This window comes from Dendrobates tinctorius, unplaced genomic scaffold (genome assembly GCF_039654945.1).
Source record: "Dendrobates tinctorius isolate UK_male_01 unplaced genomic scaffold, ASM3965494v1 ptg000020l, whole genome shotgun sequence".
Classification (NCBI taxonomy): domain Eukaryota; kingdom Metazoa; phylum Chordata; class Amphibia; order Anura; family Dendrobatidae; genus Dendrobates; species Dendrobates tinctorius.
Genome location: NW_027361688.1, coordinates 32,597,326 through 33,094,251, shown reverse-complemented (window position 1 = coordinate 33,094,251; position 496,926 = coordinate 32,597,326). Strand labels below are relative to the sequence as shown.

Here is a 496,926-nt window from a genome sequence, read left to right as displayed (position 1 = left end):
CCTGACGCAGTAGGATAATACTGACCCAATCGCAGACCCCTTAGAGTAATACAGACCTAAGAGCAGACCCTCTAAAGTAATACAGACCCACGAGCAAGCCCCCTAAAATAATACAGACCCAATAGCAAACCCCTAAAATAATACAGACTCAAGAGCAGACCCCCTAAAGTAATACAGACCCAAAAGCAGACCCCCTAAAGTAATAGACTCCCAACCTGACCCAGTAAGATAATACTGACCCAATCGCAGACCACCTAAAGTAATATAGACCCAAGAGCAGACCCTCAAAAGTAATACAGACCCAAGAGCAAATCCCATGAAGACGGAAACTCCCTCGACTTGGTCTTCTCTCGGCTTTGTGCAGTGGATCATTTCACAAACTCCCCTCTCCCGCTCTCTGATCACAACCTTCTTTCATTCTCTATCAAGAACTGCCAGGCTGCTCAGGTCACCCCCACTGTCCAGACTTATAGAAACATACAGGCCATTAACACCCAGAAACTTACGATGAACTTGCAGTCTTCATTGGCCCCTATCTCCTCCCTCTCATGTCCTGATTCTGCACTGAAGCATTACAATGAAACACTTCAAACTGCCCTGGATGATTTTGCACCTCCTATACATAGAACAATACGACAAAGACAGCGACAACCCTGGCACACCCTGCAAACACGTTTCCTGCAGCAGTGCTCCAGGTGTGCTGAACGTCTATGGAGAAAATCCAATCTATACGAAGATTTCATCCATTATAAATTCATGCTTAGAACATACAACACTGCCCTTCACCTCTCCAAACAAACCTATTTCAACACCCTCATCACCTCACTGTCCAAGAACCCTAAACGTCTCTTTGACACTTTTCATTCCCTGCTCAACCCAAGAGTACAGGCCCCAACCACAGAGCTTCGAGCTGACGATCTGGCCAATTACTTCAAAGAACAAATTGATCATATCCGACAGGAAATTATCTCCCAATCATCTCATACCATGCACTGTCCTCCCTCCCCCACTGCATCTAGCTCACTCTCTGAGTTTGAACCAGTCACAGAAGAAGTAAGCAGGCTCCTTGCATCTTCTCACCCAACCAATTGCACCAGTCACATCTGCTCCAGTCCCTTTCCCCTGCTGTCACCCCTCACCTAACTAAAATATTTTACCTCTCTCTCTTCTGGTATCTTTCCCTCCTCACTTAAGCATGCCATCATACATCCACTACTTAAAGAACCATCCCTCGACCAAAACTGTGCCGCTAACTATAGACCTGTCTCTAATCTTCCCTTCATCTCTAAACTCCTGGAACACCTGGTCCACTCCCGTCTGATCCGCTATCTCTCTGGTAACTCTCTTCTCGACCCTTTCCAATCCAGTTTCCGCTCTCTACACTCTACTGAAACTGCCCTCACTAAAGTCTCTAATGATCTACTAACAGCTAAATCTAACGGTCACTACTCCATGCTAATTCTCTTGGATCCCTCTGCAGCATTCGACACTGTGGATCATCAGCTCCTCCTCACTATGCTCCGCTCCATCGGCATCAAGGACACTGTTCTCTCCTGGTTCTCCTCCTATCTCTCTGACCGCTCCTTTACTGTATCTTTTGCTGGCTCCTCCTCCTCTCATCTTCCCCTTACTGTTGGGGTTCCTCAAGGATCGGTTCTAGGCCCCCTCATCTTCTCCTTGTACACTGCCCCTATTGGTCAAACAATCAGTAGATTTGGTTTCCAGTACCATCTCTATGCTGATGACACCCAATTATACGCTTCTTCTCCTGACATCACGCCAGCCTTTCTAGAAAACACCGGCGATTGTCTAAACGCTGTGTCTAACATCATGTCCTCACTATATCTGAAACTGAACCTGTCAAAGACTGAACTCCTTGTGTTTCCTCCCTCTACTAATGTACTTATACCCGACATTGCCATTTCTGTGTGTGGTTCCACTATTACTCCCCAGCAACAGGCCCGCTGTCTTGGGGTCATACTTGACTCCGAGCTTTCATTCACCCCCTCACATCCAATCACTGGCTCGCTCTTGTTATCTGCATCTCAAAAACATTTCTAGAATTCTACCTTTTCTTACCTTTGACTCTGCAAAAACTCTTAGTGTTTCTCTTATTCATTCTCGTCTCGACTATTGTAACTCTCTTCTAATCGGTCTCCCTCTTACCAAACTTTCCCCCCTCCAATCTGTCTTGAATGCTGCAGCCAGGATCATATTCCTCACCAATCGTTACACCGATGCCTCTACCTTGTGCCAGTCCTTACACGCGCTACCCATCCACTCCAGAATCCAGTACAAACTTATTACCCTCACCCACAAAGCCCTCCATGGCTCAGCACCACCCTACATCTCCTCCCTTGTTTCAGTATACCACCCTACCCGTGCACTCCGTTCTGCTGATGACCTGAGGTTGGCATCCTCAATAGTCAGAACCTCTCACTCCCGTCTCCAAGACTTTACACGTGCTGCGCCAATTCTTTGGAATGCACTTCCTAGGTCAATACGATTAGTCCCCAATCCCCACAATTTTAAGCGTGCCCTGAAAACTCATTTATTCAGACTGGCCTACCGCCTCAACACATTAACCTAACTATCCCTGTGTGGCACAGCCAAAAGTTTTACCATAACCAGGTTCCCCGTATCATGTTCCCACATGCTTTATGCATCCATTAGCCCTCTGTGTTTGTACTGTTACACACTTAACATTATGGCTGGTCCAAACAATCAGCGCAATTGTTACCACCCACCTTTCGTGTCTGCCCTTTTTCCCTCATAGATTGTAAGCTTGCGAGCAGAGCCCTCATTCCTCTTGGTATCTGTTATGATCTATGTGATTATTGTTATGCTGTAATGTCTATCGTCTGTACAAGTCCCCTCTGAAATGTAAAGTGCTGCGAAATATGTCGGCGCTATAGAAATAAAATTTTGTTATTATAAATTTATTATAAAGCAATACAGACCCAAGAGCTGACCCCTAAAGTAATCCAGACCTCCTAAAATAATAAAGATCCCAGACCAGACCTTCTAAAGTAATAGATCCCCAACCTGACCCACTAAAGTAATCCAGACCTCCAAAAGTAATTGACCCCCAACCTGGCCCACTAAAGTAATATAGATCCAAGATCCCCTAAAGTATTATAGACCAAAGTGCAGAACCCCTAAAGTAATACAGACCCTAAACCTGAACCTCTAGAGTAATACAGCCCCCCAACCTGACTCTTTAAAGTAATGCAGACCCCTCGACCTGACCCCCTAAAGAAATATGGACTGCAGACCTGACCTCCTAAAGAAATACGGACTGCAGACCTCACCCCCTAAACTAATCCAGACCCTGTAAAGCAATACAGATCACCTAAATTAATACAGACCCTGGAACAGACACCCTAAAGTAATACAGTTCAGACCCCCTAAAGGAATACAGATACACTGACGTAATATAAAGTAGACGCCAGTAATAGATGCCAGACCAAATCCTCTAAATATAGACCCCAAAACAAACCCATAAAGTAATACATGCAACATAAAATAATACAGACACTAACCAGACCACCTAACGTAATACAGATCATAGATTGGACCCCTAAAGTAGTATAGATCTGACTCCTAAAATAATATAGAGCAGATCCCTGGATGAAATACATATAAGGTAAAACAGACCCCTTTATGCAATGTGGATCAGAGCTCCTGAAGTAATTCAGCAATAATTGAACTTTTGAACTATTATTAATGAACGTTGTAAAAACAGAAGACAATGGCGGATCAGCAGGTTTTACATTAAGCGGAAGACGGATAAAAACATTAAAATGGAGCCGAGCAGCGCCATACTCTGGGTAGTGGCCATTCTTAGATATTGCAGCTTTGCTCTTATAGAAGAGAATGGGAGCAGAGCTGCAGTACCTGGGAACAGCCAATAAACAGAGTATAGCGCTGTGCTGTTCAGCTCCATTCACTGTTTCCATCCTACCACTGACAGTATCCCCCCTCTCCGAACTTGCCCCTGTAACAATAAGTCAGAACATGGCTGCAGAGCCCCTTTTGTGGTGTTCCAGATCTTCTGTGCAGCGGGGAGGGGGGTAAGTATCAATCGCAAATGATCCTTTCTTTGAAGTAAAACATTGTTTAAAAACAGGCAGGAAATGTTTTACCTCACAGAAAGAATCAGCTGTGATCCCCTGCTGTCCTGTCTGTATCCTCTCTACCCCCCTCCCCCCCTGCCCAGGAGCTGTGCTATGATCAGACCATAGGCTGGAGCAGTTGTGCATGGTCAGACACAGCCATGACACAGTACACAGCAGGGACACATTTATAAGATTATCTCAGCACAGGAACATTTTTTTAACACATCCAGTTGTGAAAATTATTATTCCAAGATGTATTCATTAAAATGAACTTTTGTTCGCGGGGAAACCCATTTAAGGTTATAGAGATATTTTTGTAGTTTGCAAATGAGATTCTCTTCACCCTGTTTGATATAACCCTCAGGTTGAGTCATGTCCAAGTTCTCTTCAATGTCTCCATTTAAAAAGGCAGTTTTGATGTCCAAATGTCTGATAAACATTTTTTGTGCAGCATCCATAGCCATTAGAGCCCTGAATGTGGCCTGCTGAGCAACAGGAGAAAATGTGCTTTCACTATCTTAACCATATTTCTGAGAATATCCCTTTCCAACTAATCTTGCTTTAAATCTATGAACCTAGCCTTCAGAGTAATTCTTGGTTTTAAAAACCCATTTACATTTGATTGCTTTCTTGCCTTGTGGTAGTTTGTTGAGGTTCTAAGTTTGAATTTGATGATGGGACTTCATTTCCTTATTAGCAGCATTAATCCACTTCAGTTTTTCATGGACAGGCAGTTGTTGCATCTCATCCCATGACTGCGGCTCTGACTCAGGTAGTAATTTGACATAGAAGGATAGACACTTAGCTGGTTTACCTTTCTTTGATCTTGACCAGCATCCTTCACCCAGAAATGAACAAGGTCACAATAAGCAGAGATGTAATGATTGATGAGAACTTTGCGTCGCTCAAGTTTCATGACATCCTACCAGTAGTCTAACTGAAGCAACAACAATCTCAGTCGCAATTTCATAATAACACAAGAACAAGGATGTAGAAGTTTGGTTAGGTTCTTCAACCACTGAAGAAGCAACAGAAACATCAGGTGAGCCTGAAGTCAAGAGATGGCTCTTGACTTCAGGCTCACCTGATGTTTCTGTTGCTTCTTCAGTGGTTGAAGAACCTAACCAAACTTCTACATCCTTGTTCTTGTGTTATTATGAAATTGCGACTGAGATTGTTGTTGCTTCAGTTAGACTACTGGTAGGATGTCATGAAACTTGAGCGACGCAAAGTTCTCATCAATCATTACATCTCTGCTTATTGTGACCTTGTTCATTTCTGGGTGAAGGATGCTAAATCCTTTCTTGGTTTCACTGTTGCCTACCAGGATACCTTCTTTTTCTTGAGATTCCCACTTGGTACGTTTTTCTTTGGGAGGATGTACAAATGCTTTACTTTACAATATTCTTACTCATTGTAGTTCAGGCTTATTGCTGTTCCATTGCTCAAATGGAGTTTTCTCAGTAGCTTTACCTGGCACTCTGTTTTGAAGATAGCAAGGTGTCATGATTGCTTCACCCCAATATGTTGTTTGCAAATCTGCATCAAATAGCATACTTCTCCCACTTTCACAAAGTGTCCGTTTCCTTCTTTCCGCTATACCATTTTGGTCTATCTTCAATAATCATCGATAGATGTGAGAAAATATCTGGATCTGCAAGACGCCTGTGCCATATATGGATACAATTCTTGTGCTGTTCATGTTTACCAGTATATACATTTTCCTTGCATTTTAGCTGGTACAACTCATCTTTGATTTTTTCTTCGCTAGTGTATGACCTTCTTTTAAGATGATACAGCTGTCATCTTTACATGTAACTTCATTTTCTTGTCTTGTGAGTTTCTTCACAGATAACAGATTACTTTAAAGACTAGAGACATAGAGCACGTCCTTTACTGGGATCTTTCTGCTTTGTTTTGGGGAGATTTGACAATTAATGTAACCATCTCCTATTTCCTCTGAATTCATATACTGACCATTAGCCAAGATCTCTTTCTCTGACTTACTTTGGTCAAGGTTAGAGAAGAAGCTTATGTTATTAGTCATATGGCTAATAGTCCCAGAGTCTATACACCATGCATGCTTTGATGTACTTGCATTAACGGTAAACGCAGCTTCAGTACTAGAAGTGACATATTCTTCAGAAATGACACTTTCAACCGTTTGATCATTATTTTGCTTTTTCAGCTGATTCATTCTAGCTTTCCAGACTCTGCAGTCAGCCTTTAGGTGCACTGATTTCCTGCAGACGAAACACTCACATGTTTCCTTCAAATGACTTTTAATTTTGGTTAGATCTTTGTTTTTTTAAAGCACATTATAATTGGATACCCCACTGCTGCTTACACTGTCTTTCACTTATACTCATCTACAAGCTTTCCTCTGACATACTCCAATGTAAGCTCATAATGTGGGCGTGCTTGTAGTGCAATTACAAGTGTGTCATAGCTTTCTGGTAGACCGCTTAGTAGTTGTGCAGCAACATGGAAATCCTTTAGATCTTCCTTAATGCCCCCAAGCATTCCACCATTTCTAGAGTATTTCTTATGTAATTCTGCATATCTTTGCCCTTATTTAGTTTAGACTGATACAGCTTTCTTATTAAATAGATTTTATTGCTGAGATTTATTCTTTCATGCACTTTCTGCAGCTGTTCCCACATTCCTTTTGCAGTTTCACATTTACATACATGTACAATCTGATCGTCATCTATACTGAGGGAGATAGTACTTTGTGCTTCTTTTTGATCCTTCTCTACCCAGTCTTCTTAGTGGGTCAGGCCTAGGCTCCAGTGAGTAATTTACATATAGCTTAGCTTATCAGCAGCATCTTTACCTCGCATTTCCAGGATTGGTCGTTCTGATTAGTCAGATTTGGCACTGTAAACACCACAGACTTTCTGCTAGCGACCATCTTTGCTTCTTTTCCTTAGTAGACTGTTGTTCTCTCTCCTGTGGGCTGTTTTCTCAGTCTTTGGGTTTCTGGGCCCATAACCTGTTGGCAGCGGATTAATCTATGTACTATCCAGCCATTTAATAGTGAAAATATATTTATTCAGGAACAAAGCTAACACAGCTTACAATTGGTATTTCTTATAGCTTAGTATTTCTTATAGCTTAGAATCTTAGCATCTTGTCTGTCAGCTTGCAAAGTGAAAGTGAAAGACGAAATGTGCTCCGGTTATACACACACACTAAGTGAGTAGGAACGTCCTGGTTTTTTTTTTGTTTTTTTTACAGTGAATTATTGCCAATCTAACACTCTTGCAGGATACAGAAACATATGCACTAATAAACAGAAATAAATACGGCAGTAATTGATACAATATATACAATAATAAGCATTATTCCAACATTTTTACTACTAATTGACCGTGGAAAAAAAACAAAAGCAAATGTATATTTTTTTACATTTCCACCACACTTAGAATGATTTTCCCATTTTTCAGTCCATTATACGGTGAAGTGAATCGTGTCATTCAAAACTACCGACAATCCCTCATACGGCAGTGTCGATGGAAAAGTAAAAAAGTCATGGCTCTTGCAAGGCTACAAGGAAATGAGCAAAGCAATCGATTGCCCCAATGCAGTCTGTATCGGTGAGTGTAAAAGAGCCTTTAAATTAGTGACGATCAACTTGTTGTATCATTTGTTCAGAAAGGAACCTTAGTTGGTTAAAGGGTCTTTTCAGTTGGCCAGCCTTGGGGTAGAAGTCTACAGTTACTCTATGTGACTGTCTACTTGTGAATCCTCACAACATGTACACTGTGCACTATGAGGATTCTCTGTTGCCACCCCAGGTATCGGGGAGTCATGTTACTGCAAGTATGTGATTTGCATACCTTCAGTCACATTCCAACTAGACTTGTCCTGCCTCTCTGCATAAACTTGCATTGAGCGAGGCCACATTCATCTAGTTGGCATGTGACTGCATGTATGCAAATCTCATACTTGCTTTCACGACTTTCGCTCCCGGCACTGGCACCAGGGAATCCTCATAGTGCGCGTTGTGACAGTTCACAAGTTGACTTTCACAGAGATTGACAGCAGACTTGTAGCCTAAGGCCGGACAACCCCTTTAATGTGTGATTGGTTAAAAGCCAAACTCTGGGACCTTTTCCGTAAGAATAAGCTAGAATCCCTTTTGACAATCAAACATCGGCATCCTTTCCTAAATCAATGATGGTCCCATGATTGTGACATCAGGACGATGGGTGCACAAGCATGGCGCGGGCTTAGGAGCGATCACCTGCCTCCACAGTATCGATCTGAGCTAGCACGGATTGCAGCTGTTTTAACCACTTAAAAGACAACTCGTCCTGCTAAAAAAAACAAGCCCTCATACCTCTAAGTGGACAGAAAAATAAAAAAAAAGAACAAACTGTAGGAGACATAATGACAACCACTCCAAACATTCCGAGAAAGAAAAATTTAAATTCTACAGAAGAGAACACATTTTTTTGAAAAATAGTTGATTAGTTAATGAAAAGAAAAGTTCTCATTTATATTAAGTGAAGAACATTGGGCCCACCAGAGGATTTGATTCTGAAGGCCCACCTTTCTCCTCCACTCAAGAGCTGCATAACACCTGCAAGGTTTGCACCATTAACTCTCCTGAAGAAAAAGCCAGGGCCCACCAGAGGATTCTCCGGGTCTCTGGTGGACTAGTCCAACCCTATATGAAATGTAATGGGTTTTTTTGCGGGGGGGTTTGGATGGTCGTCCCCCTGGATCACTCAGTCCTGCACAAAGTACATTCTGCAGTAGATACTAGCAGTGACTGCCTTGTGTGCAAAGTGTTCTTCAGTCACTAGGTGGCTTGTTCCTCCTAAGACCAGAGACTTTAGAGCTTTTATCTCTGGAGGGAGGGGGCGAAGGACGTATACCTCCTCCCCTCAAGGCGAGACACATCCCCTGAATGATACAGAGAGAAGGAAGCACAGCAGGCACATTGCACACAGATCCCATAATGTGCGGACGGGGGATTGGCAGCCTCTCCTGAGCCACAAACTTCCCATCACTTCAACTTTACTTCTATGGATCAAAGCTAAGCCGGTAAGTCCCAAAAATGACCATATCCCATCGACCGCTAGGCGGAAATGTTCACGTCAAAGTCTGATCTATCTGATTATCACAATTTAGGTTCCCAGGGGAGCTCGTCCAAATTTTTGGCCGGAGAACTCAAAATTTTCCTGCAATATATCCAAAAAGCGGTCATTGTTAGTTTTGTTCTTTTTCATCGTCCTTTGATGGGACCGAATTGGTACTTTATATATAGAATTCACCGATGATCGAAAATGTTTAATACTTTGGCCACAATTCTCCCATTTTCTGGCTTTACCATTTGCGCCTTATGCTCTTTTGTTTTGCGCCACTTTTTAACTTGTCTTTCTTTTTTATACTTTTTTGTTTCATTCTTCCTCGACAACTTTGCTTATCCAGATGTTTTAGATCGATTCATGAAATGCGATTTTTTTTTTATTAAAGGTTGCCTTTTTTTTATTTTATCTTTCGCACGTCTCGCTCTGGTGGAGCTTTTAGCTGGGCATAAATGTTTAGACAAGCGGGCGACTTTTTGCGCTAAAAAAAAGTATTAAAAAAAAATCTGTTAAAGAGGGAATTAAAGAGCTTTTTTTTGACTTGGGGCCAAAGTGAGCTATTTTGAAGAGTTTGGGGCTTAAAAACGTCAAGGCAAAAATTATGAAAAATGACATAAAAAAAATCGCAAATGATGGATCGGCCCTTTAAGTGGAGTTTTGAATCATTAATATAGTATGTTATACTGTATATACAGGTATATATATATAATATATATGTATATATATATATCGGTTTGGGTATTCTGAGCCATTACTAGCCTTTCCGTGACCTGGGGTAAGAATTCCGTTTGCTGCCTTAACCCTGTGTCTTTAAATCCTGGCCGAGGGAGAGTGCAGTAACAATATTTGGTCCCCTAGCAGCTCAAGAGCTCATCATAATGCACCATTCCACCTGCCTTGGAGATGTAGATTGGCCCCCTTATCCTTTGGTCCCCTGTGAAGCTCAACAGGTTGCACCAGTTGCCCAGGGCACCAAATTCTATGGGTAGGGGCCCAATCACCGTCCCCACTGCTGCTTCATCATATGAGCGAGTGACTGCCTGCCCAGTGGCCGACGAATATGATAATTGGTAGCTTTGACATCTAGGTCGTTGCCACAGGTTCCTTTGCAGAGCGCAGCAGTCTAGGCAAGTTTGTCATTGCTTGCTGCACTCTGCATAGGCAGCAAGTGAGATAACAAAACTGTAAGCATGATGCTTTGCTTTATCATATCAGTTGCTGCTAGGGTTAGCAATAGATACTAGATACACTCGAGATCGGACTAACATCTCTTTTGGCCATATGATGAGAACCATAAAGTTAAAATAGATTTTTATTTCCATTATTAAAATTAAAAACAACGTGGAGAATAAAATACAACATATAACCTATAACAGAGTGCCCAGTAGGGGGCGCACTAATCTGTCCTAGCAATCTTCTTGCCGAGTATCGCTCTATATTGCCATATGGGTAAGCAAAAGATAAATAATAAAAAAGGTAATATATACGCCATCAGAAATATCCAGCTTTTGGTGCAGTAAAATCTGCTATGTGTGAACATGCCCTTACTTACTCATTTGCCCCATTAGAATGTCAGTTAAACTCATTCCTTCCCAGAGCGCCCAGCTTAGAGTGAATGCTTGGGTCAGGAAGACAACTTATATAAAATGTCAGCATTTTTATCTGCCAAGTTTTAACCGAACCGTCTGAGCGTGAGCCAAATGCAGTCAATCCGGAACAAGCATTACATTGCAGAGGGAGAGGCCAAAAAGCAAAACTTCACAAATGTAAAAAAAAAAAACCTATTGCATCCTCACCATAAATACCAAACTTTATCATGTCTCATTTGCCATATTAAAGGGGTGTCATGAAATTGACGATTGGATAGGTCATCAATATCTGATCAGTGGGTGCTCAACAACTGGCAATGTTGCCGCCACTGCCGAGTACTAAATATCGTCTCCTATCCATGAGAACAGCTGCGTTCAGCATTTACATCCACCCAATAACAGCAGATAGTGGGGGGCCGGACCCTCACCAATCTGATATTCTTGACCTATACTAAGGCAGGGTTTACACTGCCCGATTGTTTGACTGCCGATCGGCTACATCTAAGCCAAAGGCCGATCATTTAGTGGCCTATTTACCAGGCTGAGGACCCATGGCTAGTACAATGGTTCTGTGTGCATGTCCCGTCTGGTCCCCTGACACATCTGTTTACACAGGACAATGTGCTGTCCAGAATATTGACTTCTAAGCTATCTTAAAAATGATCACACCCAACCAACAAGCCTTTTGCTTGTTGGTCGGGTGACTGTTGACCTGTTTAGATGGGACAATAATCGGGATGCCATGGTTATATAAGGTCTTTTATGGCCATTTAGGACCCTTTCATGCATCCATTTTTTATTTTGATAAATGGATCAATTTTGTTAAATGTTTTTTATCCGATCTTCATTCTATTTATTCATCTGAGTGTCCATTTTTCCAACAACCGCAGCCTTCATTTTGTTTTGTATGCATAGAAAGGTTTCCAAGCTTCATTGGGTAGTAAAAGACAGGCAACACTTGGATAAGTCTCTTCCGAGTGTTTTTTGCAGTTTTTTTTTTATAAACCCTTTGACTAGAACGGGCGTTTTTGATCTGCAGATTGGATGAAAATCAGACATGTGAACAATTGGGATTTGTGAACTTAACCATAGGCTACAATGGGAACGTGTTTTCGGGATACTCTGATGTGTGAATGGGGCCTAAGCAGTGAGCAATGTGTGATCTTGTAGGTCAATGAAACTCATCAAAGAGAGTTTTTACGTGAAATAAAGCTTTAGTATACTTTGTTTCGATCCTTTAGTAATTTTAGGGTCTCTGTTTGCTGTCTTAGAATGGAATCATTCATTGAATGCATCACAGTCGGACATGTTCAAGGCCACGTTCCCACGACGCGCGTTTGGTGAGTTTTCGATGTTGCCGTTTTTCTGCACCATTTCTGCACCCAATTAAGTAAAATAAGTAACTGGAATTTTTTTTTCCGAACATACGCAGCTTAAAAAAACTCACCAAAAACTCATCGTGGGAATGTAGCCCAAGGCAGATTTTTTTTCATCTCTGAATCTAAACCAGAAAGGTTCCTATTCACAAACAGCAGAAAATGTCAAAACTGTGAGAAAATTGAAAATGTAAAGCATTATAAAAATGCAGAACTTTCCATTATGCAATGAATAAAGTTCACTTGCAGAAAACTGCGTGTGTAACAGTTACGGTCGGGTGAAAGGACAAGCCGGGCAGTATTCTACCCTTTCTGGGCTCGTCCAGACGAGTAAATAATAATCGCTCTGTGTGCACCACGGACCCCGCAAGGTCCCATTGTAGCCAATGTGTCAGTGCACATGGCCAATTTCCCACACAGATTCTCGCAGTTTGCTCTACTTTGGTTCATGAAAAGTAACACACGTGGGGCAGTGACTTCCGCAATCTGCAGTTTTGATTTTCTATCTGACGTCTTATGGCAGCATCGGATAAGTTTGCAGTGCCGCCATGAAGTGTCTTGGGTTGGACTAACTCAAAACCAAACCTCTGGAATTACGTATGAAAAAAAACAGGATTTGCCATTACTTGTCTGATTGCATTCCTGTGGGCTGACGGTGACGTCATATGGCAGTGGCTGCGTCACGATTTTCTTATTCTGACAGCTAATCATGTGTATCAAGTCTTGGTTATTATTTCATAAATAAAATAAAGGGGGTATTCCCATCTCCGAGATCCTACCCCAGCATGTAGTAGGAATAATAATATTAGCAAATACCGTACCTAAAATTAGAAATGTAGTATAGTTCTTCTGATAATCTATGTTGTTTACCCCATGTGCAGGGCATTGCAGTAGCTTAGGTATCAATGGTTAAGAGCACTAGCAACTAACTGTTACTATACCTAAGCTACTGCAATGCCCTGCACATGGGGTAAGCCACATAGCTAATCAGAAGAACTATTACATTTCACCTTGTAGACTGTGCTTCCTCACAGGCAGGGTCCTCTCTCCTTCTGTACCAGTCATGACTTTAATTGTTCATGATTATTGTACTTGTTTTTATTATGTACACCCATCCTCACATGTAAAGCGCCATGGAATAAATGGCACTATAATAATAATAATAATAATAATAATAATAATAATAAAAGGGGCCTATTGAAGTGAATGAGATCTGAGCTGCAGTACTTGAGAATGACCACTACACAGTAGGTGGAGCTGTGCACTTCTGCTGGCATCCACAGCAATTGATAACTGCTGATCGGTGGAGGCGCCGGGTGTTGGACCTCCGCTAATCTGATATTGATGACCTATCCCAAAGATCGGCCAACAGTATCCTAGTAGCAGACAACTCCTTTAACCAGTAGCAGAAACAGGGACCCATTTTTCATCTTATGAACCATTTTGGTATATGCAAAACCAAGCAGGATCAGACGTATGGTCAGAGAACAGCAGAAAATCCCTCTTCTTCCATGGCAAACACTTTGTGGATCAGTCACTAAGTTCTGTCAGGGGACTTCTTTTTAGGAAATTGGTGTGAAAATCCAGAGCAATGTGTCATTTCTGGGAAAAATTAGATATTGTGTCTGGTATGAACGTCCTAAACTCGTACAGGCCCCCGTGGATACAAGCTGTTGGAGAAAAAAGTCCCAGTCAGGCGCCATATCGCATGTAATCATTGTTAGTGCAGTTTACACCAGGAAACCTAATGGATCCAGTATAAGAGCCTGTTCACACTGCACTTCACAATGCGTTCATGTCGCCATCTGAGACTTTCGTCTGAAACCCCCCAAATGCAATTCAGATGGACACAAGAACATAGTCCAGTGCAACTCATTGGTTCTATCTGCGGCTCGTATGAATCTCTCTTTTTTAGGCAAAACACAGTGTGAACAGACCCTAAATCAATGAGATATGTTATAATCCTTTGCACAATGGACTCATCATGTGCTGTTGCTAATCTGTACAGCGCTAAATACCAGTGTTACACACAATTGAGGCCATAGCATAGAAAATAAACTATTGTTTAAAGGGATATTCCCATCACCAAGATCCTATCCCAATATGTATAGTAGGTGTAATAATAATAACATTAGCAAATACCTAAAACTAGAAATGTGGTATAGTTCTTCTGATTCACTATGTTGCTTAGGCCATGTTCAGGGCATTACAGTAGCTTAGGTATCCATGGTTATGACCACTCATATCGTAGCAGTTAGTTGTTAGTGGTCATAACCATGGATAACTCAGCTACTGCAATGCCCTGCACATGGGATAAGCAACATAGTGAATCAGAAGAACTATACCACATTTCTAATTGGAGCTATTTACTAATATTATTATTATTACACCAACTACATATTGGGATAGGATTTCAGAGATGGAAATACCCCTTTAAGTCAGGTTTTTGTGTTACAGGTATTTAAAAAAATATATTGGTAAAGTGTTTTTATATTTACAGCTCTGGTAAAAATTAAGAGATCACTGCACAGTTTTAAAAAAATCAGCTTCTCTCCATGTCTGACAGCCATTCCATTCCAATATCAGTTGAATTCCAACCAGAGTACACCTCATTCTACTTTATGTGCTTCTGATTAGGTGATCACCAGAACCAAATCTTATTTAACAAAGGAAAGTATAAAAAACCATGCTGTGGGGTTCACAATCCTTTTGCAATAGGACAAGCTGGATGGCAAAATAAGTGCTAGTAATATCCCAAAAGTAATAGGAATGAAAAAATAACTTTTAACCATGCCAAAGGAGTTGAAAAGAAAAGTCTTGCGAGAAGAAAAGAAGGGCTCAATTCTGGTTTTACTAGTAGAGGGATACAGTGAGCGTCATGTTACCTCCATCCTTAAAATTTCTAAGACAGCAGTCCATTACAACAAGGTCAAGCAGCAGACATTGGGGACAACAAAGCTACAGACCGGCAGAGGGAGAAAACGACTCTCCACTGACCAGGATGACCGTCATCTTAATACATAAATAATAATCTTTATTTTTATATTGCGCTAACATACTCCACAGCGCTTTGCAGTTTGCACACATTATTATCGCTGTCCCCGATGGGGCTCATAATCTAAATTCCCTATCAGTATGTCTTTGGAATATGGGAGGAAACTGGAATACCCGGAGGAAACCCACGCAAACACGGGGAGAACATACAAACTTCTTGTAGATGTTGTCCTAGGTGGAATTTGAACCCAGGACTCCAGCGCTGCAGTGCTAACTACTGAGCCAGTGTTCTGTCTTATTCAAATGTCACTCAGCAACCGCAGGATGACATCAAGTGACCTACAAAAGGAATGGCAAATGGCACCTGGGGTGAAGTGCACGGCAAGAACAGTTCGTAACAGGCTCCTAGAGGCAGGGTTCACATGTAAAGCTAGAAAAAAGCCTTTCATCAAAGAGAAGCAAAGGAGAGCCAGGCTGAAGTTTGCCAAAGACCATAAGGATTGGACCATAGAGGACTGGAGTAAGGTAATCTTCTCTGATGAATCTAATTTTCAGCTTTGCCCAACACCTGGTCATCTAATGGTCAGACGGAGACCTGGAGAGGCGTACAAGCCACAGTGTCTTACACCCACTGTGAAATTTGGTGGAGCATCGGTGATGATCTGGGGATGCTTCAGCAAGGCTGGAATTGGGCAGGTTAATCTTTGTGAAGGACGTATGAATCAAGCATCATACAAGGTTATCCTGGAAAAACAGTTGATTCCTTCTGCTCAGGCAATGTTCCCCAACTCTGAGGACTAGTTTTTCCAGCAGGACAATGCGCCATGCCACACAGGTCAATCAATGTGTGGGTGAAGGACCACCACATCAAATCCCTGTCATGGCCAGCCCAATCTCCAGACCCGAACCCCATTGAAAACCTCTGGACTGTAATCAAGGGGAAGATGGATAGTCACAAGCCATCAAACAAAGAAGAACTGCTTACATTATTGTACCAGGAGTGGCATAAGGTCACCCAAAAGCAGTGTGAGAGACTGGTGGAAAGCAGCCAAGACGCATGAAAGCTGTGATTAACAATCATGGTTATTCCACAAAATATTGATTTCCAAACTCTTCCTGAGTTAAAACATTAGTATTGTTGTTTCTAAATGATTATGAACTTGCTTTCTTAGCATTATTTGAGGTCTGCAAGCGCTGCATTTTTTTTTCTTTTGACCATTTCTCATTTTCTGAAAATATATACAAAATTTACTGCTTGGAAATTCGTAGTTTATAGAATAAAAGAGCAATTTACATTTTACTCAAAAATAAAGAGAAAAATCAGACAAAATGAACATTTTGCAGTGATCTCTTAATTTTCTCCAGAGCTGTACTTCATATCACGATCTATATTAGAAATAAAAATAGTAATCTTGTAGCTTTTACACCAGTCACTGGGGCTTTTTTAGACTCATGGCTTTGTCTCCAGACAAATATTCAGCCGCGAAATTCCCGCTGTCTGCTGTGTACGGCCATCTGTTCTACACACGCGGGTAGAGTTTGGAGAACTTGTTGTTTTGCCTGCAGTTATCGGTGTGAATCCAATAACCTGTTGTATGATAGCCAGCGTTAGCACTCCAAACTAGAAAAACTTGTCGCAGCCGGATACCAGCAGGCAGGGCCGATTCTGAATTTTCTGCTCCCTGAGGCAAAAATTTCAGTGGTGTTACTGTCACCTCCTCACACCCCTCCGTCCAAAAAAAGCATCCAGCAATGAATACACCGAGCACACGAATATACAGTGTATCAGCATAAAAAGAAACGTATTCATAAGTACCGTATTTTTCGAACTATAAACGCACCCTAGGTTTTGATGGCAGAAAATAAGAAAAACATATTTCCTATTAATTAAAACTTCTCTGGTGGTGTAAAGTGGAGGAGTCATTATTACTAATTTTAATTCACAAGGGTATAATAAGAATGTAATAGTATAGACAAACACCGATCTGCTACATGGATATATAGACACACATCTCTGCTACATGGATATATAGACATAGCTCTGCTAGATGCACATATACACACACAGCTCTGCTACATGTATATATAGACACACAGCTCTGCTACATGTATATATAGACACACAGCTCTGCTACATGTATATATAGACACACAGCTCTGCTAGATGCACATATACACACACAGCTCTGCTACATGTATATATAGACACACAGCTCTGCTACATGCATATATACACACACAGCTCTGCTACATGTATGTATAGACACACAGCTCTGCTACATGCATATATACACACACAGCTGTGCTACATTTACAGACTCACCAGTCTGCTGCATGCACATATAGATGCACATATCTGCTACATGCACATTTACGGACACAGAGCTCTCCTACATGCACATATAGACACACACATCTCTGCAACATGCACATTTTCAGACAAACAGCTCTGCTACATGCACAACTAAAGACACACAGCTCTGCTACATGCACATACAGACACACAGCTCAGCATCATGCACATTTATAAACACAAACAGCTCTGCTACATACACATTTATAGACACAACAGCTCTGCTGCATGCACATATAGACACTCAGATCTGCTACATTACCACATTTTGCAGTTCTTTCCAGGCATCTTGATTGATCACATGAGTTGAAAGGTCCTGGAGCTGGTCAGATGGAAGGTCCTTCAGCTACACAGGACGTGCAGTATCCTTGCAGGTCCCAGTATCTTTCTTTCCTGTACCGCACCGATCACATAGATCAGTGTGGGGCAGAAGGAGAGAGAACAGTTCTCTCTGTGATCGAGAAAGATACTGTCAACATTCTCCCCCATTACAGAAAGGTGCCTCCGGATGATATGACATGCACACTTTTCAGCAAGGGTTTTTCTTGCTAAAAAGTGCATCTTATAGATCGAAAAATACGATAGATTCCAGCAATGAAAAAACTGTGTATATCACGGTATTCAGCAATTGATCATCGGGCAAAATGATTTTTAGACTGATTAAAAACCACCGTTCTTGGCAGCACATTGTCTTTTGGAAATGCTGCATGTGCTGTCGATAACAATGACAGTCCATGTTCTTAGAGTGATCTGTTAGTGAGCCATGCACATAAATGGGGTCGGCCTGTCTAAACAGGCTATTAACCGACCACCGATGAGCAAACATGTCTCTGATCAGAGGTTGTTTAATGCCACAAGTCTGTTAGTATAATCCCGCACTTAGCCTAGCGAAGAGACTGTGATGTATGATCAGTTACTGCAGATCATGGACACTGTCTGGGGGAGACTAAGTAAGACATTAACCACGATATGCAGTAAATCATCATCCATCATCACATGCTCTTAGTCCCCAGACAGTAACCCTGGGATGAGTTACACTGCATTTAATAATCTCATAAAACGATCGGTCTGGGTTTTATAATAAGCCCCGGACCTACTCTCAGACAGTAACCATGGTATGTGCTGCAATAAATAATCTTCATATAATAAGCTCCAGCCACTAGAGTAAGTGATATAACAGTCAAAGATTTATACCGACACAGCGGGCAACTAATGGGGCAACAACCAAGGTGCTCCTCTCCATCGGTTAGCAGCGACAATTTTCATACGAATCTTACAAGGGCTCGTCTCTAAGGTCAGGCAGTGGCACAACACATGAAAGTGTGCAGCAGGAGGTCAATTGTACATGACCAATCTGAGTGTGCCCATCGGGAGCTGTCGCTCGCGCCGATTGGTTGCACACACTGGACTTCTCGCTTCCAACGTGAACCTTAACAGGTTTCACCCCTCTACGGTAACAGTAGTTTCAAAAATAAAATACACTACAATGTTCCCCATTCTGGCTCCTATCACAGTAATAATGCCCCCGTTCTGGTCTCCGTACAGTTATAATCTCCCACATTGTACCCCCATATGGTACACTGTCCCCCGTTCAGTCACTTTACAGTAATAATTTCACCCATTTTGCTGCCATACAGTAATAATATCTCACATTGTGGCCCCCATATAGTATAGTGGCCCCCATACAGTATAATGGCCCCCATTGTGTTTACCTCAGTGGAGTCGGTATAAAATAGACTGACTCCTAAAATATATAATACATTGGGTAAAGTAGTTCAGTGAGATATGTGCTGTAAATGTTTTCATAAGAATTTAGAAAAGTTCTGAAATGCCATATAAATGTCTATTCTGTTTCTGATCTTAGGATCTAGGCTTTTAGTTGAGATGAATCTGTGCTGCACTTTATGTACATGCTCAGTAGTGACCAGTGCTGTGGAGTCGGAGCAGGAGTTGTGGAGTTGGATTCAGATGTCAGGGAAATTGAGAAGTCAGAGGTTTGGCTTAACGACTCCACAGCCCTGAGTGCAATGTCCTCCTTTGTGGCCCCCATACAATAAAAAGCCCTCCATACAGTATAATGTCCCCCTCTGTGGCACCCATGCAGTATAATGTACCCCTCTGTGGCACCCATACAGTATAATGTCCCCCTCTCTGATCCCAATACAGTTTAAAGTCCCCTCTGTGGCACCCATGCAGTATAATACCCCCCTTTCTGACCCTAATAAAGTACAATGTCCCCTTTGTGGCACTCATACAGTATGTCGTCTCCCTCTGTGGCATCCATACAATATAATGTCCCCCTCTGTGGCCCCAATACAGTAAAATGTCCCCTCTGTGGCATCCATACAGTATAATGTCCCCCTCTGAGGCACCCATACAGTATAATGTCCCCCTCTCTGATCCTAATACAGTTTAATGTCCCCTCTGTGGCACTCATGCAGTATAATGTCCCCCTTTCTGACCCTAATAAAGTACAATGTCCCCTCTGTGGCACTCATACAGTATAATTTCCCCCTCTTTGGCATCCATACAGTATAATATCCCCCTCTGTGGCATCCATACAGTATAATGTCCCCCTCTGTGGCCCCAATACAGTAAAATGTCCCCCTCTGTGGCATCCATACAGTATAATGTCCCCCTCTGAGGCACCCATTCAGTATAATGTCCCCCTATGCGGCACCCATACTGTATAATGTTCCCCCTCTGTGGCACCCATACAGTATAATGTCCCCCTCTTGGCACCCATACAGTATAATGTCCACCTCTTGGCACCCATACAGTATAATGTCCACCTCTCTAGCCCACATACAGTATAGTGTATCGCAGCGCAATGCACTTGAGATGGCGCGCAGACCTGCAGCTTGTATAGGTAGCAGTGGCACTCTGCTCCACAACAGTCTTCAACTGTATGTGTGTCTGAGGAAGCACATCTAGCTGAGAATGGAGCTGCCATCGGTTGTCCTCCCTCCATCCCGGTCATGCTACCGTCAATCCCCTATCTGAGACTCTGCAACTGTCCATTACCTGCTAGCCACAGTGTCTCTGACAGGGATGTAGTAGCATTTTCCGCCCCCACTCAGACAATTTAGACCGCCGACTGGGAGGAGATACTCATCTCGCCTTATTGCAGGTGCGGCCCTCTCAGCATGATATAAAGACAGCTTTATAGTACGGTAAACCAAACAGCAATGGTTTTGAAAGGAGTTAAAGGGATTTCTCAGCTTCAGAAAACTCCTGTACTCCGGATGCAGTTTGATTAAAAAACAAACTGTGACTCCCTGGGGGAAAGCGGATCCGTTGCTAACTGATGTGAACGGATGCTACCGGACCGTTTGTTTTGACGGATCCGATGAATGAAGATCCCGGGGAGGAGAGAGAGAGAGAGAGCAAAATTTTAACAGATCCACAAAAAAATGGATCCAATGGATGGCCATCCGTCAAGATCCGCCGGTAATGCAACTCAATGGGGAAAAAAACGGATCCGCCAAACAAAATGGTGGATCCGTTTTTTTTGCAAAACGGCGGATCTTGACTGATGGACAAAAACTGAAGTGTGAAACAGGCCTAAAACTAAAATCCCAAAACGGATGACATTCATCGGACGGAGCTAGGAAATGCAGCAAAACTTGTACTGTTTGCTCAGATGTTTGGGTAATGGAGACCTTATGTCTTTGCCGGTTCGCTCTACGGTGCCAGAATGGGTTTGATCTTCTGCCAGGCATCGGGGCGGGCTGCCGGAGGTGACCTTGCTGCATTACAGAATCCGCCACTTTTTCCCGGCTGTTTATCTATCATCTCCTGTGAGAACACACGTTTTCCTAACCTGGTGGTTTACATGTCTATTTAGAAGATGAGTCATGACCCAGATGACCTCATCACATGTATGTATGAGAAGTGACATCACTACCTTCATCAGCGGCTTGACTTGGTGCCCACCCAGGTTGTCAACAACTTATCCACAGAAGTATTTGAAAAATGTTAAAGGCATTTAATAAAGGGCTAACAGGTAGACGGTATCTTTAGACGCCCATTCATGTTGAGATGTCTGACAGACAGTTGTGGATATTGAGACATTTGTGCTGTGATCACGCAGAGATTTTTGGAGTGGATCATCTCCAAAATCGACCTTAAAAGCTCCGGACTATAAAACTCTTGCTATTCATTACTATGGGAAATCCATTGTTCATTGTAAGGAATTTTTGAGTTTTTTATTCCTTATGGGTTTTGAAAAATGGCCGGTGTGAACAAACCAAAAAGAAAACAAATGTAAATGTCACTACTTTAAAGAGGATCCAGGTGGAAACGCTGGTTACCTTCCTTAAAAAGGGCTAAAAAAAAACCCAAAAAATAATGAACACAAGGCGCTGCAATGTCAAAACAACTTTCTATTCATGTGTTTTGTCTTTTTGACCACTTAAATGGGTTGTCCAGCCTCGTCTAAAAGTCTGCAGTCACTCAATGGGACTGCACACTTGTGAATCCTGACATTGTACACACTGCTCGCTGTGATAATTCTCCAGCGGCAGATAAGAGATCGCAGGTATGCGATTTTCATACATGTGTCACATGCCGACTAGACGTGCGCACTGAAAGTCTATTGAGCGAGGCTGGACACGTCTAGTCAAAATGTGACTGGAAGTATTCAAATGGCATACTTGTAGTCACATGACTGCCTGCTCCTGCCGCCAGCACTGGAGAATCCTTACAACACACAGTGCTCGCGATGTGAGGATTCACAAGTCTGCTGTCTGCAGATTTGTAAGCCATGGCTGAACAACCCCTTTAAGGCCGGGATCACACACAGCGAGATACGGCCGAGTCTCGCTGGTTAAAACCAAGCTCTGGCGCCGGCAGTCCGGAGTGGAGCGTGCAGCCGCACAGCAATACATGGAGCTGCACGCTGCGCTCCGGAGTGGCGGCGCCAGAGCTTGGTTTTAACCTGCGAGACTGGGCCGTATCTCGCTGTAGTGTGACTCCGGCCTAAGGCTTCTTCTCCAGTTTGGAAGCCACGTAATCTTTTTTTTAACTGTCTCATGCGATAAAAAGATGCAAAGGTTTAAAAATGTAACAATTACCACTCAATGCTTATAATACAAGTTAACGGCTAAAAAGACTACGAGCGTTTTTTGCAAATTTTTTCAATGTATCTGCCACTAAAAAAAAATCCTATAGTTATTTTCATTTCTTTATGGAAATAAAAAAAAAACGCTGAGAAAAAAACACCAGAAAAATGCGCAAAAAAACACACCAGTGTCAAAAAAGCATAGGAAACAAAAAATGCTTGCAAAAAGCACTTTAAGTTTATAAACCTCCAGAGGAAAGGAGAATTTGGCCGGGGTCCTCACATCTGATGTGAGAGCTAATGCTAATGACCCTCGGCTCCTGTGATCCGAGCTGCGGCTGTGCTCCGAGCCTCTTGCAGGACAGAATCGCAACACAGGTGCGGGGGAGACGGAGAAAGTAATTTCTCCATCTCCTCCATTGCCGGCGACTGCAGGAATCCCACTGCTCTCGGGTGATAGACTTATATGGGTGCGGGCGATCCGATTCTCATATGCAATCGCAGGACGCCGACATTGTTTTTGCATGTCGAAGCTGCATGAGAAAATAATGGCAGATGTCAGCTGCTCCATACTTTAACATTGGGCCGAGTGCAATCCGATTTTTTTTTTTATCGGATTGCACACATCCAATTGCATTGCAAGTAGGAACGAGCCCTGTCCTGAAATGTCTTCCGCTTGAAAAAGCTCATTTTTTAACATTAGAAAAAGATGCTGTGTGAACGTACGAAAAAAAAGCTTCATGAGAAAACTTACATTTTCCGGAAGTGGCTTCATCTAGGAAAATTTAATGGCTGCATCGGCTTTTGCGAGATGCCGTATGCAGCATACCCCAAAAACTTGGAGATTCTGCTCAGTTTCCGCTCCAAAAACCCAGCAATAAGAGTCAATGTGCCCATACCTGTTGGCTGTATGCACATGGAATCTTTTTTGCTAGGATTTCAGAGCAGAAATTTAGCGGAAACTCAACGTTTTTGAGGTTTGAAGGAGAATTTAGGGTATGTGCTTACAACATCATGTTCATTCTTTGGGCGGCTTCATTTGGAAGCCACCCGCCTTTTATTATAGAAGATATAAAAACAAGACACCAGCAGTGGAGCTGCCGTGAAACCCACCTCAAAACCGTCGGTGGAGCCGCTTCAGGAATAAAGTCGACGGTTTCAGCTGTGCAATAGGAAACTCGGGTGCGTCCACCATTGGATTAACAACGTTGTGTGCGCATATCCATGGAGAGTTTTCTGCTCGGTTTCTGCCTTAAAATCTCCTAAAAACACATAGTGTGCACATAGCCGTAAGGAGACTTTTAGGCCATATTAAAAAATGTTTTGATGCAAAGTTCTTGTGATCATCATAGATGGTTATGTGCAGTCCAAACGGAGTTAATTGTATCATCAGACAGAACTATCAGTCTGTCTGTAGCCATCTATAGTCTCTTACTGTAGGCTGTAATGCTTTTAAAGCTGGCTGGATGTATTAGCTATTTGCCATTTGCTCTTTCCCTAATGATTACATCCATATTTAGTGTTTTTTTAAATGGAGATGACTTCAAAGCATCTCTTTACAGGAAAATATAGAGTCTGATCATTACTGACATTAGGAAAGGCTGCACGTGAAAGAGGGGCAACCAGTCCATGTGTTGCAAGGAATACTACTTCATTATATCAATAAGGGATCACACAAAAGACTGTTTAAAAAAATAAAATAAAAAACCCCACATATCTAAGGGGTCCATGTAATGTTCTGGGTCAGACGTCTGGGCAGGCAAAAGTACCAAAAGCAAAGCATGACCCACAAGACACGTTATCATGGTGTAACAAAATAAAGGTCCATGTTCTATAGACAAAAAGGTATAAAGTAGTAACGTATCAGTGGAGTAATAAATGCTCAACATCCTCAAATGATACAATCAGTAAAGTAACAAAGAGGTCAAGGAAAGCATTAAAGTGCCTGTTGTGACAGAGCCCTCACGCGTATCGCTGACAAAAAGCTTCCTCAGGGGGTCATCGCTGAGTAGAAGACAACAGCATGCTTATATGGTTTCAGTTAGTATGATCCCCATGTTATCTACACCTGACTTCCTATTGCTGCCACATAAAGGCAAGGTAAACGGGTATGTGCATTACCCTCTCTCTATGAACCCAAGGTGAGTTTTGTAAACCAGAGCCAGTGATGCTTAAGCTATCCATAGACATACGATAGTTGATGGTGGCTGATCATTCATTTGCCCGTCATTTATCTTTACCTGGATACCCAATTGACATGAACATTCTGCTCTGCTAGCCGTTCATTTGTGTTCAAAGGGACGAACAGAGAAAGCCACTGCCAAATTGCTATGGCAATGACTTATCTTCTGAAGAACAAAAGGATCGGGCATTAAAATTCAAACTTCCCAAATCTTCTCTCCCTCAGCATCAAATGTCTGAGAATATTCACAACATTCTATCGGCAGGTTCAACTGCGTTTAGTGTAATGTGTATGGGAGTCTGGGGTTGCTTAAGGACCTTTTTGTGTAATAATAAATGTACAGCTAGTGGCCAGATCTCTAATTTTTCTTTTTACTGGATAGGATCATCTGTTATGATAATGTACCAACTCACTCTGGAAAATACAGTAGGTAACACACTAAAAACTGCAACTGATCCTGCCAATTTCTGTACAGACTAGACATCCTGACCCCACAGTCCCTAGTGGTTTTGAGTTGAAATAGCTCTAACCACAGACTAGATGATGGCACCTCGGACCTATGCTGCCTGAAAGGCCGTCGAGCGCGTCACGTTCCTCTTAAAGAACCATAGGGCAGAGCAGAATGCAAATTACCTACAGAAGGGAAAGTGTGCTGAAATAAAAAGAGATCCCAGAGTGAGTAAAACAAACCACAAAATACAAAATAAAGGATTAAGTATGTACTGTTACAGAACATGCCACTTGATTCCTAAAAAGAAATAGGAGATAGGTGCAGGCTAAAGAACATAAACAACAGAGAGATAAACCCTAGCTGGTCTTTCACTGACTGGCTTAAACTACAGTAGTATTGCTGGACATATAAATGAAACTATCACAGCATGAAATACCAGCAGAGGGAATGTATATAACGCCGCACCCGAAAGATGAGAGAGCAGACAAATGAGTAAATGAAAACACCTGTTACCCTAAAAAGACTGAAGCAATGATAACAAAAATTAAACAGCTAGAGTAAAAGTGTATCTGCTGTGGCTCGGTGGCCAGAGAAGCCAACCACAAAGCACAGGCTCAAGGGTTCAAACCCAGACATATGACATCACCAAATGGCCAAACAGGACCCCTTTTTCCTAAAAGATGGGGATCCCAGATGAAAGCTTTGTATACACTGTAAAACAGTGGCCAATAGGGACGTATAAACAAATTGCTGGACCCATAGCCAAAATGTATATCACCCTCACTACTAAAAGCCTCAAATGAAATTACCAACCTGGGCACGGTGTGTGAGTGGTGGAGGCCCCTTGGGTCTCATTACCAGCCGAGGTCTCACGGCATGTGCCCTCTCTAATCCTGTAGGGTTAAAAAAAGGACAGCCCACTTCCTGGCCCTATTTATGACTGCAGATTACGTTTTTAGAAACTTGGTGGAATGTCTTATAATATCATTGATTATTATTTCTGTACAGGTCAGTGAACCATGACCGCCAATGATACATGGAATAAGCAATAACAGCGTTCTGTAATGTTCACGACCGCTCACTAGTGTTCCATACAGCGCTGCTCCTGAGGTGTCATTCATGTGACTGTGGCTTCAGTGATGTGCCATCAAATCGATGGCACTTCTAGAAAATAAATTCTTGGGTTATGGAAATTCTTAGTCAGTACCAAAGAAGTCTGGATGTTGGTCATCAATAGACAAGGCCTAATTACCCCAGTCCACCAGCTGTCTATGGACAATCCCTGTAAAGAATAATAGTTTTAGAACTTTTTATATATTGTATTTAGAGATGAGTGGATCGATTTGCGGGACTCCGGTCCAGTGTCCAAGTCAGTGGTATCTGGTGACCAGATGGGAGTCCTATGAATCTCTTACCTTCCGATGTCCCGTACATGGCTTTTGGGCTTGTGTGACAGCACCTATGTGTCACGTTGCACAGATGGCATCACACCAGCCCTGGAACATGAAATACCACGCGGGTAGGAAAGAGATTCGCAGGACTTCCGTCTGGTCACCAGGTACTACTGACCTGGATCTGGCAGGAGTCCCACAAATCGACCTGCCCATCTCTAGTTGTTCTAGTTGTAGCCCATTTAATTCTGTGCAGATTGATGGAGGTCCAGTTGTTAAGCCCCCACTGATTGCTGAAAAGACCTTTCAGAAGTGCCCAGCTCAGGAGGCCGGAGCTCCGAGCTCCCACCTGAGTGTGCACAAAGAGCGAAGTACACATTCAGTCAAAGTCTATTGAAAGTCATAGGCCCCGATTCATCAAAGCGATTACGTCCCTGACCGGAGTAAGATTTGTGGCGAGCCGCACTCCATTTGTCAAATGGTCTTAATTCTTTAAGAGGAGTGCACCTCTTAATGAATTAGGAGCATTTGACTCCAACATACCCCCTCATCAAAATTCCCATGAACATCGCCAGACTTGATGAATCTGCGCCATAGACTTTCTATTGAATCCCTTGTCTTCACTGTGTGAGACTGATGGAAACATAGACTTGGAATAGAGTGGCACACCACGGTGCCATTCAAGCTCCTCACTATGTAATGAGGAGCTGGAATCCCCCACCCATATTGATCTGCGGGGGACCCAGCAGAATGGCCTCCAGCATTCAGACATTAAATAGTTTTTCCCCTTTCAGGAAATCTAGGTCCCTGGGTGCAGTATTAAATAGACAAATCATTCTCCAATTTTCAGTCTGCAGTATGGAGGATATTATACAGAAGTACTGAGCTGTGTAGTTGTGAATCCAGCTCTGGAGTCAAATAAAAAGCAACAACGCAATCTGCCTTATCTTCCCCTCTCATAGAAAGCTGTAATCTGATCTCTCAGTAAACTTGCAATCAGTTGTGTTTTCACAAAGACAGATTTAAACTGAAGGATGAGTATGGGATGAAGGGGCGGAGGGGGAAAGTGGCTCATAAGTGGATAAAGAATCATATTTTTGTAGTAATTTATATGACAAAGTTTCATATATTTGCCTGTACTATTGATTTATACAGTGCTTTGTTGGAAAGCACGCGACCATTTAAATGTTCAAAGGAATTATCCAACACTGAAAAATTATTTTCTGTAACTCCGCTAACCTTAAACATGGCAGCACTTAGTGAGATGGTCAAAACATTTTTCCCATTTAGCCTAAATCAGAAAAGCCAGTTCCAGGCACGCAAATACTTTAAGCGCAGTTATCTTGATATATTGATGAAATCACACATGGAATAATTGCTTACATCCTCTCCTCCTCTGTCCACGCTTGCTGAAGCGTATCGCCTGCCTACTGCTTGTTTATCCTAATTGCTAGGTAAGCAATGGCAAGCAGTGGATGTTCCCCAGAGAGGAAGAGCAAACACATTTATACAGGGCTCTCAAGCAGCCCCTGAAGCTGTAATCTCTTGTTTGCCATTATCGTTTTTTAATATTTGATCTTGATGACAGATATATAAAGCCGTCCTACCATGATAGGAAGTAGAAAGTTGTCGATTTCAAAGTGTCGCGAGAATATGTACAGTATATTTTCATTGTATTACAGAATATATGCAAAATACTTTTAAAGAAATTAGTAAAAAAATAGATACATTATAATATTTTTATTTATTATATTATATTCTATATACATTATTACGTAATAATAATTACAACCTAAAACCTGAATCTGGTCCAAAAATTAAAAAAACAAAAAAATAAATAATATACGTCTAAAAAAAACATGTGTATGAACGCCAAGCCAACTAGGTACAATTAATTAATAATGATTATGACTCGCCGCAGGCTGCAAAGCTTTCCTGCTTGAAACGACTTCAGCTTCTGGACTCCGTTCAAAGGCGTTGCCACTTGTAATGTATTGAGATGTATTAAAGGGGATGGGGGACAACTCTGCAGTCACTGTATGTCAATAAAGATGGCCCAAGCCTACCTGTAAACTCGAAAGATTTATGCCTTATCGATGGAATATGTCTTAAATGTGTGATCTGGGTCTCGTCTTTGGGACCCCTTTCCATTCATACCCATCCTGGTTGCAATTTTATATCTTTGTCCAGAAGGTTTGAGGGTTGATGGGTTCCTGATTTCCAGGATGTCCAAGCTTGGGGTAGAAGTCTGCAGTCACTCTATGTGACTGCAGACTAGTGAATCTTCACAGCGGGCAGTGTGTTCGCTGTCTGAATTCTCTGGAAGCGGTTAAGTGTGATTTATATACCTGATGTCATGTGCCAACTAGTCATACAGTCTACAATTGTATTGAGAGAGCCCGGATACGTCTAGTCAGAATGTGGCCGGAAGTATGCATATCACTTACATACGGTCACGTGCTCGCCGCTTCCGGCACTGACACTTGGAGAATCCTGACAGCGGGCACATTGTCATAGAGTGACTGAAGACATGTACCCCAACCTCTTTAACACTCACCATTCAACACTGTTGTAGGTATGGAAATTGTCTCTCCAGAGAGGACACGGAGTAGAACTCTAGTGCCACCTATTGGAAGCAGAATCTTCCTCTCTGAAGAGACTATTTGCATATTTAATTTCCCAGAAGAGCATGCATGGCTTATAAGTCTCCTCACTCTGACATGCCAGGCTTTTATATATACTGTAAGACTGTACAAATATACATATTCTTGCACTTTGTGAGAAGGCAACTTTTTATTTCCTATTATATTTTGTTGGCCATTGGGTATTTGTATTTTTACCAGAGCTCTCAGCGTTGGTGGGATATTGTATTGCTTAGTACTGGGGTCCTACAATTATGTTCACTCGGTGAAGGCACATGTAAGTGGGTCGCCCTCCCAGGGCTGTGGGGTACTCGGTACCGGGCCGGTATCAGTGGGATGTGTCACAGGGGCGGTGACCCGGACCATGGCCCTGGGCGCCCAAGTAATAGGAAGATGTGAATTAAATGAATAGTTTGTGACGCCACCTGTGGTGTTCGGCACGGAAGGTGTTAAGCAGACGCTGCATGCAGATCCTCCGGGACAGATGGTGTGGTGCAGCAATGATGTTATAGCCCTCCACAGGCAGGGCTGTTGTCCCAGGGCAGTGTAGATGTGGAGACACTTAGATGGTGTAGTGTCCGGCGCAGGGGATGTAGCAGTGTCAGTCGGACGGACGCAGGAAGGAATGGAGGACACCAGGGCATGTAGTTCCAAAGCTTTACTCACAGTCTGTAGTGCCCGCTTCTGTGCCGTGTCCTCCGGGTCAGGGACTCAGTCAACCCCCTGGCAAGATGGAATGCTCCCTTCCACACTCCGCCAACTTATGTGCCTTTCCTGAACGTCTCCTCTATAGCGCCTTTAAGTGTGAAGATCTCCTAGTACCGTGTTACACTGGAGTTCCTCCTGACAGATGTTCCCAAGAACTCTACTTGCACGGCAGACAGCTGTAGCCTGCTTCGGGGACTCTCTACTCCTAAGTCCCGGCTCTCTATCCGTGTTGCTGTTGTGCCCTCAAGTCTTAGATGGGAGTAGTGCATTTACAGCCCACTACTCCACCGGTGTCTGCTGCAGAACCATTAGTGTTCATACAACCTCGGGGACCGGGCCCCGGCCTTGCGCTTAGAACTTCTAGGCAGGGTTCTTCCTCTAACCCACGTCCTCTCTGTTCCCTTTTACTCCTATGTTCCGTACTTGTCCTTTCCCTTCTATGGAAGCTCAGGCTTTGGTCAATGTCTTTCTCCTTCTTTCCTTTCCCGTGCAAGCTGGCTCAGATCACTGAGGCAGCTGCAGCACTCCTTCCTCCATCCCTCTTCCAGGGATCCCCACTCCTCTCCGAGTGGCTTCCTTCCTCACTGACCTCCTGTCAGACTGACCTCTAATCCTAAACCATCCCGCTCATATATATTCTGAACTCCACCCACCTCCCAGCACGTCTAGTGTTCCAAGCAGGGAACCACCAAAGGTGCTCTGCTTCTCTCTAAGAAAAGAGCAGCAATGTGGTTGTGCTGAACTACTCTATTGTGTGGGGTGCGAGTGTTGGAGCGTGGTCAGGAGCCTCCAACTTACCTGGATGGTGGGGCACCAAACCTTAGGAGAAGGAGCAGTACCTCTGTGGCGACTGAGCCTCAGGGGTGCCACATAAGCACAAGGAGACCAGCACTTCCCTACACTTTAACTATCTTACCCGATTCTCCCATACACAGGAGCGCTCACTATGTTCTCTTTGAGAGTACCTCTGTCAGACATCTCTGTCGGCGGCATGTCTCAGGGAGAACAAAAGGTTCACAGTCCAAAATCGGACATGCCAGATCCTTAAATCCCCCGGTAATCAACTATCGGGGGCCTCCATAAACATTAGACTGTTGTCCAAGCTCATCGATTTACTGTTTCTCTTATTCATTCTCGTCTCAACTATTGTAACTCTCTTCTAATCGGTCTCCCTCTTACCAAATTCTCCCTCCTCCAATCTGTCTTGAATGCTGCTGCCAGGATCATATTCCTCGCCAATCGTTACACCGATGCCTCTACCTTGTGCCAGTCATTACACTGGCTACCCATCCACTCCAGAATCCAGTACAAACTTATTACCCTCACCCACAAAGCTCTTCATGGCTCAGCACCACCCTACTTCTCCTCCCTTGTTTCAGTATACCATCCTACCCGCGCCCTCCGTTCTGCTGATGACCTGAGGTTAGCATCCTCAATAATCAGAACCTCCCACTCCCATCTCCCAGACTATACACGTGGTGCGCCAATTCTTTGGAATGCACTTCCCAGGTCAATACGATTAGTCCCCAATCCCCACAATTTTAAGCGTGCCCTGAAAACGCATTTATTCAGACTGGCCTATCGCCTCAACACATTAACCTAACCTATCCCTGTGTGGCACAGCCAAAAGTTTTTACCATAACCAGGTTCCCTGCATCATGTTCCCACATGCTTTATGCATCCATTAGCCCTCTGCATCTGTACTGTTACACACTTAACATTATGGCTGGTCCATACAATCAGGGCAACTGTTACCACCCACCTTTTGGGTCTACCTCTTTCCTCATAGACTGTAAGCTTGTGAGCAGGGCCCTCTTTCCTCTTGGTATTTGTTATAATCTACTGTATGTGATTATTGTTATTCTGTAATGTCTATTGTCTGTACAAGTCCCCTCTGAAATGTAAAGTGCTGCGGAATATGTCGGCGCTATAGAAATAAAATTTATTATTATTATTATATCGATTTTGGCAGGTTAGTCTAATGTGCATATGGGCCTTAAAGCCTGACACAAATATTGCTAAAGAATCCATGAGTTTTGCCAACCGTGCAATTAGGAACACATTTCTGACCTATTTTGCATTGAACTCTGCCCCAACGGTCTCAGTTTTCAGAATGACGGTCTCTAGCTATTTCCCCTTGTGTGGGGTTGTAGTATCAGAAAACTCCTGAGTCCAAAACAATACAGTGGGTACGGAAAGTATTCGGAGTGATCCTTTTAAATTTTTCATTCTTTGTTTCATTGGAGCCATTTGGTAAATTCAAAAAAGTTTTTTTTTCTCACTCTGCACCCCATCTTGACAGAAAAGAACCAGAAATGTAGAAATTTTGCAAATTTATTAAAAAAGAAAAACTGAAATCTCACATGGTCATAAGTATTCAGACCCTTTGCTCAGTATTGAGTAGAAGCGCCTTTTGAGCTAGTACAGCCTTGAGTCTTCTTGGGAATCATGCACCAAGTTTTCACACCTGGATTTGGGGATCCTCTGCCATTCTTTCTTGCAGATCCTCTCCAGTTCCATCAGGTTGGGTGGTGAACGTTGGTGGACAGCCATTTTCAAGTCTCTCCAGAGATACTCAATTGGATTTAGGTCAGCACTCTGGCTGGGTCAGTCAAGAATGGTCACAGAGTTGTTCTGAAGCCACTCCTTTGTTATTTTAGCTGTGTGCTTAGGGTCATTGTCTTGTTGGAAGGTGAATATTTGGTCAAGTCTGAGGTTCAGAGCGCTCTGGGAGAGGTACTTGGCCGCATTCATGTTTCCTTCAATTGCAACCAGTCGTACTGTCCCTGCAGCTGAAATACACCTCCATAGCATGATGCTGCCACCACCATGTTTCACTGTTAGGATTGTATTGGGCAGGTGTTGAGCAGTGCCTGGTTTTCTCCACACGTACCGCTTAGAATTATCACCAAAAAGTTCTTTCTTTTTCTCATCAGACCAGAGAATCTTATTTCCATTAGTCTGAGAGTCCTTCATGTGTTTTTTAGCAAACTCTGTGCGGGCTTTCATATGTCTTTCACTGAGGAGGGACTTCTGTCAGGCCTCTCTGCCATAAAGGCCCGACTGATGGAGGGCAGCAGTGATAGTTGACTTTGTGGAACTTTCTCCCATCTCCCTACTGCATCTGTGGAGCTCAGCCACAGTGATCTTGGGGTTCTTCTTTACCTCTCTCACCAAGGCTCCCTCTCCCATGATTGCTCAGTTTGGCTAGACGGCCAGGTCTAGGAAGACTTCTGGTGGTCCCAAACTTCATCTATTTAAGGATTATGGAGGCTACTGTGCTCTTAGGAACCTTGAGCACTGCAGAAATTCTTTTGTAACCTTGTCCAGATCTGTGCCTTGCCACAATTCTGTCTCTGAGCTCCTTGGACAGTTCCTTTGACCTCATGATTCTCATTTGGTGTGACATGCACTGTGAGGTCTTATATAGGCAGGTGTGCGCCTTTACAAATCAAGTCCTATCAGTTTAATTAAACACAGCTGGACTCCAATGAAGGAGTAGAACCACCTCAAGGAGGATCACAAGGAAATGGACAGCATGTGACTTAAATATGAGTGTCTGAGCAAAGGGTCTGAATACTGATGACCATGTGATATCTCAGTTTTTCTTTTTTAATAAATTTGCAAAAATGTCTACATTTCTGTTTTATTCAGTCAAGATGGGGTGCAGAGTGTACATTAATGAGAAAAAAAATGAACGTGTTTGAATTTACCAAATGGCTGCAATGAAACAAAGAGTGAAAAATTTAAAGGGGTCTGAATACTTTCCATACCCACTGTAGCTATAAGGTGGGGAAGGTTCCTCCTGCCTTTCAAATTGTCATCAGGTTGTGTTTCTTTGGGTCCATCAAAGAAAATGATTCAGAGAGTTCGTCTTCCAACTTTGCAGGCTAGGCAGTCGTAAAACATGCGAAATTTATCAAAGTGGCTCATGATGCTTGGTAAATTCGGCACATCTTTACACTGTCTAGTCTAAATTAACACCATGCATTAGTTGGACCAACTAATTTTGATGCCTCTTATCAAGCATGTTGAAATCTTGTTGAAAACAATTGAAGAGTGTGGTGCAAGTTATGACAGACAATTTTTTTTTACACCAATTATGCCAAAATTGCAGCTCTTGTAGGATCTACTAAGGATCTTTTCAAAAAGTTTAGTAGCTTATTTGTTAGAAGAGCAAATTGATAGACAGGATCCTGGTCCATCATCCACATCAGTATTCCATCACTTTCAGACAGGATCCTCACTAACCACCTCCTACCTGCCTGACACCCCGATGCCCCCCATTTTATTGTGCGTGCATTGCAACGTAGTGACGTTCCAGGAACGGTGGTCTTGTGAATCTTTTTGGTCAACTCTGTGAATCATCCCAAAAGAATTGCTCCTCGATAAGGGTTGTCTTTTGTGGGAATGTGTGGCACAACATTGTTACAACCCTCACAGATCCTCTTCTTGCACTACCGTTGGCTAGTCCCAGGGCTAGCATCAGGATGGAGCATAATCTGTCCCTGCTGATGGGGGTAGTACAGGCTTCCTGGCAGCCAAGTCTTAGGACCACCATTCATGGCACAGCACTGTAACTTTTTGTAAGTAGGTACACGTTAGTATTATGGCGGTATTTGTGTCACTGTTTTTTAGCCGCTGTACAGTATACACCAACTACATGGCATAGCGATTTATACACTAGTCTGGGGGATGGAGTCAAAAGATAACGCCACACAGTGCAGAGCTCAGTGTAAGACCACCATGATGCCTCCGAGGTGCAAGACCAGGGTATTTAGCCCAACATGGCCAAGGGAACCCCCTTATGTACTGTCAATCAGTGCCCCCTGTGAGATCATGTTTGCTGCACACTCCTGATGCCAACACTGACAACCTGGCAATTCTAACCTAGAAAAAGGCAAACTAGATCTGCCCTTGGTTAACATTTGTCCAAGGCAGCACTAATTGTGTAAGTTAATAAAATCCAATATTAACAGAATTATCTCCGCGCATGTTTTATATTACTTGATTACCGGTGCACCTATGTTATTTCATTGATTCAGCTGCTACAAGATGTGTCTGTACATGCCAAAAATGTGTGTGCAAGAGCAAAGACACATCAGAGTGCGGGGACCTTCATTGGTCCATTAAAGTGACCCATTCAGCACATTTTGACATATGGCAGTAGTGATGTGGCTGTACTGGTGCAGGTCCCCCAATAAAAATGATACCTTTCTTGTGGAGATCCAATGTGCCAGTCATGAGAAATCTAGTGTAGATGGCGTATGCAAATCAGGGTGGAAGTGCACTGGGGGTGTGGCACTGCACTTAAACTGCTTCTTCCAAGTGCTCTTATCCTATATTTCTCATGACTGGCACATCGGATCTCTACAAGGAAGGTATCATTTTTATTGAGAGACAATCTCCTATGCAGCCATACCACTACTTCCATATGTAAATATGGATCCCTTTAAATATAATTAATTTATGCCAAACTGTAGTCCTTTGGGCCCACCCTTCATCTATATATTACATGTTCATGTCCATGATCATCTTTATTACTGGAGACTCATGACGTCATCAATAAGGTGGCCATACACGTTAGATAGAAGTTGGATGATCAAATGATTGTCTGGCGCTCATATACTTTGGTCCAAATTGGCTGTTAAGGTGCAAACTGACCATACATGCCCAATAACACCAGACGAAGGACTAGTAGTGAATGTACAGCTTTTTTCAGAAGATGCAAAAACAAATTATCGTTTTGGTTAATATTGTGTTTTCATCAATTTCAGACTTATCTGTAAGGTCACGTCGATAATTTATTCAAAGAACCCATAAGACATAAGTATATGCTAGTGATAAGTGATTGGCGCCAAAACAAACCCGAAATGAGGTCCATTATTGTGTCATAGCCTGGGCCACCAGGAGATCCTCTGGAGCCATATTTGGCCATATCTAACCCAGTGTCACCCCGGATTGCCAGCATATTCCTGATGACTAGTAAATTAAGAACTTTATGTTTTAGTTCCAATAGATGGTTTGAGCCTGTGATCATTTGATCGCTCGTTCTACGTACCGCATCACTGCTGTATTGTGTGATAAAGTCAAAACAAAGTCGCCCCTGAGAAGACCAGCAAGTCGTTGCTGTTACAAGCAGATTCCGGCTGTGTAGCACATCTGGCATCTGCAGGCTAGGGTGCAGGCTCAGCTCTTGAGCCTGCTTCATACATACAAATCCAATGCAAGATGTACCATTACTTCCTACATTGGGAAGGGATTATTGCAAAATGACTGGTGCAGACTTGGCATGATTGAGAAGTTTAATGCACCTTCCCATCTACTTATTTTCAGTCTTCCCATAGAGGAGCCAGAGGAGGGTGAAGATAGATGCAAAACAAGTAGACGGGAAGGTGCACTGAAGGGTTTGGCCACACCAAGAGTGCACCGATCACTTGTGCTTGGTTTGAAACCTCATGACAGACAGAATCAGTTTAATATCAGTATTAAACAGCCATTCCAACATGGCTCGTAAAAGTAAATACACCAGTCTCCTCCGGTCCAAGAGATGTATTTAAGCAAAATTTGGTAGCAAGGCCATTTAAAAAATAAGATTACTGGGTTCAATTCAATATAGTTGCATCTCTTACACATTTTTTTTATCAAGTCTGAATAAGTAGCACTGACATAATGGGCTGGAGAAGGGTTGGTCCGTCAGACTGTGATATTCCTATGCACCAACAACACAGACATCTAATTGCTATTAGCAGTAATGTGCACATAGTCGATAGCAAGAATGTGAGAATATCGATTTAGTTCCTCTTTCAACCCCTTTATCTGCTGTATCTGATACGAAAATCTGTGGAGTCACCGTCAGCGGGCGGTCACCACATTGACGAGTTGTGTAAGTGCGCTCGGCAGATTAAAAATAGGGGAAATTTACCAGAATTGTGTTTTTCTGTTTTACTTCCCTCTCATTGGTCATAGCTGTCACCGGTGGCCTTTTACTGACTTGTCGTAGGGTTCGTAGCTGATTTTTTATTTTTTTTTCCAGTGGAATATTTTGGAACAAAAAAAAAAAAAAAAATCTGTTGATTGTTTCACAATCATTGTTCTCCCACAGAGGACAGATGGAGCCTTAGGACTGAGGGTTGTCTTTACATTCTTCAAGGTTAACTAACTTTCACATATGAAGACTTAAGACGCTACATTAGGGCAGTTTCACACGTCCAGATAATTCCGGTATCGGAAAAACCATCCGTGTGACATCCGTGTGCTATCCGTATGTTCGTGTGTACCATCCGTGTGCTGTCCGTATGTCCATGTCCGTGTTTTTGAAAAATTATTTTCAATGTTAACCCTTTGACTTTTAAAAACGCACACGGACAGCACACGGACAGCATCCGTGTGCGGTACGTGTTTACATGGACCCATTGACTTGTATGGGTCCGTGTGATCCGTGCTGTTGCACAAAAACAGACATGTCAGCGTGTTTTGCACACGGACACACGGTCCGTGAAAGCACGCTGACATCTGCATAGACACATTCATTCGAATGTGTCTACGTGTGTCAGTGTCTCCGGTACGTGAGAAAACTGTCACTACACGTACCGGAGACACTGACGTGTTAAACTGCCCTTACACTGCAACTGGACTGGAAAGGGGCCATATGATTTTACTAGAAATTAAGGACCATATAATGCCAGGCAGCTGGGTAAGTAGCAGGGATTTACATAAATTAGTAAATTGATCCCATTACTTTAGTGTCTGCCACTATAAGAATCATCAGGATAATGATTTGGTTGCATATTCCCCCGTGATGAAGCGTGGCGAAACATATGCTGGGGTGTTTTACCACCACAGGCTCTGTATGAATATTCTGGTTATTATTTTGTATTTCTGATTGTATTGATAGCATTACTTTATCTTTTGTAGTTTATACTGTTTATTATCTGACAGAGGGGGGCACACTACTACTTTATAGAGCAGTAGGATGGTTATTTATAAGTTTTATCCCTTTAATTTTCATATAGCAAAACGACCAAAAAAATTCAAGAAAATATAGCAGAAAAAAAGGCATTTATCAGCACGTCACAATAGTAATGCACAGCAGGATGCAGCAGACCCCCATGATAAAGGTGGGGGCAACACAGGTGCAAGATACTGATGAAACAGCAACTCACACATCTACCTGCCTCAATAAAGGAGCGTTTTTGTTTTGAATGCTTCAAAAAAGCTCCATGTGAACATGGCCTAATAGTTGGTTGTGGGGAAGGAAAACAGATGTTAAGTCACACGTGATATCTTTACGTGATATACTGAAGCGCTAATGACTCGTGCAGCTGCCTAATTTGCTTTATCAATAATGACGGTCTGAACCTACCTGTAAACTGAAGATTTATGCCTTATCCATAGAATATGTCCTAAATGTGTGATCTGGGTCCCACCTTTGGGACCCTTTTCCATTCATACCCATCCTGGTTACAATGGCATACCTTTGTCTCTTCCGGAGATTTCGGAGTTGATGGGTCCTTGATTTCCACATAAAGGGGTTGTCCGGCCTTAGGGTACAATCCTGCAGTCACTCTAAATGACTGCAGACTTGTGAATCCTCACAGTGCGCAGTGTGTACGCTGTCGGAATTCCCCGGGAGCAGGCGGCTGAATGGCCGCGAGTATGTGATTTACATACATGCAGTCACATGCCAACTAGATTTGCTGGACAAGTCTAGTCGGAATGTGGTCAGGCGGATGCAAAGAATCCTCACAGTGCACAGTGCGCGCGATGTTAGAATTCGCAAGTCTGCAGTAACAGAGATTGACTGCAGTTTCGTACCCCAAGCCTGGACAACCCCTTTAAGTGTGGTTCCCAGAGTTAAGACAATTTTTGACATTTTCTGTAAATATGGCCAATACTGAAATACTCCTTTAATATGGCACTATGATGGTACTGACAACATCTAGTATAAGAGAAGGAAATACGTAAGGCCTGTAAATATGCTGATTGATATGCAAGATGTCCTTAGGAATGTTTACAGAGCCATGAGCCAAAGAGTCGCCTGCATCTTATTACATCAGCTGTCAGTACGTGCAATAAAGCACAGGGTTATCTGCAGGCGGTGGTGCTGTGTACATATACTCCACTCGTATGTGACCATTGATCTATAATTGATAGAGACATAGACTTTTTTCTTTACTTTGATCTGTAGTCCAGGTTGGGACCATGATGTAACGAAAAATGGCGTAGAGTATACAAAAAGCTGCAATCTTTTATTTGTTTTATGTCACACAGTATCGAGGCTGTCAGTCAGTTGGAGGGGAATAGAGCTGGAGTGACAGAGGCTTCAGATCTACCATAGCCCTTTTCGACTCATCTAATATATAAAGCTCAAGTGTGTGTATGTATATGTGTGTGTGTGTATGTCCGGGATAGGCATCCTCACCGTCGCAGCTACAGCCACAAAATTTGGCACAGTCACACCTCTGGACCCCGAGAGTGTCCTAGGCTATGCTGTGAGGTGAAATTTTAACCCCGCGCGATCCAATTCACCAAACAATTTTGCCCCTATCTACATAATGGGGAAAAAGTGAGTGTGTATCAAGCCCCGCCCCTCATTATGATGTCATAATGGTTGCCATGGTGACACTGATGTCATCATAGGTTGCAAGCCCCGCCGCTCATTATGATGTCATAATGGTTGACTATGGGATGGAGGATGTGTGATGGGTTTATGGGCACTGGACTATGGGATGGAGGATATGTATGATGGGTATATGGGCATGGGACTATGGGATGGAGGATATGTATGATGGGTATATGGGCACGGGACTATGGGATGGTGGATATGTATGATGGGTATATGGGCACAGGACTATGGGATGGAGAATATGTATGATGGGTATATGGGCACTGGACTATAGGATGGAGAATATGTATGATGGGTATATGGGCACGGGCCTATGGGATGGAGAATATGTATGATGCGTATATGGGCATGGGACTATGGGATGGCGGATATGTATGATGGGTATATGGGCATGGGACTGTGGGATGGAGGATGTGTGATGGGTATATGGGCATGGGACTATGGGATGGAGGATATGTATGATGGGTATATGGGCACTGGACTGTGGGATGGAGGATGTGTGATGGGTATATGGGCATGGGACTATGGGATGAAGGATATGTATGATGGGTATATGGGCACGGGACTATGGGATGGAGGATATGTATGATGGGTGTATGGGCACGGGACTATGGGATGGAGGATGTGTAATGGGTATATGGGCACGGGCCTATGGGATGGAGGATATGTATGATGGGTATATGGGCACGGGACTATGGGATGTTGGATATGTATGATGGGTATATGGGCACGGGACTATGGGATGGCGGATATGTATGATGGGTATATGGGCACGGGACTATGGGATGGAGGATGTGTAATGGGTATATGGGCACGGGCCTATGGGATGGAGGATATGTATGATGGGTATATGGGCACGGGACTATGGGATGGAGGATGTGTGATGGGTATATGGGCATGGGACTATGGGATGAAGGATATGTATGATGGGTATATGGGCACGGGACTATGGGATGGAGGATATGTATGATGGGTATATGGGCACGGGACTATGGGATGGCGGATATGTATGATGGGTATATGGGCACGGGACTATGGGATGGAGGATGTGTAATGGGTATATGGGCACGGGCCTATGGGATGGAGGATATGTATGATGGGTATATGGGCACGGGCCTATGGGATGTTGGATATGTATGATGGGTATATGGGCACGGGACTATGGGATGGAGGATAATAATAATTTGTTATAACTAACCACAGTTACTGTACTATGCCCGGGCAGCGCCGGTCTCTTCAGCTAGTTTGCAAATAAATTTAAACACTGATTTCTCGATAATGGAGGAACAGACTGACCATGTATGTAACGCTTAGAGGGGGAAAACCTGATGACAGACTGTTATCTAGTGAAAACAATTTTTACAAAATGCCGTAAGGTTGGACCGCAGATTCATTCATTCTCTATGGGGCTGCCAGAAAAAGGTGAATGTCAGAAGTGAGTGGAGCGGCGGTTGAGCATACGCTCTGCCATTCCTTTCTAACGAGGATAAATATTCCCCATCCTGGGTATGGGTCCGAGTTGTCGGTCACCCACCAAATTATAACCTATCATAAATGATAATTTGTTTTTACTGGACAATCCTTTTAAAAAATATGTAGAAAACTAATGCATGACTTGATTATCTGACTACACAGAGAGATTGTTTTGTAGTCTGCCACCATGGAGACACATAGGATATGTAAATGGTCTCCATTTACACCTGGAGCATGTCATGATAGAGCCTCATATACTGATTTTGTTTTTGTCTTGCAGGCTGTCGTAATCACATCATAAGTCATTATGACCGATCTCGTGACTCCAACGCCGGCAGAGATCCCCAAACACATACTGGACATTTGGCTCATCATCCTTATAATATTGGCCACCGTCTTGGTGATGACGTCACTTCTTTTATTTCCAGCTGCAGCCGTCATTATGTACAGAGTACGGACACATCCAATCAGAAGTAGCCAATAGTACTACATCCTGGATAGTTGGTATCATTTTTTGGACAGAATTTTGTAGAGGGGGCCTGGGAATTACCCTCTTGCTCCAGAGGGTCCTGAGAAAGTCCAAGAAGATAAACGTCAATTATCCAAACACCGACTATCATTGTATACGTACTGCCACACATATCAACATCTGAATCCCAAACTGCAAAGTCAGCCCCATTAATCTAAGGAACACCCCACAAATTTACATAACCCCACCCCTTTGACCGTATGGTTTGCAGGACTACTGGGAAGTGTGCATGCTGATGATTTTGTACATGGTGTTTATGGACACAGTATTAAATCCAACGTCATGAAGAAGCAGCGAGAACAAACCCAATATAATACTTAAACATGTAATTTCGCCTATTTTTTTATTGTTTTTAGTCATTTCTGTATCTCCGTGTGTTTCAATTGTCTTATTCTGAGAATGCTGAAAATAGATGTTTTTCTGCTCCGTCATAGTTGTGGTTTACTCTGAAAATATCACTGTGACTTCAGTGCGGTAATAAAATATGCAGCAAAAAATATGGAAATATGGAAGAGTACCCTGTTTACATTGCCACTAACAGTCATATTGTTTTTCCTGCAGCCACCAATAGGGGGAGCTAACTACAAGAACTGAAGATTTTTACAGTTCCCTTTCATTTCAATATATAAACCTGCATACTTATCTCCCCTTAGTGATTAAAGCAGCACTCTACCTTTTTTTTCTCGCCTATATAGTGCAGCAGTTATAATTAATGAACAAAGTACTGTAAATGTTTCTGTCTATACCTGTTTTAGTTGTTATGCCTTTTCTGATTTGCCAGCCATCTTGATTCCTTCTTTCGCCTTATATGGTTCTCCTAATGCAGACTATTTTTTCTTACGATGCAGACAGACTCGAGTCTCATTACACTACATTTGCTCTCTGTCCTATCCAATGGCAGCTGGTGATAGTTCAGTGACATATATAGGCGGTGCCCTTGCCCTTCAGAGTCTATGTGATGTAGCTTAAGCCTGTCTCACTGCCTTCTGCTTGTGATAGGTTTCTTTCTATCAGCTCTTACAAGCAGGAGGCAGAGGAGACAGGTTGAAGGATACATTAAAGATTCTGCCTACAGCACTAACAGATAGTATATATGTGAGTCAGGAGAGTTTTATAATTCTGCAGATAATTATTGTATTAACTTACGTGCTATAACCATAGGAGAACATTCAGAGGGGGAAGAAGGGCAAAGCTAGGAGGGTAGTCGAGTTGTCTGAGAGCTTCCAGGAGTAATGTGATAGATGATAAAGTAAAAAAAACAAAACATTATACTCGCCTCCTGCACTGATGCCGACCCAAGCATGCTGGGTTTGCTGGAACTTACATATTAGGCTGCAGCGCTTACGTAGCACATGTCACGCGAGTGCCCCCTGACCTAGCGACCAATATCGCTGAAACAGCCCCTTTGTGAGACTTTTTTTTATATAGGGCACTATTGCATTTAAGATAGGGTTGTCCAAGTAGTGGAGAACCCGGTTTTGTCTGACTCCCCTCCCAGTCTCACACAGGACTGCCTCAATCTCACCCGGAAACACCCATTAGTGGATAGGGTTTGTTTAAACCTTTTCGAAACTGGATACTGCAAATTTGTAGGGATTGCTTCCAATAAATCAGTACAGTACATTTCTCTCTATGAGGCTTATTTTGGGACTTTGTCATTTTTGTGTGTGACCTGGATCATGAGCCTAACTAGTTTCACCTAATTTAAAGGGAATCTGTAACCAGGTTTTTATTGCCTATTGCCTATCTAAGAGCAGTATAATGTAGGGACAGAAACCGTGATTCCAGCGATATGTCACTTACTGGACTGCTTGCTGGCATTTGATAACATCCCTGTTTTTTTCTGCTGTAGATCTAGCAGTTCTCTGAATACTGAGCTCTGTATAACCCCGCCCACATCACTGATTGGCAGCTGTCTGTGTACAGCGGCAGAAAGCTGCCAATCAGTGGTGGGGGTGGGGTTATACAGAGCTCAATGAATATGGAGGTATACATCGCAGCAGGTTTACCAGTCCTCTACTGATAAAACTGTGGTTTTATGAAAACTATAGCAATAAGTCCAGTAAGTGACACCTCACTGGAATCAAGATCTCTATCTCTTCATCATGCTGTTCTTAGATTAGGTGGCAAAAAATGGTGACAGACTCCCTCTAAAGCGTTTGCGTGATATTAGAAAAATGTTTTCTTCCCCTCTCTCATCTTTCCAATGCTACGTATTTAGCAGAACCCTGAGACCATAGGGCTTTAGGAAGTCAAACAGTTCGGGGACACAAGTCATTTTAAAGTAAACTTGTCTAAATGTGAGGCTTTAAATTTGTCGGTTCCTCAATGGAAAATTCAGTCTTTTTAGAAACAGTTTGGATGTAAGTGCCAACAATATATATAAGAAATCTGGGAGGTCTGACCTCGTCAGAGCACGCTAACTTATACAAATTAAACCTTTTAATATTACTAATACAAATCCGCAACGATTTCCAGAAATGGAAACAATGTAAATCATCATTAGTTTAATTGAAATCTAGTTTTACCAAAATGTTTGCGTTCTGAGCTGTTCCGGTTATAAGTCTCATTTTTTTAGCTTGTTGGATACATTAACATTGAAGACCAAGGATTGCTTAAAAAGCCCCTGGTGATGGTAAGTTGGCCCTTCCTGATCTCCACACGTTATTTAGCTGTCACATTGGGAAGATGAACAATTTTATAACCAAGAGACTTAAATAGAGCAGTGGAAGATAATGGAGCCGTCACATTCGGAGTGGCCATCGTTTGATCTTTTGATCTGTATAGGGTAAAATTACCTTTACCCTCACAAATAAGTATAAAACCCTTGGCAGTGGTAGATTGACGTTAAAATGTGGCATTACGTAAAGATCTGATGAGTTCTTAAAGAGAAGATATAGTCAGAAAATGGTATATTGTTTTATCCAGGTTTTTGTATTACATGTATTTAAAAAAAAAAAAAAATCAAATTTTCACTTGTCTCTAACCTAGATGCTATAATGTCTCCCAGACATGAGGGATTCTTGCTTTTCTTTCTCTGTAGCGCACAGACAGAAGTGTAGCAGCATTTATATTATAATAAGCACTACTGAGCTGTGCGACTGTGAATCCAGCGCTTGAGTGAACTACATTGGCTGAAAGCATGATTTGCCTTTGGCTGGCTGGTCTCTCACTGTGTGCTCAGTGCTACTTACTAGTGATGAGCGGACCAGTGGAAGTTTGGGTTCTGGTACCTGAGGAAAATTTTTTAGAACGTTCCGTTCGGATACCCGAACTTCCACCAGAACCTGAACCCCATGAAGAATAATGGAAACATTTGACCAATTATGGAAAAATTTTCCAGTACACTATGTGGTTAAATGAATGATGTCATTCAAATGTACAACTCGCCCAGCAAAAAACAAGGCCTCACATGTCTATGTGGACAAAAAAGTAAAGCGTTACGGCTCTGGGAAGAAGGGGAGGAAAAAACGGAAACACAACAACGTAAATTGGCCCCGTCGTGAAGGGGTTAATCTTCAGTCTGTGCTGCAAGGTGGCTTAATGGAACGTAATAGGCTTTTAATGTTCCAGTAACCAGTTGAAGAGCGTTTTCACTAAGCTAAGGATGCAGACTAATATTCTGTGTGACCTAATTCAGCTTATGGTAAGTCCACGATGATATCCCCACATAGGACCACAAGTTAGTATTCATATTATAGCACGTAAACCTGGACTCCCCACAGGTCTACATATCTCAAATTAGATGCTGAAGAACCTTGTAGTGATGGTTGTTTGATTCAGTAGAACTAATATAAATCCAGGTGTTAAGACTATAATACAGACCCTAACATGGAAGCATGTAACCTCCCTTAAAGTTTACTCCCATCTCTGCCTTCCAAGACAGGAATAGCAGGGGCTCACCTCAACAACAGCCGGTCCTGTTGCACCTGCCAGTGCACTCCTCAATGGCAGCCAATTCTGTTGCACCTGTGGCGCCCCTGAGGCTTAGTCGCCACAGAGGTACTGCACCTCCTCCTGAGGTGTGGTGCCCCACCATTCAGGTAAGTTGCAGGCTCCTGACCACGCTCCAACACTCGCACCCCACACAACAGAGTAGTTCAGCAAAGCCACATTGCGGCTCCCTGCTTGGAGTGTAGCAGAGCACCTTTGGTGGCTCCCTGCTTGGAACACGAAATGTGCTGGGAGGCGGGTGGAGTTAGAATACATAAAAGAGCGGGGAGGTTTAGGATTACAGGTCAGTCTGGGAGAGGAAGCCACTTGGAGAGGAGTGAGGAAAGAAGATCCCTGAGAGAGGGATGGAGGAAGGAGGTGCTGCAGCAGACCTCAGTGACCTGGGTCTGCTGGCACGGGAAAGGAAAGAAGGAGAAAGACATTGAATTGAAACCTGATCTTCCATAAGAGAGAGAGATTAGTACGGAACGAAGGAGTAAAAGAAAACAGAGAGGACGTGGGTTAGGAGAGAACCCTGCCTAGAAGTTCTAAGCGCAAGGCCGGGGCCCGGTCCTCGAGGTTGTATGGATGCTAATGGTCCTGCAGCAGACACCGGTGGAGTAGGGGGCTGTAAATCCACTACTCCCATCTAAGACTTGGGGGCACAACAGCAGCTTGGATAGTGAGCCGGGACTCAGGATCAAGGAGTCCCCGAAGCAGGCTACAGCTGTCTGCCGTACAAGTAGAGTTCTTGGGAACATCAGTCAGGAGGCACTCCAGTGTAACTCAGTACTAGGAGTACTTCACACTTAAAGGCGCTATAAGAGGGGACGTTCAGAAAGGTACATGTTGGCGGAGCATTGGAATGGAGCATTCCATCTGCTCTGGAGGTTGATTGAGCCTCTGACCCGGAGGACACGGTACGGAGGCAGGCACCTGTGTGTACTACAGACTGTGAGTAAAACTTTGGAACTACAAGCCCTGGTGTCCTCCATTGATTCTTGCGCCAGCGCACCCAGCACCGCTACATCTGGGTACCAGCTCCTACACCTCTTGTGCCTCTCCTCTCCCGCTACATCTACACTGCCCTGGGGCTACAGCTCCACCTGTGGGGAGCTTCACCATCTTGGCTGCAACACACCATCAGCCCCAGAGGATCTGCATGCAGCGTCGGCCTAACATCTCACTTGCCGAACACCACAGGTGGCGTCACGAACTATTCCATTTACTACATTCCACCATTCAATCTTCCCCCATTACTTGGGCGCCCAGGGCCACGGACCAGGTCACCGCTGCTGTGACACATGCCGCTGACACCGGCCCGTACCGAGTACCCCACGGCCCTGGGTGGGCGACCCACACCTGCCAGTGCTCATCTCTCCATCAGCCGGTCCTGTCTGCATCTGCAGTTCCTGTCATCTTACTCTGTCTGCATCTGTTGGATATTCCCTCAGGCCGCCCAAGCTACCCATTCCTAGGGGTCAGCTACCATCTACCTAAGGTCAGTCCTGGAGTAGCACCTGGACCACCTCCCTTGTTTCTCCTCGGATCTTGGTGTCATTAGCTGCTGCGTATCCATGGTCAGTTTCAGTGAGGCTCCTAGTCACTCCTCTTCCAGGCCTTCCTTGGGCTTCGGCATAGTGGTTCCACCACCCAGCCTGTTACATAATGTCCCAAGTCCCCATATAGTTCCTCTCTACACAGCATAATGCCCCCCCCACAGCTCCCACATACATAACTGTCGGGCCCACAGCTCCGTATACACAGCATGATGCCCCCACAATAGCACCCTCCCACTATATGACAGTCCTCAGTAGCCCCCCCACTATATAATGGACACCAGTAACCGCCCCACTTTATTATGGCCCTCTGTAGCCCCCACACTACATAATGGCCCTAGTAACCCCACACACTATGATTAACCTCCAGTATTCTCTCCACACTGTGAGATAGCCCCCAGTATTTCCCACACACTGTATGATGGCCCCCAGTATTCCCCACACACTGTATTATGGCCCCAATAATCCCCCACACTGTATGGATGGCCCCAAGTAGAATTTGCAAAAAAAAGGTCAAAAGACTAGAGAAAAATCATAATTTTGTGACATATACTGTATAATCCCTAAAAATGTATAATTTTTTATTAGTTCCTTTTAAAAAACACCACCCGGTGTGTACAGTCATGGCCAAAAGTTTAGAGAATGACACAAATATTAATTTTTACAAAGTCTACTGCTTCATTTTTTCTAATGGCAATTTGCATATACTCCAGAATGTTATAAAGAGTGATCAGCTTAACAGCAATTACTTGCAAAGTCAATATTTGCCTAGAAAATGAACTTTATCCCCCAAAACACATTTCAACATCATTGCAGCCCTGCCTTAAAAGGACCAGCTAACATCGTTTCAGTGATTGCTCCATTAACACAGGTGTGGGTGTTGATGAGGACAGGGCTGGAGATCAATCTGTCATGATTAAGTAAGAATGACACCACTGGACACTTTAAAAGGAGACTGGTGCTTGGCATCATTGTTTCTCTTCTGTTAACCATGGTTATCTCTAAAGAATCACGTGCAGTCATCATTGCACTGCACAAAAATGGCCTAACAGGGAAGAGTATCGCAGCTAGAAAGATTGCACCTCAGTCAACAATCTATCGCATCATCAAGAACTTCAAGGAGAGAGGTTCCCTTGTTGCCAAAAAGGCTCCAGGGCGCCCAAGAAAGACCAGCAAGTGCCAGGACCGTCTCTTAAAAGTGTTTCAGCTGTGGGATCGGGCTACCAGCAGTGCAGAGCTTGCTCAGGAATGGCAGCAGGCAGGTGTGAGTGCATCTGAACGCACTGTGAGGTGGAGACTCTTGGAGCAAGGCCTGGTCTCAAGGAGGGCAGCAAAGAAGCCACTTCTCTCCAGAAAAAACATCATGGACAGGCTGATATTCTGCAAGAGGTACAGGGAGTGGACTGCTGAGGACTGGTGTAAAGTCATTTTCTCTGATGAAACCCCTTTTTGATTGTTTGGGACATCTGGAAAACGGCTTATTCGGAGAAGACCAGGTGAGCGCTACCACCAGTCTTGTCTCATGCCAACTGTCAAGCATCCTGAAACCATTCATGTGTGGGGTGGCTTCTCAGCCAAGGGAATGGGCTCTCTCTCAGTCTTGCCTAAAAACACAGCCATGAATAAAGAATGGTACCAGAATGTCCGCCAAGAGCAACTTCTCCCAACCGTCCAAGAGCAGTTTGGCGATCAACAATGCCTTTTTCAACATGATGGAGCACCTTGCCATAAAGCAAAGGTGATAACTAAATGGCTCAGGGAACAAAACATAGAGATTTTGGGACCATGGCCTGGAAACTCCCCAGATCTTAATCCCATTGAGAACTTGTGGTCAATCATCAAGAGACGGGTGGACAAACAAAAACCTCCAAATTCAGACAAAATAAAAGCATTGATTGTGCAAGAATGGACTGCTATCAGTCAGGATTTGATCCAGAAGTTGATTGAGAGCATGTCAGGGAGAATTGCTGAGGTCCTGAAGAAGAAGGGTCAACACTGCAAATATTGACTTGCTGCATTAACTCATTCTAACTGTCAATATAACCTTTTGTTACTCATAATATGATTGCAATTATATTTCTGTATGTGATAAAAACATCTGACAAACACACATAAAAACCAGAGGGCAGCAGATCATGTGAAAATATAATATTTGTGTCATTCTCTAAACTTTTGGCCATGACTGTAGCACCAAAAAATAGTGTTGAAACACAAAAATAAGAAACAGTTCTAATAAATACATAGATTGATAACATCCATGGGATAACCTAGTCCTAGAGGGTCCCTGACTTAACCCTATCTGATCACTACCTAGCTGTGGAGGTTGGCACCCTAAAGAGAACGATTATTTGGCGCCCTCACTCACCGACGACTTTCCCAATCTCTCCTTAATAATCCCTGTACTACACAGGTGGGAAAACATATAGGTTTAAAGATAAGAGATGAAATAAAGATATGGTAATGATCATAACGCAGCGATGTATTAGGCTTTTTTTTTTTATGACCCAGTAATAAACAAAATAAACCCTAAGGCGTACCACAGGCGATGTAGAACTTAAAAACTAGGCTTACAAATTGACTCTGCCCCTATAATAACCAAGACCAAAGGTGTAATGTCCCTGTGGAGTAGAGAAGATTCCTTCTGTAGGAAACAGTCACAAAGTAATGCAATCGATTCAAAGCCCTAATATAAGGAGAAGTGTAACCCAATATTCAAGATACAAACATATAAGGAATACACAACCAATGGAAGGAGTTGGAAAAAAGGGATTTATCCTATGTAGGAGATCTCCCCTCGAAGCGTTTCCCCATCCATGCGGTTCATCAGGAGGCCTAATAGAAACCTGGACATGCCAGGGATAGATGGTGCTCCGATTTGGAAGGCATAGCCCCAAGTAGTCTAGTAGCCCCCCCACCACCACACACACACTGTATGGATGGCCCCCAGTAGTCCACCCACACTTTGGATCGCACCCAGTATTCCCACCACATTGTATAGATGGTTTCCCAGTATTCACCCCACACTGTATGGATGACCCCCCCAGTAGTCCCACCCCAACTGTATGGATGGCACCAAGTACTCCCCCACTATATGATGGCCCCGAGTAACCCCTACACTGTATGGATGCCCCCTGTAGTCCCTATACACTGCATGTATGGCCCCCAATAGTTTCCCCACACTGTACCCATGGCCAGAGTAGTCCCACCCACACTGTATGGATGACTTCTATTAGTCACCCACAAACGCTATTAAAATAAAATTTAAAAAAAAATCTTAGACTCACCTAACCATGGATCCTGAGGAGTCCGCTGGCAGAGAGGACCCAGGCGTGGGCGCACCAATGCTGTGATGTCATTGCGGGAAGGAAAAGTCAGGTGTGATGATGTCATCATACCACTTCATCCATGCGTCTCCCTGCTTTTCGGTGGACCACCGGGAGATCGTGTCTCCCTGCTCCACCACAGAGTTTCAGCGCGTTACACATGTCGGCACGGTTTACAGTGGTGGTAGCTCCGGGTGGGCCCCTCTGAGTGTAGGGCATGAGTCGACCGCACTCTTTGCTCTCCTCCGGTAGCTACGCTTCTCTCTATATATTTATGCAGAATTATACATTAATTTAGTTCTCTCTATCGACTGAGTAGTGAGAATGTTTTCTGAAAAAATGATGACCAATTAATTTAAGGCTTAAAAAAGAAAACTGGAAAATAGAGATTAGCAAGTTTGCTCGAGTGGAAATGAATTCTTAAATTTTATCCTAAGTCATGTGCAAGGCTCGTTAAAGGGTTAATATAGAGTTTTAGGATTGCTCCTTAAAATAGGTGGCACTAGAGATCTTGTCCCCTTCCTCTCTGATGAGGCAATTTGCATATTGTGGCCTCCCCCACTATCCTTCTACCTCAACATTTTATTCGGTCCCCTTAGTATCTCTTCAGGGGCCGTCACAACATTGAATTGTAACTGAGTCCTTTCTATTTCCATCAGTTTCCGACAACTCAACTATTATCATAGAAGCCTGTGAACACTCCTGGTAAACTGTGATTGGGTGAAATAAGTATTGAACACGTCACCAATTTTCCAAGTAAATTCATTTCTAAAGGTGCTATTGACGTGAAATTCTATCCAATCTACACAGGCAAATAAATCAAATCATAGATGTCCATAACTTACCTGATGTGTAATAATGAGAAATAATACAGGGAAAAAGTGTTGAACACATGAAGCAGGAGAGATTTAAAAAGTCATGAAAAAGTCGTGACACCAGCTGAAATCTATCAGGAATTAGAAAGCAATTCTGTCACTTAGTGAAAAATAGTTATATTGATGGCCTGTAAAAAGATACCTCAATATCAAGGCGCCACACAAGAAACATCTCATGATGGGTAAAACCATTAAGTTGTCTCAAGACCTTCAGAACCTTTTTGTTGCAAAACATACTGATGGCATTGGTTACAGAAGAATTTCTAAACTACTGAAGGTTCCATTGAGCACTGTTGGGGTCATAATCCACAAGTAGAAACAACATAATTTCACACCTTTAATCACTAGACTAAAAGTAGCTCCAAAACTGGAATTGAACTTTGTAATTTCTCTATCTCAAATTATTAAAAAAAATACAAAATCTTCAAAAATATTTTTTTAAAAAATGAGAAGAGAAGCTCCTCCCTTATTGAGCTCAATTTTCCTCTATCCTTTCCCACATTGAAACTGTTAGAAATATTTAAAGGAATTTTATATGTGTCTCAAAATTATATCTAACTTCCAACCTTAGCTCAGACCTGACTATCTGCAAGGCCAAAGCAGGAACATTTCCCCTTTGTCCTGTGTAGGGTCCTCTAAGCTCCATTCTGAAAGATGCAGATCTGATGATGAAGATGACATTTTATAGGCGCCCTTTAAAATCTTTAGCTTTCTGGCAGCTACTTTTGCTCTGCTGGAAAGTTGATTGATCAATGTACAGGACATTCATCATCTACGTCAGACTCACAGCTCTTTACATATTCCAGCATAGCCCAAGAACACCCTACTCATAAGTATTGTTGTAGCAGCTGTATAAGCACGTCAATGTGCGCAATCACTTATTATATAACTTACTATATGTCGCACAGCCTTGTGTGATCTCTATGCAAACATCTGCTTCAACAGATTCATGTAGAGTATATACCCTGAGGATATAACGAATGTACTGGGATACTAAACAAAGAAGAATGCAAGTTCAGCTTTTCACTAATTTGAAACCATGGTTTGTGTTCATAGTTCATACTAAGTTCATAGCATTAAAACACTATATATATATATATATATATATATATATATATATATATATATATATATATATGTATATACAGCATGTATATATATATTTTTTTTTGGGGGGGTTCTCTTTAATGTAAGGGATTATATCCATTTTGCATGGGTTTCTCATGCCTGAGCATGTCTGTCCATTACATATTCATATTGCATTAAAGAGCCAGTATTGACTTTTAGGATCGCTACTTCCAGTAGATGGCACTAGAGTTCAAGCTCGCTTCTTCTCTGAAGTGGCCCTTTTAATGTTTAATTTTCAAGAGGAGTATTACAAGGCCTATAAGTCTCCTTACACTGGCATGTCAGACATGTCACTCTCCACAAGGAGAGACGTTACCTCTTACACCCCAATCAGAAGCCTCTCGTACAGCCAAATAAGATCTCATGCTTTGCATGGAGGAGGGACAACACCCACAGCACATCTGCAAAATGAGATTTTGGTTTGGCTTTTATCCTAAGTCAAGTGGCAAGGTTCATTAAAGGGCCAATATTGACTTTTAGGATTGCTACTTCCAATAGGTGGCACTAGAGATCAAGTCCTCTTGCTCTCTGAAAAGGCTATTTGCATATTTAATTTCCCAAAAGAGTATTACAAGGCCTATAAGTCTCCTTACATTAGCATGTCGGGCATGTCACTCTCCATAAAGAGAGATGTTACCCCTTAGAATCCAGTCAGAAGCCTCTCATACAGCCAAATCAGATCTCATGTTTTGCACTGAAAGGGCAAATTTGGTAGTTTGTGTTAGGAAAGCGCCGGCATATGTCACCTTCCTCCTGTCAGCAGGGACACAGTCGTGTTCACTCACTGCTCCATCCTACTCCAGTCCCCACCATCTCTGTTTCATCCCAGGGCCTACACATGGCTAGGAGAATGCTTAGGGCACATGCGATTCCAGCTTCTTTAAGGGGTTGCATGTGCGCTTCTGAAAATGTCCCCAGCCAATGGCTGGGAGAAATTAGGTATTTAAGGCACCTTCTCCAATTGGGAGGTGCCTTAGCACATGTTAGTATCAGTGAGTTTCCTATTACCTAATTGAAAGATCCCTGTACCTGTGCACTCTGCATCTGATCCTGTCAGTCCCGTTTACCTGACCCTGTCCGCCCTGTCTGCACCTGATCCTGTCTGTCTGGCTGTAGCTATACCCGAACCTGGTCTGCCTGTGCCTAGTCCTGTTCCTAATCTGTCTGAAACTGCACCTGTGATCCTGTACCTGTGGCCGTTCCATGTTCCTGTCCTGCTTGTGTCTGATCCAGCATCTCTCTACCAGCCGTATCCCTCTTGCTGGCCAGTTCTGTTTCCCTGCCCTTCTGGAAGTTGGCTGCCATGGGTCTGTCCTGGAGTAGCACCTGGTGTCCACACGGGCTTGAGTCTGACCACACCATCAGGGGCTTTAGTGAAGAACCAGTTGTTCTCTTAGTTATGGCCCTCCTGGTTCTCCCCGGACCATAGCATAGTGATACCACAACCATGGGTTTGAAAGACCAGCTCACCCACGTCTGACCTCACCGCACCTCAGACTCGGATCCGGCCCTGCCCTGGCCGCACAGCAGTAATAAAAGCAACCATGTGCGTATTTTTTTCCCTAACTCTGTCAGAATATATACTGCTGTATAATTTAAAGAAGTTGCCCAATGTGAGAGATTAATTTTCAATTGGGGACTCACAGTTCATGCCTTCATGAAACACAGAGCAGCAACAAAGAACGGCTCATACTGTGAAATAACTGATGCATTATATAGACAAGCTACTTCAATAATTATTGTGTAATGCTTCATCTCCCCTGTGGAGGCACTGCGGTTAAATGCTTAGTGCCAGTTTTCCCAGCGAGACACTCTGTAGTTTTCTTATTGTCTGTGGATTGCCCAAGGATTCTGTTACGAATCATGATGCTCTAGATTATGACCTCAGCTTGTTTTCAATATGAAAGGGAAATTAATGCTATTTTATTAGGACCAAATGGCAATAACCAAGATTGTGCATTTGATTATAATTAGCATATTTTTGGTGAAAGTCTTCACTTAAAATAACAGGAAGGAATGTGTTTACTCGGGCCCCATGGAGACTGTTCTGTGAAGTTTCTACATAAAGTGCTGATTGTCATTGCTGAGTCTCTGTTTTCAATTAGCGGACTGCACTTGTACAGCACCAGAGGGATATGCTTGGAAATAATTCATGTCCTTTTTTGCTTGTGCCAGTCATAAGCATGATAGATATATATTGATGAAAATCAATGGGGAGAAGGATTTTAGCTCTTTTCTTCTTTTATCTCTGAAGGCCTTCTTGGTTTTGGACATCTTTACTTGTATGAAAGTTCCCTTGACAAAAGATTGTTCAAAAAATATTCCCTGACAGAGATCTTCAGTGAGAAGTTCTAATCTGTAGGAAAACCTAGCTGTAAGTGTTCAGTTTCCCTATAGCGCCACCACAGGGGATACTGAGTATTACACATTCCTATTTAAATTAATGGGTTATGTTTGTATTGCAATACCAGAGAAATCCTCCAGAGCTAGTGGAGAATTTTCATCCCTCTCCAGCTAAGATAAGAGGAACCTGAACAGGAAACACCCCCATCTCTAGACCTGAGTGTTTACCTCTGTGAATATAAAAACACTTAGGCCGGGATCACACTTGCGATTTAAACGGCCGAGTCTCGCATGGTAATACACGGCACTGCCGCCAGGACTCAGGAGCGGGGCGTGCAGCTCCATGTATTGCTACGCGGCCGCACGCCCCGTTCCTGAGTCCCGGCGGCAGCGCCGTGTATTAACATGCGAGACTCGGCGTTTAAATCGCAAGTGTGATCCCGGCCTTATGGTCACTTCCCGTTCCGGCACTCACATTTCTGGGGGTCACATGTGGTTCTTATCACACCTGAGCCCTGTACCCAATCAGCACTGGATTCACTGTCCCCACCTTTGGACGAATACATAATCAAGTGGAAGTCAGGGCTGCGGCTGGCCGCTTACTTGCTGTTGATTACTAATTTGGCCGAAGGCGGGGACAGTGATGCTGGCACTGATTGGGCGCCAGGAATGTGACATATGACCAGTAGTCTCAGTGTCTATGTGATCTATATACTGCAGTCTCAGTGTCTCCTATATGATGTGTACTGTTGAGCAAAGAGATAACAATGTTTTGAACTTCTGACTTTCAGGCTCCATATCTCACCATACACTACAGCTTCACACAAGAGACTACCATCATTTTATAGACAATCATCTTGGCTAGCTCATACATAAATTTTACTTGCAACTATTTAGCATATGATTTGTTATGCAGATCCTTGTCATATCACTGCATTGTTACCGTTTTTCTCTTAAAAATCTAAATTTTATTTTTTATTATTTTGTTAGTATTTGGTAAATCCATCTCTAGCTTTCTATACTGCCTGAATCCTTCTGGGCATGCTATCAATTAGATTCAAGCATGTCTCAATCAAAATCTGATCCCAGGTCTTTTCTATACGTTCCCAAAGCTGGTGCATACTGGTCGACTCACTTGGCTATGTATACAGCTTTTTCTTCAACTCTACCCACAAGTGTTTGATTGATTGGGTTGAGGTTTGGTGATTATGAGGACCAACTCAGCAGCCTTACTTCATCGTCATTGAACCATTTCTTTGCCAATCTTGACATATGCTTTGGGTCGTTGTGGCTGGGACACTATATCATTCTTTTCACAAGGATAATACTCAAGAGTACAAAGTAATTCATCTTGTAGGATACTCACATGTACCTTAGTATTGAGACCACCATCAATCCTGGTCAAGTATTCATTGGCTGCAAAACAACCCCATATCATGAGGCCTCCTCCACCGAACTTAACAGTTCCTCCACTTTCTCGATCCGTTTGCTCCTTTTCCCCTTGTTTCTTCCAGATCCATTTACATCAATCACTTTTTGTCACAACTCTCCAAATCACCCGTTTTGAATCTTCTACTGTCCACTTTTCATACTTTTTTTGCAAACTGGAGCTGACGCTTCTTCTCACAATATTGAAGTCGAGGCACCTTTTTTCGGGCCACCACTCCAAACTTGTGTAACATGTGTCTCACGATGCTTGCATGGACATCTGTGATCTCACTATTATGAAGCATGCAAACCACCTCCACTGCCATGTTTGTCACGCCAGAACTGATAGACCTTGTGATGAACCAATTTGTTGACTCCGATATTTTGCCTAGACATCCACTTCTTGGCTTTTGAATGGATGGACGGACTTCATTTCATATTCTTCCAACTGTCATGGTGCTCACGTGATGCAGTTTGGCAATTTTCTTGGACGAGAGACCGCTATCGATGAGCTGGATGATGCTGTTTCTCTTTTCTTGAAAAATCTTCTTCATGGCCGCTCCTCGATTTGAACCAGTGACGTTTCGCTTGGGAATCAACCTAATAATACACTGAGCTATTAGGGAATGTGAGAACAAGTTAAAATTTGTATTATACATGAGTAAAAAGATTTTTCCACCACCAGAGGCAAAACAGTAACAATGTATGTGATATATACTGTATATAGCAGTTTCAGTGTATCCTATGTGATGTATATACACCAGTCTCAGTGTCTCCTATTTGATGTATATGCATCAGTTGCAGAGTGTCCTATGTGATGTATATTCAGCAGTCTCAGTGTCTCCTATGTAATGTATATACAGCAGTCTCTTTTTATCCTATGTGATGTATATACAGCAGTTGCATAGTGTCCTATGTGATGTATATTCAGCAGTCTCAATGTCTACTATGTAATGTATATACAGCAGTCGCTTTGTATCCTATGTGATATATATATATATATATATATATACAGCAGTCTCAGTGTTTCCTATGTGATGTATAATTTTGTTTGGCTCGTGAGTGATAGTATAAATATCCAAATGGATATAAAAAAGGTTTCCCAACGCTTCCCTAATGGGAGATTGGGCTGCCACTAGTGATGAGTGAGTGTGCTCGTTACTCGAGTTTTCCGAGCATGCTCGGGTGTTCTACGAGTATCTTGGTTGTGCTGGTAAGCTATGTCTGAGTCCCCGCAGCTTCATGATTTGCGGCTGCTAGACAGCCTGAATACATTCAGGGTTTGCCTGTTTGTTAGGGAACCCCCACATGTATTCAGGCTGTCTAGCAGCAGCAAATCATGCAGCTACGGGGACTCAGACATAATTTACGAGCACGCCCAAGATACTCGGAGAACACCCAAGCATGCTCGGAAAAGTCGAGTAACGAGCACACTCGCTCATCACTGGCTGCCAACTTTTCATCGTGTTCACATAACATGTTTAATGAGAGCTAGCATGCTTGTCGAAGAAGTGACCGGGCTGCAGCTACACTGTTTCTTGTTTATGGTAGACAATGGTAACAAATTCTTAATAGTGAATTAAAAAAATGGTATTCTGCAGCACACATGGAAGAGCATTGAAAGGAAATCCTCCGGGAACTACCTATAAAGTGCTAAATGGACTATTATTCCATCCTGGGGATATGCTTTAATTCTTTAGTATCTATACACCTAGATGTGAGAGAGTCATAAATATTTCATATCATCGCCATATCGGTCTTACAGATGATTTGTTTTTTTTGTTGTCTTACTGTGATTTTCAGTATTGCTAAAAGCGAACTAAAAAAATTTTTAATACTCAGTACTGGATCTCCATCTTAGAAGGAACAGAATGATCTCCGGTGAGTTGCGGAACAAAGCCACTACTCATCCCTCCCACCGACACTTATACTTACACTTTATGGCTGCTTATTGTGTCCTATATCAGCAGATAATATATTTTCTAGAACAGACTGCCGTTCTTGATGAATGTAAATTAACAATTCGGTGTGTAGCAGAGCTCGGCTGTTTTGCATTATTCCGTTTGGTAATAAATATCCCTTTATAGGTCCCTGGGCTCAGATTTGCTGCGCTGTTAGGAGAGATTCTGTCTGTTGTACACAGCCGGGAGTACTCATATAATAACAACACGGAATAGGTTATAAAATCAGAAAGTTTCACATTTGTTTTTGGTTCTAGAATATTTACTACACAGTAATTATATAAGTAAATACGCTATGGCCCCCGATTCATCATTTAGGTTTATTTTTATTGACTTACTTATTGTATTTGTTATGAGTTGTGCTTAAAACAAAAAAATGCATTTTATTTATGTCTTTTTCCATTTTTGTGTCTTTTTTGGAGTAAAAAGTGTCAAGATCTGATAAAATGTCAGACACGAATAAAATTTGGGCAAAAATTCTGGCAGACATGAAAGAAATCATTCGGGGGGCGGTCACTGGAGTATATTTGAGTTTAGCAACTTTTAAAGGGAACCTGTCAGCAAGATTGTGGCGAGTAACCTACAGACAGTGTCTGGTCGGCGCTGTTATACTGATTAAAATGACACCTTGGGTGATGAAATCTGTCTTGTGGTTGTTGTTAAATCTTTATTTTCAGTTTGGAGTTAATGATATGCTCGTGCTCCGGGGCGGGCTGTGGGTGGGGCTGTGGGAGGCCTGTAGGCGGGGCTTAATATGGTGCTGTGATTAGGCTCACTGACCTGCCCCCTGTTTTACATAATGAATATTATACAGTGCCTACAAGTAGTATTCAACCCCCTGCAGATTTAGCAGGTTTGATAAGATGCAAATAAGTTAGAGCCTTCAAACTTCACACAAGAGCAGGATTTATTAACAGATGCATAAATCTTACAAACCAAAAAGTTATGTTGCTCAGTTAAATTTTAATAAATTTTAAACATAAAAGTGTGGGTCAATTATTATTCAACCCCTAGGTTTAATATTTTGTGGAATAACCCTTGTTTGCAATTATTATTATTATTATTATTATTATTTATTGTTATAGCGCCATTTATTCCATGGCGCTTTACAGGTAAGGAGGGGTATACATAAAAACAAGTACAATAATCTTAAACAATACAAATCATTACAGCTAATAATCGTCTTTTATAAGACCTGACCAGGCCGGCACAGGTCTCTGGAGTTATCTTGGCCCACTCCTCCATGCAGATCTTCTCCAAGTTATCTAGGTTCTTTGGGTGTCTCATGTGGACTTTAATCTTGAGCTCCTTCCACAAGTTTTCAATTGGGTTAAGGTCAGGAGACTGACTAGGCCACTCCAACACCTTGATTTTTTGCCTCTTGAACCAGGCCTTGGTTTTGTTGGCTGTGTGCTTTGGGTCGTTGTCTTGTTGGAAGATGAAATGACGACCCATCTTAAGATCCTTGATGGAGGAGCGGAGGTTCTTGGCCAAAATCTCCAGGTAGGCCGTGCTATCCATCTTCCCATGGATGCGGACCAGATGGCCAGGCCCCTTGGCTGAGAAACAGCCCCACAGCATGATGCTGCCACCACCATGCTTGACTGTAGGGATGGTATTCTTGGGGTCGTATGCAGTGCCATCCAGTCTCCAAACGTCACGTGTGTGGTTGACACCAAAGATCTCGATCTTGGTCTCATCAGACCAGAGAACCTTGAACCAGTCTGTCTCAGAGTCCTCCAAGTGATCATGAGCAAACTGTAGACGAGCCTTGACATGACGCTTTGAAAGTAAAGGTACCTTACGGGCTCGTCTGGAACGGAGACCATTGCGGTGGAGTACGTTACTTATGGTATTGACTGAAACCAATGTCCCCACTGCCATGAGATCTTCCCGGAGCTCCTTCCTTGTTGTCCATGGGTTAGCCTTGATTCTTCGGACAAGCCTGGCCTCGGCGCGGGAGGAAACTTTCAAAGGCTGTCCAGGCCGTGGAAGGCTAACAGTAGTTCCATAAGCCTTCCACTTCTGGATGATGCTCCCAACAGTGGAGACAGGTAGGCCCAACTCCTTGGTAAGGGTTTTGTACCCCTTGCCAGCCTTGTGACCCTCCACGATCTTGTCTCTGATGGCCTTGGAATGCTCCTTTGTCTTTCCCATGTTGACCATGTATGAGTGCTGTTCACAAGTTTGGGGAGGGTCTTAAATAGTCAGAAAAGGCTGGAAAAGAGATAATTAATCCAAACATGTGAAGCTCATTGTTCTTTGTGCCTGAAATACTTCTTAATACTTTAGGGGAACCAAACAGAATTCTGGTGGTTTGAGGGGTTGAATAATAAATGACCCTCTGAATAAACTTTTCACAATTTAAAAAAAAATTAAACAAAGAAATAACATTCTTTTTTGCTGCAGTGCATTTCACACTTCCAGGCTGATCTACAGTCCAAATGTCACAATGCCAAGTTAATTCCCAATGTGTAAACCTGCTAAATCTGCAGGGGGTTGAATACTACTTGTAGGCAAAAAAAAACCTTCTGCAGGCTGATGCCGGCGGTGGTGCCTGCGCTGCAGCCTGATCACATATGTAATGTGTATAGAATTCGTTTGTTTGAGGTTATCCTGAAATTCATTAAAAAAATAAATAAATCTGTTTGAAAATGGCGCCTGCCGCGCCTGCGCATTAGTAGCTATCGGTGATCGGTGGTAGATTTGGTATTTGGTACTCATAAGAATCTGGAGAATCACATTGCCAGGTCAGTTTTACCATATAGTGAACATAATAATAAAACAGCGCTACACCTGTTTACAGGTTCTGTGTGGTATTGCAGCTCATTCACTCTAATGGAGTTGAGCTGCAGTATCAGACACAACCCATGGAGAAGGGTGGTGTTATTTCTGGAAGAAAATAGTTCTTATTTTCTAACCCGCAAGAATTAATTTCTACCCGATGAAGTGACACATCTTGCCAGACGAATCCGTCCAAACGACTTGGCTGATGTAAGGCATTTTCATTTCCAACGCTTAGAAAAATGAAAACCAGACTGCAAAATGTGTTGTGTGCGAAAATGGATTTAGAAGAAGGAAATCATTTGTGAGCCTCTTGAGGAAATTTGGAAACCTTGGAAACCCGATGAGGAGGAACGTGATAGATCACAGGCAGACGGCGCGGAGAATTCCAGAATGTAGACACGCAGGCCTCGTCGTGTTTAAAGGAACAGCGTCCGCTTCCCAGAAAGTCTCATTAGAGTGATGGTAATGAATGAAGCACTCTACAATCCCATTTGCGCAAACCACCCCCCAAAAAAAGGCTCGCTGCCTTTTTTTTTTTTACACAAAGCAGAAGATTACATGTGCCAGAGAACACTCACATGACCATAGGCGCGACCAAACGGGCTGCCCCATAATGCCTTGCAGCTGTCACATTATATAGCACAGCCAATCAGTAGGGACTATATGAACCTGTATAAAAGCAGATATGAAAAGAAAAACAAATGTGAACAGGTGCAAGACATGTGTCCTGTTTGTCAGTCCTTTGATATTTGTAAGTCACGTCTTCTCACTTCACCTATCAACCTATGGCGGCTTAAAACAGAACTTGATCCTACTTGCTCATATGATTGTAGGCTTTCGCCAGGGAGGTATCATGTTAGGTTAGGGACCCGGCAGAGGGGGTGCGCCTTGTCCTTGGCTGTTGGGCACACATGAATTGGCCATTTTATGTGCTAAGTATCTTATATATTTTTTTTCACTTATTTTCTACAGCAGTAATTAATTCCAACTTCATCTATTCAATGTTTGCATACTCTAGCTTTTCAAAGTACAGCTTTAATTTGTTGATTGTATAAAAGCTGAGGCAGGGAATGCAGCTGCCTCTTGTAGTGAATCTAGATCAGTGGTCCCTAACATTTTTCACCTTGAGAAACATATTCAGTTCTGAGAGATGATCGTAAGCCGCATCCAACTCACACCCTGTCCACCACCATAGTGTCACGTAGCGCTCCTCATTACCAGTATATGACATCCAAACCTTCCACATAGAAAGCACCCTGTGCCACTATCCTTTAAAAAGGCAGTAACTTACATCCAAGGGATTCTTTACACCCCACTTTACCCCCATTTGGAATTCCCGTATGAAGCACCCTGCCAGTATATGCACATCCAGATTACTCTTCTGTGCAGGGCAACTCATAAAAGTCGCCATCTGGAGACCTTCCTTCATCGTCATGTGCTAGACCTTCTGCTAATAAAGCAAAAGCTGGCTGATAGCTGCGAGCCACACATCATGAGTCCACTAGCCACGTGTGGCTCCCAAGCTCCAGGTTGTGACCCCTAATGTAAATAGTGAGATGACATCATAACTCACTTCTCAGCATTAGAGATAGGAGGAAGAAAAAGCCATAAAACACTGAATAAACTGTACAGACAGTGTGTGACAGCACAGCGGTGAAGAACAAGTACCATCTTTTTCCCCATAGACTTTACTAAGGCTCTGATTGCATTACAGAGCTTGAAAAAGCAGTCCTAGGAGACCTAAGAGTGTTACACCTGCTTTTTTCAGAACAGTTGGAGCCTTTGTGGTCCTTTTTTATTCATGGCAATTCAATTAGCTGCTAATTGAATTTTTGGGAAAAATTTGACAAAAGTGGCAAATTTGAATTTTAGAAGATTCGCTCATTTCTATAAATACTGTTTCTATCCTTTAAAGGAGTTTCCAAGTTGGAAAAATCACTATTACGTAAATGAGTCATCCGGGTGACACCCCAGCGATCAGCAGTAATCTGTGGAAACGTGGCAAGTAAGTGATCAGTTTCCCTGCAGCGCCACCACTGGGGAAATGAAGGATTGCACCTTCATATCACTGGATAAAAGAAAAGATACACCATTTTCAGTCACTAAGGACATCCATTCACTGGTCCTAAACATTAATTCAGACATCAGACACTTAGAAACAGCATTTTATTTTGCACAAAATGTGGAAAGCAAGTGTTCCATTGTGAAGAATTTATCAATAAAAACATTGGCTAGGAAATTAAGAAAAGGAAGGTCCAGCTCCTGTAGTGCCGGCAGAATGGAATGGAAAGCGGATGGCAAGTTAGAGAATCATGGAACTTCCTGACATATCATAACATAAGTCATATTAACATGTCTTTAGAGATTAGGTTTCTTGTGAAAGAACAGGTAGGCATGAAGCTTGAAAATATTCCTCTGAGCAAGTCCATTACTCTTCACAAGGGTCTCAGGGTTCACCATTCTTTTTTTGCCTCCGTTTAATGCATACTCACACAAACCGCCCACCCCACAGCTTTCTGTGTACATTGTCTACTTATAGTGAGCTGCTTATCAGAGGAGGGGGTGTGGCCAAACCAGGGCTCTGGTGAGCAGTAGTCCAGGCAGTGATAATCTCCTGTTGATAAAACCTTCATTGTATTGAAACAAAAGAACACAGCCTAAAAAGTGACACATCACTGGAATCATGGTCTCAGCCCTTACCTCATGCTGCCCTCAGATTACATAGCAAAAAAACTGCTGATAAAGTCCCTTTAAACAGATATTGTGGCATATGTCTAACAATGTCATCCATCACTCAAAGATTATTATTGAATTTGTTTAAGGGTGAAATAATATTTGGGCCAGACACCATACGTTGGCATCCATCGCCAAATAATGTAGACTTTAAAACTTACCATAGTCTCCTACATTAGAGTTGGTAACATAGGGACTTTCAGGTCCTTTTTCCCCAATTTTGCTCGGATTCTTATTGAAAAATTGGAATAGTCCCCGTAAAGTCCTGACTATTGACAGCTATGTGATGTCTAGTGGTCCGATGTAGGCAAAAAGATCACTTTGTTGTCCTCCCTCTGGCTTTCGAGCCCTACGGACAAGTTTAGCGTGCTCATTGGGAGCGTTACTGGTAAATTAACTTGATGCGCAGGGCCTTGTAAGGAGCCTCTGATGCCGCAGTCCTGTGTAAACCAGCAGTCAGGAAGCTTTTTTTTTTGTAAATGGCTTGTCCCTGGTATAATATAAATATTTTCTTAGTTTCCACTAACAGAGCTGACCCTTCATATGACGCCAGCTCCCCTTCACCCATCATTAGGGACAGCGTGGTCTCACTTAGCGGATCTACACTGCATCATATCCAGGAAGACATAGCACAGATGGCGACTGCCATCCGCGGGCAGGTAAGAGACTGCGTCATAGCAAGTCATGGGAACGCCTTCCTCCTGGCAAAAAGATTCAGATGAGAGCTCCACTAGGTTTCTCTGTTAAGGGCTCATTCACATATCAGATTTTTTTTGCGTACCATTGCTATCCATGTTTTTCACGGATGGCTATAGGAAACCTTCCTAGCGTAGTCCGATTTTAACTAACAGAAAGGAGAAGGTAGAGAAACTTTTTAGTTTTGTTCACACACGAGAAAAAATGATGAATATTGGACCAAACTGCAATAAAATTCGTATAACGCTCTGATGAATGTCTGTTGAAAATCACTAATGAAAGGCGGGTCACTTCTATGCAAAAACAAAATTTGCTTTATTACACTATACCCTATCCTGCTAATCTCTAATTTTGTTCGAGAGGACTCTCAAACATGACGTTGTAGGTGCTGGGGCTGCACTCACTCCCTGGAACAGGATGTCACTGGGGGGCAGCACTGCAGTTACTCACTAATTTTTTGCATTTCTTCTCCCCTTGAAGACATCCTAGGTTCCGGGTGATGGGCGCTGTGGGAGAGGTGAGTGCAGCGCCGGCCAGTGCTTCTATCACCACCGCCGCCGCAGCTTCTCTAAAAGAAGCGAAGATAGAAGCAGTGAGTGACATTAGCGCTGCCCACAGCTTCTATCGCCAGCCCCGAAAGAGTCGCCATCAGTGGGTGGTGCTAGTGTCACTCATTGCTTTTACAGGAGCTACAGTGGCGGTGGAGATAGAAGCTGGAACTGCACTCACTTCTGCCGCAGCATCCATCACACAGGATCCAGGGCGGCGATGCAAGAAACTAGTAACTGCAGCACTGCCCTCGTGACGTCCTGTTCCAGGAGGGTACATGGAAGCTGCGGGGAATGAGTGCAGCCCCAGCTTCCTGTGACAACATGTTTAGGCTATAAAGCTAGATAGTAAGAAAATACATGTTAGGTGCCAAATCACCCCTTTAATGCTATACAAATGATGTGGAAGGACCTGAAATAAGCAGTTTATGGGAAAAAGAAAAACAAAGCTGAAACTATTTTGTGGGAGGAATGGGCGAAAATTCCTCTAAGCCGATGTGCAAGATTAATCAATAATTTACCAGTTATTGCTTCTCAAGGGGAGCGGACCAGATACTGAGAGAGCCAAGGTTCACATATTTTTACCACTCACAGACGTGATATTGGATCATTTGCCACAATAAAAAAATGACAAGGTCCACTATTTGTCACTCATTTGCTGGATTTTAAGTGAGCGGCGCTGTTCTTTTGAGACACCCCTGCTGATCTTTTCCACCAATAGACCTCCTCCAGGGGATGGCACTCTGTTTATCTATTCCATTTAGGCTTTTAATCATATTGCTTCAATTTTCTAAATCATCTTCATCCTCAAACACTACAGAAAAATGAACAAAAAACAATTCCATTTCCATAATTTAATAGAGGCTTTAGAAAAAAAAAAAGTGTTTTGAAGAATTTGGATAATTACAGGGAGTTGGCCATTTGGCAAAGCGACTGCGTCACAGCATTAATACCCAGACAGCTGGAACCCGCTGTGACTCATTTATAAGTAGAATTTGTGCTGTGCAGCAGGAGATCTGCAGCAGCGCTAATCCTGTTTGCCAATTTTATTCATTTGTTTTCTTTATGTTTCCAAGGTATTTGGATGCAATACGGTATTAAACATCAATTTCAGCAAATAAAAGTCCAGAGTACTTTGCATGTAACTTGATCATAGGGGTTATCATTTTACTACCCATCCTGTAAAAGATGAGTCATTAAACCATAATAGGACTTATGTAGACACTTTTTAGGAACGTTGCCTTTCTTGCATTGCAGTTACACTTCTGTCCAGCAGAGGGCATGAAGTACTTCCATTTAAAGTGATTATCCAGGACTTTTTCTTATTTTTCCTAAGGGGCTAAGCACTTATCAGCAGGTGATTGATAATTATCTGCCTGTGCTGCCCTACGACAATCTCTCCCAGATCAGATTGGTCACACACCGCTCCTGAGTCTCCTGCTTCATGTGACGTCACTGCCAACATCATGTTGATTGTTGCGTTAGGTTGATCTGGCTGTCAACCAAAATGATGTTGGCAGCATCTCAATAGGATAAAGGTCAGGACTTTGACTAGGCCACTCCAAAGTCTTAATTTTGTTTTTCTTAAGAAATTAAGTTGTGGACTTGCTGGTGTGTTTTGGATCATTGATCTGCTGCATAACCCAGCTTGAGGTTACATACAGATGGTCGGACATTCTCATTTTTTGGTAGACAGCAGAATTTACCACATTCATTTACCACAGCAAGTCTTCCAGGTCCTGAAGCAGTAAAACAGCCCCAGACCATCACACTACCACCATCATATTTTACTGTTGGTATGATGTTCCTTTTCTGAAATGCTGTGTTACTTCTACATCAAATGCTGTTACTTCAACTTTTGCCTCATCAGTCCACAGAGTATTCTCCCAAAAGTCTTGGGGATCATCAAGATGCTTTCTAGCAAAAATGAAAAAAGCCTTTATGTTCTTATTGCTCAGCAGTGGTTTTCATATTGGAACTCTGCCAGGCAGGCCATTTTTGCTGTGTCTCTTTTTTTATTGTGGAGTCATGAACACTGACCTTAACTGAGGTAAGTAAAGCCTGCAGTTCTTTGGATGTTGTTGTAGGGTATTTTGCGACCTCTGGGATGAGCTCCTGGGAAGGTTCAACACTGTTCCATGCTTTCGCAATTTGTGGATAATGGCTCTCACTGCTAGAGTTCCAAAGCATTAGAAATGGCTATATAACTTTTTCCAGGATGATAGCTCTCAATTGCTTTGTTTCTCATTTGTTAAAGAATTTCTTTTTATTGCGGCATGATGTCTAGCTTTTAAGGATTTTTTGTTCTACTTCACTTTGTCAGGCAGGTCCTATTTAAGTTATTTCTTGATTGAGAACAGGTGTGGCAGTAATCAGGCTTGGGAGTGGCTATGAAATTTGAACTCAGATTCCCAAAGATGAGATAAACCACAGTTAATTTTTTTTTTTTGGTGGGGAGGAGGCATCACTTTTTCACAGGGCCCGGTAGGTTTGGATTTCTTGTTCCCTTAATAATAAAGACCTTCATTTAAAAATTGTATTTTGTGGTTACTTGTGTTATCTTTGTCTAATATTTAAATTTGTTTGATGACCTGAAATATTTAAGTGTGACAAACATGCAAAAGAATAGCAAATCAAGAAGGGGGCAACCACTTTTTTATACCACGGTAGCTTCCCATTGCTAGGTGTCCAGAGTTGGGCTCCATTTCTGCTATGCCCTTATTCACATTGAAGTAATTTTTGACACATGGTAAGGTTTTAATAACAGAGACAGTATAGGACCATCACGATTTGGGAACATTGCCGGAAAACCTGATACTTGCGTTATTTTGCTGCATTTTTGCACTAAGGCTAAGTTCAAACTAGGCAGTTTTTCAGCATTTTTTAATGCAAATTTTCAGCTGCGTTTCACAATACCAGCAAAATCTATGAGATTTCAGAAATCTCATGAACACACCTTGTTTTTTTGTCATCAGGATTTTGTGCTTTGCATGTTTTTTTTGAACAATAGAACATGTCACGTCTTTCTGCATTTTTTCAGTTTTTCACCCATTGAAAGTAATGGGTGGTGAAAAAACGCTGAAAATCCGCATAAAAAATGCAGGTATCAGGTTCTGTAGCGGTTTTTGTGTCAAAACCTAATTAAATGTGATTTTTTTTGTTTGTCACTAAACTGTATCAGCATGCACAAGAGACAAACGTAGCATGCCAAAACTACAGCAAAAAAAAGCATCAAAAATGCAGCATAACCTGTGTTTTTGCTGCAGCTTCATTCCTGTCAAGAGATCAGTTTTTGCTGCAGAAAAAAAAACACCGCAAAAATGCCTAGTGTGCACATAGCCTTAAACATTGCTTTCTCATGCTCTGGCAGTTTACCAACAATCGGGGCACATTCACTTCACCCCCCATTTCTCATGCTCTGCCGGTTTACCGACAACTGGGGCACATTCAGTTTGCCCCCCATTTCTCATGCTCTGCCGGTTTACCGACAACTGGGGCACATTCAGTTTGCCCCCCATTTCTCATGCTCTGCCGATTTACCTACAATCAGGGCACATTCAGTTCGCCCCCCATTTCTCATGCTCTGCCGATTTACCTACAATCAGGGCACACTCAGTTTGCCCCCCATTTCTCATGCTCTGCCGATTTACCTACAATCAGGGCACATTCAGTTTGCCCCCCATTTCTCATGCTCTGCCGATTTACCTACAATCAGGGCACATTCAGTTTGCCCCCCATTTCTCATGCTCTGCCGATTTACCTACAATCAGGGCACATTCAGTTCGCCCCCCATTTCTCATGCTCCGCCCATTTATCGTCAATCGGGGCTCATTCAGTTTGCCCGCCCACATTTTTTATGCTCTGCCAGTTTACCGACAACTGGGGTACATTCATTTCTCCCCCCCATTTCTCATGCTCTGTCTGTTTACCTACAATCAGGACACATTCCGCTCTCCCCCCAATTTCTCATGCTCTGCCAGTTTACCGACAACTGGGGTACATTCAGTTTGCCCCCATGTCTCATGCTCTGCCGATTTACCTGCAATCAGGGCACATTCAGTTCCCCCCCCCATTTCTCATGCTCTGCCAGTTTACCGACAACTGGGGTACATTCAGTTCTCCCCCCATTTCTCATGCTCTATCTGTTTACCTACAATCGGGCCACATTCAGTTTGCCCTTCATTTCTCATCCTCTGCCAGTTTAACGACAATCGGGGTACATTCACTTCACCCCCCCCATTTTTCATGCTCTGCCAGTTTACCAACAATCGGGGTACATTCTCTTCACCCCCCCATTTTTCATGCTCTGCCAGTTTACCAACAATCAGGGTACATTCCCTTCACCCCCCCCCCATTTTTCATGCTCTGCCAATTTACCAACAATCGAGGTACATTCACTTCACCCCCATCTCTCATGCTCTGCCAGTTTACCAACAATCGGGGTACATTCCCTTCACCCCCCATTTTTCATTCTCTGCCAATTTACCAACAATCGAGGTACATTCACTTCACCCCCATTTCTCATGCTCTGCCAGTTTACCAACAATCGGGGTACATTCCCTTCACCCCCCATTTTTCATGCTCTGCCAGTTTACCGACAATCGGGGTACATTCCCTTCACCCCCCCATTCTTCATGCTCTGCCAGTTTACCGACAATCGGGGTACATTCCCTTCACCACCCATTTTTCATGCTCTGCCAGTTTACCGACAATCGGGGTACATTCCCTTCACCCCCCCCCATTCTTCATGCTCTGCCAGTTTACCGACAATCGGGGTACATTCCCTTCACCCCCCCATTTTTCATGCTCTGCCAATTTACCAACAATCGAGGTACATTCCCTTCACCCCCATTTCTCATGCTCTACCAGTTTACCAACAATCGGGGTACATTCCCTTCACCCCCACATTTTTCATGCTCTGCCAATTTTACAACAATCGAGGTACATTCACTTCACCCCCATTTCTCATGCTCTGCCAGTTTACCGACAATCGGGGTACATTCACTTCACCCCTACTTTCTCATGCTCTGCCAATTTACCGACAATCGGGGTATATTCCCTTCACCCCCCCATTTTTCATGCTCTGCCAATTTACCAACAATCGGGGTATATTCCCTTCACCCCCCCATTTTTCATGCTCTGCCAATTTACCAACAATCGGGGTATATTCCCTTCACCCCGATTTTTCATGCTCTGCCAGTTTACCGACAATCGGGGTACATTCACTTCACCCCTACTTTCTCATGCTCTGCCAATTTACCGACAATCGGGGTATATTCCCTTCACCCCCCCATTTTTCATGCTCTGCCAATTTACCAACAATCGGGGTACATTCCCTTCACCCCCCCATTTTTCATGCTCTGCCAATTTACCAACAATCGGGGTACATTCCCTTCACCCCCATTTTTCATGCTCTGCCAGTTTACCGACAATCGGGGTATATTCCCTTCGCCCCCCCATTTTTCATGCTCTGCCAATTTACCAACAATCGGGGTACATTCCCTTCACCCCCCCATTTTTCATGCTCTGCCAATTTACCAACAATCGGGGTACATTCCCTTCACCCCCATTTTTCATGCTCTGCCAGTTTACCGACAATCGGGGTACATTCCCTTCACCCCCATTTTTCATGCTCTGCCAGTTTACCAACAATCGGGGTACATTCCCTTCACCCCCCATTTTTCATTCTCTGCCAATTTACCAACAATCGAGGTACATTCACTTCACCCCCATTTCTCATGCTCTGCCAGTTTACCAACAATCGGGGTACATTCCCTTCACCCCCCATTTTTCATGCTCTGCCAGTTTACCGACAATCGGGGTACATTCCCTTCACCCCCCCCATTCTTCATGCTCTGCCAGTTTACCGACAATCGGGGTACATTCCCTTCACCCCCCATTTTTCATGCTCTGCCAGTTTACCGACAATCGGGGTACATCCCCTTCACCCCCCCATTCTTCATGCTCTGCCAGTTTACCGACAATCGGGGTACATTCCCTTCACCCCCCCATTTTTCATGCTCTGCCAATTTACCAACAATCGAGGTACATTCCCTTCACCCCCATTTCTCATGCTCTACCAGTTTACCAACAATCGGGGTACATTCCCTTCACCCCCCCATTTTTCATGCTCTGCCAATTTTACAACAATCGAGGTACATTCACTTCACCCCCATTTCTCATGCTCTGCCAGTTTACCGACAATCGGGGTACATTCACTTCACCCCTACTTTCTCATGCTCTGCCAATTTACCGACAATCGGGGTATATTCCCTTCACCCCCCCATTTTTCATGCTCTGCCAATTTACCAACAATCGGGGTACATTCCCTTCACCCCCCCATTTTTCATGCTCGGCCAATTTACCAACAATCGGGGTACATTCCCTTCACCCCCATTTTTCATGCTCTGCCAGTTTACCGACAATCGGGGTATATTCCCTTCACCCCCATTTTTCATGCTCTGCCAGTTTACCAACAATCGGGGTATATTCCCTTCACCCCCATTTTTCATGCTCTGCCAGTTTACCGACAATCGGGATACATTCACTTCACCCCTACTTTCTCATGCTCTGCCAGTTTACCGACAATCGGGGTACATTCCCTTCATCCCCATTTTTCATGCTCTGCCAATTTACCAACAATCGGGGTATATTCCCTTCACCCCCATTTTTCATGCTCTGCCAGTTTACCAACAATCGGGGTACATTCCCTTCACCCCCCCCCATTTCTCATGCTCTGCCAATTTACCAACAATCGGGGTATATTCCCTTCACCCCCATTTTTCATGCTCTGCCAGTTTATCGACAATCGGGGTACATTCCCTTCACCCCCATTTTTCATGCTCTGCCAGTTTACCGACAATCGGGGTACATTCCCTTCACCCCCATTTTTCATGCTCTGCCAGTTTACCGACAATCGGGGTACATTCCCTTCACCCCCCCATTTTTCATGCTCTGCCAATTTACCAACAATCGAGGTACATTCCCTTCACCCCCATTTCTCCTGCTCTACCAGTTTACCAACAATCGGGGTACATTCCCTTCACCCCCCCATTTTTCATGCTCTGCCAATTTAACAACAATCGAGGTACATTCACTTCACCCCCATTTCTCATGCTCTGCCAGTTTACCGACAATCGGGGTACATTCACTTCACCCCTACTTTCTCATGCTCTGCCAATTTACCGACAATCGGGGTATATTCCCTTCACCCCCCCATTTTTCATTCTCTGCCAATTTACCAACAATCGGGGTATATTCCCTTCACCCCCCCATTTTTCATGCTCTGCCAATTTACCAACAATCGGGGTATATTCCCTCCACCCCCATTTTTCATGCTCTGCCAGTTTACTGACAATCGGGGTATATTCCCTTCACCCCCCCATTTTTCATGCTCTGCCAATTTACCAACAATCGGGGTACATTCCCTTCACCCCCCCATTTTTCATGCTCTGCCAATTTACCAACAATCGGGGTACATTCCCTTAACCCCCATTTTTCATGCTCTGCCAGTTTACCGACAATCGGGGTATATTCCCTTCACCCCCATTTTTCATGCTCTGCCAGTTTACCGACAATCGGGGTACATTCACTTCACCCCTACTTTCTCATGCTCTGCCAGTTTACCGACAATCGGGGTACATTCCCTTCACCCCCATTTTTCATGCTCTGCCAATTTACCAACAATCGGGGTATATTCCCTTTACCCCCATCTTTCATGCTCTGCCAGTTTACCAACAATCGGGCTACATTCCCTTCACCCCCCCATTTCTCATGCTCTGCCAATTTACCAACAATCGGGGTATATTCCCTTCACCCCCATTTTTCATGCTCTGCCAGTTTACCGACAATCGGGGTACATTCCCTTCACCCCCATTTTTCATGCTCTGCCAGTTTACCGACAATCGGGGTACATTCCCTTCACCCCCATTTTTCATGCTCTGCCAATTTACCAACAATCGGGGTACATTCCCTTCACCCCCCCATTTTTAATGCTCTGCCAATTTACCGACAATCGGGGTACATTCCCTTCACCCCCCCTATTTCTCATGCTCTGCCAGTTTACCGACAATCGGGGTACATTCCTTTCACCCCCATTTTTCATGCTCTGCCAATTTACCAACAATCGGGGTACATTCCCTTCACCCCCCCATTTTTAATGCTCTGCCAATTTACCGACAATCGGGGTACATTCCCTTCACCCCCCTATTTCTCATGCTCTGCCAGTTTACCGACAATCGGGGTACATTCCCTTCATCCCCATTTTTCATGCTCTGCCAATTTACCAACAATCGGGGTACATTCCCTTCACCCCCCCATTTTTCATGCTCTGCCAATTTACCAACAATCGGGGTACATTCCCTTCACCCCCCTATTTCTCATGCTCTGCCAGTTTACCGACAATCGGGGTACATTCCCTTCACCCCCCCTATTTCTCATGCTCTGCCAGTTTACCGACAATCGGGGTACATTCCCTTCACCCCCATTTTTCATGCTCTGCCAGTTTACCAACAATCGGGGTACATTCCCTCCACCCCCCCATTTTTCATGCTCTGCCAATTTACTGACAATCGGGGTACATTCCCTTCACCCCCCCCATTTCTCATGCTCTGCCAGTTTACCAACAATCGGGGTATATTCCCTTCACCCCCATTTTTCATGCTCTGCCAGTTTACCGACAATCGGGGTACATTCCCTTCACCCCCATTTCTCATGCTCTGCCAGTTTACCAACAATCGGGGTATCTTCCCTTCACCCCCATTTTTCATGCTCTGCCAGTTTACCGACAATCGGGGTACATTCACTTCACCCCCATTTTTCATGCTCTGCCAGTTTACCGACAATCGGGGTACATTCCCTTCACCCCCCTTTTTTCATGCTCTGCCAATTTACCGACAATCGGGGTACATTCCCTTCACCCCCCCATTTTTCATGCTCTGCCAGTTTACCGACAATCGGGGTACATTCACTTCACCCCCATTTTTCATGCTCTGCCAGTTTACTGACAATCGGGGTACATTCCCTTCACCCCCATTTTTCATGCTCTGCCAATTTACCAACAATCGGGGTACATTCCCTTCACCCCCCCATTTTTAATGCTCTGCCAATTTACCGACAATCGGGGTACATTCCCTTCACCCCCCCCCTATTTCTCATGCTCTGCCAGTTTACCGACAATCGGGGTACATTCCCTTCACCCCCATTTTTCATGCTCTGCCAATTTACCAACAATCGGGGTACATTCCCTTCACCCCCCCATTTTTCATGCTCTGCCAATTTACCGACAATCGGGGTACATTCCCTTCACCCCCCCTATTTCTCATGCTCTGCCAGTTTACCGACAATCGGGGTACATTCCCTTCACCCCCGTTTTTCATGCTCTGCCAGTTTACCAACAATCGGGGTACATTCCCTCCACCCCCCCATTTTTCATGCTCTGCCAATTTACCGACAATCGGGGTACATTCCCTTCACCCCCCCATTTCTCATGCTCTGCCAGTTTACCAACAATCGGGGTATATTCCCTTCACCCCCATTTTTCATGCTCTGCCAATTTAACAACAATCGAGGTACATTCACTTCACCCCCATTTCTCATGCTCTGCCAGTTTACCGACAATCGGGGTACATTCACTTCACCCCTACTTTCTCATGCTCTGCCAATTTACCGACAATCGGGGTATATTCCCTTCACCCCCCCATTTTTCATTCTCTGCCAATTTACCAACAATCGGGGTATATTCCCTTCACCCCCCCATTTTTCATGCTCTGCCAATTTACCAACAATCGGGGTATATTCCCTCCACCCCCATTTTTCATGCTCTGCCAGTTTACCGACAATCGGGGTATATTCCCTTCACCCCCCCATTTTTCATGCTCTGCCAATTTACCAACAATCGGGGTACATTCCCTTCACCCCCCCATTTTTCATGCTCTGCCAATTTACCAACAATCGGGGTACATTCCCTTAACCCCCATTTTTCATGCTCTGCCAGTTTACCGACAATCGGGGTATATTCCCTTCACCCCCATTTTTCATGCTCTGCCAGTTTACCGACAATCGGGGTACATTCACTTCACCCCTACTTTCTCATGCTCTGCCAGTTTACCGACAATCGGGGTACATTCCCTTCACCCCCATTTTTCATGCTCTGCCAATTTACCAACAATCGGGGTATATTCCCTTCACCCCCATCTTTCATGCTCTGCCAGTTTACCAACAATCGGGCTACATTCCCTTCACCCCCCCCATTTCTCATGCTCTGCCAATTTACCAACAATCGGGGTATATTCCCTTCACCCCCATTTTTCATGCTCTGCCAGTTTACCGACAATCGGGGTACATTCCCTTCACCCCCATTTTTCATGCTCTGCCAGTTTACCGACAATCGGGGTACATTCCCTTCACCCCCATTTTTCATGCTCTGCCAATTTACCAACAATCGGGGTACATTCCCTTCACCCCCCCATTTTTAATGCTCTGCCAATTTACCGACAATTGGGGTACATTCCCTTCACCCCCCCTATTTCTCATGCTCTGCCAGTTTACCGACAATCGGGGTACATTCCCTTCACCCCCATTTTTCATGCTCTGCCAATTTACCAACAATCGGGGTACATTCCCTTCACCCCCCCATTTTTAATGCTCTGCCAATTTACCGACAATCGGGGTACATTCCCTTCACCCCCCCTATTTCTCATGCTCTGCCAGTTTACCGACAATCGGGGTACATTCCCTTCACCCCCATTTTTCATGCTCTGCCAATTTACCAACAATCGGGGTACATTCCCTTCACCCCCCCATTTTTCATGCTCTGCCAATTTACCAACAATCGGGGTACATTCCCTTCACCCCCCCTATTTCTCATGCTCTGCCAGTTTACCGACAATCGGGGTACATTCCCTTCACCCCCCCTATTTCTCATGCTCTGCCAGTTTACCGACAATCGGGGTACATTCCCTTCACCCCCATTTTTCATGCTCTGCCAGTTTACCAACAATCGGGGTACATTCCCTCCACCCCCCCATTTTTCATGCTCTGCCAATTTACCGACAATCGGGGTACATTCCCTTCACCCCCCCCCATTTCTCATGCTCTGCCAGTTTACCAACAATCGGGGTATATTCCCTTCACCCCCATTTTTCATGCTCTGCCAGTTTACCGACAATCGGGGTACATTCCCTTCACCCCCATTTCTCATGCTCTGCCAGTTTACCAACAATCGGGGTATCTTCCCTTCACCCCCATTTTTCATGCTCTGCCAGTTTACCGACAATCAGGGTACATTCCCTTCACCCCCATTTTTCATGCTCTGCCAATTTACCAACAAGCGGGGTACATTCCCTTCACCCCCCCATTTTTCATGCTCTGCCAGTTTACCGACAATCGGGGTACATTCACTTCACCCCCATTTTTCATGCTCTGCCAGTTTACCGACAATCGGGGTACATTCCCTTCACCCCCCATTTTTCATGCTCTGCCAATTTACCGACAATCGGGGTACATTCCCTTCACCCCCCCATTTTTCATGCTCTGCCAGTTTACCGACAATCGGGGTACATTCACTTCACCCCCATTTTTCATGCTCTGCCAGTTTACTGACAATCGGGGTACATTCCCTTCACCCCCATTTTTCATGCTCTGCCAATTTACCAACAATCGGGGTACATTCCCTTCACCCCCCCATTTTTAATGCTCTGCCAATTTACCGACAATCGGGGTACATTCCCTTCACCCCCCCCCCTATTTCTCATGCTCTGCCAGTTTACCGACAATCGGGGTACATTCCCTTCACCCCCATTTTTCATGCTCTGCCAATTTACCAACAATCGGGGTACATTCCCTTCACCCCCCCATTTTTCATGCTCTGCCAATTTACCGACAATCGGGGTACATTCCCTTCACCCCCCCTATTTCTCATGCTCTGCCAGTTTACCGACAATCGGGGTACATTCCCTTCACCCCCCCTATTTCTCATGCTCTGCCAGTTTACCGACAATCGGGGTACATTCCCTTCACCCCCGTTTTTCATGCTCTGCCAGTTTACCAACAATCGGGGTACATTCCCTCCACCCCCCCAATTTTCATGCTCTGCCAATTTACCGACAATCGGGGTACATTCCCTTCACCCCCCCCATTTCTCATGCTCTGCCAGTTTACCAACAATCGGGGTATATTCCCTTCACCCCCATTTTTCATGCTCTGCCAGTTTACCGACAATCGGGGTACATTCCCTTCACCCCCATTTCTCATGCTCTGCCAGTTTACCAACAATCGGGGTATATTCCCTTCACCCCCATTTTTCATGCTCTGCCAGTTTACCGACAATCAGGGTACATTCCCTTCACCCCCATTTTTCATGCTCTGCCAATTTACCAACAAGCGGGGTACATTCCCTTCACCCCCCATTTTTCATGCTCTGCCAGTTTACCGACAATCGGGGTACATTCCCTTCACCCCCCCTATTTCTCATGCTCTGCCAGTTTACCGACAATCGGGGTACATTCCCTTCACCCCCCCATTTTTCATGCTCTGCCAGTTTACCAACAATCGGGGTACATTCCCTTCACCCCCCCTATTTCTCATGCTCTGCCAGTTTACCGACAATCGGGGTACATTCCCTTCACCCCCCATTTTTCTTGCTCTGCCAATTTACCGACAATCGGGGTACATTCCCTTCACCCCCCCATTTTTCATGCTCTGCCAGTTTACCAACAATCGGGATACATTCCCTTCACCCCCCCATTTTTCATGCTCTGCCAGTTTACCAACAATCGGGGTACATTCCCTTCACCCCCCCTATTTCTCATGCTCTGCCAGTTTACCGACAATCGGGGTACATTCCCTTCACCCCCCCATTTTTCATGCTCTGCCAGTTTACCGACAATCGGGGTACATTCCCTTCACCCCCCCATTTTTCATGCTCTGCCAGTTTACCAACAATCGGGGTACATTCCCTTCACCCCCCCATTTTTCATGCTCTGCCAGTTTACCGACAATCGGGGTACATTCCCTTCACCCCCCCATTTTTCATGCTCTGCCAGTTTACCGACAATCCGGGTACATTCCCTTCACCCCCCCATTTTTCATGCTCTGCCAGTTTACCGACAATCGGGGTACATTCCCTTCACCCCCCCATTTTTCATGCTCTGCCAGTTTACCGACAATCGGGGTACATTCCCTTCACCCCCCCATTTTTCATGCTCTGCCAGTTTACCGACAATCGGGGTACATTCCCTTCACCCCCCCATTTTTCATGCTCTGCCAGTTTACCGACAATCGGGGTACATTCCCTTCACCCCCCCATTTTTCATGCTCTGCCAGTTTACCGACAATCGGGGTACATTCAGTTCGCATTGAATACAAAGCAAAATGTAATTTCCCAGCTGAGTTTGGGCAAATGAGCCGTATGTGAATTTCGGCAGATTCGCTCCTCCATCAGCACCAATCTTACTTATACCCATGTGTCATTTCAGGGAATGTGATGCATGGTCACAAACGTTATCATTTTTGAAAATGTTCCCACCATTGATAACCCCTCTGGTATGACATTAATTTCAGGATCGCATTTCGCGGAATTTTGCACTTATGATGCCGACATATTCCCACATGTGACTCGTGTCCCCAGAGACAGAAATATCCAGTGATCTGACATCCTGTTTATTGAGCGGAGGCTAATGCACGCATTTGGGGGATGGAACAATGTGATGAGCTCAGACTGTACATTACTACTCAGATTTGTGAGATCTTGGGAATATTGATAAAAGGGCTTGATAACGAAAAATCATAGCACGGTCCGAATTATACCAGGGCAAGTCTGTCAAAACTTTCTGAATCCAAAACAAACTTTCTTGCCCATAGCAACCAATCACAGCACAGCTTTCATTTTACCAGAGTTGGTTATGACAAGAAAGCTGAGCTCTGTTTGGCTGTTGTGGGCAAGAAAGACATTTTTGATAAATGAGGTGAAAACTATTACAATGCATCTAAGGAGAGAATATGGTGGTCTCCATAGGGCATAGAATGACTACAGTTCCTCCACAGTCTTTTTATTTCACAGTCCTGCCAGCTTTTACCTGAAACAGCCATTCATCTACATGATAAAATGGCTGCCTCTATCTACCATTAATACTGAAGACAAAGTTAGTAGTGAATTAAATGGGAGGTATATAAATTTACTTTTAATCCCCTATTAGATTCTCCATGTAGTCAAAATTGTATGGTGTCTATTTATAATGCGTTCGTTGTTGCCTATAGCAACCAATCACAGCGCAGCTTCTATTATCCAGCAGCAGTATGTTAAATGAAAGCTGAGCTATGATTTGTTGCTATAGGAAACCATGATATATATTTTTGGCCATTCCATAAGTCTTCTCTTTTAAAGAGAGCTATTGTCCTCGAGCCCATAACAAGCAATCTGTGTTTGGATTTTACTTCTTAAGCCCCAGTGAAAAATGAACCATGGTTTGTTAAAGGTTTAATCCCATCTACGCAGATGGATATTGTCAGATACTGCCTGGAAAAACAAGCACTTTTGCAATTTACTACTTATTAAAACTTGAAGCCATTCTTGAGATATTAACACTTTACTTTTGTTTACAGCCTGTTGCCTTGGAGACCGACCACCTCTGCTGCCTAGCTTGCAAATACAGAGCTGAAACAGGCTGGAATTAGGAGAAAACATTGCGCTCCTCCAATCCTGGTCAGCTTCAAACAGTAATTAAAGGCCGGGGTCACACTGGCGAGAAACTCACATGAGTCTCCCGCCTCAACACCCCTGCACTGCTGCCGGCACTCGGGACCAGAGTGTGCTGCATGTATTTCTGTGCAGATGAGTGCTCCGACGGCAGTGCCGGGTATTGAGACGCGAGACTGAGCCTGTTCTGTTGCAAAGGAACGGTGGTCGGTCTCCAAGGCAACGATCTGCAAGTAAAAGAAATGAAAAGTGTAAGGCTGTGTGCACACGCTGCGGATTCCGCTGCGTTTTCGCAGCGGTTTTGGCCGCTGCGGACACGCAGCAGTTTTAGCTGCGGTGTACAGTACCATTCATTTGAATGGGAAAAAAAAAAACCGCTGTGCCGACGCTGCGGAAAAAACCGCGCGGATTTGCTGCAGTTTTGAATCCGCAGAAAGAATTGCATGTCAATTCTTTCTGCGGAAACCGCTGCGGGTTCCTATCTCCACCATTGTGGAGATAGTGAATCCGCAGGACCAAACCGCAGGCAAAACCGCAGATAATCCGCAGGTCTTTGGACCTGCGGATTATCTGCGGTTTTTGCAAAATCCGTGCGGATTAATCCGCAGCAGATTCCGCAGCGTGTGCACGTACCCTTAAGGTGTGTGCACACGCTGCGGATTCTGCTGCGGATTTTGCAAAATCCGCAGGTAAATCCGCAGGTCAAAAGACCTGCGGTTTATCTGCGGATTAACGTGCGGTTTTCCCCTTCGGTTTGACACCTCTACAATGGACAGGTGTGAAACCCTTGCGGATTCCGCACAAAGAAGTGACAGGCTGCGGTTTTGAAACTGCAGCAAATCCGCGCGGAAAAATCCGCACCGTGTGCACTGCGGTTTTTGTTTACCATAGAATATAAAGGTACTGTACACCGCAGCAAAAACTGCTGCGGATCCGCAGGGCCAAAACTGCTGCGCATCCGCAGCAGAATCTGCAGCGTGTGCACACACCCTTAATATCTCAAGAACGGCTGAAAACTTTAACAGGCAGTAAAGGCAGTAAATTGCAAATTTGTGTGTTTTAATGAGTACTATCCAACAAGACCCATCTCTGATGATGGGAAAAATCCTTCAAGACATAATTCAAAACTCAGGTTCAAAGTGAAATTTGTGAGGATATTTGACAACTCTAGATAATAAATCTAAAACTGGCAGGGAATAAAAACATTAACAAAATCAGGAGTCTGAAAACAAGTGTTGCAAAAGTGGTATAGAGGTTAAAGGGTTTTTCCAGTCAGGACATACTGACGACATGTCCAGAGGATAGATCACCAACTTCTGTCATCTCTTGCCGCCTTTGGTGCTTGTAACAGCTGATCGGTGTGGGCGCCAAATGTCATTTCTTGCCGCCTTTGGTGCTTATGTAGGGTCGGTGGGTCGGGCGAGCTGGGGGGTGGTCCCTCTATTATACCGCGCAGAGACGAAACAGAGACAAGATGGAGGCAGGTACTGGGTACATCAGGTCCAAGTTTATTTCTGCGCGCCGTCCGTCTGACGGCCCTCGCAACACATCGCCATATCGCTCTCTCTCGGCCCTCCGCATCCAGAGCCGCTTCACGACACAGCACAGTACCTCACTTATGGCCCTCTATATCCAGAGCCGCTTCACACACCGTGTCTCTCGCCGGTGACATATATATATGTCCTGTCCTTTCTCCTTTCCTGACGTAGTTACAGCTTCCGACACTGTGGCTGCCCTAAGCCAAATCACCAACAGTCCGTTCACTGGTCAGACGTCGTACTCTACACGGTGTGCCTATTCCCTTTTAACTCGTCTCTGTTGCGGTGTATCTGTCAGGACCACCCCCCTGTTGTTCTCCCTCCTCAGTCCCCCTGGTTTAGATTCTCCTCACAGCGCACAGACTGTCGCAGTCCTCCTGTCACTGGAGCTCCCCCTGGGGACTGGAACTTTCTGGAACCCTCCCTCAGTATTTATAGCTAACCCGGTCCCCTGTCACTGTCACCACGCCCCCCATGACCAATGGTTTCTAAAGCCCTAAGCTGATGTCAAGTCCTTTGCTCACACTCCTCCCTGCCATCTAATGGTCAACCCAAGGTACTGCACGTCCACTACACTTTCCTAGCTGTTTCCCCACTGTAATAACCGACACCTACCTACACCGTGCAAACCTTTCCTTCTTCACTCTGACTAGTCCGTCCGTCCGGTCACCTTCCCTACACTCTCCCTTCCTTTGTCCATTGTCGTCCTCGACAATCTTCATCCCTGCCTTTGTCGTTCTGAAGCAACACCTACATTCTGTTGTCGGACCAGCTGTTGAGCCAAACCCACTATCTGCGGGGGCTGAACCATACTGGGAGCACTATGCTCTGAGCAGCCTACTGCTACTCACCAGCGCGCACGCCACATGACAACGTCTTTCAAATTGGGCTAGGTACACCCATACTCTCTCTATGGCGTGTACCTTCCCCTACTCTCCCCTACTGTCACCTTCCACTATTCGGTACGCCATGATCGAGGTCTCTTACCTTCCAGATCATTACCAGCGCCCGCCTTCTTCCTTCAGGGGTGTCCGTGATGTTGGGGACCTGACCTAGGACGGCTATCTTCCTCACGTCTTCCAACTCATTTTTCCTTTCTTTCAATAACATGTCATGGTCGGCGTCCCGGTCTCCCAGACCTCCTCAACTCTTAGATCCCTACCGGATCTAACACTTTCCTTTGGTCCCGCAGACCTTCCCTTACCCGGACCTGTTGCATTTTACCTTGCATATTATACATCAAACAACTTTATAATAGCACAAGTACCCATTTTTATATTTTTTTTTCGTTTTCTTTTGCTTTAAAACTCAACATCCAACAGTAAACATCACCAGTACTCCTTTTCCCTCCCCCTTCCTTGGACATGGACACTCCCTCTCTTTTACATATCCCCGCTCTGTCAGGCAATCAACTTTACGTTTGCTTTCCATACATGAAACATAAGAAAAGAGAGAAACAAAAAATAATTGCATCAGATAACAACAAAACATTTTTTTTTTTAACGCACCTGTCCTTTTTAACCTGCACAACGGTGCACCGAAATTCTGACAGTCCAGGCCATCTCCTGATGGCCGGTAGCAAGGGGCCCCACAACCGTGGAGCTCCTGGGATGCAGGGAGTGTCCACAACAGTCCTCTTTACGGGGGTTCGCGTTCCTCGGGTTCCGCCAGCACTGCCACCGCATAATATCCGCGGGGGCAGTACTCTTTATAATAGGAAACCAAGTCCCCTACTTCCAGAGCCCGGCCATGCCGTATAGAGGCCACGCTCACATACACTTTCTGGCCAGTCTTATCATGGATGAAACCGTACCCCTTCTCGAGGTTGGTGTATACCAGCCGCCCCTGTGATCTCTTCTCCGCCATGCCAGCCTCCCCCTTGTCATGCAGCTGTTTCCAAATCGCTTTCTCCCGTGTCTTCTTTCCCTTAACAACCTCCGCAACCCAAATGGAGGGTACAGCACCAGTCCCAGAGTCCGGTGGGCAGGAGCTTGCCAAAAAAGGACGTGGGGCAGAGGCGGCTGATGGTATCTGTGGCCCAGCAGCCGCTGGGGCCGAGTGGCGGTTGAGAGCAGCCGTGTTTTTGGGGGGCTGGTCCAAAGGGCCCGTCAAACAGGCCGCCGCTGCTTTCAGCGCTGGCATTTTCACGGCCGCAGGGTAGGCCGCATCCACAACTTTAAGCAGAGCCGGAGTGACAGCCGATTCGAGTGATGAAGCTGGGATCGGCCGAGGAAGTGCAACCGAGCCTCTTGCCAATGAACTCCGCCCTGATGACTCCGGGCGGGTTGGCTCAGAGACAGGGACAGGGGCCTCGCTCAACTCCGCGTAAAGCATAGGGCCTTCTGCAGCCAGGCTTTCCGGTACGCAGGAGGCTGCGTGCTGCGGCAGAATGATAGGGGCCGCTGGGGTAGCCGCCGGCAGGACCGGGGGAACTCTCACCTTCCCCGGCGCCGCGGCCTCCGTCACATCACCACACGGCTCCTCCCACAGCCTCCGCTCTTCAACCCGCTGCTCCGCGGGCCTAGCCTCCATACTCAGGGGCTCCGTGGGGAGGCTCTCCGCCGGTATCAATGGCAGCCGCTCTTCCTGGCTCCGCTCGGGCCCCGCACGGGCTCCGCTTCTTGCCCATGGACCCGAGGATGACGTCTTCTGGCTCACTTCGTTCTCCCGCCGCCATTGCCACTCCAGGCGGCAGATGCCCCGACACCCGCAGCGTCTCATACCGTCCGGTGGGCAGCAATCGAATGGCGCCAAACAGCCACAGCCAAGTCCCTCTTCTGTGCCACTCCTCCTGCTGGGTGGGGCATTGGCAGGCCTTTCCTCCCATCTGTTGGGGTACAGTACATGAGAGCGTCAGCCTCCGGGCACATACTGCTGTCCACAGGGGTATGTTGGAGGGGGTCCCAGTCCATTCAACACGACTGCAAACACCCGGACCTCTCCCCTGCACTGTAGTAATGTCGCCATCTTGCGCAGCTCCTGATACCGCCCCGGATCTTCTGTCAGCACCAAGGAGTCACCACAGCGCTCCCAATTTGTAATCCACAGGTAAGCCAATTGTAATCCACAGGTAATTGTAATCCAAACAGAGTAGTCCAAGTCCTTCTCCATTCTTTGAGGCAGGCCTGCCGCAGAAGATGGGGTATTAGCGGCGGCGATCCTGCCGACTACGCCAAATGTAGGGTCGGTGGGTCGGGCGAGCTGGGGGGTGGTCCCTCTATTATACCGCGCAGAGACGAAACAGAGACAAGATGGAGGCAGGTACTGGGTACAACAGGTCCAATGTTATTTCTGCGCGCCGTCCGTCTGACGGCCCTCGCAACACATCGCCATATCGCTCTCTCTCGGCCCTCCGCATCCAGAGCCGCTTCACGACACAGCACAGTACCTCACTTATGGCCCTCTATATCCAGAGCCGCTTCACACACCGTGTTTCTCGCCGGGGACGTATATATATGTCCTGTCCTTTCTCCTTTCCTGACGTAGTTACAGCTTCCGACACTGTGGCTGCCCTAAGCCAAATCACCAACAGTGCGTTCACTGGTCAGACGTCGTACTCTACACGCTGTGCCTATTCCCTTTTAACTCGTCTCTGTTGCGGTGTATCTGTCAGGACCACCCCCCGTTGTTCTCCCTCCTCAGTCCCCCTGGTTTAGATTCTCCTCACAGCGCACAGACTGTCGCAGTCCTCCTGTCACTGGAGCACCCCTGGGGACTGGAACCTTCTGGAACCCTCCCTCAGTATTTATAGCTCTCCCGGTCCCCTGTCACTGTCACCACGCCCCCCATGACCAACGGTTTCTAAAGCCCTAAGCTGATGTCAAGTCCTTTGCTCACACTCCTCCCTGCCATCTAATGGTCAACCCAAGGTACTGCACGTCCACTACACTTTCCTAGCTGTTTCCCCACTGTAATAACCGACACCTTCCTACACTGTGCAAACCTTTCCTTCTTCACTCTGACTAGTCCGTCCGTCCGGTCACCTTCCCTACACTTGTAACAGCTGATCGGTGTGGGTGCCAAATGTCATTTCTTGCCGCCTTTGGTGCTTGTAACAGCTGATCGGTGTGGGTGCCGGATGTCGTCTCTTGCCGCCATTGGTGCTTGTAACAGCTGATTAGTGTGGGTGCCGAGTGTCGGACGCCCACCAATCTCATAATGATGACATATCCCTCAAATGGTTCATCAATTTGCCCCGATAGGAAAACCCTACCCAAGCTGGGGACCCTATTTATGAGCCCATAGGTGTCTTAGCACAGCATATGAACAATGGCTGCTGTGTGTGACACTGATTTGAGCAGCCTTGCAGCACTTGACTCATGAGTGTGCATGCGTTTTTCTCTCTGAATGTGTGATGTCAGTTTCTTCTCATACGTGAATATACTCATAAGTGAAAATTTTTCTGATAAATTGGCCATGGTCTATTTATTTGATGGTGCAATTATATTGGGACACCTACTGGGGATGGAGTGATGCCAATCTTTGTAAAGCACTGCCAAATATGTTGCTGCTATGGAAGCATCACTATTCAGAAGATTTAGATTGATTCTCTGATTGAATTCTTCACCAATGAATACAGAATTGGAGTTTAGTTCACCTCCGCTCATGACAGTGACGCTGTACGCTGAATTCAGCGTTCTCAATATTGATTGGAGTTCCATTTTGTCCACTAGAGGGCAGCAGCAAGTCACCACATTGAGTTCTGCACATACTGAACCGGTTGCATCCATAACTACTAATCCCTTCCCACACTAATAATGTAAATTGTAATTAATACATGGACTCTCTGTTATTATTCAGGGTGTGTTGAATGTAATGAAAATTATACTGTGAGATGAACAGAAACGCCTCCAAGGAATTAGTGCCACAAATATATTCACTTAATATATTATTTTTGGCTTACAATGCAGATATGTCTTTCCTTTAACTTGCTTGTTAAGAACTCCAATTCTCATTATACAAAATCAATACATTATCTCCACTTGGTAGTAAAAGCCTTGACAGACTGCAATTCACATTATAACCACGAGGTGGCAATATAAAGACACATGAAGCAAAAATATCTCCCAACAGAGTAGCTCAAAATGTATATTATTGTCTTCAACCTTTATGCTACACATTTTGCAAAATGGTACAAAAATTCCTCTGAAATATCTGTGAGGGTATGCACATTTGCTTATTTAGTTTATTGCCTGTGATAGATCCCTGAGGACCGGCGGCCAGAAAAATGACAGCCGCTGGCCCTTCAATTGACACTGCGTCCGCGTGTGTGGAATAAAGGATTGCGTCCTGTGTCAGGATGTACTTTGTGGGTGGAGTCAGCACGCTCCAGTCCCACTGACAATAGCAACAGCGGAAGTCCTTATCCCTCCTCTGATGTATACAGACCCTCAGGCCCTCCTGTGATGTATACATGCCCCCAGCCCCTCCTGTAATGTGTATGTACCCCCAACACCTTCTGTGATGTTTATAGGCCCCCAGCCCCTCCTGTTATGTATATGCCATTGGCGTCTCCTGTGATGAATGCGGCCCAGCATCTTCTGTGATGTATAGATGCTCCAGCTTCTCCTTTGATATATGTGCCCCCAGTTTCTACTCAGATGTATGTGCTCCATCCCCTCCTGTAGTGTATATATGCCCCAGCGTCTCCTGTGATGTATATATGTCCTAGCTCCTCCTGTGATTTATGTGCCCCCAGGGTCTCCTGTGATGTATGTGCCTCCAGCATCTCCTTAAAATGTATGTGCCTCCAATGTCTCTTCTGCTGTATGTGCCTCAGTGTATCCTATGTGATATATATACAGCAGTCTCAGTGTCTCCTATGTGATGTATATACAGCAGTTCCAGTGTCTCCTATGTGATGTATATACAGCAGTCACAGTATCTCCTATGTGATGTATATAGAGCAGTCTCAGTGTCTCCTATGTGATGTATTTATAGCAGTCTCAGTGTCTCCTATGTGATGAATATATAGAGCAGTCTCAGTGTCTCCTATGTAATGTATACTGCAGCCCCCGCACTGTTTGAGTTCTATAAATGTAACGTGGGCAGTGATGAATTTCCCACTGTGAGGAGATCTGCAGTGCAATATACATCTGTGTTTGGAAACTTAATGCTGCGCATTCTTTTCAAAATTCGCAGAGTCACCTGCGCACCAGATCGACTCAATTCTAGAAAAGCAGTTGCAAATAGCAAAATCATCAATACCACCCAACATCATCAGACCAAAGAGAAGCAGCCATCACCTTAAGGGGGAGTGTTAATTTAATATTTGACCAAATACAGCAGGATACTTTTCAAGTAGATAATGTTGTACAGCCTCCGAGTAATGGTATAAATATCCAAATGGCCCCTGGCAGAAAAAAGGTTCCTCACCCCTGACTTAAATATTGAAAAACATCAGATACTTTGCGCAGTCACTGGTCAGCTGTTACCAGGTCCCGCATGTGTGGCGCCCCTGAGGGTTCAGTCGCCACAGAGGTACTGCACCTCCTCCTGAGGTGTGGTGCCCCACTATCCAGGTAAGGTGGAGACACCTGACCACACTCCAACACTCACATCCCACACACACACCAGTAGTGTAGCAAAGCAACCTTGGTGGCTCCCTGCTTGGAACGCGAAGAGTGCTGGGAGGTGGGTGGAGCTTAGACTGCACAAGAGAGCGGGAGAATATTAGGAAAAGGGCAGTCTGTGAGAGAAGATCTCCTGAGAGGGATGGAGTGAAGGAGGTGCTGCAGCAGACTCCTGTGACCTGGAGCTGCTGGCACAGGAAAGAGCCATAGAAAGCCTGATTCTTCAGAAGGAAGATAGTTTAGTACGGAACGTGAGGAGAAGAAGAGAACTAAGGACTAGGGTCAGAGCAGAGCCCTTCCTCAAGTCTGAAGCGCATGGCCGGGGTCCGGTCCCCGAGGTTGTATGGATACTCATGTTCCTGCAGCAGAAACCGGAGGAATAGAAGTCGTCACCCCTTTATTCCTATCTAAGACTTGGGGGCACAACAGCAACGTGGGTGAGCCGGGACATGATAGCAAGAAGTCCCCGAAGCAGGCTACAAGTAGAGTTCTAAGCAACATCAAGAAGGAGGAACTTGAGTTTAATACGCAACTACAAGTACTTCAGATTAGGCGCTAGTGTGGAGACGTTCAGAGAAGGCACATGTTGGAGGAGTGCTGGAAAGGTGTACTTTACTTTGCCTGGGAGTGGGCTGAGCCCCTGACCTGGAGGACACGGCACCGAAGCGGGCATCTGTGTGCACCAGACTGTGAGTAAAGCCTTGGAACTACATGCCCTTGTGTCCTCCACTTATTCTTGCACCTTACACCCGGCTCTGCTACATCTACTTCTTTACACCATCTCCCCACTTGCCAACCTCATCTACACTGCCCTGGGACTACAGCTCCACCTGTGGGGAGCTTCAACATCATTGCTGCACCACACCATCTGTCCCAGAGAAGCAACCCTGCAGCGCTGGTGAAACTGACCAGAAACCACAGGTGGCGTCACGAATCATCTCAATGACTTTATCCCCATCACTCTACCCCTTTTAGATTGACCGCCTGAGGCCACGGACCAGGTCACTGCCACTGTGACATCTCCCATTGTAATCAACGGGCCCGGCACCGAGCACCCCACGACCTCTGGGGGCGAGTCACATGCAGCCACACTTCTTCGCACAGTCGGTAGTGGCCATCCTCGCAATGTGCAGATTTATTGCAAATTCATTACAGATTTCACTCCTATTTCAATAAAAGTGGTGACATCCATTGTGCAAATCCACAATAAGACATTGTGCATATTTTAAAATCCATATTATATTTAGTTTCCATTAAAACATTTTATTTTTTAAAATATCATCAACCTGCCTGCTACTGAACTTTGTTAGTGCGGCACCTGGACCGAAAATGTTACGGTAATCTGCCCTGGTGTTGGTAAGGCTGTTTTTTAAAAAAAAAATTTTAAGGCATCTTAATCCAAAAGACTGGCATATCAAATAGCAGTTTTGATGACTTTCTCCTAAATCTCCTTGTTGTACAAGAATCACTCTTGGCCCATTATAGTCTCTAGACAAAGGTAGCATAAAAGTAGAATTCATGCTTTTTTTTGGTCCATACATGGTATCTCTTTGGATGTTCTCTAATAAGGGAAAGAAAAACATTTTCTATTTGTACAAAGCAAATGAAAGCTGCACAAATAAGTATATAAAAGTATATAATAAAAGAATACAAACAACACTGTACATTTGTATCCTATCCAGTATCTTATTAATATAATAACATACAAATATAATACATTATTTACAGCAGCCTGCCACCTGGGAAAGTGAAATAGTTGAATAAAAGGATGGTCTGCTTTTTGATAAAAGGATTCACCAAATAAAAGCTGATCACAAGTTATGATCACCATTGATCACATGCAATCCACAAAGAACCTGGCATGAAGTATTACATTCTTCGGCAGTGCCTCTGCCAGCAAGTATTGCATTCTTCGGCAGTGCCTCTGCCAGCAAGTATTGCATTCTTCTGCAGTGCCTCTGCAGGTAAAATGAGGAATTGCATGATGCACATTAAAATCAATTTGCTGTACATGACCTTCAATGAGAAAAAGGCATTTTGTGCCCTCCGCTAACAGATAAAAGATCCTAACTGAGTACTCTCGTCATCAAAAAGTTGATGCTAAAGGGAATCTGTCAACAGGTTTTTTCTATGTAAGCTGAAGACAGCAGGAGATAGAGGCTGAAACACAGAATTCAGGGATGTGTCAATTGTCATAGTGCGTGCTGTTGTTTACTAACTGAAGGATTTATCACTAAGAGATAAACATTGCCGGACTAGCCGGCAATGCCCCCTCCTGTGATAAGCAGCTCACTGTCTATGAACTTTGTACATGGAGAGCCTGGTGTGGGCGGAGGCAGCTTTCTCAGCTCTGCTTGTGTCAGAACTGCTGCATCCAGTAAACTAAGTGATACATCATTGGATTCAGCTTCTTTTTGCCTACATTACACTGCTTTCAGATGAGGTGATAAAAATGTGCAGACAGATTCCTTTTAAAGGGAACTTTACAGCATGATTTTCCCCAGGAGGTATTAGAAACACTTTATCAGCCTCCTAATACGGGTCTTAATGATGCCTGTGTTAAGCATAAATGTTACATATGTGTGTTTAAAGGCAATCTGTTAGCAGGTGTTTAGTATTTGATCTGAAATCAGCATGATGTAAGGACATAGACTCTGATTCTAGTGATGTGTCACTTACTGGGCTGCTTGCTGTCATTTGATGAAATCACTGTTTTCTCTGCTGCAGATTTAGCAGAGCTCAAAATGCTGAACTGTGTATAACCCCGCCCACACCACTGATTGGCAGCGTTCTGTGTACACATTATAGTCACAGAAAGCTGCCAATCAGTGGTGAGGGCGGAGTTACACAGAGCAGTTGACTAGGAGGCATGAGACACCTAGTCCTGTAATAATAATAATCTGTTGATAAAACACTGGGTTTTTTTGACACAGCAACACACAGCCCAGTAAGAGATACATAAGAATCAGGGTCTCTGTCCCGACATTGTGCTGCTCTCGGATTACACATCAAAAAGTTGCTGACAGATTCTCTTAAAATCCTTCCTGATATCCCTGCCTACAGGTAGCAGACTAGTCTGGAACCACTGTCAATCAGATTACACCAAAGAGCAACAATGATTGAGAGTGGTCCCGGATTATTCCACTATCCAGAGGCAGGAAGAGCAGGGAGGATTTAGCATAGTTTTCAAACATGTACTTTTTAGGCAAAACATAAGGATCATTAAAATGGCGTTAGGAAGGTCCTAATTTTCTTTTAGTGGTGAATCCTGCTGTCAAGCCACCCTATATATCACAGAAAAAAAAAAATATATATATATATATATATATATATATATATATATATATATATATATATATATATATATATTGTTGATGACCTCCAATCTTACATCAGAATAAAGTATAAAGTGATTGCTCGTAACATCTTGTAAAAAGTTAAGGCATGAGAATGTAGCCAGCAATGTTCTTGAGGTCAGAAGTCCTCCTAGTTAACTCAAGTACACCATTCCTGAGTCTTTACAACCTGACTTGGGAACTTTATTGTGTTATTATGGAGACCAATAAAGTACAGATCTACGAGATAGGCTTTTCCAGGTTTCAGATCAGTTATATGCTCTTCTGAAGTTGTTTGACTTCCAGCATGTCGGCAAACCACCTTCTCTGCCCTTGACCTGGTATTGGTGTTTAGGCAGCTGTTCTGGTGCTTGTGTATCAGCTTTAAATCCAAATGATGTTCTAGGTGCCTGACGTAGATGCAGTACTTGACTCCAGGACCACTTCCAGTCCAGGTCACCGAAGCTGAAGAACATGATCTCTTAGATATGGACATGTTGATGTCAGGAGGTAAGTTGGAAAATGGCAAATGACCGTGTGTGGTTGTAGTGAAGAGCTTCACCAAGCCTGGACCTCCTCTACTTGATTTTAAGCTGATGATAATGCTATCCTTTGCATTTCCCAGAAGTTTGAAATTGTGAGCTCCTTGAAGACTCCTAGAAACTTCAATTCGACCATTGACCATGATTTGTATATGAGCTTTGTGTAGGCAAGAATGGACAAAAAGCCATTTTAGTCCACGTGGAGATGGATCGATGCTCATTATTTTAACTCCTTTACGTTTCAAAAAAATGTTCACCATTTCTTCATCGGGAAGTTTTGGTAGCTGGGATTTTTGTTTGGGTTTGGTCTCCGCAAAAGAACCAGTGTAAGCCACACTAGTACCATCCTTAGGGTTCACGGCAAATACATCAAAGTAGTAAAGACTTTTAGGCTTTAGACCGTAAATAGTAGCATTTAGAGAAGTCCCCACACATATTCTTTGACCTCCAGTCGAGGTTTTAGAAGACAAAAAGTTGTCATCCCCCATCATCCCTTGGACCTTCTTATAGGATATTGGGTAGGAATGTACTTTACTTTTGGACTTGTCTGTAATTATTTTCAGTGATTTCTTAGCTTTGGTATCTAAATATTCTTGATGATAGTCAGGTTCTCTCTTTGCATTTAGCTCAGTGGCACACAATGTCTTGTAGTTATGTCTCTGATTAATAAACAGGCAGTACTCAAACTCAGCCCCAGTGGATCCCAAGCTTGATTCCCAAGACAAATCAACTTTGTTTTCTTCCACCAAAACAACATCTACCCGAGGATCCTCAGGGAGTGTAGGCCATGGGACTGATTCATCTCCTTGGGTCCAGACAAAGACCTGAAAACTGGTGTCCGACTCAAGTGACATGAAGTCAAGAAAGTAAAAGCCTTCAGACCTCGCTATGGATGAGAATGATTCTTCCCCATTTCCTTTGAAGGAAAATATTCTTTGAGGGCCCATGTGATGATACTTTTTATAAGGGATGCGATGTTCAGAATATTCTAGAAGAAAAAGAATAGATGTATGGAATTATTTATATAGCTAGAGTTGAGCAAAAAGATTTTAGGGCAGACATTTCAGAAGTTTGTGGCCACCATACTAGAGCTTTGCAATCCCCTTGCTACCTGTTGGCATCTCTGGTGCGAAATCAGATTAGTGGTCCCGAAGTAACGTCATCATTCACATCTCATGACACCACATTGGACCTTCTAAGAGAAGAGGTGCTGGGGATGACAGAGTTAAGGTCTACATACACATTAGACTAAAGTCAGCTAAACCTGCCAAAATCAGTGGGATCAGCCAACAGTCTAATGTGTAGAGGACCCTCCTCACTCACCCCGACAGATGATGTAAAGGAAGAGAAGGATCCTACCTGTAGAATATGGACAATCTTTTTGTTCTTTGAGAGATTATCCACTATTCTTAACATAATAACGTGATGATCTCTGGGTTCTGATTGCTGGAATACTAAGCAATCCCAAGAATAGACTCCTGAACACCAAGAATGGAGTTCTGCAGTGCCCCATCTTAAAGGGAGTGGAGGTACACATGCTTGGCCTCAACTCCAATTTTCCAAGGGACTGCGGGAAATAACAGAGCGATGTACCCTGCTTTCTCTGGCAAAGCCTCGTTCTTAGTATCAATGAGAATCCCAGTGATCGGACTCCCAGTGATCAGCAATTTATCCTATAATATATGGATAAGGGACAACTTGTGATTTTGGAGTGGCTAATGCTTACCTCCCTGGTGTAGTGTAATGAATAAGTTGATATCATTTTTTTCCAGAAACAACAGCACTCTCATCCACAGTCAGCTCAGCCTCTCAAGTGAATGAGTTGAACTACCAGACACATCCAGTGGACAGGAGTGGTGCTGTTTTTCAAAGAATAGGTAGAACTTTTTTGTAACCTTAAATAACACCCTTAATTAATTCATCCGTTCAGTGACATGCAGAATTGTGCTTAGGATATGATTTCCTCATCCACTATAGTATAAGGATGGAAAACTCGGGGCAGATGCACGTTCATGCTCTGGTTCATGTCAATATGCATTAAATCTGCATGTCATGTATGTAGCATATCATTATTGGATGTCACATCGTACCCTGAGTGGAGAGGACGGACAGTGTCCACAGGATGGGCGATTCACAGGGCGTCACTCTTATCGTTACCGCACTTTGACTTTTGTTCACCGTGAAGTAATACCTGCAAAAGAAAGGGAAGAGGAGGACATCGAACCCTGTTATATAAACTCAGAAATAGGAAAGAATTATTTCTTACCAATTAAGGAATTCTATATGAAAAATATAAATGTAATAGAAAATAAAGAACCTAAAAAGGAAAAAAAAAAGAGGTCCGATTCATCAAAACCAGCTCACCAGTGAGTGGCAAAGCAAGGGGGCAGGAGCTACGGGGCAGTTGCCAAATTCTATTAGGGTGTTAAATCTTGCACCTAACTTCAAGTGGTGTCATAGGGGCGCAGTCAACGCTGGTTGAGCAGCCAGTGGCTGCTTTGATGTTTAGTTCGGTGCCACCAGTTCCTTTGCAGAACACAGCGGTCGAGATGTGTTTGTCATTGGCTATTGCATTCTGCATGGGCAGCGAATGAGATAACAAAGGTTTGAGTAGGTCGCTGCTTATGCAGAGCGCAACTAACTCATCTTGACTCCTGTACTCTGCATAGGCAGCAAATGAGATGATAAAAGCTGCACCATGCTCTTCCTCTTATCCCATTTCTAATTTTGTGAGACAAAATACATAGACATGGCTACCGCCCTCGGTCACTTTATACGTACCCTGCCTCTGCAGCCGCAGCTCCCCAATCCTCATCACAGACCAGTGATTGAGCCTAGCCAGAGCCATGACCTAAACCCAATTGAGCATCTCTGGAGAGACCTGAAAATGGCTGTCCACCAACGTTCACCATCCAACCTGACGGAACTGGAGAGCATCTGCAAGGAAGAATGGCAGAAGATCCCCAAATCCAGGTGTGAAAACTTGTTGCATGATTCCCAAGAAGACTCATGGCTGTACTAGCTCAAAAGGTGCTTCTACTCAATACTGAGCAAAGTATCCGAATACTTATGACCATGTGATATTTCTGTTTTTTTTCAGTCAAGATGGGGTGCAGAGTGTACATTAATTAGAAAAAAATGAACTTTTTTGAATTTATCAAATGGCTGCAATAAAACAAAGAGTGAAAAATGTAAAGGGGTCTGAATACTTTTCATACCCCCTGTACACAAGAAAGAATCTGCATGCATTTCTCCGTAAGGGAAATATAAACTTGGTGCGGTGAAAGGAAACCAAGCGGTTAACGTGGACTTGGCGATTTTTCTCCTATGTGTTTGCATTTTGTTACTGGGAACAAGTGAGTAAACTTTGTCCTAAGGCAGCCCTGAAAGTGACGCATTATCACACGAAAACATCACCTCTGTGTGTACCAAGGGGCACAGGAATGGCAGATGCAAAGGTGCGACATATGACTTGGCAAAGCTTCCAGACAATGTCTCACCAAGTTATCTAATAAACACATTTGTGCACAAATATATGCAAATACATATGAACAAACTTGTGCAAGAACATCTCAAACGTTTTGCAATAAACCATGAACTTTGTATCAAAAGCTTTGTTTTGATAGTAGAAATGGTGGATTATGTCAACGTTACATCAAGATTTCTTTGGAAGTCAGTGTGCCACAGTGACCCTCACCTTTTGTTACCCTCTTGCCAACTCCCCCTTTCTAGTTTAACAAAGTTACCTCGAACTGTGATCGCCTGGTGATGTCTCTTTCTGTTCATTGACACATCAGATTTTCATTGCAATTTGGCGCACATCTCTGAAATCATGCACCCAGGCCTTATAGGCTGAATCAGGCGACGTGATACCTGCTGAAAATTAGGGAAATAGGTGTCCATGTTGCTACCATGAACTGCCTCAGCTCTAGACCTTGTGACGAACCCAATAATGCTTTACCGCTCACCATTTCTGCTAAACTGGACTCTGTGACAAACTTAGCTCTACTCTACCGCTCACCAGGTTTTCTATATTAGACTCTTTGCCAAACTCAGCTCTGCTACATTGGTGAGTCAACTCTGCTGTTCTGCTCCCAGCTCCACATTTCAATTTACTTTGTAATATGTACAACTCTGTCATGGCTGTTGCCATTTTCTCAACTCTACTTCATCAGGTACTGTGGTTCCCGTTGACTTCTCTTTCCATTCTGCCTCCCCAGCACTCAATGTTCCATCTGAATCTTAATGCTGCACCAACATCATCTGTCAGTGCTGTAGAATAATTGCTCATTCAGATCACTGACTCTGAGGATCACTTCACCAGATGAGAGATAACTGGTAATTGCCAGGTTATGATTTGTGGGGGTCTCACTTCTGGACTCTCTTCTGATCCCGAGAATGAAGGGGCCACAGTGTTTTTCCTCTACACAGGGGCATTTCTGGCAACGACTGCAACACTGTTCCATTGACGTGAATGGAGCCTGTTGTAGGTCTCTGCATAGTCAGGTAATCAGTAGCACGCACCTCTTCAGGGGGTAAATTGGGAAGAAGACACAGTTCTTCAGTCCCCTTCATTCTCAGGATCAGTGTGGGCTCAGAGGTGGAACACCTATTGATTAGTAAGTGATGACATCTTAGGGATATGTGATCATTTAATAAGATGGGATTACCCTTTGCACCACATACCCCACACTGGCCATATACATCTTTGATGCGCCAGTTTGTTTGTTTGCAATTGGAGGCATGAATTGGATTCTTCCAGATTCACCTAGTTGTGATATAGCTTACTTTGGAGCATGCATGTTGGGATCAACAATGCACACCTCTTTTTTTGCCTGCACGAGGAAAATAAAAAGAGGGAGACCCTCAGAAATGAGATAGTCAGCCTGTACTTGGTTAGGCCAACTTTCCTATAGTGTGTATGGTCAGTCTTGCACCGCGAGCCACAGTAACGAGACAAGAGAACTATGCCCCTTTAAAAAAGCCATACATATACTGCTCCACTAGACAATGCCAGCCTCAGGGCATCCACAAACAAGGCCCAAAAGGAAAATTGTGTGGTGGCTGCAACTGTGACAGGGCACGCTGGACTGACAATGTAAAAGGATGTGCCGTTATCAGCATTATCGATGGCCACCGTGGTGAGCATTCTCAATTCATAGTAGTTTTCACTGTAAAGTGTGTGGTTAAAAGTAAGAGGGTCTCTTGGTGCGTCCATGAGTGGAGAAAAGAGTGGAATCACTCACTCTGCCACCTAATTATTCTTCAAGTGAGGCCGTATACACCAGGTGTCGACCAAATGGTTCTTTTGGTGAAAGCTATCTTTCCCAGTTAAATGGGTTGTCCGGGGCTTTAACATTAATAGCGTATCATTAGCATAGGTCATCAATGTCTGATCGGTGGAGGTGAGACACCCAGCACCCGATCAGCTGAAACTACTCAGTTATGAAGCTGGACAGCTCTGTTGATAGAATTGTTGCCCTAGACCGGGTACTACACATCTGCCCACTTTTTGCTGGAATAGGGGGGCGGGTGTGCAGTACCGGACCGCAGCCATCATACGGGCAACAGAGCTTTGCTGTGTAGCTCTGTAGCTGAGCAGTTCCTGCCGTAGCCAACACCGGGAATAGCTAATTGGCGGGGGTGCCGTGTGTCGCACCAATCAGACATTGATTACTTATCCTAAGGATAGGCCATCGATGTTAAAGTCCCGGACCACCCCTTTAACACATCTCAGCCAGGTGCTCCTGTTTGTTATGAGAGAGCCAATGCCAAGACTTCTCTGGATCCATTTGTTCTCCCTCCATCTGACCTCACTCTGGACAAGAATGAAAGAGAACAAAAAGAAGAAGAACAAAAGGATCAGCTGTTGAAATTCAATAAACCAAATCCTCCTCTCCCCCAATATCATCTGTCGATCCTTCCGAAATCAGCTAGTTCAGATGACTTTTATACAATGTGCAAGTGGGCCTTAGTGGATTTCATGGCCCACAATAAATGTAATTCCCCATTTAATCTATAATAGGCTAATCTGACGACATCCTGAGGAAGCCGAATTTCGGCGATACACGTAGGAATTTCTTTGTCCCTCAAAAAAAAAAAAATCTTACAATTTAAGTCCCTTTTCCTCTCCCCTGGACTAGTATGTATCCATTTTACTTATTACCGGTACTGCTAATATCATATTTGATACTGTGCTGTTTTTTCAATTGTTGATTTAGTCTATATATTTTCTTGTTTTTTGTGCATTTCTTGGTCATATGTCTGCCTCACAGTTCCAGGTGGTCTTCCTTGGATATGTACTGATGTCTCATTGTTTGAACTTAGACTGTTATTCTCATTGTGGAAAATTGGTTTTAATTTGTCTGTATCTGGTGTTTTTTGCATTACTGAATAAAAATACTACATTTTGTGATTTTCCTTTCGAGTCTCTTTTTCTTCTTCTTGTAGTCTATTCTAGTGCTAAAGGTCCCTTCCAGAGGGTTTTTCCACCAAACATATTCCACAGCATGCTAGTCACAAAAAATCCATTGGCTTTTAGCCCAAGTGCTGTCACTCTTTATTGAAATACATGGTGAGTGGGGGGAAGGCCTATAACAAGTGCCATTAATGGAGTAGCATGAGGATAAAAACTATGGTTGCTTGCTTCCTAAACTAAATGTCACTCATGCAAAGGATGATACACTGTAATACCAGGCACTATCTACGGACAAGAGTGGCGTTGTTTGTCAAAGCATTGTGCCCATAGTAGTGCCCATGAGTTCCTGAAGCCTGTTAGTCACAAAATATCATGATTAATGGATTCTACAATGCACGGCAAGGAACTGCGGGTAATAAAGTGAACTGTTTACAACCTTCTGCACTATATGGAAAGAGACAAAACAGACCTATTACTCATGACATCCGCCCTTTTCAGAGTAAGGTAATACAAGGACAGGACTGAGCTATGACGAGTAGACTATTACTGTGTTCCTCGTGACGACAAACCCACCACAGTGCTGAGAAGTTCAGTGGAGGTAACACCATGCAAATCCTTTATGTGACCACAATAAAAACTTCATGTTACAGTAATACAGAGATATAACATTAAGCGCCTTGGCCCCCATATATAATTTGTAACAGGACCCCCAGAGATCATTTATAGTACTTATAGGCCCAGTAGGACCTGGCAGGAAACCCAAGACACCTTATAGTTGCAGCTCAACAATGATAGAATCATTCTACATATAGTAAATTAAATCATGTTGATAAAAGATTTCCCTTCACTTTTATGGCATAATTGATGTTAAAGAAACACCAAGATTAGAGATGAAGGATCAACGTTAATCTTGGGCTCACTGTTTGCCAGTGTGCAGGATTTTCTGCATGTTCCTAAATCAGTCTTGTAGAAAGAGAACACAAGCATCAGACTCTTTATGATCTGTTCCTTTTTGGAAAGAGACCATTTAAGGGATGAGGTTTAGCCAAGGAGGCAGGACCTAAAATAAATTCATCCTACTCAGGCTTGGACTGGTCCACAGGAGAACAGGAGAATCCTCTGGTGGGCCGCTGTGCAGGACTGGGCCACCACCCTTTTATATTAGCAGTACTTGGCACAATATACTTGAATATCTTTGGACAGACAAAGGCAACATCTTATTTATTTAACAATCTACCCAGATCATTGTTATATACATTTTTACTTGAGGATAATATCACATTTGCATGTAGCTGAAAAGTGGAGACCTGGAGTTGGTTACTGGTGGGCCCTTGGCACCCCAGTCTGACACTTCCTACTGCATATTGGTCGATGGACGGGAGCCCTGCAGAATGCTTACTTCTTGATGGCATTCATGGCTCCTCTTTTGATTAGCTGCCCTGGCGTAACATCATAGTTGACAAACACGATGTTGCGCCAGGCCAGCAAATCGAGAGGAGCCATGAATTCTGTTAGGTAGGAGACAGTTCACTGGGCTTCTGTGCCTCAGCTGCGCAGTAATAACCTAGCCACGACATGATTGACAGCCAGGATGCAATGCCAGCTATAGTAGGACTAAAGGCAAATTGCATGCATGTGCAATATTTTGAGCATTTTCACCACTCCATTTATTCTCTATGGGGCTGCTGAATAAAGTTGAGCGCAGCGCTCAGCAGCTTCATAGGGAATGAATGGAGCGCACTGCTACTCCATTCCTCCTTCTGTTGCTCCATCAGGGTCTCAGCGGTCGGACCTCCACCTATCATATGGATAAGTGATAAAACAGACCCTTTCAGTTTCATTCATTTGGCATCATCTATCTGGAATAAGTATGATGATACCATTCACCTTGTGTCTGGCATTTACTGACTCATCTTACAACCCTAGAGGAGACTATACGAGTGGCTGCTTACAATGCTTACCTGACTGGCTGGTCCAAGGGTAGAAATCCATCCACTCTCTGTCCCATGGGAAGAGGCCTCCTGATATCTCCCAAATGATTAGAGTGGGCATGGGCCATACAACCCACAAAACCATAGAGAAAAAGGACTAGGATCACTTTCTCCATGACTGAAGAGTATTATGCTTGTACATAGAGCAGTCCGCCCTGCAAAGAAATTTGACATATGTTAGGTATGAAGGTCTACGGCACAACATTTTATGTCCTGTGTATTGAAATAGAACACAGTTCTTCAAGGGATAGACTTATTTCTATAAATCTGGCAATGTAATGCCGATTCATCATCGTTTTTGCGCGCCTAATGACTCTATTTGCATCATATTCATTAATATATTATTTTCCTCATTTATATAGCGCCATTAATTCCACAGCATTTTACAGACATTATCATCACTGTCCCCATTAGGGCTCACAATCTAGATTCCTTATCAGTATGTTTTTGAAGTGTGGGAGGAAACCGGAGAACCAGGAGGAAACCCACGCAAACACGGGGAGGACATACACATTGAAGATGTTGTCGTTGGTGGGATTCGAACCCAGAACTTGGAAAGATAGTGAAAATCCAGCACTTTATTTCCAGTGTGAACAAAAACAAAAAAAAAAAACTTATTGCAAGTAAAAACGTAGAAACATTAAAAAACAGGACCTCATGGAGATATTATCACAATTATTCCCATAAAGTATGGATAAAACAATATAACCTCATAAACTCCGGATACAATATAATCACACACACTTCTCCTAGCTAATTATAGCAGAAAAAGTCAACGAGTATTTAGGAAAAAATATGAACAATTTTATTGAAACATATTAAAATAACACCAATAAACAGAGTATCCCACTAAGCAGGCGTGTAACACGGGGTTAAATAAAAAAGAAATGGCTCAGATCAAAATACAAGTTTAAATGGCTGAAAGCATATACTATCGGCCTGCAAGTGTCCTAACACAAGTGCATCGTGTTCCAGTGTTCGCATATACACAATACAGACTTGTTACTACACTTAAATAGGCTCACTGCATATCCCAACAAAGTAAAAGTGCTTCTAGTGCCTAATAGTGCAAATCAGGCAAAAATATGTCCTAACACAAGTGCGTCCTATAAGCTCATAAAAGTGTTCCAGTGCTAGCAGATATGCAATACAAACTGGTTACTGTGCTTGAATAGGCTCACTACATATCAAAACAATATACAAAGTGCTTCTAGTGCTTTATAATGCAGATCGTGCAAAATGCCTGCAATTAGAACTATGCACTGTACTCACATCTGGCCGTGTGTAAGCAAGGTTCCCCTGGCCTGCCGCCTCAATGCGCGTTTCACGGCTTCTTCCTCAGGAGGCGTGATACTCCGTTTATTGGGGTTATTTTAATATGTTTCAATAAAATTGTTCATATTTTTTCCTAAATACACATCATGGAAATAGCAGCAAAAACGTACATGTTTCGAACCTGAATTTGTGGGCAGTTCTTAATCATGGCAGTTTTTGTTTTTATTCACACTGGAATTCAAGTGCTAGATTTCATTAACTTTCCAAGTGTAAAAAAGTGCAGTTTTAAGTTGTATGAATGCAAGAAATGAGCCACCAAAATTACTATAATTGCAAAACATTGGAATTAGACTCCACCCTAACCACTCCCCTGAGTATCTAAGTTACACCCCCGAGCACCTAAAACTCTATTTCCTATTGTCAGTATTTACATACTAGGGAAGCAACTGACTCGTGCCATTCTTACCACAATGGAGCTCTGACTTAGCCCATCCTTACAAAATTGCCAATATGAGTTTGTTGTGGGATCACACACTACATAGGTAATGTTAGCAACTGAGGAAAAGAGAAACTAAGGTAAGATTGATTCTGGTCTCTTACACTAGATTGGAATAAAGTTTGTTTCTTTTCTTTCGAATAAGAATTTATTTTTAAGGAAATATTCTTCGAGACTGGGACACTGGTAACCTTTCCACCGACTATTTACTTAGAATTTTTATTAGCTAGATATAGGAGAGATCCAGGATCCAGAACCGTCAACTATTAAACAGAGCGGAAAACAATTATTAGGACCATATCTGAAAGGCATGCATTACATAAGAAGCTCATAGATTTTAATTGGAATTGTGCAATACCTCATTTTTACTGTGGAGGCACTGCAGGAAAAATTAACAGTTGCTTCCGGTTTCTTGCACATAGCTGGTCGTTGTAGGTTTCAGCAGGATGCCACTATGTGATGATCTAATTATCAGAGTACGAACCCCTTTAGCTGATGAGTTTTGGTATGGACATATTGCCAATATAAAATATACTTGAAATTGTTCTCATCACCAACAACCACTATGGCCATAATGAGGGATTTGTTAGTGGCTGTCACGTAGCTTTTCTGCTTGAGAAATATCGGCATGGCCAGTACCAGGTTTCTAAGAACCCTTGAGTAAGAGAGTCCAATTTTTCACTTACAATTTTTCGTTCTCACCTCCCAAGGGCTATAACCTTTAAAATTTTTGGTTGATAATGTTGTGTCAGGGCTTTTTATGGGGTTAAGAGATATTGTTTTTATTATTACCATTTTGGGAACTATACATCTTTCTGATCTTTTTTCTTTACATTTTATTGTGAGGGAAAGTGATAAAAAAAACAGCATTTCTGACATCTTGAATTTTGCTTCATTTCGACATTCACCATATTGAATAAAAGTTACGATATTTTACTAAATTGCACATTTACGTATGCAGCAGTGCCACATATGTACTTTTTTAATTCAATTTACATTCTAGAAATAAAGGAATGACATGAACATTTATCATTTTAAAAAATATTTTTCCTTTTATTTTTCTTTATTTTTCATTGGTCCAACTAGGGGGCTACAACGATAGGTCTCTTGTACAGTATACTACAGCAGAGTTATTATAATATTACCCATCTCCTAGGAAGCCCAGCCTGTGGCTGGGCTTCATCGGTGTGCAAACATGGTAAACATGGGGGCATTTTTTGGCAATGCACCACACAATCTTGATGCAAGATGGCTGATGGAAGGAACTAGGAAAATCTTCACCCATTTCCAACATGTTAAATGCCACAACCGGCATTCAATAGGCTAATCTGGCGTGATCAGAGTCAGCTTGCAGCAGTTATATTCCAGTGCCAGTTGTATAACACATCTGTGCTGTATGGGACAGGCTCAGCTCCTGAGCCTGCTGTATAAACACAGTGCATATGTAATATTCAGCTACCTGAAACCAGGGCAGAGTGTCGTGCGCTCCGGCACGTCCCGCCCCTGAGGATCTGATTAACATTTCTAATAGTTTGAGGCGAGACATTGATATATAGCGTTGTGCCCTTGCGAATTATACTCTTACAGGGGAAATGGGATGGGTGGTAAATTATTTTTTATGGCGTTCTTAAATGCAACAATACGTCTTTTATGGCTTCCGGGTATATTATATGAAATATTAATGTGCTGAAAATATGAAGATCTTGTTCTGTTCTTCAAAAACTCGACAAGTGATATTATTTGTTCCCTTTGTGCTGGTGCAGTTTCCATGGAGATCGACAAATCATTCAGAAGCTGGTCTCATTAGTCAGCCATATAACAAAAGGCTCCTGATAAGAAGAGGAAATTATTTTCTGAGTGTAGATTTGTGTCGCAGTGCAGCGTTTCAGCCCTGATTGTGCTTTTCATGATATATTCTTGTTAAGAAGCTCAGGTGTGACCAGAGGCCACCTGCCAATTTCCAACCGCACCCATGGCCCATCAATGGCCCTGTCAGAGCTTGCAAGAGGTTTATTAAAGGTTTATTAAAACTGCAATAGAAAGAGCAGAGTGTTATGGTGGAAATATACTGTGACTTGAAAGAAGAAGAGTCTTGAACGTCATGGAGGAAAATTATCATTGGTGTTTCATATACTATAACATGCTCTAAAATATAACATTTACCCCCAGAAAATTGTGGGGGTCAGAAAATAGAATCAGTGAAGTAAATGTCCTGCCGACGTCCACCCACTTTGTAAAGTATGAAGTGGAAAGCTTAAAAAAAAATCAAACTTTTTTTGTGTAAACAATGCCTGATCCAAATTTTGCAACTTTTTTATGCCGGAAAATTGGAATACAGACATTGATAAATCCCTCTCCTTCATGAATTTTTATACAAAAAAAAGTGTGGTTTGTGTTCACCCTTTAACACCGAAGTTATGATCTACCTAAAAAGTTTAGTAACATAATAATTAAGGTTGAAGGGAGACTTTAAGTCCATCTAGTTCAACCCATATCCTATCCTAACTTGCCCTAACATGTTGATCCAGAGGAAGGCAAAAAAAAACCCATGTGGCAAACAGTAAGCTTCACATTGGGGAAAAAAATTCCTTCCCGACTCCACATACGGCAATCAGACTAGATCCCTGGATCAACGCAATATTAAGGAAACTAGTGTATATACCCTGCAATATTATACTTTTCAAGAAAGGCATCCAGTCCCTTCTTAAATTTTAGTAGAGAATCACTCATTACAACATCATATGGCAGAGAGTTCCATAGTCTCACTGCTCTTACAGTAAAGAATCCGCGTCTGTTATTATGCTTAAACCTTCTTTCCTCCAGACGTAGAGGATGCCCCCTTGGCCCCGTCACAGGTCTAAGAATAAAAAGATCATTAGAAAGGTCTTGGTATTGTCCCCGCATATATTTATACATTGTAATAAGATCACCCCTAAGCCTTCGATTCTCTAAACTAAATAACCCCAAGTGTAATAACCTGTCTTGGTATTGCAGACCCCCCAGTTCCCTAATAACCTTGGTCGCTCTTCTCTGCACCCGCTCCAGTTCAGCTATGTCTTTCTTATACACCGGAGACCAGAACTATACACAGTATTCTAAGTGTGGTCGCACTAGTGACTTATATAGAGGTAAAATTATGTTCTCCTCCTGAGCATCTATGCCTCATTTAATGCATCCCATTATTTTATTTGCCTTTGCAGCAGCTCTTATCTAATAATTCTTGTAAGTGCTGGACACCGCTACCAGCCGGGATCTCTTGCAGTGTCCTTTGATTGGAGTCGTGCTCCAAATGAGGTAGACGCTATCTTCGCAAAGTGTCTATGTAAAACCAAGAGAGGGCACCTAAATAGGTGCAAACTATGTACAATAACAGTTCTGGACCATTCAGCGTTCATGATCTCTGCAGTTCAAGTGTGAAAGCTGCCAATATAACTGGGCAACAACTGGGAAAACAAAACTAAACCATGATGATCAAAAAAATAGGAAACAAAAGGCACAACGGTGCAAATACCCTCCTGGGTAACGAGAGTTATTTATTTTTGCCGGAGATTGCTAGTGGTGGTCTCTTCCTGGGTTTTCTGGAAACTGGTTACTGGAACTGCTTCCAGGGGAGATACTTTGGGTGTAGGTTTCTGGCAGGGTGCCCCTTCCTCAAGTGTGATTCCACATCCCTCTGATTGAAGAACAGATCGGAGATTCGGCTGGGGTCATGGATGAAGCCGAACCCCCTCTCGTGGTTCACATTTAAAACGTATCCCCAACCTGCGGAGTCCCGGGGACCGAAGTGACCGTCACGGACCTGCTCTTTCCGGTCCAAGTCAGGGCCCAGCACAGCCAACTTGCGCTGCTCCCACGCCCGCTGCTCGGCTGCCAGCTGTCGTATGGTCGCTTGGCAGTTAGCCCAATTTTCGTCTTCCTCCCGTTCTTCCCGAGACCGATCCCGGCTCGTCGCATACCGCGGCACCACCATCAGGGGCTCCGGTGTCTCCCCCGGGGGACTAGTATCCCGGTCCCAGACAAGATCTAACACAACCTGGCCATCCGCTGCGACCGCAGTACACCCCAGGGCCTTCCCAGGTGCAGGGGCATCAGACGCACCTGGAGCCTCCTGGCGGTGTGGTATCTGCTCCGGTGCAAGCATGGTGGCAGCAGGTGCCGTTCGGTGGGATATCGGGAACGGCGGTGGAGCTAATGGCGGCTCCGGGTCCGCAGGGGTCTCTGAAGGGACCTGCACGGCCGCGTCAGGTCCGGGCGGGAGCTCTTCTTCCTCCGCTTCGGCTCCCAGGGTCTCGTACAACTTCTCCGGTGGTAGCGGCAGAGAGGGAACACTATATGCTGCTAGTGGTATGGCAGCAGTTGCAGGCTCCATAATGTCTGCCTGGAATAGATCTGGTGCAGCAGCGGCGGGTACTGGTGTCGCGGGTACCGCAGGTGTAGGCCCCTCCTGGGCGCGCTGCAGATTCAAAGTCCATAGCGCTTCCTGCCTCAGTTGCAGGCGGCGCGTCAGCTTGGCTATTTCATCCTCCAGCTGCTGGCGGTTCATCTCGGACACTGGGTTGGAGCCTTCAGCCATGGCGCCAGGGAGATCCAGCATAACCTCCTCGCGCTCCGCAGGCCTCCTCCCGTCTCCTTCCAAGATGGCGTTCAGGCGTCCTTCTTCCTGTCTGAAGTCTTTTCCCGCCATTGGCTTCCGCTTCTTGGGGCGGCGTCTTCTTCCAGCTCCTCCATACCAAGCCAGTATATGAACCCCTCGGGGGGTGGGCCATGTCACTATCGCATAGTAATTCAGGCAGGGGAGGCCCAGGACAGTGCGCGGTCTTTTCTTAGGACATCCCAGGTTGTCACGCCCTTCTTCACTGCGCCAGCGGCCATTTTTAACATTCATTTCACAGTCTATCAAATTGGGTCTTCTGCACATTTTCAAAAACTTTAAGTCTTAGGCACACAGAACCCAATGGCATCGGGTCTCGTCATCCTGTTCGTGACGCCAAGTTTGGGGCGCCCTCCCAGAGCTGTGGGGTACTCGGTACCGGGCCGGTGTCAGCGGGATGTGTCACAGCAGCGGTGACCCGGTCCGTGGCCCTGGGCGCCCAAGTAATAGGGGAAGTTTGAATGGTGGAATATAGTTGATTAAATGAATAGTTCGTGACGCCACCTGTGGTGTTCGGCAAGTGAGGTGTTAAGCCGACGCTGCATGCAGATCCTCTGGGACTGGTGGTGTGTTGCAGCCAAGATGGTGTAGCTCCCCACAGGTGGAGCTGTAGTCCCAGGGCAGTGTAGATGTAGGGGTAAAGGAGAGGTGCAGGCGGTGTAGAAGCTGGTACCCCGATGTAGTGGTACAGGGTGTGCTAGCGCAGGAATAATTGGAGGACACGAGGGCATGTAGTTCCAAAGCTTTACTCACAGTCTATAGTACACACAGGTGCCTGCCTCCGTGCTGTGTCCTCCGGGTCAGGGACTCAGTCAACCTCCAGGTCAGATGGAATGCTCCCTTCCAACACTCCGCCAACATGTGCCTTTCTGAACGTCTCCTCTTATAGCGCCTTTGGTGTGAAGTACTCCTAGTACTGAGTTACATTGGAGTTCCTCCTGACAGATGTTCCCAAGAACCATACTTGTACGGCAGACAGCTGTAGCCTGCTTCGGGGACTCCCTTCTCCTGAGTTCCGGCTCTCTATCCGTGTTGCTGTTGTGCCCCCAAGTCTTAGATGGGAGTAGTGCATTTACAGCTCACCACTCCACCGGTGTCTGCTGTAGAACCATTAGTATCCATACAACCTCGGGGACCGGGCCCCGGCCTTGCGCTTAGAACTTCTAGGCAGGGTTCTCTCCTAACCCATGCCCTCTGTTCCCTTTTACTCCTTCGTTCCGTACTAGTCTCTCCTTCTTATGGAAGATCAGGTTTCTGTTCAATGTTCTCTATTTACACCTTTGGCCTGGGACAGCTCATAGAATCTCATGGCTTTCAGTATCATCTTTATGCTGATGACACACAGATCTACATCTCTGGATCAGATATCACCTCCCTACTAACCAGAATCCCTCAATGTCTGTCCACTATTTCATCCTTCTTCTCCACTAGATATCTGAAACTCAACATGGACAAAACAGAATTCATCATCTTTCCCCCATCTCACGCGACCCCCCCTACGAACCTATCAATTACAGTAAATGACTGCCCACTCTCCCCAGTCCCACAAGCTCGCTGCCTCGGAGTAATCCTTGACGCTGATCTCTCCTTCAAACCACATATCCAAACCCTTTCCACTTCATGCCGACTTCAACTCAAAAATATTTCACGCATCCGTTCATTCCTCACCCAAGAATCTGCAAAAACCCTAGTCCATGCCCTCATCATCTCTCGCCTTGACTACTGCAACCTCATGCTCTGTGGCCTCCCCTCAAACACTCTCGCACCCCTCCAATCTATTCTAAACTCTGCTGCCCGACTAATCCACCTGTCCCCCCGCTATTCCCCAGCTTCTCCCCTCTGTCAATCCCTTCACTGGCTCCCAATTGCCCAGAGACTCCATTACAAAACCCTAACCATGACATACAAAGCCATCCACAGCTTGTCTCCTCCATACATCTGTGACCTCGTCTCCCGGTACTTTCCTGCACGCAACCTCCGATCCTCACAAGATCTCCTTCTCTACTCCCCTCTTATCTCCTCTTCCCACAATCGCATACAAGATTTCTCTCGCGCATCACCCCTACTCTGGAACTCTCTACCACATCATATCAGACTCTCACCTACCATCGAAACCTTCAAAAAGAGCCTGAAGACCCACCTCTTCCGACAAGCCTATAACCTGCAGTAACCACCGATCGACCAAACCGCTGCACGACCAGCTCTACCCTCGCCTACTGTATTATCACCCATCCCTTGAAGATTGTGAGCCCTCGCGGGCAGGGTCCTGTCTCCTCCTGTACCAGTTATGACTTGTATTGTTTAAGATTATTGTACTTGTTTTTATGTATACCCCTCCTCACATGTAAAGCGCCATGGAATAAATGGCGCTATAACAATAAATAATAATAATAATAATAATAATAATGTCTTTCTCCTTCTTTCCTTTCCCGTGCCAGCAGACCCAGGTCACTGAGATCTGCTGCAGCACCTCCTTCCTCCATCCCTCTCCCAGGGATCTTCTCTCCTCTCTCCTCACAAACTGACTGACTGACCTGAAATCCTAAACCTTCCTGCTCTTTTATGTATTCTAACTCCACCCGCCTCCCAGCACGTTTCGTGTTCCAAGCAGGGAGCCACCAAAGGTGCTTTGCTACACTCCAAGCAGGGAGCCGCAGTGTGGCTTTGCTGAACTACTGTGTTGTGTGGGATGCAGGTGTTGGAGCGTGGTCAGGAGCCTCCAACCTACCTGGATGGTGGGGCACCACACCTCAGGAGGAGGTGCAGTACCTCTGTGGCAACTGAATCCTCAGGGGCGCCACACAATACCATCTGAGAGGCATCTGATTGGCTCCAAATTTATTCTGTCTTTAGGCAACGACCCCAAACATACAGCTAATGTCATTAAGAACTATCTTCAACATAAAGAAGAATAACAAGGAGTCCTGGAAGTGATGATATGGTCCTATCTTCAGCATAAAAAACAAGGGTTCCTGGAAAAGACCCCACAGAGCCCTAATCTCAATATTGAGTCTATGTGGGATCACAAGAAGAGACAGAAGGATCTGCACAAGCGATATTCACAGATTTGTGGATCTGAAGTCAATTCTCCAAGATGTTTGGAACAACCTCCTTGCAGAGTTCCTTCAAAAACTGTGCACAAGTGTTCCTAGAAGAAGTGATGATGTGTCAAAGGCAAAGAGCGGTCACCAAATATTGAACTGATATAGATTTCTGTTTTGTTCATTCGCATCGCATTTTGCTAGTTGATAAAAATATACTAGTAACACTTCTATATTTATTTTTAACTATTCTTGTTACTATTAAAAACAGTGGATGAGCTCGTTGAAAAACTCGCATTTAACAGCTTAAATAATGTTGGTTTTGGTTAGCTTTTCCCATTGCAGATTATTGCATAATGTAAAAGAACAGTAAAGACTACATGTCCTAGAACACACAAAATACGAGACCTTTGAAGTCTGCAAAATTGCCAAAGCAGCTTCCAATTATAATGCAGAGTATGTCAAATCTTTACAAAGCTACTCAATTTTTTTTTATATATAAGAAGGTTTGCAGTAAAGTGTATGGTCACCTTTAAGTTTAAGGAAACCTGGATGTAAAATTTAAGGAAAATTGCACACTGGCCCCATAAATGTGTTAAAACAACCCTGCAAATCATCAATTGTAATCTGCTTTTATCTTGCACTTCTTCAATTAATTTTTCCATGAAACCTTCAAGATCCCTGTGGTTTTATATTAAAAAAGTTTATTGCTGCAAGCAGTGTCGGACTGGAGTGCCAAGGGCCCACCAGTAGCCAACTCCAGGGTTCCATTTTTCAGCTACGTTCAAATGTGACGTTATCCTCAATCACAAAGTTATGTAACAATGAATGATTCCGTGTGTCTGTCCTAAAAATGGAACACCCATACGGACATGTGAAATAATTGCGCCAAAGTTTGGCACATTTTGCCGACAATCTAAACTTATATACTGCCGTGTGCCAAATAAATCTCTCCATTTTCAAGCGCCTTGATGTAGAATTAGCAAGAGTAGAAAAAGAGAAATAGTAAATCTGCCAAATTGCATCCAGAATTTCTAAAAATCGGGGATGGTCCTGTACGCTGCCATTTTGCTATCGGTCTAAGAAAAAGAAAACTATTTGTCTTACCTGAGGTCTGTTGTCCAGTGGCCGTATACTCTGTAGTATCTGTCCAATGGATATCCTGCTGCCTCTATTTACCTGTTCCATGTATCGGAGCACAGACAGAAATGTAGCAATGTTCCCCCGACGCGGCCGCGCCCCGTGCAGACACACCTGCAGGTTTGCATGCAATCAGTAAAAATCTACATATGATAAAAACAGGAATGCTGGCCTGCATAATAAGTATGTACTGTACCTCGGAGATATTTAACCCATGTATAGTAAGGCACAACTGGCCTTAGAAGTGCACATTTCTTGTAAGACGCTGCCATGTCCGATGACCATATTACATAGAGCGGCGGTAGAACTTGCTGTTAGTTATGTGGTTGGTCAAGGACAATAAGAGGATAAGTACTATAGACATTGGCGCAGCAGTCGCTGAGAAGCACTGGGTTAAAGTATGTGTTTGATGTGGAGGTATTAAATGGTTGTATGGTTGTAAAAGCAAAGTTAAAACACTTGTGTTAAAACTATTTCAGTTGATGCTCGAGGGCATGAAAGATGAAGAACTGCAGAGAGCGAGCACCTGTGCTATAGGAAATATCACATACAGAAAGGCGGGTGTCGATAAGAAGATAATCTTACTGAAGCCAAAAAAATGGCATGCGCCTAAAGGCGCCCACACGCGTGGTGATGCGATATGCGTAAAGGATCTCATAATCATTCTTAAAGAACTGGAAGAAAGTCAAAAATAAGGCTTCGAGTTTTTTGGGAAGTGTTCAAAAATGAAACCCTTCCCTTTTGGGTATGTGCACAACACATCTTTTTCAGGTAGATTCCGCCCTGGAAAACAATTAAAAAATGAATATAAGCATTTCTATGTAAAAATGACTTGGTGTTCACATGTTCAGGCTTTTTAATGTTTAACACTTCAGGTTACAAAAAACGGAAAGTGGTTCAGAAAAATTGGCATGTCCATTCTTTTACAATTTTCCACTCGAAAGGCACTCTGTACTTTAGGAGTCAATGTGAAAGCTCAAAAGCAACCAGTTCTTTTAGAGCATTTGGAAAAAGTTTTTGGAGGAGTTTCTTTCCCTCCATTTGAAGAATTTTGAATTTATTTTTTTTTGCCTGAATTATTCTTTGCAGGCTTTTGATTGGACATTGCTCAGTTTGGAGAGGTTTCGATTCAGGATCCACTTCGTAGAAGTGAAATGCGCTTTTCTTTTTTCTCCTACCAGGTGTTTTGAAAAATGCTCAAAAACTCCTCATATGAACAATAACATTGGATTTCCTCTCCGCAAAAAAAAAAATAATTGGAAGAGTTTCCCAAGATGATTTTGGAGAGGATCCACTCAAAAACACCTTAAAGGCATATTCTAATCCAACGAGGATCTCTATGCAACATATTAAAGGGATGGTCCAAGGTTAGATAAACATGGCTCCTTTTTTTACCCCCGAAACAGCGCCCCTGCTGTCTATGGGTGGTGACTGGTATTGCAGCTCGGCTTTATTGAAGTTAAGGGATCAGAGGTGTAATACCACACAAAACCTATGGATACGTGTGGAGTTGACTTTGAAGGAAAGCAGCCATATTTCTTTTTTAAACACTGTACTACCTCTTTAAGGTTTCAAAACAGATCTGTCACCAGATTTCACAATAGAAACTGCTAAACATGACTGAATAGATCGCTGTCTAATCCTCATATTAAAATGAGTCCTGCCAATAGGCCACAAAAGTGTCCTTTTGGCAACAGTTGAGACTGTATGAGTCAACATACCTTTTATGCAGAAGCATCTTGTAAAAAAAAAAAAAAGTGCACCATGTGACCATGTGGAATACATCATTCTTTTTCTATAACAGGAGTCAATAGATGACTAACGAGAGGCAATCCTTGCATTTGTTACAGCTGTCGAACATCCGCGAGACATGGAGCCGCGGGGACTCGAACATGGGTTTCGAGCACGCCGAACACACTCGGTTAGCACCCGAGCATGAGCGGATAACACCTTCTCCGAGCACGTTCGCTCATCACTAGTGTTGATCTCACATGAAAAGCGCTGCAGCCAATCAGTGAGCTAAGCAGATCATGCTAAAAAAACGCAGCCAGAGTGCTGAGCTCAGTTATTGGCTTTCTTATGTTAGAGCATGTTACTGCCAAATTTTATTTTTCCAGTTGCCAAAACACAAAAATATTAAACCATTTTGGCTTATAGGACCAACTAAAGTATAAAATAGACCTATAGCTGTCCGGTATATTCATGACAAGAGACTACTGCCCATCTCCACTGTCTCTTAAGTTGAGCGTGCTCTCCATATGCATAAACCGGACTCATGACTAGGAGTCCTCTACTAATATTGGCTAATATTCATCAAGTGGCGCATTTTTGTGCCATTTTGGTTACTATGAGTACAGACCCGTAGCTCTAATATGGTGCCCGTACAAAGAACAGTATATTGAGCTGGCAGCTATGCTTTATTCATAAATAGTCATATACTGATGTCTACCATGGTGCCCATCTAATACATAACAACTGTCCCAAATTTGATGGGGCTGTCCTAATTTTTCAGAAACAACCCTGGGAAATTTATGGTGTTGTGGGCCAAAGATGGGCAGGGTTTACACAAAGTTTACCCACAAATGGATCGAGCCGTGGTTTAAAGAGTCCCTAAATTGCAAACACCAATGGTAGCAATACTGGTGGCAACAAGTTCACTACCAGTAGTCCCATTATTTACCTTCCAGGCCATGAAATATATTGCATATACAGCTCACAGAATATCCACATATGTTTTATTCGTTATTTTACTTATATAGAGCCATCTTATTCTGGATCTCTTTATCATCACTGTCCCCATTGGGGATCACAATCTAAATTCCCTATCAGTATGTTTTTGGCGAGTGGGAGGAAACTGGAGAACCAGGAGGAAACCCACGCAAGTATGGGGTGAACATACAAACTCCTGGCAGATGTTGTCCTTGGAGGAATTGGAACTCAGGACCCCAGTGCTGCAAGGCTGCAGTCCTAACCACTGAGCCACCGGGCTGCCCGTACATTTGAACCATACAATGAGGTGATAGCTTTATTTTCTGAATGTTGATGCTATAGACGCCTAAAGCAGTGTTCTAGCTGAAAATGTCACATATTTCAAGAATGACGGCTATAAATATGCTTTACTGTTGTGTTCAAGAATGTTTGACAGCATGAACTAACGCCAAGACATCGAGCTTGTATCCTAAATCTCGCGGAATCCTTACTACAGCAGAGCTGTACTTTTCCGGAACGTACACTGAAATGCCGAACCTATATGCCAACGTCGCCAGGGTTGACTGTCCTTGGCTTCTTAGACAATAACAAGAAATCAGGCTGAGACTTGACGGACTGGGGGATCATCCAAAGCTGATGTTATTTGTTTTGGGAGGAGCGGTCAATATGATGTCATTGATATATGTCATAACCTTTACCAATCTCAGGAAACCCTTTACGGTAATTTTTACATAGATGTACACTTTTTAAGCTAAAATTACTCTCAACTAATATAACAAAATAATACTTCCATACAATGAGCCCGTAATAAAGCCATGCAATGCCCACATGATGCACCATGCACATACCACAGAGTATCTAAATACCACCATGTTGTGCCCATATATATTACTGCCATATTTGTCTACGAAACACAACCGTTAGATTCCCTTTCAAATTAATTCAGTGTCCAATTAATACCATCATATACTCCCTTCATATCATACTGCAAATACAGATCACATATCACTTCTATATAGTGTCAAAATAATACTGGCTATATACAGCCTATATAGTGCGACCATATGGTAACTAAATATTATGCAGTCTTCAGATATTCCTCCCTTTAAAGTGAACCTCATAGCTAAATTGTGCTGCTCGAACCAGGGGGAACATAAATCAGATTCTGGATATGCTATTGCAGCCATGTATTATTATTATGCTTTTTTTATATAATGTTGTCATATTCTGCAGCGCTTTACATACAGTGGCTTGCAAAAGTATTCACCTCCATGGCTTTTTACATTTTTTTTTTACATTACAACCTGTGATTAAATATGTTTGCAATCCGATTTGTGTGGTGCTTAACAAAATAGTTTCAGTTGGTGAAGTGACGTGACAAAAATATAGGCATAAATTCAATTGATGGATTCAAATAAGTAAAAATTGGCATGTGCATATGTATTCACCCCTTTTGCTAAGAAGCCCTTAACAATTTCTGGTGTAAGAAATTACCTTCATAAGTCCCATGCTTAGTGACAGGACGTCCACCTGTGTGCAATCTAAGTGTCACATGGCTGTCAGTATATGCACTTTACGTTTTCTGAAAGGCCACAGAGGCTGCAACACCACTAATAAGAGGCTCCACTAACCAAACAACACCATGAAGACCAAGGAGGAGATCTCCAAAGAGGTCAGGGACAAAGTTGTTGAGAAGAACAAGTCAGGGTTGAGTTATAAAAAATGTCCCAATATCAGATGATCCCCAAAGCACCATCAAATCCATCATGATCTAATGGAAAGAACATGGTACCAAAGCAAACCTGCCAAGAGAAGGACACCCACCAAAACTCTCAGCCGGGGCAAAGAGGGCATTAATTATAGAGGCAGCACAGAGACCAAGGATTACCCTGAAGGAGCTGCAGAGTACCCAAGAAGAGACTGGAGAATCTGTCCATATGAACACAATAAGCCGCACGCTCCATAGAGGTGGTCTTTATGGAAGAGTGGGCAGAAAAAAAGCCTTTACTTACACACAAAAATTGTAAGGCTTGTTTTGAGTTTGCTAAAAGATATTTGGGAGACTCCCCAAATGTATGGTGGAAGGTGCTGTGCTCAAAATTAAACTTTTTGGCCCCAAAGATAAATGCTATGTCTGGCACCAAGCCAACACATCCCATCACCCCAAAAACACCATCCCCACAGTGAAAGATAGTGGTAGCAACATCTTTCTGTGGGGATGTCTTTCGGCAGGAGCCCTCACAAACTCATGTGTACAACAGTTCCTCCTCCACACATGCTGTCCCGACAGTTAACCCACAGACATTATGTGACCCCTACAGTGTTCCTCCACACATTAAGACACCTCCACACAACCAACCCATAGCATTATGACCACATGGTGCCCCTCACAATCAGAGCTCTCATAGAACCTCCACACTCAAATTGGTGCCCTACATTGCCTCCTCACACATGATGTTCCCCAGTAACTAAACAAACAATTAGATGATCCAAAAGTGCCTCCACATACTCTATGCATCGAGGACGTGGATACAGATAAAATCGGGACATGTCACAGACCGAATTGCTTTAGCATATACTGTTTTTTACGGTACCAAATCTAATACAATCTTGTGCTGTATAATAAATACATACTGTATATGTTTACGTCCAGATTTCGAGGAAAAAAAAAAGAGTAATCTCTCATCGTAAAGTGAAGGACATATCTGTGTATGATGGGTTAAGGGGCCTTCTGTAGGGAGCAGGACCCAATGTCTGCTACCTATACTCCCCCCAAAGCTGTGCCATTATTTTGGTCCCTAGTACAAAAACATCATCCAGTAAAACATCTGGTTCACCTTTAGGGCTTTGTACAGGTTTTTAGTATTTTGCTCTGGAAAACATCTGTACAAGTAAACCATAGGGAGAGCAGAGCAGTGTACTAAATGTTCCCTTGCTTTAAGCTCTACCAGCACATGGTGGTCAATAGCGGTTCTAAATGGGTATGCAGAATCAAACCAAGAAGAAATAGTGTCCATAGAAATAACATATTTTTCAGTATTTTGCAATTTAAAAAAAATCTAATTTTTCTAGAGACAGCGCCATTTTTGTCCATAGGAATTTACTTGCGTTGCAACTCAGGCTTATTTAAATAAATGGAGCTGAGGGGCAATACGAAACCCCACCAGATACAGGAGGTGATGAAAGGTCCCTGAGGTGTCACAAAGGCCGTACCTGACAACCGTCATGAATTTTCAAACCCAATCCGGGCAAATTTGGGGTGTCCTGGAGGTGTTGTTTTTGTAGCAGATATTGAAAAATTGGTCATTAGTCCATGGGGCGTTACCAGGTAAGGTTTGATAGGTTGGACTTTAAGTGGCTTTTCAGTGATCGGTAAGGGTTTAACTGTTGGGGTCCGCACCAATCTGCAGAACTGGGAATTTGTGTCCCCAATGGGGCACTTTATCCCCGGTTTCAAATGGTCGGACACCTGACCACGGCTCCATTCATTCTCTATGGAGCTGCTGGAAAAAGCCCAGCACGGAGCTCAGCAGCCCCATTGGGAATGAATGGCGTGGCAGTTGAGCAAGCGCAGTGCCCCTCCATTCTAATGGGGATAAAAGTGCCCCATTCTGCCGGTCATTTAGGTGATAACTCGTTTTCCCCGGATCGGACAACCCCTATAAACATCCCTATTCCACCAATCATTAGAATGGAAGTCCCGAGGCTTAGTTCCGGAGGATCTTGAATGGAGCATTGGTGACACATGCATACTGCAGATTCACACAGACAAGGGCATAACTATAGCAGGTGCAGGGGTTGCAATCGCACCCGGGTCCTGGAGCCTAGGGGGCCCAAAAGGTGCCTTTGGCCCATATGAAAAGACCACTACTATTAAAAACTTGCAATAGATGGGGGCTCCGTTGGAGCTTTTTCATCAGGGCCCATGAGTTTCTATTTACGCCACTGCACCCGCAGTTTTTGGCTACTTTCATCAATCCAATAGACAGTGGATCAATAATGTACACATTTGACCACAGCTCAATGAAAACCTCTGAAATGGGGGCTCTGGACGCCCTATCTAATAATGGTAAGGGGTTGCCAAAATGTGGGATGACCCCTTTAAGCTTAGACTACCCATTTTTTCCAAATTTTTGTCAGATGCAAGCAAAAGTCATATTACATAAGAAGGAAAACAATTTTTGTTCTTTCAATGTTTGGTTAGGCGGCTATTACTTTCCATGAATAAACACTAGAGGGCGCTGACAGATCTCACAATAAAAGTATCGCTAGGGCGAAATTCGCTCTAGAAAAAAAAATAAAAGGTGTTTTTGCCAATTAAAGTCAATGATTACTATGATTATCTAGAACAAGTAGAAAATCACTAGACTTGTATTGTTTGCTGTGGGCATCATCAGAGGACTTTGTTCTTCATTCAGATTTGTGTTGTTCCAGTACCATGACACGCCAATATCTTAGGAAAGACACCCACATGGACGTTGGGTGCAGTTTTTTTTTTATTCTTAGCTTAATTCAACCTGACACAAATCAGATATCTGACCTCGGATTCCGTAAAGTAAACTGCATATATTAAATATTCTCATAGGCCTGATAAGGCTGGTATATTTACTTTAAAATTCCATGTCAAAATGGCTATACAATCTCTTTTTAAAGTTTACCCTTCTGATTTTAATCCGTGGAGGACGCCATAATCGAATGACATTATTCGCTTTACCAAAAAAAAGGGGGAAAAAATCCAACTGCGATGAAATTATGAAAAAAATGCAATTGTTTCTTGGGGTTCGTTTTTACAGGGTTCATTGTGCGGTTTGGTTGACCTGCTAAAACGATTCTCAAGGTCGGTACGATTACATCGCTACCAAATTTATCTAGGTATTATTTTTTTACTATTCTAATAGTTTCAAAAAAAATTCTGCGCTTTGTAAAAAAAAAATAAAAAAAATATATATAAATATATATATATATATACATATATATATACACAGTGCCATGCGAAAGTATTCGGCCCCCTGGAACTTTTCAACCTTTTCCCACATATCACGCTTCAAACATAAAGATACCAAATGTAAATTTTTGGTGAAGAATCAACAAGTGGGGCACAATTGTGAAGTTGAATGAAATTTATTGGTTATTTTAAATTTTTGTGGAAATTCAAAAACTGAAAAGTGGGGCGTGCAATATTATTCGGCCCCTTTACTTTCAGGGCAGCAAACTCACTCCAGAAGTTCATTGTGGATCTCTGAATGATCCAATGTTGTCCTAAATGACTAATGATGGTGAATATAATCCACCTGTGTGTAATCAAGTCTCTGTATAAATGCACCTGCTCTGTGATAGTCTCAGGGTTCTGTTTGTTGCACAGAGAGCATCATGAAGACCAAGGAACACAGCAGGCAGGTCCGTGATACTGTTGTGGAGAAGTTTAAAGCCAGATTTGGATTCAAAACGATTTCCAAAACTTTAAACATCCCAAGGAGCACTGTGCAAGCAATCATATTGAAATGGGAGGAGTATCATACCACTGCAAATCTACCAAGACCCGGCCGTCCCTCTAAACTTTCATCTCAGACAATTAAAAGACTGATCAGAGATGCAGGCAAGAGGCGCATGATCACTCTGGATGAACTGCAGAGATCTACAGCTGAGGTGGGACAGTCTGTCCATAGGACAACAATCAATCGTACACTGCATAAATCTGGCCTTCATGGAAGATTGGCAAGAAGAAAGCCTTTTCTCAAAGATATCCTTAAAAAGTGTCATTTAAAGTTTGCAACAAGCCACCTGGGAGACACACCAAACATGTGGAAGAAGGTGCTCTGGTCAGGTGAAACCAAAATCGAACTTTTTGGCAACAATGCCAAACGATATGTTTGGTGTAAAGGCAACACAGCTCATCACCCTGAACACACCATCCCCACTGTCAAACATGGCGGTGGCAGCATTATGGTTTGGGCCTGCTTTTCTTCAGCAGGGAGAAGGAAGATGGTTAAAATTGATGGGAAGATGGATGGAGACAAATACAGGACCACTCTTGAAGAAAACCTGTTGGAGTCTGCAAAAGACCTGAGACTGGGACGGAGATTTGTCTTCCAACAAGACAATGATCCCAAACAAAAAGCAAAATCTACAATGGAATGGTTCACAAATAAACGTATCCAGGTGTTAGAATGGCCAAGTCAAACTCCAGACCTGAATCCAATCGAGAATTTGTGGAAAGAGCTGAAAACTGCTGTTCACAAACGATCTCCATCCAACCTCACTGAGCTCGAGCTGTTTGCCAAGGAAGAATGGGCAAGAATTTCAGTCTCTCGATGTACAAAACTGATAGAGACATACCCCAAGCGACAAAGGTGGCGCAACAAAGTATTAAGTTAAAGGGGCCAAATAATATTGCACGTCCCACATTTCAGTTTTTGAATTTCCACAAAAATTTAAAATAACCAATACATTTTGTTCAACTTCACAATTGTGTCCCACTTGTTGTTGATTCTTCACCAAAAATTTACATTTGGTATCTTTATGTTTGAAGCGTGATATGTGGGAAAAGGTTGAAAAGTTCCAGGGGGCCGAATACTTTCGCAAGGCACTATATATATATATATATATATATATATATATACCGTATATACTCAAATATAAGCCAAGATTTTCATCCCATTTTTTGGGGCTGAAAGTCCCCCTCTCTGCTTATATTCGAGTCATAAACACCAGGGGGTCGAAGGGGGGGCGGGGGGGCCAGGTCATACTTACTGGTCCTGGCATGGTCTCTGCAGCCCCCAGGTTCTCCGCAATCTCCCTTCCTTCCGTCAGTGGTCAAGTGGTATCGCTTATTAAACTCATGAATATGCGCATATTCATGACGTGTAATGAGCGGTACCACGTGACCGCTGAAGGCAGGAAGGGAGATCGCGGAGAAGCTGGGGGCTGCAGAGACCGTGTCAGGACCGGTAAGTATAGCGATACTCACCTGTCCAGGTCCATCGCTGCTTGCTGCTGTCTGGCACATCATCTGTCAGTGACGTTCAGACAGCAGAGGGCGCGGTGACGTGTTAGTGCGTGCCGCGCCCCCTGCAGTCTGAACGTCACTGATAGATGACGTGCCAGACAGCAGCAAGAAGCGGCACCTGGCCCCAGCGACGGAGAGGTATGTCATTTTTTTATTTTTAAATGCAGCAGCAGCACATGGGGGCATAATGTAGGGAGCATCTTAAGGGGGCAGTACATGGGGGCATAATGTATGGAGCATCTTATGGGGGCAGCACATGGGGGCATAATCTATAGAGCATCTTATAGGGCAGCATATGGGGGCATAATGTATGGGGCAGCATATTGGGGCATAATCTATGGAGCATCTTATGGGGGCAGCATATAGGGGTATAATCTATGGAGCATCTTATAGGGCAGCATATGGGGGAATAATCTATGGAGAATCTTATAGGGGCAGCATATTGGGGCATAATCTATGGAGCATCTTATGGGGCAGCATATTGTGGCATAATCTATGGAGCATCTTATGGGGCCAGCATATGGGGGCATAATCTATGGAGCATCTTATGGGGGCAGCATATGGGGCCTATTCTATGGAGCATCTTATGGGGCCATAACCTTTATGGAGCAGCATATGGGGCACATTATTCTAGGGAGCATCTTATAGGGCCATTATTAACCTTTGTGCAGCATTATATGGGGTGTATTTTGTATGGAGCATCTTATGGGGCCATCATGAACTGTATGGAGCATTATATAGGGCTCCTGATTCAATATGGTTATTCAAAAACATTTAACCTACTGATGTCTCAATTAATTTTACTTTTATTGGTATCTATTTTTATTTTTTAAATTTACCAGTAGCTGCTGCATTTTCCACCGTAGGCTTATACTCGAGTCAATAAGTTTTCCCAGTTTTTTGTGGCAAAATTAGGGGGGTCGGCTTATACTCGGGTCGGCTTATACTCGAGTATATACGGTAATCTTTGGATAGGAGATGATTGGGGTACTCCCTTCTGGGCACTGTGTGATAAGTCACATGTTTTATTATGATTTTAAGGTTTCTAAATGCAAATCTATTATTTTAATTTATTACATGGTTCTCTTTTTTCAGCTAAAGGGGATGCAAGCCCGAATTTGGTTATATAACCTAAGTGAAAACGGCCAAATTTGTCATACATACCCCCCTCCTTGGTGTCGTGACTCATTAGTGTTACAGGGTCTCAGGTGTGAATAGGGAGCATTTGTTTTTTTATTTTTTTCATCGTCTAGTTTGATTTTTATGATCTTGAAAAAATTAATACAAGAAAGCCGGAAAATAACAAAATGAATGAATGACCTGAAGGCTATGTGCACACGGAGTTTTTTGGCTATGCAGGTTTTGTAGTAAAATCCGCAGAAAAAGCCTCAACAGGGACCATGAACCATGGCAGCAATCTACTGGTCAATGTTAAAAGAAATATTAGTATGTAACATATAAGACGCCCCCTATTGAGTGGATCTGGAACTGCAGCTAAATATCTTTTCGGGTATGTGCACACGGTGCGGATTCTGCTGCGGATCCGCAGCGTTTTTGCAGCTGCGGGTCAGCAGTTTTGCCTGCGGTTTTGCCCTGCGGTTTTACACCTCATAATGGATGAGGTGTGAACCTGCAGCGTTTCTGCACTAAAGAATTGACATGCTGCGGATTGTAAACCGCAGCAAAACCGATCGGAAAAATCCGCAGCATGTGCACTGCGTTTTCCAGTTTACCATTGAAAACAATGGTACTGTACAACGCACCTAAATCTGCTGCAGACCCGCAGCTGCAAAAACGCTGCGGATCCGCAGCAGAATCCGCACCGTGTGCACATACCCGAAAAGATACTTAGCTGCAGTTCCAGATCCATTCAATAGGGGGCGTCTTATATGTTACATACTAATATTTCTTTTAACATTGACCAGTAGATTGCTGCCATGGTTCATGGTCCCTGTTGAGGCTCAGCAAAATGAACATTGCTTTATGTACAGTATTTACACTAACTGTGAATATGGTGTTGGATTCCAGAATTACTAGGTTTAAGGTTTATCCATTATCATACATGGAAGACTAATGGGGCTTCCAGAATTACTATGTTTATCCATTATCACACACGGAAGACTAATGGGGCTTCCAGAACCAGATCTGTGTAACCAGCTGAACAAATAGAAGAGCTGTGGATTTCTTGGACTCTGTAAATCTTGCTGGATGTGACTATAAATGAATAATGAGCAAAGGGATTAAAAAAGGGGGAAAAGGAATGTAAAAAAGGACCAGAAATAGACAAAGAGAAACCAGTAGTTGGATGAAAGTTCATTCCGCAGAGTCTCTCTTCCGACTTCCCTATACCCATGAGTCGGGCGTTCATGTGTTTTCAATAAGAAGAGAAAGCAGCTGCCAGGCTCCTCTGGCAGTTACTTATCTCCCATAAGGAAAATGGATTTACTGTTGAAATTCCAACACCCAGATCTTTCTCTTCACAGACATCAGAGTTGAGAGGATCCCATATACTGTACATCAGAAGATTCAGTCGAAATTCATTTAATGTATATGGGGGCTGTTACACAATGTGGGGCTAATTCATTGGACTACTATTGTACATGCCAGTGTTAATAAAGGGCTCAATGGAGAAATATGCGCCAAATTCATTAAGATATGCACGCCATTTAAAAAATTGGGTGCATCTTTTCTGTATTGGGCTCCTCCATGCTCTTTGAAAGAAATGCGACTCCACAACAGCTATCCCATATATAGTAAGATGGCTCCCACAGCCCTTTATATAGTATGATGGGCCTCACAGTCCCCCACACAATACAATGTGTCCCACAGCCCTTTATATACAATATAATTCCTTCCACAGTCCCTTATGCCCATTATATTGTCACTCACTGCCACCCATATAGTATGATGTCCACCCCAGTCCCCCATACAGTATGATGTCCACCACAGCCCCTTATATATAGTATAGTCACCACCACAACCCCCCATATATACTATCATGTCCACCAGAGACCCTCATATACATTATAATGGCCCTCACAGACATCCATACAGTATGATGGCCCCCACAGAATCCCATATACTATTATGTCCCCACGACCCCACATACAGTATAATGGCCCCCACAGCACCTTATATACAGTATAATGTGCCTACAGGCCAACAAATGCAGTATGATGTCCATCCCAGCCCCTATACCAAGAATGATTTCCACCCCCCCATATAACGTGATATGCCCTTTGCCAATCTTAAACCAAAATGACTACAAAATGATCTCTCAACTGTCCAAAAAACATAATCACTAAACATTTACACTAAAACATAATCTCCGTCTTCCAAAGCTGATGAAACTCTAATTTACTCAGTAAATAAACCTTATCTCCTAGATTCCTGACTTTAATCCAGCCTGTTCTTGCTCTTATCATGCCAATGTGTACTCGCCATTTGTTGTTACTTTAAACCTTTTATTCGGAAAACGCTTTGTCTGTAACCCCATACTATATGTCAGGGTCACCTGGTGAGGTGGATCCTCCAAACCCAAGATCAAGCTGGGCACATGGCCACGGGTGTCGGTGCAGCAGCTAGGTAAGGCTCACAGAAAATAGGTAGCAGAGGTCCTGGAGATCGCAGGTGGATAGAAGACCAGGAACAGGTAGCAGAGGTACTGGAGACCGTAGGAGGAAAGGAAATCGTGAACAGGTAACAGAGGTCCTGGAAACCACAGGCGGATAGAAGACCGGAAACAGTTAGCAGATGTCATGGAGGCTGCAGGCACACAGGTCTCCGGAACACTTAAAAGTCTTACTACCAAGAAACAGGTGTGTGTCTTAGTAGGCCTTGAATAAGGCCCATGCAGATGAACACATGGGATCAAACCAGGCCATCTGCAAAGCCTGACGTTCAGAGGACCGGATGATGGGAGCAGGTACCTCCTGCCTCTGATTACTATAAGTAAGACAGATCACACACCTGTAATATGAAGCTGTAATATCTCTGAAGAACTCTTGCAGGATGTGCCATTAATGAGGAGAGATTGCCATCTTCTGGCCAGGTGAAATCAAGCGGACCCAAATTGTGCTGGAAGATTTGCAGGGGGCGAGGCCTGTGCTGTATACCATGTGGGGGCCTGTGCTATATGCCATGTGGGACTGTGCTGTATACCATGTGGGGCTGTGCTGAATACCATGTGGGACTGTGCTATATACCATGTGGGGCTATGCTGTATACCATGTGACCATGTGGGGCTGTGCTGTATACCATGTGGGGCTGTGCTGTATACCATGTGGGGCTGTGTTGTATACCATGTGACCATGTGGGGCTGTGTTATATACCATGTGACCATGTGGGGCTGTAATATATACCATGTGACCATGTGGGGCTGTGTTATATACTATGTGGGCTGTGTTATATATCATGGGGGGTACATTATACATTATATTCTTTGGGGGAGGCTGTGTTATATAATATGGGGGGCTACATTATATTCTTTTCTTTTAAAATCTTTTTATTGGCTTTATAACATTTGTAACAGTTATAACTTTTAACAGCTCATTGTACATGCATTTGTAAAAAATACAATAAGATTTGATGACGTTATTCTTTGGAAAGATATTATTATTATTATTACTATTTATTGTTATAGCGCCATTTATTCCATGGCGCTTTACATGTAAGGAGGAGTATACATAAAAACAAGTACAATAATCTTAAACAATACAAGTCATAACTGGTACAGGAGGAGAGAGGACCCTGCCTGCGAGGGCTCACAATCTTCAAGGGATGGGTGATAATACAGTAGGCGAGGGTAGAGCTGGTTGTGCAGCGACTGCAGGTTGTAGGCTTGTCGGAAGAGGTGGGTCTTCAGGCTCTTTTTGAAGGTTTCGATGATATAAAGATATAAAGAATACATGTTTTATTCTATTAGACTCATGTCCACATGTTCTCTGGCTGTAGCAACTAGTCTACGTTCGTCTAATCTTCCTATCGCTATATCTCTCGTATATCTAGCAATTATTGTAATATGGCTTAACATTAACACATAAGTATAGAAGAACAAGTAAGGCCTGTTGCACATTTCAGTTATTTGACGTCAGTCCAAATCCGCCAGGTTGTGAAAAAAATGGATCCGTCAGCGTTGTGACACAAACGGATGCCACCGGATCCGTTTTTGGACGGATCCGCTTTAGCAGGTAGTGACCGAAATTTAAAGGAAAACGAGTCTGGGAAAAAAGGAGAGAGAGAGACAGAGAGAGAGAGAGTTTGTTTTATTTGCACGGCTGTTCCGGAACGCTACTCATGGGTTTAATGCCCTGCTCCAGCGATCTGCTGGGCATGCGCAATATAAATTAGCAGACCGTCGCTCGGAAAAAACGTTGCAGATCCGTCCCATCCGCCCGGGAGACGCTATCATTTTGACGGATCCGTCAAAAAACGGGTGGGACGGACGACCGTCTGTCAAGATCCGCTGCTAATGTAAGTCTATGGGGGAAAAAAACGGATCCGCCCCTTTTTTGGCGGATCCGTTTTTTTCGAAAATTGGCTGATTTTGACTGACGTAAAAAAAATGAAGTTTGAAACAGGCCTAAGAAAGGTTGAGGGAAGGGGCACAAGTGCGGTGGGGGAAGGGAGGAAGGGGGAGGGGAGTTTAGGGGGGAATAATGATGGTAAGTTCGGCTTCAGGGATACACTTTGGTGTTCACGGTCAATGGTCTATTGTCCCATGGAAACCAACTTCTGATTCGTGACTTTTTATACCTTTAAGATTATAGTGTGAGAATCTGAATAGCATTACGTCTCATTCGCAGTCTCCTGATTTATAGCTTTAAGGTATTCTTCCGATTCTCTGTACCTGGCTTCCAGATTATCTCAAATTTGTTTCTTATGAAATGTGTGTAGGAACTTATTCCTTCTATGTAATAAATCTGATCTACCTTTTGGATCCATTCAGAGATCTTCGGGCAGTTCTGAGAGCGCCATTTCGTGGGGATAATTAGTTTGACGGCCGCTAACGAAAAAAAGAGCAGTAAGTTATGTTTGGTCTTGGAGGTGTCGCTAACCCAGTTCAGGAAAATGATGCGTGGCTGGGGGGGTTTTGATAGTTTACATATCTTCATTATGATTTCTAGGATCTCATCCCAAACAGGTTTTATCTTATCGCACAGCCACCAAATGTGTAGGAAAGTCCCGTTCTCTTTTACGCATCTCCAACAAGTTGAGGGTATGCTGGGGTACCATAGATGTGTCTTAACTGGGATATTATACCATCTAGTGACTACCTTATATGAATTTTCTTGGACTCTTACGCATCTAGATGGGCCAAATGTATTTTTGTATATATGTTCTATCTCCCAATCTTGAAGTTTAATGTCCAATTCTGCCTCCCAAGTTGAGATATATGCTCGTTTAATAGGTATTGAATCTGTTAGTAGAGTTTGGTACAGTTTTGTTAAGACCCCTTTAGGTTGTTTGTGTTGGGTTATTAATGCCTCGAAGGTGGTCAACTTTCTAAACGAGGGTCCGTTTTTTAAATAATTATTAACTGCGTTTTTAAGTCTGTTATATTGGAGGAAGTTAATTTTTGTTTTGGAAATTTAATTAATAAGTCTGGGAATGGGAGTAATGTTCCCTCTGTTAAAATATTGTATAAATCTTCTCTAAATGAGTGTAGCGAATCTGTGGATCTAGTTTTACTTTGGTCTAAGTATAGCCCCGGCAGGTCTATTACTCCAGCTAGAGGTGACGGGAGTGGCAGGGCTACATTATATTCTATGGGGAGGTGGGCTGTATTATATTCTATTCGGGGCTCCATTATATTCTATGGGGGCTGTATTATATTTATTATATTCTATGGGGGGGTGATCGCATAAGACTCTATGAGGGGGCTACATTATACTTTATGAGAAGGCTACATTGTATTCTATGGGGGGCAGCATTATATTCTATGGAGGGATAGATTATATTGTATGGTGCTTCAATATACTTTATGAGGGGGCTACATTATATTCTATTGGGGCTGCATTATGCTATATGAGGACTGGTTACATTGTATTCTATGGAGGGGCTACATTACACTATATAAGGGGTTGCATTATATTCTATTGGGGGGCTGCCATATATTCTATGGAGGGGCTGCATAATGCTATATGAGGGGGGCTGCATTATATTCTATGGGGGTTACATTATATTGTATGGCGGGGCTGCATTATACTCTGTGGGGTGGCTGCATTATGCTATGGGGTGGCTGCATTATGCTGTATGGGGTGGCTGCTTTATATACTATATGTGGGCTGCATTATACTGTATCGAGGACTATGGGGAATACATTATACTATATGAAGAACTATGGGGTGCATTATACTATGGGAAGTGAATTGTACTACATGGATGACTGGTGGTGTATTATACTATACTAGATTATGGTCCGATGCATCCTCCATCCTCGGGCATCGGGATGGAGGATCCTCGGGAGGATGCGATAGCATCACACCTCTTGCCATGTTAACCCTCAACACACACACTCCTCAACACACACTCCTCTCACCTTTCACCATCTCCACTCACTCTTTCACTCCACATACGACCCCTTCTCTCACTCCGTCTCTCATACTCACGCCGTCATCGCCGCTGCTCCACGATCCCCGACATCTTCTTCCGCCGGTGCCATCCTGGATCCAGACGTTGTCCACGCCGGCGACATGTTCTTGCGGCGACGCCATCTTGAGTATCGTGAAATCCCGCGATAGTCTAGATGGCGTCGCTGGAAGAACATGTCGCCGGCGTGGACGACGTCGGGATCCAAAATGGCGTCGACGAAATCTCGCGAGTTTTCGCTGACGCCATTTTGGATCCCGACGTCGTCCTCGCCGGCGACATGTTCTTGCGGCGACGCCATCTTGACTATCGCGGGATTTCGCCGATCCAAAATGGCGTCGCCGCAAGAACATGTGGACGACGTCGGGATCCAAAATGGCGTCGGCGAAATCTCGCGAGTTTTCGCCGACGCCATTTTGGATCCTGACGTCGTCCTCGCCGGCGACATGTTCTTGCGGCGACGCCATCTTGACTATCGCGGGATTTCGCCGATCTAAAATGGCGTCGCCGCAAGAACATGTCGCCGGCGTGGAGGACGTCTGGATCCAGGATGGCGCCGGCGGAAGATGATGTCGGGGATCGTGGATCAGCGGCGATGACGGCGTGAGTATGAGAGACGGAGTGAGAGAAAGGGTCGTATGTGGAGTGAAAGAGTGAGTGGACGTGAGTGGAGATCGTGAAAGGTGAGTGGAGTGTGTGTGTTGAGGGTTAACATAGAAAGAGGTGTGCGGTGACATCACCGGTTACAACTGGACGGAAGTTGTTACAACCGGAAGTTGCTTAGGGCATTTATTATTATAGATGAAGCACTATGAGGAATGTATTATACTATATGGAGGACTAAGCAGTGTATTTTAATATATGGAGGAGTGTATTATATTATATGGAGGACTGAGTGCATTTTAATATATGGAGGGCTATGAGGAGTGTATTATACTATATGGGGGACTGTATTATACTATATGGAGGACTGAGGAGTGTATTATACTATATGGAGGACTATGAGGCACATTATATTATATGGAGGAATATGGGGTGTAAACTGTAGATGTGCTGCAGATAACATGATACTGTATGGTGATCTCTTAGTGATCCATTAGTGATTGTTCTGTCCCCATCATTCTTTCTCAGACGGTGGAAAGAGGCCAGTAAACAAGTGTTGAACGACTTCAATATTGTCGATCACACGTATTTAGCGTCCTGAACTCAGCGCATGTAAATAAAATCAAAATGCTTATGTGTGATGTGCAATATTTTAGCATTTGGGGCCCCATTTTAAACTTTGCCTAGGGCTCCACTTTGCCTATAACTGGCCCTGGCTGTTACAGCAGCGGATTAAAGGGAACCTGACAGCACAAATTGACTATTCACAACAAGCAGAGTCGCTCGGGTCAAACAGTTCAGTGTATCTTCCCACCCAATTGTTTTCTTCTCCTCCTTGATTGACAGCTCTCACTTTTCAATAGCTAAACAAGGTCAGAGATACAGGTGCTTCTCACAAAATTAGAATATCATCAAAAAGTTAACTTATTTCAGTTCTTGAATACAAAAAGTGAAACTCATATATTAGATAGAGTCATTAGAAACAGAGTGATCTATTTCACGTGTTTATTTCTGTTAATGTTGATGATTATGGCTTACAGCCAATGAAAACCAAAAGTCATTATCTCAGTAAATTAGAATACTTTATAACACCAGCTTGAAAAATGATTTTAAAATCCAAAATCTTGGCCTACTGAAAATTATGTTCAGTAAACACACTCAATACTTGGTCGGGTCTCCTTATGCATGAATTACTGCATCAATGTGGCATGGCATGGAGGCGATCAGCCTGTGACACTGCTGAGGTGTTATGGAAGCCCAGGTTGCTTTGATAGCAGCCTTCAGCTCGTCTGCATTGTTGGGCCTGGTGTCTCTCATCTTCCTCATGACAATACCCCAAAGATTCTCTATGGGGATAAGGTCAGGTGAGTTTTCTGGACAATCAAGCACAGTGATACTGTTGTTTTTACACCAGGTATTGGTACTTTTGGCAGTGTGGACAGGTGCCAAGTCCTGCTGGAGAATTAAATTTCCATCTCCAAAAAGCTTGTTGGCAGAGGGAAGCATGAAGTGCTCTAAAATGTCCTGGTAGACGGCTGCTCTGTCTTTGTTCTTGATAAAGTGTCAGTGATAAGCGGTCATAGAGGAGCGCTTAGGAAGCAACCCTGGGGCAGACAAAAATGTCAGGTCTCCACTGCAGCTCCAGCCGAAAACCTCCAATGGAGGATAGGAGCAATGAGAAAATGGAAACGGTCTTAGGAGTGAAGGAAAGAGACTCAGACAAGAGATGGGGTTAAACCACAACGCGTTTCGACGGAGGATCCGTCTTCATCTGATGAAGACGGATCCTCCATCGAAACGCGTTGTGGTTTAACCCCATCTCTTGTCTGAGTCTCTTTCCTGCGCTCCTAAGACCGTTTCCATTTTCTCATTTGTTCTTGATAAAACACAGTGGACCTACACCAGCAGATGACATGGCTCCCCAAACCTCCAGCAGCTTGGATTGTGGCCTCTCCACTCTTCCTCCAGACTCTGGGACATTGATTTCCAAATGAAATTCAAAATTTACTTTCATCTGAAAACAGCACCTTGGACCACTGAGCAACAGTCCAGTTCTTTTTCTACTTGGCCCAGGTAAGACGTTTCTGGCGATGTCTATTGGCCATGAGTAGCTTGACACAAGGAATGCGACACTTGTAGCCCATGTCCTGGATACGTCTGTGTGGTGGCTTTTGAAGCAATGACTTCAGCAGCAGCCCACTCCTTGTGAATCTCCCCCAAATTTTTGAATGGCCTTTCTTTAACAATCCTTTCAAGGCTGCGGTTATCCCAGTTGCTTGTGCACCTTTTTCTACCACACTTTTTCCTTCCACTCAACTTTCCATTATTGTGCTTGGATACAGCACTCTGTGAACAGCCAGCTTCTTTAGCAATGACCTTTTGTGGCTTTCCCTCCTTGTGGAGCGTGGCAATGACTGCCTTCTGGACATCTGTCAAGTCAGCAGTGATTGTGGAGCCTACTGAACCAGACTAAGGGACCTTTTTAAAAGCTTAGGAAGCTTTGCAGGTGTTTTTTGTTATGTATTCTAATTTACTGAGATAATGACTTTTGTGATTTCATTGGCTGTAAGCCACAATCATCAATATCAACAGAAATAAACACTTAAAATAGATCACTGCTTGTAATGACTCTATATAATATAGGAGTTTCACTTTTTGTATTGAAGAACTGAAATAAATTAACTTTTTGATGATATTCTAATTGTGTGAGAAGCACTGTAGATGGAAATCAAGTAGGTGGGAAAGTTCCCTGGAGAATGGTTCACCGAGCTTGAGCTTGGTTTGAATGGTCATTTTGTGCCGACAGATTCCTTTTAGAGGGGTAAAACTTATTTCTTTACTTTATAACATTCCCTACTCTTTTCCTACTTTTGAAAAAAGTCTCAGGAAACTCAAGAAAAAAAGATGAGAAAAATTAATATGTAACCGACTAAAGCAGCACAAATAACCCTGTGACACGCTGGTTATGTAAGACCTCAGCTCCATGTCGCTCTGTCCCTAGTAGTAGAGTTATGCAATGTGACAATATCCGCATATAGTGGGAAGCCGTTAATATATACGGTAATTCCAGTGAGTTCATTACTAGAAAGATTGTAGGTTCAACTTAAAGAATTACAGGACAAGGTACAAATGTAGCAGAGCTCATTGGCACAGCTGATAGCACCATGACTTTACATGGGACTGCAGATTCACCATCTCCCTTATCTTTGTTCAAAGTTATCATTACTACTCCAGGAAATTATATGATAAACTTACCTCTGATAGAAATGTCTACAAATTTTGAACCTTTTCAGATAAAATGTCTAGTAGACATCGGACCCCTCTTTTGCCATAAATATTTTTTTAACCTGGTGTAAGTGCTGCTGTTCTCTTGACCCCGCCACCGTTTTCCTTTTGTTTCTGCACCCCTCCTTTCCTGAGATATGGCACACCCACTTGACTACAAAGACTAGACTTATATACAGAGAAGAGAGAGCCATATCTCAGGAACTGGAGAAACACTGGAGCAAAAGAGAAACAAAGCTGGATTAAAAAGAACAGCAGCATTTATACACCAGGGTAAAAGCTGAGGTGGATATATCACACTGGTTATACGACCAGTTTAGCTCAATCGCTGCTGTGATAAATTCACTTTCTATACTCTTCTTGTCTAGATCAGGATTTAGTTCTTTATTCATTCACTTATAGTTACGGTAATTATTACTTTTGGTGGTCTGCTTTAGGTTAAAACTTACAACCTCTTGAGTAACGGGCAACAGCTTTAGCTGTAAGTCATAGATTAAAAACCTAAATAGTATTCTTCTTCTTTACAGGCATATTGTGCTGGCATATAGAGATACAACGCTATATAACAGTGCATATGTCTCTCTCTTTGTGTATATATATATATATATATATATATGTATGTATACTGTATAGGTTTGGACCACACTCTGATTAGAGTGTACTTGGCTTAATTGGACCGATTTTCTTGGATAAGAGAAAACATGGTGATCCCCTCCTTCATACGGATTGAACACGAAGTAGAAGTCTGGGCTGCAGCTAATCCCTGACTACTCCTCATGTTCAATCCATACGAAGGCGGAGACAGTGACTGGAACAGCAGCAGCACGGGAGTACAGTTTTTTTTTTATTTTATTGGCGCCAAACATTTAGTTCAAGAAGCGCTGTCCTAGTAGTAGACAACCTCCTTTAAAACTTTTCCATAATAGATGTCATACCATAAGAATATTTTATAAAAGTGCAGATTTTATGGATGGATGGCAAGGTAAATTTCCCACTGTAAATAATGGTGCCATCTGCTTCTTTGTATGCTGTAGCAATACATTCATATTACCTGCACTTGTACATTCATTTCCCCACATACCCTTTAAATTTGTACTCCTTGACTTTGGAGAGGTAAGAATGATAGCTTGGAGTTCCATTTTAGGTTTTTTCGAGAATCTTTCGGAATGGGTCCGCTCTGGAAAACACCGGAAACAGCATTAATAAGAAGGAAAGATGGAGTTACTTCATTAAATTTGACTTTTAGATTTAAATGAATTAACTTTTCCGATGCTGGATTCCAAATTTTCTCTTCCCTATTCCCGACTTTTTTGCATCACATTACCAGGAGTGCCAACCTGGAGGATTCCGTCAATATAGCGATATTGCTGACAGTGTAGCGGTAAGCTGATTTGTTCCTTTTTCTTCAATCGCTAAAAAAAAATGTCTAGATGATGCCTGGGCATCTTTTTGAGCATTTTGCGTGTGTATAATTGTGCAAGTGTGTCTGTATACAGTATTTGTGTGTGTATCTTGGCATATTTGTGTTGGTGTATAGGTGCGTATACATTAGTTTGTGTATGCAAGTGTATTTTTGTGTGTGTGTGTGTGTGTGTGTGTGTGTGTAACAAGGTGGTAGTCATGGGCGAGTCCACTATGTCACAGTCAGTGAGCACCCTGGCCCCTTGCACATAGAAAGGCCGATAAAGTCCCGGCCCTGTGGCACAGTTAGTTACTTCCAGCGCACGGTTGTTCTCGTTACTGGAACGGCGTCATCCAGATGCACCACACGTCACGCTTCAGTTCCAATGGTAGAAAAACTTTTAATAAAGATGAGGTGAAGGAGGCAACATTTCCTGCGCTTTCCCTATCAAAATATGAAGCTCTCATCCGGTTTCTGAGAACCAACAGTCTCTCGGTGGGCACTTCTACGGTTCCAGTGCCCGTTCCCACTGCCCCCCAGTCCTTGGCAGTATTTTATTCCCCTCCAAGGGTATATACTCTGCTCCCGACGATGAAGAGCGTCCTGCCCTGGGCAGACCTGCCCTTGCACTGAACTAGGAGCCGGAACTTCCTGCTTTTTTTAGGCTGTTAATCCAGCCCCCCGTGTTTAACCCCTACTATCCCTAGTCTAATCATATGAACATAGCGACATGTATACAAACATGGCACATACATTTATAAAACATCAATACGTAACATTAATACATTGGTACATAGGTACAACATGTTAGGGACGGCGGAACGCACTAAATGATAAATAATAAGTGCGTTCGCCACCCGGGTCCACCGTGCAGAAGATGTTACACTGCTGCTATGTAATGGCAGACGCGCTAAATGGCGGTATAACGCACGCGGGTTGAACGTCACCCGGAGTGCGCTGGATGATCTCTGTTCCTTCACAGAGTTGCCGAGGTGTTAAACACAAAGGCTGAGCCTGTTGACGTCACAGGACTCAGAAGAATGTATGCACGGTATACGGTCACAGGACTTGGCCCAAGACACAGAGTCCACGTCCATCTAGACCTACCGTGCGGCGTCGCAACCGTGGACGCCAAAAGGAGCTGCAGACTGCAGCGCGGCGACAGACACTGCCGCTATATAACAATGCCCGGTAGCCAGCGCACTGTCGGACGCTAGCACTGTGGAGGATGCATATTGTGGCCTGTAGCTTGCCACTGACTGGCGCTGACTCTAACACTAGTTCCCTATACACACTCGTAATATCAGAAGGAGGGGAATCTTAATGAGTCATTTACAAGTCCATACATCCATCATCATTCACACAGTTAGCAACTAGAGTCTATACTAGCGAATGGTCGAGCGGCCATGCGAAGCTTTTATAGCCAGGACCTTCGGGAAGCTTCCAGATCCCTGAGATGGACCAATCAGATCTGGAGAAGGACCTGTGCATGTGACTCCCGATCTCCAATGGGAGATCGTCTCATGAGCATGCTCAGTGGAGCGATGGAAAGACAGCCTCTGGAGTGACTTGCTGCTGATCAGCCTGCGCTGCTATTGCTGGCCCAGAGGTGGCAGCAACAGCCAGACCCACAGAGTTGGTCTGAGCAGAGCGTTGGAAATGATGGGGCTGCTGAGCAAGTTCCTCTGCGGTCAATGGAAAATGGGAGACCACAGAATGTGAGGCTCTGGATCCCTGCTGTGCAGTTGCAGGAACCCGACGCCTAACACAACAGCGGGGTACCGCATGGGGTACACATGCCCGGCATATGGGAGAAAGGGGCCAAATGAGAGTCCCCGCCACCTCCTTACATGTGTATACATTATTATTCCATAGCGCTTTCCATGTGAAAAGGGTTATAAATAATAAAAACAAGTACAATAATCTTGAACAATACAAGTCACCGACTGGTACAGGAAGAGAGAGAACCCTGTCTGTGAAGGCTCACAGTCTACAAGGGATGGCTGAAAATGCAGTAGATACAGTAGGTGAGGGGAGTGCTGGTCGTGCAGCGGTTTATATGTGTGTGTGTGTATATATATATATATATATATATATGTGTGATTATATGAGTTTGTGTGTGAGGATATGTGTATATGACTGTGTGTACATTGTGACAAAGTCACTGGCAAGGTGCTGGAGGGAAGATATGTTTCACTGAGGCTGTTGGCTTCGATGATTTAAAACCCAGACGGACGACCTGGTTGAGAGATTCAACAAGACCTTGAAGTCCATGCTTAAGATAGTCGTGGCGGAGGATGGCTGAGACTGGAATTGTCTACTGCTGTACCTGTTTTCTATCAGGAAAATTCCACAGGCCTCTACGGGATTCTCCACGCTCGAGTTGCTATACAGACAGCACCCTCGGGGACTTCTGGATGTTGCAAAGGAGACCTGGGAATCAGATGTTACACCCCACTGGAGCATCATTGAGCATGTGGCCCATATGCAGGACTGGATTTCAAAGGAGATGCTGATCATGATGGAGAGAATCCATCAAGCACAAGAGGCCCAGGCAAGAGTCTACAATTGGGCAGCAAGACTAAGACAGTTTAGCCCTCGAGACCGGGTGTTGGTGTTGATTCCCACAATGGAAAATAAGTTCTTGGCCAAGTGACAAGGGCCATGCAAAGTGGTTGAAAAACTGAGTGATGTCAGCTACAAGGTCCACTAACCAGGGAAAAAAGCCATACCAGGTGTATCACATTAACCTGCTCAAACCTTGGCGATACAGGGAACAGGTGGAAGCTATGTGCCTTGGGGGCCAGTCCTAAAGCCAGGGTCGTGGATGTCACAATTGCAGAGATATTGTTACCGGCCTAGACGCAACAGTGCCGTGAGCTGCTTCAGCAGAACTGGGATCTGTTTACGGAGTTACTAAGATGTACACAGGATATGGAGCATAAAATTGTGACCGAACCACATGTGAGGGTGAACCAAAAGCAGTATCAGATTCCCGAAGCCCGCCATCAGGTGATCTTCAAAGAGGTGAGGACAATGTTAAGCCTGAGCGTCATCGAGGAGTCAAAGAGAGACTAGTGCATCCTTATTGTCCTTGTGCAGAAGCCAGATGGAGAGTGGCGCTTCTGTAACGACTACGGGAAGCTGAATGAGGTGTCCTAGTTCGACGTATATCCGATGCCCCAGGTCGATAAGCTCATTGAGAGGCTAGGGTCAGCCAGATATATCACCACCCTGGACCTATCGAATGGGTACTGGCAAATTCTCCTGTCCTCAAGTGCCAAGGAGAAGACAGCCTTCTCTACACCTGATGGGTGTTTTCAGTATACCAGGATGCCGTTTGGACTACAAGTATCCCCAGCTACCTTCTAGAGGGCCATGGACCAGAATTTAGCTTCTCACAAAAAGTACGCCGCCACTTATCTGGATGACATTGCGGTCTTCAGCCCGGATTGGAGAAGTCAAATACAGACGGTCCAGGTGGTACTGGATGCACTAAGGGAGGCAGGGTTTACCATAAACCCAAAGAAATGCGCCTTGGGGAAAGAAGAGACAAAATACTTGGGCTACATAATCGGGAGGGGTGAAATAAAGCCGCAAATAGATAAAATGGAGGCAATTCAAAAGTGGTCGCAATTGGTCTACAAAAAGCAAGTTAGGGTATTTCTGAGAATTGGCAATTTATTCAGAATTTCGCCATGATAGCCTTCCCTGACTGATCTTCTCAAGGGCACAAAGACGTCAATGGCCAAATGGTCCTCTGAAACAGAGATAGCATTCCAGGAGTTGAAGCTATGCAAACAGCCGGTCTTGATTGCACCTGACCTCACTAAGGAGTTCGTGCTCCAGACGGACGCTTCCGAGGTCAGTTTGGGGGCTGTGCTGTCCCAGGATATAGATAGGGATGAACATCCAGTCCTATACCTGAGTAGGAAACATTCCTCCTGTGAAAAGAACTATGCCATCGTAAAGAAAGAGTGCTTGACCATCAAGTGGGCAATCGACACTCTGAGATACTACCTGTTAGACCGGAATTTAAGGCTAGTGTCAGATCATTCACCCCTGAGATGGATGAGGGAAAAGAAGGGGAAGAATGCTTGGTTGACTAGGTAGTTTTTAGCGCTCCTGGACTTTAGTTTTCATGTAGAGCATAGACTCCCAGAGTTACATTGTAATGCAGATGCCCTGTCTAGACTTCCCTGTTTAGCGAGTGAAGGTGCCAAAATCGCTGGCTTTATTTTTGATATTCTATCTCTCAATGTTAAAATTAATCTACCCTCAAATACTTATTTCCTTCTCTGTATATATGTGTTTGTATACTGTATATGAGTCTGTTTGTATGCGTGTGTATATGTGTGTACATGCAACCGCACACTTCTGTCCCGAGTGCCGACGGCAGTGCCGGTATTGAGGCGCGAGACTCGTGCGAGTTTCTGACAAGTGTGACACTGGCCTAAATGAGAGAGTGTGTGCATTTATGAGTGTGTGCGTGCATCTGTATGTAATATATGGGTGTGTGGGTGTGAGTCTATGCTTATATGAGTGTGTATATGTGTGTGTGTGCTCGTGCATGTGTATATACTATGTGTGTGTGTATATGTGTGTTGTATGTATGAGTGTGTGCGTGCATATGTGTATGGTTGTATATATATATATATATGCGTGTATGTATATATGTGTATGGTTGTATATGTGCACATCTGTGAATATCATTCATGTAGCTGTAGAGTATTCTGCCTGTGACATCGCAGTCAATCGCAGGGTTAACAGGCTCTCTTCCCTTTTTCCTGCCCTCCCATTGGCTGCCACTGGCTCAGCCTTGAGTGTTGTTCTGTGTGATCCCTGGAATGTGTCATTTAGTCCTGAGCCCAGAGAAGAGCTCACTGCCAGCTGTGACCACAGACAGACACCTCTGCTGCTGGGGCGGCTCTGCTCCCCCAAGATGGGGGCTAAATTTGGATTGTCGTGGCTTCTTCCGTGTGTCCTGGCTGCTCTGGTCCAGGGACATAAGGACAATGATCAGTCGGTAAGGATTTCACCTTCTCTTTATGTTATTATTGTATGTAGTGATGTAGCAGAGCTGGGTTTGTCACTCAGTTTCATTCATTGCTTGATTGCTTTCGCACATCCGATATTCCCGCTCCAAGTACTGCTCGCGATTTCCGGATCCACCGACGTCGTCTTCTGACCTAACAGCCTCATGCCCTGCGAATGTCGGCCTGGTATGTGGTTTTCCATAGGATTGTGGATGAGGCTAATCTTACATCACAAGTATTATTGGGTGAATGGCACATTCAGCTCTGCTATACCTGCACGTGGTGCTGTCTGAAGAAGGCAAATGTCCTCTCTTTTGTGTGGTAATACATACGGGATAGCTTTTCATGCAAATTTTGTTGCTATAGTTCACAAATATTCTCAATAGAGATTTAAATGGGCTGTCTAATCAAACACCATCCCTTTAAGAATGATGCAGGCGGCTGCATGTGGACAATACTCCGCAATGGCCAAAATCCCCACCTTGATGTTACTAATGGTTGTCTGAGGAGTTTTCTGCAAATCATCAAGATCCGCTGCTGGCAGCTGCCTTTACAATTTCTGACCTATGACGTCCCAGATGTGCTTGATGGGAGGCAAGTCCGGAGACGCTGCAGCTTTGCTGGTACGCTTAGGCCACACACGCTGCTACCAGTAGCACGAGCAACGTTTGACCTGGTGTTGTCGGGTTAAGAATTGGCTACTGGTGGCCATTGGAATGTATGACTGGCCATGTGATACATGGATGGATGAGGTCTGCGATAGCCAAAGGGAGTTCCAAGTGGGGCTACATGATATCTACATGCTCAAATGGGACATAAGAAGAGGTGCTGTCGAAACGTGACTGAGGTGGTTTATTCATATCGGTCTCACATGATCAGTCTACATGGAGATGATACGCGTGGGACCACCAGAGAAATCTATCCTTCTATTCAGATGACCCCCTCCGTCCGCCATGTAATAAGTAGAAGTTGTGTTGTGCTAAAACGACAGACACTGGATGATGTCACTGTCACTTGTAGATGAGTAAAGTTTCAATGTTGAGATGTGAGTGACATCACGGTGCGCACATGATGACATCACTCCATAAAAGACTCCCGGACCTCATCTTGGGTTTCAAACCTGCAAAATGCATTCAACAAAGACATTAAAGGGGATCTGTCACCAGATTTCACGATGTACACATTATTAAACGTCAAACCTAATGAGGCTGGTGTACTTACTAAAAACCCACACAATTTAGAATAGCTGTATATTAAGGTTTATCCCACTGATAATAAACTTGACGCATAAAAATGCTCAGTCTATTATCCGGACTATGAAGCTATTCCGACAAGGGATTTTGAAAGTAAGTACATAGGCCTCATCCGGACCAAAATCCTGAAAATACGGTGTATAGTTTGTATTGTTAAGTCTTGTGACGGATAGGCTTTAGATCTTTACCAAACCCTTGATGTAGGAGTAAAAGGCTGGAGTACGGCAGGTGAACAAGAGTTGGATCTTATGCCCCAGGTGTGTATGGTGTGAACCAGGATTGGCACATCATTAACTACAGGCCTGGCACTAGTGCCCAGCATTGTCTCTGTACCAAGGAATGTAGGGCAGGGTAACTTTTGCATGGGACTACCCTCTCAGGGATTTTAACACCGATGGTCTATCCTTAGCATAGGTCATCAATATCTGATTGGTGGGATACGACATCGGGCACCCCCGATTCCGATTCATATTCCCCACACATACTGCTTTTCCCGTGCCCACTCAATGTCTGGTAATATAATCTTCTATGACATAGGCTGTTATAGTTCTCGGCAGCACATGTGCTGCCGAGGATCATAATTTTTTTTTTTTAAGCAAGCTTCACCTGAGGAATGAGCATTTTGCTCGTTCATTGGGTGATTGGCCGCCTGTTTACACCGCACAATTATTTGGAAACGAGCACCCCTACTCGCTCCCGATGATTGACCCCAGAGCGCTGGCATGTGCTTGACATTGTGCATCAATACCGAGACTAGAAAAACATGGCCCCTCTGTAAATGGTTAAATCTGGAAAAACAGCACGACCCGACCTGCTGACCGCAGGCCTGGTGTACGGCGGTCTCTGGAGCTTTCCGCTAGGATCAGCAGCTCCTCTCTGTAGCACTTGTTTCCTCCGCTCAGGGCTGGGGGCGGCTGCCTCTTTTCACAAATCGCTCAGTACATTTTTCCAGTTAATTGCTTTTTACCGCGTGTTCTAATCATTATTATTATTATCGCGCTCTGAATAGTGCACTGCCTCAATTCTTTTTCGCCGCTTCTTATAATTTACTGTTGCCAGTCAGCATCGATTTTCCACGCTGCTTAAAAGGAACCAGCCCTTGTTTCGTATCCCTCGGGCCAATTTTAGACATAGCTGGGAAAAATGAAAAGTGGGGCCCCTAATGCTATCATACTGCGCCATCTCACATAAACATATAGGAAGCATTTACGTGAGATGATTTCAGACCATTAAAGAGCGCGATCGGCGTTATTCAAGTCAGTCGGCGCTTGTTTACTGTCCTCTTTACACCGGCTGGTGAACAATCCCTGAAAGATTAATCTGTCCCCATACAGTATCATGTTATCAGCAGCACATACCCTGCACGTCACATTCCCTCCTCCTCTTTGGTTCTTACATGCTTCTGCTGTTTGATGGACCTTTGGTCACATGACCAAGACGTCACCAAAGGTCCGTTTACACTTCGAAACTCAAAAACTGCACTGATAATAATTCAGGACTGGCATTACTTTCTGGTCTGTAATGGCTGGGAGTAATAGACTGAGCTGCGTAGAGTCGCACTGGTGAATGGGGGGCCCTGGGTAATTGCCCCCTTTACCTATCCTCCACTCTGTTATCTCCGGCCCTGCCTGCAACAAGGATGGGAGAAACGGTCACCGACCGGTTTATTTGTTTTGCCTATATATCAGTTTTTACTGTGGTTCCCCTATTTGGCTAATACATTATTAAAGACTGCTGCACTACAATTCCTTCTCAGGCCAGTGCCGTAACTACCACAAAGGCCACACAACTGCTATGATGTCGCGGTGGTAGGATGAGGCCCAGCACTGAAACTTATATTCAAAGATGAATTTATTATTTTATCAGCTATCATATTTCCAGGACAGGGTTTTCCATTTTGCTGCTATGGGGCCCTTGTTAGTTAGGATTTTCTTCTTCATATGAACTGTTAAAGGGAATCTGTCAACAGGTTTTTGCTATTTAATCTAAGAGCAACAAAATGTAGGGGCCGGGAGCCTGATTCCAGTAACGTGTCACTTGTTCAGCTGCTTGCTATAGTTTCCATACAATCGGTGTTTTATCAGCAGGAGATTATCACTACAGGACTAGGTCTCACGTGCAGACCAGTCAGACTTGTTTGTCTAACTCCGCCTACATCACTGATTGGCAGCTTGCTGACAGAGTACACAGGAAGCTGCCAATCAGTGGTGTGGACAGGGTTATACACAGCTCAGCAGAGAAAACAGGGATTTTATGTAAACTACACCAAGCAATCCAGTAAGTGATACATTGCTGGAATCAGGGTCCCTGCTCTTTCACCATGATGCTCTCAGATTACATGGTAAAACCTGCTGTCAGATTCCCTCTACTAGTGGGGCATCAGCCCAGCGTGATGGAAAGGTCCAGCTCTATATTGGGGGGGACCCATAGTGATCCTAGACCCTCTTGTTCTGCTTATGCCACATACTATAGGAAACATGAGAAGAGATCTGTGTATACAATATATACATTATACAGGAACACACTGTAGTAATAGATTCTGACATATTTACACCTCCCCCATCTCGGCTCCCGTCAGTGACATTCCTCAGCAGACACTTGTCAGTAATTCTTGATAAGACGCATTTATGATAACTCCTCGGAGCATATCCTAATTATAACGGCACTCGTGGACATCATTGAGCTGGGATTAGATCTGCCTGAAACTCACATTTCAGCTAATGGAAAACTACTGTGTATGTGATTAGACTCTACCAGAAGATATTAATATGCAACCCTAGCTTCATATGAATAGTAAAACTCCAGCATCATTGGCCTCCTTAGCACAATACCCGAGAGCAGCATGATGTAGGAGAAGAGACCCTAATTTCAGTTGTTAGGGATGATGGAGACTCCATTTTGGATTTATTAATTCAGGCCCAATATATTATCCAGATATCTCCTTCTGCTCCCGGAACTGTGGCTCCCACCCATGGGATAAGTACACAGATTCCCAAAAGAACAGAAACATGCCGTATAGCCAGAGAATTAGAATGTCAATGAATGTGAGGAGGAACAGAGCTGGGACCCCGTGCTGTCTTTTGTGCAAGGCAGCCAGCTATCAATGGAAACCCTACACAGTTAGGCACCAACACATATAGATGAATTATGAGAGTACCGTGCATCTCAGGGTCCAATATACCACCAGAATCCTGGGAGCCCTCCGCACACACACTTGGGTCTCAGCTGTCCCAGATACCGAGTATCGAGACTGGCTCTCCAGAACCTCTAAGCAGACCCAAGTTTGGATTCCCCACATCGGTCCAGCCCCAACAAACCCATAGAAGTGTCAGTCGTCCCATTTGGGCCTCTCACTAGGAAGTTATGACTCATCCTAGATATTGGGAATTATTTCAGCTAGGAGGTCATGGGAAGAGATTTCAGTCCGGCCCATCGGGGCAGTGGCAAATATGGGAGGGGGCGAGCAATGGGTTAAAAGCTAGCTACACACCTTTAGCCAGTGTCACTGTTCTGCCGTGGAAGCCGCGTCATGTCAGTCATGTCACGTGTAGAGATGGACCAGAAACTAAGAGGGTGCCTGTGGACTCGAGAGCTTCCCTGGGCCCCACATGCTATAAGGAACGGTAACGTGACACATACAGCTTGGTAATGGACCGGGCTTATATCTAACGAGGAACTGGTGGCAGCATACCGTTCTGGTGTTATTGGGGGATCCTGGCAGTGATGGACTGGAGGTTTATATACATATTTCCGGCCTGAGACTGGTGATATATATACTGTCCTCAATACAGAGTGCATCGATCACCAGTACGTAACAGGGCAGCCTCTTCGGCGACTACTTATCCTTGGTGCAGTTCCCTGACTGACCTGAAGGTAAGGGAGGTGCCAGAGAGCTGTGACTGTGTAAGCTCCATCACAGATTGATGACGGCGGGGGATATCCATATCCTCCCCTGGCTCGCGTTCACCACACCAGTGATGTGTCACTTAAAGGGCTGCTTACTGAAGTTTTGATAAAATCACTCTTTTATCAACAGCAAATTATCACTAGAGGACTATTGGGCTGCTTCAATCACATCTACTTCGGACAAACTTTAGATCTCTGAAGGAAGTGTGAGAACTGAAGCAGTCCATTAGTGGCCAGTGATTGGCTGCAGGGAGACCTAGCACCGACATCCCTGGAATGGCACGGGTGCGGCACGCGAGTATCCGAATATATTTCAGATGGGGTTGTATGAATACTAAATAACCCCTCTAAGTGTCCTTCTTTGAGGCATCTTATACAGGTGCTTCTCCCAAAATTAGAATATCATCAAAAAGTTAATTTATTTCAGTTCTTCAATGCAAAAAGTGAATCTCATATATTATATAGAGTCATTACAAAGTGATCTATTTCACGTGTTTATTTCTGTTAATGTTGAGGATTACGGCTTACAGCCAATGAAAACCCAAAAGTCATTATCTCAGTAAATTAGAATACTTTATAATACTTGAAAAAATGATTTTAAAATCCAAATCCGAAATGTTGGCCTACTGAAATATATGTTCAGTAAATGTGCACTTAATATGTGGTCAGGGCTCCTTTTGCATCAATTACTGCATCAATGCGGCATGGCATGGAGGTGATCAGCCTGCGGCACTGCTGAGGGGTTATGGAAGCCCAGGTTGCTTTAATAGCAGTCTTCAGCTCATCTGCATTGTTGGGTCTGATTCCCCTGTCACCTTGTGACCTTCTGTGGACTCCTACCCAATGTCTCATGTTCTCATGCAGCCACAAATAATAACCTTATAATGGCTCCGGCCTGTCTGTTTTTCTTGTCCTGATAATTAATCTGTGTCCCCTCTGTAGTAATAAATCAATCAGTCAATCAATCTACAGTGATATGGTTAAATAGAAGACAGGGAGGAGGGGGATGCAGCTGCAGTTTCTTTGTCTATAAGCATTTTAGTGTAATAATATGAAAGGAGGACATAAGGCTGGTGAGTTTTTATGTGTGGCCTTTTGACCCCTGGTGTGGCTTACAGCACAAGAATGATGCCAACGCAGCATCACTGCGATAAAACTGGTCTACTAAAAGTACGGGGTATATAATTTAGGCTTCAAAGCTACATGTATACTTATAAAACTGAATAAAATGATATCTTGATATCTGCGATCCGACGTCTTGTACCAGAGAAATCCACGTTTTTCTTAATATGTAAATGAGCTGTTAAGATCAATGGTCCGGACATAGGTCTCCAGGAGAAGCTGCCTCCAGCATTTAAAAAAAAAAAAAAAAAGTGGGAGTCACCAGTGTGAGACATGTAAATTAGGACAGCAGACTGTCAGTCATTACATGTCTCATACTAGTAACTTTCCCTGTCATTTATAATAATCACTGGAGGCAGATTCTCAGGAAGATCTATGTCCGGCCCATAGATCTTAACAGCTAATTTACATATTATTACAGAGAAATCCACGTTTTTATTAAGACATCGGTTCGCAGATATCAAGGTATCATTTTATTAAAAAACTCAACGAAAAAAAAAACCAAGTGACCAAATGGAACTAATTGGTGCAGAAATTCCACAACAACTAAAACACATTAAACACTCATAGTGAGAATGCAGACTTAGGGAGTGTTCACACTAGGATGACACGTTTTCCCTGCACTGATACATTGTAGCAAAATATCAGCATAGAGTTTTGAGGTTGTTAATGTCTTTGATCTGTTTTTGTCTTAGGTTGACTGCTACGATTCCGTCGCTGGAACGGTCTACGACTACGCAGCCCTCACGCTAGAAGGGAGTCGGCTCATCCCCTTTAAACAGTACAAGGGGAAGACTCTCCTGTTCGTGAACGTGGCCACGTACTGAGGGCTCACCATGCAGTACCTGGGTATGTTGTGAGTAAAGCCAAACCACAGACTTGATTATGTGGGATACTCGTAATAGTTGTGACATAATGCTTTATCTGGTTTTCAGATCTGTGGCTGATATTGATCAGTAACCATCTTGATCTCAGTATCTTAAAGGGAATCTGTCAGCAGGCTTTTGCTATTTAATCTGAGAACAGCATAAGGTCAGGTAAGAGAGCCTGATTCCAAGGACATATCACTTGCTGTAGTTTCATTGTAATCTGTGTTTTATCAGCAGGAGATTATCACTGCAGGACTAGGTCTCACATGCTGATCAATCAGGCTAATCTGAATAACTCCAACCCCACCACTGATTGGCTGCTTCATGACAGTGTACATGGAAGCTGCCAATAAATGTATGTGGGCGGGGTTATACCGAGCTCAGTATTCATAGCACTGTTACATCTACAGCAGAGAAAACAGGGATTTTATTAAAACTGCACCAAGCAGCCTAGCAAGTGACACATTGCTGGAACCAGGGTCTCTGCCCCTACATCATGCTGCTCTCAGATTCCATAGCAAAAAACTACAGACAGATTCCCTTTAAGAATATAGAAGCTGAAACTGGCCCTGGTTCCTTAGGGTATGTTCAGGCTGATTTTTTTTATGTGCATTTTTTCAAACCAATCTGCTTCAAATTCTAGAACAAAATCCACATGGAGTATTTTGAAGGAGATCTGTTTCAAATAGGGATTGTCCAAAGTGGACATTCCCTTTAAACGATTTTCCAACACGACACCTGTTTTCTCACTGTGACCTTTTTGGATCGGTTGTGTTGTCCGTGCAATTAGCGTTCAGTGTGAAGAATAAAAGAGTTTAACAAGCTAATATTGAACAGTGTTGTGTCAATAGGAGCTCTGTAGCTGATGTGCGGGTGCAGTGCAGTCCTTTGTGTTTCCTCCCAATTATGTTGGAGTTAATATCAGTAACAATTCTTTTCTGGAATACTGAGTTTGCAGAGGTGGCCGCTGATTCAGGACCTTCATTATTCGCCATTGAGAACAGCTCTCCTTTCGGTGGACCTTGCACATTTTTCATGCGTTATTTACACAGACAGCCTACTGATTTAAAGAGGACATTTTTAAAAAAAAAATGTAGATAAGTACCTTATAAAAATCCCTGAGCTCTCCTGATTCTGTCACTCTTTTCCATTTCACGCTGTGTCGCTCCATTGCAGAGATATTCACATTTTAGTCTTCTGGAGCGCACTATGTGAAATCTCTGCGTTGTGTCCAACTAGGCGTCCCTAAGGGGACTATTAAATAAAGTAAGTAGTGAAAATTTTTTTTAAAAAACCCACAAAAGTTCACATTGCTACCCTGTTGCCCCATTGAAAATAAATCAATTTAAAAAATTACATATTTGGTATCGCTGCATTTAGAAACGTCAGATCTATCAAAATATAAAATAAATTAAACTGATCGGTAAACAGCGTAACGAGACAACAAATATTTTTTCTATACGACCGTATTTTGCATAAGGGGCTCCTTGTTGTCACCTTCACGGCACGAGAGGTGTTAGCCCTATTACGGACACACCTAGATTCTTTATAGTTCCTTTTGGATTTTTGTTTATGTTTTATTGTTTGTCTAGATTTGTTCTTGTATTACAATAAAGTATATTGTGTATATTTCGGTGATCACAGTGCTTTGCATACTTATTTTTCCCTTTTTTGTAGAGAAAAAAATAAAAAAGCCAGAATTATGAGTTTTTTTTTGGCTGCCACAACATTGAAATAAAATTCAATAAGAGGCGATCAAAACATCATATCTACCCCAAAATAGTACCAATTGAAACATCAGCTCAGGGCGCAAAAAATAAGCATCACCCAGCCCCATATCCCGAAAAATGGAGATGGTACGTGTCCTGGAAAATGGCAACAATCGCAAAAACTTTTTTTCATACAAATTTTTGAAAAAATTTTCACCATTTACCGTAAATAGAAAATAAACTATACATGTTTGGTATCTGCGTGCTTGTACCAACCTGGGAAATCATAATAGTAGGTCAGTTTTTCCATATAGTAAACATGGTAAATAGAAAACCCAAAAAACAATTGTGGAATTGCACTTTTTTTTGGCATTTAACCTCACTTTTAATTTTTTTCCCATTTTCCAGTGCACTATATGGTAACATCAATGGTGTCATTCAAAAGTACAACTCGTTCTGCTTCTTCTTTCCCAGTGGAATTCTTGTTGACATCGTACTGTATAGCTTGAGCTGTGTATATAAGGACAGATGTTATAAATAAGAAAAAATGTCTTTATGCAAATTGCCTCTTAAGAGAGGAAGAGGACTTGAACTCTAGTGCCACCTATTGGAAGTAGCAATAAAAAGTCAATATCAACCCTTTAACTAACCTTGCCACATGACTTAGAGATTAGGTTAAAAGCCAAACCTGGATCTCTATTTGTAGACTCGTGTTTTGGGGTGTTTTCCTCTCCTCAGTGCAAAGCAAGAGATCTGATTTAGCTATATGAGGGGCCTCGGATTGGGGTCTAAGGGCTAACATCTCCCCTTTTGGAGAGTGACATGCTTGACATGCCAGTGTAAAGAGACTTATAGGCCTTGTACTGCTCCTCTAAGAAATTAAATACGCAAATTAGGAGAGACATTACCCCTTAGACACCAAATAATGCCTTTTATACTTGCTGTCGTTTTCAGAACTGAATGCACTACAAGAAGAACTAGAACCCAATGGGTTGGTCATCTTGGGGTTTCCTTGCAACCAATTTGGTCTACAAGAACCTGGAAGTAATGAAGAAATTCCTCTAGGATTGAAGTAAGTACTAAACCATTCAGCTGGTGGTACAGAAGCCATGTTAGAAGTTTGTAACATGAAAAGTATAAGGATTAGGCTATATTCAGATGTCCGCAGGTTTCCAAACCCAAGCTCAACAGTCAGACCCGTGGCCAGTCTGGAAATCACGGACCATGAAACATCTGAAACATGGACATTGTGAATGCAGCTTTGGGCAGTGGTCTTCAACCAGCGGCTCTCCAACCATTGAAATATAACTCTCCGGTCATGCTGTGACATTGTAATGTTCTATAATGTAATATGCACGCCGATCTTCTTTGTTTCTTACAGATATATCCGTCCTGGTAGTGGCTTCACTCCAAATTTCCAGATGTTTGAAAAAGGAGACGTTAACGGGAAGAAAGAGCAGAAAGTATTTACCTTTTTGAAGGTATCTACAACTTTCCAGGTTCAAAACGCAGACTGCCAATGTCGAGGTGTCCAACAATTACATTTCGAGCTTCCATATTGAAATCCTCATCTGATACGTGTGTAGTTTTTTTTGAGTTGGCCATGATAGTTGTTGGCCAGTTAACGATTATCAGTCAGCTTACAACTAGAGCCACCTTCAAAGACATAGGCCCCGATTCATGAAGACCAGAAATAACCACACCAGTCTTGATGAGGGGGACATGCTTGGGTCAGTTGGCCGATCCTGCATATCTTGGACAGACCAGCTGACTATCTTGCGTGTATGGACCTTTTCATTCTTCCCAGACAAAAGAAGGTCAGGGGAAAACGATTGGGCATGTTGATTTTGAAGGTTTTATTTCCCCATTGACAAAACCATGCACACGCATCTGAACAGTATGGAGGAATAGCAGTCGACAGCTGAGGATGGGCACCTCTGGTTTTTGCCACGTTGGACAAAAGGGCTTGGTATTGTTCTCATGCTTCCCCACTAGCGATGAGAAAACGTGCTCGGATAACGTGTTTGCCAAGCATGCTTGGGTGTGATCAGAGTATTTTGGGCGTGTTTAAATATGATGTTTGAGTCCCCGCGCCAACATGATTCGCGGCTGTCCATTAGGCAATCCCGGCATGCGTTCAGGCTGTCTAGCAGCCAAAAATCATGCATCTGCTGGGTCTCAAACATATTATTCGAGCACACCGAAGACACTCCGACAACATGTTTGCTCATCACTAATCCCCAACAATTATTAAAGAGAGTTCTCCTCACACAATAGCTAAGGAGATGGGACCAACCATGACTGTGCCTCATATGGCCTGGTATGAGCCTGAAGTACACAATTGAGTCCCAGCAGGTTTCTCATGACATAATCCATAGTAAATGTACGTGCACATAGAATTTTTGGAGGCTTTCAAAATCCATCAATTTTTCAAGCAGATAACTCTTCCGGAAACTCTTATTTTTGGAGGAGTATTTATTACTGAAGGGTTCTTTGCAGCCTTTTGGACAGTGCAAAGTATGGTGGAGGTTTCCTTCAGTAACAACTTCAACGAAGTGTCATGTACGTTCTTTTTAAAAAAAAAGTCACGCGCACAGAACATCTTCAGGCAGTTGAACCAAACACGGTTTTCAAGAGGAAACCATTTTGTTTTGGTGTTTGTTTGGATTTTGTTAGCTTTATTTTTCATTTTCAGAGCCCTTTTTTGACATTTTTGTCAAGCATGTTTCCAGCGTCCTTTGGACTTTTTTCTCAAAAACTCACAGCTTTTTCTGGTGGGTTTTTCGATCCACCTGAAAAGAAAAAAAAAAAAAAAAGGATTGTGCAAATAACCATATACGAACTACAAAATTGATTTCCAATGGAAATTAATTGTATTAGTTGTCCCAAGAGTTTTTGCAGCAGTTTTTGTGGAAAGTCTGCTTAACAAAAAACTCCCATGCAAGCCTAACTTCTCATTCAGATGTCCCTGTACGGACCATGATTCAAGGACTGGCTGCAGGACTCCTGACCTGAACTTGATGGTCCTATGTATTCCGGTGAGGCTACCAAGCTTTGATCAGGAGATCTGGAGCCTTTCCATGCACCACGGTCCGTATGCGGACATCTGAATAAGGATTTAGTTTGTGTGTTTGAGAGTATAACCCAGGAACGTCTCTAAATAACATGTAATAACATGCTCCTCATGTGTTCTTCTCAGAACTCCTGTCCCCCTGTTGGCGATGTCTTAGGTCAACCATTAAATCGTCTCTTTTGGGACGATCTGAAAATCAACGATATCAAGTGGAACTTTGAGAAATTCCTCGTTGGGCCCGACGGACGTCCCGTGAAAAGATGGCATCCCCGAACGACGGTCAACCACGTCAGGAGAGATTTGATCACTTACATGAAATCCCAGTCGGAACTTCAAAGGATTATGAGGATGGAAAGGGAGGAGAAGTAGACACCTTCGTGCTTAATATTCTGGAGCTTGTGTATACATAGATATAGATTTGTGCTCTTTTGTGCCAGATCTTTGAGCAGTTGGTGGGAGACGGAAGGGATTTTGGAGATGCCATCAGTATGAAGGATAGGTCAGAAAGCACAAGTGTGTGGGACCTATCTAGAAACCAGAATGTTTGGTAGACTGCTGTTCAGTGCATTCATGCAACTCTACCAATCTGGGATGGACTCTCCGGGGGAACCTGAGGTCTTCTGCTCGAGCTCAATGGTGAAGCTTTATTTGTGCAGGTACTCAATAAACATTGTCTATTCGTACACAACGTTTTGCGGTCTTGCTTGGTGGAAAACAATGTGATGGCAATTTGTGGTGCGAATTTAAAGGGAATCTGGCAGCAGGTTTTTGCTATATAATCTGAGAGCATCATGATGTAGGGACAAAGATCCAGATTCCAGTGATGTGTCACTTATTAGGTTGTGTTTTGAAGTTTCAATACAATCAGTGTTATCAGTCCGAATTTATCACAACATGACTAGGTGTCTTATGCTTCCTGCTCCAACCCCGCCCCCTGCACGGATTAGCAGCTTTCTGTCAATATACACAGTGTACACAGAAAGCGACCAATCAGTGGTGTGGGCGGGGTTACAGACAGCTCAGCATTCAAGCTCTGCTAAATATGCTGCAGAGAAAACGGATTCTATCACAACTGCTGCACCCAGTAAACCAAGTGACGCATCGCTGGAATCAGGCTCCCAGCTCCTACATCATGCTGTTGTCAAGTTACATAGCAAAAATCTGCTGAGATTCCCTTTAAGGCTACTGTCCAAAAATGCACCAAATTTATCACTGTGGCTTCTAATGGAACATAAGTTTACACCTCTTTTGGGTTCGCTGACTTCACACCACTTCTTTTGCTTCTAAATTTTTGTGTAATTTTCTGCATATAATCACATTTTAGGCTTTTTAGGCCAGGCTCATTCTTCTCTTTAAACCACACCCCTTTGTCAAATGAGCTGCACATAATATACAGGTCTAAAAACTCAATGCAATATTTTCTGCTAAAGTTGTGGTGCATTCAAAATAGTAAAAACTCACTTGAAAAAAACTTTATTAATATACACGGAAAGTGACACTAGGCTTAAAATATATATATAAAATTATATAACATACAGGCTTTTACAGAGAATTACATGCATGGTTATATCTCCCAACAGTGTACTGTACAGCCATTAAGTAACAGTTTAATACAGTGCTCACATACAACCCCTATGGATCCATGATCAAAAGTACATGTATCAGCGGACAATTAAAGGGAATCTGTCAAATTATCTACCAGCAGGGAGCTAAACTGACTGATATATAATTTGGAATAAAAAAAAATCAGTATATCTTTTATTTTATTAATTTAAATCCTTGTTATATACTTAGGAGTCCAGTGGGCGGTCCTAGTAAGTCATTGAGAGCCATCACTGTATGCATGAGTAAAATAAAAGTTCTTCACGATCTTTACCAAGAAAACTATATATTAATTTGCTCAATTTCTCTTGCTCTATAACATATCCGCAGTTCCAACACCATGACAGGTTCCCCTTAAAGGAAAAAAAAAAAAAGGATTTATTTGGGTTTCCAGAAACAGCACCACCTCTGTTCACAGGCCGTGTTCGGTAGTGCAGTTCAATCCTTTTTAATAGTAGACAAAGCCCACAGACAAGGGTGGTGCCGGTCCTGGGATTTAAATAACCCCTTTAAATCTGAATTCTAAAGATTATTTTTAAAGATTCTATCAACTACTGTTGAAAGCCGAGTGCAGGGACATTTGTTACTTGTCACAGGCTTTAGGCAGACAGAATCTGCGTCATCACGGACTTATGAGTTTATGGATTTCTTTTTTTCTGAAGTCCGTTCTGCTTTCTGTCAAGGGTTCAGACTAAAGGCTAAAAAAGACCTGCCTCTCACAAGACCACAGAAGAAAAGACGATCAAAAGATGCTGAAGTGGTAACCGGTGTCTCCCCTCCAGTCTCCAGGGAACACCCCCATCTCCCACCCCAACAAGTCATAGGGTCCAAAATCATCACACACTTTACACCAGAAAACTTGCACTAAAAAGTCCAAAACGTTTGCGCAACAAAAGCTTTTAACGCCAGCTCTTACAACTTTTCAAAAAATAGACCTTTCTCTTTCTATTAAACCCCTCCTTTATGATTTATGGAATAAATTATAGCAGAGATGTACTCCAGTCCATTTCTGGAGTACATTTTCTGGTGCATGAGCAGCTGAAAGGAGCCAAGTTCATAACAAGGTGTATTAATGAATGGCATATCTTACTCTGGATGAAGACTGCCCGGAAAAAACAAACAAACAAAAAAAACAACCCACCAGTATTGATAAATCCCCACCCACCCACCACCACTGTCTCTTTAATTTCCTAGACTGAGGGATTTAAAAAAGGGTTGCCCCGCTGGAGATAGAAAAAAAAAAGTAAATGAATGTGTTTCTTTGAAATCTATATTATTTTGTAGGCACTTTAAAAGCTTGCAAATTGGTGGGTTCAGGTCCTAAGACCCCCCCAGTGATCACTGAGGAGTGCGCTGCTCGGGAATAGTTAAGCCTGCACCATACTCTGTCAATCAGGGCTGTGGAGTCGGAGTCCATTTTGGTAAGAGTCGGGAGTCATGGAAATTGAGGAGTCGGAGTCAGAGGTTTGGCTTACCGACTCCACAGCCCTGCTGTCAATGGCTGTGCATAGATAAAGGGGCTGGCTTAGCTATTGAAATAAACCAGTCATCTACCCCTCTCTAAGGCTAATTTCACATTAGCGTTTTTTTGTGAAGCGCATCGTGCGCAATAGAAACGCATGCAAAAGACGCATCATGCGTCTTTAAAGTGTTTGTGTTTTTTATGCGCATTCGTTCTCTAGGGGTTAAAACCAGTGTCTACACATTTTTACGCCGAAAACGCATGTCCATGCGCACGGCTGTGTTCCCATAGACTGTAATTAGTTATTTTGTCGCATTCCGTGCACAAGCGTATTTTTGACGCCTTTCGGTTGACCCAAAAATGCAACAGGTTGCTGCTTCTGGCGCACCTAGGCGCACACCTTAAAAAAACACATGCGCACGAAAACGCATACGAACACGTGCAAAGACAAGACCATGCGCACGCCCTGTTAAACATAGGTAAGCATGTCACATGCGACCAATAGCGCACAATGCGCTGCACAAAAATACTAATGTGAAACCAGCCTTAGCCAGCCCCCTTATCGATGCACAGCCATTGACAGAGTATGGGGCAGGCTTATCTATTCCAATGAGCCAGTCATCCAGCCCCTTCACACAAGTGGTGACACAGAGAGCTCGTTTTTGAGTTGGATATCACCATTAACAGGTAAGTGACCCATGGATTATTAGGGACTATGCTGGCAGAACCTACAGAGTAGCTGACGACCACCAAGTCTGTGATTCAATTTCAGGTTTTTTTGTACACTCGAAAGCATGTTAGGCAAGTCATCAGACGATTGTGATTTCTAGGCTAGACGTTGGGTGGGTCAATCCACTCATCTCAAATCTGAAATAAGCAAATGAAGAAGGCACTTGTCAAAAAATGATGCATCTCAAACTCCTAGAGCCTCCGTACGTCTTTCCTGACCTCTCCTCACATCAAAATTTTGTATTCCATGTTGTCAATATTCAATCTTTCCAACTCATATTTTCTCCAAATTGGATGATCAAACCACTCAATTCGTAACTGGTCGACATAGAAAAAAATAAAAAATCTTCTGACCATCAATAAGGTAAAAGTAATTAAAAGTAATGAACACAATGACGCACTGGGTCTACACATTCTGTAATGTTTCTCACTTGCAAAACCATCTCCAAAAATAACTTTTCTTAGAACACAAACATGTCCCTTCCAAATTTCGAGTCTCTGCTTGTAGGAGGTCTTAAGACCTTCCTAGGAACCACCCTACAACAACAAATGCCTCTTACGCAATTTTGAACAAACTCTATCCAAAATTGTTGGGTAATAGAGATTCTCCTACTACGTGACATTTATACTACAAGTGTCACCTCATTTAGGAGAAAGGACATTGCCTCTGTACACACCAGGTCCTATATCTCAGCATCTTCTCTGGCTTTGGCTCTGCCACCATCTCTGTGGTCCAACTCAGAGGACAGGCTTATGGAGAATCTTGGTTGGTTTGAATACAAATGTCAACCAAGCTCAACAATATGATGAACCACTCTAAACAAGGTTCCGTCTGATCTTAGGGTCTAGAAGACTACATTGTCCATATAGAGACCAAACTGGGCCAGACGAAATTTAGTTCCTCCTCATGAGCCCGAACCATTAATCATAAACGCCTCAAGACTTTGCGACCTCTGTGCTTCCAAAACATTGGACAACCTTCAGCCTTGGTTGGATTACCACCTGCTTATAGTACACAGGCTACATACAAAATAATGAAAGATCCCAATATTCTTGGGAATAGGTTATAAATGCGTCCTCTGCGTTTATTCTTTAAGGTTCAATTCACATTCATTTCAGTTCTGTTGATTTACTGCTGTTAATCTCGTACAGAAGAAGAAAAAAAAAAAAAAAAAAAAAGGTAAAATATGACATTTCCAGCACTTGAATGATCTAGTTTGACATATAATTACATCAATGCCCAGCACGGATGAGCATGTCTCCTACACCCCCTGCCTTAGTCACTACCTCCTTATGGGGGCCACCATTGCAGTGAGACGTTTAAGCTTTTTTTCAGAATTGGTTTCCTACACTTTAACATTAAGAACTCAAATATTTCTTTTAATATAACATTAAAATGGATCAGTCCATGTAGCCTGAGGGCAACGATCACGCAGAGTGGGATGGAGAAGTAGATGGCACCAGCTCACTGCAATCTTCTCTGCGGGTCCATAGAAATAGCTGGTAATCAGCAGAAACTGTACAAGTATTGTATTTCTTCTTCTCCCACCTGCAGGTACAGTAAGTTAGGATGCACTTATCAAAAACGGAGTCCAGTCTCTGCGATTTATGTTGGTTAATGACTCACAATGAACCTGTACTATGTATTCCCCACTGGGCGTCCATTGTATTTTGTCGCTACTGTAGTAAGTTCAGGAATATACTCAGGTTTCTTTTCCCTCTCCTGAAATGCAAAATATCTGTATATATTTTTGGCTTATTTCTTGACCCAATCTTATAAAATTGTCAATGAGAATCAAGGAAAATGAGGGTGGATAGAAGGAAAGAGGAGAGATGACACTATGAAACAAAGCAAGGGAAAGGGGGGAACAAGAAGGAAAAGAGAACAGGAAAGTAAAGACAAAGGGGGAGCAAGAAGGAAAAGAGAAGGAAACAGAAAAGAGAAAGTGAGAAAAGCAGGGGAACAAGAAGGAAAAGAGGGAACAAGAAGGAAGAGAGGGGAACAGAAAGAAAAAAGAGAAAGCGGGGGGGAACAAGAAAGAAGCGGGCAACAGGAAACAAGAAGGAAAAAATGAGGGGGAACAGAAAAGAGAAAGGGGGAACAAAAAAGAAAAAGAGGGAACAGAAAGAAAAAAAAAAGAGAAAGGGGGAACAATAAGGAAAAGCGGGAACAATAAGGATGAGAGGGGAACAGAAAAAAAGAGAAAGGGGGGAACAAGAAAGAAGCAGGCAATGGAGAAACCAGAAGGAAAAAATGAGGGGAACAGAAAAGAGAAAGGGGGAGCAAGAAAGAAAAAAGAGGGAACAGAAAGAAAAAAAAAAAGAAAGGGAATAAGGAAAAGTGGGAACAAGAAGGATGAGAGGGGAACAGAAAAAAAGAGAAAGGGGGGGAACAAGAAAGAAGCGGGCAACAGTGAAACCAGAAGGAAAAAATGAGGGGAACAGAAAAGAGAAAGAGGGAACAAGAAGGAAAAAAGAGGGGAACAGAAAGCTAAGAGTGAAAGGGAGAATAAGAAGGAAAATAAGGAGAGTGAGAAAAGGTAACGGAAGAAAAGATGGGGGGGGGGCGGTATGATGTTAAAAAGAGTGAACATGTAGAAAAGGGAGATAAGGAAAGGATTTGAAGGAAGAGAGATGAGGAGGACAGAAGAAAGGATGAAATATAAGGCAGGGTTTACATAAGACAGAAAAGCGGAAAGATGGACTGAAGGGAATAGTAAAAATAGAGAAAATATAGGAGGAATTTTATTATATTGTTACATTATTAAATCTCTTGCATTGAGGTAAAGACTCTGTTCGCTAAACAGAATATTACAGTTTTCTACTTAATTAAAAATATAAACAAATATGTGCCGCTCTCCTCCTTCTATACACAGGAAAGACTAGTGGTATATATGCAGGTATACTCCATGTATCCAGATAATGCACCGCACCAAGTCATCCAGGTGCGCTCTGTCCGTTTCCTGGTCATGACCGACCTGTTCCTTCTCTTCATTCATATGGTTTAGGAATGGAAGGCTGTGGAAAGACCTCACACCAAGCCAGGAGGAAGAGTGAATATCAGTGAATACAGCGTCTTCTCTGCAGATCCTTAGGTTTGCCGCTGAGCGCTCTGAGCTCCTTTCTTTGTGGCATCTAAAATGGTAATGAACAGAATATAAACATGCGGCTCCGAAAAGCTTCCTAAACAGATTTTCCAGAATTTAAGATCGGTGGGGGATCCAGAAGGTCAGCCAACCTCTTGGGTAATGGCTTCTGGGGGCCCCCTCTGCCCAGGTTTCAATTTGTGACGACCACTGAACATGCAGCGTACTGAGAAAAAAAAAACGATCTCGCCATCAAGCAACTCTAGTGAGCGAAAAATGTAAAAAAAAAAAAAAATCTCTCCTAGGAGGGAAAAAATCAAAAGTGACGAGTGGCCCACCGAGCCTTTGATGTCAACTGGCCGGCATAAATCTGGAACCGACCCCAAAACTGAGCAGCACACACAAGCTGAGTTTGGCTGATTAAGATCAATCACTGCTCCTTTCACACGAGATTCTTCAGTGTCCTGGTTCTCGGGATTGCTGGTGGTCAAGACTGACTGTTAGACACTCACTAATCGGAAAGCTATCCCTTATCCAATGCATCGGGGATGAGTTTCAAACTTGAGAAGACCCCCTTTCCAAATGTGATATTTACTACTTACCAGTCTCCCTCTTTTTAGGTTTGGGGACCTCTTTTGCCTTGAAAGGTCTTGGAGGAGCGGTAGTTGCTCGCCACTGATATGCGGGCTGCAAAGAAAGATCATTAGAAAAGATACAGATGAAGAAAAGTGAATGAAGAGGAAACTCGAGGACCATTGGAGACTCACCGGTGGGACATTGGGCAGATTCTGAACCTGACTGTGCTCCGGACCAACAACTGGTGGTGGATAACAGATGGGCCAGTCCTCATATCCCGCGTACATCATGGCAGGGGGGCTGTAAGGATACTGGTGGTATGGAGGACATGTAGGTCCCATGTGGTGGTTTATGATAAATCGCTCTCCAACAGCCTGAAAAACATATAGGAAAATATCATCATTTTAAAAATTTAGAGATAGTTGAGAAAAAGTAAGTAAGTAAGCAGATTTTGGATTTTTTCCTATTTTTTTTCCTTCATTGGCTCCTGTGCAGATTTAGGTGTGAAGTCACCTGCAGATGCTGTGTTGGTCTCTGCTTGCTGGGTTTTCTCCTTATGATGTGCACTGACAGTGCGCTCTCTTGTCTGCTAGTTACATCTGATCAGAGCTGGCAAGTGAGCGCACTGTCACTGTGCATATTGCACAGTGACAAGATCCTACTAAGCAGATGTTGGAATTCACAACCAACACAAGCTCAGCAGAGCAGGGACAAGCCCAGCCCCTGAAACGGAGGTCACTGATGATGCTTGTTTCAAGGATAGGGGCAGATTTTGCCGCAGGAACCATAGCCTCTACCCTCTAATGGCAACTTGTTTGAGTATTCCAGCGTGCACGGGGGGGGGGGCTCTCAAACGAAGAGTCATCAAACAGTAACAGTAATGAATCGGGGACCTATTTATCCAGTACGGATTCAATGGTTGTGTGCAATGCATGTACAATTGTCCAGCCATTCACTTTCAGCCTCCGACAAACACTCAGCAATAGCAGATGTGGATGGGAGACTGGGCGGCATCCCGTCATTATAAAAGTCATAGTGGCGGAACAGTACACAATTAATGCAGTGCGATGACACAGGTCCGATGACTCACTGATCAATGACGAATAGACTAATGCCTAATGTCTGGTCTACAGCTTCAGGAGACATCTGTTTGATAGTTTCTATTTATTATTTTTTTTTATTACTTTTTTTAATTATTTTTAGAGATAATTTTTCTCGTGTTATAAGTATTATTTTATAAAAAAAAAACTTAGCTTTTATTCATATTACGATCTTTATTTTAAAATACACGCAAATTTTTTGTAATCTTACAATGGTCACTTTTGGCCTTCTTTTTAGCCTCTTTTACTTTGTCGTTTTGCATCAGGTTCATTATCATCAGAGGCAGGTTTACAGCGACAGGTCAACATTTTTTTGACAGAGAACAGAAGATCCACAATAGGTGACGCTGTGCCTGCTTCCTTCAAAACGACTTTTGCACCCTCTCATTAGATGCATTAATACAAAAAAATTAGGGACAGAGTTTGACCAATGTGGCTAATGCGCAAGTGTAATGCCCTCAAAGAACAGGAAAAAAAGCCCAAGTGGCCAGTGTGAGAATTGCAAGTTTTCAAAGTTTTTAAAAAAAGATTGTGAAAGAAAAAACCCAAATACATTTAACAAAAAAACATGATTTAAATAAAAGGTAATTTTCTGAAGACATTTTCCATTTCAATTATTTCTCTTGTCCCATTCTTAAAAATTTTTGAAGGGTCAGAGAGGATAGTGATGATGAAGAGCATCTCACTCTGTCCTGCATTACCCAGACAGACAATTGGTTTGAATAAGCATGTACTGTATGTAATACCGAATTTCACCTGTGGTGGCGCTACAGGGAAACTGAACATTTACTGCCAAGACTACGCGCAAATCTGTTTAAAGAACCTTTCTAACAAGTAGGGATTGTCAGCAGTAATGATCAACTGGTTAATGGTGGTTATGGTTCACAGAACAAACTGGCAAATATTAATGGACAGGAGAAAAAAAAAAAAAAAAAAAAATCAGTGAGCCGCCATAGTAATAAACATATCCTGGAACATCCGGTGTGTTTAGCAGAGGGAAATGACCAAACCAGCAAAACAAAGTGCACATCTGGGAATGTAGATGTAGGGCTGTGTGATTCTATGTGTTGGCTGTGTTAACCATTGATGCCACACACCGCTCGCATTATGGAAAGCTTCAAGAGTAACTGTCGTTTTAATTATTATTAATTTTTTTTTGCATAAATCAATGGTGCATGTGAAAACAAGCAAATTTGTAATATATATCAGAGAAATCTGCTTCTTTCACCTCCAGGACAAATTTTACACTCAATTCACTGGTAAAATCATCAGTTTAGACAGGTTTCCCCATTACAGAGATTGGAGACAATTGGTGCTTTTAAAAATCTATGGAAAGTGGAGAAGGATAGAAGAGCTAGAGGAATACACACACATTCTGCTGCGCGTTCACCTGAAAGAACAGTTACAGTTCTCCATTGAACTTTATGAGCACCAACTGTCACCTCCACATTTCTCCAATTACCATTCTCCATAGAACTATATGAGTACCAACTGTCACCTCCAAAGATCTCCGATTACCATTCTTCATAGAACGATATGAGCAACAACTGTCGTCTCCTCAGTTGTCCAATTACAATTCTGTATAGAACTATATGAGCACCAACTGTCATCTCCACAGTTGTCCAATTACCATTCTCCATAGAACTATATGAGCACCAACTGTCATCTCCACAGTTGTCCAATTACCATTCTCCATAGAACTTTAGGAGCACCAACTATCACCTCCAGTTGTCCAATTACCATTCTCCATAGAACTATATGAGCACCAACTGTCACCTCCAGCTGTCCAATTACAATTCTCCATAAAACTACATGAGGACCAACTGTCACCTCCAAAGTTGTTGAATTACCCTTCTCCACAGAACTATATGAGCACCAACTGTCACCTCCAGCTGTCCGATTACCATTCTCCATAGAACTATATGAGCACCAACTGTCACTTCCACAGCTGTCCGATTACAATTCTCCATAAAACTACATGAGGACCTACTGTCACCTCCAAAGTTGTTCAATTACCATTCTCCACAGAACTATATGAGCACCAAGTGTCACCTCCACATTTCTCCAATTACCATTCTCCATAGAACTATATGAGTACCAACTGTCACCTCCAAAGATCTCTGATTACCATTCTTCATAGAACGATATGAGCAACAACTGTCGTCTCCTCAGTTGTCCAATTACAATTCTGTATAGAACTATATGAGCACCAACTGTCACCTCCACAGTTGTCCGATTACCATTCTCCATAGAACTATATGAGTACCAACTGTCACCTCCAAAGATCTCAGATTACCATTCTCCATAGAACGATATGAGCAACAACTGTCGTCTCCACAGTTGTCCAATTACCATTCTGTATAGAATTATATGAGCACCAACTGTCACCTCCAAAGTTGTCCGATTACCATTCTCCATAGAACTATATGAGCACCAACTGTCATCTCCACAGTTGTCCAATTACCATTCTCCATAGAACTTTAGGAGCACCAACTCTCACTTCAACAGTTGTCCGATTACCATTCTCCATAGAATTATATGAGCACCAACTATCACCTCCAATTGTCCAATTACCATTCTCCATAGAACTATATGAGCACCAACTGTCACCCCCACAGCTGTCCGATTACAATTCTCCATAAAACTACATGAGGACCAACTGTGACCTCCAAAGTTGTTCAATTACCATTCTCCACAGAACTATATAAGCACCAACTGTCATCTCCACAGTTCTCCGATTACCATTCTCCATAGAACTTTAGGAGCACCAACTATCACCTCCAGTTGTCCAATTACCATTCTCCATAGAACGATATGAGCAACAACTGTCACCTCCAGCTGTCCAATTACAATTCTCCATAAAACTACATGAGGACCAACTGTCACCTCCAAAGTTGTTGAATTACCCTTCTCCACAGAACTATATGAGCACCAACTTTCACCTCCAGCTGTCCGATTACCATTCTCCATAGAACTATATGAGCACCAACTGTCACTTCCACAGCTGTCCGATTACAATTCTCCATAAAACTACATGAGGACCTACTGTCACCTCCAAAGTTGTTCAATTACCATTCTCCACAGAACTATATGAGCACCAACTGTCACCTCCACATTTCTCCAATTACCATTCTCCATAGAACTATATGAGTACCAACTGTCACCTCCAAAGATCTCTGATTACCATTCTTCATAGAACGATATGAGCAACAACTGTCGTCTCCTCAGTTGTCCAATTACAATTCTGTATAGAACTATATGAGCACCAACTGTCACCTCCAAAGTTGTCCGATTACCATTCTCCATAGAACTATATGAGTACCAACTGTCACCTCCAAAGATCTCAGATTACCATTCTCCATAGAACGATATGAGCAACAACTGTCGTCTCCACAGTTGTCCAATTACCATTCTGTATAGAATTATATGAGCACCAACTGTCACCTCCAAAGTTGTCCGATTACCATTCTCCATAGAACTATATGAGCACCAACTGTCATCTCCACAGTTGTCCAATTACCATTCTCCATAGAACTTTAGGAGCACCAACTCTCACTTCAACAGTTGTCCGATTACCATTCTCCATAGAATTATATGAGCACCAACTATCACCTCCAATTGTCCAATTACCATTCTCCATAGAACTATATGAGCACCAACTGTCACCTCCACAGCTGTCCGATTACAATTCTCCATAAAACTACATGAGGACCAACTGTGACCTCCAAAGTTGTTCAATTACCATTCTCCACAGAACTATATAAGCACCAACTGTCATCTCCACAGTTCTCCGATTACCATTCTCCATAGAACGATATGAGCACCAACTGTCACCTCCAGCTGTCCGATTACCATTCTCCATAGAACTATATGAGCACCAATTGTCACCTTTACAGTCATCCCATTACCATTCTCCGTAGAACTATATGAGCACCAACTGTAATCTCCACAGTTGTTCAATTACCATTCTCCATAGAACTGTGTGAGCACCAACTGTCACCTCCTATCTCAATAACGGGAAAATCTGCCTTTACCAAATGCAAAGTTAACAATCAGTTACGGAGAAGAAAGAAGCAGAGTTCTTTGCCAATATATTTTACAAAAGTTTCTTGTGATCATGTGCACTATTGATTTATGAAAAAAACAATTAAACCACGGTTACTCTTTAAAACAGCCCAATAAAAAGTAGCACCTTACCTCTTGTGGCCTAGACCGCTCACGTCCATGTTCTTTCTCTCTTCGTAAATCCTCCTGACAGGAGTGTAGCTGAAATAGAAACACAGTACTGTAAACCCCATACAAGTACAGAGCCTGACTACACATGGTTTGTTTGTGGTCTGTTACCATGGAGACACAGGAATTTTTGACACAAATTGGTAAAATGTTTCACTGCAAAGTTGCTTCAGTTTTCTTTAACTATACATAGACAGATCAAGAATAATATAAAGGACACTTCAGTAAAGACTTAGGAGTCCAGTGTGTGGTCTTTTTAGGGACTCACAGCTGTCAATCACTGAGTAGGACCACCCACCGGACTGGTAAACTCAGAAATAACAGATTAAATTGACAACCCCAGAATCGGAGAGACTCTTCACCTTAGTGTTGGCCTGGGCCAGCTGTGTTTGAAGCTGCTCCATCTCTCGCTTCAGATCCTCTTTTTCCTCGTTCATACGTTCCCGATCACTGCGTTCCCTCTTAAAGTCTTCTTCAAAGATGGCCACCTATAAGGAAGGATTATATTTTCAGAGATGCCTACAAAAAATGAGTTAGTGCCTTAAGAATTTATGCAAGGATACATGGCATTGACCAAGGATCACTGTGACCGCCACCATATATTACATGTGACACCGATAACTCTTAAGAACTGGAGAATCTTTGTGTGTTTTGTAAATTTTGCTTAATGGTAGAGAATACAGCTTGCATTGCTCTCAATAATAAATATGATTACAGTAAACGCCACTTTGTGGCGGCTGCTGACCTTCAGAATTTTATTATTCAAGCATGTGGTAATAATCGCCCCCGTGACATATTACAAGCTGCAACCTGTCCTAAAACATTTGCCTCTTGTCAAAGCACCTGAATCATGAACAAACATAGCCGATTATCTCACTCTGCTGGCAAAAGCTGAGCCCAAATGGCTTTTTTTCTAGCTTTAGTCCTCGTCTGTGCTCAGTCAGTCTGTGAGCATTACAAAAGGGAACGAAGGACTGACCACTCAGCAGGGCTGAAGCTGGAGGAAAAAAAAAAAAGTCTGTAGTGCTCAATGATACGAGAAGGATGGTTGATTTTCCGTACTGCTACTGCCCTGCTCCGCGGCAGGGAGCAGAACACTCATGTTTTTGCTCACCATTTTGCTCCTCTGACAGTCAAGACAGATCTCATAGAATCATAGAATCGTAGAGTTGGAAGGGACCTCCTGGGCCATATGGTCCAACCCCCTGCTCAAAGCAGGATTCGCTAAATCATCCCAGTCAGATGTCTGTCCAGCCTCTGTTTGAAGACTTCCATTGAAGGAGAACTCACCACTTCTCGTGGCAGCCTGTTCCACTCATTGATCACTCTAACTGTCAAAAAGTTTTTTCTAATATCTAATCTGTGTCTCCTCCCATTCAGTTTCATCCCATTGTTTCTAGTCTTCCCTTGTGCAAATGAGAATAACGATGATCCTTCTACAATGTGACAGCCCTTTAGATATTTGTAGACAGCTATTAAGTCTCCTCTCAGTCTTCTCTTTTGCAAACTAAACATTCCCAAATCCTGCAACCTTTCCTCTTAAGACAGGGTTTGCAGACCGGTCACCATTATGGTCGCTCTTTTCTGAACTTGCTCCAGTTTGTTGATGTCTTTTTTAAAATGTGGTGCCCAAAACTGGACACAATATTCCAGATGAGGTCTGACCAAAGAGGAGTAGAGGGCAATAATGACTTCACGTGATCTAGACTGTATGCTTCTGTTAATACATCCTAGAATTGCATTTGCCTTTTTTGCTGCTGCATCACACTGTTGACTCATATTCAGTCTGTGATCTATTAGTATACACAAGTCTTTTTCACATGTGCTGTTGCTTAGCCCTATTCCTCCCATTCTGTATATGCTTTTTTCATTTTTATTGCCCAGATGTAGTACTTTGCATTTTTCCCTGTTAAAAACCATTCTGTTAGTTGCTGCCCACTGCTCCAGTTTATTTATATCTTTTTGAATCCTCTCTCTCTCTTCTCTAGTATTAGCTATCCCACCTAGCTTTGTGTCATCAGCAAATTTAATCAGTTTACCCTCAATTCCTTCATCTAAATCGTTGCTAAAGATGTTGAATAATACAGGGCCCAGGACAGAGCCCTGTGGTACCCCACTTGAGACATTCTTCCAACTGGATGTGCAGCCATTTACGACCACTCTTTGGGTCCGATCACTAAGCAAGTGGTGTTTCTTCAGGCAGCGACCCATCCTGACACATGATTAGGACAGGCTGCAGTTTGAAATATGTGATGACAGCCATTTTTATAACCTTCTTAGAAAACCCGTTTAAAAACAGATTCTTACCAAAACTGCATCAAGCAGCCCAGTAAGTGGTACATCGCAGAAATCAGGCTCTCAGTCCATAAAAAAGCCTGCTGACAGATTCCCTTTATGCCCCATACACATTATATAACACTGTCCTAATCGATCAGTTGAAAGCTATCTATCCCAACTCCCCCATACATGGGAAAGCGCGGCTTGGCCAAACGCTTCTGTGTTCTCCAGAAGAGCCGCTGCTCTTGGCTCTTTGTCTACACACTGAGTCACAAGACATAATCCTAATCAGACTACTATCACACAGGATCTATCTAGACAAAGAGCCGCTGATCTTACAAAACTCCAAATTACTTAAAAAATAAGTCCACAGGATTAAGATTAGATAAAGCAGAGGAAAGGATTATACCCAACACGTCTGTCTGCAGACAATGGGTCATCGATGATGTTGATAATCATGAAATTTCCTCTAAGGATTACAGGCAAATACCGTCACAAAGAAAACACACATTAGATATTAAAAGGCTAAATAACAAGATTTAAGACTTCACATGTGAGATAAAGCCCTGGATTCACAAGACGTTTATAAGACATCAGAGAATATTAGGTCTATCTAAGAAGTAAACATAATGCCTTATTCACACATCCGTATCATGGTCTGGACTGGCCGGTGGTCTCCTAACCTAACTTGACAGCCCCATATGTCTATGAGGCGAACAAGATCGCGTCAGGAGACCATAAGGTAATCCGTGCATCCCTATATGGTGGCCAGATTCAGGTTAGGAGATGCGCGGCCAGTCTGTGCATCACTATGAGGCAGCCATGTTTGGGTCACAAGATCCATGGACAGTCCATGCTCAGACCAAGATACAAGGATGTGTGATTGTGGCATTAGTGAAGTGAAGCCCCTTCAAGGTTAATCCAGGCAGCATGGCTCGCCATGTGGCTGTGCCTGGTACTGCAGCAAAGTCCCGTTCTGCCGATCAATAAGAGTCTTAAGGGTCAGACTACCATCAATTTAACATACGATCAGTTAAAAATGCATTTTTTAATCTTGACAAACTTTTTTAAAGGCAATATGTCGGCATGTTTTGACATATGAAAGCAGTGGTATAGTTGTATAGATGTTTGTCCCCCAATGTCAATGATACCTTTTTTTGTAAAGATCCAATGTAGAAGTCATGAGAAATCTAGTGTAGAAGTCACATGCAAATCAGGGTGGAAGTGCACTGGGGGCGTGTCAGTGCACTTGGAAGAACCAGTCCAAGTACACGCACACCCCCCCAGTGCACTTCCAGCCCGATTTGCATGTGGCTTCTACACTAAAAGGTATTGTTTTTATTGTTAGGTTGCTGTATTCCATACCAAGGACGTACAAGATGAATTCCTCCATCAGACGGGGAATTATTAACTGTATTAGTAGTCAGAGAAGCAGATGAACTAGTCGACCTGCCGGCGAATTAACCATCATAACTCGGCTCCGCAACAGAAGCTCAATCAACCTGTAATGACCTCTCGCCCCAACCTGATCTGACCTCATGTGAGGCAGAGGAAGTAAAGATGAAGAAATGGAGCTGCTCAAGACATCGGAAAGTCAATGAACCATTAATGGATTGTCCAGGATTGCACAAACATGGCTGCTTCCAGTCACAATCTGTGCCACCCCTGGCCCTCAATCACAATAAATTACATCAATGCACCAATCTTTCCCCTTTACCAGAATTACCCTGCCACAACTCTGCCCCGTCCTTCAGACCGCATAGCCAAGCTCTCAACACCTTCTGCTGCGTCCAACTTATATTTCCAGACTACATCCTTTTCCCAACCGCAAATCTACTAAAATGCTAGTTGATGCCCACAGCATCTCCCGTCTCGACTAATGCTATGTCCCCCTCCGTGGCCTCCCTTCTAACACTCTCGCACCTCTCCAGTCCGTACTTAAGTCCGCTGCCCGACTAATCCTCCTCTCGCCTCACTACTTCTGCTTCCCCTCTTTGCAAATCTCTTCATTGGCTCCTAGTTCCCCAACATATCCAGTTCAAACTACTGACATTGACAACACGGAACCTCCGGTCTTCCCAAAACCCTTTCCTCTCCTCTTCACTTGTACGTTCCTCACCCAATCGCCTCCAAGATTTCTCCCAAGTATCCCCCATACTCTGGAATTCTGTGGCCCAACACTTCCGATTATCCACCACACTCGGAACTTTCAGAGGGAACTTAAAAACCCATCTCTTCAAGAAAACTTACAGCCTACAAAGACCCTGCTGTCACCTCACCTCCACCGGAGCTGCCTCAACACCCCAACCTACTGTCATTACCCTGTAGGCTGTAAGCCCGTAAGTGTAGGGCCCTCTACTATCTCTGTACCAGTCTGTCAGTCATATGAATCCTGTATATAACCCCTTCTCATGGACAGCACCATGGAATCACCACCTCCATGGCACCTACTTCAAAGGTGCGATTGAAACGAGGACATTTACTTAAAAAGGTGGCAAAGTAATCAAAGAAATTAATCCTAAGGACAAAACCAATATGGCCACTTCATCTGATCTCCAGGGCTGTCAGAAGCCATCAGATTTATATTATGGGACCCAAAACTTAGCAACCCCAAAAAGTTTAGACTACCACATAGAATTTCTTCACCTGCTAAAGCAACATTTCTTGGAAGGCATCAGTTGAGTAGAAACAGGCAATTTACCTGTTGTTTGAGGAGGTCAATCTGAGTTATGAGTTCTTGGCGCTGAAGGAGCCCAGTGTCCTCCGTGGAGGCAGAGAAAGAAGGAGACTGTGGACCAGATCCCTGCAGCTTTAGAGCTTCTTCCAGAGCCTGTGAAGACAATGACGCAATACAGTAAGTCATAAGTGGAGACATGTGAAGAAGTCCTTCTCTCAAGGTGGAACTAGTCCATATGCATCAGAGGCTGAAATGTGCCTTACACAACAAATATTAAAAATTACTTTATTCAGTCGGCCGATCTCGCGCTCCTGATATTCCCGCTGTTTGCTGGTGGAGCTCATCTGATCATGAAGGAACCTGTTCTTTTGCCTCAGATCTCGTATCTCAGACTCCAGCTTCTGTATTTGTGACTGTGAAGGGATAAAAGCAACATCAAGATGTGTCAAATAAGATCGGATATTATTCTGCAGCGTGCGGAGGATTTTAAAAATCTCATTGACTTTCCTTCCATGGTAGGCCGCTGCAGATTTGCCGTCTGCCGGCAGTTTATCGCTCATAGAGCAAAAGGATCTGTACTCCAAAAGATGATATCGAGGAGAGTTGGGAGGGCCCTACGCATTAAACGGTTGGCCTAAACCGCTGATGGCGGCGGGTTCAGCCGACATTATTCTAAGCCTAGAACCTCAAACCATCAACCTTCCACGAAAAAAAAGACATTCATTGGGGTATTCACAAAAAGTGATATACATATTTTTTAACGTAAAGAGGACCTGTCACTTGCTTAAAAAAAATGGAGTCAAATATCTTGTGAATATCACCTAGCGCCTCAAATTCTAATGCTTTTTTATTTCAGTTTTGGGCTGCGTCACTATCACAAAGATATTCACATTTGTTTCATCTGGAGCACAGTATGTGAAATCTCTACTTTCAGTCCAACTGGGTCTTTCTTCAGAGTCTTCTCTGGGGGCATGTGCTTTCTCCCGTCTCCCAGATGCTACCAATCGTAGCTCAGCAGCTGATCTAGCAGTCTATCAGTCTCAGAGGCTGCTGAGCTGTGATTGACAGCATTTAAGAGAAGGGAGAAAGCACATGCCCCCCCAGGGAATACTTTGAAGAAATGAACAGTTGGACTGAAAGTAGAGATTTCACATAATGATCTCCAGAAAAAAAACAAAATGTGAATATCTCTGCAATGGAGGGACACAGCACAAAACAGAAAAGAGCGACAAAATCAGGGGAGCTCAGGGATTTTTGAAAGGCAAGTGACAAATCTTCAAATAAATGTATTTTGAGCTAAACATCAATTTTTCATTAGGGTGTCATTAAACACTTTGGACCATTTTGCTTGAAACTACCTCAATGTGTTACTGCAAAATGAAAAAACAAGTATCTGTCAGTAAGCGCATTCCGAATTCTCAGATCTCTAACTCTTATCCCACTTCTCCTGAACAAACTTCTAAGCCGATTCCTGATCACATCAAACTTTCAACTTGTCATAAATTGTGGTTACCATATAACCACGCCCAATGCTTCACCTCTTTTTCCTCTATTTTGTCTCTGGCCAGGAGAAGTTTGCGGTCGAAGTCTCGCTGCTTCCGATCTCTCTCTGCCTCCTGCTCGCTCTCAGACTTGTTGGCTAGTGAAATCTTCTGACGCAGAGATGTGATCTGTGGGGATTCGGATTCAGACACTTTAATACGTTGTCATTTTGGAGGAAAATTTAGCAATGTGAATGACGTCATTCAAAACGGCAACTCGTACTATAATAGAACAAGCTCTCATAGGGATATGTGGACGCAAAAAAAAAAAAATAGTTATGGCTCTTAGAAGTGCAAAAATGAAAAATTGCAAGGTCATGAAGAGGTTCTTCGTAACAAAGGAAATATATAATAATACGATACCTTTTCTTCATACTGATGTTTCATAGAGCGAAACTGCTGATCCCACTGCTTGTTCACATCCAGGAGCTGTAAAAAATAGAGTGTGAATCACAGATAACAGCAGCAGCAGAACATTCCTAATGGAGATGGGCGAATCTGAACAGTAAAGATCGGGGTCCGTACCGAACACTTACTGTTTGGGCACAGACTTCACCAGGATGTCTGTGTTACTGTTCAGGTTCGGCCCCCTGAACAATGAGTGTTTCTCGCACTGTCATCTTTTTAAAATGGGGCAATAGGAGAAAACAAATGGTATAATTTGTTACACAATTTCTCCTGAGTATGCCGATACCCCATATGTGGCTGTACAGCACTGCTTAGCCATATGGAGAGGAGCACTATTTGATTCTTGGAGAACAATTTATCATAGAACAGTTTGTGGATTCCACACACAGAGCAGAATCCTCCCTCAAGTGATCTCATTTTGGAAATTATACCCCTTTGGGAATTGACTATGGATGTTTGCCAGAATCAGGCATCAGTGGATGTTGCCGAGTGAAAATTGCAACTCTGCCATTGTAGTGACCAGTACGTTGTAGTGACAAGTACATTATGCCCAGCTCATGTTTCTGGAGACATGCACCCGTAAGTTACACGGACTCTCATCTCTACAGAAATGCCAAATGTGGAAGCAATATGTGGTTTTGGTACACTGTGAGGCTTAGAAGGGAGGGGGCATTTGGATTTGGGAGCAGAAAATTTGCTGAATTTCTTTTAGGCAGGTGAGGAGTCATTTCGCTTTTCCAGAGCCTTTGTGCTACCAGTAACGTGGAAGCCCCTATATTTCCGTTAACAGTTGACGGACCTGCCTTTTTTGTGGACTGAGTTGAAGCTTTTATTGGGAACATTATACATAACGTTTGGGATCACAGTTATCCTGCTCTCTACGCTGAGCACTTACTTTGGGGTTTCTATCTAAATCTCTGAGTGACGTGATTCAGATGAAACTCCTGATGGATCCATTCACTATAATGAGGCAGCATAGATACTCTGGACTCCGCCTAGCCTCCGTTTAGCGGTTTTCTACTTTTCAGAGGTGCACAAAACCGGTCAACCGCACTTTTATGCAATCCTAAAAAGACGGGCACTGCCGGATCACAGGACAGACGGCGTCCACAGTGCCTCCATCTGCCTCATTAGAGGGAATGTTCCGCCGGGTGTTGTGTCTGAATCACGTATTTCAGAGATTTACACAGAAACCCCGGTGTAAATGCTCAGCGTAGAGCACAGGATAAATGCGCAGCGAGCCTTACTGTGATCTTTGGGAGGCAGAAAGAATAAAAACAGCAATCAGGAATTGTTTTTTTATAACGTCATTCTGCGTGTGGTAAAAACTGATAAGGCAGATTGGTAAAGAGAGGGAGCTCCCTCCCTCTGTAATGTCCTGCAGTGTCTCTGTTACTATTAAGGGAGTAAACACCTGCAATCTGCGCTAGCACTGATCGTTCGGGCATGGGGTCGGCTCTCATACAGCGCTTACACCCGCTTTCCCTTGTGCCACCATTAGGCGTGTGCCCGCACGTGGACATGTACAGCGGTTTCCAGGAGGAAATGCATACAGGAATAACAGAGAGGCTTTTAGTTCGGGAAGGCAAACTATTGGACAATGGCTTGCTGAAGGAAATGAAGTTCCAGTTCCTATAGTGCTGTCAGAATGCTAATGAACACTAGATTATCCCAATGGGTAATTGTTATATATGCAATTGCCTAACATACCTCAACTATCACTCCTGCTCTAAAAGCACTTTCGCCAATCTCATGTATACAGTGGGGAATTGCTATGTAAGCAGTTCTCCCTCATGTAAGTGTAGTTTGCGGATTTAATCACCTCTGTCCTCTGATGTTCCAGGATCTTCACTTTCTTTAACAAAGACCCAACCTGGTCTTTATTTGAAGGTTTTTCTAACAATTTGGCCGACTGAAAAAAAAAAAAAAAGAAAAAAATTAAAATATTAATAAAATTGGAAATTTTTAGATTCCGTATTCGGAGACAAGAAAGAAGAGGCAGGAAAGTGAGAAACTGATGGTTATTCTGCGTTTTGCTTCAATATAAAAACTCGGTTTGGAGACCATTCAGCTGAAGAAATCTTACATTTCTGATCTGCAAGAAATCTGCCTCAAAATCTGCGTCAAAATCCGCGCGACATGCTGATTTCGGTGCAGATTTTTCACCCACTGCGCTAAAAAGGGTCAAATTGATGGCAAAATTTAGAGTCTGCCTAATGGGTCAATTTCTACTGTAGATTTTTACTGGATGAGATTTGGTCTAATTTTATCATCTTTGCTCCTACTGTAATAACTTGCTGCAGTTTTCTGTCCACAAATCCAGGAGGAAAATCCTCAGGATATCCCACCACGTGCGAGAAAAGTGCACGTGACGCGATAATGATTTTTAAAGGGAATTTGTCAGCAGGTTTTTGCTATGTCATCTGAGAGAGGTACGATGTAGGGGCAGAGACCCTGATTCCAGCGGTGTGTCACTTACTGGGCTGCGTGTTGTAGTTTCCATAAAATGCTATGCTGAAGTCCTGCTATGTGAGGCACAAGCGATCAGACAATCACAGCTTCAAGTCTCACAAAATGGTGAAAATTTTTTTTTTTTTTTTTTTTTACAAATTTCCGAGTTTTTTTTTTTTACCACGGAAATAAAACGACAGGTGATACAGTGAGCGAAGGTTTCTCGTACAGATCCAGTAGAGCAGAACACAAATGGGCGGGTAGACGTTTATTCACCTGTTCATGTGTCGCATTCTCAACATGAGTGGTCTCCCCCGTAGCTGGAGTACCGCCATTTGTTGAAGCCGACACTTTCCCTCTATGCAAAAACAACTTCTTCAACTCTTGGTTTTCATACCTTCAGCCCAAAAAAAAAATGAAAAAATAAAAATTAAGCCTTTTATATACAGACATTAACAGCGTCGGACTGGAACACCTTGGGCCCACCAGAGAAAATCATTCTTGGGGCCCACTATGTAGCTGCATAGAGTTAAATACCAGACCACCAATTATGCGGTAAAACACGCTAATATCCGGGTATAATATAAGGTTGTACATGTCTTAATTATGTAGCAGGAGTTGGGGTAGCCTCCCTCATAGAATATAAAGCAGCCCCCTCATATAGTATAATGCAGCCATCTCATAGAATATAATGCAGCCATCTCATAGAATATAATACTGCCCCCCTCATAGGGTATAATACTGCCCCCCTCATAGGGTATAATACTGCCCCCCTCATAGGGTATAATACTGCCCCCCTCATAGGGTATAATACTGCCCCCCCTCATAGGGTATAATACTGCCCCCCCTCATAGGGTATAATACTGCACCCCCTCATAGGGTATAATACTGCACCCCCTCATAGGGTATAATACTGCACCCCCTCATAGGGTATAATGCTGCCCCCCTCATAGGGTATAATGCTGCCCCCCTCATAGGGTATAATGCTGCCCCCCTCATAGGGTATAATACTGCCCCCCTCATAGGGTATAATACTGCCCCCCTCATAGGGTATAATACTGCCCCCCTCATAGGGTATAATACTGCCCCCCTCATAGGGTATAATACTGCCCCCCTCATAGGGTATAATACTGCCCCCCTCATAGGGTATAATACTGCCCCCCTCATAGGGTATAATACTGCCCCCCTCATAGGGTATAATACTGCCCCCCTCATAGGGTATAATACTGCCCCCCTCATAGGGTATAATGCTGCCCTCCTCATAGGGTATAATACTGCCCCCCTCATAGGGTATAATACTGCCCCCCTCATATGGTATAATACTGCCCTCCTCATAGGGAATAATGCTGCCCTCCTCATAGGGTATAATACTGCCCTCCTCATAGGGAATAATGCTGCCCTCCTCATAGGGTATAATGCTGCCCTCCTCATAGGGTATAATGCTGCCTCCTCATAGGGTATAATGCTATATAGATATATAGATATAGAGTTAGATAGATATAGATAGAAAGATAGAAGTAGAAATAGATAGATATAGAGATAGATAGTAGATAATGGATAGAAAGTAGATAATGGATAGATATAGATAGAAAGATTCATAGAGATAGATAGAGATAGATAGATATAGATATAAAGATAGATATAGAAAGAAATATAGATAGATCGATAGGTAGATAGATATAGAGATAGATAGAAAATAGATAATGGATAGATAGATAGATATAGAGATAGATATATAGATAGATACATAATAGATAGAGATAGATAATAGATAAAGATATACAGATATAATAATATTATTATTATTATTATTATTATTATTAATATAGACATATATAGATAGATATAGAGATAAATATATATAGATAGATGGCTATAAATAAAAATAGATATAGAGATATATAGAGATAATAGATATAGAGATAGATATAGAGATAATAGCTAGATATAGAGATATGTACAGAGATAGATAGATATAGAGTTAGAAAGATAGACAGATATAGAGAGAGATATAGAGATAGATAGAGATAGCTAGATAGATAGATGGATAGATAGATAGATATAGATAATAGATAGATATAGAGATAGATGGATAGATCAATAGATAGATAGATAAAGAGAGAGAGATAGAGATAGATAATGAGATATAGAGATAGATACAGAGATATAGTGTTAGATAGAAAGATAGATATAGAGATAGATAGATATAGAGATAGATAGATATAGAGATAGATAGACAGATATAGAGATAGATATAGAGATAATATATAGATAGATATAGAGATAATATATAGATAGCTATAGAGAGAGAGATATAGAGATAGATATAGAGATAATATATAGATAGCTATAGAGATAGATATAGAGATAGATAGATAGGTAGATAGATAGGTAGATAGATATAGAGATAATAGATAGATATAGAGATAGATAGATATAGATATAAAGATAGATAGAGAGATAGATATAGATATAGATAATAGATAGAGATAGATAAAGATAGATAATAAATATAGAGATAACAGATAGATATAGAGATAGAGTAAGATAGAAAGATATAGAGATAGGTAGATATAGATAATAGAGATAGCTAGATAGATAGATATAGATAGATATAGAGATAGATGTAGAGATAGAAAGATAGATGTAGAGATAGAAAGATAGATATAGCGATAGATAGATATATAGATATAGATAATAGATAGAGATAAATAGATAGAGAAAGAAAGATAGATATACAGAGAGATAGATATAGAGATAAATAGATAGATAGATATAGAGAGAGATATAGAGAGAAATAGATATATATAGAGATAGATAGATATAGATATAGAGAGAGATAGATACAGAGAAAAGATATAGAGATAAATAGATAGAGAAAGATAGATAGATATATAGATATAGAGATAGAAAGATATAGAGATAGAGCGATAGATAGATATACAGAGAGATAGATATAGAGATAGATAGATATATAGATAGATAGCTATAGAGAGATATAGAGATAGAGCGATACAGAGAAAAGATATAGAGATAGATAACGGATAGATAAATAGATAGATAGGTATAGAGATAGATAGATATAGATATTAGATAGAGATATATAGATAAAGATAGATAGATATAGATGGTAGCTAGATAGATAATAAATATAGAGATAATAGATATAGAGATAGATAGAGTAAGATAGATATAGAGATAGATAGATAGACATAATAGAAAGATCGATAGATAGATGTAGAGATAGAAAGATAGATATATAGAGCGATAGATAGATAGAGATAGAAATAGATAGATATAGATAATAGATAGAGATAGATATAGAGATAGATAGATATAGATAATAGATAGAGATAGAAAGATAGATAGATATAAGAGAGATATATACATAGAGATAGATAGATAGATAGATAGATAGATAGAGACAGATAGAGAGAGTGAGAGAGATAAAAAAAACAAAAAACAAACCACAATACTCACCTCTCCTCCTCGCTCCCACGCTGATCCCGGCTTCAGTGTCAGGAGCTGCCCCCTCTGCCAGACACACAGCGGGTGCGTGATGTAGTGACGTCATCGCGCACTGGCTGTGAGCCAGGAGCAGAGAGGACTGAGGGCGGCGCCGGCCCTGATGCAGAGCGGCTTACTGGGCTGGGGGCGGGGCCTCTGGGGGTGGAGACCTGAAATGATATTCACTGCTTCGCAGTGAATATTCATTTCTCTTTAGCAGCGGGGACAGGGGCTCCTGCCTCCTGACACCCGCTGCTGCTCCGCTGGCAGGGGCCCCCATAGCAGCTGCATGGTGTGCGACACACCACTGGCTGGGGGCCCCTGGAGCAGCGGGGGCCCTAGGCAACTGCTGGCCCTGTATGCCAGCAGGTGCCAGGGCCCACCAGATGCCAGGGCCCACCGGAGAATCCTCCGGTTCTCCGGTGGGCCAGTCCGACGCTGGACATTAATAACCCCCAATCAACAAATATAAGGAAATGGCTCGTAAAAAAAAAAAAAAAGCACTAGAAAAGTTCCCCTGTGCATTCCATGTTGTCATGTCTCCCTCTACTGGTCGTTATAATGTAGTGCACAAAGGCGCCATTACTAAAACATTTCATCACTAAGGCTATGTTCCCATGAGGAGTTTTTAGTGCTGCGTATTTTAGAAAAAAAAATTCAAGTAATCTTAAAGGAGTTGCCCAGAATTAAAAAAAAATAAATAAAATCTGTAAAGTGTTCCCCTATAAACCCCAGTCTCTTACATGCGATGTCTTCTCACCTCAGGTCTTGTTCTGTCTGGTGTCTCGGATTCCAGTGGTCCTCCAGTTTAGAGCGCAGGTCCTCATTCTCCTTCCTTAGCTGCTCGCACAAAGTCTGCACGATACGACATAGAAAAGGTTATCGGACCCCACTTTCCCTTTAAAGCTGTAGGCACTGCACACGGTTACATGGGCCATAAAATAAGACAGTGAGTTTTGCCTAAACTAAGGTTCACCCATCAGTCATTAAAAGGTAGTTTCATCAAACTTTGCATAAATCAGTAGTACAAGCGAATATAAGAATCTTAGTATTATCTCTCATCTTCTTTCTCCACTGATGAGCCACTTCTAAAATGACCATCCGCTCTGAAAAACAACTCAAATCTGTCTTTGTCAAAGCAAGATAAACTGCCAGCTAAGTGAGGTGTCATGATTCAGGTGCGCGCAGCACAAGAGAAATCGGAAAATGGAGTTGCAGATTCAAGCAACTGCTTTAGATCAATCCAGAGCTGGATTCGCAGTTACACTACCAATCCAGAGCTGGATTCGCAGTTACACTACCAATCCAGAGCTGGATTCGCAGTTACACTACCAATCCAGAGCTGGATTCGCAGTTACACTACCAATCCAGAGCTGGATTCGCAGTTACACTACCAATCCAGAGCTGGATTCGCAGTTACACTACCAATCCAGAGCTGGATTCGCAGTTACACTACCAATCCAGAGCTGGATTCGCAGTTACACTACCAATCCAGAGCTGGATTCGCAGTTACACTACCAATCCAGAGCTGGATTCGCAGTTACACTACCAATCCAGAGCTGGATTCGCAGTTACACTACTAATCCAGAGCTGGATTCGCAGTTACACTACTAATCCAGAGCTGGATTCGCAGTTACACTACTAATCCAGAGCTGGATTCGCAGTTACACTACTAATCCAGAGCTGGATTCGCAGTTACACTACTAATCCAGAGCTGGATTCGCAGTTACACTAAAAATCCAGAGCTGGATTCGCAGTTACACTAAAAATCCAGAGCTGGATTCGCAGTTACACTAAAAATCCAGAGCTGGATTCGCAGTTACACTAAAAATCCAGAGCTGGATTTGCAGTTACACTAAAAATCCAGAGCTGGATTCACAGTTACACTAATAATCCAGAGCTGGATTCAGTTACATTACTAATCCAGAGCTGGATTCACAGTTACATTACTTATCCAGAGCTGGATTCGTAGTTACACTAATAATCCAGAGCTGGATTCGCACTTACACTACTAATCCAGAGCTGGATTCGCAGTTACACTACTAATCCAGAGCTGGATTCGCAGTTACACTACTAATCCAGAGCTGGATTCGCAGTTACACTACTAATCCAGAGCTGGATTCACAGTTACACTACTAATTCAGAGCTGGATTCACAGTTACACTAATAATCCATAGCTGGATTCACAGTTACACTAATAATCCAGAGCTGGATTCAGTTACATTACTAATCCAGAGCTGGATTCACAGTTACATTACTTATCCAGAGCTGGATTCGTAGTTACACTAATAATCCAGAGCTGGATTCGCACTTACACTACTAATCCAGAGCTGGATTCGCAGTTACACTACTAATCCAGAGCTGGATTCGCAGCTACACTACTAATCCGGAGCTGGATTCGCAGTTACACTACTAATATGGAGCTGGATTCGCAGTTACACTAAAAATCCAGAGCTGGATTCACAGTTACACTAATAATCCAGAGCTGGATTCAGTTACATTACTAATCCAGAGCTGGATTCACAGTTACATTACTAATCCAGAGCTGGATTTGTAGTTACACTAATAATCCCGAGCTGGATTCGCAGTTACACTACTAATCCAGAGCTGGATTTGCAGTTACACTACTAATCCAGTGCTGGACTCACAGTTACCCTGCTCAGATCTGCTGCATAAAGTCTTCCATGTTACTGTTACTGCTTCGGTCTCATGTGCTACAGATTAAAACAATAAGAGGAAGCCCTCATGTCAGTGTGTCCCATGTATTGGAGACATCACTGCAGATAGTTTTCACTCACTAGCTCAGGGACAAAAGAACACTAGAGACGGAGCCTGCAGGGGCAAAACTAGTGAAAAATGCAGCACACAAGTTATAATAATACGGGCAGCACGGTAGCTCGGTAGGTAGCACGGCAACCTTGTAGCACTGGGGTAATGGGTTCAAATCCCACCAATAACATCTGCAAGGAGTTTGTATGTTTTTGCTGGGCATTTGCTCTCCTGTCTGTCAATCTCCATGCAGGCATAAGAAAGAATAGGGCTTTCGGTTCAGGGCATAGAAGCTATTGGACAACGGCAAAAGCAATAGATGATTGGAAGGAAGTTCCTGCACCTATAGTGCTGGCTAAACACTTTAAGATATCTTTTCTTAACGCTGGCGATATTACACTGAGCCGGATTTGTCAGATAAAAGCTGACTTATTGCCATAATCGCCCCATTCCTTCTTACACATCGTTGAGCTTGGTAGATGAAACTGGACACAGAAATAACAACTCTCCTGTACCTGTAACACCGATGTCCGCTGCTCGTTCTTGTGCACTTTACTTGCCAGCCGATTAAACTCCAGGGCCAGGCGGCTCATGTGATTGATAAGCTTGTTCTGGTCAGATTCCTCAGCGAACATACTGAGCGAGTTCTCCATACGTTGTAGGTGATGATGGAGATTGTCATTGTCATGCTGTGTACAGAAACCAAGGCTCTACAAAAAAAGAAGAACAGGAGTAGGTAACAGGGATTGGACACAATTAAAAATACAAACAAACCTAAAAAAAACCCTTGCGTCCTTCTAGAAAACAGCACCACACCTGTCTGAAGGTTGCTGCTGGTATTGCAGTCTATACCAACCATTTTACTGGAGATGAGCTGCAGTACCAGAATCAAGCTATTGTGGTCCATTGGGGAAATGGCCGTCAGAGGTTAAACAAAGTCCACTGCAGGGAACCGAATGAGAAAGTGAACTCCGCTCACCAGCGCCAACATCCAATGAGCGCCCAGACAGCGCAGCATCGCCCCACTTCTGCCGCCGCAGGTCTCCTGAAGCAGCAACTGCCTCCTGTGACCCTGACACCCCCCCCCATTTTCGTCCCAAATTTGGGAGGACAAAAAAAAAAAAAAAGTGCGTCTTATACTCCGATAAATGCGGTATTTAACCCCTTGGTCAAAACAAAAACAAACTACATTTGATGGGTATCCACACGGCTGTTATAACCTGGTGAATGCAGGTAACAAGTTACTTAGTAGTAAAGTCAATGTTATAAAAATAAAACAGGATTAATTTTTTTCATACTTGCTCCGGTTTAAGAAAATATATAAAAAATTATATATATATATATATATATATATATATATATATATATATATATATATATATATAGCAAAACTTAAGAGACCACTGCACAGTTTTATAAAAATCAGCTTCTCTCCATGTCTGACAGCCATTCCATTCCAGTGTCAGTTGAATTCCAACCAGAGTACACCTCATTCTACTTAATGTGCTTCTGATTAGGTGATCACCTGAACCAAATCTTATTTAACGACAGAAAGTATAAAAAAACCCTGCTGTGGTGTTCACAATCATCTTGTAATAGGACAAGCTGGATGGCAAAACAAGTGCTAGTAATATCCCAAAAGTAATAGGAATGAAAAAATAACTTTTAATCATGACAAAGGAGTTGAAAATAAAGATCTTGAGTGAGGAAAAGAAGGGCTCAATTCTGGCTTTACTGGCAGAGGGATACAGTGAGCGTCATGTTGCCTCCATCCTTAAAATTTCTAAGATGGCAATCCATTACAACAAGGTCAAGCAGCAGACACTGGGGACAACAAAGCTACAGACCGGCAGAGGGCGGAAACGACTCTCGACTGACCGGGATGACTGTCATCTTATTCGAATGTCACTCAGCAACTGCAGGATGACATCAAGTGACCTACAAAAGGAATGGCAAATGGCAGCTGGGGTGAAGTGCATGGCAAGAACAGTTCGTAACAGGCTCCTAGAGGCAGGGCTCAAGTCCTGTAAAGCTAGAAAAAAAGCTTTTCATCAATGAGAAGCATAGGAGAGGCAGGCTGAAGCTTGCCAAAGACCATAAGGATTGGACCACAGATGACTGGAATAAGGTAATCTTCTCTGATGAGTCTAATTTTCAGCTTTGCCCAACACCAGGTCATCTAATGGTTAGACCAGGAGAGGCATATAAGTCACAGTGTCTTAGAACCACTGTGACATTTTTGTGGAGGATCGGTTATGATCTGGGGATGCTTCAGCAAGGCTGGAACTGGGCAGGTTAATCTTTGTGAAGGACGTATGAATCAAGCCGCATACAAGGTTCTCCTGGAAAAACAGTTGGTTCCTTCTGCTCAGGCAATGTTCCCCAACTCTGAGGACTGGTTTTTCCAGCAGGACAATGCGCCATGCCACACAGCTAGGTCAATCAATGTGTGGATGAAGGACCACCACATCAAATCCCTGTCATGGCCAGCCCAATCTCCAGACCTGAACCCCATTGAAAACCTCTGGACTGTAATCAAGGGGAAGATGGATAGTCACAAGCCATAAAACAAAGAAGAACTGCTTAAATTTTTGTACCAGGAGTGGCATAAGGTCACCCAAAAGCAGAGTGAGACTGGTGGAAAGCAGCCAAGACGCATGAAAGCTGTGATTAACAATCATGGTTACTCCACAAAATATTGATTTCTGAACTCTTCCTGAGTTAAAACATTAGTATTGTTGTTTCTAAATGATTATGAACTTGTTTTCTTTGCATTATTTGAGGTCTTAAAGCACTCTTTTATTAATTTGTCGATTTCTCATTTGCTGCAAATAAATCAAAAATTTTTTAGCTTTAAATTTTGGTGACATGTCAGTAGTTTATAGAATAAAACAATAATTTACATTGTACTCAAAAAAAAAACCTATAAAGAGAAAAGTCAGACAAACTGAAAATGTTGCAGTGGTCTCAATTTTTGTCAGAGCCGTGTGTGTGTGTGTGTGTGTGTGTGTGTGTGTATGTGTGTGTGAGCAATAAACCATGAGAAAATGGGTAAAAAATACAGAACAAGGAATATTTCACTGGACAAAAAGAAGTCACACATTTTCATTGTGAAATAGTGGAAAAACACAGTTCCCCCAATAGAGAAGGTGCGGTGACACTAAACCATATGAAAAATACATGGACAGCTGTTATCTCAAGAAATGTGCATGTACATGCGGCATGCTTTATTAGTTTAGACAAATAAAGGGACATTTTTGGATAGATCCCTTTAAGAGACCCCACAGCTTCATTCATTTCATGTCTCATTTAACAATAAAACATTAAATTAAAACAATTCTAGAATTTTGGGACTTCAAGGGGAAAACGACAGGTTCTCATCGAGAGCTGTGTGTGACGTGTCATCATCCGTGTTTTGCTGCCCCTAAAATCTGGAGCATTTTTAAACTGTCTCAGGTTACACTATTCATTGCCCCATATGTAAAAGTCGGCGCTTTAAAAAAAAAAAAAAAAAAAAATGTACCAAAAATGTATAATCCCGTATGGTAAAAAAGTCAGAAACAGCAAAGAATAGAAACCACAGAATTGCTGTTTTGTTTTTTTCAGTCGCCAACTCTCCAGCAAATATAACTTGAAAAGCTTTAAAAATGCGACACAAAACCCACAATATTCTAGATAAAAGCATCAATTCAACAAGGAAAAAAACAAGTTCTTACAGAGCTCCATAGACATAAACGACAACGAAACACCCCAATTTATATGTATTTTTTCATTTTTGGTTCTCAAGTCCTCAGACAGTTCTCTTCTTCTCTTTCTGTTCTCCATGCTTAGTGTGGCACACACAGACACACAATGTAAAGATTGAGTCAGATTCTTCCCTTTTTATCCCATCTAAGGTGTGATTTTCATGTTGCCCACACCTGTTACTTGCCACAGGTGAGTGTGAACGAGCATCACATGCGTGAAATAAAGTTGTTTACCCACAATCTTCAAAAAGTGTCAACAAGTTTGTCTGAACCATGTTGGGGGTTGTTTGTGAAATTATGCCCAATTTGTCTCCCCCCCCCCCCCCCCCTTTGTATTTTATTTTGTACCAGTACACACAAAAGGAAACAAATGTGTATAACAAAAAATGCGTAACTACAATAACTTTCTGGGAGAAAACAAATTTGGTATGGACTTGAACAATCATGCTGTTAAGTCCTTTACCACATAATGAACAAATTAATAAATAAAAGAAGGCTTTTGTCACCAAATCTGAGTAATATAGAGAGACCCTGATGCCAGTGATGTGTCACTTACTGGGCTGCTTGCAGTATTTTTCTTAAAATTGTGTTATCAGAAGGAGATTATCCCTATAGGACTAGTCCAACCCCGTCCCCATCACTGATTGGCAGCTTTCGACCTACGCACAGGGCACACAGAAATCTGCCAATCAGTGGTGTGGGCGGAGTTATACAGAGCTCAGCATTCAGAGAACTGCTACATCTGCGGCAGATAAAACATGGTTTTTACCAAAGCTACAGAAAGCAGCCCAGTAAAGTGACAGATTACTGTAATCAGGGTCTCTGGCTCTACATTATGCTGCTCTCAAATAGCTAAAAGCTGAGGACAGATTCCCTTTATTCACTCACAGCCCTGCTTTCCCAGCTCTATCACAGTGCAGACTAATATCAGAAAGCTTCAGATCGCGCTGACTACAACTTCCAGCTTCTAAACCCATCGTTATGAGTCACAGACACAGATCAAAGGAAACGCAAGAACAAAAAAAGCTACAAGATTGCACAATAAGGAAATATGTCCTGGACGACGACTTACACAATGCAACGCCGGCCGGTAAAAAGGAAACAATCACCAGAACAGAATGTTCCTGCGATCACACAAGGGCCGCATCATGGGCCACATATGACGGAAAAAAAGCATTAATAAAAAAAAAAAAAAAAAAAAAAAGCCAGAATAACCTATTCCTCTGCTCTATGAGGGTTCTGGTTTATTTATTTTTTTTTGCTGGGAAAGCTGGGTTTTCTTTACTGCTTCCATTTTGGGGTCCTGAAGACTTTATGATCACATTTCATTCCAAAGACTGATTCTACAATTTTGATTATAATATATATATATATATATATATATATATATATATATATATATATATATATATATATATATATATATATATATATTTTCCAGGTCATGTTAACTTTTTTTTTTTTCTTTAAATCATATTTTGATAGTCAAATTTTTGTAAAAATCGGATTAACTTAATTTTTTTACATTAACATATCTAGAGTTTTCTCGCTCTTTGCTCTTTTTTCTTAGAACCACTGATCACTTAATTGCTTATACAATACTGTAAAACTGCATTCTAATGTACAATTACCGGTCTCCTAAAAAGTCCAGCCATAATGGCGGTAGCCCCCCATCTGACAGAACAACCCGCCCACACGTCACAGCTTCCCAAAAAGAAACGTACGTCGTGTGTCTTTAAAGGGTTAAGAGTACTGCCTAGCCTCCTCTGCACCCCAGACAAAGCCTTAACAGAGGATCTGTCCTCACTCCCGACATGTCTGTGTTAGTAAATTCTTGTATTCCCCCATGACACAATTAATAATAATAATAATAATAATAATAATAATAATAAATTTTATTTTTATAGCGCCGACATATTCCGCAGCACTTTACATTTCAGAGGGGACTTGTACAGACAATAGACATTACAGCATAACAATAATCACATACAGATTATAACAAATACCAAGAGGAGTGAGGGCCCTGCTCGCAAGCTTACAGTCTATGAGGAAAGAGGTAGACACGAAAGGTGGGTGGTAACAGTTGCTCTGATTGTATGGACCAGCCATAATCTTAAGTGTGTAACAGTACAAACACAGAGGGCTAATGGATGCATAAAGCATGTGGGAACATGATGCTGGGAACCTGGCTATGGTAAAACTTTTGGCTGTGCCACACAGGGATAGGTTAGGTTAATGTGTTGAGGCGATAGGCCAGTCTGAATAAATGCGTTTTCAGGACACGCTTAAAATTGTGGGGATTGGCAACTAATCGTATTGACCTGGGAAGTGCATTCCAAAGAATTGGCGCGGCACGTGTAAAGTCTTGGAGACGGGAGTGGGAGGTTCTGACTATTGAGGATACTAACCTCAGGTCATCAGCAGAACGGAGTGCGCGGGTAGGGTGGTATACTGAAACAAGGGAGGAGATGTAGGGTGGTGCTGAGCTATGTAGGGCTTTGTGGGTGAGGGTAATAAGTTTATACTGATTTCTGGAGTGGATGGGTAGCCAGTGTAATGACTGGCACAAGGTAGAGGCATCGGTGTAACGATTGGTGAGGAATATGATCCTGGCTGCAGCATTCAAGACAGATTGGAGAGGGGAGAGTTTGGTAAGAGGGAGACCGATTAGACGAGAGTTACAATAGTCGAGACGAGAATGAATAAGAGAAACAGTAAGAGTTTTTGCAGAGTCAAAAGTAAGAAAAGGTCGAATTCTAGAAATGTTTTTGAGGTGCAGATGACAAGAGCGAGCCAGTGATCGAATGTGGGGGGCAAAGGAAAGCTCAGAATCGAGTATGACCCCAAGACAGCGGGCCTGTTGCTGGGGAGTAATAGTGGAACCACACACTGAAATGGCAATGTCGGGTATAGGTACATTAGTAGATGGAGGAAACACCAGGAGTTCAGTCTTTGACAGGTTCAGTTTCAGATATAGTGAGGACATGATGTTAGACACAGCAATTAGACAATCGCCGGTGTTTTCTAGAAAGGCTGGCGTGATGTCAGGAGAAGAAGCGTATAATTGGGTGTCATCAGCATAGAGATGGTACTGGAAACCAAATCTACTGATTGTTTGACCAATAGGGGCAGTGTACAAGGAGAAGAGGAGGGGACCTAGAACCGATCCTTGGGGGACCCCAACAGTAAGGGTAAGGTGAGAGGAGGAGGATCCGGCAAAAGATACAGTAAAGGAGCGGTCGGAGAGATAGGAGGAGAACCAGGAGAGAACGGTATCCTTGAGGCCAATGGAACGGAGCATAGTGAGGAGGAGCTGATGATCCACCGTGTCGAATGCTGCAGAGAGATCCAAGAGAATTAGCATGGAGTAATGACCATTTGATTAGCTGTTAGCAGATCATTAGAGACTTTAGTGAGGGCAGTTTCAGTGGAGTGTAAAGAGCGGAAACCGGATTGGAGAGGGTCGAGAACAGAGTTTTCTGAGAGATAGCGGATAAGACGGGAGTGGACCAGGCGTTCCAGGAGTTTAGAGATGAAGGGAAGATTAGAGACAGGTCTATAGTTAGCGGCACAGTTTTGGTCGAGGGATGGTTTTTTAAGTAGTGGATGTATGATGGCATGCTTAAATGAGGAGGGAAAAATACCTGAAGAGAGAGAGAGAGGTTAAATATTTTAGTTAGGTGAGGGGTGACAGCAGGGGAAAGGGACTGGAGGAGATGTGACGGAAATGGGTCACTGGTGCAAGTTGTTGGGCGAGAAGATGCAAGGAGCCTGCTTACTTCTTCTTCTGTGACTGGTTCAAAATCAGAGAGTGAGCTAGATGCAGTGGGGGAGGAAGGACAGTGCATGGTATGTGGTGATTGGGAGATAACTTCCTGTCGAATCTGGTCAATTTTTTATTTGAAGTAATTGGCCAGATCGTCAGCTCGGAGCTCCGTGGTGGTGGCCTGTACTCTTGGGTTGAGTAGAGAATGAAAAGTGTCAAAGAGACGTTTCGGGTTATTGGACAGTGAGGTGATGAGGGTGTTGAAATAGGTTTGTTTGGAGAGGTGAAGGGCAGTGTTGTATGTTCTAAGCATAAACTTAAAATGGATGAAATCTTCGTGTAGATTGGATTTTCTCCACAGACGTTCGGCGCACCTGGAGCATCGCTGCAGGAAACGTGTTTGCACCGTGTGCCAGGGTTGTTGCCGTCTGCGTTGTGGTGTTCTATTTATAGGGGGTGCAAATTCATCCAGGGCAGTTTGAAGTGTTTCATTGTAATGCTTCAATGCAGAATCAGGACATGAGAGGGAGGAGATAGGGGCCAATGAAGACTGCAAGTTCTTCATAAGTTTCTGGGTGTTAATGGCCTGTATGTTACTATAAGTCTGGACAGTGGGGGTGACCTGAGCAGCCTGGCAGTTCTTTATAGAGAATGAAAGAAGATTGTGGTCAGAGAGCGGGAGAGGGGAGTTTGCAAAATCATCCACTGCACAAAGCCAAGAGAAGACCAAGTCGAGGGAATTTCCGTCTTCATGCGTTGGAGAATTAGTAAGCTGCGAAAGGCCAAACGAGGAGGTTATAGATAAAAGGTGAGTAGCAGATGGGGATAGGGGAAGAGCAATGGGGATGTTGAAATCGCCCATGATGAGGGTAGGGATGTCACAGGAGAGAAAATGTGGAAGCCAAGTGGCAAAATGATCCAGGAACTGATGGGAGGGGCCGGGAGGACGATACACCACCGCCACTCGCATGGAGAAGGGGGTGTAGAGTCTGACGGCATGGACCTCAAAAGAAGGGAAGACAAGTGAGGATACTTGAGGGATAACATGAAAGGTACATTTTGGTGATAGGAGCAGACCAACGCCTCCACCAGCTCTATTGTCTGATCTTGGGGTATGAGAGAAGTGAAGCCCCCCGTATGAAAGAGCAGCAGCAGCGGTAGTGTCTGACTGCTGGATCCAGGTTTCAGTAAGAGCCAGGAGGTTAAGAGAATTAGAAAGGAAGAAGTCATGGATGAAGGAGAGTTTGTTACACACTGAGCGAGAATTCCAAAGTGCACAATTAAGAGAGACAGATGGCAGGCAGGGAATATTAATAAGATTAGAGGGGTTTCTGAGTGTAGCAGTCGGGGGGTTTGCCTTTCTATAACATGGGGGACCAGGGTTGGGAGCAATGTCTCCTGCGACTAGGAGAAGGAGGATAGAAAGAGTGAGCAGATGGTTAAGTGATTTGTGAGAGCGTCTCTGATGTAGAATGGTGGGACTGACTGGATCTGTGCAATTTAACAACGTGAAAAGAGCGTGAGTGCTATACATAGGTGAGGAAAGAAGCGAGGGGCCAATATGGATGGAGTGTAGAGAGTTAATGCCAGGGCGGTGGATGTGTGTGAATGCAGCGGGCAGAATAAAAATTACACAAATGCATATGGTATATATTTGTTGTACTCCTAATGTACAGGGAGTAGATGTATATAAATGTCTTACCCGTCTCCTGCCCTGTCTAACTGCCATGTTATAACTGCCAATAGTACTTTGATACATGTACTTCGATTACATGTGCATAAATGCTCCCCCTAGCTAGGTCTGACTATATAGGAGGTTAAGGCTAAGTTTTTTTTTTTTTTTTTTTGGGCTCTCTCTCTCCTCGTTAATCAATCACACTAAATTGAGACACCAGGACCCAATAAAAGGTTGTGGTCAAATAAACACATGTCCAGCACTACATGGATCATAAAGCACTTCGAAAAGTTTCTTGACCTCACAACATAAGGGGACAAGCAGAGTAAGTTGAAAAAAACTATATACCAGATATAAGCTTGCAGAGTTGAAAACACAGAGATAGCATTCAGGATTAACTGCTTGCTGACATTGAATGGAGACACAGGAGTGGATTCAGAGCAGAGATTGGAAAAGCTGGTTACCAGATATAAGCTTGCAGAGTTGAAAACACAGAGATAGCATTCAGGATTAACTGCTTGCTGACATTGAATGGAGACACAGGAGTGGATTCAGAGCAGAGATTGGAAAAGCTGGTTACCAGATATAAGCTTGCAGAGTTGAAAACAGAGATAGTATTCCGGATTAACTGCTTGCTGACATTGAATGGAGACACAGGAGTGGATTCAGAGCAGAGATTGGAAAAGCTGGTTACCAGATATAAGCTTGCAGAGTTCTGGAGTGTTGTTTCCTATCATTCCACATTGCGTCGTTCCTCTTTTATTCCTCCTAGAATCTGGAAATAACCATTCTTCATGTCCAAAGGGGCGTGTCCCTGCACAATTTGGCACAACCGGCACTGATTGGACAGTGATGGGCGCGTGTCTCTACAAAAGTGTAACTTGTAACACCCAGTTGTCCACACGTGACATTTTTTGGTGGAACAGCGCAACGTACCGTTACATGTCACTTATAGAGTCATCTATGTAATAACCGGGAGGTAGGACACCGATTGCCCTCACGAGTAGAGCCCACTGATTAAAGAAGCCCCTCTAAGAAATGTTCCTGGGATAGTCTAAGTGAAAAACTAAATGCCAGTACCATGAGTCAAGCCCTGGTGGATTATACATATAACCCTGATTCCGGCACTGTATCACATATTGGGCTGTCTGCTGCAGTTTTTATAAATATCGCAGTTTTACCTGAGCTCTGTATAACCCCGCCACACCACTGATTGGCTGATAAATTTATCAGCCAATGTACAGTGTGCACAGAAAGCTGCCAATCAGTGCTGGGGGCGTGGTTGGACTACTTGGCAGCAGGTTTACTAGTCCTCTAGTGATAATCTCCTTCTGAAAAGTGATTTTATCAAAACTAAACGCAAGCAGCCCAATAAGTGATACATTCCCAGAATCAGGGTCCCTACAGGATACTGCTCTCAGATTAGGTAGCAGAAACCTGCTGATCGATTCCCTTTAAAGAGTTTTTGCAAAGTTAATTCATTTTAGAAAATAAATAAATAAATTAGATCCATCAAGAAGGTAACGTTGGGTGTTGGGAACTGCCTAACTAGCTCAAAGTTACAGAAGATAGAAGCAAACGCGTTTCAGAAAAGTAAAATAAAATCCTCTGGTGCTACACTCACCGACTGATGGGATTCAGGAGTCCTCGTCTTCTCACAAGGGTCCACGATGTCAAATTCTGATGAAGATCCCTAAAAGAGAAAACTTTACTAGGACTCTGTTTTGGAGATCCGCTATAGTTGGGGGCCACAGGCTGATAAAAGACCAGTCAAATAGCTAAGGGTGCTTTCACACTGCATTTTGGCGCCCGTTGTTGGACCAGATGGGGCTTACAACCAAACCCTCCTGCAAAACAGTAATATTAGAGGCCAGTCAAGCCCCTTGAAGAACAAGGCCCAATTGCACATGAGGGCCTACAAGAACTTCATTTTCCCCAAAAATTTTCTTCCAGCAATTCACCAACCGTAACTTTTTTTTTCCTTCGAAAATGACAAAGTTGATTTTAGGTCAGCTTCAGAACAGCACTTACAAGCTCTATAAAAAGAACCTGTAAGCACTGTGCATGTTTGGCTTCACTGCTAAACAACAGGCATTAAACAATAACATTTATAAAAAATAAATAAAAAAAAAGATTTTTTGGTACTCCTTGTAAAATCTCTTTCTTGCTGCCTTCATTTGGGGACACGTCCCCCCAGTAAAAAGATTTTTGGTACTCACTGTGAAATCTCTCTTGTAGCCTTAATTAGGGGGGGGATACATGGTCGCCCGATAAAGCACCCAATAAAAGAGAGATTTTATGACGTGTACCAAAAATTCTCTCTATTATAGATCCCAGTGAAGGCTAGCAAAAACATTTCATCCATTCGATATCGAGATAACCTCATATTGTACACGTATGTGATAAATGCAGGGAGAAATTAAAAGGGCCTCTGTATGCAAAGCAACATTTTACGCTACAAAAACCACTTACACTTGCTGGGTTTTTGGGTACGACCGTGATGTGAACATCAGATTCTGTGTCCTTTATGTCTGACAGCTCAACGTGCAAAAAAACTTCGGCTTTTTCCTGCACTGAAACGTAAAGGAAAACTATAAGTAAGTACACCCGCAATACATAAAATCTAGACAAGTTATAATACCACTCACATATTTTCAAAAGTATGTGTGACGTATAAAAGGATGATACCGACTGGCTGATCTGCCCCATCATCAGCATAAAAAATACTGCCATCCGCTCCACGGTATATCTAGTATATAAGGGGAAGATGGTTGCCCAAAACTAAGTACCCCCATGTGCCCTAAATGCAGATGTCAGGAAGTGAAGGGTGTAACAACCAACACCTGCCCGCTATAGAGCGGGCTCAGCTCCTGAGCCCACTGCTTACACTTGCACATATATGACAGTTGTAAGAAAGGGGTATTGCCATCTCCAAGGTCTTATATGTAGTAGGTGTAAAAATAATATTAACAAATATCTCCAATTAGAAATATAGTACAGTTCTTCTGATTAACTATGCCACTTACCCCATGTGCAGGGCATTGAAGTTGCTTACGTATCCATGGTTACAACCACTAATATAGTGACAGTTACTTAGTTATCGGTCACAACCATGGATACTTAAGCTACTACAATGTCCTGCAGATGGAGTAAGTGACATAGCGAACCAGAAGAACTATACATTTCTAATTAGAGTTATTTGCTAATTTTTTTATTACACCTTCTGCCTATTGGGATAGGATACTGGAGATGTGAATACCCCTTTCAAGGAACGCCCATGGGCACCTAATTAAACAGACACCACCCTTAAAAAAAATACATTTATGAATAAGTTCTTGAGCCCTTCTGCTGAAAAATTTTCAAAAATTGTACCCACCAGTATTAGTGTGCGCCACTAGAGGTTGACACCCAGCTTTCCCAGTCTCCTGAATGCCATAACAGGAATCAAGTGTTCCAGTATCAGAATTTTTGGATTACTCGGGGCTGAATTAAAGGGGTCTCCTAATTTTATAAAGTAATGGCCATTGCTGTAAGAAAGGAGGCATTCCGACCTCTAGGACCCCTAAATCCTGAACATTAAGGGGATGCGGCAGGATCTGAAGGAATTCATGCACGGTCGTCTCTCAGCCCTAGAGAAGGTCTCACCTTGGGTCATGTTTCCAGCGAATGGATCATTAGGATTTCCGGAAGACGACACCTGCAGATCCCGGGTGTCTTGTATTAGGGCTTCTGCCTTCTGCCGCAGATTGTGGGCCACGTTCTGGGACTCCTGCAGCAGCTCACCTGAGATAAGAGGGCGAGAGCGTCAGAACGAGGGCGAGAGGACTGAAATAGAGGGAGGAGAGAGAGGTGGGCGACATGGGAAAGAAAGGAAAGAGAAACTGCAGGAGGAGAAAGGAAACCAACCTGAGTGAGGATTGTGTAACAGATAATGACCAGCAGTTGTAGATCACAGGGGGCGTTATTAGGGAAGGGCCATATAACTGTGCTGGAGATGTTCTCAGAGGGGGGTCCCAAGCTGGAGACAATAGGGTCGAGCCCGCTCCATCCACAGCTACACAGCAGCTTAACCCCACAGATGCCGCAGATGGAAATTAAAGGGTGTCATCCCCATTGCCAATCCCACCCCTTATACCCTACGATGGGATCGCAAGTCGGTGATTGTGATTAACTGGAAGCACCCGGATATGTGGACACTTATGAAGCCCAGATAATGATTACCAGGTTCAAGTCTCAAGTTAAAATAAATAATAAAAAAAAAAAAAATATATACATATTACAATAACGCAATAGTGTACATTTGCAGGTTCAAGTCTAAAAAATATTAAAATAAACAAAATTATATTTTTGTATATATACACAATATAAAAAAATATTTAAATAAATGCATATATTTACTATATACAGCGGGTGTATGTGTAGTATTTATATGCATTTATTTAAATTGTTTATTTTTATATTCTATCCATAATTATAAAAATATGACTATTTTAATATTTTTTTTAGACTTGAACCTGCAAATATTATAATTTTATACAGATCAGTCTCTCCATAACATCCATAGTCCCACAGGGGACACACCTAACCACTTTTCCTTTTGGCCACAGATCCGCGAGATGCCTGTTATTAGTGGGGGTCCCAGCGGCCAGAAAATTATCACCGAACCTATGGAACAACCCCTTAAATGTTGGAGGAAAGCCCTATATTCCTATACAGATAACATATGTGACATTTACCAAGACTTGGGATCCCTGCCATGCGTTCCAGCTGATCATCAAACACTTTGGGGTCACTGCCGCCTGGATCATAGATTCTGTACGGGCTTCTGCCTTCCATTAATCAGCTCCGCATCCGACAGACGGCAATCTTACATCTCTAGAGGAGGACAGAGCACGCAGGATTCAGCTTCACACCGGTAACGAATACGTTTGATAAGAACAGGCTTTTGAAATTTCACATTTGTAGCAAATTGGTCAAATTAAAAAAAACTTTATTGCTCATTTGTTAATTATTATCATTAACGCTCCACCTCCCCTTCCAAGCTATCAGAAGCCACCACTAGGTGGAGCTCACTGCATACATGGTTAAACAAAGTCCATTTTTACCTTGCTCCCCCGCCCTAGTGGTGGCTGCCAGCTGTCTTGGTCAGAGACTTGCCTGACCAGTCAGGGGGTTTCAGATCACAAACCTATAAAACATATGCAAATAAGGCTGAAAAAGCATTGGAGGTGTGTCCAAGAGCAGTGACACACCCCCAGCGCACTTCCAGCCTAATTTGCATATTACTAGACATCTCATAACTGGCACATTGGATCTCCACAAAAAATGGCATCATCATGGCGCCTATACAGCCTTGTCATCGACAGCTCACTTTTAAATCCAAGTGGGGCGCAGTGTCCGTGAACCCCACCATTAGGGTAGAGGAAGTTTGAGGTCACTGTGTACCTCCATCCAAAAGGATATAAAGTGACATTTAAAGGGGTTACCCAATTTAAAAAATTAATTGCCCATAGGATCAATAATACAAAATTATACAATAAACTGATCTTTTATTCACCCTCCCCAGGTCCGGTGCCATCTCTCTCCACCTTTATGGTCATTGTTGATCGGTTGCAGCAATCACATCAACAGTGCTGCAAGCGATCACCGAATTCATTGGCTTCTGCTGACAACATTGTGCTGAGGGATTTGCTACAAAGAACCAAGCGGTGGTGGGGGCAGCTGCCGACTCCATAGGTCATGCTGGATCACTATTTGCCAGCTACCCCCAAGATAAAAAACGACGGGTGCGAAAATTAGGGGGCGCACTCAGGCTCCGTAACCAAAAAGGTCCACGTGATTTTGTACCAGAACAGCCATAAAAACAACGAGTTTGGAAACTACCAACTGAATCTCACAATAAATGGAGAAGTAAAAGACACCAAACAATTGTCTTATCTACTAGTACATGTTATCACGGAATTTCCCCGCTTGTTATCAGCAGAGCAGCGCTGCGCACAGCAAAGTAAGCTGGTAGATAAAATTGCAGCCTTGATTATAGAATAAAGGAGGCCATAAAAATAAGATAACTAAAGAGCATGACTGAGAGCTGAATCCTTTCACGCCTTTACACACGTGCATGCTCAACTCAGCCGAGCATCCATGTGTTCTAAATGTAAAGAGATGAGAAAGCGGGGTCATGCTCTTCAGGTAATGGGTCATCTCACCTGAAAACAAAAAAGGATCGGGAGTTAAAAGGTTGTTCTTATTATAGAATCTTCAGGTTTGCTCCCCTGTCTCCTGCTTGCCAAGTGTGTTGCAGATGACTGTGTGCTCTCTGTTGAAAGCAGAGGCAGATTTTCCTCTCCAACATGAGAGGTGCTGAAGCTACCCTGATACAGACACCTTCAGAGCAGCTCTTGAAAGATATGTGCTCCTTGTCTAGAAGATTGACCACTGCTGATAGACTGAAGAGGAGGCCAGTAACCTAGGCAATGATTAGTAAACAAGAAAAGTAAAAATCCCTCCGTTATTGAGAGCAGAGAAGATTTTTAATAAGTAAAATTGCTTGTTTATACGCAAATTTTGTCATTTTAGCAATTTATTACACATTGGGAATGACCCTTTAAAAATCAGTCGCTTTTGATGTGTATGAGAACCTTTACATGTAGATATTTAGTGTATTTTTGGAGGAGGCTGGCTTGGTGTATATCAAGACTCATTAAAGGGGTGGGAACTGGATTTTATGGTAGGATGGCTTTATTAAGATGGCTCTCTTCTACCTGGAGGAGAGCTCAAATGCATACAGTGGGGGAAAAAAAAAAGTATTTAGTCAGCCATCAATTGTGCAAGTTCTCCCACTTAAAATGATGAACAAGGCCTGTAATTGATATCATAGGTAGACCACAACTATGAGAAAATAAATCCAGAAAATCACCTTTTCCGACTTGGCAAGATTTATTTTTCAAATTATGGTGGAAAATAAGTATTTGGTCATCTAAAAACAGGGAAGATTTCTGGCTCTCACAGACCTGCAACTTCTTCTGTAAGAGGCTCCTCTGTCCTCCACTCATTACCTGTAGTAATGGCTCCTGTTTGAACGTGTTATCAGTATAAAAGACACCTGTCCACAACCTCAAACAGTCACACTCCAAACTCCTCTGTCATTGCCAACAAAGGATATAAAACAAAATATTGAGATGGCCAAATACTTATTTACCACCATAATTTACAAAATAAATCTTGCCAAATCAGACAATGTGATTTTCTGGATTTGTTTTCTCATTTTGACTCTCATGGTTGTGGTCTACCTATGATGTCAATTACAGGCCTCTCTCATCTTTTTAAGTGGGAGAACTTGCACAATTGGTAGCTGACTAAATCGCTTTTTTTCCCCACTGTACCTTTTGTCCCCCCCCGGGAGCATTGCCTATAAGTCTCCTTACAGTACGTGGAGGTTGTCCACCCCCAGACCTAAATAGTACTTTTAATGATCGGTGAGGGTCTCAGGATTCAGATTAGGAGATGCACACGAGTTTATTTCCAGTTTAACATCTGGGAGAACAAAATGATTGGGTGCTAAAATTCAATATGCCTTTTCATCTGTCAGGAGACCCCCATAGTCATTAGATGGAATGTAGCTGTAGGCTCCCGAATCTCAGCTCAGGGATTGGCAAGATATAGAAGAAGAACTAATGGACACCTTCTGAACTAGAGGTTCTCAGACTGCAGAAAATGTAAATTCCCCTCTGGCTTTTCCAGACATTCAATGATGAGTCTCGAGGACGTCCTTCAAGAAAGGTGGAGATGACTCCTCATCCACTATACACAGCATGTGACGCATGAGCGCGAGTCAGTCCTGTCCATACAGGGCAATTATGGCTCATCCTGGCCTTTCGTACTGACTACCTGGAAAAGCAAAGCTGAATCTGGACATGAACAGTCTTCGGTAGTAGCGCTTAGCTTTTCGCTCTCCCATCATCCCCCACACGTCACTTTCGTGCATCTAACATTTCCTAAATTACGATTCAGAAGCCAAAAATACATTTTTTTTAAAGAAAAAAAATACAGCATGTATGAAAACCATTGTATTAGTAGGATTATAGCTATAGCCATTGTTTCTAAAGGACTTGTCAGATGTGGGCAGCTTTTGCTTTTACTTTATTCCGTTGCTCCCATAAGTATTCCACTTTTTGTTTTTTAAAAATCCACCCTACGGTTTCGGAGATATGGGCCTTTTAGCTGAGTCTTTTCAAGGGGGAGTGGCTTATAGTCTAAAAGACACACCCACGAGGAACCAGTAAAGTAGAACTGAATAAAAAGGCTTATCTCTGGAACAGTTTTGGCGGAATTTAAACATACAAAAAGCGGAACGTTCAGCAGAGCAGTGGGAATAAAATAAGTGCAACAAAATGGAGACTTCTGATCTGGTGGCAGGTACTTTAAGGGGTTTTCTGGGAACTTCCTTAGGAAATATCAGCAATATTGACCATAGTTTACCCTATCCAGTAGCTGATGGATAACCATGATGTAACGGAACTGGCATAGAGCCGCATATTATGTTGTGGCCCTGAATTGTATTGCTGCAATCTCATATTCACTTCAATGAAAAAGAGATGAAGTTAATTGATAGTATGTGAAAGAAATTGTTGCCGTACCACTCATGGCCACTCCAACATGTATGGCGCTGTGTTAGTTCAAAAGCACTGCAATCTCTACAATCAACTGATTATTGGGGGTGCTTGGCAGTCAGTCCCCCACCAAAATGATATTTATACGCTATTCCAAAGACAGGTCATCACCGTTAGACCGGGCGTCACACGGCCTTTGATTCTCTCATATGATAATATATTGGCAACCTGCCAGAGTCTGAGCATAGTATCGGATTTTCTCGCATGGGAGGATCATATCACAGGTGTGGAGAAGAGGGAGAATTTAATTTCACCATCTTTTTCATTGTAGGCATCCACAGTAAATCGGACTGCATTCGGATGACATCGGAGTGCAGTCCAATGTTTCACTCACACCCACAGACTTGTATGCTCTCATGTCTGAGAGAATGGAGGGAAGAGCTTGAAAAAATAATTTTAAGACTAAAAGGGAGACCGGTCAGTTTTAACTACTGTATTGGGATGGAACTCCAATAACCACTAAGGGGGGGGGGTTCTGACTACTAGGTGGGGTGCAAAAGCTTTAAAACTAGTTCTTAATTTAAGATTGGACAATTGTTACAATCTTCTCATAGGTCGCAGATTAAAGGGAATCCATCAGCAGGGTTTTGTTACGTAATCTGACAGCAGCATGATGTAGAAGCAGAGACCCTGATTCCAGCGATTTGTCACTTACTGGTATGCTTTACTGTAATTCTGATACAATCACAGTTTTTTCTGCTGCAGATCTAGTAGCGCCGTGTATAACCCCACCCACACCACTCTTTGGTAGTTTTTTGTGTACACTGGTTATTGACAGAAAGCTGCCAATCAGCAGTGGGGGGCGGGGTTACACAGAGCAGTTGACTAGGAGGCATGTGACGCCTAGTCCTGTAGTGATAATCTGTTGATAAAACACTGATTTTATGGACACAACTACACACAGCCCAGTAAGTGACATATCGCTGAAATTATGGTCTCAACCTCTAAATCATACTGCTCTCAGATTACATAAAAACTGCTGACAAATTTCCTTAAAAAGGGTAATAGTGGTAAGATATTTTCTATCCCCCTAAAGCCGGTGTCCTACTTCCAACATTCACAGCTTGAGTCCGGATCATGGATGTCCTCCTCAATGACAGATCGAGGGTCTTTAGGCCAGAACTCAAAGGCTTCAGATATGAAGCTGTTGAGTTTGGGTCAGGAGACCCGCTTGAGATCCGCACATGGACCGGAAACGTCAGAAGTATGAAGCAAGCCTAAAGGATAAGTTAGGATGGAATTTAGTACTCAGATTAATGTCTCGTGATCTTCTCCTCAGACCTTTGGTGTTTGAAGGCTACTTGTCTCATGAGAACTTCAGCTCGATGACCAATTACTTTAGGAGCACCTAACTAGGCTCTCGTGTATACCAGTGTAGTGCCGCCTAACACAACATTCCCGGTTGGTTATGGATATCACCAACGTTGTGTAATTTTACCGGCCACTGATATTTGGCACCCCCGAAGGTCTATGTTCCTTCTGGTTCTTTATTTTGTGATGGAAGGTGAAAGGTTCTTTAATTTTTTGGGGGGTTTTGTTACCAACTATTTTTTGAAATGTGTACAAATTTCCCAAAATTTTTCTCCAAGCACATGACTGACACTTCCTGGCAGCTTTTCATAGAGAAACCTAATTTTTTGGAGGTTTTATTTTTGCTTTAAAGAAAGGTTTGTTTAATCGTGGTAGATCCCCTAGTCTCGAGTAAAGTAAGAGAATTGACATTTTCTAAGAAGCCGACGAAGAGTTTCACTTCTACGCAGATGATTTTTTTTTAGGTGGGATTCTCCCCGGTAATCACAGTAGTTGACAGGCTGATAAAAGCCAAGAAGAGCGATAAAAAGGTAAAAAAAAAAAAAAAAAAGTAAATCACATGAAAAATTATCAGTGTCTGTCTCCTGCCATAGGATCATGAGTCAAATTAGCGATAGGCCATCACAGGAAGGAGGTTCTCAGGCAAGAGGAAGCTGGGAATTCCCAATTTTACTGGTTTATTTATAAAAGGGTCGATATATAAAATATTTGAGATGACAGGGTTGGGATTACGGGGAAAGAGATTTTAAACATGTCGTCGATGTACAAGACACAGCCATAACAAAAAAAAAAAAAAAAATCACCACACACACACACACACACACACACACACACACACACACAGAATGTAAAAGTCATCCTTTAAAAAACCAAACAAGGATATAAAAGGGGAAATGACATCTAAGCTCAATGATGCTTGATCAGAAGCACTGAAAATCCAAACGTTGTATACATCCTACTAGCAGAAAGGGGTTCAATGACCTGTAGAGCATCACCACTTAGGACCCTCATCTTCTAGCCAGAATGGAGAGAGACCATAGAGAATGTCCCCTTCTCTGGAGGTCCCTACCCGGCCGTGCATCACACTGACAACTTATGGATGTGAATATGAAGACTGTAATACCTTATTTGTCCCTGTGGTGGCACTGTAGAGAAATGGAACACCTGCTGCTGGGTTCTTCTAGGGATCGAGGCTGATCACTGTGATCACAGTAGCTTTTCAGCATAGACCTTCTCACAAAAAGGAAATGCTGAAGCAGAAGTTAAAGGGGTTGTCCAGGTTTAGAAAGACCATTTTCATGTATCCTATTGTCGAATTTTAAGTTAAGATCCAGTAGTTGGGGAGGAAGTCTTCATTTTTGAGGAGTAGTGAGTATTTGCAAAGAATGCCTCCGTTTATGAAGAACCCGTCCCGCAGCCTGCTGATTTAAGAGGACAGTGTAATAATTAGTTCTCCCTGGGGTGGCGCTACAGGGAAATTAAACACTTCATTGCCTGGTTTTCCCACAGATAAGAGTTTATTGCTGGAAGTTCCCACTATGATTTATTTATTGTCGAGCAGGGATGTCAGGGCCATGTAACAGGCGGGTTTAGCTTCTTTTGTTATGCCATATGGTTACCTCCTTCTGGCAATGTGGAAAGCCCCTTTAAGTACCAGACAGTTCTCATAAGAACTAATTGGGTTTCATGGTTAATTCATGGATATGCTGGATCTTACAGATCAAGAGAAGCTTTTTGATGGCTTTAAATAAAGGGACCATCTTCAATAAACGTGGCACTACCATCTCTGGCATATCGCAAGGACATGCCATCACTTAAAGGGGCTCTCCGGGAATAGAAAAAAAAAAGCCCAAAAAACAAATAACTAAAAGGAAAATGTCATTATAAATAAATTCCTAAATACATTTAATTAGCAAATCGCAACTGTTTTGTCTAGGAAGTCAATCACTACAGAGTTAAAATGGCCGCTGCCTTGACAAGAACCCTCCCCTAGAGTGTTAGTATAGACGCCTGTGAGCATTTTTATCATCAGCAGGGAACCCATCAATCATTAAGTGATGGTGCTCCCTATGAATATGTAAGAGCTTAATTAGTCAGGAATATCCCTTTAAATGAAAAAACACCCTTTTAAAAAGGTCATTTAAAGAGAAGACGCCTCATCGAAAGTGTGACAAATCTCCAATCTAGACATTTTTATTTCATCGTTGATGGAAGTAAAAAAAAAAAAAAGCCTTAAAAAGAATAAGAAAATGGACAGCACCACCTAATAACATGCCGAAGTTTACAAATGTAATTCTGTAAATCCCAGCTGTACAGCGTCTGACACTGGGACTTTCAGGGGTCATAATGATGCCAAACAGTGTGGTCCTTCCCTTGTTTTTCTGCGAACACGAGCTGCCGTCAGAGATAGTATTCCAAAAATGCTGGGGATTTCACAGCCGCTATCCTCTTAGAAAGAATTTTACATTTCCCAAGCGCTGTGACAACATAAAACCACTAATTAGGTATTTCAAAACAAAATAGCTTAAAAGGAGTAACCGCTGCTTTAATTTTTATTGTTTTGAAATATATCAGAGAAATTTGCATCTTTCTCCTCCTGCACTGATTTTTCACTCTCAATTCAACGGTAAAACCTTTCCTCAGTGAATACAGACTTTCCCATTACTGAGATAGATGACAGTTGGTGCTCATAAAGCTCTATGGAGATCTGTAACTGATTCAGGAGTGATTCTGCCTGTAGCTCCTCCCTTCTGCATAGAATTTTAAAAGCACCAACTGCCATGTAGAAGGAATTAAGGAGGAGTTAAAGGCAGATATGTTCCAGATAAGACAATTAATCTGCCTGTAGCTCCTCCCTTCTGCATGGCAGTTGGTGCGTTTAAAATTCTATGTAGGAGGGAGGAGCTACAGTCAGATCTGTACCCTTTCTGGAATGTATCTGACTGTAGCTCCTCCCTCCTACATAGAATTTTAAACGCACCAACTGCCATGCAGAAGGGAGGAGCTACAGGCAGATTAATTGTCTTATCTGGAACATATCTGCCTTTAACTCCTCCTTAATTCCTTCTACATGGCAGTTGGTGCTTTTAAAATTCTATGTAGGAGGGAGGAGCTACAGTCAGATACATTCCAGAAAGGGTACAGATCTCCATAGAGCTTTATGAGCACCAACTGTCATCTCCAATCTCAGTAATGAGAAAGTCTGTGCTTACCGAAAACGGATTTTACCCGTAAATTGAGATTTTTGAGAATGAAATCAGGCCTGGAGGAGCAAGAAGCAGATTTCTCTAATTAGATATATAACAAAGTTTCCTATTTTTACGTGAACTATCGATTTAGGAAATAAAATTTAAAAAGACGGTTACTCTTTAAGGTCAACTGGATACCTGAAGAGGTTATCGACATCGTTGGGGAGACATTAGGAGGTCCTCAAAACACTAAAATGATGGAGGAAATACAAGAACCATGTTCATCGTGAACGATCGGTCAATTCTAGAAATGTCCACATCATTATGTTACTGGAGAACCATCTCATTACCGAAGCACTGACACGAACGGATGGTGGATCTAACAAGTTTGGTCTCTAGAAGAGATGAAGGTGGAAGATTTGAGATGGAGGAAGCTGCCTTCCATCCTCACACAAAGTAGTCTAATTCCAACCATGGTCTAAAGACCGTACCAACGATTAAGTCTTATGGTCACACACTATGGAGGCATCGTGGGAACCTTATTTTCGTTTTTTTGTCAAGGTTAGGTAATAGCTATCAGATTGCCAGGGGATGTCCGATGGTTGGGACGCCCATTGATCCCAAGAAGGATTCTCTGGAATGTTCTGTCAAATGGAGTGTTGGCCACACAAGCCACCACCATTCATTCTCCTAGGGACCAAGTACCCCACTCCGCTTTTTCCGACAGTCCTATATAGATGGGAGTGGTGGCTACAGTTTCATTCTGAGGGGCATTACAGAGCAGAAATGGGATTCCATGGAAAGCGGAGAACAGAAGTATTCGCACTTTCATGTCCCCTATTAAAAAAAAAAAAAAAACGAGAAGAGAAGAAAGACTACAGGACCATAGAACTTTGCTTTATTTTATCCTTACCCTAAAAAGAATAAAGGTTAACCAGTCATTTTTTTAATTATTATTATGTTAATATGTAAACCAGTAGGGTGTCATACACAACATGAGCCGGTAAAAACGAGCCATCGTACAGCCACATTCATAAAAAAAGATAATAAAGACTAACAAAAATACTCAGCCCTTCACACCTTAAAAGTGAGAGGGCCAGGCGCCGAGAGTCCTCCGATCCCGGGCGTAGTCAGGACACTGCTCTAAGAACAGGATTTGTGAGGAAGTTGAAGGACTCGGTGCCTTCTCCAACACGGACGCCAAAAGACGTAGCTGTAGGCCTAGCACCTGTTCTCAAAAGACAATGTGGTGGTTGTTAAGAGAACTTATTGGGTCATTTTTTCCACCGAGACTACCACCATTACTTACTTCATAAGGTCAATATTATAAGTGATTTTACACAAAAAAAAATGAAGTTCATTGTCCACCATGGTCAGATGATAATTCATGGCGTCCAGTCAAGGGAATGAAGACCCTGCAGAATAAAGTCAAGCTGTTCACGCCTTATTGCCTCCTTTCTAGATGTTTGGGTTGACATTCATGTGGACATGTGATTACAATTCCAGTCTTCATCTTTGGAGAATACAGGAAAAGGATTATCCGTTATTGATGGTGATTTGGGAACCAAAAAAAAAAAAAAGACCGGACAAGTTCCTTTTAAAGTGTTTGGTCCCCTTAGTGCAGTCATGAACGGTGACTGTCTCAAGCTTTGGAGAAATCAAAATGTACATGAGAATATAGGAAACTTTGCACAATATCTAAGTGGAGAAATATGCTTAAGTCTCCTCTTAGGAGCCACTTCTCTCATCCACTTCACCCACCTTCCTCTCAGGATCCACCTCTCTTTCTCCCACCCCTCCTCCCACTTATGAGCCACCTCTCTCTCTCTCCCAACCCCTTTTCGTTTATGAGCCACCTCTCACTCTCTCTCCCACCACCCTCCCGTTTATGACCCACCTCTCTCTCTCCCACCCCTTCTCCTATTTGTGAGCCACCTCTCTCCCACCCCCTTTTCGTTTATGAGCCACCTCTCACTCTCTCTCCCACCACCCTCCCGTTTATGAGCCATCTCTCTCTCCCACCCTTCTCCTATTTCTGAGCCACCTCTCTCTCCCACCCCTCCTCCCGTTTATGAGCCACCTCTCTCTCTCCCACTTATGAGCCACCACTCTCAACCTTTCCTCCTTCCCACCCGACTTGTGAACTTATCGTTCACTTGGAAAGCTCACTGAGGGATAAGATTACAGAAGTTTATTAAAGTTTCAACAGAGAGGTGAGAAAAGAGCGAAAAAGCAGAAAGACTGCGGCCGCTTTTTAGTTAGTGTTTTATCTACTCCAGTGCTGGTTTCACAGCTGCACTGCGCAGTACAGCTGAATAATGTCATCCATTCTGCTACTTCTTACTCTGAATATGTGCTGCATGCAGCCAAGAGAGCAGGAATCACCTCTGTGTGTGTGTACGGTGCTTTCATCATAGCAGCTAGTCTCCACCCACCAGCTGAGAGACAACTGAAAACTGGAGAAAACTAGAGATAGAGCCTCATGAGGGGGAAATTAGTGGGAAAAAAACTCTGTGCTAAATATTAATAACACTGTCATAGAAAGAAAACATAAATAAATAGGAATAAGAGATCTGCACAAAAGAAAGGAGCGTCATTAGATAAGGAAATCTGAAAGAAGAGTCACCCTGAAAAGTGTTCTTACTTTCAGCTCACCCTTAAGGTAGTAATTATAGGGGCTTTCCGCCTCACAATACACCCAAGATGTGTAAACTGAGCTTGTACGTGCATTTTATCGCATAGGATACATTTTATTTTGCTGTAATAGGCACCAAGCAAAAACAATTGTAAAAGCCCCCAAAAACCCATAATAATACTACAGTGTGAATACCAACACCCCATACTTAGCATTATATGGACCCAACAGACAATTATATAGACAAACTGCTCCTGGTGTGTTGGGTGCACTCCATCAGCACGACGCCGCGGCCCCACTCCATCAGCACGACGCCACGGCCCCACTCCATCACCACGACGCCACGGCCCCACTCCATCAGCACGACGCCGCGGCCCCACTCCATCAGCACGACGCCACGGCCCCACTCCATCAGCACGACGCCACGGCCCCACTCCATCAGCACGACGCCACGGCCCCTTTAGAATTTTCCCTAGAGAAATTCCATCTCTTTTTAGATTACGCAATCGTTAATGGAACTGGAAATTTGTACAAAGCGAAAAAGCAAGTCCTCATCAATCACGACGGTAAACCCACGACGAACGAGAAGGAAAGAAATAGGAAGGGCAGATCTAGCACAGTATAGAGTGACAGGTCTGCAAATCAGGATCCTGGGAATCTTCCCCTGTGGGAAACATTATGGCAGCCACAATGGTTATCACCTTACTTTCCCAGAAACTGATATAAAGTATTTTAACAATCCTAAAAAAAAAAAAAAACCTCAAAAGATTTTATAAGGGATGATTTGAGAAGAGCAACAGATTTTTTTTCCGGTAACAGCGCCCCTCTTCTCTAAAGGCTATACCTGGTATTGCAGCTCAGGCATATTTAATGCTAGAGATACAGTGCAGTTTTTTTGGAAAAGCAGAGCCTTTTCATAATCCTGAACAACCTCGTCATTGAGAATTGCTTGCGCATGAAGCGGATTTGCACAAAAAGGCTTAACATAGTTATGCGCATAGCAAACTGCCTCCGGTCACTAGGTTTGACCCATGACGCCATGCTTCTTTCCTAAAGGGCAGAGTCAGATGGCTGTATAAATCGGCGCGAGATCGGAAAGTAGTACAAGGACTGGCCGACAGCCCACCCGACCAGAGCGTGACAGCTGCATGTATTTCTAAGCATGCTGTCAAGCTCGGGTCGGGAGAAGTCAGCACACTGCGCTCCAATCTCGCTCTGATTTATAGGGTCGTCCGACTTTGCCCCAATGGTGTATCCACAATGAGGTTTGCAGAATTTCGCCAACTCTCCAACCAAAACTTGTAGTTTTTAAACTCCTCGTTGTTTTTGAAGAATTTATGCTCCAAAAACAAATAGGCTTACACCAATCTGCTGGTGGTGTCTGGACTGCCTAAGCCAGGGTTTCCCAAACTCCAGTCCTCACGGCCCCAACAGATCAGGATTTTGAATTTTCCTGTGTATTGCACTTGTGATGGAATCATCATCAAGGCATCGGAGTTGCCAGAGGTTCTCTCACCTGTGCAATACTAAGGAAATCCTGAGAACATGATCTGTTGGGGGCTGTAAGGACAGGAATTTGGGGGAACACTGGTCTGCGGATTCCAGGGCTGTGGAGTTGGTAAGTCAAACCTCCAACTGCTCAATTTCCATGACACCGACTCCACAGCCCGAGTCGGTAAGCCAAACTTCCATCTCCTTAATATCCATGCACCGACTCCACGACTCCGTCTCCACAGCCCTGGTGGATTCCACACTAAGCTAGCCCAATCTTCCTTGAATGATGCCCACCTCGTCAACTACAGCCCCTTGAAGTCTCATGATTGAGCCATACAACACAGGACTGCTGCACATGCGCAGCTTATCCACATTTCATTTCTTGCTTCTGCTGCATCTAGGACTTTGTATGGACAAAAGGAATAAACTTTTCTTCTGTGCATGCACTGGTCCGGATGTCCTATAGATGTCCTGACACTCCCAGAGATGCTGCAATGTTAAAGACAATGACCAAGAAGAGACTTGCGCATAAGTTGCTTCATCTGTCGAAAAACAAGGGCAAACTAAACTGCGCATGTGCAGGTTCAGTGCAAGTCGAAAATTAAAAAAAAAAAAAAAAAAAAAAAAAAAAAGGCATGGCATAGGACATTTTATCCACAATGATCAAAAGAAGCGGTTCAAGCTTAGTATGGAGAAGGAGAGGAGACAAGGAGGATGACCTGGACCCCACTATGGGGTGGTAGTGTTACATAAGATTTCCCCTACTTCCGGTTTCACACAGACGGTACTCGGATTGGGATACCCACTCGCACCACCATCTGTTGGGTCTTCTGATCTGACCGTGGTCTATGTTTTGTGTACATGTGAAATCGGAATTATCTAAGCCTGCTGGACGCTAATAGGGATAATTTTTGGAAAGGGGTTTTTTTTAGGGCAGGATAATTTTTGGACAGTTTCCAAAAAATTTCCAATAAGTAAAATTTGAAAACCATGTATAAATGCAGATTTCATTTTGGCAAAATTGGATACATTAAAACAAACAAAAAAAAAACATTGCTCAACAGATCCCTATTGCTTCACCACAGTCTGATTGTGATGTTCCCCTTGAAGCAATGCCATAAAATCTAGCCTTAACAGTGGGGAGTTCCCAGTAGTTTTTTTCCCCCTCTTTTCAATGTGTGAAAATTTTATATGGAAACTTTCCAGGAGCCCTTTGATCATACGATGAGTGTACCATAAAATAATATTATATTCCTAGTAAGTGTGATTCATCAGAGGGCGGCTTCAGAGGTTCCGCAATGGCTGTTTAGCCGGAATCAGGACCCGACTTGGACCATCATCCATTACTAATATGAAAATTTTGCTTCTTTGCACCTTAAGCTTATTAAAACTACTTCATAAAGATTGGAAAACCGTTATAAGGCTACTTTATTTAATGTCAAGTCTAAGTGATGCAGATATCAGCCATCATAAATAAAATGTCCAATCGTCGTCATGGTCGGGGTGTCGTGGTTTCATCAGTGCATTGCACGTTGCGATGGCTCTGAAGAGCTGGATGACGTCCACCTCGCAAACAAGTACGTCGTTGTACTTGACCGCCTCAAGCGCCAAGATCCCCATCAGTGTTCTCACTGCAAACCACAGTGAAGAACAGATATAGCGATGTAAGAAAATAAACCACCCAGACCAAAGCCACAGCTCTGAACTACACGCTGCTGTAAACCGTGTGAAAATCTGAGATTATCAATAAAACAGACATTTAGACGGGGTTTCCAGGCGTCATCTATCCTTAGGCTATTAGATCTGTGAGCTCCGGCGTCAACGCCGCCAAGATGGAGCTGCACAGCACAGCTCCGTTCACCGAGTAGTGGCCATCTTTAGGTATTGCAGCTTGGCTTCCAATGACGTGAATAGGATCTTAGCTGCAGTACCTGTAAACGGCCACTACACAAGGAACGGAGCCGTTGGAGATGGCGGCAATGCCGGGTGTCGGACCTCATCAATCTCATACTGATGACCTATCCTGAAGATGAGAAAGCCAGTAAATGACTAGGAAGCTGAGAAATCCAGTGTTGGATATGATTTTCACGTTTCAGAGAAGAGCCTGTCTAACATTGATGGAGCTCTGTTAAATGTGGTGGTTTTCTTTCCTTAAAAAGAAAAAAAATGTCTACGAGGTTGACATGTTTTAGACCCCCCCCCCCACTTATGAAAACTGCTAAGTATCAGCAACTCCTGCTTTGGCCGACACTGCCCATCCATGAAAAGGATGGCCTGTAATACCACATTTCCCCTGCAGTGGCCGCTATAATAAAAAAGCATGGTTGACCACAGATCCCCTGGCTTGCAGGTGTGATCAGCTGATCGCCAGGTCCGCCTCTTTTTGGAAATGGGTTACGCAAATGAGATTGCTACCTTACACAATCAGGGTGCTTTAAATAATTGTTCCCTAAGAAAATTAGATAACAATAAAAACAAGAAAATGTAATTATTTTTGGGCACAGTGGCTCATACTGCTCCTTAGTATGGAGCATATAACCTCTCAACACCAATGTAGATGGGTCATACTGAGTCTGAAGGAGCGTGTCTCATTTATTTTTCTTCTCTCAGATCTGTATCAAACCTGTCAAAAAAAACCCTTCAGATTGGAAAACAAGTGTGTATAGTGGTGGTAACCGTCTTAAAAGGGGACCTGTCACCAGGTCAAAAGCGGCTAGATTTGGCTCTTAATTTATTCCCATTGCTCCCCTGAGTATGACGTTTTTTGTGTTTTTAAAATCCGCCATATGGTTCCTGACATATTGGCCTTTGTATTTTGTGATCTGTACAAGGAGGCGGTGCTCACAGGGTAATTATACAGAGCAGCCTAAAGACACGCCCCCGAGGATCCTGTGATAAAGACTATGAAAGTGAGTACTAAATAAAAAAAATATCGTATCTCTGGAACCGTATGGCGGAATTTAACAAAACAAAAACTGAAAACACAAGGGGTGCAGTGGGAATAACATGAGCAAAAACTGGCCTTTTCCATCCCAGTGTCAGGTCCCTTTTAAAGGCAGCCAGATTACCGCTCCATACAAATGAACGTGTGTAGGAACCATACACACCAGGTGTTATACACCAAAGGTGGCAACAGTACGTTAGAAATGATAAGTCTTGCTTTGATCGGTTTCGCAAGTCCATCAACCATGATCTGAACCGACTATGGGTCTCGTGACCCGCACTCAACAGCCTCATGTGGGCACTGATTATAAAGCTCAAGATCGGAGGGATTTTTAATTCTATGTTTAATTTGCTCATTGTCTGACTGACCACCGCTGTAGTCTGTAAACGGTAGCCCGCCACATAAGACACAGTGCACAGTGTTTACAAGTTCTTTGCTATAGAGTTTGTAATCGCTGCTCTGAAGCCGACCAGATCCAACCAGCTTCAGTCACACTGCGTTCCTCCCATACCTTTGCTTCGCAATATGGTGGAGTGTACACAGTTTAGGAAAATGGGTCATCCATGCTGCATCAATCAAGAGCGATGCAAAAATCCGGGAGGTGCTCCCTCTCCTCAACTGCAATCATGAAAATAACACTTTAGTTAAAGGGGTTGTAAATGATCCCCTAGCCATAGGACAGAAGATAACATTGATTTCTGAGAGTCCGACCACCAAGATCCCCACAATCCAAAGAATGGAGTGGAGGTCAAGCAGAACTTCATGAATCACAGCCTAATACAAAACTAATGGGCTGCACACAAAGATTTAACATTTGGCAACTGATGAGACCACTACTGAGCAAAAGCTTCTTGTCACCTCAATCCCCTACTAGACTGATTGTACCTGTGTGTGTTTATAGGGGATCAGAATGGGGAGAAGCCACTCGGGGCAGGTCTCGGACTAGTCGTCCAAGGTGCATAGACCATAGGGATCAGAATAGGGAGAAGCCACTGGTGGACAGGTCTTGGACTAGTCGTCCAAGGGGCATAGTCCATAGGGTTCAGAATAGGGAGAAGCCACTTGTGGACAGTTCTCGGACTAGTCGTCCAAGGGGCATAGTCCATAGGGATCAGAATAGGGAGAAGCCACTGGTGGACAGGTCTCGGACTAGTCTTCCAAGGTGCATAGTCCACAAGGATCAGAATAGGGACGAGCCAGTGGGGGACAGGTCTTGGACTAGTCGTCCAAGGTGCATAGTACACAGAGATCAGAATGGGCAGAAGCCATTTGGGGCAGGTCTCAGACTAGTTGTCCAAGGTGCATAGTCCTTGGCTGAATTATAGATGGTCAAAGTAAGTTTTCTCTGCAACATCGCAGCCGTGGGACATACACAGCCGTAATACCGCTGCTAGACTCCAATTAATGCGGCATTATCCTACCATCAGGTTCCCGTTAATCATGTCCTCTGCCACAAAATTCAGACTATGGGACTGAAAGCGATGTATTCTGACCTCCGAATTCGGAGCTCAATCGGTCCTAAAGGGTTTTAATGTGTGTAAATTTAACCATCACTGTTGTGCTTAGTGGGTGTCCCAACACCATCCCATCCGACTTATAAGTAACAAGTACTGATCTTGACACAACCCCTTTAAGAGGCAGACAAAACCCAAAAAATGGGAACAATATTACAAATCCAAAGCAATTTTTGGGTAAAAAAATTGGGTTGATGGTTTCAAGAGACCGAAGATTTTTTTAACGCGTTTCGCAGTCATCTGACTTTTTCAGGGGGCGAAGCACAAATACCGCGACGGATCTGACAATCTAGGATTTTCTGAAAACAATCTGATCAATATTTACATATATATAGTCGCGCATGCTGCGACTTGTGGTTCTTCGCAACGATTGCTATGGAGTAAATGGCAGGAGGTCATCAGAACATTATTTGGGATTTTGCATTCTGACAATGGATGGTTTCGCCAAGTTTGCGTTTCGCCTTTGCATCCAGGATGTAAAACCTATGGGAAAATCAGCCAGAAGCTGCCAACACTGCAGCAACGAAGCAGCACTGGAAATGACAGGCTTTACAGATGGAGCAGAAGTAACTGCAGCATGAAGAATGAGCTATAAGCCCAGATAGAGGTAATGCACAAACCTGAGGTGCAGCAGCTCCGTCCGCCGTGAGTGCTCAGTAAGGTCCCACAGCCGGGACAGAGACAGCAGCGCGACCACTTCCTTCAACAAAAGTGGAAATTCCCAACCTGAAGTCAGCCAATCAGCGAGCAGCGCTCGAAGTCCCGCCTCCCTGCACAGCAGTGACTTCCTGTAGCACTCCGGGCACGCCCCTACTCCTCAGAGGACACGCCCCCTCCGTTGCTTTAGGTGCGGGGCCCAGAACGGTACGACACTCATTTCTGGCAGCCTACAGAGTAGACATAGATATTATATCACAGCTGTAGAGGGACCCCTCAGACTATGGCGTCCGTGCTCCCCTCAGACTATGGTGTCCGTGCTCCCCTCAGACTATGGTGTCAGTGCTCCCCTCAGACTATGGTGTCAGTGCTCCCCTCAGACTGTGACGTCCGTGCTCCCCTCAGACTATGACGTCCGTGCTCCCCTCAGACTATGGCGTCCGTGCTCCCCTCAGACTATGGCGTCCGTGCTCCCCTCAGACTGTGACGTCCGTGCTCCCCTCAGACTATGGTGTCCGTGCTCCCCTCAGACTATGGCGTCCGTGCTCCCCTCAGACTATGGCGTCCGTGCTCCCCTCAGACTGTGACGTACCTGCTCACCTCAGACTATGGCGTCCGTGCTCACCTCAGACTATGGCGTCCGTGCTCCCCTCAGACTGTGACGTCCGTGGTGCATCCCTCAGACTTTGACGTCCGTGCTCCCCTCAGACTATGACGTCCGTGCTCCCCTCAGACTGTGACGTCCCTGCTCCCCTCAGACTGTGGCGTCCGTGCTCCCCTCAGACTATGGCGTCCGTGCTCCCCTCAGACTGTGACGTCCGTGCTCTCCTCAGACTGTGACGTCCGTGCTCCCCTCAGACTGTGACGTCCGTGCTCCCCTCAGACTGTGACGTCCGTGCTCCCCTCAGACTGTGACGTCCGTGCTCCCCTCAGACTGTGACGTCCGTGCTCCCCTCAGACTGTGACGTCCGTGCTCCCCTCAGACTATGGCGTCCGTGCTCCCCTCAGACTATGGCGTCCGTGCTCCCCTCAGACTATGGCGTCCGTGCTCCCCTCAGACTATGGCGTCCGTGCTCCCCTCAGACTGTGGCGTCCGTGCTCCCCTCAGACTATGGCGTCCGTGCTCCCCTCAGACTATGGCGTCCCTGCTCCCCTCAGACTGTGACGTCCGTGCTCCCCTCAGACTGTGACGTCCGTGCTCCCCTCAGACTGTGACGTCCGTGCTCCCCTCAGACTGTGACGTCCGTGCTCCCCTCAGACTGTGGCGTCCGTGCTCCCCTCAGACTATGGTGTCAGTGCTCCCCTCAGACTATGGCGTCCGTGCTCCCCTCAGACTATGGTGTCAGTGCTCCCCTCAGACTGTGATGTCCGTGCTCCCCTCAGACTATGGCGTCCGTGCTCCCCTCAGACTGTGACGTCCGTGCTCCCCTCAGACTATGGTGTCAGTGCTCCCCTCAGACTGTGACGTACCTGCTCACCTCAGACTATGGCGTCCGTGCTCCCCTCAGACTATGGCGTCCGTGCTCCCCTCAGACTATGGCGTCCGTGCTCCCCTCAGACTATGGTGTCAGTGCTCCCCTCAGACTATGGCGTCCGTGCTCCCCTCAGACTATGGTGTCAGTGCTCCCCTCAGACTGTGACGTCCGTGCTCCCCTCAGACTATGGCGTCCGTGCTCCCCTCAGACTGTGACGTCCGTGCTCCCCTCAGACTATGGTGTCAGTGCTCCCCTCAGACTGTGACGTACCTGCTCACCTCAGACTATGGCGTCCGTGCTCCCCTCAGACTATGGCGTCCGTGGTGCATCCCTCAGACTTTGACGTCCGTGCTCCCCTCAGACTATGGCGTCCGTGCTCCCCTCAGACTGTGACGTCCGTGCTCCCCTCAGACTATGACGTCCGTGCTCCCCTCAGACTGTGACGTCCCTGCTCCCCTCAGACTGTGGCGTCCGTGCTCCCCTCAGACTATGGCGTCCGTGCTCCCCTCAGACTGTGACGTCCGTGCTCCCCTCAGACTGTGACGTCCGTGCTCCCCTCAGACTGTGACGTCCGTGCTCCCCTCAGACTGTGAAGTCCGTGCTCCCCTCAGACTATGGCGTCCGTGCTCCCCTCAGACTATGGCGTCCATGCTCCCCTCAGACTGTGACGTCCGTGCTCCCCTCAGACTATGGCGCCCGTGCTCCCCTCAGACTGTGGCGTCCATACTCCCCTCAGACTGTGGCGTCTGTGCTCCCCTCAGACTATGGCGTCTGTGCTCCCCTCAGACTATGGCGTCCGTGCTCCCCTCAGACTGTGGCGTCCGTGCTCCCCTCAGACTGTTACGTGCGTACTCCCCTCAGACTGTGACGTCCGTGCTCCTCTCAGACTACCGACTATGGCGTCCGTTCTCCCCTCATACTATGACGTCCATGCTCCCCTCAGACTATGGCGTCCGTGCTCCCCTCAGACTGTGACCTCCGTGCTCCCCTCAGACTATTACGTCCGCGCTCCCCTCAGACTATGGCGTCCTTGCCCCCCCCTCAGGCTACAGACTATGATGTCAATACTCCCCTCAGACTATGACGTCTGTGCTCCCCTCAGATTATGGCGTCCGTGCCCCCCTCAGACTACAGACTATGATGTCCGTGCTCCCCTCAGACTATGGCGCCCGTGCTCCCCTCAGACTGTGGCGTCCGTACTCCCCTCAGACTATGACGTCCATGCTCCCCTCATACTATGGCGTCCGTGCTCCCCTCAGACTATGGCGTCCGTGCTCCTCTCAGACTATGGCGTCCGTGCTCCCCTCAGACTGTGACCTCCGTGCTCCCCTCAGACTGTGACGTCCGTGTTCCCCTCAGACTGTGACGTCCGTGCTCCCCTCAGACTATGACGTCCGTGCCCCCCTCAGACTACCGACTATGGCGTCCGTGCTCCCCTCAGACTATGACATCCGTACTCCCCTCAGACTATGACATCCGTACTCCCGTCAGACTGTGGCGTCCGTGCTCCCCTCAGACTATGACATCCGTACTCCCCTCAGATTATGGCGTCCTTGCTCCCCTCAGTTCTCTCATGAAATATTAATCCATTTTTGTTACGTAAAAACGGAATTAAAGACCAAACTCTCTCACACTACTGTGGATTATTTCTGCAACAAATTTGCGGAAATCTCATACAAGTATATACACATCAAATTGTGCGGGTTTTGGGGCAGATTTGCCTTTTCGGCTTACTCTGTGGAAGCTTTAAAAAAAAATTTACAACATTAAGATTACATTATAAGCCAACATGATTGCAGATTATTTTGTTCCCCATTGATCTGTAACACTTTTTCTAGATCTTGACGTTGCGTCAGTACTGGACTCCGGGGAATGCAACATGGAGTCCTGATGGAGGTGGGCTGGATGGTATACAGGATGGCAAGGCTGGATGAAGAGGAAGAGGATGTTGCAGTGTAAAAGATGAAGTTCAGATGAGAGCGAAGTGCTGGGATGTGCTTGTGTTTGACACCCTGAGGGGGACTCTGGGATTATCATTAACTCAAGGCATTGTGATGGTTAACACCTGGGGAATTACACTTACAGGGTTAGTCCCATGTTCATAGATAGATATTAAAAACAAGCACTTCTACAATGTACTGCTTATTCAAATTTGCAGCTGTTCCAGAGATATTAACACTTTTGTTTACAGCTGGTTGCCTAGGAGACCGACCACTGCGCTGAAGCAGGTCAGGATTAGGAGGTAACAGAGTGCGTTAGCGATCTCGTTCAAAATAAAAACTTGCAATAGAAATAGCTTATATAAGCAATGCAAGCGTTTTGCTGTCCAGCAGGAGTGGTCAGTCTTTAAGGCAGCGAGCTGTAAACCAAAGAAGAAGTTGTTAATATCTGAACAGCTATAAATTGAAATTTGTAGGTATTTACAAGCATTATCTAATAATACCCATTTCCATTAAGGAAGGGAACCGTGGCTGTTGCCATACGGTGCACAGTTACCAGCACTTTTTTTTTTTGAACTGTGGCTAACAATTAGGGGGGCACTGTGGATGACAATTAGGGTGTGTGCACACGTTGCGGATTTGTGCTGCGGAATTTTCCTTGCGGATTTTGCAAAATCCGCAGGTCAAAAGACCTGCGGTTTATCTGTGGATTAGCCTACGGTTTTCCCCTGCGGTTTGACACCTCTACAATGGAGCAGGTGTGAAACCGCTGCAGATTCCGCACAAAGAAGTGACATGCTGCGGATTTGAAACTGCAGCATATGCACTGCGGTTTTTGTTTTCCATTGAAAAAAAAATGCTGCAGATCCGCAGGGCCAAATCCGCTGCGGATCCGCAGCAGAATCCTCAACGTGTGCACATACCCTTAGAGGAGGCACTGTGGATGACAACTGGAAGGGGCATTGTGGATGACAATTGGATGGGGCACTGTGGATGACAATTGGGTCACTGTGGATGACAATTAGATGGGGCACTGTGGATGACAATTAGATGGGGAACTGTGGATGACAATTAGATGGGGCACTGGATGACAATTAATTAGAGGGGGCACTGTGGATGACAATTAGGGGAGGCACTGTGGATGACAATTAGAGGGGGCACTGTGGATGACAATTAGATGGGGAACTGTGGATGACAATTAGATGGGGCACTGTGGATGACAATTAGATGGGGCACTGGATGACAATTAGAGGGAATACTGTGGATGACAATTAGAGGGGGCACTTTTGATAACAATTAGGGGAGGCACTGTGGATGACAATTAGAGTGGGCACTGTGGATGACAATTAGATGGGGCACTGTGGATGACAATTAGATGGGGCACTGTGGATGACAATTAGATGGGGTACTGTGGATGACAATTAGATGGGGCACTGTGGATGACAATTAGAGGGGATTGTTATGAGCTCATTTTCTGCTCCACCAGCTGGGAGTTCTCCTTCCGTTCTCCCTCTGGTGGTGACAGGAGGTAGTGAGGTTGGTTTAATTGGTAATGGTCTGCCACCTGACGAGGAGGATAATGATTGGATCTCTGGAGTATCAGACTGGATATAAGAAAGCCGACGCCCTATCCAGTTGCTGGTGATTCAGTCTGCTTCTCAGGTCTTGGACTTCAGCTCTGCTCCAGTCTTCTCAAGTTAAGTTTGTTTTTGATAATGTTGACACTTGCTCTTGTTGGTCAACTCAGTTTTTTTGTGGTCAGCCAGCCCGGCTGGGCTGTGCTGAACTTCCACTCTTATTTATCTGTATTTACCAATTTGCCTTTTTGTCCTTTATTAGATTGACCTCTTTTTTGCTCTGTCTCAGAATATTTCAGAGTGCTGATATAGTGGGAGAAGTCTAGTGACTACAGGGTTATTTTTGTTGGACATTATTTTGGGTAGGGTTTTTTGACAGATTGCAGACAGTATCTTTCCTTTCCTGTCCTTTCAAGTTAGTTTGGCCCCATCGTTTGCTCAGCCTATTTTTCTGCCTTTGTGTGTGTTTTTATCTTGCTTCACCGTCAATACATGTGGGGGGCTGTCTTTCCTTTGGGGTCTGCTCTGGGGGAGTTAGTTTTCCTCTTTTCTTACTTTAGGCTTATTTAGCTCTCCGTTTGTGACGAGGCGTCCAGGACCATCGTAGGCACGCTCCACGACTGCTGCTAGTTGTGTGTTAAGATCAGGGATCTGCAATCTGCATAGTTACCAATCTCTCTGGTTTTCGGAGACTTAGCGTGTGTTGCTTTTTTTTCTCCTCGGTGACCCATTCATAACAGAATCACCAGCCATACCGCAGATTCTAGGGTACTCAAGAGCAGGAAAAAATTGTTTAAAAAAAAAAAAAAAGTGTCAGAATTTTTTTTATATATACTTTTTCCTGTGGGGCCGTAGGAGGATTTTTTTTTTCCTAATGGAGATTAAGCAACTGTCTGGTCGTGTGGAGCAGCTTGCTGCTGAAGTACAGGGAATTTCTACCTACCTCATTCAGTGACATGTTGCTGAACCCAAGATCCCTACTCCTGATGTGTTTTCTGGGGATCGGTCTAAATTTCTGAATTTTAAGAATAATTGTAAATTATTTCTTGCCTTGAAGCCTAACTCATCGGGGAGCTCTGTGCAGCAGGTTAAAATTGTCATCTCCTTGCTGCGCGGTGATCCCCAGGATTGGGCTTTTTCTCTGACACCTGAAAATCCTATTCTGACTAATGTGGATGCATTTTTTCCTGCCTTGGGGTTGTTGTATGATGAACCTAATGCCGTTGATCAAGCTGAGAGAACCCTGTTGGCATTAAACCAGGGTCAGGATCCTGCAGAGATATACTGTCAAAGATTCCGAAAGTGGGCGGTCCTTACTACATGGAATGATAGTGCACTGGCAGCTCTCTTTCGGAAAGGTTTATCAAAGACTGTAAAAGATGTTATGGTGGGATTTCCTGTTCCCTCTGGTCTGGATGGCTCTATGTCATTAGCCATTCAAGTTGATCGGCGTTTACGTGAACGTAAAACTACACGGGAGGCACTGCCACCTTCTGAACAAATGTCTGAACCTATGCAATGTGATGGGGTATTGTCTAGGGCGCAACGTCGGGAGTTTAGGAGGTGTAATAAGCTGTGTTTTTTCTGTGGAGGCGCCTCTCATACTATTTCTGTCTGCCCTAAACGAGAGAAACATTTTGCACACACATTTGCTGTGGGCAGTGTACAACCTAAGTTCCTTTTGGCAATTACTTTGATCTGCTCCTTGTCCACATTTTCCACTAAGGCTTTTGTGGATTCAGGAGCAGCTCTGAATCTGATGGATTTGGACTTTGCCAAACGTTGTGGTTTTTCCAAGACGCCTCTGCAGACGCCTATTCCTTTGAGGGATATTGATGCCACTCCTTTGGCAGAGAATAAACCTCAGTTTTGGACCCAGGTGATAATGCGAGTTGCCCCAGACCACCAAGAAAATTGTAAATTTTTGGTGCTGCATAATTTGCATGATACTATTGTTCTGGGTTTCCCTTGGTTGCAAACTCATAACCCAGTTTTGGATTGAAAATCTGTGTCTGTGGTGAGTTGGGGTTGTCAGTGTCTTCTTAGGGACGCTCCTGTTTTCTCCACCTCTCCTCAGTCTCATGATATTCCTGATTATCTGGCTGATTTCTCTGATGTATTTAGTGAGAGTAAGTCTGCATCTTTGCCTCCTCATAGGAGTTATGACTGTGCAATTGAGTTGATGCCTGGGTGCAAATTTCCCAAGGGTTGGCTTTTCAACTTATCTGTACCCGAACATGATGCTATGCGATCCTATATTAAGGAGTTGTTGGAGAAGGGTCATATTAGACCATCCTCGTCACCTTTAGGCGCTGTTTTTTTTTTTGTGGCCAAGAAAGATGGTTCATTAAGACCGTGTATTGATTATCGTTCCCTTAACAAGATGACGGTTAAATATCAGTACCCGTTACCTCTGATGTCTGATTTATTCTCCAGAGTTAAGAGTGCCTGCTGGTTTACTAAGCTTGACCTCAGGGGGGCGTATAATCTTATTCGCATCAAGCACGGGGATGAATGGAAGACGGCGTTTAATACTCCGGAGGGACATTTTGAGTACCTGATGCCTTTTGGGCTCACTAATGCCCCTTCTGTCTTCCAGTCCTTTATGAATGATATTTTTCGAGACTTTGTAGATAAGTTTTTGATCATCTATCTGGATGATATTTTGATCTTTTCTAGTGATTGGGATTCCCATGTGGAACATGTCCGGACTGTGTTCCGGATTTTGAGGGAGAATTCCCTGTTTGTTAAGGGATCGAAATGCCTCTTTGGTGTACAGAGGATTTCATTTTTGGGATTTATCTTGTCTCCATCGACTATTGAAATGGACCCGGCCAAGGTACAGGCCATTTATGATTGGGTTCAGCCTACTTCTTTGAAGGCTCTCCAGAAGTTTTTGGGTTTTGCTAATTTCTATCGTAAATTTATAAGTAATTTTTCTGGTATTGTCAAACCACTGACTGATCTGACCAAGAAGGGAGCTCATGTGCTGAATTGGTTTCCTGAGGCTGTCTCATCATTTCAGGAGCTTAAGCAGAGATTTACTTCAGCTCCAGTTTTACGGCAACCTGATGTCTCACTTCCATTTCAAGTGGAGGTAGACGCTTCTGAGATTGGTGCAGGAGCTGTTTTGTCCCAAAAGACCCTGTGACTTCTAAGATGAATCCCTGTGCCTTCTTTTCTCGAAAGTTCTCCATATCTGAACACAACTATGACGTGGGGAATCGGGAATTGTTGGCCATGAAATGGGCATTTGAGGAGTGGAGACATTGGTTGGAGGGAGCTAGACATCAATTTGTGGTCCTCACCGATCACAAGAATCTGATTTATCTGGAGTCGGCTAAACGCTTGAATCCTAGACAGGCTAGATGGGCCTTGTTTTTCACGCGTTTTAATTTTGTGGTCTCTTTTCTTCCGGGCACTGAGAATCTTAAGGCAGATGCCCTTTCTAGGAGTTTCTTTGCTGATTCTCTTAATGTGACTGAGCCTACTACTATCCTAGGTGAGGGGGTAGTTCTTTCTGCCATTTCGCCCAATTTGAGACGCGCCCTGGAGGAATTTCAGGAGGATAAACCTGAGCGTTGCCCTATGGGAAGATTGTATGTTCCTGACCAGTGGAGAAAGAGAGTGATGTCTGAAGTCCATTGCTCCGCATTGGCTGGTCATCCAGGTATTTTTGGTACTAGGGATTTGGTGAGTCGGTCGTTTTGGTGGCCTGCCTTATCTCGTTGTTAGCGCCGCCACAACGGGTCCCGCTGTCCCTGCCGTCCCCATACTCACCGCCGCTGCTTCGGCCTCCGGTCCGGGTTCCTCCAGCATCTCGCTCCCTGCGCGCACCTCCAGTCGTCCTCCGTTCCGGCGGGCGGTCTCCCGGCGTGCTCCCCCTCTGCCCTCGGCTGCGCGCACTGTGCCTCTGCGCACGCGCCGGGGGGCCTGACCGCGCGTCCCTGCCGTATGGACGCCCGCTGCCTGACCTGATCCGGACCCTCCGCCTGGCCAATCGGGGGATACCATCAGGTATTTCAAGCTGCCCTCCCTTAGGGGAGGCGCCTGACTATCGAGTTCTCCTCGCTGCGCTCAGGCCCTGCTTGCCCTTGCTGGTCCCCAGCTCTCGCTCGCTCTCCCGGCTCCCGTAGCTGCTTCAGCCCATGTCTCCCTGCTAACTCTGTGTCTTCCTTTTACAGCTCCCTGTGCCCTGCTTCCGTCTGGTTCCCACTGCTTTCCTTCACCCTTCCGCAACAACCTCCATTCCCTGGACCCTGGTTACCCCGGATCTCTCATCCTCCTCTCTGCTGCTCATCCTCTTGAGCCGACCCCTGGCCCTGGCCGCCGTGACGTTTGAGCTTCCTGAGCCTGCTCCCAAACGGTCCCTGTATAGGGGTCGGTCCACCTGGTGCGCTCGCCCAGGGAGAGTTTGGCGTCACGGTCCAGTGGGTCCACTCTTGCCCTCGTATCCAGCCCCGTGACACTCGTGATGTCAGGAATTTTGTACAGTCCTGTGGGACTTGTTCTCGGTCTAAACCCTGTTCACGTTCTAGTGGGTTCTGATGCCCCAGCAACGCTTCCCAATTGGCCAGTCTCCAGCAGGAGCTGGGTCAACAGCGAGATACCCAGGCCCATATTCTGTCCTATTTTTCTTCGGTCGACGATCGGCTGCTCTCCCTTCAGTCTGCAGCCGCACGGGAGCCGTCTCGCAGCTCAGATCCTGTCCCGTCCCCTAGGCTTGGGAAACCGCCGCGGTATGGCGGCGACCCTAAGCTGTGCAGGGGTTTTTTGAATCAGTGCAGGTTGCATTTTGAACTCCTGCCTCAGCAGTATCCCACTGACCGGGCTAAGGTGGACTTCATTGTGTCCCATTTGGAGGGAGAGGCCCTCACATGGGTGAATCCCCTGTGGGAGCGGGACGACCCCATAGTCTCTAGTCTCCAGACCTTCACGGACACTTTTCGTAAAGTTTTTGATGAGCCCGGTCGGTTGGCTTCCGCTACAGAGTCCCTTTTCTGCCTCACTCAGGGTTCTCTTACGGTCGGACAATACGCCATCCGTTTCCGCACCTTGGCCTCTGAGTTGGGGTGGAATAATGAGGCTTTGGTCGGGGCCTTCTGGCGTGGTCTCGCGGGCAAGATTAAGGACGAACTGGCAGGACGAGATACCTCGGCTACCTTAGAGGATCTCATTTCCTTGGCTACACGGATTGATCTCCGGTTTCAGGAACGCGCCCGCGAGGCCGCTAGGGAGAGGAGACCGCTTAGACCTTCTGCTTCTCTCCACAGGCCATCCAGTCCACGTTCCCTTGGGTCGTCCTCCAGTCCGGCGCCAGAGCCGATGCAAGTAGATCGGGTCAAGTTAGCGGAACAGCGCCGGAGGGAGAGATTGACGGATGGCTTATGTTTGTATTGCGGCAGCGCGTCTCACTTCCTGCGTTCTTGTCCTGAGAGGCCAGGAAACTCCTCCACCTAGGCCAGGTAAGAGAGGCCGTCCTAGGTGTGTCTCACTCCTCTCATCCTCTTACTCTTTCTGTGCAGCTGGTTTTTGGTCGGAGACGTGGTTCGTAGGTGGCCTATGTGGACTCGGGTGCGGCGGGGAACTTCATCCAGTTGAAGGAGGTGAAGAAGTACCAGATTCCCGTTATTACTCTGAGGACTCCACGGGTTATCGCTTCGGTTGATGGGAGACCTTTACAAGTGTCGGTGTCTCTGGTTACTGAAGAGGTGCGTCTGCGCATCGGGGCATTGCACCAGGAGCTGATCTCGTTCTATGTCCTACCCAACCTGTCCCACGCTCTGCTACTTGGCCTCCCCTGGCTTAGGACACATGAACCCGTATTGGATTGGCGTTCCGGTGAAGTTCTCCACTGGGGGCACCCTTGCCAAGAGAGGTGCCTAGCTTCCGTTCTTCCTGTCACTCCTCATCCAGTTTTCTCAGGTCCTGCAGGCTTGCCTGCCGCATACTGGTCGTTTTCGGACGTCTTCGATAAGAAAGAGGCAGAGACACTGCCCCCGCATCGCCCGTATGATTGTCCTATTGATCTACGGCCCGGGACTACTCCGCCCAGGGGTCGAATTTATCCTCTCTCTCCAGCTGAGACTACTGCCATGTCCGAGTACATTCGTGATAACCTTGCCAGAGGGTTCATACGGAAGTCTTCTCCTGCCGGTGCCGGGTTCTTCTTTGTGAAAAAGAAGGACGGTTCACTCCGTCCGTGCATCGATTTCCGAGGATTAAACGATATCACGATAAAGAATAAATACCCCTTGCCTCTCATTCCGGAACTCTTTGACCGCTTACGTGGAGCCCCATCTTCTCGAAGTTGGATCTACGCGGAGCCTACAACCTCGTCCGCATCCGCTCCGGCGACGAATGGAAAACGGCCTTTAACACCCGGGACAGGCATTATGAATATCTTGTTATGCCCTTCGGTCTCTGCAATGCTCCCGCGGTGTTTCAGGAGTTCGTTAATGACATCTTCCGAGATCTGCTGTACTCCTGCGTGGTCGTGTACCTAGATGACATCCTTATTTTTTCCCCGGATCTGGCATCCCACAGGAGGAGTGTTCGTCTGGTACTGCAGCGCCTGCGGGAGAATCACCTCTACGCGAAGCTTGAGAAGTGCCTCTTTGAGCAGTCATCATTGCCCTTCTTAGGCTACATTGTTTCGGATTCTGGGCTGGAGATGGGTCCTGAGAAATTGTCGGCAATTCTTCAATGGCCTCGTCCGGTAGGGATCAAGGCGATTCAACGATTTCTCGGCTTCGCCAATTATTATCGTCAGTTTGTGCCACACTTTTCTTCTCTCATCAAACCCATTTCCAGTCTTACTCGCAAGGGCACCAACTCCTCGTCCTGGCCTTCCGAGGCTGAAGAGGCCTTTTCCAGGTTAAAACAAGCCTTCGCAACAGCCCCTTTGCTCCACCGACCCGAGGCCAACAAGCCATTCGTTTTGGAGGTCGATGCCTCATCCACAGGAGCGGGTGCAGTTCTCTCTCAGCGATCTTCCTCCGGACGACTGGTTTCCTGTGGGTTTTTCTCGAAGGCCTTCTCCCCTGCCGAGTGTAATTACTCCATCGGGGACCGCGAGTTGTTAGCCATAAAATTGGCCATGGAGGAGTGGCTCTATCTTCTTGAGGGAGCGGTCCACCCGTTTACCATCTTTACCGATCACAAGAATTTGGCATACCTCCAGTCAGCCCACAGACTGAATCCCCGACAAGCCCGATGGTCTCTCTTTTTTGGCCGGTTCGATTTTGAGCTGCGTTTTCATCCCGGACCTAAAAACGTCAAGGCTGATGCATTGTCCCGTTCTCTGCAGTCTCCTGATTGGGTAGAGGAACCGACTCACATCATCGATCCGGCCAAGATCATCACGGTGGCTCCTGTGAGTCTAATCACTCCTCCTCCAGGCAAGACCTACTTTTCTGAGGGGGACAGAAGAGAGGTGCTGCATTGGGGACATTCCTCTAAACTTTCCGGGCATGTCGGAGTCAAGAAGACACTGGACTTCATTGCTCGTTTTTATTGGTGGCCTTCACTTCGTCAGGATGTAATTGACTTCACGGCGTCTTGTTCCTCGTGTGCCAAGGTCAAAGTTCCTAGACGGCCACCCTCCGGTCTTCTGCTTCCTTTGCCGATCCCCTCGGTTCCGTGGCAACATATAGCATTGGATTTCGTCACCGATTTGCCTAACTCTTCCGGATGTAAGACTATCCTGGTGGCAGTCGATCGCTTCTCTAAGATGGCCCATTTTGTCCCTCTTCCAGCGCTGCCCTCTGCTCCAGAGTTGGCGAAGATTTTTATCCAGCATATCTTCCGCCTTCACGGCTTCCCGCAGCATATTGTCTCGGATCGTGGTGTACAATTCACTTCTCGATTTTGGAGAGCCTTATGCAAGCTTCTGGAGGTCAGATTGGACTTTTCTTCCGCCTACCACCCTCAGTCCAACGGGCAAGTGGAATGTGTCAGTCAGGTGCTAGCCTCATATTTACGCCTGTTCTCGAATGCGCACCAGGATAACTGGGTCCATCTCCTCCCCTGGGCAGAATTTTCCTACAATAATCATTCCAGCGAGTCCTCAGCTAAGTCTCCATTTTTTGTAGTGTTTGGGATGCATCCCGGTATTCCACTGCCGATATCCACTGCTTCCGGTGTGCCTGCAGCGGATTCCCTGGCCATTGAATTCTCCAAGGTCTGGTCCGAGACTAAAGAAGCTCTCAAGAAGTCCAGGGAGCGCATGAAGAGACATGCTGACAAGAGGCGCTTGGACTCCCCGACTTACCTCCCGGGACAACAAGCTTGGCTGTCGGCCAAGTATATTAGGCTAAAGCTCCCGTCTTACAAGCTTGGACCCCGCTACATTGGGCCTTTCAAGATTCTCAGACGCATCAACAATGTGTCCTACCGGCTGGAGTTGCCCGCCTCGCTCCGAGTTCCCAACACCTTCCACGTCTCTCTCCTTAAGCCAGTTGTCCTGAATCGTTTCCACCCAGCTCCAAACTCTTCTCCTCCACCAGTCAACTCTGATGATGTTTATGAGGTGAGAGATATTTTGGCCTCGAGAAGGGTAAGAGGTAAAACATTTTTTCTCATCGACTGGGAGGGTTTCGGTCCCGAGGAGGTGTCTTGGGAACCATCCGAGAACATCAATGCTCCACGTATTGTTAAGAGGCTCCTTTCCAGACACAGTAGAGGGGGGTGTAAGGGAGGAGGTACTGTTAGCGCTGCCACAACGGGTCCCGCTGTCCCTGCCGTCCCCATACTCACCGCCGCTGCTTCGGCCTCCGGTCCGGGTTCCTCCTGCATCTCGCTCCCTGCGCGCACCTCCAGTCGTCCTCCGTTCCGGCGGGCGGTCTCCCTCTTGAGCCGACCCCTGGTCCTGGCCGCCGTGACGTTTGAGCTTCCTGAGCCTGCTCCCAAACGGTCCCTGTATAGGGGTCGGTCCACCTGGTGCGCTCGCCCAGGGAGAGTTCGGCGTCACGGTCCAGTGGGTCCACTCTTGCCCTCGTATCCAGCCCCGTGACACTCGTGATGTCAGGAATTTTGTACAGTCCTGTGGGACTTGTTCTCGGTCTAAACCCTGTTCTCGTTCTAGTAGGTTCTGATGCCCCTCCCGGTGCCCAAGAGGCCATGGACCCATATCTCAATGGATTTTATTTCTGATCTTCCTGTCTCTCAGAGAATGACTGTTATCTGGGTGGTTTGTGATAAATTTTCGAAGATGGTCCTTCTTGTACCACTCCCAAAGTTGCCATCTTCCGCTGAGTTGGTACCCTTGTTTTTACAACAGGTGGTTCGGTTACACGGGATTCCTGAGAACATTGTGTCCGATAGAGGGGTCCAGTTTCCAGATTTTGGAAAGCCTTTTGTTCCAATCTGGGAATTCAGTTATTCTTCTCCTCCGCGTTTCATCCCCAGACCAATGGGCAGACTGAGAGAACAAACCAGACCCTGGAGTCTTATTTAAGATGTTTTATATCTGCTGATCAAGATGATTGGGTCTCATTTTTGCCCTTGGCCGAATTTGCGCTGAACAATAGAGCTAGTTCTGCCACTTTGATGTCACCCTTTTTCTGTAATTTTGGGTTTCATCCTTGATTTTCTTCAGGACAAGTGGAATCTTTGTCCTGCCCAGGTGTGGACACTGTGGTTGTGAGAATGCAGCAGATATGGGCCCAAGTGGTGGATAAGTTGTCACTCTCTCAGGAAAAGGCCCAGCGTTTTTCCAACCGGCATAGGACCATTGGTCCCCGGTTTAAAGTGGGTGATATGGTTTGGTTGTCGTCTAAGAATATTCCTATGAAAATCGCATCTCCAAAATGTAAGCCAAGATTTATTGGACCTTATAAGATTTTGGAGATTCTTAATCCTGTTTCTTTTCGATTGGCTCTTCCAGTTACGTTCAAAATCCATAACGTATTTCACAAATCACTGTTGAAGAGGTTTGTTGAGACAGTAGTTCCTGTGGCGGCACCTCCTGACCCTGTTTTGGTTAAAGGCAATGTGGAATATGAGGTAGAGAAAATATTGGATTCTCGTTTGGTCAGACGGAGACTCCAGTATTTGGTTAAATGGAAGGGTTATGGCCAGGAGGATAATTCTTGGGTCTCTGCCTCGGATATTAATGCCAATAAATTGGTTCGTGCTTTTCACCGGGCCCATCCTGATCGGCCTGGTGGCGTGGATGAGGGTTCGGTGACCCCTCCTCAAGGCGGGGGTACTGTTATGAGCTCATTTTCTGCTCCACCAGCTGGGAGTTCTCCTTCCGTTCTCCCTCTGGTGGTGACAGGAGGTAGTGAGGTTGGTTTAATTGGTAATGGTCTGCCACCTGACAAGGAGGATAATGATTGGATCTCTGGAGTATCAGACTGGATATAAGACAGCCGACGCCCTATCCAGTTGCTGGTGATTCAGTCTGCTTCTCAGGTCCTGGACTTCAGCTCTGCTCCAGTCTTCTCAAGTTAAGTTTGTTTTTGATAATGTTCACACTTGCTCTTGTTGGTCAACTCAGTTTTTTTGTGGTCAGCCAGCCCGGCTGGGCTGTGCTGAACTTCCACTCTTATTTATCTGTATTTGCCTTTTTGTCCTTTATTAGATTGACCTCTTTTTTGCTCTGTCTCAGAATATTTCAGAGTGCTGATATAGTGGGAGAAGTCTAGTGACTTCAGGGTTATTTTTGTTATCAGAAGTGTTGGACATTATTTTGGGTAGGGTTTTTTGGCAGATTGCAGACAGTATCTTTCCTTTCCTGTTATGAATGAGTCACCGTAGGAGGCAAAAACAGAAATACTAACTAAGTCCAGAAAACCAGAGAAGTTGGCAGCTATCGGATTGCAGACCCCTGAACCTAACAACAACAACTAGCAGTAGCCGTGGGGGGTTCCTACGGCGCCCTAGACCCCTCGATCACAGCCGGAGAACTACATAGCCTAAAGACAGAAAGGGAAATCTAAACTGCCCCAGAGCAGACCCCAAAGCAATAGGCAGCCTCCAACATATAATGACGGTGAAGCAAGATGAAAAAACACTCACACAGATAGAAAGATGGGCTGAGCAAATGATGGGGCCCAAGCTAACTAAATAGGACAGAATAGAAAAGCTGCTGTCTGCAATCCGCCAAAACCCTCTCAAAAACAAGAGCCAGCAGACTAATAGGGAAAAAAGCCCTGAAGAGGCTAGGCTTCAAAAAGACTATATCAGTACTCAGGTATTTTCTGAAGACAGAGCAAAAAGGAATTCAGCTCACCCAGCAGGGAAAGGCAGAAATCCAGAAAAACAAGGCAAAACAAAACCAAAACACAAATGCAAAAAGTAGAGCAGAAAACTTAGCTTTTGAGGAGCAGGAATCAGACTGGTCTCCAAGAATCCCTCAGAGTAATCACCCGCAAGGCAGAAGGGCGTCGGCTGCCTTATATCCAGTCAGCAATTCCAGTCACCCAGTCATCATCATTCTGCTCAGGTGCTTTGTAATCAGCCTCACTACCTTCCTTCACCAGAAGAGGGAGTTCATCAGACCTCAATGATGAAGGGGAAAATGAACTCACAACACTTTCCTGTCCTTTCAAGTTAGTTTGGCCCCATTTTTTGCTCAGCCTATTTTTCTGCCTTTGTTTGTGTTTTCATCTTGCTTCACCGTCAATACATGTGGGGGGCTGTCTTTCCTTTGGGGTCTACTCTGGGGGAGTTAGTTTTCCTCTTTTCTTACTTTAGGCTTATTTAGCTCTCCGGTTGTGACGAGGCGTCCAGGACCATCGTAGGCATGCTCCACGACTGCTGCTAGTTGTGTGTTAAGATCAGGGATCTGCAATCTGCATAGTTACCAACTTCTCTGGTTTTCTGAGACTTAGCGTGTGTTGCTTTTTTTTCTCCTCGGTGACCCATTCATAACAGGGGATACTGTGGATGACAATTAGATGGGGCACTGTGGATGACAATTAGATGGGGCACTGTGGATGACAATTAGATGGGGCACTGTGGATGACAATTAGATGGGGCACTGTGGATGACAATTAGAGGGGATACTGTGGATGACAATTAGATGGGGCACTGTGGATGACAATTAGATGGGGCACTGTGGATGACAATTAGAGGGGATACCGTGGATGACAATTAGAGGGGGCACTGTGAATGACAATTAGAGGGGGCACTGTGGATGACAATTAGAGGGGATACTGTGGATGACAATTAGAGGTGGCACTGTGGATGACAATTAGAGCGGGCACTGTGGATGACAATTAGGGGAGGCACTGTGGATGACAATTAGAGGGGATACTGTGGATGACAATTAGAGGGGGCACTGTGGATGAAAATTAGAGGGGGCACTATGGATGACAATTATGGGAGAAACACTGAATATGAAAACTGGAGGGGGCACTGTGGGAGACAATTAGAGGAGGCACAATGAATGAAAATTGGAGGGGGCACTGTAAATGACAATTAGAAGGGGGCACTATGGATGACAATTAGAGGTGGCACTGTGGATGACAATTAGAGGGGGCACTGTGGATGACAATTATGGGAGACACTGAGAATGACAACTGGATGGGGCACTGTGGATGACAATTAGAGGGGGCACTGTGGATGACAATTAGAGGGGGCACTGTGGATGACAATTAGAGGGGGCACTGCGGATGACAATTAGAGGTGGCACTGTGGATGACAATTAGAGGGGGCACTGTGGATGACAATTATGGGAGACACTGAGAATGACAACTGGAGGGGGCATTGTGAATGACAATTAGGGGAGGCACTGTGGCTGACAATTAGAGGGAGCACTGTGGATGACAATTAGAGGGGATACTGTGGGTGACAATTAGGGGAGGCACCATGGATGAAAATTGGAGGGGGCACTGTGAATGACAATTAGGGGAGGCACTGTGGCTGACAATTAGATTGGGCATTGTGGATAACAGTTAGAGGGGGTACTGTGGCTGACAATTTGAGGGGGCATTGTGAATGAAAATTAGGAGGGCATTGTGAATGAAAATTAGGGGGGATATTGAAAGACAATTAGGGGGAACACTGAAAGACAATTGGGGGTACTGTGGATGACAATTAGTGGAGGCACTGTGGATGACAATTAGGGGGACACTGTGGCTAACAACTAGGGGAGGCACTGTAGGTGACAATTAGAGGTAGATGAAAATTAGAGGGTATTGTGGATGACAGTTATGGGGGCACTGTGGATGACAATGAGGGATACTGTGGATGACTATTAGAGAGGCATTGGTGAGCAGGGGATACTATAGTTGACACTTAGGGGATGCTCAGGATGACCTTTGAGGGGGTGTTGAGAATGTGACATTTGCAAGGGGTGCTGAGGATGACCCTACGGCCGGGGTCACACTTGCGAGAAACTCACACGAGTCTCGCGTCTCATTATCCGGTACTGCCGCCGGCACTTGGACTGGTGCGCTCAGCTGCATAGAGATACATGCAGCCGCTCATTCCGGTCCCGAGTGCCTGCGACAGTGCCGGGTACTGAGACATCAAACTCATGCGAGTTTCTCCCAAGTGTGACCCCGGCCTTAATGTAAACATTGCTCTGGGCAGGAGCATGTAAAAACTTGGATCCTAACCCCGGAGTATAATCCCACTGCTTGGAATGAGACCAGTAGTAGTGTCCGCACCATAGGATGATAGGGTCACATAATGGCCACACTTTGGTGCCACTTTGTACAGTAATTTCAGAATCTTTGATTCTTTTACAGGAATTCACCAAATAATGATTTGAAATTAATACGGCCACAATATCCCCATTTCCAGCCACAGTACACTGCTGCCGGTTTAGACCACTCAAATTCCAAATTTACACAATAGGTGTGGCTGTTCTTAGATGATTGCGGGAGTAGTCAGTGTAATAAATGTCAGCTGTCACGTGAAAGCAAATAGATAAAAACATATTACCTGCGTGACTCACAGAGCATTGTAACAGTATGCAATAGAAAACTGTCTGCAACCAATGAGACTACGAGCCTGGATCCCTTCATCTGTTACTGGAAAGAACAGTCCCTGAACGAATAGGAGCAGTCTCGTTATAACACTCACCGCCCCTTATCACTACATAGTATGATGAACTCCAAGATACTATTTTAAAAAATTTAAATTAGCACCTGCATAAAAATTCAGTCAATCAATGTGCAGCTCTTAGTCATGTAACCATCCACCAAAGAAAGAATAAACCTAGTGATGAATGCAAAATTATATCTGCGAAGTAAGAAATTTTACCCATACATGCAGAAGAGTAAGCAAATCTCCTGATTTCTTCCACAGTCTCTAGAAACCAGTGATTCCCAAATTTTTCTTGTGTTCCTGGCACATTCAGAAAAGAGAAGAATGGGTCATGGAAGGAGGGTAATAGGCTTCTCATCTGACCTCTTACAGAGAATCTGTCACCCTATTTTTTGCCTGTCAGCTGCGGCCACCGCCATAAGGGGCTTATCTACAGCATTCTGTAATGCTGTAGATAAGCCCCCGATGTAACCTGAAAGAGAAGAAAAAGGAGTTAGATTATACTCACCCAGGGGCATTCCGGGTCCGGAGGGAGTCGCGGTCCGGTCCGACGCCTCCCATCTGCAGTGATAACGTCCTCTTCATTCCTGCCCATCGCGGCTCCGGCGCAGGCGCACTGCTCTGCCCTGTTGAGGGCAGAGCAGAGTACTGCAGTGCGCAGTCACTGGACCTCTTCCGGCACCTGTATTCTTACACTGTGCGTGACACATTTGTTGCTGGTCTTCCTCTTCGCCTTGTTCCTTCTATTCTTCTGACCATGATGTCCTTCTCCAGTGATTTCTCTCTTCATAGGCAAGTCGTAGCTTGATGATATTCACTTCGAGTAACATGTCTGGCTTGATTTGCACCAAAATTGATTAATTTATTCTTCTTGCTATCCATGGTATTGATAACATCTTTCTCTGACACCACATTTCGAAGGTGTTGATTCTTCTGTCTTGTTTCTTTATCGCCCAGGTTTCACATCTGCATGATATCACAGAAAAGACCAAACTATTTTTGAGCATTGAAATGTTTCGTGATTTGAAGACTTCATTGTTGCCCATAGCTATTCTCCTATTGACTTCCTGTGTCGTCGCTGAGTGATCATCGATCCGAGTAAGTTGGTCCTTTACAACTTCCAGTTCGTGGCCGTCCGTGTCATATGTGTCCCGGTCGTACCTGCAGTAGCCAATATATATTTGTGTTGAGTATCAGTCCCATGTTCGACTCTCTGTAATACATCCTTCATTCCATCTACACTTGTTGTTATCAACGTTCTATCGTCTGTGTACTTAAGATTGTTGATAATTTGTCCAGAAATTTTGAATCCATCATCTTTTTCGGCAAGTCCAGCCTTCCTGAAAATAACTAACTGGGTGTAGATATGGGAAAAAAATTTCCAAGTGACACTAACATGACGCAAATCTGAAAAAATTGGCAAACATGAACTTACTCCATCAATTCGTAGAGTGGTTGGACCTCAACATATAATATCATATTCTGTGGATATGTAAGTGGCTTTGGTTATGGCGTCCCTTTATTTGGAGAGTAGTGAAAAGTGACACTGCAGGTAATATCAGTGAACTTGTGATAAAATCGCAGCAAGAAGAGCTATATACCGTACCATGCATATGTAGCAAACTTTCTTAAATACATGTATTTTGGCTGTAAATTGGGGTTGCGTGTAGCAGAGACCATCAGATTGACGGCATTCTATAATGTTAGACATTGCCAGATAACAGTGCAGTAATCTGCTGGCGCTGGACTTAGCCCGGACCAACCAGTCTTACAAGACATGACAAGGTGCTACCATGTGTGCAAAGAGCAAAACAAAGACTGACATTTGGGCTTTTCCCTGAAACTACTTTCACCCTTAAAGTATGTCAATAAATTTCTGTGATTCTGAAGTTATACACTTTCTAGAGCTGAATTCCTCATGACCGGCATATACACATGCAAGCATGTGTTCTAAATGGGGAGAGGGGACCAAGTCGTTGGTAGACAAACTGGCAGCTGCTTATCTACCTTGAGAACACAGGATTGGACGTGTTGAAATTTAACATGCCCCATCCTTTTTTTTCCTCTCTGATTTCTGCAGAATGAACATCAGTGAACATCTAGTACAGATTTGATGGTCGGCCAGTCACAATGAAATAGGAGCGTTCAGTCGCCGTTAGTCTAAAGTCAATGGCCTGGTTTGGCCTGAATCCCGAATTTTAGTGGATCCATGGAAATATAGCTCAAACGAAATGTAAAACTGGCCTTAGGGAGCATAGGGTGTGTTAAAACATTATTTTTTGGTGGGAGGGGATGAGGGCATTGGGAAAAAAAACAGCAATTTTATGGTGTTGACCTTGGGGTTTTTTTTTTCACCATATTAATTTTTTTAACTTTTTATTACAGTTTTTGGTAGGTAGATGAACATAAAAAAAAACAGGCAAAATTTCTATTTTTAAACGTTTGCCATCGGGTTAACTAAAGTGACATTTCTACAGCCGAGGTCTTTATAAATCTGATGATACCCATTATGTGCTTTTTTTATATTATTTAACACTTTTGCATAATAAAGCAACTAGTTATTGGAAGACTTTATGGTAGTTATGCACACAAGCCTCATAGAAAATTGTGTTGTGATCTGTTCTCCAGAAGGCTGAGTAATTCCCCAAGATATAGGATTTAAAGGGGTTTTCCGTGAACTCGTTATTGATGATCTATTCTTGGCTATATAAATGACAATGAATATTTCCAACTGCAAAAAATGGAAGGTGAAGCCCACCTGAAAACAAAGCTAAAGCTAGTTTCACATTTGCATCTTTGTGCGCAGCGCATCGTGCGCAAGTAGAAACGCATGCCAAAACGCATGCAAACGCAGCATTTTTTATACGCATCAGCGTACGCATGACGACAAAAAGACGCAGCGTTTGCTTGCGTTTTGGCATGCGTTTGCGTTTTTTATGCGCATGCGTTCTCTAGGTGTCACATTTCACAGGAGGAAAATCCTTGAAACTGACTCCACCAATGGGACACTAGTGGGCATGTGTCAAGGGAATTCTTTATATAGACCCTGTTACAGCTGAATTCTTCAGATTTTGCTGCTGTTTCCTGTGTCACCATGGATCTGCGTTGGGAGTTTTCGCTCCAACTTGGATGTGGACATCGCGCTGTCTCAGGCTTTTGCATTTGCTTGCCAGCAAGAAAGGCTGAGAGAGAGACAGCGAATGCGGCAGCGGCGGAGTTTTTGACTACATCCAATTATTGAAGTCCGGGAGAGCAGTGGAGCGTACCACACTCTCTACAGCGAGCTCCAGACAAACCCTGCGAAATTTATTGACTATACCCGGATGTCCCAGGAAAGCTTCATGGATTTGCTTGGTCGTGTTCAAGGAGCCATCCGGAGACAGGACACACAGCTCCGTCGTGCGATTCCTCTTGAGGAACTGCTCCTGGTCACATTACTGTATGTAATATTTAAAAACCAATGCCTGCATAATTGTTTTTGTTCTGCCATGTACTAATCCAAAGCCTGCAGAATTATTGTTCTGCCATGTAGTAAACAAAAGCCTGCAGAATTATTGTTATGCCATGTACTAATAAATTTTCATTTCAGTGTTTTGGAAAACCCTAGACATAAATATTATTTTTTTTTTCTTCCTCTGTTTTGCAGATTCCTGGCTACTGGAGAGACCCTATCATTACTCCACTTCCAATACCAGCTTGGAATCTCCACCTTGTCGGGAATAGTTGCGGACACCTGCCGGGCTTTGTGGGAAGTTCTCTGTCCAGAATTTATGCAAATGAAGTAGAATGTCCAGCTCAACAGCGTAGTGAAAAGCAAAGTCAGATCTTGGTATAAAGGTGCTGTGTTTTTCAATGTCGGTCATCATGATTAAGGGAGCTTGGTCTCCAGAAACGCATCGATCTGACTACTTTTAACCTGTCATGCTGATGTTTTATCCTCTCTCTGGAATGTGTCCGTTGTGAATAAAACTTTGCTTTTCACTACGCTGTTAAGCTGGACATTCTACTTCATTTGGATTCCTCAAACCCTGACACAGTGGGTCCGTGCTCCAGGCACTAACAAGATGCAGAAGCGGTGAGCTGGAAAATCTTTCCCCAGAATTTATGCCCCTGTCCACCGCGTGGATGGAAATCGCTGAACAATTCTTGACAGTCTGCAATTTCCACAACTGTTTGGGAGCAGTTGATGGGAAACACATCAGGATAACCAGACCCACAAGAAGTGGATAGGAGTACTATAACTATAAAAAGTACTTTTCTACAGTACTCATGGCCAGTGCGGATGCAGACTGTCTTTGTTGCGGTGGACATTGGTGCATTTGGCCGTGGCAATGACTCCCAGGTTTTTAAAAACTCGGACATGGGCCATAGGTTCTATGACAACCATTTTAATTTCCCCCTGCCACGGCCTCTTCCCCACACCGAAGGTCCGCCACTGCCATTTGTAATGGTTGGGGATTAGACCTTTCAAATGTGCCAAAACCTGGACCACACAAGAAAAATATTCAGTTACAGACTCACAAGGGCATGAAGAACTGTAGAGTGTGCCTTTGGGATTCTTGTGTCCAGATGGCGCATTCTCGGCACAGCCGTTAATCTTAAACTGGAAACTGGATGAGATGGTGAAAGAGTGTGGTTCTTCACAATTTTGTTATGGCTAAAGACCGCCCTAACTTTGAACTAGATGAACCAGCTGCCAACCCATTGCCTGATTTCACTCAGCACCCTCTCAGGTCATCAGTTGAAGTTGGCCAAATGAGGGACCAATTTGCCGCCTACTTTATCTCTGATGTAGGATGTGTGGCATGTCAAGCTGAAATGGTGTAAAATTGTTTTCTTGTGTGTATGTTAATAAACCTGTTTTGATACCTGTACCGAGTGCACTCTGTCTTTATACGCTCCAATACAATAATCACCAGCCCAGGTGTCCAGTGAATTCAGGATGCTGTTTTTTATGCATCCTGACTTTACTAGGAATCCTGACCAGGTGAGTATAGATGTAAAAGTTGTATGACCTTCATCATCTCTCCTGTTGTGAGTTCATTTTCCCCTTCACTTCTGAGGCCCGAGGAACTCCCTCTTCTGGTGAAGAAAGGTAGTGAGCCTGATTGTCAAACACCTGGGGCTGATGATGATGACTGGCTGAGTGGAGTTAATGACTGGATATAAGGCTGCCGACGCCCTTCTGGCCTGCGGGTGATTTCTCTGTGGACTTCTAGGAAACCAGTCTGATTCCTGCTCATCTAAAGCTAAGATTTCTGCTTTGCCTTTTGCATTAGTGTTTTGTTTTCCTTGCTTTTCTGGATTCTGCCATTCCCTGCTGGGGTGAGCTGAATCTCCTTTTGCCTGTTGCTCTGTCTTCAGAATATTCCTGAGTACTGACATAGCTTTTTTGAAGCCTAGCGTCTTCAGGGCCTTTTTTACTGTCAGTTTGTTGGCTCTTATTTTCATAGGGTTTTTCACGGATTGCAGACAGCAGCCTTCCTGTCCTTTCCTATCTAAGCTAGCGTGGGCCCCATCTTTGCTCAGTCTATCTTTCTGTCTGTGTTTTGTTCTTTCTTCTTGCTTCACCGTCATTATATGTGGGGGGCTGCCTTTTGCGTTGGGGTCTGCTCTGGGGCAGTTTAGATTTCCCTTTCTGTCTTTAGGCTATGTAGTCCTCCGGCTGTGATCGAGGGGCCTAGGGCATCGTAGGAACCTCCCACGGCTACTGCTAGTTGTGTTGATAGGTTCAGGGGTCTGCAATCCGATAGCTGCCAACTTCTCTGGTTTTCTGGACTTAGCTAGCATTTCTATTTTTGCCTCCTACGGTGACTCATTCATAACAGAATCTCCCGCCATACCGCAGATTCTAGGGTACTCAATAGCAGGAAAGAATTGTATATAAAAAAAAAAAAGTGTGTATATTTTTTCCTCTATATCTCTGAAGCCGTAGGGGGAATTTTTTTTTCTCTCAATGGAGATAAAGCAATTGTCTGATTGTGTGGAGCAGCTCGCTGCGGAAGTGCGGGGAATTTCCGCCTACCTTGCTCATTCACATGCTGCTGAACCAAAGATTCCTACACCTGATGTATTTTTTGGGGATCGGTCTAAATTTTTGAATTTCAAAAATAATTGTAAATTATTTTTTGCCTTGAAGCCTAACTCGTCAGGGAGCTCCGCGCAGCAGGTTAAAATTGTCATCTCTTTGCTGCGTGGCGATCCCCAGGATTGGGCGTTTTCTTTGAAACCAGATGATCCTATTCTGACTAATGTGAACGCATTTTTTCAGGCCTTGGAGTTGTTGTATGATGAACCTAATGCCATTGATCAGGCTGAAAAGACCCTACTGGCATTGAACCAGGGTCGTGATTCTGCAGAATTGTACTGTCAAAAATTCCGAAAGTGGGCAGTACTTACTACCTGGAATGATAATGCCTTGGCTGCTCTCTTTCGGAAGGGGTTGTCAGAAGCCATAAAAGATACTATGGTGGGATTTCCTGTTCCCTCTGGTCTTGACGATTCTATGTCTTTAGCCATTCAGGTTGATCGGCGTTTACGCGAACGCAGAGCTGCACGAGAGGTGTTGCCACCTGTTGAACAGATGTCTGAACCTATGCAATGTGATAGAGTTTTTTCCAGAGACCAGCGTCAGGAGTTCAGAAGGCGTAATAAGTTGTGTTTTTTCTGTGGAGATGCCTCGCATATTATTTCTGTCTGTCCTAAACGCGAGAAACGCTTTGCACACACGTTTTCTGTTGGTGGTGTTCAACCTAAGTTTCTTCTGGCTATTACTCTGATCTGCTCCCTGTCCACATTTTCCGCCAAGGCTTTTGTGGATTCGGGAGCAGCTCTAAACCTAATGGACTTGGATTTTGCTAAACGTTGTGGATTTCCGATGACACCTCTGCAGACGCCTATCCCTTTGAGAGGGATTGATGCTACTCCTTTGGCTAAAAATAAACCTCAGTTTTGGACCCAGGTGGTAATGCGGGTCGCCCCAGACCATCAAGAAAATTGCAGGTTTTTGGTGTTACATAATCTGCATGATACTATTGTTCTGGGTTTTCCCTGGTTACAAATTCATAATCCAGTTTTGGATTGGAAATCTGTGTCTGTGGTGAGTTGGGGTTGTCGGTGTGCCTTTAGTGAGGCTCCAGTGTTTTCCACCTCTCCTCAGTCGCATGATGTTCCTGATTATTTGGCGGACTTTTATGATGTATTTAGTGAGAATGAGTCTGCGTCTCTGCCTCCTCATAGGAGTTATGACTGTGCTATTGAACTGAGCCCGGGGTGTAAATTTCCCACGGGTCGGCTCTTCAATTTATCTGTACCCGAGCACGAGGCTATGCGATCCTATATTAAGGAGGCGTTGGAGAAGGGTCATATTAGACCATCCTCGTCACCCTTAGGTGCCGGTTTTTTTTTTGTAGCCAAAAAGGATGGATCATTAAGACCTTGTATTGATTATCGTGCTCTCAACAAAATTACTGTTAAATATCAGTATCCGTTACCCCTGATTTCTGATCTATTCTCCAGAGTTAAAGGTGCTTGCTGGTTTACCAAGCTTGACCTCAGGGGGGCGTATAATCTTATTCGCATTAAGCATGGGGATGAATGGAAGACGGCGTTTAATACTCCGGAGGGACATTTTGAGTACCTGGTGATGCCTTTTGGGCTCACTAATGCCCCTTCTGTCTTCCAGTGCTTCATGAACGATATTTTCCGAGATTTTGTCGATAAATTTTTGATTATCTATCTGGATGATATTTTGATCTTCTCCAAGGATTGGGATTCTCTTGTGGAACATATTCGGACTGTGTTCCGGATCTTGAGGGAGAATTCCCTGTATGTCAAAGGATCTAAATGCCTTTTTGGAGTACAGAGGATTTCTTTTTTGGGATTTATTTTGTCCCCGTCAACTATTGAAATGGACCCGGCCAAGGTACAGGCCATTTACGATTGGGTTCAGTCCACTTCTTTGAAGGCCCTCCAGAAGTTTTTGGGTTTTGCTAATTTTTATCAGAAATTTATAGCAAAATGTTCTGGTATTGCCAAGCCATTGACTGATTTGACTAAGAAGGGTGCTGATGTGTTAAATTGGTCTCCGGAGGCTGTTTCTTCCTTTCAGGAGCTGAAGCGAAGATTCACCTCCGCCCCGGTTTTGCGGCAACCTGATGTCTCACTTCCGTTCCAGGTAGAGGTGGATGCTTCTGAGATTGGTGCAGGAGCTGTTTTGTCCCAAAAGGATCCTGTAACATCTAAAATGAATCCCTGTGCTTTCTTTTCCCGAAAGTTCTCTCCATCTGAATCATAGAATCATAGAATCGTAGAGTTGGAAGGGACCTCCTGGGCCATCTGGTCCAACCCCCTGCCAAAGCAGGATTCGCTAAATCATCCCAGTCAGATGTCTGTCCAGCCTCTGTTTGAAGACTTCCATTGAAGGAGAACTCACCACTTCTCGTGGCAGCCTGTTCCACTCATTGATCACTCTAACTGTCAAAAAGTTTTTTCTAATATCTAATCTGTGTCTCCTCCCATTCAGTTTCATCCCATTGCTTCTAGTCTTTCCTTGTGCAAATGAGAATAAAGTTGATCCTTCTACAATGTGACAGCCCTTTAGATATTTGTAGACAGCTATTAAGTCTCCTCTCAGTCTTCTCTTTTGCAAACTAAACATTCCCAAATCCTGCAACCTTTCCTCATAAGACAGGGTTTGCAGACCGGTCACCATTCTGGTCGCTCTTTTCTGAACTTGCTCCAGTTTGTTGATGTCTTTTTTAAAATGTGGTGCCCAAAACTGGACACAATATTCCAGATGAGGTCTGACCAAAGAGGAGTAGAGGGAAATAATGACTTCACGTGATCTAGACTGTATGCTTCTGTTAATACATCCTAGAATTGCATTTGCCTTTTTTGCTGCTGCATCACACTGTTGACTCATATTCAGTCTGTGATCTATTAGTATACCCAAGTCTTTTTCACATGTGCTGTCACTTAGCCCTATTCCTCCCATTCTATATATACTTTTTTCATTTTTATTGCCCAGATGTAGTACTTTGCATTTCTCCCTGTTAAAAACCATTCTGTTAGTTGCTGCCCACTTCTCCAGTTTATTTAAATCTTTTTGAATCCTCTCTCTCTCTTCTCTAGTATTAGCTATCCCTCCTAGCTTTGTGTCATCAGCAAATTTAATCAGTTTACCCTCAATTCCTTCATCAAAATCGTTGATAAAGATGTTGAACAATACAGGGCCCAGGACAGAGCCCTGTGGTACCCCACTTGAGACATTCTTCCAACTGGATGTGCAGCCATTTACGACCACTCTTTGGGTCCGATCACTAAGCCAGTTATGAATCCACCTAACAGTTGCCTTGTCCATTCCATACTTAGTCATTTTTTCAATAAGGATTGTATGAGAGACTTTGTCAAATGCTTTGCTGAAGTCAAGATATACTATATCTACAGCATTTCCTTGATCCACCCAATCAGTAATACCATCATAGAAGGAAATTAAATTAGTCTGACATGACTTATTAGTTACAAACCCATGCTGACTCTGCTTAGTCACTTCATTCTTATCCAGGTATTGACATACATGTTGTTTAATAATTTGTTCAAAGATCTTTCCTGGTATAGAAGTCAGACTCACCGGCCTATAGTTGCCTGGGTCCACCTTCTTCCCCTTTTTGAAGATAGGAACAACATTTGCTCTTCTCCAGTCTTCTGGCACTTCTCCTGTTCTCCAAGAATTTTCAAAGATTATGGAGAGGGGTTCAAAAATTTCTTCTGCTATCTCCTTCAGCACTCTGGGGTGTAATTCATCTGGACCTGGAGACTTGAATTCATTTAGGTTAGCTAAGTGTTTCCTCACTATCTTTCTGTTTATAGATATCCTGGATTCTTCTATTCCCTTAATAGGACAGTGAATAACAGTTGATGTTACATTTCCTTTCTGAGAGAAAACAGATGCAAAATAGGAATTTAAAAGTTCAGCCTTCTCAACATCCTGTCTTACCATTTCATCATTTTCATCCTGTAAAAATCCTATAGCATCTTTGACTTTTCTTTTACTTTTGACATATCCCCAAAATCCTTTATTATTGCTTTTGACATCTCTTGCAAGCCTCAATTCATTTTCAGCTTTAGCTAATCTGATTTGTGCCCTGCAGGTTCTGCAGACAGCATTATATTCTTCTTTAGATATGCCTCCCTCTTTCCATTTTATAAACATTTTTTTCTTCCTTTTTAGCATGTGCTTAAGTTCTGTGTTCATCCATCCTGGTTTCCTTAAATGCTTCCTATTCTTCCCTCTTTTCGGAATTGTTAACAACTGTGCTTTGAGAATTTCATTTTTCAAGATTTCCCATCCTTCCTGGACATTTTTGTCTTTAAGGATATCCAGCCATTGGATCCCTCCAATTCTCTTTCTGAATCCCTTAAAATCTGCCTTTCTGAAATCAAACCTTGACGTCTGAGTCTTCATAGGTCTTCCGCCTCTAGTTATCCAAAATTCTAAAATAGCATGGTCGCTACCTCCTAGGGTCCCAGCCACTTTTACCTCCTCAACCATTTCCTCCCTGTTTATAAGAATTAGATCCAAGGTAGCAGTTCCCCTTGTTTTCTCCCTTACCTTTTGGAAGATAAAGTTGTCAGCAAGAGAGGATAAGAATTTCCTTGACCTGTTAGTTTTGCCTGAGAGAGATTCCCAACAAATGTCTGGATAGTTGAAATCTCCCATGACAACTATGTCATATTTTTTGGAGAACTTGGCCATTTGATGCATAAAGAGTTCATCCATATCTTCAGCTTGCACAGGCGGCCTGTAGTAAATGCCTACAATGGTGTCCTTTCCATTGTTCTGTCCTTGTATTCTTACCCAAACAGTTTCCACAGAACTCCCAGTCTCTGAAGCTTCAATCTCTGTGCAGATATACGTGTTTCTAACATACAATGCGACACCCCCTCCTCGTTTATCAAGTCTGTTTCTTGCAAATAAGTTGTATCCTTCTAGTCTTGTATTCCAATCATGTGTATTGTCCCACCAAGTTTCAGTGATTCCAATGACATCATATTTCTTTTCCTGTGTTAGTAGTTCCAATTCTCCTTGTTTGTTGCCCATGCTTTGTGCATTAGTATAGAAACATTTTAGTTTGTGATTGGTTTCTCTTTCTCCAATATTTTTATTAATTAGATTCTTTTGTCTTTGTTCTTCCTTTTCCACTTCTAATAGCAAAGTTCTCAATAGCATTTGTCAGGTGTATGGCTTTTTCTGGTCTTTTGCTTCCCTTCCCACGTTGTAGGTAACTATGATGTGGGGAATCGGGAAATGTTAGCCATGAAATGGGCATTTGAGGAGTGGAGACATTGGTTGGAGGGAGCTAAGCATCAAGTCGTGGTCCTCACTGACCACAAGAATTTGATTTACCTAGAGTCGGCGAAGCGCTTGAACCCTAGACAGGCTAGGTGGGCCTTGTTTTTTACACGTTTTGATTTTGTGGTTTCTTTTCTTCCTGGAACTAAGAATGTCAAGGCTGACGCCCTCTCTAGGAGCTTCTTTGCTGATTCTCCTGTGGTGACCAAGCCTGCTAGCATCTTAGGCGAAGGGGTAGTTCTTTCTGCCATCTCGCCCGATTTGAGACTTGCTCTGCAAGAGTTCCAGGAGGACAAACCTGAGCGTTGTCCCAGTGGAAAGTTGTATGTTCCTGACCAGTGGAAGAAGAGAGTGATGTCTGAAGTTCATTGCTCTGCTTTGGCTGGTCATCCAGGTATTTTTGGTACTAGAGATCTGGTGAGTTGGTCTTTTTGGTGGCCCTCCTTGTCTCGTGATGTCAGGAATTTTGTGCAGTCCTGTGGGACGTGCTCCCGGTCTAAATCGTGTTCTCGCTCTAGTGGGTTGTTGATGCCTTTGCCTGTCCCCAGAGGCCATGGACCCATATTTCAATGGATTTCATCTCTGATATGCCTGTCTCTCAAAAGATGACTGTTATTTGGGTGATTTGTGATAGGTTCTCTAAGATGGTTCATCTTGTACCACTCCCTAAGTTGCCGTCTTCCTCTAAATTGGTGCCCCTGTTTTTACAACAGGTGGTTCGCTTGCACGGGATTCCTGAGAACATTGTATCTGACAGAGGAGTCCAGTTTGTGTCTAGATTTTGGAGAACTTTCTGTTCGAAGCTGGGAATTCAGTTGTCCTTCTCCTCTGCTTTTCACCCTCAGACCAATGGGCAGACAGAGAGAACAAACCAGACCTTGGAGTCATATTTGAGATGTTTTATTTCTGCTGATCAGGATGATTGGGTTTCATTTTTGCCCTTGGCCGAATTTGCTTTAAATAATAGAGCTAGTTCTGCCACTTTGATGTCTCCCTATTTTTGTAACTTTGGGTTTCATCCTCGATTTTCTTCATGGCAGGTGGAGCCCTCTGCCTGCCCAGGGGTTGACACTGTGGTGGAGCGAATGCACCAGATCTGGGACCAAGTGGTGGATAAGTTATCTCTCTCCCAGGAAAAGGCCCAGCGGTTTTCCAACCGATATAGGACCATTGGTCCCCAATTTAAGGTTGGTGATATGGTGTGGTTATCATCAAAAAATATTGCTATGAAGGTGGCTTCTCCTAAGTTTAAGCCTAGATTTATTGGACCTTACAAGATTTTGGAGATTATTAATCCGGTCTCCTTTCGTTTGGCTCTTCCTGTCACATTTAAAATCCATAATGTGTTCCATAAATCTTTGTTGAAGAGGTTTGTTGAACCTGTTGTTCCGGGGGTTGCACCTCCAGACCCTGTATTGGTTGAAGGTAACATGGACTATGAGGTAGAGAAAGTACTGGATTCCCGTCTGGCTAGACAGAGACTCCAGTATTTGGTTAAGTGGAAGGGTTATAGTCAGGAGGATAATTCCTGGGTCTCTGCCTCTGATAATCATGCCAAAAGATTGGTGCGTGCCTTTCATCGGGCTCACCCTGATCGCCCTGGTGGCGTGGTTGAGGGTTCGGTGACCCCTCCTCAAGGGGGAGGTACTGTTGTGAGTTCATTTTCCCCTTCACTTCTGAGGCCCGAGGAACTCCCTCTTCTCGTGAAGAAAGGTAGTGAGCCTGATTGTCAAACACCTGGGGCTGATGATGATGACTGGCTGAGTGGAGTTAATGACTGGATATAAGGCTGCCGACGCCCTTCTGGCCTGCGGGTGATTTCTCTGTGGACTTCTAGGAAACCAGTCTGATTCCTGCTCATCTAAAGCTAAGATTTCTGCTTTGCCTTTTGCATTAGTGTTTTGTTTTCCTTGCTTTTCTGGATTCTGCCATTCCCTGCTGGGGTGAGCTGAATCTCCTTTTTTTGCTCTGTCTTCAGAATATTCCTGAGTACTGACATAGCTTTTTTGAAGCCTAGCGTCTTCAGGGCCTTTTTTACTGTCAGTTTGTTGGCTCTTATTTTCATAGGGTTTTTCACGGATTGCAGACAGCAGCCTTCCTGTCCTTTCCTATCTAAGCTAGCGTGGGCCCCATCTTTGCTCAGTCTATCTTTCTGTCTGTGTTTTGTTCTTTCTTCTTGCTTCACCGTCATTATATGTGGGGGGCTGCCTTTTGCTTTGGGGTCTGCTCTGGGGCAGTTTAGATTTCCCTTTCTGTCTTTAGGCTATGTAGTCCTCCGGCTGTGATCGAGGGGCCTAGGGCATCGTAGGAGCCCCCCACGGCTACTGCTAGTTGTGTTGATAGGTTCAGGGGTCTGCAATCCGATAGCTGCCAACTTCTCTGGTTTTCTGGACTTAGCTAGCATTTCTATTTTTGCCTCCTACGGTGACTCATTCATAACACTCTCCAGTCTATGTTCAAAAAGGCAGATTGCAGCGACGGTGGAGGTAATACAACTAGTGTTTATATCACCTGGCCTGATGTTACAAACAGTGATTTTAGGATGCACTATCATCCTTCATTCTTTATTACACTAGACCATGTGAGTATAAATAGTAATTGGAGTATCTCCACTGTCGCTTCAGTATGCACGCAGACTGGAGAGATGATAAAGGTTTGTACAACTTCTACAATCCCCTGGCCTGGTGTCATGCTGAAGTGAGGATGCCTAAAAAACGCATCATCACTTCAGAATTTTATGACACCTGGGCAGGTGAATACACATATGAGTTAACCTCCAGCATCTCTCCAGTGTGCGTGCAATACATAATGCAGACTGAAGCGACGCTGCAGATGACAACTCATAGGTATACTCATCAGGCAAGGTGTGCTAAATAATTATGATACCAGACCAGGGTATTGTAGATATGACGTGTATTTTCTCCATCATCTCTTCAGTCTATTCACCACAGACTGAATAGATGATGTGGTTAATTACAAGGTATATCTAAAATCCCCTGGCCTTGTGTCCCAAAGAGTGAAATGATGATGGTCTAAACACACCATCATCAATTCACTCTTTATGATACCTGGCAAGGTGAGAATAGATATGCCTTGCACTAACCACCATCCTATATTCAGTCTGACCAATATTCGCAGACTGAAGAGACTGGTGGTGAAAATACAAGTCATATATTTGTGTTTTTGGCAACACATACCTCCAGGACTGACACCAGAAACATGTGTCAGTACTGGAGCTATGTGGTGGCAAAAACACAAAGTGTATGGTGCAGTGTGTGTAGACGGTGAAATACACAATAACCAAACAGTATTAGGTGAAAACAAAAGGACATTTACTTAAAAAAAAAATCCAATTTACTTTGAGCGATGTTTGGGGGAAGATAGTGGCAACTTGGGGGTGTGGAGGGACGAGGAATGGCTTACAGAAGAGGAAGGGGTTCTAGGGGAAGGGGCGACGAAAGTAGTGGGGGAAGGGAGCTCAGGGATGGAACTGGAGGCATGGAGCGGGTTAGACACAGTGTGAGGTGAGGGGGAGGGAGTATGAGTTTTTCTCTTTTTCTGGGCACTTTTATGTTTTCAGTGGCCCATCTCTGTTGTCCCCTGCCTTGAGCGCCTGGTGCTGGTGGACCTACTGGAGCTGGGGGATCTCCTGGAGCTGGGGGACCTCCTGGCAGGTTCGGCAGCTGCTGCGGCATGCTGGTAGTGGTGATGGAGGTCCTGCCAGGGTCCGTGGTTGCAAATAATGAGTGTGGGTCCCCCCAGCTGCTGCTGCTGCTCGGTGTTGGAGGTGGTGGTGCTGGTCCAGGCAGGAGTGGTGGTCCAGGCAGGAGTGGTTGCAGTGGTGGTCCAAGCAGGAGTGGTGGCAGTTGTGGTCAAGGCAGGAGTGGTGGCAGTGGTGGTCCAAGCAGGAGTGGTGGCAGTGGTGGTCCAGGCAGGAGCAGCACTTGCCATGGTGGTGGCGGTGGAGTGTCCAGCTGCAGTCGGCCTTGGGGTAGTGCAATGGTGTCCGGCATGGCTTGGAATGCAGGTGGCCGTGCAGTGGTATGCAGCAGAAGTCGGTAGTGAGGTGGAGCGAGTCAATGGTGGCACAGTTGGAAATGCCACCACTGGCTGCTGTACGTATTGACTCTGCTGCATAGCCTGCATGTAAGCAGTGTTGCAGGCCTGTATCACATTCAGCTGGAGATCAGGACTAAGGTGTTCCACCATGCCCCGTTCAATTTGGGTAAAGAAATAGTGCGCTGGTCTGTTGGGGTCGGCTTCCAGACGGGCAAGGCGACGGTCGACTGCCTGGAATCGTGTTTCCATTAGGGTAAAATCGTTTTCCAGTCTGTCTGACAGCTCCTTGAGGCCATTCTGAAAGACCGAGCTAAAGTAAAGGAACTCGGGCATGACGGTCCTGTCCGTGGCCTTCTGCCGCTGGCGGGAAGTACCCGCAAAACCAGTGGCAGAGACCTGGGACAGGGGAACACCTGACATACCAGCTTCCTGGTCTTCAGCTGTCTGTGGTGCCGACCCGCAAGCTGCTTCTTGGCTGTCGGATGGCTGGGACGGGTCCGAGGCAGCTCGATGAAGGACTGCTCCTGGACCAGGTTGCAGGGTGCTGCTCCAGGTGCTGTGAAAAGAAAAGAAAAACATTAGTATCATGCATTTACAATAGTTAAAGCGCCAACTCCTTTGGAATAGAAAAGCACAGAGTAAAACACAATCCAATAGAACACCAAAATACTTACGCTCTGGTGGCAAGTACCGGTCTTAAGAAGGCCAACGCCCGATGGTATCTGTATTTGGGTGAGGTCCTTGCCGCAGCACCACTGGGAACCCGGCTCTCCTGACGGACATCCCTGTTGAAGCGGTCCTTCATCGAGCGCCAACGGGTTTTGATTTTGTTCACTGTGGGAAAAAAAAAAATTTAGACAATGCACTGTAGGTCGGGAAAACACAAATGTGTGTGATGCTAGAAACTCGCAGGAGTTACTATCATCACACACAGTTGTGTGATCCCGGCCAAGGTCACTGCCACACAGTGGCGGATTATAATGAGGTCAATTTGGGCAGTTGCCCCGGGCCCAGTGGGGTTAAGGGGCCCACAGCCCAGGCCAGTAAATTGCCCCATTATAACCCGCACTGCGCAGGGCCGGATTATAGGCAGGGCAGGCGGGGCTTCAGCCCTGGGGCCCCCACCACAAGAGCTTCTAAGGGGGCCCCCACCACATTCCTGCTGGCTGCTGCAATGGCACTCCATCTTCTCCCCACCTAAAAGTGAGTGACCGTGGGGGCGGCATTATGTGCTCTGCTACCAGCAGCATCTACAAGTAGCGTGAACGCTGATGCTGCTGGTAGCGTGCAAAGGCTTGTGATGAGATCACAGGAGGGAAGGTGTCAGGGCCCCCGATCATGTGACCCCTGTCTCCTCCCCTCCTGTGACCTCATCACAGGTCCTGTGCGCACAGCACTGAGAGCAGCCATGTATGTGGAGTGCGGCTCTGCGGGTGGAGGTCGGTGCTGGAGGCTCCATTATTCTCTATGTGGAGTGCGGCTCTGCGGGTGGAGGTCGGTGCTGGAGGCTCCATTATTCTCTATGTGGAGTGTGGCTCTGCGGGTGGAGGTCGGTGCTGGAGGCTCCATTATTCTCTATGTGGAGTGGGGCTCTGCGGGCGGAGGTCAGTGCTGGAGGCTCCATTATTCTCTATGTGGAGTGCGGCTCTGCGGGTGGAGGTCGGTGCTGGAGGCTCCATTATTCTCTATGTGGAGTGCGGGTGGAGGTCGGTGCTGGAGGCCCCATTATTCTCTATGTGGAGTGTGGCTCTGCGGGTGGAGGTCGGTGCTGGAGGCCCCATTATTCTCTATGTGGAGTGCGGGTGGAGGTCGGTGCTGGAGGCTCCATTATTCTCTATGTGGAGTGGGGCTCTGCGGGTGGAGGTCAGTGCTGGAGGCTCCATTATTCTCTATGTGGAGTGCGGCTCTGCGGGTGGAGGTCGGTGCTGGAGGCTCCATTATTCTCTATGTGGAGTGTGGCTCTGCGGGTGGAGGTCAGTGCTGGAGGCCCCATTATTCTCTATGTGGAGTGTGGCTCTGCGGGTGGAGGTCGGTGCTGGAGGCTCCATTATTCTCTATGTAGAGTGTGGCTCTGCGGGTGGAGGTCGGTGCTGGAGGCTCCATTATTCTCTATGTGGAGTGTGGCTCTGCGGGTGGAGGTCGGTGCTGGAGGCTCCATTATTCTCTATGTGGAGTGTGGCTCTGCGGGTGGAGGTCGGTGCTGGAGGCCCCATTATTCTCTATGTGGAGTGCGGGTGGAGGTCGGTGCTGGAGGCTCCATTATTCTCTATGTGGAGTGTGGCTCTGCGGGTGGAGGTCGGTGCTGGAGGCCCCATTATTCTCTATGTGGAGTGTGGCTCTGCGGGTGGAGGTCGGTGCTGGAGGCCCCATTATTCTCTATGTGGAGTGTGGCTCTGCGGGTGGAGGTCGGTGCTGGAGGCCCCATTATTCTCTATGTGGAGTGCGGGTGGAGGTCGGTGCTGGAGGCCCCATTATTCTCTATGTGGAGTGTGGCTCTGCGGGTGGAGGTCGGTGCTGGAGGCCCCATTATTCTCTATGTGGAGTGCGGGTGGAGGTCGGTGCTGGAGGCTCCATTATTCTCTATGTGGAGTGTGGCTCTGCGGGTGGAGGTCGGTGCTGGAGGCCCCATTATTCTCTATGTGGAGTGCGGGTGGAGGTCGGTGCTGGAGGCTCCATTATTCTCTATGTGGAGTGTGGCTCTGCGGGTGGAGGTCGGTGCTGGAGGCCCCATTATTCTCTATGTGGAGTGTGGCTCTGCGGGTGGAGGTCGGTGCTGGAGGCTCCATTATTCTCTATGTGGAGTGTGGCTCTGCGGGTGGAGGTCGGTGCTGGAGGCTCCATTATTCTCTATGTGGAGTGCGGCACTGCGGGTGGAGGTCGGTGCTGGAGGCTCCATTATTCTCTATGTGGAGTGCGGCTCTGCGGGTGGAGGTCGGTGCTGGAGGCTCCATTATTCTCTATGTGGAGTGCGGGTGGAGGTCGGTGCTGGAGGCCCCATTATTCTCTATGTGGAGTGTGGCTCTGCGGGTGGAGGTAGGTGCTGGAGGCTCCATTATTCTCTATGTGGAGTGTGGCTCTGCGGGTGGAGGTCGGTGCTGGAGGCCCCATTATTCTCTATGTGGAGTGGGGCTCTGCGGGTGGAGGTCGGTGCTGGAGGCTCCATTATTCTCTATGTGGAGTGCGGCTCTGCGGGTGGAGGTCGGTGCTGGAGGCTCCATTATTCTCTATGTGGAGTGTGGCTCTGCGGGTGGAGGTCGGTGCTGGAGGCTCCATTATTCTCTATGTGGAGTGTGGCTCTGCGGGTGGAGGTCGGTGCTGGAGGCTCCATTATTCTCTATGTGGAGTGCGGGTGGAGGTCGGTGCTGGAGGCCCCATTATTCTCTATGTGGAGTGCGGGTGGAGGTCGGTGCTGGAGGCCCCATTATTCTCTATGTGGAGTGTGGCTCTGCGGGTGGAGGTCGGTGCTGGAGGCTCCATTATTCTCTATGTGGAGTGTGGCTCTGCGGGTGGAGGTCGGTGCTGGAGGCTCCATTATTCTCTATGTGGAGTGCGGCTCTGCGGGTAGAGGTAGGTGCTGGAGGCCCCATTATTCTCTATGTGGAGTGCGGCTCTGCGGGTGGAGGTCGGTGCTGGAGGCTCCATTATTCTCTATGTGGAGTGCGGCTCTGCGGGTGGAGGTCGGTGCTGGAGGCTCCATTATTCTCTATGTGGAGTGCGGGTGGAGGTCGGTGCTGGAGGCTCCATTATTCTCTATGTGGAGTGCGGCTCTGCGGGTGGAGGTCGGTGCTGGAGGCTCCATTATTCTCTATGTGGAGTGTGGCTCTGCGGGTGGAGGTCAGTGCTGGAGGCCCCATTATTCTCTATGTGGAGTGTGGCTCTGCGGGTGGAGGTCGGTGCTGGAGGCTCCATTATTCTCTATGTGGAGTGCGGCTCTGCGGGTGGAGGTCGGTGCTGGAGGCTCCATTATTCTCTATGTGGAGTGTGGCTCTGCGGGTGGAGGTCGGTGCTGGAGGCCCCATTATTCTCTATGTGGAGTGCGGGTGGAGGTCGGTGCTGGAGGCTCCATTATTCTCTATGTGGAGTGTGGCTCTGCGGGTGGAGGTCGGTGCCGGAGGCCCCATTATTCTCTATGTGGAGTGTGGCTCTGCGGGTGGAGGTCGGTGCTGGAGGCTCCATTATTCTCTATGTGGAGTGGGGCTCTGCGGGTGGAGGTCGGTGCTGGAGGCTCCATTATTCTCTATGTGGAGTGCGGCTCTGCGGGTGGAGGTCGGTGCTGGAGGCTCCATTATTCTCTATGTGGAGTGCGGCTCTGCGGGTGGAGGTCGGTGCTGGAGGCTCCATTATTCTCTATGTGGAGTGCGGGTGGAGGTCGGTGCTGGAGGCCCCATTATTCTCTATGTGGAGTGTGGCTCTGCGGGTGGAGGTAGGTGCTGGAGGCTCCATTATTCTCTATGTGGAGTGTGGCTCTGCGGGTGGAGGTCGGTGCTGGAGGCTCCATTATTCTCTATGTGGAGTGTGGCTCTGCGGGTGGAGGTCGGTGCTGGAGGCCCCATTATTCTCTATGTGGAGTGCGGGTGGAGGTCGGTGCTGGAGGCTCCATTATTCTCTATGTGGAGTGTGGCTCTGCGGGTGGAGGTCGGTGCTGGAGGCCCCATTATTCTCTATGTGGAGTGTGGCTCTGCGGGTGGAGGTCGGTGCTGGAGGCTCCATTATTCTCTATGTGGAGTGTGGCTCTGCGGGTGGAGGTCGGTGCTGGAGGCTCCATTATTCTCTATGTGGAGTGCGGCTCTGCGGGTGGAGGTCGGTGCTGGAGGCTCCATTATTCTCTATGTGGAGTGCGGCTCTGCGGGTGGAGGTTGGTGCTGGAGGCTCCATTATTCTCTATGTGGAGTGCGGGTGGAGGTCGGTGCTGGAGGCCCCATTATTCTCTATGTGGAGTGTGGCTCTGCGGGTGGAGGTAGGTGCTGGAGGCTCCATTATTCTCTATGTGGAGTGTGGCTCTGCGGGTGGAGGTCGGTGCTGGAGGCCCCATTATTCTCTATGTGGAGTGGGGCTCTGCGGGTGGAGGTCGGTGCTGGAGGCTCCATTATTCTCTATGTGGAGTGCGGCTCTGCGGGTGGAGGTCGGTGCTGGAGGCTCCATTATTCTCTATGTGGAGTGTGGCTCTGCGGGTGGAGGTCGGTGCTGGAGGCTCCATTATTCTCTATGTGGAGTGTGGCTCTGCGGGTGGAGGTCGGTGCTGGAGGCTCCATTATTCTCTATGTGGAGTGCGGGTGGAGGTCGGTGCTGGAGGCCCCATTATTCTCTATGTGGAGTGCGGGTGAAGGTCGGTGCTGGAGGCCCCATTATTCTCTATGTGGAGTGTGGCTCTGCGGGTGGAGGTCGGTGCTGGAGGCTCCATTATTCTCTATGTGGAGTGTGGCTCTGCGGGTGGAGGTCGGTGCTGGAGGCTCCATTATTCTCTATGTGGAGTGCGGCTCTGTGGGTAGAGGTAGGTGCTGGAGGCCCCATTATTCTCTATGTGGAGTGCGGCTCTGCGGGTGGAGGTCGGTGCTGGAGGCTCCATTATTCTCTATGTGGAGTGCGGCTCTGCGGGTGGAGGTCGGTGCTGGAGGCTCCATTATTCTCTATGTGGAGTGCGGGTGGAGGTCGGTGCTGGAGGCCCCATTATTCTCTATGTGGAGTGTGGCTCTGCGGGTGGAGGTCGGTGCTGGAGGCTCCATTATTCTCTATGTGGAGTGTGGCTCTGCGGGTGGAGGTCGGTGCTGGAGGCTCCATTATTCTCTATGTGGAGTGTGGCTCTGCGGGTGGAGGTCGGTGCTGGAGGCTCCATTATTCTCTATGTGGAGTGCGGCTCTGCGGGTGGAGGTCGGTGCTGGAAGCTCCATTATTCTCTATGTGGAGTGCGGCTCTGCGGGTGGAGGTCGGTGCTGGAGGCTCCATTATTCTCTATGTGGAGTGCGGCTCTGTGGGTGGAGGTCGGTGCTGGAGGCTCCATTATTCTCTATGTGGAGTGTGGCTCTGCGGGTGGAGGTCGGTGCTGGAGGCCCCATTATTCTCTATGTGGAGTGCGGCTCTGCGGGTGGAGGTCGGTGCTGGAAACTCCATTATTCTCTATGTGGAGTGCGGCTCTGCGGGTGGAGGTCGGTGCTGGAGGCTCCATTATTCTCTATGTGGAGTGCGGCTCTGCGGGTGGAGGTCGGTGCTGGAGGCTCCATTATTCTCTATGTGGAGTGTGGCTCTGCGGGTGGAGGTCGGTGCTCGAGGCTCCATTATTCTCTATGTGGAGTGCGGCTCTGCGGGTGGAGGTCGGTGCTGGAGGCTCCATTATTCTCTATGTGGAGTGCGGCTCTGCGGGTGGAGGTCAGTGCTGGAGGCTCCATTATTCTCTATGTGGAGTGCGGCTCTGCGGGTGGAGGTCAGTGCTGGAGGCTCCATTATTCTCTATGTGGAGTGCGGCTCTGCAGGTGGAGGTCGGTGCTGGAGGCTCCATTATTCTCTATGTGGAGTGGGGCTCTGCAGGTGGAGGTCGGTGCTGGAGGCCCCATTATTCTCTATGTAGAGTGTGGCTCTGCGGGTGGAGGTCGGTGCTGGAGGCCCCATTATTCTCTATGTAGAGTGTGGCTCTACGATTCGTGACCCCCGTCACGTGACGAGGGGGGCCCACAGAGTCTGAACTGCCCCGGGCCCTGGCTACCCTTAATCCACCCCTGCTGCCACATCACACAGCATTGAAATACTTTCAAAATTCCTTGCGGACCCGTGGAGAGGCGCTGTCCCAGCCATCCATCAGCGCTGTGGCCACCTCATTCCAGAGCCGCCGGATCACCACGTTGTCTGAGTGCAGTGGATCACAGCTGTCCCACAACGGGACTCGCTCCTGGACCAAACTGATGAGTGCCTCATTGTCCAGGGCGAATTCTTCATCCCGTTGTGGAGCCTAGAAAAGAAAGAAAAACATTAATCTTGTAAAGATTTGGAAATGAAAAAGATAGAAAACAGAAAAGAAGCAAAATTGAAGAGGAAAAACAGGCCAGAAAAAAGGGAAATAAAAAAGTAAAAAAAAAGAGTACGATCAGTCAGTCTATACTTACACGCCGTCTCCCCGCCTGCACTTGGACTGACTGCTCCTGCTGTTCTTCCGCTGATATGGACGATGAGGTCTGAAAAAGAAAAAAAATTAATTTGCCACATTTGTAGATGCGACAGCGATTACTTACCAATCAGTAGGGCAGGAAGGTACTCACTACACTCTCCGCTTGTGTCAGTTCACCAGGGCCCGGTGTAAATTCCTCTCCAGAAGACATGCTGCAATAAAAAAAGAGACATTAGTACATAATAAAATGAGAAAAAAGGACAGGCTGACATTAGGTTTAATACATTATTCCAGTTGATGCTTTTCTCTTGAAGGCTGTAGGATGCTTTTCTCCTTCGTCTCATTGGGGGACACAGAGACTGTGAGTGTATGCTACTGCCGTCTGGAGGCTGACACTAGGTATGCAAAAAACAAGTTAGCTCCTTCGCCGCATACACCCTCGCCCTGATAGCGGGCGGAAACCAGTTTTTTGCTTAGTGTCTTAGGCTACTTTCACACATCAGTTTTTGTGCATCAGGCGCGATGCGGCGCCGTGCCGCATTGCCGGATCCGGCATAACATGTGAAAAAACTGATGCACCGGTTCCGGTTTTTTACCGGATCCGGTCAACGGATTATGCCGGATCCGGCAAAAAACCGGAACCGGTGCATCAGTTTTTATCAGTTTTTCCATCCGTTTTGTCCGTTTTTTTGCTGGATCCGGTTTTTAAAAAAACGCCCAAAAGCCACCATTGGCTACTAGCATTTACAGAAAATCCTATATATACCTTGGTATACACCCTGTTGAGAGGTTGTTGTTTTGGAGCAAGATGGAAGCCATTATTGGGAACATCGCTCAGGCTTACATTGATTTCACTTTTGAGGCCAATTCTTTGGCAGCAATTGTCATGGCGAAGGAGCGACAAAGGCAGCGTATCATGCGTCTGCGCCGACGTCGTTTCTGGATTCACCCTATAACTGCACAGAGGCTGACACTGGGAGTGTTTGCAACGTTATATCTGTCGTTGCGAGGAAATCCAGAGAAGTTTTTTCATTATACGAGGATGAAAGTGGAAACTTTTGATTTTTTGCTGGACAGGGTTGGAGAACTGATCCGGAGACGTGACACCTACTGCCGCTTCTCCATCTCACCACCGGAGCGTTTGATGGTCACTCTCCGGTAAGCAATTGTTATTCTTTGTCCTTCAAAGCAGACTTCAGTATACTGGAAATGTGTCTCTTCCTGTTGTTGCAGTTATTTTGCATTAATTATTTTTTTTAACTTTTCCCACAGATTCCTTGCAACAGGCGAATCGCTTTCGTCGCTACAGTACCAGTATAGGATTGGGATTTCATCATTATCAGGTATCATCAAGTACACATGCCGCGCATTGTGGGACAGTCTACATGAAGAGTTTATCCCACAGCCCACAACAGAGAGGTGGCTCGAAATAGCTGACCAATTTTACAGCATCTGTCAGTTTCCGAATTGCCTGGGTGCAGTTGATGGCAAGCACATCAGGATCACTAAACCAGCAGGATCGGGATCTGAGTTTTTTAATTATAAAAAATATTTCTCAATAGTCCTGATGGCGATTGCAGACGCCAAGTACAAATTCATTGCGGTGGATATTGGGGCCTATGGACGCTCCAATGACTCACAAGTTTTTAAAATTTCAGCAATGGGACGTAATTTGTACGGAAACACATTCCAATTCCCACCTCCAAGACCGCTTCCTCAAACTTCTGGGCCACCACTGCCATTTGTCTGCGTAGGTGATGAAGCGTTTCAACTGTCAGAACACCTGCTGAAGCCGTACGCAAGCAGAGACTTGACACCAACAAAAAGAGTGTTCAACTATCGCCTGACACGAGCACGGCGGATGGTGGAGTGTTCGTTTGTTATTCTTACCGCTAAATGGAGAGTACTGTTGACCGCAATTAACTTGAAAACAGAAAATGTGGATGAGGTGGTAAAAGCATGTGTTGTGCTACACAATTTGGTTATTAGTAAGGAACAGATTGCCATCGAAGACAATGATGTTGAAACCACATTGCATGATTATCGCAGTGTTAATGTGCGAAGTACTCTAGCAGTGTCCAGAATGAGGGACACATTTGCCGAGTACTTTATGTCACCTGAAGGTAGAGTTGAATGGCAGGATGACATGGTTTGAGATGTTAAAACCAATTTTTAACCTTGTTGTACCAAACCATTTCTGTGGTTTAAGTTACTGTACCTTGTTAGCTTCAATTTTGGTAAAGTATTAGTACCTTTGTATCAGTATTCTATATTGTTTTACTACCTATTTTTTGTACCAAAATATTCCCATTTTTTAAATTCCTGACAAAGCTCTTTTAAAATTGAACAAAAATTATCATTTAGTAAAAAACTTTCTACTAAATCATGTAGTGTGGTGTGTAGAAAATAATATAGGGGCTATAAAGCGGTATCCAAGGACCTTCCACAGTACTGCCCACCAGCAGGCCTCCCCCCACCGTCACACACGTACGTTACTCATACATGTTCTTGTACACACACTCCCATACATTCACATACTCACACACACCTACTCTCGCACAATCACTCACACACACACACACTCATTGAGTTTTATACATCGACATGTTATATAACAGTAAAACAAACAAAAACATTTGATAGACTGAAAAAAATGTTTTATTTTTATCAGCTTTAGCTGGAATTTTTTCTTTTATATTTTTGTAATAAAACTTTTTTATTGGTAACAACAAAACACATTAAAGATTGGTGTAATGTGTAGCGGAAATAGTATTGGAGGAGCTCTCAGTTTGGACCACTTCAACAGGGGTGTTGTGGGAGGATGTAGTTTGTGAGGGGTCAGATAGCAAAGGACAAGGTATAGGAATGGAGAAAGAAGGTGAAGGGGTGGATAAAGCTGATGAAGGGGTGGAGAAAACAATAGACGGGGGGGGAAACTAAACTGTGGGTGAAGGACGCTTGAATTTGGGATGTGGAAGGAGACTGGATGTATTGGGAAGGGAGTGTAGGTTGGGAAGGGAGTGTAGGTTGGGAAGGGAGTGGAGGCACGGATGCAGTTGGGAACTGGTACGGGGAAGCAGACTGGAAAGGGGCAGGAGGTTGGTACTGGGTAAAATGGTATGGTACAGGAGGGGTAGGAAGGACCGGGCCTGGAGCAACTACTGGGCCTGTTGGAGGGGCTGCTGATGTCACCTGTGCTAAGGCCACCTGGCAGGCTTGCATTACATGTAGCTGCTGTTCAGGAGTTAGGTTGTCCAGCCGCTCAATCACAGCTTTGAAAAAAGAATGATGCGGCGCTTTATTTGCATCTAGATGCATCCTTTCAACACGCGTGCCTAAATCAAGCACCTCTCTAGTAACAAGATTGAACCCAGCAGACATTTGCTGGGTCATGACTTTCATAGTGTTTTGAAAGGATGCATGTAGATTCATAAACTCTGCAGCCAACTGCTTTTCCTGACCCCGCTGACGCAGCCGCCCAGAACTCAAAGGTGTTCTATAGAGGGCAGCTGTGTCAGAGGGGTGAGGTAAAGGAAAGCCTACCTCGTCAACAGCAGCTTCATGTAATGAAGCCTGCACAGATGCTCCAGCAGAGGTGGATGGGGCTGAGGGTTCACACACAAGGGAAGGCAGGGAGGGTGCAGAGGGGTTGGGTATGTTGTGGTCCATGGTGACGGCCTCCTGGGGGATCACTCCAGAAGGGCTCAATGCAGGCTCCCGCGTGCTGCTGAAGGTGCTGTTGAAAAAAGTAGAAAAAAATAGACATTAATATCATGATATTCATTAGCCCTGGCTGCCAAAAAAAAGATTACACATTTGACCATTTTTTATTTAGTCACTTCTGGTAGGAATGTTTACCTTCTTGTCACCATAGTTGATCTCAGAAATGACAGGGCCTCAGAATACTTATAGCGGCTCCTGCGTCCTCTTGATCCGCTGGGAGCCTGCATCTCTTTGTTGAACTCCTTCTTGAAGCGATCCCGCATTGACCGCCACCGCAACTGAACTCTTTCCCCTGAAAATTGAAAACACAAAATGATTAGGATCAAGCATAATACATCCGGAAACATTACTGAAATGTGAATACTTACGCTGTTCTTTCTGTACCCGAGAATGGAGTTCCTCCCAGTTAGATACCACAGCATGGCACACTTCCTCCCAGAGTCGTCTAGTAACACTAGCATCTGCATGGAAGCGGTCCGCCATATTCCAGAGCGGCTCACGATCTCTCACCATATCAATCAAGAGGTCCACATCAATAGCCACATCCTCACTGTCGGAATCGTGAGCACGCTGTGAAGCCTGTTTAAAGACAAAAAAGGTAAACATAACAATCACAGCATTATGTACAAACCTTATAAAAGTCCTAAAAAAAAAAATCCTTACTCTATGGCGACCGCCCCGGCGTGGTTGCCGACGACTCTGGGAGGCACTTTGAGGAACTCTCGGACGAGCCACAGATTCAGAAACCTATAATGAAAAAAAAAAGAAGAAAAGGAAAATTAAATGCTGTTATGTTGATCTTGTTTTTAGGTCCAGTGATGTGTAAGAACATGTTTTAGTGCAATTAATGCAAAGATACTTACATGCGGGGAGCCCACTCCAGGCATTTCTCCGCTACGCCCGTCTCCTGAGAGACCCTCTGGTTCAGCTTCCTATTAAACAAGAATGCATATATAGGGTTATGTGTACCAAGAATGTTCTGGCAATAATAAAAAAAAAAAAAAAATACCTCATTTCGCTGGCGATGTGAGGGAGGGCTCCCAGAAGAAGACATGTCTGGCTGAAATTCTGTAATGAAAACAATTGTTACCTACAACACTAACCATATTCAAAGCTTTCAGGCCTGTATACTTACAATATGGGTTGCAAATTAGGATTTTGCAGTAGTGTCCTGGGCAAGTTCCTGCATGAAAAAAGCACGATGTAGTTTAGATTTGTGCTGTGTGCAACATTTATTTTTACAATCAAACAAAACAACAAAAATAGTAAAAAATAAGATTTTTTGAATTCCACTCTCACCACGCTATAAAATGCAGCTTGGACAACAAACCATCGCAAAATTACTATGTATATACTCGTGTATAAGCCGCACCGGCCCAAAAATTGGAAACACATAAGCCCAGTGTGTAACCCATACACTATGGCCCCATATGCTGTTCCATAGAATATGCCCCCATATGCCGAAAAAAAAAAAAAAAAAACCTATTGTGGGTCCATCGCCCCTGTCTGCCACTTCTTGTGTCAGTGACTGTTCATCCAGCAGAGGGGGACACGCACTTCTCACATCAACGCACCCACTGAGGATGCAGCAGAGACCGCAGTGAGCAGCAATGGACCCAGGAAAGGTGGATATCACTATGCTTGCAACGCACAGATTCAGGAATGGTAACGTTACCACTGAAGGCAGGAAGGGAGACAGTGGAGAAGCAAGCAAGGCTACAGATATGACAGCAGGATGATCTGTGACACCCCTGCTCCCCCTCTGACCCACAGGGAGATGACCCGTGTATAAGCCAAGAGGGGGACTTTTAGCACCAAAAATGGGCCTAACATCTTGGCATATACACGAGTATATACAGTACCTCCCCCTACAGTATTTACACATAAATTCACACACCCACCCACGCAAACTACTTCACACTGTCCTTCATAATTAGAATCCCCCCCACACTGATGACCACACCTGAAACTTTTTAAAAACAATAGTACAATGTATGAACAACATACATGTGTGTGTGTGTGTATATATACATATACATGCTGGGCAGGCAGCAGCAGGTACAGCATGGGACTCCAGCGTGGTGGCTAGCAGTGACAGCAGTGATGGGGGTTCTGCGGCAGAGGGTTCCAGTGGCGGTTGTGGGGGTCATGGTGGTGACAAGTTTATCTGGGAAGGCGGCAAGACAGTCGCTGGCTGTGACGGGGATGGGTGCGCAGGTATCGGCAGTCACACAGACAAAACGAAAACCTATGCTTGCAAGAAAATTTTTATACTCACACTCAAACTCCTGCTCGCTGGAGGTCCAATAGTGGATGGTTGTCAAAAATCCAGTTGGTTGCTGGATATCTGTATGGCTGGTGTATATGTGGCAGAATCCAGTGGCTGTGTGTCTCCAGTAGCTCTTTCTCCTCTGTATTAAGGGTGATTAATGCCCTCTCTCTACCTTTCCTATAGGGTGGGTGGAGATTGGCAGGTGTTTTTCCCCAAATTTGATACTTTTTGGAGCATGCTCAGTGCAAAAACCGGATCCGGCGCCGGAATCAGGCAAAAACCGGATGCCGCCGGATCCGGCGAACATAGACTACCATTATAAAAAAAAACGTATGTCGCCGGATCCGGCGTCTTCCGGTTTTTTACCGCAGACAAAAAACGTTACATGTAACGTTTTTTCCAGACGCCGGACCGGCTGTTTTTGCCGGATCCAGCAAAAACCGGATACGCCGCATAGGCATCCGGCGCAATGCGTCAATAATGAAACTCTATGGGGAAAAAACCGGATCCGGTGGCAACAGGCGCCGGATCCGGTTTTCACACTTTTCGCCGCATCGCGCCTGATGCACAAAAACTGATGTGTGAAAGTAGCCTTATGGAGGCACACGCAGTCTGGATCTCTCCAGGCGATTTTTTTTTAGTTTACCATGAAGATGAGACAGGGGCGACGGATCCTATAGAAAGGGTCCGATCTCCCTAAACCAACAACGGGCGAGCACGCGTTGAGTATCGCCTCCGCGTATCCTTTCCCGCACCGAGGGACATATCTGGGACTTTCTATTTTTTCTTTGTTTTTTATTTTATGAAGATAAGAGGGGCAACGCATCCTATTGAAAGGATCCGATTTCCCCAAACCAGCAACGGGCGACCACGTGCGAGTGTCCCTCCACGTTTCCTTTCCCGCGACGTGGGACATTATGCCAGACTTAGCCCTGTCCACCCCTAGGTATTGAAACCATGGGCTTGCACAGAGACACAAGACTAGTCTGTGCGGCCCCCATTGCTCCACCAACGCATGACGGCGGTGCTGCATGGCGGCAGACGGTCCCTCTCCTCGCCCCTGCAAAGGCGGTCGGAGCTAGGGTGCCTGCACCGTCTTAAACAGAAGTACCTCAGGTATGAGCTGGAGCGCACCCCCGGGTGGAGGGCCCTGGGCAGTGTTTTCGGAGCCGGGGAAGTCAGGGGCGGAGGAGGAGCTATTCGGCTGGGGGGGGAGACAATAGCCCGGGTAGTAAAATGGCATTACTTCCTTCCCCCCCTTCCTTCTCTTCCTCCCTCCCTCCGCTCCTCTAACCTGGTTCGCGCCTCCCTCCGGGTACTGGCGTGGTCCGGGAGAAGTGGAGGGAGCTGCCAGCCGGCATGGCCGAGGTAGCGGTCCGCCGGCGTACCAAGCGGGCCGACCGGCTCTAATTTAGCCCGCGGCTTCGGCCTGGGCCGCGGGCGGAAGTTCCGCCCTGGGCGCAACGTCATTTCCGGCGCCACCCCCCATCACCAGGGCGGGCGACAGATAAAATTGAGGCCCCGGTGGCAAGGCAGGGTAGGCCGCGATAAGAGAAGAATCGCAGCTTACCCAGGAGTGAGGCAGGCGAACTGCAGAAGCACGGGGAGAGACACGCAGGAGCGGGTAAGTGCGACCCCGTCCCGGAGCCACACTAAGGCACTACAGGGTTACCCTCCTCCTCCTCCTCCTCCCCCCCCCCGAACCTTAAAAGGATTTTTTGTGTGTGGCCTACGCAAGCAGTATGCCTGGAAAAGGAAAAACGCACACGTTCCTTTATGCTGCATGCGTTTCCTGTAGGGTTATGTTCCCACGAGCGCAGACTATTAAGTTATGTGAAGCATGCGACTCCGAACCCTCCCAGGAGCCCTCCCCTGCGACAGAGCCCAGGGGTCTGGATCCCCCAGAATGGGCGGTATCACTCTCTCGGTCCATGGTTTCGCTCACGAAGGTGATTGAGACCCTTCAGGCCCCGGATAGGGTTAGAGACGACGGCTCGCCTGTTTGGGAGGGGTCATCCACCTCACAAGAGCCTCCGGCCTGCAGGGGCCGCACACTCTCTAGGCAGACGCACAGGAAAAGAGCCCATACTACGTCTCCAGGCCCCTCCGGTGCCTCAGCATCCGTGAGTGCGGCATCTCGCTCACCATCACCATTTTCTGGGAGCGAGCAGAGTTCAGGTGATGACTGGGAAGAATCCTTGGACCTGGATACCCCGGGGTACCGGGAGACGGTAGACAGTCTTATTGAAGCGATCAATCAGACTCTGGGTATTGAGGATGATGTCTCCCTAACCGCAGGTCATAAGGTATCCTTTAAGAAGACCAGGAGACCACATAGAGTGTTTAGCACTCATCCTGAGTTCGAGGACATAGTGCAGCGGCACAGGGAACGTCCAGACAAATGTTTTTCAGGACAAAAAACGCTGGAAACGAGATATCCGCTCGCATCAGAGCTCTGTAAGAAATGGGCGGAATCTCCGGTATTGGATCCCCCAGTGTCACGCCTGGCCTCAAGGTCCTTGTTGTCAGTACCTAGTGGTTCTTCCATTAAGGACCCCACGGATCGACTCATAGAAGGTTTAGCTCGCTTGGTGTATGAGGCATCGGGATCAGCGCTCTTTCCTTCTTTTGCGGCAACGTGGGTAGCCAAAGCCATGATGTCATGGTCAGATTCTTTGAAAAAGGTCCTACAGGATAGAGAATTGCCGACGGAAGTGGCTGAGGTAGCAAGTCAGATCGCGATGGCGGGTGACTATTTAATTAATGCATCCTTGGATGCGGCTAATGGCGCGGCACTAGCGGCAGCAAATGCAATCGCCATTAGGAGAGCCATGTGGTTAAGGCTATGGCGGGCTGATTCGATTTCTAAGAAGTCTTTGACTTCCCTGCCTTTTCAGGGTAATCGGCTATTTGAGGAGAAATTAGACAAGCTCAATTCAGATGCTACAGGGGGAAAAAGCAGCTTCCTTCCACAACAGACGGCAGTAGCATACACCCACAGTCTCTGTGTCCCCCAATGAGCGTCTTGGAGAAAAGGATTTTACGGTGAGTACTCACAAAAATCCATGTTTCTCTTGCAGGCTGTAGAATGCTTTTCTCTTGCAGGCTGTAGGATGCTTTTCTCTTGCAGGCTGTAGGATGCTTTTCTCTTGCAGGCTGTAGGATGCTTCTCTTGTAGGCTGTAGGATGCTTTTCTCTTGCAGGCTGTAGGATGCTTTTCTCTTGCAGGCTGTAGGATGCTTCTCTCTTGCAGGCTGTAGGATGCTTCTCTCTTGCAGGCTGTAGGATGCTTTTCTCTTGCAGGCTGTAGGATGCTTTTCTCTTGCAGGCTGTAGGATGCTTCTCTCTTGGAGGCTGTAGGATGCTTTTCTCTTGCAGGCTGTAGGATGCTTCTCTCTTGCAGGCTGTAGGATGCTTCTCTCTTGCAGGCTGTAGGATGCTTCTCTCTTGCAGGCTGTAGGATGCTTCTCTCTTGCAGGCTGTAGAGTAGTGGACTGCCAGTGCCAACACCTTCTTTTTATATACACTGCTCCCCAAACAAAGTTTCTTTGTGTAGGGGGTGGTTTAAACCAGTGTCTAGACAAGTTAATTAAAAAAAAGCATGCGTTCGAAAACGCAGGCGTGCGCATGTCGATGCGCACGCTTGCGTTTCCATAGACTGTAATGTGTTGTTTTGACGCATTCCGTGCGCAAGCGAACGCATGCGTTTTTTTAACAACTTTGGGTGGACACAAAAATGCAACAAGTTGCGTCCGGCGCGTCTAGTCGCACACCTGAAAAAAACGCATGCGCACGAAATCGCACACAAACGTGTGCAAACGCAAGACCCTGCGCACGCCATGTTAAACATAGGTGCGCATGACACATGCGATCGGATGCGCACGATGCGCTGCGCAAAAAACGCTAATGTGAAACCAACCTAAATCGCATATTAATAGCAATATAAAAAAGCGTAAATGTTGAACTGAGGCCAAAGCCTCTGTGGTTGGCATTCACATGGATTTCTATGCCGAAGCCTGAATGAAAGATACAATAGAAATTCATAAAATCCAAAGCAAAAGCCCAAATTTGGCCCCGCAGTAAAACAACTCATCAGTTTGCTGCAGTCACGTTGTGGGTGCCCAATGGGGGTCACTGAGGGAAGCCCTGTCGACCAGTTCAATGCAATGGTCACTCATCACCATGTCATTTAAAAGGTTAAACAGCTGGGAATCGAGCATGATCCGACGGGCATCGAGCGGAACCCACCTGAAAATAAATGCTAAAAGAAAGCAAAAATGGCACATGTAAAAACCATAAATGTTGAACATTGGTTTTTAGCTAGTGGATTTTTTATTGGGTTTTCCAAGCCACTTTTCTTTCAGCGTCCTCTAAGTAAAGTGTGTTTTTATTTTTTTGCTTTTTTTTTCCGCTACTTTAGGAAACTCTCATGTTTTTGTTTTTGGAGATTTTTTTGTAGGAGTTTTTCCATTCCTAAATTGTTTATGAATAATTTTTAAAATTTGGGGATTTTGCAACGTTTTGATTGGATGGCGCCTTGTATGGAGCAGATTCCATTAGGATCCGCTTGAAAGAAGTGATATACGCTTTTGTTTTTGCTTTTTTTTTTTTTTATCTCTATACGTTTTTGAAAATGTTTTCAGGAATAAAAAATCTTCTCATATGACTTCCCATAGAATTGAATAATAAATGTTGTGTAGAAGTTTGTAGTGGATTTGCAGTAAAAAATAAAAATAAAATGTGTGAATATAGCCTTGGGGACATTTTGGTGAGGTTTTGAAGAAGATTTTGAGAGTTTTCGCTCAGTTTCTGTTTTAAAAAATTCTCAAAAGCCCTCAGTATGAGCATACCTTTCAGGCTGACACATCAGGGGTTTTTTTTTGGTACATGTCCTATTATTTTGACTGATTGAAAATGGGTCATGGCCTGTTTTTTTTTTGTTATTGATCGATTATTTAGAAAAATAAGACAAGCCCTACTTTGATCCGTTTTGTGTACCAAGAGTAGGATAGGAGAAATGTTTTTGTTATTTTTCATACAAAAAAAAAAATGGTTGCATCAAAAGATTGCAAAAAACTCACCGATGGACCACAGATTAGACTGGCACGTGGACCATTTTTCACGTGTGAGGAAAAACAACCCGCACGATTTTGGCAGCCCTCGCTTTTTTGCCTTTATTAGAGACTTGTTGCCATAGAACACATAATTTATGTGTTTAACACACATTACGGTACAGAACGTACCTAGCGGAGATGTTTTGTCATCTCTAATGGTGACTCCTTTGTGTTCTCTTCACCCTGAGGCTATGGGGAAATCCGTGTTCAACCTTCTCGAAATCGAGTTTCCTCATTTTATCAGGTAATTATGTAGTTCAAGCCCTTCCATAAAAAGCCAAGTATGGCGAGTAGTTTCAAAATGTATTATTAGCAATCTATTAATATCATGACATTATCCAGATCTCCTTTATCTAATGATGGTGATATTATCCTGGGAAGCAAATGTAATTATTGTTGCTTCACCGCAGGCACCACACCAGAAGATATGTTATACGGCTTTTGTGCAGGCAGAGGTCCAAAATTCTGTATTAAAGAGGTTTTCCGGGACTTTTACATCGATCAATCTGATCGGTAGGGGTGCGACATTCTGCACCCCCACCGACTGCATATCCTTAGATAGGTCATTAATAACTGATTGGTGGGAGTGCGACACCGGGCACCCCACCAATCCACCTGCTCAATTGTGGAGCTGCACAGTACATCTCTGTTGACTGTATAGTGGCCGCGGCCAGGTACTCGATTCAATTCAATAAGGGGGAGATGCAGTACCCGAGCGTGGCCACTATTCTGTTGAAAGCAGTGCAGCTCCGTTACAGACCAGTTCCAGCCACCACTGAAATCGGGAACAGCTGATCAGTGGGGGGTGCCGATTGTCTCACCCTCACCAATCAGACAATTATGACCTATCCTAAGGCTAAGTGTGGTAACCTCATGTTGTGTACATCAGAAGGTTGGGCTCCTGGTGGTCTATAATGCGTCTCACGGTGGCCCAGCTTTCTGTCATAATGAGTCTCCTTCCCTCCTCAATTACACACAAAGTTTTACAATATATAAAAGGAAAATAGATATAACAATGGGAGATAGTTTTTTTTCTGCGCCAGATATGTATCAGACAGTTTAAGATGAGCTCCTGGACATAGGGCCGATGGCGAATCCCAAATTTGCACACATCGTAAAAGGTATTCTGGAGAATGATGTTATACAAATACAGTAGGTAATTGGTGTTCAAGTTTACACTCATATTTGAAGATTAACTCATATATGTGGACAGGCAGATCTCTATGGGACACTGGTTTCATCAAAGCAGTGTATTCCTTCCATAGGGCTGAGCTATGCTTCTGCTTTGAGGCAGTTTTTTGTCTCAGAGGTGTAATCTTCCTAATATGAAGGCTGTCAGTTCACCTTCTTTTATTGGTCCCTTTTAGATCCAGCAGTCAGGGGGAGGAAACTCCTTCTGCAATCTTCCTTCTTCTTACTCCACTCTTATAATGGCTCATCCCTTACACCCAACGCAGTTCTTGCTACCCCACAGGAGTTACCTCCAGACTTTGGCTGACGGGGAGTTTGTTACAGCTCTTTCCAGAAGCTACTGAATACCAAGCAGAGCCGAGTCACATTAACAAACCTCTGTTTTTATGCTGCCTGTCAGCAGTTCCTACAATATGTTACAACATACAGTTTACACAGAAATCACACTATTCATCCGGTATCCCATGGACATGGCCACTTTATGGGGTACCACATAGGCAATGTAAAAGTTCCGACAATCCCTTTAGTTTAGATTCTTTAAAACAACTGATTCGGACATCATTTTTTTTCTTGCATGTTCTATCTTTGTTTTTCATGGCCAGACCACATACTCATTCCTAGTTATTCTTCAGCAGCAGCAGCCCCAGTGGGAATTCTCTCCTCCTCAAAAGTGATATCAATCAAATTAAAGGGGTTGTCCACTACTAGGACAACTCCTTGTCAATTACAATATTCCCCCATAAAAAATTTTGAACATGATGGACCTAGGACTTTTTTCAACCTATGTAACTATGAGTAGAAAAACTAGACTTATACTCACCTCCGGTGCCAGGTCTCGCGGGGCTTGCACTAATCAGTAACCGCTAATGTACCAAACAGAGGGTCGGCGACATGGGTACGAAGTGCAGATGGACAAAGCAAAGATGTGGTCAGACAATCAGAGGTCAGTGTAGGCAGCACATGTTCAATATACGTAGTTGAGGTCAGGAGCGGAGAGATCAGGATAAACAAGTAGGCTAGCCGGGTCAGAAAACAGGAGAGACAATGCAAGAAAGCACCTCACAGAAAACTAGACAGGAACTGAACTAGAACCTTAGATCAGGCAAGGAGTGGTGGGAGTAGTCGCCTAATAAACCCCCTACTGCTTGGGGTTAAGTTCCTGCAGAATCTGGACGTGTCTCCCTATAGCAAGGAGGAGATTCATCAACAGCAGGAGGATACAGCAATGTTGGAAATGCTGTAAGAGGCAGCTCAGCAAGACAGCCCAACACTGGGGAGTGCAGAGCGGTGACCGCAGTGCATAGGGTAGCGCAACGTGACAAGTTGAACAGGGACATGAGCTTTCTGGATGATTTAACCACTTTCTCCAGAGAGCAATTCCTTGTTAGATAGTGCATATGCATAAATATAGCAGATCTTTTCCTCCCCCTATATGGACAGACATTCCTAACAGAGTGAGGTGCTCATAAATGAGTCAGATGGCCAAAGGGATTTGGTCTCTTACAGATGCATTACTAGGGTTTAATCTCTGAGGGATAAGAGCAGTACAGAGAACATTGCTTAATTTTTACCTATCCATCCAAAGTTGAGCTGTTAGGGTCAAGTCAAACTATGTGATGACAGTATCCTACATTAATTGCCAGGAAGACACCTGTACTATAGCCCTTCAAATCAAAGTGGAACCAATTGTTTCTTGAGCAGAAAGCAACCTTTAGCAGCTGTCAGCTGAGCACATCAGAGAAAGCTCCAACATTCTAGCGGACTACACTGTTTGCACAATTGGGCAATTTGTATTTTTGATGATTATATTATTAACAACTACAGAGCTGTCAATCAATCCAAAAGGTTCAACTCCATCTATGGAGTCTGTCAGTTTCTTAATCTGTTGACTATCAACTTTTTTTTCAACCACAGCCTCCAGGACACTGTTGAGAGAGGTGACTGTTCCCTTTTGTCATGGTATCTGGAATTTTGGTCTGACAAGTGAAGGGTTAATGGTTGGAGCCTCTCTTTGGTCTCAGGGAGGGTATTTATGACCACAGGCGAGCAACCTTCCCTGTCGTTTATACTTCATACTTGAGTGTGTCCGACCCTGCCTTTACTAAGTGCCTCTCGCCTGTTTCCGTGTTTGTGGTGTGTATGACCTGGTCTGGATTTTGGTTTTTGTCTCTTGGCTTCCTGATTTGGTACCGTCCTGCTCGACCCGTGTTCTGACCTTTGGCTCCCCTTGACTACTCTCTGACTTTCTGATTTTGTACTGTGCAGCCCGACCCGTGTCTGACCTCCTGCTTCCCTGACCATTCTTGCTCTGCCTGACTCTGTACCGCATTGATTCTCCTGTGTATGACTTCTGGATTGCCTGACTATCGCTACTGTATAAACCCCTGGCTCTCTGAGCCCTCTGCCTGTCACTTCAGCGTCCCTGCGATAAGCTCCGCCCCCTCTGACGTCACAGGTCACGTGGTGCTAGGTCCTGCAGCCTCTGAGTGCTTCTGCAAGCGCTCCGCCCCCTCCACAGGTCCTGCGACCTCCCAAGCTGTGCTCCTGCACTGGTTCCTCTGACAGCCCCGTGGTCTGAGTTCCTTCCCCAACGCCGGGACCGCTGACCAGTCACACTACACTCCTGCAGATAAGGGTAAGCGTGATACCTTTCACCTTAAACTCCTGTTTAAGAAGGGTCCACAAGTTCTCTATAGGGTTTAGGTTAAGTGAGGAAGGGACCATTATTCTTTCATCTATAAGGCCTTTACTGGCAGCCAAGCAGTAGAGACTTTTATGCTGCAGTGGTGCATTGTCCTGCATAAAAATCATGGCTTCTTTAAAGATTCAGACATCTTCCTGTGCCAGTGCTTAAAGGGAATCTGTCACCCCTTTTTTGCGATATCACATAATGATATCATTCAATTGTGTGTCACATAAGGATTCTCTTAGTACTTTTGCTTCCCCCTGACCCCGCACCTTTCATGCATAAATACCTTGTTTATATCGGTTCAGATGTATGTAAACTGCCGCTGTCCGGTCTCCTGGGCGGGGCTTATTCACTTGCTCCCCCCTCCCTGTCTTGCTCTACGCATTTCTTCTTGTGTAGAGCAAGACAGGGAGGGGGGGAGCAGTTGAATAAGCCCCGTCAAGAGTCACTCTCATCTCATCAATCCATAAGACCTTTGAAAAATTTTTCTTCAGATATTTCTTGGCCCAGTCTCGACATTTCTACTTCTGTGTTTTGCTCAGTTCTGGTCGGGTTTCCACCTTCTGTACCTTGGCCAGGTCTCTGAGCACTGAACACCTTGTACTTCTGGGCCTCCAGGAAGGTTGTCGTTCTGGAATATGACAGCACTAGAGGATAATGACTTCCTGGTATCTTCATGTTTGATCCTTCTCAAATCTTTGGCATCTTCTCAACATATCTTGTGCGACTCTTGACATTTTGCAACAAAACTGTGGTGGTTCTTGGATTACGTCTCAATATCTTAGCAATTTCAAGAGTGATGCATCCTAAAATTTTTATATATTAATAAATATTTGAGATATTAATAAAAACCATGTCCACAACACATTTGTTAAAATAAAGAAGTGTACATTAGGCCTCTTTCACACTTCCGTTTTTTACAATCAGTCACAATCCGCCAGGTTTTAAAAAAAACGGATCCTCAGTTTTCTTTTGAGGATCCGTTTTTTCCCCCATTGACTTACATTAATGGCGGATTGTGACGGATTGCCGTCCGTTACATCCGTTTTTTTTGAGGATCCGCCAAAAGTTGCTGTCCGTCACCATCCTCAAAGATTTCAAAACGGAGCTTGCAACGTTTTTTTTTCTGGCGGATCCTCCAGAGACTGATTTAACCCGAAATTCTTTCTGGGTGCCGGTCTCTCTCTCTCTCTCTCTCTCTCTCTCTCTCTCCCAGCGTTTTCTTTCATTTTCAGGATCCGTCTAAAAACGGATCCTGTGGCATCCGTTCACATCAGTTCACAACGGATCCGCTTCTCTGCCTTTTTGGCGGATTTTAACTGATGCAAAAAAAACTGAAGTGTGAAAGAGGCCTTACAATACCACATTTATGATGAGGAAGTTGCAGTTTTGTGTTCATCCGATGTGGGTAGATGATTCTATGGTGACGTGCCAAATATATGTTAGTGTGTATATACTGTATATAAGCATGGAAATCCTTGAAATGTCCAGGTTTTTTTTTAAGACTTATTGGTAAAAGCACAGTAAATGCAACATATCATTGTCATACCTATAAAGCCAAGTGTTCTGTGTCAGAAATTCTGTAAAACAATAAGGAAATATAAGAGAGCATTTCATAATTTAGTGGAAACATAGATGGCAAAAGAAAAAAGGAAGTACATGTACCATATGTATGACACATACATACAGTACATGGAGCCAAAGTGATCTGTTAAGCCTGTTTCACACTTCCGTTTTTTCAAATCCGTCAAAATCCGTTGTTTTCCGTAAAAAAACGGATCCGCCATTTTTTGCAGGATCCGTTTTTTTTGTCCCATAGACTTCCTTTACGGTTACCGCGGATCCGTCAAAAAAACGGATCCGTTTTTAAAAAAACGGATCCGTTTGCATCAGTTTCCGTCAAAAAAACGGAAACGGATCCGTTTGGCGGACACAAAAACGGAAGTGTGAAACAGGCCTTAGTCCATATGGGTGCAGAGGGAGCACATTTTTTCCAACAGTATGCTTAACCCCTTCACTCCCCAGCCAATTTTCTCAGTTGTGACCACTGTCACTTTATTAGTTTATATCTTTGTGTTTCAATATTTTTTATTAATTTTAGAATTTTTTGAGGGAAGGGGAAAAGGGTACAGAACAAAACGAAGGGATTAGGGTAGGGAAAACATAATCCCTGTAAAGACAGGGATACCCCACAAAGTGGGGAATTAGACAGGCAAACATACGTGTTGTACAAGTAGTGTAACAAATCGCAAAGCAAATTGTATGCTATTCAACTCTAAGTACCTATGTCTGTAAGAATGTACTAAACTTCCGGTTCCGGCGCTGTGATGTGAGGACGCAGGAGACAGAGCTCCGCGCTCCCCTCAGCTACAAAGACCGACAAAGATCACCCCAAGGCTGCGGGAGACAGCGGGAAGTGAGGGATAAGTAGTAGGAGACGCCGGTATATGGAGCGGTACCTTCTCCGGAGCGGCGGCAAGCATTTAAAGCCAGGAGCTGCTGGGTAAGACCACGCAGCACGAGATCTCAAAATGGCGGCGGGCGCGGCAGACGCGGGATACAGCGGTCTGAAGGGAGGTGAGCAGAGCCTGATGGAGGAGGAGGGGAGAAGGCAGCATGAGCAGCCGGCAGCCCAGCAGAGCAGTCAGTTAACGGACGTGCTCATAGACTATGATCGCCTGGCAGGAGCAGTGGCAGCACACCTGGCAGACAAGATAAAGGAGTCCCTGGAGGCCATGGTGGGGGTGGCGCTATCCCCCATTAAAGAACAGATCACACAGCAGGGAGCCAGAGTGGCAGAGCTGGAACAAAGATTATCTAATACAGAGGATGAGGTGACAACGTTAAAGGGGAAAATGAAGGAGATGGAGGAGGGTTCCCAGGCTATGAAAGACAAACTGGAAGATCTAGAAAACCGGTCCAGGAGAAGCAACTTAAGACTGGTGGGGTTACCGGAATCAATAACCATGCGGCAGCTGGATAACATTTGTGAAGCAGAGCTTCCCAAGGCGCTGGGCCTGACACACAGATGCAGAGTGGAAAGAGCGCACAGAGTGGGACCTGTAAGAGAAAACACGAGCGCATGGGGAGCGGACGGGAAGGAGGGTAATGCAGGGGTGACTGGAACAGCCAGACCGCGCCAAGTCATAATAAAATATTTGGAATACAAGGACAAAGAAGAGTTGTTGCGAGCATTTAGAGGACGAAGGACCCCACTGTCTCTTCAAGGACATAAAATATTGATCTTTGGGGATTATTCGGCAGAGGTCACCCGGAAAAGGAAGTCCTTCAGCAAGATATGCACCACACTGTACCGCAAGGGTATAAAGTTTCAACTACTCTACCCTGCTCTTCTGAGAGTGACAAAACGAAATGGATCTTTTTTTGTGACAAAGGACTTGAGAGAGGCGGAGAGATGGATGGAGGAGATGGAGGACAGAAACCTGACAAGTGAATCTCCGGAGAGGAGGGGTGGTCGACACGGGGAGAGGGAAGGGGAGGTTCGGGAGGAGGGCTGGAACGAATGGACTGAAAGGAGAGAGGAAGGGAAGGAGCCTCACATGGAGAACCCTAAGGCACGAAGATCGCCGTCACACAAGTCAGGAAACCAGGGCAGGGGAGTGCCTTGAGAGAGACTCTGGGGAGTAGGTTTGAAGACTGAACTGAGGGATTTATGAGAGGAGAGATTGACGGATAGTGGGGGTTGAAGTGGCCTCTTCTTACTGGTTCCTCTCGTCTCTCCAGATGTTATTGATATTGGGGTTTTGCTTACTCTAAGGGGTAGGGGTAGGGGAGTACTAATATCTGGGGGGGATCGGGTTTCTTTCGCATTTATATTTTTATTTGATAAACTCCTCTGTTGGATGTTGAGGTATCCACAAAGCTGGGAAGAAGAAAGATTCTGGGTTCAGTAATGACAAATATTATGCATGGGAAAGGAGGGAGGGGGTGCTATATGTTGGCTAGACTACTGACCAAGAAGGCCTTGTTTGGGTTAGTTGGGTAATAAATTAATGAGGGATAGACTACGTATAATTCTTAATTAAATGGCTGAGGGAGAATAGCGGAGCCAGGAGCATCACAGAAAAAATGGGAGTGCAGAGACATTTGATTGTACAGGGGGGGATAGTTGAGGGGTTGTTAATTGTTAATGGATACAGGAAGGGTGGATGGGTACAGGGAATGCAACGGCATAAGCGCACTGAACACTTGAAGGAAGCAAAACACCACACATATGAAAGACCACATGGCGACTTGACATATTTGAGGAATTGGGATAATGGTTAAAATAGTGACATGGAATGTAAAAGGATTGAAGTCACCACATAAACATATGATGATATTGAGGCACCTCAAAAGATTGAAAGTGGATATAGCATTATTACAGGAGACTCATCTACCCCAGGGAGATTTCTTTCGTATGCAAAAACTATGGGTGGGAAAAGTAGTTGGGTCAGGCTCCATGGGACGCAAGGCAGGGGTGATGATTTTGATCAACAAAAATTTTAACCACACGATAGTGTCTCAGACCAATGACGAGGAAGGGAGGTATATCTACATCAAGCTTTCCAGTCCACAGGGAGAAATTGGTATACATAACATATATGCCCCCAATAATGAACAAACTTCTTTTTTTAACTTCATCACTCAGGAATTGGAAAAGGATACGGAACTCAAAAGGGTGGTTGGAGGGGACTTTAATGCGGTGGTATCAAGGGGGGAAGACAAGAGATATAGTAGGGATGATGGTAGGCCGATTAGAGAGGTAAAAGGTTTAATGGCCAAGCTTTTGGAGGACACAAATCTGAAAGATAGCTGGAGATTGCATCATCCAAATGACCGGGAGTACACTCACTATTCACATCCTCATGAAGCGTGGTCCAGGATTGACTACATTTTGGTTGACCAACTTTTGATGCATAGGGTTAGAGATGTGGTTATTGAGGATATGGTGATATCGGATCATAGCCCAGTGCTTTTAGACATCACTGATACAATACAGAGGGGGACAGATTATCTGTGGAGGTTTCCGTCGTTTTTGCTTAGAGACAAGGAATTTGCCAAAACTCTGATCGAATGGTGGGATGATTATAGCAGTACTAATAGTGAACATGCGGCGGATGTAATGTTGTTCTGGGAAACTGCAAAAACAGTACTGAGAGGTAGATTGATGGGACATGTAGCTAAACTTAGAAAGCATACTCATAAACAATACCAAAACGCAAGCGAGGCCCTCAGAGAGAAATACGCGGGGTACTTAGCAAACAAGACACAAAGTGCGAAAGAGGAGTGGAAGGCAGCGAGACAGGAATTTCACTCTTGGGTGGGGAAAAGAGAGGACCTGATACGATCACAACAGGAAGTTGATCTACACAAATTTGGCAATAAAGCGGGGAAATTATTGGCCAATCTGGCGAAAGGACGACGACCAATGACCTTGATAACTAATATGACTAGACCGGACGGGAGCAAATCCTCAAACCCAAAGGAGATTACAGAGATTTTGGGGAAGTACTATGCGAATTTATATAGCAGGGGGGAAGAGACGGGAGACAGGGGAAGTGATCTGTTGGGAAAAATAAAACTTTCGCAAATAAATTCGGAAGAGCTGTCTAGATTGAACGCGGATATAACAATAGAGGAAGTACAGTCGGTAATAAGGGATTTGAATATACACAAGGCACCGGGACCTGACGGGTTCAATGGGGAATTTTATAAAGAAATGGGAGAGCAGATAGCGCCGGTTTTGACTAGAATGTACAATAAAATACTGGGAGGATGTGGAATTTCGGGACATCTCAACACTGCGTACATAAAATTGATACCCAAGGGTGATAAAGAATCTAGACAATCCAGCAAACTATAGGCCAATTTCATTAATAAATCAGGATCTTAAAATCTTGGCCAAATTGATGGCCAATAGGTTGGCGGAGATAATACCAAATTTAATTTCACCGGCACAATCGGGGTTTGTTAAAGGGAGGGCAGCGGTGACAAATGTGCGGAGGGCCATGTTGGTAATGGATGCTATTAGACACAGGGATCTTCGAAAGGAGGAATGTCCAGCCATGGTCACGCTTGATGCTGAAAAAGCGTTCGACAGCGTGGGGTGGACATGGTTGGAGACGGTACTCGACAATATGGGGATAGAGGGAGCCTTTCGTACGTTTATAGGAGTATTATACGCGAATCCTCAGGCGAGGGTGGCAACGCCCGGGTTCCTGTCGCAGTCTTTCCCTTTGAACAAAGGGACTAGACAGGGATGTCCATTGTCACCCCTTCTGTTTAAGCTTGCCATTGAGCCATTGTCTCGACTGTTAAATGAAGGAGATTGTTTCGAAGGCATTAGTGTTGGGAAGGAACGACTGCACTCAGCGCTATTTGCGAATGATATTATATTATTCATGAACAATCCTCAGAGGGACCTACCGAAAGTGATAAAACAGATAGAGGAGTTTGGGAGCTTGTCAGGTTTTAAATTGAACAGAACAAAGTGTGAAATACTATTTCTCTGTGGGCAAAGGATGCCACTAATGGTAGCAGATGGAACAAGGGGGGAAATCTGTGGGATACCAATAGCAAAGTCACATCTTAAATATCTAGGAATACAGATGGGATGTACGTCAGCATCGATATATGACTTAAACTACAAACCTTTGATACAGAAAATAGAACGGGAATTGAAGTTGTGGGAAGGGCTACCGTTATCTCTGCTAGGTAGAAATCATCTCTTGAAAATGATGTGCTTTCCAAAGTTACTCTACCCAATGCAGACCATCCCCATGTTGTTGAAACATACAGACATAAATAGATTGAATAAAGCATTTTCGACATTCCTATGGAGGGGGAAAAGACCGAGAATTAAAACGGAAAAATTGATGCAATCTTTGGAACAAGGAGGCATTAAACTGCCAAATATTAGAGGGTATAATTTGGCATGCCTGATGAGACATGCCATAGACTGGTTGAGGAAGACAAATGGGCATTCTGACATACGTTTGGATAGTGAGTTTTGTAAACCCTGGGATTTAGGGGCACTATTACACACGTCATTGGCCAACATACCAAGGAACATTAAACACTCACTGGTATGTAGAGATACGGTGATGGCCTGGAAGGCAGTGAGGAAAAAATTCAAGTTGTCTTGGAGAATATCCAAGCATCTTGATATATGGAGGTTCCCAGATTTCCCAGCGGGAAGAGACAACAAATTATTTTCAGAATGGAAGAACAAGGGGATAAAAAGGGTGACAGATCTAATACATGAGGTGGAAAATAGATGGCTGACATACCAGGAAATCGTGACAAAATATGGGCTATCCACATTTCAAATCCTCCAATACAAACAGATAGAAAAGGGGCTAATGTCACAACTGAGGGATGTTAGAATGGAACAGGTGACGAATGACTTGGACAGAATTATTATGAAAGACCGACATGAGAATTCTATCTCCGCATTATATAAAGCTTTGAGGGAGGTTTTGATTCCAATCTGCCCAGAACAAGTCTGGAGAGCATGGGCAAGACAACTGGGTGACTCTGAAGCAGGGGAGAAGATATTACAGGGGTGGATGAAGATGAGGAAGGAGGTGATTAATGAAGGTTGGAGGGACACTCAATATAGACTGATGCATAGAGCAATTTATGGTTTTAACATCCCAAATACACAACAGATAAACAGAGTGACTCAGTGCCCCAAATGTAAATTGCCAAAAACAGACCTGTTCCATGGGATCTGGCAATGCCCAGAGAGCCAGAAATTCTGGAAAGGATTGCAATTATTAATGCAAAAAGTGGGGAGTGTGGAAATTGAAATGGATCCATTGCTGTGGATCTTTCATTATAGGAACAAGGGACAGGTAGTAAGAGGAGGAGAGGAACAGAGGCCCAAATTACCAAAATTGTTTCATGGGGTGGCTATGATAGGTAAGAGGGCTCTACTGTCCAAATGGCTTGAGGGAAGTGTGCCGTTGATGGAAGAGGTGATGGGACAGATTAAATCTTTACTCAGAATCGAACAGCTGGAGGCGGAAAGGAACAAGGAGGGTCTGACGGGTAAATTCTTTAAAAAATGGAGGCTTTTCATAGTAAGACAATGTGATGAAGAGGAAATAAGGAGAATAGTAAGGCCCTTTAAATATACTGAATGGTACCTACTGGAAGACATCCAAAACAATTTGGGGAATCTGAAGTTGGCTAATGAAGGCGAGGTGTAAGGTCCTGGTAGGGACAGGAGTTAAAAAGGATAAATGTGTGGTGATATTTTACAGAGGTGATGCTTGCAATCTGTGTTTTACAAGTGGTCTAGACATAACATGTGTGCGAAGTTGCTAGGGGAGACCATTGAAAATGTAAGAGGAAGAGGGTAGGAAGGGAGGATGATAGGCTGAGTTATTGTCTATTTATTGGAAAAATGACTTGTCATGTGAAATGAAGCAATGTCTATGAAAATTTGAAAATTTGAAATAAAATTTGTGTTTAAAAAAAAAAAAAGAATGTACTAATCAATTTTTGCTTTTTTTGCAAAAAACCTGTAGGAAGAAAGGATTACAATACAAATGCAAAGATCAATATACTTATAATAGCCGTCAGAAAAAAAAACAGTACACATATTGTGTTAAATTTTACACAATTGTGGTAGCTCAAAAAAAAAAAAAAGATCAATACACGTATTATATTCCTGATACTTCAGAAAATTTTTTAAATAGCTAGGTACGTTATATATATCATAGATACCGCTATACCTAAAAAAAAATCATATTAAATTGAATATAAAGAATATGAAAGCCTGTCCTGTCCGGGACATCCAGTGATGTCCCTAGGACTGAGCGGAGGCAAAAAATTGGTTCTTTCAAAAAAAAACTATATAAAAGTGGAAAATATTTCTTTATACAATTCTATATGTAACTCTAGATTGAACAGCAACAAATAAATTACAAGACCATCAGCCAAGAGGAAGATCCGATTTCGACGTTGAAAGTCTCGGGACAACCTTTTGAGTACTTATTCCAGCGCACTCGAGGAAGTCCTTTCCCTCATCCGGAGAAGAAATAGGAATCACTCTTGATGCATATTTTACTTGAAGAGTTGAAGAAAGAGTCCAGGTGTATGGTATCTCAGCTCGCCGGAGTTCACGTGTGGTGTGTGCAAACGCTTTCCTTTTTTGTAAAGTCTCTCTTGAAAGGTCCTTGAGGAAGATCAGATGACTGTATTTGGAAGATAGAAATCTTGGCTCTTTTGAAATACTCAGGAGCGCACTTCTTATCCAGTTGGGGTAAAAGGATACAATTATATCACTTGTTAAGCCCTGCGGCAGAGAGGGCGGCCTTCGTATCCTAAACGCTCTCTCAACCAAACATCTCTCATTAATGTCAGGGATCAAGTGAGAGATCATCGAGGATATATAATCTTTTAATTGAGAAGAGTGTATTGACTCAGAAATCCCTCTGATCTTGACATTATTTTTTCTTTTAAAATCCTCGAAGTTAGCCATATGAATTTCTAGAGAAGCAATATCTTTTCGAATCTTATCTAATGAATCTGTTAATGTAGGGGAAATATGAACATCTCTATGTTGCGTTATTTCGCATTTTTTATTATTAGAGGGGATCTTCATTTTCCGACCACAAAGAGGACCATCAGAGACTCTAGACGAGGTTGAATGGGTGTTGTCGGTCAAAATCATTAATGTATCACTAAAAAGTCTTTTTATGAAAGCCTCAGAGGCTTTGGATTTATTTAATTGCTTAAGGTCAATGTTTTTAAGAGTGGGATCACAGGATACATTACAGATGATATCAGCATTATCTTCTTTCCCCAAAAGTTCCACTGATGTAAGAAGAGCTTTAAACATGCTAATCATAAAGGCCTCTGTTGGATAGTCGTCAGATGCAGGTATCTCGTCTATCAAATTGGAAGAGGATTTTCCATGTTTCCCCTGATCCAATTTAGCTATGTCCAGTTGTTGTAAAGAATTTTCAATAGGCTCTAAGTTTCCCCGTATATCATCAACTCCCAAGTAGGAATTTGTGGATGAAGATTTATCAGAATCATCATTAAAATAATCACTTTTACTGAGTTCAAAAAAATCTGTCCCTTTAAAAATCTTCTCTGAATATACACTCTCCAGTTCTTCTGATAAATAAAGAGAGTCCTCCAATTTATCTGATCTCCCAACCAAAGATTCCGGGTGCTTTGAGGATTTACTTAGGGGTGCCCCTTTAAGTTTTACATTAGCTTGTACCATATATTCTTGGGGATCGGAAGTAGAGCCCCCCTCAACCAACAGTCCCATATGTACTCCACTCTTATCAGCAGAAGGAGCAGGTTTAGTCCCATTTAACTGCAGACCAGACTCACAAGAATTAAAGCATGTAATCAGAGACTGCTGTGATTTTTCCTTGTTATGAACATTCCCTCTATCTTCCCCTCTATTAAATTTGTTATTGCATGGCTTCTCATTACTTACATAACTATTTTCCACGCGATCTGTAACTTTAGGGCTCTTATAGGAAGATTTAATAGAGGTACTCCGCTTCATAGTAGGGGATGTAGAAATGAAATGTATGAGTCTGCTTACCCCTTCAGTTGTCTGCTGAACTTTTTCAGACTTTTGTGTACTCCTTTGTCCTGCTTTCTCCTTCCCTGTTGTCATGGCTCTCCCCTCCTGCTCCCGTTCTCCAAAATGCACTCCAGGTGGCTCCCTCTCTGTCCGGAGACCTAGGGATTCCCCAGGCCGGTTCCATGTGCTTGTCACTGTCTCCTGCTCCTCCTTAGTCGCATCCTCTGTTGTAAATCCATTTTTTGTTTGTGTCCAAGGAACAAAAGCTGGCGCTTCCACTCTTAATCCTCCTGCCTGCTTGATTGTAGATCCACCAACAGGTCTTGGCTTTGTGAGAACTGCTGAGTCATCTCTGGCTCCTCTCTTCTGCCTCCCAGCACCTGGGCTCACTGCGATCTCCCGACTTTCTTTCCTAGGTCTGTCTTCAAGTACTGGAGTTGCTTTAGGGGAGGATTTCTTCCCCACAGGTGTCCCACGAATCCAAGGTGCTTTGGAAGGCTCTGACTTCACCAAGGCTTGTCTGGCTTGAGGTGCAGGTACAGCTTGTTTACCTCCGGCTGAAGTCAGGCCTCTGCCTGGTCTTCCACTGCTTTCTCGTCCCAGCATATGATTTTTCTCAGCAATATCAGCTTCTTTCTTCTTGTAGGTGGATCCAGGCATGTTCTAAAGGTTTTAAGTCACAAAATTTTCCACCTTTAGTAGATTTAAGCCGCTTCAAATAGGGGAATTGCAGGAGCTCCTGATGAACAGGTCTGCTCCCTTCCCCTGCAAACCACGCCCCCATTAGTTTATATCTTTGGAACTCTTCAACGGATCCCAGAATTGTTTTTGTTTGTGACAGTTTCATGTTAGTGGTAAATTTTAGTGGATATGATTTGCGTTTATTTATGAAAATTTGACATAATAGCTGAAAATTTAGCAATTTTCAAACTTTGAATTTGTATACCCTTAAGCCAGATAGTTATCCCACACAAAATAGTTAGTAAAAAACATTTTCCACATGTCTACTTCACATCTGCATCATTTTTAAAACATAATTTTTTTCTTAGTAAGTTAGAAGGATTGAGAGTTCACGTATTATCAATTTTTCATTTTATCCACAAAATTTACAAACCCAATTTTTTTTTTTTACAGATCACATCCATTGTGGAAGGAAAAAAATAAAATTTTACTTGTTCATGCAAAAATTTTGCTTTAGCGCTAAATTTTGCATTTTCAAAACAGTTGTGTAGTAGAAAACAAAAAGCCAGCTCACCAAACTTCCAGGTGCAAAGGAACTCCGTCCTGAAGAGACAATAAATTGCAGGGAAAAAAACAACTCTTTGTTCCAGCTCCTTGGATAAAAATCTCGGAATCCATCCAGCCATTTTTAAAAGAGTAACAGAAAAAAATGGGTAGTACAATTTGTTGTTCAGTTTCTCCTGAATACAGAGATACCTCATATGTGGTGGAAAACTACTCATTGGGCATAGGGCAGGGCTCGGAAGAGAAGGCGCACCATTCAACTTTTGGAGCACAAAATTGGCTGGAATAGATAGCGAAAGCCATGCGGTATTTGCAGAGCCCTTGATGTGTCTAACCAGTGGATCCAGCCACCCACACACAAAGTTACCCCATTTTGGAAACTGCAGCCTCATGGAATTTATCTAGAGGTGTTGAACCCACAAGTGCTTCACATAATTTTTAAATGTTTCATCTTTATAAATGTAGGAGGAGAAAGTAGACCCCATAATTTGTTGTGTAATTTCTCCTGAATACACTGATACCCCATATGTGGTGGATAACTACTGTTTGGGCGCACAGCAGGGCTCTTAAGTGAAGGAGCACCATTTGACTTTTGGAACGCAAAATTGGCTGGAAAATATAGCGGATGCCATGTCGCTTTTGCAGAGCCCCTGATGTGCCTAAATGGTAGGAACCCTGCTACAAGTGCCCCATTTTGAAAACTACACCCCTCAAGGAACTTGCAGTGGCTTGAAAAGTATTCACCTCCTTGGCATTTTTCATGTTTTGCTACCTCACAACCTGGAATTTCACTGGTTTTTTTTTTTTGGGGGGGGGGTTTGCATCAATTCATGTAAAGAACATGCCTATAATGCCTCAACTATGAGCATTTGTTTTTTTTTTGTGAAGCAAGCAACAAATAGGACAAAATAACTGAAATCTTCAGTGTGCATAACTATTCACCCCCCTAAAGTCAGTACTTTGTAGAACCTCCTTTTGCAACAATTATAGCTGCAAGTCTCATTGGATAAGTTTCTATGAGCTTTTTGCATCATGCTTTTGCAAGTTTTTGCTTAAGAATATTCCGGTGTTTCACATCATCCATCTTCCCCTCGACTAAGACCATTTTCCTTGTCCCTGCTGGCGAATGACATCCCCACAGCATGATGCTGCCACCATTATGTTTCCCTGTTGGGATGTTGTTTTGGGGGCGATGAGCTGTATTGGTTTGGCGCCAGACATAGCATTCACCTTGGTGTCCAAAAAGTTTGATTTTGGTCTCATCTGACCACAGTAGTTTCCACCATACATTTGTGAAGTCTGCCACATTTTTTTTTTATAACCAAACCATGACTTATAATTCTCAAAACTTTGTCCCTGACTTGACATGACTGACAATTTTCAAAAGGGATGATAGAAGAAAATGGACAACAAAATATGATATGCAGTTTCTTCTGCTAACACCTCATATGTGGTCAAAAACTACTTTTGAGGGACAATGCAAAGCTCATAAGAGAAGGAGCGCTATATTATAGTGCAGATTTTGTTGTCATGGTTTGCAGGTGCCATGTCATATTGGCAGAGCCCCTGAAGTTCCAGAACTGCAGAACCCCCCATAAGTGACCCAATTTTAAAAACTAGACCTCTCAATGAATTAATCTAAGGGTACAATGATAAAAATGACAGAACAAGTGTGTCAAAGAACATTGGATAGTGAAGAAAAAATAAATATGTTTTGACCATAAAAGTTTAGTTTTAGACCCAAATTTTACATTTTCACATTTATCCTGCGCTCTATGCTGAGCATTTATATCAGGGTTTCCATCTAAATCTCTAAATGACGTGATTCAGATGAAAACCCAGAGCAATCCATTCACTATAATGAGGCAGCAGAGTTATTTTGGACTCTGTTTGACCTCTGTTTAGCGTTGTCCTTTTCAGAAGTGCATAAATCTGTGGCGTACCGCACTTTTATGCACACTTAAAAAGACGGACACTGCCGGATCATAGGCCAGACAGCCTCCACAGTGCCTCCATGTTCCTCATTATAGGGAATCCTCCGCTGGGGATTCTGCCTGAATCACATGTTGTAGAGATTTACACAGAAACTTGGGGGTAAGCGCTCAGCGTACAGCACAAGATAAATGTGCGCCGAGCCTTACTGTGATCTTAGGGAGGCAGAATAAATTGGTTTTATTTATTTTTTTACACCATTCTTCATGGAGCATAAGTGATTACCAGATTTTATTCGCCATGACGTACCCATACATCAAAGGTTAGGAACTCCCACATCAAAGGTCAGGAACTCCTACCTGACCATGGGTACATCAAAAGTTGTGAAAGGGTTAAAGAGGACTTGTCGTCGGGTCAAATGTGGCCAGGTTCTGCTCTTATTTAATTCCCCTGAGTGTTTCATTTTTTGTTTGATCTTTTTTTTTTTAAAATACACCATAAAGTTCCATAGATATGGGCATATTTAATTGAGTGTTAATTTTTATGGTCTTTACAAGCAGGAGCGATTTACAGGTTTCCTCACGGGCGTGTCTTTAGGCTGCTCTGCATATCTGCCCTGTGAGCCACATCTTCTTTGTAAAGACCATCAAAATTAACAGCAAATAAAAAAAACATATCTCTGGAGTCATGTTGCAGATTTAGAAAAAAAAAATGGCATGCACGGAGGATTAGCGGGAATAAAATGAGAGAAAGAATTGGCAACTTTTGATCTGGTGACAGGTTCTCTTTAAAGGGTTATTATTAAGACAGTAAATCATCCCCTATCTATTAGACAGGCGATAACCTACGTATTGCTGGGGGGTCCAACCGTTTAGCAATATTTAGCTGGCCCATTGACGGTGAATATAGTAGAGGTCGAGCTTCGGCACCTTTGTTCCGTTCAAGACAGGGCTCTTCAGAACTTTATTCCGGGTACCAGAGCCCAGTTCATTTTATTGCTGTGGATCCCAGCAACCAGACCCTTAGTGATCAGTAAGTTAACATCTACCCTTTAAAAGAATTTATTCACATCTCCTTAATAAAAGATGGGTCCAAATTCTTTAGTCCTCCAAACACTGGGGAAGTTGCACCTTGCTTTACATTTCTTGGCGACCATTGAAATAAATGGCTGTCGACAGGGGATCAGTTGTAGAGTTTCAACAATCTGGCTAATAGAGGGGGTCGAGAGCAGACAATTTCCATCTATACTTAAGGGTCGAGTTTGGTTTTCCTTGACTTGGGGCAAAGATTCAGATTGCTGCCCTGATCCTATATTTGGATACCCTTGTTGGCACCCCTTCGCCACCCTCAGGATACATCACTCAGGCCACACGCCAAGTCGTCAAGAGCAATGGACTGTAAAGAAGAAAAAAAAATGGTCACCAACATGCACCATTCCAACAGATAATGAAAGGACACTCTTTTGGATCCTTTATGATGTATCAACACATTTTGAGTAGGTTAAACATTGCCTAATTAGTACAGAAAATCCTAAAAACAAGCACCTTATAATTTTATCTGTAAGAATTGGGTTGTTGTTTTTTTTTTTAAAGAATGCACGGAAAATATTGACAATTGCATTGTGTTTCTCCATCGTGAAATATTACGCTAGATCTTGGCTAGTGGTGGAGGAGACTACCGTATATTGCAACACTTTATAATTTCCAACAGAAAGCAATGATCATAAATGACTAATCTTATAGCTGGTGAGGTGGTGCGATTAGTGGCCACCACACGTGCCAGTTTACCTACAGACAGTATAGAGTGAAAGACTAGTGTCAGACGAGTGTATTATGGTCCCCCATGTTACAGATGCAAGTCCCCATCTGATCGTTGGTCAAAGCACCACACCTGACAACGTCATATAAAGCCGACGATCCACGTGGTTGGACAGGACTTCCATCTGTAATACTTTTGAGTGAAACTTGTTAAATTCTATTTGAGGTTGACCAGAGAAAAAGTTGGGAGGAGTGGTGTTTATGGGGCCTGTAGGAGTAGGGGGAGTATGGCATATACACAGAATAACCTTGTTACTAACGTTTTAATAATAACAGGTATAATTGGAGGAGGACAGTCCAATAATTTCACAGCTGAACAAGAAATTCATGCATGGGTTATTTTTTAGGAACCAATAATTATTTTGGCAGAAGGAATCCTGGCTTTTTTCCTGACGTTTGATTGGTGATACACCAGATGGGTGATGAATACACGCCCTTCTCCGTGTCCATTATGAGTGGTGTCAGTCTCCAGTGAGCAACAATATGGCGGTGACTGCATGCACACCGGTCCAGATAGTCCAAAGCCACATAAAATAGGAAGTATGACTTTCAGCAGTCCCGGTTGCTTTTTAGGTCCCTTAATCTAAAAAGAACCTCATTTTGTTGATGCCATGATCTTAGTTTATCGAGGAAGAAGAAAAGTTCTCATTAATCCTCAATGCCTTGGGTTGGTGGCTGACCAAATCATCTGCTGTCCTTGGTCAAGTTACCGGTCTGGCAGAACACATCAGACTCCTAATTACTAGGGATTTTGTAGGAGGTGATTTAAGTTCTAGGTTCTTTGGTATCAGTTTCCAAGTCATCATTAAAGGGGTTGTCCGGGCTTTTCACATAATCTCAGTGCATATCTGGGCTGCAGAATGCTGACAATAAGTAATTTACCTTCTGTGGCCAGTTTGCAGGGTTTTCTAGATATCATCTCTTGCTTGTAAGATAAACGTCCGTGGGGGGGTGTTCTGGCATTGAAATGAGAACTGGTAATTTACTCCTCAATAGTTTCACTTTCCATAGATCACTGTTCAGCGTGTGTCTAGGGGAAGAGCAGCTGGGTGGTCCTGCTCTCTGCACTGAGGCAGCTAGAGGGGGAGGATTTGCTACTGTGTGAGGAGGGATAGGCTTGTTCATGTGGTCGGGGAGGGCCTGTTGCTATGGAGGATGGGGTTGTTGCTATAGAAGGCATGTTTTTAGTAGAGTAGGAGGAAATGACCAGTTCTCATTTCAATGCCAGAACACCCCCCCCCTGGACGGTTTTCTTACAAGCAAGAGATGATATCTAGCAAACCCTGCAAACTGGCCACAGAAGGTAAATTACTTATTGTCAGCATTCTGCAGCCCAGATATGCACTGAGATTATGTGAAAAGTCCGGACAACCCCTTTAAGAGTACACGCAAACTAATATGTTGAGTCTTAGCATTTACTTGCAAATCAGCTATCCCCCAGTAGAAAAGACTATCTCTGTAGTGTCACCTATAGGTAGCTACCCTAAAGATCAGTGCTTCTCAGTAGTACTGAGCCGGGTACTGGTTGGCTGGGCTAGGGTTCCCCTGCACACATAAGATTAGTCGGGATCTACTTGATCCCTAATGCGTCGGTGGCCTCCCCAACTGTCCCAAAGCATAAGATATGGAGGACATGAGGGATGAGAAGGTCTGATGTCAATCATCTTCCCTCTTGAAAACAATTTGGTATCTCACCCCCATTCACTTCTATGGGGGAGAGATAGCCATCTGCCAAACAGCTTTAGATGCAACGCACAGTGGTATCCAGGATTTCCAACTGGTGTAGGGAATCATTGCATTACAATCATTGCTTTCTGAGAAACTATTTCAACTCCAGAAGTAGTAAGGTATCATCTACAGATAGATGTCTTAACATTTCTAGTCTCGTTTCAAGGCTCTTTAATGGGTCAGATGTTGGCTTACAGGGGAGCTGCCTATAAGTGGCACTAGAGAAAAAGTTTACTTGCTTTTGAAGAAGGGATAATTTGCATACATTACCCAGGGAGCATTGCTTGTAAAACTTAGTTGCTAGGTTTCATCAAGGAGAGACCTTTATCTACCTCCCAACATAGGGCATAATGTCACATCCAATATCAGGTGAAGGTGTATGGAGCGGGCTCGGGAAGCTGAACCTGCTCCACATTTGGTGGTGTGGATTACAGCAGCAACCACAGTGTTATGATAATGTAGCAAATCACTCGCGAAAATAGGTCAGACACTAAAAACTGCATTTGATCTTGCAGATTCCTGTATAGGCTCGAGATCCTGACCCCTCAGTCCTTAGTGGTTCCTGCGTAATCTGCGAAAGACGTAACCACAGACTAGATGATGACAACTCGGACCTATGCTGCCTGAAAGGCTGTCGAGCGCTTCACATTCCTCCTAAAAACCTGGAGGACAGAGCAGAGTGCAAATTACCTACAGAAAGTAAAGTGTGCTTCAGAAAGAGACCCCAGAGTGATTAAAACAAACCACGAAATACAAAATAAAGATTAAGTGCGTACTGTTAGAGAATATGATGCCTACTTTCTAAAAAGAAACAGACAATAGGTGCAGGGAACATAAACAGAAAGAATAAACCCTAGATGGTCTTTCATTGACTGGCTTAAACTGCAGCAGTATGACTTGACATCCATATGAGACTATCGCCAGCAGGAAATACCAGCAGGGGGAAATTACATAAAGTCGCACCCAAAAGGTGATAGGGCAGATAAATGAGTAAATGAAAATACCTGAAGGCACCAAATTCATGCTCATAAGTGAAGAAGTTCAATACATTCTTCACTTATGAGCACGAATTTGATGCCTTAAGGTTCTTTATATATATTTATTATTGGACTCTATTTCCTGGAAGGCACCCCTCTTTTTTGGTCAGCAATCCCCCTTAACTTATTTCCATAAATGAATATACTGAAGCAAGGATAACAGAAACTAAACACCCTGAGAAAAGTTGTATTTGCTGTAGCTCGGCAGACAGAGAAGCCGACCCACAAAGCACAGACGCATGACACATACTAACCACTTAAATCTCTGACAGCAACATTTAAGATTCTTGATCTTGTCCGGGAGTCCATTCGAGTTCTCATCAAAATGTGATTGCAGGGTGCCAATGGGTTGCCATTTCTTTTTAGAAAAAAACCCCACATATTTGGTATCACAGTGTCTGCAAAATATCAGATCTATCAAAATATAAAACCATTTATTTTCCGCGGTAAAGAAAACAAAAAAAGACTCCAGAATTGCAATGTTTTGGTCAGTGCACCTCCTCCAATAAATACAATAAAAAGTGATAAAAATATTATTTGGACTCCAAAATGTATCCAGTATAAATATCAGCTTTTCATGTAAAAAAGATGATATCACACAGACATTAAAAAAAAGAAAAAAAAAAGCAATAGGTCTTAGAAAATGGAAACACATAACAAATTAAATGGTTTTAATTATACGTTTGGGATCACTGTAATTGTACTGATCTGGAGAATCGTGCTGCCAGGTCAACACAATCTGTTGTGAAAATGTAAAAAAAAACAATGTGGGAATTGAGTTTTTTTAACCATTTCACCAAAACTAAGATTTTTGCCGGTTTCCAGTTTGTTATATGCTAAAAAACTGTATAATTCAAAACTACAAATTGTTTTGCAAAAAAAGAGCAAAGAGTAGGTAAAATTTAGTTTTTTTATTATATAACTTTGTCCAACATGGAAAGTTATCAAACTTTGCAAATCACTTTTTTGGGGGATTTGTCTTCATTCCTTAAAAAAAAAAAAAATGAAATTGAATGTAAGTGTCTTCCAACCCCTCATTGTGCTTAGGCTATTTTCCTGCCTTCAGTTGCATTGATATCAGAAAGTTCTCATTTGGAGTACAGATGTTGGCAGTGATGGGTCAAATCAGCAACCGTATCTCCTCCACTGTGTGTTCTGCTTATCAGATCGATCCGCCGAGGTAGTGATGAGCGAACGTGCTGGGATAAGGTGTTATCTGGGCATGCTCGAGTGCTAACCAAGCGTCTTCAGCGTACTCGGAAAAATATGTTCGAGTACCCGCTGCTGCATGTCTTGTGGGTGTTTGACAGCCACAACATATACAGGGATTGTATGTTTGTTAGGCTATCCCTGCATATGTTGTGGCTGTCGAACAGCCATGAGACACGTAGCAGCGGGGACTCAAGGCTATTTTTTGAGCACGCCGAAGACACTCGGTTAGCACCAGAGCATGGTCTGATGACACCTTATTCCAGCATGTTCGCTCATTACTAGAAGTGAGACACAGGTACTGAGCTAACCCATCACTGCCATCAGCTGTACTCCACATGAATGAAGATAAATCTCCTCGTAAAGTGATTTGCAATGTTTCCTAACTTTCCATGCTAGACAAAATTATAAATGTTAGAACTTAATAAGGAAAAAACAAAACCATTACAGTGATGACGCACTTTGTAATATGTGTGTTGGTGGTGTCTTCACCCTGAGCACACGGGATCCTCTGTTCCTCATGATGCACCGATTGCCTGGAACTGAATAATACCCTGAATATCCCAATCTTGCATAAGCCATCACTAGCCAGTAAGGGCTACCAGTAGTTACTATATTCTGAAGAATGCAGCCATGTTTCCTTCCAGTATTGTAGAACCAGTTTCTTACTTCCTTATTATAGGATATGTTTTATTTAAGGTGACATCTATCATGAGTAATTCTAATATCATGAGTGCGAGTGGCTGAATTTACTTGTATTTTGCATGTTTCCCTTGTTGGGATTTTTTTAGTGCTTTTAGTTTTCTCTACCTTGTCACAATTGGTTAAATTGTCAATGATCCATTATTTCTAACACGTGAAAAATGTTGTTTTCCTATGGAGGCATTGCATGGAGGAGTGCTACTATTATATGCTATTGTCAAACATTGAAAATCCTAAGCTGTAATGATGCTTTCTCTTGATTGAAAATGTTAGATGACCTTCAAATTATTATTAGAATTATTTTCCCCTACTAAACAATCGCTGCCGCTTGGTGCTATAAAAATATATAAAACAAATATTAAATATAATAAATTCTATTAAAATATTAACAATTTAAAGGGATAGTTTTGAGCATATGGTATTGATGATCTACTCTCAGGATAGGTTGTCAATAGCAGATCAGTGAGGGTTTAATTTGCGGTGTCCCCACTGATCTGCTGCTTTTTTGCCATAGAGTCCAGATGTAAACAATTTGAATAGGGCTGCACTCAGGAGCTCTATTCTAAGTGTAGCAGCTGCTTCTGAGTGCTGCAGTACAGATCCTCTTCTTTGGCTGGGGCAAAAACCAGCTTATCAGTAGGGACATTGGGTATCAGACTCCTTCCTATTGGCTATTGATGAATGCATCAAGAATCTTAGAAATGGTCCGTAGCTTGGCTGATGTCCCTCTGGCAACGATAGGTCATCACAACACAGATCTTGTTCTTGTGGCGTCTAGTACATGCGCAGTGAAAGGAAGTCCACCAGCCTCAGCTTCATCTATGCGTTGCACATGCATCGGATACTCCTGGCATCTAAATGACGAGTCGAGGAATTGGAGCGACATTAATGGGATAACCCTTTTAAGAAGTTGTCCAGAATCAGTGTCAGACTGAAGAACATTGGGCCCACCAGAGGTTTTGTTTCTGAGGGCCTTTCTCCCCCACTGAAGAGCCCCATAGCAACTGCAAAGTTTGCACTATGAACTCTCCTGATGGAGAAGCCAGGCCCCACCGGAGGATTTTCCGGTTCTCTTGTGGGCCAGTCCAACCCTGCCCAGAATGTAGATACACACGTTGTCAAAATTGTCGGTACCTCTCGTTTAATGACAGAAAAACCCACAATGGTGACAGAGAGAACTTGAATCTGACAAAAGTAATAATAAATAAAAAATCTATGAAAATGAAAGTCACACATTGCTTTTCAACCATGCTTCCACAGAATTTAAAAAAAAAAAATAAAACTCATGAAATAGGCCTGGACAGAAATACTCACTGTGCTGTTTGGTGACATAGTGTGTATCACACTCAAAATGGACAAGAGGAAGCGAAGGAAAGAGTTGTCTCAGGAGATTAGAGAGAAAATTATAGACAAACATGTTAAAGGTAAAAGTTATAAGACCATCTGCAAGCAGCTTGATGTTCCTGTGACCACAGTTGCACATATTATTCAGAAATTTAAGCTCCATGGTACTGTAACCAACCTCCCTGGACGTGGCCGCAGGAGGAAAATTGATGACAAATCAAAGAGGTGGATAATACGAATGGTAACAAAAGAGCCCAGAAAAACTGCGTAAGCATCGGTACACCATGTCCCTGAAGTATTTCGCTGTGTTCCGGGACATAGTGTACCGGCGCATGCGCAGTAATGATTTTTGGCTTTGCCCGCAGTTGGGCAAAGCATACTGCGTGTCCGTGAAGCAAGATTGCTTTGCGCACGCGCGAACGATGGAGAAGAATACCGGAGAATACCGCCCATCGGACCGGACCAAGGCCATTCACATAGGCCTGCAACTTCCGGTGACAAATTCCCTTTAAGTTAAGAGTACCATCATTTCTGTCCAGGCCTATTTCATGATTTTTTTTTTAAATTCTTTGGAAACATGGTTGAAAAGCAACGTCTGACTTTCATTTGTTAATTTTCATAGATTTTTTATTTATTATTTCTTTTGTCAGATTCAAGTTATTTCTGTGACCATTGTGGGTTTTTCTGTCATTAAACGAGGAGTAACAACAATTTTGACCACGTGTGTATGGATAGGTTATCAATATCAGATTGTTGGGGGTCCGACACCTAACACCCACACGATCAGCTGTTTACAGTTCCTGCTGGAAATAAACAGCATGTGGAGTCGGGACGTTACAGCTCCCTGCACTGCTCTCGGCACTGCCGCTAAGCTCCCATCCACCTTCTGCTATGCCGCTGGCTGCTGTCTATGGCATCACTGCATAGTTTATGGCACCATGCAGTGTTTTTGCTTTGATAACGTATGAGAATAACAACATTTATTACAACTTGCAAAGCTTTCACCACATTGTTTTAGTCCTGCCTATCGCATCTATAATCAACCTCAGGAAGTTTAGGGTTAAAGAGGAAGCAAGTAAGGGGATTTCCAGTTCACGCTGTCACATATAGACAAATAACTAGACCAGCGAAAGCAGTGTTACATAAGGGGAGCTCGCATTCCTATTGTCGGCACTCACAAAGGACACTGAAAATATGTGCACCAGCCTAAGGCATCACCTTACACCACCGTATTTTCTCTTGTCTGAGAAAATCAGACAATCATACTCTGATCCCACTATAATCAAGGTGTGATCAGAGTGGGATGAGAGTGGGATCAGAGTGGAAGTAGAGTATGTTCAGAGAGGGATCCGATTTTCTTAGAGGTGCAGAAGATGGAAAAAATAATAATTTATCCTTCTTCTCCATTCTGTCAGTCCATGAAAATCGCACTCTACTCAGATGTCATTCGAGTGCGGTACAATTTACAGATGCAAATTGTGCATTCTGCGATTAATTTCCTCGGAAAGACTCGGTCCTAGGAGAAAAATCGGACATTGACACAGTACCGTAGAATAACAGTGTGCACTTAGTGCTTCTGCCTGTTGAGCAGCGCGCTGCAGAGCATTTTTTTCAGCGATCAGTGGGGATCTCAGGCTCTAGATCCCCATCAATAAGCTATACCTTAAAAAGGAATTTGATATTAAATATAAAACTAGGTACCTTTTAAATTATGCTTCTTTAGGGCGCTGTGTGATATGATTATTTGCATGTTACCTTAGGGGAGTTATGCTGCCAAATATATGTCACACAGAGAGTGACTGCAGACTTTTAAATCCCCCCAGCGCATGCAGTGTGCACTGTGGGGATTTGACGGTTTTTGACCCGGGACCGGAGGGTATGTATGAGTTACACATACTCTCAGCAAGTGTCTTTACTGAGTGGAGTGGCTGACAGAGTAATAATGCAAAGCTGCCTAAAGGCACGCCCAGGAGGATCCTGTGAGCTACGCCCCCTTTTATAGTCCCAAAAACTTAGCACTAAATCAAAAGTCCCTTTTAAAAAAAAAACAGGAATGCAAAGGTCAGCTACGAGAATAAACTTCTCTGTGATCTCTCCACCAAAGTGAATTGCTATCTGGAAGAATTTTTCCTCCAGCCATGGTGTTGGTGTTGTGTCCCTACACAAGCACCCCAGGGGAGTGCTACCATCACTCACCCGCTCTCATTTCTCTTGTGGTATTGCTCTATTGTGCACTACTGACCCCACAAGACCTCACAAATTAGGTTTTGTGTCTCTTTAAAAGCTACAGTACAGTAAGTAAGCCTGATATTTTAGGGGAGGTGCGTTTCTCGCCCCATTCTGAAAAGGAAAAGACGGGATAAGGTGTTAATGATTGACTCCTCGTTATTGGGGGAGCATTCATGAAAAATCACGCTCACTTTATTCATTCATTCATTTACAGTCGTAATTATAGGGGGTTTGGAAATCTCAACAAGAGCTGCGGATTACACCAAAAACTAGTCTGTGACTCAAAGGAAATTCCCAGGTTCAGTGTATCTTGAGCTTAAAGTCTTATTTCTACAGACTAAGGATTATAAACTGCGATAAGAAACAAATAAAACCAGGTACAGTATATTTGTTTCTGCATCTCTTACTGCACGTCAGAGATCATTTCTATATCATGAACATATTGTTGGTGCCATAGCTGTTGATAGAGACTATACAGATATCTATCCTCTCCACTCTAAAAAGTAATAATATTTACAAGGAGCCAATCATTTACAGACATTTTTATTATTATAGGGGCTGTATCTGCTTCCAATCAGTGGGGCACAGGTCCTGATTCCAACACCTATCGGTCAAAAGACCACTGTGAAGTGCGCAGCTCCGGCATAAGCCGTGTGCATAGAGATGTGTAAGGGCTCAATAGTAAGTGTATGTGTCCGTACACCGCTCTGAGGAGGAAAATCACATCCTGCAGAAAGGAATCAATGGAGTCGCTCTGCTCTCATTGGCATCAGTTATTAGATGACCCCTTTCTCTTAGGACAGAGCAGATATCCATCACTGCTTGGTGTTGGGAGACAGACCCTGAAGGAGGCATTATACCTGCCCCTGCTGGATAATGTCTAGGGCATTTCCTAGAGCAGAGCACGTCCATCATGAATAACAAGCCTTACAATAACTGTCGCTCTACAAACCGCTGGCTGCAGCCTGGGCCTATGGCGGCAGGAGGAAGACTAGAATAAGGCTGTGTGGGCGGGACTGCACTAATCTGCTGTGTCAGCCAATCACAGCGCTCCATCACTGACATATGCAAATGCAATACAGGGAATTCTGGGAAAAGGCAGAAGCAACGTTTTTTCAGGGTAAATCTCCTAAACCGTCGCTGTAGTTGGGCTCTCTATCGCAGTAGGGGTTCAGCAGGGGCCGGTCCATTCTCTTGTGATGAGTAGAAAAATCTCCCTAAGGTAAAAGCTTCTCATGTTAGTTACTATATATACAGTATAGGTACAGTAATATATTGGAGGTGAGGGGTAGTCTGAAGTTGATGTGACGGCCTCAGTGATCCACCACATGCATCCGTGATGCATCCGTGAAGGTTTAATGTTCAAATGCATCCATGAAGGTTAATGTTAGACCTGTTAGCTTAATCAGCATTAACCAGACTTTTTTATGGGAATCTGTCACCTTGTTTTTCTTATAACCAAGTCACTGATCTAATTTGTGTTCGGTCGCTGTAATAAGCCCCATATAGTGTTCTAAACCTTATAAAAAAGGGGATCATGGTGGGGCATATTTCTGCATGAAGGGGATCATGATGGGGCATATTTCTACATGAAGGGGATCATGATGGGGCATATTTCTACATGAAGGGGGATCATGATGGGGCATATTTCTGCATGAAGGGGATCATGATGGGCCATATTTCTGCATGAAGGGGATCATGATGGGGCATATTTCTACATGAAGGGGATCATGATGGGGCATATTTCTACATTAAGGGGATCATGATGGGGCATATTTCTACATGAAGGGGGATCATGATGGGGCATATTTCTACTTGAATGGGATCATGATGGGGCATATTTCTACATTAAGGGGATCATGATGGGGCATATTTCTACTCAAATGGGATCATGATGGGGCATATTTCTACTTGAATGGGATCATGATGGGGCATATTTCGGCTTGAATGGGATCATGATGGGGCATATTTCTGCATGAAGGGGATCATGGTGGGGCATATTTCTGCATGAAGGGGATCATGATGGGGCATATTTCTGCCTGAAAGGAATCATGATGGGGCATATTTCTACATGACTGGGGTCATGATGGGGCATATTTCTGTATGAAGGGGATCATGATGGGGCATTTCTACATAACGGGGATCATGATGGGGCATTTCTACATGACGGGGATCATGATGGGGCATATTTCTACTTGAATGGGATCATGATGGGGCATATTTCTGCATGAAGGGGATCATGATGGGGCATATTTCTACTTGAATGGGGATATGATGGGGCATATATCTACATGAAAGGGATCAAGTTGGGGCATTTCTACGTGACTGGGATCATGATGGGGCATATTTCTACATGAATGCGATCATGATGGGGCATATTTCTGCATGAAGGGGATCATGATGGGGCATATTTCTGCATGAAGGGGATTGTGATGGGTCATATTTCTGCATGAAGGGGATCATGATGGGGCATATTTCTGCATGAAGGGGATTGTGATGGGGCATATTTCTGCATTAAGGGGATCATGATGGGGCATATTTCTACATTAAGGGGATCATGATGGGGCATATTTCTACACAAATGGGATCATGATGGGGCATATTTCTGCATGAAGTGGATCATGATGGGGCATATTTCTACTTGAATAGGATCATGATGGGGCATATTTCGGCTTGAAGGGGATCATAATGGGGCATATTTCTGCATGAAGGGGATCATGGTGGGGCATATTTCTGCATGAAGGGGATCATGATGGGGCATATTTCTACTCAAATGAGATCATGATGGGGCATATTTCTGCATGAAGGGGATCATGGTGAGGCATATTTCTGCGTGAAGGGGATCATGATGGGGCATATTTCTGCGTGAAGGGGATCATGATGGGGCATATTTCTGCGTGAAGGGGATCATGATGGGGCATATTTCTGCGTGAAGGGGATCATGATGGGGCATATTTCTACATGAAGGGGATCATGATGGGGCATATTTCTGCATGAAGGGGATCATGGTGGGGCATATTTCTACATGAAGGGGATCATGATGGGGCATATTTCTACTCAAATGAGATCATGATGGGGCATATTTCTGCATTAAGGGGATCATGATGGGGCATATTTCTACATTAAGGGGATCATGATGGGGCATATTTCTACTCAAATGGGTTCATGAAGGGGCATATTTCTGCATGAAGGGGATCATGATGGGGCATATTTCTACTCAAATGAGATCATGATGGGGCATATTTCTACATTAAGGGGATCATGATGGGGCATATTTCTACTCAAATGGGATCATGATGGGGCATATTTCTGCATGAAGGGGATCATGATGGGGCATATTTCTACTTGAATGGGATCATGATGGGGCATATTTCGGCTTGAAGGGGATCATGATGGGGCATATTTCTGCATGAAGGGGATCATGGTGGGGCATATTTCTGCCTGAAAGGAATCATGATGGGGCATATTTCTACATGACTGGGATCATGATGGGGCATATTTCTGTATGAAGGGGATCATGATGGGGCATTTCTACATAACGGGGATCATGATGGGGCATTTCTACATGACGGGGATCATGATGGGGCATATTTCTACTTGAATGGGATCATGATGGGGCATATTTCTACATGAAAGGGATCATCATGGGGCATATTTCTGCATGAAGGGGATCATGATGGGGCATATTTCTACTTGAATGGGGATATGATGGGGCATATATCTACATGAAAGGGATCAAGTTGGGGCATTTCTACGTGACTGGGATCATGATGGGGCATATTTCTACATGAATGCGATCATGATGGGGCATATTTCTGCATGAAGGGGATCATGATGGGGCATATTTCTGCATGAAGGGGATTGTGATGGGGCATATTTCTGCATGAAGGGGATCATGATGGGGCATATTTCTGCATGAAGGGGATTGTGATGGGGCATATTTCTGCATTAAGGGGATCATGATGGGGCATATTTCTACATTAAGGGGATCATGATGGGGCATATTTCTACTCAAATGGGATCATGAAGGGGCATATTTCTGCATGAAGGGGATCATGATGGGGCATATTTCTACTCAAATGAGATCATGATGGGGCATATTTCTACATGAATGCGATCATGATGGGGCATATTTCTGCATGAAGGGGATCATGATGGGGCATATTTCTGCGTGAAGGGGATCATGATGGGGCATATTTCTGCGTGAAGGGGATCATGATGGGGCATATTTCTGCGTGAAGAGGATCATGATGGGGCATATTTTTTCATGAAGGGGATCATGATGGGGCATATTTCTGCATGAAGGGGATCATGGTGGGGCATATTTCTACATGAAGGGGATCATGATGGGGCATATTTCTACTCAAATGAGATCATGATGGGGCATATTTCTGCATTAAGGGGATCATGATGGGGCATATTTCCACATTAAGGGGATCATGATGGGGCATATTTCTACTCAAATGGGTTCAGGAAGGGGCATATTTCTGCATGAAGGGGATCATGATGGGGCATATTTCTACTCAAATGAGATCATGATGGGGCATATTTCTACATTAAGGGGATCATGATGCGGCATATTTCTACTCAAATGGGATCATGATGGGGCATATTTCTGCATGAAGGGGATCATGATGGGGCATATTTCTACTTGAATGGGATCATGATGGGGCATATTTCGGCTTGAAGGGGATCATGATGGGGCATATTTCTGCATGAAGGGGATCATGGTGGGGCATATTTCAGCCTGAAAGGAATCATGATGGGGCATATTTCTACATGACTGGGATCATGATGGGGCATATTTCTGTATGAAGGGGATCATGATGGGGCATTTCTACATAACGGGGATCATGATGGGGCATTTCTACATGACGGGGATCATGATGGGGCATATTTCTGCATGAAGGGGATCATGATGGGGCATATTTCTACTCAAATGAGATCATGATGGGGCATATTTCTACATGAATGCGATCATGATGGGGCATATTTCTGCATGAAGGGGATCATGATGGGGCATATTTCTGCGTGAAGGGGATCATGATGGGGCATATTTCTGCGTGAAGGGGATCATGATGGGGCATATTTCTGCGTGAAGAGGATCATGATGGGGCATATTTCTACATGAAGGGGATCATGATGGGGCATATTTCTGCATGAAGGGGATCATGGTGGGGCATATTTCTACATGAAGGGGATCATGATGGGGCATATTTCTACTCAAATGAGATCATGATGGGGCATATTTCTGCATTAAGGGGATCATGATGGGGCATATTTCTACATTAAGGGGATCATGATGGGGCATATTTCTACTCAAATGGGTTCATGAAGGGGCATATTTCTGCATGAAGCGGATCATGATGGGGCATATTTCTACTCAAATGAGATCATGATGGGGCATATTTCTACATTAAGGGGATCATGATGGGGCATATTTCTACTCAAATGGGATCATGATGGGGCATATTTCTGCATGAAGGGGATCATGATGGGGCATATTTCTACTTGAATGGGATCATGATGGGGCATATTTCGGCTTGAAGGGGATCATGATGGGGCATATTTCTGCATGAAGGGGATCATGGTGGGGCATATTTCTGCCTGAAAGGAATCATGATGGGGCATATTTCTACATGACTGGGATCATGATGGGGCATATTTCTGTATGAAGGGGATCATGATGGGGCATTTCTACATAACGGGGATCATGATGGGGCATTTCTACATGACGGGGATCATGATGGGGCATATTTCTACTTGAATGGGATCATGATGGGGCATATTTCTACATGAAAGGGATCATCATGGGGCATATTTCTGCATGAAGGGGATCATGATGGGGCATATTTCTACTTGAATGGGGATATGATGGGGCATATATCTACATGAAAGGGATCAAGTTGGGGCATTTCTACGTGACTGGGATCATGATGGGGCATATTTCTACATGAATGCGATCATGATGGGGCATATTTCTGCATGAAGGGGATCATGATGGGGCATATTTCTGCATGAAGGGGATTGTGATGGGGCATATTTCTGCATGAAGGGGATCATGATGGGGCATATTTTTGCATGAAGGGGATTGTGATGGGGCATATTTCTGCATTAAGGGGATCATGATGGGGCATATTTCTACATTAAGGGGATCATGATGGGGCATATTTCTACTCAAATGGGATCATGAAGGGGCATATTTCTGCATGAAGGGGATCATGATGGGGCATATTTCTACTCAAATGAGATCATGATGGGGCATATTTCTACATTAAGGGGATCATGATGGGGCATATTTCTACTCAAATGGGATCATGATGGGGCATATTTCTGCATGAAGTGGATCATGATGGGGCATATTTCTACTTGAATGGGATCATGATGGGGCATATTTCGGCTTGAAGGGGATCATAATGGGGCATATTTCTGCATGAAGGGGATCATGATGGGGCATATTTCTGCCTGAAAGGAATCATGATGGGGCATATTTCTACATGACTGGGATCATGATGGGGCATATTTTTGCATGAAGGGGATCATGATGGGGCATATTTCTGTATGAAGGGGATCATGATGGGGCATTTCTACATAACGGGGATCATGATGGGGCATTTCTACATGACGGGGATCATGATGTGGCATATTTCTACTTGAATGGGATCATGATGGGGCATATTTCGGCTTGAAGGGGATCATGATGGGGCATATTTCTGCATGAAGGGGATCATGGTGGGGCATATTTCTGCATGAAGGGGATCATGATGGGGCATATTTCTGCCTGAAAGGAATCATGATGGGGCATATTTCTACATGACTGGGATCATGATGGGGCATATTTTTGCATGAAGGGGATCATGATGGGGCATATTTCTGTATGAAGGGGATCATGATGGGGCATTTCTACATAACGGGGATCATGATGGGGCATTTCTACATGACGGGGATCATGATGGGGCATATTTCTACATGAAAGGGATCATCATGGGGCATATTTCTGCATGATGGGGATCATGATTGGGCATATTTCTACTTGAATGGGGATATGATGGGGCATATATCTACATGAAAGGGATCAAGATGGGGCATTTCTACGTTAATGGGATCATGATGGGGCATATTTCTACATGAATGCGATCATGATGGGGCATATTTCTGCATGAAGGGGATCATGATGGGGCATATTTCTGCATGAAGGGGATTGTGATGGGGCATATTTCTGCATTAAGGGAATCGTGATGGGGCATATTTCTACTTGAATGGGATCATGATGGGGCATATTTCTACTTGAATGGGATCATGATGGGGCATATTTCTACATGAAGGGCATCATGATGGGGCATGTTTCTACATGAAGGGGATCACGATGGGGCATATTTCTACTCAAATGAGATCATGATGGGACATATTTCTGCATGAAGGAGATCATGATGGGGCATATTTCTACTTGAATGGGATCATGATGAGGCATATTTCTGCATGAAGGGGATCATGATGGGGCATATATCTGCATGAATGGGATAGTGATGGGGCATCTTTCTGCATTAAGGGAATCGTGATGGGGCATATTTCTACTTGAATGGGATCATGATGGGGCATATTTTTGCATGAAGGGGATCATGATGGGGCATATTTCTGTATGAAGGGGATAATGATGGGGCATTTCTACATAACGGGGATCATGATGGGGCATTTCTACATGACGGGGATCATGATGGGGCATATTTCTGCTTGAATGGGATCATGATGGGGCATATTACTACATGAAAGGGATCATCATGGGGCATATTTCTGCATGAAGGGGATCATGATGGGGCATATTTCTGCATGAAGGGGATTGTGATGGGGCATATTTCTGCATGAAGAGGATCATGATGGGGCATTTCTACATGAATGCGATCATGATGGGGCATATTTCTGCATGAAGGGGATCATGATGGGGCATATTTCTGCATGAAGGGGATTGTGATGGGGCATATTTCTGCATTAAGGGAATCGTGATGGGGCATATTTCTACTTGAATGAGATCATGATGGGGCATATTTCTACTTGAATGGGATCATGATGGGGCATATTTCTACATGAAGGGGATCATGATGGGGCATGTTTCTACATGAAGGTGATCACGATGGGGCATATTTCTACTCAAATGAGATCATGATGGGGCATATTTCTGCATGAAGGAGATCATGATGGGGCATATTTCTACTTGAATGGGATCATGATGAGGCATATTTCTGCATGAAGGGGATCATGATGGGGCATATATCTGCATGAATGGGATAGTGATGGGGCATATTTCTGCATTAAGGGAATCGTGATGGGGCATATTTCTACTTGAATGGGATCATGATGGGGCATATTTCTACTTGAATGGGATCATGATGGGGCATATTTCTACATGAAGGGGATCATGATGGGGCATGTTTCTACATGAAGGGGATCACGATGGGGCATATTTCTACTCAAATGAGATCATGATGGGGCATATTTCTGCATGAAGGGGATCATGATGGGGCATATTTCTACTTGAATGGGATCATGATGGGGCATTTTTCGGCTTCAAGGTTATCATGATGGGGCATATTTCTGCATGAAGGGGATCATGGTGGGGCATATTTCTGCATGAAGGGGATCATGATGGGCCATATTTCTGCCTGAAAGGAATCATGATGGGGCATATTTCTACATGACTGGGATCATGATGGGGCACATTTCTACATGAAAGGGATCATCATGGGGCATATTTCTGCATGAAGGGGATCATGATGGGGCATATTTCTACTTGAATGGGGATATGATGGGGCATATATCTACATGAAAGGGATCATGATGGGGCATATTTCTACATGAATGCCATCATGATGGGGCATATTTTTGCATGAAGGGGATTATGATTGGGCATATTTCTGCATGAGTGGGATCATGGTGGGGCATATTTCTGCATGAAGGGGATCATGGTGTGGCATATTTCTACATGAAGGGGATCATGATGGGGCATATTTCTACATTAAGGGGATCATGATGGGGCATATTTCTACTCAAATGAGATCATGATGGGGCATATTTCTGCATTAAGGGGATCATGATGGGGCATATTTCTACATTAAGGGGAACATGATGGGGCATATTTCTACTCAAATGGGATCATGAAGGGGCATATTTCTGCATGAAGGGGATCATGGTGAGGCATATTTCTGCGTGAAGGGGATCATGATGGGGCATATTTCTACTCAAATGAGATCATGATGGGGCATATTTCTAACTAAATGGAATCATGATGGGGCATATTTCTACATGAAGGGGATCATGATGGGGCATTTCTACATGACGGGGATCATGATGGGGCATATTTCTACTTGAATATGATCATGATGGGGCGTATTTCTGCATGACAGGAATCATGATGGGGCATATTTCTACATGAAGCGGATCATGATGGGGCATATTTCTGCATGAAGGGAATTATGATGGGGCATATTTCTAATTGAATGGGATCATGATGGGGCATATTTCCAACTTGAATGGGATCATGATGGGGCATATTTCTGCATGAAGGGGATCATGATGGGGCATTTGGCACGTGTTGGCACTTCATCATAAATAATTGGGAAATCATTTTGTATCCAAGTCCGTCTTTAAACTTCTCCACAACAGTATCACAGACCTGCCTGTTGTGTTCCTTTGTCTTCATGATGCTCTCTGTGCATCAAACAGAACCCTGAGACTATCACAGAGCAGGTGAATTTATACGGAGACTTGATTACACACAGGTGGATTATATTCATCATCATTAGTTATTTAGGACAACATTGGATCATTCAGAGATCGACAATGAACTTCTGGAGTGAGTTTGCTGCACTGAAAGTAAAGGGGACGAATAATATTGCACGCCCCACTTTTCAGTTTTTGAATTTCAAAAAAAATTTAAAGTAACCAATAAATTTCGTTCATCTTCACAATTGTGCCCCACTTGTTGTTGATTCTTCACCAAAAATTTACATTTGGTAACTTTATGTTTGAAGCGTGATATGTGGGAAAAGGTTGAAAAATTACAGGGGGCCGAATACTTTCGCAAGGCACTTTAGATCCTCCCAGTGTTGTCAGCAGAGGCTGTTGCTCATCGCTTTGTCACCTGCAATGATAGAGGTCGTGGGTTCAATTCCCATGAAGACCAGAGAATTATTTAGTTAATGTAAGTACAAAGCAGAAATGCCGCCCCACACCCCTCAATGAGCATGTTATGGCACCCGCTAGGCAAAAAGTGCGGTGGGTTTTATTTTAACCCCATGTAGAAGTGAGAATTCCTGATAAGCCCAAGAGGGGAAGGTTTTGAGAGAAAACATAAAAGTTCCTGTAAGAAAAAGTGATCCCCAATGGCTGAAAAGTCCTGACCTAAGTGATTAGGAGACTGGATCTTCAGATCCCCTATGGGCTGTGAAATAAAATCATCATTTTTCTTAGGTCTCGGTGTTGGTGCCATAGCTGTTGATAGACACTATACAGATATCTATCCTCTCCACTCTAAAAAGTAATAATATTTACAAGGAGCCAATCATTTACAGACATTTTTATTATTATAGGGGCTGTATCTGCTTCCAATCAGTGGGGCACAGGTCCTGATTCCAACACCTATCGGTCAGAAGACCACTGTGAAGTGCGCAGCTCCGGCATAAGCCGTGTGCATAGAGATGTGTAAGGGCTCAATAGTAAGTGTATGTGTCCGTACACCGCTCTGAGGAGAAAAATCACATCCTGCAGAAAGGAATCAATGGAGTCGCTCTGCTCTCATTGGCATCAGTTATTAGATGACCCCTTTCTCTTAGGACAGAGCAGATATCCATCACTGCTTGGTGTTGGGAGACAGACCCTGAAGGAGGCATTATACCTGCCCCTGCTGGATAATGTCTGGGGCATTTCCTAGAGCAGAGCACGTCCATCATGAATAATAAGCCTTACAATAACTGTCGCTCTACAAACCGCTGGCTGCAGCCTGGGCCTATGGCGGCAGGAGGAAGACTAGAATAAGGCTGTGTGGGCGGGACTGCACTAATCTGCTGTGTCAGCCAATCACAGCGCTCCATCATTGACATATGCAAATGCAATACAGGGAATTCTGGGAAAAGGCAGAAGCAACGTTTTTTCAGGGTAAATCTCCTAAACCGTCGCTGTAGTTGGGCTCTCTATCGCAGGAGGGGTTCAGCAGGGGCCGGTCCATTCTCTTGTGATGAGTAGAAAAATCTCCCTAAGGTAAAAGCTTCTCATGCTAGTTACTATATATACAGTATAGGTACAGTAATATATTGGAGGTGAGGGGTAGTCTGAAGTTGATGTGACGGCCTCAGTGATCCACCACATGCATCCGTGTTGCATCCGTGTTGCATCCGTGAAGGCTTAATGTTCAAATGCATCCATGAAGGTTAATGTTAGACCTGTTAGCTTAATCAGCATTAACCAGACTTTTTTATGGGAATCTGTCACCTTGTTTTTCTTATAACCAAGTCACTGATCTAATTTGTGTTCGGTCGCTGTATTAAGCCCCATATATTGTTCTAAACCTTATAAAAAAGGGGATCATGATGGGGCATATTTCTGCATGAAGGGGATCATGATGGGGCATATTTCTACATGAAGGGGATCATGATGGGGCATATTTCTACCTTAAGGGGATCATGATGGGGCATATTTCTACTTGAATGGGGATCATGATGGGGAATATTTCTGCATGAATGGGATCATGGTGGGGCATATTTCTACATTAAGGGGATCATGATGGGGCATATTTCTACATGACTGGGATCATGATGGGGCATATTTCTACATGAAAGGGATCATCATGGGGCATATTTCTGCATGAAAGGGATCATAATGGGGCATATATCTACATGAAAGGGATCAAGTTGGGGCATTTCTACGTGACTGGGATCATGATGGGGCATATTTCTACATGAATGCGATCATGATGGGGCATATTTCAGCATGAAGGGGATCATGATGGGGCATATTTCTACTTGAATGGGATCATGATGGGGCATATTTCTACATGAAGGGGATCATGATGGGGCATGTTTCTACATGAACGGGATCACGATGGGGCATGTTTCTACATGAACGGGATCACGATGGGGCATATTTCTACTCAAATGAGATCATGATGGGGCATATTTCTACATTAAGGGGATCATGATGGGGCATATTTCTACTCAAATGGGATCATGATGGGGCATATTTCTGCATGAAGGGGATCATGATGGGGCATATTTCTACTTGAATGGGATCATGATGGGGCATATTTCGGCTTGAAGGGGATCATGATGGGGCATATTTCTGCATGAAGGGGATCATGGTGGGGCATATTTCTGCATGAAGAGGATCATGATGGGGCATATTTCTGCCTGAAAGGAATCATGATGGGGCATATTTCTACATGACTGGGATCATGATGGGGAATATTTTTGCATGAAGGGGATCATGATGGGGCATATTTCTGTATGAAGGGGATCATGATGGGGCATTTCTACATAACGGGGATCATGATGGGGCATTTCTACATGACGGGGATCATGATGGGGCATATTTCTACTTGAATGGGATCATGATGGGGCATATTACTACATGAAAGGGATCATCATGGGGCATATTTCTGCATGAAGGGGATCATGATGGGGCATATTTCTGCATGAAGGGGATTGTGATGGGGCATATTTCTGCATGAAGGGGATCATGATGGGGCATTTCTACGTGACTGGGATCATGATGGGGCATATTTCTACATGAATGCGATCATGATGGGGCATATTTCTGCATGAAGGGGATCATGATGGGGCATATTTCTGCATGAAGGGGATTGTGATGGGGCATATTTCTGCATTAAGGGAATCGTGATGGGGCATATTTCTACTTGAATGAGATCACGATGGGGCATATTTCTACTTGAATGGGATCATGATGGGGCATATTTCTACATGAAGGGGATCACGATGGGGCATATTTCTACTCAAATGAGATGGGCCTCAGTGATCCACCACATGCATCCGTGTTGCATCCGTGTTGCATCCGTGAAGGCTTAATGTTCAAATGCATCCATGAAGGTTAATGTTAGACCTGTTAGCTTAATCAGCATTAACCAGAGTTTTTTATGGGAATCTGTCACCTTGTTTTTCTTATAACCAAGTCACTGATCTAATTTGTGTTCGGTCGCTGTAATAAGCCCCATATATTGTTCTAAACCTTATAAAAAAGGGGATCATGATGGGGCATATTTCTACATGAAGGGGATCATGATGGGGCATATTTCTACATGAAGGGGATCATGATGGGGCATATTTCTACATGAAGGGGATCATGATGGGGCATATTTCTACTTGAATGGGGATCATGGTGGGGCATATTTCTACATTAAGGGGATCATGATGGGGCATATTTCTACATGACTGGGATCATGATGGGGCATATTTCTACATGAAAGGGATCAAGTTGGGGCATTTCTACGTGACTGGGATCATGATGGGGCATATTTCTACATGAATGCGATCATGATGGGGCATATTTCAGCATGAAGGGGATCATGATGGGGCATATTTGTACCTGAATGGGATCATGATGGGGCATATTTCTACTTGAATGGGATCATGATGGGGCATATTTCTGCATGAAGGGGATCATGATGGGGCATATTTCTACTTGAATGGGGATATGATGGGGCATATATCTACATGAAAGGGATCATGATGGGGCATATTTCTACATGAATGCGATCATGATGGGGCATATTTCTGCATGAAGGGGATCATGATGGGGCATATTTCTGCATGAAGGGGATCATGGTGGGGCATATTTCTACATGAAGGGGATCATGATAGGGCATATTTCTGCATGAAGGGGATCATGGTGGGGCATATTTCTACATGAATGGGATCATGATGGGGCATATTTCTACTCAAATGAGATCATGATGGGGCATATTTCTACTTGAATGGGATCATGATGGGGCATATATTTGCATGAATGGGATAGTGATGGGGCATATTTCTGCATTAAGGGAATCGTGATGGGGCATATTTCTACTTGAATGGGATCATGATGGGGCATATTTCTACTTGAATGGGATCATGATGGGGCATATTTCTACATGAAAGGGATCATGATGGGGCATGTTTCTACATGAAGGGGATCACGATGGGGCATATTTCTACTCAAATGAGATCATGATGGGGCATATTTCTGCATGAAGGGGATCATGATGGGGCATATTTCTTCTTGAATGGGATCATGATGGGGCATTTTTCGGCTTCAAGGTTATCATGATGGGGCATATTTCTGCATGAAGGGGATCATGGTGGGGCATATTTCTGCATGAAGGGGATCATGATGGGCCATATTTCTGCCTGAGAGGAATCATGATGGGGCATATTTCTACATGACTGGGATCATGATGGGGCACATTTCTACATGAAAGGGATCATCATGGGGCATATTTCTGCATGAAGGGGATCATGATGGGGCATATTTCTACTTGAATGGGGATATGATGGGGCATATATCTACATGAAAGGGATCATGATGGGGCATATTTCTACATGAATGCCATCATGATGGGGCATATTTCTGCATGAAGGGGATTATGATTGGGCATATTTCTGCATGAGTGGGATCATGGTGGGGCATATTTCTGCATGAATGGGATCATGGTGTGGCATATTTCTACATGAAGGGGATCATGATGGGGCATATTTCTACATTAAGGGGATCATGATGGGGCATATTTCTACTCAAATGAGATCATGATGGGGCATATTTCTGCATTAAGGGGATCATGATGGGGCATATTTCTACATTAAGGAGATCATGATGGGGCATATTTCTACTCAAATGGGATCATGAAGGGGCATATTTCTGCATGAAGGGGATCATGGTGAGGCATATTTCTGCGTGAAGGGGATCATGATGGGGCATATTTCTACTCAAATGAGATCATGATGGGGCATATTTCTAACTGAATGGAATCATGATGGGGCATATTTCTACATGAAGGGGATCATGATGGGGCATTTCTACATGACGGGGATCATGATGGGGCATATTTCTACTTGAATGGGATCATGATGGGGCGTATTTCTGCATGACGGGAATCATGATGGGGCATATTTCTACATGAAGCGGATCATGATGGGGCATATTTCTGCATGAAGGGGATTGTGATGGGGCATATTTCTGCATGAAGGGGATCATGATGGGGCATTTCTACGTGACTGGGATCATGATGGGGCATATTTCTACATGAATGCGATCATGATGGGGCATATTTCTGCATGAAGGGGATCATGATGGGGCATATTTCTGCATGAAGGGGATTGTGATGGGGCATATTTCTGCATTAAGGGAATCGTGATGGGGCATATTTCTACTTGAATGAGATCACGATGGGGCATATTTCTACTTGAATGGGATCATGATGGGGCATATTTCTACATGAAGGGGATCACGATGGGGCATATTTCTACTCAAATGAGATCATGATGGGGCATATTTCTGCATGAAGGAGATCATGATGGGGCATATTTCTACTTGAATGGGATCATGATGGGGCATATATCTGCATGAATGGGATAGTGATGGGGCATATTTCTGCATTAAGGGAATCGTGATGGGGCATATTTCTACTTGAATGGGATCATGATGGGGCATATTTCTACTTGAATGGGATCATGATGCGGCATATTTCTACATGAAGGGGATCATGATGGGGCATGTTTCTACTTGAATGGGGATATGATGGGGCATATATCTACATGAAAGGGATCATGATGGGGCATATTTCTACATGAATGCCATCATGATGGGGCATATTTCTGCATGAAGGGGATTATGATTGGGCATATTTCTGCATGAGTGGGATCATGGTGGGGCATATTTCTGCATGAATGGGATCATGGTGTGGCATATTTCTACATGAAGGGGATCATGATGGGGCATATTTCTACATTAAGGGGATCATGATGGGGCATATTTCTACTCAAATGAGATCATGATGGGGCATATTTCTGCATTAAGGGGATCATGATGGGGCATATTTCTACATTAAGGAGATCATGATGGGGCATATTTCTACTCAAATGGGATCATGAAGGGGCATATTTCTGCATGAAGGGGATCATGGTGAGGCATATTTCTGCGTGAAGGGGATCATGATGGGGCATATTTCTACTCAAATGAGATCATGATGGGGCATATTTCTAACTGAATGGAATCATGATGGGGCGTATTTCTGCATGACGGGAATCATGATGGGGCATATTTCTACATGAAGCGGATCATGATGGGGCATATTTCTGCATGAAGGCGATTGTGATGGGGCATATTTCTGCATGAAGGGGATCATGATGGGGCATTTCTACGTGACTGGGATCATGATGGGGCATATTTCTACATGAATGCGATCATGATGGGGCATATTTCTGCATGAAGGGGATCATGATGGGGCATATTTCTGCATGAAGGGGATTGTGATGGGGCATATTTCTGCATTAAGGGAATCGTGATGGGGCATATTTCTACTTGAATGAGATCACGATGGGGCATATTTCTACTTGAATGGGATCATGATGGGGCATATTTCTACATGAAGGGGATCACGATGGGGCATATTTCTACTCAAATGAGATCATGATGGGGCATATTTCTGCATGAAGGAGATCATGATGGGGCATATTTCTACTTGAATGGGATCATGATGGGGCATATATCTGCATGAATGGGATAGTGATGGGGCATATTTCTGCATTAAGGGAATCGTGATGGGGCATATTTCTACTTGAATGGGATCATGATGGGGCATATTTCTACTTGAATGGGATCATGATGCGGCATATTTCTACATGAAGGGGATCATGATGGGGCATGTTTCTACATGAAGGGGATCACAATGGGGCATATTTCTACTCAAATGAGATCATGATGGGGCATATTTCTGCATGAAGGGGATCATGATGGGGCATATTTCTACTTGAATGGGATCATGATGGGGCATTTTTCGGCTTCAAGGTTATCATGATGGGGCATATTTCTGCATGAAGGGGATCATGGTGGGGCATATTTCTGCATGAAGGGGATCATGATGGGCCATATTTCTGCCTGAAAGGAATCATGATGGGGCATATTTCTACATGACTGGGATCATGATGGGGCACATTTCTACATGAAAGGGATCATCATGGGGCATATTTCTGCATGAAGGGTATCATGATGGGGCATATTTCTACTTGAATGGGGATATGATGGGGCATATATCTACATGAAAGGGATCATGATGGGGCATATTTCTACATGAATGCCATCATGATGGGGCATATTTCTGCATGAAGGGGATTATGATTGTGCATATTTCTGCATGAGTGGGATCATGGTGAGGCATATTTCTGCATGAAGGGGATCATGGTGTGGCATATTTCTACATGAAGGGGATCATGATGGGGCATATTTCTACATTAAGGGGATCATGATGGGGCATATTTCTACTCAAATGAGATCATGATGGGGCATATTTCTGCATTAAGGGGATCATGATGGGGCATATTTCTACATTAAGGGGATCATGATGGGGCATATTTCTACTCAAATGGGATCATGAAGGGGCATATTTCTGCATGAAGGGGATCATGGTGAGGCATATTTCTGCGTGAAGGGGATCATGATGGGGCATATTTCTACTCAAATGAGATCATGATGGGGCATATTTCTAACTGAATGGAATCATGATGGGGCATATTTCTACATGAAGGGGATCATGATGGGGCATTTCTACATGATGGGGATCATGATGGGGCATATTTCTACTTGAATGGGATCATGATGGGGCGTATTTCTGCATGACGGGAATCATGATGGGGCATATTTCTACATGAAGCGGATCATGATGGGGCATATTTCTGCATGAAGGGAATTATGATGGGGCATATTTCTAATTGAATGGGATCATGATGGGGCATATTTGGCACGTGTTGGCACTTCGTCATAAATAATTGGGAAATCATTTTGTATGCAAATCCGTCTTTAAACTTCTCCACAACAGTATCACGGACCTGCCTGTTGTGTTCCTTTGTCTTCATGATGCTCTCTGTGCATCAAACAGAACCCTGAGACTATCACAGAGCAGGTGCATTTATACGGAGACTTGATTACACACAGGTGGATTATATTCATCATCATTAGTTATTTAGGACAACATTGGATCATTCAGAGATCGACAATGAACTTCTGGAGTGAGTTTGCTGCACTGAAAGTAAAGGGGACGAATAATATTGCACGCCCCACTTTTCAGTTTTTGAATTTCAAAAAAAATTTAAAGTAACCAATAAATTTCGTTCATCTTCACAATTGTGCCCCACTTGTTGTTGATTCTTCACCAAAAATTTACATTTGGTAACTTTATGTTTGAAGCGTGATATGTGGGAAAAGGTTGAAAAATTACAGGGGGCCGAATACTTTCGCAAGGCACTTTAGATCCTCCCAGTGTTGTCAGCAGAGGCTGTTGCTCATCGCTTTGTCACCTGCAATGATAGAGGTCGTGGGTTCAATTCCCATGAAGACCAGAGAATTATTTAGTTAATGTAAGTACAAAGCAGAAATGCCGCCCCACACCCCTCAATGAGCATGTTATGGCACCCGCTAGGCAAAAAGTGCGGTGGGTTTTATTTTAACACCACGTAGAAGTGAGAATTCCTGATAAGCCCAAGAGGGGAAGGTTTTGAGAGAAAACATAAAAGTTCCTGTAAGAAAAAGTGATCCCCAATGGCTGAAATGTCCTGACCTAAGTGATTAGGAGACTGGATCTTCAGATCCCCTATGGGCTGTGAAATAAAATCATCATTTTTCTTAGGTCTCGGTGTTGGTGCCATAGCTGTTGATAGAGACTATACAGATATCTATCCTCTCCACTCTAAAAAGTAATAATATTTACAAGGAGCCAATCATTTACAGACATTTTTATTATTATAGGGGCAGTATCTGCTTCCAATCAGTGGGGCACAGGTCCTGATTCCAACACCTATCGGTCAGAAGACCACTGTGAAGTGCGCAGCTCCGGCATAAGCCGTGTGCATAGAGATGTGTAAGGGCTCAATAGTAAGTGTATGTGTCCGTACACCGCTCTGAGGAGAAAATCACATCCTGCAGAAAGGAATCAATGGAGTCGCTCTGCTCTCATTGGCATCAGTTATTAGATGACCCCTTTCTCTTAGGACAGAGCAGATATCCATCACTGCTTGGTGTTGGGAGACAGACCCTGAAGGAGGCATTATACCTGCCCCTGCTGGATAATGTCTGGGGCATTTCCTAGAGCAGAGCACGTCCATCATGAATAACAAGCCTTACAATAACTGTCGCTCTACAAACCGCTGGCTGCAGCCCGGGCCTATGGCGGCAGGAGGAAGACTAGAATAAGGCTGTGTGGGCGGGACTGCACTAATCTGCTGTGTCGGCCAATCACAGCGCTCCATCATTGACATATGCAAATGCAATACAGGGAATTCTGGGAAAAGGCAGAAGCAACGTTTTTTCAGGGTAAATCTCCTAAACCGTCGCTGTAGTTGGGCTCTCTATCGCAGGAGGGGTTCAGCAGGGGCCGGTCCATTCTCTTGTGATGAGTAGAAAACTCTCCCTAAGGTAAAAGCTTCTCATGTTAGTTACTATATATACAGTATAGGTACAGTAATATATTGGAGGTGAGGGGTAGTCTGAAGTTGATGTGACGGCCTCAGTGATCCACCACATGCATCCGTGTTGCATCCGTGAAGGCTTAATGTTCAAATGCATCCATGAAGGTTAATGTTAGACCTGTTAGCTTAATCAGCATTAACCAGACTTTTTTATGGGAATCTGTCACCTTGTTTTTCTTATAACCAAGTCACTGATCTAATTTGTGTTCGGTCGCTGTAATAAGCCCCATAGATTGTTCTAAACCTTATAAAAAAGGGGATCATGATGGGGCATATTTCTACATGAAGGGGATCATTATGGGGCATATTTCTGCATGAATGGGATCATGGTGGGGCATATTTCTACATTAAGGGGATCATGATGGGGCATATTTCTACATGACTGGGATCATGATGGGGCATATTTCTACATGAAAGGGATCATCATGGGGCATATTTCTGCATGAAGGGGATCATAATGGGGCATATATCTACATGAAACGGATCAAGTTGGGGCATTTCGACGTGACTGGGATCATGATGGGGCATATTTCTACATGAATGCGATCATGATGGGGCATATTTCAGCATGAAGGGGATCATGATGGGGCATATTTCTACTTGAATGGGATCATGATGGGGCATATTTCTACTTGAATGGGATCATGATGGGGCATATTTCTACATGAAGGGGATCATGATGGGGCATGTTTCTACATGAAGGGGATCACGATGGGGCATATTTCTACTCAAATGAGATCATGATGGGGCATATTTCTACATTAAGGGGATCATGATGGGGCATATTTCTACTCAAATGGGATCATGATGGGGCATATTTCTACTTGAATGGGATCATGATGGGGCATATTTCGGCTTGAAGGGGATCATGATGGGGCATATTTCTGCATGAAGGGGATCATGGTGGGGCATATTTCTGCATGAAGAGGATCATGATGGGGCATATTTCTGCCTGAAAGGAATCATGATGGGGCATATTTCTACATGACTGGGATCATGATGGGGAATATTTTTGCATGAAGGGGATCATGATGGGGCATATTTCTGTATGAAGGGGATCATGATGGGGCATTTCTACATAACAGGGATCATGATGGGGCATTTCTACATGACGGGGATCATGATGGGGCATATTTCTACTTGAATAGGATCATGATGGGGCATATTACTACATGAAAGGGATCATCATGGGGCATATTTCTGCATGAAGGGGATCATGATGGGGCATATTTCTGCATGAAGGGGATTGTGATGGGGCATATTTCTGCATGAAGGGGATCATGATGGGGCATTTCTACGTGACTGGGATCATGATGGGGCATATTTCTACATGAATGCGATCATGATGGGGCATATTTCTGCATGAAGGGGATCATGATGGGGCATATTTCTGCATGAAGGGGATTGTGATGGGTCATATTTCTGCATTAAGGGAATCGTGATGGGGCATATTTCTACTTGAATGAGATCATGATGGGGCATATTTCTACTTGAATGGGATCATGATGGGGCATATTTCTACATGAAGGGGATCACGATGGGGCATATTTCTACTCAAATGAGATCATGATGGGGCATATTTCTGCATGAAGGAGATCATGATGGGGAATATTTCTACTTGAATGGGATCATGATGGGGCATATATCTGCATGAATGGGATAGTGATGGGGCATATTTCTGCATTAAGGGAATCGTGATGGGGCATATTTCTACTTGAATGGGATCATGATGGGGCATATTTCTACATGAAGGGGATCATGATGGGGCATGTTTCTACATGAAGGGGATCACGATGGGGCATATTTCTACTCAAATGAGATCATGATGGGGCATATTTCTGCATGAAGGGGATCATGATGGGGCATATTTCTACTTGAATGGGATCATGATGGGGCATTTTTCGGCTTCAAGGTTATCATGATGGGGCATATTTCTGCATGAAGGGGATCATGGTGGGGCATATTTCTGCATGAAGGGGATCATGATGGGCCATATTTCTGCCTGAAAGGAATCATGATGGGGCATATTTCTACATGACTGGGATCATGATGGGGCACATTTCTACATGAAAGGGATCATCATGGGGCATATTTCTGCATGAAGGGGATCATGATGGGGCATATTTCTACTTGAATGGGAATATGATGGGGCATATATCTACATGAAAGGGATCATGATGGGGCATATTTCTACATGAATGCCATCATGATGGGGCATATTTCTGCATGAAGGGGATTATGATTGGGCATATTTCTGCATGAGTGGGATCATGGTGGGGCATATTTCTGCATGAAGGGGATCATGGTGTGGCATATTTCTACATGAAGGGGATCATGATGGGGCATATTTCTACATTAAGGGGATCATGATGGGGCATATTTCTACTCAAATGAGATCATGATGGGGCATATTTCTGTATTAAGGGGATTATGATGGGGCATATTTCTACATTAAGGGGATCATGATGGGGCATATTTCTACTCAAATCGGATCATGAAGGGGCATATTTCTGCATGAAGGGGATCATGGTGAGGCATATTTCTGCGTGAAGGGGATCATGATGGGGCATATTTCTACTCAAATGAGATCATGATGGGGCATATTTCTAACTCAATGGAATCATGATGGGGCATATTTCTACATGAAGGGGATCATGATGGGGCATTTCTACATGACGGGGATCATGATGGGGCATATTTCTACTTGAATGGGATCATGATGGGGCGTATTTCTGCATGACGGGAATCATGATGGGGCATATTTCTACATGAAGCGAATCATGATGGGTCATATTTCTGCATGAAGGGAATTATGATGGGGCATATTTCTAATTGAATGGGATCATGATGGGGCATATTTCCCACTTGAATGGGATCATGATGGGGCATATTTCTGCATGAAGGGGATCATGATGGGGCATTTGGCACGTGTTGGCACTTCGTCATAAATAATTGGGAAATCATTTTGTATCCAAATCCGTCTTTAAACTTCTCCACAACAGTATCACGGACCTGCCTGTTGTGTTCCTTTGTCTTCATGATGCTCTCTGTGCATCAAACAGAACCCTGAGACTATCACAGAGCAGGTGCATTTATACGGAGACTTGATTACACACAGGTGGATTATATTCATCATCATTAGTTATTTAGGACAACATTGGATCATTCAGAGATCGACAATGAACTTCTGGAGTGAGTTTGCTGCACTGAAAGTAAAGGGGACGAATAATATTGCACGCCCCACTTTTCAGTTTTTGAATTTCAAAAAAAATTTAAAGTAACCAATAAATTTCGTTCATCTTCACAATTGTGCCCCACTTGTTGTTGATTCTTCACCAAAAATTTACATTTGGTAACTTTATGTTTGAAGCGTGATATGTGGGAAAAGGTTGAAAAATTACAGGGGGCCGAATACTTTCGCAAGGCACTTTAGATCCTCCCAGTGTTGTCAGCAGAGGCTGTTGCTCATCGCTTTGTCACCTGCAATGATAGAGGTCGTGGGTTCAATTCCCATGAAGACCAGAGAATTATTTAGTTAATGTAAGTACAAAGCAGAAATGCCGCCCCACACCCCTCAATGAGCATGTTATGGAACCCGCTAGGCAAAAAGTGCGGTGGGTTTTATTTTAACCCCACGTAGAAGTGAGAATTCCTGATAAGCCCAAGAGGGGAAGGTTTTGAGAGAAAACATAAAAGTTCCTGTAAGAAAAAGTGATCCCCAATGGCTGAAAAGTCCTGACCTAAGTGATTAGGAGACTGGATCTTCAGATCCCCTATGGGCTGTGAAATAAAATCATCATTTTTCTTAGGTCTCGGTGTTGGTGCCATAGCTGTTGATAGAGACTATACAGATATCTATCCTCTCCACTCTAAAAAGTAATAATATTTACAAGGAGCCAATCATTTACAGACATTTTTATTATTATAGGGGCAGTATCTGCTTCCAATCAGTGGGGCACAGGTCCTGATTCCAACACCTATCGGTCAGAAGACCACTGTGAAGTGCGCAGCTCCGGCATAAGCCGTGTGCATAGAGATGTGTAAGGGCTCAATAGTAAGTGTATGTGTCCGTACACCGCTCTGAGGAGAAAAATCACATCCTGCAGAAAGGAATCAATGGAGTCGCTCTGCTCTCATTGGCATCAGTTATTAGATGACCCCTTTCTCTTAGGACAGAGCAGATATCCATCACTGCTTGGTGTTGGGAGACAGACCCTGAAGGAGGCATTATACCTGCCCCTGCTGGATAATGTCTGGGGCATTTCCTAGAGCAGAGCACGTCCATCATGAATAACAAGCCTTACAATAACTGTCGCTCTACAAACCGCTGGCTGCAGCCCGGGCCTATGGCGGCAGGAGGAAGACTAGAATAAGGCTGTGTGGGTGGGACTGCACTAATCTGCTGTGTCGGCCAATCACAGCGCTCCATCATTGACATATGCAAATGCAATACAGGGAATTCTGGGAAAAGGCAGAAGCAACGTTTTTTCAGGGTAAATCTCCTAAACCGTCGCTGTAGTTGGGCTCTCTATCGCAGGAGGGGTTCAGCAGGGGCCGGTCCATTCTCTTGTGATGAGTAGAAAAATCTCCCTAAGGTAAAAGCTTCTCATGTTAGCGACTATATATACAGTATAGGTACAGTAATATATTGGAGGTGAGGGGTAGTCTGAAGTTGATGTGACGGCCTCAGTGATCCACCACATGCATCCGTGTTGCATCCGTGTTGCATCCGTGAAGGCTTAATGTTCAAATGCATCCATGAAGGTTAATGTTAGACCTGTTAGCTTAATCAGCATTAACCAGACTTTTTTATGGGAATCTGTCACCTTGTTTTTCTTATAACCAAGTCACTGATCTAATTTGTGTTCGGTCGCTGTAATAAGCCCCATATATTGTTCTAAACCTTATAAAAAAGGGGATCATGATGGGGCATATTTCTACATGAAGGGGATCATGATGGGGCATATTTCTACATTAAGGGGATCATGATGGGGCATATTTCTACTTGAATGGGGATCATGATGGGGCATATTTCTACATTAAGGGGATCATGATGGGGCATATTTCTACATGACTGGGATCATGATGGGGCATATTTCTACATGAAAGGGTTCATCATGGGGCATATTTCTGCATGAAGGGGATCATAATGGGGCATATATCTACATGAAAGGGATCAAGTTGGGGCATTTCTACTTGACTGGGATCATGATGGGGCATATTTCTACATGAATGCGATCATGATGGGGCATATTTCAGCATGAAAGGGATCATGATGGGGCATATTTCTTCTTGAATGGGATCATGATGGGGCATATTTCTACATGAAGGGGATCATGATGGGGCATGTTTCTACATGAAGGGGATCACGATGGGGCATATTTCTACTCAAATGAGATCATGATGGGGCATATTTCTACATTAAGGGGATCATGATGGGGCATATTTCTACTCAAATGGGATCATGATGGGGCATATTTCTGCATGAAGGGGATCATGATGGGGCATATTTCTACTTGAATGGGATCATGATGGGGCATATTTCGGCTTGAAGGGGATCATGATGGGGCATATTTCTGCATGAAGGGGATCATGGTGGGGCATATTTCTGCATGAAGAGGATCATGATGGGGCATATTTCTGCCTGAAAGGAATCATGATGGGGCATATTTCTACATGACTGGGATCATGATGGGGAATATTTTTGCATGAAGGGGATCATGATGGGGCATATTTCTGTATGAAGGGGATCATGATGGGGCATTTCTACATAACGGGGATCATGATGGGGCATTTCTACATGACGGGGATCATGATGGGGCATATTTCTACTTGAATGGGATCATGATGGGGCATATTACTACATGAAAGGGATCATCATGGGGCATATTTCTGCATGAAGGGGATCATGATGGGGCATATTTCTGCATGAAGGGGATTGTGATGGGGCATATTTCTGCATGAAGGGGATCATGATGGGGCATTTCTACGTGACTGGGATCATGATGGGGCATATTTCTACATGAATGCGATCATGATGGGGCATATTTCTGCATGAAGGGGATCATGATGGGGCATATTTCTGCATGAAGGGGATTGTGATGGGGCATATTTCTGCATTAAGGGAATCGTGATGGGGCATATTTCCACTTGAATGAGATCATGATGGGGCATATTTCTACTTGAATGGGATCATGATGGGGCATATTTCTACATGAAGGGGATCACGATGGGGCATATTTCTACTCAAATGAGATCATGATGGGGCATATTTCTGCGTGAAGGAGATCATGATGGGGCATATTTCTACTTGAATGGGATCATGATGGGGCATATATCTGCATGAATGGGATAGTGATGGGGCATATTTCTGCATTAAGGGAATCGTGATGGGGCATATTTCTACTTGAATGGGATCATGATGGGGCATATTTCTACATGAAGGGGATCATGATGGGGCATGTTTCTACATGAAGGGGATCACGATGGGGCATATTTCTACTCAAATGAGATCATGATGGGGCATATTTCTGCATGAAGGGGATCATGATGGGGCATATTTCTACTTGAATGGGATCATGATGGGGCATTTTTCGGCTTCAAGGTTATCATGATGGGGCATATTTCTGCATGAAGGGGATCATGGTGGGGCATATTTCTGCATGAAGGGGATCATGATGGGCCATATTTCTGCCTGAAAGGAATCATGATGGGGCATATTTCTACATGACTGGGATCATGATGGGGCACATTTCTACATGAAAGGGATCATCATGGGGCATATTTCTGCATGAAGGGGATCATGATGGGGCACATTTCTACATGAAAGGGATCATCATGGGGCATATTTCTGCATGAAGGGGATCATGATGGGGCATATTTCTACTTGAATGGGGATATGATGGGGCATATATCTACATGAAAGGGATCATGATGGGGCATATTTCTACATGAATGCCATCATGATGGGGCATATTTCTGCATGAAGGGGATTATGATTGGGCATATTTCTGCATGAGTGGGATCATGGTGGGGCATATTTCTGCATGAAGGGGATCATGGTGTGGCATATTTCTACATGAAGGGGATCATGATGGGGCATATTTCTACATTAAGGGGATCATGATGGGGCATATTTCTACTCAAATGAGATCATGATGGGGCATATTTCTGCATTAAGGGGATCATGATGGGGCATATTTCTACATTAAGGGGATCATGATGGGGCATATTTCTACTCAAATGGGATCATGAAGGGGCATATTTCTGCATGAAGGGGATCATGGTGAGGCATATTTCTGCGTGAAGGGGATCATGATGGGGCATATTTCTTCTCAAATGAGATCATGATGGGGCATATTTCTAACTTAATGGAATCATGATGGGGCATATTTCTACATGAAGGGGATCATGATGGGGCATTTCTACATGACGGGGATCATGATGGGGCATATTTCTACTTGAATGGGATCATGATGGGGCGTATTTCTGCATGACGGGAATCATGATGGGGCATATTTCTACATGAAGCGGATCATGATGGGGCATATTTCTGCATGAAGGGAATTATGATGGGGCATATTTCTAATCGAATGGGATCATGATGGGGCATATTTCCCACTTGAATGGGATCATGATGGGGCATATTTCTGCATGAAGGGGATCATGATGGGGCATTTGGCACGTGTTGGCACTTCGTCATAAATAATTGGGAAATCATTTTGTATCCAAATCCGTCTTTAAACTTCTCCACAACAGTATCACGGACCTGCCTGTTGTGTTCCTTTGTCTTCATGATGCTCTCTGTGCATCAAACAGAACCCTGAGACTATCACAGAGCAGGTGCATTTATACGGAGTCTTGATTACACACAGGTGGATTATATTCATCATCATTAGTTATTTAGGACAACATTGGATCATTCAGAGATCGACAATGAACTTCTGGAGTGAGTTTGCTGCACTGAAAGTAAAGGGGACGAATAATATTGCACGCCCCACTTTTCAGTTTTTGAATTTCAAAAAAAATTTAAAGTAACCAATAAATTTCGTTCATCTTCACAATTGTGCCCCACTTGTTGTTGATTCTTCACCAAAAATTTACATTTGGTAACTTTATGTTTGAAGCGTGATATGTGGGAAAAGGTTGAAAAATTACAGGGGGCCGAATACTTTCGCAAGGCACTTTAGATCCTCCCAGTGTTGTCAGCAGAGGCTGTTGCTCATCGCTTTGTCACCTGCAATGATAGAGGTCGTGGGTTCAATTCCCATGAAGATCAGAGAATTATTTAGTTAATGTAAGTACAAAGCAGAAATGCCGCCCCACACCCCTCAATGAGCATGTTATGGCACCCGCTAGGCAAAAAGTGCGGTGGGTTTTATTTTAACCCCACGTAGAAGTGAGAATTCCTGATAAGCCCAAGAGGGGAAGGTTTTGAGAGAAAACATAAAAGTTACTGTAAGAAAAAGTGATCCCCAATGGCTGAAAAGTCCTGACCTAAGTGATAAGGAGACTGGATCTTCAGATCCCCTATGGGCTGTGAAATAAAATCATCATTTTTCTTAGGTCTCGGTGTTGGTGCCATAGCTGTTGATAGAGACTATACAGATATCTATCCTCTCCACTCTAAAAAGTAATAATATTTACAAGGAGCCAATCATTTACAGACATTTTTATTATTATAGGGGCAGTATCTGCTTCCAATCAGTGGGGCACAGGTCCTGATTCCAACACCTATCGGTCAGAAGACCACTGTGAAGTGCGCAGCTCCGGCATAAGCCGTGTGCATAGAGATGTGTAAGGGCTCAATAGTAAGTGTATGTGTCCGTACACCGCTCTGAGGAGAAAAATCACATCCTGCAGAAAGGAATCAATGGAGTCGCTCTGCTCTCATTGGCATCAGTTATTAGATGACCCCTTTCTCTTAGGACAGAGCAGATATCCATCACTGCTTGGTGTTGGGAGACAGACCCTGAAGGAGGCATTATACCTGCCCCTGCTGGATAATGTCTGGGGCATTTCCTAGAGCAGAGCACGTCCATCATGAATAACAAGCCTTACAATAACTGTCGCTCTACAAACCGCTGGCTGCAGCCTGGGCCTATGGCGGCAGGAGGAAGACTAGAATAAGGCTGTGTGGGCGGGACTGCACTAATCTGCTGTGTCGGCCAATCACAGCGCTCCATCATTGACATATGCAAATGCAATACAGGGAATTCTGGGAAAAGGCAGAAGCAACGTTTTTTCAGGGTAAATCTCCTAAACCGTCGCTGTAGTTGGGCTCTCTATCGCAGGAGGGGTTCAGCAGGGGCCGGTCCATTCTCTTGTGATGAGTAGAAAAATCTCCCTAAGGTAAAAGCTTCTCATGTTAGTTACTATATATACAGTATAGGTACAGTAATATATTGGAGGTGAGGGGTAGTCTGAAGTTGATGTGACGGCCTCAGTGATCCACCACATGCATCCGTGTTGCATCCGTGATGCATCCGTGAAGGCTTAATGTTCAAATGCATCCATGAAGGTTAATGTTAGACCTGTTAGCTTAATCAGCATTAACCAGACTTTTTTATGGGAATCTGTCACCTTGTTTTTCTTATAACCAAGTCACTGATCTAATTTGTGTTCGGTCGCTGTAATAAGCCCCATATATTGTTCTAAACCTTATAAAAAAGGGGATCATGATGGGGCATATTTCTACATGAAGGGGATCATGATGGGGCATATTTCTACATTAAGGGGATCATGATGGGGCATATTTCTACTTGAATGGGGATCATGATGGGGCATATTTCTACATTAAGGGGATTATGATGGGGCATATTTCTACATGACTGGGATCATGATGGGGCATATTTCTACATGAAAGGGATCATCATGGGGCATATTTCTGCATGAAGGGGATCATAATGGGGCATATATCTACATGAAACGGATCAAGTTGGGGCATTTCTACGTGACTGGGATCATGATGGGGCATATTTCTACATGAATGCGATCATGATGGGGCATATTTCAGCATGAAGGGGATCATGATGGGGCATATTTCTACTTGAATGGGATCATGATGGGGCATATTTCTACATGAAGGGGATCATGATGGGGCATGTTTCTACATGAAGGGGATCACGATGGGGCATATTTCTACTCAAATGAGATCATGATGGGGCATATTTCTACATTAAGGGGATCATGATGGGGCATATTTCTACTCAAATGGGATCATGATGGGGCATATTTCTGCATGAAGGGGATCATGATGGGGCATATTTCTACTTGAATGGGATCATGATGGGGCATATTTCGGCTTGAAGGGGATCATGATGGGGCATATTTCTGCATGAAGGGGATCATGGTGGGGCATATTTCTGCATGAAGAGGATCATGATGGGGCATATTTCTGCCTGAAAGGAATCATGATGGGGCATATTTCTACATGACTGGGATCATGATGGGGAATATTTTTGCATGAAGGGGATCATGATGGGGCATATTTCTGTATGAAGGGGATCATGATGGGGCATTTCTACATAACGGGGATCATGATGGGGCATTTCTACATGACTGGGATCATGATGGGGCATATTTCTACTTGAATGGGATCATGATGGGGCATATTACTACATGAAAGGGATCATCATGGGACATATTTCTGCATGAAGGTGATCATGATGGGGCATATTTCTGCATGAAGGGGATTGTGATGGGGCATATTTCTGCATGAAGGGGATCATGATGGGGCATTTCTACGTGACTGGAATCATGATGGGGCATATTTCTACATGAATGCGATCATGATGGGGCATATTTCTGCATGAAGGGGATCATGATGGGGCATATTTCTGCATGAAGGGGATTGTGATGGGGCATATTTCTGCATTAAGGGAATCGTGATGGGGCATATTTCTACTTGAATGAGATCATGATGGGGCATATTTCTACTTGAATGGGATCATGATGGGGCATATTTCTACATGAAGGGGATCACGATGGGGCATATTTCTACTCAAATGAGATCACGATGGGGCATATTTCTGCATGAAGGAGATCATGATGGGGCATATTTCTACTTGAATGGGATCATGATGGGGCATATATCTGCATGAATGGGATAGTGATGGGGCATATTTCTGCATTAAGGGAATCGTGATGGGGCATATTTCTACTTGAATGGGATCATGATGGGGCATATTTCTACTTGAATGGGATCATGATGGGGCATATTTCTACTTGAATGGGATCATGATGGGGCATATTTCTACATGAAGGGGATCATGATGGGGCATGTTTCTACTTGAATGGGATCATGATGGGGCATTTTTCGGCTTCAAGGTTATCATGATGGGGCATATTTCTGCATGAATAGGATCACGATGGGGCATATTTCTACTCAAATGAGATCATGATGGGGCATATTTCTGCATGAAGGGGATCATGATGGGGCATATTTCTACTTGAATGGGATCATGATGGGGCATTTTTCGGCTTCAAGGTTATCATGATGGGGCATATTTCTGCATGAAGGGGATCATGGTGGGGCATATTTCTGCATGAAGGGGATCATGATGGGCCATATTTCTGCCTGAAAGGAATCATGATGGGGCATATTTCTACATGACTGGGATCATGATGGGGCACATATCTACATGAAAGGGATCATCATGGGGCATATTTCTGCATGAAGGGGATCATGATGGGGCATATTTCTACTTGAAAGGGGATATGATGGGGCATATATCTACATGAAAGGGATCATGATGGGGCATATTTCTACATGAATGCCATCATGATGGGGCATATTTCTGCATGAAGGGGATTATGATTGGGCATATTTCTGCATGAGTGGGATCATGGTGGGGCATATTTCTGCATGAAGGGGATCATGGTGGGGCATATTTCTACATGAAGGGGATCATGATGGGGCATATTTCTACATTAAGGGGATCATGATGGGGCATATTTCTGCATGAAGGGGATCATGATGGGGCATTTGGCACGTGTTGGCACTTCGTCATAAATAATTGGGAAATCATTTTGTATCCAAATCCGTCTTTAAACTTCTCCACAACAGTATCACGGACCTGCCTGTTGTGTTCCTTTGTCTTCATGTTGCTCTCTGTGCATCAAACAGAACCCTGAGACTATCACAGAGCAGGTGCATTTATACGGAGACTTGATTACACACAGGTGGATTATATTCATCATCATTAGTTATTTAGGACAACATTGGATCATTCAGAGATCGACAATGAACTTCTGGAGTGAGTTTGCTGCACTGAAAGTAAAGGGGACGAATAATATTGCACGCCCCACTTTTCAGTTTTTGAATTTCAAAAAAAATTTAAAGTAACCAATAAATTTCGTTCATCTTCACAATTGTGCCCCACTTGTTGTTGATTCTTCACCAAAAATTTACATTTGGTAACTTTATGTTTGAAGCGTGATATGTGGGAAAAGGTTGAAAAATTACAGGGGGCCGAATACTTTCGCAAGGCACTTTAGATCCTCCCAGTGTTGTCAGCAGAGGCTGTTGCTCATCGCTTTGTCACCTGCAATGATAGAGGTCGTGGGTTCAATTCCCATGAAGACCAGAGAATTATTTAGTTAATGTAAGTACAAAGCAGAAATGCCGCCCCACACCCCTCAATGAGCATGTTATGGCACCCGCTAGGCAAAAAGTGCGGTGGGTTTTATTTTAACACCACGTAGAAGTGAGAATTCCTGATAAGCCCAAGAGGGGAAGGTTTTGAGAGAAAACATAAAAGTTCCTGTAAGAAAAAGTGATCCCCAATGGCTGAAATGTCCTGACCTAAGTGATTAGGAGACTGGATCTTCAGATCCCCTATGGGCTGTGAAATAAAATCATCATTTTTCTTAGGTCTCGGTGTTGGTGCCATAGCTGTTGATAGAGACTATACAGATATCTATCCTCTCCACTCTAAAAAGTAATAATATTTACAAGGAGCCAATCATTTACAGACATTTTTATTATTATAGGGGCAGTATCTGCTTCCAATCAGTGGGGCACAGGTCCTGATTCCAACACCTATCGGTCAGAAGACCACTGTGAAGTGCGCAGCTCCGGCATAAGCCGTGTGCATAGAGATGTGTAAGGGCTCAATAGTAAGTGTATGTGTCCGTACACCGCTCTGAGGAGAAAATCACATCCTGCAGAAAGGAATCAATGGAGTCGCTCTGCTCTCATTGGCATCAGTTATTAGATGACCCCTTTCTCTTAGGACAGAGCAGATATCCATCACTGCTTGGTGTTGGGAGACAGACCCTGAAGGAGGCATTATACCTGCCCCTGCTGGATAATGTCTGGGGCATTTCCTAGAGCAGAGCACGTCCATCATGAATAACAAGCCTTACAATAACTGTCGCTCTACAAACCGCTGGCTGCAGCCCGGGCCTATGGCGGCAGGAGGAAGACTAGAATAAGGCTGTGTGGGCGGGACTGCACTAATCTGCTGTGTCGGCCAATCACAGCGCTCCATCATTGACATATGCAAATGCAATACAGGGAATTCTGGGAAAAGGCAGAAGCAACGTTTTTTCAGGGTAAATCTCCTAAACCGTCGCTGTAGTTGGGCTCTCTATCGCAGGAGGGGTTCAGCAGGGGCCGGTCCATTCTCTTGTGATGAGTAGAAAACTCTCCCTAAGGTAAAAGCTTCTCATGTTAGTTACTATATATACAGTATAGGTACAGTAATATATTGGAGGTGAGGGGTAGTCTGAAGTTGATGTGACGGCCTCAGTGATCCACCACATGCATCCGTGTTGCATCCGTGAAGGCTTAATGTTCAAATGCATCCATGAAGGTTAATGTTAGACCTGTTAGCTTAATCAGCATTAACCAGACTTTTTTATGGGAATCTGTCACCTTGTTTTTCTTATAACCAAGTCACTGATCTAATTTGTGTTCGGTCGCTGTAATAAGCCCCATAGATTGTTCTAAACCTTATAAAAAAGGGGATCATGATGGGGCATATTTCTACATGAAGGGGATCATTATGGGGCATATTTCTGCATGAATGGGATCATGGTGGGGCATATTTCTACATTAAGGGGATCATGATGGGGCATATTTCTACATGACTGGGATCATGATGGGGCATATTTCTACATGAAAGGGATCATCATGGGGCATATTTCTGCATGAAGGGGATCATAATGGGGCATATATCTACATGAAACGGATCAAGTTGGGGCATTTCGACGTGACTGGGATCATGATGGGGCATATTTCTACATGAATGCGATCATGATGGGGCATATTTCAGCATGAAGGGGATCATGATGGGGCATATTTCTACTTGAATGGGATCATGATGGGGCATATTTCTACTTGAATGGGATCATGATGGGGCATATTTCTACATGAAGGGGATCATGATGGGGCATGTTTCTACATGAAGGGGATCACGATGGGGCATATTTCTACTCAAATGAGATCATGATGGGGCATATTTCTACATTAAGGGGATCATGATGGGGCATATTTCTACTCAAATGGGATCATGATGGGGCATATTTCTACTTGAATGGGATCATGATGGGGCATATTTCGGCTTGAAGGGGATCATGATGGGGCATATTTCTGCATGAAGGGGATCATGGTGGGGCATATTTCTGCATGAAGAGGATCATGATGGGGCATATTTCTGCCTGAAAGGAATCATGATGGGGCATATTTCTACATGACTGGGATCATGATGGGGAATATTTTTGCATGAAGGGGATCATGATGGGGCATATTTCTGTATGAAGGGGATCATGATGGGGCATTTCTACATAACAGGGATCATGATGGGGCATTTCTACATGACGGGGATCATGATGGGGCATATTTCTACTTGAATAGGATCATGATGGGGCATATTACTACATGAAAGGGATCATCATGGGGCATATTTCTGCATGAAGGGGATCATGATGGGGCATATTTCTGCATGAAGGGGATTGTGATGGGGCATATTTCTGCATGAAGGGGATCATGATGGGGCATTTCTACGTGACTGGGATCATGATGGGGCATATTTCTACATGAATGCGATCATGATGGGGCATATTTCTGCATGAAGGGGATCATGATGGGGCATATTTCTGCATGAAGGGGATTGTGATGGGTCATATTTCTGCATTAAGGGAATCGTGATGGGGCATATTTCTACTTGAATGAGATCATGATGGGGCATATTTCTACTTGAATGGGATCATGATGGGGCATATTTCTACATGAAGGGGATCACGATGGGGCATATTTCTACTCAAATGAGATCATGATGGGGCATATTTCTGCATGAAGGAGATCATGATGGGGAATATTTCTACTTGAATGGGATCATGATGGGGCATATATCTGCATGAATGGGATAGTGATGGGGCATATTTCTGCATTAAGGGAATCGTGATGGGGCATATTTCTACTTGAATGGGATCATGATGGGGCATATTTCTACATGAAGGGGATCATGATGGGGCATGTTTCTACATGAAGGGGATCACGATGGGGCATATTTCTACTCAAATGAGATCATGATGGGGCATATTTCTGCATGAAGGGGATCATGATGGGGCATATTTCTACTTGAATGGGATCATGATGGGGCATTTTTCGGCTTCAAGGTTATCATGATGGGGCATATTTCTGCATGAAGGGGATCATGGTGGGGCATATTTCTGCATGAAGGGGATCATGATGGGCCATATTTCTGCCTGAAAGGAATCATGATGGGGCATATTTCTACATGACTGGGATCATGATGGGGCACATTTCTACATGAAAGGGATCATCATGGGGCATATTTCTGCATGAAGGGGATCATGATGGGGCATATTTCTACTTGAATGGGAATATGATGGGGCATATATCTACATGAAAGGGATCATGATGGGGCATATTTCTACATGAATGCCATCATGATGGGGCATATTTCTGCATGAAGGGGATTATGATTGGGCATATTTCTGCATGAGTGGGATCATGGTGGGGCATATTTCTGCATGAAGGGGATCATGGTGTGGCATATTTCTACATGAAGGGGATCATGATGGGGCATATTTCTACATTAAGGGGATCATGATGGGGCATATTTCTACTCAAATGAGATCATGATGGGGCATATTTCTGTATTAAGGGGATTATGATGGGGCATATTTCTACATTAAGGGGATCATGATGGGGCATATTTCTACTCAAATCGGATCATGAAGGGGCATATTTCTGCATGAAGGGGATCATGGTGAGGCATATTTCTGCGTGAAGGGGATCATGATGGGGCATATTTCTACTCAAATGAGATCATGATGGGGCATATTTCTAACTCAATGGAATCATGATGGGGCATATTTCTACATGAAGGGGATCATGATGGGGCATTTCTACATGACGGGGATCATGATGGGGCATATTTCTACTTGAATGGGATCATGATGGGGCGTATTTCTGCATGACGGGAATCATGATGGGGCATATTTCTACATGAAGCGAATCATGATGGGTCATATTTCTGCATGAAGGGAATTATGATGGGGCATATTTCTAATTGAATGGGATCATGATGGGGCATATTTCCCACTTGAATGGGATCATGATGGGGCATATTTCTGCATGAAGGGGATCATGATGGGGCATTTGGCACGTGTTGGCACTTCGTCATAAATAATTGGGAAATCATTTTGTATCCAAATCCGTCTTTAAACTTCTCCACAACAGTATCACGGACCTGCCTGTTGTGTTCCTTTGTCTTCATGATGCTCTCTGTGCATCAAACAGAACCCTGAGACTATCACAGAGCAGGTGCATTTATACGGAGACTTGATTACACACAGGTGGATTATATTCATCATCATTAGTTATTTAGGACAACATTGGATCATTCAGAGATCGACAATGAACTTCTGGAGTGAGTTTGCTGCACTGAAAGTAAAGGGGACGAATAATATTGCACGCCCCACTTTTCAGTTTTTGAATTTCAAAAAAAATTTAAAGTAACCAATAAATTTCGTTCATCTTCACAATTGTGCCCCACTTGTTGTTGATTCTTCACCAAAAATTTACATTTGGTAACTTTATGTTTGAAGCGTGATATGTGGGAAAAGGTTGAAAAATTACAGGGGGCCGAATACTTTCGCAAGGCACTTTAGATCCTCCCAGTGTTGTCAGCAGAGGCTGTTGCTCATCGCTTTGTCACCTGCAATGATAGAGGTCGTGGGTTCAATTCCCATGAAGACCAGAGAATTATTTAGTTAATGTAAGTACAAAGCAGAAATGCCGCCCCACACCCCTCAATGAGCATGTTATGGAACCCGCTAGGCAAAAAGTGCGGTGGGTTTTATTTTAACCCCACGTAGAAGTGAGAATTCCTGATAAGCCCAAGAGGGGAAGGTTTTGAGAGAAAACATAAAAGTTCCTGTAAGAAAAAGTGATCCCCAATGGCTGAAAAGTCCTGACCTAAGTGATTAGGAGACTGGATCTTCAGATCCCCTATGGGCTGTGAAATAAAATCATCATTTTTCTTAGGTCTCGGTGTTGGTGCCATAGCTGTTGATAGAGACTATACAGATATCTATCCTCTCCACTCTAAAAAGTAATAATATTTACAAGGAGCCAATCATTTACAGACATTTTTATTATTATAGGGGCAGTATCTGCTTCCAATCAGTGGGGCACAGGTCCTGATTCCAACACCTATCGGTCAGAAGACCACTGTGAAGTGCGCAGCTCCGGCATAAGCCGTGTGCATAGAGATGTGTAAGGGCTCAATAGTAAGTGTATGTGTCCGTACACCGCTCTGAGGAGAAAAATCACATCCTGCAGAAAGGAATCAATGGAGTCGCTCTGCTCTCATTGGCATCAGTTATTAGATGACCCCTTTCTCTTAGGACAGAGCAGATATCCATCACTGCTTGGTGTTGGGAGACAGACCCTGAAGGAGGCATTATACCTGCCCCTGCTGGATAATGTCTGGGGCATTTCCTAGAGCAGAGCACGTCCATCATGAATAACAAGCCTTACAATAACTGTCGCTCTACAAACCGCTGGCTGCAGCCCGGGCCTATGGCGGCAGGAGGAAGACTAGAATAAGGCTGTGTGGGTGGGACTGCACTAATCTGCTGTGTCGGCCAATCACAGCGCTCCATCATTGACATATGCAAATGCAATACAGGGAATTCTGGGAAAAGGCAGAAGCAACGTTTTTTCAGGGTAAATCTCCTAAACCGTCGCTGTAGTTGGGCTCTCTATCGCAGGAGGGGTTCAGCAGGGGCCGGTCCATTCTCTTGTGATGAGTAGAAAAATCTCCCTAAGGTAAAAGCTTCTCATGTTAGCGACTATATATACAGTATAGGTACAGTAATATATTGGAGGTGAGGGGTAGTCTGAAGTTGATGTGACGGCCTCAGTGATCCACCACATGCATCCGTGTTGCATCCGTGTTGCATCCGTGAAGGCTTAATGTTCAAATGCATCCATGAAGGTTAATGTTAGACCTGTTAGCTTAATCAGCATTAACCAGACTTTTTTATGGGAATCTGTCACCTTGTTTTTCTTATAACCAAGTCACTGATCTAATTTGTGTTCGGTCGCTGTAATAAGCCCCATATATTGTTCTAAACCTTATAAAAAAGGGGATCATGATGGGGCATATTTCTACATGAAGGGGATCATGATGGGGCATATTTCTACATTAAGGGGATCATGATGGGGCATATTTCTACTTGAATGGGGATCATGATGGGGCATATTTCTACATTAAGGGGATCATGATGGGGCATATTTCTACATGACTGGGATCATGATGGGGCATATTTCTACATGAAAGGGTTCATCATGGGGCATATTTCTGCATGAAGGGGATCATAATGGGGCATATATCTACATGAAAGGGATCAAGTTGGGGCATTTCTACTTGACTGGGATCATGATGGGGCATATTTCTACATGAATGCGATCATGATGGGGCATATTTCAGCATGAAAGGGATCATGATGGGGCATATTTCTTCTTGAATGGGATCATGATGGGGCATATTTCTACATGAAGGGGATCATGATGGGGCATGTTTCTACATGAAGGGGATCACGATGGGGCATATTTCTACTCAAATGAGATCATGATGGGGCATATTTCTACATTAAGGGGATCATGATGGGGCATATTTCTACTCAAATGGGATCATGATGGGGCATATTTCTGCATGAAGGGGATCATGATGGGGCATATTTCTACTTGAATGGGATCATGATGGGGCATATTTCGGCTTGAAGGGGATCATGATGGGGCATATTTCTGCATGAAGGGGATCATGGTGGGGCATATTTCTGCATGAAGAGGATCATGATGGGGCATATTTCTGCCTGAAAGGAATCATGATGGGGCATATTTCTACATGACTGGGATCATGATGGGGAATATTTTTGCATGAAGGGGATCATGATGGGGCATATTTCTGTATGAAGGGGATCATGATGGGGCATTTCTACATAACGGGGATCATGATGGGGCATTTCTACATGACGGGGATCATGATGGGGCATATTTCTACTTGAATGGGATCATGATGGGGCATATTACTACATGAAAGGGATCATCATGGGGCATATTTCTGCATGAAGGGGATCATGATGGGGCATATTTCTGCATGAAGGGGATTGTGATGGGGCATATTTCTGCATGAAGGGGATCATGATGGGGCATTTCTACGTGACTGGGATCATGATGGGGCATATTTCTACATGAATGCGATCATGATGGGGCATATTTCTGCATGAAGGGGATCATGATGGGGCATATTTCTGCATGAAGGGGATTGTGATGGGGCATATTTCTGCATTAAGGGAATCGTGATGGGGCATATTTCCACTTGAATGAGATCATGATGGGGCATATTTCTACTTGAATGGGATCATGATGGGGCATATTTCTACATGAAGGGGATCACGATGGGGCATATTTCTACTCAAATGAGATCATGATGGGGCATATTTCTGCGTGAAGGAGATCATGATGGGGCATATTTCTACTTGAATGGGATCATGATGGGGCATATATCTGCATGAATGGGATAGTGATGGGGCATATTTCTGCATTAAGGGAATCGTGATGGGGCATATTTCTACTTGAATGGGATCATGATGGGGCATATTTCTACATGAAGGGGATCATGATGGGGCATGTTTCTACATGAAGGGGATCACGATGGGGCATATTTCTACTCAAATGAGATCATGATGGGGCATATTTCTGCATGAAGGGGATCATGATGGGGCATATTTCTACTTGAATGGGATCATGATGGGGCATTTTTCGGCTTCAAGGTTATCATGATGGGGCATATTTCTGCATGAAGGGGATCATGGTGGGGCATATTTCTGCATGAAGGGGATCATGATGGGCCATATTTCTGCCTGAAAGGAATCATGATGGGGCATATTTCTACATGACTGGGATCATGATGGGGCACATTTCTACATGAAAGGGATCATCATGGGGCATATTTCTGCATGAAGGGGATCATGATGGGGCACATTTCTACATGAAAGGGATCATCATGGGGCATATTTCTGCATGAAGGGGATCATGATGGGGCATATTTCTACTTGAATGGGGATATGATGGGGCATATATCTACATGAAAGGGATCATGATGGGGCATATTTCTACATGAATGCCATCATGATGGGGCATATTTCTGCATGAAGGGGATTATGATTGGGCATATTTCTGCATGAGTGGGATCATGGTGGGGCATATTTCTGCATGAAGGGGATCATGGTGTGGCATATTTCTACATGAAGGGGATCATGATGGGGCATATTTCTACATTAAGGGGATCATGATGGGGCATATTTCTACTCAAATGAGATCATGATGGGGCATATTTCTGCATTAAGGGGATCATGATGGGGCATATTTCTACATTAAGGGGATCATGATGGGGCATATTTCTACTCAAATGGGATCATGAAGGGGCATATTTCTGCATGAAGGGGATCATGGTGAGGCATATTTCTGCGTGAAGGGGATCATGATGGGGCATATTTCTTCTCAAATGAGATCATGATGGGGCATATTTCTAACTTAATGGAATCATGATGGGGCATATTTCTACATGAAGGGGATCATGATGGGGCATTTCTACATGACGGGGATCATGATGGGGCATATTTCTACTTGAATGGGATCATGATGGGGCGTATTTCTGCATGACGGGAATCATGATGGGGCATATTTCTACATGAAGCGGATCATGATGGGGCATATTTCTGCATGAAGGGAATTATGATGGGGCATATTTCTAATCGAATGGGATCATGATGGGGCATATTTCCCACTTGAATGGGATCATGATGGGGCATATTTCTGCATGAAGGGGATCATGATGGGGCATTTGGCACGTGTTGGCACTTCGTCATAAATAATTGGGAAATCATTTTGTATCCAAATCCGTCTTTAAACTTCTCCACAACAGTATCACGGACCTGCCTGTTGTGTTCCTTTGTCTTCATGATGCTCTCTGTGCATCAAACAGAACCCTGAGACTATCACAGAGCAGGTGCATTTATACGGAGACTTGATTACACACAGGTGGATTATATTCATCATCATTAGTTATTTAGGACAACATTGGATCATTCAGAGATCGACAATGAACTTCTGGAGTGAGTTTGCTGCACTGAAAGTAAAGGGGACGAATAATATTGCACGCCCCACTTTTCAGTTTTTGAATTTCAAAAAAAATTTAAAGTAACCAATAAATTTCGTTCATCTTCACAATTGTGCCCCACTTGTTGTTGATTCTTCACCAAAAATTTACATTTGGTAACTTTATGTTTGAAGCGTGATATGTGGGAAAAGGTTGAAAAATTACAGGGGGCCGAATACTTTCGCAAGGCACTTTAGATCCTCCCAGTGTTGTCAGCAGAGGCTGTTGCTCATCGCTTTGTCACCTGCAATGATAGAGGTCGTGGGTTCAATTCCCATGAAGATCAGAGAATTATTTAGTTAATGTAAGTACAAAGCAGAAATGCCGCCCCACACCCCTCAATGAGCATGTTATGGCACCCGCTAGGCAAAAAGTGCGGTGGGTTTTATTTTAACCCCACGTAGAAGTGAGAATTCCTGATAAGCCCAAGAGGGGAAGGTTTTGAGAGAAAACATAAAAGTTACTGTAAGAAAAAGTGATCCCCAATGGCTGAAAAGTCCTGACCTAAGTGATAAGGAGACTGGATCTTCAGATCCCCTATGGGCTGTGAAATAAAATCATCATTTTTCTTAGGTCTCGGTGTTGGTGCCATAGCTGTTGATAGAGACTATACAGATATCTATCCTCTCCACTCTAAAAAGTAATAATATTTACAAGGAGCCAATCATTTACAGACATTTTTATTATTATAGGGGCAGTATCTGCTTCCAATCAGTGGGGCACAGGTCCTGATTCCAACACCTATCGGTCAGAAGACCACTGTGAAGTGCGCAGCTCCGGCATAAGCCGTGTGCATAGAGATGTGTAAGGGCTCAATAGTAAGTGTATGTGTCCGTACACCGCTCTGAGGAGAAAAATCACATCCTGCAGAAAGGAATCAATGGAGTCGCTCTGCTCTCATTGGCATCAGTTATTAGATGACCCCTTTCTCTTAGGACAGAGCAGATATCCATCACTGCTTGGTGTTGGGAGACAGACCCTGAAGGAGGCATTATACCTGCCCCTGCTGGATAATGTCTGGGGCATTTCCTAGAGCAGAGCACGTCCATCATGAATAACAAGCCTTACAATAACTGTCGCTCTACAAACCGCTGGCTGCAGCCTGGGCCTATGGCGGCAGGAGGAAGACTAGAATAAGGCTGTGTGGGCGGGACTGCACTAATCTGCTGTGTCGGCCAATCACAGCGCTCCATCATTGACATATGCAAATGCAATACAGGGAATTCTGGGAAAAGGCAGAAGCAACGTTTTTTCAGGGTAAATCTCCTAAACCGTCGCTGTAGTTGGGCTCTCTATCGCAGGAGGGGTTCAGCAGGGGCCGGTCCATTCTCTTGTGATGAGTAGAAAAATCTCCCTAAGGTAAAAGCTTCTCATGTTAGTTACTATATATACAGTATAGGTACAGTAATATATTGGAGGTGAGGGGTAGTCTGAAGTTGATGTGACGGCCTCAGTGATCCACCACATGCATCCGTGTTGCATCCGTGATGCATCCGTGAAGGCTTAATGTTCAAATGCATCCATGAAGGTTAATGTTAGACCTGTTAGCTTAATCAGCATTAACCAGACTTTTTTATGGGAATCTGTCACCTTGTTTTTCTTATAACCAAGTCACTGATCTAATTTGTGTTCGGTCGCTGTAATAAGCCCCATATATTGTTCTAAACCTTATAAAAAAGGGGATCATGATGGGGCATATTTCTACATGAAGGGGATCATGATGGGGCATATTTCTACATTAAGGGGATCATGATGGGGCATATTTCTACTTGAATGGGGATCATGATGGGGCATATTTCTACATTAAGGGGATTATGATGGGGCATATTTCTACATGACTGGGATCATGATGGGGCATATTTCTACATGAAAGGGATCATCATGGGGCATATTTCTGCATGAAGGGGATCATAATGGGGCATATATCTACATGAAACGGATCAAGTTGGGGCATTTCTACGTGACTGGGATCATGATGGGGCATATTTCTACATGAATGCGATCATGATGGGGCATATTTCAGCATGAAGGGGATCATGATGGGGCATATTTCTACTTGAATGGGATCATGATGGGGCATATTTCTACATGAAGGGGATCATGATGGGGCATGTTTCTACATGAAGGGGATCACGATGGGGCATATTTCTACTCAAATGAGATCATGATGGGGCATATTTCTACATTAAGGGGATCATGATGGGGCATATTTCTACTCAAATGGGATCATGATGGGGCATATTTCTGCATGAAGGGGATCATGATGGGGCATATTTCTACTTGAATGGGATCATGATGGGGCATATTTCGGCTTGAAGGGGATCATGATGGGGCATATTTCTGCATGAAGGGGATCATGGTGGGGCATATTTCTGCATGAAGAGGATCATGATGGGGCATATTTCTGCCTGAAAGGAATCATGATGGGGCATATTTCTACATGACTGGGATCATGATGGGGAATATTTTTGCATGAAGGGGATCATGATGGGGCATATTTCTGTATGAAGGGGATCATGATGGGGCATTTCTACATAACGGGGATCATGATGGGGCATTTCTACATGACTGGGATCATGATGGGGCATATTTCTACTTGAATGGGATCATGATGGGGCATATTACTACATGAAAGGGATCATCATGGGACATATTTCTGCATGAAGGTGATCATGATGGGGCATATTTCTGCATGAAGGGGATTGTGATGGGGCATATTTCTGCATGAAGGGGATCATGATGGGGCATTTCTACGTGACTGGAATCATGATGGGGCATATTTCTACATGAATGCGATCATGATGGGGCATATTTCTGCATGAAGGGGATCATGATGGGGCATATTTCTGCATGAAGGGGATTGTGATGGGGCATATTTCTGCATTAAGGGAATCGTGATGGGGCATATTTCTACTTGAATGAGATCATGATGGGGCATATTTCTACTTGAATGGGATCATGATGGGGCATATTTCTACATGAAGGGGATCACGATGGGGCATATTTCTACTCAAATGAGATCACGATGGGGCATATTTCTGCATGAAGGAGATCATGATGGGGCATATTTCTACTTGAATGGGATCATGATGGGGCATATATCTGCATGAATGGGATAGTGATGGGGCATATTTCTGCATTAAGGGAATCGTGATGGGGCATATTTCTACTTGAATGGGATCATGATGGGGCATATTTCTACTTGAATGGGATCATGATGGGGCATATTTCTACTTGAATGGGATCATGATGGGGCATATTTCTACATGAAGGGGATCATGATGGGGCATGTTTCTACTTGAATGGGATCATGATGGGGCATTTTTCGGCTTCAAGGTTATCATGATGGGGCATATTTCTGCATGAATAGGATCACGATGGGGCATATTTCTACTCAAATGAGATCATGATGGGGCATATTTCTGCATGAAGGGGATCATGATGGGGCATATTTCTACTTGAATGGGATCATGATGGGGCATTTTTCGGCTTCAAGGTTATCATGATGGGGCATATTTCTGCATGAAGGGGATCATGGTGGGGCATATTTCTGCATGAAGGGGATCATGATGGGCCATATTTCTGCCTGAAAGGAATCATGATGGGGCATATTTCTACATGACTGGGATCATGATGGGGCACATATCTACATGAAAGGGATCATCATGGGGCATATTTCTGCATGAAGGGGATCATGATGGGGCATATTTCTACTTGAAAGGGGATATGATGGGGCATATATCTACATGAAAGGGATCATGATGGGGCATATTTCTACATGAATGCCATCATGATGGGGCATATTTCTGCATGAAGGGGATTATGATTGGGCATATTTCTGCATGAGTGGGATCATGGTGGGGCATATTTCTGCATGAAGGGGATCATGGTGGGGCATATTTCTACATGAAGGGGATCATGATGGGGCATATTTCTACATTAAGGGGATCATGATGGGGCATATTTCTGCATGAAGGGGATCATGATGGGGCATTTGGCACGTGTTGGCACTTCGTCATAAATAATTGGGAAATCATTTTGTATCCAAATCCGTCTTTAAACTTCTCCACAACAGTATCACGGACCTGCCTGTTGTGTTCCTTTGTCTTCATGTTGCTCTCTGTGCATCAAACAGAACCCTGAGACTATCACAGAGCAGGTGCATTTATACGGAGACTTGATTACACACAGGTGGATTATATTCATCATCATTAGTTATTTAGGACAACATTGGATCATTCAGAGATCGACAATGAACTTCTGGAGTGAGTTTGCTGCACTGAAAGTAAAGGGGACGAATAATATTGCACGCCCCACTTTTCAGTTTTTGAATTTCAAAAAAAATTTAAAGTAACCAATAAATTTCGTTCATCTTCACAATTGTGCCCCACTTGTTGTTGATTCTTCACCAAAAATTTACATTTGGTAACTTTATGTTTGAAGCGTGATATGTGGGAAAAGGTTGAAAAATTACAGGGGGCCGAATACTTTCGCAAGGCACTTTAGATCCTCCCAGTGTTGTCAGCAGAGGCTGTTGCTCATCGCTTTGTCACCTGCAATGATAGAGGTCGTGGGTTCAATTCCCATGAAGACCAGAGAATTATTTAGTTAATGTAAGTACAAAGCAGAAATGCCGCCCCACACCCCTCAATGAGCATGTTATGGCACCCGCTAGGCAAAAAGTGCGGTGGGTTTTATTTTAACACCACGTAGAAGTGAGAATTCCTGATAAGCCCAAGAGGGGAAGGTTTTGAGAGAAAACATAAAAGTTCCTGTAAGAAAAAGTGATCCCCAATGGCTGAAATGTCCTGACCTAAGTGATTAGGAGACTGGATCTTCAGATCCCCTATGGGCTGTGAAATAAAATCATCATTTTTCTTAGGTCTCGGTGTTGGTGCCATAGCTGTTGATAGAGACTATACAGATATCTATCCTCTCCACTCTAAAAAGTAATAATATTTACAAGGAGCCAATCATTTACAGACATTTTTATTATTATAGGGGCAGTATCTGCTTCCAATCAGTGGGGCACAGGTCCTGATTCCAACACCTATCGGTCAGAAGACCACTGTGAAGTGCGCAGCTCCGGCATAAGCCGTGTGCATAGAGATGTGTAAGGGCTCAATAGTAAGTGTATGTGTCCGTACACCGCTCTGAGGAGAAAATCACATCCTGCAGAAAGGAATCAATGGAGTCGCTCTGCTCTCATTGGCATCAGTTATTAGATGACCCCTTTCTCTTAGGACAGAGCAGATATCCATCACTGCTTGGTGTTGGGAGACAGACCCTGAAGGAGGCATTATACCTGCCCCTGCTGGATAATGTCTGGGGCATTTCCTAGAGCAGAGCACGTCCATCATGAATAACAAGCCTTACAATAACTGTCGCTCTACAAACCGCTGGCTGCAGCCCGGGCCTATGGCGGCAGGAGGAAGACTAGAATAAGGCTGTGTGGGCGGGACTGCACTAATCTGCTGTGTCGGCCAATCACAGCGCTCCATCATTGACATATGCAAATGCAATACAGGGAATTCTGGGAAAAGGCAGAAGCAACGTTTTTTCAGGGTAAATCTCCTAAACCGTCGCTGTAGTTGGGCTCTCTATCGCAGGAGGGGTTCAGCAGGGGCCGGTCCATTCTCTTGTGATGAGTAGAAAACTCTCCCTAAGGTAAAAGCTTCTCATGTTAGTTACTATATATACAGTATAGGTACAGTAATATATTGGAGGTGAGGGGTAGTCTGAAGTTGATGTGACGGCCTCAGTGATCCACCACATGCATCCGTGTTGCATCCGTGAAGGCTTAATGTTCAAATGCATCCATGAAGGTTAATGTTAGACCTGTTAGCTTAATCAGCATTAACCAGACTTTTTTATGGGAATCTGTCACCTTGTTTTTCTTATAACCAAGTCACTGATCTAATTTGTGTTCGGTCGCTGTAATAAGCCCCATAGATTGTTCTAAACCTTATAAAAAAGGGGATCATGATGGGGCATATTTCTACATGAAGGGGATCATTATGGGGCATATTTCTGCATGAATGGGATCATGGTGGGGCATATTTCTACATTAAGGGGATCATGATGGGGCATATTTCTACATGACTGGGATCATGATGGGGCATATTTCTACATGAAAGGGATCATCATGGGGCATATTTCTGCATGAAGGGGATCATAATGGGGCATATATCTACATGAAACGGATCAAGTTGGGGCATTTCTACGTGACTGGGATCATGATGGGGCATATTTCTACATGAATGCGATCATGATGGGGCATATTTCAGCATGAAGGGGATCATGATGGGGCATATTTCTACTTGAATGGGATCATGATGGGGCATATTTCTACTTGAATGGGATCATGATGGGGCATATTTCTACATGAAGGGGATCATGATGGGGCATGTTTCTACATGAAGGGGATCACGATGGGGCATATTTCTACTCAAATGAGATCATGATGGGGCATATTTCTACATTAAGGGGATCATGATGGGGCATATTTCTACTCAAATGGGATCATGATGGGGCATATTTCTACTTGAATGGGATCATGATGGGGCATATTTCGGCTTGAAGGGGATCATGATGGGGCATATTTCTGCATGAAGGGGATCATGGTGGGGCATATTTCTGCATGAAGAGGATCATGATGGGGCATATTTCTGCCTGAAAGGAATCATGATGGGGCATATTTCTACATGACTGGGATCATGATGGGGAATATTTTTGCATGAAGGGGATCATGATGGGGCATATTTCTGTATGAAGGGGATCATGATGGGGCATTTCTACATAACAGGGATCATGATGGGGCATTTCTACATGACGGGGATCATGATGGGGCATATTTCTACTTGAATAGGATCATGATGGGGCATATTACTACATGAAAGGGATCATCATGGGGCATATTTCTGCATGAAGGGGATCATGATGGGGCATATTTCTGCATGAAGGGGATTGTGATGGGGCATATTTCTGCATGAAGGGGATCATGATGGGGCATTTCTACGTGACTGGGATCATGATGGGGCATATTTCTACATGAATGCGATCATGATGGGGCATATTTCTGCATGAAGGGGATCATGATGGGGCATATTTCTGCATGAAGGGGATTGTGATGGGTCATATTTCTGCATTAAGGGAATCGTGATGGGGCATATTTCTACTTGAATGAGATCATGATGGGGCATATTTCTACTTGAATGGGATCATGATGGGGCATATTTCTACATGAAGGGGATCACGATGGGGCATATTTCTACTCAAATGAGATCATGATGGGGCATATTTCTGCATGAAGGAGATCATGATGGGGAATATTTCTACTTGAATGGGATCATGATGGGGCATATATCTGCATGAATGGGATAGTGATGGGGCATATTTCTGCATTAAGGGAATCGTGATGGGGCATATTTCTACTTGAATGGGATCATGATGGGGCATATTTCTACATGAAGGGGATCATGATGGGGCATGTTTCTACATGAAGGGGATCACGATGGGGCATATTTCTACTCAAATGAGATCATGATGGGGCATATTTCTGCATGAAGGGGATCATGATGGGGCATATTTCTACTTGAATGGGATCATGATGGGGCATTTTTCGGCTTCAAGGTTATCATGATGGGGCATATTTCTGCATGAAGGGGATCATGGTGGGGCATATTTCTGCATGAAGGGGATCATGATGGGCCATATTTCTGCCTGAAAGGAATCATGATGGGGCATATTTCTACATGACTGGGATCATGATGGGGCACATTTCTACATGAAAGGGATCATCATGGGGCATATTTCTGCATGAAGGGGATCATGATGGGGCATATTTCTACTTGAATGGGAATATGATGGGGCATATATCTACATGAAAGGGATCATGATGGGGCATATTTCTACATGAATGCCATCATGATGGGGCATATTTCTGCATGAAGGGGATTATGATTGGGCATATTTCTGCATGAGTGGGATCATGGTGGGGCATATTTCTGCATGAAGGGGATCATGGTGTGGCATATTTCTACATGAAGGGGATCATGATGGGGCATATTTCTACATTAAGGGGATCATGATGGGGCATATTTCTACTCAAATGAGATCATGATGGGGCATATTTCTGTATTAAGGGGATTATGATGGGGCATATTTCTACATTAAGGGGATCATGATGGGGCATATTTCTACTCAAATCGGATCATGAAGGGGCATATTTCTGCATGAAGGGGATCATGGTGAGGCATATTTCTGCGTGAAGGGGATCATGATGGGGCATATTTCTACTCAAATGAGATCATGATGGGGCATATTTCTAACTCAATGGAATCATGATGGGGCATATTTCTACATGAAGGGGATCATGATGGGGCATTTCTACATGACGGGGATCATGATGGGGCATATTTCTACTTGAATGGGATCATGATGGGGCGTATTTCTGCATGACGGGAATCATGATGGGGCATATTTCTACATGAAGCGAATCATGATGGGTCATATTTCTGCATGAAGGGAATTATGATGGGGCATATTTCTAATTGAATGGGATCATGATGGGGCATATTTCCCACTTGAATGGGATCATGATGGGGCATATTTCTGCATGAAGGGGATCATGATGGGGCATTTGGCACGTGTTGGCACTTCGTCATAAATAATTGGGAAATCATTTTGTATCCAAATCCGTCTTTAAACTTCTCCACAACAGTATCACGGACCTGCCTGTTGTGTTCCTTTGTCTTCATGATGCTCTCTGTGCATCAAACAGAACCCTGAGACTATCACAGAGCAGGTGCATTTATACGGAGACTTGATTACACACAGGTGGATTATATTCATCATCATTAGTTATTTAGGACAACATTGGATCATTCAGAGATCGACAATGAACTTCTGGAGTGAGTTTGCTGCACTGAAAGTAAAGGGGACGAATAATATTGCACGCCCCACTTTTCAGTTTTTGAATTTCAAAAAAAATTTAAAGTAACCAATAAATTTCGTTCATCTTCACAATTGTGCCCCACTTGTTGTTGATTCTTCACCAAAAATTTACATTTGGTAACTTTATGTTTGAAGCGTGATATGTGGGAAAAGGTTGAAAAATTACAGGGGGCCGAATACTTTCGCAAGGCACTTTAGATCCTCCCAGTGTTGTCAGCAGAGGCTGTTGCTCATCGCTTTGTCACCTGCAATGATAGAGGTCGTGGGTTCAATTCCCATGAAGACCAGAGAATTATTTAGTTAATGTAAGTACAAAGCAGAAATGCCGCCCCACACCCCTCAATGAGCATGTTATGGAACCCGCTAGGCAAAAAGTGCGGTGGGTTTTATTTTAACCCCACGTAGAAGTGAGAATTCCTGATAAGCCCAAGAGGGGAAGGTTTTGAGAGAAAACATAAAAGTTCCTGTAAGAAAAAGTGATCCCCAATGGCTGAAAAGTCCTGACCTAAGTGATTAGGAGACTGGATCTTCAGATCCCCTATGGGCTGTGAAATAAAATCATCATTTTTCTTAGGTCTCGGTGTTGGTGCCATAGCTGTTGATAGAGACTATACAGATATCTATCCTCTCCACTCTAAAAAGTAATAATATTTACAAGGAGCCAATCATTTACAGACATTTTTATTATTATAGGGGCAGTATCTGCTTCCAATCAGTGGGGCACAGGTCCTGATTCCAACACCTATCGGTCAGAAGACCACTGTGAAGTGCGCAGCTCCGGCATAAGCCGTGTGCATAGAGATGTGTAAGGGCTCAATAGTAAGTGTATGTGTCCGTACACCGCTCTGAGGAGAAAAATCACATCCTGCAGAAAGGAATCAATGGAGTCGCTCTGCTCTCATTGGCATCAGTTATTAGATGACCCCTTTCTCTTAGGACAGAGCAGATATCCATCACTGCTTGGTGTTGGGAGACAGACCCTGAAGGAGGCATTATACCTGCCCCTGCTGGATAATGTCTGGGGCATTTCCTAGAGCAGAGCACGTCCATCATGAATAACAAGCCTTACAATAACTGTCGCTCTACAAACCGCTGGCTGCAGCCCGGGCCTATGGCGGCAGGAGGAAGACTAGAATAAGGCTGTGTGGGTGGGACTGCACTAATCTGCTGTGTCGGCCAATCACAGCGCTCCATCATTGACATATGCAAATGCAATACAGGGAATTCTGGGAAAAGGCAGAAGCAACGTTTTTTCAGGGTAAATCTCCTAAACCGTCGCTGTAGTTGGGCTCTCTATCGCAGGAGGGGTTCAGCAGGGGCCGGTCCATTCTCTTGTGATGAGTAGAAAAATCTCCCTAAGGTAAAAGCTTCTCATGTTAGCGACTATATATACAGTATAGGTACAGTAATATATTGGAGGTGAGGGGTAGTCTGAAGTTGATGTGACGGCCTCAGTGATCCACCACATGCATCCGTGTTGCATCCGTGTTGCATCCGTGAAGGCTTAATGTTCAAATGCATCCATGAAGGTTAATGTTAGACCTGTTAGCTTAATCAGCATTAACCAGACTTTTTTATGGGAATCTGTCACCTTGTTTTTCTTATAACCAAGTCACTGATCTAATTTGTGTTCGGTCGCTGTAATAAGCCCCATATATTGTTCTAAACCTTATAAAAAAGGGGATCATGATGGGGCATATTTCTACATGAAGGGGATCATGATGGGGCATATTTCTACATTAAGGGGATCATGATGGGGCATATTTCTACTTGAATGGGGATCATGATGGGGCATATTTCTACATTAAGGGGATCATGATGGGGCATATTTCTACATGACTGGGATCATGATGGGGCATATTTCTACATGAAAGGGTTCATCATGGGGCATATTTCTGCATGAAGGGGATCATAATGGGGCATATATCTACATGAAAGGGATCAAGTTGGGGCATTTCTACTTGACTGGGATCATGATGGGGCATATTTCTACATGAATGCGATCATGATGGGGCATATTTCAGCATGAAAGGGATCATGATGGGGCATATTTCTTCTTGAATGGGATCATGATGGGGCATATTTCTACATGAAGAGGATCATGATGGGGCATGTTTCTACATGAAGGGGATCACGATGGGGCATATTTCTACTCAAATGAGATCATGATGGGGCATATTTCTACATTAAGGGGATCATGATGGGGCATATTTCTACTCAAATGGGATCATGATGGGGCATATTTCTGCATGAAGGGGATCATGATGGGGCATATTTCTACTTGAATGGGATCATGATGGGGCATATTTCGGCTTGAAGGGGATCATGATGGGGCATATTTCTGCATGAAGGGGATCATGGTGGGGCATATTTCTGCATGAAGAGGATCATGATGGGGCATATTTCTGCCTGAAAGGAATCATGATGGGGCATATTTCTACATGACTGGGATCATGATGGGGAATATTTTTGCATGAAGGGGATCATGATGGGGCATATTTCTGTATGAAGGGGATCATGATGGGGCATTTCTACATAACGGGGATCATGATGGGGCATTTCTACATGACGGGGATCATGATGGGGCATATTTCTACTTGAATGGGATCATGATGGGGCATATTACTACATGAAAGGGATCATCATGGGGCATATTTCTGCATGAAGGGGATCATGATGGGGCATATTTCTGCATGAAGGGGATTGTGATGGGGCATATTTCTGCATGAAGGGGATCATGATGGGGCATTTCTACGTGACTGGGATCATGATGGGGCATATTTCTACATGAATGCGATCATGATGGGGCATATTTCTGCATGAAGGGGATCATGATGGGGCATATTTCTGCATGAAGGGGATTGTGATGGGGCATATTTCTGCATTAAGGGAATCGTGATGGGGCATATTTCCACTTGAATGAAATCATGATGGGGCATATTTCTACTTGAATGGGATCATGATGGGGCATATTTCTACATGAAGGGGATCACGATGGGGCATATTTCTACTCAAATGAGATCATGATGGGGCATATTTCTGCGTGAAGGAGATCATGATGGGGCATATTTCTACTTGAATGGGATCATGATGGGGCATATATCTGCATGAATGGGATAGTGATGGGGCATATTTCTGCATTAAGGGAATCGTGATGGGGCATATTTCTACTTGAATGGGATCATGATGGGGCATATTTCTACATGAAGGGGATCATGATGGGGCATGTTTCTACATGAAGGGGATCACGATGGGGCATATTTCTACTCAAATGAGATCATGATGGGGCATATTTCTGCATGAAGGGGATCATGATGGGGCATATTTCTACTTGAATGGGATCATGATGGGGCATTTTTCGGCTTCAAGGTTATCATGATGGGGCATATTTCTGCATGAAGGGGATCATGGTGGGGCATATTTCTGCATGAAGGGGATCATGATGGGCCATATTTCTGCCTGAAAGGAATCATGATGGGGCATATTTCTACATGACTGGGATCATGATGGGGCACATTTCTACATGAAAGGGATCATCATGGGGCATATTTCTGCATGAAGGGGATCATGATGGGGCACATTTCTACATGAAAGGGATCATCATGGGGCATATTTCTGCATGAAGGGGATCATGATGGGGCATATTTCTACTTGAATGGGGATATGATGGGGCATATATCTACATGAAAGGGATCATGATGGGGCATATTTCTACATGAATGCCATCATGATGGGGCATATTTCTGCATGAAGGGGATTATGATTGGGCATATTTCTGCATGAGTGGGATCATGGTGGGGCATATTTCTGCATGAAGGGGATCATGGTGTGGCATATTTCTACATGAAGGGGATCATGATGGGGCATATTTCTACATTAAGGGGATCATGATGGGGCATATTTCTACTCAAATGAGATCATGATGGGGCATATTTCTGCATTAAGGGGATCATGATGGGGCATATTTCTACATTAAGGGGATCATGATGGGGCATATTTCTACTCAAATGGGATCATGAAGGGGCATATTTCTGCATGAAGGGGATCATGGTGAGGCATATTTCTGCGTGAAGGGGATCATGATGGGGCATATTTCTTCTCAAATGAGATCATGATGGGGCATATTTCTAACTTAATGGAATCATGATGGGGCATATTTCTACATGAAGGGGATCATGATGGGGCATTTCTACATGACGGGGATCATGATGGGGCATATTTCTACTTGAATGGGATCATGATGGGGCGTATTTCTGCATGACGGGAATCATGATGGGGCATATTTCTACATGAAGCGGATCATGATGGGGCATATTTCTGCATGAAGGGAATTATGATGGGGCATATTTCTAATCGAATGGGATCATGATGGGGCATATTTCCCACTTGAATGGGATCATGATGGGGCATATTTCTGCATGAAGGGGATCATGATGGGGCATTTGGCACGTGTTGGCACTTCGTCATAAATAATTGGGAAATCATTTTGTATCCAAATCCGTCTTTAAACTTCTCCACAACAGTATCACGGACCTGCCTGTTGTGTTCCTTTGTCTTCATGATGCTCTCTGTGCATCAAACAGAACCCTGAGACTATCACAGAGCAGGTGCATTTATACGGAGACTTGATTACACACAGGTGGATTATATTCATCATCATTAGTTATTTAGGACAACATTGGATCATTCAGAGATCGACAATGAACTTCTGGAGTGAGTTTGCTGCACTGAAAGTAAAGGGGACGAATAATATTGCACGCCCCACTTTTCAGTTTTTGAATTTCAAAAAAAATTTAAAGTAACCAATAAATTTCGTTCATCTTCACAATTGTGCCCCACTTGTTGTTGATTCTTCACCAAAAATTTACATTTGGTAACTTTATGTTTGAAGCGTGATATGTGGGAAAAGGTTGAAAAATTACAGGGGGCCGAATACTTTCGCAAGGCACTTTAGATCCTCCCAGTGTTGTCAGCAGAGGCTGTTGCTCATCGCTTTGTCACCTGCAATGATAGAGGTCGTGGGTTCAATTCCCATGAAGATCAGAGAATTATTTAGTTAATGTAAGTACAAAGCAGAAATGCCGCCCCACACCCCTCAATGAGCATGTTATGGCACCCGCTAGGCAAAAAGTGCGGTGGGTTTTATTTTAACCCCACGTAGAAGTGAGAATTCCTGATAAGCCCAAGAGGGGAAGGTTTTGAGAGAAAACATAAAAGTTACTGTAAGAAAAAGTGATCCCCAATGGCTGAAAAGTCCTGACCTAAGTGATAAGGAGACTGGATCTTCAGATCCCCTATGGGCTGTGAAATAAAATCATCATTTTTCTTAGGTCTCGGTGTTGGTGCCATAGCTGTTGATAGAGACTATACAGATATCTATCCTCTCCACTCTAAAAAGTAATAATATTTACAAGGAGCCAATCATTTACAGACATTTTTATTATTATAGGGGCAGTATCTGCTTCCAATCAGTGGGGCACAGGTCCTGATTCCAACACCTATCGGTCAGAAGACCACTGTGAAGTGCGCAGCTCCGGCATAAGCCGTGTGCATAGAGATGTGTAAGGGCTCAATAGTAAGTGTATGTGTCCGTACACCGCTCTGAGGAGAAAAATCACATCCTGCAGAAAGGAATCAATGGAGTCGCTCTGCTCTCATTGGCATCAGTTATTAGATGACCCCTTTCTCTTAGGACAGAGCAGATATCCATCACTGCTTGGTGTTGGGAGACAGACCCTGAAGGAGGCATTATACCTGCCCCTGCTGGATAATGTCTGGGGCATTTCCTAGAGCAGAGCACGTCCATCATGAATAACAAGCCTTACAATAACTGTCGCTCTACAAACCGCTGGCTGCAGCCTGGGCCTATGGCGGCAGGAGGAAGACTAGAATAAGGCTGTGTGGGCGGGACTGCACTAATCTGCTGTGTCGGCCAATCACAGCGCTCCATCATTGACATATGCAAATGCAATACAGGGAATTCTGGGAAAAGGCAGAAGCAACGTTTTTTCAGGGTAAATCTCCTAAACCGTCGCTGTAGTTGGGCTCTCTATCGCAGGAGGGGTTCAGCAGGGGCCGGTCCATTCTCTTGTGATGAGTAGAAAAATCTCCCTAAGGTAAAAGCTTCTCATGTTAGTTACTATATATACAGTATAGGTACAGTAATATATTGGAGGTGAGGGGTAGTCTGAAGTTGATGTGACGGCCTCAGTGATCCACCACATGCATCCGTGTTGCATCCGTGATGCATCCGTGAAGGCTTAATGTTCAAATGCATCCATGAAGGTTAATGTTAGACCTGTTAGCTTAATCAGCATTAACCAGACTTTTTTATGGGAATCTGTCACCTTGTTTTTCTTATAACCAAGTCACTGATCTAATTTGTGTTCGGTCGCTGTAATAAGCCCCATATATTGTTCTAAACCTTATAAAAAAGGGGATCATGATGGGGCATATTTCTACATGAAGGGGATCATGATGGGGCATATTTCTACATTAAGGGGATCATGATGGGGCATATTTCTACTTGAATGGGGATCATGATGGGGCATATTTCTACATTAAGGGGATTATGATGGGGCATATTTCTACATGACTGGGATCATGATGGGGCATATTTCTACATGAAAGGGATCATCATGGGGCATATTTCTGCATGAAGGGGATCATAATGGGGCATATATCTACATGAAACGGATCAAGTTGGGGCATTTCTACGTGACTGGGATCATGATGGGGCATATTTCTACATGAATGCGATCATGATGGGGCATATTTCAGCATGAAGGGGATCATGATGGGGCATATTTCTACTTGAATGGGATCATGATGGGGCATATTTCTACATGAAGGGGATCATGATGGGGCATGTTTCTACATGAAGGGGATCACGATGGGGCATATTTCTACTCAAATGAGATCATGATGGGGCATATTTCTACATTAAGGGGATCATGATGGGGCATATTTCTACTCAAATGGGATCATGATGGGGCATATTTCTGCATGAAGGGGATCATGATGGGGCATATTTCTACTTGAATGGGATCATGATGGGGCATATTTCGGCTTGAAGGGGATCATGATGGGGCATATTTCTGCATGAAGGGGATCATGGTGGGGCATATTTCTGCATGAAGAGGATCATGATGGGGCATATTTCTGCCTGAAAGGAATCATGATGGGGCATATTTCTACATGACTGGGATCATGATGGGGAATATTTTTGCATGAAGGGGATCATGATGGGGCATATTTCTGTATGAAGGGGATCATGATGGGGCATTTCTACATAACGGGGATCATGATGGGGCATTTCTACATGACTGGGATCATGATGGGGCATATTTCTACTTGAATGGGATCATGATGGGGCATATTACTACATGAAAGGGATCATCATGGGACATATTTCTGCATGAAGGTGATCATGATGGGGCATATTTCTGCATGAAGGGGATTGTGATGGGGCATATTTCTGCATGAAGGGGATCATGATGGGGCATTTCTACGTGACTGGAATCATGATGGGGCATATTTCTACATGAATGCGATCATGATGGGGCATATTTCTGCATGAAGGGGATCATGATGGGGCATATTTCTGCATGAAGGGGATTGTGATGGGGCATATTTCTGCATTAAGGGAATCGTGATGGGGCATATTTCTACTTGAATGAGATCATGATGGGGCATATTTCTACTTGAATGGGATCATGATGGGGCATATTTCTACATGAAGGGGATCACGATGGGGCATATTTCTACTCAAATGAGATCACGATGGGGCATATTTCTGCATGAAGGAGATCATGATGGGGCATATTTCTACTTGAATGGGATCATGATGGGGCATATATCTGCATGAATGGGATAGTGATGGGGCATATTTCTGCATTAAGGGAATCGTGATGGGGCATATTTCTACTTGAATGGGATCATGATGGGGCATATTTCTACTTGAATGGGATCATGATGGGGCATATTTCTACTTGAATGGGATCATGATGGGGCATATTTCTACATGAAGGGGATCATGATGGGGCATGTTTCTACTTGAATGGGATCATGATGGGGCATTTTTCGGCTTCAAGGTTATCATGATGGGGCATATTTCTGCATGAATAGGATCACGATGGGGCATATTTCTACTCAAATGAGATCATGATGGGGCATATTTCTGCATGAAGGGGATCATGATGGGGCATATTTCTACTTGAATGGGATCATGATGGGGCATTTTTCGGCTTCAAGGTTATCATGATGGGGCATATTTCTGCATGAAGGGGATCATGGTGGGGCATATTTCTGCATGAAGGGGATCATGATGGGCCATATTTCTGCCTGAAAGGAATCATGATGGGGCATATTTCTACATGACTGGGATCATGATGGGGCACATATCTACATGAAAGGGATCATCATGGGGCATATTTCTGCATGAAGGGGATCATGATGGGGCATATTTCTACTTGAAAGGGGATATGATGGGGCATATATCTACATGAAAGGGATCATGATGGGGCATATTTCTACATGAATGCCATCATGATGGGGCATATTTCTGCATGAAGGGGATTATGATTGGGCATATTTCTGCATGAGTGGGATCATGGTGGGGCATATTTCTGCATGAAGGGGATCATGGTGGGGCATATTTCTACATGAAGGGGATCATGATGGGGCATATTTCTACATTAAGGGGATCATGATGGGGCATATTTCTGCATGAAGGGGATCATGATGGGGCATTTGGCACGTGTTGGCACTTCGTCATAAATAATTGGGAAATCATTTTGTATCCAAATCCGTCTTTAAACTTCTCCACAACAGTATCACGGACCTGCCTGTTGTGTTCCTTTGTCTTCATGTTGCTCTCTGTGCATCAAACAGAACCCTGAGACTATCACAGAGCAGGTGCATTTATACGGAGACTTGATTACACACAGGTGGATTATATTCATCATCATTAGTTATTTAGGACAACATTGGATCATTCAGAGATCGACAATGAACTTCTGGAGTGAGTTTGCTGCACTGAAAGTAAAGGGGACGACTAATATTGCACGCCCCACTTTTCAGTTTTTGAATTTCAAAAAAAATTTAAAGTAACCAATAAATTTCGTTCATCTTCACAATTGTGCCCCACTTGTTGTTGATTCTTCACCAAAAATTTACATTTGGTAACTTTATGTTTGAAGCGTGATATGTGGGAAAAGGTTGAAAAATTACAGGGGGCCGAATACTTTCGCAAGGCACTTTAGATCCTCCCAGTGTTGTCAGCAGAGGCTGTTGCTCATCGCTTTGTCACCTGCAATGATAGAGGTCGTGGGTTCAATTCCCATGAAGACCAGAGAATTATTTAGTTAATGTAAGTACAAAGCAGAAATGCCGCCCCACACCCCTCAATGAGCAAGTTATGGCACCCGCTAGGCAAAAAGTGCGGTGGGTTTTATTTTAACCCCACGTAGAAGTGAGAATTCCTGATAAGCCCAAGAGGGGAAGGTTTTGAGAGAAAACATAAAAGTTCCTGTAAGAAAAAGTGATCCCCAATGGCTGAAATGTCCTGACCTAAGTGATTAGGAGACTGGATCTTCAGATCCCCTATGGGCTGTGAAATAAAATCATCATTTTTCTTAGGTCTCGGTGTTGGTGCCATAGCTGTTGATAGAGACTATACAGATATCTATCCTCTCCACTCTAAAAAGTAATAATATTTACAAGGTGCCAATCATTTACAGACATTTTTATTATTATAGGGGCAGTATCTGCTTCCAATCAGTGGGGCACAGGTCCTGATTCCAACACCTATCGGTCAGAAGACCACTGTGAAGTGCGCAGCTCCGGTATAAGCCGTGTGCATAGAGATGTGTAAGGGCTCAATAGTAAGTGTATGTGTCCGTACACCGCTCTGAGGAGAAAATCACATCCTGCAGAAAGGAATCAATGGAGTCGCTCTGCTCTCATTGGGATCAGTTATTAGATGACCCCTTTCTCTTAGGACAGAGCAGATATCCATCACTGCTTGGTGTTGGGAGACAGACCCTGAAGGAGGTATTATACCTGCCCCTGCTGGATAATGTCTGGGGCATTTCCTTGAGCAGAGCACGTCCATCATGAATAACAAGCCTTACAATAACTGTCGCTCTACAAACCGCTGGCTGCAGCCTGGGCCTATGGCGGCAGGAGGAAGACTATAATAAGGCTGTGTGGGCGGGACTGCACTAATCTGCTGTGTCAGCCAATCACAGCGCTCCATCATTGACATATGCAAATGCAATACAGGGAATTCTGGGAAAAGGCAGAAGCAACGTTTTTTCAGGGTAAATCTCCTAAACCGTCGCTGTAGTTGGGCTCTCTATCGCAGGAGGGGTTCAGCAGGGGCCGGTCCATTCTCTTGTGATGAGTAGAAAAATCTCCCTAAGGTAAAAGCTTCTCATGTTAGTTACTATATATACAGTATAGGTACAGTAATATATTGGAGGTGAGGGGTAGTCTGAAGTTGATGTGACGGCCTCAGTGATCCACCACATGCATCCGTGTTGCATCCGTGTTGCATCCGTGAAGGCTTAATGTTCAAATGCATCCATGAAGGTTAATGTTAGACCTGTTAGCTTAATCAGCATTAACCAGACTTTTTTATGGGAATCTGTCACCTTGTTTTTCTTATAACCAAGTCACTGATCTAATTTGTGTTCGGTCGCTGTAATAAGCCCCATATATTGTTCTAAACCTTATAAAAGGGGATCATGATGGGGCATATTTCTACTCAAATGAGATCATGGTGAGGCATATTTCTGCGTGAAGGGGATCATGATGGGGCATATTTCTACTCAAATGAGATCATGATGGGGCATATTTCTGCGTGAAGGGGATCATGATGGGGCATATTTCTGCGTGAAGGGGATCATGATGGGGCATATTTCTGCGTGAAGGGGAACATGATGGGGCATATTTCTGCATGAAGGGGATCATGATGGGGCATATTTCTGCGTGAAGGGGATCATGATGGGGCATATTTCTGCATGAATGGGATTATGGTGGGGCATATTTCTGCATGAAGGGGATCATGGTGGGGCATATTTCTACATGAAGGGGATCATGATGGGGCATATTTCTACTCAAATGAGATCATGATGGGGCATATTTCTGCATTAAGGGGATCATGATGGGGCATATTTCTACATTAAGGGGATCATGATGGGGCATATTTCTACTCAAATGGGATCATGAAGGGGCATATTTCTGCATGAAGGGGATCATGATGGGGCATATTTCTACTCAAATGAGATCATGATGGGGCATATTTCTACATTAAGGGGATCATGATGGGGCATATTTCTACTCAAATGGGATCATGATGGGGCATATTTCTGCATGAAGGGGATCATGATGGGGCATATTTCTACTTGAATGGGATCATGATGGGGCATATTTCGGCTTGAAGGGGATCATGATGGGGCATATTTCTGCATGAAGGGGATCATGGTGGGGCATATTTCTGCATGAAGGGGATCATGATGGGGCATATTTCTGCCTGAAAGGAATCATGATGGGGCATAAATCTACATGACTGGGATCATGATGGGGCATATTTTTGCATGAAGGGTATCATGATGAGGCATATTTCTGTATGAAGGGGTTCATGATGGGGCATTTCTACATAACGGGGATCATGATGGGGCATTTCTACATGATGGGGATCATGATGGGGCATTTCTACTTGAATGGGATCATGATGGGGCATATTTCTACATGACTGGGATCATGATGGGGCATATTTCTACATGAAAGGGATCATCATGGGGCATATTTCTGCATGAAGGGGATCATGATGGGGAATATTTCTACATGAAAGGGATCATCATGGGGCATATTTCTGCATGAAGGGGATCATGATGGGGCATATTTCTGTATGAACTGTATGAAGGGGATCATGATGGGGCATTTCTACATAACGGGGATAATGATGGGGTATTTCTACATGATGGGGATCATGATGGGGCATTTCTACTTGAATGGGATCATGATGGGGCATATTTCTACATGACTGGGATCATGATGGGGCATATTTCTACATGAAAGGGATCATCATGGGGCATATTTCTGCATGAAGGGGATCATGATGGGGCATATATCTACATGAAAGGGATCATGTTGGGGTATTTCTACGTGACTGGGATCATGATGGGGCATATTTCTACATGAATGCGATCATGATGGGGCATATTTCTGCATGAAGGGGATTGTGATGAGGCATATTTCTGCATTAAGGGAATCGTGATGGGGCATATTTCTACTTGAATGGGATCATGATGGGGCATATTTCGGCTTGAATGGGATCATAATGGGGCATATTTCTACATTAAGGGGATCATGATGGGGCATTTTTCGGCTTGAAGGGGATCATGATGGGGTATATTTCTGCATGAATGGGATCATGGTGGGGCATATTTCTGCATGAAGGGGATCATGGTGGGGCATATTTCTACGTGAAGGGGATCATGATGGGGCATATTTCTACTCAAATGAGATCATGATGGGGCATATTTCTGCATTAAGGGGATCATGATGGGGCATATTTCTACATTAAGGGGATCATGATGGGGCATATTTCTACTCAAATGGGATCATGAAGGGGCATATTTCTGCATGAAGGGGAACATGATGGGGCATATTTCTACTCAAATGAGATCATGATGGGGCATATTTCTACACTAAGGGGATCATGATGGGGCATATTTCTACTCAAATGGGATCATGATGGGGCATATTTCTGCATGAAGGGGATCATGGTGGGGCATATTTCTGCATGAAGAGGATCATGATGGGGCATATTTCTGCCTGAAAGGAATCATGATGGGGCATATTTCTACATGACTGGGATCATGATGGGGAATATTTTTGCATGAAGGGGATCATGATGGGGCATATTTCTGTATGAAGGGGATAATGATGGGGCATTTCTACATAACGGGGATCATGATGGGGCATTTCTACATGACGGGGATCATGATGGGGCATATTTCTACTTGAATGGGATCATGATGGGGCATATTACTACATGAAAGGGATCATCATGGGGCATATTTCTGCATGAAGGGGATCATGATGGGGCATATTTCTGCATGAAGGGGACTGTGATGGGGCATATTTCTGCATGAAGGGGATCATGATGGGGCATTTCTACGTGACTGGGATCATGATGGGGCATATTTCTACATGAATGCGATCATGATGGGGCATATTTCTGCATGAAGGGGATCATGATGGGGCATATTTCTGCATGAAGGGGATTGTGATGGGGCATATTTCTGCATTAAGGGAATCGTGATGGGGCATATTTCTACTTGAATGAGATCATGATGGGGCATATTTCTACTTGAATGGGATCATGATGGGGCATATTTCTACATGAAGGGGATCACGATGGGGCATATTTCTACTCAAATGAGATCATGATGGGGCATATTTCTGCATGAAGGAGATCATGATGGGGCATATTTCTACTTGAATGGGATCATGATGGGGCATTTTTCGGCTTCAAGGTTATCATGATGGGGCATATTTCTGCATGAAGGGGATCATGGTGGGGCATATTTCTGCATGAAGGGGATCATGATGGGCCATATTTCTGCCTGAAAGGAATCATGATGGGGCATATTTCTACATGACTGGGATCATGATGGGGCACATTTCTACATGAAAGGGATCATCATGGGGCATATTTCTGCATGAAGGGGATCATGATGGGGCATATTTCTACTTGAATGGGGATATGATGGGGCATATATCTACATGAAAGGGATCATGATGGGGCATATTTCTACATGAATGCCATCATGATGGGGCATATTTCTGCATGAAGGGGATTATGATTGGGCATATTTCTGCATGAGTGGGATCATGGTGGGGCATATTTCTGCATGAAGGGGATCATGGTGTGGCATATTTCTACATGAAGGGGATCATGATGGGGCATATTTCTACATTAAGGGGATCATGATGGGGCATATTTCTACTCAAATGAGATCATGATGGGGCATATTTCTGCATTAAGGGGATCATGATGGGGCATATTTCTACATTAAGGGGATCATGATGGGGCATATTTCTACTCAAATGGGATCATGAAGGGGCATATTTCTGCATGAAGGGGATCATGGTGAGGCATATTTCTGCGTGAAGGGGATCATGATGGGGCATATTTCTACTCAAATGAGATCATGATGGGGCATATTTCTAACTGAATGGAATCATGATGGGGCATATTTCTACATGAAGGGGATCATGATGGGGCATTTCTACATGACGGGGATCATGATGGGGCATATTTCTACTTGAATGGGATCATGATGGGGCGTATTTCTGCATGACGGGAATCATGATGGGGCATATTTCTACATGAAGCGGATCATGATGGGGCATATTTCTGCATGAAGGGAATTATGATGGGGCATATTTCTAATTGAATGGGATCATGATGGGGCATATTTCCCACTTGAATGGGATCATGATGGGGCATATTTCTGCATAAAGGGGATCATGATGGGGCATTTGGCACGTGTTGGCACTTCGTCATAAATAATTGGGAAATCATTTTGTATCCAAATCCGTCTTTAAACTTCTCCACAACAGTATCACGGACCTGCCTGTTGTGTTCCTTTGTCTTCATGATGCTCTCTGTGCATCAAACAGAACCCTGAGACTATCACAGAGCAGGTCCATTTATACGGAGACTTGATTACACACAGGTGGATTATATTCATCATCATTAGTTATTTAGGACAACATTGGATCATTCAGAGATCGACAATGAACTTCTGGAGTGAGTTTGCTGCACTGAAAGTAAAGGGGACGAATAATATTGCACGCCCCACTTTTCAGTTTTTGAATTTCAAAAAAAATTTAAAGTAACCAATAAATTTCGTTCATCTTCACAATTGTGCCCCACTTGTTGTTGATTCTTCACCAAAAATTTACATTTGGTAACTTTATGTTTGAAGCGTGATATGTGGGAAAAGGTTGAAAAATTACAGGGGGCCGAATACTTTCGCAAGGCACTTTAGATCCTCCCAGTGTTGTCAGCAGAGGCTGTTGCTCATCGCTTTGTCACCTGCAATGATAGAGGTCGTGGGTTCAATTCCCATGAAGACCAGAGAATTATTTAGTTAATGTAAGTACAAAGCAGAAATGCCGCCCCACACCCCTCAATGAGCATGTTATGGCACCCGCTAGGCAAAAAGTGCGGTGTGTTTTATTTTAACCCCACGTAGAAGTGAGAATTCCTGATAAGCCCAAGAGGGGAAGGTTTTGAGAGAAAACATAAAAGTTCCTGTAATAAAAAGTGATCCCCAATGGCTGAAATGTCCTGACCTAAGTGATTAGGAGACTGGATCTTCAGATCCCCTATGGGCTGTGAAATAAAATCATCATTTTTCTTAGGTCTCGGTGTTGGTGCCATAGCTGTTGATAGAGACTATACAGATATCTATCCTCTCCACTCTAAAAAGTAATAATATTTACAAGGAGCCAATCATTTACAGACATTTTTATTATTATAGGGGCAGTATCTGCTTCCAATCAGTGGGGCACAGGTCCTGATTCCAACACCTATCGGTCAGAAGACCACTGTGAAGTGCGCAGCTCCGGCATAAGCCGTGTGCATAGAGATGTGTAAGGGCTCAATAGTAAGTGTATGTGTCCGTACACCGCTCTGAGGAGAAAATCACATCCTGCAGAAAGGAATCAATGGAGTCGCTCTGCTCTCATTGGGATCAGTTATTAGATGACCCCTTTCTCTTAGGACAGAGCAGATATCCATCACTGCTTGGTGTTGGGAGACAGACCCTGAAGGAGGCATTATACCTGCCCCTGCTGGATAATGTCTGGGGCATTTCCTAGAGCAGAGCACGTCCATCATGAATAACAAGCCTTACAATAACTGTCGCTCTACAAACCGCTGGCTGCAGCCCGGGCCTATGGCGGCAGGAGGAAGACTAGAATAAGGCTGTGTGGGCGGGACTGCACTAATCTGCTGTGTCGGCCAATCACAGCGCTCCATCATTGACATATGCAAATGCAATACAGGGAATTCTGGGAAAAGGCAGAAGCAACGTTTTTTCAGGGTAAATCTCCTAAACCGTCGCTGTAGTTGGGCTCTCTATCGCAGGAGGGGTTCAGCAGGGGCCGGTCCATTCTCTTGTGATGAGTAGAAAAATCTCCCTAAGGTAAAAGCTTCTCATGTTAGTTACTATATATACAGTATAGGTACAGTATTATATTGGAGGTGAGGGGTAGTCTGAAGTTGATGTGACGGCCTCAGTGATCCACCACATGCATCCGTGTTGCATCCGTGTTGCATCCGTGAAGGCTTAATGTTCAAATGCATCCATGAAGGTTAATGTTAGACCTGTTAGCTTAATCAGCATTAACCAGACTTTTTTATGGGAATCTGTCACCTTGTTTTTCTTATAACCAAGTCACTGATCTAATTTGTGTTCGGTCGCTGTAATAAGCCCCATATATTATTCTAAACCTTATGAAAAAGGGGATCATGATGGGGCATATTTCTACATGAAGGGGATCATGATGGGGCATATTTCTACATTAAGGGGATCATGATGGGGCATATTTCTACTTGAATGGGGATCATGATGGGGCATATTTCTACATTAAGGGGATCATGATGGGGCATATTTCTACATGAAAGGGATCATCATGGGGCATATTTCTGCATGAAGGGGATCATAATGGGGCATATATCTACATGAAAGGGATCAAGTTGGGGCATTTCTACGTGACTGGGATCATGATGGGGCATATTTCTACATGAATGTGATCATGATGGGGCATATTTCAGCATGAAGGGGATCATGATGGGGCATATTTCTACTTGAATGGGATCATGATGGGGCATATTTCTACATGAAGGGGATCATGATGGGGCATGTTTCTACATTGAGGGGATCACGATGGGGCATATTTCTACTCAAATGAGATCATGATGGGGCATATTTCTACATTAAGGGGATCATGATGGGGCATATTTCTACTCAAATGGGATCATGATGGGGCATATTTCTGCATGAAGGGGATCATGATGGGGCATATTTCTACTTGAATGGGATCATGATGGGGCATATTTCGGCTTGAAGGGGATCATGATGGGGCATATTTCTGCATGAAGGGGATCATGGTGGGGCATATTTCTGCATGAAGAGGATCATGATGGGGCATATTTCTGCCTGAAAGGAATCATGATGGGGCATATTTCTACATGACTGGGATCATGATGGGGAATATTTTTGCATGAAGGGGATCATGATGGGGCATATTTCTGTATGAAGGGGATCATGATGGGGCATTTCTACATAACGGGGATCATGATGGGGCATTTCTACATGACGGGGATCATGATGGGGCATATTTCTACTTGAATGGGATCATGATGGGGCATATTACTACATGAAAGGGATCATCATGGGGCATATTTCTGCATGAAGGGGATCATGATGGGGCATATTTCTGCATGAAGGGGATTGTGATGGGGCATATTTCTGCATGAAGGGGATCATGATGGGGCATTTCTACATGACTGGGATCATGATGGGGCATATTTCTACATGAATGCGATCATGATGGGGCATATTTCTGCATGAAGGGGATCATGATGGGTCATATTTCTGCATGAAGGGGATTGTGATGGGGAATATTTCTGCATTAAGGGAATCGTGATGGGGCATATTTCTACTTGAATGAGATCATGATGGGGCATATTTCTACTTGAATGGGATCATGATGGGGCATATTTCTACATGAAGGGGTTCACGATGGGGCATATTTCTACTCAAATGAGATCATGATGGGGCATATTTCTGCATGAAGGAGATCATGATGGGGAATATTTCTACTTGAATGGGATCATGATGGGGCATATATCTGCATGAATGGGATAGTGATGGGGCATATTTCTGCATTAAGGGAATCGTGATGGGGCATATTTCTACTTGAATGGGATCATGATGGGGCATATTTCTACTTGAATGGGATCATGATGGGGCATATTTCTACATGAAGGGGATCATGATGGGGCATGTTTCTACATGAAGGGGATCACGATGGGGCATATTTCTACTCAAATGAGATCATGATGGGGCATATTTCTGCATGAAGGGGATCATGATGGGGCATATTTCTACTTGAATGGGATCATGATGGGGCATTTTTCGGCTTCAAGGTTATCATGATGGGGCATATTTCTGCATGAAGGGGATCATGGTGGGGCATATTTCTGCATGAAGGGGATCATGATGGGCCATATTTCTGCCTGAAAGGAATCATGATGGGGCATATTTCTACATGACTGGGATCATGATGGGGCACATTTCTACATGAAAGGGATCATCATGGGGCATATTTCTGCATGAAGGGGATCATGATGGGGCATATTTCTACTTGAATGGGGATATGATGGGGCATATATCTACATGAAAGGGATCATGATGGGGCATATTTCTACATGAATGCCATCATGATGGGGCATATTTCTGCATGAAGGGGATTATGATTGGGCATATTTCTGCATGAGTGGGATCATGGTGGGGCATATTTCTGCATGAAGGGGATCATGGTGTGGCATATTTCTACATGAAGGGGATCATGATGGGGCATATTTCTACATTAAGGGGATCATGATGGGGCATATTTCTACTCAAATGAGATCATGATGGGGCATATTTCTGCATTAAGGGGATCATGATGGGGCATATTTCTACATTAAGGGGATCATGATGGGGCATATTTCTACTCAAATGGGATCATGAAGGGGCATATTTCTGCATGAAGGGGATCATGGTGAGGCATATTTCTGCGTGAAGGGGATCATGATGGGGCATATTTCTACTCAAATGAGATCATGATGGGGCATATTTCTAACTGAATGGAATCATGATGGGGCATATTTCTACATGAAGGGGATCATGATGGGGCATTTCTACATGACGGGGATCATGATGGGGCATATTTCTACTTGAATGGGATCATGATGGGGCGTATTTCTGCATGACGGGAATCATGATGGGGCATATTTCTACATGAAGCGGATCATGATGGGGCATATTTCTGCATGAAGGGAATTATGATGGGGCATATTTCTAATTGAATGGGATCATGATGGGGCATATTTCCCACTTGAATGGGATCATGATGGGGCATATTTCTGCATGAAGGGGATCATGATGGGGCCTTTGGCACGTGTTGGCACTTCGTCATAAATAATTGGGAAATCATTTTGTATCCAAATCCGTCTTTAACCCCTTCACCCCCAAGGGTGGTTTGCACGTTCATGACCGGGCCAATTTTTACAATTCTGACCACTGTACCTTTATGAGGTCATAACTCTCGAACGCTTCCATGGATCCCGGTGATTCTGACATTGTTTTCTCGTGACATATTGTACTTCATGATAGTGGTAAAATTTCATTCAAATAACTTGCGTTTATTTGTGAGAAAAACGGAAATTTGGCGAAAATTTTGAAAATTTCGCAATTTTCCAACTTTGAATTTTTATGCCCTTAAATCACAGAGATACGGCACACAAAAAACTTGATAACTAACATTTCCCACATGTTTACTTTACATCAGCACAATTTTGGAACCAAAATTTTTTTTGTTAGGAAGTTATAAGGGTTAAAAGTTGACCAGCGATTTCTCATTTTTACAACACCATTTTATTTTTAGGACCACATCACATTTGAAGCCACTTTGAGGGGTCTATATGATAGAAAATACCCAAAAGTGACACCATTCTAAAAACTGCACCCCTTAAGGTGCTCAAAACCACATTCAAGAAGTTTATTAACCCTTTAGGTGCGTCACAGGAATTTTTTTGAATATTTAAAAAAAAATGAACATCTAACTTTTTTTCATAAAAAAAATACTTCAGGTTCAATTTTTTTTATTTTACCAAGGGTAACAGGAGAAATTGAACGGCAAAAGTTATTGTGCAATTTGTCCTGAGTACGCAGATACCTGATATGTGGGGGGGAACGACTGTTTCGGCGCATGGCAGAGCTCAGAATGGAAGGAGCGCCGTTTGACTTTTTCAATGCAAAATTGGCTGGAATTCAGATTGGACGCCATGTCACGTTTGGAGAGTCCCTGATGTACCTAAACAGTGGAAACCCCCTACAAGTGACCCCATTTTGGAAACTAGACCCCCCAAGGAACTTATCTAGATATGTGGTGAGAACTTTGAACCCACAAGGGCTTTACAGAAGTTTATAATGTACAGCGGTACAATTAAAAAATCATATTTTTTCCACAAAAATGATCTTTTCACCCCAATTTTTATTTTCCCAAGGGTAGCAGGACCCTAAAAGTTATTGTGCAATTTGTCCCGAGTACGCTGATACCCCACATGTGGGGGTAAACCACTATTTGGGCGCATGGCAGAGCTCGGAAGGGAAGCAGCGCCATTTGACGTTTTTGGCTGGAATTGAGATCGGACACCATGTCGCGTTTGGAAAACCCCTGATGTACCAAAACAGTGGAAACCCCCCACAAATGACACCATTTTGGAAAATAGACCCCCTAAAGAACTTATCTAGATGTGTGGTGAGAACTTTGAACCCCCATGGGCTTCACAGAAGTTTATAACATAAAGCCATACAATTAAAAAATCATATTTTTTCAACAAAAATGATCTTTTCACCCTCAATTCAAGATCTTTTTTATTTTCACGCCCGGGCGTTGTAAACTTCTGTGAAGCACTGGGGGGGTCAAAGTGCTCACCACACATCTAGATAAGTTCCTTGGGGGGTCTAGTTTCCAAAATGGGGTCACTTGTGGGGGGTTTCCACTGTTTAGGTACATCAGGGGCTCTGCAAACGCGACATGACACCCACAGACCATTCCATCAAAGTCTGCATTTCAGAACGTCACTACTTCCCTTCCGAGCCCCGACGTGCTTCACAGAAGTTTATAACACTCGGATGTGAAAATAAAAAAATCATTTTTTTCCACAAAAATGATATTTTTGCCCCCAATTTTTTATTTTCCTAAGGGTACCAGGAGAAATTGGACCCCAAAAATTGTTTTGCAATTTGTCCTGAGTAGGCTGCTACCCTACATGTAGGGGTAAAACACTGTTTGGGCGCATAGCAGAGCTTGGAAGGGAAGGAGCACCATTTGACTTTTTCAACTCAGAATTGGCTGGAATTGAGATCAGACGCTATGTTGCATTTGGAGAGCCCCTGATGTGCCCAAACAGTGGAAACCCCCAATTCTAACTCCAACCCGAACCCCAACACGCCCCTAACCCTAGCCCTAACCCTAGCCCTAACCCTAGCCCTAACCCTACCCCAACCCTACCCCAACCCTACCCCAACACACCCCTAGCCCTAACCCTAGCCCTAACCCTAATGGAAAAATGGAATTTTATTATTTTTCCCTAACTAAGGGGGTGATAACGGGGGGTTTGATTTACTATTTATGGCGGTTTTTATGTTTGGCAGCTGTCGCACGCTAAAAGACGCTTTTTATTGTAAAAATAGTTTTTGCATCACCACATATTGTGAGCTATAATTTTTCCGTATTTTGACCCACCGAGTCATGTGAGGTCTTATTTTTTGCGGGACGAGTTGACGTTTTTATTGGTACCATTTTCGGGCACGTGAAATTTTTTGATCGCTTTTTATTCCGATTTTTGGGACGCAGAATGAACAAAAACCAGCGTTTCATGAATTTCTTTTGGGGGGGGTGCGTTTACACCGTTCCGCGTGCGGTAAAATTGATAAAGCGGTTTTATTCTTCGGGTCAGTACGGTTACAGAGATACCTCATTTAGGTCATTTTTTTATGTTTTTGTCGGTTTTATGCAATGAAAACTATTTTATATAAAAAATAATTATTTTTGCATCGCTTTATTCTGCGAGTTATAACTTTTTTATTTTTTCGCTGATGATGCTGTGTGGCGGCTTGTTTTTTGCGGGACAAGATGACGTTTTCAGCGGTACCATGCATATTTATATGCGTCTTTTTAATCGCGCGTTATTACACTTTTTGGTTGGCGGTATGATAATAAATCATTATTTTTTGCTTCGTTTTTTATTTTTATTTTTTAAGGGGTTCGCTAAAGGGGTTAACTAATGGGACAGTTTTATAGGGCAGGTCGTTACGGACGCGGCGATACCTAATATTTGTACTTTTATTGGTTTTTTTTTTATTATTTTCAAAAAATGAATTTATTGGGGAATATTTTTTTTTTTTTTTACTAATTTATTTGGCGATTTTTTTACATTTATTTTTACACTTTTTTTTAATTTTTTTTTTACTTTATTACATAGTCCCAGGTGGGACATCACTGTCCTGTGACAGATCGCTGATCTGTCACATCACAGATCACTGTGACAGATCAGCAATCTGTCACAGGCAGTGCACAAGGCTTCCTCATGCCTGCGCTTTGCAGGCACTGAGGAAGCCAGCTTCCCCAGGCCCCCGAAGGCCCCCGTCGCCATCTTGGATTCGGGGGCCTGGAGGAAAGGAGCCCCCCCCGCAGCAGCGCTGCACATTGCGCTGCCGTGGGGGGCTCAGGGAAGCACGGAGGGAGCCCCCTCCCTGCCGATGCTTCCCTTTAACTCCCGGTACACCGCGATCGCGTTTGATCGCGGTTTGCAAGGGGTTAACGTGTCGGGGGCGGTCCGTGACCGCCCCTGACACATTGTGCCGGGTGTCAGCTGTGATAATCAGCTGACACCCGGCCGCGATCAGCGGCGCTCACCACGTGGGCGCCCCTGATCGCGGTAGACGTACTATCCCGTCCCCGGTCATACGGGCCCGGGTACCGTGGACGGGATAGTACGTCTCATGTCAGGAAGGGGTTAAACTTCTCCACAACAGTATCACGGACCTGCCTGTTGTGTTCCTTTGTCTTCATGATGCTCTCTGTGCATCAAACAGAACCCTGAGACTATCACAGAGCAGGTGCATTTATACGGAGACTTGATTACACACAGGTGGATTATATTCATCATCATTAGTTATTTAGGACAACATTGGATCATTCAGAGATCGACAATGAACTTCTGGAGTGAGTTTGCTGCACTGAAAGTAAAGGGGACGAATAATATTGCACGCCCCACTTTTCAGTTTTTGAATTTCAAAAAAAATTTAAAGTAACCAATAAATTTCGTTCATCTTCACAATTGTGCCCCACTTGTTGTTGATTCTTCACCAAAAATTTACATTTGGTAACTTTATGTTTGAAGCGTGATATGTGGGAAAAGGTTGAAAAATTACAGGGGGCCGAATACTTTCGCAAGGCACTTTAGATCCTCCCAGTGTTGTCAGCAGAGGCTGTTGCTCATCGCTTTGTCACCTGCAATGATAGAGGTCGTGGGTTCAATTCCCATGAAGACCAGAGAATTATTTAATTAATGTAAGTACAAAGCAGAAATGCCGCCCCACACCCCTCAATGAGCATGTTATGGCACCCGCTAGGCAAAAAGTGTGGTGGGTTTTATTTTAACCCCACGTAGAAGTGAGAATTCCTGATAAGCCCAAGAGGGGAAGGTTTTGAGAGAAAACATAAAAGTTCCTGTAAGAAAAAGTGATCCCCAATGGCTGAAAAGTCCTGACCTAAGTGATTAGGAGACTGGATCTTCAGATCCCCTATGGGCTGTGAAATAAAATCATCATTTTTCTTAGGTCTCGGTGTTGGTGCCATAGCTGTTGATAGAGACTATACAGATATCTATCCTCTCCACTCTAAAAAGTAATAATATTTACAAGGAGCCAATCATTTACAGACATTTTTATTATTATAGGGGCTGTATCTGCTTCCAATCAGTGGGACACAGGTCCTGATTCCAACACCTATCGGTCAAAAGACCACTGTGAAGTGCGCAGCTCCGGCATAAGCCGTGTGCATAGAGATGTGTAAGGGCTCAATAGTAAGTGTATGTGTCCGTACACCGCTCTGAGGAGAAAATCACATCCTGCAGAAAGGAATCAATGGAGTCGCTCTGCTCTCATTGGCATCAGTTATTAGATGACCCCTTTCTCTTAGGACAGAGCAGATATCCATCACTGCTTGGTGATGGGAGACAGACCCTGAAGGAGGCATTATACCTGCCCCTGCTGGATAATGTCTGGGGCATTTCCTAGAGCAGAGCACGTCCATCATGAATAACAAGCCTTACAATAACTGTCGCTCTACAAACCGCTGGCTGCAGCCCGGGCCTATGGCGGCAGGAGGAAGACTAGAATAAGGCTGTGTGGGCGGGACTGCACTAATCTGCTGTGTCAGCCAATCACAGCGCTCCATCATTGACATATGCAAATGCAATACAGGGAATTCTGGGAAAAGGCAGAAGCAACGTTTTTTCAGGGTAAATCTCCTAAACCGTCGCTGTAGTTGGGCTCTCTATCGCAGGAGGGGTTCAGCAGGGGCCGGTCCATTCTCTTGTGATGAGCAGAAAAATCTCCCTAAGGTAAAAGCTTCTCATGTTAGTTACTATATATACAGTATAGGTACAGTAATATATTGGAGGTGAGGGGTAGTCTGAAGTTGATGTGACGGCCTCAGTGATCCACCACATGCATCCGTGTTGCATCCGTGTTGCATCCGTGAAGGCTTAATGTTCAAATGCATCCATGAAGGTTAATGTTAGACCTGTTAGCTTAATCAGCATTAACCAGACTTTTTTATGGGAATCTGTCACCTTGTTTTTCTTATAACCAAGTCACTGATCTAATTTGTGTTCGGTCGCTGTAATAAGCCCCATATATTGTTCTAAACCTTATAAAAAAGGGGATCATGATGGGGCATATTTCTACATGAAGGGGATCATGATGGGGCATATTTCTACTTGAATGGGGATCATGATGGGGCATATTTCTGCATGAATGGGATCATGGTGGGGCATATTTCTACATTAAGGGGATCATGATGGGGCATATTTCTACATGACTGGGATCATGATGGGGCATATTTCTACATGAAAGGGATCATCATGGTGCATATTTCTGCATGAAGGGGATCATAATGGGGCATATATCTACATGAAACGGATCAAGTTGGGGCATTTCTACGTGACTGGGATCATGATGGGGCATATTTCTACATGAATGCGATCATGATGGGGCATATTTCAGCATGAAGGGGATCATGATGGGGCATATTTCTACTTGAATGGGATCATGATGGGGCATATTTCTACTTGAATGGGATCATGATGGGGCATATTTCTACATGAAGGGGATCATGATGGGGCATGTTTCTACATGAAGGGGATCACGATGGGGCATATTTCTACTCAAATGAGATCATGATGGGGCATATTTCTACATTAAGGGGATCATGATGGGGCATATTTCTACTCAAATGGGATCATGATGGGGCATATTTCTACTTGAATGGGATCATGATGGGGCATATTTCGGCTTGAAGGGGATCATGATGGGGCATATTTCTGCATGAAGGGGATCATGGTGGGGCATATTTCTGCATGAAGAGGATCATGATGGGGCATATTTCTGCCTGAAAGGAATCATGATGGGGCATATTTCTACATGACTGGGATCATGATGGGAAATATTTTTGCATGAAGGGGATCATGATGGGGCATATTTCTGTATGAAGGGGATCATGATGGGGCATTTCTACATAACGGGGATCATGATGGGGCATTTCTACATGATGGGGATCATGATGGGGCATATTTCTACTTGAATGGGATCATGATGGGGCATATTACTACATGAAAGGGATCATCATGGGGCATATTTCTGCATGAAGGGGATCATGATGGGGCATATTTCTGCATGAAGGGGATTGTGATGGGGCATATTTCTGCATGAAGGGGATCATGATGGGGCATTTCTACGTGACTGGGATCATGATGGGGCATATTTCTACATGAATGCGATCATGATGGGGCATATTTCTGCATGAAGGGGATCATGATGGGGCATATTTCTGCATGAAGGGGATTGTGATGGGGCATATTTCTGCATTAAGGGAATCGTGATGGGGCATATTTCTACTTGAATGAGATCATGATGGGGCATATTTCTACTTGAATGGGATCATGATGGGGCATATTTCTACATGAAGGGGATCACGATGGGGCATATTTCTACTCAAATGAGATCATGATGGGGCATATTTCTGCATGAAGGAGATCATGATGGGGAATATTTCTACTTGAATGGGATCATGATGGGGCATATATCTGCATGAATGGGATAGTGATGGGGCATATTTCTGCATTAAGGGAATCGTGATGGGGCATATTTCTACTTGAATGGGATCATGATGGGGCATATTTCTACATGAAGGGGATCATGATGGGGCATGTTTCTACATGAAGGGGATCACGATGGGGCATATTTCTACTCAAATGAGATCATGATGGGGCATATTTCTGCATGAAGGGGATCATGATGGGGCATATTTCTACTTGAATGGGATCATGATGGGGCATTTTTCGGCTTCAAGGTTATCATGATGGGGCATATTTCTGCATGAAGGGGATCATGGTGGGGCATATTTCTGCATGAAGGGGATCATGATGGGCCATATTTCTGCCTGAAAGGAATCATGATGGGGCATATTTCTACATGACTGGGATCATGATGGGGCACATTTCTACATGAAAGGGATCATCATGGGGCATATTTCTGCATGAAGGGGATCATGATGGGGCATATTTCTACTTGAATGGGGATATGATGGGGCATATATCTACATGAAAGGGATCATGATGGGGCATATTTCTACATAAATGCCATCATGATGGGGCATATTTCTGCATGAAGGGGATTATGATTGGGCATATTTCTGCATGAGTGGGATCATGGTGGGGCATATTTCTGCATGAAGGGGATCATGGTGTGGCATATTTCTACATGAAGGGGATCATGATGGGGCATATTTCTACATTAAGGGGATCATGATGGGGCATATTTCTACTCAAAGGAGATCATGATGGGGCATATTTCTGCATTAAGGGGATCATGATGGGGCATATTTCTACATTAAGGGGATCATGATGGGGCATATTTCTACTCAAATGGGATCATGAAGGGGCATATTTCTGCATGAAGGGGATCATGGTGAGGCATATTTCTGCGTGAAGGGGATCATGATGGGGCATATTTCTACTCAAATGAGATCATGATGGGGCATATTTCTAACTGAATGGAATCATGATGGGGCATATTTCTACATGAAGGGGATCATGATGGGGCATTTCTACATGACGGGGATCATGATGGGGCATATTTCTACTTGAATGGGATCATGATGGGGCGTATTTCTGCATGACGGGAATCATGATGGGGCATATTTCTACATGAAGCGGATCATGATGGGGCATATTTCTGCATGAAGGGAATTATGATGGGGCATATTTCTAATTGAATGGGATCATGATGGGGCATATTTCCCACTTGAATGGGATCATGATGGGGCATATTTCTGCATGAAGGGGATCATGATGGGGCATTTGGCACGTGTTGGCACTTCGTCATAAATAATTGGGAAATCATTTTGTATCCAAATCCGTCTTTAAACTTCTCCACAACAGTATCACGGACCTGCCTGTTGTGTTCCTTTGTCTTCATGATGCTCTCTGTGCATCAAACAGAACCCTGAGACTATCACAGAGCAGGTGCATTTATACGGAGACTTGATTACACACAGGTGGATTATATTCATCATCATTAGTTATTTAGGACAACATTGGATCATTCAGAGATCGACAATGAACTTCTGGAGTGAGTTTGCTGCACTGAAAGTAAAGGGGACGACTAATATTGCACGCCCCACTTTTCAGTTTTTGAATTTCAAAAAAAATTTAAAGTAACCAATAAATTTCGTTCATCTTCACAATTGTGCCCCACTTGTTGTTGATTCTTCACCAAAAATTTACATTTGGTAACTTTATGTTTGAAGCGTGATATGTGGGAAAAGGTTGAAAAATTACAGGGGGCCGAATACTTTCGCAAGGCACTTTAGATCCTCCCAGTGTTGTCAGCAGAGGCTGTTGCTCATCGCTTTGTCACCTGCAATGATAGAGGTCGTGGGTTCAATTCCCATGAAGACCAGAGAATTATTTAGTTAATGTAAGTACAAAGCAGAAATGCCGCCCCACACCCCTCAATGAGCATGTTATGGCACCCGCTAGGCAAAAAGTGCGGTGGGTTTTATTTTAACCCCACGTAGAAGTGAGAATTCCTGATAAGCCCAAGAGGGGAAGGTTTTGAGAGAAAACATAAAAGTTCCTGTAAGAAAAAGTGATCCCCAATGGCTGAAATGTCCTGACCTAAGTGATTAGGAGACTGGATCTTCAGATCCCCTATGGGCTGTGAAATAAAATCATCATTTTTCTTAGGTCTCGGTGTTGGTGCCATAGCTGTTGATAGAGACTATACAGATATCTATCCTCTCCACTCTAAAAAGTAATAATATTTACAAGGAGCCAATCATTTACAGATATTTTTATTATTATAGGGGCAGTATCTGCTTCCAATCAGTGGGGCACAGGTCCTGATTCCAACACCTATCGGTCAGAAGACCACTGTGAAGTGCGCAGCTCCGGCATAAGCCGTGTGCATAGAGATGTGTAAGGGCTCAATAGTAAGTGTATGTGTCCGTACACCGCTCTGAGGAGAAAATCACATCCTGCAGAAAGGAATCAATGGAGTCGCTCTGCTCTCATTGGCATCAGTTATTAGATGACCCCTTTCTCTTAGGACAGAGCAGATATCCATCACTGCTTGGTGTTGGGAGACAGACCCTGAAGGAGGCATTATACCTGCCCCTGCTGGATAATGTCTGGGGCATTTCCTAGAGCAGAGCACGTCCATCATGAATAACAAGCCTTACAATAACTGTCGCTCTACAAACCGCTGGCTGCAGCCCGGGCCTATGGCGGCAGGAGGAAGACTAGAATAAGGCTGTGTGGGCGGGACTGCACTAATCTGCCGTGTCGGCCAATCACAGCGCTCCATCATTGACATATGCAAATGCAATACAGGGAATTCTGGGAAAAGGCAGAAGCAACGTTTTTTCAGGGTAAATCTCCTAAACCGTCGCTGTAGTTGGGCTCTCTATCGCAGGAGGGGTTCAGCAGGGGCCGGTCCATTCTCTTGTGATGAGTAGAAAAATCTTCCTAAGGTAAAAGCTTCTCATGTTAGCGACTATATATACAGTATAGGTACAGTAATATATTGGAGGTGAGGGGTAGTCTGAAGTTGATGTGACGGCCTCAGTGATCCACCACATGCATCCGTGTTGCATCCGTGTTGCATCCGTGAAGGCTTAATGTTCAAATGCATCCATGAAGGTTAATGTTAGACCTGTTAGCTTAATCAGCATTAACCAGACTTTTTTATGGGAATCTGTCACCTTGTTTTTTTTATAACCAAGTCACTGATCTAATTTGTGTTCGGTCGCTGTAATAAGCCCCATATATTGTTCTAAACCTTATAAAAAAGGGGATCATGATGGGGCATATTTCTACATTAAGGGGATCATGATGGGGCATATTTCTACTTGAATGGGGATCATGATGGGGTATATTTCTACATTAAGTGGATCATGATGGGGCATATTTCTACATGACTGGGATCATGATGGGGCATATTTCTACATGAAAGGGATCATCATGGGGCATATTTCTGCATGAAGGGGATCATAATGGGGCATATATCTACATGAAAGTGATCAAGTTGGGGCATTTCTACATGACTGGGATCATGATGGGGCATATTTCTACATGAATGCGATCATGATGGGGCATATTTCAGCATGAAGGGGATCATGATGGGGCATATTTCTACTTGAATTGGATCATGATGGGGCATATTTCTACATTAAGGGGATCATGATGGGGCATGTTTCTACATGAAGGGGATCACGATGGGGCATATTTCTACTCAAATGAGATCATGATGGGGCATATTTCTACATTAAGGGGATCATGATGGGGCATATTTCTACTCAAATGGGATCATGATGGGGCATATTTCTGCATGAAGGGGATCATGATGGGGCATATTTCTACTTGAATGGGATCATGATGGGGCATATTTCGGCTTGAAGGGGATCATGATGGGGCATATTTCTGCATGAAGGGGATCATGGTGGGGCATATTTCTGCATGAAGAGGATCATGATGGGGCATATTTCTGCCTGAAAGGAATCATGATGGGGCATATTTCTACATGACTGGGATCATGATGGGGAATATTTTTGCATGAAGGGGATCATGATGGGGCATATTTCTGTATGAAGGGGATCATGATGGGGCATTTCTACATAACGGGGATCATGATGGGGCATTTCTATATGACGGGGATCATGATGGGGCATATTTCTACTTGAATGGGATCATGATGGGGCATATTTCTGCATGAAGGGGATCATGATGGGGCATATTTCTGCATGAAGGGGATTGTGATGGGGCATATTTCTGCATGAAGGGGATCATGATGGGGCATTTCTACGTGACTGGGATCATGATGGGGCATATTTCTACATGAATGCGATCATGATGGGGCATATTTCTGCATGAAGGGGATCATGATGGGGCATATTTCTGCATGAAGGGGATTGTGATGGGGCATATTTCTGCATTAATGGAATCGTGATGGGGCATATTTCTACTTGAATGAGATCATGATGGGGCATATTTCTACTTGAATGGGATCATGATGGGGCATATTTCTACATGAAGGGGATCACGATGGGGCATATTTCTACTCAAATGAGATCTTGATGGGGCATATTTCTGCGTGAAGGAGATCATGATGGGGCATATTTCTACTTGAATGGGATCATGATGGGGCATATATCTGCATGAATGGGATAGTGATGGGGCATATTTCTGCATTAAGGGAATCGTGATGGGGCATATTTCTACTTGAATGGGATCATGATGGGGCATATTTCTACATGAAGGGGATCATGATGGGGCATGTTTCTACATGAAGGGGATCACGATGGGGCATATTTCTACTCAAATGAGATCATGATGGGGCATATTTCTGCATGAAGGGGATCATGATGGGGCATATTTCTACTTGAATGGGATCATGATGGGGCATTTTTCGGCTTCAAGGTTATCATGATGGGGCATATTTCTGCATGAAGGGGATCATGGTGGGGCATATTTCTGCATGAAGGGGATCATGATGGGCCATATTTCTGCCTGAAAGGAATCATGATGGGGCATATTTCTACATTAAGGGGATCATGATGGGGCATATTTCTACATTAAGGGGATCATGATGGGGCATATTTCTACTTGAATGGGGATCATGATGGGGCATATTTCTACATTAAGGGGATCATGATGGGGCATATTTCTACATGACTGGGATCATGATGGGGCATATTTCTACATGAAAGGGATCATCATGGGGCATATTTCTTCATGAAGGGGATCATAATGGGGCATATATCTACATGAAACGGATCAAGTTGGGGCATTTCTACGTGACTGGGATCATGATGGGGCATATTTCTACATGAATGCGATCATGATGGGGCATATTTCAGCATGAAGGGGATCATGATGGGGCATATTTCTACTTGAATGGGATCATGATGGGGCATATTTCTACATGAAGGGGATCATGATGGGGCATGTTTCTACATGAAGGGGATCACGATGGGGCATATTTCTACTCAAATGAGATCATGATGGGGCATATTTCTACATTAAGGGGATCATGATGGGGCATATTTCTACTCAAATGGGATCATGATGGGGCATATTTCTGCATGAAGGGGATCATGATGGGGCATATTTCTACTTGAATGGGATCATGATGGGGCATATTTCGGCTTGAAGGGGATCATGATGGGGCATATTTCTGCATGAAGGGGATCATGGTGGGGCATATTTCTGCATGAAGAGGATCATGATGGGGCATATTTCTGCCTGAAAGGAATCATGATGGGGCATATTTCTACATGACTGGGATCATGATGGGGAATATTTTTGCATGAAGGGGATCATGATGGGGCATATTTCTGTATGAAGGGGATCATGATGGGGCATTTCTACATAACGGGGATCATGATGGGGCATTTCTACATGACGGGGATCATGATGGGGCATATTTCTACTTGAATGGGATCATGATGGGGCATATTACTACATGAAAGGGATCATCATGGGGCATATTTCTGCATGAAGGGGATCATGATGGGGCATATTTCTGCATGAAGGGGATTGTGATGGGGCATATTTCTGCATGAAGGGGATCATGATGGGGCATTTCTACATGACTGGGATCATGATGGGGCATATTTCTACATGAATGCGATCATGATGGGGCATATTTCTGCATGAAGGGGATCATGATGGGGCATATTTCTGCATGAAGGGGATTGTGATGGGGCATATTTCTGCATTAAGGGAATCGTGATGGGGCATTTCTACATAACGGGGATCATGATGGGGCATTTCTACATGACGGGGATCATGATGGGGCATATTTCTACTTGAATGAGATCATGATGGGGCATATTTCTACTTGAATGGGATCATGATGGGGCATATTTCTACATGAAGGGGATCACGATGGGGCATATTTCTACTCAAATGAGATCATGATGGGGCATATTTCTGCATGAAGGAGATCATGATGGGGCATATTTCTACTTGAATGGGATCATGATGGGGCATATATCTGCATGAATGGGATAGTGATGGGGCATATTTCTGCATTAAGGGAATCGTGATGGGGCATATTTCTACTTGAATGGGATCATGATGGGGCATATTTCTACTTGAATGGGATCATGATGGGGCATATTTCTACTTGAATGGGATCATGATGGGGCATATTTCTACATGAAGGGGATCATGATGGGGCATGTTTCTACATGAAGGGGATCACGATGGGGCATATTTCTACTCAAATGAGATCATGATGGGGCATATTTCTGCATGAAGGGGATCATGATGGGGCATATTTCTACTTGAATGGGATCATTATGGGGCATTTTTCGGCTTCAAGGTTATCATGATGGGGCATATTTCTGCATGAAGGGGATCATGGTGGGGCATATTTCTCCATGAAGGGGATCATGATGGGCCATATTTCTGCCTGAAAGGAATCATGATGGGGCATATTTCTACATGACTGGGATCATGATGGGGCACATATCTACATGAAAGGGATCATCATGGGGCATATTTCTGCATGAAGGGGATCATGATGGGGCATATTTCTACTTGAATGGGGATATGATGGGGCATATATCTACATGAAAGGGATCATGATGGGGCATATTTCTACATGAATGCCATCATGATGGGGCATATTTCTGCATGAAGGGGATTATGATTGGGCATATTTCTGCATGAGTGGGATCATGGTGGGGCATATTTCTGCATGAAGGGGATCATGGTGGGGCATATTTCTACATGAAGGGGATCATGATGGGGCATATTTCTACATTAAGGGGATCATGATGGGGCATATTTCTACTCAAATGAGATCATGATGGGGCATATTTCTGCATTAAGGGGATCATGATGGGGCATATTTCTACATTAAGGGGATCATGATGGGGCATATTTCTACTCAAATGGGATCATGAAGGGGCATATTTCTGCATGAAGGGGATCATGGTGAGGCATATTTCTGCGTGAAGGGGATCATGATGGGGCATATTTCTACTCAAATGAGATCATGATGGGGCATATTTCTAACTGAATGGAATCATGATGGGGCATTTTTCTACATGAAGGGGATCATGATGGGGCATTTCTACATGACGGGGATCATGATGGGGCATATTTCTACTTGAATGGGATCATGATGGGGCGTATTTCTGCATGACGGGAATCATGATGGGGCATATTTCTACATGAAGCGGATCATGATGGGGCATATTTCTGCATGAAGGGAATTATGATGGGGCATATTTCTAATTGAATGGGATCATGATGGGGCATATTTCCCACTTGAATGGGATCATGATGGGGCATATTTCTGCATGAAGGGGATCATGATGGGGCATTTGGCACGTGTTGGCACTTCGTCATAAATAATTGGGAAATCATTTTGTATCCAAATCCGTCTTTAAACTTCTCCACAACAGTATCACGGACCTGCCTGTTGTGTTCCTTTGTCTTCATGATGCTCTCTGTGCATCAAACAGAACCCTGAGACTATCACAGAGCAGGTGCATTTATACGGAGACTTGATTACACACAGGTGGATTATATTCATCATCATTAGTTATTTAGGACAACATTGGATCATTCAGAGATCGACAATGAACTTCTGGAGTGAGTTTGCTGCACTGAAAGTAAAGGGGACGAATAATATTGCACGCCCCACTTTTCAGTTTTTGAATTTCAAAAAAAATTTAAAGTAACCAATAAATTTCATTCATCTTCACAATTGTGCCCCACTTGTTGTTGATTCTTCACTAAAAATTTACATTTGGTAACTTTATGTTTGAAGCGTGATATGTGGGAAAAGGTTGAAAAATTACAGGGGGCCGAATACTTTCGCAAGGCACTTTAGATCCTCCCAGTGTTGTCAGCAGAGGCTGTTGCTCATCGCTTTGTCACCTGCAATGATAGAGGTCGTGGGTTCAATTCCCATGAAGACCAGAGAATTATTTAGTTAATGTAAGTACAAAGCAGAAATGCCGCCCCACACCCCTCAATGAGCATGTTATGGCACCCGCTAGGCAAAAAGTGCGGTGGGTTTTATTTTAACCCCACGTAGAAGTGAGAATTCCTGATAAGCCCAAGAGGGGAAGGTTTTGAGAGAAAACATAAAAGTTCCTGTAAGAAAAAGTGATCCCCAATGGCTGAAAAGTCCTGACCTAAGTGATTAGGAGACTGGATCTTCAGATCCCCTATGGGCTGTGAAATAAAATCATCATTTTTCTTAGGTCTCGGTGTTGGTGCCATAGCTGTTGATAGAGACTATACAGATATCTATCCTCTCCACTCTAAAAAGTAATAATATTTACAAGGTGCCAATCATTTACAGACATTTTTATTATTATAGGGGCAGTATCTGCTTCCAATCAGTGGGGCACAGGTCCTGATTCCAACACCTATCGGTCAGAAGACCACTGTGAAGTGCGCAGCTCCGGTATAACCCGTGTGCATAGAGATGTGTAAGGGCTCAATAGTAAGTGTATGTGTCCGTACACCGCTCTGAGGAGAAAAATCACATCCTGCAGAAAGGAATCAATGGAGTCGCTCTGCTCTCATTGGCATCAGTTATTAGATGACCCCTTTCTCTTAGGACAGAGCAGATATCCATCACTGCTTGGTGTTGGGAGACAGACCCTGAAGGAGGCATTATACCTGCCCCTGCTGGATAATGTCTGGGGCATTTCCTAGAGCAGAGCACGTCCATCATGAATAACAAGCCTTACAATAACTGTCGCTCTACAAACCGCTGGCTGCAGCCTGGGCCTATGGCGGCAGGAGGAAGACTATAATAAGGCTGTGTGGGCGGGACTGCACTAATCTGCTGTGTCAGCCAATCACAGCGCTCCATCATTGACATATGCAAATGCAATACAGGGAATTCTGGGAAAAGGCAGAAGCAACGTTTTTTCAGGGTAAATCTAAACCGTCGCTGTAGTTGGGCTCTCTATCGCAGGAGGGGTTCAGCAGGGGCCGGTCCATTCTCTTGTGATGAGTAGAAAAATCTCCCTAAGGTAAAAGCTTCTCATGTTAGTTACTATATATACAGTATAGGTACAGTAATATATTGGAGGTGAGGGGTAGTCTGAAGTTGATGTGATGGCCTCAGTGATCCACCACATGCATCCGTGTTGCATCCGTGAAGGCTTAATGTTCAAATGCATCCATGAAGGTTAATGTTAGACCTGTTAGCTTAATCAGCATTAACCAGACTTTTTTATGGGAATCTGTCACCTTGTTTTTCTTATAACCAAGTCACTGATCTAATTTGTGTTCGGTCGCTGTAATAAGCCCCATATATTGTTCTAAACCTTATAAAAGGGGATCATGATGGGGCATATTTCTACTCAAATGAGATCATGGTGAGGCATATTTCTGCGTGAAGGGGATCATGATGGGGCATATTTCTACTCAAATGAGATCATGATAGGGCATATTTCTGCGTGAAGGGGATCATGATGGGGCATATTTCTGCGTGAAGGGGATCATGATGGGGCATATTTCTGCGTGAAGGGGAACATGATGGGGCATATTTCTGCATGAAGGGGATCATGATGGGGCATATTTCTGCGTGAAGGGGATCATGATGGGGCATATTTCTGCATGAATGGGATTATGGTGGGGCATATTTCTGCATGAAGGGGATCATGGTGGGGCATATTTCTACATGAAGGGGATCATGATGGGGCATATTTCTACTCAAATGAGATCATGATGGGGCATATTTCTGCATTAAGGGGATCATGATGGGGCATATTTCTACATTAAGGGGATCATGATGGGGCATATTTCTACTCAAATGGGATCATGAAGGGGCATATTTCTGCATGAAGGGGATCATGATGGGGCATATTTCTACTCAAATGAGATCATGATGGGGCATATTTCTACATTAAGGGGATCATGATGGGGCATATTTCTACTCAAATGGGATCATGATGGGGCATATTTCTGCATGAAGGGGATCATGATGGGGCATATTTCTACTTGAATGGGATCATGATGGGGCATATTTCGGCTTGAAGGGGATCATGATGGGGCATATTTCTGCATGAAGGGGATCATGGTGGGGCATATTTCTGCATGAAGGGGATCATGATGGGGCATATTTCTGCCTGAAAGGAATCATGATGGGGCATATTTCTACATGACTGGGATCATGATGGGGCATATTTTTGCATGAAGGGTATCATGATGAGGCATATTTCTGTATGAAGGGGTTCATGATGGGGCATTTCTACATAACGGGGATCATGATGGGGCATTTCTTCATGATGGGGCATATTTCTACATGAAAGGGATCATCATGGGGCATATTTCTGCATGAAGGGGATCATGATGGGGCATATTTCTATATGAACTGTATGAAGGGGATCATGATGGGGCATTTCTACATAACGGGGATAATGATGGGGCATTTCTACATGATGGGGATCATGATGGGGCATTTCTACTTGAATGGGATCATGATGGGGCATATTTCTACATGACTGGGATCATGATGGGGCATATTTCTACATGAAAGGGATCATCATGGGGTATATTTCTGCATGAAGGGGATCATGATGGGGCATATATCTACATGAAAGGGATCATGTTGGGGCATTTCTACGTGACTGGGATCATGATGGGGCATATTTTTACATGAATGCGATCATGATGGGGCATATTTCTGCATGAAGGGGATTGTGATGAGGCATATTTCTGCATTAAGGGAATCGTGATGGGGCATATTTCTACTTGAATGGGATCATGATGGGGCATATTTCGGCTTGAAGGGGATCATAATGGGGCATATTTCTACATTAAGGGGATCATGATGGGGCATTTTTCGGCTTGAAGGGGATCATGATGGGGTATATTTCTGCATGAATGGGATCATGGTGGGGCATATTTCTGCATGAAGGGGATCATGGTGGGGCATATTTCTACGTGAAGGGGATCATGATGGGGCATATTTCTACTCAAATGAGATCATGATGGGGCATATTTCTACACTAAGGGGATCATGATGGGGCATATTTCTACTCAAATGGGATCATGATGGGGCATATTTCTGCATGAAGGGGATCATGGTGGGGCATATTTCTGCATGAAGAGGATCATGATTGGGCATATTTCTGCCTGAAAGGAATCATGATGGGGCATATTTCTACATGACTGGGATCATGATGGGGAATATTTTTGCATGAAGGGGATCATGATGGGGCATATTTCTGTATGAAGGGGATCATGATGGGGCATTTCTACATAACGGGGATCATGATGGGGCATTTCTACATGACGGGGATCATGATGGGGCATATTTCTACTTGAATGGGATCATAATGGGGCATATTACTACATGAAAGGGATCATCATGGGGCATATTTCTGCATGAAGGGGATCATGATGGGGCATATTTCTGCATGAAGGGGATTGTGATGGGGCATATTTCTGCATGAAGGGGATCATGATGGGGCATTTCTACGTGACTGAGATCATGATGGGGCATATTTCTACATGAATGCGATCATAATGGGGCATATTTCTGCATGAAGGGGATCATGATGGGGCATATTTCTGCATGAAGGGGATTGTGATGGGGCATATTTCTGCATTAAGGGAATCGTGATGGGGCATATTTCTACTTGAATGAGATCATGATGGGGCATATTTCTACTTGAATGGGATCATGATGGGGCATATTTCTACATGAAGGGGATCACGATGGGGCATATTTCTACTCAAATGAGATCATGATGGGGCATATTTCTGCATGAAGGAGATCATGATGGGGCATATTTCTACTTGAATGGGATCATGATGGGGCATATATTTGCATGAATGGAATAGTGATGGGGCATATTTCTGCATTAAGGGAATCGTGATGGGGCATATTTCTACTTGAATGGGATCATGATGGGGCATATTTCTACTTGAATGGGATCATGATGGGGCATATTTCTACATGAAGGGGATCATGATGGGGCATGTTTCTACATGAAGGGGATCACGATGGGGCATATTTCTACTCAAATGAGATCATGACGGGGCATATTTCTGCATGTAGGGGATCATGATGGGGCATATTTCTACTTGAATGGGATCATGATGGGGCATTTTTCGGCTTCAAGGTTATCATGATGGGGCATATTTCTGCATGAAGGGGATCATGGTGGGGCATATTTCTGCATGAAGGGGATCATGATGGGCCATATTTCTGCCTGAAAGGAATCATGATGGGGCATATTTCTACATGACTGGGATCATGATGGGGCACATTTCTACATGAAAGGGATCATCATGGGGCGTATTTCTGCATGAAGGGGATCATGATGGGGCATATTTCTACTTGAATGGGGATATGATGGGGCATATATCTACATGAAAGGGATCATGATGGGGCATATTTCTACATGAATGCCATCATGATGGGGCATATTTCTGCATGAAGGGGATTATGATTGGGCATATTTCTGCATGAGTGGGATCATGGTGGGGCATATTTCTGCATGAAGGGGATCATGGTGTGGCATATTTCTACATGAAGGGGATCATGATGGGGCATATTTCTACATTAAGGGGATCATGATGGGGCATATTTCTACTCAAATGAGATCATGATGGGGCATATTTCTGCATTAAGGGGATCATGATGGGGCATATTTCTACATTAAGGGGATCATGATGGGGCATATTTCTACTCAAATGGGATCATGAAGGGGCATATTTCTGCATGAAGGGGATCATGGTGAGGCATATTTCTGCGTGAAGGGGATCATGATGGGGCATATTTCTACTCAAATGAGATCATGATGGGGCATATTTCTAACTGAATGGAATCATGATGGGGCATATTTCTACATGAAGGGGATCATGATGGGGCATTTCTACATGACGGGGATCATGATGGGGCATATTTCTACTTGAATGGGATCATGATGGGGCGTATTTCTGCATGACGGGAATCATGATGGGGCATATTTCTACATGAAGCGGATCATGATGGGGCATATTTCTGCATGAAGGGAATTATGATGGGGCATATTTCTAATTGAATGGGATCATGATGGGGCATATTTCCCACTTGAATGGGATCATGATGGGGCATATTTCTGCATGAAGGGGATCATTATGGGGCATTTGGCACGTGTTGGCACTTCGTCATAAATAATTGGGAAATCATTTTGTATCCAAATCCGTCTTTAAACTTCTCCACAACAGTATCACGGACCTGCCTGTTGTGTTCCTTTGTCTTCATGATGCTCTCTGTGCATCAAACAGAACCCTGAGACTATCACAGAGCAGGTGCATTTATACGGAGACTTGATTACACACAGGTGGATTATATTCATCATCATTAGTTATTTAGGACAACATTGGATCATTCAGAGATCGACAATGAACTTCTGGAGTGAGTTTGCTGCACTGAAAGTAAAGGGGACGAATAATATTGCACGCCCCACTTTTCAGTTTTTGAATTTCAAAAAAAATTTAAAGTAACCAATAAATTTCGTTCATCTTCACAATTGTGCCCCACTTGTTGTTGATTCTTCACCAAAAATTTACATTTGGTAACTTTATGTTTGAAGCGTGATATGTGGGAAAAGGTTGAAAAATTACAGGGGGCCGAATACTTTCGCAAGGCACTTTAGATCCTCCCAGTGTTGTCAGCAGAGGCTGTTGCTCATCGCTTTGTCACCTGCAATGATAGAGGTCGTGGGTTCAATTCCCATGAAGACCAGAGAATTATTTAGTTAATGTAAGTACAAAGCAGAAATGCCGCCCCACACCCCTCAATGAGCATGTTATGGCACCCGCTAGGCAAAAAGTGCGGTGGGTTTTATTTTAACTCCACGTAGAAGTGAGAATTCCTGATAAGCCCAAGAGGGGAAGGTTTTGAGAGAAAACATAAAAGTTCCTGTAAGAAAAAGTGATCCCCAATGGCTGAAATGTCCTGACCTAAGTGATTAGGAGACTGGATCTTCAGATCCCCTATGGGCTGTGAAATAAAATCATCATTTTTCTTAGGTCTCGGTGTTGGTGCCATAGCTGTTGATAGAGACTATACAGATATCTATCCTCTCCACTCTAAAAAGTAATAATATTTACAAGGTGCCAATCATTTACAGACATTTTTTTTATTATAGGGGCAGTATCTGCTTCCAATCAGTGGGGCACAGGTCCTGATTCCAACACCTATCGGTCAGAAGACCACTGTGAAGTGCGCAGCTCCGGCATAAGCCGTGTGCATAGAGATGTGTAAGGCTCAATAGTAAGTGTATGTGTCCGTACACCGCTCTGAGGAGAAAATCACATCCTGCAGAAAGGAATCAATGGAGTCGCTCTGCTCTCATTGGCATCAGTTATTAGATGACCCCTTTCTCTTAGGACAGAGCAGATATCCATCACTGCTTGGTGTTGGGAGACAGACCCTGAAGGAGGCATTATACCTGCCCCTGCTCGATAATGTCTGGGGCATTTCCTAGAGCAGAGCACGTCCATCATGAATAACAAGCCTTACAATAACTGTCGCTCTACAAACCGCTGGCTGCAGCCTGGGCCTATGGCGGCAGGAGGAAGACTATAATAAGGCTGTGTGGGCGGGACTGCACTAATCTGCTGTGTCAGCCAATCACAGCGCTCCATCATTGACATATGCAAATGCAATACAGGGAATTCTGGGAAAAGGCAGAAGCAACGTTTTTTCAGGGTAAATCTCCTAAACCGTCGCTGTAGTTGGGCTCTCTATCGCAGGAGGGGTTCAGCAGGGGCCGGTCCATTCTCTTGTGATGAGTAGAAAAATCTCCCTAAGGTAAAAGCTTCTCATGTTAGTTACTATATATACAGTATAGGTACAGTAATATATTGGAGGTGAGGGGTAGTCTGAAGTTGATGTGACGGCCTCAGTGATCCACCACATGCATCCGTGTTGCATCCGTGAAGGCTTAATGTTCAAATGCATCCATGAAGGTTAATGTTAGACCTGTTAGCTTAATCAGCATTAACCAGACTTTTTTATGGGAATCTGTCACCTTGTTTTTCTTATAACCAAGTGACTGATCTAATTTGTGTTCGGTCGCTGTAATAAGCCCCATATATTGTTCTAAACCTTATAAAAAAGGGGATCATGATGGGGCATATTTCTGCATGAAGGGGATCATGATGGGGCATATTTCTACATGAAGGGGATCATGATGGGGCATATTTCTACCTTAAGGGGATCATGATGGGGCATATTTCTACTTGAATGGGGATCATGATGGGGCATATTTCTGCATTAAGGGGATCATCATGGGGCATATTTCTGCATGAAGGGGATCATGATGGGGCATATTTCTACATTAAGGGGATCATGATGGGGCATATTTCTACATGAAGGGGTTCATGATGGGGCATATTTCTGCATGAAGGGGATTATGATGGGGCATTTCTACATGAAGGGGATCACGATGGGGCATATTTCTACATGAAGGGGATTATGATGGGGCATATTTCTGCATGAAGGGGATCATGATGGGGCATATTTCTGCATGAAGGGGATCATGATGGAGCCTTCAGCCATGGCGCCAGGGAGATCCAGCATAACCTCCTCGCGCTCCGCAGGCCTCCTCCCGTCTCCTTCCAAGATGGCGTTCAGGCGTCCTTCTTCCTGTCTGAAGTCTTTTCCCGCCATTGGCTTCCGCTTCTTGGGGCGGCGTCTTCTTCCAGCTCCTCCATACCAAGCCAGTATATGAACCCCTCGGGGGGTGGGCCATGTCACTATCGCATAGTAATTCAGGCAGGGGAGGCCCAGGACAGTGCGCGGTCTTTTCTTAGGACATCCCAGGTTGTCACGCCCTTCTTCACTGCGCCAGCGGCCATTTTTAACATTCATTTCACAGTCTATCAAATTGGGTCTTCTGCACATTTTCAAAAGTTGTAAATCCAAGGCACACAGAACCCGATGGCATCGGGTCTCGTCATCCTGTTCGTGACGCCAAAATTGGGTCGCCCTCGCACACCCAGGGCAGCGGGGTACTCGGTACCGAGCCGGTGTCAAGGTGGGATTGTGTCACAGCAGCGGTGACCCGGTCCGTGGCCCTGGGCACCCAATATCAATGGCGGTGATGTTTATGGTGTTAAAGTTTATTAGAATAGTTCGTGACGCCACCCGTGGTGTTTGGCAAGTAAGATGTTGAGCCAACGCTGCATGCAGATCCGCCGGGACTGATGGTGTGGTGCAGCAAAGATGGTGTAGCTCCCCACAGGTGGAGCTGTAGTCCCAGGGCAGTGTAGGTGCAATGGATGAGGAGAGGCGCAGAATGGTATGGAGGCTGGTACCCAGGTGTAGTGGTGAGGGAATATTTGGAGGACACCCGAGTATGCGGTTCCAAAGCTTTACTCACTGTTTGCAGTTCACTCCACTGCCTGCCTCCGTACTGTGTTCTCCAGGTCAGGGCTCCAGCCAACCTCCAGGCAGGATAGGATTCTCCCTTCCACACTCCGCCAACATGTACCTTACTGAACGACTCATCCAATGCGCCTTTAGGTGCGAAGCACTCCAGCACTTGGTTACCCTGGAATGCCTCTCTCTAGGTGTTCCTAGTCTTTACTTGTATGACAGACAGCTGTAGCCTGCTTCGGGGACTCCTCACTGCGTCCCGGCTCTCTATTCAGTTGCTGTTGTGTCCCAAGTCTATGATGGGAGCAAGGCGTTAGCGGATCACTACTCCTCCGGTGTCTGTTGCCGGACATAAAGATCCAATCAACCTTGGGGACCGGCCCCGGCCTTTGTGCTCTCTGGACTGGAAGGGTTCTCTATCTTTCTTCAACCTGCTTCCCACCGTCCTTCTATTCTCCTTCATTCCGATCTGTTCTATCTCTCTTATGGAAGGTTAGGTTATCAATCTTATCAATCTCTTTTTCTGTCTTTCTCGTGCCAGCAGCCCAGATCACTGGGACCTGCTGCAGCACGTCCTTCAGACACCCATCTTCTCTCTTCTCTCTCCAACTAACCAACCAACTCCTCCATAACTCTCACTCTTCCCACTCTTTTATACCATCTCACTCCACCCGCCTCCCAGCACATCTCGTGTTACGAAGCAGGGTTCCACGAGGGGTGCTCTGCTAACCCCCAGCCTGAAGCTGTTAGGTGGCCCCACTGAACTATCCTGTGTGTGGAATGCAGGTGTGGAGCGTGGTCAGGCGTTCCCACCTTACCTGGATGGTGGGGCACTACACCTTAGGAGAAGGTGCAGTACCTCTATGGCGACTGAAGCCTCAGGGGCGCCACACCCTCAAGTCTTAGATGGGAGTAGTGCATTTACAGCCCACTACTCCACTGGTGTCTGCTGCAGAACCATTAGCGTTCGTACAACCTCGGGGACCGGGAGCCGGCCTTTCGCTTAGAACTTCTAGGCAGGGTTCTTCCTCTAACCCACGTCCTCTGTGTTCCCTTTTACTCCTACGTTCCGTGCTTGTCCTTTCCCTTCTATGGAAGCTCAGGCTTCAGGTCAACGTCCTTCTCCTTCTTTTCTTTCCTTTCACGTGCCAGCTGGCTCAGGTCACTGAGGCAGCTGCAGCACTTCTTCCATCCCTTCTTCCAGGGATCCCCACTCCTCCCGAGTGGCTTCCTTCCTCACTGACCTCCTGTCAGACTGACTTGTCATCCTAAACCATCCCACTCATATATATATTCTGAACTACACCCACCTCCCAGCACGTCTAGTGTTCCAAGCAGGAAACCACCAAAGGTGCTCTGCCTCTCTCTAAGCAAAGAGCTGCAATGTGGTTGTGCTGAACTACTCTATTGTGTGGGGTGCGAGTGTTGGAGTGTGGTCAGGAGCCTCCAACTTACCTGGATGGTCCTTAGTAGAAGGTGCAGTACCTCTGTGGCAACTGAGATTCAGGGGCACCACATACCCCCCCGTTAAACACAGCACATCCGCGGGCTTCAAGGTAAGCAAAGTTGACAGCACAGGAACATACAAATTTTTGCAATGCTGAATAAACTTTTCTTATACTAAACTTTCCAATATGAGAGGCACTCGCTCTTGAACGTTGCAAACAGTTATTGATTAACTACCTAAAATTCTAAGTCAAAAAGTGCAATTTTTCCATACCATACTTAATTCAAAGTGCTATTATCTGTTACTCACTATCACTTCAGTATTCTTCATCTTTCCATCTCTAGTACACATTTCTTTTCTCTCTCTAGTGCACATTTTCTACCTTCTCTCAAGTGACAACCGTGATGCCTGGTTCATCATATACTTTTTCAATTCTTTATTCAAATCTCTCATCTCTGTATCAAAACATTCCTAATTCTATATAAAAGCTATCATAAGACACATTATGAAATACTTCATGTTAAAACTTTCAACAATAATCCTTGTAAGTGCTGGACACCGCTCCCAGCCGGGATCTCTTGCAGTGCCCTTTGATTGGAGTCATGCTCCAATGAGGTAGACTTAATCTTCGCAATGTGTCCATATGTAAAACCAAGAGAGGGCACCTAAAGAGGTGCAACTATTTACAAATAAAAGTTTTTGGATCACTCCAAGCTCATGATCGCTAGTTCAATATAAAGGCTGCCAACAACACAGGGCAACACTGGGAAAGCAAAAGCTAACCATGATGGTCAAAAATAAAACAAGAGGCACAACGGTGCAAATAAACCCTCCTGGGTCACGAGAGTTAGTGCAAATTTTAGTGCTGGTCCCCTCCTGGGGTTCTGGAAGCTGTTGCTGGGGTACTGCTACCAGATGAAATACTTTGGGTGTCTTCATCCTGCTGGTTACTTGATAGTCGCATATACTCTGCCTCCTACAGGGAGAGATAGGGACTGGTCGGGGTAATTGAAAGGGCCATAGAAACGTCTACTGCCTGCGGGGACGGCATATCCGCCACCTCCGATGGCTCTTCTGCTGCCGTTGGAGACTCAGCCGGCGTTGTCACTGGTTCCTCGGGGTCAGACGCTTTGGTGTCCATCGGGACCTCGGCTGGCAGCACTGCAGCCTGAGGCTGCCGGCGGAGGTCAATTGGGCCATTCCTATCTGTGGGTTCCGTTCCCAAGACTAAGGTCAGGTCGGGGGTGGTGATCGTACCTTGTGCCTCCAGGCGAGGTTCCGGTCCCGGCACCGGGTAGTGGACAGTGGCAGCCGCAACTCTCAGAGTTGATGATGGGATGGGCCGCAGTTGAATCCGGGCAGGGGCAAGGTTGGCCTCGGCCGGGGTCATCGGTGGAGGCTGGTGCAACAGCGCCCGGCCCAGACGGAGACGCGGTCAATGCCCTCCGTTCTGCTCCAGAGCTCTCATATATCTCCTCTGGACGGGACTCACTGAATGGCAATATCGGTTGTAAGGTGGTGGCAGCCGCTGCAGAGGATGTATCAGCGGTCGCAGCCTTCGCAGGGGCGGCCTGGGGGTGAGTGACTTCTCCTCCCCCCGTTTTTCTGTCTTCTCTTCTCTTTTCATCATGGCGTTCTGGCGTTCTTCTCCCTCCTCTCTCGGCCCCTTTCTTGCCACTGGCTTCTGCCCCTCCTTCTGGGTGCAGTGTCTTCTTCCAGCTCCTCCATACCAAGCCAGTATACGAACCCCTCAGGGGGGGCCATGTTGCTGTTACATAGTAATTCAGGCAGGGGAGGCCCAAGACTCTTCGCGGTCTTTTCCTAGGACCTCCCATCTCTTCACCCCCTTCTTCTCCACGCCAACGGCCATTTTTAATGTTCATTTCACAGTCTATCAAACTGGGTCTTCTGCACATTGTCACAAGATTTAAGTCCAACAAATCCCGGCTGCACAGAACCCGATGGCATCGGGTCTCGTCATCCTGTTGGTGACGCCAAGTTGGGTTGCCCTCCCAGGGCTGTGGGGTACTCGGTACCGGGCCGGTGTCAGTGGGACGTGTCACAGCAGCGGTAACCCGGACCGTGGCCCTGGGCGCCCAAGAAATTAGAAGTTGTGAATAATGAAATGTAGTTAGATGAATAGTTTGTGACGCCACCTGTGGTGTTCGGCAAGGGAGGCGTTAAGCCGACGCTGCATGCAGATCCTCCAGGACAGATGGTGTGGTGCAGCAATGATGGTATAGCCCTCCACAGGCAGCGCTGTTGTCCCAGAGCAGTATAGATGTGGAGACACTTAGGTGATGTAGTGTCTGGCGCAGGGGATGTAGCAGTGTCAGGCAGACGGACGCAGGAAGGAATAGAGGACACCAGAGCATGTAGTTCCAAAGCTTTACTCACAGTCTGTAGTGCCCGCTTCTGTGCCGTGTTCTCTGGGTCAGGGACTCAGTCAACCTCCAGGCAAGATGGAAAGCTCCCTTCCACACTCTGCCAACTTATGTGCCTTTCCTGAACGTCTCCTCTATAGCACCTTTAATTGTGAAGATCTCCACTACCCTGTTACACTGGAGTTCCTCCTGACAGATGTTCCCAAGAACTCTACTTGCATGGCACACAGCTGTAGCCTGCTTCGGGGACTCTCTACTCCTAAGTCCCGGCTCTCTATCCTTATTGCTGTTGTGCCCTCAAGTCGTAGATGGGAGTAGTGCATTTACAGCCCACTACTCCACCAGTGTCTGCTGCAGAACCATTAGCGTTCGTACAACCTCGGGGACCGGGCCCCGGCCTTGCACTTAGAACTTCTAGGCAGGATTCTTCCTCTAACCCACGTCCTCTGTGTTCCCTTTTACTCCTACATTCCGTGCTTGTCCTTTCCCTTCTATGGAAGCTCAGGCTTCAGGTCAACGTCCTTCTCCTTCTTTCCTTTCCTTTCCTTTCCCGTGCCAGCTGGCTCAGGTCACTGAGGCAGCTGCAGCACTTCTTCTTCCATCCCTTCTTCCAGGGATCCCCACTCCTCCCGAGTGGCTTCCTTCCTCACTGACCTCCTGTCAGACTGACTTGTCATTCTAAACCATCCCACTCATATATATATTCTGAACTCCACCCACCTCCCAGCACGTCTAGTGTTCCAAGCAGGGAACCACCAAAGGTGCTCTGCCTCTCTCTAAGCAAAGAGCCGCAATGTGGTTGTGGTGAACTACTCTATTGTGTGGGGTGCGAGTGTTGGAGCGTGGTCAAGAGCCTCCAACTTACCTGGATGGTGGGGCACCACACCTAAGGAGAAGGTGCAGTACCTCTGTGGCGACTGAGCCTCAGGGGCGCCACAGGAGCAGAACTGAGCTTATTACAGAGCTATGGGAGCAGGATCAAGCTTAATAGAGGGATATGGGAGCAGAACCGAGCTTACTACAGAGCTATGGGAGCAGTACCGAACTTACTACAGAGCTATGGGAGCAGAACCGAGCTTACTACAGAGATATAGGAGTGGGACTGAGCTTACTACAGAGCTATGGTCGCAGAACAGAGCTTACTAGAGAGATATGGGAGCAGAACCGAGCTTACTAGAGTGATATGGGAACAGCACCAAGCTTACTACAGCTCTATGGGAGCAGAATCAAGCTTACTACAAAAATAAGGGTGCAGAACCAAGCTTGCAACAGAGCTATGGAAGCAGAACCGAGATTACTACAGAGCTATGAGAACAGAACCAAGTTTACAAAAGAGCTATGGAAGCAGAACTGAGCTTACTACAGAGATATGGAAGCAGAACCGAGCTTACTAGAGAGATATGGGAGCAGAACCAAGCTTACTAGAGTGATATGGGAACATAACAAACCTTACTAAGGATCTGTGGGAGCAGAAACAAGCTTACTACAGAGCTATGGGAGCAGAGCCGAGCTTACTACAGAGCTATGAGAGCAGAACCGACTTACTGCAGAGATATGGGAGCAGAACCGAGCTTACTACAGACATATGGAAGCAGACCCGAGCTTATTACCGAGATATGGGAGCAGAACCAAGCTTACTATAGAGATATGGGGGAAGAACCGAGCTTACTACAGAGATAAGGGAGCAGAACCGAGCTTGCTACAGTGATATCAGACCAGAACCCAGCTTACTACAGAGATATCAGTCCAGAACTGAGCTTATGGAGCGCCCACCAGGGCCGTGGGGAACTCGGTACCAGGCAGTTCTTAAAGGGGAAGTGTCACGATAGCGGTGACCTGGTCCGTGGCCCTGGGCATCCAATGAAAATGTTCAATAAAGTTTATAGTGGATGATTTAAAAGGAAATTAGTTCATGATGCTACCTGTGGTATTCGGCAAATAAGGTGTTAGCCGACCCGGCTTCAGAGTCCGATGGGGCTGATGGTGATGCAGTAGAGTTGTTACAGCTCTCCACAGGTAGAGCTAGGCCCCAGGGTAATTGTATGTGTAAGTGATGAGATGATGGTGGTTGTAGTGCAGGGCAGATGGTATAGCAAACAAATCTGAGGACACATCAGGGTTGTATTTCCTTTACCTTTACTAAATTTATAGAGGTGCCGATGGGAGCACTGGTTACAGGTGTCAATGAAGGTCCAGGCAGCCCGAAGCAACTTAGGATCCACTCAGCCAGGTGGCTTGGAGGCCTCCTTACTGCGCTGCTCTATTTGAGGTCCTTGCTGCCTAAAGCTCAGCTCAGTCCTCTGTTCCTCTCACTGTCTTTTAGAAAACGTTACTCGCGTGACAGGCAGCTTGAGCTTTTCACAGGAGTCGCTCCTCGTGGCATCTCCGGGCTCTATCCTGCTGCTGTGCCTTCAGGTGTGTGATAGGGGCCAGAAGACCTGCAATCTGTCCTCCGGATTTAGCTGATGAGACTGTAGTGCTCTGCAGCCACAGACTCTGGTGTCCAGTTCTAGCACTGAGCTCTGGGATGAGCGTGGTCACAACTCCTCTTCCCAAGCTTCCCTATACTTTTATCTTCCTCTCTGACTCAGAATGCACTCTAGTCTGGGGACAAGCTTCTCACTCGTCCAGTTCCCAGCACTGACTGACTGAAACTCTAACTAACTTCCTCCTCCTGACCAGATAGAGCAGCTCCCCTCAAGTCAGGTTCAGAGTTCCCCCTGCTGGCCTAGAGCAGGATCTGTGTTGCATGCTGTGTATACCTGGCCAGGGGATCCCTCCTTGCTTCAGGCGTGACATTATCCCCTGTGAGGAAGGCAATGCCCTTGTGGCTACCGGACTCCTGTGGTGCCACACTTACAACAGAGATAAGGGAGCAGAGCCAAGCTTACTACAGAGATAAGGGAGCAGAACGGAGCTTACTAGGTCTACTACATAGATACGGGAACAGAACCAAGCATACAGCATATATATGGTGCCTGAATCTATATTACTACATCGATAGAGTACGAGAACCAAGCTTACTAGAGAGATAATGGGAGCAGAACCAAGCTTACTAGAGAGATATGGGAGCAGAACTGAGCTTACTAGAGCTATGGTGGAAGAACTGAGCTTACTACAGAGATAAGGGAGCAGAATCAAGCTTATGTGATAATCATGTGGGAATAGTGGATGAGGGCAGGTATATCTCGCCCAGATTCCTTTCCTATGTGGCCTAGTCTGGTTAGTATCGCACCTGCTTGCTAATGAATAATGGGAGGTGGATATAAAAGGATGCCAGGTGGTTGTGTGAGTGTCTCAGCCTGGGAACACAGAGAGCCTGTCTGTGTGAGAGACACACGTGAGTGAAAGCAGTGCCCACTGCAACTGTGGTTTGGCTGGACGGGAGAAGCCCGCCAGTTGGTAGTTAGGTTGTCCATTGTTTAGTTAGTGCCGGACAGGCAAGGATTTGTTTTATGTTTTTTTTCTTTATGCATTGCTTTCACCGTTAATAAACCTGACCCAGTGTCAGTTATACCCGGACCCCGGCTCTGCGCCTGAGTTTCATGCTGAACGCACGTGACCTTTGACCCTAGCAAAGCCGATCCCGGAGTGTTTTATCACACTTGCTACAGAGATATCAGACCAGAACCAACTAGGTCTGGTATATAGATACGGGAACAGAACCAAGTTTACAGCATAGATATGGTTTCAGAATCTAGATTACTACATTGATAGAGTCCCTGTTCCCACCATATGTACTGTATAGTATGATGGCCCCAGTTCCCCCATATATATAGTAGGATGGCCCCAGTTCCCCATATATATAGTAGGATGGCCCCAGTTCCCCATATATATAGTAGGATAGCCCTAGTTCCTCCGTATATCTAGTAGGATGGCCCCAGTTCTTCCCATATATAAATTATGATCGCCCCAGTTCCTCCTTGTAACGCCGGTGTGTTTGTACTTTGCTTCCCCGGCGTTACTCTGCATGTCTGCATTAACCCTTTGCTCCTCTCCTCCTAACTAGCAGGGATACTGTTGCCTGTTTCCGTTATGGATGCTGCTCAGGTCCCTGCCCCGCTGCGTAGCCGTACATGAGTGCGTGGCTCCGCTGCTTTGCAAGACCACCCGCTGGTGCGGTCCCTGGCTGCTGCTGTGGAAAGCTATCAGTGGGTTAAGAGGTCCTCTACATTGTGTATGGCTTACCACGTATGTTCAGGCTTGCAGCTCTCGCCAGGTGTCCTCTGCAATGCTGATTTGTTTGGCCTTGCTTAGGGTGCGCGCGGCCACACCTCCCCTGCTTTTATGAGGAATGGGTGTGTGCTACAATTGCTGCTCCAGCCTATGACTATGAGGCAGCTGCTATATAAAGTTCCCTCCCCCTTTGGGGCATCGCCAGAGCTTCGCATTGAGTTCCTGAACCTAGCGATGTGAGTATGTGTGTTCAGCTCCTGCTCTGATTGTGATCAGTTCTGGGGGAGCTGGTGCTCTTTGTCCCCATGTGAACTGTGTTTTTCCACCTGCCAGGAGGCAGAATATCCTGGCCCTTGTCCGCCCTCCCAGAAGGCAGAATATCCTGGTCCCTGTGTTTGTGTGGAGTCTTGCCTTGCACCTGTGTCTTGTTCCCTGAATCCTGGATCCTGAATTTGTTCCTGCACCTGACGCTGTCTGAATTGTGTCTTGTTTCTTTGCCTGCTCTGGGGGCAGTAATACCAAGATCGCCCTTCCTGGAGGCTGCATATCCAGGCCTGTCTATGTTGTGTCTTGTTCCCTGAATTCTGGACCTGCTCCTTTACCTGACCCTGTCTGAACTGTGTCCTCTGTGGGATGTTCCTGAGGTCCCTTCATGTCTTGAACCCTGTGCCCAGTGACTGTGACTCTTTGCTACCTGACTTGCTGTGATTTAACCTGGGTTTATCTAGGAAGTAGGAGTCCGGTGTGTCCGCTGGGTTTCTGCCACTCTGTGCTCAGCTGGGGATTCAGTGCAATTCCCTGCCAGTTCCAGTCCAACCCGGCAGGGATTGCACCAGACCGCTGGGGTTCCTTTCTAGGTCGCTGCCAGATGACCGGAGCCTGATGACCACGGCCTGATGTCCGGTGTCTGACGACCCCTTCCAGATGTGCTGTGCCTGATGTCCTCTGCCAGATGGCCGGATCCTATGCTTCTCTGCCCGATGTCCGGAGCCTTCCGATCGCTGCCAGTGGTCCGGAGCCTGATGACTGCGGCCTGATGTCCGTAAATGATGCCCGCAGCCTGATATCCGGATCCTGTCGGTCGCTGCCAGATGTCCGGAGTCCGATGTCAGTGTGCTGATGCGCTATCTAAGATCCGAGTCCTGATGCCCTGCCTGTATCCTGATGTCCAGTCCATGTTCCTGGTGTCCTGATGTCCGTGTTCCTCGTGTCCTGATGTCCGTGTTCCTTGTGTCCTGATGTCCGTGTTCCTGGTGGCCTGATGTCCGTGTTCCTGGTGGCCTGATGTCCGTGTTCCTGGTGGCCTGATGTCCGTGTTCCTGGTGGCCTGATGTCCGTGTTCCTGGTGGCCCGATGTCCGTGTTCCTGATGTTCTGCCCGTGTCCCGATGTTCCGCCAATTATCTGAGGTCCACCCAGTGATGACGTCCTTCTCGGATCGGTGTTTGATGTTCTCCTGCTGAGCCTGTGCTACGCCTGAGGCCTGAGAGAGAGGCCGTCCTAGTATGCCCGTGCCAGAGGATCCTGGACTGCATCAACCCATGATGACTCCTGCCATCGTCTGACATCTGTCCTGGGTATGTGTCTGATGTTCTCCTGCTGAGCCAGTGCTATGCCTGAGGCCTGAGAAAGAGGCCGTCCTGATATGCCCGTGCCAGATGACCCTGGACTGCATCAACCCATGATGACCCCTGCCATTGTCTGAAGTCAGTCTGAGGTTGGTGTCTGATGTTCTCCTGCTGAGCCTGTGCCATGCCTGGGGCCTGAGGAAGAGGCTGCCCTAGTATGCCCGTGCCAGACAACCCTGGACTGCATCAACCCGTGATGTCCTCCTGCCTTCGTCTGTTATCCTGAGACGTGTACCCTTCCCTGATGTGCAGAACCGAGAGCCTTGCATAACTATTTTGTTTCTGTACCATGTCTTGTTCAAGTAAACTTTGTCTATACCTGAAGTTGTGCGGTGTCGTTCTGCCTCCTCGTCCACATGCTCAGCTGCCACAGACCCCGGTCTCTACTCTTCCCTCGTCTGGGTATGCCAGGGTCCCCCCTGTGGTCCAGTGGGTCCACATTCCGTTCCCACCTGGGATGCTCGCCCCACGTCGGCGTGGTCGGTCGACGTGGAGGTGCCGGCTCGGCCGCGAACGCGGTCGCTAGTCGCGACACCCCTATATATAGTTGCTTCTCACAAAATTAGAATATCATCAAAAGGTTAATTAATTTCAGTGAAACACATATTATATAGAGTCATTACAAACAGAGTAATCTATTTCAAGTGTTTGTTTCTGTTAATGTTGATGATTATGGCTTACAGCCAATTAAAACCCAAAAGTCATTATCTCAGTAAATTAGAATACTTTATAACACCAGCTTGAAAAATTATCTTAAAATCCAAAATGTTGGCCTACTAAAATGTATGTTCACTAAATGCACTCAATACTTGGTCAGGGCTCCTTTTGCATCTGAATTGTTGGGTCTGGTGTCTCTCATCTTTCACTTGACAATACCCTTTAGATTCTCTATGGGTTTAAGGTCAGGCGAGTTTGCTGGCCATTCAAGCACAGTGATACTGTTGTTTTTAAACCAGGTATTGGTACTTTTGGCAGTGTAGACAGGTGCCAAGTTATGCTGGAGAATGAAATTTCCATCTCCAAAACCTTGTCGGCACAGGGATGCATGAAGTGGACCTACACCAGCTGGCGGCATGGCTCCCCAAAACATCACTGATTGTGGAAACTTCACACTGGACCTCAAGCAGTTTGGATTGTGTGCCTCTCCACTCTTCCTCCAGACTCTGGGACCTTGATTTTCAAATGAAATGCAAAATTTACTTTCATGTGAAATCAACACCTTGGACCACTGAGCAACAGTCCAGTTCTTTTTCTCCTTGGCCCAGGGAAGGCGCTTCTCGTCTTGTCTATTGTTCATGAGTGGCTTGACACAAGGAATGAGACACTTGTAGCCCATATCCTGGATACGTCTGTGTGTCCACAGCAGTCCACTCCTTGTGAATCTCCCCCCAAACTTTTAAATGGCCTTTTCTTAACAATCCTTTCAAGGCTGTGGTTATCTCAGTTGCTTGTGCACCTTTTTTCTACCACACTTTTTCCTTCCATTCAACTTTCCATTAATATGCTTGGATACAGCACCCTGTGAAAAGCCACCTTCTTTAGCAATGACCTTTTGTGGCTTAGTATGTTGGTCACAGTTCCCCCCCATATATATAGTAGGATGGCCCCAGTTACCGTATATATAGTAAGATGGCCCCAATTCCCCCATATATATAGTATGATGGCCCCAGTTCCCCCCATATATAGTATGATGCCCCAGTTCCCCTAAATATAGTAAGATGGCCCCAATTCCCCCATATATAAAGTATGATGGCCCCAGTTCCCCATATATATAGTATGATGGCCCCAGTTCCCCCCACACATATAGAACGATGGCCCCAGTTCACCCCATACATATAGTATGATGGCCTCAGTATACCCCATATACATATAATATGATAGGCCCAGTTCTCCGATACAGTGGGGAAAAAAAAGTATTTAGTCAGTCAGCAATAGTGCAAGTTCCACCACTTAAAAAGATGAGAGGCGTCTGTAATTTACATCATAGGTAGACCTCAACTATGGGAGACAAACTGAGAAAAAAAAATCCAGAAAATCACATTGTCTGGTTTTTTTTCATTTTATTTGCATATTATGGTGGAAAATAAGTATTTGGTCAGAAACAAGCAATCAGAACAATTTCTGGCTCTCACAGACCTGTAACTTCTTCTTTAAGAGTCTCCTCTTTCCTCCACTCATTACCTGTAGTAATGGCACCTGTTTAAACTTGTTATCAGTATAAAAAGACACCTGTGCACACCCTCAAACAGTCTGACTCCAAACTCCACTATGGTGAAGACCAAAGAGCTGTCAAAGGACACCAGAAACAAAATTGTAGCCCTGCACCAGGCTGGGAAGACTGAATCTGCAATAGCCAACCAGCTTGGAGTGAAGAAATCAACTGTGGGAGCAATAATTAGAAAATGGAAGACATACAAGACCACTGATAATCTCCCTCGATCTGGTGCTCCACGCAAAATCCCACCCCGTGAGGTCAGAATGATCACAAGAACGGTGAGCAAAAATCCCAGAACCACACGGGGGGACCTAGTGAATGAACTGCAGAGAGCTGGGACCAATGTAACAAGGCCTACCATAAGTAACGCACTATGCCACCATGGACTCAGATCCTGCAGTGCCAGACGTGTCCCACTGCTTAAGCCTGTACATGTCCGGGCCCGTCTGAAGTTTGCTAGAGAGCATTTGGATGATCCAGAGGAGTTTTGGGAGAATGTCCTATGGTCTGATGAAACCAAACTGGAACTGTTTGGTAGAAACACAACTTGTCGTGTTTGGAGGAAAAAGAATACTGAGTTGCATCCATCAAACACCATACCTACTGTAAAGCATGGTGGTGGAAACATCATGCTTTGGGGCTGTTTCTCTGCAAAGGGGCCAGGACGACTGATCCGGGTACATGAAAGAATGAATGGGGCCATGTATCGTGAGATTTTGAGTGCAAACCTCCTTCCATCAGCAAGGGCATTGAAGATGAAACGTGGCTGGGTCTTTCAACATGACAATGATCCAAAGCACACCGCCAGGGCAACGAAGGAGTGGCTTCGTAAGAAGCATTTCAAGGTCCTGGAGTGGCCTAGCCAGTCTACAGATCTCAACCCTATAGAAAGCCTTTGGAGGGAGTTGAAAGTCCGTGTTGCCAAGCGAAAAGCCAAAAACATCACTGCTCTAGAGGAGATCTGCATGGAGGAATGGGCCAACATACCAACAACAGTGTGTGGCAACCTTGTGAAGACTTACAGAAAACGTTTGACCTCTGTCATTGCCAACAAAGGATATATCACAAAGTATTGAGATGAAATTTTGTTTCTGACCAAATACTTATTTTCCACCATAATATGCAAATAAAATGAAAAAAAAAACAGACAATGTGATTTTCTGGATTTTTTTTTCTCAGTTTGTCTCCCATAGTTGAGGTCTACCTGTGATGTAAATTACAGACGCCTCTCATCTTTTTAAGTGGTGGAACTTGCACTATTGCTGACTGACTAAATACTTTTTTTCCCCACTGTATGTATGGTATGGTTGACCCAGTTCCCCCATATATACACAGTTGTGGCCAAAAGTATTGACACCCCTGCAATTCTGTCAGATAATACTCAGCTTCTTCCTGAAAATGATTGCAAACACAAATTCTTTGGTATTATTATCTTCATTTAATTTGTCTTAAATGAATAAACACAAAAAGAATTGTCCTAAAGCCACTCCCACTCCCTGCCGACTTTGCTTCCCCATTGACTTGCATTGGGTTTCTGTCAGAGACACCGCACTACACTTGCTCATAGAGCCAGTGCGCGTGTCCTGAGTACAGAAGCAGTGCTAAGAGTTACCTGGGGAGCAGGGCAGCAGAGGTGACCGGGCGTGCTTCAACTATTAGTGTCAGGGTCCAGTCAGCGCTGGAAAGTAAAGAGGCACGGGACCTGCGGACACTGAAAATGAACAAGCTTGAACGGGACCTATGGTCATGTGACTGCAAGGGGGAGTGGCTTAGCGTCCTGCTTTCAGATATGACAGTACACCATACAACAACTCAGAGTCAGGCAAAATGGAGGTCACAACAGTATGGGCAAATGAAGTACAGGAGGGACAAACAGACGGGAGGTCAGACAAAGCCAAAGGTCATACACAGGATCACAGTACAGTACCAGGGATGAGACAGAGCGGATAATCAGGGTCAAGCAGAGATCAAGACCAAACAGACATAGGAGGTACCAGGCAGAATCCAAAGCGATATCCAGGGAACAGACCGAGTCATATACAGAGAATCAAGTAACCAGAACACAGCACTAACACACTCAGGGGTCACCACACAATGCCAAGGGCAAGAGTATAACTGACAGGGATGGGAGCGTCCTGAGGCTATAAGAAGCCTCCCCCAGAACCAGGGAGAGGCCGCAATCATAGCCCCAGGTGTGCAGGTAAGCCTGCATCGGGATCACAACCTTTAACCCCAGAAATGCCAGTCATCAGCACTGGTTCCAAACATTAACCCCACGTGTGCGAGTCAAACCCGCACTGAGATCATGACAGTTTTGTGTTTCAGTTGGACCTCTGACTTTTCCCTATAGTCGGCCGTTTTCGTTCAACCCGACTTTTGCGAAAGTCGGGTTTCATGAAACCTGACTTGACCCTAAAAAAGGCAAAGTCGCTCATCTCTATATTAAAAATTTTTTTTACAATTCTTTCCTTCTTTTGAGTACCCTAGAGTCTGCGGTTAGGCTGGTGATTCTGTTATGAATGGGTCACTGAGGAGGATGGCAGGAACAGGCTAAACCACCAGAGGACCAGAGAGGTTGGTAACTAAGCGGATTGCAGGCCCGTGATCCTATCCACATAACTAGCAGTAGCCATGGAGCGTTCCTACGATGCCCTAGACGCTTTGTCACAGCCGGAGAACTATCTAAGCCTAAAGACAGAAAGGTGAAATCTAAACTGCCCTGGAGCAGATCCCCAAAGGAATAGACAGCCCCCAAACATATGTTGTCGGTGAGACAAGATGAGACACAAACACAGGTAGAGAACAGACTGAGCAAACGGCGGGGGGGGCAAGCTGTCTAGACAGGACAGGACAGAAAAGATACTGTCTGCAATCACACACAAAACCCTAAAAAAGTCCAACACTTCTGATATACAAAAAACCTGAGGTCACATGACCTCACCCCCGCTAGATCAGCACTCTGGTATGAACTGGAAGCAAAGCAAAAAGATACTAACATGACAGGGGACTGAACAAGCTGCAACATATGAAGCAGGGCCCAGCGCTGCCCTCAGCAGGGAGCACGCTGAATCCTAGCAACAAAGCAGAAAGCAAAAAAAAGGCAAAACCAGATTAGATGCAAAGGATTAGCAAAAGAATCACTTAGCTGAACAATGCAGATCAGGCAGGGGACAAAAGAACTCCAAATGCACAGGGAGGAAATCACCAGCAACCTCAAAGAGCAGCCAGCTCAATTATATGCACCCAGCTAGTAATCCCAGGTTTCCAATTATCGTCGTCAGGTGGGGATCTTCCGTCCACCTTGCCAGCTCCACTAATCTCAGTAACCACCAGAGGGAGCAGAGGGAGCTTCGGCTCAGAACTCCGATCAAGAGAATTCACAACATCTTCTGCTATAAACTGCTAATGTATGACCATTTTATGTATATTTTATAAAAGATATTAACAGTCATATCTATACATGTAATATTAAATTCAATGCGCCGTTATTTAGGAATGGAAGAATACTTATAAAAAGCTGGCATACAAATATGTAACGGAATCTTGTTCTTCTACCAATTTAAAGTACTTACAACATTTGGGTGGCATTGTGAACCTGCCTACATGCACAATGTTTGTCTCAAAGTCAAGAAAATTTAATGTCTGTACATTGTGCACAGGGGATTTAAGGTGACTTCAGATCATACTAGGTTCCAGTAACACACAGATAGACATAAATGTGCAAATAGACGGTGCAAGCAGGGCCGGACTGGGACTAAAATTCAGCCCTGGCATTTGAAGTTACACAGGCCCACTAGTCACATGGTGACTATATAATATCTTTGTACACTTGTAGTTTACAAGAAGTGAGAGGAGATTAACACAACTATATAACATGTAGTCACAGCTGTGCCCAGTATTTCAGCTCAGTCCTATTTATTGCTTTTAGGTACAGTACTCCTCCCAAATCTCTGTCCCCTTTTGTATGCATGATTACAGAATTCCTGGCAGAACTGCTCTTTATTGGGCAACCAGACCCCCTGGTCATAGCCGCCCCTATCATACCTCCCAACTTTTGAAGAAGGGAAAGATGGACAAAGACTGCAAATTTTTGGCCACGCCCAGCCACACCCATTTCAAAACTAGTCACACCCATGTCCACACCTAATCGCACCCATTTAGCACTACTGATCACACTGACTGGTACTGAGGGCACAGTGGCTGGCATTTTGGGCACACTGACTGGCACAAAGGAAGAGAGAAAACAGAGAGAGAGAGAAAAAAGAAAACAGAGAGAGCGAGAAAGAAAGGGGAAAGAAAGAACAGAGAGAGACAGAAAGAACAGAGAGAGAAAGAAAGAAGTAAAGAAAAGAAAGAAAGAACAGAGAGAAAGAGAGAGAAGAAAGAACAGAGAAAGAAAGAAAGATTAGAGAGAGAAAGAAAGAACAGAGAGAGAAAGAAAGAACAGAGAGAGAAAGAAAATGAGGGATAGACAGAACAGAATGAAAGAACAGAGAAAGAAAGAAAAAGAGAGAAAGAAATAAAGAAAGATTCTACAAAGATACTATAGCAGCCCGGCTCCCATTGTAGTACCCACCTGAGCCTCCCGATGCAGGACCTATCATGATCCGCTCACATGGCCGACATCCCCGATTCCAAGGCGATCCTGCTGTCTGCGCTGTCGGAGGAGGACACGGTGATGGATCTGAAGCATTCCTGGTTCCGTCACAATCTCCTCAAGAAATTATCTCATTTCCGGTCAGCTTCCAGCACATCACTTCAGGTGGAACGTCATATGTGTGTTTTAAAATGCTCCTCGGGGCTCCGCCGTGTACTCCTGTGTCCGTGGGAAAAGCCCGCTTTGTATGCTTTGTACACACTTGGCTCCGCTCTGTACACATATGGCTCCACTCCATACACGCGCGGCTCCTCTCCGTACACCTCGTACACGCGCGGCTCCTCTCCGTACACCTCGTACATGCGCGGCTCCTCTCCGTACACCTCGTACACACTGCTCCGCTCCGTACACCTCGTACACACGGCTCCGCTCCGTACACCTCGTACACACGCGGCTCCTCTCCGTACACCTCGTACACACGGCTCCTCTCCGTACACCTCGTACACACGGCTCCGCTCCGTACACCTCGTACACACGGCTCCGCTCCGTACACCTCGTACACACGGCTCGGCTCCGTACACCTCGTACACCCGCAGCTCCGCTCCGTACACCTCGTACACCCGCGGCTCCGCTCCGTACACCTCGTACACACACGGCTCCGCTCCGTACACCTCGTACACATACGGCTCCGCTCCGTACACCTCGTACACACACGGCTCCGCTCCGTACACCTCGTACACACACGGCTCCGCTCCAGCAAAGCAGAGCCTTGCAGACGGTAGAGGCAAGGCTGAGCGCACAGGACATGTGATGAGGTCACAGGAGGGGCGGAGTCAGGGGTGACATGATCGGGGGTCTGGACAAAGGCTCCTGATCATGTGACCCCCTGACTCCTCCCCTCCTGTGACCTCATCACAGGTCCTGCGAACAGAGCGAGCAGGCAAGCGAGTGCAACGCTGTGAGTGGCTGCGGGGGGAGGGGGTCTCATGCTAAGGCGAGGATGGGGTGCGTGGGGGGGGCGTGGCGGCTTATCTCCCTGCAGTGCAGGAGGGACTTGAAACTATCACCGCCATGCCCGCAGAGGGCCAGCGTCAGGAGCAACAGTGGCCGCAGCAGCTGGCAAGCGGCCAGATGATCGGGCGCTGCCGCCCGCGGCCCACGTGACAGCGGCCCAGCGGGAAAATGCCCGGTTGATTCTATTGCCAATCCGGGCCTGGGTGCAAGAGTGACAACAATAGATTGAAGCATGCATTGCACTGTAACTTTAAATCGGAAAAATCTTATTTTTGCAGTATTATACAGTTGTGGCCAAAAGTATTGACACCCTTGCAATTTTGTCAGATAATACTCCGTTTCTTCCTGAAAATGATTGCAAACACAAATTCTTTGGTATTATTATCTTCATTTAATTTGTCTTAAATGAAAAAACACATAAGAGAATGAAGCAAAAAGTAAAACATTGATTATTTCACACGAAACTCCAAAAATGGGCCAGACAAAAGTATTGGCACCCTCAGCCTAATGTCTTAAATGAAAAAACACAAAAACAATTGTCCTAAAGCCAAATTGGATATAATTCCACACCAAACATAAAAAAAGAGGGTGGACAAAAGTATTGGCACTGTCTGAAAAATCATGTGATGCTTCTCTAATTTGTGTAATTAACAGCACCTGTAACTTACCTGTGGCACCTAACAGGTGTTGGCAATAACTAAATCACACTTGCAGCCAGTTGACATGGATTAAAGTTGACTCAACCTCTGTCCTGTGTCCTTGTGTGTACCACATTGAGCATGGAGAAAAGAAAGAAGACCAAAGAACTGTCTGAGGACTTGAGAAACCAAATTGTGAGGAAGCATGAGCAATCTCAAGGCTACAAGTCCATCTCCAAAGACCTGAATGTTCCTGTGTCTACCGTGCGCAGTGTCATCAAGAAGTTTAAAGCCCATGGCACTGTGGCTAACCTCCCTAGATGTGGACGGAAAAGAAAAATTGACAAGAGATTTCAACGCAAGATTGTGCGGATGTTGATTAAAAAACCTCGACTAACATCCAAACAAGTTCAAGCTGCCCTGCAGTCCGAGGGTACAACAGTGTCAACCCGTACTATCCGTCGGCGTCTGAATGAAAAGGGACTGTATGGTAGGAGACCCAGGAAGATCCCACTTCTTACCCCGAGACATAAAAAAAGTCATGCTGGAGTTTGCCAAAACTTACCTGAAAAGCCTAAAACGTTTTGGAAGAATGTTCTCTGGTCAGATGAGAAAAAAAGTAGAGCTTTTTGGGCAAAGGCATCAACATAGAGTTTACAGGAGAAAAAAAGAGGCATTCAAAGAAAAGAACATGGTCCCTACAGTCACACATGGCGGAGGTTCCCTGATGTTTTGGGGTTGCTTTGCTGCCTCTGGCACTGGACTGCTTGACCGTGTGCATGGCATTATGAAGTCTGAAGACTACCAACAAATTTTGCAGCATAATGTAGGGCCCAGTGTGAGAAAGCTGGGTCTCCCTCAGAGGTCATGGGTCTTCCAGCAGGACAATGACCCAAAACACTTCAAAAAGCACTAGAAAATGGTTTGAGAGAAAGCACTGGAGACTTCTAAGGTGGCCAGCAATGAGTCCAGACCTGAATCCCATAGAATACCTGTGGAGAGATCTAAAAATGGCAGTTTGGAGAAGGCACCCTTCAAATATCAGGGACCTGGAGCAATTTGCCAAAGAAGAATGGTCTAAAATTCCAGCAGAGCATTGTAAGAAACTCATTGATGGTTACCGGAAGCGGTTGGTCGCAGTTATTTTGGCTAAAGGTTGTGCAACCAAGTATTAGGCTGAGGGTGCCAATACTTTTATCTGGCCCATTTTTGGAGTTTCGTGTGAAATGATCAATGTTTTACTTTTTGCTTCATTCTCTTATGTGTTTTTTCATTTAAGACAAATTAAATGAAGATAATAATACCAAAGAATTTGTGTTTGCAATCATTTTCAGGAAGAAACTGAGTATTATCTGACAGAATTGCAGGGGTGTCAATACTTTTGGCCACAACTGTATGTTTTTCAGCTTAGTAAAAATCTTGCTAACACCCATGCTCTAGTTTCTTTTTCTCTTCCAGATTCATCAGAAACCGACACCTGTCATAATCTGAAGCCTGGTGATTTGGTAGTTGTGAAAAGGCATGTCAGAAAGCATGGACAAGAACCCTTGTATGACGGTCCCTATCAAGTCCTCCTCATCACCCAACAAGCCAATAGCAAATAAAGGGGGCAAAATGTTTTGGTTTTCCACATTTTCTGTATTATTATTGGTAGAAATTAAAGTTAAAGTTAGAAGATATTCAAAGACTCAGAGATCAATATGATAAAGACAATGATCATAATAAGGACAGTTGGTGGTCTGACACCTTCTCCTTTCTCAATCCAGCCAATTGATTTAAGGGAATTGGGGGCTGGATAACTGGGATTTTACAAAGCTTGATGTATATTGCTGCCTGTATCCTTGTTGTATATGTGATACTAAAACTTGTTCTTTGGTGTATTTCTGTATGTATTAGGAAATTCTGCACTAGGATAGCTAGAGATGATACCAAAGTCATCGTTGCCCCTGCTCTTCTCTATACCGATCTCAAAAGGCTACTTGATGAAGATGTTGAAGCCAAGCGCATGGCTACCTTCAAAAGATCTCCACCACCATCATCAAAAATTGTTATTTGTAAATTGTAGCATACGGGGAGATGGGTGCGCTGCAACAGCCATGACTGATAACATGGCATCAGCCATGTGAAGACCAGTACCCCTTGAGCTTATGGCTTGGGATAGCACCTCTGATGCTGCATATTAGTTAGCTAAATTTATCTAGGGGGGATTGTGAAGTACAGTATTCAGTTGTACGGGACATCTTGTTCTCCAGACCTCCATTTTAGTGCTTGCGACGCCATTTTGTTGCTTACGAGTTAAATTTTGTAGTTAGGTGAAAGTTTGCGGTTGTTAAGAAACCAGACTGTCCCAGTCTGAACAAGATATGATATATGAGACCCTGATGAATGTGCTATTGTTCTATTCTCTGCGTCACGTAGCTAGGGACATATTCCGATTTTCTTGCAATACTATTGGCTTATAAAGTAAATGTGTCACGACGATGCTATTGGTAGCTGAGTACTTTGCATATTTAAGCAAAATACTATAAAAAGGTGACATAATAAACGGGGTTAGTGATCTGCCTTGATCCTCCCATACAGAGGCATACGTCTCCGTCTGGTCATTCCCAGTTGCTAGCAACGCCCTGTGGATTAATTTGGAAATCACTTGGTCAACCGTGAGGGGTTAATTTAGCCCTCCCTCAATAGCTCCCTCATCATACGGTATTAAGAAATGGGGTATGTAAACTTTTGATCAGGGTCATTTGAATGTTTTGGGTTGTCATTATGATTTAAAACGTGAAAACACATTGGTTTGACAATAAATGGCTTCACACAACCACTAACCATGAGTGAAGAAAAAGTTTTGGTGTTATCATTCATATTCTCTGAAAAAAGGCCAAGAAAGTAAAAATTCTGCCAGGATATAAAAACTTTTGAGCACAACTGTATGTAAACTTCTGGTTTCAACTGTATGTGAGCTGAGTGCTCACAATAGTATCAAAGAGAAGAGACTAGCAGCTTACAAGAAACTGTAACCCTTTCAAAATAAACCTTTATTAGGAAATAATTAAAATCCATCAGACTAACAAAAAATGATAATCATATATACCATGGATATATGATGTAATACAAAACATATAGATATAACAGCAGACTATAAAAATTTGTACCATGTGCCCACAGGTAATCCTGTAGCCAGGTGAGCAATACTATACAATCTACAATGTTAATTGCCTGGGTAATGCCATATTATGCGCATTTTGTTTTTTGAGCTATACTACCAGAGGTCTACAGCAGCATTTAAGGAGCTACAAAAATTTCTGGCAAGTACTGGTTGTGTACTGCAAGTGACAACAATCTCATGTATTCTTCATAAGTATGGCCTGTGGGGTAGGTTGGCAAGTCGCAAGCCTTTTCTTACAAAGAAAAAACACAAACGTGGCAATCTATTGCCAAAACCTACATCAAGTCTGCCAAAATCATGAGGGAAAATGTGTTGTGTGATGAGACCAAGATGTAACTTTGCACCAACCATATCGTTAACAATGTGTATCACCAAAAGAACACTATACCCACAGTGAAGCATGGTGGAGGCAGCATTTGTGACTATTTTCTTGCAGCTGGAGTTGGAGAGAATTATGGAGAGCTCTAAATATCAGTCAATTTTTCATCAAAACCTGTTAGTTGAAAATGAAGAGGAATTTCACTTTGTAGCACAACAGCGATCTTAAGAAGACCAAAGTTTTGAAAATAGCCCAGTTAGAGCCCAGACCTGTATAGAATTGAAAATTTGTGGGTTGACCTAAAGAGAGCTGTACACAAGTGATTCCCTTGCAATCTGACAAATTTGGAGCGCTATGCAAGGCAGAGTGAACAAAGATTGCAAATTCTAGGTTTGTCATGCTGAAATACTCCTACCCAACAACACTTAATGCTGTCATAAATTCAAAGGGTACATAAAAAAGTATTTGTTTAAGGCTAGTTTCACACTAGTGTATGGCTGAAGTGCGGAGGGCTGCTGGCTTCCTCCGTGAAGCTCTGCCCCTGCACCTCAAGTTGACAGACGGCACAGAGAGGCTGCAGCTTGCCGGCTCCCAGTATTCAATTGCACTCGCATCTTTCAGAGCGACTCTAGCTGCGTGATCAGGTCATGTGATCACGCTGATGATGTCACTCCCTGAGGCACAATGGTGGTAAGTGCTTCATGCTAGTGGAGCTGAAGACACCTAAGATTGGATCTATCTATCACAATAAGTGACATCACACTTTCCCCTGTACCAGGAGTCTGCTGCCTCGGAGTAACCCCTGACTCCGCCCTGTCCTTCAAACTGCACATCCATGCTCTCGCCACCTCCTGTCACCTCTAGCTAAAAAATATTTCCAGACTCCATTCTTTCCTCAACCCTCAATCTACTAAAATGCTTGTGCATGCCCTAATCATCTCCCACCTTGACTACTGCAACATTCTTCTCTGTGGCCTACATTCCAACCCTCTTGCACCTCTCCATTCTGTCCTTAAAAGTGCTGCCAGACTAATTCATCTCTGTCCTCTCTACTTCCCTGCTTCCCCCCTTTGCAAATCCCTTCACTGGCACCCAATTTCCAAGCACATCCTGTTCAAACTACTAACACTGACCTACAAAGCCATCCATAACCTTTCTCCTCTGTATTGTTCCGAACTAATCTCCCAATATCTTCCCTCACGTAATCTCTGGTCCTCCCAAGACCTCCTTCATGCTTACTCACTCCTCACCCAATCGCTTCCAAGACTTCTCCTGAATATCCCCCATCTTCTGGAACTGTGTGCCCCAACACATCTGATTAGCCACCACAATTGAATCATTCAAGAGGAACTTGAAAACCCATCTCTTCAAGAAAGCGTACAACCTGTAATGACCACGCTGCCACATCAACACCATCGGAGCTACTGCAACCCCCAACCTTCTGTCTCCTTCCCCATAATCCTGTAGAATGTAATCAGGCAAGAGGCAGGGACCTCTTCCCTCTGTACTAGTCTGTCATTGTTTCTTTGTCTTCTGTGAGGCCTCGTTCACACGTACCGTTTTTTCGCGTTTCCGCGGCGGTATTTTCCGAGCGTTTTTGCCGCGAAAACATGAAAAATAAGCATCCCATGCATTCCTATGGGATTCCGCAATGCTGTGCTAATGCTGCGGTTTTTACCGCTGCAGAATCGCTTCGTGGTAAAAAACGCAGCATGCTCATTAATTTTGCGGAATCGCGGCGATCCCACACCCATAGGAATGCATTGTTCTGCTTACTTTCCTCATGTGGCTGTGAACACCATGCGAAAAGTAAGCAGAACATTTGCGGATGGCACCTACGGTCCGGAGGAGAGGATACTGTCCTCCGGGCTTTGGGTACCATATCCCTGTAAAAAATAGAATTTAAAATAAAAAATATTGTTATTCTCACCTTCCGACATCCCGCGCAGCCTTCCCGCCTCTCTCCACGCTCCCGGTCCCAGTAAGCCTTTGCGAGCGATGACGTCCGTTCTCGCGGTCATTCGCACAACGTCATCGCGAATGACCGCGAGACGTCACGATCGCGTGAGAACGGACGTCATCGCGGTAATTGTCGCAAATGATTACTGGGACCAGGAGCGTGGAGAGAGGCGGGAAGGCTGCGCGGGACATCGGAAGGTGAGAATAACAATATTTTTTTTTTATTATTATTTTTTACATTCTGTCTTTTACTATTGATGCCGCATAGGCAGCCTCAATAGTAAAAAGTTGGTCACACTCGTCAAACACTATGTTTGACGAGTGTGGCCAACCTGTCAATCAGTTCTCCAAGCGATGCTACAGATCGCTTGGAAAACGCTAGCAATTCTGCAAGCTAAATACGCTTGCAAAATGCTAGTTTTTCTGTGGGAAAATCGCGGGAATTTAAAATGCGATTTTCCCGCGGAATGGAATTCCGGAATTCTCACGGTAATTTCCGCGAGAGTTCCGCTACGTGTGAACCCAGCCTAAGTGATATTTGTGTTTTGACGTAACTCCTTCTCATGAACAGCACCATGGAATCAATGGTGCTATATAAATAAATAATAATTGGAGGAGTAGGTGAGATTACTGTGTTTGTGTGTGTGTGGTATTTACTGTGTGTGGGGGGGTGGTATTACAGTGTGAGTGGGGAGTATTTAGTGTGGGTGGGTGTTACTATGTGTGGGGGGGTATTTTGTGTGGAGGCATAAGATAATGCTCACTGTATGGTTTGGGGTCACTCACTTGGCAACAGGATTAAGGCACACAGGAACGGTTTCTCACTTAAACAGACCATCCGGTTTATTTAGACACGGCATAAACCGGATAGACTACAGACCGTTTAGTTACATTCATGAACATAACAAGACACCAGTCTGCTCATGTAGCAGATATACCTCCTTGCCATTCTTACAACCCCCTTGCCTGAGGTTAGCTTCCAGGAGCTCAGCTCCACATGCTGTCTTTTTGTCAGTCCTGGCTTCCAGGGAAGCTGCCTAACTGGAATCCCTGTCCCGGGCAATGACAGGCTCAACAGGTCAAACCCGACAGTTCCAGACCCTCAGAAGGGCGAAGGTCGGTAGCTTCCCCAATGCAGTTAGCCATCACAGACTGCAGGTACATGGCCTCACCATGTGCTATTCAGGAGTCCAGTCCTCTTGCAGGACCTTCCAACACAGAGACCATGTGACTAAACCACAGTCTCATTATAACGTATGAGACCCACCCCTTGATTGGAGGTCTGTGACTAGCCAGATCCGCCCAGCTCTCTGGCTAACCCTGTAAGCACAACGCCTTATAAGCTAAATAAGTCTCATGGAAGTACAGGTCCCAGAGCAACAGGCTAAGAGCCCAGAGGACCTTCTCCACTGCAACACATACCGTCCATTCACCACAACACCAGTCACTGTCTCACATACCCCCCTCTGTTCAAACTTGTGGGGTTGAACACTTGACATAAACCAGGGGCCTCGAGACATGTCACGCATGTCACCATGCCCTACCTGTCGAGAGGGCCTTCTCAGTCCCGAAAACATAGTCCATCAGTCACTAAATTCTTTGTCGCCTTACGTTTCATAGTCATCAATTTGTTAGGCCTCCCCTGCCCCCAGAGGTCCGTATGTAGGCTTTGAGCTTCAGCCCTTGAGCCCTTGAGTCACAGTCTGTCTGTGTCACCAGACCCTTTTTAGTCACCACATTTCTCAAGTATAACCTTCACCCGACCTTTCTCTCCATGACCGCTTCCAACGGTTGGTGCAGTCACGAGACTCACTTACAGTCGAACCTACTGTCTGAGTCTGACCCATCTAGTATGTTACAGAGGCTATTGTCCAGGTCATTCAGCTTTGCCCTGAGAGTAGATGTGCCATTTTCAGATTCTTGGCATCCTTGTTTTCCTTCCTGAACTTCCAAGGTTTCTTCTTTCTAGATGTCTTTGGCTGTCAGCAATTCCATTATTTGGAGGGCCCCTTCAGTTCCCATTACCTTGGGTTGAAGGCGGCAGCCATCATCCACCAATGTGGCAAAGCTGTCCTGTAAGAAGCAATCTTTCGAGCCTTAACTGCTCTATCTCCTTTAGATACACCATTCGATACTCCAACAGAGTATAGCTCCGAGACTCTCCATCGTACCCAAGACGAAGAATCGAATCATACCCTTTTCTCTGTGTTTCTGGTCTTCATGGTCACCTGGAATTCTTAATCTCACCACTCCAGACTTATCCACCATCTCTTGCATGGCTCGACCATTTCTTCCAATGACTTTTTCCACCATAGGAATAGGCAGAAGACTCTGAGCTTTCCTCATATGCTCCAGCTGCCTAGCAGCGTCTTCATTCCTCAATCGAAATATCCACGTTGCACGCACACATCTCCACTCAGGATAGCTACTCTCCTCGCTGTGACATCATTTGTGGACAGTACCACTAACTGTTTAGCTTCTGGGGGCCAGTACACCTTACACGCCCCCACAGCCTTCTTGAATTCTTCAAGCACAGACTGCCTGGCACATGCCTCTCTCAGGTCCTCGGGTACCTCAACAACTCACTTGAATTTCAAAGTGCTATTCTCTTCACGGACGGACGGCTCCTGTTTTGCCTAGGACATTTCCATCAAGACATCTGCCATGACTGGCTGATTGTCTTGTCCAGCTCTTAGCGCAAACTCTCCCTGAGCTTTACCCTCTTCAAGACCCTTTGCCAAGATGGGCCTTTACAGCTTTGCCTCATTACCACTCTGGCACTGCCGCTGTAAGTCTGCGACCACCAACTCCTTCTCTTGTAGAAGTCCTCCTAATGCTTCTCTGAGCACCTCCATATCTTCCAATGTGGCCTTGTTCACGGTTTGACACTTTGACAGGTGACCTCTGAGCTCAGAGACTTCCTTCTCCAGCTCATCCACTCTGTGCCCAGGACCCTTTCTCGTTCGACATGCTCTTTTACCGTCTCTTTAAGCATCTTTATTTCATGATCCTGTTCTCTTTTGGCCAGCATGTGTCGCACCATAACTTCTTTAATTATATTTTCAGATGGGCCAGCTTGCCCACCCAAACTCTGCTGCTTGAGAGTTCTATCTGTTCCTTCATCACCAGGTTTAGCTTTCTCTTGGGTCTTCCATCCATTACCTTCGACTGCCTCTAGGGTCTCTGCTGGGCTCTCTGAAGAATCACTTTTCTTGCTCCCAGACTCCAAAGCTGAGTTTTTGTCAGATTTTTGTTCCTTCAAATGCTTTACTTCGGCTTGTAAATCTGTCACTTTTTCCTACTCCCGAGACTACTCTTTGGCGAGGTCCTGGAACTCCTGCATTTTGTTCCAGTAGGTCATTTCCAGCTGAGACACGTTTTCTGCATTCTCCTGCCAAGCAGAGCACAGCTTCTCCTCGGTGGAGTGGAGGGTATGCAGCAGCTTCTGCTCCTGCGCATCCTTCTCTCTGAGCTGAGCCTTGACTACCGAGAGCTCGGACTCCAGGTGACGCACCTGATCCAGCTGCGTGGAGTTGGCAGCTTTCATACTCGACATCTTCAACCTCTCTTGAGGCTCTGCCCGGTCACCCTTAGGTACCTTTCTACTCTCTAGAACTTAAGAGAACTCCACACTCTCCAGCTCTTCAGCATCAGGTTCTCTGGAGGCTTCACCATACTCAGCCATCTCACCCCTTTGTCACCACAGATGTGGGTCTACTACAGGTCTCCGTGACCTTCGTAGATTCTCGCTTAACCAGCACTCTCCAGGTTCTCTTCTCCTTCAGTGCCACCAACTGACCGACCATTAGCTGATTGTCCCGACACCGAAGAGGTCAGCCATACTATCTTCTTGGCTGGCTCCTTCGTCCTGACTTCACCTTGTGGAGCACTGTCATTCCACTGTGTCAGTGCTTCTTACAGCACAACATCATACTCAGCCCTAGCGGTTACTACTGGCAATGAGACGTCATCTTCCTTTCCAACCTTTTCAGTGTCTGGAAGAGTACTCACATCTTGAGTAAAAGCACAAGTCCCTACTTTTCCTTTATTTATATCCTCAAAGTGTGCAACTTGTTCAGTCTCTTTGCGCCCTTTACGTCTCTGGCGACAGGAGGAAGACTTGCCATTTGTACCCGGGTCAACTTTATTGCACTCTTTTCCCCTTGCGTCACCGTCTGAATGGGAGTCACCCCTACTCAATCTTTCATCCTGGAACCAGCAGTCCCCACTTAAACAGGTGTTGGACCCCTCTCCTGGAGATGCCCCCCTTCTACTTTCTGGTCATACTTTCCGGTCATACATTCTGGTATTGTTTCCACCGTCATGTCGCTAAGTTGTGCCTGTCCCAGGCCCGGATTTTGGGGGGGCCCAATGGGCCCAGGCCCTGGGCCACCCACCAAGTGGAGGCCTCCCACCAATATAGGGATAAATATCTCAAAACATGTAAAATACACGTCTCTTTGCTGTGAACCGTTTCTAATGATAAGGAACAGTTAACAAAAGAGAAACTATTGAAAGTGTAGGGACCTGGCTACGGTCCTACATCTCAGTGGCTGGCACAGAGCGGCAGAGTCATGGCACCTGACCTGCGTCAGCATCCACTGACTTGGCTAACCAGACTTCCTTAGTACCCTGTACCTAGTGCTTAGCTTATGGCATGTCGCAGCCTTCTCCGATCCCAACAGAAGCTTCTAGGTGCTACCTATTCAGCTATATGATCGCTCCCTTGGATTAGATCAGATGAGAGTTTGTTCAGCTACCTTCGAGGAAGGAGGCGGAGCCACAATGTCGGCACGAGAAGAGGATTCTCCACCGCGGAGTGCGGCAGGACTTCACTCTGGAATGGAACTTCAGTCACGGAAGATCCAGAGGTGAAGTGGTTCAGTCTTCACAGTGTCGCAGTGGATGAGTATGATTTCTGTATGTCTGTGTGTGTGTGTCTGTCTGTCTGTGTGTCTGTCTGTGTATCTTTCTTGCAGCTCCTGTCCTACACAGTACCATACTGTATATACAGGTCCAGAAGCCTTTCATACATATACAGCCCAGCAGCAGCCTCTGACATATAGAGCCCAGCAGCAGTGTTTGACATAGACAGCCCAAATTTCTACAATATACATATGCAAATTGCTTCTTTATGTCACTCTCCACAAGGAGGAACCTTACCCGTTAGACTACAATATGCATACATACATATGTGCATATTTTCATCTTTAATTCTCTTTCAGGACTTCAAGGGTTGACAAGGTCATTTTGTTACTTTTGGATTATCATGATGGACAATCGTGAAGGAGATAGGCACAGACATCACACAAGAATTTGAGAGTCTGGGGCTTCTAAAAGACGTAAGGCAAAAGAAGCAACAAGGAAATCAACAGAAGAGATAGCGAAGACAAGAAAATTGTACAAGTTCTTCACTGTTCAAGGCAAGTGTCGGAAAGGAGTAATGACTTAGTAGAATCTGATCAACCTGACAATGCATCAGTGGAAATGGTTGTTGATCCTGGCAAAGAAAAGGCTGAAGTAGTAACGTGTACAACTGAAGAACACAAAGAAAAGGAGATTGATAGTGGCACATCTTATGAAGAAGGTGAAGTTGAGGGACCACCAGGGGGCGATGACATTAGACTTTGACCATCCATTATTTCGGAACAGATGGGAGATTACTGGCTGAAAAGGGGTGTATCAACAATCCAGCACTGTGATGAAAGTTTGTTCTTTGCACACTCGGTTCAGCAACCTAGAAAGGACCTCAATATTTCAAGAATGTGCACACTTGGGCTTTTCCGTTGTCAAAATCATAGCGGAGAAGTCATAATGAGGAATTGGTTATGCTTCTCCCCCTCTAAAGGACGCATTTATTGCTTCACATGCAGATTGATGATGTGCTTTATTACAGCATCTGAGTCTTCTCAGCTTTCGTCTAATGTGGAAACATTCCCAAGAACGTATAAAAAGTCATGAGCAGTCAGCGGAACATCTGAACTCTACAATTGCTTTCAATATGAGGTTAAAAGCGATTGGGCGAATTGATACGGAGCTAACACAACAGGTCGAGGCTTGGGAGCATTATTGGAGGTCAGTGTTGAAACGAGTAGTAAATGTTATTCAGTTTATCAGTTTAGGTGGGATCACCTAGAAATGGAAATTTTCTGGGCATTCTTGAGCTCATTGCCCAGTACGATGACTTTCTTCCACAGCATATCAAAACTCAAGCCAATCGCGGCAAGGGTCATACAAACTACCTGTCATCTACAATTATGGAAGAAATTATCAATGTAATGGGTGAACAAGTCCTCAGAGAAATTATTTCTCGAGTTAACCAATCAAAATACTACTCCATTTCTTTGGATTCCACACCCGATGCAGCTCATGTTGACCAACTAACCCTTGTATTGAGGTATATGGAGAAAGATGGCCCTGTGGAATGCTTTGTAACATTCATGGCAAACAAAGGCTATGGTGCTCAAGACATGTTCAATGCCTTGTTGGAATTTTTGAAGAGACATGACCTAGACCTGGGAAATTGCCACAGTCAAAGTTATGACAATGCATCTGCAATGAGTGGCAAATACAACGGCCTGCAAGCCAAAGTAACAGAGAAGAACAATCTTGCATCCTTGTATGGCACACTCTTTAAATCTTGTTGTTAAAAATGCTGTAGAAAGCTGCTCAAGTACTGTACATTATTTTTACTTTCTTGAAAAGCTGTTCCTCTTCTTCACAGTTTCAACGCATCGGCATCAGCTCCTGACTAAGGCTTTGAAAAATATTGACTCAGCGACACCATTGACTCTCAAACGTGTCACAACAAAGCGTTGTTCCTGCAGAGCTGACACTACTAATGGCCCCGTTACACATAACAATGTCCCAGCGATCCCACCAATGATCCGATCCGACATGATGGGATCGCTGCGACATCGTTAGGCTGATCGCTGGTGAGCTGTCACAAGACAGCCCCTCCAGCGACCAGGACCAGCAATGCTGGATGCTGGTTTCTAATCCCGTGGCTCCTGGATACCCGCTGTTTACATTGGAAACTGGCGTACACGCAATCTCGCTGGCAAGATAGCTGTGGCGTCGCTGGCGAGATCGCTGTGTGTGACGGGGCCTTAAGGCCCTTAAACATGACTATCAGCAGATTAAAGATGTACTTAAACAGATTGCTGATGACTTTGAAGAAAAACCTGTGTACGGTGTTAAACAGAAGGACTGTTAAGACAAATGCATCAGCTTGAAATTGGTATTAACACCACCTTCTGGAATGATATCCTGCAAAGAACAGATGCTACTAGTAAAAATCTACAACACGCAAAACTAGATCTAAACACTGCTGTGGTGTCACTGACTGTTAGGCGTCGGGTTCCGAACACTGCACAGCAGGAATCCCAAGCCTTGCCACCTTCGGTCTCCTATTCCTCTCCGGCCGCAGTGGAGTCTGCTCAGCAGACTTCACAATCCCGGCGTTCAGCCACACCAACATTGTGGGTTCAGTTGCTACTGCCACCTCTGGTTCTGTTATGGCAATGCACCCTGGCCAGCAGCAAAAGCCTCCAGAGGCTAAGTTCCTCCTTTGGCCCACTGAGCATGCTCATGAGACGATCTCCCATTGGGGATCGGAAGTCACATGCTCAGGTCCTTTTCCTGTTCCGATTGGTCCATCTTGAGCATCAGGAAGGTCCCAGAAGCGAACGGCTATAAAAGGTCCACATGGCCGCTCAGCCATGCGCTAGTATAGACTCTAGTTGCTATATGTGTGGATGATGACGGATGCATGCACCTGGTGAATGACTCATTAAAATTCCCCTCCCTTTGATATTACTTATGTGGTTAGGGAATTAGTTGCAGAGTCAGTGTCAGCCAGCCATAGGACACAAGTGCTCGTCACTTCCCAGCACTAGCGTCCGATGGTGTCGCCTGCCATAGGGCACATCGTACCACGGCAGGCATTGTCGCTTCGCGGCAGTCGGTTTCTGTTAGCGGCGTTCACAGCTGCAACGCCACATGCTCAGTAGGTCTAGAGGGATGCTGGTCCTATGTCCTGGGGCCAGAATCCTGTGACCATACACTGTTGTGAGTTCATTTTCCCCTTCACCGTCGATGTCTGATGAACTCCCTCTTCTGGTGAAGGAAGGAAGTGAGGCTGATTACCAAACACCTGATCTGGTAGATGATGACTGGGTAACAGGAAATTCTGACTAGATATATGGCAGCCGACACCCTTCTGAGTCGCTGGTGATTTCTCTGCTGGATTCTTGGAGACCAGTCTGATTCTTGCTTCCCAAAGATAAGTTTTTGCTCTGCTATTGAACTTATTAGTTTTGTTTTGCTTACTTTGTTTTTTGGAGTTCAGCCATCCCCGGTCGGGGGTGTCCTGAGTTCCATTTTTGTCTCTGATCACTTTGTCTCTTTGCTCTGTCTTCAGAATTTACCTGAGTGCTGATACAGTCTTTTTGAAGTCCTAGTGACTTCAGGGCCTGTTTTTCCTATCAGACGGTTGGGACATTTTTTGGTAGGGTTTTTTGTGGATTGCAGACAGCAGCTTTTCTATCCTGTCCTTTTTAGTTAGCTTGGGCCCCATCGTTTGCTCAGCCTATCTTTCTATCTGTGTTAGTGTTTTCATCTTGCTTCACCGTCATTATATGTTGGGGGCTGCCTATTTCTTTGGGGTCTGCTCTGGGGCAGTTTAGATTTCCCCTTTCTTTCTTTAGGCCTATTTAATTCTCTGGCTGTGATCGAGGGGTCTAGGGCATCGTAGGAACCCCCCATGGCTACTGTTAGTTGTTGTGGATAGGATCAGGGGTCTGCAATCCGATAGCTACCAACCTCTCCGATTATCTGGACTTACCTTGTATTTTTGTTTTTTCCTCCTTCGGTGACTCATTCATAACAGAATCACCAGCCATACCGCAGATCCTAGGGTACTCAATAGCAGGAAAGAATTGTAAAAAAAAAAAAAAGAGTTTGTCAGAATTTTTTTTTTTTTTTGTGTGTATATTTTTTCCTCTGTCTCTGAGGCCGTAGGGGGAATTTTTTTTTCTTTCTCAATGGAGATGAAGCATTGTCTGATCGTGTGGAGCAGCTCACTGCTGAAGTGCGGGGAATTTTCACCTATCTTGCTCATTCACATGCTGCTGAACCAAAGATTCCTACTCCTGATGTGTTTTTTGGGGATCGGTCTGAATTTTTGAATTTTAAGAATAATTGTAAATTATTTTTTGCCTTGAAGCCTAACTCGTCGGGGAGCTCCGCGCAGCAGGTTAAAATTGTCATCTCTTTGCTGCGCAGCGATCCCCAGGATTGGGCGTTTTCTTTGAAACCTGATGATCCTATTCTTACTAATGTGAATGCATTTTTTCAAGCCTTGGAGTTGTTGTATGATGAACCTAATGCTATTGATCAGGCTGAAAAGGCCCTGTTGGCATTGAGCCAGGGTCGGGATTCTGCAGGGTTGTACTGTCAAAAATTCCAAAAGTGGGCGGTTCTTACTACCTGGAATGATGGTGCCTTGGCAGCTCTCTTTCGGAAGGGTTTGTCAGAAACCATAAAAGATACTATGGTGGGATTTCCTGTTCCCTCTGGTCTTGACGATTCTATGTCATTAGCCATTCAGGTTGATCGGCGTTTGCGTGAACGCAAAACCGCACGAGAGGTGTTGCCACCTGTTGAACAAATGTCTGAACCTATGCAATGTGATAGAGTTTTGTCTAGGGCGCAACGTCAGGAGTTCAGAAGGCGTAATAAGCTGTGTTTCTTCTGTGGTGATGCCTCGCATATTATTTCTGTCATAGTTGATTTTGAGGGAGAATTCCCTGTATGTCAAGGGATCGAAATGCCTTTTTGGTGTACAGAGGATTTCATTTTTGGGATTTATTTTGTCTCCGTCAACTATTGAAATGGACCCAGCCAAGGTACATGCCATTTATGATTGGGTTCAGCCCACTTCTTTGAAGGCCCTCCAGAAGTTTTTGGGTTTTGCTAATTTTTATCGTGAATTTATAGCTAATTTTTCTGGTATTGCCAAACCATTGACTGATTTGACTAAGAAGGGTGCAGATGTGCTGAATTGGTCTCCTGAGGCTGTTTCTTCCTTTCAGGAGCTGAAGCGAAGGTTCACTTCTGCTCCGGTTTTGCGGCAACCTGATGTCTCACTCCCGTTTCAGGTAGAGGTGGACGCTTCTGAGATTGGTGCAGGAGCTGTTTTGTCCCAAAAAGATCCTGTAACATCTAAAATGAATCCCTGTGCTTTCTTTTCCCGAAAGTTCTCCCCATCCGAACGTAACTATGATGTGGGGAATCGGGAACTGTTAGCCATGAAATGGGCATTTGAGGAGTGGAGACATTGGTTGGAGGGAGCTAAACATCAAGTCGTGGTCCTTACTGACCACAAGAATTTGATTTACCTGAAGTCAGCCAAACGCTTGAATCCTAGACAGGCTAGGTGGGCCTTGTTTTTCACACGTTTTGATTTTGTGGTCTCTTTTCTTCCGGGCACTAAGAATGTCAAGGCAGACGCCCTCTCTAGGAGTTTCTTTGCTGATTCTCCTGTTGTGACCAAGCCTGCTACCATCTTAGGTGAGGGGGTAGTTCTTTCTGCCATCTCGCACGATTTGAGACGTGCTCTGGAAGAGTTTCAGAAGGACAAACCTGAGCGTTGTCCCATTGGAAAATTGTATGTTCCTGACCAGTGGAGGAAGAGAGTGATGTCTGAAGTTCATTGCTCTGCATTGGCTGGTCATCCAGGTATTTTTGGTACTAGAGTTTTGGTGAGTCGGTCTTTTTGGTGGCCCGCCTTGTCTCGTGATGTCAGGAATTTTGTGCAGTCCTGTGGGACTTGCTCTCGGTCTAAACCTTGTTCTCGCTCTAGTGGGTTGTTGATGCCTTTGCTGGTGCCCAGGAGGCCATGGACCCATATTTCAATGGATTTTATCTCTGATATGCCTGTCTCTCAGAGAATGACTGTTATTTGGGTGATTTGTGATAGATTCTCTAAGATGGTCCATCTTGTACCACTCCCTAAGTTGCCATCTTCCTCAGAGTTGGTGCCCTTGTTTTTGCAACAGGTGGTTCACTTGCACGGGATTCCTGAGAACATTGTATCTGACAGAGGAGTTCAGTTTGTGTCTAGATTTTGAAGGACTTTCTGTTCCAAGCTGGGAATTCAGTTGTCCTTCTCCACTGCGTTTCACCCTCAGACCAATGGGCAGACGGAGAGAACAAACCAGACTTTGGAGTCGTATTTGAGATGTTTTATTTCTTCCAATCAGGATGATTGGGTTTCATTTTTGCCCTTGGCCAAATTTGCTTTAAATAATAGAGCTAGTTCTGCCACTTTGATGTCACCTTTTTTGTAACTTTGGGTTTCATCCTCGATTCTCTTCAGGGAAGGTGGAGCCTTCTGCCTGCCCAGGTGTTGACACTGTGGTGGAGAGAATGCACCAGATCTGGGACCAAGTGGTGGATAAGTTGTCTCTCTCCCAGGAAAAGGCCCAGCGGTTTTCCAACCGGCATAGGACCATTGGTCCCCAGTTTAAGGTGGGTGATATGGTTTGGTTGTCATCAAAGAATATCGCTATGAAGGTGGCTTCTCCAAAGTTTAAACCTAGATTTATTGGACCTTACAAGATTTTGGAGATTCTTAATCTAGTCTCTTTTCGATTGGCTCTTCCTGTTACATTTAAGATCCATGACGTGTTTCATAAGTCTCTGTTAAAGAGGTTTGTTGAGCCAGTAGTTCCTGTGGTGGCACCTCCTGACCCGGTATTGGTTGAAGGTAATGTGGAATATGAGGTTGAGAAGATACTGGATTCTCGCCTGGCTAGACGGAGACTCCAGTATTTGGTTAAATGGGAGGGTTATGGCCAGGTGGATAATTCTTGGGTCCATGCAACCGATATTCATGCCGAAAGATTGGTTCGTGCCTTTCATCGGGCCCATCCTGATCGCCCTGGTGGCGTGGATGAGGGTTCGCTGACCCCTCCTCAAGGGGGAGGTACTGTTGTGAGTTCATTTTCCCCTTCACCGTCGATGTCTGATGAACTCCCTCTTCTGGTGAAGGAAGGTAGTGAGGCTGATTACCAAACACCTGATCTGGTAGATGATGACTGGGTAACAGAAAATTCTGACTGGATATAAGGCAGCCAACGCCCTTCTGAGTCGCTGATGATTTCTCTGCTGGAATCTTGGAGACCAGTCTGATTCTTGCTTCCCAAAGATAAGTTTTTGCTCTGCTATTGAACTTATTAGTTTTGTTTTGTTTACCTTGTTTTTTGGAGTTCAGCCATCCCCGGTCGGGGGTGTCCTGAGTTCCATTTTTGTCTCTGATCAGTTTGTCTCTTTGCTCTGTCTTCAGAATTTACCTGAGTGCTGATATAGTCTTTTTGAAGTCCTAGCGACTTCAGGGCCTGTTTTTCCTATCAGACGGTTGGGACATTTTTTGGTAGGGTTCTTTGCGGATTGCAGACAGAAGCTTTTCTATCCTGTCCTTTTTAGTTAGCTTGGGCCCCATCATTTGCTCAGCCTATCTTTCTATCTGTGTTAGTCTTTTCATCTTGCTTCACCGTCATTATATGTTGGGGGCTGCCTATTGCTTTGGGGTCTGCTCTGGGGCAGTTTAGATTTCCCCTTTCTTTCTTTAGGCCTATTTAGTTCTCCAGTTGTGATTGAGGGGTCTAGGGCATCGTAGGAACCCCCCATGGCTACTGTTAGTTGTTGTGGTTAGGATCAGGGGTCTGCAATCCGATAGCTACCAACCTCTCCGGTTTTCTGGACTTAGCTTGTATTTTTGTTTTTTCCTCCTTCGGTGACTCATTCATAACAATATACCAAGCGGTCTTCTCCCCGAACGCTGTGAGTGTGAACAGGCTCGGCATTTGTGTATTAGCGTTAGTGCGGCTATGTGAGGTAACAGAGTTCGCCCAGCGCACACCGGGTGATATTTAACCCGCGTGTGTTATACTGCCATATTGAGCATCCGCCATTACTTAGCAGCAGCATACCAACTCTGCACAGTGGACCCCGGGCGGCGAACGCACCTACTATTATTTTATAATAACATTATACTAGCGCCAGGGTCTGGCTAGTAATGGCGGATAAGCAGCAGCTCCTGCAGCACATTGGGTATGCAGGTTGGCGGCTCTCGAGCGTTCAACCTCACCTGCGAATGTTACTGCGGCTGCTGTTCAGGCAGCCGCTGAGGCTGTCTCCCATGTTCCTATGTCCATCCCTGCACCGATGTTATCCCACCTCCCGCTGCCCGAGAAGTTCTCAGGCGATAATGCCTCCTGCAGGGGATTCGTGAGCCAGTATACTATTCAGCTTGAGCTGCTGGCCGCGTGATTTCCCTCTGAGCGGACTAATGTCGGATTCATCGTGTCCCTTCTGGCTGGCAGGGCTCTGGAGTGGGCCACCCCACTGTGGGAGCGTGCTGACCCCGTGGTTCGGGGAGCCTCGCAGTTCCTAGCCTCTCTGAAGCAGGTCTTTCTGGGACCACGGGTCAGACACTGTTAGGAACGGTGGAGCGCACTAAATAAAAATAAATAATAAAGTGTGTTCGCCGCTCGGGGTCCACCGTGCAGTAGGTGTAACAACCGCTGCTGAGTGATGACAGAGGAGCAATATGGCGGTATGATGCACACGGGTTCAACTTCACCTGGAGGGCGCAGAGCGGGCTTCAGATAGCATACAAAACGCTGAACCTGTTAGTGACACAGGCTTCAGGAAAATGCACACACGGTATCTGGTCACAGCAGCAGGACCCAAGACAGAGAAGCTGCGTCCTTCTAGACCTACCATGTGTGCGGCGTCGCTGCTGCGACCGCCAAGAAGGGCTGCAACTGCAGCACAGCGTAGGACACTGCCGCTCGACGACAAAGCCAGATAGCAAGCGCAATGTCGGAAGCTAGCATAGCGGTGCGGTGTGCACAGTAGCTTAAGGCTTGTCACTGACTGGCGCAGACTGCTAAACTAATACCCTATCACCATGCGTAATATCAGAGGGAAGGGGTTTCAAATGAGTCAGTCACCAGAATCATACATCCATCACCATTCACACATAGCAAGTATAGCCTATACTAGCGCATGGCGGAACAGCCATGTGGGTCGTCCTCCCAGGGCTGTTGGGTACTCGGTACCAGGCTGGCCTCTCAGAGGGGAATGTCACAGCAGCGGTGAACCGGTTCGTGGCCCTGGGCACCCATGTAAAAGGGATGAAGTGATGGAATAAAGTTTATGAGTGAATGATTTGTGACGCCACTTGTGGTGTTCGGCAATGAAGGTGTTAAGCCGACGCTGCAGACAGATCCTTTGGGACAGATGGTGGGGTGCAGCAAAGATGGGGTGGCCCTCTACAGGCAGGGCTGTAGTGCCATGCCAGAGCAGATGAAGAGGGTAGGTGTTGAGGAAGAGGGTGTAGTGTTTGGCACAGAGATGTAGCAGTGCTGGAGAGTTTGCAGGAAGAAGGCAAGGACACAACAGGGTGCAGTTTCTTTACCTTTACTTTGCTTGGCAAATGCTGTCCAGGGTCCAGATTACAGATGGCACAGGAGCTGGCTAGCCTGGAAGCAACTTAGGAATCTCTCTAGGCAGATGGGTTGTGTATAGAGTTGAGCGACTTTTGTTTATTTAGGGTCGCGTTTCGTTTCGTGAAACCCGACTTTTCCAAAAGTCGGGTCGAGCAAGGTCGTCCGATTATAGGGAAAAGTCGGGGTCGTCCCGAAACACGAAACCCAATGTAAGTCAATGGGGAATAAAAGTCGGCAGTGAGAGGAGGACAGGAAACACACCTACAGTGCCCATTTGAATGCCAAAAGCATCAATTCTTCTTACTTAAGCTTGTCAACCTTAATTAACTTCATAATACAAGTTACGCACTGAAAAATGGGGGTTATTTGGCTAAAGTTGTGGGGGGGGAGGGCTGGCTGCAGGTTTTCATGTGCCCTGGGCGAAAGAGCGCCCCTTTAACACATACCACAACTCATCATGCTCCGATACGGCAGAGAAATAGCGGTATAGTACAATAAAAAATACCTCACTTTTTACATCTCATGACGAGGCCCATCTATTTCTCCATACAGAATCATTGGTCCCATATAATGTTTGAAACAGTATATGATGAGCTCCACATAATGCTACAGTATATGTTGGTCCCCATGGATGAAGCTCCACTGTCTTATGGGCCCAAATAATGCTCCAAACATAATGGGCCCTATTTCTAATGCTCTAGTGTATAATGGGCCCTGTAAATGCTGCTCCAGTGTCTGATGTCCACCTTTGGAATGTTCCAGTGTATGGTGGGCCCCATCTATCATTCTCCAGAGTATAGTGCTCCCCAAAAATTGCTGTCCCAACATTGAAAACAATCAAATAAGTCTCCTCGCTAGGGAATCCCTGTACTTGTCTGGATTCCTCGTCGTCCCCATCTTCCATCTCACTGCACAGTATTTCAACTTTGCAAGTACTGTGATCCTGGGCAAGCAGGGGGGGCCCACTCGTTGGCGACGGCACTGGCACAGGGCCCCTGATAGTACGGTGGTGTGTCTGATGGCGGGTGGGCCGAACCTGCACTTTCATCTGCAGCTTCCTCTTTGTCACCGTGTAAGATGGAACTGTATATGGGAAGGGTAACCTGAGTTTCATCAGGGTCAGATTCAGGTCGTGTAGCGTGCGAGGGGAATGTAGTGGTCTGGGTCTATGTACCAGCAGATTCATCGAGCAGTGGCTGGGCATCAGTGCACTTGTGTCGCCCCCAGGAGTACGGTCGCCACAGTGGCATTACCTTCTTCCTAGGGAGTGTGATGTCATGCTTGGGAGCAACGAAGGATCTCTCTAGCAGGTTAACTGATTGGGCGGCGTTATTCCCACGAGTCATGACCCTCCAAACAGCGTTCATGAAGGCAAAGTGTTTGTTTTACATGGGCAGTATGGTTGCAAAGCTGAACCTTAAAGGAATGTCCAGAAGGGCACCACCAGGAGTGGAGCCTACGGTTAAATTCGACTCCACCTGGTAAACCTCAACCATGCCAGCTACAGAACAGATGCACACATTGCAAGCTTAATTCCGTTAACGAACGAGACTCCGTCATGCCCCGCGGTCCGAGTCCGGCTTACTAGAGGGACACGTGAGGCTCTGGCACATGAGATTGGCCAATAACTGGTGTGTCATGCCCTTACATGTCCGTGGCTGCATGTGCGCTACACTGAAAAGGCCAGCGTTTGTCGCTTACAGGTGCAGATAACCCGCTGAACAACGTTAGTGATGGGGATCACTGATTACAATTATTACCCGCGAACAATGATTTCCCAGTAAGTGCAGGTCAACCGCAGTTCCTGAATTAGGCCTAACCGTCATTCCTGAAAAAATGAAAAACTTACGTGTGCAAACCACAGGTGCTGTAGCTTGCTTAACAGCTCGCCAGCCGTTCTCACGCCCAGTATGGATTACACGTGATTGCACAAAGGTGAGAAAGGGTACCGTATCCCCAGATAACATGTATGGATAGCGTACACATTCAAAATATATGTCTCAGGAGGCAGGCTCAGACGGTGTTAGGCCCAGTATGGATTGCACGTGATTGCGCAAAGGTTAGAAAGGGTACCGTATCCCCGGATAACATGTATGGATAGCGTACACATTCAAAATATATGTCTCAGGAGGCAGGCTCAGACGGTGTTAGGCCCAGTATGGATTGCACGTGATTGCACAAAGGTTAGAAAGGGTACCGTATCCCCGGATAACATGTATGGATAGCGTACACATTCAAAATATATGTCTCAGGAGGCAGGCTCAGACGGTGTTAGGCCCAGTATGGATTGCACGTGATTGCACAAAGGTTAGAAAGGGTACCGTATCCCCGGATAACATGTATGGATAGCGTACACATTCAAAATATATGTCTCAGGAGGCAGGCTCAGACGGTGTTAGGCCCAGTATGGATTGCACGTGATTGCACAAAGGTTAGAAAGGGTACCGTATCCCCGGATAACATGTATGGATAGCGTACACATTCAAAATATATGTCTCAGGAGGCAGGCTCAGACGGTGTTAGGCCCAGTATGGATTGCACGTGATTGCACAAAGGTTAGAAAGGGTACCGTATCCCGGATAACATGTATGGATAGCGTACACATTCAAAATATATGTCTCAGGAGGCAGGCTCAGACGGTGTTAGGCCCAGTATGGATTGCACGTGATTGCACAAAGGTTAGAAAGGGTACCGTATCCCCGGATAACATGTATGGATAGCATACACATTCAAAATATATGTCTCAGGAGGCAGGCTCAGACGGTGTTAGGCCCAGTATGGATTGCACGTGATTGCACAAAGGTTAGAAAGGGTACCGTATCCCCGGATAACATGTATGGATAGCGTACACATTCAAAATATATGTCTCAGGAGGCAGGCTCAGACGGTGTTAGGCCCAGTATGGATTGCACGTGATTGCACAAAGGTTAGAAAGGGTACCGTATCCCCGGATAACATGTATGGATAGCGTACACATTCAAAATATATGTCTCAGGAGGCAGGCTCAGACGGTGTTAGGCCCAGTATGGATTGCACGTGATTGCACAAAGGTTAGAAAGGGTACCGTATCCCCGGATAACATGTATGGATAGCGTACACATTCAAAATATATGTCTCAGGAGGCAGGCTCAGACGGTGTTAGGCCCAGTATGGATTGCACGTGATTGCACAAAGGTTAGAAAGGGTACCGTATCCCCGGATAACATGTATGGATAGCGTACACATTCAAAATATATGTCTCAGGAGGCAGGCTCAGACGGTGTTAGGCCCAGTATGGATTGCACGTGATTGCACAAAGGTTAGAAAGGGTACCGTATCCCCGGATAACATGTATGGATAGCGTACACATTCAAAATATATGTCTCAGGAGGCAGGCTCAGACGGTGTTAGGCCCAGTATGGATTGCACGTGATTGCACAAAGGTTAGAAAGGGTACCGTATCCCCGGATAACATGTATGGATAGCGTACACATTCAAAATATATGTCTCAGGAGGCAGGCTCAGACGGTGTTAGGCCCAGTATGGATTGCACGTGATTGCACAAAGGTTAGAAAGGGTACCGTATCCCCAGATAACATGTATGGATAGCGTACACATTCAAAATATATGTCTCAGGAGGCAGGCTCAGACGGTGTTAGGCCCAGTATGGATTGCACGTGATTGCACAAAGGTTAGAAAGGGTACCGTATCCCCGGATAACATGTATGGATAGCGTACACATTCAAAATATATGTCTCAGGAGGCAGGCTCAGACGGTGTTAGGCCCAGTATGGATTGCACGTGATTGCACAAAGGTTAGAAAGGGTACCGTATCCCCGGATAACATGTATGGATAGCGTACACATTCAAAATATATGTCTCAGGAGGCAGGCTCAGACGGTGTTAGGCCCAGTATGGATTGCACGTGATTGCACAAAGGTTAGAAAGGGTACCGTATCCCCGGATAACATGTATGGATAGCGTACACATTCAAAATATATGTCTCAGGAGGCAGGCTCAGACGGTGTTAGGCCCAGTATGGATTGCACGTGATTGCACAAAGGTTAGAAAGGGTACCGTATCCCCGGATAACATGTATGGATAGCGTACACATTCAAAATATATGTCTCAGGAGGCAGGCTCAGACAGTGTTAGGCCCAGTATGGATTGCACGTGATTGCACAAAGGTTAGAAAGGGTACCGTATCCCCGGATAACATGTATGGATAGCGTACACATTCAAAATATATGTCTCAGGAGGCAGGCTCAGACGGTGTTAGGCCCAGTATGGATTGCACGTGATTGCACAAAGGTTAGAAAGGGTACCGTATCCCCGGATAACATGTATGGATAGCGTACACATTCAAAATATATGTCTCAGGAGGCAGGCTCAGATGGTGTTAGGCCCAGTATGGATTGCACGTGATTGCACAAAGGTTAGAAAGGGTACCGTATCCCCGGATAACATGTATGGATAGCGTACACATTCAAAATATATGTCTCAGGAGGCAGGCTCAGACAGTGTTAGGCCCAGTATGGATTGCACGTGATTGCACAAAGGTTAGAAAGGGTACCGTTTCCCTGGATAACATGTATGGATAGCGTACACATTCAAAATATATGTCTATACATCAGGAGGCAGGCTCAGACGGTGTCAGGCACAGTATGGATTTGACGGCCCAGACTACACAGCGGAGGAGCAGGGAGAGGTAAAGATTGCAAATGCTGGGGCCCTGCCCAAGCAAGGGGGGCCCACTCGTGGGCGTCGGTACTGGCACTGGGCCTCTCATAGTACAGCGGTGTGTCTGACGGCGGGTGTGCACCACCACCGTCAGAGACACTTGATTGCACTATGAAGGACCCTGTACCAGTGCCCGCGCCCAAGAGTCGGCCTACCCACCTGTCCAGGGCAACGGCACTCGCACGGTGTCGTGCGCTAGGTGGTGACCCCGGCCATGGGGGGGGGAGGCAGCACAGTTAGGGAGTTTTAGAAAGTGGCATATGTTGATGTTGGACATTCAGCTGATGCAAAAGGTGAAATAGGTCAAGTCCCAGGAAGAGGTGGACCAAAGCAAGCCATTTTTCTGTCACCCTATGTGTCATCAGAGGAAGGTGGGACAAAATCCTTGGAAACCCATGCGTGGTTCATTTTAATGAAGGTTAGATCATCCACATTTTGGGTTGACAGACGGGTCCTTTTTTCTGTCAGGATTGATCCAGCTGCACTGAAGACTCTTTCCGATAGCACACTTGCAGCTGGGCAAGCGAGCTCCTGTAAGGCATATTGTGCCAATTCAGGCCAGGTGTCCAGTTTAGCGGCCCAATAGTCAAAGGGGAATGACCTGTGTGGGAGAACATCGATATGGGAGGAAAAGTAGTTTGTAACCATAGTTGACAACTGCTGTCTCCTGTCACTTTCCATCGATGCAGTATTACCAGTTGTGTGAGCGGTACTTGAAAAATCAGTCCACAACATTGTCATGAAACCCCTGTCTCCAACGCCACTTCTGCTGTGTGCACCACGAACACCTCTGCCAAGCTGCCCCCGGCCCGTACGGCTCGTGTGAGAACCATCACCGCTGCTGTGTGCTGGGAATGCCTCAAGCAACCGATTTACCAGAGTTGCTTGTTTATTAGCCAATATTAGGTCAAGGTTCTCCTGTGGCATGATGTTTTGTAATTTGCCTTTATAGCGTGGATCCAGGATGCTGGCCAACCAGTAGTCATCATCGTTCATCATTTTGGCAATGCGTGGGTCCCTTTTTAGGATTTGCAAGGCATAATCTGACATGTGGGCCAATGTTCCCGGTGTCAATGATGCACTGCGAGTGCTGGTTGGAGGAGCACTTTCTGGCAAATCCACATCCCTCCAGTCATGCACAAACCCTGTACCAGACCTTGCCACGCCAACATTTTCACTTGCCCCACGAGATGCATCCTCCTCCCCTAAGTAATCATCCCCATCATCATCCTCCTCCTCCTCTTCTTCCTCCACCTCGTCCAGGAGAGGTCCCTGAGCAGACAATGGCTGAATGTCATCAAGGATTCCCTCCTCCTCTTCCTCCTCATCAACATTGGCTGCAGACGCCTGCTCCTTAAGGTGCGTCAAAGTTTGCATGAGCAGACGCATAAGTGGGATGCTCATGCTTAGGATGGCGTCGTCTGCGCTTACCAGCCGTGTGCATTCCTCAAAACACTGAAGGACTTTACAAAGGTCTTTCAGCTTCGACCACTGCACACCTGTCAACTCCATGTCTGCTCTCAAAGTGCCTGGCCGTGTATCCTCCCACAAATGCATTATGGCCTGCCTCTGCTCGCACTGCCGCTCCACCATGTGCAGGGTGGAGTTCCACCTTGTTGCAATGTCGATAATGAGGCGGTGGTTGGGAAGGTGGAGCAATCACTGCAGCTTCTGCATACGAACGGAGTGTACAGGCGACCGGCGGATGTGCGCGCACAGTCTTCGCACCTTCTGGAGCAGGGCTGTTAACTCCGGATAATTTTTGAGGAAGCACTGCACCACCAGGTTCAAGGTGTGAGCCAAGCAAGGTATATGGCTGAGTTTTGAAAGGGCTATGGCTGCCACAAAATTACGGCCGTTATCACTAACTACCTTGCCTGCCTCAAGATGTACACTGCCCAGCCATGACTCAGTTTGTCGCTTCAAGTACTCGGCCAGCACCTCGGCGGTGTGTCTGTTGCCCAAACACATCATCTGCAACACAGCCTGCTGACGCTTTCCACTAGCTGCTCGATAGGGGGACACATCGTGTGCAACAGTGGCAGCTGCAGATGGAGTGCTCGTACGACTGCGCTCTGTGGACGAGCTTTCGCTTCTGGAGGAGGAGGGTCGAACGCCTACAGCCAACTGTTTCCTATACCGTGGGCTAGGCAGCGCTGTCCCACCACCGCTGTCCCCTGTGGACCCTGCATCCACCACATTAACCCAGTGCGCAGTGATGGACGCGTAACGGCCCTGGCCATGCCGACTGGACCATGCATCAGTTGTGAGGTGCACCTTTCCGCTCACTGACTGCTTGAGTGCATGGACAATGCGGTCTTTCACATGATGGTGGAGGGCTGGGATGGCTTTGCGAGAGAAGAAGTGGCGACTGGGTAGGTCATAGCGTGGTACTGCATAGGCCATGAGTTCGCGGAAAGCTGTGCTTTCCACCAACCGAAAGGGCATCATCTCAAACGAGATTAGTTTGGCAATGTGGGCGTTCAAACCCAGTGTACGCGGATGAGAGACTGAGTACTTTCTTGACCTACTCATAGTGTCTGGGAGGGTGAGCTGGACTTGAGAGCTGCATATGGTGGAAGTAGCGGTGGACAGGGCGGACTGAGAGAGGGTTGATGATGGTGATGGAGTTGGTGTTCTTTCTGATGGCCTAGAATCAGTCTTTCGTTGATATAACAGTGGGATTCCCTGACTGCTGTGGCCTTGCAACGACACCTCAACATTTGCTGCTGTGCTAACCGGTGGGCTTACAGTGGGGGAAACAATGTAGCGTTGCTGACTACCTTCGTTGTGATCAGTTGCACATGTGGCACTTGAGGTTTGGTGTTGTGTCCACGCTTGCAAGTGCATGCTGGTTAAATGTCTAAGCATGCAACTGGTATTCAAATTTTTCAGATTTTTCCCTCGGCTAAAGGTCTTTGCGCACTTCTTACAGATAACCTTGGCCTGATCATGAGGATTTTGTTCAAAAAAGTGCCACACTGCACTCTTCCTACTTTGGCAGACATTTTGCGGCCTAGCACGCTGTGATCTTTTGACCCTCTGGACAAGCTGTCCAGCAACTCTTTTGATGTTTGGAACCTGTCTTTGGAGTGCTCCGGGCCTGCCAGATAACAGCTGTTGCGATGTCGATGTCTGCTGTGGATGCTCCTCATCTGAGCTATTGGAAGCAGCACCCTCTTCCCCCAATGGATGCCAATCTGGGTCAACAACTGGGTCATCCATCACCTCCTCTTCTATGTCATGTGCACCTTCCTCTGTGTCACCGTGTATGGTGGTATAGTGTGCGGGAAGGGGCACCTGAGTCTCATCAGGGTCAGAATCTGGCTCTGTACACTGCGAGGACAATGTAGTGCTCTGAGTGAATGTACCAGCAGAATCATCCATCAGCGGCTGTGCATCAGTGCACTCCATGTCAGATTCATCTTGGCCTGGGTAATTCACCATTTCACTTGATAATCCAGGCATGGTATGTGAAAACAGCTCCATGGAGTAATCAGTAGTATGGCCTGCGTCATCCTTCAATCTTGGTTGGGGTGAAGGACACAAGGAAAGGTGTGGTTCATGAACATGAGCCTCCAATGACGACTCAGTGCTTTTACTTTTTACAACTGAAGAAGAGGAGGCGATAGAGCTGGAGGCTGAGTCAGCAATGTAAGACAAAACTTTTTCCTGATGCTCTGGCTTTAAAAGCGGTTTGCCAACTCCTAGAAAACTAAGCGGTTGAGGCCTTATGTAGCCAGACGATGACGCAGGCTCAACACCTCCTGCATTCGGTCCTATTTTGCTCTTGCCACTACCATCAGATCCACCACCAACACCATCATTACCAGCTGCCAACCCCCGCCCAATTCCACAGCCTCTTCCACCAGCCTTCCTCATTTTTGGTAGAAATGTAGACAAAATCCAACAAACTATATAGTAATGTAAAACAAGGTACAAGGTGTCTATAGGACAGGGGAGATTTTGAATTTCTGAAGACACTTGTGGACTCTGGACACTTTTGGATTGTGTGAGGCCCACTGATATCTGAGCGCTATGTGATAGGCTCGATGGCACAGCTGTGACCAAAGTGACTAGAGGATAAGGGAGATTTTGAATTTCTGCAGACACTTGTGGACACTGGACACTTTTGGATTGTGTGAGGCCCAATGAATATCTGAGCGCTATGTGACAGGCTCGATGGCACAGCTGTGACCAAAGTGACTAGAGGATAAGGGAGATTTTGAATCTCTGCACACACTTTTGGACACTGGACACTTTTGGATTGTGTGAGGCCCAATGAATATCTGAGCGCTATGTGACAGGCTCGATGGCACAGCTGTGACCAAAATGACTAGAGGATAAGGGAGATTTTGAATCTCTGCACACACTTTTGGACACTGGACACTTTTGGATTGTGTGAGGCCCAATGAATATCTGAGCGCTATGTGACAGGCTCGATGGCACAGCTGTGACCAAAGTGACTAGAGGATAAGGGAGATTTTGAATCTCTGCACACACTTTTGGACACTGGACACTTTTGGATTGTGTGAGGCCCAATGAATATCTGAGCGCTATGTGACAGGCTCGATGGCACAGCTGTGACCAAAGTGACTAGAGGATAAGGGAGATTTTGAATCTCTGCACACACTTTTGGACACTGGACACTTTTGGATTGTGTGAGGCCCAATGAATATCTGAGCGCTATGTGACAGGCTCGATGGCACAGCTGTGACCAATGTGACTAGAGGATAAGGGAGATTTTGAAACTCTGCACACACTTTTGGACACTGGTCACTTTTGAATTGTGTGAGGCCCAATGAATATCTGAGCGCTATGTGACAGGCTCGATGGCACAGCTGTGACCAAAGTGACTAGAGGATAAGGGAGATTTTGAATCTCTGCACACACTTTTGGACACTGGACACTTTTGGAGTGTGTGAGGCCCAATGAATATCTGAGCGCTATGTGACAGGCTCGATGGCACAGCTGTGACCAAAGTGACTAGAGGATAAGGGAGATTTTGAATCTCTGCACACACTTTTGGACACTGGACACTTTTGGATTGTGTGAGGCCCAATGAATATCTGAGCGCTATGTGACAGGCTCGATGGCACAGCTGTGACCAAAGTGACTAGAGGATAAGGGAGATTTTGAATCTCTTCACACACTTTTGGACACTGGACACTTTTGGATTGTGTGAGGCCCAATGAATATCTGAGCGCTATGTGACAGGCTCGATGGCACAGCTGTGACCAAAGTGACTAGAGGATAAGGGAGATTTTGAATCTCTGCACACACTTTTGGACACTGGACACTTTTGGATTGTGTGAGGCCCAATGAATATCTGAGCGCTATGTGACAGGCTCGATGGCACAGCTGTGACAAAAGTGACTAGAGGATAAGGGAGATTGGATTGCTTTTAAAAAAGCAGTTTGCAGAGCAGTCGGTAAACAGCAATGCCAGCCTGTCAGGAAGCCTTAAATGGCAGCCCAACAACCAACACCACTGATACACCACAATATAGCCTCCCCTTGCACTGCACACACAGTGACTGGTGTGTTGTGCAGGCCAAATTGCTAGCAGCAGAAGCAGTTTTTTTTTCTTCTCAGCAGGACAAAAAAAAAAAAATTGGGATTGCTTTTAAAAAAGCAGTTTGCGGAGCAGTGGGTAAACAGCAATGCAGGAATGTCAGGAAGCCTTAGAAGGCAGCCCAACAACCAACACCACTGATACACCACTATATAGCCTCCCCTTGCACTGCACACACAGTGACTGGTGTGTTGTGCAGGCCAAATCGCTAGCAGCAGAAGCAGTTTTTTTGTCTTCTTCCCTGCCTAACGCTCTCCCTACAGAATCAGCAGCAACCTCTCCCTATACTGAGATCGGCAGAAGTAAGATGGCGGTCGGCGTGCACGCCCTTTTATACCCCCTGTGACGCTCACCAAAGCAAGCCAATCACTTGCATGCCCTTCTGAAAGATGGTGGTGACCCCTGCCTATGTCATCACGTTGCCCACAGTGTCCGTGGATCCTGATTGGCTGAAAAAGAGCGCAAAACAAACTTTTGAAACGCGACTTTGGCGCGTAAGTCGCCGACCTCGTGGCCGACCTCATCCTAGGGTCGGGTTTCGTTTCATGAAACCCGACTTTGACAAAAGTCGGCGACTTTTGAAATTTTTCAACCCGTTTCGCTCAACTCTAGTTGTGTAGTCTCCTTCCTAGCGCTTAGTTTTAGGTACTTGCAGTACTGTGTTACACTGAAGTTCCACTTGCTTATTCTCTTTAGAACTCCCTCGTATGACAGACAGCTGTAGCCTTTCTCTTCTGCCTCACACGTTGCTGTTGTGCCTCCGAGTCTTATGTGGAATAGAGCATTTACAGCTTCCTATTCCTCCGGTTTCTGTTGCAGGACCATCAGTGTCCATACAGCCTTGGATACCGGACTCCATATAATGCGCTATAACTGGGAATGAGCCTGAACTCTCTGCTTAATTCCCCAGCTCTTCTCCTCATGTCCACACACATTGCCCTCCTCATACGAACTCCTAATTTCCCCTTCCTGGACCTCAGAGAGCAGCTCTTCCCCCAGTTTTGGGTTCAGAGCTCCCTCTGCTGGGCTGGAATGAGAACTGTGTTGTGTGTTGTGATTAACTGTCAGAGTGATCCTTTATTGCTTCCAAGCATGACATCACACTCCCTAGGAGGAAGGTAATGCCACTGTGGCGACCATACTCCTGGGCATGCCACATTCCCCCCTAGTGCAATTCAGTACTCCTGGACTGAAGGGAAAACATGTAAACATATAAACAATTATAGATATAACAAGATTTTTTAAAAATGAAAAATTACAAAAACCAAAGCTGAAAAATAGTCCTAATGATGATTAGTCCATGCGTCAATGTCCATGGTGCAATTCCTGAGCAAGATGGTGAACTATTTACAAGTAGAGTTCTGACCACACATAGTCCTGTGGTCCAATCGTCCATCAAAACAAAATAAGATCTTCATAAAGTTTCTTGCAGAGTCTCTGTAGGCACATAAACTTCAACAGTTGCATATTTACATTTTAACAATTACAAAACTTATCTATTTGCGGAACCTTAAGGGTGGAATACCTTGGGTACTACGGACAGACCTACATAGCACTGGTGTTGTTGGGGAACTTACTGGATGCCTTGTGTTAACTACTGGTGTAGTGTGTGCTGTACTGGCTACAATACTGGTGCTTCTGCGTAGCACAGGAATACTAGATTTCCTAGGACCACTTCTACACACTGTGGGCATGACAAATTCACCACTGGCAGGGTGAGAATTCTCTTGTTCCACTGCTGGTGTAGCATCCGCTGCTTGTACATGCTGGTTTTCAGGGTGGTCATGAGTAACTTCTTGCACTACCAGTTGGGGAAAGGTCAAAACTGGCACCAGTATGGCATTATTTGCTCTAGTCCAATTTGCAGGGAATTCTCCAAGTACAGTGCTGACCTTTTTTTCTTCCTCTATGGGCTGAAGGTTGTTTTGTTCTTCCATTCTGTCCTTTAGTTGGTCAGGGCACAGTTTCAGATGATCCCTCGATACTGCTGATGAGGTTTCTCCTCCATCCTTACTGATAAGGCACACTTTAGTGTTGTCGAAGTTTGATGGTAAGACGGTGTAGGGTTCAGCTTCCCATTGGTCATCCAATTTATGCATCCTTCTTTCCCTCTTTAAGACTTGTTCTCCTGGTGACAAGGGAACTGCAGGTGCATGTTGATTGTAGTTCTTTTCTGTTTTTGTCTCGCCTGAGCTACTCTTTTCTACACACTCTTGTACTCTACGGTACTGTTCTGCCGCTCCGTATCCCAGTCAGCATCTGGTGATGTTACCTCAGGTATCAGGACTCCCATATCCAAATCAATAGGCAGCTTGCCAGGCCTCGCTCTCATTAGGTAGGCTGGAGTGCAGTTGGTGGAATTCACAGACATGTGATTGTAGAGGTCGACCAGATCTGGCAACTTCTCTGGCCACAGATTCCTCTCCTCCAAAGGCAAGGTCTTCAGTAGATCGATCACCACCTGATTCATCTTTTCACACATGCCATTGGTCTGTGGATGGTACAGTGTTGTCCTGATCTTCTTGCAACCGTACAAATTACAGAATTCCTGGAACACTTCTGCCTCAAAGGCTGGACCTTGATCTGTAAGCACTCCCTCGGGATATCAGTGTGGTCAACAAAAGTGCTGTTGGAATGCTCTGGCTGCTGTCCTGGCTGTTTGATCCTTGACAGGCACGACTACCAGGAATCTCGAGTAGTGGTCAACGATGGTAAGAGCATAAATGTAGCCTGAACGGTTTGGAACCAGCTTCACATGGTCCAGGGCGACCAACTCGAGTGGCTGTTTAGTTATTATTGGCTGCAAAGGAGCTCGCTGGCTGTTACGGTCCTTCCTGCGCAGGTTGCATTGTCCACACTCCCGGCACCAATTTTCAATGGCTTTCCTCATCCCAGCCCAGTAGAATCTCTCCCGGAGCAAGGCCTTAAACTTCTTCCATCTGAAGTGTCCAGCTCCATTGTGGTATGCTTCCAAGACCATTGATGCCTCCCTCTTTGGGACTACCACTTGCCAGACCAACTCATGAGTGCGGGCGTTGATACTCCTCCAGTACAGCTTCCCTTCATAGATGAACAGCCTGCCTCTTTCCTTCCACAACTGCTGTGTTTCTTCAGGAGCATCTGGACCTGGGCGTGAGTCAGCTTGTGACAGTAGCTCCTTTACAAGGTGGACTGCGGGGTCGCTATCCTGCGTCTCTGCCCAGTCCAGATGAGGCAATGGATTTAGGGTGGCCTCTTTCATGATAGACCCTCTGTTTCTCAATCCTTGGGCACATTGGGCCTCAATTGGCAGGTGGAAGGCAGGTAACTCTATTTCTTCGAGTGCCTCAGGGTCTTCTCCTGCATCTGGCAGATTGGGCATTCTGGACAGCGCATCAGCATTGGCATTCTTGTGCCCCACTTGGTACTTGATGGTAAATTCATAGTTAGACAGCCGGGCCATCCATCGCTGCTCCAGTGCATCTAGCTTGGCAGTTTCCAAGTGAGTCAATGGGTTGTTGTCCGTGAAGATGGTAAACTTGGCTGAAGCTAGGTAATGCTTGAATCGTTCAGTCACAACCCAGACTATGGCGAGGAACTCCAGTTTGAAGGAACTGTAGTTGTCAGGGTTCCTTTCAGAGGGACGAAGCTTCCTGCTGGCGTAGGAGATCACTCTTTCTTTGCCATTCTGTACTTGTGACAGTACTGCTCCCAGTCCCACGTTGCTGGCATCAGTATACAGAACAAATGGTTGGTCATAATCTGGGTAGGCCAGAACTTCATCTCCTGTGAGAGCCATCTTCAGTCGAGTGAAAGACCTCTCCAGTTCCTCATTCCATTCAAATGTAGGACTCTTCTTCCTGGCCTTCTTGGGCTGGCCCACCAGAAGATTTTGCATAGGCGTGGCTATTTCAGTGAAGCCTTTGATAAACCTTCGGTAGTAGCCTACCAACCCGAGGAATTGACGTACTTCATGGAGGTTGCTGGGCTTCTGCCAGTCCCGGATGACTGTGACTTTGTCAGGATCTGGTGCCACACCTTCTGCACTCACTACATGACCGAGGTACTGTACCTTGGGCTTCAGGAGGTGGCATTTGGAAGGCTTCACTTTCAGACCAAAGTTGGACAAGGCTTCAAACACCTCAGCCAGGTGCTTCAGATGGTCTTCATAAGTCTTGGAGAAAACAATGACATCATCAAGGTATAACAGAACTGTCTCGAAGTTTTTGTGTCCAAGACAGCATTCCATTAGCCATTGAAATGTCCCTGGGGCGGTGCAGAGCCCGAACGGCATGTAGTTGAACTCGCAGAGACCCATTGGTGTAGTAAATGCTGTTTTCTCCTTGTCTGCCTCTGCCACGGGAACCTGCCAATACCCACTAGTGAGATCTATGGTGGAAAAATAGTTAGCAGTTTTAAGTGCAGCTAATGACTCCTCAATTCTGGGTAATGGGTAGGCATCCTTATGTGTAATGCTGTTAATTTTTCAGTAATCAACACACATTCTCATGGTACCATCTTTCTTTTTCACAAAGACTATTGGGGCTGCCCAGGGGCTACAACTGTCTCTGAGCACCCCAGCCTCCTTCATTTCCCGCAACATACTTTTGGCACATTGATATTGTGTTAGGGGTATAGGCCGGTACCTTTCTTTAATGGGTGGATGATCTCCAGTGGGGATATGATGTTGAACCCCTTTTGCCTGCCCAAAATCTAGTGGGTGTTTACTGAATACCCGCTCATACTCCTGAGTCACTCGGTAAACCCCACACTTTTGGTATGAAGGGATGGAGTCAGTTCCCACATGCAGCTGTTGACACCACTCCTCTAGCTACTTTACAGAGCCATTGTCCTCCACCTGGTCGGATGAGACCAAGGGCTGGTCGGATGAGACCAAGGGCTCTGCTGCCTGTATTGCGTTGTTACAGACAGTAAGCAGCTTAGCAACTGGCATACCGAGGTATTGTGGCCTCCTCCTCCCCACAATTCAAGAGGCGTACAGGTACTCTCCCTTTGCGGACATCAACTACACCTCTGCCTGTCAGGACAGTGGGCTGGCTATCAAAGTACACTGGCTCTACCAATGCTTGGTAATCTTTTCCTCTGAGGCCTATGGCTGCCCGACTCCAAATTAACATTTCACATCTGGGGGGTATCGCAATGGCGAAAGAATCACTCACTCTGACGCTGCCAATTTCTCCGCCAGAGAGTTCTACCTGCTGTCTTTGCATCAGGGCCTTGATCTCCTTCTGCAGGACTCGTTGTTCACTGGAACCAGCAGTCTCAGCCACCTGTTGCAACAAAACAATAACCTCGGCAAGACAATTTTCAATCACATTAGTACCTAAGGTCCTCATTAGGTTACATTCTCGTCGATCAATGTCTACAACTATCAGACCTTGAGATTTTAACTCTACTCACCCTACTTTAATGGTAATCTCTTTACATCCTACTTGCGGCAAAGACTTACCATTGCTGGCAACTACTGTCAGTTCATCACTTGGGTCGCGAGTAAGTTCAGAGTCAGCCCAATATCGCTTGTAAAGGATATATGGCATAGTTGTCACCTGAGAGCCAGTGTCCAGCAAAGCCTTCATGGGGATGCCGCCAATCACCACTGGGAGGACCGGTCACCCTCCGACATACTTGGCTCGCCAGTTCTTTGGGCCTTGTGGTCCTACTCCTCGGGGTTGGCCCTCTGCCCCAGGGTAGCAGAATCTTGCGATGTGGTCTGCCTTGTAGCAGCGACGACAGTTGGGATATCCGTCCAGGTCATAGCGATCATTGTCTCTCCCTCGGCGTGGTGGGATCCTCTTCTTCCGTAGCCACGGGACATCCTCTGGACTGGAGGCCAGCTGGATCTTCTCCTTGGATGACACCTGCAGGGACTGTACAGTTTTGACAAATGCAGCCATACTTTTGGTCAGCTCCTGGACCTGAAGACGCAGTTCGGCAGATGGGTCTTTGTCCACAGTCTGTGCATCAGCCTCCACAGGGCTGGGAGGTAAAGATGCAGCTTCTTGGTGGTATGTGATCGCTGGGCACCTAGGGGGCACTGGACGGCTGACAGTTGGTTCATGCAGCACCCGGATAGCCTTGTCCTTGAAGTCTGCAAAGTCTAGGTCAGGGTTTTGTAGGGCTATAATGCGCAGCTGTGCTCTGTGGGTACTGGATAGGAGGCCCTCAATAAATTGCTTCTTTAGCAGTCTGTCTCCATCTTTCACACTGTCTGGATCAATCTGCTTGATGGCTCGCAGTGCCTCCTGCAGGTTAAGGGCATAGTCCCGTATACTGTCCTGCGCTCTCTGCTTACACCCAAAGAATCTCATCTTTATTTCAGCTGCAAGGCGGGTGTCAAAGGTGCTTCTTAGCTTAGCAAGGATCTTTTTAACAGTCTCTTTATCAGTGTCCTGCCAGGCTTTTACTTCCCTTTGCGCTGCACCAGTCAGCTGCCCAATAAGGATGTTCAATTTCTGGCTTTCATACAAACTGCACAGTCTATCTTTAAATTCAATCAGGGTATGTGACTCCCCTGAGTACTGCGGTAGCCAGGCTGCTCCCGGTATATACAGCATGGACAGTGGCATTATGGGGACCTCTGCAGTGGGCGCTGATTCTGGTGGCGCTGTGGAGGCAGCGCTGGCTGCTGGATGCAGCGGCGCTATGGGAGTCGCAGCTGCGCTGGGCCCTGTAGCTTGTGGCACTGTGGGGTTTGCAGTGGCGTCCGTAACTAGGGCGTTCAGACATTCTCTTCCCCCCTAGTTAATGTTTGCCAGGCCCTGAGTTTCGCTTGCTTACTGGCTGCCATTCTGCAGGCTGGAGGATCGGGGGACGCCGGGACTGCAGGCCTCGGCTTCTCACTTCTCGCGCGCTGGCCTCTTCCCGCGCCGCACTTCACTGTTTTGCGCTTTTCGGCTGGCTCCGCCCACGATGGCCCGCCCCTTTTGCTTCCTGTGCACGCCAAGCAGCGGGGTAATGGCGGCAATTGCACAAATAGTCTATGGCACAAAACACAGTCTCTGGCACACAGGACCCGGGGACACCGGGCTCCATAAATCCTGTTCATGATGCCAAAATGGGTCGCCCTCCCAGGGCTGTGGGGTACTCGGTACCGGGCCGGTCTCTCAGAGGGGAATGTCACAGCAGCGGTGACCTGGTCCATGGCCCTGGGCACCCATGTAAAAGGGATGAAGTGATGGAATAAAGTTTATGAGTGAATGATTTGTGATGCCACCTGTGGTGTTCGGCAATGAAGGTGTTAAGCCGACGCTGCAGACAGATCCTTTGGGACAGATGGTGGGGTGCAGCAATGATGGGGTGGCCCTCCACAGGCAGTGCTGTAGTCCCAGGGCAGAGTAGATGAAGAGGGTAGATGTTGAGGAAGAGGGTGTAGTGTTTGGTACAGAGATGTAGCAGTGCTGGAGAGTTTGAAGGAAGAAATCAAGGACACAACAGGGTGCAGTTTCTTTACCTTTACTTTGCTTGGCAAATGCAGTCCAGGGTCCAGATTACAGATGGCACAGGAGCTGGCTAGCCTGGAAGCAACTTAGGAATCTCTCTAGGCAGATGGGTTGTGTAGTCTCCTATCTAGCGCTTAGTTTTAAGGTACTTGCAGTACTGTGTTACACTGAAGTTCCACTTGCTTATTTCTCTTTAGAACTCCCTCGTATGGCAGACAGCTGTAGCCTTTCTCTTCTGGCTCACACATCGCTGTTGTGCCTCTGAGTCTTATGTGCGAATGGAGCATTTACAGCTTCCTATTCCTCCGATTTCTGTTGCAGGACCACCAGTGTCCGTACAGCCATGGATACCGGGCTCCAAATCATGCACTACAGCTGGGAATGAGCCTGAACTCTCTGCTCAATCCCCCAGCTCTTCTCCTCACGTCCACACACGTTGCTCTCCTCACACGAACTCCTAATTTCCCCTTCCTGGCCCTCAGAGAGCAGCTCTTCCCCCAGTTTTGGGTTCAGAGCTCCCTCTGCTGGCCTGGAATGAGAACTGTGTTGTGTGTTGTGATTAACTGCAAGAGAGATCCTTTATGACTTCGATGCATGACATCACCCTCCCTAGGAGGAAGGTAATGCCACTGTGGCGACCATACTCCTGGGGGCGCCACACATGCGCGCCTTTTATAGCAAGCGGGACCTTCTGCACGCTTCCAGATCTCTGAGATGGACCAATGAGAACTGGAGCGGGACCTGAGCACATGACTCCCGCTCTCCAATAGGAGATTATCCCATGAGCATGCCCAGTAAGAGGACAGAAGGACAGCCTCAGGAGGGATTTGCTGCAAGGCAATCTCCTCTGCAATCTCTTCTGCAGTGGAAAAACAGGAGAGTGCAGAATGTGAGGATTTGGATCTCTGCTGAATAAACACAGAAATCCGACTCCTAACACACGCGATACCGCGCTCCAACTGTTGGCCTTGACACAGGGTTCATTCCTGGTCAATAAGTATGCCATTTGGTTTCGGACACTGGCTTCCGAGCTGGAATGGTCAGACAATACCCCAATTTTTTGGAGGGGTTTGGCTGACCACGTTAAGGATGCTGTGGCCACTCGGGAGGTTCCCGGCACTCTGGAGGAGCTCATTACCATCTCCAACCATATTAATCTCCGCTTCTTCGAGCGAGGGTTGGAGCGCTCCCAGTCCAGACAGAGGTTTAGGTTGGCTCCAACTTTCTCCAAACCTCTGGAGCCTCCCGATCGAGCGTTCGAGTTGTCGGCAGTTAGGGAGGTGCCTCACACGGGCTCTAAGTTCTGCCCAGATCGAACCTCCATAGCCCACGCTCACTGCCGACAGTCTGGTCACCTTGCCAATAGGTGCCCACAGCGTTCAGAGATGTCCGCGTCTAGTGGCAACAGCAAGAGGGTTACGAGACACCACACTGTTTTCCTCCAAGCTAACCTTTAAGAGGGTGTTGGAGTTCGGCTCCTCTCCTCTGGCGGTGGAGGTTTGCGTAGATTCTGGAGCACGCAGTCCCATTGGTTATGCTACCTCAGCTGGTCACCATCAGGGTGGTGAACGTTTTGACATTACCCTCGCAAATTACCCATCAATTACTCCATTAAAACTCTCACTGCCTCTGTCCCTACACGAGACAGTGTCGCTCCTTATTATCGCCGAGGGCATTAACCAGGTCCTCCTAGGAGTTCCCTGGTTGCGTTGCCACTCTCCCCATATAGAGTGGTCCTTGGGGAGAATACTGGGTTGGAGCAAGTCCTGTGAGGATAGGTGTGTGAAGGACCGCGTTCAGATAGCCTCCACCGATGCCCTCATGGATCTCTCCGCACTCCCAAGTCACTACCAGCAATGCGCAGACATGTTCTTGAAAAAGTCCGCTGAGACCCTTCCGCCCCATCGCCCCTACGACTGTCCTATAGACCTCTTGCCAGGCGCAGAACCCCTCAAGGTCGCGTATATCCTCTGTCCCTTCTGGAGATGGAGGCCATGTCCCAGTACATCAGTGAGAACCTGGCAAGGGGGTTTATTAGGAAGTCGGTGTCACCAGCGGGAGTGGGATTCTTCTTCGTACAGAAGAGTGGAGAGCTGCGCCTGTGCGTTGATTACAGAGGTCTCAATGCCATAACCGTCAAAAACAAATATCCTCTTCCCCTGATCTCTGAGTTGTTCGACAGGTTGCGTGGGGCCCGGGTCTTCACTAAGCTAGACCTACGAGGGGCTTACAACCTGATCCGCATACGCGAAGGGGACGAGCAGAAGACAGCCTTTAATACCAGGGATGGCCATTATGAGTATCTGGTCATGCCCTTCAGCCTCTGTAACGCCCCAGCTGTCTTCCAGGACTTCGTAAATGATGTCTTTTGCGATATGCTCTCCACCTCGGTGGTGCTCTATCTGGATGACATCCTCATCTTCTCTCCAGATTTGGCTTCTCACCGGAGAGACGTCTGAAAGGTCTTCGACCGCTTGCGGGCGAATTCTCTCTTCGCCAAGTTGGAGAAGTGTCAGTTTGAGCAGGAGTCTTTACCTTTCCTGGGCTATATCATCTCGGCCCAGGGGTTGGCTATGGATCCTGCCAAATTGCAGGCGGTAATGGAATGGCAGGAACCCCATTCCCATAAAGCGGTGCAGCGCTTTTTGAGGTTCGTTAATTACTACCGTCAGTTCATTCCCCACTTCTCCACACTGGTAGCTCCTTTGGTCACCCTCACCAAAAAGGAAGCCAATCCCAAGGTTTGGTCAGAACAGGTCTCCGCGGGCTTCTCGACTTTTTAAGACCCATTTTGCTGGCGCTCCTATCCTCCACCGTCCCGATGTGGATAAACCCTTTATCCTAGAGGTGGATGCCTCGTCTGTCGGTGCAGGAGCAGTCCTTTTCAAGGTCGGAAGCATCTCTGCTTCTTCTCAAAGACCTTCTCACCGGCGGAGAGAAACTACTCCATTGGGGACAGGGAGCTGCTGGCAATGAAGTTGGCCTTTTCCGAGTGGAGACATCTCCTGGTCTATTTACAAACAGCCCAGCGCTTGAACTCTCGACAAGCTAGGTGGTCGCTCTTCTTCTCCCGCTTCCATTTTACCTTGCACTATCTGTCCGGTGAGAAGAACGTCCTGGCTGATGCTCTCTCTCTCGCTCGATAGTGTCAGTGGAGGAGGCTGAGCTTCGGCTAATCGTCCCCTCTGAGAGTCTGAGGACCGTGGCTCGGGTTGCCCTCGAGTCAGTGCCACCGGGCAAGACCTTTGTTCCTCCCCGCCTGCAGCCAGAGATTCTCGCGTGGGCAAACACGTCCAGGGTGGGTGGTCACTTTGGTGATAAGCGGACCACGGAACTTCTGGCAAGGACTTATTGGTGGCCGCATATGGCTCGGGACATGAGAGAATACATTCAGGCATGAGTCTTTTGTGCTCGGAACAGGTCCTCTAGGCAGAGGCTGGCTGGGTTATTGTTACCCTTTGCCGGTGGCAGACAGACCCTGGGAGATGGTTGGCATGCATTTTGTGGTCGGCCTCCCCAAATCCAGTGGCAGCACGGTCATCTGGGTGGTCACCGATCATTTTTCTAAAATGGTGCATCTGGTGCCACTCGTGCAGCTGCCTTCTGCCCGTGGTCTCACTGCGCTGTTCATAAAGCACGTATTTCGTTTGCACGGTATGCCGGACAATATAGTTAGTGACCGAGGTCTCCAATTTGCGTCTCAGTTTCGGAGGGAGCTCTGCAGTCTACTCAGTATTGAGCTAAATTTGTCCTCCGCTTATCATCCCAAGATGAACGGGTTGGTTGAGAAAGCTAACCAAACTCTGGTCACATACCTGCGACATTTTGTCTCGGCCAGGCAGGATGACTGGGCATCCTTACTACGGTGGGCAGAATTTGCCCTGAATAATGCAGTGGCTGATTCCACTGGTCAGACTCCGTTCCTCAATCAACTCCGCCATGCTGGAGGACTGGCCGCAAAAAATTCACAGAAAGGCGGACCCATGATACAGGAAGAATCTGATTCGTATATACAAGTGTATGGCCAGGTAGAAACAGGACAGGGCACAGCAACCAGAGCAGGACAGCTGCCGTGTCAATATGTAATAAATGCAGTGGGACATTGATATGACCCTATCAATATTCCTAGGTCCCAACAATTGCTTACTGAGGCTGTCCAGAACGCAATCCTGTATGCCTCCTCTCTCCCCCCGATACGATGCCTCAACGTACAGTGGCTATACCATTAATCTCTGCCGGTATTTTTCAATATCCCAGGAAGGATGCTGCCATGGTCATAGTATCAGCAATAGAACGGTGCATACAGGGAAACCCCATAAAATTGGAGGAGGTCCGATTTGTCCTCGACAGCCGCCTAACGGCCCATCAGGCAATACAATCTCTAACTGTAACAGAGCCTCCTGCCCCGCTCCCACAGCAGATGCCTCTTGTGCCCGTACTGCCGCTACCTCCTCCCTCCAAGTTGTCAGTAATATATGAATTTAAAGAAGAAAATGTGGAAACGACTCCTGACAGGTCAAAGTATACTCCCTTCACCCCATCACAAATAGACACTCTTTGCAATCAATTACCCGTTCCAGAGACTTCCCCCATGGCTTTCTACAGGCAAATGGCATCAAATCGAAAGATTTATTCTACTCCCCGAAGAGATCTATTGCACATACTTCGAGTAAAAGCTGGGGAGGGGTATTTTCCAATTATTGAGGGTGGCATAATGTATAATGTGGATCTGGATGGGGGAACCTATGAGAATGGTGTTGATTTCTGCAATGCTTTAAAGGTCTGGGCACAAGATAGATTGGCGGACCAAGCTACCTCTCTCACAGATGTCACACAGGACAAGGGGGAGACTGCCGAGAAGTTCTATGGGCGTCTTATGGTAGTATTTAGAGATCTGGGATTCTCACTGTATAATAAAGCCCATACACATCTTTTTGTGGCAGCTTTGATGTCCGGCCTTAAACCCGAATTGCAAGAGGCGATAATGTCAGTTAGACCTGATGTTGAGAATTCCACTCCGGATGATGCTTTGAAAGTAGTAAAAAGTTTTCAGAAGAATTTAACCCATTCTGCAGCGGCAGGGAAACAAAAATAAGCCTGCAGCTGCAGCTGCAGCAGCTCCAGTTCCTCCAATAATAGCAGCCCCCACCATTGTGCCCAGCGCGGCTGCGAGTACACAGCTGGTTCCTTATCACTGGAGCACACAGCAAACTCTGGCCCCCCCTCAGACTTCAGCTCCCTACTCCAATATCTCTGCTAATCCTATGAATAGGAACCTTCCTCCCCAGATCCACTGTGCCAATTCTCGTCTACAATGCTGGCGCTGCAGCCGACTCGGTCACTTTCAGAGGGACTGTCACACTCCCGCTGATAGATGCTACCCTCAAGTTCTCTCTTCCAATCGTAATCTAAATACTGGGAACCCTAGAGGATACCCCGGTTACGGACAGCCCCAAAATCCTGATAATTGTCCATACTGAAGGGTTGGCCAACCATGGTCTTCCATCACAATGTCCTCCACCAAACCTGGGGCATGCTCATCCGTCACGCTCCCTGTAGGGGACACCCTTGTTATGTTCATGGTAGACACTAGGGCGGCCAATTCTATAATCAAATCATCAGATGTACCTACGGATATCCCTATTCAATTCTCAGATCAAGAGCTTGTTTTAATTGGAGTAGATGGCAGACCCAATAAACATACTCTTACAAAATCCATCCCTGTGGGACCCTTCCCCAAGGTTACTGCTCAGTTCGTGATCTCTCCCACATGTCCAGTAAATTTACTGGGGGTAGATTTATTATCACAGTTCCGCTCCAGAATACAATTCCAAGATGATGGTCAGATGGTTCTTAGGTTACATAACCCCTATGCAGATGAAGACAGTGAGGAAATCTGTATTTTGCATGCCCTTACCACAGTTATGATGGCCCTGATAGGCCCAGATCCACCCCCAATATTGCCTGAGGATCAACGACTCACCCCATACCTCTCAGAGATACCATCTAAACTTTGGTCAAAAGGTCCAAATGATATAGGGAAAATGCCCGTAGAACCAGTAAAAGTATTTCTCAAACCTGGTGCCCCTTTTCCCAAAGTCCATCAATATCCTTTGAAACATGATCAGGAGCGGGGCCTTCAGGAACAAATACAAACGTTACTTGATAACGGTGCTCTGGTACCCTGTTTTTCTCCATGTAATACGCCCTTGTTTCCCGTTAAGAAAAAGACCCCACCTGGCCAGCCCCCTGTGTACCGGCTGGTGCAAGATCTACAGGCAGTTAATGCAGCTACTATTCTGGAAACTCCAGTGGTGCCTAATCCACATACTCTTTTGTCCCAAATACCCCAGGATGCTGCTTGGTTTACAGTCATTGACCTTGCCAATGCCTTCTTTAGCATTCCGTTAAACCCAGATTGCTAGTTTCTGTTTGCATTCAGTTTTCAGGGACGACAGTTAACATGGACAGTTATGCCACAAGGGGCCCAAAACAGTCCCAACCAGTTTGCAAAAAACATGAGCGAGTGTCTCTTGCCCTGGCAGTTAGGTCACCCTCAAGTTATGCTGCTTCAGTATGTGGATGATCTTTTGTTGTGTGCACGGACGGAGCAGGAAGCCATTGCTGCCACTGTTAGCCTCCTCAAGCATCTGGCAGCACTGAACTGTCGGGTTTCAGCCTCGAAACTTCAGTTCTGCCTTGGTCAAGTGATATTCTTGGGTCACTGTCTCCTTCAGGGTGTCAGACACCGCACAGAAGAAAGAAAAATAGCTGTCAACTCCCTTCCTTTCCCAAAAGATGAAACTGAACTCCAGCGCTTTCTTGGACTGTGCACTTATTGTCGTCAGTGGATACCGGATGCATCCCACATAATGCACCCCCTTTACAATGCCTTGAAAGACGGCATAATGAACTACAAGGAAAGATCACCGGTTTGCATGGAAAGCCTACATCATGCCTTCTCTGAGTTGAAGCGGCTTATTGCTTCCGCCCCTGCCTTGGGTATCCCGGACTATACTCGACCGTTCCATTTGTATGTGTCTGAGAATGAAGGACACGCAGCAGGGGTACTTACACAATCACATGGCAGCAGGCAACGACCAGTGGGCTATTATTCGGCCCGCCTCGACCCAGTGGCCAGAGCATCACCAAGATATGCTGATGAGTTTGATCGATTCCACACGGGATACGCTGTTACCACAGAGGACACTGTAGTGCACGCAGCTGCACTCCCACCTTCACAGTCAGCACAAGAAGCAGAACTCCAGGCTCTGTCTACTGCATGTACTTTGGCCAAGAACAGACGGGCTAATATATATACGGACTCACAGTATGCATTTGGTATTGCTCGCGATTTTGGGGCTTTATAGGCCAATCGAGGGTTTATTACTACTGCCGGAACCCCAGTTAAAAATGCTGCTGAAGCTGTTAAAAACCTCATGGACTCGATTAAATTACCTACTCAGGTGGCTATTATCAAAGTTAAGGCGCACGGTCCTAGGAACATCCACAGACTGTTCGCAACGCATTTGCAGATATGCAAGCAAAAGCCGACGCTCTTTTACCCGTTGAACCAACCATACCAACTATGGTGACCACACGCTCTCAGCGTAAACAGTTACAAGAAGCATTGACCCTACGAGAACCTGATGATCTACAACAGACTGAAGTTTTCTGTCGGACCCTGCGAGACCGCTTAATGACGATGCAGAGAATGTCTCCAAAGGAAGAGGTGAAGCAATGGAAGACTGATGGGGCACGAATGGATAATGGTCTCTGGAAAAAGGACCAACTTGTGTGTCTCCCTAAGCGGATGTACCCTGCTATTGCCACATGGGCACATGGACCTACACATCGAGGAAAGAATCAGGCCCTCACACTGGTGCGAAAATTCTACTGGGCCCTGGGAATTTCCACAGTTTTGACAGCGCTCAACCGTGCCTGTAATATCTGTCAAACTTGTAATCCCGGTCAACTTCAACGTGTACCCCCGAAGCATCTTGCTAAGCCTGACTATCCTTTCCAAAGGCTCCAGGTGGACCATATCACGTTACCTAAGTCTGGAAGGTATGAATACTGTTTGGCTGTTGTTGACATGTTCTCCAGTTGGCCATAAGCATTCCCTGTTACCAACATGACTGCAAAAACCACAGCAAAGAAACCGGTGATGGAAGTCATATGCAGATATGGGGTTCCAGAAGTTGTTGAAAGTGACCAAGGCCCAGCCTTTTCTTCTCATGTGTACCAAGAAGTTCTGACAATGCTTGGATCCACTGTAGCCCTCCATACTCCGTACCACCCACAATCCAGTGGGAAAGTTGAGAGGTTGAATGGCACACTGAAGGGACAATTGACCAAAATGATGCAGGAGACTACGGCTCCATGGCCAGAGCTCCTACCCATTGTACTATACCATATTCGTACTACCCCTATTGCAAAACATGGCCTGTCCCCATATGAGATATTGTTTGGTACTAGGCCCCCAGTTGCAAATTTCCAACCTCAGCAGTTATCAGAAGAGACTGACCGTGCTGTTCAATATGTTATTCAGCTTAGTAAAAATCTTGCTAACACCCATGCTCTAGTTTCTTCTTCTCTTCCAGATTCAGCAGAAACCGACACCTGTCATAACCTGAAGCCTGGTGATTTGTTAGTCGTGAAAAGACATGTCAGGAAGCATGGACTAGAACCCTTGTATGACGGTCCATATCAAGTCCTCCTCATCACCCCTACATCAGTGAAACTAGAAGGAAGACCGACTTGGATTCACACATCACACTGCAAGCTGGTTAAACAAGCCAATAGCAAATAAGGGGGCATAATGTTCTGGTCTTTCGCATTTTCGATATTATTATTGGTAACCGCATGGGACAGTCTAAATTCCCCAATGTCCTTGAATAAGTTTATACAACATCATGAAAAATTACTGAGAGATTTGTTGGGCAATTCCCAGTCTCTGGCAGACTGTTGGATCTGCATGTATACACCAATGTCAGCCACGAGCATCCCCTTTTTGGCTATCCCTGTTCCACCTGAGGAGTTATTTGCTTGGACTAACTGTTCTGACACACTCGCTAATAATGCCACAGATAATGCTAAATTATGGAATTTAACTGTTGGGATACCTATTGTGGGATGGGTAGGATACCCCTGGTGACAAGGTAACCTTTCAGGAAGCAATACCCAACTTCAATATTTGGCCTACAAAGGAGGGGCTTGGGTCCCTAAGAATAAGACTAGTCTAACAAATCTAGGGCAAATTCCAACATATGGTTTACAAGTCAGCTTCAATGTAACTTCACACTCTACTGATGCCTTCAAACCAATGTTGCTAGAAAGAAGGTTGCATAATACGCCATGGAAATTTTCTAATTTGTTTCCCCAGGGTTCTAACGAAACCTGTGCCAGTATTCCTGGCAATATATCTTGTAATGAGTCCTCTGAATATATACTAGGAACCCCCACTTGTGGAAATCCCGATGTAGGCTATTGTAGTCCTTTAGGACAATCTCCAGCTTGGTGTATGCTTCAGAATGTATCTGCATTCATAGACTTAGTTCATAGATTGGTGCTGCAACATTAAGCCCTATGGGATTTACCTGATGATATGTTCTAGGTATGTGGAGACAATGCTTATTAATGGTTGCCAGTAGGGGTATGAGGTACTTGTTCTCTGGGTCGCTTGACCCTGGCCACCTTTGTTATTCCAAACAAACAGTTGGATACACAGGCTATGCCCAAACATACATTATACAAAAGAGCTGCAGACAATTCACTCTGCCCTTCAGGGAGACCACATATAGTGCAGATGAGTGTGGCCAATAAAATTGTCAGTTCCATTTTCATTTACCCTATGATTACACAAATGCGAGATAAATTGGTTAGGGCCACAGACTATCTAGATGATCAAATTTGGAATATACTGGACATACTTAATACTACTGTTGCTGTCCAAAATCAAATTATTATAGTCACTAATCAACTTACTATAGTGCTGGACTACTTAACAGCAGTACAAGGTGGTATGTGTCAGGTCATTGGACCCGCTTGCTGTCATTATATAGATCCTAACAGTACTATGAAGTTAAAGTTAAAGTTAGAAGACATTCAAAGACGCAGAGATCAATACAATAAAGACAATGATCGTACTAAGGACAGTTGGTGGTCAGGCACCTTCTCCTTTCTCAATCCAGCCAATTGGTGTAAGGGAATTGGGGGCTGGATAGCTGGGATCTTACAAAGCTTGTTACACATTGCTGCCTGTATCCTTTTTGTATATGTGATACTAAAACTTGTTTTTTGGTGTACTTCTGTATGTATTAGGAAATTCTGCACCAAGACAGCTAATGATGATACCAAAGGTGACGTGGTCCATGCTCTTCTCTGCACCGATCTCAAAAGGCTACTTGATGAAGATGTTGAAGCCAAGCACATGGCTACCTACAAAAGATCTCCACCACCGTCATCAAAAATTGTTATTCGTGAATTGCAGCATACAGGGGGCATGGGTGCGCCGCGACAGCCATGACTGGTAACACGGCATCAGTCATGTGAAGACCAGTACCCCTCAAGCTGTTAGCTTGGGATAGCACCTCTGATGCTGCATATGTGTTAAAAAAAATGTATCTAGGGGGATTGTGAAGGGTTAAAACTAAAGTCAAAGCTGAAGTTTTGTTTTATCCATTCTCTGAAGGTTTCATTTCTCCATTTTTTTGCTGTAAGATAATTTTTTGTAATTGGCATGGGCTGTCATGAAACCTGACTGTTCCTATCAGGTGCAATATAAGGGAACCGGGGGTGTACTACTCTGAAGAATATGCAACTATACTACTTTCAATGACGGACATATATGTAGTTTCCGGTTTTCTTGCAATATTATTGGCTTATAAAGTGAAATGATGTTATTGGTATTTGAGAACTTTGCATAATTAAGCAAAATATTATAAAAGAAGTGACTACAATAAACGGGTTACCGATCTCTTTGGATCGTCCCATACAGAGACACGTCTCCGCTTGGTCAATTGAGTTGCTAGCAACACTCTGTGGAATAATTTGGACATCACTGGCTCAACTATGAAGGGTTAATTTAACTCTCTCACTATCAACCTGTGATCCAGTGTCCACGAGGGTGGTGAAGGGGATACCATCCACTACCACGCTCCCAGAAGAGTCAAATCGGTCTGTTCTCCTGCCGGTGCAAGTCAGTTGCCACTGATGTTGCGGCATCCTCTTTGGCAATCGCCATGGGAGATCAACCGGGCTTGATGCTAGCTGGATCCTCTCTGTGGGGGGACAAGTCTGGAGAGTCTGAACAGTTTTACATAGAACAGACATATTTTTAGTCAGTTCCTGTACTTGCAGTCGTAAATCTACAATAGAATCTTCAGCTGGAGTCTGCACATGCCGTACTGCAGGCATCTTGGGTGAGGATACTGCCCCCTGGAGGTATGTAACTGCTGGATCTTTAACTGGCTCAGTGCAGACATAAGTAGAAAGTCTTAAGATATGTATAGATCTGTCTTTAAACTGAACAAAGGGTTCTGTAATGACATCAAGCGCAGTTGTGCCTTACTGGAATCAGACAAAAGACCTTCAATGAACTGTTCTTTCAGCATTTTGTTCTCATCTCTTACACTGTCTGGATCACTTTGTTTAATGGCCTGCAGCGACTCCTGCAGGTTTAAGGTATAGTCTCCAACAGTGTCCTGTGGTTTCTGTCTGCAGCTGAAAAATCGCATCTTTATTTCTGAAGCAGGTGTCAAAAGTATCCTTTAATTTAGCAAAAATGTCTTTTACAGTCTTTTTATCAGTAGCTGGCCAAGATTCAACTTCTCTCTGAGCAACGCCACTGAGCTGACTTGTAAGTATACTGACTTTCTGCTCCTCTGACATAGGATAAATTTCACACATGCTGCGCAGCTTCCCCTTGAAGTCACTTAAGGTGTGCAATTCTCCATTGTACTGTGGCAGCCATGTCGCACCCAATAAAAAAGGCATGGTGAGAGGCAATATGGGAGCTGCAGCTGCTGCACCCTGGGTGTCACTGGGATTAGACATCTTCCCCCCTAGTTAACCCTTGCAGGGGTGCGACTCACCGCTTCGGTTGATGCAGGTCGTTGCTCCTGTAGTACTTTAGGCACGCACGGTATCCTGTTCGAATCCTGTTCGTGACGCCAAAATGACGTGCCCCAGGAGCCGTGGGATGCTCGGTGCCGGGTCGGTCATCTTAAAGGGATATGTCACAGTGGCAGTGACCCGGTCTGTGGCCCCAGGTGGTCATGTAAAAGAGGTAGAATTGAATGGGAATAAAATTTATGTAGTGATTTGTTACAACAGTTGGAGTGTTCGACTGTAGTATACTACTGGGGGAGTAGACGGTGATGGCAGTGCAGATATTTAACCCTCTCCAACCAGGGCAGACCCCCAGAGATTGTGATGGAAGTAAAGGGCACAGAGTAATAAGGCAGGATACAAGAAAAGTCTATCATTTACTGAAGTTCAGGTGCAGTTCAGAGGAGATATCACAACTCTCACCAGGTTACAGTCTGCTCTGGAGAATGTGAGTTATCCTTCCTCTGCTGTGACTCGGTGTAAGCTTCCTGCTGTTTTATTCCCCTGAGAAAACAGAAGGAGCGGAGCTGCAAAGATCCTTCCTGCCCGGCGCTAGAGCTTCCTGTGTCTCTCTGACACAGATAGCAGCATGGCTGAATGACGTCATCATTGTGCGGCGCGGCTGCTGTGCTAGAGACACAGGAAGCAGCTGGAGGGAGAAGACGGTGATGCTGCAGACCGGACATGTGAGGTACTGTGCTGCCTGTCACTGCTGCTGTGTGTGTGTGCGAGTGACTGTGTATGTGTGTGTATGTATGTAGTGTGATGATGGGAGTGATGGGGAGTGATGGAGAAGGCAATGATGTAATATGTAGTATGTGTGTGAAGTGGATGTGTGTGTGTATGTATGTATGTGTCGTGTGTATGTGTGTGTGTGGATCGATGTGTATGTTATGCGGAGAAGGCCATGATGGGGTGATGGGGAGAAGGCCATGATGGAGGTGATGGGGAGAAGGCCATGATGGAGCTGATGGGGAGAAGGCCATGATGGAGGTGAGGGGGAGAAGGCCATGATGGAGGTGATGGGGAAAAGGCCATGATGGAAGTGATGGGGAAAAGGTCATGATGGAGGTGATGGGGAAAAGGTCATGATGGAGGTGACGGGGAAAAGGCCATGATGGAGGTGATGGGGAAAAGGCCATGATGGAGGAGATGGGGAAAAGGCCATGATGGAGGTGATGGGGAGAAGGCCATGATGGAGGTGATGGGAAAAAGGCCATGATGGAGGTGATGGTGATAAGGCCATGATGGGGGTGATGGAGAGGGCAATGATGGGGATGGTGGGGAAAGAGAAAATGATGGAAGTGGTGGAAAGGGCAATGATGGGGTGGGGGAGAAGGCAATGATGGTGGTAGTGGAAAAGACAATGATGGGAGTGATGAGGAAGGAGGCAATGATGGGGGTGGTGGAGGAGAAGGCAATGATGGAGGTGGTGGAAAAAGGAAATGATGGGGTGGCAGGGGAGAAAGCAATGATAGTGGTGGGGGAGAAGGCAATGATGGAGGTGGGAAAGAGGGCAATGATGGGGTGGGAGAGAGGACAATAATGGGATGTGGGGAGAGGAGGACAATGAGGGGTGTAGGGGATTGGGATGGGAGGAAGGGGGACCTATAATGGCCTTAGGAACAGGGGGAGGTGGAGTACGACATTATTATCGCTTATTATGTCTAACACAGTCCCTTAGTATATAGTGTACTCACTTATTATGTCTAACACAGTCCCTTAGCATATAGTAAATGTACTTATTATGTATAACACAGTCCCTTAGCATATAGTGCACTCACTAATTCTGTATAACACCATCCTTAGTTATATAGTTTCCTCTTTTATTATGTATAACACCGTCCCTTATTACGTACCATCCTATCTAGTTATATATGGTGCCGTCCCTTATTATATAGCTTCCTCTGCTGTTATGTACAGTGCTGTCTCTTACATAGTGTATTCTTGTTAATTTTGTAATTAACATTGCCCTCTTTTATTACATAGTCCCCACTCATTTAGATATAAAATGAATGTTGATGGAGGAGCCGGTGACCAGACGACTAGTCCACCATCTCCTCCATTAGAAAGGAAACTTTCCTAGCCATCATTGCATTATACAGCTAACAAGACGGTATGTAATAAAAAACAGGGATCTATATAATACAATATGCAGGGAACGGTGCTGTACATAACAAGAGAGGGCACTGCACAATAAGGGACAGCAATATACATAATAAAGAAGACTATGTAATATATACATGTATGTGTGTGGCGCAATATATATATATATATACAGTATATATATATATATATATATAGCTTTGTCACCATAAAAGGAAGAGGGCCCAGACACATTTCTTGCACAGGGGCCCCAAGCTGTCAGTGTCCGCCCCTGGACTGAACCCCAGGTGGAAGATTCCCTATAATGAGGCAGATGGAGGCACTGTGGGTGCTATAGAAGGACCTGTGATCCAGTGGTGCCCATCTTTTTAGGATTGCATAAACGTGCTCTCAGCCACAGTTTTGTGCACTTCTGAAAAGAATACCACTGAACAGAGGCCAGACGGAGTCCAGAGTAACTCTGCTGCCTCATTATAGTGAATAGATCAATCGCAGGCCAGGATTGATAATCTGCCCAACCGGGCATTTTCCCTCTGGGCCACGATGTTTCCATTCATAGTGGGTGCGGGCCGGTAATGCCCACTGATCTTGCCGACCGACTGGCCGCTAATCTGGCCACCGACCCGTTTTTCCGGCCACTGGCCCTTTAAATCTGCTGGCACGGTGGTTCTAGAAGGGTTGCAACAAGAATGGAGTTGATTTTTTGAGGTAATTATGCCACCGGAAGGGGCGGGGCCTAGAGCTGTTTAGACCAGAGTTGATTTTTGTGATCCTCATTTTAGCCACTCTAATCAATATGGCTCTAGTCCCCGCCCCTTCTGGTGACATCATTACCTCAAAAAATCGTTCTAGTCGCTACTGTGCCGGAAGAGGAGCTGCTGCTGCCAGAGAGATATCTGTGCTTGCAGCTCTGTGCTTGTCTGTTGGTGATCTGTGCCCCTCAGCTATGTGCCGCCCAGTGATCTATGTGTCCCCCTGTGATCTCTGTGGCTCCAGCTATGTGCCCACCCTGCGATTTCTGTAGCCCCAGCTATGTGCCCCCCAGATTTGTGCCCCATGTGATATCTGTGTTCCCTTCCAACTATATGCCCCCATGTGATCTGTGCCTCCCAGCAATGTGCCCCCCATGATCTCTGTGGTCCCAGCTATGTGCCCCCCTGTGATCTGTGCACATAGCTATATGGACCCCTGTGATCCCTGTGCCCCCCAGCTATGTGTCCCCTGTGATCTCTGCTCCCCCTGTGATTTCTGTGCCCTTCAGTTATGTGCCCTCCTGTGATCTCTGTGGCCCCAGTTATATGCCCCCTTGTGATCATTGTGGCCCTAGCCATGTGCCCCCATGATCTCTGTGGCCCCAGCTATGTGCCTCCCTGTGATCTCTGTGACCCCAGCTATGTGCCTTCTCTATGATCTCTGTGGCTCTAGCTATGTGCCCCCTGTGATCTCTGTACCCCCTTTGATTTGTGTGCCCTCCATCTATATGCCCCCCGGTAATCTCTGTGGCCCCAGCTATGTGTTCCTCGTGATCTCTGTTCCCCCACTGATTTCTGTGCCCTTCAGCTATGTGCCCTCCCGTGATCTCTGTGGCCCCAGCTATGTGCCTCCCTGTGATCTCTGTGGCCCCAGCTATGTGGCTTCTCTGTGATCTCTGTGGCTCTAGGTAAGTGCCCCCTGTGATCTCTGTACCCCCTGTGATTTGTGTGCCCTCCATCTCTATGCCCCCTGTGATCTCTTGCCCCAGCTATGTGCCCCCCAGCTATGTTCCCCAATATGATCTCTGTGCACCCATGTGATCTCTGTCCCCCCAACTATATGCCCCCTGTGATCTCTGTGCCTCCCAGCTATGTGCCCCTGTGATCTCTGTGCTCTCGGCTATGTGCCCCCCTGTGATCTCTGTGGTCCTAGTTATGTGCCCCCTGTGATCTGTTCCCCATGTGATCTCTCTGCTCCCCCAGCTATATGCCCGCTGTGATCTCTGTGGCACCAGCTATGCACTCCTCTGTGATTTCTGGCCCCAGCTATGTGCCCCCCAGCTATGTGCCCCAATATGATCTCTGTGCACCCATGTGATCTCTGTCCCCCAACTATATGCCCCCTGTGATCTCTGTGCTCCCAGCTATGAGCCCCTGTGATCTCTGTGGCCCTAGCTATATGCCACCCTGTAATCTCTGTTGCCCCAGCTATGTGCCCCCTTGATCTCTGTGGCACCAGCTATGTGCCCCCCTGTGATTTCTGTCCCCCATAGCTATATGTCCTCCTGTGATCTCTGTGCCTCCCAGCTATGTGCACCTGTGATCTCTGTGCTCCCAGCTATGTGCCCCACTCTGATGTCTGTGGCCCTAGCTATGTGCCCCCTGTGATCTCTGTTGCCCCAGCTATGTGCCCCCCTGTGATTTCTGTGTCCCATAGCTAAATGTCCTCCTGTGATCCCTGTGCCCCCAGCTATGTGCCCCCTTGTGATCTGTTCCCCATGTGATCTTTCTGCTCCCCCAGCTATATGCCCCCTGTGATCTGTGCCCCCCAGCTATGTACACCCCTGTGATCTTAGTGGCTCCCAGCTTTGTGACCCCTGTGATTGCTGTGCCCCCCTGCTATGTACCCCCTGTGATATTTGTGCTACCATGTGATCTCTGTGCCCCCTGTGATCTTTGTCCCCCCCAGCTATGTGTCCCCCAGCTATGTGCCCTCCTGTGATCTTTGTACCCCCCTGTGATTTCTGTGCCCCCTGTGATCTTCGTGCCCCCCAGGTGATCTCTGTCCCCCCGGTGATCTATGAGCCCTACCCGGTAATTTATGTGCCTGCCTGGCAATACCTGTACCCCCCAGTGCTGTATATCCCCCCTCCCCCATTGCTGTAAATCCTCCCCAGGGCTGTATGTGCCCCCAACTGATATGTATATTCACCAGTGCTGCATTTACCCCAGAAGTGCTGTATATCCCCCCAGTGCTGTATATCCCCCCATCTGTGATGTATGTAGCCCCCACCAGTGATGTATATTCTCCCCAGGGACATATATACCCCCAGGGCTGACGATGCTTCCTAGTGATGTATATAGCCCCTCAGTGATGTCTATTCCTCCCAGCCTCCCCAGTGATGAATATGTCCCAGCCTCTCCTGTGACATCTATGCCCCCAGTCCCTCCTGTAATTTATATGACCCCAGAGGTTCCTGTGATGCAGCAGTCTCAATGTTATGTATGTACAGCAGTCCCAGCGTCTCCTATGTGACGTATATACAGCAGTCCCATCGTCTCCTATGTGATGCATGTACAGCTGTCTCAGCGTCTCCTATGTGATATATACAGCAGTCCCAGCATCTCCTATGTGATGTATAGACAGCTGTCACAGTGTTTCCTATGTGATGTATATACAGTTGTCTCAGTGTTACCTATGTGATGTATATACAGTAGTCTCGGCGTCTCCCATGATTTACAAAACTTATTATGACAAAAAGTCGACTGCGCTCCTGGCCGTCACAAACCTGGAAAAGCAGCTGTGAGAAGCAACATGATCAATACCACCTAACATTACAAATGCACCAAAGAGAAGCAGCTCCAGCCGTCACATTAAGGGTGAGTTACCGCAATTGATTGTTTGACTAAATATACCGGGGTAATTTTCAAGGTGGTCATTTTTGTGTGGCCCCTGAATGATGGTACAAATTTCCCCCACCAAGAAACGGGTTACCCACCCCTGCTCTAGTGCATTCCATACTGAGACAGCTAGAATGTATGGTTGTAGTCAGGATCTGGAAGGAGCCCATACGTTTTAACTACAACCCTGCTGTTAGTTGAGCCCTGCAGTGCAGCACCAGGACGTATCAGGGACAGCTGGAGCTCCTACCTGCATGCCTGATCTCGGCTGCTGCCTGCTTCCATTTAAGTTCGGGTCTGGGTGAGTGTTCCCAGCCCTGAAACAAGTATACAGCCGGGGTCATACTTGTGGTGGGCACTGATCTGATTAAGGAAAGTGCCACTGACTGGGTGTGCCTTTCCTACCCTCCCCTTACCCCTGATTGGTTCGGGCATGACAGCTGCCCTTCCATGATTTAGTGAGGTGGGGTTTAAGTATGGGGGGGCCAATTGGGATGAAGAAGGGATTAGCACAGCCCCTTCCTACGTATATAAAGTCCTTGGACGTTAGCAGCCCTTCCTCTTCCTCCGTTCACTGCGGTCCTGGAAGTGCTTTTCCCACCCTCCCTCCCCTTTTTGTTACAAATTTGCTGATGTTATGTTATTTCGTTCTTTTATTCGTAGTTATTACAAGTCACAGCGGTGGAGAAGTTATGGCACGAAGCTACGGCTTGCCGGCTGACTTGCCTGCGTCTATGGAGCAGGGCATTGAGCGGCTAGTGCGTTTTAAGAAAGCTAAGTGCCTGTTTACAAAAGGTTGTTAAATTTTATAAAAGAAGTTTAATAAAGCTGTGACCGACTTTCACCCATCATTCGATCTCAGTGTTTGATTAATAGTGGTTAAGAGGGGCTGTGGAAATGCGTTAAGGGGTTACCTTCCCCTCCTTTTAGGTCGACACAGTCTGAGAAACTCGCACGAGACTGGCACCTCAATACTAGGCACTGCCACCGGAGCTTCAGACCAGAGCGTTCAGCTGCATAGAAAAACATGCAGCTCCACACTCCAGTCCAGAGCAGTGCCGGGTATTGAGGTGCGAGTCTCGTGTGAGTTTCTCGCAAGTGTGACCCCGGCCTACATGAAAATATGTTCTGATTCCCTTGCCTTTTCCCTTCCCTGGTCCAGAACTGGCTGCAGGCTGCCTACTGGGACTGGGGATATGAGTTATCATAATTAGATTTTCCCCTTCTTAAAGTGGCCAGTCCTCCAGCAAGTTTTGCACCAGGAGCTTATTTGTCAAAGAGATGCTATGATTTCTACAGAGACTGATTTTCCAGAGGTCATATCACAATAAGCCCCTGCAAAGATCACCATTCTTTTTTTGGATGCTGTATGTGATGGAGCCGCGTGAGGACAGTGTGAAACAGTAATACTGCTTGTATACTGAAGGGTAGTTATGAACAATTATTTTTTAGGGTATGTGCACACTATCAGTAAACACTGCAGCTTGGACGCTGTGTACAGCCGCAGCATCCAGATGTTAAAGCATAGTGGATGGGATTTCAAGAAATCCCATGTTCACTATATGTCCGTAGACGGCTGCAGAGACGTACATGTCTCTCCAGACCGCAGCATGTCTATTTATCTTGCGTAGACACGAGTCTCCGCAAGATAAATTTCACCAGTACAACGTATTGGACACAGGCGGAATCACCTGCGTTCAATAGCCGGCAGCGCTTTGGATGCAGCGGACATCTGCTGTGTCCAAAGTGCTGCTAATTACTGACCATGTGCACATACCCATAACGGGGTTGTCCAGGCTTATGGCAAAGTCTGCACTCTATATGACTAGAAATTTTATTAGTACTCACATCAAGTGCTGACAAGTATACAAGTTGACTAAAATAGGGGGGATAAACCCCAATGATACAACAATCAGGACAGACAAGGACAGGGTAAATAAAATGATACCAGTGCTCCAAATCTACATGGCACAACGTTCAGTCAGCCCATGGGCATTGCACATAACAGACACATGTCTAATGGTAAAAGATAGTCAAATATGGCATACTCAATTAAATGTGTATTGTACATAGTTGTACATGTCTAGAGCGCCAAAAAAAAAAAAAAAAAAAAAAAACAACCAGAGGGGTCAATGTGCAAGTCCAATGGACACTGAACATAAATAAATCAATGACATGTGAAAGGATTCTTAAATAGTGAATTACATATGTATCAACATATCAAAAACTGCGCAATTGTGCCAGAGAGAACCCGGGAGACGACCCGCCCAGCGGTCCAAATGACCGAAGTGTGGAAACAAGTAAAGGCAGGCTGCTTACCGGGGAGCAGAGCAGACTCCCTTGATAAAGCGCCTGTGGCGGGCGCGAAACGTACGTCGGGGGTCGTTGCATGGGCCTTCACCTCCTCTGCTCCCCTCTGGTTTTTTTTTTTTTTTTTTTTGGCGCTCTAGACATGTACAACTATGTACAATACACATTTAATTGAGTATGCCATATTTGACTATCTTTTACCATTAGACATGTGTCTGTTATGTGCAATGCCCATGGGCTGACTGAACGTTGTGCCATGTAGATTTGGAGCACTGGTATCATTTTATTTACCCTGTCCTTGTCTGTCCTGATTGTTGTATCATTGGGGTTTATCCCCCCTATTTTAGTCAACTTGTATACTTGTCAGCACTTGATGTGAGTACTAGAGTTGAGCGACTTTTGTTTTTTTAGGGTCGCGCTTCGTTTCGTGAAACCCGACTTTTCCAAAAGTCGGGTCGAGCAAGATCGTCCGATTATAGGGAAAAGTCGGGGTCGTCCCGAAACACGAAACCCAATGTAAGTCAATGGGGAATAAAAGTCGGCAGTGAGAGGAGGACAGGAAACACACCAACAGTGCCCATTTGAATGCCAAAAGCATCAATTCTTCTTACTTAAGCTTGTCAACCTTAATTAACTTCATAATACAAGTTACGCACTGAAAAATGGGGGTTATTTGGCTACAGACGGTGGGGGGGGAGGGCTGGCTCCAGGTTTTCATGTGCCCTGGGCGAAAGAGCGCCCCTTTAACACATACCACAACTCATCATGCTCCGATACGGCAGAGAAATAGCGGTATAGTACAATAAAAAATACCTCACTTTTTACATCTCATGACGAGGCCCATCTATTTCTCCATACAGAATCATTGGTCCCATATAATGTTTGAAACAGTATATGATGAGCTCCACATAATGCTACAGTATATGTTGGTCCCCATGGATGAAGCTCTACTGTCTTATGGGCCCAAATAATGCTCCAAACATAATGGGCCCCATTTCTAATGCTCTAGTGTATAATGGGCCCTGTAAATGCTGCTCCAGTGTCTGATGTCCACCTTTGGAGTGTTCCAGTGTATGGTGGGCCCCATCTATCATTCTCAGACGGTGTTAGGCCCAGTATGGATTGCACGTGATTGCACAAAGGTTAGAAAGGGTACCGTATCCCCGGATAACATGTATGGATAGCGTACACATTCAAAATATATGTCTCAGGAGGCAGGCTCAGACGGTGTTAGGCCCAGTATGGATTGCATGTGATTGCACAAATGTTAGAAAGGGTACCGTATCCCCAGATAACATGTATGGATAGCGTACACATTCAAAATATATGTCTCAGGAGGCAGGCTCAGACGGTGTTAGGCCCAGTATGGATTGCACGTGATTGCACAAAGGTTAGAAAGGGTACCGTATCCCCAGATAACATGTATGGATAGCGTAAACATTCAAAATATATGTCTCAGGAGGCAGGCTCAGACGGTGTTAGGCCCAGTATGGATTGCACGTGATTGCACAAATGTTAGAAAGGGTACCGTATCCCCAGATAACATGTATGGATAGCGTACACATTCAAGATATATGTCTGAGGAGGCAGGCTCAGACGGTGTTAGGCCCAGTATGGATTGCACGTGATTGCACAAAGGTTAGAAAGGGTACGGTATCCCCAGATAACATGTATGGATAGCGTACACATTCAAAATATATGTCTCAGGAGGCAGGCTCAGACAGTGTTAGGCCCAGTATGGATTGCACGTGATTGCACAAAGGTTAGAAAGGGTACCGTATCCCCAGATAACATGTATGGATAGCGTACACATTCAAAATATATGTCTCAGGAGGCAGGCTCAGACGGTGTTAGGCCCAGTATGGATTGCACGTGATTGCACAAAGGTTAGAAAGGGTACCGTATCCCCAGATAACATGTATGGATAGCGTACACATTCAAAATATATGTCTCAGGAGGCAGGCTCAGACGGTGTTAGGCCCAGTATGGATTGCACGTGATTGCACAAAGGTTAGAAAGGGTACCGTATCCCCAGATAACATGTATGGATAGCGTACACATTCAAGATATATGTCTCAGGAGGCAGGCTCAGAAGGTGTTAGGCCCAGTATGGATTGCACGTGATTGCACAAAGGTTAGAAAGGGTACCGTATCCCCAGATAACATGTATGGATAGCGTACACATTCAAAATATATGTCTCAGGAGGCAGGCTCAGACGGTGTTAGGCCCAGTATGGATTGCATGTGATTGCACAAAGGTTAGAAAGGGTACCGTATCCCCAGATAACATGTATGGATAGCGTACACATTCAAAATATATGTCTCAGGAGGCAGGCTCAGACGGTGTTAGGCCCAGTATGGATTGCACGTGATTGCACAAAGGTTAGAAAGGGTACCGTATCCCCAGATAACATGTATGGATAGCGTACACATTCAAAATATATGTCTCATGAGGCAGGCTCAGACGGTGTTAGGCCCAGTATGGATTGCACGTGATTGCACAAAGGTTAGAAAGGGTACCGTATCCCCAGATAACATGTATGGATAGCGTACACATTCAAAATATATGTCTCAGGAGGCAGGCTCAGACGGTGTTAGGCCCAGTATGGATTGCACGTGATTGCACAAATGTTAGAAAGGGTACCGTATCCCCAGATAACATGTATGGATAGCGTACACATTCAAGATATATGTCTCAGGAGGCAGGCTCAGACGGTGTTAGGCCCAGTATGGATTGCACGTGATTGCACAAAGGTTAGAAAGGGTACCGTATCCCCAGATAACATGTATGGATAGCGTACACATTCAAAATATATGTCTCAGGAGGCAGGCTCAGACGGTGTTAGGCCCAGTATGGATTGCACGTGATTGCACAAATGTTAGAAAGGGTACCGTATTCCCAGATAACATGTATGGATAGCGTACACATTCAAGATATATGTCTCAGGAGGCAGGCTCAGACGGTGTTAGGCCCAGTATGGATTGCACGTGATTGCACAAAGGTTAGAAAGGGTACCGTATCCCCAGATAACATGTATGGATAGCGTACACATTCAAAATATATGTCTCAGGAGGCAGGCTCAGACGGTGTTAGGCCCAGTATGGATTGCACGTGATTGCACAAATGTTAGAAAGGGTACCGTATCCCCAGATAACATGTATGGATAGCGTACACATTCAAGATATATGTCTCAGGAGGCAGGCTCAGACGGTGTTAGGCCCAGTATGGATTGCACGTGATTGCACAAAGGTTAGAAAGGGTACCGTATCCCCAGATAACATGTATGGATAGCGTACACATTCAAAATATATGTCTCAGGAGGCAGGCTCAGACGGTGTTAGGCCCAGTATGGATTGCACGTGATTGCACAAATGTTAGAAAGGGTACCGTATCCCCAGATAACATGTATGGATAGCGTACACATTCAAAATATATGTCTCAGGAGGCAGGCTCAGACGGTGTTAGGCCCAGTATGGATTGCACGTGATTGCACAAAGGTTAGAAAGGGTACCGTATCCCCGGATAACATGTATGGATAGCGTACACATTCAAAATATATGTCTCAGGAGGCAGGCTCAGACGGTGTCAGGCACAGTATGGATTTGACGGCCCAGATTACACAGCGGAGGAGCAGGGAGAGGTAAAGATTGCAAATGCTGGGGCCCTGCCCAAGCAAGGGGGGCCCACTCGTGGGCGTCGGTACTGGCACTGGGCCCCTCATAGTACAGCGGTGTGTCTGACGGCGGGTGTGCACCACCACCGTCAGAGACACTTGATTGCACTATGAGGGACCCTGTGCCAGTGCCCGCGTCCAAGAGTCGGCCTACCCACCTGTCCAGGGCAACGGCACTCGCACGGTGTCGTGCGCTAGGTGGTGACCCCGGCCATGGGGGGGGAGGCAGCACAGTTAGGGAGTTTTAGAAAGTGGCATATGTTGATGTTGGACATTCAGCTGATGCAAAAGGCGAAATAGGTGAAGTACCAGGAAGAGGTGGACCAAAGCAAGCCATTTTTCTGTCACCCTATGTGTCATCAGGGGAAGGTGGGACAAAATCCTTAGAAACCCATGCGTGGTTCATTTTAATGAAGGATAGATCATCCACATTTTGGGTTGACAGACGGGTCCTTTTTTCTGTCAGGATTGATCCAGCTGCACTGAAGACTCTTTCCGATGGCACACTTGCAGCTGGGCAAGCGAGCTCCTGTAAGGCATATTGGGCCAATTCAGGCCAGGTGTCCAGTTTAGCGGCCCAATAGTCAAAGGTTAATGACCTGTGTGGGAGAACATCGATATGGGAGGAAAAGTAGTTTGTAACCATAGTTGACAACTGCTGTCTCCTGTCACTTTCCATCGATGCAGTATTACCAGTTGTGTGAGCGGTATTTGAAAAATCAGTCCACAACATTGTCATGAAACCCCTGTCTCCAACGCCACTACTGCTGTGTGCACCACGAACACCTCTGCCAAGCTGCCCCCGGCCCGTACGGCTCGTGTGAGAACCATCACCGCTGCTGTGTGCTGGGAATGCCTCAAGCAACCGATTTACCAGAGTTGCTTGTTTATTAGCCAATATTAGGTCAAGGTTCTCCTGTGGCATGATGTTTTGTAATATGCCTTTATAGCGTGGATCCAGGATGCTGGCCAACCAGTAGTCGTCATCGTTCATCATTTTGGCAATGCGGGGGTCCCTTTTTAGGATCCGCAAGGCATAATCTGACATGTGGGCCAATGTTCCCGGTGTCAATGATGCACTGCGAGTGCTGGGTGGAGGAGCGCTTTCTGGCAAATCCACATCCCTCCAGTCACGCACAAACCCTGTACCAGACCTTGCCACGCCAACATTTTCACTTGCCCCACGAGATGCATCCTCCTCCCCTAAGTAATCATCCCCATCATCCTCCTCCTCCTCCTCTTCTTCCTCCACCTCGTCCAGGAGAGGTCCCTGAGCAGACAATGGCTGAATGTCATCAAGGATTCCCTCCTCCTCTTCCTCCTCATCAACATTGGCTGCAGACGCCTGCTCCTTAAGGTGCGTCAAAGTTTGCATGAGCAGACGCATAAGTGGGATGCTCATGCTTAGGATGGCGTCGTCTGCGCTTACCAGCCGTGTGCATTCCTCAAAACACTGAAGGACTTTACAAAGGTCTTTCAGCTTCGACCACTGCACACCTGTCAACTCCATGTCTGCTCTCAAAGTGCCTGGCCGTGTATCCTCCCACAAATGCATTATGGCCTGCCTCTGCTCGCACAGCCTCTCCACCATGTGCAGGGTGGAGTTCCACCTTGTTGCAATGTCGATAATGAGGCGGTGGTTGGGAAGGTGGAGCAATCGCTGCAGCTTCTGCATGCGAACGGAGTGTACAGGTGACCGGCGGATGTGCGCGCACAGTCTTCGCACCTTCTGGAGCAGGGCTGTTAACTCCGGATAATTTTTGAGGAAGCACTGCACCACCAGGTTCAAGGTGTGAGCCAAGCAAGGTATGTGGCTGAGTTTTGAAAGGGCTATGGCTGCCACAAAATTACGGCCGTTATCACTAACTACCTTGCCTGCCTCAAGATGTACACTGCCCAGCCATGACTCAGTTTGTCGCTTCAAGTACTCGGCCAGCACCTCGGCGGTGTGTCTGTCGCCCAAACACATCATCTGCAACACAGCCTGCTGACGCTTTCCACTAGCTGCTCGATAGGGGGACACATCGTGTGCAACAGTGGCAGCTGCAGATGGAGTGCTCGTACGACTGCGCTCTGTGGACGAGCTTTCGCTTCTGGAGGAGGAGGGTCGAACGCCTACAGCCAACTGTTTCCTATACCGTGGGCTAGGCAGCACTGTCCCACCACCGCTGTCCCCTGTGGACCCTGCATCCACCACATTAACCCAGTGCGCAGTGATGGACACGTAACGGCCCTGGCCATGCCGACTGGACCATGCATCAGTTGTGAGGTGCACCTTTCCGCTCACTGACTGCTTGAGTGCATGGACAATGCGGTCTTTCACATGATGGTGGAGGGCTGGGATGGCTTTGCGAGAGAAGAAGTGGCGACTGGGTAGGTCATAGCGTGGTACTGCATAGGCCATGAGTTCGCGGAAAGCTGTGCTTTCCACCAACCGAAAGGGCATCATCTCAAACGAGATTAGTTTGGCAATGTGGGCGTTCAAACCCAGTGTACGCAGATGAGAGACTGAGTACTTTCTTGACCTACTCATAGTGTCTGGGAGGGTGAGCTGGACTTGAGAGCTGCATATGGTGGAAGTAGCGGTGGACAGGGCGGACTGAGAGAGGGTTGATGATGGTGATGGAGTTGGTGTTCTTTCTGATGGCCTAGAATCAGTCTTTCGTTGATATAACAGTGGGATTCCCTGACTGCTGTGGTCTTGCAACGACACCTCAACATTTGCTGCTGTGCTAACCGGTGGGCTTACAGTGGGGGAAACAATGTAGCGTTGCTGACTACCTTCGTTGTGATCAGTTGCACATGTGGCACTTGAGGTTTGGTGTTGTGTCCACGCTTGCAAGTGCATGCTGGTTAAATGTCTAAGCATGCAACTGGTATTCAAATTTTTCAGATTTTTCCCTCGGCTAAAGGTCTTTGCGCACTTCTTACAGATAACCTTGGCCTGATCATGAGGATTTTGGTCAAAAAAGTGCCACACTGCACTCTTCCTACTTTGGCAGACATTTTGCGGCCTAGCACGCTGTGATCTTTTGACCCTCTGGACAAGCTGTCCAGCAACTCTTTTGATGTTTGGAACCTGTCTTTGGAGTGCTCCGGGCCTGCCAGATAACAGCTGTTGCGATGTCGATGTCTGCTGTGGATGCTCCTCAGCTGAGCTATTGGAAGCAGCACCCTCTTCCCCCAATGGATGCCAATCTGGGTCAACAACTGGGTCATCCATCACCTCCTCTTCTATGTCATGTGCACCTTCCTCTGTGTCACCGTGTATGGTGGTATAGTGTGCGGGAAGGGGCACCTGAGTCTCATCAGGGTCAGAATCTGGCTCTGTACACTGCGAGGACAATGTAATGCCCTGAGTGAATGTACCAGCAGAATCATCCATCAGCGGCTGTGCATCAGTGCACTCCATGTCAGATTCATCTTGGCCTGGGTAATTCACCATTTCACTTGATAATCCAGGCATGGTATGTGAAAACAGCTCCATGGAGTAATCAGTAGTATGGCCTGCGTCATCCTTCAATCTTGGTTGGGGTGAAGGACACAAGGAAAGGTGTGGTTCATGAACATGAGCCTCCAATGACGACTCAGTGCTTTTACTTTTTACAACTGAAGAAGAGGAGGCGATAGAGCTGGAGGCTGAGTCAGCAATGTAAGACAAAACTTTTTCCTGATGCTCTGGCTTTAAAAGCGGTTTGCCAACTCCTAGAAAACTAAGCGTTTGAGGCCTTATGTAGCCAGACGATGACGCAGGGTCAGCACCTCTTGCATTCGGTCCTATTTTGCTCTTGCCACTACCATCAGATCCACCACCAACACCATCATTACCAGCTGCCAACCCCCGCCCAATTCCACAGCCTCTTCCACCAGCCTTCCTCATTTTTGGTAGAAATGTAGACAAAATCCAACAAACTATATAGTAATGTAAAACAAGGTACAAGGTGTCTATAGGACAGGGGAGATTTTGAATTTCTGCAGACACTTTTGGACACTGGACACTTTTGGATTGTGTGAGGCCCACTGATATCTGAGCGCTATGTGACAGGCTCGATGGCACAGCTGTGACCAAAGTGACTAGAGGATAAGGGAGATTTTGAATCTCTGCACACACTTTTGGACACTGGACACTTTTGGATTGTGTGAGGCCCACTGATATCTGAGCGCTATGTGACAGGCTCGATGGCACAGCTGTGACCAAAGTGACTAGAGGATAAGGGAGATTTTGAATCTCTGCACACACTTTTGGACACTGGACACTTTTGGATTGTGTGAGGCCCAATGAATATCTGAGCGCTATGTGACAGGCTCGATGGCACAGCTGTGACAAAAGTGACTAGAGGATAAGGGAGATTTTGAATCTCTGCACACACTTTTGGACACTGGACACTTTTGGATTGTGTGAGGCCCACTGATATCTGAGCGCTATGTGACAGGCTCGATGGCACAGCTGTGACCAAAGTGACTAGAGGATAAGGGAGATTTTGAATCTCTGCACACACTTTTGGACACTGGACACTTTTGGATTGTGTGAGGCCCACTGATATCTGAGCGCTATGTGACAGGCTCGATGGCACAGCTGTGACCAAAGTGACTAGAGGATAAGGGAGATTTTGAATCTCTGCACACACTTTTGGACACTGGACACTTTTGGATTGTGTGAGGCCCAATGAATATCTGAGCGCTATGTGACAGGCTCGATGGCATAGCTGTGACCAAAGTGACTAGAGGATAAGGGAGATTTTGAATCTCTGCACACACTTTTGGACACTGGACACTTTTGGATTGTGTGAGGCCCAATGAATATCTGAGCGCTATGTGACAGGCTCGATGGCACAGCTGTGACCAAAGTGACTAGAGGATAAGGGAGATTTTGAATCTCTGCACACACTTTTGGACACTGGACACTTTTGGATTGTGTGAGGCCCACTGATATCTGAGCGCTATGTGACAGGCTCGATGGCACAGCTGTGACCAAAGTGACTAGAGGATAAGGGAGATTTTGAATCTCTGCACACACTTTTGGACACTGGACACTTTTGGATTGTGTGAGGCCCAATGAATATCTGAGCGCTATGTGACAGGCTCGATGGCACAGCTGTGACAAAAGTGACTAGAGGATAAGGGAGATTGGATTGCTTTTAAAAAAGCAGTTTGCGGAGCAGTGGGTAAACAGCAATGCAGGAATGTCAGGAAGCCTTAGAAGGCAGCCCAACAACCAACACCACTGATACACCACTATATAGCCTCCCCTTGCACTGCACACACAGTGACTGGTGTGTTGTGCAGGCCAAATTGCTAGCAGCAGAAGCAGTTTTTTTTTCCTCTCAGCAGGACAAAAAAAAAAATTGGGATTGCTTTTAAAAAAGCAGTTTGCGGAGCAGTGGGTAAACAGCAATGCAGGAATGTCAGGAAGCCTTAGAAGGCAGCCCAACAACCAACACCACTGATACACCACTATATAGCCTCCCCTTGCACTGCACACACAGTGACTGGTGTGTTGTGCAGGCCAAATCGCTAGCAGCAGAAGCAGTTTTTTTGTCTTCTTCCCTGCCTAACGCTCTCCCTACAGAATCAGCAGCAACCTCTCCCTATACTAAGATCGGCAGAAGTAAGATGGCGGTCGGCGTGCACGCCCTTTTATACCCCCTGTGACGCCCACCAAAGCAAGCCAATCACTTGCATGCCCTTCTGAAAGATGGTGGTGACCCGTGCCTATGTCATCACGTTGCCCACAGTGTCCGTGGATCCTGATTGGCTGAAAAAGAGCGCAAAACAAACTTTTGAAACGCGACTTTGGCGCGTAAGTCGCCGACCTCGTGGCCGACCTCATCCTAGGGTCGGGTTTCGTTTCATGAAACCCGACTTTGCCAAAAATCGGCGACTTTTGAATTTTTTCGACCCGTTTCGCTCAACTCTAGTGAGTACTAATAAAATTTATACTTTTGCATATATTTTGGATCCGTTACTCCGTTTTCTCCTTTTTAAGATTAGTATATGGAGTGGTAATCCTTGCACAAGGCGTTTTTGGACCATGGTCACCGCCTTGTCTCGTTCTCTGATACTGGGCATTATCATATATGTAATGACTAGACAAGCTGTGAGGATTCTCCATCGCCGGCGGGAACAGGAATTCACTTGACTATTAATATGCGGTATGCATGCGGACAGCCATATTCTGACCAGTCTGCATAACCTCACTCAATATACAGTACTTGTATTGAACGAGGCCAGATGTGTCTCACAATGTGGCCTGATATATGCGTATCGCATATGGCCGCTTGGTCTCAGCACCGTAAAATCCTGACAGCTGCACCTGCTGGGAGGATTCCCAAATCTGCAGTCATATAGAGTGACACACTGTGATAAATGTTGACAACCCCTTTTAAGAATGCTGGTTTCACAATAATATTTCAGTTAGACAGGCTTCTGATCAAAGGTGAAAAAAGATAATAATAATAATAATAATAATAAATTTTATTTCTATAGCGTCGACATATTCCGCAGCATTTTACATTTCAGAGGGGACTTGTACAGACAATATACATTACAGCATAACAATAATCACATAGATCATAACAGATACCAAGGGGAATGAGGGCCCTGCTCGCAAGCTTACAATCTATGAGGAAAAAAGGGGAGACACGAAAGGTGGGTGGTAACAGTTACCCTGATTGTATGTGGGTCGCCCCTCACACCCAGGGCAGCGGGGTACTCGGTACCGGGCTGGTGTCAGGGGGAATGTGTCACAGCAGCGGTGACCGGGTCCGTGGCCCTGGGCGACCAATATCAATGGCGGTGATGTTAATGATGTTAAAGTTTATTGGAATAGTTCGTGACGCCACCTGTGGTGTTTGGCAAGCAAGATGTTAAGCCAACGCTGCGTGCAGATCCACTGGGACTGATGGTGTGGTGCAGCAAAGATGGTGTAGCTCTCCACAGGTGGAGCTGCAGTCCCAGGGCAGTGTAGGTGCAATGGATAAGGAGAGGCGCAGAATAGTATAGATGCTGGTACCCAGGTGTAGCGGTGCTGGAATAACTGGAGGACACCAGAGTATGCGGTTCCAAAGCTTTACTCACTGTTTGCAGTTCACACAACTGCCTGCCTCCGCACTGTGTTCTTCAGGTCAGGGCCCCAGTCAACCTCCAGGCAGGATAGTATTCTCCTCTCCACACTCCGCCAATATGTACCTTACTGAACGACTCCTCCAATGCGCCTTTAGGTTCGAAGCACTCCAGTACTTAGTTACCCTGGAATGCCTCTCTCTAGGTGTTCCTAGTCTCTACTTGTATGACAGACAGCTGTAGCCTGCTTGGGGGGCTCCGCTCTGCATCCCGGCTCACTATCCAAGTGCTGTTGTGTCCCAAGTCTGCGATGGGAGTAAGGCGTTGGTGGCTCACTACTCCTCCGGTGTCTGTTGCCGGACATAAAGATCCAATCAACCTCGGGGACCGGGCCCCTGCCTTTGCGCTCTGGACTGGAAGGGTTCTCTCTCTTTCTCAACCTGCTTCCCACCATCCTTCTATTCTCCTTCATTCCGATCTGTTCTATCTCTCTTATGGAATCTGTAGTCTCCAGTCTACATCTCTTTCTCCTTCTCTTCCTTCACTGCCCCAGTTCACTGGGGCAGCTGCAGCACTCCTTCCTCCATCCCTTCTTCCAGGGATCCCCACTCTTCACCGAGTGGCTGTTCTCTCCTACTCTGCCTGCCTTCTTCTGCGGACTGACCTGAAATCCTACACCTTCCCTCTCTTTTATATCTAACTCCACCCGCCTCCCCAGCACCTTTCGTGTTACGAAGCCAGGAACAACAAAAGGCACCCTATGACCTTTCCAGCATAAAGCATGGATGGGTCCCTGCTGATCTATCCTGTGTGTGGGGTGCAGGTGTGGGAATGTGGAAGGGAGTTCCCACCCTACCTGGATGGTGGGGTACCACACCTTAGGAGAAGGTGCAGTACCTCTGTGGCGACTGAAGCCTCAGGGGCGCCACATATGGACCAGCCATAATGTTAAGTGTGTAACAGTTCAGATGCAGAGGGCTAATGGAAGCATAAAGCATGTGGGAACATGATGCGGGGAACCTGGTTATGGTAAAAAACTTTTGGCTGTGCCACATAGGGATAGATTAGGTTAATGTGTTGAGGCGGTAGGCCAGTCTGAATAAATGAGTTTTCAGGGCACGCTTAAAATTGTGGGGATTGGGGACTAATCGTATTGACCAGGGAAGTGCATTCCAAAGAATTGGCGCAGCACGTGTATAGTCTTGAAGACGGGAGTAGGAGGTTCTGATTATTGAGGATGCTAACCTCAGGTCATGAGCAGAATGGAGGGCGCGGGTAGGATGGTATACTGAAACAAGGAAGGAGATGTAGGGTGATGCTGAGCCATGAAGAGCTTTGTGGGTGAGGGTAATAAGTTTGTACTGGATTCTGGAGTGAATGGGTAGCCAGTGTAATGACTGGCACAAGGTAGAGGCATCGGTGTAACGATTGGCGAGAAATATGATCCTGGCAGCAGCATTCAAGACAGATTGGAGGGGGGGAGAGTTTGGTAAGAGGGAGACCGATTAGAAGGGAGTTACAATAGTCGAGACGAGAATGAATGAGAGAAACAGTCAGAGTTTTTGCAGAGTCAAAAGTAAGAAAGGGTCGAATTCTTGAAATGTTTTTGAGGTGCAGATAACAAGAGCGAGCCAGTGATCGGATGTGGGGGACAATTGAAAACTCAGAGTCAAGTATGACCCCAAGACAGCGGGCATGTTGCTGGGGAGTAATAGTAGAACCACACACGGAAATGGCAATGTCGGGTATAGGTACATTAGTAGCGGGAGGAAACACAAGGAGTTCAGTCTTTGACAGGTTCTGTTTCAGATATAGTGAGGACATGATGTTATACACAGCATTTAGAAAATTGCCGGTGTTTTCTAGAAAGGCTGGCGTGATGTCAGGAGAAGAAGCGTATAATTGGGTGTCGTCAGCATAGAGATGGTACTGGAAACCAAATCTACTGATTGTTTGACCATTAGGGGCAGTATACAAAGAGAAGAGGAGGGGGCCTAGGACTGATCCTTGAGGAACCCCAACAGTAAGGGGAAGATGAGAGGAGGAGGAGCCAGCAAAAGATACAGTAAAGGAGTGGTCAGAGAGATAGGAGGAGAACCAGGAGAGAACGGTGTCCTTGAGGCCAATGGAATGGAGCATAGTGAGGAGAAGCTGATGATCCACAGTGTTGAATGCTGCAGAGAGATCCAAGAGAATTAGCATGGAGTAATGACCCTTTGATTTTAGCTGTTAGTAGATCATTAGAGACTTTAGTGAGGGAAGTTTCAGTAGAGTGTAAAGAGCGGAAACCGGATTGGAGAGGGTCGAGAAGAGAGTTTTCTGAGAGATAGCGGATAAGACGGGAGTGGACCAGGCGTTCCAGGAGTTTAGAGATGAAGGGAAGATTAGAAACAGGTCTATAGTTAGCGGCACAGTTTTGGTCAAGGGATGTTTTTTTAACTAGTGGATGTATGATGGCATGCTTAAATGAGGAGGGAAAGATAAGAGAAGAGAGAGAGGTTAAATATTTTAGTTAGGTGAGGGGTGACAGCAGGGGAAAGGGGCTGGAGTAGATGTGACGGAAATGGGTCACTGGTGCAAGTGGTTGGGCGAGAAGATGCAAGGAGCCTGCTTACTTCTTCTTCTGTGACTGGTTCAAAATCAGAGAGTGAGCTAGATGCAGTGGGGGAGGGAGGACAGTGCATGGTATGAGGTGATTGGGAGATAATTTCCTGTTGGATCTGGTCAATTTCTTCATTGAAGTAATTGGCCAGATCGTCAGCTCGAAGCTCCGTGGTTGGGGCCTGTACTCTTGGGTTGAGTAGAGAATGAAAAGTGTCAAAGACACCTTTAGGGTTATTGGACAGTGAAGTGATGAGGGTGTTGAAGTAGGTTTGTTTTGAGAGGTGAAGGGCAGTGTTATATGTTCGAAGCATAAACTTATGATGGATGAAATCTTCGGGTAGGTTGGATTTTCTCCACAGACTTTCGGCGCACCTGGAGCACCGCTGCAGGAAACGTGTTTGCAGGGTGTGCCAGGGTGGTCGCCGTCTGTGTTGTGGTGTTCTAGGTATAGGAGGAGAAAATTCATCCAGGGCACTTTGAAGTGTTTCATTGTAATGCTTCAATGCAGAATCAGGACATGAGAGGTTGGAGATAGGGGCCAATGAAGACTGCAAGTTCTTCATAAGTTTCTGGGTGTTAATGGCCTGTATGTTTCTATAAATATGGACAGTGGGGGTGACCTGAGCAGCCTGGCGGTTCTTGATAGAGAATGAAAGAAGGTTGTGGTCAGAGAGCGGGAGAGGGGAGTTTGCAAAATCATCCACTGCACAAAGCCGAGAGAAGACCAAGTCGAGGGAGTTTCCGTCTTCATGCGTTGGAGAATTAGTAAGCTGCAAAAGGCCAAATGAGGAGGTTAGAGATAAAAGGTGAGTAGCAGACGGGGAGAGTGGAAGAGCAATGGGGATGTTGAAATCTCCCATTATGAGGGTAGGGATGTCACAGGAGAGAAAATGTGGAAGCCAAGTGGCAAAATGATCCAGGAACTGAAGGGAGGGGCCGGGAGGACGATATACCACCACCACTCGCATGGAGAAGGGGGTGAAGAGTCTGACGGCATGGACCTCAAAAGAAGGAAAGACAAGTGAGGGTACTTGAGGGATAACCTGAAAGGTACATTTTGATGATAGGAGCAGACCAACGCCTCCACCTGCTCTATTGTCTGATCTTGGGGATCATCCTAAAGGACGAATAATCACAGTCATCCATCTAGTCCATGTAACAGAGCCCAAGTTAGACGTGTTGTCTAGTCAGGGAATACTGATCACCCCTCTGCAGAATAAATAATCATTCTGAGACTTGAGTAGAGTAATGTTTGGATTCAGCTTTACTGGGAGCTCAAGCAGTTGACACATGACTGTAAGTATGCTTTTACCAACCAGATTCTCATCCATTTTTCTCAAAGGGGTTATCTAGTCTAAATCCACGAGTCTGCATTCACGCTATATGTCACTAGTAAGTATATTGCAAGTGTGAATGTGGCCGGGTCAGAGCTGGACTGGCCATCTGGCAATTCTAGCAAATAGCAGAATGGCCTGTCTGGTCATCGGCCACATTGCCTGCTACGTTGTAAACAGAATTGGTGTTCTCAAGACACCCATACTGTTAAGAGTTGTGACGGAGCACAAAGTCGCCGACTCCATCGCTTATCCCAGCAGGCCACGGGTATCATTAGAAATATTGGTCATGTTGTAATTCTTGCTTTGCTCCATCCAGGGGAATATTAGTAATATATTCCATCTAGTGCTTGGGGATATGAACAGCATGGGCCTGTATGATTTCAAATGCCAGGGCTGAATTTCAGTCCCAGTCTGTACCTGGGCCGGGTGTATGCATATTAACTACTCGCAGTCACGAGACCAACTGACCGTCATTCCTAGCTCTGACACCAAAGAATCCACAAAGTGTGCAGTGTGTACAGTGTGAGGATTCACAAGTCTGCGGTCATATAGAGTGACAAAGAGTAAATGCTGACTTGGGGATTTAGACATCCCCTTTAAGGCCTCTTTCACACTTCAGTCTTTTGGCGTCAGTCAAAATCCTTCAAAGTGTGAAAAAACGGATCCAGTGAAGATTGGCTAAAAACTGAAGCACCGGATCTGTTTTTTTGACGGATCCGTCGAAGTTGCAGATTTTGGAATTTAAAGGAGGAGAGAGAGAGACAATTTTGCTGTGCCAGAACGGCTTTTTGAGTTAAATTAAATGAATGAAAAATCTTGTGGGCATGCTCAGTTTAAAAAACGGAATCCATCACTTGATTCCATCATGTGACGGACGGCGACGGATCTGCCGCCCATAGTCATCCATTATAGCAGACAACGGACTGCGACGGATCCGTCACCATCCGTCTTTTCAACGCAGACAGAAAACGTTACTATGTCCGTTGTATCCAGACGACGGATGCTGAAATTTCGAAGAAACCGTCAAATGACGGATGCAATGGATGGCCATCCATTGCAATCCGCCCTTAATGCAAGTCTATGAGAAAAAAAACGGATTCCGCTAAAAAAAGATCCGTTTTTTTCAAAAAAGGGCGGATTTCGACTGACGTCAAAAGACTGAAGTGTGACAAGTGCTTGAACCACCTAATAAAGTCCAATCTGAAGATTGCATTCTTTTAGTAATCAGCACTGGTGACTAAACATTTTCACTGGGTGGAAAACCCCTATAATAAGGATGTGCTGAGTATAAACTATAACTATTAGGCCAGGATAACACTACCGTATGTGATGCGAGAAACTCGCACGAGTCTCTCGCATCAACACCAGGCGCTGCCGCCGGCACACAGGAGCGGAGCAGCTGCTGCATAGAAATACATATAGTCACACTATTGTTTAATCTGGATGTGAACCTGCTTTGCATCTTGTTCTTGATTACCGCACTCCAACTGCTTGATCAATAATGTTTACATTATTATCACCATATCCTACATTGACCAGTTTTTTCGGCTTTACAGCTAAGGTGTATATTATGCTTTTCTGTATCAGCTTAGTGCATTGTGAGGTTTTACAGGCAGCTAAGAATAATGTAACCATATGAATAAAGACTGATATAGATCCGTATTCACTTACAGTGAGTATTGTAGCACAGCCAGATAGGACAGGGTTAAACCCAAACTCTGCAGGCTCTGATTATTAGCACCTGGCTGGTCTGCATATAATCGGGCTAGGTACTCACATTAGTCAATCTGCTTGGGAAAAGCTGACCAGAGTGGGTGATAGTGGAGCTGAAGAGAGACTGCACAGGCTGTGTGCACCAAACTGCAAGTATCACTGGTTACTGTGGACAATAGCTGTTTTGTTTGACCGAACTGAGACTAGCTCAGCTGTGCCTGAGTAGCCAGGGTATATATTGTGTAGTCAGCCCCTGGATAAGGCTAGGGATTTATGCTTATGGTTTTGTTTTTTTGGTCCTGTACAACCTGTGGAAAAAATGTCACATTATTCCACAAGAAACCTGTGCCTGTGTGCAGAGCCACCATAAGAGCATTACTGCCCTTACTAGTGTATGGGGCATGGTGAGCAGAAGCAAAGAGGGGGGCGGTGTACTTCTTCTTACTGGGCTCCAGGGGCAGGATTCGGCCAGGTCAGTAACGGAACGCATGTCCGAGGACACACAATAAGTTAAAATCTATGCACAGCTATAGCTTTCTGCACGGCAATAGTTTAAAGCTGCCAGTCAATCAGAGGCCGGCAGCTGATGTCAGCATGTTCTGTCATTGCCATACACTGGCGCATCAAATGAATGAGGAAGAGGATGCTGCTGGACCGCGGCCAGGTAAAAAGAAGCTTTTATTCTACTGAAAGCTGCCATATGGGGGCTGGGATTGTAGAGCATGTGGGGCCCAGGATGTGGGAGAGTATTACTGTAGGGGTTAATTAAGGGATATTATTAATGCTGTGATGTATTTTATTTTTGAGGATCCTGTTTTCAGTGTGGGATGTTATGTTACTGTGCAGTGCGACACTGTTGATTTTACTTTTTTCATCTGGCGTAGTGTAGAAGTTGGGGAATGTGCTATGGAAGTGATCAGCTATTGAGCACTGTGTGCTTATTTTCTGCAGAGACGAGTCCTGGCTGGAAGAAGTGATGTCAGTCTGCACTGGATGAAGAAGAAAAAGAGAAGTTGAAGGACTTCAAAAACAAATTTCACTGAGTCAGTGTATTGCATACAACATACAAAGCTCCTGTTTATAATGTCACTGCTGATCACCATTACCTGCACACCAACACTATATACAGAGCTCCTGTGTATAATGTCACTGGTGATCACTGTATTACTTGTACACTGTATACTATATACAGAGCCCCTGTGCATAATGTCACTAGTGATCCCTGTATTAACTGTACACTTACACTATACACTGCATACTATGTATAGAGTTCCTGTGTATAATGGTAATATTAGTATTGTGTTTTGTTTTTTTTAATTAATAATGAGTTTTGTAGTATTCGGTCACTGTGGTCTGGTCATGGTGTGGCGATATTTATCCCTTGTATGTAATATTATTCGGACATTACAGTGCCTTGTGAAAGTATTCAGCCCCCTGGAACTTTTCCCACATATCATGCTTAAAACATAAAGATACCAAATATACATTTTTGGTGAAGAATCAACAACAAGTGGGACACAATGGTGAAATTGAATGAAATTTATTGGTTATTTTAAATTTTTGGGGAAATTCAAAAACTGAAAAGTGGGGCGTGCAATATTATTAGGCCCCTTTACTTTCAGTGCAGCAAACTCACTCCAGAAGTTCATTGTGGATCCCTGAATGATCCAATGTTCTCCTAAAATGATTAATGATAAATATAATCCACCTGTGTGTAACCAAGTCTCCGTATAAATGCACCTGCTCTGTTATAATCTCAGGGTTCTGTTTGAAGCACAGAGAGCATCATGAAGACCAAGAAACACAACAGGCAGGTCCGTGATACTATTGTGGAGAAGTTTAAAGCTGGATTTGGATACAAAATGATTTCCAAAACGTTAAACATCCCAAGGAGCACTGTACAAGCGATCATATTGAAATGGAAGGAGTATCATACCACTGCAAATCTACCAAGACCCGGCTATCCCTCTAAACTTTCATCTCAAACAAGGAGAAGACTGATCAGAGATGCAGCCAAGAGTCCCATGATCACTCTGGATGAACTGCAGAGATCTACAGCGGAGGTGGGACAGTCTGTCCATAGGACAACAATCAGTCGTACACTGCACAAATCTAGCCTTTATGGAGTGGCAAGAAGAGAGCCATTTCTCAAAGATATCCATAAAAAGTGTCATTTAAAGTTGGCAACAAGCCACCTGGGAGACACACCAAACATGTGGAAGAAGGTGCTCTGGTCAGATGAAACCAAAATTGAACATTTTGGCATAAAGGCAACACAGCTCATCACCATGAACACACCATCCTAACCGTCAAACATGGTGGTGGCAGCATCATGGCTTGTGGTGGTAGCATCATGGTTTGGGCCTGCTTTTCTTCAGCAGGGACAGGGAAGATGGTTAAATTTGATGGGAAGATGGATGGAGCCAAATACAGGACCATTCTTGAAGAAAACCTGTTGGGAGTCTGAAAAGACCTGAGACTGTGACGGAGATTTGTCTTCCAACAAGACAATGATCCCAAACATGAAGCAAAATCTACAATGGAAAGGTTTACAAATAAACGTATCCAGGTGTTAGAATGTCAAAATCGAGACCTGAAAACAATCGAGAATCTATGGAAAGAGCTGAAAACTACTGTTCACAAACGATCTCCATCAAAGCTCACTGAGCGCAAGCTGTTTGCCAAGGAAGAATGGGCAAGAATTTCAGTCTCTCGATGTACCAAAACTGATACAGACATACCCCAAGCAACTTGCAGCTGTAATCGCAGCAAAAGGTGGCGCAACAATGTATTAAGTTAAAGGGGCCGAATAATATTGCACGCCCCACTTTTCAGTTTCTGAATCTTAACAAAAAATTAAAATAACCAATAACTTTCGTTCAACTTCACAATTGTGTCCCACTTGTTGTTGATTCTTCACCAAAAATTTACATTTGGTATCTTTATGTTTTGAAGCATGATATGTGGGAAAAGGTTGAAAAGTTCCAGGGGGCCGAATACTTTCGCAAGGCACTGTATGTGGTTCGGCTATTGTAATACAGTATTTGTTCCTTTTATGTGGTATTATTCGGTCACTACGTGGTTTAGTCATAGTGTGATGGTATTTGTCCTTTGCATGTGGTATTATTAGTAATTTTAAAAAATGTTTGACACATACTTACAGAAAAATAAATAAAACGTACCTAAAAAGATTATTAGGTATTTTAAGAAATGTTTAATAGTTTAGAGTAGGGTCCAGCCAAAACAGTTTACCTTGCTGTTTGTGGTGGCGGCTTAAAAAAATCTTTTGGCCAAAACAAAAGCTGCTGGCTGTGAATGTGATATGGTGTTAGATGGTAACTGTTATAAGGTGTGTCTCCACGGGGCATGCTGGCAGCACTTTGGGCAAAGCGGAAACATGCTCTGCCCAAAGTGCCGCCGCCCTTTGTATGCGACTTGATACCGCATGTGTTCATTGAACATATGCAGAATCACCGCATCGTATCCATAGACAAGGTTATTTACAGTCATATGTTAAAGTTTGGGCACCCCTATTAATGTTAACCTTTTTTCTTTATACCAATTTTGGTTTTTGCAACAGCTATTTCAGTTTCATATATCTAATAACTGATGGACTCAGTTATATTTCTGGATTCAAATGAGGTTTATTGTACAGAAAATGTGCAATCTGCATTTTAACAAAATTTGACCGGTGCAAAAGTATGGGCACCTCAACATAAAAGTGACATTAATATTTCATAGATCCTCCTTTTGCAAAAATAACAGCCTCTAGTCGCTTCCTGTAGCTATTAATGAGTTCCTGGATGAAGGTATTTGTGACCATTCCTGTTTACAAAACAATTCCAGTTAAGTTTGATGGTCACCGAGCATGGACAGCCCGCTTCAAATCATCCCACAGATGTTCAATGATATTCAGGTCTGGGGACTGGGATGGCCATTCCAGAACATTGTAATTGTTCCTCTGCATGAATGCCTGAGTAGATTTGGAGCGGTGTTTTGGATCATTGTCTTGCTGAAATATCCATCCCCTGTGTAACTTCAACTTTGTCACTGATTCTTGCACATTATTGTCAAGAATCTGCTGATACTGAGTTGAATCCATGCGACCCTCAACTTTAACAAGATTCCCAGTGTCAGCATTGGCCACACAGCCCCAAAGCATGGTGGAACCTCCACCAAATTTTACTGTGGGTAGCAAGTGTTTTCTTAGAATGCTGTGTTTTTTAGCCTCCATGCATAATGCCTTTTTGTATGACCAAACAACTCAATCTTTGTTTCATCAGTCCACAGGACCTTCTTCCAAAATGTAACTGGCTTGTCCAAATGTGCTTTTGCATACCTCAGGCGACTGTGTTTGTGGCGTGCTTGCAGAAACGGCTTCTTTTGCATCACTCTCCCATACAGCTTCTCCTTGTGCAAAGTGGCTGTATTGTTGACCGATGCACAGTGACACCATCTGCAGCAAGATGATGCTGCAGGTCTTTGGAGGTGGTCTGTGGATTGTCCTTGACTGTTCTCACCATTCTTCTTCTCTGCCTTTCTGATATTTTTCTTGGCCTGCCACTTCTGGGCTTAACAAGAACTGTACCTGTGTTCTTCCATTTCCTTACTATGTTCCTCACAGTGGAAATTGACAGGTTAAATCTCTGAGACAACTTTTTGTATCCTTCTCCTGAAAAGCTATGTTGAATAATCTTTGTTTTCAGATCATTTGAGAGTTGTTTTGAGGAGCCCATGATGCCACTCTTCATAGGAGAATCAAATAGGAGAACTACTTGCAAGTGGCCACCATAAATACCTTTTCTCATGATTTGATACACCTGGCTATGAAGTTCAAAGCTCAATGAGGTTACAAAACCAATTTAGTGCTTCAGGAAGTCAGTAAAAAGTAGTTAGGAGTGTTCAAATCAAGAAAATGATAAGGGTGCCCATACTTTGCACCGGTCAAATTTTGTTTAAATGCAGATTGCACATTTTCTGTTAGAACAATAAACCTCATTTGAATCCAGAAATATAACTGAGTCCATCAGTTATTAGATATATGAAACTGAAATAGCTGTTGCAAAAACCAAAATTGTTATAAAGAAAAAAGGTTAACATTAATAGGGGTGCCCAAACTTTAACACATGACTGTATCTTGCGGAGACGGAGCATCTCCACAAGATAAATAGACATGCTGCGCTCAGGAAAGACGCACTGCATGTCCAGATACACAGGGCCGCCGGATGCAGCCCTGCACGCATAGTGGAGACGGGATTTCATAAAATCCCCTCCAATATGCTGTAACATTTGGATGCTGCAGCTGTACGCAGCGTCCAATCCACAGCAGATAGTGAATGTTTCCGGACCATGGAAACATACCCTAAAAGTGTGAATGGTGAGGACATGGTGCAGAAGTGGAGTTTTTCCAAGACTAGACAGTGGGACTGTGTATAATGTCACTGGTGATCACTGTATTACCTGTATACTTACACTACTGTATACACTCACTGGCCACTTTATTAGGTACACCTGTCCAACTGTGTGTTAAGACTTAATTTCTAATCAGCCAATCACATGGCGGCAACTCAGTGCATTTAGGCATGTAGACATGGTCAAGACAATCTCCTGCAGTTCAAACCGAGCATCAGTATGGGGAAGAAAGGTGATTTGAGTGCCTTTGAACGTGGCATGATTGTTGGTGCCAGAAGGGCTGGTCTGAGAATTTCAGAAACTTCTGATCTACTGGGATTTTCACGCACAACCATCTCTAGGGTTTACAGAGAATGGTCCGAAAAAGAAAAAAAATCCAGTGAGCGGCAGTTCTGTGGCCGGAAATGCCATGTTGAGGTCAGAGGAGAATGGGCAGACTGGTTTGAGCTGATAGAAAGGCAACAGTGACTCAAATTGTCACCCGTTACAACCAAGGTAGGCAGAAGAGCATCTCTGAACGCACAGTGCGTCGAACTTTGAGGCAGATGGGCTACAGCAGCAGAAGACCACACTGGGTACCACTCCTCTCAGCTAAGAACAGGAAACTGAGGCTACAATTTGCACAAGCTCATCGAAATTGGACAGTAGAAGATTGGAAAAACGTTGCCTGGTCTGATGAGTCTCGATTTCTGCTGCGACATTCGGATGGTAGGGTCAGAATTTGGCGTAAACAACATGAAAGCATGGATCCATCCTGCCTTGTATCAACGGTTCAGGCTGGTGGTGGTGGTGTCATGGTGTGGGGAATTTTTTCTGGGCACTCTTTGGGCCCCTTGGTACCAATTGAGCATCGTTGCAACGCCACAGCCTACCTGAGTATTGTTGCTGACCATGTCCATCCCTTTATGACCACAATGTACCCAACATCTGATGGCTACTTTCAGCAGGATAATGCGCCATGTCATAAAGCTCGAATCATCTCAGATTGGTTTCTTGAACATGACAATGAGTTCACTGTACTCAAATGGCCTCCTCAGTCACCAGATCTCAATCCAATAGAGCATCTTTGGGATGTGGTGGAACGGGAGATTCGCATCAGGGATGTGCAGCCGACAAATCTGCGCCAACTGTGTGATGCCATCATGTCAATATGGTCCAAAATCTCTGAGGAATGCTTCCAGCACCTTGTTGAATCTCTGCCACGAAGAATTGAGGCAGTTCTGAAGGCAAAAGGGGTCCAACCCCTTACTAGCATGGTGTACCTAATAAAGTGGCCAGTGAGTGTATACAGAGCTCTTTGGTATAATGGCCCTTATGGTAATATTAGTATTGTGTTTTGTTTTTTTTTTAAATTAATGATCAGTATTGTAGTATCTGGTCACTATGTGGTCTGGTCATGGTGTGGTGGTATTTATCCCTTGTATGTAATATTATTTGGTCATTATATTGTGGTAATATGTGGTCCAGCCATGGTATGACAGAATTTGTTCCTTGTATGTGGTATTAGTCATTTTTAAAAATGTACCTAAAGAGCATTGAATATTTTAAGAAATGTTTAATAGAGTAGGGCCCGATCAAAAGAGTCTTCCTTGTGGTGGGGCTTAAAAAATCGATGGCTGTATGTGATCTGGTGTTCGATGGGAACTACTAATGTGTGATTGGTGAGGACGTGATGCAGAAGTGGAGTTTTTCCAAGACTGGGCAGGGGACTGTAGAATATGGGGCTCCAAAATTCCTGGTGACAGCCCTGCCTGTGTGAATGCTACCTAATGTCTGATAGTAAGAAATCCTTCATTGTGTGGGTTTATATAATAGTATTTATGCACTCATAGAAATATAGATCTATATCGCTTAAAGTATCCTCTAAAGCAGTGGTCCCCAACCTTTTTTGCACCAGGGACCGGCTTGAACCAAGACCATTCTTCCATGGCCCGGCAGGGCGGGGATGGAGGTGTGACAGGGGCGGGGCTATGGACGCGGTTGTAGTTTAGCAGTGCATATTTATCATTTAATTATAACATTTTTAATGTGACTCAACTCACCATAGGTTTTGAATGAGTGGGAGCACCTGGCTTGCTTCTCTGTTTCAGTGGGAGCACTGGGCTACTTCTACTGATGACCGTCACTGCTAATGATGATTGGAACCTACAAGGAAATGGAGCATTGAGCACTTAAGAACAATTGTACTGGAGTACTGTACATGCTGATTATTTTCTAATCATCAGAAAATGTATGTGTGGTCCCCCCCGTCCAGCTCTGTGTGGCTCCCCCTGTTGTATGCATAGCTCCCCTGTCCCATCCTGTATACATGGCTCTGCTCCCACTCTCCCATCCTGTATACATGGCTCCGCTCCCATCCTGTATGCATGGCTCTGCTCCCACTCTTCTATCCTGTATACATGGCTCCCCTGTCCCATCCTGTATGCATGGCTCTGCTCCCACTCTCCCGGCCTCCCTTGTATATATGGCTCCACTCCCACTCTCCCTCCCTTGTATATATGGCTCCGCTCCCACTCTCCCTCCCTTGTATATATGGCTCCGCTCCCACTCTCCCTCCCTTGTATATATGGCTCCGCTCCCATTCTCCCTCCCCTGTGTATATGGCTCCGCTCCCATTCTCCCTCCCCTGTGTATATGGCTCCGCTCCCATTCTCCCTCCCCTGTGTATATGGCTCTGCTCCCATTCTCCCTCCCCTGTGTATATGGCTCCGCTCCCATTCTCCCTCCCCTGTGTATATGGCTCCGCTCCCATTCTCCCTCCCCTGTGTATATGGCTCCGCTCCCACTCTCCCTCCCCTGTGTATATGGCTCCGCTCCCACTCTCCCTCCCCTGTGTATATGGCTCCGCTCCCATTCTCCCTCCCCTGTGTATATGGCTCCGCTCCCATTCTCCCTCCCCTGTGTATATGGCTCCGTTCCCATTCTCCCTCCCCTGTGTATATGGCTCCGCTCCCACTCTCCCTCCCCTGTGTATATGGCTCCGCTCCCACTCTCCCTCCCCTGTGTATATGGCTCCGCTCCCACTCTCCCTCCCCTGTGTATATGGCTCCGCTCCCACTCTCCCTCCCCTGTGTATATGGCTCCGCTCCCACTCTCCCTCCCCTGTGTATATGGCTCCGCTCCCATTCTCCCTCCCCTGTGTATATGGCTCCGTTCCCATTCTCCCTCCCCTGTGTATATGGCTCCGCTCCCACTCTCCCTCCCCTGTGTATATGGCTCCGCTCCCACTCTCCCTCCCCTGTGTATATGGCTCCGCTCCCACTCTCCCTCCCCTGTGTATATGGCTCCGCTCCCACTCTCCCTCCCCTGTGTATATGGCTCCGCTCCCACTCTCCCTCCCCTGTGTATATGGCTCCGCTCCCATTCTCCCTCCCCTGTGTATATGGCTCCGTTCCCATTCTCCCTCCCTTGTATATATGGCTCCGTTCCCATTCTCTCTCCCCTGTGTATATGGCTCCGCTCCCACTCTCCCTCCCCTGTGTATATGGCTCCGCTCCCACTCTCCCTCCCCTGTGTATATGGCTCCGCTCCCACTCTCCCTCCCCTGTGTATATGGCTCCGCTCCCACTCTCCCTCCCCTGTGTATATGGCTCCGCTCCCACTCTCCCTCCCCTGTGTATATGGCTCCGCTCCCATTCTCCCTCCCTTATGGCTCCCCCATCCTCCCCATCATACTTACCCTCACGTCGCTGAACTTCCTTCCCGTCGCTGCACATCCCTGCATCTCGCGGCGCTTCAGCTTCTTCCTGTGCGGAGCGGTCACGTGATACCGCTCATTAAGGTCCATGAATATGGACGCCACGCCTATGGGAGATGAGTGGCGTCCATATTCATGACCTTAAATGAGCGGTAGCACGTGACCGCTCAGCGCAGGATGAAGCCGCCGCGGGATGAAGCCGCCGCGGGATGCAGGGTGAGTATCAGCTGCTGCACCGCCCCCCGGCTCCCCTTGTGTCCGCGGACCGGCAAGGGCACTGCAACGGCCCGGTGCTGGGCCGCGGACCGGCGGTTGGGGACCCCTGCTCTAAAGAAAGCAGCACTATACAAAACTGACACTGCAAACGAGAGCAAGCTTCAGAGTATCGACCCAGTATCCTCCATATATACATGGCCCATCCTTTGTCACACTGGAGGGATGAGACCCATAGATGGGTGTCTGTCAATTTGGTAGACGGCACTAAATTATAATACATATAATGGGTGAGAGATACAGACAACCATCTGGATACTAACTAGCAGTCTGCCACGAATGGCACCCATTTCTTCTTATACCAGAAACAGACTGGATAGATTCAATGTATTTGCAGTTTCCATCTGCTATGTGGCCATTGCCCTTTGTTCACATAGGTCCCTGTTCAAACAAGGTGGCTCTTCTTCCTATACTATTATTACTCCCATACCATCTTTTTTATATTCTAGATATATCTGTAATTCTGCTTATTTTGCCTATATTTTACTATTGAGAAACCAGAGCAATCTTCAAATTATCTACAAGCTTATACAGCCTGTGCCGGAGTGTGAGCATTCCCCACTCCAATATGGCAGGTACATATAACTGAGTGCAGTAGACATGCACAGATTGAGGGCAGCTCCCTGATCTAATATGGCGCCACACAACTTGATGGAGAGAAGAGAGCTTGTGCAAATCAGTCAGTGCCGGGGTGTACACTGACAGCTTGGGGCCCCTGTGCAAAAAAAATGTTTGGGCCCCTCTATGTTTATGGCAACCAAGCTACAGATATTTGTAAATACTACTCGTCTTCCCCCTACGCTGCCTGGTGTTCGCTTCTACAGCCGCTGCAGTTGACTTCAGCATCCTCGCCATGGTGCATGATGTCGATGCCATGTGTCACCAGTCACGGGCACGCCGACGTCAGCTACCAGTCTCTGATAGGCCACTGGCATGTATTGCAGCTCAGGGAGCCAGCGGGTCCCCTGCACCACAAAACATTTCAGCAGAATGTGGCTCCAAGGACTTGCATCCAGCTGATATAGTCGTTGGTGTTGGCGTGCCCCCTCCACCTCTAGGCCCCTGGTGTAGTGAGTAGCTGGGATCACTGACATCACATTTGAGCCTAGAGCACATTCTATGTATATTACTACCGTCAGCAGTTATGTGAGCAATCATTAATTATAACACTTGTGTTATCACATTATCTCTATCAAGCAATTAAGGTTTTAATATTATATGCACAATACCTGTGAACTGGCACAGGATGAAAATCAATTATTGTTATATGCTTAATGACTCATGAGGAGATTGATATTATTGCACTGTATACATATGCAGGGCCAGCGTCAGCTCTTGGGTAAGTGTCAGGGCCCTGAGCAGGCTGGGGGGCCCACTCACCATTGGGGACACCAGCACGCTATGGGGACCGGTGCCAGCACCCACAAGTTGGCCCCCCCGCTTGCTTAGGGTCCAAGTACTAGCAATACTTACCTCTCCCTGTTCTTCCGCTGCAGTGTCTTCCACATCTTCTCACTCTGGGATGTTTCAGGTCAGATGGTGCGATGATGTGACTAGTGTGCTCCCTCTTCTCTGAACAGTCACAGTGCAAAAAGCCGGACGACTGCAATGCTGAGGAGTCTGGAGCAGAGCAGCGGCCAGCGAGGAGAGGTGAGCATTTCATTTTTTTTACGCTTGGCGCAATATATTGGACTCATATATACTGGAGCATTGTATGGGGCCCACGATCCTGTATGGAGAGCTATGTGGAACCCATAATACTGGAGCCCAACACCGGAACTGCTGCAACCCACCAACCTACTGTCTCCTTCCCCACCATCCTGCAGCATGTAAGCCCGAAAGGGCAGGGTCCTCTCCCCTCTGTATCAGTCTGTCATTGTTAGTTTACTGTAAGTGATATCTGTAATTTGTATGTAACCCCTTCTCATGTACAGCACCATGGAATCAATGGTGCTATATAAATAAATAATAATACTGTATAGAGGACTAAACTGTCCGGTTTCTGAGCTAAATAGTTATTACTCATGTAATGTAAGAAGTAAGTGAAATCTTTGGCATTGTTCTATACCTATATTTCTCTGCCGTATCTGTGCATCATGTATCGTGGTATGTCTTAAAGGGACCCACTGAGACCATTTCCCCAGGGCCCATGAAAACCTGGAGCCGGCCCTGTACATATCAACTATTCTTTCCTGATGTATATTGATTGATCACTGATTATAGAGTGTAACCTATATGTACTGTGCTTATACTCTGTGAATGTTGATGGCTTGAGAAAGGTTCACAGTTTTGAAAAGTGGAAATGTCGCGCATATCTGGGTGAATAAAGACCACAGTTTATTTCACGATCTCATGCCTGGAGTGCTGCTATATTTTTATATTTTTTTGCCATGTATCTACATCAATCTATATTCATATGGTTACATTTCTATATGAAAAACAATAGCTGCATACATGTGTCCATATATATATATCAGTGTATAATACACAGACTTGATTATTCTGACACAAGCATCCTGGCTGAATGTGGCATGTAATACAGGTGTGTACTATATCTTGACCAAATGTGTAACTTTCCATGACCCTAACTGGATTCCCATGGAGTCCTGTAAATCTTCTTATTCGGCTTTACAGTACACTGCATTATATACTGATTCTGGGTTACACAATGATTTTGGCCATGGCACAGGTTGTGCAGCATAAAATCATTGTAAGCTGCTGCTACATGACATAGCAGCAGAAATAAAGTGATTAGGGTCACAATACATGCCCTGGGTACCACGACAAGCAGATTGGAAAAAAAAAATCAGAACTTGTCCCACCACTGCAGGGGTCGCAATGTGACCCTCCTCACCTGTATCAGAGGCATGAAGAGAAGTTTGGCAGCTTGATCTATGTTGTAACTAAACATCATTTTGCTTCAGCATATGTTTATGGGATAACGTTCCTGCCGTGCACGTCGATGTCAGTTGCTATCTCCACGCTGCAACACACTTGGATGCACATACACCTGACGTGGGGGTCCCCCTCCAGTATGGACCCGGTTGCACCCTCTGTAATTGCAATCATTACACCCATGAGTAACAGAGGACATGTGACAGTGCTATCACCATTGTGGTGTGAGGTGTAGTGATCGGTGCTGAACTGCCACAGATGGAAGCACAGGATCACTACTCAGTCAGTTTCAGTGCTGGAATGAATGATAGTATCTGCCCCAGCACTAATCTTAAAAGCCAATGATTGTGTAGTGCGTGGGAAGAGGGCAGCGCTGGATGAGAGTTTAGGGAAAAAAAGCAGAGCAATTTGCCTAGTGTGGGGAGCAGCATGTAATCAAACTCCGTGCAGGCAATAAAGTGAAATTCAGGGTGTCATAAATTCAATAGAGGTGAAACTAGCTTTATTAATACATTAGAATGTTATGGCTGCGGCTGGCAGTATATCTCGGGCTGCGGCTGGCAGTATATCTCGGGCTGCGGCTGGCAGTATATCTCGGGCTGCGGCTGGCAGTATATCTCGGGCTGCGGCTGGCAGTATATCTCGGGCTGCGGCTGGCAGTATATCTCGGGCTGCGGCTGGCAGTATATCTCGGGCTGCGGCTGGCAGTATATCTCGGGCTGCGGCTGGCAGTATATCTCGGGCTGCGGCTGGCAGTATATCTCGGGCTGCGGCTGGCAGTATATCTCGGGCTGCGGCTGGCAGTATATCTCGGGCTGCGGCTGGCAGTATATCTCGGGCTGCGGCTGGCAGTATATCTCGGGCTGCGGCTGGCAGTATATCTCGGGCTGCGGCTGGCAGTATATCTCGGGCTGCGGCTGGCAGTATATCTCGGGCTGCGGCTGGCAGTATATCTCGGGCTGCGGCTGGCAGTATATCTCGGGCTGCGGCTGGCAGTATATCTCGGGCTGCGGCTGGCAGTATATCTCGGTTTTCCTTTATAGAGTTGGGATATAACAAACAATTTTAAAGCGCATTCAAGCTACAAGATATTGATATGCTATCCTCAGGACCTACAGTATATCACAAATATCATAAATATTTTATCTTCAGTGTTGTAAATTTACGGAATCCTGTGAAGTCCATCCTATAGTACAAGGAAATACATCCATGCATAGATTAGGTAAGGGTTAACTAGAAGGTATGGTAACACTAGTAATTGATGGGAGCTGTTAAAATAGATGTTCCCACTTATTTATCCCCAATCCACAGTATAGGGAATAAGCTGCTGTTTGCTGGGGCTGCGTTCCCCGGACCCTCCAGCCCTGAGATGCCCCTGTAGGATGGAGCCGAGGTGGCGCATGCGCCCCACACACTGTACAATGATGAGAAAGACTCTTACCTGCGATTTACACCTTCAGCTGAAAAAGAAACAACAGTTTACAATTAGATTTATTGAAGTAGTTAATAACAGTTGCAGCGGACAACTTATTTTTGGGTCGTATTCACACGTCTTTGTTTTTCTCATCTGCACAAACCCAAACTAATTTTCATCAGTGCGCTGCTTCCAATTTTCATCTAGTTTTAGTCCATGTGTCCATTTTTTTACCATCAGTATCTCATCCTTTTCTATTGTATGCAAAAAGAAAACCAAAACCTGATGGAAGTTTCCCAAGTTTCTCCTAGTAGTCAGTCAGTGGGTGAGTGTGATCCACAATTCGCCCCACAGCTGACATGTTACCAGCTCCATAGAATATAAGGGCCAGTGAAAAATACTGGCAGCACCCCTGGTACATAGACACACATGTGACTGAGCCCTTCCTTTACAACGTGATTGTACAGAGACTTCCTTACACAATATCTGATCTAGCATCCAGGTTTCGGCTATACAGTCCCTACTGGAGTGCAGGGGCGTCACATCAATAGCGGGGGGCCACACGACCCGTGAGTCCTGGGGAGTGTTGGCTTTGTTTCCCCATCATCATAATTTTACCATCAGCTTCTTGTTCCACCATTCAGCCTGAGACTCGGCTCAGCAGGCGCGATAGGCAGGCAGCAATAGATCGCGCCTGCTGTAGAAAACCTCAGCCCCACACTGCACAGACCGGAGCAGGGCGCTGGGGGACACGGCCAGGCATAAATGCTATAAATGCATGTGAGAAGAATGTGATACTTACATGGGATGTCAATCACTGCAGGCTGTAAAAGTAAAACAGAGAAGTGTAAAAAGTCTATGAAATCTTTCATCTTCTTACATTGTCCTGTACATCACATACTCATAGGCTTCCATTACACCCATTACACTAGACAATGAATGTGACATTATCACACAAGATAGACTGCGCTAGTATTAATAAATCTATGAGCAGAGCACCAGTCCGTGCCCCATGCAGCATTCATACAGTCCATAAACAGCACGCCTGCTATGTGACCTGGCATCGGCTGACAACTATAAGCTATGTGGAATATATTTACACATTAGTTGTGTATTAGGAATCTCTGGAGCTGCGTCCATTCTGTACATATTTATTGGGTTTAAAAATGGGGGTAAACTGGCATCGCTGCGTTACTACATCTGCCGTAATGTAACAAAGAGTTGTGTGTGTTTCATGGCACTGCAGCCTTGCAGCGCTGGGGTTCAAATCCCACCAAGGACAATATCTGCAAGGAGTTTGTATGTTCTCCCCATACTGATAGGGAAAGTAGATTGTGTGCTCCATTGGGGACAGCGATGATAATGTATGCAAAGCACTGCACAATATGCTAGCGCTATATATAAGTAAACGTTATTATGCTACAAAGATTTAACTCTTTAAAAGAGTTGTCCACTACTTGGACAATTCCTTCTTGAACTAAATGTTTGGTCCCAATAAAATAATAAAGCTTAGACTCCCCTCCTATGCTGGTGCTGTTCCAGCAGTGTCAGCACTTGCGGTCCCCAGAGCTCTGGTGCCGTGTTGTGACACGTGGTGCTCGGCGCCCAATCAGCGCTGGCATCATTGTCCCCACCTTCGTACAGATTGAACATGAAGAGGAAGTCCGGGCTGCAGCTGATCTCAGTCTTCCTTCCAGCCCTGAGAACCCCTCTATACTTGATACCCAGCCTTGCTGAAGCTGACAGCTGAGCATTGGGGCCCCAAGCTGTCAGTTTTGCCTGGCAGGTTATCAAAAATACAGGGGAAGCCACACATTGTTTTTTTAATTATTTATTTAGAGAGCATGAGTCATCACCTGCTCTCAATGTTATTAGCAGCAGCTGGCGTCAGTTGATGGGAGCAGATGTCTCATCAGCCGACACCAGTGACTGGAGGTAAACTTTGTACCGCCGATCTCAGCGGTGGGTTCACGCTGTCATTTGTAGTGGTAGTGCATGGCAGACACTGGATATTCGGGCTCCCCATTCAAGTGAATGGGGTCCGGGTTTTTTAACAGTTCGGCCGAACCTGCTGGACCCAAACAACCAGGGGTCCACTCATCTCTACCCATGAAAGAAAAAAGTTTTTAAAAATGTAAAAAGATAAAAATTCAAATCAACCCCCTTTCCTCCAGTTAATATTAAAGAAAGGGAATAATAAAAGAAAAACACATATTTGGTATCAATCTGTTCAGAAAAGTCTGACCTATGAAAATATAAAATTAACTGACCTAATCTGTAGAAACTGTAAAGCATAAAAAAGAATCAAAATGCCAACGTTGCAGGTTTTTGGTTGCTACAACTCCACAAAAAAATACATAACAGCAATCACATAATCATAACTACCTCAAAATATTATTAATACATCAGGATACCATGCAAAAAAAGAAAGTGTATAAAGAACGGACATCAGACAACAGAAATTCATTATTACATACACGTATAGAGACAGCATTACTATCACTATTCTGAATTCCACGGCTTTTCTTATTTGGAACTTACATAGATCGGTCTCTCGTTTGTGCTCCACATTCTTCTCCTAGAACCAATCGCACAATCCTGAATAGGACAAATAGAGAAGTTTCCATATAAATAGCCTAATCTCAAATGCTAACTTTATCAACAGTAAATATTACTGTAACTAATTAACAAATATAAGGTTTTCTTTCTAAAAATGTATGGGACATGAGAACTGGGAAATAGGGGAAGCTTATCACAAGAAATCAGAAATTTGTATAGCTAGGAAATGGGGAATAATAAGGGCAGGGCAGGAGCATAAGACGCGCATACTCACTCTCATCCACAACTGCAACCCTCAAAGGAGTTCCAGTAGAGCGGCTGACAATAGCGCCGATCCTGTGATGTCACAACATTCTAGAATGTCTGCAGGAGACAATCAGATCCAGTATAATCCTGTATAATAAAGTATTGGAGGATTTATAGATATATGTAAATAATGTGATACAGCAAATTATAGAAAACAGCACCCCTGCGCCCCCCCACTCTGCACACACATGAACACATGTATAAAGAAGAGTATAGTCCAATTTTTTTCTTATATTGTTATTATACATATGCACATAAGTGTAGGGATACGGAATTTTATAACATGTTACTCTAAATTCATAGGCATTAATGTGGAGTTTGTCTTTTTCTCCAAGATTTTGGAGGTGTCTGTGGGGATTTTTGCCCCTTCAATCAGGATCGCATTTGTGACAGTAGACATTGATGCTGGATGGGTGGTCCTGGCTAGCAATCTCCATTCTTGTTCATCCCAAATGTGTTGGATGGGGTTGAAGTCAGGGCTCTGTCCGCCCTTAGCGGCTGCAGGTCCCTCACTGCTCCTTTGCATGGTGCTGCTCCTCTATCCTGGAAATATTCACTGCACACTCAATTCAGTTCAAGCAAAATGGATGATTTGTATTTATTTCCATAGGTATAAGTCATGTATTCATGTATTGATTCAATGAATCTTTCTCAAATATGTCACAGGGTATTCCAGAGCCACGGTTATACAGGTGGTCCTGTAAGGACACTGTGCAGCGTCATATGTTATAGCACACCACATACTATTTGCACACACACAAGCCACATACAATATACACACACCATATACTATATACACACCACATACTATATACACACATACAAGCCACATATAACATACGCACAACGTACTATATACACACAACATACCATATATACACACACAAGCCACACATTATATACTCACACCATACTATATACACACACCACATACTATATACACACAAGCCACATACTATACACACACATCATATACTATATACACACCACATACTATATACACACATACAAGCCACATATAACATACGCACAACGTACTATATACACACACAAGCCACACATTATATACTCACACCATACTATATACACACACCACATACTATATACACAAGCCACATACTATACACACACATCATATACTATACACACACATCATATACTATACACACCACATACTATATACACACATACAAGCCACATATAACATACGCACAACGTACTATATACACACAACATACCATATATACACACACAAGCCACACATTATATATTCACACCATACTATATACACACACCACATACTATATACAAACAAGCCACATACTATACACACACCATATACTATATACACACATACAAGCCACATATAACATACACACAACATACCATATATACACACACAAGCCACACATTATATATTCACACCATACTATATACACACCATATACACACAAGCCACATACTATACACACATCATATACTATACACACCACATACTATATACACACATACAAGCCACATATAACATACGCACAACGTACTATATACACACAACATACCATATATACACACACAAGCCACATATTATATATACACACCATACTATATACACACACCACATACTATACACACACCATATACTATATACACACATACAAGCCACATATAACATACGCACAACGTACTATATACACACAACATACCATATATACACACACAAGCCACACATTATATACTAACACCATACTATATACACACACCACATACTATATACACACAAGCCACATACTATACACACACATCATATACTGTACAAACCACATACTATATACAAACAAGCCACATACTATATACACACCACATATTATACACACACCACATACTATATACACACATACAAGCCACATATAACACACAACATACTATATACACACAGCATACCATATACACACACAAGCCACACATTATATACTCTCACCATACTATATACACACACCACATACTATATACACACAAGCCACATACTATACACACACCACATACTATATACACACACACAAGCCACACATTATATACTCACACCATACTATATACACACACCACATACTATATACACACAAGCCACATACTATACACACACCATATACTATATACACACCACATATTATACACACACCACATACAATATACACAAGCCACATTTTATATACACACACCACATATTACTGTATATACACACAAGCCACATACTATATACATGCCACATACCCACCTCATACTACACATACACAAGCCACATACTATGTATACACACCACATACTATATATACTCCACATACAATATATACACAAGCCACATCTAATATATAAAGCTCAAGTGTGTGTATGTATGTATGCATGTGTGTATGTCCAGGATTGGCATCCGCACCGTCGCAGCTACAGCCACAAAATTTGGCACAGTCACACGTCTGGACCCCGAGAGTGTCCTAGGCTATGTTGTGAGGTGAAATTTCAGCCCCACGCGTTCCAATTCACCAAACAATTTTGCCCCTATCTACATAATGGGGGAAAAAGTGTGTGTGTGTGTATTAAGCCCCGCCCCTCATTATGATGTCATAATGGTTGAGTATGAGATGGAGGATGTGTGATGGGTATATGGGCACTGAACTATGGGATGGAGGATATGTATGACGGGTATATGGGCAAGGGACTATGGGATGGAGGATGTGTGATTGGTATATGGGCACTGGACTATGGGATGGAGGATATGTATGATGGGTATATGGGCATGGGACTATGGGATGGCGGATATGTATGATGGGTATATGGGCACGGGACTATGGGATGGAGGATATGTATGATGGGTATATGGGCATGGGACTATGATATGAAGGATGTGTGATGGGTTTATGGGCACTCGACTATGGGATGGTGAATATGTATGATGGGCATGGGACTATGGGATGGAGGTTGTGTGATGGGTATATGGGCATGGGACTATGGGATGGAGGATGTGTGATGGGTATATGGGCACTCGACTGTGGGATGGAGGATATGTATGATGGGTATATGGGCACGGGCCTATGGGATCGTGGATATGTATGATGGGTGTATGGGCACAGGACTATGGGATGGAGGATAATTATAATTTGCTATAACTAACCACAGTTAGTTACTATGCCCGGGCAGCGCCGGGCTCTTCAGCTAGTATTATATAAAAGAAAAAAGGGGTTCGGTACCATTTTAGCCAGTTGAAAAATAATGCATAGCATATTATATACACACACACCATACTATATACACACCTCATACTATAAACCAGGAGCATTGCTAGAGTCCTATAAGATCAGGGGCCCAAGCCCCAAAGTGCATGTTTCCCCATATAACTCCCCTAAGCCATTTAAAATATCATCTATACATACATAATTACAGTATACCAATGTTGCTAACCAAAAATACACAATGCAAAGACCAATATTATCAACATGCTACTTTAAAATATGGCTACACAATGTCCACTACCATCACCACTACACAGCGAATACATATTATAATAAGCAATATTATTATAAGAAAGCTGACTACACAGACACAAATGGAACCAAGATTAAGCTGGCTGGCTTAGTGATAGAAAACAAAGAGTGGTTATTAATGGGGCATACTCAGATTGGGCCAGGGTTACTAGTGGGGTACCACAGGGTTCTGTATTGGGCCCCCTACTATTTAATATATTTATTAATGATTTAGTGGATGGCTTACACAGTAAAATATCAGTATTTGCAGATGATACAAAACTATGTAAGGTAGTTAACACAAAGGAGGACAGTTTGCAACTACAGACAGATTTGAGTAAATTGGAGAATTGAGCTGAAAAATGGCAAATGAGGTTTAACACAGATAAGTGTAAGGTTATGCACATGGGAAGGAGAAACAGATGCTATAATTACTTACTAAATGGAAAACTGCTGGGGAAATAAGACATGGAAAAAGACTTAGGCATCTTAGTCAATAAGAAGCTAAATTGGAGTGCCCAGTGTCAGGCAGCTGCCAGCAAAGCAAATAGGGTCATGGGATGCATTAGAAGAGGTCTGGGGACACGAGATGAAAACATAATTCTCCCTCTGTACAAATCACTCGTCAGACCACACT

The 496,926-nt window shown here is 44.7% G+C and overlaps 5 protein-coding genes, 1 long non-coding RNA gene and 1 pseudogene across 11 annotated transcripts; 3 read left to right on the top strand and 4 right to left on the bottom strand.

The window, feature by feature from the left end:
- Positions 1–9,026: 9,026 nt before the first annotated feature.
- SMIM3 (small integral membrane protein 3) lies at positions 9,027–42,094 on the top strand. 2 transcript variants are annotated; one of them, XM_073567961.1, is made up of 3 exons: positions 9,027–9,173; positions 12,078–12,146; positions 41,347–42,094. In XM_073567961.1, exon 3 carries the CDS (start codon positions 41,374–41,376, stop codon positions 41,548–41,550), a length of 177 nt encoding a protein of 58 aa, XP_073424062.1. In that variant the 5' UTR covers positions 9,027–9,173; positions 12,078–12,146; positions 41,347–41,373; the 3' UTR covers positions 41,551–42,094. The 2 variants fall into 2 exon arrangements, with proteins under 2 accessions (XP_073424062.1, XP_073424061.1); XM_073567960.1 differs by lacking the exon at positions 12,078–12,146.
- A 47,282-nt stretch (positions 42,095–89,376) lies between these two features.
- On the bottom strand, positions 89,377–110,713 carry LOC141083614 (protein NDNF-like). Of its 2 annotated transcripts, XM_073567958.1 has the most exons (4): positions 110,571–110,713; positions 99,971–100,155; positions 93,682–93,782; positions 89,377–92,579 (listed from the first exon to the last, which is right to left on the bottom strand). In XM_073567958.1, the coding sequence occupies exons 2-4, from the start codon at positions 100,114–100,116 to the stop codon at positions 91,210–91,212; spliced, it is 1,617 nt and encodes a 538-aa protein (XP_073424059.1). In that variant the 5' UTR covers positions 100,117–100,155; positions 110,571–110,713; the 3' UTR covers positions 89,377–91,209. The 2 variants fall into 2 exon arrangements, with proteins under 2 accessions (XP_073424059.1, XP_073424060.1); XM_073567959.1 differs by lacking the exons at positions 99,971–100,155; positions 110,571–110,713 and adding an exon at positions 94,373–94,505.
- A 24,476-nt stretch (positions 110,714–135,189) lies between these two features.
- On the top strand, positions 135,190–150,854 carry LOC141083612 (glutathione peroxidase 3-like; annotated as a pseudogene).
- A 769-nt stretch (positions 150,855–151,623) lies between these two features.
- On the bottom strand, positions 151,624–210,285 carry LOC141083611 (TNFAIP3-interacting protein 1-like). Of its 2 annotated transcripts, none has more exons than XM_073567955.1 (18): positions 210,147–210,285; positions 192,508–192,646; positions 191,417–191,554; positions 190,244–190,344; positions 189,396–189,464; positions 179,100–179,294; positions 176,576–176,670; positions 172,585–172,705; positions 171,680–171,769; positions 169,813–169,878; positions 169,447–169,578; positions 168,193–168,321; positions 167,933–168,061; positions 163,317–163,442; positions 162,919–162,987; positions 157,813–157,995; positions 157,648–157,732; positions 151,624–157,094 (listed from the first exon to the last, which is right to left on the bottom strand). In XM_073567955.1, the coding sequence occupies exons 2-18, from the start codon at positions 192,605–192,607 to the stop codon at positions 157,051–157,053; spliced, it is 1,872 nt and encodes a 623-aa protein (XP_073424056.1). In that variant the 5' UTR covers positions 192,608–192,646; positions 210,147–210,285; the 3' UTR covers positions 151,624–157,050. The 2 variants fall into 2 exon arrangements, with proteins under 2 accessions (XP_073424056.1, XP_073424058.1); XM_073567957.1 differs by lacking the exon at positions 210,147–210,285 and adding an exon at positions 198,875–199,178.
- Positions 210,278–404,512, top strand: LOC141083613 (uncharacterized). Of its 3 annotated transcripts, none has more exons than XR_012230770.1 (4): positions 210,278–210,390; positions 213,497–213,744; positions 230,134–230,274; positions 403,475–404,512. It is a non-coding gene; the product is annotated as an uncharacterized lncRNA (long non-coding RNA). The 3 variants fall into 3 exon arrangements; XR_012230772.1 differs by lacking the exon at positions 403,475–404,512 and adding an exon at positions 232,823–234,050; XR_012230771.1 differs by lacking the exon at positions 403,475–404,512 and adding an exon at positions 284,472–286,205 and having other exon boundaries at positions 210,280–210,390.
- On the bottom strand, positions 243,845–245,909 carry LOC141083610 (uncharacterized). The gene is made up of 2 exons (XM_073567954.1): positions 245,263–245,909; positions 243,845–245,144 (listed from the first exon to the last, which is right to left on the bottom strand). The coding sequence occupies exons 1-2, from the start codon at positions 245,391–245,393 to the stop codon at positions 244,106–244,108; spliced, it is 1,170 nt and encodes a 389-aa protein (XP_073424055.1). The 5' UTR covers positions 245,394–245,909; the 3' UTR covers positions 243,845–244,105.
- LOC141083608 (uncharacterized) lies at positions 254,453–256,288 on the bottom strand. The gene is made up of 3 exons (XM_073567953.1): positions 255,776–256,288; positions 255,543–255,699; positions 254,453–255,420 (listed from the first exon to the last, which is right to left on the bottom strand). Exons 1-3 carry the CDS (start codon positions 256,011–256,013, stop codon positions 254,523–254,525), a joined length of 1,293 nt encoding a protein of 430 aa, XP_073424054.1. The 5' UTR covers positions 256,014–256,288; the 3' UTR covers positions 254,453–254,522.
- Positions 404,513–496,926: the final 92,414 nt, after the last annotated feature.

Coding starts and splice junctions, on each gene's coding strand:
- LOC141083608 (XM_073567953.1), bottom strand. CDS start 256,013: ATGTTTACCTTTTTTGTCTTTAAACAGGCTTCACAGCGTGCTCACGAT. Junction 255,700..255,775: donor TCGGGTACAGAAAGAACAGC/GTAAGTATTCAC, acceptor TTCAATTTTCAG/GGGAAAGAGTTCAGTTGCGG. Junction 255,421..255,542: donor TCAACTATGGTGACAAGAAG/GTAAACATTCCT, acceptor TTTTTTCAACAG/CACCTTCAGCAGCACGCGGG.
- SMIM3 (XM_073567960.1), top strand. CDS start 41,374: ATGACCGATCTCGTGACTCCAACGCCGGCAGAGATCCCCAAACACATA.
- LOC141083611 (XM_073567955.1), bottom strand. CDS start 192,607: ATGGAAGGCAGAAGCCCGTACAGAATCTATGATCCAGGCGGCAGTGAC. Junction 162,988..163,316: donor TGGCCCAGGCCAACACTAAG/GTGAAGAGTCTC, acceptor TTTCTATTTCAG/CTACACTCCTGTCAGGAGGA. Junction 157,733..157,812: donor ATCTGCCCAATGTCCCACCG/GTGAGTCTCCAA, acceptor CTTTCTTTGCAG/CCCGCATATCAGTGGCGAGC.
- LOC141083614 (XM_073567958.1), bottom strand. CDS start 100,116: ATGGAGAAAGTGATCCTAGTCCTTTTTCTCTATGGTTTTGTGGGTTGT. Junction 93,783..99,970: donor CCCTTGGACCAGCCAGTCAG/GTAAGCATTGTA, acceptor TTTCTTTTGCAG/GTATTACTTCACGGTGAACA. Junction 92,580..93,681: donor GTCCGTCCTCTCCACTCAGG/GTACGATGTGAC, acceptor TTTTTCTTCTAG/AATATTCTGAACATCGCATC.
- LOC141083610 (XM_073567954.1), bottom strand. CDS start 245,393: ATGAAGGACCGCTTCAACAGGGATGTCCGTCAGGAGAGCCGGGTTCCC. Junction 245,145..245,262: donor CCGGTACTTGCCACCAGAGC/GTAAGTATTTTG, acceptor TTCTTTTCACAG/CACCTGGAGCAGCACCCTGC.